Here is a 489,606-nt window from a genome sequence, read left to right on the forward strand (position 1 = left end):
CGGTGCAGAAAGTTATGTAGTCTGTGATACACTCAGTAAGCCCATTGATGTCCTCGGCGTGAGGCTCACAGAGTGTTTCCCAGTCGGTCACCTCGAAACAGCCCTGTAGTTCCGCTATTGCCTCCTCTGACCACCTCCTAACAGTCCTGGTGGTCACAGGTTCCCTCCTCACAATTGGCACATAGCGGGGGGTGAGGTGAATCAGGTTATGATCTGACCTACCAAGTGGGGGGAGGGAGGAGGAGCTGTATGCATCCTTGACGTTAGCATACAGTAAGTCTAAAGTTTTCTCTCCCCTGGTGGGACAGTCCACATATTGTTTGAATGTTGGTAGTGTATTGTCCAGTGATACATGGTTGAAGTCACCCGAGATCACAATAAAGGCACTCGGGTGCTGAGTCTGTAGCCGAGCTATGGCAGAGTGGATAGTGTCACATGCAGCTGTGGGGTTAGCAGAGGGGGGAACATAAACAGCCACCAAGATGACGTGAGAGAATTCCCTGGGTAAATAATACGGCCTGAGTCCAACAGCACACAGTTCAGTGTCCGGGCAACAAATCCTTTCTTTGATTGTTATGTTGGCAGGGTTACACCACCGGTTGTTAACTAAAACAGCAAGCCCACCTCCTTTACGCTTACCGCTAGCGATGCTGTCCCTGTCCGCCCGAACAGTGTGGAAGCCTTCCACGGAAGCATTCTCATCGGGAATGACCTGGTGCAGCCATGATTCGGTGAAACACATCAGGCTACACTCTCGGTATTCCCTCTGACTCCGTACCAGTGCTGAGAGCTCGTCGATTTTACTTGCCAACGATCGCACATTTCCCATCACGATAGACGGCAGACACGGTTTAAACCTCCTCCTCGCTTCGAGCCTCCGCTGTCTCACCGTCACCTTTTTTCTTCTCTTCTGTCCTTGACCTCTGCATCCCCGATGTGTTTTCCTCCAAATTTCAGCTGGTACTTCTGCGGGCACTTCTGCGGGCCTGGCCAGCGAGCCGGCCGGCATCAGGGCGATCAGCTGATCTCTGGAGTAAACAGTCCGTGCGTGTAGGAGATGTGCCGCGGTCCCGTTCCATGATAAAAGTAACAGTTCCACGGCCACCAGAAGAACAAAAACTCTCTCAATCCACATGATTGAGTAAGAGATAGAAAACGGAGGAAAATACAAGTCAGAAAAAAAAAAGAATACGTAAGAAAAAAGAGCTAAACTAAGAGAAAAGCAGGAGCGACTGTAACAGGCTGCACGCTGGTTGGCGCATGCGCAGCACCTAACTCAGAGTTAGGTGCTGGGTTACATATTTGTTTTGGGCCTTTCGTTGACGCCTACTCACGCAAACATGCTATCTGAGACTCTCTCTCTCTCTTAATCACACACACACACACATAGTGTAAGTGCGAAGTATTAAAAATTTAACAATAAACAGTTATGTCAATAGCATCATTCCAACTTTTGATCTGTACCATTGACAGAAGTAAGAGATTAGGAGAACAGACATTTATTTAACCATATGCTATAACCCAGTGGTTCCCAAAGTTTTTTTGCTAGACCCCCCTTTGTTTTACAAGAAAAATGCCCCCCCCCCCGCAGAATTGCAGATAGAGACAAAATACTGTTACTGTTAATCTGACTATCTTCAGGTTTTACACGCTTATATATACACACACAGTTACTGTCCCTCCATTTACAAAGGCAGAGGCGTCATGGTGTAATTATTTTACGCGTAGTTGTTTTTTTCCTGTGTAATAATATTCAACATTGCTATCAATACATTTTTCAAAAAATGCCTCTCTGTACAAAATGGGTTCAAAAACATAAACTGCTGTGAGATACTGTTTGTCCGTGATTTGAACCGGGGAAACAAATCGTGGCAGGATCAGCCTGATATTATTTGTATCCTGCTGTAACTTTACTGTATAAAAAGCTAAAATCTCCAAAATGTCAGGAGTAGTTAGTCATTACAAGAAGTGTTTGTGAACTAAAAATCAAGAATGTGGGATACTGTTTGTCCGTGATTTGGAGAGCCCAGCACTGCTCCCGGCGAAGGGAAAACCAATTATGCAGGGGAGACCTACCTTGGCACTTGTGCAGGTGAAACCAAAGGGAAGATATGCTTCATCATATTTTCTAGTCTTTGGCTTAGAATGAAGTTGGTTTGGAAACATATTCAGCTATGCTTCATCTCCTGCTTTGCATTTGTGTGGATGCCCTGTGCTAGCAGTGTCCAAGCGTTTTTTTCCCCCTTTTCATACCACGCTCTCCCTGCAATGGCTCTGCGCCCCCCCTACGGGGCGGACCCCACACTTTGGGAAGCTCTGCTATAACCTAAGGAGATCCTCAAAACAAATTTACCTTGAACACAATCAGTTATGATATATGACACTCAGAAAAAAACAATATGACCACCTGCATTATGTTGTGTTGGCCTCAATTTTGCTGCCAGGACAGCAGGACCAAGGTTTCCCAGGAGAACATTCCCCAAAGCATCACATTGGCTTGCCTTCCTCCCATAATGCATCTTGGTGGCCGGTGTCCTCCTGGTAAGCGAAACAGACACATGCGGCCATCCACATGATGTAAAAGAAAAGATGATTCATCAGACCAAGCTACGTTCTTTCATTGGTCCATGGTCTAGGTCTGATACTCACATATCCATCATGGATCAGCACGGGCACCCTGATAGATCTGCAGCTATGCAGCCCAATACGCAATACGACCCTGTTGCTGGTTCACCACTGTTCCTTCCTTGAACCATTTTTGGAAAATATGGAAACACTGCAAACCGGGAACACCCCACAAGAGCTGCGGTTTTGGAGATGCTGAAGACGCTGCTAACCAGTTGTCTCGCCATCACAGGTCAAACCTGTCAAACCTTACCATTGCCCATTTTACACACCAACTTTGAGGACAAAATGTTCACTTGCCGGTTCCCACACATTGCTAACAGGTTCTTGCAAATTTTCTATAAATAGTACATGGTCAGGAATTATAAGTAATATATTTCCCAGCAGGCCGTCGCCATGGAAATCTTTCAGAAAAGGTGCCTTTTAATCCATGAAAAATGTATACTGCACAAAAATACTTCTTAAAATATGTCAAACTTTAAAGTAATGCAATGAAAGAATGTGCACCATGTAATAAAAAGGGATATTTGATAGTCATGTTTTCTGGCCCCCTCTTTCATTGTAAATCGTGCGGCGCTGTGCCTTTGAAATATACACCTCTGGTTTCCTCTAATGTTAACTCACTTACTCCAAGTAGTCAAACTAGTAGCCATTTCAGCTTTGCATACAGCAAATAACAGTGATCAAGAAAAATCTACCTCAAAAAATCCACCTAGAATCAATGAATGAAAAAAGCCCAAAACCGAGGGCATGATTCCAGGGAAAAGGTTGGAGAAAAATCACTTTTGTGGCTATTCTGTTCTGGTCAGTTAGCATACGTGTGTGTGTGTGTGTGTGTGTGTGTGTGTGTGTGTGTGTGTGTGTGTGCGTGTGTAAGGACAGGTACAGGAATCATTCTTTGGTTCTTTTAACAACACATGGAAGGAATTTGTGACCCACAGCTGTTATTGACTTACCGAGTCATGTGGATTCTCACAGGATTCACAGTAAAAAGAGAATCTATCTTCTGTAAAGGTACACTTGAATTTCTTTATTTTACACCAATGATACGTATTGCTAAAAAATTTACTAAATTAATCAAGTCGACTTAAATCAACTTTATTTTTCCAGCTCTAATAAGGCCAAAGTACAACTGATCAGTAAACAGAAGCATGATTTTTTTGTAAAGATACATGTTGTGAGCACGTGCAGGCCTAAGACACAGTCATCATTTGTAGCACATACAATAAATCCCTCGGTTGTGGATCAATAAGAAAAGGATGCGGGCCTTATACTTTAAATCAAAGTGAGCTAGACTCCACTTTTACCCCTCAGTGTGGCTTCACTCTTCATGTTTCTGGTGAGCCAAGGCATATCTCATATATTGCAGTTGTTTTTGCATATATTTCTAGTATGCCAGTCTTGTTTCTCCATCTCCTCTGCTCTAGCACGCTTTTCTTTAGTGTTTGCCCTCAGGCCAGCTCATATTATTTAAAGCCTTCTTGGAGCCTGGCAACCAATCAAAAAATGACCTTGGTGAACCCATAGTATCCAGGGTATTCAAGACTGTAGTGGAAAGACCAGCAACAAATAACTAAAGCATGCTTAAGCAAATCTCTAAGAATCAGTCACAGCTTAGAACATTTTATATTATGTTCAATTTGCATAGTTTTTTTTTTTTTTGTTATTTCTTTTATTTATTTCTTTTAGATTTTATCTCTATTGAGATGTTTGTTTGGGACTGTTGGTAGATGTCTAGCACATCAAATTTCATCCAGGACAGTGCACCTCCCTAGTTTAGTTACTACAGTTATGACTTTAGAATGTTAAAAAATAATAATGATAATAATAGTTTACAAGTTAAGACAATTATAATAGGTTTTGAATTATCCGGTATCATTTATGTGTGAAGACATGATAAACCAACAAATGTTCTGTAGACAGGAGGACAAAGCCTAAGACTGAAGTGAAACTCTCTAGAATTGACATTCTGGATGTGATACATACACAAAAAATCTAAAACATGACACGATTGTGTTTTGATTGCCAAAAAAATCCACGTATAGCGACATTTTGACACTGTAGATATTGTACTAGGGTTGTTTGGGGTGTTGGTGTCGCTCATTGACTTTATCTGCTTTTTCCATTTTTATCTCTCACCTTCCTCTTTTTCTTTTCTGTGTGTGTGTGTGTGTGTGTGTGTGTATGTGTGTTACTGGCAGAAACAGTTCGCCAGAGGTTTGCTTTAGGACAACCTTCAGGCACCAGCTGCGCATTATCTAATGCGCGCGCACACACACACACACACACACACACACACACACACACACACACACACACACACACACACACACACACACACACACACAGCACATACTGCAGGCACTCAATATAAATGTTAGCAGGATCACTAAGCCCACACACACCCCCACATGCAGGCTACTAGGCTGAGCCACTCCATTATTCAGCAATCTGCCAACAGGGCCAAGAATGAAGAAGAAGAAGATGAAGAGAGTGAGATAGGATGACAAGCAACTTGTTTGTTTGCCAAATAATTAAGGAGACATCAGTCTCTGCCGGAGCTCAGATTTAAAGACGGGGAACACAGGCAGGCAGAAAGAGTTGTAATGACGCTGACAGTTGTGCTGTTTATTCTGTCATTCGTGGAGATTTATTCTCACTGAGAAGAATGGGCACAGAAATGAAGAGGAAGTGCTTGCAGTGCAACGTCTTACTGCCTCACATGTGAGTTGAAAAAACAAAGAGTGAACGGCAATCACTTCCCTTCTCTTTATGGTGCGATCATACAGGAAAATAGGTCCTCAAAATCCAATCTCAATCTTTTTTCTTTTTTTTTACTTTTCTTATTTAAGGTTCATTCCCTCACTTAAGCCTCTTATTCCATTGTCTTATTCCATTATCTAGCCACTATCTCCCACATAAGAGCATAGTTAACTAATGTGTTAAAATGTCTCTATGAGTTGTCTTAGAATATAGTTAATATGCAATGGAGTAGGTGCTTTATAAAGGTATTTTTCTCTTCCAGGCTATATATAGTACAGCTAACCTTACTTTAAAATTATTGCTTTGGGGATTGTGTAGCCTTTAAGGACTCTTTGTAGACATTATTTGGGAGGAATATTTTCTCTCTGTCATATCAGATCCCTTGAGCCCAGAATCAAACCAGGGATTAATTTCTTTTTTTGCTTGTTAGGCAAATGTACTATGCACCATGAAGCCACTTTTAAAAGGCTGTTATAGTCATTAGGACAAAGTCATTTAGGTTTCATGCTGGAGTCTAAAGTTCTTAAATTCATGGTCAAAATTTCTAGCACAGTTGAGGTGAACAGTGTGTACAAGTTGGGATTCCCTGAACTTTGTTCCTGGTTCCTGCAAATCCCATGGCTTTGGTGGCTTGATCAGGATGTGACTTTTGGCATGTATGAGCAGCGTGTAGGAGAGTGTGAAGAAGCTGGAGGAGCACATACTTGTCTAAGACTACGGTTTACTGCTTGAACACTCTGGATTTCTTGTTTTTGGTTGGATGAGAGCTGATGCTCCAAGTGGAAGAATTTAAGAATCCTGCAATCGTGTTCATGATTAATGAGAAGGTGGTGTGAGAGAAACAAATCAACTCAACTCAACTATCAACTTTTGTTGATAAACAACTATTGTTATTTATCAGAGAAGGTCAGGAGTTCCACCATGAAGAAACCTTTTATAGGATGTCTGGAAAGAAACTGTGGTACTCCATGACCAGGAATGTACTGTGACTACATTGATGTGTGCAATAGTAGGAGTTAGAGTTCAAGGTGGAGGTGGGCTTACTTGAGGGATTGGCTCTGAGCCCCTTCTTGTTTGCGATGCGATGGACAGGCTGACAGATGAGGTCCGGCAGGAGTCTCCATGGACTATGATGTTTCCAGTTGACCCAAATCTGTTTTATGACTTTTCTGTAACTTTGTCAAAAGTCTCAGCATGTCTTTCAGCGCCATCTGCACAAAAGTGCAGCACCCTTTACCTCTGTAAATACATGAAAATGTTCATCTGGGCTTTAAATGCATTTCAATTACTTATCATCTCAGCATCAGTCTTACCCTTGCCTTGCAGCTCATAGTTCAAATGGTTCAGTTTCCCAGTAATGTCCCTTAAAAATGCAAGGTCAAGTGTCCAGTCCGTGTGTCTTTGCCTTTGGATTGCACAATCTCCTTGATTGACAAAAAATGAAGCAAAATTTGCCCCCTGCTGAGCCATCGGATTTCCGTGTGTAGTAGCAGGTCACCATATTCAGCTGACAGGTCCTCCAATAACACCTTGCTGTATATGGACTCATCACATAGGACGCTAAACAACCTGCACTTTGCCACATCCAGCTGATGTTCCTGGACATAGTCGATACTCTTCTAACCATTGTAGTTGCCCCCAGTTGGACATTGGAGAGAGTGGAGATTACATATTACTCCATATTCCATATGTTCCATATATTACTTGTCTTTAGGCACAGTTTCTGCAGTTATCATCACTGCTTCTTTGAAAAGCTCCCCATCTGAAAATGCCTTAATCAGATATTAATCAAGAAATGTGTAGCTCTAAGTGAGGCTCTGGTTGCTTTTTGTGGATTTTTTCACCCATCCCGTGAAAAAAGACTGCTGTTCTCTCAAAACTGCCTTTAACTCGTGCGCTTTTTCCGCTCGTGATTTGCTGCCCGTTGCGTAGTTAGCATGGTAGCTTATGTGACACATTCGGAAATGTCTCTCCATATTGTGCCACTTTGCCGTTGCCACACTGGCCCCGCAAATGAGATACACCATAAATCTTTCACAGTGGTAAGAAAGAACTCTTCCTCCCATTCACTGTGAAAATAATATGTTTTCTTTCTTTTTTATGCCATGTTTTCATCATCTCCTTACTTTACTGAACCAGCTAGCTGGTCTCGAGACCATCTAGCTCTGATCTAATATGAAACACGTTTTAACATTAAAAAATATATTTATTATCATTTTTAAATTTACACCAATGGAAGTGTGGTTTAAATAGAATAGCAACAAAAACAAAGGTTCACAGATGTAATTAAGGAGGACAAACAGAGGATTGGTGTGACAGAGGAGCATGAGAGGGATAAAGGCGAGATGGAGGCAGATAAATGCTTGTGGCGACTGCTAAAGAGAGCCGTTGAAAGTAGAAGAAGACCAGTCAGTATGCTGCAGCCCTCACCTGTGGTTTTGAGCTTTAAGTAGTGACCTAAAGAAGGAGGTTGTAAATACAAGTGGCAGAAATTTCTATTATTGAGTGGATGGACAAAAGAGGAATCTCAGAGTAGAGCTCTGAGATTCCTCCTGAATTTTTGACCTAGTTGTTCAGCTGAGATGATTCAAGTATCCACCCAGGATATGCAGTGAAAGTTTCTGTTTGGAGGTTTTATAGATATGCCCAGCTGAGAGAAGACCTAGGTGCAGACCTAAAACTCACTGATATCTCACTATGTCTCATCTGTCCTCAGAATGCCAGGTTCTCTCCCTGGACAAAAAGACATCTGGAATGCCGTGCTTAGTAGCTTGATGCTACTTTGATTCCATTTCTGCTAAAGCAAATGAGTGGATAATGGAAACAACTCCGTATACCATATTAATAATACTAATAACATAATAAGTCAAAAGAACACACTAAAACAGCATGTACCACATAAGTGTCAGTGTCTAGCAAAAGTTCTTGGAGAGCTGCTCCAGATGTCAGAGCAGCTCTCCAGTTTAAAATACTCAAAGAATCAACAGAATTATCCAGAGGAAGTATTCTATTAAATCATCATTGGCCACAAATGACCAAAAATCTCAACAATACCTCACATACTTTGTTTGATGTTACTCTCAGAGTCGTTTTCTATTGTGCCAAATAGAGAATTTGGAATGACTAAAAACAGGGAGCTGAATGAATGAGAAGCAGAAGGAGAGACAACAGTGTGTGCTTCTTCATATCAAAGCAACTATGGTAATCAGCTGGCTGGTAATATGAGGTTGAGCTGCTCCGGGCTCTGTGGGTATTTGGACCACATCGCTCTACTACACTGCCAGCAGCAGGCTCTCTGCCAGGCTGGATTGGAAGTGCACTGCCAGCGTACTGGCTCTGGTCCCCAGCCCAGGTCACCACATTAACCTGTGGATGCTACTGTGGAAAAACCAAAATATACCAGTAAATGCCAAAGTAACTCAGATTCAAACTACATCTCAAGAACCTGAAGGACATGTGTCCAGTGTTCCTGACAGTATTTAGTAATTGCTGGCTGACTAAAGACAAACATCCTCAATTTCGCCAGGAGGGAAGATGAAGCTCCTGGGCTTCATCCTTTGGGGAGCACAAATGGCACAACTATAGCAGCACCAACCAAAGTGGAATCACCAACCAAGAAATTGGTTTATGTATGCCATTAACATGCCCAAAATCTGTGACACAAGAACCTCGCATGGCTACATTTGAAGTTATATATCGATAAAGTCATGTGATTTTTTTTTTTGCAGGACTACATAATTCTGTGATAAACAAAGTACATTTTTTTGATTTAATGGCTTTTTCTCTATGACTTTATCAGTCTTTCACATCCTTTTGGAGAATTTGGGCCCTCTTTTTTTCACTCTTTAGTTCTAAGCACAGCACTGCAGCCCAGTTGAGGTTTGGACTTAAGCATATTTGACTCTAGAACACTTTGGTGTACAGAGGAGTTCATGTTCGACTCAGTGACTAGAAAATCCACAGAACAGGCACAAATCATCAGCCTTTCTCCACCAAATTGGTTTGAGACAGTTGTGCTAACTTGCTTGTTTTAACCAAATGTGGTGCTGTGAATTATGGCCAAACATCTCCACTTTGGTGTCATCTTAGACTTAGAGACTTAGAGCTTTTTATTGTCATTGTGCAGTTTCTTGCACAGCGAAATTGGGTAGATGGACCACAAACGTGCAAAAGTAAGAAGAGGAAACAATATACAACGAGGGGGAAAAACATAAACATAAAAAGCAATATGTACGTATACATATATGTGAATGATACTACAGGGTGGGCCATTTATACGGATACACCGTAATAAAATGGGAATGGATGGTGATATTAAAGCCCTGTTTGCGGCACATTAGTATATGTGTGGGGGCAAACTCCTCAAGGTGGTGACCATGGTGGCCATTTAGAAGTCGGCCATCTTGGATACAACTTTTGTTTTTTCAATAGGAAGAGGGCCATGTGACACATCAAACTTATTGGTAATGTCACAAGAAAAACAATGGTGTGCTTGGTTTCAACGTAACTTTATTCTTTCATGAGTTATTTACAAGTTTCTGACCACTTATAAAATGTGTTCAATGTGCTGCCCATTGTGTTGGATTGTCAATGCAACCCTCTTCTCCCACTCTTCACACACTGATAGCAACACCACAGGAGAAATGCCAGCACAGGCATCCAGTATCCGTAGTTTCAGGTGCTGCACATCTCGCATCTTCACACCATAGACAATTGCCTTCAGATGACCCCAAAGATAAAAGTCAGGGGGTCAGATCGGGAGACCTTGGGGGCTATTCAACTGGCCCACAACGACTAATCCACTTTCCAGGAAACTGTTCATCTAGGAATGTTCGGACCTGGCACCCATAATGGGGTGGTGCACCATCTTGCTGGAAAAACTCAGGGAACGTGCCAGCTTCAGAGCATAAAGAGGAAAACACATCATCATGTAGCAACATCATGTAGCAATTTCAAATATCCAGTGGCCTTGAGGTTTCCATTGATGAATAATGGACCCACTATCGTTGTACCCCATATACCACACCAAACCATCACTTTTGTTGTTCCAACTGTCTTGGAGGGATCCATCCAATGTGGGTTAATGTCAGACCAATAGCGGTGGTTTTGTTTGTTAACTTCACCATTCACATAAAAGTTTGCCTCATCACTGAACAAAATCTTCTGCGTGAACTGAGGGTCCTGTTCCAATTTTTGTTTTGCCCATTCTGCAAATTCTGTGCGCCGATCTGGGTCATCCTCGTTGACTAATGCCACTCTCCAGTGACATGCGGCGAGTGCTACGCTGTGGGCTTTTGCTGAATGAAGCTAGGACAGCCACTGATGTTTCTTCATTAGTGACAGTTTTCTTGCATCCACATTTTGGCTAATCCAACACTGAACCAGTTTCACGAAACTTAGCAAGCAGTTTGCTAACGCATGGGAGATGGGTGGTCTCGTAGGGTGTCTTGCATTGAAATCTGCTGCAATGACCCGGTTACTGCGTTCACCAGATATCAACTCAATTTCGATCCACTCCTCACGTGTTAACCTCTTTGACATGTCAATGGTTGTGAACTAAGAGAAACTTGTAAATAACTCATGAAAGAATAAAGTTACGTTGAAACCAAGCACACCATTGTTTTTCTTGTGACATTACCAATAAGTTTGATGTGTCACATGGCCCTCTTCCTATTGAAAAAAACAAAAGTTGTATCCAAAATGGCCGACTTCTGATTGGCCACCATGGTCACCACCCATCTTGAGGAGTTTGCCCCCTCACACATACTAATGTGCCGCAAACAGGACTTTAATTGTCACAATCTGAAAGCAGGGACTCAAACGCAGAACAGGTTGACGTCTCAGAGCACCGTTTATTTACACACCAGTGCGATAATATATACAGTGACGAGGAAAAATCCAGGGTTCCAAGGGATTAGGGGAAGGCTCTCTCTCTCACGCTCGCTCACGTCCTCACATCCAACTCACACACGTTCGTACAGCTGGGAGGTCACAGGTCCGGGAAGGTAAACTGGAACAAGAAAGGGAAAAATCACTCACAAGTCACGAAGGTAGGGCGTAAAGGTACAAGACCACGGGAGCTGGGAAGCTACTAACGTTAGTAGCACAATCATCCAGCGATGAGAAGATCTGTGGCCCAGCCTCAAATAGTCGGGAAATCAGCTGATCGCCAACAGGTGTGTGAGCCAAGGGCGGGAGCCAGCAGTGAGCTCCGCCCAGGCAGAGAGGAAGGGGAGAGAGAGAGAGAGAAAGCAAAAACACAAGTACAGGCACAGGGACCATGACATTAATATCACCAACCATTCCCATGTTATTACGGTGTATCCATATAAATGGCCCACCCTGTATATACATGGTGTATACACCATGTATACATTGTTCCAGAATAAGGTTTTGCAGTTTATTCAGATGGAAATTTGCAAGCCTAGGTTTTGCTGGTGTGTTATTTTTAGAAAGAAGAGGTTTGCTGATAGGAACCCTTCTACTTTACCCAAGCTTTTTCAGTCTTTTTCCAACTGGACTGCCATGAACTTTAGGGCTGTTGAGCCTGAGATGTAGTTCTTGTGGGTTTTTTTTTTTTAGTTTGAGTTGTTTAATTTGCCAAAGAAATAAAAATAATAAGTTAGTCTTCTGTTTGTACTCTTCCACACCAGATTTACATGACTCTCCTACCAAGCGGTGCACTCTGGGTCTGAACAATTACGTCATCATATAAGTTCTAATTCTGGAAACAGAAGTCTGGTACTAAGGAGTGTTTTTGTTCTCTTTAGAGAAATTCACCATGTGGTGTGGTGGGTGTGTTTTTTCACATCTCATCCATTTGGCTATGGTTTATATTCAGAATCTTATGGCGCAACTCAATACAGAGGGAATTTTGTTTAGAACTGGCATATGATTGAGATAATCAAGAGCTGTAGAGTTTATATGGTTCCACTGGTGCTAATGGGACCTAAAAGGACCATAGTGGGATTTTTTTCTAGCTCAAAAAGTAAAAAGCGCACATGACGCTGTGACGTAGGCTAGAATCATGGCGGCAGTTAACGACGGTCCAGGCGTGAGACTTCTCTCGTGGAAATATGCACATTATTTTTTCCTTTCTATTGGTAGGTGGCACAGTGCACTTGTGGCAAGTAAGCAAGCTAGAAGACTGCAATCTTGCTGGGTATCCAGTTACGGAAGCAACACATTAACAAGAGAATTCTGAGTAAAACCAGTAACTTTCCCTAGTAACTAGTTACTTTGAAAGTAACGAGTAACTTGAAGTAACTGAGTTACTTTTGATAGAAGTAACTAGTAATGTAACTAAGTTACTAATTTAAAGTAACTTACCCAACACTGGTTGTTTATGGCAGTGTGCAGAGGATGCCCAGCATTGTCGATAATGTCCAGCAGTTTCTTTAATGTCCTCTTCTCTGCCACTGTCACCAGAGTGTCCAGCTTCATGCCAACCACAGAGCCAGCCTTCCTGATCAGTTGTTCCAACCTGAATGAGTCCTCCTTTGCTGTGCAGCTCCCCCAGCACACCACAGCATAGAATAGTACTCCAGCAACCACCGACTGGTAAAACATCCTCAGGAGCTTCCTGCAGATGTTGAAAGACCTCAGTCTCCTGAGGAAGTACAGTCTGCTTTGGCCTTTTTTATACAGGTGCTGCGTCCAGTCCAGCTTGTTGTCCACCCACAGCCCGAGGTACTTGTATGTGTTGACCACCTCCACCTCCTCTCCCTCTATCTGAACTGTCAGTGGACCTGCTCTGGACCTCCCAAAGTCCACAACCAGTTCCTTGGTCTTTGAGGTGTTGAGTTGCAGGTGGTTTGTGTGACTCCATATAACGAAGAAAAGGATTTGAATTGATAAATTGACCCTGAATAGTAGAGATCAGTCAAAATATTGCTCCTTAATTTTAGGGCAACAAAAATGCCCTGATCAAAGTAAATAAAGATACAGTGGTCACATTTAAAATGTCAGTGACTTAGTTTCTAGTGGTGAGGCTTTTTATTATACAACCACCCAGTTCTCTGACCGACACAACTGACTTTACATATATTATATAAACTTCTTGCATTCATGCTTAATGCCAAAGCAGATTTGCTGCACATGAATTTTGGCAGTTGCCTGTTGGCTGCATAAGAATTATGGAAATTAAAATGATGCAGTATCTTCGCAAACTGTAAGTTTAGACATCCGTGGGCTGTTTGTGCATGTTGTTGATTTTGGGCTTGGTTCAGACCCTGACAACATGACAGAGAGGAAGTTCACTGGTAGTTTCTCCATTGTTTGCATGGGTAAATTAAAGTCAAATCAGTGTTACCCTTTTGTGAAATTTAACTTTATCTTTTGAGGTTTTTTAGTTGTGTTAATGCATTATAGAAATGATGCTGCTCAGCTTTTGCTTAGACATTCTCTAGCAGTCTGCTTTCTGTGAGAGTTTTCTGAATGAACACAACATTTCAAGCTGTGGGTCACGAAACTGAAACAATTACCTGAAAAAGACTCAAACCCTTTGTGAAACAAGAGGGAAATTCTCTGCTGATTTGTTATTTGCATTATTCGAAAAACCTTTTAAAAAACCTAACAATTAATATTATCGTGTAATTTCTCAGACTTCACTTCTTCTGTCTCTGTTGGTTCAAAAGATGGCCCTGTTCAGCTAACATATGCAGCAGCTTATTCTGTAAGAACAAAAAATAAACGTCTAAGCAGTAAAGCATCAGCTTAGATAAACAGTTTCACTGAGGGATTTAAATGACTTTTCTCAAACTGTGAATGATAATAATGATAATAATAATACATTTTATTTAGAAGCGCCTTTCAAAACACTCAAGGACACCTTACAGAACAAACAGGACAAGCATAAAAGCAGGAAATGAACACAACAATAAAACAAAGTTTAAGAGCATGGAGTAGTTAAACAGAGTAGGCTATCTTGAACAGGTGGGTTTTGAGGGTAGACATTATTTAATTATAGTTAGACATATGGAAGTTTTCTATATTTCATTTTGACCTGAACATGTCTAAAATCAGACTCCTTAAGTGCATTTTGAGTTTAACCACATTCAGTGTTTCTTTGTGTGTCAGAGCTCTTCAGTGTGTACAATAAAATCCAAGTTCTTATCATACAGACCTTTGAAGAGGTAATAATGTTGATTGTTTGGCTTGAAACTTTCATTTTATCGTAATCTGAATGTAGTTTGTAGTTTCTGCTTAGTGTTTGTGTTTTGTAAAATTGCATTCTTATTTGTGAAAATAGAGAAGTAATCGAGCACGAGTTTTGGTAACAGAAATGGAAGACTGGCAGCAAAAATGGTCCCTTTACCCAAAACTGTACCAACGGCACTACACTGCTCATTGAGTGGACCACTTCACATAAAGCAGCCATTAAAACAAACAGTACTTCTGCTGTTGCCATGCATGTCTGATATTAATAATGAACTTTCTTTGTATAGCACATAACATTTTCAGTTCCTTCCAAAGAAATAAAAAAAAGAATACAAGGACTGCAAATGAAAAAACAGGCACAGACTTATTAAACAAAAGGTCAGTAATATATAGCTTGCTGTCTTGATGTCATAAACAGCCAGGTACCTTAACTTGGCATCAAAATATTTATCCATTGCACCAGTTTATTCCTTCTCTGCATTGCATGTATAGTGGAAATGTAAAGTACAACGAACAACTCCTGTGTCAGGTGACAATTCCAAAATTTATGAATTAAAATGTAGCCTTGCTACATATTAATATGTGCAAGTTTTCAACCTGGGATAAAGTTTAGAAATCGTGGCCTAAATCTTTGTATTGAGACTCAATTACACAGACATGTCAGTGAGCCTACAGGAACCTCTGGTTTGTAGGGAGAAATATGTATTCCCCAACCGGTTGGCAAAGGTTTGCTAGAGGCTGCTGGCTGTTACTGGGTGAAGTCATTCACAAACAGGGTGCTGCACCAAAAAAACATGGTTGCTGGTAGTTTGCATGGAAGACACTGACTTGACTAACCACTAACTAACCACCAAAAAGCAGTGAAGCTTGAAAAAGTTTGACACAAACCAGGATTGGAGGACATTTGACTTCATAGTAAAACTTAATTTTGCACCACTATAGCTGTTTTCATTTTTACAAGTTTCTGTGAAGTACTTTAAAACAAATTAATGAATAAATGTTAAGAGGACCACAAAGTGGGCCTTTGTACAAGAAAGTAATGTTCTAATAGTGACCAGTAGGAAACGACACACTCACACTGAAAATGGGGTACACAAGATGTCTTTGTACTCCAGAGCAGACTAGTGGCTGAAGACACAGTTCTGGCCTGCAATCCAAGGCCCAAAGCCGTCAGAATTGTTAGCCTGGTTAAAAACAGGAAAAGGTGATCACTCAGAAGAACAAGCAGCCAATCAATCTTGCATCTTCCTAAGAAAGGCTTTCCACCCACCTTATTGGGCCTTGAGTTGTTAAATAGTGGGTTTTCACACCAGATCTTGGGACTAACGTCTCCAAGTCTTGACTGATTTCCTCTCACTGCCTCCTAATTCCAGAGTAGGCTATTCCTCCTTGAACTCAGCACACAGGGTCTCCAATCTAGTCTTTTTATCGCAGTAAATCCACATGAATCCTGATTAAAACGCGACCTCCCTCCAGTATCATTTTATTATTTTAAAATCAAAACCTTCCAGGCCAGGTTAAAACTGTTTTCCTTTAAAATGTGCACTTCTCATACTGGAGTCTCCAATTTCAACTGGCTTCCCTGCTGCAACTGTGTCCTACAGAAAAACCCCCAACATCAAACCCTCCTACCTGTCTTCTTCCCCCTTTATAGAGAAGCCAAGAACCCAATGCTTAGTGGGAGATTCTCTCAATTATTCCCCCATGCCATATTCTGCAACATATATAAAACAAGTGAGTCCTTTTCTCCTGGGAATGAACTCCACAATCTTGGAGTGCTGCTATACCTCTAAGCTGAGGTGACTCATTATTGCATTTTATGTAAGAAAAATAAATTGTGTTGTGATAACTTTTTCATCTATTAGTTGTATTAAGGATTTCCCCCCCTGATAAACCACTAAATGGGCCAGCAGAGAGTACTGAATGTCCCTTATGCTTTATTGTTCAAATGCATGTGGGTGGGATGAAGCGTGCAGTGAACTGGAGGCAAGACTGTAAAAGAGCTATTATTATTCCACAAATACAGCATCTGATTACATTTTAGTTCTTAACACTTTTTAATACTCTTTACTTCAAGGTTACTCAGATTATCTTAGCCAAGCCTTTCAGTGTTTTTTGGGGGACAAAAGTGTTAGTTTTAATACTAGATTCAGTTAATTTCTTCTCTTTATGAGCCGCTACTTGTCATTTTCTTTTCTTCATCTTTGCTTTCTTTGCGCTCTGCTTTTACACATTCCCTAAACCGTTACATCCTTTCTCTCATTTTATGCTCCTCTCTTTCTCTGAAGCTTTCTGTCCCTTAACCAAACAGTCGTAACTCTGTAATTGGATATGCTGAGATCCTTAATGAAGCAGCTGACGGCCCTCTGGCTGTCCTGTCGTATCCTGCTATAAAGAAATGTGCTGACAGTGTAACATAGAAGTTATGGGGCAACTTTTGTGTGGCTGTTGTAAAACTTCTGATGTAACTCATTCAGCTGGTGAACTGCAGTGTGAGCGTGTGTCACCATGCACTTTGTTAGCATGAATGTGGAGGCAGAGCATTTGCGTGGAATATGTGAAATCGTCCGCTACTCATCAGGGAAAACCTTGTATGTCCAAGGTTGGCAACTGTTGCGTTTCCATGTAAGTTGAAGGACAACATGCTCCTCTATGAGTTAGGTCAGACTACCTTTTCAGAACTCACTAAAAAAAAGGGTTCAGGGTATCATTATCTAGATAAGATAAGATAAGATAAGATAAGATAACCTTTATTAGTCCCACATGTGGGAAATTTGTTTTGTCACAGCAGGAAGTGGACAGTGCAAAAGTTATGAGGCAAAAATTAGAATACAATAAGAATAAATACAGTACACAACTGTACAGAATAGAATAAAATAAAATACTATATAAAGTAGAATAAAATAAAATAAATATACAATAAGATAAAAATAGAATACAAATACAAATACTATATACAACTGAGTAAAAATACAACGATGACAGAAAGGATTATTGCACTTAGTATTATTGCATATGTATGGATGTGTGTGCTTGATCAGTTAAAGTCTTTATTATGGAGTCTGACAGCAGTGGGGAGGAAAGACCTGCGAAATCTCTCCGTCCCAGACCGTGGGTGCCGCAGTCTCCCACTGAAGGAGCTGCTCAGTGCTGTCACAGTCTGCTGCATGGGGTGGGAGATGTTGTCCAACAGGGATGACAGCTTAGCCGCCGTTCTCCTGTCACTCACCACCTCCACTGGGTCCAGAGGGCATCCTAGAACAGAGCTGGCCCTTCGGATCACCCTGTTCAGTCTCTTCCTGTCCCCAGCAGAGATGCTGCCGCCCCAGCAGACCACACCATAAAAGATAGCAGAAGCCACAACAGAGTCATAGAAGGTCTTCAGGAGTGGGCCCTCCACTCCAAACGACCTGAGTCTCCGCAGCAGGTACAGCCTGCTCTGCCCTTTCCTGTAGAGGGCGTCTGAGTTATGAGTCCAGTCCAGTCTATTGTTCAGATGAACACCAAGGTACCTGTAGCTGTCCACAGCCTCAATGTCCATACCTTGGATGTTCAGTGGTTGCAGTGGAGAATGCTTGTGCCTGCGGAAGTCTAGTGCACCTTGTGTTCTGACTATTTGGACACCCATGGTTTTTACCTGACAGCATCACCATGTAACTCTTGGCACCATCTGATGGTCAGACTCAAAGTTAATTAAAATTCTAATTAATTCAAATCCAGTTGGCAGTAGCAGCAGCTGCCAACCCAGTAAGTTTGTTAAAATGAACCCTAGTTATTAAGACATGTATATGCTAAAATATGCACTGTGCTTTCAATAATATATATGTGGTATTAAAATATGCCAAATGTTTTCCTTTTAAGCACATTTTATATAAAACCGATTTACTAGTAGGCCGCCATTGCTATTTACTTCTCAATGCACTCTGGGTAGTGACACCATACGGTTGCACTGCATCAAGTTCACAGTTTGCAGCGCTCTGGAAATGGCTTTTGTTCAACCTTTCCAGTTTGAACGAGAGCAAACCGAGAGAGAGGATGAAAATAGTCAACCAGTACTTAGTTTAGATGAAGATGAAAACAATCCGTCACACGAGGACGCGAGAGTGAGGGAAAATTACTGGTGGCTATGCGGCTACTGCTTACCAATAGCAACAGCGACTGAGAGTGTTTGTTGTAAAGAGCTCAATTTTATGGGAGCAGCTATCCAGCAGGTATCGCATAACCGCATGATAAAAACATTAATAGAATCATTATCATTATTATACAGTGAAATTACGATCTCGTTATGTTACAGATTCTCCATGCAACACAGTGCTCCAAAACTTTGAAGCCGTATGTCTTAAACCAGATGTTCTTTGGGCAGCCCGTGTTAGCCTCCATGACCGGGTATAGTGCTGGTCTACCAAGTCGTAACCAGGTCATTAATAGGCATGTCAATTAATACCATTGCTATACTATGAAAAACAAAAAAGGTTAGCTGAACGAAAGCGCCTATACTGCCGACAACCAACACATGTCATCGTCCCAGAATGCATTGTGTGCGAATGAACATGGCCGCTCCCACGGCTCCAAAATAGTTTTAAACAACAAAGATTTAATGAATAACAAAAAAGTTGTAGTTATTCTCAAGTATGTTTTTTTATGTAGTGGAGATAATTTGTAACATATTTAGAGTAACTTGTCATAATAGTCTGGGTTCCTTTTAAGATTTATGAAGTCACGTTACATATATCGTGTGTATACAGTTCATTCACTTCATATGACATATTTCTTACTGCTGCAGCCTATAACACATCTGACGTACTGAACCTTTTAGATTCTAATAAGAATGCGCCTCTGAGGTTTTTATTATTAAGATCACGATGCTGTAACAGGTGGACTGATAGGGCTTAAGGTGTGCCATAGCTATGTCACATAACTACCATCAAGGTTCAAGGCCACAAACTGTATGAAAGGTGTACATTTTAAAGCAGGGGTGGGGAACTCCAGGCCTCGAGGGCCGGTGTCCTACAGATTTTACATGTGTCCTTGATCCAACACAGCTGATTTAAACGGCTAAATTACCTCCTCAACGCGTCTTGAAGTTCTCCAGAGGCCTGGTAATGAACTAATCATTTGACCCAGGGTGACATTTAAAACCTGCAGGACACCAGCCCTCGAGGCCTGGAGTTACCCACCCTTGTTTTAAAGCCTTAAATTTTGCATCATCTAGGTTTTGCGGAGCCTGAAGTGACCATATTTGGACAAGAGGGAATGGAAGTTTTCCAAGTCGTCTAATGCTAGCTAGTTAATTAGCAAAAACACTATGTATGAACCTCACACTTACTGAAACCTGCAAAGTAATTATGAATAAAGCAATAGCAGAATTTTACTCACTGCAAATACTCAGGCACACACACTCTCCGTTAGCAAGCAATTACCTGTAAGATGAATTAAAAAATGCTTTAAAAAGCACCAACACCACAAACATATTCAAAATGTTCAATTCAGTGAATGAAATGAGCTCATTTAGAAGATTTTTCTGGTGTTAGTGCCCCGCAAAGTGGTTACACTCATAGTAGAAATAACCTTGAATTGTTAAGATAGCTTAAGCATGTGACTTAAACTAACTGACATTTTTAGGAAGAGCAGTTTATTTACTTTTTAACGTGAGTATCTAATCAGCCAATCATAGGGCAGCAACTTAATATAGGCTCAGAATCAAAACATGGGAAGAAAAGTTATTTAAGTTATTTTGAACATGGCATATGTTTTTGGTGCCAGACAGACTAGTCTGGGTAATTCAGAAACTTCTGATCCACTTTTATTTTCCTGCACAGCCATCACTGGGGCTTGCTGGATGAAAAAATGGAAAGAAAATATCCACTAAGTAGGGGATCTCTTGGTGAAAATCCCTTATTGATGCCAGAAGCCAGATGAAAATTGGCAGTCTGGTTTGAACTAACAGGAAGAGAACAGCAACTCAAATAACTATTTTTTACAGCCACGGTATACAGAAATGCATTTCTGGATGCTGATCACATCAAATCGCGAAGCAGATGGGCTACATCAACAGAAGACCACCCTTGTCAGCTAAGAACAGGAAACTGAAGCTACAACTCACACAGGCTCACCAAAATTATATAATAGAAAATTGGAAAATTTTTGCAAGGTCTGAGGAGTTTAATTTTCTGCTCAGACATTTACATAACAGGGTTGGAATTAGTCATAAACAACAAGGATGTCTCCATCCTGCTTTGCATAATTGGTTCAGGCTGGTAGTGGTAATTTAGTGGTGTGGGGAATCTATTATTTGGGTCCGTTGGTACTAATTGAGCATTGTTAAAACACAACAGCCACTTGAGTTTCATTGTTGACCATGACCATCCCTTTATGACTTGATGACAGTGTCCCCATTTTTTTATGGCTGCTTCCAGCAAGTAAACAAACAATATCACAAACCTTGAATCATCTAAAACTGGTGTCTTCATCTTGACAATGAGTACTCAAACGATCTGGTTCACTAACTGTTATGAGAAACCAAAGAAAAGACCAGACCAAAGTAAACTGGATGATAATACAACAAAAATCAGAAGTACAACATAAAAAGTCCTAAAAAATCTACTATAAAAATCACAAATCAGCATTCTTACACATGCAGCATACACACACTCAGTTCTATAGTTACTTAAACACCGGTTAGAATAGTAAATAAATAATAGTGATAAATCCAAAAATTGCAGTGTAGTATCTACAAGGTGTGTGGTTTCAGTGCTGAGTTCAGTGTGGTGATAGCTTTGGGGTGAAAACTGTTCATCTGTCTTGTTTTTGATGCTCTGATGGACCTGTATCTCTTCTCTGAGGGAAGAAGTTCAAAGAATTTGTGTACTGGGTGGTCTGAGTCTCTTATGATGCTGGATGCCTTCCATGGGCATCAGGGGGCATAGATGTCTTGCAGTAGGGAGATATATGTGTGTGATCTTCTTTGTTGCTCCTATAACTAGGACTCTTTCTCAGCTACTGCGCTATTGCTATACCCAGTGTTGGGGAGTAGCGGAATACATGTACCGCCGTTATGTATTTAAAATACAAATTATGAGTGACTGTATTGTTACAGTTACCGTTTAAAATGGTGGTATTCAGAATACAGTTACTTTGATGAAATTAATGGATTACACGGCGGTATTTTCTTGTTTCATATGTTAGACTATGCTCTCTCTATTTTTGGTAATTCCACACCAGTGGAAACCCAAACAAAACACGCATTAAGAGGCTCTAATGCCTGTGTCTCAATCTCGCAGCCCATGTCACCTCTACTTGCAGCTCGCATAATGACGTGAAGAAATATTTTTTAAAAATTATTCAAAACGTTATTTAATATGAAGGCAATAGGTAAAGTGTCACAGGCATAGCCCTAAAGAATGTAGCATCATAGGCAGTGTAGTCCGTGCTGCAGGGAGAATGGACTGCCATACCCATTATGTGTCAGTGAGTGCAAGGGAGGGAGAAAAAGGAAAAGTACAAGTTGTCACCGAGCAGAAATGGGAGATGGAAGCATTTAAATAACATAATAACAACTGCAGCCAAAAGGAGTGCCTGACGAGCCCAGTCAGTAAGTAAGCTATTAAGACTTGACTGTACACTGTGTTCGTGTTTTCCTCCGAAACAATAAGTTCCGTTGGAGCAGCCTTTCAACGCCTCTCTCTGTCTCTCGCTAGCAAAGTTGACCAAGACAATAAAGTAAAGCTAGTTTTCGGCTTCAAGCCCGACACGGAACCCAATAGGGGTGGGTTTTTATAATCGATTCATCGATTAAAATCGATTCTGGCTTGGATAACGTAAAATCAATTCATTAAAATCCTGAATCGATTTTTTAATATAAATTTATTTTGCCCAAAATGCCAGAATCTCTGGTGACATCTCACAAAATTTCAAGAACCACCAAACAGTTAAGACAGTAAATGAGAGCAGGAACACGGATTCTGCACATAGACTTAAACACACAGTGCGACCCACGGATCAGAATCAGTTAGATGTCGCCTTTCTCACAGTCGGGGCTGAAAGCCGACAGCTCGCTGATTCTGATCTGTCGGCAGGTCTGCGCTTTGTGTTCACGCCCTTTATGCGCCGATTCTAAAGCTGTTAGTTTGATCTCTCTCCAAACAATATTGACCGAACCAGCAGCAAAAGAAGATCCAAACGCTTCACATAAAATCGTGATGAATTCACTCTGACTTTTACTGTTTTGCTTCCACCGCGATGCACAGCTCTCTCTCTCCCTCTCTCTCTCTCTGTACTTCAAGAACAGTTTCCCTTTCGTCATTATTCGCTTGCTTGTTACGCACAAGTCTACTGTTGTTTACAGCGCTGTCGGCCGCTGTTTTTTTCCCTTTTACATTCTTCCGAAAAGAAAACCTCATTTCTGCTGTTCAATACTGAACAAATTTAAACTTTTCAAAATTATTCAAAATGCAAAACGCTTAACGTGTCTCTAATAAGACTGCTGTAACTTCAGAGGTGATGTTCATATGTTGATTAATGGTTTTCTTTCGTTTTTGATGTACTGCAGAATATTTTTATAAATCCCAGGCCAGGAAAACCTTCATGTTTTTCTGTGTTTTATCTTCAGCTACTTTGACACAAAGGCATCTGCTGTGACGCTCACACCTGTGATAAAGTCTTGCATGTGTCAGCTTCCTTTTTATAGATACAAAAATATGTAAATGTACTGATCTGAATTATAATATTTCTGACTGTCAAAATTTCCCAGATTTAAATCGAATCGAATCGAATTAAATCGAATCGTGGATCGAATCGATTCGGGACCTTGTGAATCGGAATTGAATCGATTCTAGAAATCAGTGACGATACCCAGCCCTAGAACCCAACGTATTAGCCAGAGGTCCCTTTACTACGGTTCGGAGCCGCGGATCTGTTTCCCATATGGAAAAGAAATAGTAAAAACTCATAAAAGACTTGCATAAGATGTGGCCTACTTCATATAGCGAATCATATTCGGCTTATATGATTTTCTCATGAAAGTGGCCACTTTCTCTTTACTTTTATATATTGTTTTAGTAAGTATCCAAAACATACAAGTTTCATTTATATAATTTTTCAAGGGATCTTATATCTGTTTTCACTCTTGTATGCTTTTCATACAAATTTCACACAAGACAGATACAAACTTTATAAGATTTATATATATCTTTTCCATATGGGTTTATATACGCACAAAATAGTTTTCTATACGAGATCACTGCAAAAAGTGCAGTCTTGCCTAATGTCCACTCTACTGTTACTCATTTTATATTAAGATTTAAAAATCTAGTTGGTATTGGTATGGCGAGTAACCTTTAGTAATAGTAATAAATCACACAGCCATAGTAAAATCACGTAGTTGTAAAAAGCATGATAATATATTAAGTAATCCAAAGTATTCAGAATACGTTACTCTCATTCAGTAACATAACAGAATACATTAGAAAATACATTTTGGGGCATGTATTCTGTAATCTGTAGTGGAATACATTTTAAAAGTAACCTTCTGACCACCGGCTGTACCACATGAGTATTCTGTATGTCAAGACATTTTCAATGGTAGAAAGACACCAGAAGCTGTTTAGGAAGTAAAGTCTCTAAGCAGTCTGATTGTATTGTCTGCTTGAGATCTTCTGAGATGTGTGTATTGGAACCTGAACCTGGAGGCTCTCCAGAGACTTTCTATCCTAACCCTGTCGATGTACAGTGGCTGGTGGTCTTTTGCTTCTTCATGAAATCAGGACTCAAAGCAGGACTCAACACATGGCCTTGTGGAGCTCCTACTCTGAGTGACAGAGTGGAGGACCATGAGGGGCCCTTCCTCACTGACTGAAGCTTTGATAAAAAGACCTGCATCCACAGGCAGGTGTTGTGCTGGAGGTCAGACAGTGTGGTGAATAGTCTGTCATTTGTTTAGGAGACATTTTGTTGTATGCCACAACCTGGGTCTACACTATTTTAGGGTCTATAATATATAACCAATATAAAGCGCCTTGAGGCGACTGTTGTTGTGATTTGGCGCTGTATAAATAAAACTGAATTGAATTGAACCTTTTCTGCCCTTGCATGAAGAACATAACTTTAAAACACACAGTATTTTTCACTTTTTTCTCAGGTGGAAAACTTTGATGTATATTGGTTTCATCAATAAACAATGTGTCATGCAGACCGACTTACAAATAAATCATGTGAAACCTGTTTCTTCGATGCGTTTCCGAGCTTTTACTCTAATAAAGAAAAAAAAATTGTGACGGATAAAAACATCAGATCTGTGTAGGAGTGATGAGAAGACTTTTCCACTGAGGTTTCAGTGCTGCTCTTTTAGGTATGTAATTTTCTCGAGACCTCTCTCCTGCTGTGTTTTAATGGTCCTCCAACTTGAAAATGAATACCACCAGCTGTTTACTTCGAAACAATAAACTCCTCCTATATCTGCATAACAGAAGTCCACAGAAATGCCAATTAATTTATATTTCTTTTGCTGAATTTCTGGTTGTCACAAAGTCTGTGTGCAAGGAATCTGCAGATATATGACTGGAGAGTCCAGTCCTGAGCTTTCAGTGTTAATTGACTTGATTAGGTAGCAACACTGGCAGGTGGTGTGTGGGAGTGTGGGTTCTGGGGCGTGGGGCTTTGAGTGCTGAAAGCAAAATTAAAACCAAAACTGTCAGCACGGTGAGGTGGTATGTTAAAAATATGTTCATCTGGTTTGGGCGAGCAGACACGATTTTGATTGTGGAAGCAGCGAAGAAGAGAAACTGGAAAGCTTTTCTATATTCTATGCAACTTTTGAAATACATCATTTTATTGCATAGAATATGGAGTCAGCACTGTGTACAAGTCTTGAGCGACTCCTTATTTTGTTATGTTTTGCTTCCAAGAAGCCAGACTTTCCTCTAGTTTTTTAAAGTGGTCCTGCGCTATAGTTCTCTGGGCTTTCTGAAGAGTTTTCTTTAAATATTTGCTGCATTTAACTCAGTCCAGTAGGGCAGCAACTAAAGATTATTTTGCTAATCGAGTAACCTGCCAATTTTCCTTTGATTAGTCAATAATTTCAATATCTCTTATCTCTGCTTCCTATGGGCAAACCTCCCGTTTAAAGCTCCAGGACCTGTGAATATCGTCCTGTTATCTCATGACCCAGGAAACATAAGAATTTGAAAATAATCAAATGTATTTTTAACATTACTCAACAGGACTGTCAGAATGAAAATGAAATAAATAAAAATATAAAGTAATACAAATCAAAGTGCTAGTTCACAAAAATAATGTGCAAAAGGGAAACTAAAAATGACAAAAGTTCCATATTTGGGCACAGACTAATAAAACGCTTCATACTGCAAAAGAAAACTTGTGATGCTTTTTGAATTATATATAGTAGTACTTTACAATAAATGAAGCATGTAGAAGGCTTTAAATATAAAATTCTTAGTGACAAAAATAAAGGCAGTGCTGTTTTCATTCAACTTTCATGCTGGATTCAGTAGATAGTCCCATCCAAATAGAACACAATTCTGAGTTTGCAAACAGTACTATAATTATTACTAAGATTTTTTTTATGTATGTATATTTTTCATTTTCAACACTTACTCAACCCACACTTTTAAGCCTGCTGTCCTGGAGGAGTTTAAGTTGGCTTTCAGGGTCATTAGAACTGTACGAGCTCAGTTTTCAGCTTTTAAAAAGTGCTCAAATGCATAGGATTAATAGAATCTAATAGTGCATATGAAAAACTAAAATGTGTCTAAGACTTTAAAGCACTTTGAGTGGTCAGACTAGAAAAAAACAGTCTCAGAACAGCTTAAGGTGCCACAGCGTGGCCTGATCCATGTCAAAACATGTCCTATCCCCTTCAGCTATAGTCCAGAAAATCAAAAGGATCTGCTGGTGATGTTTGATGGCAGAGTCTGCAGGACATCCACGGGTCCTGTATATATGCTCCCAAGGGCGTAGATTTGGCATGGATGGAAGGGACATGTCCCCACCAATATTCAGCGATTATTGAATCGATACCCGATAGAAAGAAAAAAATGACCTGTCAGCGTCTTATTCACCTAGCGGTGCAGACAGAGTTAAATTACATTCTCTACTGGAGTCCTACCTCATGTGACAAATATGGCCAATGTGATTGGCTGTGCCTTTCACGGAGCTCTGTTTAGTTTTAGCAGCGGCAACTCTGCGCTGCGAGGAGAGGAGGATGATAGCAAAAAGGAAGAACCTGGATATAAGTATTTTTCAAAGAAACCTGTTACTTAAAGTTACTTAAAGTCAAGTTCACTCATAAAATATGTCCGTCATAATAACGTTACAGGCTATGCTAGGCTTTGGCCCACATCAGTCTAAAATTATATGTAACCATGAATAACTTGTTTTGGAAACTAACTGCACAACATGCAGCATTATTAATTATCTGAGTAGCATTTCTAATTTTGATTGAAACTGTCAGAGAAAACGGCAGCCTCGAGGAAGCCAGGATATTAGTTTACAGAGGCTGTTAAAATTATACCTCTAACGTTAAAATGTTGGTGGCACAATAATTTCATCCTAATGGCACTGACATATTCATAGGGTTAAATTTTGAGACAAAATGTCATGAGGTAGTCATGATTTTGCAAATATTCCACCTTGTAGTGCAGTTTGCACAAATTGTTTTAAATATGCACTCATGCAAAAATGTACATTGAGTTGTTGTGTAGGGCACCAGTAGTCTATGTCTGTTGCTCTAACAGTAGTTCATGTTTAGAATGAAAAATCCCAGCTCACTGAGTTGATTGGGGCAATAGTGCCTAAAATGTTGCATAATCTTGCTGAGAGATCTTTTACTTTGTGGTAATCTTAGATGAGTAGTTTTATGGACAAAACCCACCAGGTCATTCAGTGTTCCCTTAGTGCTAATGTATAACAGATGTTGGTGTACTATAACTGAACTAATGTTGTTAAGTCCTTAAAGTCATACTCTTTTATTGTCATGACTGTATTTGAAGCTATTTTTATTTTTGTATGATACCTGATTTATATGGAATATGGCTGAAGTAAACTAAAGCCTAAAATACTTAGTCAGTAATTTAACATTATATATTTCACAAATAAAACTATGACTTGTAATTTTAAATGGTTTAAAAGCATGCAGAATAGCATATGTAGGGAAGTATATTGTTATCAAGAAGCAATGCCAAAACCAAATCTACGCCCTTGTATGCTCCAACAGGTCAGTTGAAGTGTACATTGATCAACATGCATACTGGATTAGGCATGTTAGGCATAAGACTGCACTTGTTTTTCCAGAGCAGTTTTAGTTATATAATTTGTTTTCTTCTGCCAAAGAAATCTCTGTACTGACATCATTATTTAGGCTTGCTGAAGAAAAATGGCTCATACAGACAGAACAAAGACCAGGTATCCTATCAGGTGTCCTGATCATGGGAATGACAAGAGTCTGATTGTCTCAAAATATTTCCTTAAAGGTTTTTAAATCGTATATTTTTGCCAGTATTTTTTAAAGAAACCCCAGTTGTTTTTAGGAAGCTCGCTGGTCTTAACAATGTTAATCATGTGCCATAATCTTGATGGTAGTAATAAAGATCCTGCAGTAGAAACAAGCTAAATAATTGCAGTTCATTAGGAGAAAACAAGCTTTATTTTAGTAAACACTTAGCATAAAAACACCCTTAACCCTCATTGCACCAATTTATTGTCCTTTAATTTGAAAATCACTTGATCATGTCGGCAAGCAAGTGGGTAGACTTTAGCAGTTCAGTGCGTTTGCTTCACACAAAGGTAGGCACGCTGCTCCTGAATGCTTAATGATTCTGTCTAATGATCCTGATAATAACAGGCAGGGGGTGGTGAATTAGAAAGAGAATTAGCACAAACAATTAGCGCTGAAATATTGTAGCTCCAAGATATGATGATAATTTTGTCTGCATTCACAGTACACTAGTTCTTTGGGCACAGCCTTATCCTTTTTTCTCATGTTGTCAGGTAGAATTTGCAGTGCAGTACAGTATGGCGCCTTGACCCAAGAAGTATGCTAATAACATCTCATTTTAGGAGCTGCAGCAGAGGGCAAGGCTTGATGTGCCCTCACACGTGCTTGACATTTTCCTTCATGTATTTTATTTAGAGGATCATCCTGAAAACTGCTTATATTCACTGAAAATAGAGGAAAAAAACTGGAGCTGTGGCGACGAGTCATTTAATTAGTGGTAAGAGCTGATAACAGGGTTAGATAATAGATGACCACAAATCAGCCGGCATCTCTCAGTGGGTTAAGGGTTTTACACTTCTTAAAAATAACTTGCCATCGACTACCCATGAGCTGCTATGCACAACAGCCACTTAATTGAACAAAAAACTCCAAATGACCAACAGCCATATTTCAAGTTTTCAAGTTTAGTACTAATTTTGTGCTAGTCCTCCTGACCCAGTATGAACCATCCAGATCCCTCAGGTCATCTGGATCCGGTCTTTTATCAGTTCCCAGAGTCAGAACCAGACACGGAGAAGCTGCATTCAGCTTTTATGCTCCTTATATCTGGAACAAACTCCCAGAAAGCCTCAGATCAGCTGAAACACTCAGTTTATTTAAATCCAGGTTGAAGACTCACCTGTTCTCAGCTGCATTTGAATAAAGCACCAAATCCACACTTTAAGCTTAAATTTCAAAACTTACATTTAACTACTGATTTTATCTACTGTTCTGATTTTATCTGTTTTGATTTTATATACTGTTGTTTGTTTGTTTGTTTGTTTGTTAATTAGTTAGTTCGTTTATTTGCTTGTTTTATTCAATTTTAAATCATGCTTTTTATTTGTTCTTGTTTCTAATGTCTCTGTAAAGCACTTTGAATCACCTTGTTGTTGAATTGTGCTATACAAATAAACTTGCCTTGCCTTGCCTTGCCTAGTCACTAGCAAATATACCACTCACTGGAAGAGTCTCACAAAGGCACGCTGATTATGTTGCAGCATCGATACATCTGGGCTACCCTCCATCCACCTTATTCTTAATCATCCCATTCAACTATTCAACAAAAATGGCCTGCAGAGTTGTTTTCTTGTCAGTTACAAATCTGCTCACACCTCCTCGCCATTCATGCAAAGTTGTCGCCGAAGGTCAGAGTCATAAGTGACCCTCCATGTGTACACAGTGAGCCATTTGGTTGAATGAGAGGCATTCCAAGGCCAATGTCAAGTACAGTTTCAAGGGTCAGATGATGCTCTGAAAAGACTGTGTGGATTGTGAGTGTTTTGTTCTGCGCTGGCTATTCAGCTGCCAAAAGCTTGTGGTGTCTTTACTTGGAGATTCAAACAGCTCAATGTTCTGCCAATGTCATTTTTGTCATGTCCATTTTGGTTAGTCTTCTGGGTCCAAACTTATTTTTGCCAGGGTTGAAGGTACTATAAAATATTACATCAAGTAGTGGATTTTCCTAATTTCATTATTATTATTATTATTATTATTTCTTTTTTGTTAGAACAACAATGATGATAGTGTTTGTCCTGTTGTTTTGTAGTTTGTATTCCAAAATTGTGTCATGTGAATATAAAGAAACATTTAGGTCAAGAAAAAACCTTTAATTTATATGTTGTGGTGGACCACTAGAGGGCTCCACTCACACCCAGTGTATAGGAAGTGTGTTCCTGTGTTTTGTGGTGTGATATGCGCAGTTGATGTTGAAGACGAATAAAGAAGGAGTGAGAACTGAGAGCTCTGTGTCGTTGATGCTTACCTCCACATTGGTGACCCCTGACTCGAGCATGCAACGGGCTAGATAACGCAGACTCCGCTATGGATGCATCAGCGGCCGCCGGACCTCCGCCTCCTGTTGCAGCTACGTTTGCTGTGGCGCTGAAACTGCCGGACTTTTGGCTCCATGAACCCCCGTCATGGTTTGTACACGTGGAGGCTCAGTTCGCCCTTCGCGGCATCTCGGCTGACGACACGAAGTATCACCATGTGGTGGCCTCGCTCAACCCGCTGGCCACCCGTCGCGCGATGGCGCTCCTCCGGGACCCACCCGCCCAAGGGAAATACGCCGCCCTCAAAGAGCTGCTTCTTCGACGCTATGCCCTCTCCGACGCTGAACGAGCCGAAAAGCTCCTCAACCTGTCAGGCTTGGGTGGCGGTACCGCGCTCGAGCTCATGGAGAACATGCTATCGTTGCTCGGGCCGGATGACGGTGGTTTCCTCCTCGTGCACCTCTTCCTCCGCCAACTACCGGCCGCCGTGAGAGCTGTCCTCGCGAACTCTCCGCTTCTGCCTGCGAAGGATTATCGCTCCCTGGCTGAAGAAGCGGATCGCATTCTCCTGGCTAGCCGCACTTTCGACATTCACGCCCTGGCTACGGACACACCGGCGGCACCTTCCACGCCTCCACCTGCCTCCCCCGGAGCATCCACCCCCTTGCTGACGGCAGGGATTGCTACACGCCGGCACCGCGGAAAGAGCATCTGTTTCTACCATCAGCGTTTTGGCGACAGAGCGTGTCGCTGCCTGCCGCCTTGCGCTTTCACGGCCCAGGGAAACGGACCCGCCAGCGCGCCGTAGCAGCCGCGACCGTTGGCAATACAGAAAGGCTGCTCTTCATAGAGAACTCGCGCTCCGGGAGACGTTTTCTCGTGGACTCCGGCTCCCAGAAGAGCCTCCTTCCCCCTACCGCTGCAGACGGACTAGCAGCGAACTGTGGGCCGCAGCTCATTGCAGCTAATGGCTCTCCCATCAAAACGTTTGGGGAAAGGTTGGTGACTGTTTGTTTTCATGGCCGGGATTTCCAGTGGAACTTTTTTGTTGCCGCTAGCTCTGTACCTATTTTGGGTGCTGATTTCCTGTGTGCGCATGGACTGCTTGTTGATGTTGCTAACAGACATTTAATCGATGCTCTCTCGTTTTCTTCACTACCCTGTTTTACTCGGGCCGCCGAGCCCCTGATTCGGGCTAATGTAGTGACCTCCGGGGATGCTTTTCAGCGTTTGCTTTTAGAGTTTCCATCGCTGTCTGTCCCTAATTTCTCTAGCACGGTAACGAAGCATGGGGTTGAGCATTATATTCCCACGGTCGGGCCCCCGGTGTTCACGCACGCGCGCTGCCTTGACCCCACGAAACTGTCCGTCGCTCGGGAAGAGTTTGCAGCCATGGAGCGCCTTGGCATTGTACAGCGTTTGAACAGTGCATGGGCCTCTCCGCTTCACATGGTGCCCAAATCGGACGGTCGGTGGCGGCCATGCGGAGATTTCCGCCGTTTAAATAATGCCACGGAGGATGACCGTTACCCCATTCCCCCACATTCAGGATTTTTCTGCCAATCTCACCGGAACGTCGATTTTTTCTAAAATTGACTTGGTGCGGGGGTATCACCAGGTTCCCGTGCGCGCCGAAGACGTTCCTAAAACCGCTGTCATTACCCCCTTCGGCTTGTTCGAGTTTTTGTGCATGCCATTTGGCCTGAAAGGTGCCGCCCAGACCTTTCAGCGGCTGATGGACTCCGTTTTGCGTGGGCTTCCGTTCGTTTTTGTTTATCTGGACGATATATTGGTGGCCAGCTACTCAGCGAGCCAGCACGAGTCCCATCTGCGCCAGGTTTTCCAGCGTTTGGCAGCGCACGGCCTGATCATCAACCCTTCCAAGTGCCAGTTTGGGTTGCCTGTTCTGGATTTCCTCGGGCACCGCATTTCCGCTGAAGGTGTGGTTCCGTTGCCCGACAGAGTCCAGGCCATTTCGGCTTTCCCGCGTCCCACGTCGGTTAAAGCGTTGCAGGAGTTCTTGGGGATGATAAATTTTTACAACCGCTTTCTCCCCAGAGCTTCCCACCTGCTACAGCCACTCTACGCTGCCTTAAAAGGTAAAACAGCCAAAGATCCGGTTGACTGGCTGCCGGAACGCGTCCGTGCGTTTTCCGCAGCCAAGTCTGCGCTGGCTGACGCCGCCCTGCAGGCCCACCCGCTTCCATCGGCGGAGATCGCGTTGACCACAGACGCCTCTGACGTGGCAGTGGGTGGGGTGTTGGAACAGCGGGTTTCAGGTCTCTGGCAACCGCTCGCCTTTTTCAGTCGTATGCTCCGGGATGCTGAACGCAAGTACAGTGTTTTTGACAGGGAGTTGCTGGCCCTGCATCTCGCGACACGACATTTTCGTTTTTTCGCAACTTTACTGCGTACGTTGACCACAAACCTTTGACGTTTGTGATGTCCAAGGTCTCTGACCCATGGAGCGCACGCCAGCAGCGCCAGTTGGCGGCCTTTTCAGAGTTTACCACAGACATTCAGCATGTGGCTGGTAAGTCCAATCACGTCGCTGACTGTCTCTCACGTGTGTTGGTTTCTCCGGTGTATGTCGGCATCGACTACGCTGCCATGGCCACCGAGCAATGTGCTGACCCGGACGTCCTTGCCCTTCAGTCAACAAAAACGGGCCTCATGCTGGAGGACACCCCGGTGTGGGACGGCGGTCCGCACCTTCTTTGCGACGTTTCCACCGGCCGCCCCGCCCGGTGGTTCCCCTTTCGTGGTGTCGTCGTGTTTTTGACTCGGTGCATGCCCTCTCTCATCCTGGCGTCCGGGCCTCGGTCAAGCTGGTCAGCGCCAGGTTTGTTTGGCCGGGCCTTCGCAAGACGGTGAAAGAATGGGCAGCGGTTTGTATCCCATGCCAACGCTCGAAAATCCACTGGCACACACAGGCACCCCTCGAACCTTTCCGTGTCCCAGGTAGGCATTTCGATCACGTTCATGTGGACCTGGTTGGTCCCTTGCCGCAGTCACAGGGTTTCACGCACCTTTTGACTGTGGTGGACCGCACAACAAGGTGGCCGGAGGCGGTACCCCTGGTGTCCACGACAGCGGCGACGGTGGCCAAGGCATTTTTGTCAACGTGGGTTTCACGTTTCGGCCCCCCTGCTGACATTACCTCGAACAGGGGCCCCCAGTTTGTTTCCAAGCTTTGGTCTGCTATGGCTGACGGCCTGGAAGTCAAGGTCCACCGCACCACAACATACCACCCGCAAGCTAATGGGATGTGCGAACGGTTTCACCGGTCACTTAAGGCCGCGCTCCGGGCTTCCTTAACAAGTGGCGCCCCCCAAGAGACTCATTTCCTGTTCCTGGTCCTGTGCACCACTGCCTGCCTGACACTTTTGTCCCGAGTTCGTTGGACTCTGCTCGTTTCGTTTTCGTCAGGCACGATGCCCATAGGACTCCGCTGCGTCCACCATATGACGGGCCATACAGGGTTCTTGAACCAGGCAACAAACATTTCATTTTGGACTTTGGCGGTCGGCAGGAAGTTGTCTCTGTTGACAGACTTAAGCCTGCACATGTTATGCAAGAGGATCAGGTGGTCCCGGCCCAGGCCCCTCGCCGCGGCCGCCCACCTGCCACTGGGCTGATGGATTCTGTTTTTTCCCCCAGGAGCGACCCAAAATCAACGGAGTCCGAGTCGTCTGCAGCTTTTTCTGACCACCAGTGCCAACCTCGCTCCCGGGCTGGGTGGCCCTCTGTCAGTTCCCCACCCCCCCAGTTCAGCCGTTCCGGCCGTTTGCTTAAGCCCCGGGTCCTGGACTAGTTCTGCTGGGTGTTCGGGGGGGGGGCATGTGTGGTGGACCACTAGAGGGCTCCACTCACACCCAGTGTATAGGAAGTGTGTTCCTGTGTTTTGTGGCGCGATATGCGCAGTTGATGTTGGAGACGAATAAAGAAGGAGTGAGAACTGAGAGCTCTGTGTCGTTGATGCTTACCTCCACAATGTATTTATTTTTATACAGTTCAACCAGTTGTCAGTTCATTTTACATTAAGCAGTAGTAACAAATTACAGTCTATTCAGATATACTGGCTTGTTTTTACAAGCCAGTAAATGTAGTGAAACCCTATCTTTGAAGTCATCATGTAGTCTGATTAAGTTTAATTTATTTATTCATATCCATTTAGGTGAAATAAAAGGGATTTCCATGAAGATATTAAGTTGTAAATTTTATTGGTTAACATCCATTTCTTGCTGTGTGGCTGCTTTATTCAAACATTAAAACCAGGAAAAGTCCATGAATTGCATCTTATGTTGCCATAAAGACTAAGTTGTTATGTGCTTGGAACATTTAAATGTTTCATGACAGCACTCATTCTCAGTTTCGGACAGTAGCAGGCATAAATAGTTTGGTGGGATTTCAGCTTTATTTATTGTGGGCAATTCCCACATTTCACTGCGGAGATTTAGCAGTGGATGCTTGCATAATTAGCAGAGTAGTTACTAACCACGGACTCACACCTGAATGTTTTAAATGGTTGTTTTATAGTCACCAAAATGCCTCAGCGTGTTTGTCAGTATTAGAGAAGCGTTTTAAAGCAAAAAGAGACACGCAAAAGAGACACGCAATGACACAAATTTAAAAGTGAATATCTCACTCAATGTTAACCATTGACGTCTGAAATTTATCACTACTTTGGATAACAAGTTGAGGAGTGTATGTGCAAATTTTCATAAAAACGACAAGAGGTTATTGTGACACAGACATTACAGTTGAGGCCCCAGAAACATTTATTTTGTTTCAATGATGACATTTGAGGAGAGTTATCTTAGCTTGTTTAGTAGCCACTTACTAAACACGTTTTTAGAAACTGCTCATACGTGCTTTTTGGCCATATAGTTCTTCTCTTATTATCTTTTCCATTCCATGGGCATGTTATAAATGGGAAAATACAATAGAAATTAATGGCTGGAAGAGGTTAAAACTGCATTCTCTTTAATGGCAAGAGAATGACGCCTGTGACTGCAAAAATAAACTTCCAGTTGTGTAGTTTCACTTATATCAGCACATGAAAAGCACATGACTTGGTAATAAATAAAGTCAAATATAGCGATTAGCCCAGCCATTTGCTTTTTCTCTCAACCATACTGTGCTCATGAAGCTAAGATGGCAACAAACACTAAATTTGAGGCTCCACTAACAGGGGGGATACATCCCACATTTATATACAGTCTGTATGTGGAAACTTGGGGTGTAGTCACATAAGGTTATGTCTTCCTTCTCTCACCCCAACACCCCAGCAGATGGCCGCCCCTCCCTGAGCCTGGTTCTGCCGGAGGTTTCTTCCTGTTAAAAGGGAGTTTTTCCTTCCCACTGTTGCCAAAGTGCTTGCTCATAGGGGGTCATATGATTGTTGGGTTTTTCTCTGTATCTATGAAGCGCCTTGAGGCGACTTATGTTGTGATTTGGCGCTATATAAATAAAATTGAATTGAATTGAATTGAAGGTTATCTGTCAGTCCATTTTTTTGACTAGTGAGGGCCAAAGTTGGAGTGAGGCACAGTACAACATATTTTTCCTATCAATGGCTCCACACAAGACTCCAATACTTCCCTAATGACAGCTTCCTTAAAAACTGCTTTATTAAGCAATTGGCAAATATGTGACATCTTGTGTCATCCCATTTCCCATTAAGGCCACTAAACGCGTAAAATCACGAAACCCATGCTCTGCTAAAGGCCTTTTCAAAAACATGTGTTAAGTGCAACGTGTGAGGGGGAGCAATCGTGCTCAAGCACACCGTCACCCTGATTACTATGTATAGGGCATGCTAGTTCCTGCTCTGGCGCTGATGTGTTGATGTGAACTGCTTGTCATCAAATCATTAAACCAAAAGTCACATCAGTAAATATATGACTGTTTAAGGGCAGTTTTACTCCTTATAGCATGACACGTCTCTGGGGCCTATTAGTGTCAGCAGGTTGAATTTCCAGCTAAATACGAGGCAGCAGTTAAAGCTCTGGAGATCCATTTGGTACCAAACTGGTGCACTGCATCCCATGGTGTTAGCCTACAGGGATCATAACTCTCAAAGTGTTAGCATTTTCCTAATTGTATTATTTCCAACATCCTACATTCTGTCTACCATCTTGTTCCACTCCTCTGCTCCTTCCTTCCCTTCCTCCCAAATGAGATGGGGTGATGGACTCCTCCATTACATGAAGGCTATCAAGGGAGTGGTTAATGAGAACAGATAAAGCTTTCCCTATCAGTTAGCTGACCCATTATCATTCCTTATTGTGGCAAAATCTCATTTGACTGTGTTTTAATTAAACAGTGCCGGCTAAGTAAAAGGCCGTCTCGCATTCAGCACGGCTGAACCCGGGACACCGCTACAGTAATCATTTGGCACAGGTAACTTTTAATCATTCTGCCAACACAACATGGGATTCACCCTCTGCTGTGATATGTAGGCAGCTTATTAGAAGCCCCTTTTGTTGGCTGCCCCCAATTGCTCTTTTTGAAGAACATAATAAAAAAAAAACTTCTGTTTCATGGCCTTCTGTACGATGTAGCATCAAGAGAAAAAGAGGGGAGAATAAAAGACAAGGAAGAGCGGGGAAAAAAAGAACAGAAGAGCTCAGCGAAGCATATAAGTGAAACTTGCTTTAATCACCCCACATGCACACACACACACACACACACACACACACACACACACACACACACACACACACACACACACACACACCTAAAAAGTTTTGTAAGAAACGCTACCACCTCCGCTGTGCTACAAACTGTCAGGCTGAGAATAAAGTTTTGCAAGTGTGCTCTGCACTTGTCCTTGGAGGACAAAAAGTTCTTCTGATAAGAAAAAAGAGAAAACATTGATTTCAAGATAAAGTTCACAGAGGGAAGAGAGCAAGAAAAGGAAGGGGTACAGAGGGGAGAGAGAAACTATTAGAGACAGCAGTGAACTTGAACATGTGAAAGAGCAAGTGTGATTGGATGAGAAACTTTCTTTTCCCCTCCCTTGCATGGTTGTGCAGGCTGCCCGGTTGCCTAGTTGGCATGTATACAGCCCAGGGGGGACAGTGAATCTCCCCGAACAACACCAAAGCCAGGGAGCTACGACTCTGGATGAAGCAGCTCGCATCACACAACCTCCCGCTGCTCGGAATCAAGAGCAGCAGAAAGCGAGAAAAGCAGCTTTGATCTGCCCTCTCTTTCACTCTTTTTCTCGCCCTCTCCAGCCTCCCTCCGCATTTTGCGCTCCCTTTATCTTCAGCCATTTCCTCTGTGCATCAGCAGCCCTCCATCTTGCTTAGTAGACTTATCACTACATATTACAATATACGCTCTCACTGTTCGTGTGACATTTGTTGTTCTCGATGCATATTTAGCACGGCAGACACACGCTTCAGTCGCACTTTACATGAAGTATGATATGATGTATTATACAAGCAAAACAAAAGGCTTCTGCAAGAATAAAAATGTTATTTATTTATTTTTACAGTTCTTCAAGGTACATATGGGAATTACATCGGTGACTAAATGGATTGAACTGCAACTTTTTAAAAAATTTGACCTTCACTGTGTTGTCTATGTGAACTTGAATGAATTTCCAATGAAAAATCCAACAGATATAAGCATTAAATATTCATGCTACCAGCATCCGTAGTGTGCAACACTAGCTAGATAGCTTAATTAAGTTGGCTAATCACTGCTCATAGACTAATCACTTATGATTAACTTATGATTAAGTTAAACAGCATGTTGTACATGTGTCAGAAATCATTTTCCCCATTTCCCAGTTTAAAGACAAGTAGTGTGCAAAAATCCTGCACCAATCTCAATTTCTTTATATTTATTTAATTGGAAATAGATGCAGCAATTTATTGGAAATACAGTAAATAGGGTTAAAAATAGTTTGTGCATTGCTAACGAGCTTGAAATTCAATATTTGTTATGATCATGCTGTTAAATGAAGATGTTGCCAGTCAGATGCTTTGCAGATGTTGTTGGAAAAAAAGGTCACACTATGTTTTTGTGTTCATAATTTTATCGATTTTGAGAAACTCCCCGACAACACTGGCTGAAATACAGCCCCAAACCATGACAGAGCCTCCACAATGTTTTACAGATATCTGTACACACTCCTTCTCCCCAGACCTCCATCATACATAATGGAAAAAAATTAAATTTCGATTGATCACCCCTTAAAACCTGTTACCACTGATTTTGAACCTACTTCTTGGGTAATTGGCAAGTTTCCCATGCTTGGGTAATGGTAAATGGCCTGCATTTGTATAGCGCTTTTCTAGTCCCTAAGGACCCCAAAGCGCTTCACACTACATTCAGTCATTCACCCATTCACACACACATGTAGGGTAGGATGATGGCCACTCTTCCACTTATGAAAAGGCTTCAACAACTCGAATATTTGCTGTTCAATTTGCAGGAATCATTTTGTTGTGCAAAAATTAATTTCTTGCCATCAAGCTGTGTCATCATCTTTTGCATTTCTTTGTAAATTCAATAAATAAACGAGAACTAATGATGTGGTTCTGCAACAAGCTGCTAGTAACAAATTTCCTAAATGTACAATTTAAACTATTTTTTTTGTTAAGTTGTTGGCTTTGTTTAGAAACAACACTGAGTCATTCACCAAGTCTCAAGGGCAACGTATAAAGAAATGAATGTTGGCTCCAGTACTGTAATTTTTAATGTAAGTGAGAGTGCGTGTGGAGGAGGTTGGGAGGTGAATTATGCATCAGGTATTTAGGGGTTGTCAAGTAAGAGCAGTATGCTAGACTGAATATGAAATGGAATCATGGATAGACAGAATAAGGGAAACTGCAAGTAGGCTAGTCATACTTAATACTTAAGCATCTCCTCAACTTTTATCTCTTGTACTCCTTTGCTTCTCCTGAGTTTAAACAGGTCAGTGAAGTTCTCTCAATACTACTTCTCTATGCATCCACCAGAGCATTAAATATTCAAAAATTACTTAAAAAAATAAAGACTCCCCCTAAAATATGAAAAAAAAAAAAACCTATTCTAACTTGGGTAACTTGTGTTCTTGCCTAATTCTGTCACTCATTATGAGTTGAGAAGAGTTATCAAGGTGTCTGTACTTCCACACATTACAATAGATGGAATGGCAGGCTATGATGTATAATAAGGAAAACTGAATAAAAGCACTGCAAGCATGGCTCAGTCACATGACTTCTTTGTCCACTGACCCCACACACCTCCCACATTTACCCTGCCATCTTACCATACCCGTTACTAGACCCTGAAAAGTATGTGTTGTATCTTAATTTGTGGTCATTTGATTGAACCCCACTATTTTTTGGTAAAAACTCTTTACTGAGACCACTTGTTTTTTCAACATAAAAATGGTTACAGTTAGTAATCGAGCACTGGTGAAGAGTGAGTCAAAAAATGTGCATATTTAGGAGTTAGAGACTCTTTTTCTTAGTATTTTCAGTGGCTGATCTACAAAACTACAAAACACAGATGCACGCTGTGATAAATGCTTTTGTTGTACGGATAAATTAACTGGTATTCCTTCATTTCTGGGAAACGGTGCAGTGTTGTGTTTAGGCTTCAAAGTGAACTCAATGTGTATCCAAAATAATCATTGCCCTGATCCTGCAGGGCTGTTGGCCCCTGTTGGAAAGATCAAAGGTGTTAAATAACTCATCTTGCTACCCTTGTCAATGAGTTTATTAGTCCCTGCCACTGAGATGTCTCCTTCATTAGCCTCAGTAAAATGTCAATCACAGGGTGTGAATGTGCGAATGTGCGTCTCTGCTAATCAGACACATCTGTGAAGTCTCTAAAGCGCCGGGATTGATCAGTCACCGAGCATCAGACGAGCATTAATGATGAAGAGGGAGTGGAGCGGCCCTCAAATCATGCATTAGTTAGTGGACAGGAAAGTGTGTTGTGCTGGTGTGAGAGAGGGAGGTCGGTGGAAAGAGGCAAAGTTAGTGTGCTGACTTGTTTGCAGGTATGCATGGACTTAATGTTTTAGTTGTTACTGTACAGTCGGTGTGGCTTTGATCTTTTTATGCTTCACGTAGCAGTGCAGCTGCAGTCCTTACTGAGTGTGCTGCTCTCCGTGACCTTTGTCTCACCTCTAAAAATCTAGAATCAAGTCATGAAATTACAAGGAAATCAAACTTTGTCCATGTTCATTGTTCTTGCTAGTTTGACCAGAGAAAGTCAAACTAATAAAACTACTTTAATGGAGAGAAAGTCAGATTTAACATCAAAACGAGAGCGAGAGGACAAAGACTGTTTGATTTGGTTTGATTTTAATTACAATGATGAATAGAAATAGGACTATTATTGCTATGATGGGACAATGAAAAATAATGTATTATACATGTAAAGGAAAATTAAAAGAGATGTTGAATAAATGTGCCCTATCTCACAATCAAGCGTGATGACAAGTCTGGAACCAACAGTGACCCCTAGAGGCTGCAGTGTTCCTTTGTCCCAATAATATAACTGCTGAATTTTTTTCTGTGGAAGATTATTAATGCAGAAGGATTATCGGTTTACCTTTTTAAAATTTCAGATATCTTGTGTGGAAAGTTGGTCATAGAAGAGCGCCTTTCATAAACTGTGAAAACATATAATTCATGCGTCATGGTCCAATCCATCCATCCAGTTTGAGGGTCATACAAGGACTAGAACCTATTCCAGCTGTCATGTGGCAAAGCAGAGGAGTGGGGGGTACTCTGCACAAGAGACAATTGATGCTCTCCAATTTAGAGTGCCTAATTAACCTAACCCACTCACACTTTTGGACTGTCAAGCCAGAGTACCTAGAGAAAACAAAGGACCTTCTTGCAATGAGGAAACCATACAAACCTCCACACCCCTGTGCCATGTGCAGCCAGAAAAGGTAATGAGGGTTAGTACAATCCAGGGAGCCCAGAATTCATCCTATGTGATGTAACTCCCCAAACTGAACTTTTGGTCCATAGATATTAGATTAGATAGAACTTTATTAATCCCTCGGGTGGGTTCCTCTGGGAAATTCGATTTCCAAAAAAGCACAGCACCGACAGAAGTTACAGAGTTACAGAATATTATATATATATATATATATATATATATATATATATATATATATATAATACACACACACACACACACACACACACACATATATATATATATAAATACAGAGACAATATAAATAAAATATACGAAGGGGATAAATAGAATAAATAGGAATAAAAATAAAAATACAAGTGAATTGCACATTTCAAGTATTGAGTCTATTGCACCGTTGACTATTTACAAAAGTATTGCACAAAAGGTATTGCACAGTGAGGTGAAGAGGCACTACAGCTTAGTTGTTATTGATTCACCAGCTAACTGTTAAGGGTATAAAGATATACTCCATGAATAACCGTCAGTTATCAGTTCATCATATTTAGCTATTTCATTTCATTAATTTCAGAATCAAAATGCCTTTAGCAAACAAGCACAGACGCACCTTTGGAGGCTAAATGTGATCCATATTCAGATACAGTGCAGTGGTTGTAGACCTTTTCTGACAACCACAGTGTCCAAGTCCATGACAAATATGATTTATGATGCAGAAAAAAGTTAGAAGTAAGGTAACCTAAGTAGCAAATTGACAATTTGGTTACTCAGAGTAAGAAGAAGACTTACTTTAGTTCACTTTTTTAACCAAGAAAGATTTTTTTTCTATGTGATTTGGGGAGATGCAATGTACAGCTCCACCTAATCCTCATCAAGCAGAGCCTTTGCTTTCTCATTATTCCTGCACCAACTTATATCATGGTTACTTTCACACCAATGTTCTGCAAGTGGCAGATAAGAGAGGAAGAGAAGCAAAAATCTTGTAATGTGAGCCATACTCCCAGACCATGTGTGACCCTCTGTAGTTCTACTGTTCAGTGTCTTCAACAGTAAGATGACAAGAGCCAAAGTGAGTCATTTGGAATAAATGAAACAAAGTGAGTAGGCGATTAAAACACTCAGCATTCAGTATGTAGGCGACTGTCCCTTGATGTTTTGCATGATGCAATAGTGGGACTAAAAGGTGTGTACTGGCTTTAACACAAACACAAATAGATATGGATATGCAAAAGATGTATAGCAAAGAGCTACATCACCACTGCCAAATGCAGTTCATTATACTGATCACATTGTTGTAGTACAGCACTGTACTGGAAATCTCACTTACCATATTATATATTTACTGATGAAAGAGATTTTTTTTCTTGTGATTGTGTTTAAGTGTATCTTTATCTTTAGACACCATAGACATGCAAACTTGTGAGTTTGAAAATATATACATGGATAAAACAGACACACACAGCAATTTTTGGATAACTCCTTAGTTCTTCTCACAGCTTTAACAGAGTTTCTGGTAATGATGGAAAAATCCAGCCTTTAACACTTCGACTCTGCTGCTTTTCTGCTGAACCTTGCATTTTTTGAGTTAGACTGAACTGTGCAGGCATTATTTTCAATTAAATATAATATCAGGAATGAGAAGAACTTTAATAACCCCAACAGGGGAAATGTTTTTCCAGTATAAATTGAATATATAAAAAATGTTTTTAAAAAGGTTAATAAAATATTCATATTTTTAAAAAATGTATTCTGCAGAAAAAAATGCAGTAACCAGATGGCGGTGGAACATGCTAATGCCAGAGTTGAGTTAATAACGTCTTGCTCATCTTTATTGCACATATTACAAATATATTACAAATTCCCCACTCAGCCTGTGGGGTGGTCTTTATCCTTCAAGCTCTGTTTAGCTGTTTCTAGAACTACGCTGTTATATATATCCAGACCAGGTCGTCTGTATCCAGTAAGGGTCCCTAGGCTAGCCCGTGCCAATGCTAACAAGCTTACCTCAAATGTGAGTGAGAGATACACCCGAATTAACAAGGTCCACGTCAGGTGTTCAGGAACCAGGACACACTGATGAGAAGTGGGCTACTGAAACAACAAGGTATAAGTGGGCAGAGATGAGATGAGAACAGTGCGCCGTTGGAATGCTACTACGCAGAAACCCCAGTGGAAGGGGTTACAGGAGGAGGATGTGGAACCTATGGAATCTTCGAAACCCAACATCCAGACTGACGGTGAAACATTTTGTGGCTCAGTGTTCCAAAATTTGGAAAAAGGAACTGCTATCACAACTGGAGTTCGATGAGATACAACACAAATGCTACGGCAAGGGGGAACCAGGACGTCAGGTCAAGGGGGAGATATCATCCACATGGGAGCTCCTGTTAGGCATCATAGCAGCCAAGGTGAACAGGCACATGGCTCAATACATGAGTGGGGCACAGAAAGGAACTGGCAGGAATATCAGAGGAGTGAAATACCAGCTCCTGGTAGATTGAGCAGTTTCCTAAGACTGTAAGACCAGACTGACCGACCTGTGCACCACCTAAATTGACTATGACTCAATCATATGGACCCTGGAAGGCCTAGAACTGTACAAGATCAACAGGACCCTAAGAGCCTTCATCAAGAGCTGTGAATAATGTGTGGAACAACACTAGAGGCTAACTTCAAGCCAATAGCACTTGTGACCATCAAGTGTGGGATCTACCAAGGAGATGCCCTGTCCTCACTGCTCTTCTACATGAGCCAGGGTGTGTGTTACATGAGTATGAGCCAGTGGGTCCAGGACCACATGAGCATGATGGTCTCCAGTGCAGCCACAGCCCTTCTGCCTTTGTTGTCAGCTTCTACAGGGTCTTCTTTGTCGGTGGCCTTCAATCCAATCCCCAGAGGGGCTCATCCTTTTTTTTTCCTTGCATCCTGAGAAGCGCCATCCTTGCCACCAGGATCCAGCTCCTGTTGACCACCAGGTCAGCATCCAAAATCCTTTTGCCTTCTTTGCTGGTCCCCCCATTTACCCTCCTGACCAGCTTAGTTCATGCCATGATCCCCTGAACTGCTCTTCTGTTATGGTTTTTGGACTTTTCGTTCCTGTTTTCGTTTTCTGGTTTTGGTTGGCTTCATGGACATCTATCGTTGGAGTGGTGGGCTTGTAACAAGGGATGCTCCTCAAGCTCCTCAATGTGATTTCCTTTGCAAAATGAGCATGATATTGAACTGATCAAGAAGGCTATTATTGAGTCCATCACCGACTCACTAAGGTATAAATTTCAAAACACAGTCGATAAACTCAACGGCATGCAAAGAAAAAAAAGTATGATGATGTGGAGGCATCTCACTGATTTGGTAAACCAAATAAGGATGTTGAAAGCAGAAAAGATTAGTGATATAAGTGATAACAGACCAAAAAAAAAAGCCCTAACATAGAAGTGCAGCGCTCTAAAACTGATGGATCAAAACCCCCAAATAACACAGACAAACCAAATGGAATTATAGTCAAGTTTGCTCAATATAACACTGGGGACAAGGCCTACAGAGCAAATAAATTATTCAAGAGAACAATAGCAAAAATACACATTCTGGAAAAGTTAAACACTAAAAGAATGAAACCACTGGACGAACCACACAAAAATACAAGGACAAGCTTGCAGATAGCTGTTAACAAATTCAACTCAACAACATGGTAACAACAAACTGCAGTTTTTTAGTTACAGGATCTCAGGATAGAAGTATCTATACCTCTCCGATCAATTTTATATTTATAAATAATTTACCCGAAGCAGATAGCCTTGAAAAGTTTTGGATCACAAGCTTATATTTATTGTTGCTGGTACGATCTCACATGGATGCTGATGCTCTGTTTACCTGGTACTGAACTGTCTTTTTTTCTGTCTTTCATATCTGTTCATTTAAAATGTATTAATTTATCAGTGAGGTAGTAAACAGGGTGGTCCTAAATCATACTATGTTTTGTAAAGATCTGAATGATATAAGTTGTGAGAAAAAAAAGTCAAGTGCTTGAACAGCATTACTTTCATCAATGTTAATGAGAAGTTTAAATGTAAGAGTTATGCAATGGAGAAATGAAAACATAAAATTAATAATAGGCATTTACATTCTTTGCTCCATACACACATCAAAATCATCATCGTGACCTATTGTCCCTGTTGGTGAGTTTTGATGTGATTAGCTGGATTAATGACAGATCATTATGTGCATATTCTTTCTCTGAACAGACCTTTCTGGAATTAGACTCAGGAGTAGTGATGTGCGATACCACTGATTTCCTTTCCGAAGTAAAATTCAGGGTGGTATCGACGTGTCATAATGATTACTGGACATTAGATTACTTGTTTTTATCGCTTAATAATGCAGAATTCATCATAAAGAAATAAAAAAAAACTGAAGTTGTGCGCTATTTGAACATGTTGCCTACCTGCAGAACTAAAGGACTCCATGAGAGACGTCTGTCTCACCCTAGCAGCACCTGTCCCTGTCCTCCTCTTCAGTTCGCCTCAACATACACTCGTCATATTCTGTGATATGATTTACTCTGAGGTGTTTGACAAGGTTAGTGGTGTTGCCACAACACCTCACTTTCTTGCCACATGTATCGCAAACCATGTCTCGGCTGTTTGTGGAGGTAAAATACATCCACACGTGACTCCATTTAAGCTCAGCCATTGTTTTGAGTGCCACGCCAAGGGGTTGCGACACATTTATACAGCCATATGTCGCACATTACTATGAAAGGCGGAAGAGGAAGTAGTTCCTTCCAATGTAGACAATCCGAATGATATAGTTTCTTTCCACTGTATTCCTGTTAATGATAAATTACAAATTTACCCTAAATTACTAAAATGTCGATATTTTAATATGAGAATTGATTCTAGAACATAAATGACTGGAATCAGAGGAATCAATATTTCAGTATCGATCCGCACATCACTACTCAGGAGACCATGTGCTGTGCCTATATGTGCACTGAATCAGAATCAGAAAGAATCAGAATCAGAAAGGGTTTTATTGCCAAATGTTGAGCAGGTTTACAACATTAGGAAATTGCTGCGGTGCTTCAGTGCAAACATACTGTTATAAATACTGTTATAAATTAAGCTTAAATAGACATGAAAATAAAAATGAGAATAAGAATTAAAGGTGCTAAGTAGATAGATAGATATATACATGATATATACATGAGTGCAGGTGGTGATCAGTGCCAAACATGGAATGATGCAGTGAACACAGCGTAGGGTCATGTGTTAGTGGTGGGAACAGTCATACGGTTATTGTTCATGTGTCCAACAGCAGAGGGGAAGAAACTGTTCTTATGGCGAGAGGTTCTGGTGCGGATGGACCGGAGCCTCCTGCCTGAGGGGAGCAGGTCAAACAGACTGTGTCCAGGGTGAGAAGGGTCAGCTGAGATCCGAGCTGCACGCCCCAGTGTCCTGGAGGTGTACAGGTCCTGCAGAGATGGGAGTCTGCAGCCAATCACCTTCTCAGCAGAGCGCACAACACGCTGCAGTCTCTGTTTGTCCCTGATAGTGGCTCCAGCGTACCACACGGTGATGGAGGAGGTGAGGATGGACTCGATGATTGCAGTGTAGAATTGCATCATCGTCCGTGTTGGCAGGTTGAATTTCTTCAGCTGCCTCAGGAAGTACATCCTCTGCTGGGCTTTCTTAATGACAGAGATGATGGTGGGCTCCCACTTCAGGTCCTGGGTGATGGTGGTACCCAGGAAGCGGAATGAGTCCACAGAGGTGATGGGGGTGTCAGTCAGGATGATGGGGGGGAGTGGAGCTGTGTGCTTCCTGAAGTCCACAATAATCTCCACTGTCTTCTGGGCACTCAGCACCAGGTTGTTGTGGCTGCACCAGGACACCAGACGTTCAACCTCCCTCCTGTAGGCAGACTCATCCCCGTCCGAGATGAGTCCAATAACGGTGGTGTCATCTGCAAACTTGATTAGCTTGACAGACTGGTGGGTGGAGGTGCAGCAGTTAGTATACAGGGAGAAGAGCAGAGGAGAAAGAACACAGCCCTGAGGGGAGCCGGTGCTGATGGTCCGGGAGTCCGAGACATTCTTTCCCAGCCTCACATGCTGTTTCCTGTCCGTCAGGAAGTCAGTGATCCACCGGCAGATGGGATCAGGCACATTCATCGGGGAAAGCTTGCCTTGGAGATGGTCTGGAAGGATGGTATTGAAGGCAGAGCTGAAGTCCACAAACAGGATCCTGGCGTAGGTTCCTGGGGAGTCCAGATGCTGCAGGATGAAGTGTAGGGCCATGTTGATGGCGTCATCTACAGACCTGTTGGCTCTGTATGCAAACTGCAGGGGGTCCAGGAGGGGGGCCGTGAGGGTGTTGAGATAGGAGAGAACCAGGCGCTCAAAAGACTTCATGACCACAGATGTCAGAGACACGGGTCTGTAGTCATTTAGTCCAGTGATCCTAGGTTTCTTGGGGACAGGGATTTTGGTAGAGGACTTGAAGCAGGCAGGCACATGACATGCCTGCAGTGAGGAGTTGAAAATGCCAGAAAACACTGGGGCCAGCTCGTTTGCACAGTGTCTGAGGGTGGCAGGAGACACACCGTCTGGGCCGGGAGCTTTTCGAGCACTCAGACTCTTAAACTGCTTCCTCACACCTTCTTCATGAATATGAAGAGTTGTGGTGGGAGGAGGTGGTGTGAAATCCTCTTTTGTGTGGGGTGAGGAGGGGGGTGTTGTAGGTGAAGTGTTTGAAGGTGGTGATGGCTCTATGGAGGGGGGAGAGGTGGGGGAATGAGTGTCCAAAGTGTCTCTATTGTTGGGGCCGTTGGAGGTGTGAAGGCTGCCTGATGGCTCGTCAAAACGGCAGTAAAAGTCGTTGAGGGTGTTGGCCAAGAGCAAGTCATCAGTGGAGTGGGGGGTTTTAGGCGTGTAGTTGGTGATATTCCTAAAACCTTTCCACACAGAGGCCGAGTCATTCTCTGAGATCTGCTGCTGCATCTTCTCAGAGTGCTGATGTTTAGCAATGTCCACTTCTTTAGTGAACCTGTACTTGGCCTCTCTGTAGCAGTCCCTGTCTCCGCTTCTGAACGCCTTTCTCTTTTCCAGCCACAGCTTTTTGAGTTTAGGAGTAAACCAGGGTTTGTCATTGTTATAACTCACCCTGGTGCGTGATGGCACAATGCTGTCCTCACAGAAGTGGATATAGGAGGTGACAGTGTCCGTAAACTCGTCCAAGCTGTTAGAAGCAGCCTTCATTGTGTCCCAGTCTGTGGACTCCAAACACGTGCGAAGCTCCTCCACAGCCTCGTTGCTCCACAGTTTTTTGGTCCTCACGACAGGTTTGGAGAGCTTCAGCCTCTGTCTGTACGTGGGGATTAGGTGGATCGTGACGTGGTCAGAAAGTCCGAATGAAGCGCGGGGCACCACACGATAGGCCCCGCTGATCGTGCTGTAACAGTGGTCTAATGTCCTCTCCTCTCTGGTCGGGCATTTAATATACTGCTTGTATTTGGGAAGCTCATGGCTCAGATTGGCTTTGTTAAAGTCCCCAAGAGCAATAATGAGAGAGTCCGGGAATGTCCACTCCATGTGCAGTATCTGCTCCGCGAGTGCGCACTGAGCTGCCTGCGCATCCGCATCTGGCGGGATGTAAACAGCGGCCAGGATGAATGAAGCAAACTCCCGCAGAGAATAAAACGGTTTGCAGTGAATAAAAAGGTATTCCAGAGAGGAAGAGCAGTGCTGAGCAATCACTGTTACATCTGTGCACCAGCCACTATTAATGTAGAAGCAGACACCTCCACCTTTGGTCTTACCAGAGAGAGAGGCCTGCCGGTCCGAGCGCAGCAGATGAAAGCCCTCCAGCTTGAGCGCGCTGTCCGGGATGTCCTCACAGAGCTACGACTCCGTAAAACATAAGACTTCATTATTAATGATACACAGTCTCTTTATTTATCAACAGAAATGTAAAAAAAAAAAAAAAAAGAGGAAAAAAATAATAGTAGGGGTGATTTATCAACCTCCAGACTGATTTCAATATTTTCCAGACTAAACTGGATGAATTCTTATACTGCATAAGCATAACAAAGACAAGACAGTAAGCAAACTGAGAGACAAAAAAATGTGCTTCATTTTTGGGCACTTTAATATTGACACCTTAAATGACATTAGTGCAAAAACAAAAATATTAAATATTCTTTACTCTTAATCCTGCGACTCCGTGTTTATGTTTAGTCTATTAGTATTCTGTGGTTTTGGTTACCTTGGGTGTTTGTATTCTTCTGTTCATGTTCCTATGTTCTGTGTCCCCCAGTCTGTGTTTAGTTGGTGTGTTATGTCATTGTGTGTATGTGTTTCCTGTTTTATTGTGAAGGTCTGCGTCTTATGTGAGTGTTTTCAGTTTGCCTCCCTAGTCTCGTCACGATAATCACTCCCAGCTGTGTTCCCCACCTGCGTGTAATCTCCCTGTGTTCTCTGGGTGTATTTAAGTTGTGTCTTCTGTCATGGTAGTTGCTGGTTCGTCTGTGTTATTTCCCTTCCACCCTTCTGTGTTGATTCTCTGGTCATTCTCCCTGCATGTCACGTTTGTATTCCGGTTAGTGTTTTATTTAGTTTTCCCAGTTTAGAGTTTTCACCGTTTTGTTCCTCGCCACCCTGTCTGTTGTACCTTTTAGTTGCAAATAAACTCACCCTCCACTTCAGCAGCCTGCAGTTGGATCCATTATTATTCACACGGCTTGCCCCGGCAAACCGTGACAGTACGAACCAGCCACAACATGGATCCAGCAGACTTGCCCGGGGAGAGGGATCTGATGCAAGTCCAACGCCTGGTCGACTGGATAACCCACACCTCGAATACGAGAGCAAGGATCGTTGGGATAAATGGTATCGAGGCGATCCTCAACAGAAATCCCTATCTCCGCCAGGTCAGAGGATGTTTGGACTTATTGGCCAACTTGTATGAAGCCCGGGAGGCGGCGCAAGCTCGGGAACTGTCGGACTGGGTCCTGCAGCAACAAACTACAGCCACCCCGGAGCAGCCGCGTCTGCCTCGCCTATCGGATGCGGTTTTTCCAGGCCCGTCGGAGCCCTCTGCGGGGAGGAAACGCCGATCGCGCCGCGGTCGCGCCACCCCACAGCCGGACGTTCGGACTTCTAATTCGCCGGCTGTGGTGAGTGAGGACTGTGTCTTTTCCAGACAACGTGACTGTTCATTCAGGGGCTGTGTTTTGTGTGGCGGATGTCAACGCGAGCTGCGTATCGCCTGCGCAGCTACTCCCAGCTCAGTTAGCTCTCCCGCAGCTACTCCCAGCTCAGTTAGCTCCCCCGCAGCCACCCTCAGTTCAGTTAGCTCCCTCGCAGCCACCCTCAGTTCAGTTAGCTCCCTCGCAGCCACCCTCAGTTCAGTTAGCTCCCTCGCAGCCACCCTCAGTTCAGTTAGCTCCCTCGCAGCCACCCTCAGCTCAGTTTCCAGTGTCCCCCTCAGCTCAGTTTCCAGTGTCCCCCTCAGCTCAGTTTCCAGTGTCCCCCTCAGCTCAGTTTCCAGTGTCCCCCTCAGCTCAGTTTTTAGTGCCGCCTGTAGCGCAGGCCCCAGTAGCTCCAGTGCCGCCTGTAGCGCAGGCCCCAGTAGCTCCAGTGCCGCCTGTAGCGCAGGCCCCAGTAGCTCCAGTGCCGCCTGTAGCGCAGGCCCCAGTAGCTCGAGTGTCGCCTGTCGCGCAGGTCCCAGTAGCTCCAGTGCCCCTGCTACCCGTAGCCCTGGCTCCAGCATTACCGGTTCCACTCATTCACTCCATGCAGGGAGAAAATTTAAGGTCCAGTCAGGGAGTTTCTCGCGCTTTAGCTGCTTCAGGCACCGTTCTGCACTCCAGGGCTTCCCCAGAGGCTAGGTCTCAGTCCCCAGCTGATTCTGGACCCCTGAAGGTTGAGCAGCCCTCAGAGAACAACTCCGTGTCAGTGCTGTCTGAGCAGGGCCAGTGCTCAGCACAGCATCCATTGCCTTCGTGTCTGCCAGAGGACTCCATGCCTGCTGGCTTTGTGATGGCTTCTGCTGGAGGGTCCGAGGGACCGCTCCGGCCTTTGTCTCGTGTCTCCGCTGGAGGGTCCGAGGGACCGCTCCGGCCTTTGTCTCGTGTCTCCGCTGGAGGGTCCGAGGGACCGCTCCGGCCTTTGTCTCCTGTTTCAGCTGGAGGGCCCGAGGAGCCCGTCCAGCCTTCTGCTTCGTCAGCTGGAGGGCCCGAGGAGCCCGTCCAGCCTTCTGCTTCGTCAGCTGGAGGGCCCGAGGAGCCCGTCCAGCCTCCTGCTTCGTCAGCTGGAGGGCCCGAGGAGCCCGTCCAGCCTCCTGCTTCGTCAGCTGGAGGGCCCGAGGAGCCCGTCCAGCCAGCAACAGCTGCAGCCTCATCGCCAGCTGCAGCCTCATCGCCAGCTGCAGCCTCGTCTGGTCCAGCCTCGGAGCCTTCAGCCTCGTCTGGTCCAGCTTCATCCGAGTCTTCATCCTCGTCTAGTCCAGCTTCAGAGCCTTCAGCCTCGCCTGGTCCAGCTTCAGAGTCTTCATCCTCGCCTGGTCCAGCTTCATCCGAGTCTTCATCCTCGCCTGGTCCGGATCACCATCGCCTGAGTGGCCGCCGTTGCCTTCCGCACGGCCGGCCCCCGGACCAGCGCTGTCGTCGCCGCCGTTGCCGTCCGCACGGCCGGCCTCCCAAACTGTATCCACGTCGCCGCCGTTGCCGTCCGCACGGTCGGCCCCCTGAACTCTTTTTGTCTTGGACTCCTGTGCTGTCGGCCTCCTGGCTGGCCCCCTGAACTCTTCTGCTTTGGACTCTGTTTTCCTGTGCTCTGGTGTGCCTTTCTTTTTGTTTTGGACTCGTGTTTTTGTTTTTGTCTTTGACCTTCTGGTGCTCCTGTTTTGTTTTGCCCCGAGCCCTCCGAAGTACTGACCTTATTTTGAGTTTGATTCCGTAAAAAGTGACAAAAACATTAGTGTCCGTTGTGCAAGGGAAGAAAACTTCTTTTTACAGCAAAAAAAACCCCCTAAACTTCCAAGCAAGCACCGAGTGCGCTACTACGTAATGGGAAATTCACAGAGAAACTCACGGATTCTTCCACTGACCGCGGCACACTTGCACCAGGGTAAACCACCGCTACGTTACAGGTGAAAATAGAGCAAAAGGACCGCTAGTCTTTGACGTTATTTATTTTCTGCTGTGTTTTACTTGCATCTGAAAGACTGAGTGTAAACACTAATATATATATATATATATATATATATATATATATATATATATATATATATATATATATATATATATATATATATATATATATATATATATATATATATTAGGGGTGCAACGATACACAAAATTCACGGTTCGGTTCGGTTCGATACTTTGGTGTCACGGTTCGATAGTTTTTCGATACAAAAAAAATGTTCATGCCTTTTTAATTTGTCATTTATTAAAATTATAAATATATATTTTAACTCAAAAGTACAGTTTTTAAATTTAACCCTAACCCTTGTGGGCGTTTTTTATTTTGACAGCGAATGCGCACCTGCGGACCACTTATGTGCAGCCCTGGTTATTTAGCTCGTCATATTGCAGCCACAGAAATTATTTTGTCCATGAAACCATGAAGCTGCACTTTCTTTTTGCCTTATAGTCTGATTTGTCATAACTTCTCCGTTTTGTGGTAAGCTTTTCTTTGGCTGTCACTTCTTCACCCTGACCTGTCTTATTTGGCTCAGAAGAAATGAAATATATCCTCCTGCTTTTACACACGCACTCACATAAGCTCAGCGATTCTCTGCGCGATCAACCTCTCACATGTTTAAGCTTGCTGCGGGAGATTTCACTTGTCATGTTTGCATAGTAAGCTAACGATTAATAAGACGATGTCAGAGGAATTGGTGCACAAATTTTCATCACTCACAGATCAGTGCTGTCGCTCTCTATACACAGTTCGCGGGATTGCAAAGTGAAAGCAAAAAAACAAGTGCAAATTCAAACGCGATTTCAATATGTCACATATTGACAGTGGCTCACCGATGCCAATGACATAATTACCCAGCTACATTTCTGAAAGAATGCAAAAGCATTGACATATATTTTTCCTTCCTACAATAGCCCGACGGGCAGGGAAGAGATAGATTTTGGTGAGTGAAGATGAGTGATTCCTCAATCAGATACAGGGCTTGCAATATCGCTAGCCCGACGTCCTGGGGCTAGCGATTTTCTTCAGTCGGGCTAGCGATATTGCAAGCCCTGTATCTGATTGAGGAATCACTCATCTTTGGAAAAGAGAGTTTATTACAGAGAAATGTCTCTTTCCAAAATAAAAGCTATACTATCCGCTTCTTCTGGGCTATATTCTCAGGAGCATAAGGAGAATCATGTGCTAACAGCTGTCTAAATGACTCGGCTAAAGTTAGTAGCATGCTTTTTGTTTTTGTCTTTGCACTAGGATGATGTCGGCGTAAATGTGCAGTCATATTCGTTGTGTTCCCACTAGTGATTTCAGGTTAATCTCGTTGAAATGACCTTAACGCCACAACACGGCAAATCTCCGTTAACGAGCTACCGCCGATCGCCCCGTGCATGGGGCTAGACGGCCAACACGTTAACGAGCTAACTGCGCTAACACACTAGCTCCCACCCATGTAATTGAGCATTGCACGGCACATCCAACATACTGTTTTACTTTAGTCCATGACTCACTTACCTTCAGGGTCATACGTCACATGAAAACCAAAATAATTCCAAACGCCAGATCTGGAGAGCTTAACTTCTGTCTTGCTAGCTTGCCCTGCGCTCTTCCTTCTGACTATGCTGTCTGTGTTGAGCGCTCAGTGGATCTGCGCTCGACAGTGCAGCCTAGGCGGAGTAGTCGAACGCAGATTCACTGAGCGCTCAACACAGACAGCATCGTCAGAAGGAAAGTTGATAAAATAAATTACAAATGTTGTATTGTTCGATACATATACGTACCGAACCGAAAGCACTGTATCGAACAGTTCAATATCGATACGAATATCGTTGCACCCCTAATATATATATATATATATATATATATATATATATATATATATATATATATATATATATGTGCTGGAATGTGCAGAAAATTCTTCCAGTCAGAGAATGTTGCATATAATAAAATTTTTTGCTTGATGCATAAAGTTAAAAGATTAAAACTAACAAAACAAGTTTTAAAAAGGGACTTTTCCATTTGATTACATTTTGTATGATGGATTATGTAGAAAAAGTAGAATTGGGCTTAAAGATCTATCGCTTTTTCACCTATAAAGAGATAGGTAAATCGTGTTTTTAAAAAGTAACTAAGTAACTAAGTAAGTAATTACTTTTGAAAATAAGTAATCAGTAAAGTAACGGGATTACTTTTTGGGGGAAGTAATCAGTAATTAATTACTGATTACTTTTTTCAAGTAACTTGACCAACACTGGTTGTAAAGATCCAAATATTGCTTATATATTTTAACTTAATGAAATAATGTTCTCGGTAAGTTCCACCAGACCTGAAATGATCATAAAACGTTATGTGAGAAAACAGAAAAAAATGGCATATTAGTGGCATTTTAAGAATAATTTGATGAAAAATTATATTCCTAAATGCTATAGTTAAGCTGTATATATGTATTGGATGAATACTACTACCTTTAAAGTAATTTTAGGATATTTTAGAGATCTATGTTAGTATGATGATGTATGACTCAAAACAACAAGAATAGTTGTTTCTTATTATCCAACAATGGCTCAACTGAAAATCCAACCAGCAACAGTGTAACCAATCTTACCAACAAAGCTAAATTTGGCCATTTTTAAATGAGCTGCCTTCCACATTCAACTACATTTTATTAATGTAGCTGTGGCACTGCACTGAAACCATATTTGTGTAGTTAGCTGATTAGCATCAGCCCCTCATTCAAGTTTTAGAATCACTGGCTCGTTCACCAACTGAGTGGCCTACAGTCATATTGTCATAATGCAGCCATTATAAGCTCCCTGCAGACTCAAGTTGACTTGACAGTTGAGGGCAAAAAGCTTTCATGAATACTAATAATGTCATGAATTAATAACATTTAAGGAATTCACCATAATCTAATGCACGTCGTCAGTTTCAGCAGCTCGCACCAAGACAAAACAAACTCAACTAAAAGAAGTCAACTTTAATTGTCTAGACTTTTCTACACATAAAGCATCGCTTCAGAACGTATCTATATGTGTTTCCTTGGAACCATAAACATGATTATGGATTGCAACATTCCTTTTTTAGTTTATGCTTTAAAGGTCTGGTTTTGTTTTTTGGAAAGTATGTTTTCGCTTGGCTTTTGTCATTATTATAGAAACAGACCAATTTCTGTTATGAATATCTAAAAATGTTTTTTTTTTTTATTTAAGCATACCTGTTTCAAAGTACGTTTTAATTACTGGGATAACTACACTGATCCATTTTCTTAGTTGATTTTGAATATTTCTGTATAAGTTTTACCAAATTTCCTAAAAAGGTTTTCATGCATTTATTTAATAGCAATGGGAAGGACACCCGTACGAGTCATGAATACAAATTCATTATGTATATATATATATATATATATATATATATATTAGGGGTGCAACGATACACAAAATTCACGGTTCGGTTCGGTTCGATACTTTGGTGTCACGGTTCGATATTTTTTCGATACAAAAAAAATGTTCATGCCTTTTTAATTTGTCATTTATTAAAATTATAAATATATATTTTAACTCAAAAGTACAGTTTTTAAATTTAACCCTAACCCTTGTGCGTGTTTTTTATTTTGACAGCGAATGCGCACCTGCGGACCACTTATGTGCAGCCCTGGTTATTTAGCTCATCATATTGCAGCCACAGAAATTATTTTGTCCATGAAACCATAAAGCTGCACTTTCTTTTTGCCTTATAGTCTGATTTGTCATAACTTCTTCGTTTTGTGGTAAGCTTTTCTTTGGCTGTCACTTCTTCACCCTGACCTGTCTTATTTGGCTCAGCAGAACTAAAATATATATCTGTCTGTGAAGGTTCTCAGTCATCCAGGTCATCGTAGTCAAATATATATCCTGCTGCTTTTACACACGCACTCACATAAGCTCAGCGATTCTCTGCGCGATCAACCTCTCACATGTTTAAGCTTGCTGCGGGAGATTTCACTTGTCATGTTTGCATAGTAAGCTAACGATTAATAAGACGATGTCAGAGGAATTGGTGCACAAATTATCATCACTCACAGATCAGTGCTGTCGCTCTCTATACACAGTTCGCGCGATTGCAAAGTGAAAGCAAAAAAACAAGCGCAAATTCAAACGCGATTGCAATATGTCACATATTGACAGTGGCTCACCGATGCCAATGACATAATTACCCAGCTACATTTCTGAAAGAATGCAAAAGCATTGACATATATTTTTCCTTCCTACAATAGCCCGACGGGCAGGGAAGAGATAGATTTTGGTAGCCCGACTGAAAAAAATCGCTAGCCCCGGGACGTCGGGCTAGCGATATTGCGAGCCCTGTATCTGATTGAGGAATCGCTCATCTTTGGAAAAGAGAGTTTATTATAGAGAAATGTCTCTTTCCAAAATAAAAGCTATACTATCCGCTTCTTCTGGGCTATATTCTCAGCAGCATAAGGAGAATCATGTGCTAACAGCTGTCTAAATGACTCGGCTAAAGTTAGTAGCATGCTTGTTGTTTTTGTCTTTGCACTAGGATGATGTCGGCGTAAATGTGCAGTCATATTCGTTGTGTTCCCACTAGTGCTTTCAGGTTAATCTCGTTGAAATGACCTTAACACCACAACACGGCAAATCTCCGTTAACGAGCTACCGCCGATCGCCCCGTGCATGGGGCTAGACGGCCAACACGTTAATGAGCTAACTGCGCTAACACACTAGTTCCCACCCATGTAATTGAGCATTGCATGGCACATCCAACATACTGTTTTACTTTAGTCCATGACTCGCTTACCTTCAGGGTCATACGTCACATGAAAACCAAAATAATTCCAAACGCCAGATCTGGAGTACACAGAAACCATATAACAATAATTATGATTAGGTTTAGAATTAAATAGATGAATGAAATTATGATCAATGCTGAGTGGTTAGCTGTTGCAAAGCTTTTACAATAAGAGACACATTAAAATTGGTTAGCTCCTCAAGACTGACTCGCTTCAGAATCACAACTAGATATATGTTTGCAGCAAATAAAATGAAGGTTGTGTACACTGAACAAGCCAATCAGAAAGAGATGCTTGCATTATTACTACTGACTTTCTGCACATGAAAACATAAAACGGTTTTATTGTTTATTTGAAATGCAAAATTGAAATTGAATTTAAATGTGCTCTGATTGCTGACCAACATGTATATGTGTGTGTGTGTATTTCTGCATACATGTATTAAATATTTGCTGCTTTGTTCGAAATCTTTCTGATGATTAATATGGTCAGTGAAATGATGCTATAGGAGTGAAGCATGAAGCTTAACAGTCATAGCGGTAAAAATCAGTCCTGCCTGCTTACTCAAGCTGTCTGCTATGGGCTCAAAATGTGGTCATAAATATTTTGCACTTGTAAATCGGTTTTGTACTTGTAAAAAAGATTTGTATGTGTAAAAAAAATTTGTGCGTGCGTAAAAAAGATTTGTATGCATAAAAAAGATTTGTGCGTGCGTAAAAAAGATTTGTATGTGTAAAAAAGATTTGTGCGTGCGTAAAAAAGATTTGTATGTGTAAAAAAGATTTGTGCGTGCGTAAAAAAGATTTGTATGTGTAAAAAAGATTTGTGTGTGGACTTAGTCAAAAAAACCCTGCAAGTTACAACTACGAATTTTGACCCTATTTTTCTTCCTTTCATCTGATTGGTGAATGTCATGTCAATCACAAATGTAACAATCCAATCAGAGAACAGATGGGTTTGGCTGTCGGAGGGGCGCTTTTTTTTAACTGCAGGTCTTTGAAGGGAATAAATGCCCTTTTACATGCCAACCCAGCATTTTCCTTCATCACCACGAAGGAAAACAGTCTGTGGTCGTCGAGTTTGGTGATTTTTGTGTCACAGGACTACGTGTTTAATATACAGGGACTTCCACAGCCTTTTCAACAGCGCTGCGGACCGCGGGGTGGGGGCGGGCAGTGTTTTGGAAATGACAGTCTTCATTACAAAGCTTTCTTCGTTATGAATTAGCATACATGTTTTTATTGAACATTTGAAGAACTATCAAAAAAAACAGAAACTCTTGTAGTTCACATAAAGTCAGAGATAAAAACGACAAGGAGCAGGTGCATCTAGTACAGGTAGAGCTGCTGCAAAAACCCACAGAGCCCAGCAGCCAGCAACAAATTCTGGATCCTTTGCTTTTAGTTAGCAGTTAGCATTAGCAGCGTATCCTGCATCCGATGTGAAAGGACTTTTATGCTGCTCGCTGTGACTCACAGCAATGGTCCCGGGTCAGCCCTGGCGTTGTGTTAAACTAATCCTAAAGTAATAATGTATTTCTAACCACTGATATACCACAACTTTTTCCTTTCAACAGCTGCTGAAAGTAAGGGGACCTAACTGCTATCGGATATTTATATAGAGATTACCCTTCAAGAACCTGCAGTTCAAAAAAGTGCCCCTCCAACAGCCAAACCCATCTGTTCTCTGATTGGATTGTTACATTTGTGATTGACATGACATTCACCAATTAGATGTAAGGAAGAAAAATAGGGTCAAAATTCGTAGTTGTAACTTGCAGGGTTTTTTTGGCTAAGTCCACACACAAATCTTTTTTACACATACAAATCTTTTTTACACATACAAATCTTGTTTACACATACAAATCTTTTTTACACATACAAATCTTTTTTACGCACGCACAAATCTTTTTTACACATACAAATCTTTTTTACGCACGCACAAATCTTTTTTACACATACAAATCTTGTTTACACATACAAATCTTTTTTACACATACAAATCTTTTTTACGCACGCACAAATTTTTTTTACACATACAAATCTTTTTTACGCACGCACAAATCTTTTTTACACATACAAATCTTTTTTACGCACGCACAATTTTTTTTTACACATACAAATCTTTTTTACACATACAAATCTTTTTTACACACACAAATCTCTTTTACGCACGCACAAATTTTTTTTACACATACAAATCTTTTTTACGCACGCACAAATCTTTTTTATGCACGCACAAATCTTTTTTACACATACAAATCTTTTTTACGCACGAACAAATTTTTTTTACACATACAAATCTTTTTTACAAGTACAAAACCGATTTACAAGTACAAAATATTTATGACCACATTTTGAGCCCATAGTCTGCTGCTAATCTTAGTACATCACCTTTGCAATTTATTTTAATAATCTGATTCAAAACTTTTGCGCTGTGAAAGGGACACTCCAAATCCAACAATTGGTACATGTCCCACAACCAGTCGTCCAACCTGCAGTACATATTTATTTAATTATAGGTGGATAAACTCCATGTGCTGACAGATGATAGAGAATTAGGAGTTATTACTGTTCAACCTGGTCTTAATGAGTCAATATAAACAGTGCTCCCTGCCCACTCAGAATATGATATTTTTCAATTATGCAATCAGGACATTATTAGCAGCTGATACCCATTTTATACATTTTCTATATTGTTTCTTGGAATTTTCCAATCAAAGCTTCATCATCATCATATGACCCCTCAACTTGAATGTAGGGAGTAAACCACGCAAAACTTATAAGAAACTGCAGGAATCCTGATCATGAATAAATAAATAAACACTTTAATAACATGATTTATAAAAATATATTACGTAGATGTTTTAACAACAGTTTTTACTAAAGATCTATAGATTGCATCATTTTAAAATATAGAAAATTGCCCACTGTGAACCACAGAAAGCCAACGACTTCCATCCTTGGCTCAAATGTCCTCTCTGTGATTTTAAACACATGTAAACAGCATTTCAGGAATAATTGAAAACCCCCATCTCTGCCTGTCTATGAAGCGTTCTGAGTGAATGGTATTGATGTGTTTTTTCCTTAATAAAATTAATCACCAAAGATTGTTAGAGTTTTAATTTTACATTACTGTTAAAATCCCATTTTTAAAAGTATTCAGTCAAAAATTGTTAATATATATCTAAACTTTGTGACAACATATAAAATTTATAACAGAGGGTAATTTAAAAATATGTAGAAGAAAGCAGTTTCTACTTGATGGAATCACCTGACAAGTTTATTTAGGTCTGGAGCCTATCCCAGCTAACATAGGGCGAGAGGCAGGGTACACCCTGGACAGGTCGCCAGTCTGCTGCAGGGCTGACACTTAGAGACAGACAGCTGTTTGCACTCCCACTTACGGGCAATTTAGAATGACCAGTTAACCTAACCCCACTAACTGTATGATCTTTGGACTATAGGAAGCCAGAGTACCAGGGAGATGCCACAGGAGAACATGCTAACTCCACACAGAAAGGCCCTGGCAAAGTGGTGGGATCAAACTCAAGACCTTCTTGCCGTGAGGCAACAGTGCTAATCACCACACCACCTAAGAGCTTCAAGCAGAGTTTGAAAAAAAATTCCTCTACAAGGACAGGACTGAAATTATTTAAAAAGCAGCCAAAGTCCAAAGAAAAACTTTGAAATACATTCATAAAGTCAAGAGAGTACTTAGAGAAAGACTGTTCGAAATGTAAGAGTTTCAAAAAATCTAAAAAATAAATCAAAATATCAGGTTGCAATCTGAAGGACATGCTCATAATTCAGAGGTATGAAGAAATAACAGCCTAGCAAACAATAGGCCTAATAAAAGTTAGTTCTACCAGAGTTAGAAATAACTGAAACAGCCAATCAGATTTTTTTGCATCCAAGTCTGTGATTGGTTGGTTTTGTGGCACAAATATAATGGTGTACATAACAAAACTTGCACCTGCAAGTTTTTTTTACGTGCGGTCAGAATAGTGGCACAAAATAACGCCATAGTTATTGTGACTCAGATATGACGGACCAATGACTTACAAGGCCACAAAATCTTTTGACTTACCTGAAGTTGTTTTTATAGGCACTCACTAAACTATTTTCCAGAAACTGGAGAGCATTACCTTTCAAATACTGTATGGATAAATCTTCAGTGAAAATAGAGGAGACAATAATAGTGTAAATGGCTATAATGAAGTTGAAACTCATGTTAATTTTCTTTTCTCAGCTACTCTCTTTAGGGAGCTCCACAGCAATTCATTCTTTTACCTCTATCTCACCCTATCTCTAGCATTTCAACCCTCTGCAGGTCCTCTTTCACTACATCAATTGATTATTTCTATGGTGTTCCTCTTTTCCTCCTGCCTGGCAGCTGCATCTGCAGCATCCTTTGACCAGTATATCAACTATCCCTCCTATCTGGTGTCCAAACCAACCTTTCCTCTGTAACATTGCGTCCAAACTTAGCTGTCCCTCTGGTACATACATACATACATACATACATACATACATACATACATAAATATACATATTACAGGGAGCTGAAACTTGAATATATTGAATGAAAAGTCAAATATACAGAATGAAAGTCTGAATATATAGAATGAACCTTAAATATATTTACTTCACTCACACCTCACTTACTTGTTAGTTCTTGGTTTTAAAACTACATTTTTGAGTTTAAGAAATTAAAAGGAAATTAAGTTTTCATTCCACATAGTCTTCCTTTAGGACGACTAACGGTCAGCTACAGGTTCACTACATTTAGTCTTCTAAGATGCAACAGTACCTAAATTTCGTCATCTGTAGTACAATACTGAGCCTTATTACTAGTAGTAGTTTATAGAGTGCAGGCATTTTCAATAGAATTATTTTCTAAATGGCATTTCATAGACAGATAGATGGATAAATAGTTTGAGAAGTTCTGCAGATTTTCAGAAATGTAAAACTGGGTCACCGTTAGAATCTCTGGTCTACAGCCAGTCCTCAAGTTACAAATGTTTTAAGGCCACGCTTCAAGTCCACAGGTGGATACGAGTTTGCACTTTTCAAAGTGATTTCGGGTGTTGATTTCAGTGCTGCCTAACCTGGTGACCGCTGTTAACATTCTGATCAAGCATAAAAAGGTTATCAGATATTGACCATCCAGCGAGCTGACATTTCCTGGGCAAAGCCCTGCAGTGCGTGACTGTGTTTGAAAGACCAGCAGCATATTTATTAGAAACATTCCATATTTAAAGTGAGATGGGCTCATGCGGAGTGAAGGTCGCGGCTTATTTTCAAGTCTCACAGTCATTCCACTTTTGTATTTAACCCAAAATTATTTCAGCCTATGGGCTGCTTTGTTTCCGATGCAGTTTTATTCTCTGCCTTCGAACCGGGCACAATAGGTTGAGCTCATTTTAAAAGCCTTGACTTTGAAAAGCTTGCAAACGCAGAGGTGTTCAAAGGGTCCTTTTGCTGTTGCCAGGCAACAAAATATAGTTAGCTGCTGCCAATCAAAAGTGAGGAATCAAATAAAGTAATGTAATTAGCTAACTTAAGAACAAAAGAAGAAACTTAGTATCTATTTCAGTCACTGCCTCACGCTCTTTAATTTATCAGCTTGTTCTCTCGCACTGAAACGGCATAAGTAGGAACAACCACAGAAAACCTTTGCTTGCCTTTATTTAACAGAGCATTAGGCCTGCTTGTCTGCTAGTTGCGTCTGATTGGACAATACGTTTATAAAAAAAATAGCAGAGCAGGGTCATTTTCTTCTTGGAGCCCGTCAAAGCGTGGTCATTTTCAACTTTGAGTGCAGGTGCTTCCTCAATAAAAGCAGGGAGGCACAAGTGGATAAATGAGAGGCGCCTGGAGCAAAAAAGCAGAATGTGAAGTGCTTCAGACCCATTCAAAACAACTACAAAACACCCCCTGTTGCTAGAAATGCATCACATATGATTACAGCCCCAAGGTACAACATCCCAAATCAAACTTAATTTTCCACAAGAGAACATTTAGATCATTACACTACGAAAAGAGTGACCCTTGATTTAGGGAAATTCATGTCATCAAAGTGTTCTGGATGTGCACACTATAAAAGTGAAAGGCTTCATTAAGAGGAACGACTACAAAAGGAAAAGGAGATGGGTTGAGGACGGGTTTCCACAACCAATCACAGCACGCTGCTTGTTTTATAATTCTGTTCTATCCTGCTATTACGGTCTTTTTATGGAGAGGTGGGAAGTAAAATTGCACTTAAGTACAATTTTCAGTTATTTACTTAAAAATTTTATTCCTTTTATTCCTAACTACTTTTTACTTTTACTCCCTGAACAAATATCAGTAATTTTGGCTTCTTAAGTTTTCAAAACAGATTTGTTACCTCTGTTTTAACGCATTTGAGTGGAGTTATTATTTTGTCACAGTTTTTTTTTTTAATTAAATGCAGTGTTTTAGATCAACAAACATCAGCAAACATACACACTGTTTGTGTGCAGTTTATCTCACAGTGTCTGGGAGCTGAGTACAATTAGAATTTTAAAAAGTTAGACTAAAGTTTGTACAGGGAGTGCAGAATTATTAGGCAAATGAGTATTTTGTCCACATCATCCTCTTCATGCATGTTGTCTTACTCTGTATCTGTATCTGTATCTTTATTTATTTCAGACATAATAAAACAAACAAAAAAAAACAATATATACTCGTCTACATGTATTTTCATTTACGAATATGAATATATGTGTAGATATACACACACACATGTATTTGTACAGACAAACAAGAAAAATATAATAAAATAAAACACATTCGTCTAACATGAGATAACAGTTGTCTGGTCTGAAAAGGAGTAGGAAGAAGTATGCACATACTTATTAACTCCTACCCCTGCTCAACATCTTATTAATCCCACATATTTACCTAATTCTCCTCATCACATATTCCACACAATACACAAGAAAACTTATATCAACAAGGCTGGCACGATATTTATAATTTAAATACGAGTTGACATATTTATACATACAATGGGTGATTGTCTTTTTCAATATCATATCCTTCCAAGAGTAATTTTCGAAGTGTCTTTATGAACTTGCCAATTCCTGAGCATTGCTGTAATTCTGCAGTAAAGCTATTCCACAGTTTTACTCCATAAATAGTTACGCAAAAGGTTTTAACATTTGACCGTGCTTTAAGAATCTTCAGATTCAATTTACCCCTTAGTTCATAGTCTCCTTCTCTGTCATAGAACATCCTCTGTATATTTCTTGGTAACATATTGTATCTAGCTTTATACATAATTTTTGCCGTTTTATATTTTATAAGATCCATAAACTTCAATATTTTTAATTTCAAAAACATGGCGTTAGTATGGTCTCTATATCCAGCTTTACTAATTATCCTGATTGCTTTTTTTTTAATTTTACATATTGGTTGAAGTGAAGTTTTATATGTGTTTCCCCAAATTTCCGCACAGTATTCCAAATATGGCAATATAAGTGAACAGTAAAGTACCCGGAGTGATTTGGAAGGCAAAAAATATTTAACTTTAGTCAGTATGGAGACACTTCTTGACAGTTTAGCTTGTACATACTTTATATGAGGTTTCCAGCAGATTTTGTTATCTATTATCACACCCAGAAATTTTGTATCCGAAACTTGCTCTAATTCGACATTATTTACTAATAACTTTGCTTCGGCATCTTTTTTATAATTTCCAAATAACATAAATGTCGTTTTTTCCAAATTTAATGATAACTTATTTCTATCAAACCATGTTTTCAGTTTAATCATTTCTTGTGTGACAATTTCCAAAAGCTGCTGTAAGTTCTCTCCAGCACAAAAAATATTTGTATCATCTGCAAATAGAATAAACTGTAATATATCTGATGTTCTACATATATCGTTGATATAGAGGATAAACAGCTTTGGTCCCAATACTGACCCCTGCGGAACTCCACAAACAATGTCCATACACTCTGATTGATGTTCCCCAATTTTCACAAATTGTTTCCTGTCTCTCAAATAACTCTTTACCCACTCTAACACCACTCCTCTAATGCCATAATTGTCATGGTCCTGGGTCGGTGACCCAGCGCTTTTAGTTTGTTATCATTTTCTAGATGATTGTTTAAGTTCTGTGTTATTTTCGATCTGCCTCTGAGTCTGCGTCTGTATCTGTCTGTCTATGGTGTCTCCCCATCTGTTTGTGAATCTGTCTGTTTAGTTCAATGTCTTGTCTGGTTCCATGTATCTGAGTTTCCTGTTTTATTGTGAAGGTCCGTGTCATATGTGAGTGTGATCAGATTATGTTTCCCCTGTCCCGTCAGCCCAGATTCCTCCCAGCTGTGTTGCCCTCCTGTCTCTCATCCCCTGATTACTGGTGTGTGTATTTAAGCCCTGTGTGTTCTCCTGCCTGTTGCCGGTTCGTCTGTGTTCCTCCGTGTCAGTCTGTGTAACTCCGTGTCAGTCTGTTACCCTGTGTTCCACGGTGTCCTGTTCCTCGTCTGCGTCTCTCTGCTATTCATCATCCGTTGTCATATGCTCCCAGGTCTGTTATTTTTAGTTCTCCCAGTTTAGGTGTCTTTAGTTGTTTGTTATGCCCCACTGTTTGTTTGCCACTACACCTCTGTAAATAAAACCACCGGTATCTCATCCACTGCCTGCATCTTGGGTCCTCCTTCTAAATCCACACGGCTCGCCTCGGCAGCCGTGACAGTACGAACCGGCCACTATGGACCCAGCAGCATTCAACCCGCCCAAGGAGCTCCGGGAGGACATTGTTTACTCCGTGGACAAATTAATCAACGCGTGGCTGGAGCACGAGGGGAGAGAGTTTCGCCAAGCCGTGGCTAATCGGCTACAGCGCTTGGTTTCTGGTCTCCCCTGGCTGCTCAGCTCACTTCACCCGCTCGCACAGAATTTCATTCTGAATGGACTCCGTCTTCACCCCCCGGCTGCTACCACCCACCCTGCAGCTCATGCTTCACTGCCCAGTCCGACAGAGGATGTTCTGCCCGGCCCGTCAACCCAGCCTTCGAGGGGGAAACGGCGCTCACACTGCCGACGCTCCTCGCCACAGTCGGACCTGGGGATTTCCGAGCAGCCAGCTGTGGTGAGTGGACAGGACAGTATTATTGGTCTGAACTGTGGGACCGTTTACTCAGGGGTGATGTTCTGTACGGCACAGGACAAAAACTGTTTATCGCCAGAAGCTCAGTTAGCCGCCCGGCCAGAAGCTCAGTTAGCCGCCCGGCCAGAAGCCCAGTCGCCACCTCCGCCACAATCAGCCTCACAATCCATAGCTCAATTACAGTCACAGCCAGACTTATTACAAACCCTGTTACAATCCATGGCCCAGTCAGTAGCCCGGTTAGCAGAAGAATCATTAGCTTTATCCTCAGTTCAGCCTCCTGTTCAGCAGTCACCAGCCCTGCATCCTGTGTCAGTTGCTCCACCACCTGTTCAGCCATCACCTTCACCTACTCCTCCTGTACAGCAAGCCATGTCAGTCCAACCCATAACGGACAGTTCAACAACTCCGTACTCTAAGCAGAGAGACAAACCCAAGAACAATGTCAACATTCCTCAAAGGCTGGCCAGTTCTGAGACTGAGATGCACTCCAGGGCCTCCCCAGAGGCTGGGTTTCAGCCCCCATCAGACTCTGGACCCCTGGAGTTTAAGAAGCCAGCTGAGGACTGCACCCAGCTGCCGCTGCCTGAGCAGGGTCAATGCTCTGCGCAGCTGCAGGCCGCTATGTGTTTGCCAGAGGCCCGTGTGCCTGCTGGTCCTGTTCTGTCCCTGCCAGAGGCCCGTGTGCCTGCTGTCCTGTTCTGTCCCTGCCAGAGGCCCATGTGCCTGCTGGTCCTGTTGCGTTCCTGCCAGAGGCCCGTGTGCCTGCTGGTTCTGTTGCGTTCCTGCCAGAGGCCCGTGTGCCTGCTGGTTCTGTTGCCTTCCTGCCAGAGGCCCGTGTGCCTGCTGGTTCTGTTGCGTTCCTGCCAGAGGCCCGTGTGCCTGCTGGTTCTGTTGTGTTCCTGCCAGAGGTCTCCGCACCTGCTGGTTCTGTTCTGTGTGTGCCAGGGGCTCCAGTGCCCACTGGTTCTGAGACTGTTTTTGCTGGGGGGCCCGAGGAGCCCGTCCAGCCTTCTGCCTCGTCAGCTGGGAGGCCCGAGGAGCCCGTCCAGCCATCTGCCTCGTCAGCTGGGGGGCCCGAGGAGCCCGTCCAGCCATCAGCTGCAGTCTCATCACCAGCTGCAGTCTCATCACCAGCTGCAGTCTCATCACCAGCTGCAGTCCCATCACCCTCGCCTGCTGCAGTCCCATCACCCTCGCCTGCTGCAGTCTCATCATCCTCGCTTGCTGCGGCCTCAGAGTCTTCGGCCTCGCCTGGTCCGGTTCCAGCATCCTCATCAGCATCGCCTGGTCCGGCTTCTGCTTCAAACTAAAAACTACTTCCAAAACATTCAGCTTTGATATTAATGAGTTTTTTGGGTTCATTGAGAACATGGTTGTTGTTCAATAATAAAATTATTCCTCAAAAATACAACTTGCCTAATAATTCTGCACTCCCTGTTTTCCCATCTAGTGATATGATTTTATCATTATGTTAATTAATGTAGTACAAGGTTCAGTTAGCCTTGCACAAAAATAGAAACTTCCTCCAAAGAGCTACTTTGTTACTTTGAGTACATTTCAGAGCCGTTACATTTTTACTTTTACTTGAGTAAAGAGGTTGACTCGGTACTTCAGCTTTTACTGAAGTAATTTTTAACAGTAGTGTTTGTACTTGTAATTTGGTACAGAATGTCTGTATTTTGCCAACTCTGTTTGTACGTAACTGTGCTTTTTGTCATGGTCCAGGCAGGCTCTGAGGTTTATTGTGTTTATTTTGTCGTCCTCTCTTATGTTACAAAAAACGTTGAGTTCTAGATCTACATTCCCTTATCAACACCTGGGTATTTGAGGACTGGATGTTGAAGCAGATTTTCACCAGATCGTCTTTAGTGTGATGGTGGTAATCAGGCTCCCTGTACATAAAGATAGACAAACTTGTTCCACTTGTGTTCCTCCAAGAAAGTCCGAGTTCCCCACCATCCACTCACACCCTGTAATCTCATAGTTGTAACTTGATGGACTTACCTGTCTGCCCACTCTCCATCATGCCATTCACCTTTCTGTAAGCTCGCCTGCGCTCCAAAGGACCCCCTTAGCCTCAATCACTCAAGCCTCCAAGTAAGACTGTTAATCTTTTCCTCTACCTTTTTCCACGAGACACTTATCCATCTTGGCCTCGGCTAATTTCTCCTCTCCCACAGAGCTGCCAGTTGCATCGCTGCTGTCAGAGTCTATAAGTTTCACATGCTCCTTTCTGAGAACTTGTTGCCTTTAAATAAATCTTTTAAAACTGAAACTTTAAATGCATATAGACACTGACGGTTTCCATGCCCTCCTGTGTTTTAAATGCACTTTCGAACAGCACGCAGCAACACTACATATGAGCAGGTGGAGGGAGGTTTGGGGTTTTCACTCACCCCCGTTCTGTTAACTGTCGAGGCTGGGGGGCTGGGAGGAGGTGCTGGCCGTCAGATTGTGGTCTGGGATGCGGGGCCTCCCCGCTACTGCAGATAAGAAGACGGTTTGCTTTCCTCCACCCCAGAGAGAAGGGTTACATCTCCTGGGTCCGGGTACGGTTTGCCCCTCTGGGGGCGGGGGTACCCCGACCTAGGATATAGAGTATGTTTGGGGAGTGTGAATGTGTGTATAGTGTCTATTTGTGGCTGTCTCCATGTCGGGTGAGTGCCAAGTATTTTTTGTGTATATGGGGGTGGGAATGCACGTTTGTGTCTGCGTGCGCCTGTTCGTCTGTGTCTATATGTCAGCTTGAGTCTTACGGTGTGTTCACACCGAACGCGATGGACGCGAACAAAACGCCCCAAACGCCCCTAATTTGACACGTGCACATTCGCGCCTCAACGCGTGTCCAAGAAAAATCCATAGCGCGTCAGACGCGCGTGAACCGGAAATGTGGGAGGAAGTTGTGCCAGACGGTATCTTTGCAAGATGGCAGCTGTCGAGCTAGCGCTTGAAGAGAGAGTCTCCCTTCTCTATGTACTGTGGAGAGCAGAGCAGCGGCGTAAAAGACGTCCTCGCCGTACCTGGGTCCATCTGGTGTCCTGGTGCAGCCACAACAACCTGGTGCTGAATGCCCAGAAGACAGTGGAGATTATTGTGGACTTCAGGAAGCACACAGCCCCACTCCCCCCCATCATCCTGACTGACACCCCCATCACCTCTGTGGACTCATTCCGCTTCCTGGGTACCACCATCACCCAGGACCTGAAGTGGGAGCCCACCATCATCTCTGTCATTAAGAAAGCCCAGCAGAGGATGTACTTCCTGAGGCAGCTGAAGAAATTCAACCTGCCAACACGGACGATGATGCAATTCTACACTGCAATCATCGAGTCCATCCTCACCTCCTCCATCACCGTGTGGTACGCTGGAGCCACTATCAGGGACAAACAGAGACTGCAGCGTGTTGTGCGCTCTGCTGAGAAGGTGATTGGCTGCAGACTCCCATCTCTGCAGGACCTGTACACCTCCAGGACACTGGGGCGTGCAGCTCGGATCTCAGCTGACCCTTCTCACCCTGGACACAGTCTGTTTGACCTGCTCCCCTCAGGCAGGAGGCTCCGGTCCATCCGCACCAGAACCTCTCGCCATAAGAACAGTTTCTTCCCCTCTGCTGTTGGACACATGAACAATAACCGTATGACTGTTCCCACCACTAACACATGACCCTACGCTGTGTTCACTGCATCATTCCATGTTTGGCACTGATCACCACCTGCACTCATGTATATATCATGTATATATCTATCTATCTACTTAGCACTTTTAATTCTTATTCTTATTTTTATTTTCATGTCTATTTAAGCTTAATTTATAACAGTATGTTTGCACTAAGCACCGCAGCAATTTCCTAATGTTGTAAACCTGCTCAACATTTGGCAATAAAACCCTTTCTGATTCTGATTCTGATCAGGTCCTCCAGAGGCGTGAGCAGTTTGATGAATTTCACCATTTGCTCCAGGAGCTGCGCCTGGATGATGGCCGATTCCAGCGATATCACCGTCTTTCCCCCGTCGGTCCCAGAATCGCCCGCCTAGACACCAATTACAGGCGCTCAATCCCACCTGCAGGTTAGTAAAAGTATTTAATACGGTAGTCCTTTATTGATACCTGTGCTAATATATGCTAAACCATCCATTTATACACTGCTAACATGGATGTGCTATGCTAACAGTGAATGCTCTCGGTGTTTACTAATAGTAAACTGTGGTACGGAGATGACTGTTTATAATATTTCCATTGATACTCAGAAGGTCTCATCAAGTCCCGATTTAATTCGATTTATGCTGTTATCAGTGTTTGCAATGATAGCATGGCTGTGGTGTCATATCAATGTATGCGCTCGGTGTTTACTGATATCAAACTGTAGCATTAGAACCACTGAGTTAACCTTTGTAGTGATACTCACTCCTTTTTATTTAGACCTGGTTTAATTCTGGGATAGTTGAATATTTGTATATAATCACCGCAGACTGTTTTAGATTATATCTAATATATATCATGTGTTACGCCCCTAGTCTAGGCGGGTAGGGACGCACATAAGGTTGGAGGAGAGAGAGACAAATCCCCGCCCTGGTTCCCAAGCCAAACATCCAAACCAGTTGTGAGTAAAAAAAGTGATTTTATTTAAGGACAAGAAGCATAGCTCCAGGGTGAGCCCAGGCCAAAATAATGAACAAAACCAACTAAGTCCCACCAGAAAAGACTAACTAAACCCTAGGAAAAAAAAAAGAACAAACAAATGACAGAGCTATCCCTCGCTCCCTGACCAAGAAAACAGGAGAAAACGATTCCAAAAGAAAAGGCAGCTCACCCCTTCCGCTTCAGCCCACGAGTGCCTAAGCTCTCAGCTAATGCACTAGGAGCGGCTTTCACAATTCACACTCCCACAAATACACAAGATAAACACAGGCTGGGAAAACCAGGGTCAGGACTGCGACGGCTGTCAGGCTACTCGCTCGTTCCACACTCTCTCTCTCTCTCTCCCTGGAGCTGTCAGAGCGGCTTTTTGAATGTGGTCACCTGTTCCATGGTCCAATCAGCTGCGCACTACTCTTCATTAGGGGAGGGACCTGTAAAGAGTCTTAAACACAGTAAAGAGACACAGAACAAACAGCCCACACAGTGTTCTTATGGCCACAGCCGTAACATCATGTAATTATCCTTATAATTACAAAATGTTTTATGTAAGATTTATGTTTTGTAATTTGTAATTTTGTAATTTCAATAATATATTTTGTAACTGCAGTACACATAATACTCATTTTAAACAATTTTGTCCAGGTTCCTTGCCACCGGGGACTCCTTCAGGACCATCGCGTTCAGTTTTCGAGTTGGTGTGTCCACGGTGAACCAGATCATCCCCCAGGTAGCGACGGCCATCTGGGGCTGTCTAGTGGATGATTTCATGGCTGTGCCTTCAACTGAAGACTGGCGGTCCATCGCAGAGGGATTCCAGGAGCGCTGGAACTTCCCTCTCTGCTGTGGAGCTCTGGATGGAAAGCACGTCCAGACGAAGGCACCCCCCAACTCAGGATCCATGTTCCACAACTACAAGGGAACTTTTTCCATTGTTCTCCTTGCGGTTGTGGATGCAGAGCAACGCTTCCGCGTCATTGATGTTGGGGGGTACGGGAGGACCAGCGACGGTGGTATTCTAGCCAACTCCACCTTTGGTCAGGCTCTTCGGGCTGGGACTCTCCATCTACCTCCTGACCAGCCTCTACCTGGTGGAGAACACCGTGGAGCCCAGCCCTATGTCTTTGTGGCTGATGAAGCGTTCCCGCTGCGGCGTGAGCTCATGAGGCCTTTGCCTGGACGCCTCCTCCCTTTAGAGAAGAGGATCTTTAACTATCGCCTTTCCAGGGCCAGGATGATAGTGGAGGGTGCCTTCGGTATCCTCTCCTCACAGTGGAGGTTGTATCGGCGCGCCATGGAGCTCCGTCCTGAAATTGCGGAGAAGTGTGTGAAGGCAACTTGTGTTCTCCATAATTTTCTGCGCTGTGTGGACGAGAGAGGGGCACCTGCTGTGAGGGGTGTGGCACCTGCTGTGGTGGAGCCGTTGCAAGGCCTGGGTCGTATGGCAGCAAACAACTCCTCCAGAGAGGCTGTCCTGGTGAGGGAGAAATTCATGGCTCACTTCTCAAAGGAGGGAGCAGTGTCTTGGCAACCAAAGGAGTAGCCTGTTTGAAGTCCCAGTGACTTCCCCACAACGGCTCTTTTAAGAGCCACCCACAAACCTCTAAAGAGTGTTCCTGTCTTTTTAAAAATTTCTCAATAAATGGAGTTCTACTCCAAAATAAACTAACCTCTTTTTACTCTCTTAAGTAACTTGTCTTCACTATGTTCCTATATACAGTCTGGTACAAAAGTTTGAGCAACCTTATTAATAGTCATTATTTTCCTGTATGAATTGCTGTTACAGTAAAAAATGTCACTTGCATATATCATATAGGAGACACACACATTGATATATACTAAATATTTATTTCATTTCTCTTTTTTTGTGTTGGCAATTTATGCACCTGCTTTATTTAGTTTAAACAGTTATTGCACACTTTCTGTAAATCCAGTGAACTGCATTTCACTTCTCAAATATCACTATGTGTGTCTCCTATATGATGTATTTAACTGACAATTTTTATTGTGACAACCAATGGTTTGTACAGGAAAATAATTACTTTTCACAATGTTGCCCAAACTTTTGTATCCCACTGTATTAGTATGTTTTGTCATTAGTATAATATGAAATAAATTCTACTTGTGTCAAGTCAAGTGCCAATATTTGCTGTGTAGTAGAACAGAGACATTTGTCATTATAAATGTTTATTTGAAAAAATATATAAATTCAGTAACAAAAACATTAAACATAAATATATAAAATTTAACTATTTACAGAGAGACAGGAATAAAAAGGACCCAGCTTGGAGTGGAAGAGCCTCAGGGAGAAGGAGGAGAAAAATAAGAACATTGTTTCTGCCCTGGAGACCTGCTGCCTCATCAGAAAACTACTGATCATTAGGGTCCAATGTTTCCAAATTTAACACAGCTGTGCTGTTTTCAAAAACGAATTTATAAATTTGAAATTTCACGAATTCTCGTGTTTGAGGCGGCATGCTCTCCAGAGCAGGAACAAGGCTGAGGAGAAAATATTCTGTTGGAGACGGGCGTGGCCTCTTTAGGGACTCCAGGATGGCCAGCTCCACCGCCGATGGACCGTCCTGGGACCCGTCCTCGCCCGCCTTTGAGCTGTCCTCCTCTGTGGGCCTGTAAAACACAGCACAAAACAACATAAAGTAATGAGAAGGCTGCTACTAGATTTCATTTTCAAAATTGAAAAAAACAGGATATGAACAGATTGGTTGTAGATATTTAGTAAAGGTGATCACAAGGGGATTCAAGCAAGTAAAAAGCTAGCGGTGCTTGATGTTCATACCTGTGGGTGCAGCAGCAGGAGTGGAGGGACCAGGGACTGGGGAGCCAGGAGAAGCAACAGGGGAGGACTCTGCTGCATGATTACTTGACTCTATCAAGACAATATTAAATGTTAACAGGTTGAAGACAATAGTCATAGAGAATATTATATTATTATATACTTATATACTTATTATTATATACAGTGGTCTCTCATTTATTGCAGCACATGAACAGTAGTCACAGTTCTCACAAGTTGATTCTCAAAGTGCAAACCTTTGTCGATTTTAAAACGTAAAAGTATTATGCCGCGCTTTTTCGCCGTCTGCGGCGCCACTTTTGTGCACCTTTTTTTCTCCCGGTGCAGGTGTCTTTTTCTTAATTAGGGTCATAGTTAAGAGTGTTTTTGTGCTGTTTTTTATCTATTGGACGTGATGGTTATCAAAACATGATAAGTTTGGCAAGCGCAGGAGACACGACACGGAGGAGATTTGTCATTTGGGCTGCAGAATGCAATGCGCATTGTTGAAAGCTGTACGGTGCAATAAAAGAAGAATCAGCGAAAAGGCGAGGCAGTGACGGATGAACAGCGGGACTACTGTATACTGTTTATTAATAAACAAAATATATTCCTGTATGACAACATGCATAAATTAACTGCCTACATTAATTCATTTTAAACATACCTTCTGACTGACACTCCCCTGCTGCCTCTTCGGGCTGTCCCTGGTCCTCGGGGGAGAAGTTCTCCACGGTCCGCACCATATTGCCGCTTGTCTCCCGCGGGGTGATGAAGGGGTCCAGAAACCCCATGACCGCGAAGAACTTCCATCTCTTCCCCAATCCTGCTGCAGACCCACTCCTCTTCTCTTTCTCTGTCCTCTTCTCCTTATTATATGTGTCCCTGAGGCTCTTCCACTTTCTCCTGCAGATGTCCTCTGAATAAACGCATTATCTTGTTAGCGGAAAGGTATTTGTACATCAGTGGGAAAATCGCGGGACAGTAGGCGGGCTTGCTAGCTTTTGCGCGGCTTCATCGGGTCAGTCTGAAAATTAAAAAGAAGGAATGAACTTACCAGGTTGCCCGATCTCCTCACTTATGTGTCTCCAAGCTAGGTCCTTTTTATTCCTGTCTCGGTAGAAGTAGCAGCTAGCATCATATAGCTCAGGGTGATTAGCCACGGCACTGATGAGCTTTTCCTCCATACTGAATGAAGAATGAAGGGCTTTGGCTGGATCTGCCCCTTTGACCTAGGTCAGAGCCACGTCACTAGGCTCCTGATTGGTTGTCGCGGCGTGATTTGACGCTGGAGTTCAGATTTTTCCAACTTGAGCGGTAGACGCGATGCACAAAATACAACACAAAAACTCACGCGCGTGGTTTTTTTCGCGAGTCAAACGCTCCAAACGCGCTAGACTGACGCGAGTTTCAGGCGTTTTGGCGACGCAAATCTGCTTCCGAATTTTCGCGGGAGCCGCAATCGCGGGTCATCGCGCTTTTCCATTGACTTTACATGTAAACCTGACGCTCTATTCGCGTCCATTGCGTTCGGTGTGAACACACCGTTAGACTCCACCTCTCTGGGAACATCTCAGGCTCTCTGAGGTATGGAGGCCTATCTCCCCTCACCACACTTGCTGCCGGTGGCTGATGCTCTCAGACGTTGGTGTGTTGGTGGTTCTTGGTGTCTGGGGCTGGGCGCTCATGTATGTACCGACTCACTCCTGGTGGCCGATTGGCAGGGCCAGGCGCCTGTGGCCCGGCTGGGCCCCTCCCGGGGGGTGGGGTGCCCTCAAGCCTCTGGCCTCTGGGCCTGAGGCTCGGTCCTCTCTGGCACAGCTGGCTGCCGGCAGAGCCCGCGGGCACGTCACTGCAACCCCCTCTGGCCTCTGCTCTGTGGTTGCTGGGTGACCTCTCGTTTGGGGCTCTCCTCAGCTCTTCCCAGGAGGGTGGCACGGTTGCCCCCCTGGTGGTCCTCCTTGAGTCCTCGTATTCTGGGGCCTCTGGATGTCTGGGGCCTGGATCTCCTTCATACCTGCTTCATGGGCTATGGCTCCCCACACTCCCTAGCAGATCGTTAAATGGAGAAACTTTTGAATACAAGCGTGCTGATGCACACAGGTGTACACAGACACAAACTACACCTTTCTTGGCTGCTACCTCAAAGCACATTGTGCGCTGTCGATCTTGCGTGCTGCACAATAACATGTAATATTTAGTAGCTACTCCTATCTACTGTTAGCTAGTTTATTGTGATGGTGTTGTATTTGTTATGTTTGTTTGTTTTCTCTACTGTTTTTTCTTATCTCCATACAGGTGATCCAGGTGTTTTGTTTGTTTTTCTTTTTTTTTTCTTCCCCCCTTTCTCACCGTCTCTTCTCCCCTCTATTTCTCTTCCCCTCCCTGTCTTTCTTTCATTCTTCCTCCTATCCCCCAGTCATGTCTGTCCCGTCTGTAACAACCGAAAATCAAATCAAATAAATATATCATTATAGTAAAGGTCAATCAAATGGACAAATATGGCAAGGCCATGATGATCCACTTGGTAAAGTAAATCCGCTTGGCATCTTTCTTGGCCTTCAGACAACAATTCTGATGGCTAAAGATCCAAACAGGACAGGCAAAAAAAACCCAACAAAAACAAAAAACTGAAACGGTCCTACTTTGCTTCCCTTTTTTGGGCTTTTTTCAGCCTTTTTCAGGACTTTCTCTGTAAAATGTGTAGTGCCTTATGTTCAATACATCAGTCTTAATAATACAAGTTTGGGGTTTTGTATCCACACCATTGTTTCAATGGTTTCTGCAGTTAGCTTTTCAATGTGCTTTCAAACCTTTATTTATTTATTTATATTTTTCCAACACGTCTCTTATGACAGTAGATAGTTATTAGATTTCTCCTTCAACCTACATTCAGGCGTTCATTGACCTATAAAAAGGAAATACTGAGTGGTGTTATTTTTGCGTAGGTGTAGGCACAATCATCTAAATCACCTAAATCTGTAGCTGTTTCGACTTGACAGAGCATTGTGGGAAGATAAAGCTTGCTGCTTAGCTGTTCCGCCCATGCTATCACTGCTGTTGTTTTCTCGTATCTTTCTTCCTGTTTTCTGAATAGTTTCATATTTATATAGTGCATTTCAAGTTTTAGCGACCACCTAAAGCACGTTCATGCTACAGGCAACATCTGTTCATGCATTCATACAGTGATTTATTTTATACATATAAACCATTTACGTCATTGAGTCCTACTTTAAAAACAACTCTCACTTAAAATTGCCATTTAACACTGATTAAAAAAAACAGGTGTTTTACATCACAAGTTTTAGAGCATGTTCAGTGCCATTTTGTCAGAGTACAGAATATGACGTCACTAAGTTGATTGCCACTAAAAAGTCCCACATTAGTATATGATAGAGAAGCAGTTTAACAGGAATCACTCTGTACCGCCTTTGGCTCCAATAATTAGTTTTACATTAAAAATAATGCTATACTGTTCACTGTTCCCTGTGTCTTTTTAGAAGTAAGTGGTTCTTTCTTGTTGTCTAATTGTCCCTAATTGGGACAATTAGGGACAATTAGACAAAATACACCTGTTAGCCACAATATTAGGGTTTACGGAGCACTTTATAAATGAGGACTGTCAAATCAAATCACTTTGATTGTCACATCACATTACTGGTACACTGGTACAGCACATGTGAGTGAAATTCTTGTGTGCAAGCTTCACAAGCAACAGTGGTGTGCAAAATACAAGAAACATAAGAAACAACCAAATATAAGAGAAGGAGAATTTTAAGAAAAAAAAAATTATATTTTATTTTTAATTTATTTATTTATATATATATATATATATATATATATATATATATATATATATATATATATATATATATAAATAAATAAATTAAAAATAAAATACACAAAGGTCAGCAGTTGAATATTTAGCAAAAGAAATGGCATATATGTTCAGTATGGATTGCATAATGTCAAAGTTCCGGTAAGTGAAAGTGAGGTGTCTATAAAGTGTTCAGCAGTCTCGATGGCCTGATGGAAAAAGTCTGCTGGTTCGGGACCGGATACTGCAGTACCTCCTGCCTGATGGAAGTAGTTTGAACAGTTTATGGCTGGGATGACTGGAGTCTTTGATGATCCTCCCCACTTTCCTCAGGCACCGCTTCCTGTAGATGTCCTGGAGGGAGAGAAACTCGCCTCCAAATATCCTTTCAGAGCACCGCACCATTCTTTGGAGAGCTTTGCAGTCGTAGGCGGTGCTGTGGCCATACCAGGTGGTTGAGGATGCTCTCAATGGCAAAGAGAGGGAGTTTGAGTCAGGTGCTGAAAATATATGCAATATCAGACTAGTTTGCTAATCTGGCTAATGTTGGCAATGCCAGCAGAAAAAGAGAAAGGGGTCGAGAAAACTGCTATTTAGTATTATATAGTATTTGTAAAAAAATAAAATAAAATCAAGGGTATCAATGTGTAATCGTCTAGGTGGCTAGTCTTGCACATCGCTGTTCATCACTAATCCACCAGTGATCATGGGGACAATTGGACAATTTAAAACTGAGTTTGTTTAAAAGCCCACTGTAGCCCAAACAGTGGACATACACACTTAGGGACTGGCAGTGAAACATTTAGCAGATAATAATACTTTTTTCGCAAGTTAAATATAAATAAATAATACACCAAAGTTAATCACACATCTATATATATAAATAGAAAATGCAAAGTATATTTTGATATACTTTGTATATTATAGTGTTATAACTAATATACTTAGTCATTTTCAACATAGCATCTGTATACATCTGTACTTTATCTAAGTACACGTGACCATTTAGAGACTCTGCTCATCTGGACTTTCTGAAGTTAACTTTGTTTACATTTTATATTTCATGTTGAGGACTATTATCCCAGGATTAGAAATATGTTTGTTTAAGTAACTTTCATCTCCACTACAGATTTCAGTGCTTATTGCTGTACCCACCAAATTACTCCCAAGGGAATAATAAACTTTTAATTAGGGTTTAGTTTGTCACATTTTTGAGCTTCACTTTTATTTAACGACAGCAAAAAAAAAAAAAAAGAGCAGCATGTGACTGTACTTAGTGTAGTTTAATTATTAAATTAGAATTTAGTTTTGTGCACATCAGGGTTGAATGGGGTAAGACTTCTTTCCACGATTGTTGGCCTGATTTCTTAGCTTCTGTTTTTGGAGTGAAATCCAACCTGATGGCTCCTCTCAAATTCTGAATGTTGTAAAAGGACAGACATCTTTAGTCTTAATAATGTGTTTTATTCATCTCCATAGCACCTCATTGATACTAACATCTTCTGACTGAACTTAATCCCATTGGTCAGGTCAGTAATCCATCAAATCCTTGCCCTGACATTCTCTTTTCAGATTCAATATATCCAGGGAATGGGCTGCTAAAATTTTGCAGACTCAGTGCTCTGACATTTGACGGAGTACTCAGGCACTTTTAATGAGAAATGTGCTATTTGGAACAATCTCAGGGGTTAAGTTAGACAGGGATTTGATGTGATCTGAGCGGCCCTCTGAAACACTTGAACTCTTACCTGAGCTGGACAATGAACCTGAGCAATGGTGGAGATTATTGGCTTGTTCAGCCTTTTCCCCCCCAGCTGTAACAAGTAGCTTTACGCGATGAGACACTGATTAGTTAGAGGCTGAGAGAGGCTAGGAGAAGAGAGATGGTGTAAAAAGATGAAGATGGACAGAAAGAAGACAAGAAGTGAGGTAGGTTGGGGGGGTAGAATGGCAGAAAAGGAGGGAAAAGTCTGAGCAAAAGCAGAGAGAGAAACTCAAGGATGAAGGCTTTAAAGAAGCAACGTGTGGGTGGAGGTGGAGATCTGAGGCAGCATATGAAAGTGAGGGTGAAGTGCAGGAATGATTAAGAAAGGGAAGATGAGTTGAGTGCAGCTGTTAAGAGCATGGGAGAGGGAGTTTAGTGGGGGAGACAGGCGCACAACTTGTTTGCTGCACTGTAAGTACTAGAGAAGCTCACTTCCATGTTTGAAGTGTACACTGCAGTTCATAACCTTCATTCAGCTGCTCAGTGTGTCCACAGTTTTCTCTAATATACAGCTTTCCAGATAGAGTTAAAGTGCCTCACTCACTGCGACAGAAGTCAGTGTAAAAGTCTCGTACAGTAGCTCACAGATTTTAATGTTATAAAGTTTAAAATCTGTGTGCATATTCGATTTTAAAAGTACTAGACAATATGTGTTCTCACTCCCATTGCCAGAGGTGTTTCAAATCAAACACTTGGGTTGTGCCACATCATATCATCTGGGATAATCCCAGTATAAAGTTTTAGGTGATGATGTCAGTGATACAACGCCATTCCCTACCTTCCCTAGGATGGAAGGATAGAAAGATGGAAAAGGGACTAGATTTTGAGTGCATGAATAAATGCTGCTGATTGCAAGCTGCAAGCACTGATAAGATGTTTTTCAGTATTTATTAAACATATAAAGTCAGAGACATCATTATTGCAAATTTCCTGATGTATCGAGATATCGTTTTGAGGCTACAGTACATTCATCATCCATATCAAGTTGTAAGCGGCATAATTGCAAAGTGGAAGCATTCAGGAATGAAGTGGGAGACCACATAAAGTTACAGAGCAGTCATCAAGTGCTGAGAGACGTAGTGCGTAAAAAGCGTCCAGCCTTCTGCTGACTAAGTAACTCAATAACCTCCTCTGGTATTAACATCAACAAAAGAACTGTGCACCAGGAGCTTCATGGGATGGGTTTCCATAGTCAAGCAACTCCTGTAGTTTGAATGCAGGGGTGTCAAACATAAGGCCTGGGGGCCAGAACAGGCCTGGCAAGGACTCCAATCTGGCCCACTGGATGTTTTTGAAAAGGGCACAGATAAACTGCTACACAATGCAAATTAGATACATGATGAGTATAAAAGATCACTATGACATCAATAGTTTTGGATTCTGCATTTCAAAACTTCAGCGTTAGTGCTTTGGCTGTTGATTAATGTAAAACTGCAAGGACAAAATGATTATCCTCCATTGGGCCAAGTCAAACTAAAATACACCTAAATAAGGACTTTACAGATGGAGTAAGGAGGAAAAGGAAGGCGTTAATGCTGCAATGAAAGCTGCAAGAGCAAAGAGGGACACTGCCTATTTGCAGCATAATAAACTCTTTATTCATCCACATCATCCCTGCAGCAGTACAGCTAAATAAACAAAGGAACTTATGATTGCCAACCAGCTATGACAACTTCTTCATAGCAACCGACACAGCTAAAACACATCCAACTGTTCATGATTTGCAAGATGATCTGAAACTGAACCCCATCAGCAGGAAATGCAAAATGACATAAACCCTGATAACAACTTTTTCGTGAAGATTAAAAACGGTTGCTGTTATTAGACAGGCAACCCTTTAGACGGACAGAAAATACATTTTTCAATAATTCACTTTAACAGCAGACACTTGCATGCCAACTTTCACAACATCAAACATTACCTAAGTTGATTCACCAGCCTTTTAATAGAATATCGGAAACCTGGACAACAGAGAAAAGGGGTATGGAGTTTTTCACTGAAGGTTACGAAATTACTTGCGAGAACATCGAAAACAGTACTGAGGGCTGTGTGGCTCTGTTTGTTGATATTAATTTCAATTATAAGGTGGTGGAGCAGTGCTGAGCAATCTTTGGAATGTGTCATGATTTAAATTCTTACGGGAAAAAAAGAAAAATGTTATAGTATGTTGTGTATACAGAACAGCAGGGTCTAGCATAGTTGTAGGAGTTGAATGCTTTCCAATGAAATTACCCATAATGTTCATCAGCTAACGTAACTGAATCAAACCTAATTACTTTTCATTGTGTAATAATAATAATCTAAATCTGTAGTGTTAGTTCAATCTAATTGAGTACACCCCACATCCCTTTTTAGACAAATCCATGAATGTTAAAAGCATAGCTTCACTTTAAGCATCTCAGGGAGACTAAAGTGTATCCCAGCTGTTGTGGGGCAATGGGTGAGGGACACCCCGGACAGGTTGCCTATAATATCGCAGGACTAATACAGACAGACAGACAACCATTCACCTATGACCACTGTACACTGTAAAAACTAACACTGACATTTACTTAAAATTTTTGACGCAACACTTTTGCACTTAAAAATATTGAGTATACTGGAAACCACTCAAATCTGTTCAATATACTTGATCAATTGAATAACTAAAGCTTAAACATATTAAGTTGAAATGAATAATTGTAGTTGTTACACAAACATGAAAAAATTGAGTAAATAACACTGACATGCTTGGTCAATGTAACTGAAATACAGATGGTCAGTTAATCCAAAATTTTGTTCCATTTACTTAATATTGTAAACTAAATGTAATCAAAATTGTACTTCATATTAAATATGGTAAATGACCTGTATTTGTATAGCGCTTTACTTAGTCCCTAAGGACCCCAAAGCGCTTAATACTACATTCAGTCATCCACCCATTCACACACTGGTGATGGCAAGCTACATTGCAGCCACAGCTGCCCTGGGGCACACTGACAGAGGCGAGGCGGCCGGACACTGGCACCCTCTGACCACTACCAGAAGGCAGTAGGCGACCGAGACTGTCGGTGCCAGGGCTCGAACCGGCAACCTCCCGATTACAAGACAAACTGCCAACTCTTGAGCCACGATCACCCTCTAACATTCAAATATGAATGTCATTGTATTCCACTGGTAGTCTAAGTCTAAACAACCAAACAAACTAATATGTAGTTGTGTTTTTCATAATACATGTATGAAAAATGACCACATGTTAAACATTTTTCCAAATGAAAATTAAATTTTCATAAACATGGCAATAACTCAAAATAAACAAGCACTAAAAAGACAAGAGCCTTTTCCATTTTAGCTCAAAGCCTTACATACTTGAATTTTTTGTCTGAGATAAATGTAAATGAATACCTTAATTTAACACAAACACATAAGTTAACGTGTTAGACATTTATTTCAACTTATCAAACTCAAATAATTACTAAAAGGATATTCATAGATTTTATCAGGCTCATCTAACTTATATTTATAGTGATATTTACTAAGCCTCTGAATTACTTTTTAGAGTGTAGAAGCGCCAGTTAATTAGCATGCATGTCTTTGCAGTGTGTGAAGAAGCTGGAGTACCCAGGTAGAGTCAACGCAGGCATGGTGAGACCAAGCAAACTCATGGACACATGAACCACAGGAAGTGGTTTCCCAATTTGATTCCACCAAATCTAATTCCATTCAATTTGGGGTTGAATGAGTAAAATCTACTTCTTTTTCCACTTCTTCAATCAAATAAAGGCTTAAAATTCCCTCATAAAAAACAAACATACTTGAGGACAACTTGAAAGTTTCTTTCAAATGAAAGCTGCATTATGTTATGCATCTGGAATACAGCAAAACGTATGAAAATATAAAGTACATCTTATCTACCGGTTAAAAAACAAGTCACATTTTCCAGCCCCAGAAGCAGATTGCAACAGCAGCACACAAATAGATCACAATCATGCTGATTCTAAATTAAGCTAATCCTATTACGATTGCCAAGGCAACTAATTGAATACATCTTAGTGGTACCTGACCCCTTTTTCCTTTCTTCTTCTCTGCCTACCTGGTTGTGTCAAGCTGTCACTCATAAACCAATCATAAGCTAACATCTCCCCCCTCTGGTCTTCTGCCACCTCTGACCTCACCTCTGATCTCAGGGCTCATCCAATAAGGCTTGATGTCGTACTGACTCATTCGCCCGTGGCCATGGACAGAGCCGCCAATCATATGAGATAATCAGAGATGGGCTGACCCTGAGGCGACCTGGCCTTGCAGTGGGCTGACAGGATGAGAGGCGCTCAAGTGGAACTTACAGGGTATTTTCAAACTGTCTTTCTATGTATCCCCCACACTCAGTGCACTCAGTTATGAATGTGTTACTGAAACACAAACCAACTAAAGCAGATATGAAAAAGTAGTTGCTGCTAGAAGAAACGGGAACGGGAACTTTTATGATGAAGACTGTCGTGTTGTCTTTGCAAACAGCAGACAGTGTTTTTGTCTGTTTTTGTGTATGTATGTGCGTTTAAATGATGTGAAGCTGTGAAGACGCTGGTCTAGTCGATGAATCATTAAAATGCTCCAGCATTTGTCATTCACTCCAGAAACAGGAAGTGTTGGACATAGAGAGCAGGATACTGTTTTTCAAGCTCTTGTTGATGCATTGTTGAGAGGAGGATGGAGAGATGGTGAAGCAGTGTGTGTAGCCCAAGACCTTATAATGAAGAGACACTGCGCAGCTGAAATCTATGAAGAATTCCATGGTAGACATGTAAGATCCATAGGAAAAGTATTTTAACACCTTTATATGTCGGAAAAGTCAATAAAGTTTTTTCAAAAGTTTTTATCAGCCTACTGCTCATTCTACATCTGCAAATTTAATTTCGGGCAGCAAGGTTCCCTGGTGGTTAGCACTGTTGCCTCTCAGGCAACAGTGTGGAGTTTCCTACAGTCCAAAGACTGCATAGTAAGATTAGGTTAATTGTGAGTGCAGATGGTTGTCTGTCTTCCTGTGTCTGCATTCTCTGGCATTTTTTCTCTGTCGACCTTGCAGCACTATGGCGGCCTGTCCGGGATGTTCCTCGCCCCTTGTCCTACGGTTCCTAGAATAGCGTCTAGCCCAACCACAATGTCACTGCATTACCACAGACGCAATGCAACACAGATGTGCTGTGTAGTGAAACGCAAAACTCAATAGCTGCCACAATATCTGGAAGCTGAAAGAAGAGCAAACTTACATTGTCTGTATAGAGGCTTTATAGATACATCACTGGTTTCATAGCAACTGTACATCATCAAAAGCCAGCTGGAGGAATTAATAAGGGCTAAATACATGAAAAGTGGAAAAGAAATGTGGGGCTTTAAAGATTATTATTACAGGGCTTCCTTCAAATGGCATAGTTGGGAACAGATTGGGTATTTTTATTAAGTGATTTAGATCCCTGGTTGTTGGTTGAACTCTGGTTCAGTACAAGACTTTATGAAGAAGTAGACTGTAGCAACTGCCTCCCTTTATTGTAATGGCTGTAATCTGTTTTTTTTTTCCTGAGTAAAATGAAAACAGTGACTGGTGGATCTGACTAAGTTTTATTATTGTGTCTGAGAATGACTTTCTAATGTTCCCGTCTGAGTTGTGTTAAAATTAGCTTGACACAAAATGCTTTTACATTGATTTAATGGTTAGATACATGTTTATAATATAACTTTTCTAACTTGCCTACCTTGTGGCCTCGGCCTTTACCACATTGCTGAAATGGCTAATTTTAACTTCCTATACGTCCTTTATAGTGTTGACCTCCCCAAACTCCCAAGTTCTGAAAATCACATAAATGCATGATAAACATAAACACATATATAAAATATTTTTCAAAATGTAAAAAACATATAAGACATAAAATACATTCTCAGGGGATATGGTTTGTTGTTCAGCTGCAGAGAAGGGGTGGAGTAGTGGGTTCAGGGTGTGGTTTCAGGGGAGGCTGACACACACAGCTGACCTCCATCATTTGATCTGAAGACAGAACGCGGTGTGGAGCAGGAGGAGGACAGCTGGAAAGCTGCCCCAAAGACAGTCTGGAAATTAAAACACTCAGACTGCAATGCTGTGCGCCGGCTCTTTATCGCGTCACATACATATTTTAAATATATATATACATAAATATATAGAATACATATACATATAAAACAAAATAAAATAAAATTATAAAGCAAATTCTCAGCCATGAGTACAACTTTCTTGATACAATATTAAAAGTGACAAGTTGTATTTATTTGATGTTCAAACCAATAGAAACAAACCCAAATACAACATTTTTCCTCACTATCTCACACAAACAAGAGACAGCAATGTCACTAAATAGCAGCTCACACCAAAAAACTCCTTTACTAAGTAAAGCCAATAAGAAACAAGTGTGACTGTTTGAAATGAGAGAAAGACAAACGTATCCTCAGTCCATGGCAGCGGCCATGTTGGCTCCTTATGTAACAGGTTGTCATCAGTCTGGAGCCAATTATCTGTGAGCTGCGAACTGCCATACCAATCTCCGCTGGGCATCTGCACTTTCCAATTAGCATTAACACCTAGGACATACAAGACAGACACTTCACAGAGGGAAGGAAAAGCAGAGCAGTTACAAAAGGACAACAAAGGGTGGATATTCCTGCAGGTTGAATGTATCATTCTTGAGAATTCAGACATGTACTACTACACTACTTTTGTTTGTTGTGATATTTTAGCCCTCAAAATCTTTGCACTTAGTTATTCTTCTTAGTTATTTTGGATACCGTTATAGAATATGTGTCTCACAAGTCCATCCATTTTTGATGCAACTTTAGAGATCCCATAGGAGAGAACAAACGCATGAGCACAAATGAGGTGAGATTAGTAGAGTTTCCGTAAAAGATTGCATAGTTAGCATTCAACCTCTAGTCTCAGACCTGGCCTCTTTGAGGCATCCTATTTCCAATTCCCAGCTCACCTGTCATATCCTGATGCAAAGAGATGGGAAGAGTACAAAAGACGATGAAAAGTAAAGAGGTTATCACAAACCTAAGAGGTGAGTAACATTCAGATAGACAGAAGAAGAATAACAAAAGGTAAGTCACAGAATCTCTGATCTGCCTTTGTTGGTGCTCCGTGTTAGAAGTTGGAATGAAGCGTCTGTCACTGCGACTGTCATAGCATAGACTTAAAGCTTGCAATCGCCTTTCATCTCACTGTTCTTTTTGGCTTTTAAAAGGTGATTTTTGTGGCATTTTGAATTTTTTTTCATTAACACTTCAGTAAAAGAAAAGGTGAAGAGAAAGGATGATGACAGCATGGATATCAAAAGCCCCTACACAAACCCTTTGAAAGGTCATTACTTACAAGGCTCTAAATAAAAGCCAGCAGAGTCGGAGTTATTTACTTTCACATGTTGGGTAGTGTCTGACAGCTTATCAAAGGAGTCACTTTATTACTGTAGAAATGGTGGCCTGTCTGTGAGGAGAAGGTGTGGATCATTGGGGGGGCACAGGAAACTGGACCTTCATCCAATAAGAATTTTACAAATTAAGGATATATTGAGCAATTATGATTTTTATCTTAATTTCTTCACATTTCTGAGCCATCATAAAATTTTACAGTACAGGAGCTAACCACATGAAATATTCAGGCATTAAAAATACATTTAAGATCTTTTCAAAATGTACCCAAATCACTTTAACACATGTTAGTTTCTGTCTATTACACTTAAACAAAAAACCTTTCCTTCTAACTGGCGTGCTTAATGAAAGTAGCTAACTTTAAAATCAGACACATTCATGGATAAAAAACATTAGATTTAGGAGAATATCTAATATTATTTTTTCACATAATTAAATTAAATTTAGTTGAAAGTCTTGACACATTTGGCTCAACACAATGAAATAAATTACGCAATTTCTGGGTTAGAAACAAAGTTCAATTCAACTCAGTTTTATTAATCTAGCACCAAATCACAGCCACAGCCATTTCATGATGTTTTATATTGGAAGTTAAAAACTACTATAATACAGAGAAAACTCCAAAAAATCAGATGTTACCCTATGAGAAAGCACTTGTCAACAGTGGGAAGGAAAAACTCCCTTTTAACAGGAAGAAACCTCCAGCAGAACCAGACTCAGGGAGCACCGACTCATGCGGGGTCAGAAAGTAAGTATGGAAGCCTGACATTAGCCAAAGTCAACTATAATGACATTGGCTGATGCTTTTTAACATTCTCTGTTGCACAACATCGTAATGTTCATATTGCACTCTTATATAGTAGTGAATAGTTGCCTGCTGGCTTGCATGATGTTCTTTGAAGAAATGTAGTCAGTATAGTATGAGTAGTTCTCTTTTGTTTTGTTAGGGTTTAGAAGAGCTGGAAGTTCAGCAATTCTAACATTTTCTGTTGTCCACAACATTCATGTCTGAAACACTGAAATGTTTATCCTATTTTTTTTAAAATATACAAGTATTATCTTCCAAGGCAGGATTCTAGAATAACTCTACAATTTTTTTAAGACATAACAGAGCCTGGTTAGTAGTTTCCTCCTGTCTCCAGTTGTTCTCCTGAGGGAAAAGCTTCTTTGCATTCCAGCTGTAATGTGATTGTGAGCACTCTAGTCAATGCCCGAGATTCCACCAGACAGACCAAAACATATTTCAAAGGCATTCCAGACAGAAGCTATGGCAAGCTGGAAGTGCAGTACAGGAACGGCATAGAGAATGAGGTCAATTTTGAGGATAAATCACCCTAAGCAAACATTTGTTAATCAATTAAAGACATAAGAAAGGCTTTTCCCCCATGTTTTAACTATGCACCCTAAATACCTATAATAGATCAAAATGTTTGAAACACAGCTGGTGAGGACCCACACTGCACATATGGCATAAACCCGCAACTTGTGGAATCCAGAAGTTAATCTAAACTCGGTTAAATGTGCTGATGCACACTTCTTTAAATTAGGTGTTCCAAAATCCACTGATGAAAAACGGTGAATTTCTCATCTCTACCATAGTCCATGAAGCTCCAAGGTCCTAAACATGCTTGTTATTAATATCTGGCTCTCTTCCAAAGCATGTCTTTTATCCTCTCTTCCTTCTCTCTCTATCATATCAGAAAGCTTAATTCCTCCCATATGCTAATTATATACAGGGATGAGTGATTGGCATGGAATGGTCATCTTTGCATTGGACTCTTTGCTCCACCATTTGACCGATGAAAGAGGCATGAACCCAGAGGCATTGTGTAGAAGGTTGACACATTTGTTGTCAAACCATTTTGTTGCAATCAGACCTTCATCAGACCTATAATAACAGGCTCCATAGCCCTTCTTCATCAGGTCTTTGTCTGCCATCAGGGGAGCTCCACCAGTGCAGTTTGGTCATACAGTACCAATGGACCGGACACCCAAGGAGGCGTGCAAGTTCTGGACCAAGCTGAAACTTGTGAAGAGCTGAGGTTCTTTTATGGGTTAGCATAGTGGTTTTTTTTTTTACAACTTTGGCCCCTAGAGGTGGTTTCTGTTCCTTTTCACTGAGGGGAGCACTGAAGAATGTAGATCACCCTTGATACAGCAGCAAGTTGTGGATGATGCTAGATGAACTTGCTTGGCAGAACAATTTAAAGCCCCACACATCTGGTTTGTTGGCAATATACTGCTGGAGAGTGCCAGCCCTTGCGGCTTCATATGAAACCATGACCTCAAACACACCGTGGTTTAAGGTGGATGCTATCATGACTATCATGCCACAGGACCATGTGATTTTTAGCCATATAATTGTTTACCGTCCATATAGTACTTGTTAAACATGAAATTGTGATTTTGACAACTTAGTAATATTAATTTACCAGCTACTGTAATTTGGTTAAGCTCTTAAGCCCCAAGCCTAACTGATCTCCTGCCTTTTGCCCCCGTATCAGGGGGCGTTGGGGCTTAAGAGGTTAAAAGGTAATTACTTATGATATTTGTGATTTCCACATGTTACTCTTGATTTTTACCATATTTACTAATATAAACTCAGAAAGTTACAAAAATGACTTACTGAGGAAATTATTTCAGCATATCCGTGCTGTGCTAACTCTTAATGTGATTTATCAACAGCAATTGATTAACAAAAAGGGTCTAGTGGTCTGATTTTATGGCAAATAATCAATTTTAATAACATTTAGGTTATGTTAGCAGTAACACCATAAAGTGACAAATCAACCGTTTGGTTGACCACTTTTTAAAAAAAAAAATTTAAACATTTAATTTCACTTTTTTAATGCTGTCAAGTGACATACATCTGTTTAGTAAGTCCTCTAACACTATCATATATCAAAAAAAGTATATCTTCCTACCTTAGTTTCATCAAAAACACTCTATGTTGGATGTTTCTTTGTTTCTGACTTCCTGGTTGGGAAAGGGATAAGAAGAGTCAACCGTTTACATTCACACTGCCTTCTGGTGGATTTTTTGGCAGATGTAAACCAACTGGTAGAAAAGACTCACTAAGGTAGGTCAATTTCATTAAAAGCTTCAGTTAGATATAGGGCCTGAAAATGTACTCTACCAATTGAGCAAAACGCTAAAGGGTTAAACAGTCACTCATTTAAGTTTCTCTAGATAGCCCAAGAATAAAAATAATGATTTTAAAATTAACATAATAGGTCTGTTTCAATCCACATGGTAATCAAGGTCGGTGGGGAAAAAGTCTCACTTTTTCTTTTTCGTTTTGTAATTTGTAAAGTTTTTACTTGGCTATTGGTTATTATGGGGGTGAAAATATAAAATATTGTCAAATCAGCAACGAGGGAGAGCCAGAAAAAGAGGGGATGAGAGGGAGAGCGAGAGTGGCTGTTAATGACGACTATTATCGTCTCATCCTTTTGAGTGCTGCCTTTGCAAAAAATGAAAATTGAATTATTCATCCTACAGAAATAATAAATAACCATTGAAATTCTAATGGGAATCTGTAGTATCTATATTTTATGAATAGAGCAAAAGATTTAAGAGAAACGGGTTCATTATAACACACACACACACACACACACACAAAGAGTAATTGGTATGATTGCTTCCCCAAACACCCACAGACGAAACCTTCAAACACATGTCTACATACAGTCTTATCCGATGAAATCTATGCCAGCTACACAGATAATGTCTTTTTCTTCCCCCCTCTTTCTTTCCTTTCTGTCTATTGAAGTGATTTTATGCATATTCGCAAAGGCTAATTCTCTGGCGTCCGCCCCGAAGTACCCCAAAGTTAATGTCTGTTCCTAGCAGGGAGCAGCCTCTGTGTGCTGCTGCTTGTTGTGAGATAACACAGGATGCAGAATACATGATGGCTAAACCACACAATGACAGACAAAGTTATAGTGAACTTCAGATGTGAAACCCACTGGGACTCTTGGCTTGGCTGCTAAATCCCTATTATGACTAAATATTTTAATGTTGAGTCATGAAAAAGTCGGCATTGCTCTGACATATTCACCATGGTTTCAGACACAAACAATTGTACTGCCATTCATTCAAGAAAAACTACTATTTTCCATCTTTCACGAGAAGCTGGGGGTCGCAACAGATGGCAAATTGTAGACACCCTATCTGAGCCTGGTTCGGCCAGAGGTTTCTTCCTTTAAAATGGGAGTTCGTCTTTCCCACTGTCACCAAACTGGTTGCTCATCTAACTGTTGGGTTTTTCTCTGTATTATTGCAGGGTCTTAACCTTACAATATAAAGTGCTTTGAGGGAACAGTTGTTGTGACAGTTGTTGCTATATGAATAACATTTAATGCAATTGAATTAATAGGTAGCATGGATGCACCTTTTCTTTCTTTAAACTGCTTGCTTGATTGTGTTTGTTACGTTTTTTTTTGTTTGTTTTTTGTTTTTTACTGCCATTCATACTTTGTCTTAAGAAGTATTTCAGCCATGTCAGTTAAATGAACATGATTATTTGTATTTGAACATTCAAAAAGACAAACAAAATGAGTCTGAACTGTCTTTAAAACACATCACTGCAGCTGGAAATAATAAACTTATTTCACTTGGGGTATTACAGAACAATCCATCTAAAATGAAAGTTTCATAATTGCAATTCTCAATAATTTTTGGTTGGTTAATAAGAAAAATTTCATCAAAGCTGCCGTAAGATCCTCAGTTAAGGGTCTGTTCAGGTAAGTGTTTCACTCATGTATACATACACAACTTAGCTAGTCAGAGTACTGAATGATGACATATGTACCCGAATTGTAATTAAAAGATAAAAATGAAAGAAACCGATTTAACAACTATTTTGGACTAAATCTGTATAATAAACCATAAAGGGCATCCAGCAAAATCAAAGCTAGTGACATTAGCACAACAAAGGTACAAAAGTAAGAGAAACTAGGATTACAAGGCCAAAATCAGAAAGCAATGAAAAGTGACAAATGTGTGTCCTTTTTACTTGTAACTATCACAACCTTTGTCTGTGCACTGCAACTATAATCTTATTTAGATGTGTTCCTTAATACTAAGAGCACATCATTGACACGGGAACGTTTTCCTAACATAACTGCTAATAAATACATTCATTCAAGGATTCAAGGAGCGTTATTGTCATTCGCATCACATGTTAACATAACATTCATCAGTTTTCTTAAACACTTATTCAGTTCATTGTCAAGGGGGTGGCTAGAGTCTAACCGAAATGTCATAGGGTGAAGGGTGGACGGGTCGTCAGCAAGGCTAATAAAGACAGACAGACAACTATACAGACTCATATTCACGTCTGTGCGCTACTTAGAATCACTATTTTACTGAACAACCATGTCTTTGGGCTGTGGCAGAGTCTTAGTACCTGCAGGGAACCCACACAGGCAGCAACAGAATATGCAAACTGTATATATTAGTCACAGCCTTTTACATTTATTGATATAAGCTTGCATTTTCTGTAGCTTTTTCTTAAATTAATAGACTGGTTAAGACAACACAAATCTCACAGCAAGTTTAGTAATAGTGACGCTTTATCAGAGATAGTAATAACAAAATAATGTTGAGCTGACTTTGGAGACCATTTTAAGTAATGTGGCCTTCAAAATGTGCTGAAATGTCTTTGAGTATAATGGAACATACAACAAACAGATGATTCGGGAATGCTTTTCAGCCACTTTATCATCTGCTGTTGGCATAGCAACAAACTTATCAAGAAAAGTGAGGAGTGCTCTGTATATTTGCAACTGCAGCTGCGAAACAGGGTAGAAAGTACTTACCTAAATTATTATGTTAACAAAAAGCATTTTTTGTTGGGTTTTTTTTGTATCAGAAAGTGTGAATGTGTAAATGACATTTGCCGTCATACCACACTGACAGAAAATATTAATAGTCCGTGTTTGAGTCTGCATATGAATGTAATGTGAATATTACAATTTCTATTTCTGCCTCTTAGCTGTGAAAATTTGACTTTAATGTAGTCTTTGTTTGTTTCATTTGTCAATTTACTTTTTTAATGTCCCTAATGCTGACTCTGATGCACTGTGCAATTTAAAATGTTATAAAAAATATATTTTTTTGTATATTTAACCCTTGTGTGGTGTTCATATTTTTGTTACTCAGCCAGTGTTCATGGGTCTGGTGGACCCGCTAGAGTTTTGGCTTTTGAAATTAACACTATCAAACAATTTTATGTTAAATTACTCAACAGATGTTCACTTCATCCCAATTACAAACCATATGAACAGCAAACATGGTTAATTTTTTCCCTTTACCTTTGTTAGATCATATTTATGAATTAATGTGCTTCTCGTTTTTGTTTCAAAATTCAAATTCAAATTCAAATTCAAATTTTATTTGTCACGTACACAGTCATACACAGTACGATATGTAGTGAAATGCTTGGACAACTGCTCGTGACCTAAAGAGAACAAAAAAGGAAAAGGCTATGAATAAGATAGGAAATAAATATGAAAAATTAAAAAGGGTAAATTTAACTAGGAAGGAATAAAATATAAATTAAGGTTAAAAATGAAATAACTGTACAACACAAATTAGAATGAAGGGTAAATTTAACTGGGAAGAATAAGATAAAGATAAATATATAAATTAAAGTTGAAAATAAAATAACTGTACAACAAAATACACAATACACAATATAGAACTATATAAGAATGTATGAAGAAATCTAAATATAAATAAATATATACACAATAACAGCAGCTGTACAAGTATTAACCGGAAATGAAGAATATAGTGACCAGTGTTGTGCAAAAACAAAGTCCAGAAAGTCCAGTGTGTGTGTAAGAACCATATGTGTGGGTCAGTACTGTGTGGTGGTGTGATTGAGAGACCGTATCGCCTGCGGGAAGAAGCTCCTCCTCAGTCTCTCTGTGTTGGTCTTCAGGGAGCGGAATCGCTTTCCTGACCTCAACAGAGAGAACGGTCTGTTGTTGGGATGGCTGAGGTCCTTCACGATCTTCCTGGCCTTGGTCCAGCACCGCCTGCTGTAGATTGAGTGCAGGTCAGGGAGCTCGGAGCGGATGGTGCGCTCAGCTGACCGCACAACCCTCTGTAGAGCTCGTCTGTCCTGCATGGTGCTGTTCCCGAACCAGGTTAAGATGTTTCCCGCCAGGATGCTCTCTATGGTGCACGAGTAAAAGTTCCTGAGCACCTTGGAGGGCAGTTGGAAGTCTCTCAAGCGTCTGAGGTGGTAGAGACGCTGTCGGGCCTTTTTCACCACGGTGTTGATGTGACAGGACCATGACAGGTCCTGCGTGATGTGAACTCCGAGGTATTTGAAGCTGTCCACTCTCTCCACTGGGCACTCGTTGATGACGGGGGTCTGGTAGTTCCTCTCCTGCTTAGTGCTGAAGTCCACTATCAGCTCCTTTGTCTTACTGACGTTTAGAAGGAGGTTGTTCCTCTGGCACCAGTTCTCCAGATTCCTAATCTCCTTCAGGTAGGCCGTCTCGTTGTTATCAGAGATCAGGCCCACCACGACGGTGTCGTCAGCAAACTTGATGATGGTGGTGGAGCTGGTAGTGGCCACACAGTCATATGTGTACAGAGAGTACAGCAGGGGGCTCAGAACACACCCCTGGGGGGCTCCAGTGCTGAGAGTGGTGGAGGCTGAGACATGTCCGCCCATCCTTACTGCCTGTGGTCTGCCAGTTAGGAAGTTGGAGATCCACTGACACATAGATGAGCTGAGTCCCAGATGCTCCAGCTTGGTGGTGAGTGTGGAGGGAATTATGGTGTTAAATGCAGAGCTGTAGTCTATGAAGAGCATTTTAACATAATTCCCCCTTCTAGTGTCCAAGTGAGTGAGTGATGTGTGGAGGAGATGAGAGATGGCATCGTCTGTGGAACGATTTGGACGGTAAGCAAACTGTAGTGGGTCCAGTGTGTCTGGTAGTGAAGAAATGATGAAGTCTCTGACCAGGCGTTCAAAGCACTTCATCACTACTGAGGTGAGGGCTACAGGGCGATAGTCATTGAGAGAAGCAGGGTGGGGTTTCTTCGGGACAGGAACAATGATGGACTCTTTGAAGCATGTGGGGATCACCGACTGAGATAAAGAGATGTTGAATATCTCAGTGAACACAGGAGCTAGCTGGTATGCGCAGTCTCTTAGGATACGACCTGGGATGCCGTCTGGTCCTGCTGCTTTCCTGGTGTTCACTCTCTTGAAGGCTCTCCTTACTTCATGCTCGGAGATGACGAGCACGTTTCCGGTGCTGGCAGTATCTTCCTGTCTGCAGCCGTTAGCGCCGCTAACACTAGCATTGTTGGAGACCTTAGCTGCAGCCTCGAAGCGAGCATAGAAAGTGTTCAGCTCGTCTGCCAGAGTCACGGCCGCGTTCGTCATACCGGTTGTTGGTGCTTTATAGTCCGTTATTGTCCTTAGTCCCCGCCACAGGCTCCTAGAGTCACTCTGTTGGAGTTGTGACTCTAGTTTCCTCCCGTAGCGCTGCTTCGCCTCTTTCACCGCCCTCCGCACGTTATATGACGCGGCTTTGTACGGGTCCATGTCCCCCGTCATGAGTCCCGTGTTGTAGGCAGCGGTGCGGGATCTCAGAGCGTCGCGGATGGTTTTATCCACCCACGGCTTCTGGTTGGGAAACGTTGTGATAGTCTTTGTCTCCACGGTATCATCCGCTAGTTTCCCGATGAATCCCACAACCGCTTCCGTAAACACGTTGACGTCATCGTCGGAGCTGTTTCTGAACATGCCCCAGTCTGCGTCATCGAGTGCGTCCTGTAACGCGGCCACCGATTGATCCGTCCAGCGCGCGACCTTCCTCTGAACCGGAACTTCCTGTTTTTCTATAAATCTATAAATCTATCAGCTGCTCATCAATGGTGACATTAGGCCCAGGGTTGTAAAACAGGGGGAGGTGGTGCACACACTTATCCCACACTGTCCTGATGGCAGCTAGCTTGTCTCTCTGTCGTCGAGCTGGTCTGTCGTCTCGGTTAAAAACAGATAATCCTGGAAATTTTGTGGAAGTTTTCCAGAGACACTGATGCACGGAAAGGTTCGTGCCGGTTTCTGCATCCCACAGGGATTCTGTCGATTCCCCTTTGGACCTGAAAACTCCTGCAAGGATAAGAACCCCAAAGTAGGCCTTTGGGGTTCTTAGATGAATTTGGTCCATCTCCTTCCACCTCTCTCCAAAAACACACCTTCCTTCTAGATTACTGCAATCCAGAATAATTTTCTGGATGGAATCTGGGATGAAAAGCTCAAATGAAGACTTGATGTCCTGCACATGAGTAACTGTCAGCCGTGTTGGCCCTGGCTTATCACAGTAACAGCTCTGCATTTCTTGGGCAAGAAGACCATCCAATTTCACCAGTTATTGACATCCATATTTCTTCACTTGCTGACTGGTGGGCTTGTTCTGGTCCTGGAGCTGGCTGCAGATGGGGTACTCGTCTTCGTTTTGTTACTAAATGGTGCTCAACCTCATCCTCTTCTTCAAAGTCACTGTCATACTCTGAATTTTCAGAAATGTGAAATATTCTGAAACCTCTTTGTCAACATCATCATCCGAAGCCCCTCTCTCTTCCAAAATCAATTGGATGGCCCTCGCAGCAGATAATCTTTTGCCATCTTGATCAGTTGTGATAAAGAACCACACTGGCAAAGTCTTATTTATAGTATTATGCCCCTAATTAGCAGGAGGGACAGGGAATGAGAAAATACAATTTGGATCCCTCAAGAAAGAGGGTAAAATGTGTGGGAATGTAAGAGCAGACAACAATGTTGCAACTTTGTGCGGGAGCAGGAGGGGAAGAAAACACTATCAGCAGCACCAGAAAGGAGGAAGACAGAGTGTGGGAACACAGGACCTTCACTTTCAACACTTTTATTAGACCTGGGTCCAGTGGACCCGAACACCTTGTATGTAATGTAAATGCGTGGGGGGAGGTACAGTATGAGGTCATTGAAAATTAGTTCGGATTTATGTTCTTCACAGAAAATAAGCCAAAGCCAATGAATTTCAGGTTGAAAAAATAATTAATTGTTTCATTTTTCTTTTGAAAAAAAGTGAAAACGGGTCTCACAGACCCGAACACCATACAAGGGTTAATCAGGCTGTTATTGTGCATTTTCATGTTGTCCACCTTTCAGCTCACTGATTTGAAAGTATATATATATATATACACTTATATATTTTTAAGCCAGAAGTTAAAGTGCTGAAGTCTAAAAGCTAGCCATCACATTTATCTATATTTTCAAAGCCAAATTTTCCATTACTCTACTGCGATACAAAGAGCCTTTCTGTGAAAGGAAGAACATGAAGTCAGTTATCCTTGAGTGGAATTAAGCATATTCAGTTCATTCTGTCTGTTTTGCTTTTTTTTTTCAAAGCCAATATTTAAGGTTATTTGAAAACCTTGAGCAAGGATGAATGGCTTTTTTATGAAGAATCATCTGAATTGACAGACAACATCAGGACAGCTATCTGTCAATGTACTGACCTGTCCCAGCCGCCTCCTCACTGTACCGCAGTACTGCCAGTGCTTCTGTGCTGTGAGTTATGTTATATTGAAAAAATGTTCTGTGTTGTTAAGGTGTCCTTGAAAAAGAAATCTTTGTTTATATAAATATTTAACAAAGTTTTTTCTGAAAAAGAAAAGTTATTACTCTGCTGTTGACATTCAAACACTGCAAATAAATGTAATCAACATAAAACTGTTCTGATGAGTAAGTAATTTAATAATTAAGACAGGTTCTCTTTTTCAATGCCTTTGATATTCAGTTATAGCAAAAGCTGCAAAGTTCCAGCTATAACAGTGTAAGAGGTGGGATACACTTAAACATGTTACTAGTCCAACACACACACACACACACACACACACACACACACACACACACACACACACACACACACACACACACCTATGACTCTTCAACAAGCCTGGACTGTGGGAGAAGATTTAAACTCCACAGAAAGTTTTCAACTGACCAGAAGGTTTGAAGCCTGTGAAACTCTTACGTACATTTTGTAAATTCTGAGTACAATTACTTCCTTTAACTAATAACAAGTGAATGGGAAACTAAACCACAAAGCCATACTGAATGCAAAATCCAAAGTTCCCAAAGAGAACACAAACTGAACTCTCCTGACTGACAGTCATGCTATTTACTCTACTCTCGCTCTTCACGCGGATTTGTTCACTCTTTTTGTTCCTTATATCCACATTTAGTGCTTAAAGGCACTGTCATCAAAGGACACTTTGCAGATATTTCTGAGATATGAGTGGGTTTGACAAAACAGCAGTAGTTGACATCCCGAGAATGAGAACGAGTTATATTTGACCTCAGTTTTAAGATCATTCCCAAAGTTGTGCTCACATTTGAATTATAAAGTATGGTGAGCAGAGGTGTATGAATAGATCATAAAGTCATGTGTCTCTTCAGCCTCTTCACTTTATAAACACCTTTCTGACCATCTTCATCACCCACTCCCTATCTGCTCTCCACATGTTGTTCTCTTCTAACTCTTCTCTTCTCTTCTTCTCCTGTAGGATGTCGAGCCATGAATGCTCTGCACTATATAAAAAGGAGAGGTGTGGTAAAGTAAACCTCTGGCTACATCTATTTGGTGAATAATTTGTGCTCTTTCCATTTTATTCAGTTCTTTGTTTGTTTGTATTTCAAATGGCATTTTTTATTTGTGGTTTTTGTTTTCAATAAACTGTTACCAACGACCAACATAAAAAGTAATTATCGTCATTCACATTTTTACTTACCGCATTCCTTCAGGTAAAAGAGTTGTTTACGCCACATTCCTACAAATGTCTTACGCAGCCTTTTTCAAAAATAAAGGTTTTCTGTTTATTGAGAAGCTACATGACTTTAATGAATTTGAAATGGATAAAGGAAATGTGGAGTTTGTATAGGCTGCAGATGGAACAGAGGGGGATTGAATAAAAGTGCTAAAAATGCAACAAAATGCAAATGCAAAGAAAATGGTCAATTGTTTACAGCAATTGGGGGTCAGTGAAGGTTAGTCACTCTAAGATGAAATACATGTGAATGATTGAAAAAACAACCGCGCTGCTTCGTAAACCCAAATTCACAAAAGGTTGTGATGCTGTGTAAAATGGAAATAAAAAACTGGAATGCAATGATTTGCAAATGTTATAAAATCATATTTTATTGACAATAGAACATAGAAAACACCCAAAAGTTTGGACTTCAGAAAGTCCAGACTCTTCTACTACAAAGCTCTGCTGTTGGAATAACTTCAATATGCAGTTTAATATTGTCTTCCTGAAAAAGACGTGATCTTCAGCTTGTCTAACCACAGAAGAGCAGTCCATTTTAAATGAGCTTTGGCCTACAGAACACGGCAGCATTTCTGGATCTTCATCACATTGTCACACATCGGTTTCTTCATTGCATGACTGAACTTTAACTTGCATTTGTGGGTGGCATGGTGAACAGTGCTCACAAACAATTTCTGGAAGTGTTCCTGAGCCCATGCAATGATTCCCGTGTCAGAATAATGGCTCTTCTTTAATGCAGTGCCACCTGAGGCATGAAATATTGATTTTAGCTGTGTCCCTTACAAGCAGAGATTTTTCCACATAGTCAGGATCTTTTGATGATAGTAATCATCTGACTGTCAATGATACTAAAGGCTTTTTAATTTTAGATTGAGGAACAATATTCTGAAATTTTTCCACAATCTGCAGAGGCAGTTTCATCCAAATGGGTGACCCTCTACCCATCATTACTTCTAAGAAACTCTGCTTCTCCAAGATGTTCTTTTATACCCAAACATTTTGCTGAGCTGTTGCTAAACAACCTAATTAGTTACAAAATGTTCCTCCAGTTTTTTTCTTTTTTGTACCACTTACTTCTTATGACTAGTGTTGCTCTGTTTTTGGGACACGTTGGTACCATTACATTTATTATTTTAAACTTTGAAAGGAAGATTCTAAAACCGACAGTGGATGTATTTTTGGCTTTGGTATCTTTTACATAAAGTCTATGGTCCTAAAGCACTATATCCCTTCCTAATGAACAGGAAATGTATAATATCTAGCCTATGGTCGTCACATCAGCACAAGGTTTATGGTAAATGGCCTGTATTTATATAGCGCTTTGCTAGTCCCTAAGGACCCCAAAGCGCTTTACATATCCAGTCATCTACCCATTCACACACTGGTGATGGCAAGCTACATTGTAGCCACAGCTGCCCTGGGGCGCACTGACAGAGGCGAGGCTGCCGGACACTGGCGCCACCGGGCCCTCTGACCACCACCGGTAGGCAACGGGTGAAGTGTCTTGCCCAAGGACACAATGACCGAGACTGTCCAAGCCGGGGCTTGAACCGGCAACCTTCTGATTACAAGGTGAACTCCCAACTCTTGAGCCACGATCGCCCTATCACTAACTACTTTCTTCTTTCTGATACTGATTATTAGACTGTATTTTACTGAACCACTAGTGTGTCATAATTGAGCTTCCTAATTTGTAAATGGTACAAGTTGTTCTCAATCTTATTACCATTTTGCAAAAAGCCAGTCTCACAGATCACAACTGCATTAGTTTTTTCCAGCAGTTGTGTGTGTGTTTCGAAAACGTGCACTAACTACTTGTTGAAGTGCCCTGTAGAAACTCTTTGGATTATTGTGTTTTCAGCTTGTAATAATGGATTGGTTTTTATTTTATTTTCAAGGTCCCACAGTTCATAATAACTATGTTCGCTCAGATTTTACCTTTGCAAGGGATTATTGTCTGGATTTGGTGCATGACTGTGGTGGCCATGATCCTTTGCCGTCATGTCTAAAGCATGAATCAGAGGCTGAAATGGTTTAGTTTTGATTTGTTTTTCTGTGTGACAGGGTGGTTTGTAAGACAAACTCTATGTCTCGGGAAAATATATGTGTATGGGGCAGATGACCCAGATCATGCAGATATAAAAGCAGGTGGGGGAGTTGAATGGAAGAAGGTAATGAATGACCTTTGGGTTGGTGACAAAAAAAAGCACAAAAAAGTAGGTGGGGTACATAAAAGTAGATCATGGGAAGGGAGAGAAGTGAACAGAGGTTTACAGAAAAACCTGAGATGAATGGGTGAGAGTCATGTTGTGAAAGTAGGAAGCTGGGAGCAGCCACAGGTGAGGAAAAGATAAACAGTAGTGAGACCATGAGTAAAAATAAAGAGAGTGTATCTGGGGTGAAGTAATGGGGGCAACAGGGAGAGAATGATGGGAAGGAGAAGGAAGTAAGGAGGGTGTGAGGTAAGGAAGCAGGTGAACATGAGTTCATGAAGTAAAAGGGAAGGTGGGGAAGTAGGAGAAATCAGGAAAACTGGGTAGATAACTGAATTTTTTTGGATGCAAATTTGCTGTGTATTGTGAAAAATGATGAGCTGGTCCTGATGTTTCTACACAAGGAAATGAAGAAGAAGAGATTCTGGGTTCATCGATGTCTCACAAGAAGGCAGCAGCAGGGAGAATTTCATAGTTTGATTGAAGAGTCGAAGCTGTATCACGACCACTTTTGGATATATTTCAGGATGTCAGTGGGGCAGTTTAAGCTCTTGTTGGCAGAATTTGGACCACATCTGAGGAGGCAGAGGAATCATTTCAGAGACCTGGAAAAGCAGCTGTTTCTCTGAGGTGAAACTGTATCCTTTTTACTGTTGTCATATCATTGTGCATTCAGCACTGGTGTGCGTTTTGAGCTAAGGGTGCGCTTCTTGCCAGATGCAGTGGTCTGATTGGTCAGATCTGTTTATGTGAAAAATTGGAAAAATCTAACTTGATTTGAAAAAGTAAATGCTGCAAATTTGTTTTGAGAAATTCCATGGTGTGAATGCCTCCACTAGGAATGCCGATAAAAAAAATTTTAACGCACAAAATATTCATATTAATTTTTCATCTCAGGTATCAACAAAACATCATGAGGAGCTGAAGTTTATTCCATCTGCATTAAGGAGTTTGTCTTCAGAGTTCATCACAAACATAAAAAGAAGGCAGCAAAATGCATCCATATGTTTCTCCTTTGGAGTGACCCCTGACTTAGAGACAAGCTCTATATGGATCTAACAACAAATGACATGCGTACTTCACATGTCAAAGTTTAAATGCCTCAATTTAATAATGGTCAGACCAATTCACAGATCCAGTGGGTGTTTGTGCTGTTGTGTCTTCATATGAGTGACCTTTGTGTGAATGACAAAATGCCTTTACTTTGACAGACTAATGAAGCCAGCAGTCTTGTGTATTCCATGTCTGAAAAGGGCTTTATTGACGTAACATTTGATGAACTGGCATATCCCGATTTTGCCTAATGTTAGTCCCTGGAAAGTGATCTCATAAATTCTTTAAACCTCATTTTCTGTCAGTCAGTTCTCTCAGTGTTTCAACTACTGTGCGTCAGATGTGTTTTAAACCTGCCCTTTTTATGTCCAACATTTTCAGTTTATGTTAGATTGGAAATAAACACAAATCAGACGTTTCTCAACTCACGGCTTTAGACTTTTGGACTGATATGTATTAAAATATCAATAAAGATTCATGAAAACAACAGTGCAGAATTTGCAAATACTGGAACATTCAATCAGCAAAATTATACCTCACATAAAAAATAACACATTTTCAAACAGGTGTGACAGACAACCCTGTCTGTGAATTTCTTTTTACCCTCATGTTTTGTTACTTGTCATTTTAATTTCTAATAATGAAATGTATAAAATAGTGTTTTATTTTCAACTTTACCCACAGTACGTCCCAGTACACAGAACAGGAAATGCAAATGGGAATATGGAAAAAATATGAGGAGGAACACCCCTATGTGGTCACTTTTAATGTCAGCACCACTTTGAATGGGTTTTACATCTCTGACTCTGACCAACAACTTTTCATGGCCTGTTTCATTTTGTTCTGAATGCTGGACTCGTGCTCTGCTGTCACACTACAGAGTGGAATTACCAGCACTACCTCAGCCAGACTTTTGAAGTTTGGGTACATTTCACCCAGGAAATGATCAGAAGTCAGCAAGACTGTTTAAACATGGGACCTCCTGATGTTGCAAGGACCAACTTCACCCCCAGGGAAATCCTGCAGCATGTGGCCCTTCAGGACCAGGGTTGAGCTATGCCCATCTGTGACCGACAACAGTCTCGGGTGCATTTAGGTTGCATTTGATAATGTCAAATTTTATGTTTTATTTAAAAAAATCTACCTAGAATTTTTAAATGTTAATGGTAGATGTTCTTGTTCTAATCTAAAATGCCAAACACCCTGTCGTTGTTAAAAAAAAAAGATTCGGTCAGTAATGGAAATTTTTCTATTAAAACAAGCTCTGGTCTGTTGTCTAGCGGACATCCTTTTCCATAATGTGACTGTGTATAAAAGAAAACAAAAAAATTCCCAGCAATCATATTAAAAAGTTGGTGAGAGTGTTTGAACAGTACTGTGGAGCCTTGAGGCAAGCGTCAGCCGAAGGAAGAAGATGCCAAGTGACAGTGCACTGATTACACTTTGATTTATAAATAGTACATTTAGCAATAACCATGCGTTTAAAGTCATTTCCTGCTTCAGCATTTAAAATAGCCCAAAGACTAAAACTACCTTAGACATCTTAGCATTATTTATTCTCAGCTAAATCTCATTTATTTTACAGGTGCCCATGACTATCAAAGAAACACCTGAAAGACACAATCCTGAATTACCCGGTTATAGTCGACTGCTAACTTTGTATTAATGTGCTTCTTTTTTATTCTGTGTTTTCAAGTCGGTATCTTTTTTCAGCAAATACAGTAGTAGCAGGAGAGGAAAGACATTTACACACATTACACATTCACACCAGTTCTCCCGATGCTCCAGCTGTCACAGCTGGGCACTCACATGCACAATAAGCAGAAGAGGGGATGGAATGGAGCAATAAATGACAGATGAAGGTGTCTGGAGCTAATTCAGATTCAGGACTTCTATCACTTTCTTTCTGGATCCAAAAATACATTGTTTCTCTTCTCTTCTTGTCTCACATTTCAAACACTGAATACATTAGCCCATTTATATCAGGCTGTGATTCTTAGAGAAAGTATACATGCTAATAATGTAGCGTCACACCTGTCTTTTGTCACATTGTTCCATTTAAATTTCTCATCGTTTGCAAATTGGGTTTTCAGGAGAAGACAAGTCTAGATGTGTCACACTAAGCACGTGTAGCTCTCCTCTGTAAGTCAGACAAAGGGCAGCCGCTGTTTTTAGTGTTTATAGAGTTGATGCAACGAGGCTGAACAGTTTCTGTTAATTCACTGCTAATATGTTTAGTTGTGTTTAATTCAGGACTTTAAACACCTCTGATTTTTGTCTTTTTATTTTACTCTGTGTCTTCATCTCACGACCTCCTTTGCTCCCTTCACAACTGCTGCGGCCAATGAAAAGGTGCTGTCCCAGTGAAGTCCCATTGGGAAGGCTTGATTGAGCGTTTTGGCTGCCGATGATGTTTTGAACCCTCTCTTGACGAGCAATGTCAAGATAGGCCTGCCCTAAAGCAGAACTTTATCTTCCCCTTTTCACCCCAATACCACAATGTACAAAATGAAGTTACACTATATTGCCAAAAGTATTTGCTTATATACCTTCAACACACACACGAAGTTGATTGACATCCCATTCTTCATTCATAAGGTTTAATATCATGCTGGCCCAGCCTACAGGAGAGCCAGGAGAACAGTACTTGTCTGACTGCACTGCGCCAAGTGTAAAGTTTGGTGAAGGGGGGATTAGAGTTTGGTGCGGGGTTGTTTTTAGGAAATTGGGTTCTGCCCCTTAGTTCCAGTGAAAGGAACTAAGGCATTTTGGAAGATTTCATGCTCCTGACTTTGTAGGAACAGTTTGGGGATGGCCCCTTGCTGTTACAACATGGCTGAGAAGCCGTGTTGTAACAGGACAGTCTATTAAGTCATGAATGAGCGTGTTTGGTGTAGAAGAACTTGACTAGGCTGCATAGAGTCCTGACCTCAACCTGAGAGAACACCTTTGGGATTAATTAGAGTGGAGACAATGAGCATGTTCTCCCCGTGTTTGCGTGGGTTCTCCCCGAGTACTCCAGGTCCCTCCCACAGTCCAAAGACATGCAGTTAGTGGGGTTAGGTTAATTGGAAACACTAAATTGGTAGGTGTGAATGGGGAAATAAATGTGAGTGCGATTGGTTGTCTCTGTCTATGTCTTAGCTCTGGGACAGACTTGCGACCTGTCCAGGGTGTACCCCGCCTCTCGCCCTAACACAGCTGGGATAGGCTCCAGCGCCCCTGAAAAGGATAAGTGGAAGTGAATGGATGGATGGACAATGAGCAAGGCCTCTTCATCCAACAGTCTCTGACTGCATTTCTGGAAGAATGATCAAAAATTCCCATAAACACAGCAAACCTAGTGGAAAGCCTTTCCAGAAGACTTGAAGTTATTATAGACAGACAGAATATTCAGACTTTTTAAACATTATTTTAATTCTTTCTTACATTTTTAGAAAATAAAAATTCAACATATACTGAATACATTTTGTTAAATGGAAGAAAATTGAGAGTATTATTCTAATAAACAGCCAAAACATAGTCAAGGTTGTAATTAGTGTTTTGCACAGTTGTCCTGAAGTCGGCTTCATTTTTCCAAAGGCTGAAACATTTCTCTCGCTTCACAATAAGAAATAAAAGTTCCACTTTGAAAACGGACAGATGACTGTGGACCTCAACGAAAAGCAAACTCCTAAAGAATAATGAAAAAAGGGGCTTCTTTTGTTTGCAAATTCTAATTTGGTTTTGGGCTATTTGGCCTGCTGGTTTGACATCACAAGTGAATATGTTATCAGTCAGTGAAACAATTGGGACTGTTGTATTGTGGTAAATCTTGCATTCTGGTTTAGTTTGACTTGGTAGTTTTTGTTATTGCATTGATGTAGCGGTAATTTTGGAAGCAAGCAGAGCCAATTACTTTCAATAAAAATCACAGTGTGGAAGAAAAAGAAAAAGTCGAAGAATAAACCTTCACACAGGAAGTTACCATTAAAAATAACTCTCATTTCACCCAAACTTCTTGATGAGGAGGCGTTAAAGCTGACCAGAGTGGAATTGTTTTGACACGAGTAGCCCTGTTTGACTAGACACCATTATTGCCTATATCCTCTTCTCTGACAGGGTCGGACCAATTTGTCACGTTACATAGCAAAACATTGTTAAGAGTGCTTTCTGTGCTGGATCGAATGAGAAGGAATATTGTAATGTACATAACCTGAGCAGGAACCTGTGGCATGCACACGCGCATACAGATGCACACACGCGTGGAAATGAAGAGCCGCAAAGGTCAATAAGATCCACCAATTACTGCCACTCATTACACAAAGCGGAGAGAGGGAGCGGAGGATGAAACAGAGGGCTGAACGAGGACAGCTGGTTCTGAAATGATAATAATAGTTGGATAAATAATCTGCCTTTCTCACCATCACTCAAACCCCTCCCCCATCCCGTCCCTCTTTCCTCACTTGATCTGTTCGGCTGCATCCCTCTTTCTCCCATCATCTTTTTCTCCTTTTTCCAGTCAAAGGAGGAGCCGGGGCGCTGGCATTGTCCCCGTGCCACCTTCTTTTTTTTCTCCCTCCTCTCTCATTTATTTCAATTTGTCATGCTTTGCTCTCCTCCCTCGGTGAAGGAGGGTGGTGGATTGGAGGTGCTGTTTCGGGGGAGGGGGTGGCTGGGTGCTGAAGAGGAGCATGTGAGGGGAGATGGGCAAAGAAATTGGCATCTGCACTCTTGCCATAATGAAACATTTAGATGCGGGCGCGGCTATGCCTCCGCATTAATGGCTTGAGATGAAGGAGAGAGAGGAAGGGTGGGTGTGGAGGGCGAGGAGGTGAGGGAGGAGACTGAGGCCAGGCAGTCAGAGCACTTCACCCTAATAACCCGCGAATCCAGGTCAGACAGGAATACCTTCAGATAATCAGTGCCGCCAGCTTTCCTCAATGAGCTCCTATCATGGCTTTTAGAAAAAAAGAAGGCTTTTTTGAGATCTACAAAGAGATGTGTGTGTGTGTGTGTGTGTTGTGTGAGACAAAGCTCGACCGGTGTGTCTGCATGTCCCACCTCTCATTCCCCTCCAGGGAATCTCAGGTGTCATATTTTTCTTTGACAGGAATGAATATTGACATTTTTCATCTCGACCGAGATTAGGCTGTTAGCAAACTTCCTTTAAATTGCTCCCGAGTTTAAATCATAGCAGATATCCTTCAGTTATAAAGTGGCTGAGATATTACCTGGAAATGATGATTGACTGGCTGGATGGACTGCGAAGATTTCATGTAGGAGAGGCAGAGAAGACTTCATCATTTGTTAAAGAAAGGCCCTTGAGAATAAAAAGCGCTAAAAAACTTTGCTCCCACAGCTTTTGTCATTTTTAACTCCGTATTGGAGGATTTCAAAGCCACTTGTCCAACTGTTGGCTACAGTCTGAAGCCGTCCCACAAGCCGTATGGAGCGCTGAATTGAATTTGTTGCGCTTTTTCACAGCTCAGATGTTGTAACTTTTTTTTCGGGGGGTGAATTACTGAAATATTGGCAGTGATATCAGAACAAAATCAAAGCGATAAAGAGCCTTCTTCTCTTCTGAGACATCCTCGGCTAACTTCGGAGTCTCTTAGCGAGTTTCCAACAAGCCCGCTGACTGTCACATGAGCGTGTGTGCCATGGATCTGCCCCCTGCACTTGTCACTTCAGATCTATCGGGTAATGTGTGCTGGTGCTGCTTCGGGGCTTTGTGCTATTATTTATCTCTGGCCAGTAAGTGAGTATGACACAGAGATAAAGGCACGCACATATATGAACAGCAAGCAAGATCATACAAAAGTTCACACTTCAGATACACGTGCACACTAGGTTAAATCTTCCTACATAAAAAGTAAAATACAATCCATGTTTCTAAATTTATTTCCATGATAAAGTGTTTTTTATAAATTGTTATAGGTCAATAAAAGCTACAGATGGGCCATTTTAGGCCATTGGTAGTCGATTCCTAGGCAAGATGATGGCATTTCAATATAGTAAAGTATAGAAAAGATCCTCAGGGGTCTAAGATGTACCTGTGTGTCAATTTGGGTTCTTGGTAAAACAAACAGGCAGATGGAGATTTTGTGTAATACAGTGCGATGCCAAGATCCAGAGTTCAGAGCAGTATATATATACAGTATTTCTGAAACTATTATTATTATTATCAATAAAATATTAAGAAACCACAAAAAATAGCCTTTGGGAATTTTTACACCTATGATGCTTATCATTATTCCCATTGTTTCAAATAATGAGGTCAGAGTATGTAAGTAGTACCTATGAATCAATAGCTCAGTTCTCAGACATTTTTATTTTGCTCTTGGATCTCTATCATATCAGTGAGGTGTGATGGCCTTAACATATTCACCTCAGGCACACAGCTCTGGCTTAGCATAGGAACGACTACTTATCTCCTGTTCAACTCTTTTGCTTGTAAAATGTAACAAATCAGAAGAAAATTTAATTTGAAACTTTATGCTATAATGCTTATGAGTGTAATATTCTCTGTTCTATGAATAACTTCAAAATACACTTACTGTACCTTTAATAAATTTATTTAATGTGTAAAAATGTTGTTATCATGAAAAGCAATCAAGCATAAAATGATTTATTTAGCTTTTCGTGTTGAGATTTTATCACGCAGAAAATGCGTGATTAAAAATACTTCACGTGTATTTCTGTCTTTGTGTGGACGTTCGTAATCTCCCATACACAGTACACAAAGATGAACAATGCACTTAATATTCAACCACATGCATATGTAGCAAGTCTGATGATAGTAGCAGTAACAGAAGCACTTAATCTCTTTTGAATCATCAGAATAAAAGAAAATTTGATATAGTCTGAAACACACTTCTGGGCAAAATCAAGCACAAAACAGACACATTACACTTGATTTATCACAGCCATGACTCATCAGAAAGGAAACAACGCTGCGGAGCGTTTATCCGAGATAAGAGCAGACTTTGAACAGCTCTGAGTGAAAACTGCCATTAACAGCGACAGTGATGCCTAAAGATGCGCCTACGTTACGCCAGAAAATTGGCTTTCTTTTCCTTTTTTTTTTCCTTTCTTCTAATGAATGCTTTTTTAACTTGTCCTGCTTCTTCTTTTTTCATTCTCAGACACACTATCTGTAAGCTAATGGTTACCAGAGCCCAACGGCCTGCATAACTCTTCACCGTCTGACACTGTACTGTCATATCCGGCCGAAGCTTCATTAATTCCCCATCCCAGAATCAATGACTCGCCTTTGTAACGGATTTGCAGTCTCAGGCACTTTCTTCTATCTTTCTCACTCTGCCTTCCTCTCTCTCCAGTACAACCTCAAGGGAAGAGATGTAAAGATGAATGACAACAGGGTCATTTTACCACAAGCAAAATTGTCCTACATATAATAGAAAGTGTATGTTTGTGTGTTTCTGTGGAGGCGATTTCTTATAGAATATGTACCACAAAGGTAGACGTATCTTTTAAATATGTGTAAGCACCTGCTATCAGTTGTAGGTTATTGCCATGTATGTGCTTGTGAATTAAGGGTGACATCCCTGCAAACAGCGTCGTGGCCTTCAACCCCTCTACGACACTCTACATTACGGTTACCAGTTGGCGATCACATGAGGACAGCTCTTTCCGGAAATTTTCTATGACCTTTGGACTGAAATGTCATTTAGTCTTGGGTCAGATGTTGCTTTGTGGGATTCAACTATTTTTATGGGATTTCTTTTGTGTTCTTACTGATTCTGTGTGACAGATATGAGCCAGATTTGTTTGCTTGAAGCGAGGACCGTGACAGCTGTTTGAACATAAATCAGTGTTTACATGTTTCTTTGATTGCATGAATATTCAGGATTTTTAAAAATTACAGAAAGATCATTTTTTACTTTGCTGTATTTTTGTTAAAAAGGTCATCATGGGCCCACTCACTAAGGCCTGCTGCACTGATTTCTTGTCTACTTGGCTCAGATCGACTCCAAACAATAATAAGGATAGCCCCTGCATTCCTACTTATATACAGCTAAAACTGATAAGAAATCTTTTGTTTATTCTAAACAGACACTTAATAATTGATTTCTAACAATAGCAACAAATGCATATTAGTGCTTATCATCACTGTTTAGGTAGGCCTTTCATACAAATGAGAAAGATAGCTCATTCAGTTAACTAAATTAGACAATGACTATATAAAATGAACACGCGCTGAAGGCTTTGTATCTTTATTATTCTACTCAAATTATTCTCCCAAGAATGTCATTGCTTTAGAACTATTTAATGTGATATTATCCATGTAATGATGAGCACAATACGACTTACTCACAGAATCTTAATGGCCTTGCATGTATTTTTAATTCTTCACTTAAGTTTATGAAATAAGGATGTAAGCAGGCAGGTCATTATCTCGGAGTTTAATAAATTCCAGCTGTTAGTTAGCTATCAAACCGCTATTAGCTCCTGTTGTCACTTCGGTATCTGATTTATCTGCTACCAATGTCATGTCATTGTGTATTTGTAACTAACGTCATGAAGTGATAATGAAATATCACTTTTTTTCAGCTCTCCAATCCTCCTGCTTTCTCACTTTGCTGGGGTAATTTAAGACCATAGCATGGCAGACAGGCCTAAAAGTTATCACTCATAATGGAGGGAGAGAGCAAGAGAGAGCCATGGAAGCCTCTGTCTCTCATTTAGCCCCCATGTTTGTCAGGAGACTCAATCAATGCATAATTACCGTGGATGGCTATCATAGAAAACAATGCCAGGAGCCCTCTCAAGGTTATTCACCTAATTGTGTTATTTATAAATATGAAATGGTTGTAAATGTGGCTGACACAGTGGATGGAGCTAATGGCTGATGGACATGATATATTTCCAATTTGCAGTGTCAGATCCATGTAGACAGGTCGATGTGGCTAAGAGCTGTTCTGACTGTGGCTAATAACACTGATAATGAAGGTCCATGCTCGAATCTAGCTCACAGGTAAAAGAGATAAGAACCTTGAATTCGTTCAAGCACATTTTAGACATCAGTCATTACACCATTACACCGTAATACCACCGATACTGTGGTATTACATCTGTATTACATACATGTAATACCACCGATAGAAATCAAGGTAGAAATTCTATGGAAGTTAAATGGGAAGACATAATTAGGAATATCATAAACCATCTGTATTTTTTTTAAATCTTTTCAGTATACTTCTGTTCACAAAATGTCAATTTGCCTCATGTTATACCAGGTCAACGTGTTTTTGTAAACAAATCATTGTGATGTCGTTAGCTAAATTCATTCGTTATGGTGTGATGGTCCTACTTAGTCCAAACAACCTCATTAGGTGCCTTTCGAAAAGTCCCTCATGAATGACTGAACTTCTATGACTGAGTCTAGCTAGCTTTCTCCATTCAAGTCTAGAGAAAGCTCATTGTATCCATTATCTCATTCTTGCTGTCATTACCCACAATCCATCGGCGTGTGAATGTGTGTGAATGTTGTTAGAAAAAGCACTCGGTTTAGTGTCAGTGCTTGTGATATTGGGTGTGATTGGGTGAATGTGGCATGTTGTATACAGCGCTTTGAGAGTAGAAAAGCGCTATATAAGAATCAGTCCATTTACCCAAAGCTTGTGACCATGGCTGACGATAGGGAGGTAAACTGCTTGGTAAATCGGATTCTTTGCTTTTATTCTCAGCTCTCTCTTCACCACAACAGACTGGTACAGCATCCACAGCAATGCAAACACTGCAGCAATCTGTCTGTCAATCTCTGGCTTCCCTCTTCCCTCACTTGTGAACAAGACCCTGAGAAACCTAAACTCTGTGGGCACTCCACGTTTATCATGCTGAGAACAATCACCTCAAACATTGCTAATTCTGTTTCCTGCTGCTTCACACTCAGCTGTGAAATACTCCAGTGCAAACTTGAGGACACCACCGGATGAACCGAACCACATCATCTGTTGAAAATTTAACATTAATTCAACCAGTAGTTAAATGGACTGGTTCTTATATAGCGCTTTTCCACTCTTCTGAGCACTCAAAGCACTTTACACAACTTGTGCATTCACCCATTCACACAACTGACATTCACACACATTCATACTCCGATGAATGCATCGGAGAGCAATTTCAGGTTAGTATCTTGCCCAAGGACATTTGGCATGCAGACTAGGGGAAGCCGGGAATCGAACCACCAACCTTCCGATCAGTAGATGACCTGCTCTACCACCTGAGCTACAGAAAGAGGCATATCACCAAAAACACAATGTCAGGCTCTCTGGCCTTAAAGGTCTGTGAACGTAGTGTGATGTACAAATTTGTCATAGGTGGGCCAAAATAAGGGTATACATGTACAAAGTAAGGCTGGACGATTAAACCAATAAACGCATATTAAACTATTTCAAATGAACTTTTACTTGATAGAAAAATGGTCAATAGAAACTCAATAGAACTCATTCCATGTATTTTTTGACAGGCAGAATGAGAGGCCAGTGACAATAAGAATAGTGCCTTGCCGAACCAGTTGTGGTAGAAATGGAGTTAAAGCTTTGTCATGGTGACACAAACAGGGTAAGAGGAACACGTAGTAGTGTTTGGGCTACTGCGGCTGTACACACCACCTCAGTTGAGTTTAGGTGAAATAAAAGACAAAATGACAACAGAAAGTGTTGTCATTTTGTAAAACTTGAGTAACAGCAACATGGCATCTCAACGGACAACCCAAGAAACACGGACATTGTTAAAAAATTAGGGTCAGAGAGATTTGGTGGAGTGGAGATGTGTTGATGCATGAGAAGAAACCAAGAGACCCTGGTATCAGAAATGCAGCTGCCTACTATATTAAAAAAGTACAGAATATTTAGATAGTTTTCATCATCATGCTATGTAACTAAAATGTTTGGTTTTTTTCACACTTGGTTTTATCTTAATTTTAGTTTACTAAAACATTTTCGATCATGTGGCTCATATCTTTTTTAACCTATAGGTTTGATAGAGAAGCGGCTGACTGGCACGACTGGCTGACTTTTCTTCTTATTTCTTCCTTTGATAACAAAGCACCTCATTCTCTGAAACACCCAAATTCCCAAGTATGTACCATCAGTATCAGCCTCTCATATTAAACTCTCTGTGAGATCAGGCCAACCTGCTCCTCCTCGCCACTCGTGCCCCACCACCAAACCAAACAATGCCCCTCAGGGAACCATGTCAATCCGAAGCCTGTAAGAGGGGAGCTTGACGTGGGTCTCAAAGGACAGCCGGTTCCCCTTTGCTCCGCTGCTCAGTGGAGGATGAAATTAGCCTGTGGTGGACCCATCCATGGCGGTGGATCAATCCAGACAACCAAGCAGCCGTGCTTGACCATGGCTTCACCTTCAACACCACCACCAAGAGCCCACAAACTACGCCCCAATAAGCCCTCATACTCACCTCACATTCATCCTGCCTTTTGGCCCCACAATTTAAAGACATTTAACCCCGAGAATGGGGTGGGAAAGCAGTGGCATGGGGTTAGAGATTGGCTCTTTCACATTAGGTTAGGAAAAGTTGCTGTTTAAGTCAAAGCCTGTTTGGTATTCCGTGGAGTGTGCATGCACTGGAGCTGGTGTTATATAAGCGCTGAACACTCTGCATGCCAGAGGATACTACTTTCATAGCCTTTCCATAATTCTGGCATTCTTAAATTTCCTTGCAGATTTATTTCATTTCAGTCCACGATAAAGCTACTGTCTAGTTGCCTCATATGAATTTGTGCAAATACCTCTTAAGTCTGTATCTATTTCTTGGTGAATGCAGTTATGTGACAGCACTGGAATGAAACTGGAAACTGACATGTAATATATGCAAGATCAAGCTTACCTTGCCTGCATATCATTATTACAGCAGTTGAAACCCAAAATAGCCATACCATCCAATCTCATCCAATCCCCAAAACGCAGGACTGGTCTTTCACGAACATCCGAGCCAGAAGTCCCCAAAGTTAACAGCGCAATTACCGTGAGTGTCTATTAAAAGGGGCATAAAAGATGGATGAGTGTGATTCACCACTACATCAGACACATAAAAGAAGCAAGATGTGGAGGAAGAGGTGTGAACTCCAATCTTAGAGCAAAGGAGGACAATTACACCGGGGTTTTAAAGGATGAGATGAGAGCTTGTCTTTAGAGTCTATTTGCTCCGAAATGAGCTGAAGAACAGTGAGGAGAGCGGGGAGTTTGTTGTATGATAGGTAGCTGGAAGGTAATGACTGTCATTTGCTCTTCCTTGGAGTATTAGCTCCACTGTGCGGCTAATTTTGGCTGACTTCTTTTATTGCTTCAAGTGAGTTTTCTCTGAGATTTAGGGACGCCAAATAAAAAATAACAGGGGGCGGGGAGGAGGGATTATATGAAGACGTCTTCCTTATATTAAGCATATTTTTACAGCTGAGGCATGGAGTGGACTCATTTAGATAAACTATTTCCTACAGATTCTCTACCCGAAATTCTATACTAAATTAGTTTGTCCACTGTCAGAGGTTTACATGAAAACAGGCTCTACTTTACTGTTTCTCTTATAAAAGCCAAATCAAATCATTTCCATCTTTCCACCAAATGTCCTGTATCCCCAGACAATGTAATGTTCAGTAATGGCTTAAGATTGGGAGCAGAAGTGAAAACACGTTACATCAAATGCACTTCCATCTGCACCAAGTTAGAGAGTAAGGGAGGCCGGTAAATGCAAGCTGTTGTTGTCACTTTCAATAGACATCACAATGAAGACAGCACCTTTCAGAGAATGTTCCCTTGAAATGTCAGGGCCATTCTCGGGAGCCTTGAAGGACGGCGTCTCTTTAAAAGCAATATTGTCAGTAAACATACAAGGCGGAGGCTGTCTATCTGCTTTTGCCATCAGAGCATGGTGGAGGATGATAATCGCTGCAGAGGAACGGCACCTGCAGGAGGTGAACTTAACCTTTTTCACTTTCTTCTCCAGCTGCTGGTTGCTGTTGTCCCACAGTCCAAAGCTGCTCTTTTGATGCAGGAAAAAAAACATGTTTTCCATCTTAACTTACCCAAATCCATTTCCAGAAATCTCTTCTGGATGTCATGAAATTAAAGGCTCTCTGTCTCATCAAAGTGATCACACTTATCTTCTTTGAAATCTTAACAGGCCTTATGAGACTTTGATATATATAAGGCTTCTTTTTTGCACTGTTATTGTATTCTTAATGTGTCATCAACCACAAAACAATTCATTCAGTTTATTGCTGGATGAATCAGAGACGCATACAAATCTCTATTATCTGTTCATCCTGAATTTCAGTTAGTTGCGATATGGTTTTCACAACTGCTGTGCTACTGAAAACAATAAAAATGCAGCAGCAGATAGAAGCATGCTCTGTGCTCTGAGGGCTCTCTGATTGGTGCAGACAACACCTGACTAACACGCAGTCAAATTTCTTTTATAATACTAAGTAATAAGTGAGCTTTTTACAGGGCTTAAATACAGTTTGAGCTAACCTTTATTTCACATATCACCTACGCAGTCTAAGGAGCTCGGAAAGAAAAGCGTCTGGACTTTTTTAAGTTTCTTGGGTCTCCCTAGTAACACCACCATATTTCAGAAGGTGGCTGTGTGAATAACTGCAGTTATTCATGTGGATCAACTGATATTTTATCACTTACACAGATAAATGGGAGAAATGTTCAAATCATAATTTTACTACATTGAAATGAATAAATAGATATATCATAAATAGTATGATTAAAATATTTTCTTCGCCTAAGATTTTTCTCTTCTAACTGTCTTTCCATTGAGAGATGCACAGTCACACTGGATCTTGTTTCTCTTTGTGTTCTTTCTGTAGACAGTAAAAGTGAAAATAACTTGGCAAGCTAATCCATGACATTTTTTTGTTTTGTTTTGTACGTCTACGGTTTTTTTTTATTCCCCTACAAAAAGGAAACTCTCATCTCATGGTACCATCTTTCTTCTATCTAGTGCAAATGTGTTATCCCCAAGAGCTTTGTTGTCAGGTAAATAAGATAATCTTCTGTGCTGTAGCTTGCAGTACATACAGACCCATTATTTCATCCCACTTTTGTTCTCCTTTGATTTTATCTTGCTGAATATATCTCTGCTTTGGCAAAGAGTACATGTGCACCTGGTTCACATGTTACAGACGCAACAGCTTAAGGGATCATATTAAGTACATATTAAAAATTGGATTCGATTTGAGATCCTTTTTTAATTTAATAAGTGAAGTATGAAAACTTACCACTGAGGCAGGCATGAAATACTACAAAATCTGTTGGAACTGGGAGTTGATATTCCAGTTCCACTGTTTACCACGTTAGGGCCAGACTTGCCAAGCACGGCAAATTAGGATGAGGCCACAGCTGCAGAAAAGCACAGATGGGAGTACTCAACTTAAAGTTATCTATAAGGTACGTTTAAAGAACAACTGTAAAAAAAAGATTAAATCAATAAGAAAGCAAAAAAAGGAAGATAGGCTGATAGCTTCTAGGCAATCAGGCTTCACTGTGAAAGCTTCGACTCAGAACTGCAGCTCTATCACAAGTTTATAAAACAAATTTAAATGCCTGCTGAAAGATTCACAGACTTGTAGACACTGGTGTGTTTTTTGGGTTTTTATTTTGTGTTATGTGTGTTGTATAATACCTTTTATGTGACACTTTTATGATCTTCTGTGTATGACCTGCTAAGGGACTACAAATGCAAATTAGCTTAAGCTATCTCTGGTACAATGCAATGAATGGGAACATTCATGTTAATATTGTACATGGTTCTTTTCTCAAACCAAATTAATTAATAATAAATTTAAAAAAAGAGCACGTAAGAAAGTAGTAAAGTTACAGGTGTTAAACAGAAAGTCATTGGAGGGAGAAGATTTGACTAGTGCATTGGGTAGAAAGTCTTTTCAGTGGTTTACTACGGTGGCCCCTAGAGACAAAGCACGTACAAACTCCAAAACACTTGCAAACTCCAAAACACTTGCAAAATCCAAAACACTTGCAAACTCCAAAACACTCGCAAACTCAAAAACACATGCAAATTCCAAAACACAACGGAAGTGCTCCAGGACGCTAGGGGCAGTATTGAGCTCGATTTGCAAAAAAAACGGCAAGTTTGTCTGTATGGGACGGTCTAGTCTCCGTCGCGCTTCCCAGGTTGCCTAGCAACCGTGATACTATTTTTTTTTTTTTGGTTTTTTTTTTTTTTTTGGCCTGTCCCGTTTGGCTCTTTTGCCATCAGAATTGTTGTCTAAAGGCAAAGAAAGATGCCCAACGGATTTACTTTACCAAACTGACCATCCCAGCCTTGCCGTAATGGTCCATTTGATTCACCTTTTATTGTTTATTTTATTTTCACTTACTGAATACGGGACAGACTTGACTGGGGGAAAGAAGGGGAGAAAGAAAGAGGGAAAGAGAAACAGCTGAGAAGAGGGACGGGGGAGAAGGGCAAAAGACAAAAACCAACAGAACGGGCAGAGAAAAAAAAATGCATATATCAATCACCTGGATCACCTGCTGAGAAAGAAAAAAGAAAGCAAGCAGAAGAGAACAAGAGTAATAGAATAAACAACATCACAATGATATATGGGAATATGACAGTAAATACTAAATGTTAAACATTATTGTGCAGCACATAAGATCAACAGAACACAGTGTGCTTTGAGGTAGGAGCCAAAAAGGGTGTAGTTTGTGGGTGTGATCACCCGTGTGTACACCTGTGAGCATGGACGCGCTTGTTTTTTGTTTTTTAAAAGGTTCCTTCATGTAATAATCTGCTAGAGGGTGTGGGGGGGCCACAGCCCCGTCCTCCAGGGCGTGAAGCAGGTGTGGAGGAGATCAAAACTCCAGACATCCAGAGGCCCCCAGAACACAAGAGACCAAGGAAGACCAACAGAGGGGCAGCTGCGCCACTGTCCCGGAAAGAGCTGAGGAGAGTCCCAGATGAGGGCTCACTCAGCAGCCGCGGAGCAGAAGCCAGGGGGAGTTGCAGTGACGCGCCCGTGAGCTCCGCCGGCAGCCAGCTGCGCCTGAGTGACCGAGCCCCAGGCCGAGAGGCCGGGGGCACCCCACCTCCGAAGTGGCCCGAGCGAGCCCCAGGCTCCAGGCCCCGATAAGCGGCCGCCAAGGAGTGAGCCGGTGTGTACCTGGACGCCCATCCCTGGACACAAAGAACCACCAACGCACCGATGTCTGAGGGGGTCCGCCACTGGCAGGGGAAGTGGTGGTAGGGGGAGATAGGCCTCCAAACCTTGGAGGGCCTGAGATGTCCCCAGAGAGGTGGCGCCTGACACCCAACCTGACATATAGACACAGACATACAGGCACACACAGATACAAACATCCATTCTCACCCTCATGCTCTCATATGCACTTACTCCACACTCAACCAACGTGGAGACAGACATAAAGAGACGTTGTACACACGATCACACTCCCCAAGCGTACTCTACAAACCAGGTCTAGGTGCCCCCGCCCCTGGAGGGGGGAACTGCACCCAGACCCAGGTGGTGTTTCCCTTTTCCCTGCGGTGGGGGGAGGCAGACCGCCCCGACTCCGCAGCAGCAGGAAGGCTCCACACTCCAGACCGCAGTCGGACGGCCAACTCCTCCTCCTAGTCCTAGCCCCCCTGCTCCAGCAGGTCGCAGAGAACGGGGGTGAGAGAAGACTCCAAACCTCCCTCCACCCGCTCATTGTAATGTTGATGCATGTGTGTTCTAAGGTGCATTTAAAACCCAGGAGGGCATGGAGCTACCTGCCAGAGAGCAGCAGGTAAGCGCATGGTCCCTCCTGCTAGCCCTCAATGTCTACGTGTATTTAAAATTGAGAGGTGGGCAACGATGCCAGGGGTGGGGTGTACACCCTGATGGTACTTTGGACTCCGTGTATCGTGCCCACCCCCAAGATCCTATATGTATGTGTAATGAGAGTGTGAGTAATGTGAATGTCTAAGTTGTGGGATAAAATTGAGGCAGAGGCAGCCAGAAGGGGACAGAGGGGGGGGGGGGGGGGGGTAGCCTCCTCTGCACCCTGGTGACATACCCCTACTCCAAGGCCCTGCATGTGTGGGTGGTTGTGGTGGAGCGGGAAGAGGGAGGCAGCTGGAGATGGGGAGGGAAGGAAGGGAGGGGCAAGTGACCCCTCCCTAGGGCCAGCTCCCCCGCTGACCCCAGTAGGCACCCCCATACTCTGCGACCCGCCAGGGAAAGGGGGCCCAGGCCCATCCAGACCGGGCCCAGTGCAGCAGCGCCGCCCGGCCCCACAGAGCCCGGGACAGTCCACCCAACCCCACCACAGAGAAAACTGCACCCACCCCACCATCCACTCATCTTCCAGACTACATAAGACAATAAACACCCAGGCTGAGATCTTCCTCCACCTCTCCTGTATCTCCCCCTCCTGCAGAGGGAGCTCCTGAGGAGAGGAAAGCTCCTGCAAGATGTGACAATCTCCCCCACCAGTTGAAGAGCCCCCCAGGTGGCTCGACGCACCGGCGGCACCCTGCTCCAGGGCTGGGCCCCCATGCACCCACCCGCCCACAACCCCGGCAACACACCAACCAGGACCCAAGCCCCGAGGCCCGGTCCGGGTCCCAGCCCGGAGACGGAGCGCCCCCAGAACCTCACGCCCATCCCGGACCCACCCAGGGGCAGCCAGGCTACCAGGTCAGTAACCCACGTCCGTCAGCACAGACCCTCCCCTAGCCCCGCTGCACGCAGCCGCGAGGAAACAGTCACCTGAGAGCCAACAGAGCCCCTAACCGGACATGACCGCTACCCCGGGTTGAGCCCCCCAAGGAAGATGCCTCCGGGGAACCCCCCGACGCCCTAAGCCTGTCCCTACCCCCACACCAATCATAACAGTGAAGGCGGGACCAAACTATGACCCCCCACCCCCACTAGGTGATGGAGCTGATCAAAGGAGCCCAGAGCAATTGATCTGATGTGGTGGCAGAGGCTGTATCAAGACTAATGTAATCTAATAGATAATTTCTATATTGGTTAGAATTAAGATTATTTTTATTTTTCCAGTTCAACCATGATACTAACCGCTGGAAACGTATCATACAACTTGGTTTGACAGAAATGAGGGAGAACATATTTTGTTTGTTTGTTTGTTTCTACAAGAGCTTTGTGTGATTTGATAAGTATCTGAGGCTGAGACCACAGGACAGTACAACATGATTTTTGGGCTTCATTTCTGTACTGAACAGTTATTTCAAGATTAGTTAGTAAATAAGAATTAGCTGATGTTGTTCATGAGACTAAAGTCATATCACTTTGGTAATGTAAATATAATATGGCCAATATTATAGTTATTATATTAATCATTATTAGCTATTACAGCAGTGAACATGAACTCTGTGCCAAATACTGAGCTTCAGTACAGATTCAAGTTGCAGTTATTTATATGTCTTATCACCTTAAATCTTCACTCAAAGACAAGTATCTTTGACAGTGCATATATAGGTATATCATATATAAGAGACAAATGTTGTTCCTTCAGTATGCTGGCATTACTAAATTTGGCTCATTGCTTACATATATTTATAAAAAGAAAATGTACAAGCTGTGATAACTGTTTCTGATAAAATGAAGAGTAGACTGATATATGAAATATTCCTTTATTGGGTGAGAAAATCAGACCATGTCATAACTGCTTTAAGTCATACAGAATAGATATCAGAGCCTTAAACAGGCTGGCTTCTGCTAAATGGGTCAAACTGGGCAGAAAGTCTACAAACACATAACATCCTTATAGAATATGATGTAACACTATAGATCAACTTACCTCAGAATATATAAAGCATATAAACAATTACAGCAATATGATGCAACAAACACAGCAGTGCTACTAATCCAAAAATACTCAAAGCTTCATAGAACTGGAACAAATATTTATTTTTAGGTCCATTCTGCTGCTGATACATACTTTAGGTTTCTGAATATTACACTTGTTGCTGCCTTTCATAGTGTTTAAATTGAAGGCCCTGAGTACTTTCTCCCACACTGAAAACACTGGAATGATAAAATTATTTTAACATTACCTAATAAGACTGATTCAGGACAGACAATTAGTTATTTTAAACTTTTCTAGCAGTCCTTCACAAACAGGGAAGAGTCTGTCTATTCTCTCCATCTGTCAGCTGCTGCTGGCTCTTCCTCCTCCTCTTCCTCACACACTGTTGAGTAGGGATGGGTACCGGTGTCCGGTGCCATGATGGCACCGGTTCTGACATAAACGGTAGTAACCAGACCGAAAAGCAGCGCACATTTCGGTGCTTTATTTCGGTGCTTTTTTTTTCCTGAGCTGTGATACACTTCTAGCCAATCATTTTACATTTCCGAGGATAGTAGGCGGGGCCAGGTACGTACATTCTTTTAGAGCAGAGCTACAGATTAAAAATGTCCAAGGCGAAGCGGTCAAAAGTCTGGCTGTACTTCACAGCAAAATATGCAAACTCAGCAGCCTGCAACAAGTGCTTTAAGCTGATACTGTGATACTGTCAAAGGAGGTAACACCAAGAATCCGATTAAACAGCTGGCGACGCATGGCGTTTTTTTTAAAAGCCCAGAAATGCGCCGTATTTGATAGCTTGCTGCGAGACCTCACACCGAGCACATCTACTGCGGGTGGGTTGCCTGTTATGCAACATCCCCCAAAAACACGAAGAGGAGAGTCCTGGCCCCTAGCCCTGCCAGTGTAGCAGAAATGATGACGGATGATGATGGCAGCAGCAGCCGTTCTTTTATGCGTGAGTAGCTAAATGTTGTTCGTGTGTAATTTACGTTGAGTAGGCTAACCACGTTATTACATTAATGCATGTAAGGTGAACTAGCAAACATGATCATAGCTACATGCAGCTGTCTTCTTGTTTGATGGCAGATGCTCCCTTCACCCTGGCCAAAAAGGCTAAAATGACCAAAGAAAAAGTGGAAAACAGTTAAACATGAGAGGTTTTTGGACAAAGTTTGTGTTTTTTCCATCGATTAAGCACTGCTTCCAGCCAAGAATGATACCATATATGCCCCATAGCTGCAGAAAAGGCTAACATTGTTATCTTTTTACAAAAAACAGCTGAACATGAGAGGTTTTTGGACCAATTTTGTGTTCTCCATTCTTTAAGCACCGGTTTGAGCACCGTTTGAGCACCGGCACCGTTTCAAAAGTACCGATTTGGCACCGGTATCGGATAAAACCTAAACGATACCCATCCCTACTGTTGAGTTTGTCCTGGTGGATCATCAGGGGTGCAAAGCCTCACAGATGATGTGCAGCAGTGGGTCCCTCAGTCTGTCCTCACTCTGGACACTTGCAGTTGTCACACATGGAAATCAAATGTGTGATAAGCTGCAGGATTCAAACACAAGTGTAACTTATAAACACATGTTCATACTTTTATTACACAATCAGAGAGAAAGAAAAAGAGAGCGAGTGCAGGACAGACAGACAGGTGGCAGTCTCAGGTGTATACACTGCTACATCCATCCATCCATTCGCTTCCGCTTTACACTGCTACAAAACAGCACAAAAGAAGGAGGATTTAATGTTTGTGTTATTACGAAACAAGAAGAGTTCCCAGATGGTACAGTGGACACATGTGTGACTCCTGTGATTAAAGCATCTTTCTTTCAGCTTAACGAGTGAACCGTCAGCTCGTTCAAACACACATTAAAGTCAGTTTGGCTCGACGCCACCGAACAGAGGCAGCAATATAACATAGCTAACATTAACAGTGCAGTGGATCCTGCTTGTGCCGTGATGTTCAGGACTGCAAACTGAGCAGCATCACTGACTTTCAGCTTGTTGTGTTTGTGGATATATGACTGACTTTAATTATCCACAAAATCATCACAATCTCTGTAAGATTAAGGTCGACTATATATATATATTTTTTTAAAGTAAAGGCTTTAAAACCAAGTTAATTCTGAAAGTACAGACATCGCTAATGTCACATAACTTTCCCGACATATGGCCAACAATAATGGTTTAATGTTCTTCATTAAAAAAATATTTGCGCATAAATAAGTGACATAATATTCAGTACTTACTTCTGAAAGTTTACTCTTCCTCCGCTCCGCTTCCACTGTTTTTTTTCGGCAAAATTATCCACACCACCACCGCACTATGAAGTCTGGGATATGTTGGGCCATGAAGGCTACACCGACCCATCCTTAAAATTCAGGGAAATTAAGAACACATTTGAGGGCCGCATTTTGAGCAGCCTTTGAATTGGGACAGCCTTCTCTTGTCGCTGTGACGTAATCGGCCTTAAAATGCGGCCTTTAAGGCTGCAAACCCCAAATCCGGTCATTGGTACTTCCTGGCTTGTGTAGTTACTAGGTAACAAAAGCTCAACACTGCCCCTAGCGTCCTGAAGCACTTCCGTTGTGTTTTGGAGTTTGCAAGTGTTTTGGAGTTTGTACGTGCTTTGTCTCTAGGGGCCACTGTAGTTTACTAACAATGTACTGTGAATAAAGGCACTGCAGATCGTTCCAGTAAGTATACCAATGCTTTCAACACGTGTTGAGAAAAGACAAAGAAATTCATTGTACCAGTTAACACTGATTTTCATTGTGGACAAATCTCAGGGCAGAAATGTGCTTAAAAAACCCTGAAACACGTCAAAGCCAAACTATTACCCAAAACTGTGATACCCAAAATATACAGCCTATCGTTATGTCTTGTACTGTGATTCTGGGACCTGACTGAACCTCTCTGGGATAGGTTCAGTTAGGTTGTGCTTTCTTACACAGAAACACTTGAAAAATAGCAAAAAAATCATATTTTGCATCCAATTGAGTCCAATTAAATCCGATTGAGAACATTTGGGGATGGATGGCAATGAAGTTTACAAAAATGGACAACAGTTCCAGACAGTAGATGCTCCTCGAGTGACCATCTTCACCACTTGGAGAAATGTTCCCACTTACCTCATGGAAACGCTTGCATCAAGCATGCTGCAACAAATTTTTGAAGTGATCAACAATGACAGTGGAGCTAGTCATTACTGAGTTTATGTTTTCTCTTTTGGGGTGTTTACAGGTTTTTTTGGAGGTGTGTGTAAACTTTAGATCAGCTGTAAAACAGCCTGTTTCAGTTTAAGCATTGTTTTCAATAAATTGCATACTCATAAAATGCTTTGTCTCATTCCCATTTCTTCTTGTTGCATCTTGAAGCTCTACTTGGAACCTTGTTATGATCCAACCATGAAAAATATGATTTTTGGCCATTTTTCAAGTGGTCTTAAACTTTTGATCAGGACTCTATTATTGAAGGCCAGAAAAATGTGGGCCTCTGCTATAAACACTCAACTTAGTTAAGAGTTGCAGAACAGAGGTTGTACACACTCGTTCTCACAACTTCTCCCCATGTCATGCATCTATCAGCACCGTCACAGCCGCATCTGGTGCAAAATAAGAAATTTGGTTTTTTTTTGGTGTTAAATCTGGTGCAGTTTGTAATAAATTGCCTGCTGCAAACCTTAGTAAATCACATTTCTGTGATCATTTAAAATACAGTTCCCTCCCCAAAATGTGTTTCTCAAAGGGCAAATCCCACAAAACATATGCAATAAATTTAGCTGCAAAAGGAGCTCTGATGCTTCACCTCTGTAATAAATCTTGATACAAGCAAAAAAAAAGGTTTTGTGGTGGCACAGGCAGTTAGTAAATCTGGACCTAAAAGTTCAACCTGAGGAGAAGTTTCAGAGTAAGTACCTAATAATCCACTTAACATTTCTATTGGTTGACCTTCTGTACTACTACTACAACTGGTCCAGTCCTGTAATCTACAGTTCACTTTACCATCCTCCACTGAGCTGGGAAGTACCTAGTAAGGTTGATGAGACAGATTGATCAAAAAAACATTACACTTTAATGAGAAACTAGCAATCATCGAGAATTAAATGCCTAAATCTAACATGTTCAGTTCAATACCTTTATTGACTGGGCCAGAAGGTTGGAAACCGGCAAGGGATTGCCACACTGGAGCAGTCTCACCTATTGGTTAGTTATAAAACTGCTACTGTTAGCTTGATAAAGCTGGGGGGAATGAACAAAGGGTGACAAGGTTTACATTAGAGGAAGGGACAAACTGTGGAAGAACTAAAGAGAGAATAAAAAAGAAGAAAAGGAGAAAAAATTCTCACCATCGTGTATTTCACGCTAGAGTGAGCATGTGACATATCCAATTTCTAACCTGAGACACTTAGTGTGTCTTTGTGTGGCTCAAAGGGTTAGAAGGGAGGTTATGGCATTACTGATCCAACAGTGTGTGTGTGTGTGTGTGTGTGTGTGTGTGTGTGTGTGTACTGAAAATGGGGAGGTTGGATCCAGATAAAAAAACCAAAACAAACATTTTTCTTATACTGAATGCTATTTACAATAAGTTTTCACTATTTGAATGCGGTAGTCTCACAGAAGGCTTGTTTATTTTCTACTGGAGCTCTTTATACAGTAAATTTGTGTGCATGCAGGAAGGAAATAATCATTTCACATTTGTTACCCTCTGGGGAGAACCCACTGAATGCCCACAAGAACTCAGACACAAGACACACACACACACACACACACACACACACACACACACATACATGCACCACCCCTTCTAGCCTCTCCTGAGGCGCTTTAGCACTCCCATCATCTTCACAGGCTTTTAAAACCACACTGATACACGGGCCACTGATGTCAGTCACACCAAAGTAAAAAAGTACAATGACGTTATTTTTGGTTTTGTTTTTTTTGTTTGTTTGTTTTGTTTTTTTGTTGTTTTTTTTACCCCAGACACAGATTTGAATCAACAACTTAACATGCGCCTGATTAGTTACAAACCGACGTGTATTTTGTTTGCACACATTTTCTCGCTAATTACTCAGCTTTGTTTTCTTCCGCCTGAAATCTGTCACTACATGCAATTCCAAACAGTTCTTCCCCCATCAAAGCAAATGTGTTAGTTAACGACATAAGCTCTTCAAAAAAAAAAGGATGTTTGACGTGTCTTTTTAATTGCAACCAGTTATTTTGAGAGATTTTTTTTCCCGTGCCTCTGGTACATGCTTCTCCCTTAAGCTGACCTGGTGGCTCACCAATCTCATTGTCATAATTACCATCGTCACAATCACTATTATCTTAATTGGCCTTATCTCCTCGTTAGCTGCTCGTTAGCTAATTGACTCGGAGAATATCCCGACAAACGCTTTGCGTGGCAACACAAAAGGCAACAGACGGAGATCAAGAGGAGACATCTGCCTGTTGAGAGAAGAGGAAAAAACTGCATCAAGCTCAAGCTCATCTGTCACGGTAATGACTGTCTCAACAACGATGCACAATTATGCGGAGGGAAAATCTCTTGCTGCCGCAGCCGCCACGCTAGTTACACGCGAGGACACGCGCACGCTTTTCTCTAAGTGCTTACATTAAATGTACAGGCAGATGCTTAATGACATGTTCAGACAGACCAAAGGCACAGGGATGCAGAAAAAGAATGCAATTATACACTAAGTAAGACACACCGCATTGAGTTTCTGTGTTTCAAAGAGCCAATTATAGGACACTGAAAGGAATGGTGAGGAATACTGTAATTACATTGCACTGATGGGTGTGGAAATATATCAGAGTTATCATCAGTTAAAATGCACATGTTTCAACTATTCATTTATCGATGTGAAGGTGGCTTAGAAGCAGAAGACTACATCTTTTGGCAAAAAATAAAAAAATAAATACATCTTTTGGCTGCTTAATGAGTTCTGTGAAGTTTGTGAAACCAACAAAATTTCCAACAAAATCAGTTTTCCCCATTTTTCCAAACCAAAGCAATTGTTTTCCCAGAACTATTTCTTCTTGTACTGCATCATCCTCTTATTGCTGACCTCCTCCTGCTGCTCATATCGTCTCTATTTCAGCACTGACCATCTCCCCCACACACACCTGGTGCTTCGTCCTCCTTTCAACTATTTCTCCCCCTCAACTTTTTTGTCACTCCTTGCCACCTTCCTTCATATACTCCATCTAATTTCCATTGCTTCCTCCTTTTCTTCCTTTCTTTCTTTCTGTAGGCTGTTTTAGGGTTGTGGAGGCTGGTGGTGTCACTAGTAATAGGGTCCCATGGGTACTCTGTACACTATTGCAGGGGTCTGACTACTGCCTGCATAATATGAAAGGGGAGGTTCTTGTGATTTCCTGTCCTACTTTGCAAAGGGTCTGTGGCTAGCTGTGTGCATCATGCATCAAGCAACCAAGAGAAGCTGACCTTAGCAGAGGAGTTTTGGCATTTTCAAGTGAGGGCAAGAAGCACTGCGTGATTGACAGTCTGTAGTTGCTTCGGCTGAAATACTGCAGACACAAACTGCTGTAGTTAATGAAGACCTCAGGTATAAAATCTTTATTTTGGCAGGCAGTACTCTTTCAGTGCTGACTGGAAGGTAGCAATCCACACAGAGTAAGTGCTGCTGGTCTCGCTCCATGTGTAGTCATCTGCAGTTCTGATCTAGATGACTACTATGCTGTAAATTTAATGACTGCTAATTATTAACTGTTGATGTTTGTAACCACTGGGTTACAAGGGTTAGGGTTATTGTATTGTATTGTCTTTGAATATATGTACATTTCAGCAGGTAATTTCAAAGGCAATGTTAATAAAATATTTTACAGACTGACAAATAAACCAGAAGTAATGTGGTAATCATGCGTAAACGACATTTGTGAAAGAGCTTGTGTTGTAAAGACCTTCCAATAACAGAAAGAAAACCCCAACAATGGCACCACCCCCTATGAGAAACACTTGTCAACAGTAGAAATTAAGAACTCTTTTTAAACAGAAAGAACCCTCCAGGCATCCAGGGAGGGTGACATGACAAAGACTAGAGCGTTTGTAACTGTGGCCCCCAGACTCTGGAACTCCCTTCCTTCACTATTGTATTACTTTTGTATATAAATAAAGACCAGAGCGGTAACAGAGCGCACTTCACAGGGCCCCCACTCTGATGTGAGCGCTCTGTGACCACCCTTGCAAGTAAAAACTGCAGCGTGTGTCTCCACTCTCTGACTCTCAGCTGAAGAAGTGTCTTTTAGAATAAATCTCTTGACAGCCTGAGATCTGTGGACTCAGTGTTTTCATTTAAAAAAAACAGCTAAAAAAACATCTTTTTAAACTTGCTTTTGGTTGATTTCTGTTTTTCAGTTTTAGCTTTTCTGTGAAGCACTTTGTGATTTCTGTCTTGAAAGGTACTATACAAATAAAATGTTACTTACTTTTACTTACTAACTATAAGAGAGAGAGGAAGGGTTTCTAATAACTGCTATTTAATAATATCTAATGATTAAATAGCAGTAGTAGTGTATAAACATACAAAGAAGATAAAAAGCTGAGTGAAGTAGAAATGCTTAATGTATGATAGGAAGCCAAGCCTCCAGCAGCCTGGGCCCACTGAAGCACAATTTAGGAAGCGTTCAGGGTCAGCTGATCCAGCCGTAACTCTAAGCCTTATTGAAAAGGAAAGTGGGTGTCTATATCCTGAGCAATGGGCTCTGTTAGTATAATCTGGTACAACCAGGTCTTTAAAATATGATTATTTAGCACTTTGATTTGATTCTCAATTTAACAGGGAGAAAACAAAGATATGCTAATAATGCTGCAGCATTCTGGATCAGATGAAGGTCTGATAGTTCTGCACAGTCAAACAGAGTTTTGGAGGTAAGTTGCCTGCTAGCTTGTAAACTGTTTCACTTGGAGGTTAAATAATGACATCATCATTTTCTACTCTCAGAATAACTATAACATTCGTATATCTTTAAAGAATATTGGCAGAAACCAGGAAATGGTGGCGTGGAAGTTTCTGCCAGTCAACACTCTGGGCGTGGTCCCTGGCTCTGCTGCAGTGGAAGGGTGGTACGGTAAGCTCACAGGGCGGTGCCGGGAGGTCAGAGGGGACAGGTGAGAGGGATTGAAACTAATGAACTCTCCCCTCTTTTTAGCGTCTGGATTCGCTGGAAGGAACCAGGTGTGTGGTGAGGGAAGGAGCTGGAAAGCTGGCTTCAAGGTGCTGAAGCAGTGGGAAACACTGTGTTTTCAATACTTGAACTGGATCGTGGATCTTGATCATTTCATAAACACATTTCAAAAGACATGACTTTTACTTTGATATCAAGTTTCTGTTTCTGGTTTACGTCACGCTAACTCAACTTTAAATTTAAAGTCGGGAAAATGGAACAATTCTTAACCTTCGTATTTCTTATCATACAGCTTCAACACCTGCAAATGAGTTACGCATAGATCTCATAAACATAATTTATTCATATTCATTATGCTTTGTGCAAGATTTTATAATAGTTGTCTACAGAGATTAATTTAAAAAGATTTGCACAATTTTTGAATGTAACACGTTTTCTTTCTTTGGACTCGCTGATTTCAGGTGAATAGGCAGGACAAAATGTGCAAAAATTTGTCCAGATGTGAGGTTTGTCAAAGCAGTTTCCTGATTACATGACAGTGCAGTTTTTGATATGAGTTTTAATTTTTGCCACTAAAATCAATGAATAGTCATGAAAAATAATCACGGTCTCAGTACTGAATAAAATAATAGTGACTATCATTATTGTCTTATCTTAATTCTCCCCAAGAGACATTAATGTTACTGACTATACTAACTTGAAAGTCCAAACAGATCACCAGCCTTTTTGTTCGGACTGTCAATAAACTGTCCGAGCACTATATAGAATGTTTTTATAAGTAGACATTTTTAGAGAAAAATCATCTACTTAATTTTAAGCCTGAAGAACATCAAATTAAATTAGAATTTCATTTATCAGATATCAGATTGTCCTTTTGCCTGATTTTATTTTAGATTTTCTCTTTTTATGTCACACCAGTACTTTAATTTCTTGTTCAAGTTTTTATTTTGGTATTTGCTGCATTAATTACAAGTCAGATCCTTGTTAAATATTTTGCATGTCTTTCCTTTTCCGCCCCACTGAATCAGTGACTTCAACATCCATCAATTTAAATGTTATTCTTTTCGTTTACTGTTAAATTCCACCAGTGGACTGTCCCTTTAACCTCTGTCTTCAAGCACTAAACAGTGTTTTTCCAGGACTACCTGCTACTGATTGCATAACTATCTGTCGCCCCAGTGTATCACATGTCAGTTTCACACCAATTGGGAGCATAAATTGCATGGAAGGTCCAGCGAAATTTGCATGTACGCAAATCTGGCATTTGCTCGCCTACACCTCAGCAGGTTGGATGTTATCCTGCAGAAATGGTCTGTCTAATGGATACCCTGCTGAGTCAAATAAAGAGGTGTGGAGAAGGAAAAGACCAAAAGGAAAGGCTTTAGATTTGTTGAATTAATTCAGCTATATATATATATAGGTGTGTGTGTGTGTGTGTGTGTGTGTGTGTGTGTGTGTGTGTGTGTGTGTGTACACTACCACAGTCGCCTATCAGAAAAGACAATGTAACAAGAGTCTTAGTGGTACAGAGTCCAGGAGGGTTCAAAAGTCTTGAGGGTGAGGTAGGTTTTATCACTGCAAAAGTCTTATCTGACATTTGTCACAAGGACAGGTCTGGAGAGATAATTGGAATGAGATTCCTTCTCTCTTCCTGTATCTTCCTCCCTCCTTCCTCGCTCTTCTTTTTGGTCACCACTCAACACACACACACACACACACACACACACACACACACACCCTGTACACGTTTATCTCAATGTACTTTGGGTGCCAAAGTTGGTCCGCAAGCCTTTGCTTTCAGATCTCAATATCTTATCTTCAAGTTAGACACCCACGGTTGGCATTTTAAGACGACACATACCGACTGTGCGTACACAGATAACCACCACTACTACTCGCTGTCACTCACAATGGCCCACACACAAGCTGTGAGCATGTGCGTGTTTGAGTGTGGGCGAACGGAGGATACTTATTCGTTGTTCTCATGTGATGTGTGGAGTGATGTGAGCGTGCTTGTTTGTAATTTCGAGAGCGAAAGAAGCGTGTGCAAGCCTCTACTGTACGCAAGTCACTATTTATATGCAAGTTGATGTATTTTTGTTTGTATCCATGATGTGTGTGTGTGCGCGTGTGTGTGAGAGATAGAGATTTCCATGTATCTGCCTGGTGTGAGCGATGGTAAGCACTGATTATGCAGTAATGTTAGGGTTGTCAGGAAGCCAGCAGGCAGCCTGGTTTTAGCCACAGCAGGAGGTGGCACCATTATACCAGCCTCAGTTTCAAACTGAGAAATATGCCAGCCTGGACAAAAGGGTGTCTTTTCTATGTTTCATTTTATTCTGATTGGAGCTCAGACTGCCGGTAAATAGCATGCTGTTTCTATTTAATTGCCAGGTTGAGTAGTATTAAAGAATACAAAAAACTTAAAGGTGAAGTAGTGGTCATTTTTGCTGCTACTGTTAAACACACATATGTTTTAACTGGGATAAATTAAAGTGGTAAGGTTCCAGAAAACAAATAAAAAGAACTTTATAACTGATTTTCAATTCCTTCATCACTCTTACTTTTTGATACTTTGTTTTCCTACTACAACAAAGGATAGAGGCAATCCAGTCGTTAAGTGATGACGTGACAAATCCTACTTCCGGGCCTAAAGTAGTCTGCGTTTAATATGGCTTTTGTGTTGTTAACATGTTTAATGTTTTGTATTTTCTTCTATTTAATCTCAAAAAGCTCCTAAAACAGTCAGTGATCACTGTTGACCTCCCTCGGCTTTTATTACAGCTAATCATTTATTTAAGCTCAGTTTTTAAAACCTTAGGATGTAACTACAGCCCAGCCCATGCAGCAGTATATGAATGACTAACCTCGTATTATGGATGGATTATCTCAGTTGTTCTCCTGGCTGAAGTTTGGTCCTTTTACAGCATCCTGCCATGCGATTACATTTGTTTCTGACCACCGAGAACACTAACGTTAACTTTTATCGAGTGGAAAAAAAGTTAGCTTGTTTATATTATGCTAACATAGCTGTGTCGCTAGCGGTCACGTAGCACATCATTATATACCAGCTAGCCCAACTTCAGTAACCCTACAAACGTCACTGCTTTTTAGTTTTCTGTCTTCATTTATGCTGGAAGTGATAACAGAGCTGTACGTTTTAATTTGTTTCCAAAACCCCGCATTCAGGACATGCTATATTGTATTTAGATAGAAGCTAGCGAGCTAACTCCCTGCTAACTTCTAACTCCGTTAAATGTCATAAATTCCGTTTTCATGGATGCCTGGACGTCAAACTCAATTGTTACACCTGGTAGAGCAGAACGCTGATTATTTTATTAAAGATGAAAGACTTTAGACAGTTTTTCAACTCTCAGTAATGCCATAGTGATCGTTTGATATACGGACCTGCAGCGGAGTTTAGGTCCAGACACGGCTAGTGACGTCAGACTGAACAACCGGATAGTGATCGTTTGATATATGGACCTGCGGCGGAGTTTAGGCCCAGACACGGCTAGTGACGTCAGACCTAACGACCGGATGGTGGACGACACTTTGACATGTGGATCATAACAAAGCACAAAATGCAGAGTACCCCACAGCATACACTTGCACATGAACCAGTCGCCCACCTGCTGCCGTACTGGCTACAGTGACCCATCAGCTCACAGGATCTCTACAAAAAGTACCATCACCAGCTGCAATCCAGGAAAGTGAAGTTGGAATCCATTTGATCACAGAATGGCATCAGGAATTGTCACGATGGTGAAAAGACCAGTCTCCTTGCACGGACACATGAGCAGGGAAATGGCAGAAGGAAATACTTATAAGCAACTTAACAGTGAAAATGATTATGTTGCTGTGTCACAGAGAAATAAAATATACTTGGGGAGATGTTGATATAAATGGGTGGTTCCCAAAGTAAATTCTATGTGAATGACTCCATTTAATAAATACTTTATGTATGTAGCTTTAGATTTGTTCAAATGATGTGTTTTATGGCAGCCTGGTAGTAACAAAGTGCATAAAGATACAGTTTAAATTGTCCATCCATCCATCCTTGTCCACTTAACCATTCCAGGGTCATGGTTAGGAGCTGAGCACTAGTTCATCATTTGAGTTAGCTGCCTTTATGCTTGAATGACATAGTGATTTTCTGTTAAGTGGCTTAATAATAAACACTTTTATTGAAAATGGTCAGGCACACAGACTGGACTGAAAATGAGTGAAAAAGCAGCCAATGTCCAAAGAAAGACTTTGGAAGGCCCACACAAAGGCTAGAGAACTATTGTTCAAGACCACATTAATAAAATTACAACAATGTCTGGCTTTTTGGAATTAAGCCTTTGCAAGCACTGTTATAGCTACATTTTCATTTGACAAAAGTTTTGGTCACTCTTCATTCTCTCAACAAGGCTCGCGAAGTCCTCACCTGGGACATTTACAAACTGTTCAGCCTTTGACCACAATGCTAAATATTAGATACGGTGGAGAAGAGAGATTAACAGAATGCAAAAACAAGCAACAAGCAAGCTTGGCATAAATTTGCATAAATTTTCTAAAATCCGAAAATTTGACGTGTACATTTCTGATAAATAAATGTAGGTCCCGCCAAAAGACTGGACTGGATTACAGATAGAAGGGCACATTTCTGTGTTTTCAGTTCATAAATTATTCCATCACTGGTTGAAATGCAGCACTAAACCAGGACAGAGCCGCCGCTGTGTTTTACACAGCTGTAGTCACTCACTGCTATACTCCAGACTCATCTGTACATGTTGATGACAATTCGAACAAAAACCTTAAAATTTGGATCCATTGCTCCACGAGGCCTGTTGCTACTGATTTTCAGTCCAGTTCTTGTGTAATTTGACATAACTCAGCCTTTTCTCCATATTTCCTTTCCTTAACAATTTCATGCATGAATTATGACAACCTCAATCAGGATATTTTTCTTAAGTATTTTTATTCAGAGAAGGGAGTCGGAGATTGACAGGCGGATTGGTGCTGTGGCCACAGTGATGCGGACGCTGCACCGGTCTGTCATGATGAAGAGGGAGCTGAGCGTAAAAGTGAAGGTCTCAATTTACCGGTTGATCTACGTCCCTACCCTCACCTATGGCCACGAGCTGTGGGTAGTGACCAAAGGAACGAGATCGTGGATACAAGCGGCGGAAATGAGCTTCCTCCGAAGGGTGGCTGGCCTCTCCCTTAGAGATAGGGTGAGAAGTTCAGCCATCCGGGAGGGGCTCAGAGTAGAGCCACTGCTCCTCCACATCGAAAGGAGCCAGCTGAGGTGGTTCAGGCATCTGACAAGGATGCCTCATGGGTGAGGTGTTCCGGGCATGTCCCACCGGGAGGAGGCCCCGGGGCAGACCCAGGACACGCTGGAGAGATTATATCTCTCGGCTGGCCTGGGAATGCCTTGGTGTTCCCCCGGATAAGCTAGAGGAGGTGGCTGGGGAGAGGGAGGTCTGGGCTTCTCTGCTTAGGCTGTTCCCCCGGTAACCTGGCCCCGGATAAAGCGGAAGAAGATAGATGGATGGATGGATATTTTTATTCATCTTTAGGCATGAAAAGATGAATAAAGTACATAAGAAATACATCTATAGTAATATTAAACGACCAGTTGGTGGCAGCGTATGGAGTTACACATCAGTGTCCAATGTAATGGGTTATGTGCAAGCAACACTGACACAAATACAAGAAAACAGCCTTTGAATAGCTGTCCACTGTAGTGACCACTATGCGTGATAGGGCCCCAGTGGAGTCTGATTCTTTGCTGGATTGTTGTACTAACCTCTGTATGTGTAACCCAGCTCGCCTAGTGATTTCAGCGCATTTTCTTTGCGCTCTTTGCTAACATCAACTTCTCTTGTGTGCAGACTTCCATGAGTCATCGCCTGTTTCCCTTCCTCGTGGACCCTGAATTAGTGAGCATTAGTGTGAGTGAGCTGTGACAGGACTGGATTGTGGATTGTTGTGAGTCACTGGCTGCATGAACAGGAGTTTGGACCTTCCCTACCTGCACCTTTCCCTGGCTGCCCTGGATTGCTATTTCCCTCTCTGCACTGTATGTATGTCTGTATATATATTCCACCTGGTGCTACCTTTGTAAATAAACCACCTTCTGACTTTTACCCAGCGAGAGTCCTGCAAATGAGTCCTGCGCTCAAAACCTTGACAGAGACCATTTCAGATGAGGCTTTGGTAAACAGTAGTTGTATTAACCCTTTAAAACTGATCAGAGCGGGCACGCTCTGTTTTGCGCAACTATTTTTAAATCCCTGTAGAACTGCAACCACGTAAGCTAGCGCAATAATTTATTTTGCATATGAAATTGGAGGAGTTGTACTTACATCTTATGCCATCAGCTTGTCCTAGGTCACGGTTTCCTTCCACATATAGCTTTGCAAAAACTGCATAAAAAGTGCTGGCAGGAACAAAAACATAATATTCCAGAAACACGCTTTGCTAATCCGATCAGCTTTTTATAACACTTCCTACATTGAAATAGACGACAGCGCGAACTATCGCATGTCCACCATTACCTGCCCGAAACCGGAAGTGACGTCATTTTCGCGGAAATGTAGTTTTTTTTTTTTACCATTAGGGCCTCATGAGCCTGGTGTTTTTAAAAGTTATGTTTGACTTTATGACTTTCTGTGTCGTTTCTGGGATGCTTAGGACTCAAATTGCACTGCTAGAAATAGTTTATTCTGATGCATATGCTGCTTTTTTGCAAATTTGCACTATAATATTTATTTTCGTTTTTCCTGCAGTATATAAAAATTGGTATATTTCAAAAATAAAACTATGAAGACACTCAAAATAAGTTTCCTGTGGTGGGAAACTATTTTGTGCAACTTTTTTGTATTTACAGTTTTGAGGGATGAGCCTCTTAAATTTCTCTAACTAGAAATATATGTTAAAAAAAACAAAAACAATTTTTAATTTTTATGTAGTTTATTGCACTTTTTTGCTATTTATGTAATTACTATGCACTTGATGCATACATATTATTAAAATTTGGGCTATAATGGTTTTATTGATGTATAGGAACTTGAAATGCTCCCAAAAATGGCACTACAACATGTAAAAATATAAGCTCTGGCGGACTTGGTTCTATGGTAGGTCTTAATCTGATCTCTGATAACAACGAGACGGCCTACCTGAAGGAGATTAGGAATCTGGAGAACTGGTGCCAGAGGAACAACCTCCTTCTAAACGTCAGTAAGACAAAGGAGCTGATAGTGGACTTCAGCACTAAGCAGGAGAGGAACTACCAGACCCCTGTCATCAACGAGTGCCCAGTGGAGAGAGTGGACAGCTTCAAATACCTCGGAGTTCACATCACGCAGGACCTGTCATGGTCCTGTCACATCAACACCGTGGTGAAAAAGGCCCGTCAGCGTCTCTACCACCTCAGACGCTTGAGAGACTTCCAACTGCCCTCCAAGGTGCTCAGGAACTTTTACTCCTGCACCATAGAGAGCATCCTGACGGGAAACATCTTAACCTGGTTCGGGAACAGCACCATGCAGGACAGACGAGCTCTACAGAGGGTTGTGCGGTCAGCTGAGCGCACCATCCGCTCCGAGCTCCCTGACCTGCACTCAATCTACAGCAGGCGGTGCTGGACCAAGGCCAGGAAGATCGTGAAGGACCTCAGCCATCCCAACAACAGACTGTTCTCTCTGCTGAGGTCAGGAAAGCGATTCCGCTCCCTGAAGACCAACACAGAGAGACTGAGGAGGAGCTTCTTCCCGCAGGCGATACAGTCTCTCAATCACACCACCACACAGTACTGACCCACACATACAGTTCTTACACACACTGGACATTCTGGACATTGTTTTCACTTCATTACTTAAATCACGCTGCTGTTATTGTGTATATATTTATTTATATTTCTTCATACATTCTTATATAGTTCTATATTGTGTATTTTGTTGTACAGTTATTTTATTTTCAACTTTAATTTATATATTTTATCTTATTCTCCCAGTTAAATTTACCCTTCATTCTAATTTGTGTTGTACAGTTATTTCATTTTTAACCTTAATTTATATTTTATTCCTTCCTAGTTAAATTTACCCTTTTTAATTTTTCATATTTATTTCCTATCTTATTCATAGCCTTTCCTTTTTTGTTTTCTTTAGGTCACGAGCAGTTGTCCAAGCATTTCACTACATATCGTACTGTGTATGACTGTGTACGTGACAAATAAAATTTGAATTTGAATTTGAAATTTAAAGGGTTAAGGGCCAGATTTATCACTCAGGTCTCAAATGTTTTAATTTGAGCTAAGCCAGGTTTTCATCTAATAACTCCGTAATAATCACCATGTTGGTGCAAAAATTTCAAGCCTGTCAGAGTATGTTATCTTTTGCATTTAACATTGAGTCACCAACAAAACTGGAAACAAATCGTGTGTTTCTTGTTACTAGCAGCAAACTGCCTAAACATAAAATCTAAAATTTATTGCTAAATTGTCATGTGTACACACAACACTGGTACATCCCTTTGAGTTAGATGGCTTGCTTATGTTTGAATGATTCATGGGTTAAGTTTCTAAACACCCAAAAATATTGCTCTGATACCATTTAAAACAAAACATAGAGAAATGTGTGGTGAGTCACTTCTGCACAGTACAGTCTTTCCCAAATGTTTTGACAGAGACAAAGGTTTTTGTTTCCATGCACTTTTCCACTACTAGATTTTTTTACATGTTTCTATAATGTAGTGATGAACAATCAAAATGATTTTATAAGTTTAAAAAACTTAGAAAATAGCAGGTCATGTAGTTACCAAGAAAATAAAACTTAACCAACACATTCATCCACCACAACAAAGCCAATATAAATGGACTGAATATATTTTACATATTCCATATAAAGTTCACCTTCCATCTATGTCACTAAACTATTAACTAAATAACAAGAACAGAACAGAAAGAACAGAAATGAAATAAAAGGTAAAGCACTCAGGCAGTGCATGAATATTCAAATTAACCTTTGTTGAACGCCTGTGTTTGTTTTAGACAATCTAATAGCCTTCAGGACACAGATCCTAATGGACTCTGCTCTACGTAGCAACTTTGTTCTGCTATTTCTATTTCACCCCTGCTGATTCTTCATTAGAGTTGTCTATATCGCTAAATTCACAGTGAGTAGATCAACCTTCTTCCTACATTCACTGTTTGCCATTATCTGCTCCATCGCCTTGGCTATACCTTCCCATCAAGACTTTACCACTTGAAAAATAAAACGGAGGTGATTGGCTGCATAGAGGTAATTAAGATTCCGAGTTGTACAATTTCAAATGAAAGTTCAACTTTTCGACTAGAAAAAGTTTAGTTTTAAAGTTGTTTTTTCTTTTCTGTGAGAAAACTACACTTGAAAGACCAAAAGGCATCGAGCAGCATGGACGGAGACAGGCACACGCCGAGACATTCTCAGCTTAAGGTTCTGAGTCACCGATGGGAGAGGCGAAAACAGAGAGAACAGCAGCAGAGCCTCGCAGAACAGAGGAGGCTGCTATAGCTGGTCATTAATAGTCAACCAGGATATACCGCGGGGGGATTGCAGACCATGGAGGCAGCTTGATAATTCAATCTGTCAAGCACACGCTACAAGCTAGGCCAATTAACTGGAGAGGAGGCAGGCCTGACCCCAACATCCCCCCACCCCTCCCTGGCCTTCTTATCCGTTCTCCGTCTGCAACATCCCTGGCGTATGTTAAACCAACATCTATGCCAGTTAAACTGTCACTCCTGCTGAGGTCAGAAAAAACAGCTAAGTGTATGCGTGCGTGGGCGTATGTGTGCACGTATCAGTGGACATCGAACCGCTTCATTCTGCTGCTACAGCGTCTGCTCTAATAACTGGGGAGATGCAGCGTTTATGGACAGATGGCCAAACAACAACTGCTGCTAATTGACGGCTAATTGCAAACTCTGGGCAGGTGTACATGCTCTCCAACAAATAAAACCTGAGTGATTTCTCTCTTCCTCTTGCTAATTTACAGCTACAACATCCAGTTGGTTCTTTCCTTTTCTGTCGCCGCTCATGGTTTCTTTCTCATCTCTCATTGCTAAAGAGAAGAGAGGAGGATTTTTACCAGACCCCCTGCCGCTTCGCCCATTACACCTTTAACCTGTGTCAAGCATTCAGCGGCATCCCAAGATTTTGTATACATTATTTAAAAGCTCTTGTTCTAATGCTTACAGGGACCAAATACATGCAGTGTGGAGGTCTATTTTGAATAGTGCTGTACCTCGAAGAGGGAGGAAGGGCGTGTTAAGGGGGGTACAAGTGAAAAAGTGTTTTCATGCTTACAAAAACAGTCAGGAAGAAGAAAGAGCGTGGAGACTTTTAGCGTGCAAGGTCGCTGCAGAGTATGAAAGAGAAGCATCACGGAGAGCCGCATTACTGTTAGCTGTGTAACCAGTTGATCGGGCTTTTACTGTGAGTCATTTACTGCAAAAAAAATAAAAAATAAATAAAAAAGAAAGAAAGCGAAAAAAAATGTGAAATTGTATCACAGACACCAAATGCAACCGCATTTCATTTATTCAAACTTCAGAAATGCTAAAACGTTTTTCATGCGCAGGTTGCAGGTGGACTCGAGCCACGCTGCTCCTAATGTTTCTTCTCTGATTTTCACAGAGTAATATCCGTCAAATGACAATCATTTCTTCAAAAGACAAAAAAATAAAAATAAAGAGGGAGAGAGACATTCTGAAACCCTGCTCGGTTAACACTTACAGAGAGGCATTTTGAATATCAAGCGAATGTTAAAAGGCTTTTGGCATCATTAGAATTCTGGATGCAGGCTTTCCAATTAGAAGCAATCCTGCACTGTCGAGCTCTACTGTTGCTGCTGCGCCTCATGCAGGTTTGCTCTGCATGTGTGGGTACGTGTGCGTGCGCATGACTCTTTGTATATTTAATGTCGCTGAGTGTCACTTTATTTTTTTTCTGTCTTTTTTACAGCTGCACACCCATCCATCATACTTGCTGCAGGGCTAAAAAAAAAAAAAAAAAACACTTGTCGGTGCATATTGCACAGCGGTGAAATCCATCCATAATAATATCTGTTTTGAAAACCCCGGCTTTGATAGTCTTTCACCAAAGATGAGTCTCTGAAGAATTATTTGCAGAGCTGCATACAGCTTCCATGGATGTGTATGCTAACTTTCTGTGAAGGGGAGCAAAGAAGATGTAAAGTTTTGCATCAAAGGGCCTCAAAAGAGACTCTCCCTCTTCCTCTGACCATAAAAAAAGAAAGTACTTTAGTAACTCTCAGATGAGCTTCTTCAGAGGAGTCCGGAGAGTTTTCAGAGAGTAAGAGCTGGAGCAGGTGGAGTAGGAGAGAGCGAGAGAGAGAAAAGAGCCAGAGGTGGAGAACAAGTACGAGAGTGGGTTAGATGTAGAGGGAGAAAAACGAGAGACTGGTGGCTTGGAACAAAATCTGGCTCCCCTTCATCAGGAGTAGCTGCCTCAGTGAAGATGACTTTTTGGGGTTAGTGCAGAAGGGAACCCTCCCTCCTCTTGCACACACACACGGACACACACACACCTGAAAAGACACAAGCATACATTTCCTTTACAGGACTAAAGGCTTAGGGGAACCATCTTAAAGGCATAGGATTAAAGATATACACACATGAAGTTCACACACACCATAAACTCATTAAAACAACAAAGTTTTTAAACCTGAGCCTTGCAGCGTTGATGCGACTTCTTCACAGTAAAACTGTCAGCCACCAATGCTAGCACTGTTTGATCATGAAAGTTTTATGACATCTTTGCCTTCACTCTGACTTACAAATCTTGTGAGTGTCAATTAGCAGCAAGCAGATCAGGAAACCCTGCCAACAGAAAACAAACCTTTGTCTTTTTTTTGCGCTCAGACTTCAGAAGAATGCGGATTAAAAGGGACACGGGAAAGACAAAGAGGGGGGCGCATGTTAGATTTGCATGGCAAACATCGCTGACACTTTGTGTTTGTTTGTAGTGCAGTAACACTGTCAACCGCTCTTAAACTATTTTGCGAGTAGTGCGTTTAGACGTCATTTATCCTTGCTCGAATGTTCAAGAAAGGTCACACCTGTGCAACGAAGAGTAGAAAAATAAAACGGTTTTTTCCTACTTTGGATTGGAGTCACATGTGAGACAGCTAAGATGGGAATTGGAAATCTTTTCAACTTTTTTCTTTTTAAAACTCATTGTGTATACTAGGTAGGCAACAAATGACTGTGTTCTTCCAACAGCCTCTAGCAAATTATACATAATTGCAACTGAAGACTCAGGAGGTATCGATTTTTTTTAATGTTCTCCTCTGTCTTTGTCTAACATTTTATTTAAGAAGCTGCTTTTAACCATACTTTGAAGACGTTGCTTTGATGTAGAAGACAAACGTCAGTAGTCTGTTTGATCTGATTTTGAAGCTGGCTTTATTGTGCCTCCACTGTATTCCGATCATTTTCCCAGCGAGTCATGTTTGCTTTTTACTCTGAACAAATAACAATGTCATATTTGTGCGATGGCAGGTAGGTGGCAAGTTTTATGAAATTTTCGTCGAAAGAAACACATCGAAGGCTAATATGGCTGGAAGAAAAATTCTTGGTAAAGAGGGCCTCCTGTGGGCAAAGCTAAGGAAATGCTGCATTAGGGTTGAAGAAGAGTAGAACCTGAAGTATCTCTGCTACAAGGAAACTGTCAGGCCAAAGCTATCATATATCATTATCTTAATAACTACCTGAGAGACTGATGCTAAAATTGATACCACGATCCTCTAATGACTTTTTTGATCAAGATCACAAGGCCAAAACTTCACTTTCCTTCAAAATTTTGATCCTGGAACAAATGGCATTCCCATGAGCCTCAGATGTAATTTTTGCTTCATGATGTTTGACTATTTAGAGAATGGTCACCATTATTACTTGAGAACAATAGTAATGTTAGCATTGTCATGGGGACCTGATGGGGATGTTATGTTGTTCCAGAAAGTCTTGACACGCTACGAGTCAAATGTTTGGACACATCTTCTCATTTAGTGGTTTTTCTCTATTTTCGTGACTATTTACATTGAGTCTCAATGAAGGCATCAAAACTAATTATGCAGTAAACAAACAAGTGTGAAATAACTTAAAACATCTTTTATATTTTAGAATCTTCAAAATAGCCTTAAAGGAGTTCCCAGAGATGCTGAGCACTTTTGCCTTCTCTCTGCGGGCCATCTCATCCCAAACCATCTCAATTGGGTTTAGGTCAGGTGACTGGAGGCCAGGTCATCTGGCGCAGCACTCCATCACTCTCCTTGGTCAAATATCCCTTTCACAGCCTGGAGGTGTGTTTGGGGTCATTGTCCTGTTAAAAAAAAAAAAAGATGGTCCAACTGAACGCAAACCGGATGGCATGACATGTTGCCACAGGATGCTGTGGTTGCCATGCTGGTTCAGTGTGGCTTCAGTGTGGGACCCATGCATGTAGAGACCATCTGTTCACCTTTTCTGCATCACACAAAGACACAGCAGGTGGAACCAAAAATCTCAAATTTGGACTCATCATACCAATGCACAGATTTCCACTGGTCTAATGTCAATTCCTTGTGTTTCTTGGCCCAGACAAACCTCTTCTGCTTGTTGCTTTTCTTTAGTAGTGTTTTCTTAGCAGCTATTTGACTGTCATCATCTACCTCCTGCACCGAGCTCTGACTCACCTGGAGAAGCCTGGAAGCACTGTGAGGATCATGTTCTTTGATTTCTCCAGTGCTTTTTAACACCATCCAGCCGCCACATGTCCCAGTGGATACTGGACTACCTCACAGAACGCCCACAGTATGTGAGGTCACAGGGCTGTGTCTCTGATACGCTGGTCTGCAGTACGGGGGCCCCACAGGGAACTGTGCTGGCAGCGTTCCTCTTCACCCTCTACACTGCAGACTTCTCCATCAACTCCCCACGCTGCCACCTACAGAAGTTCTCTGACGACTCTGCCATAGTCGGCCTCATCCCAGGTGAGGACGACTCAGAGTACAGACGGTGGACTCTGGACTTTGTAGACTGGTGTCAGCAGAACCACCTGCTGATCAACGCCGGGAAAACGAAGGAGTTGGTGGTGGACTTCCGGAGATGCAGACCCACCACACTGACACCGGTGAACATCCAGGGAGTGGACATTGAGATAGTGGACTCTTATAGGTACCTGGGTGTTCACCTGAATAATAAACTGGACTGGAGTCACAACACTGATGCTCTGTACAGGAAGGGTCAGAGCAGACTCTACCTGCTGAGGCGGCTGAGGTCATTTGGAGTACAGGGAGCGCTTTTAAAGACCTTCTATGACTCTGTGGTGGCATCTGTCATTTTTTACAGTGTGGTATGTTGGAGCAGCGGTTTATCGGCAGCTGAGAGGAAGAGGTTGGACAAACTCATTAGGAAGGTCTCAGCTCTGTTCTGGGATGCACCCTGGACCCAGTGCAGGTGGTGGGAGACAGAAGGACTCTGGCCAAAATAACATCTCTGATGGACAGAGTCTCCCACCCCATGCATGTAAATGTTGCTGAACTGCAGAGCTCCTTCAGTGACAGACTGCTGCATCCTAGATGCATGAAGGAGGGTTTCCGCAGGGCCTTCCTCCCTGCAGCTGTCAGACTGCACAATCAGAACTGCTCCCAACAAACATAGATGTTTACATCTGCGCTGTAACTGCAATAAGTTAAATAACCGATTCGCACTACAACCTGGTTTGCTTCTTATCTGTAGTTATTTTTATTTAATTTAATAACTGTACAATACTATGTATATTGTCCTTAATGTAAATATGTAAGAAAAATTTGTGTATGTTTCTGTTCTGTGTCCTGTGTACTGTTTGTTTGTATATGTGTCTTTTTGCTGCTGTTACAGCCAAATTTCCCCTTGTGGGACAATTAAAGGATTATTCTATTCTATTCTATAAAGGACTGATTTGCGCGGTTTCCTCTGAACAGCTGATGTACAGATGTGTCTGCTACTGGAACTCTGTGTGGTATTTATCTAGGCTCTAATCTGAGGTGCTGTTAACTCTGAGGCTGGTGACTGGGATGAATTTATCCTCAGCAGCAGAGGTGACTCTTGGGCTTCCTTTCTTGGGGCGATCCTCATGTGAGCCAGTGTGGTCGTAGCGGTTGATGGTTTTTGCGACTGCATTAGAGAGACAGATGTCTGGAGAGTGCCAGTGGTTTGTCAGGTAAGTGAGTTCTGTTAACTTCTGTGTCTTACTGGTTAGCAGGTAGAGGACAGCGTGGGGGAGGCAGTAGGAGAATTTTGGGTGAGTAACCCATTTGCTGCGAGTCCAGACGGAATGATCGGGAGAATCCAAGTAGCAGTTGCAGGGAGGCAGGCGGGCGAAGCTGGGAAAGAGCACAAATCGTGGCTGTGTAGTACGGAGAAGACCAGCATCCAGGTGAGCGTGAGTATTGTCGTGAGGGTGAAAAGATGATCTGAGGGATTACTATGGTCGACTCCTTTGTCACGTGGTGTGAGCAGAATCATCTGCAGCTCAACGTGGCAAAGACCAAGGAACTGATCGTGGACTTCAGGAAGACCAGGAAACACTTGACCCCTGTTTCAATCCAGGGGGTCAGTGTTGACATTGTGGAGGACTATAAATACCTTGGAGTACACATTGACAATAAACTGGACTGGGCTAAAAACACCACAGCACTTTACAGGAAGGGCCAGAGTCGTCTCTATTTTTTGAGGCGACTGAGGTCCTTCAACATCTGCCAGAAAATGCTGAGGATTTTCTATGAGTCTGTTGTGGCCAGTGCGATCCTCTATGCTGTTGCATGCTGGGGGAGCAGGCTGAGGGTCGCAGATGCCAACAGACTTAATAAACTGATCCGTAAGGCCAGCAATGTTGTGGGGATGGAGCTGGACTCCCTCAAGGTGGTGTCGGAGAGGCGGATGCTGTCCAAGATAAAGACAATGTTGGATAACACCTCCCACCCACTCCATGACATGTTGGTCAGTCACAGGAGCTCGTTCAGTGAGAGACTGAGATTACCGAAAAGCACCACTGAACGACACAGGAAATCATTCCTGCCTGTGGCCATCTCCCTGTACAACGCATCCACTTAACACACTGTTTGCTGCTACAACTACACATGTTTCTTTTCCAAATATTTATTTATAAGTGACTTATGTATGTATGTATGTATATATATGTATATATTGTACTATTCTTAGTTAGCGTATTGTCTGTCTTGTCTTAATGTTGGTTTAAAATGGAGCACTGTAACAAAAAATAATTTCCCCCAGGGATCAATAAAGTATTCTGATTCTGATCTGATTCTGATTCTGATACTAAAACACAGCTCTGAGGAAAAACACAGCCACTCACCAGGACCATGACAATTGGTTCTTGCCATAATATAATTTTTAACATTTTTCAAATAAGGACATTTAAAAACTTTTTAAAAAAATTTTTTGCTACATAACTCCATATATCTTGCTTCATATATTTAATGTCTTCAGTATGTATCTACGATGTAGAAAGTATTAAAAATAAAGAAAAATCATTAAATAAGAAGCTATGTCCAAACTCATTCCACAACCGAGGAACCTTAATGGCAAATGCTCAGTCGCCTTTTGTCTCACGGACTAGAGGCTCTTGTGGTTTGGACCCAAAAGCACATGTGTACTATGTACATGTGTACATGTGTACATGTGTACTATGTACAAGGTTTATTTATAGAAAGATGCAAACTCAGATTAAAACATGGATTGAAAATTGAAAAGGAAAACAGGAGCCGTACAAGGTAGAGATCGGGGAAACGTTCAAACACGAGAAACACAAGGAGAGCAAAGGAATGGGAAACTCTATAATATAGGAGAGAGAAGTTACTGGGCAGGAAATGAAGAGAGTGGCTAGAAGTGAGTAGGTATTGCAGTGGCGGTTGCTTACTTGCAGTGGCTGGCTAGCACAGCAGGGGGGCGGTCACGTGAGAGGAGAATACCTGGTTACAGGAGCTCCAGAGGGAGGAGAAATCCGAAAGAGACACAATGGACAGGAGGGCAGGCGAAGGAGCGAGGTGAGTATGTAACCTTTGATTTGCAGACTGACTGACGTAGATGAAGTGAACAGGACCAGCGCTGAAGAGTTACATGGCAGGAGATCAACCCGAGAACAGAGAGACAAGACAGACAAGCATGAACTTGAACACAAGGAGGCCGAGTTACCACGAATGGTAGCAGGAGAGTGGCAGGCAGCGCTGGTTTAAGAACCCTCCTGTTGATTTCTCTGGAACAAGGAGAAGGTGAGGTGCTGGAAGCTCCACCCTAGGGGATGGAAATCTGGAACCTCTCTCACAACCAGGAAAACCGCCCAGGCACATGACATTTTGTGACATTTAATCAGTGACCAAGTTAAACATAAAGAGGCTGTGTTAACACACTCTGCAGGTAGTTCCTGTGGTAGTTTGAGGACAACAAAAGCATAGCTTCTTTCACAATGAATCACAATCTACTGTATAGTCCTGACATGCTGTTGGAGGCTCAGGCTGCATCACAGATGTACAAGTCCAAAAAAGTTATTTCTCAGCTTGAATTCCAAGCTGGGAAATGCATAGAGCCTCTGGCGCACACCATAGTTAAAACTGTTTCTGCTGAGTGCTCTCCCTCAGACGTCTCGGGACATTACAATTTAAGTCTGCAGTGAAGGTTTGACCCTGGGCTAAAAATTCACACATTTTTTTAAGTTTTCTTAAATTGGAAAGAAAACCAGAGTGTGACACTCTATCACCAAATATTGCTTGTTGGTCTTTGGGTTGTAGCCACACACTCAGTTCTCATCATTCTCATTTTGATACAGAAATTGTTGTTTAATCTCAAATCAGGTGGATAATGCACGAGGACGAGCCTTTAAAGGGAGGTCAAGTTTTTGACATTTATAGATGAATTCTCATAACTGTTTGATCTCATATTGTATAACCATGAAGGAAAAAAGGCAACACATGGATTTGGACATTGCCAAAATACAAACTGCACATTTTTGACTAGGGAGCACCAGGATATTAGAAATAGAAATGTCAGTCAGACACTCCACCGCCTTATCCAAGATTAAAAAGTATTTAAATAAGTATTAAATGGCCTGCTGTGAAACTTTTGGGCATTTAGGATTTATCCTAATGACTTTGTTGAGCGCTGACTTTACTGACTTTTCATTTAGCACCACCAGCAGGTTAAAAATTTGATGGACTCACAATATCTCAGTGGCTTCTGGCAACACACGACTTTTCCTCTACAACTGTCAGAGATTAATTCTCGTGATTCTGAATGAAAATACTATTTTTATGTCATTTTTATTACATCTGGTCCAAACATATTTCCACACAGGATGAATTTTGAACTGTGTGAACAAGACTGCAATTGCAAACACTATGTAGTGCTTATATTAGAATAGAAGCAACATGGCACAGCCTTACAGTTCTGTTTTTCTGACTGCAGGCTGTTAAGGCCCGACTTTAATGATGCAAGCCCAAAAAACGCTGCAAAGCAGTCAGAGTCTCACAGAACATGTGATAGTTTGCTTCCCGTTGATGCAGCGGTGCAAAGTGCATCCGGACTTGAAGCGTAATATGTATTGCAAATTTGCTGTCAGGTAGTCACATCACTGGTCTCATCACTCAGAAACAGCTGGGCCAATTACAGTGACACATGACAACAATGGCTCAGCATCTGAAGAATTGGTTACTCCAGAAAATCATGTTGTTTTCTAAATGATGCAGTATGTCAGAATGTGCACAAACAGCATCATAAATCTGCAGCCGGAGGCGGGTGGTTTGGGATTTTATTTAAACTGCACAATAACGATAGAAATAAATAATTTGATGAAGTCATTCACAATAAACTGCGATAATTCAGCATAAACAATGGCATACAGATTCATGACTGACCTGTTAGAAATGTGTCAAAGTGTATGAGATTACTATGCAGACTGGTGTCATTTGCATGAGATTGAATCAAGGCAAACACAGTGAATAGGCTTGTGTAATAGAATTGTACCCATTTTCCATCAAAATACTAACTGGAGCCATTTCCATCTTAATTCTACTCCATCTCACAAAATAACATCATGTAAAATGTAACACAACAGTGATTACGCTATAATCCATCCATCCATTTTCTCATCTGCTTATCCAACCATCATAGTGGGGCTACAGAGCCTATTGCTGATGACATCAAATGAGAAGCGTGTTACGCCCCAGACAGGTCACCAGTCCATTAGAGGGCTAGCAGACGGACACACAAACAGTCCTGTGTCACAACTACAATAAACACAGCAAATTAATTATCTGCTTTTATCCATACAGGAATATGGAGTGTACGGGGATGGAAATTGAAGATAAAATGCCAAAAACTACAGTTCCAAAAAATGAGCACTTGATTCTGGCTCCAAAAATCGTGACTTTAGCAAACAAAATCATACACTAACAGCCTCATACAAAAAAGAAAAAATTGTTCTGGTCTTTAGCTCATTTCCCTCCTTCATAACAACTGTAACCGTTTGGATTTTGTTAAGACTGTTAAGTTCTATTATCGTATTACTTAGCAGTCACTAACTAGCAGGTATCTGTGTTTGTCCTTTGCACATATATACTTTATTGATGCAGGTTGTCTTCCATAAATTGTTCATGATGAGTCTGAGTCTGCAGAGGGTCCCAGTGCTGTGGAATACATCATGTCTCCTATACAAAGGATGCCATGTCCAAGTGGGCCCCGGGATTACAGGCCTGTGGCACTGACTTCCCACGTCATGAAGACCCTGGAAAGACTTGTCCTTGACCAGCTCTTTCCTATTGTCAGGCCACATCAGTTCGCTTTACCAGCCCTGATGCCATCATCAACCTGCTCAATCGTGTCTACACACATCTAGACCAGCAGGCGAGCACTGTGAGGGTCATGTTTTTCAACTTTTCCAGTGAATTCAATACCATCAGGCCGACCCTCCTGAGTGAGAAGCTGACAGCGATGCAGGCGGATGCCTCTCTTGTGTCCTGAATTGTTGATGCATCAGTGAGGGTGATGAGACAGAGTACCGGGCTATGGTTGACTCCTTTGTCCCGTGGTGCAAGCACAATCATCTGCAGCTCAACATGACAAAGACCAAAGAATTGATTATAGAGTAGGAGGACCAGGAAACATCTGACACCGTTTCAATCCAGGGGGTCAATGTGGACACTGTGGATGACCTATAAATACCTCAAAGTATACATAGATAATAAACTAGACTGGGTTAAAAACATCACTCTACAGGAAGGGCCAGAGTCGTCTCTATTTTCTGAGCCGGTCTTTCAACATCTTCTGGACAATGCTCAGGATTTTCTATGAGTCTGTTGTGGCCAATGCCAAACTCTACACTGTTTCATGCTGGGGCAGCAGGTTGAGGGTTGCAGATGCCAACAGACTCAAAAAACTGATCTGCAAGGCTAGTAATGTTGTGGGAATCGAGCTGGACTCCCTTAAGGTGGTATCGGAGAGGCAGATGTTGTCCATGATAAGCTGGACAAGCTGGACAATACCTCCCACCCACTCCACAACATGCTGGCCAGTCACAGGAGCACCTAAACGCTGCACTGAATGACACAGGAAATCATTCCTGCCTGTAGAATGCACAGTCCACATTGCAATAGTTAAAATGAAAATAATAAGTAACAAAGTTTTACACTTGAGAGTAAAATGTCAATCATATATATTTCATCTCTGTAATACTCTGGATATTTATAACTGAGCCATTTGTATAACAACTTTCTTTGTGGTGGGTCATGTGCAATAAACCTCCCAACTATTTGCACTGTCTTGCCCAATTCTGCTCATTGTGCTAACTGTTGAACACCAACATAACACTAAGAAGGGCAATGAGGGCAATGAAAATAATAAGGTCATAAAAATGTGAAAAGTATCCACCCTACTTGTGCTTTTTCGAAAATGCATATGAAGTGTTCAAGAGAAAGCAGGTCAATGACTGATTACAAGATACAGCACTGTGCAAAAGTTTCAACTCTCCCCTAATTTCTTTATATTTTGCTAGGAAAACGGGAAATAGGTGCAGTGATTTTGTGAAACGTGCGAATGTAAAGGGAAATACAATATATAAGGCATAAACAGAGTATGAGATATTCAAATGAGCTTGAAAGTCAGCCTGAACTCTCTTAGACAAGCATTTTTAAATTTCTTTCAGTAGTCTTGAGGAAAGTTCTTCAGGCTTGAAAGACATTCAAAGCTCTTCTTTGGATGTTGGGCACCTTTTGTTCCCTTCTCTGTCAAGATGATCCGACACTCCTTCAGTAGTGGTGACTTCTGGGCTCTGGGGAAGCCATTCTGCGTACTTTTTTTTCTTAAATTCAGGTATACTTCTACTGCACTGGAAGTGTGTTTGATATTACTGTCATGCTAAAAAATGAAGCAGTTGCCAGTCAGTTGCTTTCCCCTCCATTAGACCTGTTGTCACTGAGTTTCAGTCCAGTTCTTGTGTATTTTAAAATAACCTCAGGCTTTTCTCCTTGACAGCCACTCTTCCACTGAAACCATTTCTGTTGAGACTTTTGCGAACCATACACGGTCCAAGTGAAGGAGCAATGCACCTCTCAGGTCCCGTGTTGTGTCTTTCCTGGATTTCTTTCCTATTTTTCAAGGACATAACTTTCAGATGCTGTTCATCAGCCGTGGATAGGTTTTAGGCTTGCTACTTCTTTTGTCCACTACTTGTCTAGTTTCCTCAATGTTTTTAAGGACACACTGCACAATATGATGAGATATACCAAGTCTTTTGGGATAAAAAAAGAAAAAATCATACCTCCATCCATCCATCCATTTTCATCCGCTTTGTCCGGGGCCGGGTCGCGGGGGCAGCAGCCTAAGCAAAGAGGCCCAGACCTCCCTCTCCCCAGCCACCACCTCCAGCTTATCCGGGGGAATACCAAGGCGTTCCCAGGCCAGCCGAGAGATATAATCTCTCCAGCGTGTCCTGGGTCTGCCCCGGGGCCTCCTCCCGGTGGGACATGCCTGGAACACCTCACCCAGGAGGCGCCCAGGGGGCATCCTTGTCAGATGCCCGAACCACCTCAGCTGGCTCCTTTCGATGTGGAGCAGTAGCTGCTCTACTCTGAGCCCCTCCCGGATGGCCGAACTTCTCACCCTATCTCTAAGGGAGAGGCCAGCCACCCTTCGGAGGAAGCTTATTTCTGCCGCTTGTATCCGCGATCTCGTTCTTTCGGTCACTACCCACAGCTCGTGGCCATAGGTGAGGGTAGGGACGTAGATCGACCGGTAAATTGAGAGCTTCGCTTTTACACTCAGCTCCCTCTTCACCACGACGGACCGGTGCAGCGTCCGCATTACTGCAGCTGCAGCCCCAATCCGTCTGTCGATCTCCGGCTCCCTTCTCCCATCACTCGCGAACAAGACCCCGAGATACTTGAACTCCTCCACTTGGGGCAGGAACTCATCCCCGACCCGGAGTGGGCACTCCACCCTTTTCCGGCTGAGAACCATGGCCTCAGATTTGGAGGTGCTGATCCTCATTCCCGCTGCTTCACACTCGGCTGCGAACCGTTCCAGTGCGAGCTGGAGGCCCTCACCCGATGAAGCCAACAGAACCACATCATCTGCAAAAATCAGAGATGAGATTCTGAGGCCACCAAAGCGAAAGCCCTCCGCCACTTGGCTGCGCCTAGAAATCCTGTCCATAAAAATTATGAACAGAACCGGAGACAAAGGGCAGCCCTGGCGGAGCCCATCACCCACCAGGAACGAGTCCGACTTATTGCCAGCAATGCGAACCAAGCTCTTGCAACGGTTGTATAGGGATCGAATGGCCCGTAGCAATGGGCCAGACACCCCATATTCCCGCAACACCTCCCACAGGACACCCTGAGGGACACGGTCGAATGCCTTCTCCAAGTCCACAAAACACATGTAGACTGGTTGGGCAAACTCCCATGCACCCTCAAGTATCCTGGAGAGGATAAAGAGCTGGTCCAGTGTTCCGCGACCAGGACGAAAACCGCATTGTTCCTCCTGTATCCGAGGTTCGACTAACGGACGAACTCTCCTCTCCAGCACCCTGGCATAGACTTTCCCAGGGAGGCTGAGGAGTGTGATCCCCCTGTAGTTGGAACACACCCTCCGGTCCCCTTTCTTGAAGATGGGGACCACCACCCCGGTCTGCCAGTCCACAGGTACTGCCCCTGATCTCCACGCAACATTGCAGAGGCGTGTCAACCAGGACAGCCCTACAACGTCCAGAGCCTTCAGGAACTCGGGGCGGACCTCATCAACACCAGGGGCTCTGCCACCAAGGAGTTGTTTAACTGCCTCAGTGACCTCGCCCCCGGAAATTGGCGAGGTCACCCCTCCTTGAATCGCTACCTTATCGTGGTGGAGGGGTTTGTGTGTCACAGGGATCCCAGGGGCTATGTTGTCTGGGGGCTTTTGCCCCCTGGTAGGGTCTCCCATGGCAAATTGGCCCTGGGTGAGGGACCAGACAAAGAGCGATTCATAAGACCCTTATGAAAAGGACATCGAGGGAACAGTTTACCCTGCCCGGGATAGGGTTACCGGGGCCCCGCCCTGGAGCCAGGCCCGGGGAGGGTGCCCGAGGGCGAGTGTCTGGTGGCCGGGCCTTAGTCCATGGGGCCCGGCCGGGCACAGCCCGAAGAGGAGACATGGGCCCATCCTCCCGCAGGCCCACCACCCGGAGGAGGCGCCATAGGGGTCGGGTGCATTGTGTGCCGGGTGGCGGCCAGGAGCAGAGGCCCTGGCGGACTGACCCCCGGCTGCCAAGACTGGCAATAGGGACAAAATCATACCTGTCAAACTTATCTTTAACATTTTTTGTAGATCCATCTAAAAATGGATGAAATGGGAATAAATTATGTCCTTTTACGACTATCAGCATGGAATTTGTTCCATGTTTAAAGATACAAACTAATTAAAGATAAAATTTTAATTTGTTTTTTTTTTGCCAAGTCAACACATACAGTAACAACATCCCTTGACTTTTATGCTTGAATGATTTGTAAGTCTGTGTTGACTTAACACACAGACTGAAAATTAGTGAAAAAAAAGAAGAAAAACACCTTCAAAAAGCTTCAACTGTTGAAGACCGCTGTAAAAAGTAAGAAACTCTTCTAAATGCATAGAAGCAATGAGGGGTGACTCAGTCATTTTGCACAGTAATGCAGAGTTGCTCTCTTGTACCAAGTCAGGACACCTATGTGTCATCGCTTTAATGATCAAGCTTTGAGTGTTGAAGTGATTTAAAACAATAGTAATTACACCCAAACTTTCAGTAAGTGGCATTACTTCGGGCCCTACATCCACCCAAAAAAAAAATCCCCTTTGAACGCTGCCTTTAAAGAAGGTGTGTTGAAACAAAGCAGACATCTTTTTAGTGATGGCAGGAATCAATATAATTCTTCTCAATTTCCCAGCTCCTACACAGCGAGTCTGTTGTACAGCAATGAGATATCACTTTAATTTAAAAGAAAGGAAGCAAGGAGGACAGTGCAGGCTCTGATGTTTTCTCTTGGCGTCAACTGTGTCTTGGGAGCTAATAAAAATGAGACTGCTGTGCAGGAGCAGCTTCAACACGAGAACCCACCATCACCACCACCCCCAGCACTCACACTCTCTCACACACACAGCATTGTATGCTTCTTTATTGGCTTAATAATGGAGCACTAAGAGCATGGAGGAAATAGTTTTTATTCTGCGAGTGCCTGAGCCAAAAATCAAACGAGAACACGTTGGCTTTAGCTTCTCTGGAGGACTTGGTGGAGCAAAACAGCACAGTGATATAATTAACAGCTACTTCCTGAGAGACAGGTGTGTGTATGTGTGTGTCGTTGTGGATATTATAACTGAAGAGCCTGTGTACAGATGAGAGTGGACATGCACACTCACCCTGCCATCCTGTCTGCTTGTAAAGTTGAGAGAACAAAAACATAATTTGAACCATAATTCCTCGTGCTCTATTAAGGGCTATGAAGGGCACTATTGACATGCACTGATCTTTGTGGCACTGTGTGGGCATGCCCAAAACCTAACCCCGTACATCTGAAGGACAGCACAAACATTGTAGTGAGAAAAAAAACACACTAAGAAGAAACTCTTGCTATCTTCCACCCGACTGCTTGCAGGAAAGCTGAAGGTAACAAATCAAACAAGGAAGTCGGAGCCCCAAAACATTTAAATGGAAGGCAGGCACAGCCTCACAATGGTTTTCGCCTTATCTTCCCTCAAACACCTGCCATGTCGGCTGCTACTTATCCTCTGATTACAGCTGTCGCCATTTTGCTGTAATTCACCAAAAAATTATTCCTGAAATAAATAAATATTATAACTCACAGAGAGAGCGGGGAGCAGAGAAAGCATGTAGTGAAATATTCAAGTAAAATATTCTCTGGGAACATGGTGTTCTGAGATTGGAATAAATAAGTAGACAAGGAGCAGAGGGAGAAAAAAGGGAAAAGTCAAAAGGAGGTTTGATGTGATGTCTAGTCTGGAGTCTGGGCTGTTGCACTGTTGATCTCTGCTCTACACACAACTCTCAAACTAGGTCATGATAACAATGAATGACAACTTTTCTGCAATTGCATTATTCTGCACATTCCCGTGTTATCTGCAGTGACCCTGGGTTCAGAAAGCAGATTCTAAGATACATGTGAAAAATAAAAAATACCTTTATGAGCAAAGAGGAAAGAGAAGTATTTTCTCTGTCGGTGCAGGTGCAAACAGTCACAGCTACAACTCATTCACTTTGGTCCAGATCGGATTGAATAGTTTGAGTGCAGTCATAAACTTTCAACCACACAGAGTGAATCGTTGACAATCTTAGAGATGAGATTTCTGCATTGGAGCACAGTGGACTTATCTTCCCATAGCTGACCCGCTGTGCTTTAATAGTGATTTGCAAATCTCATAAACCTCTATTTTATTCACAACAGAACATAGAAAATATATTAAACGTTTAAACTTAGACATTTTACTTTTTCATGAAATATAATAGCTCATTTTGAATTTGATAGCAGCACTGTATCTAAAACAAGCTGGGATGGGAGCAACAAAAGGCTGGAAAAGTAAGTGGTACTACAGAGAAACAGCTGGAGGAACATTTTGTAACTAATTAGGTTCATTGACAACAGCTCAGCAACATGATCGGAAATAAAAAGAGCTCCTAGAGAGGCAGGTTTCATAAAAGTAAAGTAAAACGAGATTCACCAGTCTCCAAACAAATTGTCTTCAAATTTTAAAACCATTCCAGAATAATGTTAAAAACGTTAATAGCTCATCCTTTGCAGCGCATGTTATCATCAAAAGATTTCTTGAATTTGGAGATTTTCAAATTGAAAGTCAATATTAGATACAATGTTACATCTTCTCTGGGCAACTCAGTAAAAGAAGAGGGGCTACACAGTAGTAAAAATGGACCTGTCTCAACTTTTTTGAGATATGTTGCTGCCATCAAACTCAAAATGAACTACTATGTTTCTTAGAATAGTTCATGTTTTCTATATTCTATTATGAATAAGCATGGGCTGCTTGAAAAATAGCTGTATTCTGTTTTTACACATGACATTTACACATGATCAAATAAGAAGAACTTGTGGTGGTCATGCCCTGCGTCAGATTGGTGACCTGTCCAGGGTCCTGCTCCCCAAATTTACTAACCACCAATTCTAATCTAGTTAAATATATAATAATTATTAGTTAGGGTATTATTTTCTTCTGATAGTTAATAAATCCTTCAGTGGTTAAAATTCACACATTTAAATCAGTCTTAAAGCACATTGTTTTTTTTTTTTTTGTCCCATCCCACTTGTTGATATTGTCTATTAGAAGACCCTTGTATTCTCACAGCTTTTGAGTTTGATCACGATTAGAGAATCACAGACTTTTCCTTAAAGGTGTCTGCCAGCTTTGGTGTGAACTTCCCTGTCAGTGGTAACCAGCTATTTCCAATCATAACCGCAGGCCGTTGCTGTCCACCAGCCCTCATGTTTTGACATGGTGATGAGGGGACCCTTGGTGAGGACCATATTTTTTAGCTAATACCAGTGAAAGCAGTACATGATATAATTAGCATAGCAAGTTTTGTCAGCTTTATTGTTCTATAGCTCCCTGAGTTTATAAAAACAACAACAAAAAAAGTTTAATATGGTTTACTGCCAGTGGAAAAAAATATATAATTTGATCCTAGTAAAATAAGGCTAGCTTCTTTGTTTTTAGCTTGTTTCTGTGGTTACCATGCTCATAAGGTGATCTGTGTCAACAGATTGATAGGAAGACAAACCATTGTCACAGTTGCATGGCAGCACTAAATAGTGCTTTGTTTATTCATGAGAGAAACAGGCAAAGAAATTGTCCAGTAAATATGCAATTCCCAGTTAATTTCAGGTACGTGTTCCACAAATGTGTTCTTAAGTTTACCAACATCATTCACAAGTTAGGTGGAATTTTCACGTGGTTTAGCCGTCTATCATGAGTGGTTTTCTAAAGCGTCAGCAGACAGAATAAATGACACAAACATGATTAAATATAAGGGCGCACCATTTCAGCTCACGCATTATACAAGAACTTTGTTAGCATGCACAGCAAAGCTACAATTTCTGCACAGTTGCTAAAAGTGAATGTGTAGTCAGTCCTTCCCAATTCAAAGGAAGACACAGCTCAAGTTTTGTTTTTCATAAAGTGGGAGAGGCTTCCCTGCTTCACACTGTGCATCGTATTCTTCCCACTGGTGTAGTACACTCCAGGATCGAGGCCAGTTTGTACCAATGAGTGTCACAAATTTTTTCATGGAATACATGATCTTCATGTAAATCCTTTCATTGTTTGTCACAGGGCATATTGGACATGTAGGTAAAGAAAACCCTTCTTGGAATTAAATAATACATAAAATAAATGGATGGTTTGCATTATAACAGTATTTGGTGTCGTAAGCGCTTCAGACAGCAGATGAGTGAATTCAGGTAATCAATGATGAAAACTACATGCAGATAAGGACAAGTTAAACCGTTTACCTTTTATACCAGTGAGTTTAGTGCATCTATAACTCGGTTTTATCACTATTAAAGGCTGAAATATGATAGTGCTGATATTTGATGATGGTGATGGCTTCCATGTGAAAGATGTGAAAGACTGATAATGAAATACAGTGCAAAGTGACTGTGAAAGTAACACAAATTAAATCAGGCATTTCATTTTTAATATTCTGACTCCCGTCAGCTCGGCAGCAGATTACAATGTTTAAGTTTCCCCCCTTTTGCCCATCTGTCAGTCGCTATTGCTTTATTCTCTTTCTTCCTGTTATCCACCTGCCTGCCACTCTTTTTTTCCCCTTTCATTTAGACACCACCACACACCCACACACACAGCAGCCACAACTGCTTCAGTAGCAGGTAACACGTACTGCTCACACTCCAAAGTTCTGTGTAATGCCAACCAGATAGCAATGCTGCCCTCTGCTGACCATATAAATGAAGCTATTACTATATAAACATCTGGAGGAGATAACCACTTTTAGGACCTTAAGAAAGGGCTTTATAGTCAAAGTAAAATGGCAATAAATAGGATATGTGTTAAATCGTCCGTCCTTGTTTATGGACTTGATGAGTAAATCTACCAGTAGTGCCTTTGAAACTTAATTGGACAAATGTGTGGCTGACAAAACCAGCAAGCAAAAAAGAAAAAGAAAGGGAAAAAAAAGAAAGAAACAGTGTAGCTGACTGGTTGCACTGCATCTTCATAATTGCACACCAGGCAACTTCACCGACGGCTTCTTCAGGGCCTGTGCTGGATTTGCACATGCTGGTTCCCTCAGCCTAGGGCTAAATGCCATTTCAAGGTAGACCGCTCATCAAGATGATTGACAACTGTTGGAGCAGGAACTTGAGGGGTTTAACATGAGGGGGAGAAGTGTATTGCACTGGGCCCCCTCAAGGCAAAGAGATGCATATCTTAGCTTCTGTCTCAGTTTTCTTTGGGGTCAGGCACATTGATTGCAGTGGCTGTTTGTGTTTTGGAGAGTTGGAAAATATCAGTTTGTTAGCTTGACACAAACACAGCTGTCGTGGCTTGTGGGGGAGGGTGCAAGCGAAATACTGCTATTTATGATCACATTAACAGTCATAATGATTTTCTGTATGCATCTAATCTGTAGCTAGCCACCAGATAGCACACCAGAAACGTGCATTATATGCCTGCTAGCCCAGCTTCAATAACCCAACAATCATTGGCGCTGTTTACTTTTATGCCCGAAGTGATGGACACACCCTACGTTCTAGTTTTTTAGAAATCTCTCAGTCATGACATGGTACATAGCTTCAGATGGAATCTAACAAACTAACGCGCTGCTAACTCCTAAGTCCATTAAACCTTGTTATTCCTCTTTTCATGGATGCCTGGATATTACATTTTATTTTAACAGCTGGGAAAACAGCCACGATGAAAATTTTATTGAAGATTAAAGAATTTAGGCTGTTTGGAACTCTCAGTTATGCCACAGTGTTTGGGAACCAAAGATGAGTTTGGACCCAGAAATGGCTAATGATGTCAGACGTAAGAGTCAAGCTTCCTGACATTTCCCTAATGGCTTATGATTGACAACAAGCATCATCGTGAAAACCGAAGCAGATACAACAAAGCTAAAGTCTTTCAAAAAAAGAACTATTCCAATTTCATCCACAGAATGACACATTTGCTGCCGGCTACGAAAACACGTTGGGACTCTACTCCTAGTTTCAGGTTTCCAGGTAAAACTTCTTATGACTCCTCCATACAGTCTGTCTGCCAGGCATCACTTTTGCTAATTCCAGCTACTGAAGTGGACCCCCTGAACATGTTTATGCTGTTGGTGCCATCTGGAGCAAGTCAGAAAATCACTGAATAGAGATAGACAATCCAATCACTATATCCTAAGGTAGTGAGCTAGAGAAAGTGGGCCAGAAGGGAGGTCAGAAGCCCTCCTTCTTTCGTCTTGTCTGTAATTACAAAAGCTAAAAATTTGTTTTGCTGCACGTGTATTAAGACAAAATGATATGCATAATTAAAAGCAATAACAAGTGAATTTCACACAAGCTGGTCCTGCGAAAATAGCCCCTGCATGCAAAGATAGCAGAATGGGAAAAATGGAGCAGGAGGTGGTGGGGACACACGCACACACAGACACAACAGTGAGAATGGCAGCTGATCATCTCCAGCAGCCATGTTGGAGCAGGAACAAGATGCAGCCAGATGCTATGGACATTGGTGAACAGGCATATGGAGAAGAGAGATGCAGGGATTTGTCAAATTGCACAGTGCTCTTGTCAGGATTGGCAAAAAGGAAAGGAACTGCAAGCTGGTTGCTTTAAAATAAGAAGCAGAGTTTCTTGTTCTGATTAACAGTGATTGTCATCACCAAGGATATACAGTATATAGTAATTTCTTCAAAAAAAAAAAAAAGAAAAGAAATCATCAGTCGAGCTGAACACTATAAGCTTCTTTATCCCCTTTTGTTTGGCTGTGCCTTATTGTTACTAATAAGCCTCACTGATGCTTCACAGCAGAGCAGGCATCCTGCTATTGGAGAGACCTGTGGAGACAGATGGGAGATTTACAAATGCTGGAAGACCAGGGAGCGACGCTTGGCAATGGCACACCTCTGAGAGATTTCCTTTTTACTGCAGCCTTCTTGTCTTCATCAAGGTTTGGTGCTATGGTGTCACTTTTCTGCTGCCAAAGTGAGCTGCAACTTAGCCGGGAAAGACGATGTCAAGACATCTGCTGTGACTGCGCAGGCGGTAATTTTCATCGTTGCAACCGACCTTGTAGATTTTGCAAAAAAGCATTCATATATACACATACAGTCATAGCTTTCAACTTACCAAACGGTTTGGGAAATTGAAATGGAAACTGATGAATATTTATCTCCTTCCTCCGTCATTTTCCCATTCAGTCTCAGAAATGAGGCAGTCACATCAGGTTTGTGTTGAGCAGGAAAAGGGGAGTGAGCGTGTTTTTCACAGAGTGCAAGGCAGTAATTCTGCAACTGAATAGATTTCTAATCACACATTACTAATCTGGCCTCGCTCTCGTGTACCCGCAAACAGCTCCTCACTCTCACCCGGCTCCCTCTTTTGTTTGCTTACCCGTCCGGGGGCCTCGTGGATAATAACGCGGACCATTGCTCCGGTCACAATGAGGAAACAGATCCCCACTCCAAATCTCATAACCTGACGCTGGCAACTCACTATTGATTTCTTTCATAAACCGTGCTCCGTGTCTCTCCTGCCTTCTCCCACTCTTTCTCTCAGCGCCTCGACCCGCTCTGCTCTCGTCACCCACAAACTGCACACCACCCCACCCACACCCTAAAAGAGTAATTACTCACTCTTTTATTTTCTCCTGCATGGTTCCATATCAGACTACTCATCTCTGACAGCGGTGCAGCTCAAATTAAATTTCCCCATCTGATAATGAAAGTCATTAGGTCCCGCTGGAGCCTTATGGAAGGCCAAACAAAGCCTGGTGGAGGCCTGTGTAATAACCCCGGGAAGGGACAACACAGCTGAACAGAGAAAAAGAAAGGCATACAGGGGCTTACTGGCTGCACAGCTGATGCCTTTTTACTGATTATTCATAGGCAGCAAACTTCTGAAGGACAAAGAAGTCTCCATAATACAAATATCCACTGCGTGTGTAAGAAAATAAATATTCTGATTTTCGTGAACTTTTTAAACAGCATTTATGGGTAGCAATACTGTACATTTCCAGTGATTATACTGCACCTGACAGCATGATCGATAGCCATGCCAGCGTTCGAGCTAATTTGAATGAGCTTTTTAAATTAGGTGGCATTTAAAATTTCCACCATGGGAGTGAACTGAACCGTTTTTCCTACTCTATTACAAACACATGCAGGTGCAGTAACCTGTGTCACTCATCTGAGCTCTAGTGAGAGGCTTGTATGTTAATTTGCTACAGCCCTTATCCTAAAGGACGCTAAATGTGTTTTCTTTTTTTGTTGTTGCATATGAAAAATGAAGCAGATGTATCAGCCCCTCCAGGAATTCATGATCTTTGGATCGCAAGAATTACTACAAATCCAAGCAAACATGTATTTGTAGGCACCGTTTTTTTTTTCATATGTCAACCAAATAAAATAGGTAAATAAATGAATAAATGTGCAAAAAAAAAAAAAAACACAATGACTTTAACTTTGTTTCCTTTTTCATATGGATGACATCTTCATATACAACAGCACAAATGAATCAAAACCCACCTCTGGCGCTGGTGCCCTACCCTCAATTTTAAATGCATATAGACACTGAGGGTTTTCGGGAGGAGCCGTGCTGCCCTCTGGCAGGAAGCACCATGCCCTCCTGTGTTTTAAATGTACTTTAGAACAACACGCAGCAACATTACATATGAGTGGGCGGAGGGAGGTTTGGGGTCTTCACTCACCCCCGTTCTGTTAACCATCGGGGCTGGGGGTCTGTGAGGAGGTGCTGGCTGTCACAGTGGGGTCTGGGATGTGGGGCCTCCCTGCTACTGCAGATAAGGAGGCGGTCTGCTTTCCTCCACCCCAGAGAGAAGGGTTACATCTCCTGGGTCCAGGTACAGTTTGCCCCTCTGGGGGCGGGGGTACCCAGACCTGAGATCTATTTGTGTCTGTCTCCACGTCGGGTGAGGGCCGAGTATTTGTTTCTGTATATGGGAGTGGGAATGCACGTTTGTGTCTGCATGCGCCTGTTTGTCTGTGTCTATATGTCAGCTTGAGTCTTAGACTCCACCTCTCTGGGAACATCTCAGGCTCTCCAAGGTATGGAGGCCTATCTCCCCTCACCACACTTGCTGCCGGTGGCTGATGCTCTCAGACATTGGTGTGTTGGTGGTTCTTGGTGTCTGGGGCTGGGCACTCATGTATGTACCGACTCACTCCTGGTGGCCGATTGGCGGGGCCTGGCACCTGTGGCCCGGCTGGGCCCCTTCCGGGGGGTGGGGTGCCCTCAGGCCTCAGGCCTTCTGTCCTCTCTGGCACAGCTGGCTGCCGGCAGAGCCCACGGGCACATCACTGCAACCCCCTCTGGCCTCTGCTCCGTGGTTGCTGGGTGACCTCTCGTTTGGGGGTCTCATCAGCTCTTCCCAGGAGGGTGGCACGGTTGCCCCCCTGGTGGTCCTCCTTGGGTCCTTGTATTCTGGGGCCTGGATCTCCTCCATACCGGTTTCATGCCCTGGGGGACGGGGCTATGGCTCCCCACACTCCCTAGCAGATCGTTACATGGAAAAACCTTTTGAATACAAGCGTGCTGATGCACACAGGTGTGCACACAGGTGTACACAGACACAAACTACACCTTTCTTGGCTGCTACCTCAAAGCACATTGTGCACTGTCGATCTTGCGTGCTGCACAATAACATGTAATATTTAGTAGCTACTCCTATCTACTGTTAGCTAGTTTATTGTGATGGTGTTGTATTTGTTATGTTGCTCTTTTTTGTTTGTTTTTCTCTTCTGTTTTTTCTTATCTCCATACAGGTGATCCAGGTGTTTTGTTTGTTTTTCTTTTTTTTTTTCTCACCATCTCTTCTCCCCTCTATTTCTCTTTCCCTCCCTCTCTTTCTTTCATTCTTTCTCCCTGTCCTATCCCCCAGTCATGTCTGTCCTGTCTGTAACAACCAAAAATCAAATAAAATAAATACATAATTATAATAAAGGTCAATCAAATGGATCAATATGGCAAGGCCATGATGATCCAATTGGTAAAGTAAATCCGCTTGGCATCTTTCCTGGCCTTCAGACAACAATTCTGATGGCTAAAGATCCAAACGGGACAGGTAAAAAACAAACAAACAAATTAATCAAAACTGCTGTTACCTTGGATACACCAGCTTATTGAGAGATTAATTAGTGCAGAAGTCAAACCAGACACATCACAGTCAAAGAATTCTGAATTTAAAATACATGGGAGCATTCAGAAACAAAAAAGAGGGTGGTTGTCCGGCTCCTGTCCCAACATCAACAGCAGAAATGGAAAAAGGAAACATTTCCAACCACACCATTTGGTCAGCAAACACGCACAACATAAATTTGTGCACATCTATGTATTATTTATTACCATAGTGTAGATGTCGGTGAGTGCATTTCTGCGTTTTCTTGTCCTCTACAGTGCAAGTTAATTAAACATTGACTGTTGATTAGAAAAATGAAAACCTTTTTCTGTTTACTTCTGAAGTCAGGGAAAAGCAAAGCATGTCATGCATTCAGGGATGGGAATTGATAAGAATTTAGCTGTTCAATCAGTATCACTTATGGACTGTTACTGGGTTCTCATTGGCTCCATCAGAGTCACCATCATTGCTAAGCAGCAATAAAGAAATGATTCATGCAAATTAATTGCATGCTGTGGATCAAATGTTTGTGCGCGTTTGTTGAGGTATTTACTCTCTTTGTTGTGGTCAGTTATGCCACATATCACACAGAACACTTTTCTTAAAAGTAATGCAATATGTTACTTATTTATCCCTGGGAAAAAGTAATTTGTTATACTACTCATTACATTACTTTCACGTTACTGTGTAAAATGAAACAGTATGTGTAATAATCACCATTTAACAATATAAACCTGAGGCTACAGCCCCACACACCAACACAAAACCCTAATGAGGACACACATCTCTAAGATCTCTCTCTTAGTAGAATACAAGGCTGACCGCACAAAGCAAAGATGAATCCAATGCAAAAAGCGATCTCTACAGTGATTCTGCTTTAGAAACATGAACAGGTAGAAAGGGAGGCTGTAGCCTGGCTGCTCATCTGTTTGCTACCTTTGAAGTTAAGGGTCTGGCTGCTGGGGTCGGCATTCACTCAGCTTTCACTCTGGGTTCTTGGATAGCTTAGCGTTAGCATGGTGTCTTGGCAGATGCTTGCAAACAGCAGCATAATGCAGTTGTTTCTGTCCTGGATGCAGTTTTCCACTTTACCATTTGTCTCGTCATTTTGTGCAATAAAAATTAATGTCCGTATCGATGGTCTAGACTGCGTCGCTACTTTCCTCCTCTGACACGCGAACTGAAGACGGCTCATTGTAGTGCGAGTGCAAGAACCAATAAGCGGGATCGACAGGCAGGCAGACTAAAAATTCCAAGGAATTGGAAGAACCTGTTCTCGATTCCCATCCCTACGTATGCAGTTTCCCATGTAGTGACTGCCTAGTATGGACTCTATTGCTGGAAAAAGCTGTGCCACTCATTCACAGTTACTCAACAGAATTGCAATGAAAAATCCCCCATGGCCCTAAAAAGCATTTTCACTATGGGATAACTGTTGATACCTTCAAATGCAAACATCCATGATCCAGGTTATGTAGCTGCAAAATCTTCAGAACACCTTGAAGAGATCATTTTACAGCAGGTTACATTTAAAAACAAAAAGGCAGTTTCACAATAGTAAATGTATAGCATTTCCATACATTGCCAGTAGCTAGTGATGTTGCTTGTTTTCTAGCCTTTTAAGAATTTTAACATCTATATAAAAGGTCCCTTAAAATGAAAGATTGCTTTCTTTTTTGAAAGTAAAAGAGCTGTGACACACCAAACAACAGCATATCTAGATTTCAGACAATTACCAGATGCAGGATATATGTGTGTACTGTATGTTTCTACTTGCTTCTCTTTTCATGTAGCAATTGTAAGCCTCAGCTAAAGAACTCAGACAAATGTTGGACTGGTTCTCTCCATGGCCAAATAAACAGGTCCAATGAATAAAAACAGCAGAAATGACTGCTTTTCGCATGTGTGTGTGTGGTTGCCGAGGTGGGGGGTCCCTCTATTACAGCACTCAAACCATCAGGTTCATTAGCCCAACAATTACGCATTCATGAATTTGCTGTTAAAATGGCATTTGCTGAGCCGAGCACGCCAGCTCCTGTCAACCTTAAGTGCTGGGTAAAATACTTTTAATTGGTCTCAGTCTTTCGCCTGGTCGATTGTGGGGGCTGGCTTTTCTGGGAGCGCAGTTGAAACATTGGGGGCTAAAAGCCTCCAAGATGGTGGGATGGCAGAGGCAGAGTGGAGGAAATGCTTTGGAGGGAAAGGTCACAGTAATCACCATAAAGGGCAGCATGTAAAATAATTAATGAGAGAGTAATTGGCTGCTAGTTTATGTGCATCTGTGTGTGTATTTAATGGTAGCAGAGACAGCAAGAACATGGGCACCAACATAATAGAGGCAGACAGTATTTCTTTGTGTCTGTGTCTTTGTAGGTGTGTGTTTATGTATGTGTATGTGTATGTGCGTGCTATGTGGGTGCTGGTACTAATTGCGGCTGCATTCAGGTGTAGATTAATTTTGTAGGTGTTCTTCCAATGACATATTATCCACCAGACACTGAGTCTGGAAAGCACAGCTTTATTTTACAAGAAACCCTAATTCAAAAAAAAAAAAAAGAGAGAGAAAGAATGTCCCAACATGATCTTTTCTTCCAAACTGATCTCACTTTTGTCTGGTCGATAATGACAAAATGAGACCTGGATCTCCAGTTATGACCAAGCAGTTTTCTGTTGAAAAATCCACATTTTCTTAGCACAAAGGCTTCATGTCAGGTAAGAAGCAAGACCATGAGCATGGGTGACTCTGTGCACTACAAGGTCATAGTTCATGGTGACTGTCAGTGTGTAATGTGCCACTTTGCCTAGCAGAAAAAAATTCAGTACGAATGACCTAAGACATATTTGTCAGTGCAGGCCAGCAAATATCAGCTCAGAGCGGACTGAGCCTGGACTACTTGCTTGATCTGCCTTGCTGTAACTTTGTCTACTTCACAAAAAAGAAAATTCTGTTTAATTATTACTGTTTTGACATGCTAGAGGAGATCCAGCAGGCATTACTGAGATACAGCTACAGGGTGATATAACTGGGCTTTCATGTAGCGATCTGAAAACAGCAGTTGCACTGAATATGGTCCAGAGAAGGCTGGCCCCTAAGGATGCCATAGTGGATGGCTCTGCATATTTGATTTACAGATTTTTACACCATATGCACTTTCTGACTCAATCACGGACAAACCCCCAAGGATCAAACGCTAGGTGACAGCGGGGAAGAAGAATCCCATTTTAAACAGGAACAGTCTTCAGGAAGAACCAAACGTTGCATTTTGAGCAACCAGGAGAGATAGGAAGAAAGGTAGGAAATATAAGAGAAGCATACAGAATTTCTACTATGACCACCCACAAAAGTATTAGCAGACTAATTACTTCAAAATAGCTTACTAAAAAACTGTATCTGGATTTGGTCTATAACCAGTGTGTGGCTATTGGCCATTAGGTATCTTCTACGTCGACTTCAGTGTCAAGCTCTGGTACTTGACAGTTGTATTTACTGAAAGCTTGAGTTATAGTTCTGCATTACGTCTATGATGTAGCTGTATAAGCTGCATCATAGCCTGTAGCCTCATGTGCATCTTCCCAGAAGAGAAAGTACACATTGCAGTGATGCGAATCATCACTCTGATTGGTTTACTTCGTACTAATAGTTCATGCAAGGACCAAATATATTTATTAGCACAGTTGTTTTAGGCTCCAGTTGTACCTAGCTTGCCTAAATGCTTATAGCTATTATTATTATCAATAATAATAATATTCAATAGAACTATTTTGTCCATTTTGTAGTTATAATAGCACTTTATAATATTTCTATTGCATTTAATAAACCTAACAAGTATAAACACATATGCTGATTTCACCCAGTACAGTGTAGTGTTTATGGGGATTCAAAACAAGACTATAAATCAGGCTCCATTCTATTAACATGTCACAGGTAGATTTACATCTGTGTGATTTTACAGCACATTTAACTGTAGATATTGGAATATTTTATTATATCATGTTACAAGCTACTGTAGAATCTTAGAACCTTCTTTAGTATTCAATCTCCCATTTATTGGTTTTGACCTTGATACATAAAAAGAAGGTATTGATCTATACACTGGTCAAAACTGCACGGAAAAAAGTCTGCATCGTCTGCCTTCTGAAACACAGTCAATCCATCCATTACAAATGAACAGAGGTGGCATCACGGGGGTCTTCTGCAGTCTCAGAGAGACACTTCATATCACAGCAGCGCTAACACATCATCATTTAGTCTGCCCTGACAAACAGCAGTAATGCAAGAGATTTGACCGCACCTCCACAGAAGCAGCATTATGAAATGGGAATCAGAGGCATGCTAATGGCCAGGGAGGTGGGGGAGGAGTGTTGGGTTGGGGGAGATCGAAGCCCATGTGGCATTTAGTCAATACCTAACAATGGAACACGCTGAAAACTAAATGCCATAGGAGCACAGGGCTGGAGTTAATTGTCGGATACTTCTCCCCTGCTAACTTTGAGGGCCTAATTATTTTAAGGCGTCTGGAAAGGGATAGTTTGCTGAATCAATGTTCAAGATGGAAATACACGGCCTGATGTTTTTCTTCCCCCCCCAACCCCCCGTTAGTGATTTGATCGATTTTGAAAGTCAAAAAAGGCAGGCCTGCTTTATACTTAGACACTACAATGACTGCTTAAGTATTGTTTTCTGCTTTTATCTTTTTATCTGCTTTGTTGATGGATTTTCCAAATAATAACTCGCGCGTGTGAATGCGACCAACTGAGTGAACGAAGGGAACATCTGATTGTGGCCGACGTGGATGGGACCATTTTACACCGCCGTTGCTCGAGCGATTCACATCTGTTGTCACAATGGGTGGCACTTACTGATAATGTCTATAATCAGCCTATTTAATTCTTTCAACAGAGTGGCAGATATGAAACAGATGGCGAATCTGCGGGCGTACTCTAAACACAACACGTTCCATATTATTGAGATCAGCAGTTGGTGGAAGGCCACTGTATCTAAACACGTTATTGTATAGTGGCTGTGGAAGAATTGGAAGGCTAAGTGAAGCTCTGCACTTCGATAAATCATTCTTTATGGGTACACAGGACTAACCAACCATAGAAAGACCTTGAGTTGCATTCACCGGTAGAAAAGCAGAGCAAAATAGAGTGTCCGTGCACTTTAACCTTCCAAGAAGAAGAGCGGCTTTTTTGTTGGCTTTGTACTTTTTTTCCCCTTTGGCCACCATAAAGAATCCCTCCTCCCTACTGTGCTGCAGCAGAGAGTTTGATCAAACCCCTGCAGTGAATCATGTTTAGAGTCCCAAGCACACAGTAAACAGACGCACACACACACGCACTTCACTTCCTCGTACGTCTTCCTCAGGAAAAGCCGTCTTTGGCATGCATCTGAAATCTCCGTGCAGGTGCGGGACAAAAAGTAAAAACCGCAGTGGGAGCAACGCATGTCGTGTGATTACCATCATGCGGCGTTTTGCTGCTGTAAGCGGTTTGTCAAATAAAGTGCACGTTTGGGAGCTGACAGATGTGGAACAAGGCTTCTCCTCTGTTGCTCGTTGAGAGGTTATGGCTGCAATCAGAGCCTCTGATAGAAATTGAAATAAACTGGTCATTTAGGGCCTCTCTAGCTTACACACACACACACATACACACACAACTCGGAGCCATGTAATCATTCACTATCCACAAAGACTTAAGCTAAGACCAATGTTTCTAGTTTATTTTTTGCTGTAGCAGCTTGTATGGAGCATAATATACTGCATAGTGATATTTTTAATAGCGTTTTCATCTGTGTAAGTGCAGCACGGGGCTATTAAAAACATAATATCTGCATATCTAATCAGTGCAAACACCAGTTAGTGCACTGTACACCCTAATGATGCTGAAATTGCTGCTCCTTGCAGCCATCAGGTCAAAGGATATGATCTTTAGAGGAACAGGCAACCTGTCATTGAAAATGTCCTTTACGTTGACAAGCTGTCATTTACAATGCATCAGAGATAGCTTTGCAGAAGCAGTCCCATTCAGCTCGGAGCCCAGCACACATTCATGCTTGTAAGAAAGACAAAAAAAAAAAGCTTTTCTAATTAACATTCCCAGTGACCCGAAAATAAACATTTATTTTCCCATCTTCTGCACACGGTGAAAGATTTTCGACACTGTCCTTTGATAGCCTCCGATTTCCATTTTCGTGCGAGCTTTCCCTCCTCATGTCTCAACCCATAATTTATGCATCAAATTCATGCATAATTAATTTTGAATTTACCACTCTATAAGTATTAAAACACCAAAACAAATTCTGTGATAATGGAGGTTTTGAGGTCTCCCTCATTTCAAATTAATACTTTCTCCTTCCCTTCCTTTATTTCTTATTTCTTTCTCAAATGGAGCTGAAACAAAGGATAAAAAAACATAATCTGAAAAAACGGTGAGAGCTTTAATATTGAATTACTAAGATCTTTGTTTTCACGTCATTTTCATTTAAAATGCATACATATTGAACAAAAAACAGACACATAAGTGCACACATCAGAGAGGAAACTGCCCTCGTGGCTTGTGGGAAATCTGGATGTGTATTTTCTCAGTTTTAATCTCATTAGCAGCCTTCTCACTGTTGCAGTGATTATCCTCACACACCCAGCAAGTAAACATAAAAGAAAGTAATAAATTGCTCTAAATAGTACAAGTGGATCCAAAACGGTTGCAACAACGCCATATTGTAGGTGGCGTGTAACCAACACATCCAAACCGTTCATCATTTCAGTGCATTCAAATGTATCACAGGAGCAATGTTTATTTCTGCATACAGTACGCACCAAGCAGGTTTTAAAACCAAGGTGGTGCACTGAAACGGAAAAACAGTGTGACAGTGAAGCGCTCGGAGCTGGAGGCTTTAATCGTGTCATGTCTGGATATTCGGCGTACACGATCAGACTGAGGCTACCAAAATAATTCAAGTGCTCCTAAATAACCATTTGTACAATCCCCTTCTCACTTTCATGGATTAAACAGTGGCACTACAGTATCCCCGGGCTCTGCCGCTGCCACATTTCCTATTCATGGCAGAAATAGGTGAAACCAATATCATGCCATCAGGTGGCTGCTTTTACTCAAAGTGCCACGCAGCATCACAAGTGCAAAATATTTTCAGCACCAGTGGCTCGAAAGCTAACTGTGAACCCCTAATCATAATAGTCTTAAAATAGTACTGTGTTCTGTTATTTGGATTTAGCTCTTTGATTTTCATGCTAGAGTGGGGTCTCTGTGTGTTTCTTTCCCTGTATCAAGGGAACTGATATGTGTGCCATGGAGAAAAGAAAAGGAAAAAAGTGCCAGCGTAAGCCTGGTAGTAGTGCCTATCGCATGAAAGTTCTTTAGAATGACATGCAAAGAAAAATGGAAGGGAACATAATTCAAGTCAGTTCAATTCAGTGTTATTTCTATAACAGTCATCTCAAGGTGATTTATATTGCTAGGTAAAGACCCTACAATAATACAGAGAAAACCACAAAAATCAGGCGACCCTCTGTGAGCAAGCATTTGGCAACAGTGGGATAGAAAATTTCCCATTTAACAGGGAGAAACCTCAGGCAGAAGCAGGCTCGGGGAGAGGCAGTCATCTGCTGTTGCTGGATGTGTAGTGAAGGAAGGAAGGCAGGACAATACAATTCATTGTTTAAGCCTGTGTTCCTTACATTAAAAAAATGTATAATTTAATATTTCATCTTCAAGCAAGCTGGTACTACTATTCAGTTTGACCAATGTTACAGTATACATTTAGAAATCCCAACCATATTTTTGGCAGTGCTCTAGAAAAATCAGAGAGAGAGAGTGATTATCTTCTTTCCATTCAACTGATTTTGTAACAAAAACTTCAATCCACCAATATGCCATCGCCTCTGGCACATCATCTGTAGCTTGTGTAGTGTAGTATAATCTTTCCAGCAGCAAGTTATAGATTAAGTTGCAATAGATGTAATATCCCTAATTTCATATTTGCATAAATTACATTTAAAGTTACAATCTGTCAATAAGAAAATACCCAGAGTGATGCTAAAATAAGCTGCAGATTTACCAAGTAGGTGAATATCCACATATCTTTGAGGGAATGGTTATACCACTTTATTCTGACAGAACTTTTTCTAGACCAGGTTACTGCTGACATGGCTGACATTGTCTGTACTGTTCCAGCATCCATTATGGGCATCAGCAGTTCACATACTGAAGCTGGTCTGCAGTGAACAGTGGCTACACAACCCAATGGTAAGAGTTGGCAAATCCCTAATCTACAGTCACCATACCAGAGTAGCTTTTATTTTATTTATTGATTCATTGCAGTTTTATACCTGAATATCACATACTGTCGAAGACTAATTGTTTCAAGTTCCTATAAATTGTTGTTCACCTTAGACAAGTTGGAAGTCCATGGAAAAATGTCTCCTTCCACAATGTAATAAAATGTAATTGCAGAAGGTTATATTTTACCCTAAGAAAGTTATTTTTCCTACCATAAGGGGTATTTTTTGGTGAAACTCAAGTAGATCCAACCACACAGGAGACTGTCTCATGGTCAAATGTTGTACTTCTGTTTGTGTACCTCTACAAACCCGGTTACCACCTGCATCCTCCTCCATGAGCTGCACACTCAGTGTTAATGAAAGCAATGCTACTGATGTGAAATTTGAAAGTGATTAATATTCTAAGCAGGGAAGAAAAACTATACCTAATTCTTTTTTAAAAAAGAAAATAACTTGGAGCAGTCATGTGTCAGCACAGCAATTAACGAGACCCTTGCCTATACCTTTAATGGAGCAGAAGATTTGTAAGGCATATTAACAAAATAAGTCTTCCACATCGTGCTGCTCATCGTGCTGCATACCTCCCACCAGCTCTGGCTAGTTGGCTGTCACTGTGCAACTGTTTGTTTGTTTTTTTCTTTCTCACATCAAACCTTTTATGTCAAAACTTGAGATTTTTATATAAAGATAGCTGGGAGCGATGAGTCTCAGCTCGATCAATACTGCCATGCCCCCTTCAAACGGCTGTGGATAGTTATAGGAGTGCCCTGAGAGTCTGTGATCTGGTAATCAGTAAGAAAAAAAAAAGTTTGGATAGCTGATGTGGATGTGGACAACGGACAGATTTCTCACTATGCCGTCACGGGAGTGGTATTATCGGGGGATGTTGGCTTGATTTTTGCCCTGCCCACACTGGTAATTTCAGTCATCCAGACACTAAAGTTTTTCTGGTGAACTGTGGCAATTTAAAGACACTACATGATGTCTGCTAGATTACTGCAAAACAGTCCAATCTGTCTTCAAGATTGAGTCTGTTTCCAAGCAGGAGAAACACAGCTTGACTTATTAAGGTCTTTGGGCCTAGATTCTTTTATCGTATATATCATCCATGATCTTTGTTTGATTGTCTCTTTTGCCACTTTCAGTCACAAGTATAAAAAAAATATCCATCCAAACAACCAAGCATGTTGACCTTAAGTATGGATACATTTCAAACCCATAAACCCAAATCATTGCAAAATGTAACATTCTATAGATTAGGGTATTAACCACCATGTTTAACAAGTCTTAAAGTGCAATCCTGTTTAAAATTGTGTGAATGTGTGTGTGAATGGGTGGATGACTGGATATGTAAAGCGCTTTGGGGTCCTTAGGGACTAGTAAAGCGCTATATAAATACAGGCCATTTACCATTTATTTCATTTTAAAAGTCTTGAGCCACTATTTTCACTCATTTTCAGTCCTATCCTAGTACCTGACTATTTTCAGAGGAATTTTTTTTTGTTTGTTAAACCATTTAACTCTAGGCACTTAGATCCTAGCAGGCTGTCGCAAAAATGCATTTTTTGTTACCATTTCTTTAGTTACATCTACAGAAAAAACCAAAGATAACACAGTTTGACAGGCATAAAATAGCATTTTTGGACCAACAAGGGGATTCCCAAAGAGCCAGTAGCTGAAAAGTTGGCATATCTGGGAAATAATTTCCTGGATATGGGAATAAAAGAAGTAGCACTCCTAAAGCAGAAGAACATTGTCTGAAAGCCATGTCCTTAAGAAATAGGAAAAAAATAAGCTCTGACAGAGGACCTGAGATTTCAGTTCATCCATCTAATGTTGGCTAAAGCCTCATCAGAAATAGTTTCAGTGAAAGGGTGGCTGTCAAGAAGCCATTATTGGAAGGAGGAAAAACCAGGAGAGACTGGTGTATGCCAAATTACACAAGAACTGGACTGAAACACAATGGTAAGAGTTCTTATGGGTTGATGAATGCATATTTTGAACTTTTGGTTCAAATTGTCCCAAATATTTATGGAGGAGGTCAGGAGGAAGATACAGTGGGGCAAAAAAGTATTTAGTCAGCCACCGATTGTGCAAGTTCCCCCACCTAAAATGATGACAGAGGTCAGTAATTTGCACCAGAGGTACACTTCAACTGTGAGAGACAGAATGTGAAAGAAAAATCCATGAATTCACATGGTAGGATTTGTAAAGAATTTATTCGTAAATCAGGGTGGAAAATAAGTATTTGGTCAATAACAAAAATACAACTCAATACTTTGTAACATAACCTTTGTTGGCAATAACAGAGGTCAAACGTTTACTATAGGTCTTTACCAGGTTTGCACACACAGTAGCTGGTATTTTGGCCCATTCCTCCATGCAGATCTTCTCGAGAGCAGTGATGTTTTGGGGCTGTCGCCGAGCAACACGGACTTTCAACTCCCGCCACAGATTTTTTTTTTTCTATAATGCTGTGTTGTCACTGTTAATCTGTCAGCCTCATTAATATTTTTACTTTTGAGGGTTGATATTACATGGTTTCATTCACATTTCTTTCCGCAGCATGTCCAGTACAAAGTATTTCTTTCTGATTTTGATTTGAAGGACCAGACTCTTCAGACAGAACTCCAAATTCAGTGTGAGTACTTTGAACTGTGTGTAGAGCCTGCTTGTGGCATATTGTGTTAAACTATACATTTCTTTTGAAAGCCTCTCCCCCTCCTAGTCAGGAACTGAACTGAAGTCCAGTCATTACAATAAATGTGACCTATTTGTATGTGTGTTTAAACCTCAGCAGTGTATGTACTTGATGCGTGTACCTATGTACATATACAGAAGGCAATATTTATACATTATATAAAACATTTATGTCACTGAAATTAGACATTTGTGGGTTTAAAGAGAACTAGATCCTAGCCAGATGTTGGTTGACCGTGTTTGTTCGATGTCCATTTGATTTCAATATCAATAAAAAGTAAATAAAAAAATAAAAATAAAAAATAAGTGGGGGAACTTGCACAATCGGTGGCTGACTAAATACTTTTTTGCCCCACTGTATACTGCCACTGTTCTATCAAAATTCTAACAAATATCCTCATTTGTGGCTCTCATTTTTCTTAGAAACAAAAATCAGGTAAAAAAAAAAACATTTGATAATTCTTTGTTTTTACATTCATCGGGCCCCAATATGCCCAAATATCAAAGAGAAATTAAAAATGCATGCTCTGGAAGAGTTTGGGTCTTAGGAGGTTATGGTTTTGTGATGGAGATGTTACGTGTAGTTTTCACAGAAAGGTTTTTGACAGGTAAAATTATAGGATTCTGAACTTAACAGATTTTGTGTATTCACTCAGGTTTGGTGGTATGTATTTCTACGTGTTTTCAGATTGCTTCGTTCATATCGTACTCATTTGTAACCCTTTGGTGGCAAATTTCTCTCCATACATATGTATGTGTCTGATTACTAAAGAAAGTGCAAAAAAGCCTGATCAGAGAAACACGCTGGCCGGGACCCACCAGACATTTGTGCTGAGTGTAAATTGATGATCCAGGCGAAGGCACAGTATGCATTTGGCCTTCTTACATCCTCAAACTGTTCTGATCTCAACTGCACAACTGTAAAGTGTCATGGCTATCTCTTGGTGATTCTATTGACAGATGACAGGTTCACATATAAACACCTGTCAAAGGACAAACTGATGGTTCCTGCTACAATAGGCATCTCCGCAACCACATTTTGCCACGATGACACATGGACTTATAGGTGAAAACAATCAAAACTGGTAGAAAGCAAAGGGCAGAAGGATAACCAAGCAAAGAAAATGGCATTAAGTGAAAGCAGTGCAGCCTGTCATAGCTCACAGCAGATATAAGTCTGGAGTCACAATGACTTGTGATACAGCTGCTTTTATTGTGGCCTTTGACTACAGTAAAGATGAACGACAGTTGACTTACGTTAGACGAGAGAGAGAGAGAAAATGTGAAGGAAGTGTCGGCAGATTTACCCGAACAATATCTGGGAGGAAAGTGCTGACAAGGACCGAGCCCGGAGAATGAAAGATCGGGGCTATTTCACAGACCTTTATCATTGTAATGAGCCCAACTGGACAAGGTGGCAAGCGTTGGAGGACGATGTGGTAATGTGCATGTTCGCAGCAGGTACGGAGAGATAGAGAAGCGAGCAGGGAGGGAGGAAAGACAAGGTTGATTTCTTCCTTTGGCTTTTCATTACTTTCTATTTCCCATTAATGCAAGCATCTCCGGAGTCAGCAAACAGCACAGGGCAAATAGAAATGAAAGCGGAGCGTCTCGCCATGCTTTGGCTGCCATCAGCGTGGTGCATTTAGTCGTGCACACAAGCTGCCATCACGGACAGCGGGAGTCGTTTGCGGCCAGCGTTTCTCTAAAGCAGCGGGTGTTCGTCATTTATTTGGCGAGATTACATGGCGGGTGATCTCGTTTAGGAGATTTTATTCTTTGTTTCACGCTGGATGGGTGGGCAATGTTTGGAGGGAAATGAGGGAAGAGGAACAACTGTGAGAAATAAATACAAAAAGTAAACAGCAGAGATTGAAGAGTGTCTGGAAAGCAGAGGAATTACTGCTCGCACTGCCAGACTGAGGGCACTTTGAAGTCATGGGAATGAAGCTTTTACTTTGACAAGCGATAAAGTAAAACAATTAGATTGTGTAAAGATGTCACTTCTATCTGAGTCAAAATTTTCACTTTAAGTTACGAGAGGAGTTTGATGTCACACTGTGTGAGGAAGATGTATCTTCACCAGTACACAAAAAATAATAATAATAACAATAATAATAATAAAAAGAAAAGCTTATTTTCCACATGACCAGACCTTTCCGAGCTTTGAAAGGGTGATGAGGAAAAAAAGAGCTGAGGAAAAAGAGTGTACAGAGGGATCATAATTAGGAGGAGGGGGAAAAGCTTCAAATGTCGGTTCCGCTAGCTTAGACTTCTCCCTCCACCACGTCATGCAGTCTGCCTTTCTAATTCCCCAAAGACCCTCAGGACAATTTTCTGCTATGCTAGCACTACCCTTCCAAGGAATTGCTTATGTTAATATGGCGGATAAAATACCCTCTGCAATTAAGCAATTAATGTGTCTGAAATACACATTGTTGTTTACTGCCTTCAAACGTGCTCGTTTTCATGTTTCCCTGACAAGCCGCAGAGGGATTAAACAACACTACGTGAAAAAGTTCAAGTATATGTTCCCAACTTGTGAAACTTTCTATAAATACAGAAAAATATTCATGATTATTCTAATAAAAAATTCTACATATAGGTTCTGATGTTGTCTTCTTGTTCTCATAAACGCTCAGTTTTGAAGTATTGTTTATTTCTGGTACCAGAATGAGCCTCTAATCAGTTACAATAAATACATGCTAGCCTCACTTTTAAAAACCACTTTATTCCAAGTCGCAAGATCATTTAAAAAATCCACAAATTTGTTTGTGCTTGATTATGGTGATATTCTTTATATTTGCATGGTTCTGGACTGGTGAAAGGTAAGTGGACTGATTTTTATATATTGCACTTTACACAACTTGCCTCATTCACATCCATTCACACAAGCACTTCTTTGCTTTCTATCTAACATTCACACACGTTCATACTCCGATAGATGCATTGGGGAGCAACTTGTGGTTAGTATGTAGACTGGAGCAACCAACAACCTTCTGATTAGTGGATGACCTGCCCCACCTCCTGAGCTCCAGCCAACCCTGTGCATTATGATTCATCACAGGTGATTCTTTTCTTACTCACTATTGTATCTTATATGAAAAAGTTGGTGCTGCCTAAAAAATCGAGGCGAGCATCATTGTATGATGTTTATTTACAAGGGTCCAGAGCCTGCTTACCTCCGCTCCCAGACTGAAATTAAGCAAAGTACTTACAATGACAGTCCGCAGGACATTTTAACACTAGCTGTTGTTCACACTGAACTGAAAACTGGATTCAAATACTTCTCTGCCTATAAATGCTCATTGAGACTATCTGTTTAAAGGGTTTAGTAATAATAATAATAACAGACCAGAGTTAATGTCGTTTTGTATTTTCTAAGTAGTTTTAATTTTAGCTCATCTTGACTCAGTTTTGCCTCTGAATTAAATTATTCTGAATTATAGTTTTACTGTAGTTTAGTTTCACTGTTAGTTTTAATCTTTTTAAATATTTTTGCATGGATGGCTTATGTAAGAAGCAAAAGTTTGGAAAAATTTGTTCCAGACTAACAGATACAAAAACTAATGACACTGCGTGTTTTTATTTTTGTTATAATTTCACAAAATCATTTCAATTAGTTTACATTTTTTTCTAAAGTCTAGTTTGTATTTTTATTTTACTTAACTGTTTGTATTTTATTTTTTTAGTTGAAAAACCATGTCCCAGACAAATAGCTGCTACCCTGGGCTATCTGCTATAATTTACTTTCTTTTAGTTTGGTAACCTGTCTTTCTTGCCATTTCTTGCTGCTACTGGCAAATGCAATATATTTTAAAATAATAGATAATATTTAAGGTCAAATAAAACATAAATAGATAATTAAGTAACTTACAACCATATTTGACTTTAAGTGCAAACTTTGGTCTTTTTTATGTCTTCCATTTTTGTTTTATTTTCCACTGATGCTGTTTCTATGAAGATTTCATTCAGGTGGTGCGTTAATTATTCAAAGAAGTCAGGAATTCATGAAAAGACTAACTCTGTCATCTCTGGCTGTCTCTGTTTTTCCTCTGCAGCAGGTCAGACTCACACACACACACACAACATGCTGCTCCTCCTGTCTCGTGGACTTGTACCCAAACTTTGAGGTATTCTTTTGTCTTGCATATACAACTGAACAGTGCACTAAGAGAAAAAAGCTCTTCTCTGTGGAGCACATGCACCACCAGACACCTGTTCCACTTGTACATGCGCTACGACTGCAAGTACGTACTTTGTTTTCATCCAACACAGAGAAGCTTGTGAGTTCTTAATAAATCTTAAAAATTCTATAGATTTATGTGAATTCTGTATAAGCAGACGAGCATGAGAAGAATAGGTTGAGAACTAATGTTTAATATTACCACTGACTAAAGATCACCGAATTCTTTCTGTTATCAAAAAAAGATTTGGGGGGGGGAACCAAAAGGTCTTAAGCGCCACCTGGTGTCTATCTGTGCATATGCCTGTTTTTGAGGCCTTGAATTTGGCATTATGGCCACTGCCTTTTTAGTCTTTTAGAGCTAGATGTGAACGTGTTTGGACAAGAAGGGGCAATGCTAAGTTAGTAGCTAACAGTAGCTAGCTTGGTTAGCAAGGTGGGTCCATAAACTTACAGATGCAACGCACAAACACACATACCTGCTTTTTAGAGCTAGCTAAATGCCCCAGAAATGACTAGAACTGAACTGCACTACACTACTAGACGTATTTAACATTTAGTCATTAAATTTTTTCCTTGACATAAAAGCAGTTCTGCTAAAGGCTTTACAACGCAGGCCCACATTTACCAGACCTTCTTGTTTTTGTATTTTTCCAAGGAAAGTAGTGGAATTTACAGACCTCTATCTATAGTCTTTTTCAGAATAAATATTACAATATTTTCTTTACAGTGACGAGTCATGTGGGGAAAGTACTTTACAAGCTATATCTATATTTTGTGAGCAACTTTCAGAAATGTAAAAAAACTGTTACATGCTTTGAAATGGACATTTGAACGTTGATATTGAAGTTTAGACAAAACAGTTAATGAACTTAATGTGAAAAGCAGCTACATATTTAAACAGGTTTGCACGCCTTGTGAAAGAATTCCTCAGAAAGACTTTTCACCACAAAAACAAGGAAACATGGTTTGTTTTCACTCCACGAGCATCTTTGGTGTTACCATCTAAGCTGCAGGTCACGTGTGACCTCGATCCGTGATTATCGTCTTTATGTAATCATAGCTGCATGGTGATTGGCAGCACACTGCTTTTACACCTTGTTTTTTATGTGCCCAGATGCGTCTCTGGCGCTTTGAATGATTACATCTCCAGTACATCTGCAGCACATTTACACCTTAATCTTACACATTCCTGTAGAAAACTCTGATTACGACTGAATCACTATCAGGAGCGTGTTTTGTTTTTTTGTTTGTTAAGTCAACAGTTGTTATTAATACAACAAAGCTTGAGTGTAGCTAGTGAATTATCCAGGACAGAGACGAAGTGTGGGGTAAATGAAAGACAGGCAGCTGGATTGAGGATGAGAGGGAAAGAGGGAGAGAAGGGGACTATTGTTCATCATAATATGACCTGAGCCGAGGAAAGGGATGGAAAATTACAGAGGCTCCTAAGTGCACTTTTTGATGCTGAAAGAGCAGGTAAGGCTCTTTGAAACCAGCCCATCAATGCTTTTTTCATGGCATAGTGGCAGGCCATACAAGCATGGGTAAATAACACCTGCAGCACTCAGTCAGTGTGACCCAACATACAAACACTCCTCAACATCAGACAGGTGTAGTGTGTGTGTGTGTGCATTTACTTGTTTATGTGTAAAGCGCTTTTTTTCTTTCCCATTAGAAGTAAACTCGAGCGTTGCTCTCGGTTTTAGGCATTGCTTCTCTCCTCCCATTTTCATTCTCCCTCTGCCCTCTTTTACACAGTTTTCTAGTTTACCTTCTGCCTTTATCCTTCCACAAATGTCTCAGGTCAGTTCGTCGTCCACGTCCTCTGACTCTTTTTCTTTAGACCTCCTTTTAATTCTTTACACCTTTAAATATACACCGACTGTCCAGTTTTCTCTCAAGGTTTGTTTCAAAACCTGTTCTTAGACCAGCCAGCATCACAGGATTTCTGAATATGCTGCTCACTGGATCTGTGACTTCAGTAAACACTTAATGACTCTATGCTATCTTTTGCTATTTGCTGGTATCAATCTGTATTCATATTCATTTTCTAAGTCATGGCTCCAATTTCTGTACTGTGCAAAAGTAATATACTAACGTGCATCATATCCTGTCACCTCTCAGTCTGTTGGGAACATCCAGGATATTTACAGAATTCCACCAAGTTTGCTCAGAATGCTTTTTACATCCTTACCACCACACTTAAAACAAAGAGCATTGTAAATTAAGAAGATTGAGGAATTTCCCTGCGAATCTTGTTGACTGTGCCGAGGATGGTGGTTTTCCGTCTAAGAAGTTTTTGCGCAAGTGAAAGCGATGTGAAAAAATTGTCCGTGGTAACATTTCTGCAAAAACTTCTTAGACGGAAAACCACCATCCTCGGCACAGTCAACAAGATTCGCAGGGAAATTCCTCAATCCACTAGACAGACAGATCGCAATGAATTCACCACTCAGGTATGTTGCAGGTCTTTTGTGGTTCTATGTTTATGTGTTTCATTGTGTGTAAAAGTGCTATGGAAATAACAATTTATCTTATTTCTTAGGTGTTTTCAACCTCTGCTGCCACGCTGACGGCGTATGCGGCCAAACGGAAGAAGACAGTCTATATTCTTAGCAGCATGCACGGCGTGGTTCAGACTGATAACACCACCAAAAGGAAGCCAAACACTGTCACCCTTTACAACAAAACAAAGTGTGGCGTGGATGTGATGGACCAGATGGTTCGGGAGTACACTGTCCGCAGAGGAACACGGCGCTGGCCAGTTGCCGTGTTTTATAACATGATTGACATGGCAGCACTGAATGCACATGTGCTGTATCAAGCATGCTCCGGGACGAAGGAAAGACGGGTGGACTTCCTGGTGGAGCTTGCAAGGGAGTTAGCTCACTCTCATGTAGCTGCGAAGAAGGCAAGAAAAGAACAGTTGCCTTTGACACAACCCTCCACACCGAGCCCTGGAAAAAGAGCCATGTGTCAGGTCAAACACAATTGCAAGAACAATCATGCCACTGTGCGATGTGTTCACTGCAACAGATACACATGTGGTAAATGCAGACTACAGATACCATGGCAGTGCCAGGATTGTGAGTGATTGCTGAAAATGTTGAAATGTACTCACTCACTTTTTATAATTATTTGTAAAAATGTGTACAAATGGTTGATTTTTTGTACTGTTTTTATCAATAAATCTCAGCAACAAAGGACATACACCCATGTGTGTTGATTTCTCCCTAAGATGGCAAACTGAAACACTCCAAGTTGGTGACTTTTGGAGATTTGTTTCCCTGGATGATTGAGAATGCATCAAGATGAAACACAAAAGGAAGCTCACCGCTTTTAGCAGCTCCCCCACCCCCTCATCCACACACCCCCACTCCCCTCCCTCCAGAATTCCCAGGTAACAACCCAATTTACATATGAATGACTAGCCAATTTAGCTTCCACTTGCCTGAAGCTAAAGCTTAGCTAAAAGCCTACCAGCCATTTGGCTGCTCTCCGGGTTTTAAAGGTAGAAAAGCCAAATGGCTGGGCTCTGGGCCTTCCTAGTGTTAACTGGTTTACCTACAAGGTAAAGGGTTATTTCTTCACTTGAATGTATATTTTGTGTTTGTGTATATTTTGTAGCCCTGTATTGCTTCCTTCATAGAAAAAGGAAAAACTAAGGTGTTGGATGCATTAGTGATGGATTCTCTCATATTGCCCTATTTTATTGAATCCTTGTTGATAGTAGTATGATTTGGTTTTATCTTTTTTTTTTTTTTCTAAATTTGATGTACAGAAAAATAATCATCCATCAGCTCATCCATCCAACACTCCATCTATTAAATATATCACTAATTGTCACAAATAACCCTGTTCAACAGCCTTCAGGATCTTGTGTTTAAATGTACACATCACATCGAGTGTTCGGTGATTTGCCAAAGTGTCATCATGAATGGTCTCAGTGGAAGGGTAACTGTCATTATTAGAAAGAATGGGAAATAGGGAGAAAAGGCTTAAAATCAGCAGTTAACAAGTCAAATGGAGTGATGAAACCAGATTTGAACATTTTTGGTTCACACTGTCGTTTTTATGGAGGAGGTAAGGAGAGTGTGTACAGCTATATGTGGCCAAGGTGGAGGCTTTGACATGGTTTGGAGCTGCATTTTTGCTAATGCTGTTGGGAATTTTGTCAGAATCGATGGAATCACAGACATAGCAAAACACCATCAGATTTTTACCCACCATGCAATGCCAATTTTTCATGGTTGCAAAATTGTAGTGCATAACCCTGAGTGATCCTGGGTGATGTCACAGGTGCTATGTATGTCTTTTATATATAGTTGTGTGACGAAAACAAATGACCAGAATGTAAGACCATGTGCCGTACAACATTTGTATTATGTTTCAAAACCAACTGAATGTTTTATGGCACACTGTTTACATAGTGGAAAACATTTGCACATATTGCACCTGTATTTTCATTGCTTCATGAGTGGTAGCAGAAGGTTCTGGAAAAAACTGTTTAGAGCAGTTCTCTGAAAAATACAAGATATGATGTGGCTCTGCTCATCTGAATCTGTAAACTTTCAGCTAGCTCTTGCAAAGTGTGAACTTACACAATATGCATGTCAGTGCCCAAGAACCAAGTAATACTGCCTACATCTCTTCGGTACACCAGTGTCCTTCGGTAAACCTGTGGAATATGTATTTATTAGCTACAGTGAAAAAAATATCTTTCACTATCTGACCTTGCACATGGTGCAGAGTGTCACTGTCCTCATCTAAATGAAAAACATTCTGTCAACTGAATGACAGATAGTCAAATTAAAATGATATATGCTTACATGGTAAAGTCAGTGTATATATGCACATGTGAATTTTTGTCTGGTGGGAGTGTGTGAGTGTGGGCCGGGTGATATCCTCATTCTCTGGTTTGAGTCAGTGGCGATTAAACTGTGCACTTCGATGCTTGTCACTCATCGTGATGATGTCACGGCTGGTAAGGCGAGCCGTGTGGTGTGGAGGAAGCAGGACCCAAGATGCAGGCAGTGGATGAAATACTGGTGAGGTTTATTTACAAAGGTGTAGTGGCAAACAAGCAGTGGAGCATGACAAATAACTGAAGACACCTAAACTGGGAGAACTAAAAATAACAGACCTGGGAGCATACGACAAAGGGGATGAAAAGTAGAGAGACGCAGACGAGGAACAGGACACTGTGGCACGCAGGGTAACGCAGACTGACACGAAGTAACACAGACGAACCGCCAACAGGCAGGAGAACACACAGGGCTTAAATACACACACCAGTAATCAGGGGATGCGAGACAGGAGGGCAACACAGCTGGGAGAAATCTGGGCTGACGGGACAGGGGAAACGTAAACTGATCACACTCACATATGACACGGACCTTCACAATAAAACAGGAAACTCAGATACATGGAACCAGACAAGACATTGAACTAAACAGACAGATTCACAAACAGATGGGGAGACACCATAGACAGACAGATACAGACGCAGACTCAAAGGCAGACCAAATATAACACACAGAACTCAAACAATAATAATCATCATCATCATCATAAACTGGAAAATGATAACTAAAAGCGCTGGGTCACCGACCCAGGACCATGACAGTACCCCCCCCTCAAGGGCTGGCACCAGACAGCCCAGCAGAAACGAAAAAACGGATCAAAACAAAACAGAAAACAACCCGACCAGGGCGGGCGGAGGGGGCCCAGGACGGAGGGACAGAGTCCAAAAAGGCCCAGATGGTCAAGTTCAGGAAGCCGACCATGCGAATGGCAACGGGGCAGGTCCGGATGCCGGCCACGCGGTAGGCAGTGGCGTGGAAACAGTTCTGGGGGCCGACCGTGCGGACGGCAACAGCGGCGTGGAAACAGTTCCGGGGGCCGACCGTGCGGACGGCAACAGCGGCGTGGAAACAGGTCCGGAGGCCGGCCACGTGGAAGGCAGTGGTGGCGTTCAGGAGGGCGTCCACGGTGGCGGAGATGCCCAACAGGCGGCCAGGCAGATGACCGATGATGTGGAGGTGGTAGTAGGGGACCTGAAGGCTGCGTGGCCCCTGCAGCCCCAGGTGAAGCGGAGGCTGGACCAGACGATGATGCAGAGGCTGGACCAGACGATGATGCAGAGGCTGGACCAGACGATGATGCAGAGGCTGGACCAGACGATGATGCAGAGGCTGGACCAGACGATGATGCAGAGGCTGGACCAGACGATGATGCAGAGGCTGGACCAGACGATGATGCAGAGGCTGGACCAGACGATGATGCAGAGGCTGGACCAGACGATGATGCAGAGGCTGGACCAGGCAAAGCAGCTGATGAGGATGCTGAAGCTGGACCAGGCAAAGCAGCTGATGAGGATGCTGAAGCTGGACCAGGCAAAGCAGCTGATGAGGAGGCTGAAGCTGGACCAGGCAAAGCAGCTGATGAGGAGGCTGAAGAGGAGGCCACTGCAGGTGATGCGGAGGCTGGACCAGGCGAGGATGAAGACACGGAGGCTGGACCAGGCGAGGATGAAGACACGGAGGCTGGACCAGGCGAGGATGAAGACACGGAGGCTGGACCAGGCGAGGATGAAGCAGTGGCTGGACCAGGTGAAGCGGATGAAGCCGAAGCATGCGCTGGACCAGGCGACGCTGAGGATGCTGAATCCGGACCAGGCGACGGCGTGGAGGATGCAGCAGAGGCCGGGCCAGGCAACGGCGTGGAGGATGCAGACGGAGGCGCTGCAGCAGGTGGCGGCATGGATGAAACTGCTGCTGCAAGCGTGGATGAGGCTGCTGGTGGAGCAGCTGGTGGCTGGACGGGCTCTTCGGGCCCCCCAGCTGACGAGGAAGGAGGCTGGACGGGCTCCTCGGGCCCCCCAGCTAACGAGGCAGAAGGCTGGACGGGCTCCACGGGCCCCCCAGCAAAGACAGTCTCAGAACCAGTGGGCACTGGAGCCCCTGGCACACACAGAACAGAACCAGCAGGTGCGAAGACCTCTGGCAGGGACGCAACAGAACCAGCAGGCACACGGGCCTCTGGCAGGAACGCAACAGGACCAGCAGGCACACGGGCCTCTGGCAGGGACAGAACAGGACCAGCAGGCACACGGGCCTCTGGCAGGGACAGAACAGGACCAGCAGGCACACGGGCCTCTGGCAGGGACAGAACAGGACCAGCAGGCACACGGGCCTCTGGCAAACACATAGCGGCCTGCAGCTGCGCAGAGCATTGACCCTGCTCAGGCAGCGACAGCTCTGTACAGTCCTCAGCTGGGTTCCTAGCCTCCAGGGGTCCAGAGTGGGCTGAGGGCTGAAACCCAGCCTCTGGGGAGGCCCTGGAGTGCATCACAGTCTCAGAACTGGTCAGCTGTTGAGGGATGATTATGTTATTAACTGGTTTGTCTCTCTGCTTACAATGGACGGATGAAAAACAATTCCCTTCGGATAGCATAGATTCAGGTTGTTGTACTGGAGGAGCTGGTGACACAGGACGCAGGGCTAGTGGCTGCTGAACAGGAGGCTGAACTGATGATAGGGCTAATGATTCCTCTGCCAACTGAGCTATAGACTGGGTTATGGATTGTAGCATAGTTTGTAGTAAGTCTGGCTGCGACTGTAACTGAGCTATGGGTAGTGAGGCTGAATGTGGTGGAGGTGGCGACTGGGCTTTAGGCCGGGTGGCTAACTGAAGAAACACAGCCCCAGAATTAACAGTCCCAAAGTCTGGTGAAACAGAAAGAGTGTCATTTTCACTCACCACAGCCGGCGGTTCTGAAGCCCCACCACCCGGCTGTGGGGTGAGGCGCCTACGACATGAACGTTGCTTCCTCCTCGGAGAACGCTCCGACAGGCCGGGTAACTCCACATCCGGCAGTTCGGACTGCATATCCTCCGGTGGGCTGAGCAGACGAGCGGTAGGGGGGTGAAGGTGCAGCTCGTTCCGAAAGAAATTCTGAACAAGTGGGTGGAGTGAGCTGAACAGCCAGGGGAGACCGGAAACCAGTCGCTCCAATCGATTAGTTATGGCTTGGCGGAATCCCTTCTCCTCATGCCCCAGCCATAAATTAATTAAACGGTCCACAGAATAAATGATATCCTCCCGGAGCTCCTCGGGCGGGTTGAATGCTGCTGGGTCCATTGTGGCCGGTTCGTACTGTCACGGCTGGTAAGGCGAGCCGTGTGGTGTGGAGGAAGCAGGACCCAAGATGCAGGCAGTGGATGAAATACTGGTGAGGTTTATTTACAAAGGTGTAGTGGCAAACAAGCAGTGGAGCATGACAAATAACTGAAGACACCTAAACTGGGAGAACTAAAAATAACAGACCTGGGAGCATACGACAAAGGGGATGAAAAGTAGAGAGACGCAGACGAGGAACAGGACACTGTGGCACGCAGGGTAACGCAGACTGACACGAAGTAACACAGACGAACCGCCAACAGGCAGGAGAACACACAGGGCTTAAATACACACACCAGTAATCAGGGGATGCGAGACAGGAGGGCAACACAGCTGGGAGAAATCTGGGCTGACGGGACAGGGGAAACGTAAACTGATCACACTCACATATGACACGGACCTTCACAATAAAACAGGAAACTCAGATACATGGAACCAGACAAGACATTGAACTAAACAGACAGATTCACAAACAGATGGGGAGACACCATAGACAGACAGATACAGACGCAGACTCAAAGGCAGACCAAATATAACACACAGAACTCAAACAATAATAATCATCATCATCATCATAAACTGGAAAATGATAACTAAAAGCGCTGGGTCACCGACCCAGGACCATGACAGATGAGCTGTCACTTGTCCTGAGGCTCAGTAAACCATTGCTGTGCACCTTCCATTGGTGTGGTAGAAATGGATATCCTAAAGGTGATCATTTGCAATTTGATATTTTTTTTATTCTGGGTGTCTATGTCTACAGTTAACTATTCAAAATAAACCATATTTAACTTAAATATGGATTAGGCCTGGTGCAACCCTCCAGTTTATTTACTGTCTGAAACAAGCTATGTTAGCACCGTCAGATTCTCCATCTTTCTTCTAAACGCCATAATTAAAGATTTGACCAATAAGTTAGAGCATAGTTTCAAAACATGGAAGTAGCTGTGATGTTCAAAGCCCATACACACTGGAATTTCACCCAACAATACTTTTTGGGAGTCATAAGCGATGATATTTTGTCAAGTCAATAAGAGATAAGTGGATACAAATGAAAATCAAATGTACAAGGTTGATCAGACTGATCAGTCTAATGACATTAAAAAAAAGAATTTGGTGCACAAGTTGAATTTATTTTGGACTCTAAACCACACGAGGTCAAATGTACACACAGACCCCCAATAGTATTTGGTTACACGTCACTCTTAGTTAGTTAACTGTGGCGGCACGGCAGCAGCACACAAAAGCCACTCCAGACAGACACCCACACACACACACAGACTTTCATACACCAAGTGACTTTTTGCACAATACTCAGTCTTTTACACATTTCTATTGCACTCTTGTGTCTGCACTGTCTTGTGTCTGTATGGTTTTGTCTTGTCTTTGTTTTTCATGTATCTTTGCACATTGCACTTTATGTGGTCCTCTGTTAATTGTCTATTATATGTAGCACCATGGTCTTGGAGGAACGTTGTCTCATTTCACTGTGTACTGTACCACTGCACATGGTTGGAATGACAGTAAAGCCACTTGACTTGACAGATGCTTTTGGTAGCCATCAGCAAGCTTCTAACATAGTTCTGCCTGGATATTTGACCACTCTTCAAATATTGGTAAATATTGATAGAATTTGTTCAGATTAGTTGGTTTATTGTCACAGACACGGCTTTTAAGCGTAGTCAGCAAATAGCATTGGGGCTGGGGCTTTTATTTCCATCCATCCATCCATTCGCTTCCGCTTATCCTTTTCAGGGTCGCGGGGGGCGCTGGAGCCTATCCCAGCTGTCATAGGGCGAGAGGCAGGGTACACCCTGGACAGGTCGCCAGTCTGTCGCAGGGCCAACACATAGAGACAGACAACCATTCACACTCACATTCACTCGCACATTCACACCTAGTGGCAATTTGGATTATCCAATTAACCTATCCCCACAAGTTGCATGTCTTTGGACGGTGGGAGGAAGCCGGAGTACTTGGAGAGAACCCACGCAAACACGGGGAGAACATGCAAACTCCACACAGAAAGACCCCGGCCTGATGGTGGAATTGAACTCAGGACCTTCTTGCTGTGCGGCAACAGTGCTAACCACCGTGTCACCGTGCTGCCCGGGCTTTTATTTCCTTTTCATTAATTTCTTCAAAAAGGAAAGAGGGGGATCAACGTATTATTAAGTTTGCATTAACTGATTTGGCGAGGCTACCAAGCCAGCTCTTTCTGCCAACCCTTAAGTTAAAGGTTGTCCCCAGGTGGTAATGAGAGCAGAGCAGATGCCATTACCCAGACAAAATTGCATGCAGATACAGATCATATTAGTATCAGATGAGGCGTGGATATCTGTACAAAAGAAGACACTCTCCACTTATAATCTCTTCTCACTGTGACCCTCCTCTCAAGCCCTGTTTGCACTACTATTCAGCCATCCATCAGCCTGGGTTTTTCCACATCTCGCATCCTTCCTTTCCTGACTGATGGACATCACTCGACTGCCTCTGGCTTCCCGGCCCCTCCCTCTTCGTGTACAGTCAGACAGATGGACTGATGGGTGGACGGATAGCAGTGACAGAGGAAAGGTAGATTTGCCGCTCCACCTCTGCACTGCTATGATATCGAACTCCCGCCCACTCCTGTCATCGCCTTGGTAGCAAATAGATTGCCCTTACACTCAGCCACTTCACACGTATGAATAGCTCTCCCCTCTTCCTTGTTGTGCTTTTTTTCTCCCCTTTATTTCCCTTAAGCTCTCCACTCTCTCACAATACATCTCTCCGGAGTTTCATTTTTCTTTCCACCTCTGGCATATAAGCAACACTGGCATGACGTTAACAATCAATTTAACAATATATATTGAGCACAGTTCCCGGGAGAAAATTGTAATCAAGAAGTGTATCGATTCAGTGTATTATTCTGTAGTTTGCTGTGAACGCTGGAACACAGTCACATAATAACGCTTGATTATGGGGAGATACATCCCAATATTAGTTGCAAAAACAAATACACAAAGTTAATAGGTAATATCTTGGATATATATATATATATATATATATATATATATATATATATATATATATATATATATATATATATATATATATATATATAGATAGATAGATAGATAGATAGATAGATAGATAGATAGATAGATATCGAAGAATCCGGGGACTGGTGAGTGTCAGCACCACAGTCCAGGATGAGACAACGAACATCCAAGAATACATTGGGAAGATGGCCCCAACTGACCGAGTGCTCAGTGAATACCTCAGGCAGCAGAAACCCAAGAAAGAGGAGGGAGACGAGGAACCATCATGGAAGGACAGGCCCCTGCACGGTATGTACCACCGGCACCACCGGTACCACCGGCAGATAGAGGAGGTGGCTGATATCCAGAAATCCTACCAGTGGCTGGACAAAGCTGGACTGAAAGACAGCACAGAGGCACTAATCATGGCAGCACAAGAACAAGCTCTGAGTACAAGATCCATAGAGGCTGGGGTCTATCACACCAGGCAAGACCCCAGGTGCAGGCTGTGTAAAGATGCCCCAGAGACAATCCAGCACATAACAGCAGGGTGCAAGATGCTAGCAGGCAAGGCATACATGGAACGCCATAACCAAGTGGCCGGCATAGTGTAGAGGAACATCTGTGCCGAGTATAACCTGGAAGTCCCAAGGTCAAAATGGGAGATGCCCCCAAGGGTGGTGGAGAATGACCGAGCTAAGATCCTGTGGGACTTCCAGATACAGACGGACAAAATGGTGGTGGCTAACCAACCGGACATAGTGGTGGTAGACAAACAGAAGAAGACGGCCGTAGTGATCGATGTAGCGGTTCCGAATGACAGCAATATCAGGAAGAAGGAACACGAGAAGCTGGAGAAATACCAAGGGCTCAGAGAAGAGCTCGAGAGGATGTGGAGGGTGAAGGTAACGGTGGTCCCCGTGGTAATCGGAGCACTAGGTGCGGTGACTCCCAAGCTAGGCGAGTGGCTCCAGCAGATCCCGGGAATAACATCGGAGATCTCTGTCCAGAAGAGCGCAGTCCTGGGAACAGCTAAGATACTGCGCAGGACCCTCAAGCTCCCAGGCCTCTGGTAGAGGACCCGAGCTTGAAGGATAAACCGCCCGCAGGGGCGTGCTGGGTGTGTATATATATATATATATATATATATATATATATATATATATATATATATATATATATTTGTCGAGAGTTACTCAGTGGATTGGTTTTTTCTTTGACAAACTGTGAGGGTGCTGAACTCCATTTAGGTTTTGCAAGGTACTGCGTGCTCTGGTTCCTACTTTTGTTGACAAATTCAGAGTTGCAGCAAGGTGAGTGACAGCTAGTGAGTAGCAGTATATATTATCAAGATTGTTTCTTTGAGATAAAGGATGATCATGCTTCACAGTGCAGAATAAATGGATCAAGATAAGCAGATGGGCCAAAACAGAGCACAGAAACACAACCTAAACACCAGATAAAACCCCATCACATTCTGCAGCCTTATTCAGATTCACTTTGAAGGCCTTCTTTTGGACTTCCGGACAAGTGAAGACAATCATATGTAAATGGTAAATGGCCTGTATTTATATAGCGCTTTACTAGTCCCTAAGGACCCAAAGCGCTTTACATATCCAGTCATCCACCCATTCACGCACACATTCACACATTGGTGATGGCAAGCTACATTGTAGCCACAGCCACCGAGGCTGCCGGACACTGGCGCCACCGGGCCCTCTGACCACCACTAGTAGGCAACGGGTGAAGTGTCTTGCCCAAGGACACAACGATCGAGACTGTCCAAGCCGGGGCTCAAACCGGCAACCTTCCAATTACAAGGCGAACTCCCAACTCTTGAGCCACAATCGCCCCATATGTCCACAACTCTTGTGTCTTTATCTTCCGTGCATACAGCTCAGACTCCTAAAAGGTGTGGTAAAGTGAAACATATAAAGTTCCCACAGTTCATCAGACTTAGGCTTTCCTAACTCTTCCTGTTAATTCTTGTAATTCTCGACCGTAACAAGTGATGTAAACATCAGAGTTGTACTCGGGCAACACTAAAGTACCTTCTAGCAGCAAGTCTTGCTACTCAGCATCTATCTTGGTAACACATCGAGGTAGTTATTGTGGCAATTTGGGTGCGTTTTTATAAAGCCCCTCCCTTTATAAGGTGTGCAATGACTACATTTTAAATGGTGAAATTTAGAATGATTTAGAAAAAAGTTTATATCACGTTTCTCTGTCCAGCTAGTACATGGCTTTTTGCTTTTTATTACACAAACATTCGTACAAGTGCTTTTTTTCTATGCCTAAATGCTTGTTTTGAATCTAACATTCACAGTCTGATAAACACATCGGGCTCAACTTCAGTATGTTGCTCAAGGCATGCAGACTGGAACAGCCAGGTATCGAACCACCAACTAATTAGTACACTAGATGACCTACCCAGCCACCCACTGGTACTGAAAGCACCAGACTTGCTGCTGTATTCTCTTGAATAAATGTTAGCAGTCAGACAACAGTTTTCCTGCAGAAAGTCTCTTTGTTTCAGGCTGTTGCAGCATCTCCCTCTGTACAATCTGGAAATCCCCGAGCCGCTGTACTGATACATCACTCAGATATGGTATAAACTGACACGAGCATACACTCGTGGCTTCAACCCAGCCACAGAATCCACGGAAACATCCCAATTCCTTCTAAGTGGAATTCAGATTTTCATGGTGTCCATAAAGGTCACCAAACATTAATGCTGACTACATTCATGCCTCCTGTAAGAATCACTGTATGCACTGATGAGTTGATCCAAACCTGTATAATGACAATGTGACTGTCTCTCATTGAGCATTAGGACGCAGGGTAAAGCTCAATCAGAAACACGGACTGCTTTTCGTATGAGTTTTATCTCCTTTTGTCTTTGCACACACAAAAAAAACACATCATAAAAGTTGGCAGTGTTTGAAAAGAGAAAATGTTGTCAAGGATCAGCAAGGAGAGAGTTGAGAGTTGTCCTGGTATTGTGTCAAAAGAATTCCAACTACACTTGGATGAAATTAACTTAACGTACTTGGATAATGTGTGTGACTCCCAGCAAAAGGACATTTGTTGTGTTTCATCCACCTTTCTCTCTCTTTTTTTCCATAATTTCTGTCTGTATCTCTATGACTGTTATTGAAAAACATAAAAATGTCAAAGAAAACAAACAAAAAAGTGCGACTGAGTGTAACTCTAATACAGATGTTTCTGGTTTCTAAAACTTCAGGATCACAGTTTGGGAAACAGACTGTGTATAAAATGTGCAGCAACCCAGGTTCCCCTTGGGAATTTGCTTCCACAACACCTTACTGCACTGTTCTTCTTCTTCAGAGAGGAAGTTGGAGCGAGGAGCGGGCCAGCTGTGCCAGATACACTCAGCAGCTGGCAAAAGTGACAGCCCCCTTGTGACAATATGCTGTAGTACCTCTTGATAATCCATTTCAAAGAAGCAAGCATGGCTTGCGACACTCTTGGCAGACGATGAAAATTCCACTTTGAAATCTGAGCGCACGGCTTTGATTGTATTGCTAATGTTGATGTGAGTGATGTGACACTTGCATCCACCTTTTTTTACCGGCCCTGTATTTGCCTGCTTCAGCCTCCAAAGGAACGCGAACACAAATACACGTTTTTCCCCGATTTTATTGGCACATGATGCAGTAGTATCACTTATTTATCGTCTGACAAGCTATTTTCAATACCTTTAGTAAGTAAACCTATTGATTTTTCCCTCTATTATATATATTTCAAAGTAGAGAAGCGGTTTAATTAAGAACATGTTGATGGCGTCTGTGATAGCATGTCACTGAGGTTTTTCTTGTTTTGTTTTGTTTTTTTGAATGTGGTTATCTTAGCTCAGCGGCAATTACGAGACTCTTGAGAGGAGTCTTTATCTGGAGTGTTTTCTTGAGTTTCTTGTCCACGTCTTCATATTTCCAACTGGCAGCAACACACCTGTCTGCGCCTGCCTTCATATCTGACAGAAAAAGAATGCCAACAAAGGGAGCATTCAGCTGTGAATTATTCAACTTCCTACACCAAGCTTCTGAGTCATTGTCATATTGAAACTGTGAAACTGTGAACTGCTTTTCACTCTTACATGAACAGTTATATGATTATGTGTCAGAAAAAGCTCATATTAATGATGCTCCTCAGCAGTGAGATAACTATCTGTGATTTGCATTACTCAAAGACAGTCAGTCAGAGACCAGCAGTAACCTGGATGATGTTTAATCACCCTAATAACTGTTATAAAAAGCAGTTATGTTCTATATCACATTCTAAAGTTACTGAAGACGTTTGACAGCAAAATCCTGAACTTTGGCTTGTTCCACATGACACTATTTGCATATCGTGTCACCAAAATAAAAAAGTTGAAAGCTCCCGTTTGTGACATGAGTGGTCAGACTAGAATTTTCACAGAGTGCTGGAGGTGGTACAGGAGGTGCACAAGGACATGACTCTGAGGTGCATCTGGGTCACATGTAAATCATGGGATTAGTTTTCACCTGCTTGTGCATTCACATGTTGACAGTTATAGTTTTGCTTACATTTATTCTCAGATTATTTAGAACCAAATTATTTTAACAGGGGTAGCTGTTCAGTTTTCACCAGTAAAAGCTACAAATACCATTACATTACATTTACATTACAATATAAGTCTATGAAGGACTGCACAGATCCCTGTGATCACTGATGACACTGAAAAAAATAACATTTCCTCTCTACCAGAGGCCTGGGGCTTGAAGGTCATGCACAGTATCTTTGCTGTTCCTGCACTAGATCAGAGATAAATGGTAAATGGCCTGCCTTTGTATAGCGCTTTTCTAGTCCTTAAGGACCCCAAAGCGCTTTACACTACATTCAGTCATTCACACACACATTCACACACTGGCGATGGCAAGCTACAATGTAGCCACAGCTGCCCTGGGACGCACTGACAGAGGCGAGGCTGCCGGACACAGGCGCCTCTGACAACCACCAGTAGGCAAACATGGGATTAGTATCTTGCCCAAGGATATTTGGCACGCAGCCAGGAGGCAGCCTGGGATCGAACCACTGACCGTCTGATTAGTGGCTGACCTGCTCTGCCACCTGAGCTACAGCCACCCCAGAGATCTCAGATATCATTCTTGGGATCTGCTGGAGTCACTCGCCAGTTTGGGGGTCACTGCACTGAGTGCTGTAATTACCACTGGGACCTCTATTAACTTCCAAATCTTCTCTCAGCCCTTGGTATTTCTCAAGCTACTTATGTTCCTTCGTCCTGATGTTGCTATCACTTGGTTTAGCTACATCTGTCACTATGGCTGTCTTCTTCTGCTTGTCCACAACTACTGTCCAGTTGGTTAGCCAGTTCACCAGTTTGCATCTTGATATCTAGAAGTCTCACAGGATATCAGTTTGGTCAGTCTCAGCCACCTTTGGTAGTGTATCCTATTTTAACTTCCAGGCCATACTCGACACATCCACTCAGTTATGGTTACATTTTATCCATTTGTGGATAACGGATCTCTTGATGGTTCACTGGAGTCAAAAGACCTTAGAAAAGGCTTTGTAACCCTTTCCACACTGATAGAATGACTTTGTTTCCCAGTTGTGTTTTATATTGCGGCATAATAGATCTTTTAGCCCATTTCACTTTGTCAGACAGGTTCTATTTATGAAATATGCAAGTGTTACAAATATGCATAAAGAATAAAAAATACATTTTGAAAGCTTTAAAAGGTCCATTCAATGACAAACTGTGCCATGAAACATCAAAAAGAAGATACATTGACCAAAAATGCATTTTCAAACGGCGTGGGAGGGTGGGGGCTTAAGCCTTGGAGATCAGTGAGGATTTGACGGTGCCACAGCAAAGCTTTTGAGCAACTTCCAGGAGGCCAGAATTTCTAGGTGCACCCCTGTTTCTCACATCCTCCGGAGATTATTGATTCACACTTCCGAGCTAATTCTCCATGTGGTCAGAGCTTGAATCACTGTCCCCTTTGGTTCATATGCAGTCACAGACCAGCTAGCACTGCAGCCAAAAAACAAAACAAAAAACACAAAGCCGACTTATGTAGCTTAAAAAAAATACTCATCAGTGCTGAACTTTTTGAGTCTATCACTTTTTGTGTCGCTCTGTCAGCACGTAGCTTTGGGTATGCTCTTTTCTGAATATGTCAGCATGGGGTTGTATGTTTACTCCAAGAAGTCCTCCAACATTTACCACTGAGTGCCACATAAAATAACTCCTCGCCATCCCCAATAGCCTCATATCCAGCAGCGTTCAGTGTTTTGCCTTTAATGCACTGACCTGCCGGGAACCCTGAGTAAATGGAGGCCCTGCTGTTGCAGCCGGATCACAACACAACAAACCAAACAAACACAACAAGCAGGGTTCAAGTCAGAGGAGACCCCATCACAGCTCTAATGGAGCGTTCACTGGTTTCATATTTACATATGGCATGCTTTAATTTCTTCTCTCTCTCTTTTTTTTCCCAAATAATTGTCTCTCTGAGGATGAGTGTGAACACACGCAAGTGTAGCGTAACGGTTCTGTTTGTTTTCCACCGAGTTCAATCACAGCGAGGCTGCGTAAACAACACACGCCAATCGTCGCCACAGCATCCAAGCCTCCGCTGTGAAGACATGGCAGGAGTCAAGCAGCTCGTCTCCATGCCTCTGCTCCCTGCAGTAAGGCTTTGGCACACACCATCACCGCACGCACATCCGTACAGGCGTCTCTATGTTGACATCACCTCTAAGAATCCTAATCCATTTAGTTCAGCCGCCGTTCCGTGTTTGTGGTTTCACGTGTGTGAGTGTAATATGTGCCCATTTCTAGCATAGGATTATTGAACTAAGACTTGTAATTGAAGCTTGATGAGCCAAATAACGTTAGATAAATCTCTTTTTTTCATAAAGCATAAGGTTTGTGAGACTTAGAAAAGTCCTTATCTCCCTATACAGCTCCAGGCTGCTGTTGCCCGTTACTAATCTCTCATCCAGCATGAAAACGCAATGCCGTGTTGAGTGGCATTTGCTCACAAAAGTGCTAAGCTAAGATTTATACTAGGTGTTAAAAACATAAAAGTATACTGAAATATACTGTGACAATTCAAATTTCATGAGCCTGCACAGCATTAATGTTACTTGAGTGGCTGTGGCTCAGGAGGTAGAGTAACATCCATTTTTTTGAAAGTCAGTGTACACAGTGTAGTGCTGTGTGGATGTGTCAGTGCATGAATGAGGCCTGTACTAACTGGTCAATAAAAGCAGAAGAGTGATAAAAGTCAGTCCATTTATTCAGGTGGATTCGTATCAGAGTAAATAATATTCATAATTTCAATACAATACTTTGTTCTGCTGCAAAACCTCAGGTTTTTCCATTTCTGTGGAGGAATTAGCCAAATGATTCGGCTACTGTAGGCAGTATAAAAGATGGAAACAGCTACTGGGGCTGAAAAGTGAAGTACCTTAAACCTGTATTCTTTTTAATGGCCACTAGGAGACAGTAGCTGTGGTTCCAAAATTAGTTCTGTTGCTATAAAGGTCTATGGGAAAACTGCCCTCTACCCTGACCTTGTTAAAGACTTTCCCGATGTGTTTATGGCTTCAGTCATTTGGAGGACAATCTGTTCTTAAACAAAATCATGGATGCTTTGAGGTTTTCTTCACTATCTAAGTGTCTTATTCCATCTCAGTTCTCATTTTCAGGTTTTAGATTTCAATTTAACCACTTTTGTCTTTGTTCTTTCTAACAATTTCTTCAGCATTGAGGTAGTGACAGTGTTTTCACTGCCACACAGCAAACAACTTATTTAATTCAGCAAACTTTACTTTCCAAATTGTAAACAAATATGGTTTAAAACAGTACTTAGATTGCTGCCATTGTGTTACTTGGTTTAACGCAGTAACCTGTCATTTAGGCTCCGACCTCCAGACTGTCAAAACTTGGCTGATTTGAGTGAGCAGGATTCATCTCTGAGATTAAAGCTCTACATGTGCACAGCTGCTGTTTTTATGCGCGAGGAACACAGTTGCACAAGTAGCAATGAATACGATTATGAGTTGCAACTATTTGGCTCCGTCCATTGGCCCCTCAGTGCAGTGAAACTGTCCTTTGCCCTTAACAGAAAAACAGTCCCAGAGCATAATGTTTCCACCTCCCTGCTTGACTGTGGGGATGGTGTTCTTTAGGTCATAGTCAGCGTTTCTCTTCCTCCAAACTTGGCCTAAGAGTCAGATGCCAAAGAGTTATGGTTTCATGTGACCACAATACTTTCTCCAAAGCCTTCTCTGAATGGTTGAGATCTGGAGTGTCAAACTTACAAACTTCAGCTCTGCTTTGTCTTAATGGGCACACCATGCAGCCAGTCACATGCAAAAAACGACTGGGATCATACCATTATGTCAAGGAGGAAAGGGGGCAAACATTCCCAACGCAGCAAGCTTAGTGGTACAGGCCACGTGCACAGAGAAACGGGGGAGCTGGATTTAAATGAAAGAATGTCAGAAAAAAGTGAATAAATGAGCGAAAATGTGAAATGACAAGCGACTGGCTGCATTTCAAAAGATTTGAAACGAGGAGCTGGATAAAGTGATTCCCGTTTTTATTTTCAGTCATTTTTTATTGTGGAGAACAAAAGGTTTGAAACTTCATTGAAACCATTCCGTGTTCTCTCTAGTAGAAGCAAATGCATAAAAATAAGGCTTTTATGAAACTTCTGAATAAGAAATTGCTTCCTTGAAATAGAAAATTTACGGTCCAGGGTTGAACATTAGATAAAATAAACTATATGCAAAGTGTCTTTGAATGGCAGAGATGCAGAAATGTCTGCATGTAGCACAGAGCCGTGGCTCAGTGTCTAAATGAGTCTCACAGGCCTGAATGTGCACTTGAAGCCATTTAAAATTCTGAACTTGTTTGGTGTGCTGCTCACCACAAACAAGCACAAGCAGACATTTTGAGCTTTTAACTGTAGCTTCTCCTACTGATGCACACAAATGCAACACAACAACACGAAGTAATTAAGAAAAAAACAATTACATTAAAGAAAAGTTTTAGTTTTTCACCCTTTACTACTACAAAAATGTATTTTATTTTACAACTACTGTTTAAAATAAAGCTGGACAGTCTGGACAATGAGCTTTTTCTGTTATTTACACATTTATTTCTTACAATTTAAGTCCAAACAGTTGTGCAGACCGTTTTCTTTCTTTGGCACAGCAGCTTTTTCTTCACCATATAGAAAAACAGCTAAATATGTAACCTCTCTGACAGAAAGAGAAGTTTTACTGGCCCGCTTCACTGTATAAGGTAGAGAGTGCCAGGATGGAGGTTGGTTTCAAAGTAGTATAGGCATAGGCAGCAACTGTGGGCAGGTCAAAATAGCTGAAACAATGTGCCCTGCTATTTGAGTTGATATGTGGAAGGGTATGATGTGTGCTGGCATTGACATCAGCTGATCTGAGTATATTATGGCTGAGCTCAACTTTGTGGCCTTCCTGAACTAACACTATAATAAATTATAAACCTTGAATAAGAAGGTATGCGTGAAACTCCACAAACAGCCTTCCTAATGGCATTAAGCCACCTTGTTTGATGTGTGTGCACGAGTTACCTCGAGTCAGTGACATCTATGAACTTGTCTTTTTAAAAGGTGTTGCTGTTTCTATTCTACTGTCATCACAAAGCTTCTATAAACTCCTCATGAAAATTCATAATCATAAACAACCACCACAGAACAACACATGAATGTGATGTAGGTGTGCTGCACAATGAAATGAAGATGTAAATAAATAATTTTAACAAGTGTCATCTCTCTGAGCTTTTGGGGATTGTGACACATCCCATGTGGCTCCGCCGTTTGTCAGCTAAAAGAAGAAAAAATCTAATCCTGTTGCGTTTCACCTAAGAGCTTAGGTACGCAGCGCCGCTGTTTCGGGATAATTTTTGTCTGGAGTGGACTTAGCATACATCAACCCCATTTTCGCTTCTTATCTTTCCTCTCGCTTGCTCATCACCCGTTCTTTGCTTCGTTCGACTTTGTTTTTGCTCCTTGTTGACAGATTCTGATCTTTTGTCTGTTGTTTAAACCAAGTGAGGATTTAGCCCTGCACTGACACAGCTTTTGGCCTTGGATCTGAACTGTTTGACTCCCGGCAAACAGCTTTTTTTCTTCTTCTTCATCTTTTTTTTTTTCCTTCTCCGCACCCGGTGTAATCCTCACAGATAAAGCAACCTCTTCGAACACAGCGGAGTGTAGCAGTTGCTTAGGCAACAGACTATCCCATCTAATCCAACCTGTTCCTATCTCCCCAAAGTCTGAATACCCGTTGAATTGAAAAGCTTCCTAAGCTCACCACTTGTTAACCTTGAGTCTTGTGAATAGCATTTTCAACGAAGATTTCAATAACAACATGTTACCTTATTCATCGACATTAAAGCTCGAGAGACCTCTGACTGGTCCAGCTGTGGTAACTGTGAGGATAAGACTGCACTTGGTTCGACTTTTAAAATAAGAAGTGACTCAAGAAGCAACAATTTTGTGACCTCGACAAGATGATTTGCTGGCAGCAATGTGTCCAGCAGTTGGGAACTGACTGTAATGAAAACAGAGCTGACCTTAGCTTACCTCGCAGAGCACCACATTGTTTGTCTTTTTGCCCCCCTCCCCCCAAAAAATCATTGTTCAATTCAACACTTAGTTTCCCACCTCAGAAAGAAATGATGGGGGAGAGATGGTCTCGCCAAGTGCTTTATAATCTTCCCTGGGGTGCCAGGAGCAGCAAAGTGTTGGGGACATAGTATTGATTTATATAAAACTCAATGTTCCCTCCGCTGCCCAGATCTGAGTGTGTCTGGACCGTGAGAGCGATAAGGGATTGGACTAATGTGAGTGCAGGGCAAAAAAGGCCTTGATGCCAAATGGATAAGCTCAGACTTTTAACAACCTGAAAGTTTGCACTCTCGCTGCTGTATGTTATTTTTTTTTTTTTCTTTCTTCTTCATCGTGTCATTGCATTACAGTGCTGGGTGTTGATGAATTGGAGCATTAAGGATTATGTTCTCCAAGAGATGCCCCTGGTGATTTGGGGTAAAAACTGGAATATGTCAAGTCACAGTCTGAGGAGAACTAGAAGCTACTGCATAGATTTTGGCCAGATTTATAAGCCTAATTAGGCCAGCCCACACAGGCTCAGAGAAGTTTGCAGACTTTACCTTGTCATAGTTTTTTATCTGATGCTATCTAAGGGCAGCTAAATCTCGAAACTGCTGCCTGGGAAGCATATACACCCCCTGAGTAGATGCAAACGCCCATATAAATACAGTATACTGCTTGCAAGGTGCAAGTTCAGCTTGAAAACATTCTCGCTCAGACAAACGACTGAAGTTATTTATAAACATTTCAATGTCAAATTTCATTTTTCTAATTGTCCTTAGAAACTAGGACTTATTATTTTCCAATTATCCAAAGAGGCTAGCCATTTATTTTTCTATAATTACTTTCTTATATTTTCCTACAATGTATAATAAACACATCCTTAATGATCAGTTCTATTATTCACTTGTTAATTAGGAAACCCTGTTTACTGAAATCTAAACTGAAACCATTGGTGTCTGTAAGAGGAATAATTGTCTCTGGACGTTTTAATTTAAAGTGGATATGAGGAGACAGTTCTGGATGACGTATTGTCAACCTCTACCTGAGTAGAGTCGGGGAGGTTGTGAATTATTAAAAGTGTTTGAAAGTGTTTTCAGTATAATTGACTTAAAGAGTCACTTTTACCCAATAAAGGATAACTTCATAATGGCTCAGTCACAGTTAGGGATGTGAATCAAGAGTTCCCTGTAGTTCAATCTCTTGAAATTGTTAGTCTGCCTGCCAACTGATCCCGCTTATCGGTTCTTGCACTTGCGCTAAAGTAAGCTAATTTTAGCTCATGTGCTGGAGAAGTAAAGTAGTGACGCAGTCTACAGCGTGGATAAGGACATTAGTTTTATTTATATTGCACAAAAGAACAAGAGCGCAATGGTTAAGTAGAAACTGCATCCAGGATAGAAACAACTGCATTATGCTGCTAGCAGAACTTGGGCTCTTTGCAAGCATCTGGACAGACAGCATGCTAATGCTAAGCTAGCCAAGAACCCAGAATGATGTTAAAGCTGAGTGAACAGCCCAGCAACCAGACCCTGAACTTCAACAGGTAATAACGGCATTGATGAGCAGTCAGACTGCTGTTCATGTTCCACAGGAGAATCACTGTGATGAATGTTATGAAGTGTCTTTGTGCTGGTTTTCATCTTTGATTTGTGGTTTTGGCTTTGTGTTCATATCTAAATGCTAAGACAAACATCATATGTGTGTCCTCATTAGGATGGGGATTTTTGTTCTGTTGCATGGAAGCAATTTGCAATCAACAGAAATTCTCAGCTTCAGCTACACTGACGTTGAGAGTAACAGATTAATGAATATACACTGGAGTTGGAGAGACTATAGAGTTTGTGATTGCTTCCAACACGATAATGGCGGTTGCTATAGGGGTAAGAATACATATAGAAAAATACTCTTGTAAAATATCACCATTAATATAAATGTTGGATTTTAATATTGCAAATGTCAAATCGGCCAGATATATGGTAGCACTTCAATTCATTTAGGCATGTAAAAAAGGACGAATCGACCTGCTAAAGTTTTTAATCGATTCTCAGAACGATGAAGAAATGTGATTAAAATGACTCTGGACGTGGCAGAACATGAAAACATGGATCCATATTGTGTTTTATGAGCAGCTCAGACTGGTGGTGGTGGTGGTGGTGTAATGGTGTGGGAGATGTTTGGCACACTTTTCACTATGTAATACAAAATCAGCACACAAATAAATATACAGCCCACCCAAGTATTGTTGCTGATCATTTGCATCCCATAGTGTATCCAGCTTCCAACAGAATAATACACCATGTTACGGAGGTTGAATATTCTCAAACTGATTTCTTGAGCATAACGATGAGTTTACCGACTCAAATGGCCTCGACAGTCACCTGATCTCAGTCCAGTAGAGCAGCTTTGGGGTGTGGGGTGTGAACGCGAGATTCACATCATGAGTGTACAGCAACTGTGTGATGGAATCATGTCAACATGGACCAAAATCTCTGGGGAATGTTTCCAGCAACTTGTTGAATCAATGCTACAAAGACTTAAGGTGACTCTGAAGGCAAAAGGTGATCCCATACATTACTACCAAGGTTTACCAAAGAAAATGGTGTGCAAGCTTATATAAGTTGAAAGAAAGAAGTTGCACAACATGGAAATATTCTTGATTAGTACATCCATCCATTTATTTTCTCAAAGGCTTTTCTTATTCAGGGTTACAGGATGTTTAGTACATTACTTTAGCAAATCAGAGAAATATCAGGAACACAGCTTTCATGAAAATGAAGAACTGCTGCTGCGTGCTGGGATTTCTGTCAATATCTTTTTACCATTGTTTCAGGAAGCCATTGTGCCATTGCTTTATGGGTATGACAGCAAAGATGTTGAAAAGCTGTGTAATCCATCACAGAAGAAATAAAAGCTGTGATCCTTTTTTTGTTGTTCTGAAAGTTACTTGCAATGCATTAACTCATACACATCCAAATATCCAGTAACTGATGGAGTGTGTAAGCCTTGGAACACAACAACCAAAGTAACTGCATTCCTGTTATGCTGATTCATTAATGAAACAATAGGTTCGTTAAGGTATAGAGCAGTCATTCATATGAGGGTTGGCAGACTTGACTTGTGGTTTATTCCAGAATGGACTACATGCAATGTTATGTAAACCTGGCTGCCTTGAGCAGTAGGGGAAGTGCAGCCAAAACATTGCATAGCAATGTTTAGCATGAGTGACTGATAAGAACCTGTGCCGTGCAGAAACACTGATACAGTTTCCAACTAGGTATTCGTGCTATTGCATCTGCTTCATATCTAGCTATAGAGCAGATTTGTGTTCTCTCTGAGCTGCTTCTTTTACTTTGTGAATTGTGAATAAAGGTTTATTCTCGCAGCTTATTATGTCAAACTTTTCAGTTTTTTATTCATTGTACCAACTATCATGAACGCTAAAATTGTGTACACTGTGTGGCATATTTTTTTGTGTTTGCCTTTCAAACACGAAACTCACGGACAGACTCGTTCAGCACAGCTCTCATCTGGTGTTTCCATTACAAAGAGGAGCGCGCATGCTTTGATGGGGAAAGGCACTCTCTCGCTACCCTCTCTAAAACCCTAATTGTACCTGCTTCCAAGCCTATTTCTGGGACATCAAAGGATCAACTAGCCTAAGTGCTCATGCCACAGTGTAAGGGTGCATATTGAAGCCTGTATTTAGAAACTCCCATCATTACCATGCTGATGTAAGGAGGGTTATTGTCTCATATGCGCTCCATACCGAAGCGTGTATAACGTGTAAACATGAATCAATGGCGCCATCACATGGACAGCAGAAGTACTGACTACTAGTGGATAATAATTCATGCATAGCGCTAAATAGAAATTGATTTTGGGTAGCAAATAAGGGACAGTTATGGAAGCAGCCTCCCTGCTTTGAAAGTGAAAGCCTTCTTGTTATTTAAAAGTGTAAAGAGAACAGATATCCCATTCAGTTCCATGTCTAAAGGTTCAGATGTTGACCTCTGACCTCCCAAATTACAATACAAATTTCTCGCACGGCTCATATTTTTTTGCTTCTCTGTTGAGTGACGAGAGCCAGCCCGAGTCATTTCAACTTGTGATTTTCTATGATGGCTTGAAAAACATCCTCCAACAGCATCTGCTGCTGGAGGAAGGCCAGAGTGAAATATCTGTTGCTAAGCAACCACTTTGACTCTTATTTTGTTGTGCAGGACCACTAACTAGATTTTCAGACAAGGTTGCATCAGTTCGGTTTGTTTCCTCTGCAATGTTGGAAACATGCAGAAATCAAAGGAGAGAGTGTGTATTATTGATGTGTCTGTGCAAGCTCTATGCGAAAAGACACATTTTGATATGAAGTTACAGATGAGAATGCAAATGTAGGAATGGAAAGTGGCTGAAAGTCAGTGTCTATAATGATGCTTGGTACAGTTTATTCTCGTGCATCATTTCAAAAAAATCCACCAGATTTGCACGCTGTGAGGCGAGCCCTCACGGTCAGCAGTCAGAACTGCAGCAGTAACAAGTAGGAAAAGCCCATGGAGGGAATTAACATAATTGAAAAGGCCCATCTGAAGCAGTCCTCCTAAATAGCATGCTCCTTTTTTTCTCGTATCAAATCTGGAAAGATACACATCATTTAAAATTCAGTGATACGTCCTGTGCATTATCTGCAATGAGCATGTCAATAAGGCTCCATACATTATTTAAATGTCTTATCAGTAAATGGTTTCTTACACAGCTCTGCAGAAGTAGACCCAGAAACATCAGCTATTTTGGTCTTTGAGAACAACAAAATGACAACGTCCCAGCGTGGTAATATGCTGGTGCAAATCTGCATTTACAGTGAAGCTCCACTGCAACTTGGGGAATAATATGTGGAATAACCAGTAATGCAATAGTGCTGTAGTTGGTTTTGTAGCTTACCTTTTCACACTGATGATGCAGATGTCCTAATATACAGAGACTTTAATGTAGCGGAGTGAAATCAAGTGTTTAAAAGTGTCTGTTGCTTGGTGGTTCTCAGCCATCTCTTTTTTTATAAAATAAATAAATAATTTTACAAGGTTTTTTCTGCCCTTCTGCTTCCTTGTGTTGAACTCTATTGTGGTAGCTTCTTTCAAGCAAACCTTTCAAACTTTTTTTTATTATATCACCCATAGGCTATGTACTCTTGGCTGGTTTGAAGACTGCATGCATAAAAGACAAAAAAAAAAAAAAAACTGTATGCATTTCTATGATTTCTCCATTCCTGTTCACTGTGTACACCTCAGACTTTCAATATACACCACCTACAAAAACACTGGGATTAGTATTCTGCAGTGGCTCAGTGTATTCATGATGGGCAAGAGAAGGTGTACAGAGGACTAGCTGTTGACTAGCAGGTTTGTGGAGAGACAGAAATCATCTGCTTCACCTACCCACTGAATCAGATTCTACAAATCAGTGGGTATACTGCAAGAATTTTCACGTTCTGTAAAATATTGAGAAATAAAAATAGGTTTAAGTGAAGTCTGGTGCCCCACAACCTCGGGTTTAGAAGCTAAATCCATTTTATGGTACTTTAGGGGCTAAACCTTAAACAACTACATTCATCATTCTGTTTCTCGTTACCACCAGACCAGAATTCTATTTCTTGTCAGTTAAATTAATACAGATTTGGCATGTGACAAAGTCTGCATAAAACTGCAAAATATATAAGCCTGTAAATGTGTTGTGTCTCCTTCTGATGTGTCAACATCAAGCAGTTCTTTTGGGTTTGGGTTTTTGTTTTGTTTTTTTGTTGGGTTTTTTTTGGGGGGGGGGGGGGGGGGTTGCTGCTCTGGATTTCTCATGTCTTCTTTATTCCCAGAGGCTCTTAGATGAGACATGTGGAGGAGAAATGACAGTCGTTGTCACTGTGATGTAATACAGCAGGTGCCTGGATGAAGAAGGCATCAGTTTGAGTGAGCAATGAAGCCCTGTTCAAGCAACTACTGTATAGTGTGGACGGCAGTGACAACACCTGGCTTTATGGGCAAAAGAGATTTCATTTGCAGTGCTCCTATACACATCATGCTACAGTAGGCTCCAAACAGCTACCAACCAGTGTTCTGCAGGTGACCTTGAGCTCTAGTAGAATCAGAAGAAAACTGAAAAATACAGGTTGTATAAAAAAAATCAGTGAATACTGGACTGGCAGAACCACCAACCTTGTGAATTCTTCCTTAAAACAAATCCTTTTTTCCTTCCTCTCCACTGAATGGCTTTGATAACTGTATTTATTCATCTGTCAGAACAATGTCATGTGCCAGAACTGAAAGCCCACAATTACATTCAGTCTTATTGTGGGTACAGCAACCTTTGATCCAGGTGTTTTAAGAGAGCTGACGATAAAGTAATAAGCCTTAGTCCTTTCTGAAGGCTCTCTGATGATTAAGATTATAATTGCAGCACTGTGCAAAAGTCTTGAGTCACTCCTCCCATATGGAAAAGATATATATAAATCTTATAAAGTTTGTATCTGTCTTGTGTGAAACTTGTATGAAAAGCATATAAGTGTGAAAACAGATATAAGATCCCTTGAAAAATTATATAATGAAACTTGCATGTTTTGGATACTTACTAAAACAATGTATGAAAGTAATGCGAAAGTGGCCACTTTCATGAGTAAATCATGTAAGCCTTATATGATTTACTCATGAAAGTGGCCACTTTCATGAGTAATCACATATAAGTTTTTACTATTTCTTTTCCGTATGGGCTTATTTCTTTGTATTTTGCTTCCAAGAAGACAGACTTTCTTGTGATTTTTAAAGTGGTCTTGAGCAATAGTTCTCCAGCTTTTTGAAGAACTTTTTTCACTCATTTTCAGTTCAGTCCTTGTACCTGACCATTTTCAGAGGAATCCTTTTTTGCTTGTTAGGAGACTTAAATATGAATGCGAGAAGTTTTGCTGAGCAGGGCCTGCAAATAAGTCGGTATTACAAACTAAGCATATTTAGTGTAATTCAAGTTGGCAACGAAGTCAGGCTTGGCAGAAATCTCAACACTGGCCATAATATTTAGGTCCGTGTATTTGCTCTGCATCTACAAGCCACTTTGCAACCCACCTCAACCCCACCTTTTCCTTTGTTACTGCTTTCTTCTGTCTTGCTACTGCTGTTCTGAGTGTTTTCGATGTGTGTCACTGAAAATGTCTGATGGTGTAAAAAATAAAAGAGCCAATATGCCAAATGTAAATATCTGTAGTTAATATTAACTAATATTACCCACCATAAGATAATCTCAAGTTTAGCAAGGCTGTGTTTTATCAATTATGAACAGAAAGGGGAAGGTTTTCATGTTTCATTGGTAAGAAGTATAAAAGACATACATATGGACAAATTAGGTTTAGACTGATGTGTAGTCCATATTCCACAAGATCAATTAAGAGGCATTTCCACTGTAAAGTAAAAACTCAAACAAACTAAGACGACACAAAACCAGAAAGAGTAACCTGTACGAACATGTACCAAGCTTCTCTATTATATTTTTGCTGCAAATATTGTACTTTTGTACTCCATACTATTTCTTTTAAAGCTTTAGTTACTTACTATTTTGCAGATAAATTGCAATATTCCCAGGAATAAAAGAAATAAAAATCACCAAGAGTTGCAATGATCCACTAACATAAAGAACATGAATCTGAAAAGTGCTTCTACATAATGAGTACTTCCTTTAAATACATTTTAATTATCCAACTCATGCACTACTAAAGTACTTAAAGAAGATTATTTTACGTAATTAAAAAGTAGGAAAACTTTGTTTTCCTACTTTACAACAAACGGATCCAACACACAGCCTGAAAATCATGTTTATGAGAGAGTGATATTATACCCCTTATGTCAAACTGAGTGATTTATGGCCCCACTAATTGATTTATGACCCCTAATAAATTATTCATGAGCTCCGGAAGTAGGAAGTAATTAAGTAATAAAAATATGATATTCATAAAATTATGATATTCATAAAAATATGATATTCATAAAAATATGATATTCATAAAAATATAATTGATTATTTAGAAAGTTTCTTATATATCAAAATAGCATTCTTTTATTTCTTTAAGCAATGAAATTTTTTTTTATTTTTTTATGCTCAAAAAACGCCATCTGGTGGCGGGTCAGTGTGTGTGTGTGTGTGCGCCCGCACGCGCCTGAGGCTGTGTGTCTGGGCGCGCGGGGGCGCGCCCGTGTCTCCGGACCGTGCTCTCTCGGGCTCCGTGCTCATGTGTTTAAAAATGTATTAAACCATATTAAAATTGTTTAGTTAAACTTGTGCTTTTGTAACGTTCAGTATGGCCACAAACACATGCTGCATGCCTTGGGGGAAAACTTTATTTAGATTTATATGCATTTGTAGATTTAGAATAAAACTCATACTCAGAAAAAACTCGCGATCCCCTAACCCTCCTTAGAAACATAAGCAGGGAAAACTCCTTAAAAAACCCTCCGCGTTTTCTCCAAAACCCTACAATAACTTGTTAGGGTGCCCCCTCTATTCCCAAAACCTTATATTCGATAACAGGGAAAATCCTGAAAAAATCCTTAGTCTTTTTTCTCAAATTCAGCGCCCCGCGGCTCCCTTCATGCTCAGCCAAACAAAGCCAAAACTCCTTTAAAAAAAATTTCTCCGCGATTTCTCCAAAACCCTAGAATAACTTGTTAGCTACCCCTCTATTCCCAAAAAAAAAAGCGCTATAATCCAAAAACATTGGGAAAGCTCCTCTTACTAGCAAGCTCTAAAATTCAACCCACACTCTAAGTTCTACCTCGCTCTTAATCTCCGATCCACAACTTCTTGCAGAGCACAATTTTTTCCTGCTTGTTCGCTCCCCGCTCTGCTCCCGAATGCGCTGCTTACCTCGTTTGAAAATTCCCCCCCTTACACCAACTCCGCCTCACTGCGCCCCGCTGCCAATCACATAACCCTTGCACCGCTCCCTTCGCACCCCGGTTAGCCAATCGGCTCCAGGTCTGATTTTACGATCTCCCGCTGAGGTTAAGACTATCTTCGAACCCCCAGAAGACATCTGACTTCAGACGTATCAACAACTGGCGCCGCTCAGACTGCTTGCGAGTTCGCATAGGGAGCGGCCGATTTCAACAGCAACTACCTTCGCGTGCCCTATGTGCATATCACTCGGTAAGTGTTAATCTTCCCCCTCTAACTACATTTTCGCATTTTCCTTTTTACCACTCTGTCAATCCTTTCATCTTCAAAAAAGCCATGCAAAATAGGCTCTGTAACACTTGGAATACACTTTTTAAAACATATATAAGTTCGCCTCTAACACTCAGAGCTAAAAAGTGCGTTTGTAAGTTAAACTATAGCAGCGATCATGGCCTCATCAGGTACCTCATTTTTTCTCACTCTTGTTCATATAATGTTTATATTTTTACTGTTTTTTCCCCGTTTGTAAATACTCGATGTTATTTCTTTTCAGACTCTGAGATAAACCTGCTCAACTCCTCTTTTTTTGAGTCTCTCGATCGAATTGGTAGGTTTGGTTCATTCTTGTTCCCCTTCTTAACAGCTAATTGTACAAGAAAAACAAAACATTTACCCTCTTTTTTCATTTTTATCAAACTTTCTAGATATCTCTGACTTGGACACCTTTATTGGTACAAGTTCCCCGAATTCTTCACCACCAGTGCTTGTGCGATCCACAGGAAAGAATATTCGTCTCTCCACACGGGACAGACAGCATTTGCTCTCTACGCTAGATCGCCCTGCTTCATCTGGCCCCAGTTCCATTCCCGTCGGAGCTTGTTCTCTCCCGCAACCCTCTGGGAAAAACTTGCGCCTGTCCGCCGGGGACAGGCAAGATTTGCTCTCCGAGCTCACTCCCGATGCTCCGGCCGATCGGAGCCCCAGAAACGCTTCTTATTCTCCGCCATCAGACACACGAAATGCACCGCGCCTGCCTTTGAGACCCAATCACGGTCAGTCTCTCTAGGTTCTCGCTTTTTTCCTCATTTCTTTTTTAAAATAAAAACTAACCCTTTTCTATTTAACTTTACTAACTGTTTGTATCTTACCCTCAAATTCTCAGGGCGTCTCAGAAGGAGGAGTAGCAGGACCCGCAGGATCGCAAGGACAACGAGGACAACGCGAACACGCACCCGAAGGCAGCTGGCTTCAATCGCTCTTCGCGCGGTATCTCTGTTCGCTGAATTAGTTCAGCTCATCTTATAAAAACTTTGTTTTTGATTTTTTTTTTTCATTTTGCTTTTCAAACATACTCTCTTTTGTGGTTTTTTGTTCTTTTAATATATTCCTGTTAAACAATAATAATAAAATAAATGGATAACCAGGAACAAGATATTACAGACCCGTTTCTTGCTTTAGAAACAGCGTTAGCTAGGTTAAATGAAAATATACACCATGCTCAGATTACATATTCACAAAACAGTGAGCAACCTGAGGTGATCAATAATAATGATCCTTTAGAATTGCTTAATTTAGCTCTTGCCCGATTAGCACCCAATGAAAGTGCCTTTCAAAATAATTCTTTGAGTTTGGGATTGGATCATGATGAGATCCAAACAGAGTCAGACGCGGTTCATTCACAAATGAGTCTGACACAAAACATCTCCTCTTCTGATCCGTTTTTAGCAATTAATAGAGCTTTAGAAGCTTTGGCCCAAATACAAAATGAGGTTCAAATACCGCCAGAGTTATTGAGTCAAATAAACAGGCTAAATCAAAATCGTTTCATTGATTCTCAAAGCCAGCATTCGCTAGTCTTTTCCCCAGAAAATGCGTGTCCCAACGAACCGCTCAGCCGCAGCCCCCCGATACAGCTGTCAACCACTTTCAATGACTCTAATCCTCATCAATCACTCAGCTCTCCCGCAGACATTGTCTCTGCGAACGAGCCACTTAACCCAGTAAACCATGATCACTCCTTTCAACAAGGGGGTAATCCAGACCAGAGTTGCGCCAGTAATTCAGCACAACCCTCTATAGTTGTTAGAAATAAATTTAATAACGTTGAAATTAGAGAAATTTTGAATTTTCCTCCTCCAAACGATATACCCGACTATGCGCATTATTATCAAGGCGTAATGTCTAGTGCACGTGAAATATTAAACAGGGTTTTCTCTCACGCACGTCCAGGTGATTATATCCAGTTAGAATTGATAGGCCAGCAGTTACAAAATAATGTTTCAGTGATTTTACGTGATAATCATGATTTATCTGAATTTGAAAATTTATTCTTGAGAGCGGTACAGTCAAACTGGTCAGTAATGTGTGATGGCTCGTTGGAGGTTGTAGCTCAGATTGTTACAGCCCCAAATGGCAGTGGGAAAAGATTGCTTAAACACATACTCGACAGCGAAATTGTGAAAAAGAAAAGACGTTTTTTATACGTGGTCCATAACCCCTCGAATAAGTTGTGTTTTGCTACAAGTGTTGCCCACCTTCTGCAACCCGATTTTAATGACTATCAAGCACAAACATTAGCTAGAGAAATTCAACAAAAAGCTGGTCTAAATGATCAAACGCCTGTTGGGTTTAATCAAATAATTACATTTGAAAGGTTACTAGGATGTAAAATTATAGTATTTTACCGTAACGAGCATGATCGCACCCTTTGTAAATTTCAGACTAGTACAGTGAATAGCGCAAAAGCCTTGTGTTTATTTTTATTTGACAATCATTACTACGCTATCAAAAATCTTAAAGGATTTTTGGGCACAGCGTATTTGTGTACTCATTGTTACATAGGCTTTAACCATGTGTTATCCCATTTCTGCCCTGCTCGTTGCTCAGTCTGTATGCAGCCTGACTGCAACGATCATTTCCTCTCCCCTATTGTATGTACCGATTGTAATCGCACCTGTAGATCTCGTTATTGTTTTGAGAGCCATAAAAAACTCGTTGAGAGGCGTGAAAGGTCTGCCAGCAACTGTGACCTCTACAGGAAATGTATCAAGTGCTCAAGGCTATATTACTTAGCAGCACATGAAAAACCTCACAAATGCCAAAAGAGAAAATGCCAAATCTGTCGTCAGGAAATCTCTAGTGATCATCAAACACATCAGTGCTATATGCAGGTTTTACAACGCGAAACAAAACATAATAACAAGTTGATTTTTTATGATTTTGAAACTTTTGTTAACGAACACGGTGAGCACAGCCCTTTTCTGGTGTGTACAAAAACATCAGATGGTAAATCTTGGAGCTCTCAGGGCGAGCATTGCGTTGAAAACTTTCTTGCTCATTTTAGACGCCCCCTCTTCAAGGGCTCAATCTTTATCGCTCATAATGCAAAGGGTTTCGATGCGTACATTATCCTTCGCGGGTTAGTTAGGCGAGGATTAAAACCAAACTTGATAATGCAAGGTTCCAAAGTGATCAGCTTTACAGACCCAGACTTTAATCAACGTTATATAGACTCGTCATGCTTCCTACCTATGCCATTGTCAGCTATCCCGAAAGCGATGGGATTTTCAGATAGTGTTAAAGGTTTTTTTCCTCATTCTTTCAGCTCCAAACAAAAGGCAAGGCAAGGCAAGGCAAGGCAAGTTTATTTGTATAGCACAATTCAACAACAAGGTGATTCAAAGTGCTTTACAGAGACATTAGAAACAAGAACAAATAAAAAGCATGATTTAAAATTGAATAAAACAAGCAAATAAACTAACTAACTAATTAACAAACAAACAAACAACAGCATATAAAATCAAAACAGATAAAATCAGAACAGTAGATAAAATCAGTAGTTAAATGTAAGTTTTGAAATTTAAGCTTAAAGTGTGGATTTGGTGCTTTATTCAAATGCAGCTGAGAACAGGTGAGTCTTCAACCTGGATTTAAATAAACTGAGTGTTTCAGCTGATCTGAGGCTTTCTGGGAGTTTGTTCCAGATATAAGGAGCATAAAAGCTGAATGCAGCTTCTCCGTGTCTGGTTCTGACTCTGGGAACTGATAAAAGACCGGATCCAGATGACCTGAGGGATCTGGATGGTTCATACTGGGTCAGGAGGTCATTGATGTATTTTGGTCCTAAACCATTCAGAGCTTTATAGACCAGCATCAGAACTTTAAAGTCTATCCTCTGACGGACAGGCAGCCAGTGTAAAGACCTCAGAGCTGGACTGATGTTGTCCACTTTTTTGGTCTTAGTGAGGACTCGAGCAGCAGAGTTCTGAATGAGCTGTAGTTGTCTGACTGATTTTTTAGGTAGACCTGTAAAGATGCTGTTACAGTAATCAAGCCTACTAAAGATGAATGCATGGACTAGTTTTTCCAGGTCCTGTTGAGACATCAGATCTTTTATCCTTGATATATTCTTGAGGTGATAGTAAGCTGACTTTGTTATTGTCTTAATGTGTTTTTCTAAGTTTAGGTCTGCATCCATCACTACACCCAAATTTCTCGCCTGGTTTGTGGTTTTTAGATGTATAGATTGAAGTTCTCTGGTGACCTGTAATCGTTTTTCTTTGGCGCCAAAGACTATTACCTCAGTTTTGTTTTTGTTTAGCTGGAGAAAATTGTGGCACAACCAGTCATTGATTTCCTCAATGCATTTACCAAGAGCCTGTACAGGGCCTCGGTCTCCTGGTGACATTGTGATATATATTTGTGTGTCATCTGCATAGCTGTGATAGTTTATTTTGTTGTTGTTTATAATCTGTGCCAGTGGGAGCATGTAGATGTTAAACAGAAGGGGTCCCAAGATGGAACCTTGGGGAACTCCACATGTGATACTTGTCTGCTCAGATGTGAAGTTACCTATTGATACAAAGTATTTCCTGTTTTCTACGTATGTTTTGAACCAGTTTAGTACAGTTCCTGAAAGACCTGTCCAGTTCTCCAGTCGTTTGAGTAATATGTTGTGGTCAACTGTATCAAATGCTGCACTGAGATCCAGTAAAACTAGGACTGACATTTTTCCACTGTCTGTATTCAGACATATGTCATTAAACACTTTGGTCAGAGCGGTTTCAGTGCTGTGGTTCTGTCTAAAACCTGACTGGAAGGCATCGTAGCAATTATTCTGTTTTAAGAAGTAACTGAGCTGTTGGGAAACTGCTTTTTCAATGATCTTACTTAAAAACGGGAGATTTGAGATCGGCCTGTAGTTGTTCATTTGTGTCTTGTCAAGATTGTCCTTTTTCAGTATAGGTTTGATTACAGCAGTTTTTAGTGATTCTGGAAACACACCTGATAATAAAGAAAAGTTGACGATCTGTAACAGGTCTGACTCTAAAGTCTTTGAGACCTTTTTGAAAAAACTTGTTGGCAGGACATCTAAACAGCAGGAGGAGGAGTTCAGTTGACCTAAGATGTCCTCCAGGTCTTTGCTGTTAATAGGTTGAAACTGTTTCATGGTGTTTAAACAGTTTTTTGGTGGACACAGTACATATCCTGGATCTGCTGTTGATGTACCAATTGCTTGTCTAATCTTTTGGATTTTTTCAGTGAAGAATTTGGCAAAGTCATTGCAGGCCATGGTCGAATGAAGTTCAGCTGCCACTGGCACAGGAGGGTTTGTTAGCCTGTCAACTGTAGAAAATAAGACCCGAGCATTATGGCTGTTTTTAGTGATGATGTCAGAGAAGTAGGACCTCCTTGCATTCCTCAGTTGTAAATTATAATTGTGAAGTTTCTCTTTATAAATGTCATAATGAACCTGGAGGTTTGTTTTTCTCCATCTGCGCTCAGCTTTCCTACACTCTCTTTTTTCATTTTTCACCAGTGTGGAGTTTCTCCATGGAGACTTTTTCCTTCCAGAGATAACCTTCACCTTAATGGGAGCAATAGTATCCATTACATTTAACATGTTAGCATTGAAGCTATTGACGAGCTCATTGACTGACCCTCTGGACAGGTCAGGTGTTAATGGGAAGACCTGGTTAAAAATTGCACTACTGTGTTCAGTTATACACCGTTTTGTGATCACTGTTGTTGATATATTTGTGTGGGCTGAGATTTTACTTTCAAAGAAAACACAGTAATGATCAGACAGGCCCACATCAGACACAGTAACCTTTGAAATGCTCAGGCCTTTGGAGATCAGTAGGTCAAGAGTGTGTCCTCTATTATGTGTGGCCTCTGTTACATGCTGAGTCAGCCCAAAGTTGCCCAGAGTGTTACTCAGGTCTTTAGTCCCTTTGTCCTGAGGGTTGTCCACATGAATGTTAAAATCCCCAGCAATAATTACACAGTCAAAATCAACACAGATCACAGACAGCAGTTCACTGAGGTCATTAAAAAAGTCTGTGCAGTATTTGGGAGGCCTGTAAACATTAAGAAACACAACTTTGGATGGGGCCTTCAGCTGTAAAGCCACATATTCAAAAGACTGAAAACTTCCAGGAGATAGCTGCTTACATTGAAATGATTCATTAAATAAGACCGCAACCCCTCCTCCTCTCCTGCTCACCCTGGCCTCACTGATAAAACTGTAGTTAGGAGGGGTCGTCTCGATGAGAACAGCTCCACTGTTACTTTGGTCCAACCAAGTTTCAGTTAAAAACATAAAATCAAGGCTGTGCTCAGTGATTAAATCATTAATTAAAAATGTTTTCCCAGCTAGAGATCTAATGTTTAATAAAGCCAACTTAAGTGTTTTAGAGGTATTACTTGTCCCCTCGTGTTTGGGAGCAGTCTGTGGCACACAAGGTATGTTTACTATGTTTAAAGATCTTTTAGAGTGCAGCTCTCTGTGTTTTGACCAGGCCACATGTCTCCTGTCACCTAAAAGTACAGAAATTTTAAAACCTTCTAGTAAACAGGGTCCCAGCTTCTCCTGGGAAAAGTCATCACTGCCATAATCCTCACAGCCCGGACCCTTCACACATCACACATCAGACTGCGGAGACAGGGCATGAAGAGGAACTAAGGGGGGCGAGGCTGGGCAATGTGACTTCGATTGCTCTGTTGAGGGTGGGGCTCGATGGCGAACCTTTGGCCGCTCTGGTGGGGGGTTTATGGGGGACAAAAAGGGATTGGGACGGGGGGTAGATCTGAGCCCAGCATTGACCCGCTCCATCATCTCCTCAGTGAATTTCAGGTGTGGGGAGGAGGGAGAAAGGGAGGGGGAGGAGGGTGATGGCCTGTCAGGGGTTTGGGGGACTGGGGAAGGTCGTGGTCCCTTGTCCTGGTCGTTGGTGTTGTTGAGAGAGTTGGAGGCAAATAGGGACCCCTCTTCTTGCCTTAGATGTCTCTCCTTTCTGAGGCTCTTCCTCAGATGCCATGGATGTCTCTCCTTTCTGAGGCTCTTCCCGGGTGGGGGCAGATGGAGCTCCTCCTCAAGGTTTCTGCTGGGCTTTGTCTGTTCTTGGAGTACTGTTTGTTCCTCTTTATGAGATAACTCCTCGTTTATCTCAGCCTTGGCACCAAGCACGGATGGATGACGTATGGAATAAAACAAGTTGGAGGTGAACAGTTTCACCCCTGACTTGTTAAAATTAAATCCATTTGCTTTGAACAGATGCCTGCGTTCCCAAAAAATATTAAAGTTGTCGATAAAATGCACTGAGTGGTCAGCACATGCTGATATAAGCCATTTATTCAGTGTAAACAACCTGCTGAATCTCTCGTCTCCTCCTCTGACCGGCGGTACAGGTCCACTGATGAATACAGCTGCATTCAGAGAGTTTACAGTATTTAATAATCCAGTAAAGTCCCGTTTCAGAACCTCCGACTGTTGTTTGGACACATCGTTTGACCCTGTATGCAGAACAATGTTTGTCACAGTTGGATATTCATCTGCAATTTGAAGAATTCTCTCCTTCAGGTTGTTGACCATATCGTTAGGAAAGCAGAGGACTTTAGTGTTCTTACCGCACATCCTTTGTACATCCTTTACGGCAGAGTCACCCACAATCAGAGTTTCAGGCCTAGCCTTTAGCTTTCCCTGTGGCCTTTCACTTTTCAACAGATTTTCAGACCTTATTTCGCTGCTTTTAGATGGATGGTTGTCCGATATAGATCCAGGGTCCTTTGATAGTGGAGCAAATCTGTTCTGCAGTTTCACATTCAGTTGTTTTGGAGGTTTGTTGTTAACCTTCCTATTCACGGTTGTCCAGTCCTGTTTCCTCTCGTATACAGGGGTAGAAGAGCTTCTCTGTCTCGTAGGAAGTGAAGGCCAGTCGGTTTCAGAGATTTCAGCTCGCTGTGCCCTGCCTGTGATACGTCCTCCCCCTTCCAGGAGACATGATTTATGTCTTGGTTTTGCACCAAGACAGTCTAAGGGGGGATTATCACTTGAGGATTTATAATAATGCACAGAGTCTACTTTCTTGGTCATGTTATCTGTGCTCCTTAGCTGTGTACTAGCTTGCTCATCGCCATTGTTTTGAATCAAAGGCAAGGTTGTTTCATTTCCACACAGTCCATTTACCTCCATGTTTACTTCTAAGCGATGAATTTTTGTCTCCAGTACTGCAATCTTCTGCAGGAGGCTGTGGTAGTCATCTGTGGAGAGGGAAGGCATCTTGTTGCTAGTTAGCCTAGCGGTTAGCACCTTTCCAGGCTATTGAGGCTGCTCGGTGCCCAGATGCTGTAATCAGGCTTCAGCTGTGTCTAGGCCACAGACACACAGAGCGCTGAGGATAAGGTAACCATAAAATGTTGCTGTTTCTGTTAAGAACACTCTAGTCCTAATGATCTACAAGTGTCCAGAAGTTATCGCAGGTAAGCTCACACGGAAAAAAAGGGAAAAAATCAGCATAAAAATCAATAAAAATCAATATAAGAAGCAAAGCATTCAAGAGCAAAGAGATGACCTAACTTATGTTGGACCGTACCCTCCCCCTTCCGCATTTAGTCTCGAGCGCATGACATCAAAAATTAGACAGGAATTTTACAAATGGTATGATTCAGTCAGCTCTGGCCCCTTCAATTTCATGAAACAGGCACTGTTATACTGTAAAAATGATGTTGAAATTCTAGCTCGGGGTTGCACATTGTTTAGAAACGGGTTTATTGAAGAGACAGGAGTAGATCCTTTCAGTCGCAACACGCTTGCAAGCGCTTGTCTTAAAACGTATTTGACAAACTTCATGCCTGCCAATTCTCTGGCCCTGCCCTGTCCTTTAAATTACCATAATCAGGTAAAATCATTTTCCTCATCCTCAATTCAATGGCTCGAATATCTCTCGTGTACGCAAGGTGTTTTTATCAGACATGCGCTCAATCAAGGAGAAAAACAACTCGGTAGTTATTATGTAGATGGATATTCCGAAAATAATGGTAAAACATACGCGTGGGAATTTTTGGGCTGCTACTTCCATGGGTGTGTTAAGTGTTTTTCCAATCAGTCCGATGTTAACCCCCTGCTAGGTTCCTCTTTTGCAGAGTTAAACAGCGCCACTCAAGACAGGCTCGCTAGATTGAGAGCTGAGCATAATGTCTCTCTTGTTATAATCTGGGAGCATGAGTGGACCGAGTTAAAACGTAGTGATGAGAGTGTAATCAGCTTTCTCAAACGTTATGATCCACCAGAGCCTTTGATCCCCCGCCATGCTCTCTGTGGAGGCCTTACAAGCTAGCACAACTTCGCTGTAGTGCCGGGCCCCGTGAGAAAATCAACTATGTCGATGTCACATCCCTGTATCCATATGTAAATAGTACATGTAGTTACCCCTTAGGTCATCCTCAAATAATCTTTCAAAATTTTCAGCACCCTAAAAACTACTTTGGGTTTATCAAAGCCACTGTTCATCCCCCGAGAGGGGTCTATTTCCCCGTTTTACCATATAAAACAAAATTAGGAAAACTTCTCTTTACTCTCTGTCGCACTTGTGCTGAAATGAACAACCAACATGGAGCCTGTAACCATAGTAACGAGGATAGAGCACTGAGAGGGGTTTGGACCACTCCCGAGTTTAACCTCGCATTAGAAAAGGGTTATGAAATAGGTCGAATCACAGAGGTATGGCACTTTGAGAGACAGAGTAACACAATATTCACAGACTATGTACATCATTTCCTGCGCAAAAAACAAGAAGCCTCAGGCTACCCATCAGATGCTGTAACTGAGGAGGCTAAACAGCTTTACATTAAAGACTACCAGGCTAAGCAAGGAATAACTTTAGACCCTGAAAACATAAAACTAAACCCTGCTAAAAGACAAATGGCCAAACTGTGTTTAAACTCTTTTTGGGGAAAATTTGGTCAGAGAAATAATCTCACACAGAGCAAACTGGTGAGTGACCCCGAGGAATTCTTTAACCTCATGTTCTCTCCAAAATACAAAGTGAGCTATTTCTCTTTTGTCAGTGATGATGTGGCTCTTATTCAATGGTGTTATGGTGAGCTCTGCACTCCGCTCCCAAACTCGACAGATAACATCTTCATTGCGGCCTTCACTACTTCATATGGGCGTATGAAACTCTACAGTTACTTGGATCAGCTGCAGGAAAGAGCTATTTACTATGACACTGATAGCGTAGTGTATCTCACTAAAGAAAATCAATCTGAACTAGAAACAGGCAGGTATTTAGGCGAGCTAACAAATGAGTTAGACCAGGATGATTTCATTACAGAGTTTGTTGCAGCAGGACCTAAGAGTTATGGTTACATGACCAGAAAAGGTAAAGTTGTTTTGAAAGCAAAAGGAATAACACAAACACATGATGTCTGCGAGAAGGTCAACTTTGAATCTGTAAAGATTCTTGTTGACAATTACATTGATAACTGTGAAGGAGGGTCTACACTTGAGGCCCCTCAGCACAGTATCGTTCGTAATAAATCAGCCTTTTCACTACAAAATTCATCATTTCCCAAAAAATTCCGGGTTGTTTATGACAAGCGTAGATTGCTGCCAGGAGGTCTGACTTTACCCTTTGGTTATTGATTTTTTGTTATTCGTTTTTGTTTGTTTTTTAAAAAATGTTTCAGCCTGCTTTAATCGAGTTTGACCCCAGACTTCATGTGCCATTTTCCTGTATGGTTGTCGGGCCAAGTGGCTCTGGAAAGACCTTTTTTGTGAAATCTGTATTGGAAAACTGTGTACATGTTTTGAACAAGCTTATTGACAATGTTGTGTGGGTTTATACATCCTTTCAACCTCTGTATTCTGAGCTTCAAGAGAAAAATAAAAACATTAAATTCATCGAGGGCATTCCTGAATCATTTCAAGATGAGACCTTGTTTCCCTCACACCAAAGTCATCTCATTGTACTGGACGATGTTATTTTTCAAGCAGCTAATCATCCGGAAGTGGTCCGGATTTTCACTCAATACAGACACCATAAAAATATGAGTGTGATGATTTTGAGCCAGAACGTGTTTTTACAAGGTAAACACAGCAGGACGATCAGTCTGAACAGTACTTACATGGTGTTGTTTAAAAACCCTCGTGATAAATTACAAGTTAATACACTAGCTAGACAAATATACCCAGGACGTGTGCAATACTTTTTGGAAAGTTTTGAAGAAGCTACAAGAGAGCCACACGGATATTTATTGATAGATTTAACCCCCACCTGTCCAGAGCAACTAAGACTGAGAACAGGGATACTACCCTCAGAAAAGCTGTGTGTTTTCTTGCCCAGGAAAAAATAATAGAAACAATGTCTGTAAGAATGAGAAGAAACTTTGCTTTACTGAAAACACTAACCAGAAGTTCCCCTAAAATCCGTAAGGTTATTTTACAACAGTGCTCGCCCGATTTTATTCAGTCTGTTTGTGAGATTTGTATGAATCTTTTAAAAGGAAATATTCCAGTCACACAGTGGCAGCATAAGAAGTTGAGACGGTATAGAGAGAAGATCAGAGAGATGGCCAGCAGACGGGACAGTGTTAGGAAGAAAAGGAAGCTAATGAGTCAAAAGGGGGGTTTCCTGTTACCTCTTCTCACAACAGTTTTACCCATTGTGGCAGACTTAGCTATTGGGGCAATTCGCAAATAAAAATGCAGAAAATGTATCTGATCTCACCTGAGCAGATCAAACGCTTAAATGAAACACATGCAAATGCTTCTCGAGTGAATATCAGAGAGAAGGCGGAGGATGATCTGGATAGTCAAATGAGACAAGTACTGGAGACTCAAGGTCTAGCACCAGATGAGAAAATTAAAAAGTATAATATGCTTTTACAAAAGTATCTGGTGCTTGAGAGACAGAAAGCAGATGAAACCAGAGAGATAACACTAAGAATCCCCAGAGAGCGTAAAGGGAGTGAGAGTGAGAGATCCGATGAATATCATCAGGAAGAAAGCGCAGAGGGGGGAAAGAGGGGAAGTGTGAATAAGGTTTTACACGATGTTTTAACCCACATAAATCCACGTTCAAAGAGAAACACTGAATATCTAATGCGTAGAATATTAGCATCAAAAGGTCACATCGGATGGAGTGAGGAGGGCGAATTGATGCATAGAGAAAAGCCCATTGTAGGTAGTCAAATGTTGGACCTGATGAAATTTTTAGCAAGTCCCCGTGCAAGTGTAAAACCCATAGGCTGGAGCTCGCTCGCGCGAATGTTGGCGGATGTAAAAATACCCCTATCAACTATTGGAAACTTATCAGCTAGAAGAGAAATAGCAGCGTTAAAAGGAGAAACAGGAGAATACCACACATCATCTGAGGATGATGTTATTGTTAAGAAAAAAAAGAAGAAGAAGAAAAGCAAGAGCATCACACCGTCTTGGGTGTATTTCTGATGTAATCAAAAACCAAAAAATAAAACCTTATTGTTTTTAAAAGTTAATTGTTTCTCATGTTTTTATATAACAAAAAAGCACAAATACACCACTTTTTTTTCCGAAAGAAAACGTTTGATAGTTTTATTGAAATATTTTTAACACAAATGACAATCATTAAAAGCTTTCAGAGAACACGAAGTTTGATTAAAATTGCTAGCCTTACATATTAATACACATCTGATAAATCGTTTTACAAAACACGAGACCATGCTATCATTTTTGATTTGGTCAGAGCTATATAAAGCAAGTACATCCTCATAACTCTTTCCACGCGATTTGTTAGCCAGAAAAAATATGCAGTGTTGGCCACATACAGTGGAGATTGTGGCTTGTAGCTGTCTTTGATGAAAAGATACTCGTTTAGCATGCTTTTTCAAAAATGTTACAATACTTTTCGGGTAAAAAGGATAATCTGGTGGGAATCCAAATGAATCGTAAAAACTTGCACCTCCGTCTTCATCTAAAGAAATAGCCAGCCAGTGAGTTCCAGGTTTGTTCCTAGGATCTGTATTTATGATCATATATGTAGGCCGTTTAAACGAGCGTTTGAGTAATGTTAATAATTCATCTTCTGCATATACTCCAAAAAAACTATCGCCCACTAACAGTCTCATAATACTTTCCAATTCGTGATTGTTCATGATTCAATAAAAAAGTGAAACCTTAGTAATAATCAACCAAAACTTGTCTTTTGGAATTGATCTCGAGAATGGAATCATAACAAGCATAAACGATCAGTGTCGTTGTGTGAGGCAGTGGCACTCTGAAGCGCATTTCAAGTCTCAAGTTGCCATTTATCACAGGTGACAAGGCCTGATTGTCATCTGAAGGATTCATATTGAAAACAAACAATGTATATCCTTGTTCAAACTCCTGTCTGTCAATGCACAAGGACAAATCTTTCAGGTTTCTCCCGGTAGCAGTGTACAGGCTGTAAAACTCTCTTACGGACTGATTTTCAGCAAAATTGGGTTGAAACGCTTTGGCTGGTATTTGCTTACTCTCATGACACAGAGCCAAAAACTCTAGATTGTTGTGTTGGAAATTGAAAGGGCATAAATCATATTGACCTGTAAAAGCCTCATGGTTAACCATGCCTATGACTAGGTAACGGGGAAGTGAGCCCAGAAACAGATTCTCATGATGTGATATCCGCGAGTTCTCGGGTATTGAAAATGTTTTTACATTAATCCAGGAGATGGGATACAATGCATTCGCTTGCATGAGAGCGGACGCGTGGCCAACACGGACAGCGGGGGAGACCGTGACTTTCCTTACGAACAGTGATGCCCCAACAATATTGAGATGGTAATTGGCATTTTCAGGCGCCATGAGGGTGAAAGCATCGTTGGCTCTTGTGAGTTTAATCCGTAGATCCACATTATTTAATAAGAGTTTTTCGCAGAAAAATATGTCTGAATGTAGCGGACCGATCACATGGAACTCTCGCGAGCGTTCACTGTAAACTGCCCTCCGGACTAAGCCCCTATTCGGCCCGTTATTGATAACATGGGAGTCGTGTGAGCCAGCAGTATCTTTGTAAAACAGACCTGCACTAAATTGAGTTTTCAGAGTTTCTTCTGAGTAATTTAAATATGTTTCAATTATGGCTCTATATGCATGTGTCGAATCAGTCTGTCGCCCAATGTGACGTCACACTGACTGAAGATGGTGTTTAAAGGGTAATTTATAATTCCAACATTAGCGTCTGCTGCAATATCGCTACCATCATGGTTTGTTATTTTCATTCTTAAACTGAGCAGTGTATCATTCAGATCTAAGTAATGCAAGCCATTTCCGGGGACATAAAATTCCAGAGGTCCCCGATCTGTGAGCGCTGTTACTGGTAGAATTTCTGAATAACATTTGTCCTCGATAGACATCTGAGTGAGTGGGGCTGTAAAAATATCTAACTCACTCAAGGTGCATTCGTTTGATCTCTCGTGAAGTAAAGACATTGCTGATTGCTTCTTAGTTGATGTTGTGTTTAGAATATATCAGTCTTGCGTCCTCTCCGTCTGACGGTTTTCCCACTCTGTCTCTTTTTCACCGTTTTCCTGCGCTTTTTAAACTCTCTCAACCTCTGACCAGGGGGCCGCTTCAAGGGTCTGCGCGAAATTAGGGTCAGCCCCGAACCCTCTTGCTGTTCTGGTGTGTTCGACCGAGTTAAATTTGAGAGTGATGAGGTGACAATATCAGAAGCAAAACCTTTGACAGCAGATTTGAGGTGAGGCTTTGCGATGCTCACACCCCTCTTTATGAACGGGGTTACAAATCTAAACAATTTAGAGAAAATAGACGCTATTCCGCGCCCGTAAATTACAGGCGCACCTGAAAATCCGGGCAGACCGTTACCAGCCTGCGTTTGATAATACCCTATAAATCTATTATTATCCATTTTTTTTGTTGTTGTTGTTGTTGTTATGAGTTATGCAAGATCCTTGACAGACCGGAAATGTAGCTTTACTATCGTTTTACCGTAGGTAAAGTTTACAGGCTCGTTCTGATCGGTTTTGATTTCAATATGGATATTTTCAATTTGTCTTCGTGCAACTGGAATATAGTCTGGTTTGTTAAAAGATAGGGTCACGATATCTCCGTAATTGCCCTCTATTTTCACAGTACGCAGTAGCGGGGAGTAGCTATCACCCACGAGCTGTAAGGCTGCTATATCAGAATAACAGAATAGATGATAACAGCCAGCCTTTATATCTGAAGGATATGGGGCAAATTTGCGCTCAAATCGTTGCCATACACCTGCTGGTACACCAAGCATATATGCGAGAGGCGGAAAAAACCTTAGTTGATATATTCCCCCAGCTGTGAATTCAAACTTTTTAACAATGGGATGATATTTTAGATAAATATCAGAGCCGATACGCCTCAGGCAGGCCTCAATCTCAGCTCTCAAAGTTTCAGCATGCTCATAAAACCCGGCGCGTATTTTGGTTTTAACTACGTTATCAGGCTCAGCATCACCCTTTCTCCTACATTCAAAATAAGCCTTATCATTAGGGAGATTAAGCCATGTATAGGGATATGAAATTTCAGTGAGAGCAACCTCCCATGCCCCATCGAGATTGAGATGCTGGGCGAGATCCACACGGAAACAGCTGCTGGTGTTAGTTTTAAATACATTCAAACTTGCATTTGATGGAAGCGTGACATAAAAACCCTGCGACCTGACAGTCATTGCTAACCCGTTACCAAGGTTACCAAGGTGCGTGTGTGGTCCGAAGTTTGTTATGCGATGGTTTTAAGCTCACTGGCTTTAACCCAGCTATTAAATTAAAAATCATAATCTTTGATTTTATAAACGGGAGGATCTCTAGGTATGCATTGGTCAATAGTAAACACTTCGCTTGTGAATGTTTGCTCATACCGCTTATCAAACACACCTCTGACTTTAGAGAGCCTAACGTGATCACCTTTTTTAAATTTCATGGGGTTTTTTCTACAGCGAGAAGAGGTGCCATACAGGTTTTGAAATACTAAGGCTGTGTTGTCTGAATTTACTTGATTCGGGGTCATTTTTATGGAACGATGGTAACTACTGTTATAGCTGTCTAATAAATCTTGTAACACATCGATATATCTACGTGTATTTGCAGCAGTGAAATATCTATACATTTTACTTTTAAGAGTTCTATTAAACCTTTCACAAACTGATGCTTTTAGATCGCTCCCTGTAGCAAAATGATTTATACCATACTTTTTCATTAAAGATTGAAAACTGGAATTAAAAAATTCCTTACCGCTATCTGTTTGGAGTTTTTGTGGGATTTGGCCATGTTTCAAGACAGATTCAAATGCTTTAGTGACTTGAACGCCTGTTTTGTTTTTCAAGATTCTTGCATAAGCTTTTTTAGAGAAAACATCTATAACTGTAAGTAAATATTGATAGCCATCATTATGCTCGGCTAACGCTCTCATATCACAAAGGTCTGCTTGGTATTGATTAAGAGGTCTGGGGACAAACACACGGTTTCTCGGAAAGCGCAGGCGTGCAGCTCGGTGTAAGGTGTAAGCGTCTTGTCCAGAGAGGAATTTCTGTGCTGTTTGCGCGTTAATCTTTGTACCAGTTTCATCCTGTATGCTTTTAATCAATTTTTCCACACCGCAAAAGCTACCAGGGTGAGCTGGGTCATAATATGCACGTTTCAATAGATTCTGCTCTGCCATGTGTGATCTTTCAAGTTATGTTTAACTATGGTTTTATTTCATTATGAGCGGCTAGTTTTATGTCATGTAACGAGTTTGCAAATATATTTTTTATTTGATATAATTAATAACATTATAGTTTGTTTCTTTTCTAGTGAAAAAAAATAATTAGTTTGATTTACTGCAACGCTTTTCCAAAAAAGTTTTATTTGATGTAACGGTTTTCCACAAACTATTTAATCTGATGTCATGGAAGCAATAGATTTGAATGGGTGCGAAACAAATAACAAGATTGATTGTTGCAATGCTTTTCCAAAAAAGTTTTATTTCAGGTAATGGTTTTCAACAAACTATTTAATCTGATGTAATGAACAAAACAATAAACATGAACAAGAAAAGTTCTAAAAACTAACAGAGAAAAACATTTAAAAGTAAAAAATAAGAAAAATAAAAAACATGTTAAGAAAAATAAATGGTAAAAGAGGGAGAGAAGGAAAAACGATTACTAGGGGAGCCAAAGGGAGTATTTGTCATATAGTACTTTATCAATTGTGGTCCGGGTAACTTCTGTAACGCTTGACTCAATTTCTAACAGTGCGGTCTCTATATCACTGGCCTCTCGGAGTTCAAAGAGATATGCTTGGGCCACACCTCTGACTTGAGCCGCTGGTGGTGAAAAACCCTCTAACCGCAAAATTTGTAATAATGTGTTGGTGAAATGTCCATTCCATAATCTTCTGCTGAGTTCATCATAGTACTTGAAAAAGTAATATTTTTCCAGTGGGAAAAGACATGAATGTCGTCTTTGTGAGGGATGTGACACCTCACATCCTTGACAGACATCTTGTCTGTGTTTCTGGAGCAAGGAGTTAACGAGGTACTTTACAGTCAATTTTATAAGTTCAAAAACAGCAGTAGGGAGTAGAGTCGCGGCCTCATCGTTGTCCGCGGGCGAAGGCTCGTTGTCTTCAGACTCTCGGAAAAGAGCCCGGCACACAGGGTCGCCCAAGGCCCACAGCGATGCACCGGAGATTGCGGTGCTTGAGGGGCTCTGCTCCGGTGATTGCCACCCGAAAGCCGCTAGTTGTGGATGGCTGGGCGAGTTCCATCCTTGCGGTGATGAGGGCGGGGGTGGAGGCATAGCGGCCGGAGACGCTGAGGCCTGATGCGGGCTCTCGATCAACGGACTGGATGGCGGAGTAGCCAGATCGATTGGCGGAGTGGGTGGCGGTGTAGCCAGGTAGATTGGCGGAGTGGGTGGCGGTGTAGCGAGATCCATTGGCGGGCTGGGTGGTGGTGTAGAAGCAGCTGATGGTCGGAGGGATGATGGAGATAGAGAGCTGAGGGGTCCAAAGCTGTGGTTAGTCATGGTTGTTTTAAGTAGTGGATGAGAGCGATTGCGGTTTTTAAGGGTTAGGGTTAGGAGAAGGCGGGGTAAGGGGGGACCGGAAGTGGGGGTGGGGGTATGTTGACCGTGGCGGGTTATTTCCAACCATCACCAGCTCAGTTGTACTTTTACTCATTTTGAACAGGTTTAATATTGTCACATTGTTCTCGGCCATCATGTTGAGCCAGTGCTGAGTTGGAATCCGAAGCAATGTGCTGAAAACCCCGGACTGGGAGTTTGTAAGGTCGATCACAAAATCATCTGTGCAAGCTTGCTCGCATGTTTGTCGACTAACTCTACATACCCATCTGCAAAATGGAGTGCTCTTGGTCTCCCACTGGGTGTATGTGACGGTTTTGGTCACCGTGTTTTCATTCCGGAGTCGTTTGTGTTCTTGGGTGAATGGAGGGAACGAGTATTCCTCTTTGAAAACCCGATGCGTCTGTGTTTGCTGGTCTCTGGTTCGCGGTTGCTGAGAGCTGGTTTCCCGCACGCTTCTCTCTATTTCAGGGGTGGTAATGAGTGTAATAACCGCCCAGTCAGAGCTAGTAAAAGCGATTCGCGGTGTTAGCGGACCAAAACTTTCACCGGCTTTGAGCTGATAGAAAAAGATTTCACTCTGTGGTAGGCTGAAGGCATAACCCCAAAACCTGCCATTGTTGAGGCTGAATCTTTGCTCCAAACGGTTGGCCGCTGCTGTTGGCTGCACTCTGCAGAGATGTAGTCTTCTGAGTTCAGACGCCGTGGCGGAAGCTCTGTAGCAGTTTACAGGAGTTTGAGAAAGTACCGTTAGGTTGGTAGGTCTCACGGCCATGCTTCTTTGTGAAAAAAGAGAAAACTTGCTTGTTTTTTCTGAGAGAGAAAAAAACAGTTAAATTTAAGCTGAAATGTTAGATTATTTATCCTGAATGCCAGTAAGTGAATTAACCTATGGCTGAGAAGGTAAATCGAGCCTGGAGCGGATTGGCTAACCGGGGTGCGAAGGGAGCGGTGCAAGGGTTATGTGATTGGCAGCGGGGCGCAGTGAGGCGGAGTTGGTCTAAGGGGGGAATTTTCAAACGAGGTAAGCAGCGCATTCGGGAGCAGAGCGGGGAGCGAACAAGCAGGAAAAAATTGTGCTCTGCAAGAAGTTGTGGATCGGAGATTAAGAGCGAGGTAGAACTTAGAGTGTGGGTTGAATTTTAGAGCTTGCTAGTAAGAGGGAAGTTTTTGAAGGAAAAAAGAATAAGGATTTTCCCTGTTATCGAATATAAGGTTTTTGGGAATAGAGGGGTAGCTAACAAGTTATTCTAGGGGTTTTGGAGAAATCGCGGAGAAATTTTTAAAAGGAGTTTTGGCTTTGTTTGGCTGAGCATGAAGGGAGCCGCGGGGCGCTGAATTTGAGAAAAAAGACTAAGGATTTTTTCAGGATTTTCCCTGTTATATAAGGTTTTGGGAATAGAGGGGTAGCTAACAAGTTATTGTAGGGTTTTGGAGAAATCGCGGAGGGTTTTTTAAGGAGTTTTCCCTGCTTATGTTTCTAAGGAGGGTTAGGGTTAGGGGATCGCGAGTTTTTTCTGAGTATGAGTTTTATTCTAAATCTACAAATGCATATAAATCGAAATAAAGTTTTCCCCCAAGGCATGCAGCATGTGTTTGTGGCCATACTGAACGTTACAAAAGCACAAGTTTAACTAAACAATTTTAATATGGTTTAATACATTTTTAAACACATGAGCACGGAGCCCGAGAGAGCACGGTCCGGAGACACGGGCGCGCCCCCGCGCGCCCAGACACACAGCCTCGGGCGCGCGCGCGCGCACACACACACACACACACTGACCCGCCACCAGATGGCGTTTTTTGAGCATAAAAAAATAAATAAATAAAATAAAAAAATAAAAAATTTAATTGCTTAAAGAAATAAAAGAATGCTATTTTGATATATAAGAAACTTTCTAAATAATCAATTATATTTTTATGAATATCATATTTTTATGAATATCATATTTTTATGAATATCATAATTTTATGAATATCATATTTTTATTACTTAATTACTTCCTACTTCCGGAGCTCATGAATAATTTATTAGGGGTCATAAATCAATTAGGGGGGCCATAAATCACTCAGTTTGACATAAGGGGTATAATATCACTCTCTTTTATGCTTTTTGATGCCTGTCACTGATTGAACACTGAGGAACAGTTTTCACCACCAAAGTTACTAAAGTCACAGCTGTGGTCTACTACAACAGCTGGGGAACAGTCTGTTGTACCTTTGTGCTTCTTCAGGTATTAAAAACTGTTTATTGTTATGCTTGTGGGAAAAGTGAACTATAGAAAATACTTTTATTATGTATTCCGTGACTGCTGGCTTAACAATATAACGGGTTCTCCTTGGCATAGCACAGTAATACTTGTAAGAAGATGTAACACTTTGAGGTAAGTATTGGGTTTAAGAACAGTGTGTCAAACATAAGGCCCGGGGGCCAGATTTGGCCTGGACAGCTTTAGAACAAGGGAAGGAGAGGTATACATTTTGGACCTTTAGCTGTATTTTTTCACTGATAAAGACCTCCACCAAGCAGTGTTGCCAACTTAGCGACTTTGTCGCTATATTTAGCGAGTTTTCAGACCCCTTAGCAACTTTTTCTCTAAAAAAAGTCGCTAAAAAAAGACGTGAAAGCGCGTATCGCTTTTACTCTCAACAAGCAGTGGGTGCTGTAACGCAGTCAGTTCTTCTTTTACTCTTATGCTGTTTTGTGGATCACATGGTTTTAAACTACTTATTTAGCATGTTAGATAAATTCATTATTCTTAGTGAAGATTAAACAGAACTCCTTATTTTCACTAAGTGGAGGCACCGCCAACATTAAGATTTCTAAGTACAAAGGTTAAAACTGGTTAGCTATCGTTTCTCCTGTTTACCAATAAAATAAGTAACGTACCCAGGGCCCCGCTCAGAGTACTATCACCATCTTAACCGAGGGTTAATCCAGAGCTACTTGAGTTGGGTGCTACACATTGGAGGCACCGCTGGGATTGTTTTGTTGTATTATATAACTTTTAAGTTACCACTAAATCTGCTGTAACCTTAAAGTGACTAAGAGTCACACTGGTCCTAAAAAGTAATTTTAATTTATTTCTTGTCTTCCCCCTATAAAGTAAGTTGTTAAAACTATGGCCACTAAAAGTAATGTTTCACAACCAAATCTTGCAAATTGGTGCAGAGGTGAAGGGCTTGATCAGGCACATGCCATCCTAGTTCTTGGAGTGTCTGAAGAGGAAGAAATATCCACAGTAGAAGAAACACTCGAACAAGTAAAAACCTTGGGCAAGGTAAGAGTAAGAGGAAAAATTTTTGATGCCAATAATCAAACCCTGACCATGTTATGTGAATGCCGTCAAGAAGTCGATCCTACCAAAGTTCCACCAGAGGTGATTTCCTTTAGAGAAGGAGGTAAATGGAAAATAGTTGTTGCGGAACAAGAAACAAACTCTGACCTATTCACAGAGAAGTTGGACAGATTTCTACATGATGAAGGGAAAACATTGGAGGATGTTAAAAGACTATGTGATCCTAGCACCTCATGGAACAGCAACCCTGAGTCAATCATTCGGGCGGTAGGTGATGTTTTGCAGTCCAAGCCAAATGAAAGCCAGTCATACCGTAATTTTAGAATCTTCTCTGGAGTCCACCCTACTCCACCTGGTGAAGACAATTTAGACAGCTGGTTAGAACAAGTAAAGTTCATGACTGATGAGTATGAGTGCTCAGATAAGGAGAAACGCAGAAGGATTATTGAGAGTCTCAAAGGGCCAGCGCTGGAGATCATTCAAGCAGTGCGCATGTCTAATCCCATGGCAAACCATATGGATTACTTACAGGCATTGGAGAGTACCTTTGGAACCTCAGAATCCGGTGAGGAATTGTATCTCACATTCAGAGCTATGCATCAAAGACAAGGTGAGTGCTTGTCTAACTTCTTGCTGAGACTGGAAAGATTACTGAACAAAGTAGTGCAAAAAGGAGGCCTACAGGTAGATGAAGCCAACAGAGCAAGACTTGAGCAACTCATTAAAGGTGCCACTGAATCAGACTTCATGCTGCTTCAGCTAGGTCTAAGAGATAAGCGAAATGATCCCCCGACATTTTTAAGCCTACTCAAAGAAATTCGAGAAGAAGAGGAGCGTGAAGCTGCAAGACAAAAACTCAAAAAACCAGCACAGAGACCGCATGTGCATGCAGTGCAAGTAGCAAGTGAAACAGACTCTAAAGGCTGTCAGCAACATGATTTTCAGTCCGAAATTCAGGAGCTAAAAGAAAAGCTGAAAGAGCTCAACAAGCAGTCTCATTCTACAGAGTCAAGCCACAAAAAGATGTCCAGAGAAAAGAAAAAAGAGAAATCAGACACAAGCAGCGAAGTGCAACAGTTAAGAAAAGAAGTCAAAGAGCTGAAAACACAGTTAAGTGTAATGTCAGTAAAGCCACAACATTATGCAAAAGAGAGAGGCCATTATTCTAAGTCCAAAGGAGACTTTAGTCCAAAGTCATCTACCTTTAAGCCAAAGAGTAGTAAAGAGTCAGATAATTTCTGCTACAGATGTGGAGAAAATGGCCATTTTGCAAACAAATGTACAGCTCCGGAGAATGCTCAAAAGGTAATCAAAAAGCTTATTCATCAAGTGCATGGAAGCCCACATGGACAAAGTCAAAGTACAGACGCTCAAGATCAGTGTGTTGCCCGAGTTAATACTACCAATGTTCCAACTCAAAGTGTCAACATACCGGAAGGTCTTATCGGTCCATCATCCATAGCTCCTATTAAGGTCAATAACATCTCATGCCATGGTCTCATGGATTCAGGGTCAACAGTGACCATTATCTTTGAGGATTGGTATAGAGCCAACATACCAACAGTCCCTATACAGCCCATTTCCAATCTAGCCATCTGGGGCCTATCAGCTGAGTCCTATCCCTACCATGGGTATGTAGTAGTAGAGATAGAGTTCCCTGAGGATGTAGCAGGTGTCAAGGGTCCCCTTAACGTCCTCGCTCTCGTCTGTCCTGAGGCCCCACAAGGTCATGAAACCCCTGTAGTGGTTGGTACCAACGCTTTTCTGTTCAGCCGCCTATTTCAGCTGTGCAGAGATAGCGGTAGTGAGAACAAAGTCAGCTCCATGAGGATACAGGCAGTTTATGACAAACTCAGTCCCTAGGATCCCATGCAGCCGACGATCCCATAGGGCAAGTGAAATGGCAAGGTCCAGGGCCACTTACCATTGCTCCGGGAAAAAAATGTTATGCCACGTGTAAAGTAGAGCAGAAAAGAACTAAACCCCAAGATGTTGTTTTGGTCGAAGCACCTGCCATGCCCCAACTCCCATCCGGCGTGTTGGTCCAGCCAGGTGTTCTCCGTGAAAGTGACATGGATGAGAACAGTTTCATCGTTCTATTACAGAATGAGTCAGAAAAACCCACCTCTATCCAAGTTGGCACAGTTATTGCCGAGATGCATGCAGTGGACGTAGTCACCGACCCTAAAGTTTTAGAACCTGAAGCTAGTACCGTAGCTCCCGAACTTTTTGATTTTGGTGACTCTCCTGCCCCTCCAGAATGGAAGAAAAGACTACAGCAAAAGCTAGCGCAGAGACGTAATGTTTTCTCTCTTGATGAATGGGATGTGGGGTTAGCTAAAGACGTAGAACATAATATCCGCCTTAGCAACTCTACCCCCTTCAGAGAGCGTTCACGTCGTTTAGCTCCGGCTGATATTCATGATGTACGACAACACCTACAGCAGCTGTTAGCTGCAGGCATTATCAAAGAGTCTCGAAGCCCATTCGCATCACCTATTGTTGTAGTGCGAAAAAAGAATGGCTCCATCAGAATCTGCATCGACTACAGAACTTTGAACAGTCGTACTATCCCCGACCAGTATACCATCCCTCGTATTGATGATGCCTTAGATTGTCTTACAGGCAGCAAATGGTTCTCAGTCCTCGATCTTAGGAGTGGGTACTACCAAATTGCCATGTCCGAGCAAGATAAGGAAAAGACTGCATTTATCTGCCCCCTGGGGTTCTATCAATTTGAACGAATGCCACAAGGCATCACAGGAGCCCCAGCCACTTTTCAGCGGCTCATGGAGAAGGCAGTGGGTGATATGCACCTTCTTCAAGTCCTAGTGTACCTTGACGACATAATCGTCTTTGGTAGAACACTCGAAGAGCATGAGCAACGTCTCCTCAAAGTCTTAGATCGCCTTGAGGAGTTTGGTCTGAAATTGTCACTTGACAAATGTCAGTTCTGTCAGTCCCAAGTCAAATATGTTGGTCATATTGTCTCAAAAGATGGTATAGCCACGGATCCAGAAAAAGTAGAGGTTGTCAGGAACTGGCCAGAGCCAACAGATCTGAAAACCCTTCGCTCATTCCTTGGTTTCTGTGGGTATTATCGCAGATTTATTGCAAATTATTCAAGCATAGTCCGCCCATTAACTGAGCTTACCAAAGGTTATCCACCTACTCAGAAAAACAAGCGATCTCAAACCAAATACCCAACCAAAACGTACCTCAAACCTTCTGAGCCATTCAAAGAGCGATGGGACCACTCCTGTCAAGCCGCATTCAGAAAAATCATTGAATGTCTGACCAATGCCCCTGTTTTGGCATTTGCAGACTCCACTAAACCTTATGTCCTACATGTGGATGCTAGCCTGAATGGGTTAGGTGCCGTGCTCAATCAAGAGTACCCCGAGGGCCTTAAGCCTGTTGCTTTTGCTAGCCGAAAGATCAGTGAGTCAGAACGAAACTATCCAGTCCATCAACTGGAGTTCTTAGCACTTAAGTGGGCGGTCGTGGATAAATTTCATGACTATCTTTATGGAGCTAAGTTCACGGTTAGAACCGACAACAATCCCCTAACCTACGTGTTGACCACCGCAAAGCTAAATGCTGTTGGACATCGTTGGCTTGCAGCTTTAGCCACGTACGATTTCAACATCCAATATCGTCCTGGTCGTCACAACATAGACGCAGATCTATTGTCCCGACAACACACCAATGACACTGAATGGACAGATGTTCCACAGTCTGCAATAAAAGCTATCTGTAAAAAGGAATCTATCTATGAAGCTACTAAGTCCCCTGTCAGGCTAGTAGACCAGCTGGGAGTTCCTACATCCGTGATTCCAGAAGCTTATGTCCTTCCAGTAAGCCTAAAAGCAACTTTGGAAAATCAATTGACTCCTACAGACTTACAAGTTGCTCAAGATCTGGACCCAGTCATTGGACCAGTCAAACAAGCCATCCAGACTGGAAAGCAACTTATCACATCCAAAAATTCACCACCTGACATGTCTTTGTTAAGTCGTGAGAACAGGAAACTTGAACTGAGAGACAAAATACTATATTGACAGAGAAAACTGGACAATGGCACAGTTCACAAACAACTGGTTTTACCAGATCGATACAGAACAAGTGTAATGAGATCACTACATGATGAATGTGGACATCTAGGAGTCGAGAAGACAACAGAACTCCTCAAAGACCGTTTCTATTGGCCACGCATGAATGCTGATGTGGACCAGTACATCAAAACATGTGGACGTTGTGTCTCTCGCAAAACTCTCCCACAACGGTCATCGCCACTCAGTCAAATCACTAGCAAAGGTCCTTTAGATCTAGTCTGTATTGACTTTCTTCAGATTGAACCAGATAACAAAGGAGTTGCTAATGTATTAGTAGTGACTGATCATTACACAAGGTACGCACAGGCATTCCCTACAAAAGACCAAAAGTCAGTCACAGTTGCAAAAGTATTATGGGAGAAGTACTTTGTGCATTACGGATTACCTGCCCGGATACACTCAGATCAAGGTCGAGACTTTGAAAGTCGCCTTATCAAAGAGCTCTTGTCTATGCTAGGTATCCGAAAATCACGTACCTCACCATATCATCCGCAAGGAGATGCTCAGCCAGAACGTTTCAACAGAACCTTGCTATCAATGCTTGGAACTCTTGAACATGTACAGAAACAAAACTGGAGTCAGCACATCAGCCAGTTAGTACATGCCTATAACTGCTCAAAGAATGAGTCTACTGGATATTGTCCATACTATCTAATGTTTGGACGTAATGCCAGATTACCCATTGACATTTGCTTTGGCGCTGTTCTTGGAGATGACGCGGAGATGACTCACCTGCAGTACGTCGACAAAATGAGGAAAGAACTCAAACAAGCATACCATCTAGCTACCGAGAATGCAACAAAGAACCATTTGAGGAACAAGTCACGTTATGACCAAAGAGTAAGAGACCAACCTTTACAAGAGGGAGACAGAGTTCTGATAAGAAACGTTGGCCTTACTGGTAAACACAAACTGCAAGACCGGTGGAAGTCAATACCTTACATTGTCATCACACAGCTGCCAAACCTACCTGTGTACAAGGTAAAACCGGAACAAGGATTTGGAGGTGTCAAAACTCTACACAGAGACCATCTGCTACCAATCGGTTATCTTGTCAGAATCGCAGATAACTCAGTTTCACCTGAAAGAGTAAGAACACCAGTTACTAGAAGACGTCATGCCAACAGACGTCAGATACGGGACCAAGAAGACCGATTATCTGATGTCTTGCCAGACACAGAATCTGAGAATGAGTATGTCTACCAGTACCCCACCATTTCCAGTGACCATATTCAGGGACATGAATTCAGGTCAGACAGACCTAACACAGAATCTCTTCACTCTGATAATTCCCCCTCATCTGAGAGTGAACCGGAATTGGAGGAAGGACCTTCTGAAAGTTCTCATGAAGAGGAATGTCAGCCATCAAATGTGGAAGGAGACACCAGTGATACGGCTGCAGACACCGAAGCGGAGTTGAGGACTCCTGCAAGACCTAAAACTCGAAAGTCAAAGCGAGAGGTGAAACCAGAAATCCTTTTGACCTATGACAAACCTGGAACGCAGTCTGAGGAACCTGTGACTATTGTACACCAAGGCATGGTTATACAGTTGAACCTCAGTAGCACCAGAGATAAAAACCATCATGTAAAACACTCTAAACACCCAAGGCATTACTCTGAGCCCAAGTCTAAAGTCCTGCGTTAGATGAGGACATCTAAATATTTTAGACGGGGAGGGTGTAGCCTGGTCTCAAATATCTATTTTAGACACTACAGGTTAAGAGGATATAAATATTGTCATGTAAAAACTTTATTGTAAATATTTCATAGGTGTTTAAAAAACAAAACAAGAGTTCAAATGCATTAAAAACGTGTTTAAAATCACAATAAATAGAAGTCAATTATAATTTAAGTGTTCATGGAGTTAAAGTTACAAGAAACCCAAAGGTTTGTTATCTAATGTAAAACAAGGAAAACTTTGTATTTGCTTCAAGTTGTTTTACAAGCTCATTTTGGGTTGTCAATCTTGTATTTGTTCTTATCCCACTGGTTGATGTAAACCTATTGTCCAATCAGACGTAAGGGAGGCGGGACTAAGTGAGGCGAAGAAAAGAAAAACTAAGCTAGTGACAGTCGGCAGCAGCACGTTACCGGAGGAGGTTGTGTACCAGAGCTAACGGGAGAATAGTCAAAACAATAACCGTGGATGCAGAGTCTACGTTCCTGTTATGGACTGTTTTGCCCTGTGATGAGTGAGTACTGAATGTGGAGTTAGCATTGAGCTTAAACGGGATGTATAAGTACTTAAAATGTATGATGTTAATCGCGAGTTAGCATGTTAGCATTTTAGAGTCTGTATTAGCTATGTATGCTGAGTATGTAAGCTACAGATTACTCTATGGAACTAAATAGTAATCTCTAATGCACAGTGGACCGAGAGGAATTCTCTGGACCCTTCTGCTGTGGATAGGATTTCCGTGGGTTTGTCCCAGTGTGCTCAGCAGCCCATGTATGCCGCTAATTCCGACCACGTTGCCGAGTGGAGGCCGCATGGTCACAAACCGAGCCTGCCCCTCAGCTTGTCCTCGCACTTAGCCCAAAGGATTTGTGAGTAGCCACGAGCACGTGCGTTTTGTTTTCTGCTTGTTTATCAAGCGAAGCAGCCATTTGTGTGTTTTTCTGGCCCAACGAGCCCGAGCAACGATCAGGCCTGCAACGGTTTCAGTAAAGGAGCTCTAAAAGGTTACAAATTTGAACTGAACTTGAAAGGGGAATATCTTGGATAAATGTGTTGTTTCTAAACATTGACTGTGAATTGTGAAGAGGGAAAAACCATCCAATTGAGTTGTAAGGAAACACTTCAGAACTTGGAATATTGTTTTTTTAATTTAAATCATACTTTGGTTTGACTAAATCTTACATTGTGAATTTAAAGTTTTGTGTTGTGTCATATTTATGATTTGCAGAGTTTATAAGTGATAAGGGTTATTAAAAAGGTAAAAGAGAGGTTTAGCATGTTAGATAAATTCATTATTCTTAGTGAAGATTAAACAGAACTCCTTATTTTCACTAAGTGGAGGCACCGCCAACATTAAGATTTCTAAGTACAAAGGTTAAAACTGGTTAGCTATCGTTTCTCCTGTTTACCAATAAAATAAGTAACGTACCCAGGGCCCCGCTCAGAGTACTATCACCATCTTAACCGAGGGTTAATCCAGAGCTACTTGAGTTGGGTGCTACACTTATAAACACACACAAAGTAACTCCACCAGAGTGCCTATTTCGGGTCACTTTTGCCGGTCCAAGCCGGGGTAAAGGAGCAGGGTTGGAATTGTGACATTAAAAAAAAACCAATAATTGCTAAAAGAAATTTAATTTGTAGTTCTAAATAAACTCTAAATGCATTTAGGACGTTTTTTACTCACTTTATGTCTCTTCCACGATGTTATTTCTCTCTCCAACAACATAGGTTAATATTAGATTAGCATGACCAATTATGCAAATTAGGCAATGACGTCATTTAGCGACTTCTGGCGACTTTTAGGACAACCAATAGTGATTTTTTTTCCCCTCCTTGAATTGCTACCTTATCGTGGTGGAGGGGTTTGTGTGTCCCAGGGATCCCAGGGGCTATGTTGTCTGGGGGCTTTTGCCCCCTGGTAGGGTCTCCCATGGCAAATTGGCCCTGGGTGAGGGACCAGACAAAGAGCGATTCATAAGACCCTTATGAAAAGGACACCGAGAGAACAGTTTACCCTGCCCGGGATAGGGTTACCGGGGCCCCGCCCTGGAGTCAGGCCCGGGGAGGGTGCCCGAGGGCGAGCGTCTGGTGGCCGGGCCTTAATCCATGGGGCCCGGCCGGGCACAGCCCGAAGAGGAGACATGGGCCCATCCTCCCGCAGGCCCACCACCCGCAGGAGGCGCCATAGGGGTCGGGTGCATTGTGTGCCGGGTGGCGGCCAGGAGCGGAGGCCCTGGCGGACTGACCCCCGGCTGCCAAGACTGGCAATAGGGACATGGAATGTCACCTCTCTGGTGGGGAAGGAGCCTGAGTTAGTGCGTGAGGTTGAGAGGTACCGGCTAGATATAGTCGGGCTCACCTCTACACATGGCTTGGGCTCTGGAACCAGTCTCCTGGAGAGGGGCTGGACTCTGTCTCAGTCTGGAGTTGCCCCTGGTGAGAGGCGGCGGGCTGGGGTGGGTATTCTAATATCCCCTCGGCTTGCTGCCGGTACGTTGGGGTTTTTCCCGGTGGACGAGAGGGTTTGTTCCCTGCGCCTTAGGGTCGGGGAACGGGTCCTGACTGTCATCTGCGCTTATGCGCCGAGTGGCAGTTCAGAGTACCCAGCCTTCTTAGAGTCCCTGGGGGGGCGGTGCTGGAGGGTGCTCCACCTGGAGACTCTGTTGTCCTGCTGGGAGACTTCAATGCTCACGTGGGTAACGACAGCGAGACCTGGAGGGGCGTGATTGGGAGGAACGGCCTCCCTGATCTGAACCCGAGCGGTGCTTTGTTATTAGACTTCTGTGCTAATCACAGTTTGGCCATAATGAACACCCTGTTCGAACATAAGAGTGTCCATAAGTGCACGTGGCACCAGGACGCTCTAGGCCAGGGGTGCCCAATCCCGGTCCTCGAGAGCTACCGTCCTGCAGCTTTTAGATGCATCCCTACTCCAACACAGCTGAATCAAATGGTTTGATTACCTCTTCAGCATGCCATCGTGTTTGGCAAAGGCCTGATAACAAGCCATTCATTTGATTCAGCTGTGTTGGAGTAGGGATGCATCTAAAAGCTGCAGGATAGTAGCTCTCGAGGACTGGGATTGGGCAGCCCTGCTCTAGGCCGTAGGTCGATGATCGATTTTGTAATCGTATCAGCAGACCTGCGACCATATGTTCTGGACACTCGGGTAAAGAGAGGGGCTGAGCTGTCAACTGATCACCACCTGGTGGTGAGTTGGATCAGGTGGCGGGGGAGGACGCTGGACAGACCTGGTGCACCTAAACGCGTAGTGAGGGTGTGCTGGGAACGTCTAGCAGAGGCCCCAGTCCGCGAGATCTTCAACGCACACCTCCGGCAGAGCTTCAACAGCATTCCGAGGGAGACTGGGGACATTGAGTCCGAATGGACCATGTTTAGCGTCTCCATTGCCGAAGCTGCTGCATTGAGCTGCGGCCGCAAGGTGGTTGGTGCCTGCCGTGGTGGTAATCCCCAAACCAAATGGTGGACACCAGAGGTGAAGGGAGCCACCAGGCTGAAGGAGGAGTCCTATCAGGCTTGGTTAGCCTGTGGGACTCCGGAGGCAGCCGACAGGTATCGACAGGCCAAGCGGAATGCGGCTCGGGCAGTGGCTGAAGCAAAAACTCAGGTGTGGGAGGAGTTCGGAGAGGCCATGGAAAAAGACTTTCGGACTGCCTCGAAGAAATTCTGGCAAACCGTCAGACGTCTCAGGAGGGGAAAGCGGTGCTCTACCTGCACTGTGTATAGTGCTGGTGGAGCGCTGCTGACGTCGACTGAGAAAATTGTCAGGCGGTGGAAGGAATACTTCGAGGACCTCCTTAATCTCACTGACACGTCTTCCGAGGAGGAAGCAGAGTCTGGGGATGAGGGGAATGACCCGCCAATTTCCGGGGGCGAGGTCACTGAGGCAGTTAAACAACTCCTTGGTGGCAGAGCCCCTGGTGTTGATGAGGTCCGCCCCGAGTTCCTGAAGGCTCTGGACGTTGTAGGGCTGTCCTGGTTGACACGCCTCTGCAATGTTGCGTGGAGATCAGGGGCAGTACCTGTGGACTGGCAGACCGGGGTGGTGGTCCCCATCTTTAAGAAGGGGGACCGGAGGGTGTGTTCCAACTACAGGGGGATCACACTCCTCAGCCTCCCTGGGAAAATCTATGCCAGGGTGCTGGAAAGGAGAGTTTGTCCGTTAGTCGAACCTCGGATACAGGAGGAACAATGCGGTTTTCGTCCTGGTCGCGGAACACTGGACCAGCTCTTTATCCTCTCCAGGATACTTGAGGGTGCATGGGAGTTTTCCCAACCAGTCTACATGTGTTTTGTGGACTTGGAGAAGGCATTCGACCGTGTCCCTCGGGGTGTCCTGTGGGAGGTGTTGCGGGAATATGGGGTGTCTGGCCCATTGCTACGGGCCATTCGATCCCTATATAACCGTTGCAAGAGCTTGGTTCGCATTGCCGGCAATAAGTCGGACTCGTTCCCGGTGGGTGATGGGCTCCGCCAGGGCTGCCCTTTGTCTCCGGTTCTGTTCATAATTTTTATGGATAGGATTTCTAGGCGCAGCCAAGTGGCGGAGGGCTTTCGCTTTGGTGGCCTCAGAATCTCATCTCTGATTTTTGCAGATGATGTGGTTCTGTTGGCTTCATCGGGTGAGGCCCTCCAGCTCGCACTGGAACGGTTCGCAGCCGAGTGTGAAGCAGCGGGAATGAGGATCAGCACCTCCAAATCTGAGGCCATGGTTCTCAGCCGGAAAAGGGTGGAGTGCCCACTTGGGGTCGGGGATGAGTTCCTGCCCCAAGTGGAGGAGTTCAAGTATCTCGGGGTCTTGTTCTCGAGTGATGGGAGAAGGGAGCCGGAGATCGTTTTGTTTTGTTTTTTATTGGTTTTGTCTTAACTAGGGGTAGAAAATGTAATGCGTTGATTGTGATTAATTAATGAAAAAAAATAACTAGTTGAAAATAGAGCAGGGCGATATGGCCAAAAATATTTATCACGATATATATTTGAAAATTTGCGATAACGATATAACCGACGATATAATTGATGCGAGACAAAATACAACTCCACAACATTACTAGCGCAAAAAGACAACCTTCCATTTATTTTCACTTAAACAAGAAGCTGGTTTTTATGTACATTAAAGCTTTATAAAAATGTAACAGTGCAAATGCAAATTCCTTGCTGAAAGTTTAACCAAAAGGCATTTCCAGTAGAAATGGGCTGACATATCCTGAGCATAACCATGTATAATATCCACTGAAGTTAAAAAGAGGTGCTTTGCAACATTAAACTGCAGTGTGCAGTACGTATTTTTCGGACCATAAGGTGCACGGGATTATAAGGCACATTAAGCGAAACAAAGCAGTCAGATAAATCAAACTTTATTAAACTCATTTTTCTTGCTTCCTCCACTTCTGTACCATTGATTCATTAATGTTGAATTCTCTGGCAGCTGCTCTATTCCCATGTTGTTGCAGTATATTAATGACTAACCTCGTATTGTGGATGGATTATCTCAGTTGTTCTCCTGACTGAAGTTTGGTCCGTTTACAGCATCCTGCCATGCGATTGCATTTGTCTCTAACCATGAGGAACCTTCACGTTAACTTTTATAAGTGGAAAAGTGTTAGTGTTCGTCCTCCAGCTTCACTGTTTATGTTATGCTAACATAGCTGTGTCGCTAGCGATCACGTAGCACATCATTATATACCAGCTAGCCCAACTTCAGTAACCCTACAAACGTCACTGCTGTTTAGTTTCCTGTCTTCATTTATGTTGGAAGTGATAGCAGAGCTGTACGTTTGATTTTTTTCAGAAATCTCTCCGTCAGAACATGCTATATCATGCTTAGGTAACTAGCGAAACTAGCGAGCTAACTTCCGCTAGCTTCCTGCTAACTTCTAACTCCGTTAAATGTAATAACTTTTGTTTTCATGGATGCCTGGAAGTTAAACTTTATAGTTACACCTGGTAAAGCAGCAATGCTGATCGTTTTATTAAAGATGAAAGAATTTAGACAGTTTTTAACTCTAAGTGATGCTGCAGTGTTGTTTGACCTGAAGAATACGGAGTTTAGGACCCAGATTACTCCCAGATTTAAGAGCATCTTAGTCCGACAAATATGACAATAACAACGGCCGCTTGCATGTTCTGCAAAAAAATGTGCTTTGTTGTGTATCTGACGGACAAACACCAAACCAGTTCCACATCACTGAAGTTGCACCATTTTTACAAACCAATTCTGGTTCATCTGTTTCACTCAACAATCGGCCATGTGCGTATGAAAACAAAGGCACTGCGCTTGCGCGTTTTACTCCCATTCTATCGCGATATTTCATTTTCCTATCGTTGCCTAACATTATACCGGTATTACCGTGAACGGTATAATATGGCCCAGCCCTAGTTGAAAATAACAACTTCTGCCACTTCTGTCCCATGTGAGTGACTGTTCTCACCTGCAAGTCACATGGTAACAAAACGGAGAGTTGCCTTGAGCTCTGAAAATGTGCACAGGCTAGTTTGTCTAAGTAACTGGCTGAAAGAGATGTACAGTAAATAAGAATTGAGATATTGTGAGTCCAATGGGTTTTTGTTTTTGCACTAAAATGTTTGATGGTAACACTGTTTTAACCTAATGTACAAAATAATTTTGGCTAAGGTTACTCAGAGTTTAAAGGTGAAGCTATTCAAGTAACCTTTTATGTTTTTGTCTTTTTTTTTTTTCAGAAGAAAAACTGCACTTTGTGTTGAAATTTTAATTGTTATTTAAAAATGATACCATTTTGAAAATGTACTTAAAGTATTTAAAATAACACTTTATTTTAAAGTCTGTTATAAAGTCTGTTTCTTTTCTCTGTTTTGCATTGTAATGCAGTTTAAATGTTTTTTTAAAATTAAAAACCCTTTGGTGCTTTGGGGCAAATTTTCTTGTGCGATCAAATGTGCTTAATTAAGATTAATTAATTATGAAGCCTCTAATTTATTTTTTAATCAAGTCCCACCCCTTATCTTAACATATTTAAACAAACATTTGACAAAAAACAACAATATTTTCAATATCTTTTTTTTTATTTTTTAACCGCTATTTTATTTTACGTATTCAGAGAGGGGCCCCTGCACCAGTCCATGTATGCTTTTTTACTACTTTGAAATGATCATGATACACACCAATTTAAATGATTAATTTTAAAATAAAATTATTAAGCTTTTCCTGATATCTTTCCTTTTAGGTAAAACGACAGAAGCAGACCGATACGGACTGATGGTGGGATTACAGCAGAGGGCAGAACCGATGAAGGTGTGCAGGGTGAGAATGGAGAAAACAGCAAAACATTGATACAGTTGTAATTTTCATCTTTTACCCATCTTATTCTTTCTTCCTATTTTCATCCCAGTCTATCCTCTCTGCCTCCCGGTCTTCCTTCTTGTCTCCCCATCTTTCTCACTTCTCTGGGACTTCTTCACTCTCTCTATAATGCTCTGTTTTCCTCCTTGTCTCCACTCTGTCTCACTATCTTATTACCTGTCTTTCACTCTGTCCTGGGTTTTTCCCTTTTTTCCCCAGTTTACTAGAGTTGTAATAGTTTTGTGTCATATGATTAGTTTTCATTGTTATTTTGTTTTGACTTTTTCTTTTTAATTCAGTTTAGTGTAATTTCGTTTTCAGAGGGTTTTGGCTTGTTTCAGTTTAGTTTTCATTTTTAAAAAGTGTACTCTTTAGTTTTTATTATTTCAGTGTTACTTTCAATCTATTTCTTCCTTCCTCTCCATTTCTTTCTTTCTTCTTCTTTTGTCCCCAGCTGGTGGTCGGCAGGGGAGGTCATCCACGAAGTGTCACGCTTTGTCCTCCAGTGAGCGGCGCGCTGCTGCAGCAGAAGGCCAAACCATTGGAGTTGTCGCTTCTGGATCAGCTGTTCCAGACCTGACCTGTCTCTCTTCCTCACTCGCATCTTGTCTTATCCGCTTCTTAGAATTCCTCTCCGCCTTCTTTCCTTGTTGTCCATCCTCTTTACATGTCCTTACTTCCTTTCTGTTTTAATCCCTCCCTGTATTCCTGTTGTACTTCGCTTTCTAAATGTCTTCTTCCCTGAGTGCCTACAATTTCCTGTCCTTCTGCTATTCCTGTCTCCCTCTCCCCTCCCTCTCTCTCTCTACCTTTTTCCCTCTGTGTAACTTTCCCTGTTTTATTCCCTCTTCCTATCTTCCTCCCTCTCCTCATGTGTTCTTCCCATCTGTCTCTTTATTCTTTCCTCTCTTCTTTCCATTTTTCTCGCTCCCGTTCTGTTTTCTTCCCTCTTCTTTTTCGGTCTTCCTCCCTCCCTGTACTCCTCCTGTTATCGCCTTAGTCTTCCTCACTCTTTTCTGTCTTCCACCTTCGCTCTTCTCGCTGTCTCTTCAGTTTTCATTTGTTTTCCTCTCTATTTTTGTTTTTCTTCCCTCACCTCCACCTTCCTTTTTTCCGTTTTTCTTCCTTCCTCTTAATTTTTTCATTTCTTTCCTTCCTGTCTCCCTCCCTTCCTTCCTTCCTTGTTGTCCTTTTTCTCTACATGTCCTCCATCTTTCCATCTTCCTTTCTCTCTGTATTCCTTTCATCCTCTCTCAATTTCTTCCTCTCTGTTGTTCATCCTCTCTGGTATCGTTGTCTTCCTCCCTCCCTTGTCCTCTTCTTCTCTTTGTCTCTGTTCACTTCTTTTTTGTTGTCCCTCATCTCTACCTATCCTTTTTTTCCTCGCTCCCACTATTCCTGCCGTCCTCCTTGCCTCAATGTTGTCTTCCCTGTCCCACTGCCTCTCTTCCTTCCTCTCTACATATTTTTCCCTTCCTTCCTTGTTGTCCTTCCTCTTGTCCTTTGTCTTCCTCCCTGTATTCCTTTCATGCTTCCTGTCTCTGTCTTCCTCCTTCCTTTGCTCTTTTACTGTCTCCCCCTCTTACTCTCCATTTCCTTCACTCTCTACCTCTCCCTTCCTTCCTTGTTGTCCTTTATCGATACCTGTCCTGTCTGTCTTCCTTCCTGCATTCCTGTCATTTTCCATCTCTTAATGTCATCTCGTTATTTTTTTTTCCCGTTTTCATCCGTCTTCCTCTCTGTCTTTGTTTTCCCTCCCTCTCATGTCTTCTTTCCCGTCTTTCTCCCTTTTCTTTCATCTGTTCTCTCCATTTCCCTCACGTCCGCTCTGTTTTCTTCCCATTTTCTCTCTTCCTGTTTACCTTTTTTTTTTCTCCCCTCATCTCTGCCTTCCTGTTTATTCATCCCCTTCTTCTTTTCTTTCCTTCCTATCTCCCTTCCTTCCTTGCTGTCCTTTTTATTCTACCTGTCCTCCATCTTTCTTTCCTTTCTCCCTGTATTCCTTTCATCATCCCACTCAGTTTCTTCTTCTTTGTTGTTCATCCTCCCTGTTATCACCGTTGTCTTCCTCCCTCCCTTGTTCTCTTGTCTTCTCTGTTTACCTCTTTCCTTGTTGTCCTTCGTCTCTACTTATCCTTTCTCACTCACTCCCATTATTCCTGTAGTCCTCCTTGCATCAATGTTTTCTTCTGTCCTACTGCCTCTCTTCCTCCCTCCTTCTTTTCCCATCTTCCTCTCGCGTTTCTCTATTCTTACCCCTCTAATCAATTTTAAATCATGCTTTTTATTTGTTCTTGTTTCTAATGTCTCTGTAAAGCACTTTGAATCACCTTGTTGTTGAATTGTGCTATACAAATAAACTTGCCTTGCCTTGCCTCTATTTGTCTCCCTGTATTCCTTCTTTTCTTTTTGTCCTAGTCTTTGGCTATCCTTAGTCCTCCTCCCTCCCTGTATTCCTTTCATGCTTCCTCTCTGTCTCTTCCTCCTTCCCCTGCTCTTTTACTGTCTCCCCCTCTCTCTCAAATCCCCCCACTGTCTTACCTCTCCCTTCCTTGTCCTTCATCTCTTTACCTCTCCATTGTCTTCCTACCTGCATTCCTGTCATTCTCAGTCTTGTCTTTCATAATGTCTTACCTGTTTCTTTATTTCCTCCTCTGTTCTTTTATTGTCTTCCTTCACTCTACCCACATTTTCCAGTCCTTTGACAATTCCTGTCTTCCTTGCTTTCTTTGTCTTCCCTATAATTTTTGTTTCCCACTCTATTTTCCTCCTTGTATTCCTGCCTCACTTCTCAATGTATTATTTCCCAGCTTGTTTCCTGCATATCTGTTATCCTCCTTCTCCAGCTGTCTTACTTTCTTTCTTCTTGTCTTCTCAGTTTTCATCTGTTTACTCCTTTTCTCACTTTTCTTTCCTTCTTGTTTCCCCTCTTCCTTTTTGTCATTTTTCTTCTTGTCCTCCCTCTTTCTGTTTTCCTTCCCTCCCTCTCTCATGTCTTCTTCCCAGTCTTTCTCTCTTTTCTTTCATCTGTTTTCTTCCCTCTACCTCTTTTTCTGTCTGACCCTCACTTTTCTTGCTGTCTCTATCTGTTTTCCTCTTTCTTTTTTTTGTTTTCTCCCCTCATCTCTGCCTTCATGTTTTCTTCCTCCCATCTTCATTTATTCATTCCTTTCATTTCTTCCTTCTTTCCTCCCTGTCTCCCTTCCTTCCTTGTTGTGTTTTGTCTCGACCTTTCCTGTCTGTCTTCCTTCCTGTGTTCCTTTCATTCTCCATCTCTTAACATCCTGCCCTGTCGCTTTGTTTCCATCCTTCCTTGTATTCCTGTCATCCTCCCTTTCTCAGCGTCTTCTTTCATCTTTTCTTTCCTTCCTGTCTCCCTTCTGTCCTTGTTGTCCATTGTCTCTACATGTCCTCCATCTTCCTTTCTCTCTGTATTCCTTTCATTCTCTCTCTCAATTTCTTCCACTCTGTTGTTCATCCTCTCTGGTATCGTTGCTATCTTCCTCACTCTCTTCTTGTCTTCCTCCTTCTCTTTGTCTCTGTTTACTTCTCTTTCCTTGTCTTTCATCTCTACCTGTCCTTTCTTCCTCGCTCCCATTTTTCCTGTCTTCCTCCTTTCATCAATGTTTTCTTTTTTCTTCCCTGTCCTACTGGCTCTCTTCCTTCCTCCTACTGTTCCATCTTCTGTCCTCAGTCTTTCCTCCTCCCTCCCTGTATTCCTTTCATGCTTCCTCTCTCTTCCTACTCCTTGCATCAATGTTGCTCTTTTACTGTCTCCCACTCTCTCCATTTCCCTCACTCTCTACCTCTCCCTCCCTTCCTTGTTGTCCTTCATCCTGTTTGTCTTCCTTCCTGTATTCCTGTCATTCTCCATCTCCTATTGTAATCTCCTGATTTTTCTTCTCAGTCTTCCTCTCTTTCTGTTTTCCTCCCCTCCCTCTGTCCTTCCCTCCCTCTCTCTCCACGTCTTCTTCCCCTTCTTTCTCTCTTGTCTTCCATCTGTTCTCTCCATTTTCCTCACTCTCGCTCTGTTTTCTTCCCTCTTCCTCTCTACCTGTCTTCCCACTTCTTAGTTTTTCTCCCTGCCTTCTTCTTTCCTTGTCCTTCATCTTTCCATGTCCTGTCTTTCTTTCTGTTTTCATCCCTCCTTGTATTCCTGTTATTCCCCCTTTCTCAGTGTCTTCTTCCCTGACTGCCCACATATTCCTGTCCCTCCACTATTCCTGTCCCCCTCCCTCTCTCCTTCTCTCCCTCTTTCCCTCTCCCTCTCTACCTTTTTGCTTCCCTCTTCATATTTTCCTTCTGTTTCCATTTTCCTGTCATTATTCTCTTTTCTTACTTCTCTCCCTGTCTCCTCTGTTTTCCTCCCTGTATTCCTTTCTTTTTGTCTTCGTCTTTGGCTATCCTCAGTCTTTCCTCCTCCCTCCCTGTATTCCTTTCATGCTTCCTGTCTCTGTCTTCCTCCTTCCTTTGCTCTTTTACTGTCTCCCCCTCTCACTCTCCATTTCCTTCACTCTCTACCTCTCCCTTCCTTCCTTGTTGTCCTTTATCGATACCTGTCCTGTCTTTCTTCCTTCCTGCATTCCTGTCATTCTCCATCTCGTAGCATCATTCGTCAACGTCTTTCATAATGTTTTTACCTGTTTCTTTGTCCTTTCTTCTACTTCTGCTGTTTTTCCTGTCCTTTCGCTACTCCATTCTTCCTCCCTTTCTGTCTTCTTCCCTGTTTTTTGTTTTTGTTTTTTTGTTTTTGTTTTTTTCCTGGTTATCTCCTCAGTTTTCTTCAGTCTTTTGTCTTCTGCCTTTGTTCTTCTTGCTCTCTTCTCAGTTTTCATCTTGTTACAGGAAAAATGTTTCTATGTTTCTTTACCTTCTTTTAAATGTACAAAGATGCCTTTTGTCTGCCCTTTGCCTATGGTTAGATTAGTTTAGAATTATCTTTTTAGACTTTCCCAGCAAACACATCTTGTTTCTGGGACATATTGTTTTAGATTGTTTTATCTTCCCTAGCTCTCTGCTGACGAGACTAGCACCATATATGGAGTTGTTTTATTTTATCTGTTTATTATTTGTTATCCTGTTCTCACTGTCTCTGTGCTCTGTGCCTATAAAAATGACCAAGCCACTGTGCATGGGGTGAGTTGTTCTTAGCAGCTCACCCGTGTACACGTTTGATAAAGAAAGTAACTTTGTCTCATTGTGTCTTTATTTCTCCTGGGTTTTTTACAGAGTTTTCCCCCAACATTTCTTGGTCCTTCGGAGCCGGAGCACCTCCATCGTGTCCCATCTCCGTGACCAGTCCACGTTGTTCGCCTGTCGACAGCCCACACACCAGGTGTGTGGAAAAAGACCAAGAGCGTTAAATTCGGGTCTTGGCCAACGTCTTAGAAAGCGACCCACGGTGGTGGGACCCGATCGAGGTGGACCAGACCCGGCGACACTGACCAGGTAGATACAGACACACTGACACAATCTTGCGTAAAAGCGTATTTTAAATTCAGGGAATTTAAAATAGCGAAAGTAGCTCGTCGCGACTGGAAGCTCCCCACTTCTGTGGGTTTAAAGTAGCTCGTCGGCTGGTAGCTTGGAGCTCGTCGACTGGAAGCTCCCCACTCTTGTGGGTTAGGTTTGGAGCTCTGAGTAGCTCCCCCAGCTGGGTCAAGGGAATAAGTAGCTCGTCTACAGAAAGACTGGCAGCTCCCCTTATGATAAGGGTTCCGATCGCGCGAATAGGTGTGAATGTGTGTGTGTGTGTGTGTGTGTGTGTATTGTTTTAATTAACGGAGCAAGCTGAATTTTCACGGTCCAATAAGAGACTGAGCTGCTCCTACTGTGTTTTTCTTTTACTGCTATTCACTGACGTGCTGGTGAGTTGAGAGAACGGTCGAGTTCCGTCTCGTAAAGTTCACACCGCTTTTGGAAATAGTCTGAAAGTAGAAGGGCGTGTGAGCAACCACTCTCGTCTCTAATACCAGCGAAGGTGATAGCAGCTGTATTGTGTATATATTACTTAAACAAAAATAAGTAAATACATAAATAAGATGGGTAATCAAGCAAGTGAAATTAAAACTCACTCCTGCTGACGAGCAGTGGTGAGAAAAGAAAAGTCCAGACGCCGGACAAAAACAGTGTCTGTAAACTGAGAGATTTAAGAAAACAAAATATAAACAGTCAGAAGAACAGAACTCAACTGCCAGTTTAGTAAAACCAGAAGACGAGACACTGTGCAGTTCCCACAATCCTTTTAGTAAACCATCACTCACTCCTGCAGCCGCATCTGCAGCAACACCCATATCAGGAAGAACATAATAATCCCTTATTAAGTGAAAACTAGAGATCAAAGTAGTTTGAGTTAGTTTAAAAGGGTTGAAAACAGACCCCACTGAGTAGATATAAATATAAAAAGTACGAAATAAAGATGAACAAAGGGAAAATTACAGTAGAAATTATCTTTAGAGTATTTGAAATTAATAATAGCAAGGATAACAACCTGTAAAGTCATATTATCAATGAAACACAGTTGGCATGATGACCATGCCCACAATGTATAAAATGAATATAAAGCAAATAATTCACACGAAAATATTTTAATAACATAAATAAAGTATATTAAGACTGTGTCATTGTTCAGCCAAGGACAGTGTGTGAAAAGGTAACTGTCTCCACCTTGGGAAAAGGATGATTCTGCAGGTCATCTGAAGCCCTTGATGGATACAAAATGAAATATAAATAATATATTATAATAGAACTGCCTGGTCCGCCATGCAACAGAGAGAACAAATGTGACCGCAGATTGGATGAATTCAAAATTATCTGTTTGCTGAATAAGATGATCCTAACTATCAAATTGGCTCAGTAGTAGTATAGTGGTACACACTGATAAAATATTATAATATGCTATTGCTGTTATATAAGACAAAGAGGATAATATTAACAATGACATAATATTAATATGAAGAGGCACCTTAATCGGTTATGATGTGAGGTGGATAATTGTTAAGCAGTAGTCTGCATCAAGCTTAAGGTTTGCTGAAACTCAGTGTAATGACATGTGAGATGAAGACAATACAGAGAATAACTAAACTAATGAAGTGCATAGAGGCACTTGACCAGCTTGAAACCTATCATCCTAGAATGACACATTGCTGAGATATAGAGCACACCTATAATAACAACCAATAAGCAAAACCCTGTAGACAACAGCTACAACTACAGGATTGAGAAGCTGAATTAAATATGTAGACACTGCTAAGCTGATGAGCAGGGGCCCGTTCTTCGTACGTCGCTTACTACATCCAAGATCAAATGACACATCCAAGATCAAATCATCGCGCTAACCGTGAGCTCGCTAATCCGGTTCCCCGAACACACCTGCTGTTGACGATTACTACAGCTGGACGCAGGAATGTGACATCCCTGGGTGTCGTAAAAGGGGCTATGCATCGATAGTAGAAACATTGATCGGCAACCCGCTGATTGGTCGGCGAAAATGTCGAAGGGGCGTGCTCGGTATTTTCCGGCAGCAGAGCAAGAACTCATGAGTGAGGGATTACAGGAGTTTCAGAGTTTAATTAAAACGCAAGAGAACACTGCAAAGGCTGCAAAAGCAAGGAGAGAGGGCTGGCAGAAAGTTGCTGACAAATCAAACTCGTAGGTAATTTAATAATAATAATAATAATAATAATGGATTGGATTTATATAGCGCTTTCCAAGGCACCCAAAGCGCTTTACGATACCACTATTCATTCACTCCCACATTCACACACTGGTGGAGGCAGCTACGGTTGTAGCCAGGCTGCCATATCGCGCCATCGGCCCCTCTGGCCAACACCAGTAGGCGGTAGGGTAGATCTATCATATGACACTATATTGTCCAATATCATATGGCATTATATTATATTATAATATGTTATATTATATCCCCTTTCACATTAGAGCCACAACAGGACCCACAAGAACATGGGAACAAGTAAAAGTGGAATACAGGAGTATTCTACAGAATGGTAATATTTATCTCTTAGATTGCTTTGCGTCTCTTGGCAAGGTAATACTGGCCTGTAATACTCTGTTAGTTTGTTCATAACAGCAACCAAGAAAAGGGCAGAGGAAAAAAAGACAGGTGGTGGTCCTGCACCCCCTCGTCAACAAGTTGGTTAAGTAAATAATACCCTCACGGGAATATCGATATCTCTCTATGAGCACACTGTCGCGCTGAGCTAAAGGATCCTGTCTATCCCGCAATATACGCTGAATTCTGAGGACTCTCCTTATCAATCTTGCACCTTCCGCAATGGGTTGGTCGCGTATACGGACAGGACATGGCTGCGACAGGCTTCCCAAATCCACCTTCGCTTTTATAGCCGTGGTCTCTCATCTTGATTACACGAAGTAATTTACAATTACTACTCTGAAATATGAATTACATCTGTAATAATCACATACATGTAATAGAATGTTAATAGTTCATTTCCCTTTTTTAGGAAATGACCTGTATGTATCTGTGTGACATCAATAAAAGGATCAAGTGCTGCATTATCTTTAGTTACATTGATAATATTTATTTATGGTGAAACAGTGGAAAAATATCGCTGTTGCTTTCGTATAAATGAAGCGGACATACCTGCGTGGCCGCGATCTAATCCTGTTTACATAAAGTAAACCTGCTCCCGAGCAGGTTTACGCTTACGGCTCTGTTGCTATGACAGCAAGTCTCGGATGAGCTTCGGGGAACCGACTGATCCAGGATCACGCGAAATCGTCAACAATCTAATCCGGCTAACCTACTTAGCGAGGTACGAAGAACGGGCCCCATGTTACACATTTTCTTTTCTTTTTATTTATTTGTTTCTTTTAGAGCAGAAGCTGCTGTAACACACCCAAAGAAAGACTCTAGGTCTGACCAACCGTTTCAGTCATGGGCAAAAAGATGACAGTCAATAAAATTCTAAAAGATAATTTATTGACGAAAAATATATCAAGAGATAAAAGATAAAACAGTCCAGTGTCCCACTTATGAATTGTATAAAAACACACAGTCCCAAGGCCAGAGCCAGCTATGCCACACGGCCAAGTTGCACCCCACATGTTGCCTTTAACAGGGTTAGAAGTTGTCCTTGGAGACCCACCACCCTGCAAGCATATAGTCAGTGGTCACTCAAGCCTCTGGAACTCTGCTGCCTTTAGGCTGTGGCATATAATAGGCCCTGGACTGCACAGAGAGACAAAACAACACAGCAGTGTTTGTAGTGTGGGCTATATGTAGACCAGTGTATCAGTGCAATCAAGTACACCTGCCTCTAATTAGTCCAACCCCATTCCAGCCATTGGCTCACCAAAAATGTGACAACCACAAAACCACTCCCAACCCAGTGCAACTTCACACAATAATATGGAGCTGAATTAACACAGGCACATTAGTCTACCATGTTACAAGCTGCATGCTATTAAAAGCCAACATATGCAGACTTCTGCCTTGTTCGGGTGGCAGCATTTTTCTTTTTCTTTTGTGTCCTGACACGTTTATGTTTTTTTGTTTTTGTTTGATTATTTTGTTGGTTTTGGAAGCGATTTTAAACGAACTTGTGATAATACTTGAGAGTCACAATGACACATAGTGATTAGGCATATGATTGAAAAATGCCTAGGTTTAGAGCTGTGAGCTATGAGCTGTGAGCAATGCAAAGTTAAACATATATATATATATATATATATATTTGTATAAATGGGAAACAACCGTAACTTGAAAGTTTGAAATGTGTGAGATCCATGCATTGTTTGAAGAACTAGAAATTATCTAAAACTGCCTTAAGTGAAAATGTAGAGTTGCATCTATTCTCCCAAAAAAAAAAAAAAAAAAGGAGAAGCATTCTGTAACTTAAAAATAAGGCTGACTGTTGACAACAGACTAAAACACGGTGCGCCTACTGACTCTTTCATTACTACAGGCAACAATTTTGCTGACAGAGCAGCAAAATAGGCGGCACAAAAGACAAACATCACATTGATGGCAGTGAACACACATCAGATTCCACTGGATGTGTTGAAAAATGAACAAAAGCAGCAAGCACAGCAGAGCAGGCAAAATGGCTAAAACACGGTGCAGTTCTGACAAACGACTTAATGATGTGTTATGGCAAGCTAGTGTTGCCAAAATTCCTCCACAAAATGGCGGCATTAGTGACTCATGGCTGTACGCATTTGTCAACGGGGGGACTGACCAGTATTGTCAACTCTCATTTCTACACTGTAAATTTTGAAACTTCAGCAAAACAATTTGTCAGAACGTGCATGACGTGTCAAAAATATAATGCTCAGGGAAACCTGAGACCACACAATCCATATGGACTTTATTGAGCTAAATGAATGCCAAGGGTAAAAATACACCCTAGTGGTTATAGATGTATTCTCAAAGTGGCCAGAAATCTACCCAGTGAAAAAGGCAGATACAATTTCAGTAGCAAAATGTATGTCTAAGTTGTAGGAAAATAAAGAGATGATTGTAAATGACGAAGAATGTAATGATGTCTATCAAGTGTCTTGCAGATCACAGCCCGGTGACTGGGTTCTGATCAAAGTGCTCCAAAGGAAAAACTGGAGCACACCCAGGTGGGAGGGGCCATACCAAGTCCTCCTCACTACACCGACCGCTTGCAAAATTGCGGAACGACCATCCTGGATCCATCAGAGTCACTGCAGGCGAGTCAGTGAAGCCATCTAAACACAGCTGACGGCAGGCTTGCCCACTTGTTGTGATCTCGCCCGGTGGAGGGGTCAGCTTTCCTGGCCGGGGGGTCTACTCGCGACAGGAGGGTGTGTCCCGTCGTCATGAGGTGGTGGCTCTTAACAACTGCAGCAGCCCTGACCATGGCCGGGCTCCTCACCTTTGCTTCCGTGAGGGACAATAAGTCACGCTATATGAAGAAAAGGCAGACACTGTATGACAAAGGAAAGTACACCAAGTTTCCCCATGGCTATGCCACAAATTTCTGGTGGCAGTTTACGAACACTACAGCTTACTTGAATAATAAAACTGACTGCTATGCAAATGCAAATACACTTTCTGCCCACCGAGGAACGAGAGGAAGTGTATTGACTGTTCACTCAACGAAACCTGTGCCAGTAACGCGACACTGATGAGCCTCAACTGTCGCTCCAACTACAGCTACCGAATGATACTACAAACAAAGACTCATTACCAGACAGGATGTGCACGGACGGCACCAAGCAGTAAAGGAACCAGAGTTTCGCATCTGAGGAGGAGTGAAATTCTTACAGAGCTTGATCCCCGGCATTGGAGTTGCCGAGGTGCGGGATCACGTGGAAACCAACCGATATGCTCTGCTACGACACATCAACTTAACTAAGGCCCTGGGAACGGCCTTAGCAGGAGAACAGAAGGCCATCAGAACGATGGTGTTGAAGAACACACTGACACTAGACCTGCTAACAGCATCACAAGGAGGAGTTTGCAAGCTGATCGGGGAGACATATTGCACTTTTATCCCTGATGGATACGAAACTGGAGGAGACATTTATGAAGTTTTGCAGAATTTGACCGCTCTGCAAAAATATGTCACTGACCACACACCTGGAGCAGCTACAGCACAAAGCTGGCTGGACTGGCTGTTCAGCGGTTCATGGCTGGCTGCTGTAGCAAAGCCATTTTTCCTTCTAGGTCTCATCATGATACCACTGCTCATATTAGTGTTGTGTGTGTTGCCATGCCTAAGAGTAATGATTTCACAGATGATAACAACTACAATGACTGCTTATGTTGCCGTGCCTGAAGAAGAACAACATCCCGTTGCAATTCTGTTAGAGGAGAACTTGTACTAGCTGCTAATAAATGACGTGGTGATTAAAAATGACTTGTCAAGTGATCATGCACTGATTAAAACATTAGTAGGTTATGCAAGTTTTCATCCTTTTATTTTTTGAAGTCTTCAGTTTTAAACATAAAGTTTTTCATTTTAAATATAAAGTTTTCATCCTTTTATTTTTTGAAGTCTTCAGTTTTAAACAAAGTTTTTCATTTTAAATATAAAGTTCTCATCCTTTTATTTTTTTGAAGTTTTCATTTTAAATATGAAGTTTTCATTATTTTACATATAAAGTTTTCAATTTAAGGTTTGCATCATTTTAAGTATAAGGTTTCATCCTTGTATTTTTTGAAGTTTTCATTTTAAAATATAAGGTTTTCATCCTTGTATTTTTTGAAGTTTTCATTTTACATATTAGGTTCTCATCATTTTTAAATATAAAGTTTTCATTTTAGTTTTCATCCTTTTATTTTTTGTAGTTTTCGTTTTAAAATATAAGGTTTTTATCCTTTATTTTTTGTAGTTTTAGTTTTATTATTTTTTCTTGTTTATTCCACTTGTTATTTCATTTACTATGATTTTCATTTACTATGTTTTTCTTTTTATTATTTTCTTTTGTTTTATTCTTTAGACCAAATGACTTCCATTTCTGCTATGCTGACATTTTGAAAATTAAAAAATTGCTTAAGATACTTAATAAATAACCTTCACAGACAATTGTTGTATACATTTAAAATAAGTTAAAACAGGAGGGAATGTTACAGGAAAAATGTTTCTATGTTTCTTTACCTTCTTTTAAATGTACAAAGATGCCTTTTGTCTGCCCTTTGCCTATGGTTAGATTAGTTTAGAATTATCTTTTTAGACTTTCCCAGCAAACACATCTTGTTTCTGGGACATATTGTTTTAGATTGTTTTATCTTCCCTAGCTCTCTGCTGACGAGACTAGCACCATATATGGAGTTGTTTTATTTTATCTGTTTATTATTTGTTATCCTGTTCTCACTGTCTCTGTGCTCTGTGCCTATAAAAATTACCAAGCCACTGTGCATGGGGTGAGTTGTTCTTAGCAGCTCACCCGTGTACACGTTTGATAAAGAAAGTAACTTTGTCTCATTGTGTCTTTATTTCTCCTGGGTTTTTTACAGAGTTTTCCCCCAACACATCTGTTTTCCTCTATTTTTGTTTTTCTTTCCTCTCTTCCTGTTTTTCTTCCTCTATCTGTACCTGCCTCCCTTGATTTTAATCCTCCCTCTCTCCAGGTCATCTTCCTTCCTGTTTCTCTCTTTTCCTATCTCCCACTCTAAATGTCTTCCTCTCTGTTTTCTTCCCTTTTCCTGCTCCCGCCTTGTCTTCTTCCCCGTCTGTTTTCTTCCTCCTTTCTTTTCTTTCTCTTCCTGTCCTCTTCCCTTGTGTCGTCTCTCTCTCAGTATGCTCTTCCCAGGTTTCCTCGCTGTTGTTCTTTTTTTCCTCCTAGCACCTCTTTTCTATCCTTTATTCCCATCTTCTTCCCTCTTTCTTTTCTGTGTTAGTGTTAAAAAAAAATTAGCTCTGAATGTTGTTGATTTTCTAACACTGACACTGGTGTAGAACATTTTCACACTCCTCAGTCTTACTTTAACACTGGCGATTTTGCTATCCTTCCTCTCTTCTTTCACCCCACCCCCCAATCTGTCGCGGCAGATGACTGCCCCTCCCTGAGCCTGGTTCTGCCGAAGGTTTCTTCCTGTTAAAAGGGAGTTTTTCCTCCCCACTGCTGCCAAGTGCTTGCTCATAGGGGATCGTTTGATTGTTGGGGGTTTCTCTCTAATAGGATCTTTAATTTGCAATACACACCTTGATAAATTGAAGTGAAATTGAACCAAAGCTAAAGTCTTCTAATTTGGACAGCCAACAATATACAATAAACTGAAATCAACGAAAACACTTGGGTGCATTTTTTTTTTCTTTTTAAGTCACTGTTCACATGGCACTCATGCAAGTTAATGACTGTGATGGAGGCTTTTGAAATTTCACATGCGTTTTTGCCACAGCACAAGGACTTCCCAATTTGCCGCCATCACAGTAATGAACTTGCATGTATGCCATGTCAACATTTCATGTGCCATTCTCTTTAACTGACAAATACAACGTAGTTTATCAATTTTTCAGAGTGGTAGAATCTCCAATGATGTGATGAAAACGGATGTAATTGAAAACAAAAAGCTTGAAGGGCTGCTAATGTTAAGGGTTTTGTTTCTATTCATGTCTCCTCCTGTACGAGTTTCCTGATGTACTAAATTGTCCTTCCTCATGACACTGAACCTGTTGTTTATGATGCCATATACCAATAAATAACCAAATATGACTCATAGCATGACAGCAAATCTGTCACACACACACCAGTTTCTCATCTAAAATTTAAATCAGCCTCAGAGGTATGCTCCATCTTCGTCAGTGTTGTGGACTAAATCAGCCACCTCGATCAAAAAAATAACAGTAATACGATAATAACCAATTTTTTTCCCAAGTTGTCTTTTAAAGGAAATTTAGACCAGTTCCAGAGCTTTGTTGTTTGTAGAAAACAATTATTACACTTCCTGGGTTGGTGTGACTTTTCAGTAACTGAGTGCTGCTCTCTTTCCCTTTGAAATATATCCTATGAAGCAGTGGTGCCAAAAACAAAACCAGCAGGAGCTGTTGAAGCTCGGAGAGTAGACTATTCAAATTTATTGGATCCAGTTCAACTAACAGCTCAGACCATTTCTCAGAAAAGTCAGAACTGAGCAAACCTATTCAGAATTAAGGATGCAGAATGCACAAGACGGCTTAGGAGCAGAATTATGACCAGATTTGACTTCACCTTCTGCACACTTTGACAGACATGGCTTTCTCCTTTCCTGAGGCATCCCTGGTGCCAACAGTGACCAAGTAAGTGGTGTCTGATTGGTTTCGGAGCAGAGTTCAGACTTCGTTCGGTTGGACATAGTGCAGTTTACCCCTGGGCAGGGCAGAATACTCAGAGTAACTCAACTGTCCCTGGCTGGAGAGGACCCCAGCTGACCCAAACACTAGTTTGTCCAGGCTCAGAAACTGTTAACACAGCTGGGCTCAGCACCTCTGGTGTGTAATAGAGACGAGAGCAATTGCTGAAGGAAAAGAAATAATATGAAGAGAACATGATGATTTTCACTTTGAGTTTTTTCTTCTTCACCAAACCATAAAATAAAATCTTTTACATGAGTTTTCATTGTAGCTTTTATTTTCTTATCATGGGCCTATCACAAAGACATATTCAGAATGTCAACAAAATTGACTTTACAGTGATGCATGTAGAACAGATACAAACAGCAAATTTGAGAGACTGCAAAAGCCAATTGCAAAGCCCCACCAACTCTTGTCCGAACTGCAGTGAAGCGCATCTCATAGGGGCACGTCAGCCAGAACGGGTCGCCACTGCAGTGTGGTGGAGCTGGTAGAGAAATGTCGGACGTGAATTTCTTCAGCTCTGATAATCTCTGTTGGAGACGGAAGGACATTATGTGCACATGTTGTTGGGGGCAGGTATCTTCTATTTTTTATCATTTATTTTTCCAAAGAGGAGGAGAAATGATGGTGACAGGACAGAAGGAGGCACTAAAAAGACCGTCGGTCAGCTGCCCACATAGACTCCCAGACTTTGGTGTCTAAATGCATTCACAGCTACAGCAATAAGACCATCTGAAACAGCCAACCCAGTGAGGCCCTGCAACAAAATAACAAATTCCACAGATGCGCTGTTATCTGCGATTAGATTCTATGCAACCCAGTAACGACTGATGTATTCCACCTTGTTCTACACAAGCCCTATTTTGTATTATGCATCATGTCTTACAGCTGCTGTAAAAATGCTGTAGTGACCCTTGTGAGCATTATGGCAGTTACCTAATCCATCCAGAGAAATGTGTCATCTTCCAGGTCTCTGTATACGTATAAATATGTGTGTGTCATGTTGGGTATAGCGCTAGATGGAGCAAAAAGAGATGGTGAATCATTAATCCATTAACAGATTGGCCTATCTCGTTACAGGTGACTCATACACATGCACACAGAGTGTCCCAGCTAGCTGGACTCCTGGTCTTCAGGAGCATGTTTGGTATTAGGGAGAAGCACAGAAAGACATGTAATACAGGATATAAGTGTTATTGTAGCCGTTTGAATGGAAGGGGGGTTTCTCAAAGCTACTGAAGTGTATGAGCAATCCAGCTTTGATTAGTCAATCAAGGTTCAATCATGAATAATAATTTTTCCCAATCGCTGTAATACAGGTATGTGCAGATACACAATTTTATTGAGCAGAATGTGTGTTGTGTTCAATCCAATAGCAATTCTTTTGTAATTATCTGTCATCCTCACTTTAATTCTTTAAATCTTTTATGTGGAACACACAAAGATGCTATCTATATCGTACTCACCAGTTATGGCATGCCGGAATTCCTTTGCCTGTAGCTCAGGAGGTAGACCGGGTCATCTGCTAATCTGGAGGATGGTTGGTTCGATCCCTGACTGCTCTAGTCTACATGCTAAATATCCTTAGGCACCAAGTTGCTCTCCCATGCATCCATTGGGGTATGAATGGGTGTGAATGGTAGATCGAAAAAGCATAGTAAAAAGTAATGCGTGAATGAGCGCTATAAGAACCAGTCCATTTACCATTTACTTTGTGATGATGCTCACATCATCAATGTACACAAAATACAGGCGAGTTCAACACCTGGTATTTGCCATGAACAGTGGACACGACCAGCACGGCCACACCCTCGTCTCATAGCTGAGCCATCATCCATCAACCTAAAAAATGTCAAAAGGGACAACCCATGCTGTCCTCTTGTTGCGACCAGTGTTGGTCAAGTTACTTGAAAAAAGTAATCAGTAACTAATTACTGATTACTTCCCCCAAAAAGTAATCCCGTTACTTTACTGATTACTTATTTTCAAAAGTAATTAATTACTTAGTTACTTAGTTACTTTTTAAAAACACGATTTACAACCTGAATAGGTAATAAAGCGATAAATCTTTCAGCCCAATTCTACTTTTTCTGCATAATCCATCATACAAAATGTAATCAAATGGAAAAGTCTCTTTTTAAAACTTCCCATATGGAAACGATATATATAAATCTTATAAAGTTTGTACTTGTCTTGTGTGAAACTTGTATGAAAAGCATATAAGTGTGAAAACAGATATAAGATCCCTTGAAAAATTATATAATGAAACTTGTATGTTTTGGATACTTACTAAAACAATATATGAAAGTAATGAGAAAGTGGCCACTCTCATGAGTAATCACATATAAGTTTTTACTATTTCTTTTCCATATGGGTTGTTTTATCAGTTTTAACCTTTTAACTTTATGCATCAAGCAAAAATGTAATTATATGCAACATTCTCTGACTGGAAGAAATTTGTTTAACATTTAAACCTATTTTCTGCACATTCCAGCACATAAAATATTTGTTTTTTTGTGTTTACACTCAGTCTTTCAAATAGATGCAAGTAAAACACAGCAGAAAATAAATAAAGTCAAAGACTAGCGGTCCTGTTGCTCTATTTTCACCTGTAAAGCAGGAGTTGGGTAGGCGGAGGTTTACCCTGGTGCAGGTGTGCCGCGGCAGTCAGTGGAAGAATCCGCGAGTTTCTCTGTGAATTTCCCATTACGTCGTAGCGCACTCGGTGCTTGCTTGGAAGTTTAGGGGTTTTTTTTCGCTGTAAAAGGAAGTTTTCTTCCCACACACAACGGACACTAATGTTTTTGTCACTTTTTATGGAATCAAACTCAAAATAAGGTCAGTACATCCACGCGTTAAACGCTGCATGCTCATACTCTCTCCCGTACTCGATATATGATCCATTGTTGATCTGCACACAGCTGTTGTCACAAACGTCGCACTCGCTTACGTCACTATCATGAGACATTCTCGCAAAAAAATCACGGTTTTAGTAACTCAGTAACATAGCGTTCCTACGGGAAAGTAACGGTAATCTAATTACCGTTTTTACAATAGTAATCCCTTACTTTATTCGTTACCTGAAAAAGTAATCAGATTACAGTAACGCGTTACATGTTACTGCCCATCTCTGGTTGCAACCAATCAATAAATCCACAGTCATTCTTTTTTTTGGCCTTCTCGTTAAGCATCGTTGTTGTTTTGGTGCCTTCCTCCCAGTTACATCATATAAGTCAAGAAAAACTTGAGATCAACGTCTGGTCTGCCAGACAGCCATGTCACTCACTGTGCATCGTGAACAACCCAGTATGACTCCAACTCACTTCCCTGTCTTTGGTTTTGCTTCCTCTCTATTTTTCTTCTGTGCCCTCTTTGAATTCTGTAGAAGCAAATACCTTTGTTGGGGGGTCATTATTGGTTGAACCGTATGTGCAGACCACTACACACTCTCTGACAGAAGAAGTGGAGCGTCTTGAAACAACCGGGGTCCAACAAAAACACCCATCCTTACAAATGATGTAATCTAACTCTTATAAAATGCAACATAACAAAAGTCAATACAATCTCTGAAAAAACGATTTGGGGCATCTCATAACTGGAGAGCTGTGACATTCTATCACGCTAAACGTGGAAATATTAAAATTTCATTTTCTCTGTTTTGTTGTTTGTGACAGGCGGCTACCGGAGAATAATTCAACTTATTTCTATTGTTGTGACTCCGGCGAGGAATATGACAGATTGTTTTTGGCAAGTTGCTAATAGAGTGCAGAGTGCAGTTTCAGCAGTGACAAGTGTCTCTATTTTCTGCTGCGAAGGGACACGCTTCCATTACAGATAGGACAGATCCAGATTGTCAAGGAGCCCAGGAAATATACACTTGCAATATGGAGCTATTCACATAAAAAGACTGTGAGAATACAAAAAAATAAAAGAAATCCAATAGTTTTTGTGGAAAAGAGTCCTAAGTGTGGGAAGTGGAGGAATCTTGCCACCTGGGTATTTCTCTCTCTTGTGACTTTTCAGAGATTTGACACATTATTGTCTGTAAATGGATGACACCATAACAATGCAGCGGTTAAGAACCCCCACCTGTCAAACCGTTTTTTCTCTCTGCTGCAGCTTGAATTGAATCACTCTGAAATAAAGGACACCCACAAGAGCGGGCTTCCCTTTCTGTGGAACGGTGGGCGTAGCGATGACTCGGCCACTGCACTGTGAGCAAACTTCTTCTCCTGGGCTTTCACTGCACTGTGTAGCTGAGGACTTTGTGGGTAGACAGCCTGCAGCTGGTGGGCACTAAAGCGATACTTTGTAGCTGTGGGTTCTACAGCAACATGTGGGGTTGACCTTGTTTGACCTTGAAGAAGAGCTCAGATGTTCAAATTTTAATGGAGTGTTAACATGAACCCACTCTACACCCTTACATGGTTTTTATCAGAATTCAATGACATACACAAATGCCACCAAAAACATGGCAGCTACATGCAAACCGAAGTGGAAAAAACACTGTGTAGCTATTTGGCTCACTAAGGACTTAACTTAGCAAGCCGATTGGGAACGTACTACTGCAAGTCAAAAAACAATTGAACATAGTGGAAAAAGTGATATATTTCAAGACTTTTTTTTTTTTTTTTGCCTGTCCCGTTTGGGTTTTTTTGCCCTCAGAATTGTTGTCTAAAGGCAAAGAAAGATGCCCAACGGATTTACTTTACCAAATTGACCATCCCAGCCTTGCCGTAATGGTCCATTTGATTCACCTTTTATTGTTTATTTTATTTTCCCTTGCTGAATACGGGACAGACTTGACTGGGGAAAAGAAGGGGAGAAAGAAAGAGGGAAAGAGAAACAGCTGAGAAGAGGGACGGGGAAGAAGGGCAAAAAGCAAAAACCAAGAGAATGAGCAGAGAAAAAAAATGCATATATCGATCACCTGGATCACCTGTTGAGAAAGAAAAAAGAAAACAAGCAGAAGAGAACAAGAGTAATAGAATAAACAACATCACAATGATATATGGGAATATGACAGTAAATACTAAATATTAAACATTATTGTGCAGCACATAAGATCAACAGAACACAGTGTGCTTTGAGGTAGGAGCCAAAAAGGGTGTAGTTTGTGGGTGTGATCACCCGTGTGTACACCTGTGAGCATGAGCACGCTTGTATTTAAAAGGTTCCTTCATGTAATGATCTGCTAGAGGGTGTGGGGGGGCCACTGCCCCGTCCTCCAGGGTATGAAGCAGGTATGGAGGAGATCAAAACTCCAGACATCCAGAGGCCCCCAGAACACAAGAGACCAAGGAAGACCAACAGAGGGGCAGCCGCGCCACTGTCCCAGAAAGAGCTGAGGAGAGTCCCAGATGAGGGGTCACTCAGCAGCCGCGGAGCAGAAGCCAGGGGGGGTTGCAGTGACGCGCCCGTGAGCTCCGCCGGCAGCCAGCCGTGCCTGAGTGACCGAGCCCCAGGCCGAGAGGCCGGGGGCACCCCACCTCCGAAGTGGCCCGAGCGAGCCCCAGGCTCCAGGCCCCGATAAGCGGCCGCCAAGGAGTGAGCTGGTGTGTACCTGGACGCCCATCCCCGGACACAAAGAATCACCAACGCACCGATGTCTGAGGGACATCGGTGTGCTGTACCAATGTACCTGCACATGTGATGTGACAATAAAAGTGATTTGATTTGATTTGATTTGATTTGATTTGATTTGATTTGATTTGATTTGATTTGATTTGATTTGGGAGTCCGCCACCGGCAGGGGAAGTGGTGGTAGGGGGAGATAGGCCTCCAAACCTTGGAGGGCCTGAGATGTCCCCAGAGAGGTGGCGTCTGATACCCAGCCTGACATATAGACACAGACATACAGGCAGATACAAACATCCATTCTCACCCTCATGCTCTCTTATGCACTCACTCCACACTCAACCAACGTGGAGACAGACATAAAGAGACGTTGTACACACGATCACACTCCCCAAGCGTACTCTACGAACCGGGTCTAGGTACCCTTGCCCCTGGAGGGGGGAACTGCACCCAGACCCAGGTGGTGTTACCCTTTTCCCTGCGGTGGGGGGAGGCAGACCGCCCCGACTCCGCAGCAGCAGGAAGGCTCCACACTCCAGACCGCAGCCGGACGGCCAACTCCTCCTCCTAGCCTCCCCGCTCCAGCAGGCCGCAGAGAATGGGGGTGAGAGAAGACTCCAAACCTCCCTCCACCCGCTCATTGTAGTGTTGATGCATGTGTGTTCTAAGGTGCATTTAAAACCCAGGAGGGCATGGAGCTACCTGCCAGAGAGCAGCAGGTAAGCGCAATATCCCTCCTGCTAGCCCTCAATGTCTACGTGTATTTAAAATTGAGAGGTGGGCAGCGACGCCAGGGGTGAGGTGTACACCCTGATGGTAATTTGGACTCCGTGTATCGTGCCCACCCCCAAGATCCTATATGTATGTGTAATGAGAGTGTGAGTAATGTGAATGTCTAAGTTGTGGGATAAAATTGAGGCAGAGGCAGCCAGAAGGGGACAGAGGGGGGGTAGCCTCCTCTGCACCCTGGTGACACACCCCTACTCCACGGCCCTGCATGTGTGGGTGGTTGTGGTGGAGCGGGAGGAGGGAGGCAGCTAGAGATGGGGAGGGAAGGAAGGGAGGGGCAAGTGACCCCTCCCTGGGGCCAGCTCCCCCGCTGACCCCAGTAGGCATTATTTTCATTTTCAAAATTTCACATTATTTGAACATTCCATTTAGTATTTGATTAAATTGCAATTCAAACAGTATGAACAGTGTATAATTCACAGGGTGGAAGTAATTTTAATAATTTATTCTATGTGTTTTATGGTTTACTTTTATTAGTGTGTGTGTTTTTATGTTTCGCATGTTTTCATTTGTGGTGAAGATTTCGGACTTCTGCCCAACCCTGGTGAGTACAGGCTCCCATCATTACTCAGACCACAGTGAAGTGGCTTGGGCTAGTCACTGCCACTAGTTCTCTCAGACAGGCAGCTTCATGAGGGGGGACACTTTCCGTCCACTAAAACTTTTTTATTGGACTAATAAGGGGACTTTAATTCCTTCTTTTAAAGTATCGTTTTAGGAGGCTGTCAGGCCCTTGAATATTAAGACTTTTGGTTCAGTCACTGGCGTGAGCTCAACAGTTTTGGCTTTTGTAAAACTAGTCCTAGAGTGTGTTTTTGATATATCTGTTTTTTCCTGGCCTGGGCTGGTTTATGGCTTTATGGGTTTTATTGTTTAAATGTAAATAAATTACTTTTTAGAACTGCTGAGGACAATGGGTAAACTGCAGTTTCCATCCTTTCGTTTACCATCATGTGCATGCTGCTGCACCACAGAGGTAGTAAGCATCCTGGGCATTAGCCAAATGAATATCATCATCTCCATGTTGACAAAGTAAAGAATGTTAACAGCACCAATTCTGTCTAAATGAGACTGTAGTTTAACAGATTCAGTCCCTTGGGCTAACACCTATTTACTGTTTAAATGATCGTTTCTATTTGTCCTAAAATTGCTGCTGTTTGTAGATATTTAATAATATTTGAATTCTGCATAGGGCCTGGAGAAAAAGTCAAGCCTGTAGTCTCACAGTTGTTTAAAATGAAAACTTCCCAGCTAACAGCTTGTTGTCTTTCCTACCTAGCTAATGAAGTTAGTTAACTGATCACTTTACAAAACATGCATTAAACTTGCGTTAAATCGCCCAAAAAGTAAGTCAGTCCCTCGGGTCCCTTAAGTTAGTTAGTCCAGTTTACTCCAGAGCACATTGCTCTTCAGTTTGCAGCACACGGTAGTGGTTATGAAAATGCTGGCTCTCCTCTTAGCATCCTGCTCCATCTGCAATCAATCAAGACACTATGGGCCAGTTTTATGGGAAGTTAGTGAATAAAATCAAACTTATGAGAAAAGCTGCGCCCTTGAACCTAAAAAATGATTGCACAAAGAATCTTTAGGAAAGAATTTATGTGAGGTGAACTTGTTGTTTTACTTTGACCCCTAGTCCATCTGCTAACATGTACAGAGCTGAGTTAATGGTCTATACTTCAAACAGACAGCAGGGTTTTACTTCATAGTTGTCAGTTTTTGTTGGTTGGACTAAAAAACATCACCTTACATTGCACTGCAGGATACCAACTGTACATGGTCGTTTTCACTGATTTCTGATGGAAACAATATAATCAACTGGTGCCATCTGCTGGCTGACATAGAATGTGATGTTAAAACACATATAACGGAAAAACTGTGCAGTACAGAGGTAGAACTGTTGGTGTTAAAGTGCCGTCCATTCTATCTCCCTCGGGAATTTTCTGCCGTTTACATCTGCGCTGTTTACATTCCACCAGATGCTAATGCTAAGCTAGCGTTAGCACAATTGAGCAGCAGCATCAATAACAGCCTGGTAGCACACCCGGACAGTGTCTTTATTGCGGCTGGGGATTTTAACCACGCGGACCTGAAATCTGTACTTCACAATTTCCACCGTAATGTGAAGTGTGCTACCAGAGGAGATAGAACGTTGGACCAGGTGTACACCAACATGGCGAATGCGTACAGAGCCCAGGCTTATCCCTACCTGGGTCTGTCAGACCATCTCTCCCTTCTGCTACACCCAATATACACACAAAAGATCAAGAGCACTGGGATTACAACCAAAACCGTGAGAACATGGCCGCAGGACGCTATTCCGATGCTTCAGGACTGTTTCCACTGCACAGACTGGGATGTATTCAAGGTGCAGGACACTGACAATCGTGTCGCATTGGACAGTTACACCTCCACTGTCTTGGACTACATCTGTTTCTGTGTGGACAATGTAACAACTTGGAAACGATTCCGTGTGTTCCCTAATAATCCACCCTGGATGACACACGGAGTTCAACAACTTATTCGAACAAGGAACAACGCTTTCAAATCCGGGGACCAGGAGGCATACAGTGCTGCCAGGGCCAACCTGAGAAGAGGCATCAAGACTGCCAAGCAGCAGCACAGGAGGCGTATCGAGGCCAGGTTTGAGAACAACACAAACCCAAGGCAGGTCTGGGAGGGCATCAGGGCTATCACGGACTACAAAAGAAGAACACCATCACCCTCAGCCGACAGTTCTACTCTGGCTGAGGATCTAAATCTCTTTTATGCCCGTTTTGACAGGGAGAACACCGACCCTGTCCTGTCCCCTCTCCCCTCAACCGACCCTGCTCCGGTCCTGAGCACTCATGAGCTGAGGCGTGTGTTCCGGAGCATTAACACCAGGAAGGCGGCCGGGCCGGATGGAGTGCTGGGCCGGGTGCTAAAAGACTGTGCTGCGGACCTGGCGGACGTCTTCACCTCTATATATAACACCTCGTTGTCCTGTTCACTGGTACCATCCTGTTTCAAAGCAGCAACCATCGTTCCCATCCCAAAACAGTCAAATGTCACATGTCTGAACGATTTCAGACCTGTGGCACTCACCCCCATTCCCGCCAAATGCCTGGAGAGACTGGTCATTAAACACATCAGAGCTGCTTTTCCACCATCCCTGGACTCGCACCAGTTTGCATACAGGGAGAACCGGTCAACCGAGGATGCGATCGCCACAGTGCTGCACACATTACTGAAGCACTTGGAACACAGGAACACCTATGCACGGCTCCTCTTTGTAGACTACAGCTCGGCTTTTAATACCATCCGGCCATACAAACTCCGTCCCAAACTCCACCAACTGGGACTTAACTCCTCTCTGTGCAACTGGATTGTGGACTTCCTCACTAACCGTAGACAGAGTGTCAGAGTGGGTAAGAACACCTCTTCCACCCTTGTGGTCAACACCGGTGCCCCTCAGGGGTGTGTTCTGAGCCCTCTGCTATACACTCTCTTCACCCATGACTGTATTTCCTCCTGCGCGTCCAATCTCATTGTTAAGTTTGCAGATGACACTACAGTGCTCGGACTTATATCCAACAATGATGAGACAAACTATAGGACAGAGGTGCAACAACTAGAGTCATGGTGCCACGACAATAACTTGGTCTTAAACACCAAAAAGACCAAGGAGATCATTGTAGATTTCCGGAAGAGGGGCCATAACAACCATCTGCCTCTCTTCATTGGCAGTGAGGCGGTGGAGAGGGTGAGCAGTTTTAAATTCTTGGGGGTAACTGTGACCGAGGACCTGTCCTGGGGCAACCATATCACCTCAGTTGTACGGAAGGCCCAACAGCGCCTCTACTACCTGAGGAGACTGCGGAGCGCACACATTCCCAGATCTCTGATGTTGAACTTCTACAACTGTGCCATCAGCAGCGTTCTGACGTATGGATTTCTAGTGTGGTTCCCCAGCTGCACCAAGGCCAATCAGCAAGCACTCCAGCGGGTGGTGAAAGAAGCTGGCAGAATTATTGGAACAAGTCTGCCAGAGATCAGTAATATCTTCCCCACTCGCTGTCTGAGGAGGGTGCACAGTATCCTGCGGGACCAACATCACCCTGCGCGCCACCTTTTCCATCTGCTGCCCTCAGGGAGAAGGTACAGGTCTATACAGGCCAGAACATCCAGACTGGCCAACAGCCTGTATCCACAGGCTGTGAGGCTCCTGAACTCTCTGCCCCCCTCTCACAGACAATAACCATATCCAACTTCTTAATAGCAATGAACTGGTCTGCATTGGTGCATCATATCTTTATTCTCTTCCCCCTCCTGCCCCCCCCCCCCCCCCCCCCCCCTCTTTCTTAAATAGATAACTATCATATCTGATATCATATCTCACAGTACAATAATATTGAATGGGTTGCATTGTTGTATTTTGTCATGTTTCTCAGGTCTTTGTCTGAATTTCTACGAACATTATTGCTAAGGATTGTCTTATTGCATTGGAGTCACACTGGGTTAAATATGTACACTTGGGTTTTAAGGGGTATTTATTATTTTCTTCTTTTTTTTGGGTTGTATGGAAGCCCCAAACGCAATTTCATTGTTCTTGACAATGACAATAAATAAATAAATACTCTCTATACTCTACTCCGGCTGTTTTATTTATGCCAAAAGAGTCTCTTTTTTCTTTTCTTTTTTTTAACCCTGGTGGCTGTTTTCTTTATGATCAGCAGAGGTCATAGTTTACCAACATTTATGACTGCTGTTGTAAACTAATCTGAGACCAGTCCTATAAATTGAAGGATTTTCTGTGAGTGTAAACAGATTTTTCTGTATTCTGTTAATCCAAATAAATCCCCATACAGTATCCTTCGGATTTTCCCAACTCATTATTAGCTCTCTTTTCTAGTTTTCAGCTGTTTTCTCAGTTAAATGGCACATGTGCCCATGTGTGCCTTTGGGGGGGAAAATGTTGAAATCTCATGTTTCCTGCCTTATAAATCAGATTTACTGTGATGATATATGTACTTCTCTGTACTTTTATAGTCAAAACACATCTTAAAACTTTTATGACAGCTTTTCAACCACTAAAGGCAAAATATTCTTAATATTAAAAACATGCTCACAGCAACAGATCCAATGTCTGCTTCTCTTCTATTTGTTCAGCAAAGTAAGCGGATTTAAAATGGCACCATGCAGGTAACATTAGATGCAGACTTTTGTATATTTTGAGCCGATGCCTTTGCTTGCCGAACACTTTTTCCATATGTGACACCATCTTTTTTGCGCCACAGAAACTAAAGGTGAAGGTTTTGTCAGATGCAAAATGAAAACAAAAAAAATGTCAGCAGGTGATTTTTTTTTCACTTATCTAAAAATATGCACGTTGTCAGAAGGACAGTTGCCAAAATGGTGCAGACAAAGCTGCATATGCAGAAAATCACATGTCAATGTTTAACTGTGCACTGCCCAGGAGGTGTGGAAGTCATGGCCCAATAACAGCTGTGCTGCCTCACGTTAAAAAGCGACTGCAGAGTCTTCTTAATGTGGGACAGATGTGCTCAGTGACACTGCTGTCTATTCAGGCAGGGAAAACAGTAAATCAAAATGTATTAAGAGCCAATTGATGTGAAGCAAAATGTGTGGATTCCTTGCTCCTCTTGGCTGTTGAAACACAAACCGGAGAGCTATTTAGAAGTGTGAGGAGATGGACTGAAGTGTGGACAGATCCCTCATGACTGATCACCAGCTTTCTGGAGGCCACATGGAGTCTGTGTTGTGGTCTGTAATGTGTTCTGACTTTGGCTACTCAGCTAAAGTGCAGCCCTGTATCTTCATTCTGTGTAATAGTGATGTGCGGATCGATACTGAAATATCGATTCCTCCGATACCAGTCATTTATGTTCTAGAATCGATTCTCATATTAAAATATCGATATTTTAGTAATGTAGGGTAAATTTGTAGTTTATCATTAAGAGGAACAGAGTGGAAAGAAACTATACCATTTGGATTGTCTACATTGGAAGGAACTACTTCCTCTTCCGCCTTTAATAGTCGTGTGCGAAATACGGCTGTATAAATGTGTTGCAGCCCCTTGGCGTGCGCACTCACAACAATGGCTGGGTGTAAATGGAGTAATGTGTGGACGTATTTTACCTCCACAAACAGCCAAGATGCGGTTTGTGATACATGTGGCAAGAAAGTGAGGTGTTCTGGCAACACCATTTACCTCGTCAAACACCTCAGAGTAAATCATATCACAGAATATGACGAGGCAAACTGAAGACGAGGAGAGGGACAGGTGCTGCTAGGGCGAGACAAACGTCTCTCGAGGAGTCCTTTAGTGCTGCAGGCAGGCAACATGCTCAAATGGCACACAACTTCAGTTTTCTGTATGATAATTCTGCATTATTAAGTGATAAGAACAAGTAATCTGAAGTCCTGTAATCATTATGAATCTATAATTTGAGATAAAATAAAGGATAAAGTTAAAAAAAAGTTTTTGTACAAAGTATCAGTATCAGATCAGTATCGCTGATACCACCCTGAATTTTACTTGGTATCGGATCGGAAAGCAAATCAGTGGTATCGCACATCACTGCTGTGTAATACTGTGTAATACTGACAGAGAGTGATCAGGGAAGCTACCAGCTAACCGCGTTTAGTTTAATGAGTACTGGAGCTTTTGCTGAGTAGTTGATGGTGTCTGTGTGGAACAGGAAATTGGCTGGTGCCTGTAATGCTCAGCTGGCACATGATAGGACAGTACTATCTGCAGATTCAGTTTGGAAAGCAATCTTACTTAAATCTCATCATCTCTGTAACAGAGTCTACCGGGATTGAGTGTTTAGGATGAGCAACAGTGCCTCCTGGTGGGGCAATCCGATTCCTGCATCCACTTTTAAAGGGAACCTGTTACTCCCATTTCCAGCTCCATGTTTTTCTTTGACTCTACTACAGCAGATTTGCATGATTCACAGTTCAAAATAATCTTTATTTGTCGAATATTGGCTGTCTGTGCATATAGCTAACACAGCTTTGTGCCTGAGGTCACCTGATCTCAATGTCAACATACAGAGCCAAGAGTACAAAAATCTATCTCAGAAAATGTTTAGATCTGAAGTTTGATCAGTGAGACTTACGATGACACTCATACAGAGGCTGACTTCATTATTTGAAATTTGGTAAAAGGACCTCATCTCTTCACTGAGCCTCACCGTGCACATGATGTGCCTGATATCATCGTGTTATTGATGGGCGCAGCTCTTCCTGTGGTAGTAGAAGTGCTGAGCGGCAAAGCTACGTAAGATGATGCGAGATAGAAGGCTGAAACACAGAAAAGCATCCACATCTGAGTCTGGTGCTCTGTGAAACCACAAGTAGATGTGCTATTATTGTTTTTCCAGACTTAGCAGAATTTCTTTACCTTTTTTTTTTTTTTTTTTTTTAAACAACCATGATCAAGAGAACTCGATACAAACGTTCAAAAAAGCAACACGAGACAGCTTTCACAGTTGGTTAGGTTTAGGCACTAAACTAGCTTTTGTCAAATGTGTTAAAAAGACTGCAAAAATAAGGTGTCATGAGGGATTCAACAGTTAGTCGCTTTTACCTTTTTTTAGCTTACTTTACAGTTTGATGTTAATTTCAAGAGCCAACAGTGACAGCTGTCAAAGTTGATTCTGTGTCTTTTGCTAATTTAAATGTTTATATCTAGTTCTCTTGGTCTGGCTTGGAGTGTCTCGCAGTATTAATTAGACTCAGGGTGGCGCAGTGTGTCGAGCACTTTCTGTTACACCAGAGAACGACTCATCAGGTTTGCAGAGGTTATAAAATGGAGCACATTTGTGTGAGTTCTCTGCACGTTGTTGTTGTTGCAGTAGAAGCTGCAGTGAGGCATTTCCTGTGGTTGGTTTGTGTTGTGTTAAAAACTATAGTTGCAACTTGTAAAACCATCAAGTTCCAGAAGTGTTCATTGGGGAGTAGTAAACCTGTTGACCACAGATCCACTCTTCAGTCTTTTCACATATGCACAAACTCCAGTACTTGAATGATGGCATGTTTTTTTAACCTAAATTTTATAACTATTTACTAACTAATACTTACACTTTCACATACAAAAATTTCAACAGGACTCTGAACTCCTTTCACAGATGAGAGTCCTGACATATCCTATGCAAGTCCACACTGTAATCCATCCATCCATATTCTTCCGCTTATCTGGGGGCAGCAGCCTAAGCAGAGAAGCCCAGACCTCTCACTCGCTCGCCACCTGCTTCAGCTTGTCCGGGGTCTGCCCCAGGGCCTCTTCCCAGTGGGACATGGCCAGAACACCTCGCCCAGAAGGAGCCCAAGAGGCATCCTGGTCAGATGCCCGAACCACCTCAACTGTAATCAAATCAATAGAAATAAAATCAACACCGTCCAGCACTGAAGGTTACAAAATTTGAAACAAGCATATGTCAGCATTCGCGATGTTATTTTGTTGGATACCACCATAGGGTATAAATAGCCGTCCTAGAAGACAAAATTAGTTTCACTCCCAGGTCCCCCAGGACTGTTAAATATTTAGTAAGCAGTGTCTTGATGCATGCTCAACCAATCAGGTAAGGAAATCACAAAAAGGTGATTCTGTTCATCTGGACACGATGTTTTCAGTGAGAGAAACGTTTCATCACTCATCCAAGTGACTTTCCAGTCTCCGTCCCAGAATCAACTTTTTGATATTTAGTAAGCAGCAGGCAGGTACCTTAGTTCTCTATACAGACTGGGAGCCGGTGACCTGAATCCATACTGGAGTTTTTTGTATGGCCATGATGCCAAAAGTGTGGGTTGCTGCACCCCGGTGGACCACGAGAATTCATTTAACAAACAGGAAAATGTGATTTAAAAACTTTGAGAACATTTTATTTTATTGGAAAACAGGACTTACGTAGAGAAAATCTTTACAAAAGTAACATGGTGTAATTAATACAATTCTCTATCATTTTTCCATTAAGTACCTTTGGACTTAATTGTAGTTACTATTTGTTAAGGGTTATTAGTCCATGCCATAGCGTCCTCCTTCTCTCCTTATTAAGGTTCTCTGTTTATTCATTTCCTCTTTTATTTTGCTAATTAGTTTTCTCTTGTGTTTACTTTGACTTTAATTAGTCTCAGCTGATCCTTTTCCCCACCAGTTTCCACTTCTGTTGAGCGCACTCAGTGTGTCTTTGTGTATAAATAACCCGAGTTTCCTTTTGTCCCTTGCTGCAGTTTGTTATCCTTTGGCTTTTGCTGTTTACGTGCCACTGTGGATTTTGTGTCTTCTGTTCATCCACTTTTGACCTAGTTGGAGCTTTGTTCTTATTCACTTTGTTTTGTCTGCGAGTCCTGCTTTTGAGTTTTTTTGTCACACCCATGACACCTGCCTTTTATCTTATTGTTAGCAGGACAGAATTTAAAATGCAAAAAAGTGCTGTTGGAAGAGCTCAACAACAAGCATGAGATTAAAATGAATGAATGAAAATAGGAAGGAAATGTGTAATAATATATTTGTGTGAATAAAAGGTTGGGTGTGCCACAGAAGATTTCCTGAAGTTTGGAAAGAGCTGTTGAATGGAATAAACCAAGAAAATAATTCATATTTGTTAGTAATATTCAGACCTGCTGTTAGGTGGGTTTTGGTATTATTTTTTTAGTAACAATGCTTTCATGTTGCCTTCAGCGAGACAGTGAATATTAGACTTTAGAATATTAGAACGTTCCAGATTAATACTAATGCTGCTATGCATGCTGGATGTGAAGGCAACTGCTTTTTTTGTTTGGTTGTTGTTGTTTTTTAGTAATTAAAGAGGCATTTCATGCATTTCCCAAATGTGAAACTTCTTCTTTGACCAATGGTCAGACTTACACACTTTCACTGGATAAAGCAAGAGTCAAACTAGAAAGTTCTGCTTTTGTAATAGAAAGCAAAAGAGGAAGAAGACTTTGAAGACAGAAATTGGCCAAATCAAGCTGATCCACGTAGCGTACCTGTGTCATGCCTCATTTGAATTTTTTTTTTTCTCTACCCACAGTTCATGGTTTAATATTTGTCAGTTTCTTGTCTTAGGATATGGAAAGTAAACCCAGGAACAGAAGCAGCATCATGACCTCAGCTCTGTATCCTTATTTCATTTTTTTCTGCCTACCCTTCTGAGGTAGTTTTTCTCACCATGAGAGTTTGGCAAGAAAAAACGTCTGTCTGTAATGATTGAGTTTTGTGGTCATTTTTTCCGCCTTGAATGTAAAAAGAAATCCACATTTCTCTGTTTTATTTGAGCTACCATGGTGCCCTAAATGCCTCAACCTCAGCAAAGGTGGACTGTTTGGGCCTGAGTGCCACATGAGTGGATTTTTATACTCTTGGAACATTTCAAGTGGTTTCCCTGTGGTTAGACAACTCATTTGCAATCAATTCTCTGTGGTTTTACCTTTAAACTAGACTGAAGCAGGAAAGCCAAAGCTTTAGGAAAGGAAATTCAGTAGCATTCCTCTGCCATGAGCTCCTCCAAATATTTGGAAACATACAAGTTCTACAATAATTTGCAGCGTCTGTGCCGATAAAGGACCAGGCATGCCTCGCTGCTCAACTTCTCCTGCAGTGACCACGTGCAAAGAAATAATATATTACAACTTCTGCAAATTTGGTTGGATCAATTTAATTACAAACTCTGTGTCTTTTTGATGTGGTACTTTAGAAAGTACTCGGGACATGACTGCCAGGATTTGGGCTCTTATGTAGTCCTTCATGCATTTAACTAAGTGTGTGCTGCTGTAGCTAAAGACCAGCACAGATTCATTCTGTGTGACCTGCGTCTTGGTGTCGCTGTACACTTTGTTATTGAGGTGACAGATCAGCAATAGCACCAGTTTATAATGCTGCTTTGGGTACGGCATGGTGCACAGGCCATCCAGGGCATGCCACATACGAACCCAGTGTGTGCCCAGGCATTATAAAAACCCCACATCACACTGTTTAGATTCAATCTTATAATGTCTGCATGCATATGAACTGGCATTAGTAGATTTTACAGTGTTATCCACAGATATATGGTGTTATCAGCCAGTTGTAAGGTTTCTGACAATCAATGTTTTTTGCCCGATGTGGCTCAATAATATAAAATGGAACCACACTATTGCCGGGGAAAATAGAGAGCGAGGCTGGGGAATTTATTTTCCACTCCCAGCTGGAAAACAAAGAAAGTACCCTTGAAAGAGCCTTGTTTATGTCACACAGTGGAAAATTGTGTTTTTATATTTTGTTTTGGATCAGACTGTGTTGGTACAGGGTGTCGATTTTATTTGCATGATTTTATTGTAATAGTGATATTGCATGTTTGGTTATTGATATTCCTATTGCATGATTTTATCTCCATATTTATAGTGTGTGTTTAGTGTTGATTGAACAATATGTTTTTTATTATTCCATTGTGGATTAAGCGGACAATTTTAGACACCTGTGAGGTGGGGGCGTTCCCCGAGGTGGCCTATCAGCCACCAAACTGACTTAAGGGAGATGGTAAGCGCAGAGACAAAAAAAGAGAGAGACACACGAAAAGTGGAGAGCTGGAAAACAAAACGTGTGCAAGCCAGCATATGAACAGAAGGACCTCCGGCCTGACTGTGGGGCGCCACGAGACATTCGGCGATCGGCCAGCATAACCCGGCGATCCAGTCCCGACGGACAGAATAGCGACCGTGGGAGGCGACGCGTGAAATCCACAGTAGGGCAGGGGTACGCCTCTGCCTGCATCTGGCGGAGCTACGAGGGAGGCCGTGCGAGGAGGTGGAGAGTAGCTGGACTGCACGATTGCGCACAGTCAGGTGGAGATAGGAGCCTCCTCCCTGGTCTTCTGCTGTCGAGAGTCCACATCCCGGAAGAGGAGTTCCTCTCCTGTCTCTCTCAGCTCAGGAGAATTTGCCCGTGTGTTGCTGGACTGGGAGAATTAGGACCCTGGGGGGAGTTTTTAGTATAGGGAAAAACATTCATTTAGCTTTGTATTTTTAGCGTTTAATCATTCCTGCCGGCAGGGTTTTTAGCGGGTTGTAAACACTATTTTTTATTGTATACGGGGATTTTAGCTTGTATTTGGGGTTCAGATTGTGTTTTATCCTGAAAATAAATGGTGTGTTTGAAGCCAGCTAAGTTTCTGTGCTCTGAGCGCTGACCCACTCACTCCCCTTTCTGCTTGTATAGGCGTGGTGGTGAAGACTTAGTTCCACCAGTTTAGCGGCTACATAATTTTGGCGTTTGTCGACAGGATACAAGTTTGGGGAGCAGTGTTCAGCACCTGGAGTGCAGATATAGAGATGATGATGCCAGTGTATCCGGGTGCCCCTTGGGTACCAAAATATAAGGGTCCTGAAACAGATGTTTCATATGGTGACTGGAAAGAACAAATACAAGGTTTATTGAATGCTCAAGAAATAGCCGAGGCCCGGAAAGTAGAAATTTTAATTGGGGCTTTAAGCGGTGAGGCAAAGCGTCAAGTAAGCGTGTTAGAAGAAAAAGATAGAGACCAGATTAGGAAAATATTCGCATATCTAGACTCTCTATATGGTGACAATACCTCCCTAGCGGTTTTGAGGTCGCAGTTTTTTAGCTGTATACAAAAACAAAATGAGTCGGTAAAATCTTTTACCTTAAGGTTGAGGGAGTTGCACTGCAGGCTACAACAGCGCAATCCAAATCAAGCACCTACTGAAAAGTGTTTACAGGAACAGATGCTGTTGGGCCTGCGGGAGGGCCCGTTGTCACAAACCCTGCGAGCCTACGTGCGTCACCATCCAGAAGAGGATTTTGCAACAGTCCATCGGGAGGCGTTGCTCCTAGAGGAGGAACAGTTGGGACACCAGGGATTGCAAACTACGTGCTTGGCAGTGGGTGAGTCCAGGTGTGTTAAGCCACCTTATGAACCGGACTGGAAAGAGACATTTAAAAAAGAAATTATGGAGGATGTCAAGGGTCAAATGCGAGATCTTGTTAAAGATGTTGTTAATGAAATTAAACCGCTCTTGCCACAGCAAAGCCCAGCCGGCTCAGCTTTTAATAAATCAAGGTTTAAGCCAAAGCGTTCTGGGTATGCTAATAACTGGACCCGAGAGGGAGAACCCATTTGCCATCGTTGTAAACAAGCTGGGCATATTGCCAGATTCTGTCCGAGCACACTAGACCAGCAACCACCTTTAAACTAATAAACCCCGCTGCCGAGGCCCAGGCGGTGGGGACAAGGGACTATTCAAACAATCAGGGGGCCAGTACAGCTTTTGTGGGAGAATGTCCACTCATTGAGGTGTGTATGGGAGGGGTTAAGATGACGGGATTATTAGACACAGGCTCTCAGGTTACACTAGTGCAACAGCAGGTAATGGATCTCCATTTCCCTGAAGTGAATAAAACTGACACACCCCTGTTGTTCGCCTTAAAGGCAGCCAATGGACTTGAGATACCATACTCAGGCTATGCGGTTATGGATTTTGAGGTAGAAGGGGTGGAGATACCAGAAAAAGGGGTTGTGGTTGTGAGAAATGACTGTTCCACGCACCCTTTAATTATTGGTATGAATGTTATTAGTGCATGCTGGAATGATGTTTTTGCCAAGGGCAAGTCTGCTTTTCATCCTCAAAAGCTGAAGTCCCGCAGAGCATGGAAAGAGGCGTTTGCCGTCTGTCAACAGACTGCTACCACCAAGACTGATGGCTTTCTAGGCTATGTTCGACCTGCTAGCCGCAGAGGAGTCACGGTGCCCCCGAACTGTGAAATGGTGGTCTGGGGCCAGACGTGTAAAGGTAAGGGTGGGACAGAACGCTTGGCACTAGTGGAAGCCTTACCTGATGCTGGACCCTGGGGGGTAGCTCGAACCCTGTCAGTAGTCAAAGGAGGGAGGCTCCCGATCCGGGTCTGTAACCCTAATCCATACGAAGTGACTATAGGACGCTACCAGAAAATGGGCCAGTTGTATCAGGTGGAGGAGTCGGACGTGGAGATGGACAGTGATCTTAGCCTGACAATGGGATCCGATGGTGTGATCGAGGTGGGCGTAGTTGAAGCAGCTGGGCCCGAAGAGCCTGCGATCCCTGAAGAGGAGGTGAGTCAACTGCTTAATGGCATAGACTTGACCCCCCAGCAGAAGGTCGAGCTCCAGACCCTGCTGCAGAGGTGGCGAAAGGTGTTTGCTGTAAATGAGGAGGATTACGGAAGAACTGATTTGGTCCAACACCAGATCCACACAGGTGATACACCACCCATTAAACAAAAATATCGTCCTTTACCACCACTGATGTACAAAGAGATTAAGGTACTTCTAGCAGATATGCTGAAAAAAGGTGTCATTCGGGAGAGTAGCAGTCCCTGGGCAGCCCCCATTGTGTTGGTGAGGAAAAAGGATGGCAGTTGGCGATTTTGTGTAGACTACAGAAAATTAAACGCAGTAACTCATAAAGATGCGTTCCCGCTCCCCCGAATTGAAGAGACTTTAACATGTCTGACCAGAGCTGAGTGGTTTTCCACACTGGATCTTGCCAGTGGATACTGGCAAGTGGAAATGGATCCTAAGGATCGGGAGAAAACTGCATTTACCACTCCTCTGGGTTTGTTTGAGTTTGATCGCATGCCTTTTGGACTCTGTAATGCCCCTGCCACCTTCCAGCGCCTGATGCAGCGGTGTCTAAGTAGCCACCTTTCTGAATCGGTTTTGGTATATCTGGATGATATAATAATCTACTCACCTGACTTCTCTACTCATTTACAGCAATTGGAGAATGTCCTGCAGAAGCTGTGGCAACATGGTCTGAAGCTGAGGCTGGACAAATGTAAGCTGTTCCACCGTCAGGTGAAGTTCCTGGGGCATCTTGTCGACCGACAAGGGGTAAGACCGGACCCTGAGAAAATCCAAGCTGTCCAGAACTGGCCTGTTCCCTCTACCACCCGGCAGGTCAGAGCCTTCCTTGGCCTGGCAGGTTATTACAGGCGATTTGTCCCAGGGTTTGCTAGGTTGGCTCGACCTTTAAATGCTCTGCTCGTGGGAACTTCTAGCAGGTCAAGCATGCAGATCCAGTGGTCTGCTGAATGTCAGGAAGCCTTTGACAGCTTGAAATGTGCTCTGACCGAGCCCCCTATTCTGGCTTATGCAGATTTCCTGGAGCCCTTTGCACTTTATACTGATGCCAGCAATCAAGGCTTAGGTGCTGTGTTAGCTCAGGTGCAAGATGGCAAGGAACGGGTGATTGCATATGCCAGCAGGAGCTTACACCCCACCGAACGAAATGACAAAAACTATAGCTCCTTCAAACTGGAACTTTTAGCTCTAAAATGGGCCATTACTGAGAAGTTCAAGGATTACTTGACAGGTGCCAAGTTTGTCGTGTATACCGACAACAATCCTGTGGCCCACTTACAGAATGCTAGACTTGGGGCAACAGAGCAACGCTGGGTGGCACAGCTGGCATCCTTTGACTTCGAGGTTAAGTACAGGGCTGGAAAAGAGAATGCTAATGCTGATGCTCTCTCTAGATTTCCCACAGACTGTCACACAGCTTACATAAACATCACGAGTGCTCCACGTCGGGAGCCACAGGGGCTGGTGCCACAGATGAATGACTGGAAGGAGGCTCAAGAAAAGGACATGGATCTGCGCATCCTGAGGGAGCATGTGGAACAGGGAATCCCGCCTGATGCACCAACGAGGAGATCCCTGCCTAGCCCTGTACAGAAGTTATTACGGCAATGGAGAAGGCTGCAGGTTTGCGAGGGTACGCTGTGCAGAGAGGTAAGGGACCCTAACACTAACGAAATGTACCTTCAGATCCTATGTCCTGCAGAGAGACACAAGGAGGTGTGGGAGAAGTATCACGAGGCAGCGGCGCATGCGGGAGCGGAAAAGACACTGTCCAGGATACGTCGCTTCTTTTATTGGCCCAGCATGGAAGAGGAGGTGCGCGAATTCCAGCTAGGGTGCGCTGCGTGTGGCCTACGAGATAGAAATAGGCCTAGAGCCCCCTTGCATCCCGTTATTGTGTCCTATCCCCTTGAGGTTGTGGCCCTGGACTTTCTTACATTGGGGAGGCCCACAGACAGGTACCAGAATATTCTGGTTATGACTGATCTTTTCACACGGTACGCCTGGGCAGTTCCTACCAAAGACCAGACTGCTCAGACTGCGGTGCATGCTCTTTGGGCTCACGTGATTCAGACCTTCGGTTGCCCGACCAGGCTACACTCAGATAGAGGTGGTAGTTTTGAGTCTGCCCTGATGTACCAGCTGTGTAAGTGCTATGGCATTACAAAAAGCAAGACCACCCCATACCATCCGGCTGGAAATGGTGGGGTTGAGAGGATGAACCAGACGTTGCTGCACATGCTTCGGTCCTTAGAGTCAGAGAGACAACAGAGGTGGCCAGAATACCTCCCAGAGCTCTTACAAGCATACAATAATACTGTCCATAGTGCCACAGGGTATGCGCCGTCGTACCTGATGTTTGGGCGGCATTTGAGGCAGCCAGTGGATTTGAACCTAGGTGTTGAGCGGGATTCCCCATGCCACAACCTGGGAGGGTGGGTTAAGGACCATCACCAGAAACTATCTTTTGCCTATGAGATGGCTAGGAAGAAGATGAGGGCAGCAGCCACCCAAAACAAGAGGGCTTATGACCGAAGTGCGCGGGCCCTGCCGTTGGTGCCAGGCGAGAGAGTTTGGATAAGGGACAGGAATAGGCAGGGACAAGGCAAGTTGCACCCAGGTTGGAGCTCAGAGCCGTATGTGGTAGTGGAAGAAGTTGGCAATACCGGTGTAGTATATAGGGTGCGTCCGGAGAAAGGGGGGGGGGAGAAGGTCCTCCATCGGAATGCACTGAAGTTGTGCGTTACCCCTGCAGCAGACTACCACTCAGAGGGGCAAGAAGTCAGCCTTGAGGGAGAGGTGCTAGTTGAGCCTCCATTTTATGGTTTTGTGCCCAGTGCTCCAGCCCAGCGGCCGGGAGAGTTGTCAGAGGTACGGCGCTCGATGAGGCCTAATTTTGGTCAGCCACCCGCCCGTTACAGGTCGCTTGATTAGGGTGACAGGGACTGTCACAGGTAAAATGTGGGGGGATGTCACACAGTGGAAAATTGTGTTTTTATATTTTGTTTTGGATCAGACTGTGTTGGTACAGGGTGTCGATTTTATTTGCATGATTTTATTGTAATAGTGATATTGCATGTTTGGTTATTGATATTCCTATTGCATGATTTTATCTCCATATTTATAGTGTGTGTTTAGTGTTGATTGAACAATATGTTTTTTATTATTCCATTGTGGATTAAGCGGACAATTTTAGACACCTGTGAGGTGGGGGCGTTCCCCGAGGTGGCCTATCAGCCACCAAACTGACTTAAGGGAGATGGTAAGCGCAGAGACAAAAAAAGAGAGAGACACACGAAAAGTGGAGAGCTGGAAAACAAAACGTGTGCAAGCCAGCATATGAACAGAAGGACCTCCGGCCTGACTGTGGGGCGCCACGAGACATTCGGCGATCGGCCAGCATAACCCGGCGATCCAGTCCCGACGGACAGAATAGCGACCGTGGGAGGTGACGCGTGAAATCCACAGTAGGGCAGGGGTACGCCTCTGCCTGCATCTGGCGGAGCTACGAGGGAGGCCGTGCGAGGAGGTGGAGAGTAGCTGGACTGCACGATTGCGCACAGTCAGGTGGAGATAGGAGCCTCCTCCCTGGTCTTCTGCTGTCGAGAGTCCACATCCCGGAAGAGGAGTTCCTCTCCTGTCTCTCTCAGCTCAGGAGAATTTGCCCGTGTGTTGCTGGACTGGGAGAATTAGGACCCTGGGGGGAGTTTTTAGTATAGGGAAAAACATTCATTTAGCTTTGTATTTTTAGCGTTTAATCATTCCTGCCGGCAGGGTTTTTAGCGGGTTGTAAACACTATTTTTTATTGTATACGGGGATTTTAGCTTGTATTTGGGGTTCAGATTGTGTTTTATCCTGAAAATAAATGGTGTGTTTGAAGCCAGCTAAGTTTCTGTGCTCTGAGCGCTGACCCACTCACTCCCCTTTCTGCTTGTATAGGCGTGGTGGTGAAGACTTAGTTCCACCAGTTTAGCGGCTACATTTACATAATTGCCTGATAATTAGTGAATATAAGTGGAAAGATAAAGCTGTTAAGGAACATTTGCTTGTTCTTCTTTTTCGTTTTTTTTTCCCATTTAGGACTGCAAGATAATAGATGCTACATAAGAATAATGTTATATACATCAATGTCTGTGAAGGTTCTCAGTCATCCATTGCAGTCTAAGGAGCTAGGAAAGAAAAGCATCTGGACATCTTTAAGTTTCCTGAAGACGTTTCACTTCCTATCCGAGAAGCTCTACCTAATCCTCGAGCCACACTCCTTTTCACACTTGGACTCATGTGAATAAATAGGGGTCTATGACCACCTTGGGGGCTTAAATCCAGGACTTGCCACCAATTACTCTTAGAACTGAAGAAGCTTCTCAGATAAGAGGTGAAACATCTTAAGAAACTTAAAGAAGTCCAGACGCTTTTGTTTTCCAAGCTCCTTAGAGTATATAGTTTGTAAATATTACTGTCGTTGAACTCATGTGAGGAAAAATCTCTTACATTTAGGTTTAATGCTTGCAACTGGTCCTGGCATAGAAGGCAAAGTTGTCCATGGCCAGTAATGTCTTCAAATACTTTAGCACAATGTTGTGTTCTGTGTTTGCTTCCTTACCGTACAAATGGTCCCACTTTGGGTGCATTTGTTTCATTAATGTGAGCAATATCTCTGAAGAAGTGTTTGTTTAATAGTTTCATCTAGCATCACCATCCCTTCTGAAGGCGCACATGGCTTGTAAAATGTTGAGCTCACATTTGGCACATACAAGTTCCCCAGTCGGAGAGCAACTGTTAAAAGTCACATGTTTGGCCAGTCAGTGTAATTGCATTTATTTTGTGCGGTAATGTTTTTTGAAGTGAGGTGGAGCAGATGCAGAGGATCTGTTGATTTAATCGTAAAATACATGAGTGCAATGGTTTGTGTACTCGTAGCCTCCAAATTACCCTGTATTCTTATTTTTAGTTTCACCTACCTTGTGTATCTAGCGTCTATAAAGCATTTTTCCACAAGTATTGCCAAAGGGAAATAAAAATTTCACAAGGAAATGCTATTCGTAGCTTTTAAAAGAAACACTGTAAAACGTGTCAAACCTATCCTTTCATTAAGGGTGAAATTTTCCTCCTGCACAACGCCAATCATCCAGATAGCAGATAATATACAGCGGCTTGCAAAAGTATTCGGCCCTCTTGAACTTTCCCACATTTTGTCACATTACAGCCACAAACATGAATCAATTGTATTGGAATTCCAAGTGAAAGACAAATACAAAGTTGTGTACACGTGAGAAGTGGAATGAAAATCATACATGATTCCAAACATTTTTTACAAATAAATAACTGAAAAGTAGGGTGTGCGTAATTACTCAGCCCCCTGAATCAATACTTTGTAGAACCACCTTTTACTGAAATTACAGCTGCCAGTCTTTTAGGGTATGTCTCTACCAGCTTTGCACATCTAGAGACTGAAATCCTTGCCCATTCTTCTTTGCAAAACAGCTCCAGCTCAGTCAGATTAGATGGACAGCGTTTTTTGAGCAGCAGTTTTCAGATCTTGCCACAGATTCTGGAATTGTGGAAAAGTTCAAGGGGGCCGAATACTTTTGCAAGCCACTGTATATATATGGAGAAATCTCTGTGCGCAAAGCTGAAAATAAATTCTGGGTACTGATGATCTTTGGGCTCTCAGACAGCACTGCAGTACAAACAGGCGTGATTCTGTCATGCCTCTGCAACACTTACCCTCAGCTGTCTGTGAATACATTTTGCTGTGCCATCCACACATCCAGGTTTAGGTTCTTTTAAAAGTTCAATAAAACGCTTGAACTAAAAAAAAAAAAACAAATACCATTACAAGAAAGAATAAAATTGCATGTACAGTCATTACAATCATAAAAGATATCAAGTGTAAAAGCAGTAGATTATTCATACATCCAGTTGTACAGTAGGGGGAGAGGGGGCTCAAGGGGAGCTTTTCAGTATGCACCTGACTGTATTATAAAAGCTTTTCCCCAGCAGAGCGGTGCAGTATTTTAAAGCCCTGTAGTTCCTTTCTGAGGGCAGCAAGTCAAACAGATGATAAAATGGGTGAGTGCTCAATGACCCTCTGGGCTCTGAAGTCGTAAGTGTAGAGGGCGTAGAAGATGGGGCTAAGCACACAGCCTTGTGGTGCTCCTGTGCTCAAAGTGAAGCCTGAGGAGATGTAATAACCAAGTCTTACAGTTTCCGTCCTACAGCTTAGAAAGTCCTTATCCATAGTGCTTTGTTATCCAGAGCAGTTGTCCAGGCCAGACCGCATGAGTCACACTAGTCATCAAGGCAGGACCTACAATGTAAATTTTAAGCTGTGGTTCAGCTTAAAAAGCTGAAGTCAGAGTAGACGCTCATTATGTAGGAAAAGTCTGACCTTTGGCTCTTTGATCGCAAATGGAGCAGATCTCGTGGGCTTGTAAGTTCCTTTTAGTGGCATCAGCGATGTTGATGAGTGGTAAACAAAGTCTGACTTGAAATAATTTTTGTCAAAAAACCTCACAGAAAACAGGCGTCTAAGAATACAAAATGTTCAGATTGTGAAAAAGAGTGGATGTTTAAAGCATGTGACGTGTTGTGACGTGTTACAGGAAAGGTATTTTCATGTGTTTCAGACAGGCCTTCTAAACACAAACTTAACAATGTGGTGTATGCTGTACAGTGCAGCGAGGAATGCTCAGACCTCTACATTGGAGAGACCAAACAGCCACTTCACAAGCGCATGGCACAACACAGAAGAGCCACCTCCACAGGACAAGACTCAGCAGTCCATCTGCATCTTAAGGATAAAGGACACTCTTTCGAGGATGCCAATGTTCACATTTTGGACAGAGAGGACAGATGGTTTGAAAGAGGAGTGAAAGAAGCCATCTATGTCCACTGTGAGCGACCATCTTTGAACAGAGGCGGGGGTTTACGACACCAACTCTCTGCCATCTATAATCCAGTTTTGAGATCCCTTCCCAGACGCCTTAACGCCCACTCACATCCTGGGCCATCTGACCTCAGGAATTCGCATGATAAGGTGGGGCCAGGTTTCACAATGAACACACCCGAAACTCTGGCTGATTGGGACCCACGCCCAGTTTCCCACCTTGGCTCAGGCGATTAGAGGATCATCAGGGGGTCCTTTTGTCCCTCTGTGGGGGGTTACTCCCACTAGGTTTATATCTGGGACTCTCCACCATTTGACCTTAGAACTGAAGAAGCTTCTCAGATGAGAGGTGAAACGTCTTCAAGCAACTTAAAGAAGTCCAGACGCTTTTCTTTGCAAGCTCCTTTGACTACGATGACCTGGATGACTGAGAACCTTCACAGACCTTCTAAACTTATTTCCTTACATCTCAAAACTGGCTTATTGTACCTGCCTCTGCTGCATGCTGGGCTCACATTCACAGGCTATTTAGCTAAGCAGAACTCAGAAAGAAAAATGTTTTTATTGATTAGGTACAATACAGTTGGACTTAAAAACTCCCTTTTTCGACAAGAAGAAACCTTCTGCATAACCAGGCCCATGGAGGGACAGCCATCTGGGGATGAGAAGATCTCCATCCAGGTTATCCTCAGTAGGTAGATGGGTCAGTAGGTAGAGTGGTGGTTCCTTGATCGGAAGGTCGGGGGTTCAAATCCACTTGAATGGCTACCCTGAGGTACCCCTGAGCAAGGTACCATCCCTACACACCGCTCCCTGTGCGCCTAATTGAAAATTGCTTGCATTTAAAACCGCAAAGGGAATTCAAAAAAAGAAAGAGCTTTATTCAAATGTAAATAACTACAGAAAAAAAGCCAATAAAGTGCCTCTTCACCACAGTCAAGGAAAAGAAATGTTTTGCCTTGGATCTCACAAAGTGCCATTGAATCAAACTTGTCAGCTGACACTGGGAAATAAAAAGGAACAGAAGAGAATTATCTTTACTTACGTAATTACCCCACTGAAATTTCTGAAGACCCCTTTCTTCCACTGACATCTTCTTCCGTAACACAATCACATTACATATGCAGTCAGACTGTCAGGTTTAACTCACCAAAGAAACTATCCATAACAAACTACTGACCAACAGACATTCTCGCATGCATACTCAGTAGGTGCTATGGCTTGATGTGAGCTGACTCTTGCCCACTAACGTGCCCAGCGGGCAGCTTCATCAAATTGTTTGATGACCAAAAAAGACTGACGCGGCTTGGCGCTTCAGAGAGAGTCTGGTGTGCGGTGTAAAAGCCGTTATTTTCCATCTTCCTCAAGAAACGTCACATGATGTCTTGGTTTGTGATGGATGCTTTGCACCTCTCCAGCTGAGTTTCAGAAAGTGTTTTGGCATCTTTTGCCAGTACCACACTCTATTAAGATCTTTAATGATGGTTCTTTTTCTTTTTTTTTGCTGAATTTCTGCAATTTTAAACATGTTTTTCAGAAAACTTTGAGAAAAGGCACCTAATAATTCTTACCAAAAGTATCCAGGGGAGTTGTTTGCTTACTTTCCTCTGCGTCTGTGTACAGCATGTACCATTACACCCATAATATCTATAAGGAAATGAGTGGGCACACATCCACAATGAATCATGATTTCCATGGTGCATAATGGTTCAATTAAAGTGTTTGAGCAGTCTAATATTCTCCTATAGGGTTACAAAACACTCTCATCAGACAAAACAGAGTGAGAAACAAGACACCCAGTGTCACAACAACCAGGGCGGGGGTTCTAAATTTGGGGGTTGGGAGGGACTTCACACCAACTCCACTGACTTTAAAAAAAAAAAAAAAAAGATGTACTTTAACTAAATTTCATTGGTGCAGACTGAACCTGCATTACACTATTTTAAAACTTACTTTTATCATCAGCAGTTTGGAATTTTGCAAGAAGCAGCTTCATAATTAAAAATTCTGATGCTGCATTATTAACAGCTCAAAAGTATTCACTTCAACATCCCCCATCACCCCCAAAATGGAACTTTAACCAAAGCAAAAAGAAGAAAAAATGTTACAACTATACATATGTAAACTGCTATAGCATACAGTAGCATTAGTCCACACACACCATGAAGTCAAGCACTGATGCAATACAGGCAGATCAGCAGTTCCTGCTGCCAGCCAGTATCAGCTGATTCTCAGATCCTACATCCTTCCATACATCCAAATAGGAACCATGTCATGCAGGGAATCCAGTTTAAGGAGTTTTAGCCTACCTACATTAGCTGCACATCTGCAAGCTGCTTTGGAACCCACCTCCACTTGAACTCCTTCTTTAACAATGAAGATAACCAAATTGGACTAATTATATTTTTTGCCATTGATCCCTGCTATGTTCTGTACTGGGATCTTGCAGCTGCTCTTTCCACCTCATATTTCATGGGTGGGGTGGATCAGGAGGTACAGCATGTCATCCACTAATTGGCTGCTTCAATCTGCTCGCCAACGTATCCTTGAACTGAGCCCCAAGTTCCTCTCCAGTGTGTTCATCAGAGCATGAAGAATGTTAGACAGAAAGCACTGAATGTGTATGACTGGGAGTGAATGGGTTAAAGAGGCCTGTGCTTTAAGTGCTCCAGTAGAGTAGAAAAGCACTATATAAGAATCCATCCAATAGATAGATAATAGATGGATAACTCTTTAATGTCATTGCACAGTCATTCATAGTACAATGGTACAATGAAAATGGAAAACTGTCCCACGTCGGCACTACATACAACACAACACGACACAGTAACTTAACTTTGACACAGTAACTTAACTTTGACCATATACATGTGTGGAAGGGCAGAACAAAGCCTCCAAATACAAATGACTGCAGATGTAAAATAAAGACAAATTTTTATTATAGTGGTTCAGACTGAACTAATACTTTATTTATACTGTTCATTTATCCTCATAGAATTATAAAACTTTACATATATAAATAATTTTCATAATACTGATCCACCAGGACCATCCATGTGACTGTAGTCAGTAGTGACTGATTGCTGTACTACTGCTAACACATTATTCTGCTTTAAACTTACCAAGTGTTTTGGGGTTTGGGTTTTTTATTTTGCTTTTTGTTTTGTTTTTTTACTTCAAGGCAGTAGATTTGATATAGATGGATTGGATGATGACCACCTTACTGAGCTAACTAGTCAACACAGTAAAGGATCACACTCCTGCAGTGGGGACAGGGGATTTACATGTAGATGTCCATAAATATCACAATGACAGAGTGATTTCTGGACTGGACCTTCTACATGGATACTGTGCCCGATGCATGTTTTGCCTCTCTACCATGACCGATTTTGACTGAGGAGATAACATAATAATAATGGTTTGCATTTATATAGCACTTTTCGAGACCCTTAAAGTGCTTTACAATTCCATTATTTACTCACTCTCACATTCACACACTGGTGGAGGCAAGGTACAGTTGTAGCCACAGCTGCCCTGGGGCAGACTGATGCGAGGCTGCCATATTGTGCCATCGGCCCCTCTGGCCATCATCCGGTAGGCAGTAGGTGAAGAGTCTTGCCCAAGGACACAATGACCAAGACAAACAGAGCTGGGGATCGAAACTTCCGGTTACAAGATGAGCTTCCCAACCCCCTGAACCACGGTCACCCACACCATCAATGTTTCTGCCATATTTACTGGAAATCCCTTTCTTGGACCTCTTTTTTTAAGGTCCCATTACAAAGTATTTCTGAAACAAAACAGTATAGAAGGAAAATAAAGTAGTAAAAACAACAATCTCATTTGGACTAAGTATCAACTAACATTTTACCAGAGATGCATGGACAGCAGACAGTATGTAGTGCTGTATGGCAGCTCTACAAAATGCTCTCTTTGCCTTTCTCACTAATGTGGTTTGCTGCAGTATATCTGCTGCTATGAAACAAGCTGATAATATGTATTTGATATATTACAAGCTGAGTTTGAAACACTCACTCAAAATCATGTAGTGGAAAATGTACCTTCATGTTGTGCAGCGCCCTGTTATTGTCTTTCAGTTTTAGAGTGCATGGCTCTACACTAGGCTGAATCATCCCAGCCCATCCCTGCACCGCAAACAGAAAACCACACGGAGATCAAAGCAATGGTAATGATGCTAAGGGCATGTTAGAAGGACAACTGCAAACGTTTACTTTCCTCAAGTCCCATCAGTCACTAATTAAATCAATTTATTTTAGGACTGAGATTCCTTCCAGCCTGCATTCATTTACCTGCAATCAGTGCACCCCAAACACAAAATCACCAAAAATCCAGACTTTCATTTCAGCCTGCTTGTTATTGAGACATTCACAAAGCCAAATGTGTTCACAGAGAATTATATGATAAGGGGGGAGAATGGAAGGCTTTCCTCGACACAGACTGTACATATTAACACAGTCAGCCCTTCTATTCAGCAGTTTTGTTGCATGTTGAAAATATAATTGCTATTTGTTTAGATATGTGTAGCTTGTGGGCGATGCACACATGCACATGGAGGTTTATGTTGTTGTTTCTGAGTGTAGACAGGATTGGAGAACATCTTTCTGACCATCAGTGCTCACATGTTATGATACTATAACTGTCTCCTCCCTGGATGTGTCTTCTGTCACGTTTTCATTCTTTCCTGTGGGACAGTTGCCCCTCTCCCTCTCTTTTTCTATTTAACTTCCATGCTATCTCTCTCCCTTATTTCAGTTTTGGCTAACGTATGTAAAAGTTATATATTTGGCTGCTCAGATGGAGTGCAGGATTTACAGAAGAACGAAAAGCTGTTTATCATCAGATCCTGACAAATCACAGTTCTGAAGTTACACAGTAATCGTGTCACCTGATCGTGAGTCCCATTAGATTATTGCAAACAGATTATATATTACAGATCAGAGAGAAGAAGGAAAGAAACACATTCAAGAGATTTGCGCTGTTGCAGAGCTGTATGCCTGCACTTGTGTTCATAATGGATCGATTTCTGATTAAAAATGAATACTGCAAATCCATCATCTCACTTTGGTTTTTGCATTGTTGCTATCCTTTGATGATCTGAAAAGAAAACTCCTGCAGTTGTATGTCTAATGAGGTCAGCTGCAAAAATAAGCGTCCATGCGCCAGATTTACTGACCCCATCCTGGCTTTAAAGACCTATGTTTGGGATTTCAAGAAGGGGCGCAGCATCAGTTTTTCTACAGAAAGTGGTGGGAACAGGTTTGACTGCATGTGTGTTTGTTTGTTTCCCCTTCATGGCACCAGATTTTGGGGGAGAATATTTAAACGAATCACATAAAGATTTGAAGCTTGCAATTTAATGTTAAATTTAACACACAAATAAAGCACAGAAAAGCTGAGAGTGCAGCGCCAAATCTTTGACTCAGTGACTCCTCATGCTGAGTGCGCACATACACACGAACCATTCAGCTGCTCCCTTATTTACAAGGGCTCGACACAGCTGGTAGCTCCGCATCTTTTGATTTGGCTGACTTTTACACCAGACGCCCTTCCTGCAATCCCCAAAGGATTTGTGTCAACTTCCAACCGGGTATCAACCCGGGAATCTGTCACTTTTCCTGTAAATGTGCAAACCTTTACAGTTGATTTGTGTTTGATTCTTGAAATATAACATTTGACTTTAATAAGTATCTCCAAATCATGCAGACCATAAAAAACCCCAGAGCGATTGATGCCAGTGACTCTGTAACAGTATCTTCATTAGCTCACGTTCATCTTTAGTTCTGACAGTAAATCATGTTTTCTGTTCTGCACGTCGTCCAGGTCCACTGTTATAGACAGAGTTCAGGCTTATATGGTGGGATAGTTTTCAATAATCTGGCTGTCCTCTGAATAAATCTTACACTCCACCTCAGTCTCAGTCCTCAGGACCTCACACATAGTGTCCAGCAGCTTCTGTCAAAAGACTTCCTCCATCCATCTAACCAATCCAAGGCAGTTCACCCTTAAATAAACCTCATATTGATTCTTCTTCAGCCACTTCCTGTTTGTTTCTTAACTGGTGCACTCCAGAGTACCTAGAGAAACCCACTCCAGGAATCTTCTTGCTCTGTGCATGCTAACTACCCCACTACCATGTCATCCTATTACAGATCTCTTGCCTGTCTCAGTGCAAGGGGTTACACAGTGTGAGAAATGGATCTGAACAGATTTGGGTTAAATTTGACCGAGAATAGCATTAATTTATAGTTTTCAGTTACGTGACCAACTTGCTGCCCTTGCAGGCAAAACACTTACTCCTTCAAATCAGCAAATAGTAGATAGTGGGCGGTACTGCAGAACAAAAGTGTTGTTTCTTTCGCCCGTCTGCAGCCAAGAGTATTTGGATCATTTGTCCATGGAGGAAAAATGAAGATATGAAGAGAAACTGGGAATTTTGTGGCTTTGGGATCAAAATTCTACCCCAGCAGCTTTATTTAAATTCCTAAAAGTGCCAGCTTCTCTCCCAGAACAGATGTTGGTGCGATACTCTACGCCCATCTGGCAGCAATAAATGAACATAAGTTGGTTAGTGCATCTGAGAGGTCAGCAACTATCTGGCATTATTGCTAAATTTAAACTCAAAGACATGCAAAGTATGGCTGGAGGGCAAAGGACCCTGCTACTGTTTTTGCCCTCCAGCTGGGCGTGTCCCACGAACTCTGACTTCATGTGAAAACTATGGACTGTAGTATCTCTAGAACAGCATAGATGGTTGTGTGTGTGTGTGTGTGTGTGTGTGTGTGTGTGTGTGTGTGTGTGTGTGTGTGTCTGTGTAATTTGAATCCCTTTAGGACAAGTAATCAAATTTCAGGTTTACAAATTGCATTTAGGGTATTTTTGCTGGTGTCAAATGTCAAAACAAAATTTTGCATGAACACAAGGTTTGGTAAATATTGCTCTAAATATCATGATGACAGCTTTGACTGCTCTTTTTGGAATCAATTCCAGCAATAAATGCAGTGTGAAATTACATATCATTAGTCAAACCTGTGTTTGACAAGTCAAAATATCTCCAGTGAAAGTAATTTTTTGCTCTTCATAAAGGAAAAGTTTTGGAACCTAAGCTAATTTGGTTTTCAATAGTTAAATGAATACACTGACATAACTCCCATACTGCAGTATTTTAATACATTTAAACCTGGCCTGCAAATTACATTACATCAGACTCTAAATTCATTTTTGTCCTCCTGATCATAGCTGTGGCCTTCACAGCATCAGTGCAAATACCAAAATAAGCAGATGGACACATCTTCATAGCATCTGCAGGCTATAAAGCTAGCTAACATGCAGTGCAATAGCCTTTATTCAGAACTTAAACCAGCATGCTTTTGCATATTTAAAAAAAAAAATCAATAATATGTTCGAAATTAAAACTCTGTATCCTCTTAAAGATTGGTAATTAGCTGTTTCACCTGTTTTTATGCTCGTTACTTGAAGCTGGCTTACTACGGCTTTATTTGCAAAAACATAAACAAAAGCACTTAGTGTAGTTACACACTGTTTATGACAATAAGTTGCCTGAAATGTTTGATTGACTGATATCTGCTATGCAAATCTGCAGGTGTGCAGATATGTGTCTGTAGCGATTATAAGTGGTGTGTCAGCTGAACTGAACTGAACTCAAGTCAGGAAATAGAGCCAGAAGAATAGAGGCATGAGCACGTCTTTTCTCTATCCTGAATACAGTCAAACGATGGGTCTCTGCTCTCTGAAGAAAAGTAAACTAATACTGCAACTGCGGTTATTAGTAGCAAATATCTGAGAGACTCTACGCTGTGTGGTAACACTTGCAGGAAAACAAATTTCTCCATACATGACCACAAACAATAGATTGAAAGTTTTAAAGATTAAATTAGAGAATGATAAAGGTGTTCTAGACGTGTTCCTCAGGCCAACTAAAAAAGCTCTGGCTGTAAGCAGCAGACATTTACCACAGTACTAGTTAGTGGGCTGGTGATGAAACTCTACTCCAAGCCTCGTGGGTGGTCAGCAAACCATGAATCGGGGAGAGTTGAGTGGTAAAAGCTAACATTGACCCCAAACAACCACATAATCTGCCAAACCATTCTTAACTATGCCTCTCTCATTCTCAAGTCTCAGATCTCTCTCAAGTGTTTCCAAGAAACCCAAGAGGCGCTGCACATTGTAGGCCTAATGATGGGCATGTGGGTAATTACAGCATTCTCAAATGTGGCAGCACGAGTGGTTATACTGCTCACACACCGACCTGGCACCTCCTCACTGTCTCAGTGTCTGCCACGTCTTTAGCCTTTGTTCGGGCTGGGTCCTGCCATAGATGTGTGCTGTTTGGAGTACTAAGGTACACTGCTGTGCTCTTTTTTTGTGTGCATCGGCCTTTTATCTTGTTCGGGAATGAAAATGAGCTTTCTGTAAGGATGCTTTTGATAAAAATCTGTTTCGTTTATTGGACTCAAGCCCAGTTTCTATTTTCTCTTTTGATGATTTTATCTCCATTCTCTAGGTAACTAACTGAAAATATATCCACTGTAAAACTTGTAACACTCAACACACTGTACATGACATTTGAAGCAGTACTAGAACTCAGTAACTTCCCCGAGGCCTGATAGTTAAAAAGTATGTGTATGTTCAGAAGGGAAGTTTAACTAGAGTGTGAAAAAAAAAAAACCTGGTGCAAAAATTGCAATTTATGGAACTCTAGATATTCAAATCTTGAGGTTCAAGAAGAGGATTTAAAAAAAAAGAAATAATTACAAGGAAGTTAATAACACATTCATGTATTCCCTGTATTTTTAATACATGAGTTGTTATTCCTGGTGAAGTGATGGCAAAATACAACTCAGCGTCTTCACTATCTGTTTTGTATGTTTATTTAATCTGAGCATTTACGTATTCTTTTATTTATGTAAGTTTAGTGATTTTTTATTTTGCTAAAAAAAAAAAGCCATTGAAGCTTTACTTGTTTTATCCAAATACTTCATTGAACTGTTGCCATTTATACACTAGTTGTAGTCAAAGACAGGACATGCCATGGCTGTAGTGCAATGTTGCCTTCAAATGCTGGTCGTAAGCCGAATAGAAACATTCTGCTAATTAAAAAAGTATATAAAGTTTAATGCGAATGTACTTTTTTCTGCCTGCCTTTTTTTTTTTTACAACAGTGGGATGACACTTCTTCATTTTCATACAATACACAATACTGCGACAAGTATAACTGCATTACATTAACTCAAAAAACCTCATCATGGCCAAATTGTCCTGTTGTCCCTGAATGCAGCATTGATGTGGGAGAGTACGCCTGAGGAGAAGGGGGGTGTGACGTCATGGCAAGGGTGCCCGGTCTCCAGTTTGGCGGAGGAGAAGTTTGTGTAGCTTCGACAAACTCTACACACCACAGGCGGGGGTAGCAAATAGAGCTAAGAAGAAACAGGACTGTTAATAACTTTTGGGGGGACTGTAATATCAACATGACATTATTTCCAATGTTATCTAAAGTGCCATTATAATTAATATTGTTGTTCTTGTTGTTGTTTTTTTTTTAAGTAGCGACCAGAGCGAAGTGGATTTATATCCTTGACGTTACAATTAACGGGTTTTATTACTGCGCTGTTGTTTCTCTCTGGTTGGGCGTTTGCTTCCCGTAATTAATGAATAGGTCCATATCGCTTTCAAGTGTCTCGTATCTGCCATCGGGCGGTCTCGCATGAACTGCGTAGAGGCAGCGAAGAGGGGGGGTCGGAGGCTCCGTCAGCAGAGCCGGGCTTCAGGATGAAGATGCCTCGGGGAGGACGCCTGTTTCTGGCGACGTGCCTCGGCTCGCTGTTCGTTCTCGTGCTGTACTTTCAGAGCATCACTAAACCAGGTAAGCCCACACATATATATTCCACTCACTGGGGAAACAGTGAGTGGGGTACTATTTAACGAACATTTTTTTTAATGTATTTAGATACGGCAAATAAAACTGTGTTCGATATATTGTGTGGTTATCACAAGGAAGGAGAAAGCAGAGGGTCCGCACTTTATTGACGTTAGCTAAGCTAGCTCTTCTTCTCATTCGCTGTCGTGGAAAATATACGCTGGTGTAACGAGTGAAAGAAACTACAGATAATTAGGCACACACACTGGATTTAGGGTTTAGGGCAAGTGAATGACTAATTAATAGCGAGGAAAATACAAGTTATAAAGCTCTTCGTGCTTTTTGGTCTTGTGGTCTTGCTAGAGTCTGCATCCTTTGCAGTCAATTTTGCAAAACTGTGAAGTTTTAACAGTGGCATAATGAAGCGTGAATAAGCTCACATGGAAAAGGTGTAAGGGTTTGAAAGCCCTCTGCCTTTGGAGAGAGACCCCCCCCCCCCCCCCCCCACACACACACACACACACACACACACGCACACACAATTATACATACATACATACACACACATATTCCTCCACCGTGACTCTACTCTCCTCCTTTTACCTCTACTCTCCTCTGCCTTTGTTTGCTGGGCAGCACAGAGAAAAAGGACTGCAGACATCCAGGGTGAGGAGTAGGGGGGTGAAAGAGATGTCCAGATGATGGATTTGTGCCTTGCCATGCATACTGAAGTGAAGCAGCACATGCGCTTAGAGAAGAGGAAGAACAAATATTTAAATTGGTTTGTCAAGGAGAGAAAAAGCAGCAGAGCACAGAAACCAGACAAATCAGCTGTAAGCGATATTTTTGTGCAAGAGGATTTTCCATCAGTCGGTGTGGGGATTTTTTGTTTTTTGTTTTTGTTGAACAGTATCCAGGGTAACACTGCACGTATTAAGGAAATGGCAAAAGAAATAATCACATGCACCCCCTGAATATCAAAAAACACACACCTGAAACAAAAAACAAAAAAGCTTGAAATCACATTTTATGGCTTTCAGTAGCAGACACACAGACCACATGTTGCCAACTCCACAAGCAGCACACTAAAGCACTTTCATTGACCTCCCCCTTCCATCTACAGATTATATACCCTTACTGGTTGACCCATTGAGGCTTGGCTGCATTAGAACCCGCTAGTAGCAAATGAAAACCACATGAAAAGCAGGTTGCAGCCACAATAAAGAAGACTAATTAACTGGATGTCAGCAGAACATCTACTGAGCGTGAATTTAAAAACCGAGATCCAAGCGTTGTTTAATTTACCTTTTTCTGAAATGAAACAGGGCACAATCTTTAGCATCTTTAGATACTTTTCAGCCTACTCCCTTTAGATATTCATAAGGTATTGCATTTTTCCATAGTTCAGATCTGTGGTTCGATCCAGAACTCGTTCCATAAGCCCTGGTGTCACGAAGGATTTTGTGATGAGTAACCTTAAAGAACTGTTTTTCCTGCAGATGCTTAAGTAGAGAAAAAAATGGATTTAAGACCTGAAAACGTGATGATTAACACAAATGTTGCAGACAGTTAATGGGATTTCCATTGTGGCTTTGGTACAGTTACACTGACCATAAAGTCGTGTGTCATGGTGTCCTGGATCATCCCCGTGATTTCTGACAGATCAGTTAATAGTTTTATCTTTGTGCTGGTTTCCATTTCAGTTCCTTGTCTGTGTATAGTTGTTTTTTTGTTTCAGTATGTGCTTGGTCTCCCTTTCAGTGTACAGCGTATGCCTGTTAAAAATGAAGGTTAGTTCCCTATAGGGATTTTCCACTGGTACCTTCTCGGCTTGACATAAAGCAGCTCAACTCAACATTTTCCATTACTATCAAGTACCACCTAATGTGTGTGTGTGTGTGTACCACCTAATGTGTGTGTGTGTTGTTGTTATAGCAACATGGTCAAAATACCAGTGATGTCATTTGTATGTGACACGAATGCCAAAACAATGGAGGACGTCGAGGTGAAGGTACCTGCTGCTCATTGGTGGCGTTTTGTCAGACTTTGATTTTTGTGAAGGACATGCCCTCATCATCACTGACTTTAATCATTGATTGAGACTAGCTAATCAGTGGCACGCATTCTGTTGATGCCACATTTTCATATCTGCTCAGATCACTTGGATCCCCAGTTGAGCACTACTAACAAAGTGCCTGTTACCAGGTACTACCAGCTCATGGAGAATGCTTAAAAGTTGAGTCGCGTCGAGTTAAGCTGACCTCAGCCAACCCTTCTTTCCTTAGTCCCCCCCCACCTTGTTACCTTGAATAAGTTTACCTGTGCCTTACTGTCCTTCTCAGTTGTGTAGGTGTTTAGTCTGCGTTAGGTTATCATTGTACTTCTTCTTTTTAAGTTTCTCTACTTGTGAATGTAGAGTTTTTTTGACAACGTCACGGTTACAAAAATCTGGACTTCAGATGTGTAGCAGCGGGTTGGGAAACAGCTTAAATATGTTAGCAGCTTTGCCCCGTAGTTAATTTGCCATGTTTCAAAGTTGTTCTGTTTTGTGACTTAATAATATGTATCGAAGAACAGATTTATTGGGAGTTCAACTGTGTGAAAATGTTGGATAATTGAGGTAAGACAGCAGAAGAAACACAAACAATTGTAAACAGCTAACAGAAAGCTAACTGAGTTTATCTGTACTGAAGCACAAAGTAACATACACCCAGTACTAGGGTTTAAAAGAATCAGTACTCATGTATTAATAGTAATTTGATACTAAAATGAATATTCAATTACGATATTAAATTGCAACCACTGCAGGCAGACTTGCACATGGCTTCTTTTTTCATTAACAGCTGAAGTAATTAACGTTCATGTACTGCAGGGGGAATTTAGAGAGGTAAAGCTTCCATTTTAGCAGGTTAAGCAAGCTTAACCTGGCCACACGTTAACATTAGCAGTTTATTAGCAATTACCTGTTAGCCACATTAGCCATCTGTTATCATTAAAGTAGGGGCTAGCAGTGTGTGAGTCGCAGATAGGATATTGAGCAGTGGCAGATACACTGGCCAGCCACTTGGCTGTTTGGGAGCAATAGAGTTCTGAGTGTGGAGAACTAATCCGAGCAAATAAAGAGTGAAATTGAGAATAGAGCAGTAGAATCGGATGGTTTCAGGTTTGAAGAGCAGAGCTGAGGATGTAAAGAGCTGAAAACTGAGGTTGAGCAGTGTGAACGCTGGATGCCGGGAGATGTGGACAAAATGATAAACTTTAACTCTTCTGTTTTTACAATAATTTCTTTGAATTTATTTATTATTTTGTTCAAGTTCAAGGTTCTTTATTTGTCACATGCATAGTTATACAAGTATAACACACAGTGAAATGTAGCCTGACACGCTCCTCGACATGTGCAAAAATTGGGGGGGGGGGGGGTGTAGAGGAAGAACATTATATATATATATATATACATACATATAGTATATATACTGGGTGAATGTGCAGTAGTAGCAGCAAGCAGGTGAATTCTGTACATTAATATGAATAGACATCTGACTATTTTACAGGATAGACAATATAAACATATTTAAAGTTAAAGGAATTGAAATGTACATTGTGCCTTGGTTTAGTGTCTGGAAGAGAGTCCTGTCTCAGTCAATTATAGATGATGTGAGCGGGCGGGTGTGTGTGTTTAGGGCACGGATGGCTTGGGGATAGAAGCTCCTCTTGAGTCTCTCTGTCCTTGCCCGGAAGATGCGGAACCTTCTACCAGATTGCAGAAGTTGGAACAGTTTGTTGCCAGGATGGGACGGGTCCTTCAGTATCTGCGCTGCTCTAGTCCGGCATCTCCTGGTGTAGGTGTCCTGAAGAGGGGGGAGAGCAATCCTGCAGCAGCGTTCTGCTGTACGGATCACTCTCTGGAGAGCTTTTTGGTCCTTCACACAGCTGTTCCCAAACCACGATGTCATGTTCTGTGTGAGGATGCTCTCCACAGCGCCTGTATAGAAAATCCTGAGGATCTTTGGAGAGACCCTGAACTTCCTCAGTTGTCGTAGGTGATGCAGGCGCTGCCTAGCCTTTTTGGTCTGGACCTGAATGTGGGCAGCCCATGTCAGGTCTGAGGAGATGTGGACACCAAGATACTTGAAGGACTGCACCCTCTCCACTGGAGCTCCATTGATGATGATGGGCTTGTAGTCTCTGTGCTGACCCCTTCTGAAGTCCACCACCAGCTCCTTGGTCTTGCTGACGTTCAGCTGGAGGTGGTTGTCCTGGCACCACGATGCCAGATTCTTCACTTCATCCATGTAGGCCGCCTCATCGTTGTTGGAGATGGCACCCAACACCACTGTGTCGTCAGCAAACTTCACAATGGTGTTGGAGCCATGGGTGGCCACACAGTCTGAAGTGTAGAGGGAGTAGAGCAGTGGCGAGAGGACACATCCCTGAGGTGCTCCTGTGTTGATGGTGATGCTGTTGGAGAAGCACCCGCCCACCCTCACCACCTGAGTTCTGCCAGTGAGGAAGTCCAACACCCATGCACACAGACGGCTGTTAAGTCCCAGATCCCTCAGCTTTGTGAACAGTCTGCAGGGCACTATTGTGTTAAACGCTGAACTGTAATCAATTGTAGCCAGCTATGACGTCAATTTTAAAATGCAGGTAGTGAGCGGTTCAGCCTTTTACAGTATGCGCTATGTTTTATTTATTTATTTTTTAAAGCTTCTTCGTTTTAACATTACTAATTCCATAATTAATCAAAGGTTCATTTGTAACTTGTCTATAATGCTCTTCTTCTCCAGTCAAAAAACCTATTTAGATGTGTTAATACATTTTACACTAGTGGTAGGTGGATCGATCCAAATATCGATTTTATAGACACCAAGTCGTCATCAGTATCGGATCGTTACTAGCCTGGTGAGATTGATTCTTTAAGTTCTGCTCTTATTTGCAATGCTGTGCTTTCGGCAAAGACGAAACAGCCTGGTCGCCGGACTCGCCGCTCCTGTGTCAGCGCAGGAGCGGCTGTGAGGAACCTTGGGGTCACTTTTATTAAAGTATTTGGGGTATTTGCTACAGCTGTGTAAAATACAATGCAGGTGCTTTTCTTTGTCCAGGTTTTATTTGTTTGATGTTTGAAAGTTCCTGAATAGATGCAGTTTGTCTGGCTGTTTGACATGTAACATTCTGAAATGGTAGCTGCTGTGTGATACCTTGGAATGAATTCTTTTGCAGAAATAAATCAATAAATCACCAATAATAGAGCAAAAGTGGGATGTCAGTCAGGAAACAAACCACACAACCAACAAGGAGCTTCTGTATTTAGCCTCACTATTTTTGCGTTTTCCCTTCGTTTTTGGAGCAGCTGATAACAGCACAGCTCTGAAAACACTTGCAGGCATGCGTTTTAACGTGAGACAATATGCCATTGATTATTATATAGATTATAGTTTTTAGTTGTAATGGTATATGATAACGATAATGGTATATGATTATAGACTTTCAACTTGTTTTCAGCTGGTTCTAAACAAAATTCTGGACCATAGCCACAGGAAATGCATTTACACACCAGGAGCATTTAACACACATTTTGACGAGATACTTAGTCTTAGATATTCTTTCTTGTATTTGACATCTGGATGTCCCCATCTGATTGTGATATCAGTGACAACAATGTGATCGGCTAGTAGAGCAGGGCGATATCACCAAAAATATTTATCACGATATACATTTGAAAATTTGCGATGACGATATAACTGACGATATAATTGACACTAGACAAAATACTTTACAATCCACAACTTTATTAGTACAAAAAAACCCATCAATGTATTTTCACTTAAACAAGCAGCTGTTTTTTATGTGCATTAAAGTTATATAAAAATGTAACAGTGCAAATGTAAATTCCTTGCAGACAGTTTAACCAAAAGGCATTTCCAGTGGAAACTGGCCGACATATCCTCAGCATAACCATGTTTAATATCCACAAAACTTAAAAAGAGGTTATACACACACAATACGGTAATATTATGTTGAAGCACAGTACGTATCACTCCGCGAGGCTCCTGCCTATGATAGCCGTAATGCTCCAACAATCCATCAAGCGGTGCGGCTTCGTAGCTTAGCAAAGTCGTACTAAAACATTTGACAGATTTCGAGCACCGTGTACCACATGAAATCGGATTATAAGGGGCACTGTCGATTTTCAGAAAAATCAAAGGATTGATTTTAAGTGTGCCGTATTTTCCAAAAAACACGGTAATAACGACGGCCCGCTAGCATGGTCTACCAAAAATAGTGCTTTGTCGTGTATCTGACGGACGAAAGCTAAACCAGTTCCACACCACTGAAGTTGCAGCATTTTTACAAACCAATTCTGGTTCATCCGTTTCATTCAACGATCCACTTTCGCTCTTCTCATTCTCTGTCGCCGCCATGCTTTTTCCACCATGTGCGTATGAAAACAAAGGTACTGCACATGCATGTTTTACCCATATTCTATCGCAATATTTAATTTTCTTATTGTTGCCCAACATTATTCACCGGTATTACCGTGAACGGTATGATATGGCCCAGCCCCATCGGCTAGTGACAAGATGATCGGATGGAGCACAGCGGCACCCATCAGCAGCGGCGTGCCTAAATTAGCTGGGGAGTTGTCTTAGCCTGTAGGAAGCTAACAGCAAAGTTTCATTTTGGAGGAATTTCTCCCTGACTTGATCACCAGGTTCTGTTTGCTGAAGTGTTTAATTTAACCAAAAACTGAGATCAAATGAGTTCTGATAATGATGCTTGATCTTGATGGTCTCACTATTCTTATGTTGTTTGTTTGCAGGTTTTTAGTTTGCTTACATAACCTGTTGCCACCAACTTAACTAACATTGTTTCACTACATCTGTCTCTGTGAGGTCCCCTCCACATGTGGCATGTGTGAGAGGAGAGGTGAAATGAGGTGTACTCAGAACAAAGAAAAAAAACAAGATGAAAAAAGAAAATGAAAGTAAAAGGCAGCCAGTCTAACAGAGTTGCGAAAAGACTATTTGTAATATATTTGTTGTTGTCCTTTTGTCATTTATTATCTTATTAATAAATTCAAGTTCCAGAAATTGATGCTGTCGGATTTATTTGCTTTTCTAGTTTTATTAAATTAGGAAATTAATTTTTAAGTCGAGTCTGATGCTGCCTTACACACAAAAGACTGATTCATTTATCACAGCAAAAGGCAGATACATTTGTTACCTTAAGCCAAGGTTATCATATCAAACCAAAGCTGGATCTGGATGGTGCCCTAATAAAACCAAGACTTACAAGTGACAGACTTCCTTGTGGGAGTAACCAGGTCTTAGCTGCAGTGGAAATCACTTCCAATAATAGTGTGACTGTTGGTGAAGGATTGGGTAATCAGTGTCAAACAGTGTGGACAGTTGTGTGTGGTTGGTGTTACTTCACTGTGGTGTTTTCGTCACATTAACAGCCTTTTGAATTCTGTAACACTTTGCCATCCCAGTACAAAAATAATACTTGATCTCTACAGCTGCATACAAGATTATTGCCAGGTCTGAGCGATATGGATAAAAGTCATCTTTTTTTTTTGTCATTTCAGTCAGTACTATACATTTGTATCATGATGAAGATTGAATCACTAAAATCACTACATCTGACAAACCTGAAGCTTCATTTTTGACTCCTAAGTGGGATTAGGAAAATATAAGGTGAATCTTGGTTTAAATATTTTCTATCAGAAACTGAACATGATAAATGTACTATAACACTGGACAAGAAAATGTAAATAAATACCATGGGTACGTATAATGAACTAAAATCTAAATTCTGGCAAATTCTGGCAAAAACTTAAATTATTACAAAAACTGCCTGTGAACTGCTGTCAAACTGTTTTAAATTGTTGGGAAATAATCCCACAAATTAAAAAACATTGATAATTTTCTGCAGTATCCTCAGGACAATTTCCATAAGGTGAACATAAACCAAAGTGACATATTTGCTGAATTCTCCATGGGAGAATCTACTAGAGATGGCACGATACCACTTTTTTATGTCCGATACCGATACCGATATCATAAATTTGGATATCTGCCGATACCGATATGAATCCGATATAGTGTTTTTTAATCAACAAAACTGTTTTTTAAAATATCTTGCTGCATTTTGCAAGTCTGCAAGTTCATACTCAAGTTTAAAACAACAACTACACTAAAGCTATTCTGTTATACCTGTATACAAAAAAAATATTTCATAGTTCAGCAATACTGATCAATCTAATAAACTTAGACCTACACCATCCTCCCTATTCTGGTATTTTAAAGAGTACTTAGCGTAAATATTAAGCAACCTAACTAATAGGGTTCCAACTCCCAGCAACAACAAAAATAAATAAATAAAAAATAGGGAACCACCCCTCACGCTCCACCTCATGATGCTTAATCAACGTAATCAACCTTAATTTGATGCAGTGTGAAAAAAAATGCACAGAAATCAATTATTTTTCAAGAAATATTAAATAGATTCAACATCTTTCTTCAACAAAATTGCAGACTGCACAGATGGTACCTTCCCAAAGGAAAATGTACTATAGCTTACTAGGGTATATATATTAGACTTAATAGTCACTATATACAGTAATTGACTTCTATTCATTTTACATCAAATTAAAACTTTGGGTGTCAGATAATTATTTATTAAAAGCTCGACATTTTAAATGAGAATAAGAAAGAAAAGTATGTCTTTGTGCCCCCTTTTCCCTGTTCATGCCCTATCGGCCCCCCTGGCTAAACTTTGCTAGATCCGCCCCTGCACAGTTACCAGCGTCAGCTACGTAGAAAAAGATCCTGGTGTAGAAAGTAATATTAAATAAATTGTAACAACAGCTTATCAAGCTTAAACGTGCTGCTGTTGTTCAGCCGCTGGTTTGCTCTTTCTGGCGCAAAGTGGACCAAAAACAAACAAGAGAGACTCATGACAGAAAAGCCGATCAGCTGATCATTAGCAGTTTCACGATTGAAGTAGCAGCCGGAGAGCGAGAGGCAGTCGCTCGTTAAGCTTAACGTGGGAATGCTTTACAAACATTCAGAGATGGACTTACACACTTGCTTTACTTCTCTCGGGATAACTTTGTCGGAGATGAAATGCCAGGTTGCTAGCGAAGCTCCAAATGCTATCCAGACCACCGACAGGTCCCGCATGCCACAGCTGCTCTATCACGTGATGCATACTGCTCCGACTGCTAACGTTCTGAGGTGAGTTACGGCGTGTTGCAAGTTTTGCGAGGTGCTTTCGTGATATTTAATGGATCGGATTACATTTTTTATTTTTCTCCGATATCCGATCCAGTAATTTAGGTCAGTATCGGACCGATACCGATACGTAATATCGGATCGGTCCATCTCTAGAATCTACTGAGGGCTCATGAAAGGCAGTATAGTCTCATTGAAGTGGGCGGTGACACTCATGCATGGGTCAGTTGTGTGACTTGTACATTATCTAAACACTCAAAGTCCTCATCAGGTTCCTTTTGATCCCCTGGGGTGTAATGTTCGATAACACTATGGCTAGAGTTTTCGTTCACATTCTCAGTTGTCATTTTGTCTTTTGTCTCGCTCACACTCCTGATGAACCAGTATGCAGCAGCCCAAACATTAGCACATTTGCTGCTGCCGACTGCTCCTCCAGTGCTCTGTCTTGTGTTTGTAAACCCAAAGACTTATTTCCAACTCTGTTCCAACCACATGACTCAAGAAAGTACAGTACAGTAGTCCCAGCAGCGACAGGAAGCATGGTGCATATAATTGTTGTGGTTCTATTGTCTGACTTCCTAAAACAACACCCTCGGTTGGGAGTTTAAGAAAGTAACACAAAGTCCTGTCCAGAGTGGTCTTATGAACTCATTTGCCCAAGTCATGTCATGTGTTACGCCATTAAATGCTCACTTAGTTAGGAATTTGACTGAAATGAGATTGTGATGTATATTACAAGAGGCTTAGTGTTGATGTTATGACTGACCCTTTGACATCAATGAATATATTGTGTGTCTAATTCTTGATCAGCAGTGAACTATGGTCAGGCAGTTTAGATTGACAACATACAGTGTCCATGCAGCCACTGCAGGGGGATGCTTGGACAACCAGGTGATTAATGTGAAGGGACACAAAATTTAATATGATATAATTTTTAAAGAAAATAAGCAATATTTAAGATACTTACTCTAGATTGCATTGGGTTGGCCTCTAGTAAAACTGTTAGGAACCTTGGGGTCACTTTTAGAAACATCCTCTCTCAGAGTGATGCTTGTTCCTACATTCATTACTTTGCTATTGTTATCAGGTTGGTCTAAAAGTTTCTGAAAAAGCCTTCAGTTGATCCAGAATGGAGCAGTGAGAGTACAGACAGGGAGTAGAAAGAGATCATATATCTCATATTTCTTCTCTTCATTGACTCCCTGTTGAATCCAGAATTGAATTTGAATTACTTGTGCTAACATACACGGTCTGGAATATCACTCAGTGAGCAATCTCACCAAGATCTGTTAGGCAGAGGAAGTCTATATTCATCATTCCACTTTAAAGTGTGAACAGTAAATTGGTTTGATTGGTTCCAGAAGCAACATTACCATTCCCACTTACATTTTACTGTTAGCTCTCCCCCAAAAGTCAAACAAAAAGATTTGTGACACTGTTGAAATTTCCCTGACGTAACCTGTTTCCACCCGGTCTTTTTGATCAAACACATCACTGTTTGTACAAGAATAGAATTGAATCTTTTGCCACTCGTTCTTCTTTCATGTGGCTGCTCTGACCCAGCTGAGCTGCCTCAGTATCACTATGCGAGTGTCCTTTGAGCATCTAAACATGTGTGTTGTCAAACCAGGAGCACATGTGTCACCTTTAAAAGTGCTTTGAACTGCTTCTGTCGCTGCGCTAATTTAAAAGGTTTTGTGCTCTTTCAGTTTGACACAGGAAACCATTTTCTTTCATCAGCATAAAATTTACAGTTTGGTCCAATTAAAAGATGCAAAGCATCATTTTGTGTGGCCAAGTCAGTCGTCCTGCCATAGTTAATATAGGGTTTTGATTTTTTGTCATGGGATTTGCTAGAATCATCATTTCTGAACATGAATATTTTCTCCGCTCACGGTGCTGTTTGCTCTGTGTTCACCCTCGCCGGTTTTATTCCACTTCATTTGCTGGACAGCTGTATGCAACTTTGCCTGCTGTAGGGTGGTAAAGCCTCTGTGTCTGTGTTCCCTAGCTATGGGAAACAATAGCAAACTGTCTGCTCAACAGTGATGTGCCCGTGGCATCTGAACAATATGAGCTGTTCTGATTTACGTTTTAAGTCTGGAGTGGACTGTTATAGCTGCCACCACACACAGGAAACTGAATTCACCGAATGCGAAAAAGCAAACTGTCAGCCATGACTGACAGAGTTTTGAAGGCTGTTTTGACAGCCATCATTGATGCCAAATCCTCTCTGGGTCTTGTGACAGTGATGGATTCCACATCAAAGCTCTAAACAGCATCATCAGGGCCCACTCTGTCATCTCACCCATGCACAGACTGTGGGGATTGTTTTTCACCTAAACATATTGTAGACAACCACTGTAAACCTTTGTCATTAAACACATATACAGACACAATCTTTGCATATCTATTCATACATGTAGCTTAATCAAATAAACTAAGTACACTCTTCATTTGCATGTGTGCACACCGCCACTTATCACTAGCCACTGACACTGATAACAGTGCAGCTGCTGTGACGCAACAAGTGATGTCTTTAAGGTCTCCAACAGAGCCAACAGCTCATTAGAGAGCACATCACACCATGTGCTACACCTGTTGGCAGTTTGTGCTGTGTTAGTATTGTAATGTAAAAGGTGTTAATATGGTTAATAAGGCTAGTGTCTTAAGTACATAAAGGTGAAGTTATTTATAGTCAGCTTAAACTGCATTGGTGCCATGTTTTTAGCTTTTTAGCGCTGATGTGTTTGTAACATTTAGATCTGTGTAAGAGACCGGAGTGCACTGGTCACATTGCAGAGGTTCACACAGGATTGGATTCTGTTTGTGGCAGCAGTGCGTGTACCCAAACCTTAAATTATGTTTTTTATGAACTGTTCGAGTTCATAAAAAACACAATGTCATCTTAGCGTCTGAACATTTTCTCAACAGTTGCATCAGGAGACAGAAAATTAGTTCAAACTGGAGCTGTACTGAAGTATGCCTGACTTTATCTGACATGTTTTACACAACTGTGCTACTCTGTAATTATGAATCAGATGTGTTCAGCTTCTTCTTGTGTAAGAATACTGACAAAGCCGAGCTGACGGTTGCTGGAGTTGGATGTCGAACGATGTGAGGTTTCACTGAAATTACTGGAACGTAAAAAAGACTTTTGAATGAACCGTGCTGAAACGCAGATGGGCAGAGGTGTAGAAACAATAAAGGCAGATGCATCGACAGACTGTTAGCTGCAGTGATGTCTCAGATAGATCAGTTCATTACTTGCTACATGTTGTTTCAGAGAAGATAAATTTCAAGCGAACCTCAAGTCTGACATCAGATTTTTCAGGTTTTTCAGGTGAAAAAGGATGTGATGACTTACAGGAACTGGTTAGTCAGTGCATCTGCTGAATGTTTGTAAGAGGTGTGCAAGTAAAAGTAAGAAGAATAAGAGTAAAATGGAAAGCGGCTGCCAGCTCGCTAGTGTCACTTAGTGTAAAACTACCAGATCTAGTTTGTGTAATCACCAACATCTGCAGTCTGTAGCACATGAATGTTGTGACACCGTGAATCGGACTCTGCCTGGTGACACGTTAGTCTTGATAATGCTGTAGTCTTTCCTGCCTTTGTCAGCTGCTGGTGAGCCAGACTTTTATTTACTTCACATAAAATACATTACATTTCCTCTTTCTTACAGCTCATGGAAACTAATAAAGATAGGCCTTCTTTTGAAGTGCAATTAAGCTGAATTATACACCCATGCAGTACAAGTGATGCAGCATAATTTTCTGTGCCTTGTATGCATTATGATCATAGAGGTGAAGAGGTTTCCAAAAGAGGAAGCAGCTTCTTTGCCAGTAAAGCAGGGTTGTGATTTGCCTTTGTAGAGTGGGGACAAAACTGCCATTATTCCAAGTCCCACAAGGGCTTTTTGCATGTAATGAGACTGGGGCCTCTTCTGCTCCTCTTCAGCTATGGGTATGTTGTCACTTCCTGATATGAGAGGAAGTGGTGGTTTTCTGGTGGAGTGTGATAGAACACTCTACACACACATACACATAAAAAAAGAAAAAAAGAAACTAAGCTTCACAATGATCAGAGCATAGTAACCACAGATGTATTCGTGGTCATGTGATGTATTATAAAATATCAAAAAAGTTGGCCTGATAGAGGAATTCGTGATTGAACAATTTAGAGCGGACCGTATACACCCATATTTAGAAGTTATGCAAGTAAAGTGTGTGTCATGTTGACTACAAACTTGACTTAGATATTGCAACTGTGCTTATCAGCTGCAAACCACAAAAACAAACTAATGTATTGAGGGAAATTATATTTTTTGGCTGCACAGATAGCAGTGACCGGGGTTTATCTGTTCACATCAATTTGGCAGTCAGTGAATATTAAGAGTCTGTCTTAATAATAGAAAAAGAATAAAGAAACAAATGCGTCCTTGGCACAAAGAGGAAATAAATAACAGCCCGAGTCCTGTGTTTGACAGGCTGGTGAATAGATTTCTGGGATCCACAATGATTTATACAACATGTCACGATTATCCATCGAGTAGCTCTTTAAACATTACACACTGACTGACTGACTCACAGCCTGTAGTCCAGCTAAAAGTTTTATAATTTGATATTCAAATATCTGACATTTCCAGTTCTGCCATGATAGTGATACCTTGACTGTGGATATCTGCTAAGTGTGTTTTTCTGAGTAGATATGTGAGCAGTGATCTAATACTAGTGTTGAACTATAATAGCTATGCTCCTTGCTCTGAGACCAGTAATCATTCAGGTGTGTGTAAGGCAGCGTCAGAGTCCACTGAATGTTGATTGCCTAGCATTTTTAAATAAATACAAAATTATTATAAAAATGTGATCTAAAAAAGGTGATATAAAAGGTCATGTGTGTTTTATTAAAATAATAAAACACATATTAACATTATTTAACTGAGTTATTTGCTGTTGTCTCACTTCAGCACAGTGTGAAGTGGGTTTTTAGTTTCCACATCCACGAGTCCACTTGGGCTTGTGTGACATAAATTTCATCATCAGACAGTGACTGTGTCTGTGTCAGCAACAGAGTGTAGGCTTGAGAGTGCCTATTGCATACTACTGCCATTTATGGCCATGCTAGTTTCCCCTTTCCCTGCTTTCAGTCTCACTGAGTGCATCTCCTCAGACACTTGTGTCATGTATTGAGTGGAGCTGATGATCCAGTTGTTGACATTGGATTGTGGCCTATATTTGCCATTTCCTGAGCTTTCCTCGTGACTTTGGCATGGATAGAAAACCCAAACATTTCATGTCCATGTAGCGTTTATGCTCAAAACAGACAGTAAACTATTAACAAACCCTCCACAAGTGTCTCTTGACCTACTTTCCAGCTTCCTGAGGAAGTGTCCTGGGTTTGCTGAAGGCTTATCTCCTTAATAATCGTGGACCTGTGCTGTAGACTGAGGGCTCATATGCCTTATGTATTTTAATTATAAATCTCTCGAAGTTGCTGTCTTATTTTAAAGCCTTAGTGTTTCACATCTACAGGATGCCACTTTGCAGTTAGTGTGACTTTTAGCCTGAGTGCTGACAAAAAAACATCTTTACTGGTTTAGACAAAATCATATCAGAAATGACATGTTCTTTCTTTTGGCCTGGTGTGGATTTTCGTTATGTATCCAGTGAGTCCAGGAAGACTTGATGTCTATCTGTGCGTGTTGCTGATGATGTGGCACAGATTACCCAGAGGAAGTGGAGGATTTTGATGGTTCATGTGAGCTCACGCAGAGAGGCTGTGCCCCAGGCAGAGGTTGTGTCTCCACAGCCTCTGCCTGCCTTGAGCTGAGATACGCCGTCTTCTTGTTGTGTGAGTGCACATTACACATTTGCTCTGTCACCATTTGTTCTCCTTTTTGTGTTTGCTTCTTCCTCAAAATGGAAGGAAGCAGTTATGATTTACAGCTTCGTGTCAATCTGGAACATGTGACAGTGTTTTTGTCAGACCAGAATGCACAGCTGATGGGTTTTTAAACATTTCAGAACAGCAGGGGTTCAATTTTATTTGTTTGATGTAGTTCAGTAGAAAAGAAGAGACACAGTAGGAGGGAAATGGCCTCCGTCTCCATCTGGATTCCATACTTACAGCCTAGCCATTCACCTTGCTGGTTAATATTCTTTCCATATGATGGTATGGAGACACCCCTCCCCCCAAAATGCTAAACTGCATAAAGCACACTTCCCACATCTACTTACCTCTGTCTTACTCTGGCGTTGTGCCTGATATAAAGCAGCCCTCTGCATCATTTAGCCATATGTGCAAAACAAATTTCTGTTCTCACTTTAGTGCCATTAGCTGCAGACCTAAACACTAACACTGTGTTTGCAGGGAGGGGGGGTGGAGGGTGGCATAGAGGAATGGAAGAAGAAGACAGATGTGTTTACAGAGGCTGAAGAAGGAGGAAGGGCACAAGTATCTAGACTCTCGCAGATCGTCCAGGTCAGCCTAACACCATTCGCGTCCACAGCTAACTGTTGTGTGTGTTTGTGAGCAGGTAAAGGTCTTCTTAAAGCAAAGAGAGGCTAAAAGAGATGTGTTAATAATGTAGGTGTTGGAGTTTTATAGAATCTACAGTATAAATGAATGGTGGGAGATCACATCATGACTGAACGGGACCAGCAGATGGGTGGAAAGTTGGCTCTGTCCGTAACTCCATTTGGACATCTTTACAGCGAAATTTAAACTTGTGCAAATATATGAGATGCTGTTTCTCATTAGTCACCTACATGCAGACTGAATTTTGAAAAAATAACAGTGAAGTGGTTACACTTAAATCAGTGGTTGTGGATATATGACACACCATGCAGCAGACTTGCTGCAGAACAACTCTGATCCATCAGAATGAATGCAGGACCTCTGGAGGTGTCCTGTGGTGCAGAGCGGGTCCTGTGGTTTATGGGGCAGGACCTTCATGGATTGGGTTTGTTCCAGTGCATTTATCAGAGCGGTGTATGGTGAGTTTGGAGTTTATAATCAAAGGCTTTGGCATTTTTTCTAGGCTTCATTGCTTATTTGGACAATTTTTGTTGCGTGGTGGAGCTAGGGGAGACCACAGCCTTGGGGAGTGTTAAGCAACATTAATGCACTTTTCAGTACTCATAGCCGTTAATGCTTTGAAGCGCTCACTGCTTTGTCCTCCTTTGTGACTCTGCAGAGGCAGAAATGAACGTCCTCCATTAAAATTCAGTCAGGAAATACTTTACTCAGATCACCCAAACGAGAGCTTTCACAGGTTGTTTCCACATACACTTCTACACAGTCATTCTTTGTTTTGCACCCAAATGAGTTTCCCCAATGCTGAATATTATTTAGTGCAGGTTTAAGGCACCACTGAATTACTGTCACTTTTCAGACCTGGGAGCAGAGACACTCTGGAGTATGTGATCAGCGAGATGATCAGTTTTGTCCACTTCACGTCTCAGAGGTTTCAGTGTCCATTTTAGTAAAACATGTTTGTTGTTTAAAAGCAGAAGCTGGTTTGAAGGCTGTCACCAGACCAGGGAAAAGCAGGACAAGTCCGCTGCAGACACTTTATAATGGAGACCAGGTGAGAACAATGGCACATATTGTCCCACCACACACACAATCGCACACACATAGTGTGACTTGAGGGCTACAGCTAGTAGGTAGCAAGTTTCACTTTCACTGTACAGACTGTACCAACTGCAACATCTAAAGCTCAGTACTTAACACACTGTAGTATTAAACATAATGCAAAATGAACACTTAGGCTCAGGCTTCCAGTCTCTGACGAGATGCTGCATTTAGTTAAATCACTTTAAATTTGTATCAAGCTGCTTATTAACATTCAAACATTCAAAAATCCTTGAAGGAATTAAACTCTGTACTGACAGCTGGCCTTCAGCAGTTTTTAAAAGGCTTTTGTTGAAAGTTGTTTGTGCCTCTTTTTCTCTCTCTGCATCGTCCTCATCACAAGCAGCTGGAGCTGTTGGCAGCTCACAAGTCCCTCCAAGGCCGCAGGGAGCTGCTGGAGCAGGCATGTCTGAGCCACACGAGGAAGCGCCGCGTGCTCTCGCCCGAGGATCTCAAACACCTCATTGTTGACGACATGCATGGCCTTATTTACTGCTATGTACCCAAGGTTGGTAAGCACGTACAGATGAAATGAAAGAGGTTTGAGAGAATGTGAGCGGATTGGATGATGATAGAGGGAGACAGGTGCATGTTTTTATTTCACAGGTGTTTCCTTTTCTGACTTGCAGGTAGCCTGCACTAACTGGAAGCGTGTCCTCATGGTCCTCACCAGCGACGGCCGCTACACCGACCCCCTCGCCATCCCCGCTAATGAGGCCCACGTCGCAGGTAACCTCCGCACGCTTTCGGAGTTCTCGGTCGCGGAGATCAACCAGCGCCTTCGCAGCTACCTCAAGTTCATCTTTGTGCGGGAGCCCTTTGAGCGGCTGGTGTCAGCCTACAGAAACAAATTCACGCGCAGGTACAACACTGCCTTCCACAAACGCTACGGAACTAAAATCATCCGCCGGCACAGGCCCAACGCCAAGCCGGAAGCCCTCGAGAAAGGAGATGATGTGACTTTCCCTGAGTTTGTCCAGTATCTTGTGGACCCTCGGACGCAACGGGAGGAACCTTTCAACGAGCACTGGGAGCGGGTGCACTCCCTCTGCCACCCCTGCCTGATCCACTACGACGTGGTGGGGAAATACGAGACTCTGGAGCCCGATGCTCAGGCCGTGCTCAGATTGGCCGGAGTGGAGGGGATGCTTCAATTTCCAACGTCCGGCAAGACGACCAGGACAGACGGCCACATGGCGGGGCGTTACTTTAAGCACATCAGTCCTTTCTTTCAGAAAAAACTGTTCAATCTGTATCGCATGGACTTCATGCTCTTCAACTACTCCACACCAGAGTATCTCAGGACTTGATGAGCATCACTTGTCCTTTCAGGCACTTTTGTGTCGCTCCCTGCCTCGGAGTGGTCCACCACAAGCAGAGACTTGACACTGGGACTCTCCAAGGAAAACAGTTAACGGCTGTGGAGAGTGACTGGATTTTCTGGTTTCAGTAAGTGAAACTAAAAACTGCCTAAGAAGACAGATGGTGTGTGTGCTGTGATCTACTGAGTGAGGATGGAGTTTGTCTTTAGCACAGCAGACTGCAGGTGACACATCATCTCTTTACAAACAGATCCTTTTTGTGTTTGTTGCAATTTCTTGCCAAAGTTTTGCTTCATCAAAATTAGCAAGCCTTGCTTTGACTTTAGTTTGAGTGTTGTAGAGCTGGTGAAATGTGCCTCATCAGCATTTTTCTGCAGCTCTCGCTACAGATTTCTTTTCTTTGTTTTTGCATCTTCTGAGAGGTAGTGAGCCAGAAATGAAACTTGAGAAGAGCAGGTTCTCTTCTCACAGGTAAATGTGCTGACTGTGAAACTGAGCACAGTGTTGCCGTCTCTTAGGAAGGCTTTTATTTATGTCAGTATTTATTGTTTTGGAGAGCAAGGATGTCGGGCTCATTTTTTTTTCCCAGAGGAAATGATTTTCTTTTCTTAAAGAACAAAAAGCTTTTCCCTTTCAGAGTCAATATCTTTTTGCCATGTCAGCTTTTGCACATTAACCGATGCTATACCAGGAAACCGTCAGAGCGTACCACATCAGCCTCCTGCTTTAAAACTGCACAAATCTCGCAGCTCTCGTTCACACCGGCTCCCACAGATCCCAGAGTGATTTCCAGTCGTAGACGCTCCCTCATTCCAGTAAAAGTGTGTTGCCGTCCCTCATCTATCATGTGCCTGTATTTAGCTCTGAGCAGGTAGGCTGAACAAACAACCACATAGCTGTGGTCAGGGCTGCGTCCAGCCCAGGACTAGCCCTGGTCAGAGCTCCCCTTGTTGGGCTGTAGGCAAGCACACCAAGGTTTAATCCAACTACGGTCACCGAACAGGCCTCGTTCAGTAAATATGATCAATACACTGTTTGACCTTCATTAACTCTTTGAAGACAAAATATGCATTTAAGATGGACTTGAAATATTTGCCAAAGATAAAAATAACTTGTTTAAAATTCATATTACCTCAGATATTTCCTTGCAAGCACTATAAGTGAGAGACAGTTTGTATACCCATACATATCTTTTTATATCCCAGCGTCCACTTAAATTATAGGAAGATTAGATTATGCTTTAAAAATAACTCCCAAAGGCATTTCAAGGTGCCTTTAACCAACAATAATTGGGCACAAGATAAGAGATTTGGATCTCTCTTAGACGAATAAACTGAAATCAAACCAAACAGTGCTTTGATTCCTTACAATAATCTGAATATCTCAGTGCTACAGTTTATCAAGATTAAGAGCTGGGATTACTTAGTCTTTGTAGATATTTGAGACATGATCTCAAAACAACAGATGCGAACGTTTCCATAAAAAACACACCCACAGTTTGCTCAGTGTACACTGAAGCTTTGGCTGTTTATTCTTATCTGCACATCCTTCTGTTTCTTTTATAAAGTATGTTTAATTTAGTCAGACACGTGCCAACCTTTATTATTTTCCTGTAATTACGCTTTGAAAAGTGCAATATTAGTACGTGTTAAAAGTTGTCTTTATTCAACCCTTAATTTTGTGCCATATTTTATTTTTCTATTCCAGCCATGGATTACAGGGTGTTCCTTTCCAATGCTTTCCTGCATAGCAGTTTGTAATTTAAGTCGTAATTTGTAAGAAGCTGCAACTTGGCAAAACCTGATTACACACTTTATTTTTTTCTTCTGTTTTATGATCTACTGCACAAAATGTATGTTTCACCTTTTAATTTAGAATCTGCTAAGTTTTCATCTCAGATGCCCTGACGCTGCTGTGTGGGACACAGCTAGCCAAAGAAAACCATTTTCTGTAGAAATGTTCTTTGAGTCAGATCTTTGTCATGGTGAGTCATTGTGAAACGGCAAACAGAGCACAATCTGAAAGAATCTCTCATGCACTTGTGACACCAAGCTGTGAATCTGATAACTGAAGTGCACTTGCTGATGTGATAGTGAATGACTGGTTACCTTGAAGTTTTAAAAAAAATATAAACCCACAATGACAGCGCTGTGTGTGTCTGCTTTATTATTATGACAGTTGTCCTATAGTTGAACGCCATTTGAACACAGCTGTGCAGAAACTATATTTTGTGTGGTTTTTTTGCAACTCGTGCAAAAATCACTGTTCGTGCATTCTTTACACTTTCAGCAGTAGGAATAGTAAAACTGCCCCAAACTTTAAAAACCATACACATGCTGGAGTAGCAGGACTTTTTTTTTTTCTTATTTGTATGATAATGCCACAGACAATCGGAAATTAGTCTGTTAGTTTTTTATTAAAATAGAACTGTTCATAGCCACAAAGTCACATTAACACTCACCAACAATTTTGCTTTAATCTCCAGACACATAAGACAGCACAGTGTAGGTATGGAAGCTTGAAGAACTGAACACAGCAAGATTAGAAAATAAAGGCGCTTTAAAAAGGCCCTAACGTCATAACGTGGCAGTGTCAACACTGAAGTACAGTACAAGCTCTGACAAAGGTAAAGGAAAAGACAAAGAACTGTTGCAACATTTAAATACAGATTGAGATGCTTGTAGACGAGATTTTAGTTACAACATGGTTGACATTTTTGCTTTCAAGGCAACTTCAGACTACTAATAAAACACAGTGCAAGTTTGCAGTCAGATGTTTTTGTTCCAGTTGCACTCCATACTGTCCAGTAGGGCTGGATGATACACTAAAAAAAGAAATGAATAAAATACAGGTTTGCTTTCTTGCAAAAAGCTAGATGCAAAGACTGACCACTCTCAATTAAAAGCCATTTAGCAGTGAGCTAAGTTGAGCTAATAGCTAGCAGGTATATTATATTAGCAGTTAATGTTCGTTTTCATTGTTTATAACTTGTAGATTTTTAGGCCTCACTCACACAAGCCTAGAGACTAGTGGACAACCCTGTCTTCCCAGTTTCACTACCACCTGTCGAATAGTTTTTAAAAGTCAGCATCTTCTGGACAATTTGCTGAAGACCGCAGCAATCTGCTCGTGACTAAAGCAATTTCAAGGAGGTTTTTGGTGCAGTACCATATATCTTTCTGCAATCATTTTCATGCTAGTGACTGCACACAATACAGAGAAACCAGTTGCCAGTCGAATGCACGCTGCCCTGGTCTCTAGGCCCTTATGAAATGAGCTGAGCAAGCAACCTCACAGTGACTTCTCACAGCAATTCACAACTGATCAGAGAATACATGTTTGGTTGTTGCCAGATGGTTGCAGACTGTGTGACTAGGTCCTTAGGTTATGTTAGTGCTAAGATAAATAGTTATCACTCTAAAGTTTAAAGCAAACAAGTATTTAGCTATCTTTAACAATTAGCTAAACTGCTACCATTGCTTCACTTTAAAGGTTTAGCTGTAATTAGCAGGTGCTAGCTTACCTAAGCCAGTTAAACTTATTCTATACCTTACACATATAGCTCTATTGAGCTATACATATAAGTATAGCTCAATAGGGAGCTATACAAGCATAAAGTTATGCTAGTTTTAAGGTACAGAGTGTTTCACTATTTAAAGTTCATATTACGGTGATTGCCTTTGACATAGATAAATAGTTATTTTTTTCCATTTTACAGTTTAAGCATTTAACTGGGATAAAAGGCAGCACTGTGATCAAGTTATCGCCATCACTAGAACTTGGGTCCATGTTTATAAAATTACCAAATTAAATGCTCAAGTAATGTTCCCATGTTTTTATCTGTGATTGTTCTCTTTAAACCATTTGGTGTAGTGGTCTGCAGGTATGCGAGACTCCACTTTGGATCAGAGCATTTTGTAGTTACAGGGTGACCCTCAAGTGAGGCCCCATGCAAATACCCTCTAATTTGTTATAACCTGGCAGACATCACGCCACCTACGGTAGACTACAAGAACATCATTTTATATGTCGTCCATGTGAACATGAATGAAGCGGGGGGACTACTACAACAACTCTGGCTTTACCAGCAACATCCATTTATTGGCCTTCTTATCCAAATATTTTACTCTTTTACATTTTTAGAAATGGCAGTTGAAAATAATAATTTATTAAAACACTAAACTTTTCCTTTTAACAGTTTTAAATTAAATGTGCGTCTAATTTGGATCACTGTCAAAAATTCAAACAGCAGACAATCCACAGTCAAACAAACATAATAGTCTAAAGAACTAATTTCCTAAAACTGTCATATTAACCTTAATCGTTATGCGAATGACAAATTTTAAATTATATCATCCAGCCCCTTCACCCACACTGGTTACGACTCACTTGTGTGCTGGTACAACACAATCTTAGCTGTGGTCTAAAATCTCACAGTATCACAGTTAATACACTAATCTCAGATGACTAACCTGGAATTCAAGTAGTACACGTCTATTGTTCTTATGCACCTAGTGCTTAACAGTGTTACAATAAAAGCTTTTAGCAAAGACCTATTAACACTGCAGTACCTCACATAAATGTTCACTGAGAAGACAGGTTGTTGACAGAAACACATTTATGTCTGAGGTTTACTCGAAAAGTGCATGCACGTGAAAAATGAGAAACTCTCCTTGTGTTTAATGAGTGCATGTACACACACATTCGTGTTTCAGTGTTATTTTGAAACATCATGTAAACTCAAACAGAAAGACAAGGACATAGTTTGGGCCAGTCTGATTTAGTCACCCAAATGCTGTCATGAACTTTTACCGATTCTATCTTTTATGTTTTATTGAACATTTGAATGTGCAAAGTCTGAATATAAAGCAGCTTAAACATGAATTTAACTGTTACATTCACGTAACAGTTAAATTCATGTGAATGTTTTATTAAAAAAGGGCACAGTGAACACAGGCAGAATGTGACACCAGATGCAAATTATACCAGCGTGGATTAAACGTGTCCACAAGAGTGGGATATTTCTGAACTCTGCTATTTTGGAGTTTTAAGACAAGACAAAGAAAATCAAGGATATCAAGACAGACTATGACCAAGAACTGGGGTTAAAGGTAAGTTTTGGATTTGGTCAAGAGCTGAGCTAAAACCTTAAAGTCCAATATGTGCAAAGACTTTCCATAACAGACAAAATAAGTATGCACTCACTGCTGTAATGATGAGGTCTTCTGGTTCTGAAAAAAATCACTATGAATAGTAAGGCTTTGTTGACCCTCCATTAAAGGGATGTAATATCAAGTAGTGAGAGAATTCCAGAGGCAGCTGTCTGGTTTTTTTAAAATCATCAAGTGGCAGCACAAAGTTCACAACTATCAAAATATTGCAGAACGCTTTCTGAACATTGAGATCGTGACGCACAAGGTGAGAGGTGCACACACATTTTCACACTTCAGTGTTTAGAAACACATTTTTAACAATTTCTAGTATGATGTGAAATCTGAACAACAATCTCCTTTCTCGTAATCATTAGCTTATTGACCTAATGTGCACGCTAATGATACTGTACATTTATCTAGTGAATGTCCAACAAGAAGCTCTACATAATCTGAACATTAGATATTCAGGAGAGCGCTGTGCATCGTGGACAAGAGAAAAAAAAGATTTACAGATGTCAAACATTTAACAGTTATTATTTCTGTCCGTCCATCTGTCTCAGTATCTCAACATTATAAATCTGCACAAAGACTGGTGTCTATTTTGATTGTTAGAATCCTTATAAAGTACATTCTGTGGATTATGATAGAGATAAGAAGATTATCATGAGAACATTCCCCATTATTTTATATTCCAGTTAGTGCAGCAGTCCCCAACCTTTTTGGTGCCACGGACCCGTTTAGTGTCAGACAAGGTTTTCACGGATCGGCCTTTAAGGTGTCGCGGATAAATACAACAAAATAAAATAATATGACCAAGACAAAAACCGTGGTAAGTATAATAATAAACGCGAATTCACTGTGTAATTGTGTAACTTTATTAGCAGCATCCTTCTGAAATGGGCCAACAACATTGAGAGTAACATCCTCTTCTCTGCCCCTTAATGCTCTCTGGTCGCTATGGTAACGCATAAATATTTCTTTGAAAATAAGTCTCACAATTAAAACATGGGAAAAGACCCAGGGACACTGAGTTAACGATACATTTCACACCTGAGCCTCAACTCACGTGGCCCGTACCGAACGATTCCAGTCGGTGGCCCGGGGGTTGGGGACTGCTGAGTTAGTGTATGACATATGTCATTTATACGGTGACATATATCATCTTCTCCATCCTCCAAAATCAATGCATAGTGCAGTGCACCCAAAGACGGGCTGCTTTAAGTCTGTTCTATCCCTTAGATTTAAAAAGACAAAACAAAACCTTGCTGTCATGCCACTATGATAAGTTGCTACATATTCCACGCAGGGTAACCACATAAGGACCAAGAAACAGAGGAATCATAGTCAACATTAATTCAAAATGAAGGACATCATTTTGGCTAGGCAAAAAAAAAAAAAGATTGATTGGTTGCTAGGCTTAAAGTGGATGTGTCCAAGCAGAATAACCTATCCAGATGAATGGATGTAAATGGGTGGATGTCACCAGTGCTGTACCTCCCATCAGTGTAAAGGTTTGAATTGTGACAAATACGGATTTCTCAGGCGCAGTGGGAAAGATCCAAAAATGCTTTATTGTCCAATCAAAAGCATTTTTGTTAATGTAACAAAAATCGGGTTCAATACGATGGTGGCAGGCTAAGAGTTCAGTTCTTAATGGAAAAAAAAATCAGTTTATAGACCCAGGCTTTGAACCACTGACACGCAGCGGAAACAGAGAGCCAGGAAACCAGTGCCGAGCAGGTCTCCCAGGGCAGTCAGGTACGGGATGGAGAAGTTGTCAGGGTCCAGACTCCGTCTCCACATCAAACGGACAATTAGGTCAGCAACATAAAGGAGGATAGCCACCTGAAGAGAGAAGACAACTGGGCTGTGAGTGTCAAAATGAGTACTTGTAAAGTTAGCTTCTTTTCTAACTATTAGCTGCCAGTAATGGACAAATAATCTAATGATATACATGATTTAAACAGCTAAAAGGAAAAGATGGGCGGTTGAAAGTATGGCTAAAGGAATGAAGTTGGTGAATGTAATGGCCCAACTGTCGAAACTGAAAGACCTGTTGTAACAGTATAGTAATATTTAGCAACTGAAAATAAAATGATGGGGAATTTGAATAGTTTTCTAAAGGTTGTCTGTGAAGGTTCTCAGTCATCCAGGTCAGTCTAAGGAGCTTGGAAAGAAAAGCTTCTTGAAGAATTTAAAGAAGTCCAGAGGCTTTTCTTAGACTTTTCTAAAGGTTAAGGGAAAGTTGTAAAAATGGCTAATAGTTAAAGTATGGTTAAATCTGTCCCTAAAACAATGGTTGAAATGAGGAAATGTCAGCGAATAGTAAAGCAAATGATTTAAATAGTAACTGTAACATTATTAAGATTAAGAGAATAAACAATGGTTCAAGTATTAAATGTTAGCTCAAGCTGTTGGACAAAAAAAAATGGTTTGAGGTAATTAAATGAGATTTTTAACTGCACATCATCAACTGCTGGAACAGAAAGTAACTGAATAATCAGTTAGTGATCCAGTTGCCTAGGTGGTCCTCTAAACCATTTACTATCAAGTTATATGCCAATCAGTGCTTCCCTGGAACTTGTGAAAAGTGTATCCCAGGTCCTGATCACTTCCCATCACTAACGCTTATGTCATGCGTAGTTCCTTTTAGTTGCCCAATGTCATTCTCCATCTGTGGTCTCTGTTTGGCGCTTTGCTTCTAGTTCAGATGCAGCTTACAGTTTTTTCTGATTGCTTAAGCACATTTTTTGTAACTATTGGCTAATTTTGCAAAACTCTTCACACAAATAAGAAAACCTGTCACCCAATAATCAAAACATTGTAGTTCTCTTGCAAAAGCAAACACAGCTAGATTAACTCTTCACACCTTCGTAAAAATGGTGTTTCCGTATCAAACAGTACACACAAGCCATCATCTACTAAGCACACAATGCGCCAACTGCACACTGATGGTATGAATACAAAACACATCTGGCTTTTGCTTTCTCTGTGCACAAGGTAGGCTATGTCAGTTTGAGCTCATACTTCTGTCATAGATCCATAAGCATAGAGGGATCCAAACTTCAAGTACTGGTGTTTATTCAAACACATCAAAACAAACACAAGTGTTTATTTCCAAGTATAGGATTATTTGCAATCGCCATAATGACTATATGGGTTACTTGGTCTGCAGTGAACATGCTTCCTCTGCCCCCAGCATCTGGTCATCTAGCAATTCTGTAAAGTAACAATTTCAGTATTTTTACATCAGTGGTATTGGTGTGTTTCTCATTGGCATATGGCAGTGCTACAAATCTTTGTGCGAAGTGACTGTACTAACCGATTCTCATTTCAAGATGTCCTTATGATGCTTGCTACAGTGTAGCGGCTCGAGTTAGGCTGGACCCGTTGGCCAGCTACCCTCAGGGTCATTCCACGGTTGATTACATGGTCCACTATTGTAGCTCTGATGTCATCAGCAATTCTATTTCTTACTCTTCCTACCCTTCCTCTCCCCCCTCCTCATCTTCCTCTCCCCCCTCCTCGTCTTCCTCTTGCTCCTCCTTGTCCTTGTCGTCCTCTTCATCCTACTTCTTCACCTCCACGTCCTCTTCCTCGGCCTCCTCTACTTCTCACTCTTTCTGCTCCCTCCATTGTACTCTGCACACACAGCTTACCTGTATTATAGTGCTTAGGCTGATTAAAGTTTTCACATGTGAAAGTGTGCCAGACAGTTGGCAAATTAGTGTTAATGATAGCCATACATGTGTATACTTTTGCTAGGAGTGTGTTGGAAATTTGGTAATTGAGTGTTGTGCAGTGAATTGTGCCTACAGTTTTGCAAAGTGTGTGTTACAAAATTGCAAACTGAGTGCAAAGCAGTTTTTGTGCTTTTAGTTTTGCAAACTCAGTGAGTGGTTTTGCTATAAGTCTGAATAGTTTTAGAGATTGTGCTACAGGAATCACAGTTAGGGTTTAAGCATTCAGAAAAAACTGTAAGACGCAGCTCTAACTTTGATAGTGAATGCTCTCTGTTTCCAGTTTGTGGCACACTTTAAGTTTCAGTATCATTCTGTGATTAGTTACCAACTGTCTGGCATCTAAACATGTGCGGCATTTACAAGCGTGCACACTGGGCGACCGTAGCAATGTGCTAGTGACCAAAGTAAGCAACAGGACATTTTTGGTGCACCACACTCTCTGAGACAGATTTGAACCAGCAACCTCAGGTGATCACGCACCAGTCAGTGGGAGAATGTGCATTTTCCCCTGAAACCGACCTGAGGGAGCGACGGGGTTTTCAACCGGTCTCTAGGCCGGTGTGACTAATGCCTAAAGTGGTAGAAGTAGAGCTGACTTTAACCCCTGGAGGGTCTTAGAAAAATGCATACACTATCGGTCTTAGAGCCACAAATCGACCACGCCCAAAAAAGCGCTATAAAAAATTTATATATTAATATTTTTTTCCACTTTAAATAAATAAGATAAGTGGTTTAAAACAACTAAAAGTAAACAGCTTTCTAACAGTTGTTTATAAAAAAGAAAGAAAGAACAAACAGCTGTTGGAGAGGAAAAAATAAAACCTAGTGGATGAATAGTTGGAGCAGATGATTAGAATGTATATCTAAAAGTGATGGTTAAATGGTTACATGGTCTATATTGATTGTATTAAGTATTTGATTATCAGCTGAAAAATCTGTGATCCGTGGCAGTGTCCTATGAAGCTTCCTAGAAATGGAATCAACTTTTCTGGGCTTGGGCTGTTAGGAAATCTGACATCTGGAACCTCCAGGAGATTACCGAGAGTGCCAAACTATTATTGACTTGGTATCAAAGGACAAAACACAGAATTCTGTTCAGTAACACAGACTTTCCAAACACAAGATAGATGATGTTATGCTGGGGATTGCGCTGGACTTTCTGCTCTATCCTGGAGCAACTCTTTATCCCAGTGAGCTGCTCAAACACACACCTGGTACAGGTCATTTCACACTTTGGTAACAGGTGGTTGCGGCCATTTTGATCAGACTGTACAAAGTCTAAGTCTATAATGTACCTTCTGATGACTGGTTTTCACAGTCTCTGTCAGACTGTCATTGGAAACTTGAGGGTCAGCTGAGAGCCAACGAGTTCATGAGAAACCGCTCAGTCTTGGCTACCATCAACAGGAAAACCCAAATGATTTCTTACAGTGTATGTGGCATGGGGCTGAATCAGTGTACCTGTATCAGAGCAGCACACAGGTAGCAGACAGTGAAGGCTATGGTGATAGGTGCCTCCTCTCCTTGTAGCAGAGAGATGGCGTAAAGGAAGACCAGGTGACCGGGTATAACGAGCATCAACAGCACCCGTGCTGACTTTGAGTTGACCCCTGGGAGACAGAAAATGTAAGAAAATAGTGCCTTTTGTTATCAACCACTGATCTGTATCACCAATCTTTTGACTCCAACTTCTAGTCTAAACTTTACTGTGATTGTATGATGTAACATAATATGAGTTATTTTACAAGCTCCACATTGTCAATATTGTCACCACTTATAGTTAATCTGACATCAACAGCTGACTTTTTACACATTCTGCAGACTCTGATTGACATCAGCATATTTGGAAGTCTTATTTGCAGTCAGCTAATAGATCAAGCCCCACATTCACACGAGCTGGCCGTTTGTCTCTGGCTGAAAATGACGATGATGGTGGTGAGACAGTGAGTTTAAAACTATGGTGTGGCGGGGCCTGTTGGGTGGCCCTGGGGCTGTAGCTCTTGGGTTTGGATTTCGTGAAGAGGCTGGCTCTTCCTGGGGTTCAGGCAGGTTGGGGTGGGCTGATTCTGTGTCTAGAATGCTTGATTCCAGCCCCTCATTAGTAGAATTTGTTTTTTACCAATGCCTGTTAGGACATTTAAAGTCAGTTTCCTTAAATCGTTTAAATTTCTGGTTTAGAGAGCTTCCACCGCATGGCAGCATTACCTGAGGAGAAGAAGGTGATGCAGGGATTGGGCCAGTGCTGCCTCATCTTGTAGGGTAGCACCCCTGGGATGCTCCAAAAGTGCAGATAGGTAGAGATCCTGCTGGCCTGGATGGCTACCAAGTTGCCACCCACTCCTATGCATGAGAAGAGAAGGCAAGAGGATGAACGAGCTGAGTCAAAGATGATGTAAACAAAGCAAGAGAAACTACAGGGTGGTTACCAAAGTTCTCTCCCACAAAGAACAGTAAACACAGCTTTAGTGACGCTTAATCTCATTTATTGCTGCCAGCACACAAATTAGGCCAAATAATGACACACTCTTGGCACAGCTGTGATCCGGACAGGGTCTGCAGAGAGACGCGAGCCAGAGCAACGCTAAAGCCTGACCACTCGAGTCACAGTAACTGAAACATAAGAGAGATGAGTACAAAAGAGCACTGCAAAGTGTGGAGACTAGTCGCACATGCACGTGGAACGCCACACAAATAAAACTGTCGGTAAAAATCAGAATGGGACAAATTCTGGCATAAATATTGTGTCAATACTGGTTGAGCATGAACTGTTTGATGAGCCATTTTCTGATTTCTAATGTGCTCCAGGTGGGTTACACAATCAAACTGGAAGATAAGATGCTGGGTGAAATGAATTTGTTCGCCTCTTCAAAGTCGCATTTCGACACAATCAAGGAAAGCTTTTGCAGATCCCGCTGCTTTTCACAGTCCATTTTCATCTGGTGTTGACAGTGATATCTGTGACAACTCGGTTATGTCAAGCACCCTTCCAAGTACTTAGCCCCACAAAAAACAAAACCAAACAAAAAAAAAAAAGAGAGGCACAGTTGCCATTAGGATAGGGAGAGGGGTGTTTTGTGAGGAAAACATAATGCTGGTTATATTTTGCAAGCCAGAATAGGACATTTAAACCAGATGGGAAATTTAGAAATTATAAGCGTGGCGCAAAGAGCGTACGAATTATGAAACAGCCAGAGGATGGGCAGAATCAAAATGAGAAACAGTGACAGGGAGGATCTGTGGTTATTCAAGGCCCTATGAGCTGTGCCAGCACACTGGCTGTGCATCATTAGTGGTTTACATTGACTTCTCTCCTATACTCATCGGCTCTCTGCACGCATCACCTCACAGCCAAACCACTCGGCCTTAGGGCTGCTTCTTTTTTGCTTCCTCTTCTCTATGTCATGATGCAGTTTTCATTAAGGCAGAAGTTTGACACACATTAAAGATGACGATCAGGTCTCTATAAGCACAGTGTGACGATCTCTCTGCTCGTCCTTATGTTTATTTGACAGGTTTATGGTACACACTGTACTACTGCGTCTCAAAAAATGTATATTTTACAGATTCAGTGCACATAAACAGAAATATTTCACCTTTTTCTTTTAATAGCTCATGAAAAGCAGGAATCCAGTATCTCAGATTTAAGTATGTCAATAAATTACTATTCAAACAGCATAAACACCTTACATCTCTCACCCTTGTTTAGCACATACAGCCGCAATCATTTGGCAAACTTCTGATTTAATGGTTACCCGGATGACGATCATTCACATCCTCCAGGAGAGGATGAACAGTGTTAAAACTGCTACCAAATGGTTCACTGACCATGTTATTACTGTCCTGCCAACTCACCTCACCTAAACTCTAAAAGAATCTTGAAGGTATTGTGAAGAGGAAGATGAAAAACACGCAGGCAGAGCTGAAGGCTGCTGTCAAAATAACACCTCAGCAGTTCCACATGCTGACTGCCTCCGTGCCACGCTACATTTATGCAGTAATTTGTGGTGATGGAGCTCCCAACCAAGTATTAACATCTTAAAGAAACATACATTTCAGAAGCTGGACATTCCTGTACTGTAAATCCTGTTTTTTTATTGATCTGAGGAGATTTTCTAATGATTTTTGGGATGCTTTTTAATGCTGGTAAGTTGGACACATGGGTACTATGGGAACCGATTGGCTTTGGGAACCAACACCAAGTGGCCACTAGATGAACTGCAGTTTTTAGCTTCATTTTTAAATTTTTGTTTGTTTTTTATGCTTGCCTCTAAAAGAGTAGCTTGACTTGCTGCATCTTATTACTCATGTATTTGCATCATTATAATGGCACAATCGAATCAACCACAAATAGTTTGCCAAGTCTACTTAGCTGCTGTTGCAACGCTCGACCTTTTCAAATTTTGTCTGTGGCTGTTTTGTTTGTGATTGTAGCTACTCTGACAGTTGGTTCTTCTTATTCTCTTCTTATTTGACACAACAGCAAAGGTGATGTAGATAAAGTCAGCATCCTCAAAAGTAAACGACCTAAGTAGAAGCTAGTAGTCCCATCAAAAGAGCATTTATTTTATTTTATTGTAAGATAATAGTATTAAGTCAAACAATATGGGAATGAAGAAACTGTAGTTCCTGTCCAGTTATGGCAAGCTCCAACACTGATGTTAAAATGGTTGATTTTAAAGCAGAAATAATATGTTTATAGCCAGGTATAAAAAAACGAAATAAAACAAACAATATTTATACTGTAGGCAGTTATACGGTACCAAGTGCCTGCTAGGTCTTCCCAAATGGTTAGCTGATGACCTAGCATGCTAGTAGGGCTGTTCGATATAACGATATATATCGGGTGACGATATAAAAACGTCTATCGTTTCATTTTACGCTATCGTTTGTTTCGTGGTGTCGGAAAATAAACTGTTTACGGTAATATTTTTTCATTGTTTTGATGGTCACTGTAGTGGCTATATTAATTTCTTAAAGTTCTCTTTTTCTCTTTTAATATAACCACACTACGGACAGACAAGCGCCTGTTTTTATGCGTTGTGGTTAGCAACAACGACGGTAACACCATCGCGTGTCTGCTTGTTTATGTTTCACATAAACCTTTCACAATAAAGCTCAAGATCCTGTTGAGACTTTTCAAAATAAACTGAAAGAGCAGATTATTTACGGATGAGAAGTAAAAAAGAGCTGCCAGGTGCTAAAAAATAAACCTTAGACTCAAACGTTAGAACAGGCTTTTCCCCGCAGCACGCCGTGTAATAAATACTCACAAAGAAAACGGCGGCTGTTACAACTTATGTCTAAAATTGTATAGTTTCATGCATCTGTTAAAACACTCGATTCCAGCTACATGACGCGCAGCTGGAAACACTTCCCGCAAGTCGAGCTGCCCGAGATTCACAGAATTTACAGAAAATGTTACATTTTTGTGATTTATATCGTTATCGGACGATAGATGTCTTATATTGGGATATGAGATTTTGTTCATATTGCACAGCCCTACATGCTAAGCCCTTTTCCAAATATAAAAAAAAAACTAGAGTCAAGAAACCAAACTTCAAACTTTAAAACAGTCGTCCACAAACCAGTAGTTGATGTCATGCTGGCTAGGTCCATCTTTTATCTGCAGTCTATAATTTAGAACCATATCCCTGTTTGGCTGCTTCGCTTTCAATAGTTGGTCAAATAGGTGAGAAACTAGATTTATTCTTCACTCTTTTCCATTTTTAAATCACAAAATATTGCATTTTAGGTACAAGTGATTATATTTTGGTAAAAGAAGAACTCTGATTAAGCAAAATAAAACATAGAAATTGAGTTTCCAAAAGATGCACGAAAGCAGTTTGATGCCCTTACATCACGGCTCTGGTGCATAAGGAAAAAGTTGGTTCTTCTCAAATGTTCCAGTGGTTTTAAGGCTTCATTTACAGGACATTTTGGCAGTTCTTCAGGTTTTAGCCCATTAACTTCAAATCATGTGTACTTTAACATTAGGGCTGAACATTTTCCGAAGCATCACATATGATTTTAGACTGGTTTCCCGCTAGCAGCTGGTTTCAGTTCATTTCACAATGGCAATTAACATCCACTTGGAAAAAAAAGGCTCAAGTACTTGAGGAGAGGTCATCATGCATGGTAATTTAGACTGTTCTGAATGCCCCCAATTGGTATTACATAATATGTTCTTAGTGCTTTGGCGGTGAATATAAACAAAATTGTTGCCAAATTCAAAATTTTACTTCAGCAAAGTTCTTGTCCTGCTTCCTGTGTTTAGACAAGATTTTAATATTATGAGAAATGTGGCTTCAGTTTTCAAATTAAATAGGATTATGTAGAAAAACACTGAACACTGATATCCAGCCAGTCTGGATGGGTCATCCACCGACCACATTTATATTTTTCTTCCGTGTTTACAGCTTTTTAATGTCAGACGTCAGAGCTGTTAAACACACAAAATAGTAGCGTTTACAGTTTTCTTGGAAGGAAATCAATAAAGAAAAATCCTTTGATCAAGTCAAAGTATTTGGATGGGGATTTTAGATGCACTCAAATCCTGGTAAAATGAAATATTTCAGCCGTGCCCCGAGAGGTGGACTGTGCTGTTAAATCTGTGCTTACTGTGGTGCTCATGCACAACAAACCCGAACATGAGCAGCTATCACTATTTCTAAATCAAATGAGAGTTTGACATTAAATTTTAAGCTCATTTGATTTAACTGCAGCACTTTTTCAAATTTTATTACTATACCCATGTGACACAGATCTCAACTTCCTACAACTTTGAGCTGGCTGACACACAGAAACTCACTGTCATCAACTACCGCACAGGCATTTGTACAGACATGTTCAAGTAATTACATGTGGCACCGTTTCATTTTAGAGACCTGCTTACCATTAATGACAGGAGTGAAGATAGCCATACCCTCGAAGTTGGGATCACTCACTGTCTTGTCCAGTATAAGGCCTCCAAAGCTGGACAGCACAAACACAAAGGCAATCACAACACAGCAATACAACCTATGTACTCATATGCTGTACATACAGCGTGATGCATGATTTCTTAGTTTTGGTCCATATTTGTCACACTTACAGAGTTCACATCATCAAACCAATGTTATTAGACCAACGTAACCCCAGTCAACACAGATGCTGTTTTTAAATGAAAAGCTCTCCAAACCTACCTGCCCTACAGACAAAAGTAACAGCCACTAATTCTAATAAGCAGCTGTGCCACCATTGGCGGTGAGAACTACAAGGAAGCATTTGTGATAACTGGCAGTGACTCGTTCCCATCGTTGTGGAGGAATTTTGGCTCTCTCTTCTTTTGCTTTTAGGATTTGTGTCACTAGACCACTCCAAAACCTTCATTTTGTCCTTTTAAGCCATTCCGAAGTGGAGTTGCTGGTGTGTTTTAGATCATTGTCCTGCTGTATAATTTGAGTGCCCTTGAGCTTCAGGGCACAAACTGATGGCCAGACATTCTTCTTCGGGATTTTCTGGTAGAGAGCAGAATTCATGGTTCCATCATGGGATTGCTTTGCTGCTTCAGTCATCCGAATCCTGAAGCAGCAAAGCAATCCCAGACCGTCACACTACACTTGGTATACCGTTCTTTTTAATTAAATGCTTTGTTAGTTTTATGCCAATCGTAACGGGACTCAAACTTTCCAAAACGTATATTTTTCCAAAAGTCTCAGCGATCATCAAGATGGTTTATGGCAAATGTGAGATGAGCCTTTGTGCTCATGTTTGTCAGCAGTGGTTTTCTCCCTGGAACTTTTTGTCAAGCGTCTTTTTTATTGTTGAGTCATGAATTCTGACCTAAACTAAGACCAGCGGTTCTTTAGATATTGTTCCGGGTTATTTTGTGATCTCCGTGATGAGACGTTGGTCTATTGCACTAGCTTTGGTAGGTCAGCCACTCCTGTGAAAGTTCACCACTGGTCCAAGTGCCCTCCATTTGTGGACAATGGCTCTCACAGTCACCTTCATTCTGTCAAAGTCCCAAAGTCTTAGAAATGGCTTTGTAACCCTTTCCAGACTGCCACTGGATATATGTCATTGATTTTGTTGCTCAGCTGTTTCTTTAGATCAGGACAAGATGTGTTGCTTGTTGAGGTCTTGCAGCTTCTTCACTCCACTTCTGGGAAGATTGGCAGTTAAGTGATGGACATCAAATTGCTGTGGAAATGACCTTATAGTATTTCCCAGATTGATGGGCAGCAACAATAGCTCCTCTCAGATGATTGTTAATGTCTTTCCACTTTGACACATGAATGATCCAGATCTCTATAAAGTTGCTCACACTTTATAGGGCTAAGCAGCAGCCTGTTAATTCTTATAGGAGAAGTAAGAGTAGACTTCATACGTCATAAAAAATACTTTTTAATAGGCCTGTATATGTGCAAGAGCCATAAACACACAAAAAACAAATCTATTCACATATAAAGTGCTGTTTATTATTATTCTAGATTAAGTGTTTGAGTGTCTACCTGCTAATGGACATGGCCACTATTACGGGCTGCCATCCTGAACGGAGAACCTCTCTGATCTGAGGGCTTTGTCGGGCCACCAACACCCAGACCGGGATGAGACAGAGAAAGACCAGACACACCATAGGTGACAGGTACCATATGTCTAAAAAAAGAGAGACAGAGAGACAAAGACATTATACTGAAGGTCTCCAAAGAAAGAAAGAAAAAAAGGAGACAAATCCAGTCAGTTATGGGCATGTCTGCATGGGTATGAAAAATGTTATTCAACACAACATTAAAGGCTTTACAGTTTTATACTACATATACAGTAAGTCTGTGATGTAAATGATACTGGCATTTTATCCCCCCTGTACACATACATGACAACCCTCTCAATTTTTCCGGGAGAATCCCGAATTTCAATGCTCCTCCCGAAAATCTCCTTGAGCCACCACTCTCTCGAATTTCTCCTGATTTTCCACCCGGACAACAGAATTGAAAAACCATATCCCAGAATTCATAGCGCGGCCCAGCCAATTCCAGTTTCCAACAATGGCGGCAGCTACTTAGAGTAATAAGAGTAATATTTAAAACTTTCTGGGTCACAATATAAACTTTTAGCATATTTTCAGGCGAGAATGTAGCTGTGTAAACTTTAAATATCTGAACCGACGAGAACAGCGAACTCCCAGCTCATCGTTTTCAAACCCCCGCGGTATTTCGCTACTCAGGTTAAACATGATATATAACTCACTTAGATAACCTAAAAATGTTATTGTTTGACTTATTTCAGTGTTTTTATTTGTTCCTGAGTAAATCGGTTTGGCTGAGATTGAAGTTATTAGATTAGAATAGATTAAATAAAACTTTATTAAACCCTTGGGAGGGTTGCTCCGGGGTTTTCACACATATGTACATTTACATCACATATGCCAAATAACTAGATGCAGAGGAACACATCTATAATCACCCTTTTTTTGTGTATCAAAATGTCTCAGGGTGTCATTTTGATACACAGTGCACACACACTACAGTGTGTGTTGTGTATACACAGTGCATTCTCACAGTGTGTGTGGAAAAATCTGCCTTTTGCTGCCATCTTCTGGCAGAAAAAAGTCAGTTAAATCTTTCTTTCCAAATTTCAAGGGCACCAAAATACCCTGTATCACTTGTTTTTCACTTGTCACTGGCAGCCACCAGTGCTACCCCTCAGCCTCCCAGCCGAGGGCATCTATGGTATAAATTTGAAAACCTAGGCGATTTCCTTCTTCAGTTATTACACTCACAAGACTATCAGAAAAACTGACCTCTGACCTTGTCCAAGATTTCACCTCATCTAAGATTTTTAGTAGCAGCACCAATGGGATGAATTTAAAAAGCCTGTGTTGCCTCGTTTGAAGCACCGTGCTACGCAGCTCCGGGGCCACAACCGTTATCTCAAACAATAAACTGTGTTAAGGCCGTGGCTTGTAACACAACACCCATTTACTTTCTGAGAGATGTCATTTATTAACAAAAAAAGAAAAAAAAGAAAACATGCAACCAAAACAGATCAAGCACAAAGGCTGGGTCATGAAGGAGAACAAGTGGGTAGAGCTAAGGAGGCGAACAGCCACAAACCAAATACTTCACAGATCACCAGAGGGCGACACCTAGGACATCACATCCAAACAAACACACACAGACATTAACAATAGCAGTGCTAGTGATCTGTAATATTAGAAACTAATTTTATTATTATTATTTAATTTTTTTGTAAATTCTGGATGCTGATCTGGACATACTCCAAAGGTCAATTCTAAGCTGTGTGAAAAATGAAATTTTTAATCCAGCCATAGGTTTGTGAATATAAGGAAAAATACGCACAGTTAAAAGTAAAAAAAAGCCAGGAACTTTAGTGAAACCCAGTGAGCTTGAGATCATATAGTTGCTACTGACATCTCGGCTTTTTCCTCACCTTTATACTCATAGAGCGCGCTGCTGACCCCAGCCAGCAGGGACAGGGTGATCAAATCCCCCAGACTCGCAGCAATGGGAGTGGCCACATTGTCAGGGTTGATTCCCACTTTCCTCGAGCCGATGATCACTCCAATCATCACCAGGCCTGCACAACAGAGTGTGAAGGGACAGAAACACAAAAGACGTGAGACGCTTACACTTTCAATCAACATACGGGGAAAACACAACTGTAGAAAGAAAGAGCCAATTCAGCTTCTTTCATCATGTTTGTGAGACAACAGAATGCTGACGGAAGCTTTTAGCTGGAATTTGTTCGTTTTTCTATATCAACAAAGACAACTGTCAACACGCCAACCTGTCTCACAGAGTGATAGCTGGCCTGGAAAGAGAAAAGAAAAACAAAAGGGTATGAGTAAAAAAACGAATTACAGAGAAACTGAAATGACAGTGTAGAGAGAGACAGTGACGAGGTTTCCCCTGCAGAGCAGAAAATGAAACAAGGACAGTTTTGTTCCTTCACGCATCAGTCCTGCTTAACACCAGAACACTTAAGGTGAGCATGAACTATGGATTATTCGGGGAGTGCATGCTGAGACGGGTAATATAAGGACAGGCGCACAGATGAAAGCTGTTTGATTGAAATTTGTTTCACAACAATGAGAAGCCACCCTAAAACACTGTCAGAATAATAACATTAGCTTGTATAACTGTCAAACTGTTACGTATTGTTTGTTATAGTTACAACGAATCACATTCACACCTAGCAGCTTAAATTAAGACCTTAAAAACGGTAGCATCTGCATGGGTGTGTGTCGTTCTGTCTGTCAACATGACAGCTTGAAAAGTTTTTTGTGAATTCTGAGAAAACCTTGTGGGAGTGTGGAGTGGGGTCATGTTAACAACCTATTAAATCCACCGAGGTCTTCAAAGTCAACTTTATTTATTGGTTGAAAATTGGCAAAAAGCCTTATAGCATAGAAACTATGATTATTACACGTGTGGTGTGTATTGCCCACATATAGAAAGTCCTGTATAAAGATTAAAATATCATGACACATTTGACCTCTGACCTCAAGTTCAACAGATTGATCTGAAGGTCAAAGTGATAATAAAGCTATATAGAGCTATTTAGAACTATGTATCTTACATCCAATCAGAAAGTTCCTCTGTCAGGAGGTACTGATGGTGCCTTTTTTATGTGTCTAGTTTGACTATCATAACAACATGAAGAATGTGAGTACAGCTGGTACTCTGGAGTGAATGCTTCATCTGGTTCTTCTAGTTACAGCTTCCGATTTGACCCCTGACCCCTAAACGAAACTGTATGCTTGGGTGACTATATGCTAGAATAACTGACTGTTATTCGAATTTCCAAATAAAGAACATCCCCGCAGCTTACTTACCTAAAGACAGAGCAGCTACAAAGGCGGTGGTGATACTGCTGGCGCACAGGACAGCTGCTTGTTCCAGTTCAATGCCTCCTCTGGAAATCGCCCCTAAACAAATTGCTGCCACTGCGGCGAGGAATCCTACCACTGTGGCCTGGACCTGCCGAAACAGGACAGAGCACAGCAGCGTCAGGCCCCGGCTACAGTAGGATAGTGAATTTAACATTCAGAACACTGACGGACAGATGTTGGAAGCAGCAATTTTTATGAGTGAATATTTTTTGGCACATTTTTCTCCGAAAAATGGCTTCAGGAATCGTTTAGCCTAAAAAACTGAAGTGGAGTGAGTTTGTACTTAAACACAATGCAGAGAGCAAACTGAAGACAGGAGTCCTGAACTTCTGAACAGTGACAGTCCAGCCCATTATTTACTCTTTTCATATTTTGGGTGTAAATTTCTCCCCGGCATACCTTACCTGAATAAGTGCCAGATTGCTGCACACCATGGTCCATTGTTTATCAGGGTCATCCATTTGGCCTGTGTTAGCCTGCAAACATGGAGTCATGATTCATATGTTGAGGCAAAGGCTCTCACTCAAATAACACAGGTCTGAAAGAAGAAAGTTTTTTGTTAAATATATATATATATATATATATGGCAGCCTGTTCTAACGTTTGGGTTTGTGGTTTATTGTTAGCACCTGACAACTTTTTGCTTCTTATTCATAAACTCTCTCCATACTCTTTCACATGATACTTGCGTTGATGGCAGAAGAGGCTTGTAGTTTTTGGTGACTGGCAGAGACCAATTTGCGGCATAATTTCATAGGCAATGAAAAATATCTTGCAGTAAACAGTGTGTTTTGCAACAGCATGACATAAATGATAGAGTATAATATGAAAAGGTAGATGTTTTAATATCATCATCCAATGTATCCATCGTAGCCCTATTGGTAAGTGTGTGTTTCTAAAGCAAGGGTGTCCAACTCCAGGCCTCAAGGGCCGCTGTCCTGCAGGTTTTCATTTTATTTCATTTCATTTATTTATTTATTTCACACTTGGTAAAACAGATCAAACAAACCAACCACACTTTCTATCAACAAAGCACTACAACCATGTGTGAAAAGGAGCAGGAAGAAGAAAATATTCTTATTAAACCCTGCCAGGCCTCATTACCAGGCCTCTCGTGAACTTCAAGACATGTTGAGGAGGTAATTTAGCCATTTAAATCAGCTGTGTTGGGTCAAAGACACATCTAAAACCTGCAGGACACCGGCTGTTGAGGCCTGGAGTTGGACACCCCAGTTCTAAAGCCTCTCCACCAGAGGCCTGGGAGTTTGAGGGTCCTGTGCAGTGTCTCGTTGTTCCTAGGACTGCACTATTCTAGACAGAAACCTCTGAGTTGTGCAAAGAATCTGATGGAAGCACTCTTCCAGTTTGGGGGGTTACAGCTCCTAATGCTCCTATTACCACTGGGACCACTTTCGACTTTACCCTCTACGTCTGCCCCAGTAACTCCTTCAGCCCCTCTACTCCTCTATTGTTGCTGTGTGCTGGGATTGCCACATTTATCACAACTGCCGTCTTCTGCTGCTTGTCAAGCATCACTATATCCATCTCGTTCGCCAGGAGCTGCTGGTCCATCCAGAACTCAAAAGTCCAACATGACCTTACTCATATTGTTCTCAACCACCTTTGGTGGTGTCTCCCATCAGGAGTTGGGGACTTTTATTTCATTTATGGTACAATTATTTCTGTACACTGTCCCAATCACTACACTACAATTGGCTACAACCTTCTATTGTGTGTTGGATGTCTCTGGGTCCACATTGCACAATCTGGAACTTGGGTCCAGCTGTGTGTGTGACTCCTGCCTCAATGGATCTGGTCCTTAGGACTTGTTCTGTGCTGTCCTTTAAGATAGCCTTTTCTAGCCATTGATAGGACTTTTTAATGTTAGCCATGGTGCATCCTAGGCAGGGTCATTCATGATGGTTCCTCCTCCTTTACCTCACCAACTTCTGTCTTTAGCTGCTTGAAGCTTTCTTGTAGCAGCTCATCTAACATGTTCTGGATTATGGCTCTGACTCTCTCTCTCATCGTTGTTCGTAAAGCCTTAGGGCGCTGGACTTTGGGTGGAAACATCTATAAGTTATAAGGATTCTTTGTTTGGATTTGGCATCTACTTCCTCCTGTGGCTAGCTCATTAGTGTGACTGCTGATTAAGCATTCACAGTACTGAGATCCGAATCTTTCTTTAAACACAATTCAACACCATTACCACACGCACACACACACACACAGCAGATATTCTTCAAATATTCTAGTTTTTCATTTGCGGTTCTTCAGTTGAGACATTTAAAATGAGTCTTTTTTTTTCAAGGGATTTAAAGAATATGAGCTTTCAATATCCATTCAGATTTTTTCAACCTCTTTTTCTAATGTACATTTAAAAGCTATTCAGCTACTTTCCAACCTTGAAACTTCTTCTGTGTGAACAGCTTTCAGCAGTTCTGCACTTTGGCTTTCGGGTGAATGATTATGTGTATTTCCGCTCATTCAACAGTTTTTTCACCAAAGATTCAGCAATCATAAAAATTCACCTCAAATCACTCAACTGTCAGCATTCACACTGCACTAACATTTCTATGCTTCACTTTATTAGTACCATTTGTTGGCACAGAAGTCTCACAGAAGTTTAGGGGAGAAGCTACATGGTTCCAAAGGCACCATTCACAACATATTTTGATAATAAATGTTCTGCTCATCTTCTGAAGCTTACACCACTACCTAAATCTCAGAAATGCTCGTTTATTATGATACTGAGGTGAATCATATACAGTGGCTTGCAAAAGTATTCGGCCCTCTTTGAACTTTTCCACATTTTGTCACATTACAGCCACAAACATGAATCAATTTTATTGGAATTCCACGTGAAAGGCCAACACAAAGTGGTGGACACGTGAGAAGTGGAATGAAAATCATACATGATTCCGAACATTTTTTACAAATAAATAACTGCAAAGCGGGGTGTGCGTAATTATTCAGCCCCCTGAGTCAATACTTTGTAGAACCACCTTTTGCTGCAATTACAGCTGCCAGTCTTTTAGGGTCTGTCTCTACCAGCTTTGCACATCTAGAGACTGAAATCCTTGCCCATTCTTCTTTGCAAAACAGCTCCAGCTCAGTCAGATTAGATGGACAGCGTTTGTGAACAGCAGTTGTCAGATCTTGCCACAGATTCTCGACACCAGACAGGTCAGGGATAAAGTTATTGAGAAATTTAAAGCAGGCTTAGGCTACAAGATTTCCCAAGCCTTGAACATCCCACGGAGCACTGTTCAAGCCATCATTCAGAAATGGAAGGAGTATGGCACAACTGTGAACCTACCAAGACAAGGCCGTCCACCTAAACTCACAGGCCGAACAAGGAGAGCGCTGATCAGACATGCAGCCAAGAGGCCCATGGTGACTCTGGACGAGCTGCAGAGATCTACAGCTCAGGTGGGGGAATCTGTCCATAGGACAACTATTAGTCGTGCACTGCACAAAGTTGGCCTTTATGGAAGTGGCAAGAAGAAAGCCATTGTTAACAGCAAACCATAAAAAGTCCCGTTTGCAGTTTGCCACAAGCCATGTGGGGCACACAGCAAACATGTGGAAGAAGGTGCTCTGGTCAGATGAGACCAAAATGGAACTTTTTGGCCAAAATGCAAAACGCTATGTGTGGCAGAAAACTAACACTGCACATCACTCTGAACACACCATCCCCACTGTCAAATATGGTGCATCATGCTCTGGGGGTGCTTCTCTTCAGCAGGGACAGGGAAGCTGGTCAGAGTTGATGGGAAGATGGATGGAGCCAAATACAGGGCAATCTTGGAAGAAAACCTCTTGGAGTCTGCAAAAGACTTGAGACTGGGGCGGAGGTTCACCTTCCAGCAGGACAACGACCCTAAACATAAAGCCAGGGCAACAATGGAATGGTTTAAAACAAAACATATCCATGTGTTAGAACGGCCCAGTCAGATCTAAATCCAATCGAGAATCTGTGGCAAGATCTGAAAACTGCTGTTCACAAACGCTGTCCATCTAATCTGACTGAGCTGGAGCTGTTTTGCAAAGAAGAATGGGCAAGAATTTCAGTCTCTAGATGTGCAAAGCTGGTAGAGACAGACCCTAAAAGACTGGCAGCTGTAATTTCAGCAAAAGGTGGTTCTACAAAGTATTGACTCAGGGGGCTGAATAATTACGCACACCCCGCTTTGCAGTTATTTATTTGTAAAAAATGTTTGGAATCATGTCTGATTTTCATTCCACTTCTCACGTGTACACCACTTTGTGTTGGCCTTTCACGTGGAATTCCAATAAAATTGATTCATGTTTGTGGCTGTAATGTGACAAAATGTGGGAAAGTTCAAGGGGGCCGAATACTTTTGCAAGCCACTGTAGATGTTATAGAGGCATTGTATTTCTGAGGAGCTACTCTGAGCTAGAGGATGAGGGGATTATGAGGTTAAATGTTCAATTCGATTTATGCTCATACCACAGATAACATAAGATAATTTATAACATAACCCTTAGACTTTCTTACAGCGGTAGAGAGGCGAGCAGCCAAGGTCATCTCCAGGTTTCCTTTGAGTCCAACCAGAGCTGGAACCAGGATGAAAACTTCTGTGATCACCTTAAACACCTCCCAGTGCTGGAACACACACATTGTGTAATGAGATACTGAATAAACAATTACAGAGCAGTGCAAAAAATACAAAACCAAAGCAAACATTCCTACTAATTATGCCTGACATATTCCCATTATAAAAACAACTGCACCTGATTAAACTTCTTTATGGAATTACGAAAGACAATCAGATATTCTAGACTAACCCAGTAGCCTACTTTCTGTTTCCACTCCTTTGAGCATTCGCCGCCACGCCATACCGTGCAGCTTCACTGGGTTTAGAACACGTGCAGTTCACAGAGTCCGCCTCATGATGGTTTAGATCTTTAAATAAATGCGATTATACAAGAACACAGCTACAAAGAGCAGAATGATGTGAAGATGTGACAGCCACGTAGGGAGGGAAGGAAGGAAGAGTGGAGGGGACTGACAAAGTAGGTCAGTAAAAGTTTGATAAGACGTTTTGTTAAATAGGTGACGTAGTCAATTATAAAATATAATATAACAGGAGCTAGATATAATATATTATTTATTGCTAGCATGTTTAAAAAAACAGCTTGTGCTCAGTGAAGACTCTATTGTTTTATAGCAAATACATCCTTGTGTGAACTTCAAAAGATTAATTTCTGCAACAAATATAGCTCCCGTCAGAGGGGAGAAATAACCTATGCAGGTGTACAACCACCTACATGAGCTTCTTAACTAGCTGACTCAGCTGATCCTGGATGGCATGTTGAAGAAAACAGAGAAGTTATAGAATTTCTCTTTCTTGCTTTTAAACTTCAGATGTACTCGGAGCCACAGTGTGGGAACCATGAAACTATAAATCTTTAGCTCATATATATATAGTGGGGATCGCATTCCTATAATAAACCTTGCAGAGCCTAAAGTCAACTTGAATTCAGAGTTACATGGAGCCAACAGATTCTAAATTGGCAGCAAGGAGTATGATTAAGCTTGAATGGTTGTCTCTCTGTGGTACGAGGCTTTTACAGAGGACTGGGTTCAAAGGACAGAGCACAATAAGCACAAAAAATATCCAGAAGTTTATTTTAATTCTTTCTTCTCAGACGCAACATCCAAACCAATCGGTCCCCATCACATCTTAAATAACTTATAGTACCACAATATTCTAATACAGCACTTTTCCTCCAATTCTACTTTTAGAAACTCTGAGAACCAAAAGTAAACCTGCAGTCTGAGAGCAGAGATTTCAGCTTTCAGGCCTCGATTCTGTGGAACTAGCTCCTCGTTTGGATTCAGGAGACAGACACCTACTCTACTTTTAAGATTAGGCTTCAAACCTTCCTTTTAGAAAATGCTTATATAGCTTATATCTTTCTATTCTTTCCTTTATCCTCTTCTCTTTCTCCTCACTCCCAACAGGTACCAGCAGAGGTCTGCCCCTCCCTGAGCCTGGTTCTGCCAGAGTTTTCTTTCTGTTAAAAGGGAGTTTTTCTTTCCTGCTGTTGCCAAGTACTTGATCAAAGGGGTCGTCTGAATGTTGGGGTTTCGGGATTTGTGAGTAATAACCTAGTGCCTATTAGATTTATTATTGCAGGATTTTGATATGTGTTGTCAGTATTTACAAAGAAAGCGCAGTGACAAGACTTAATATAAGAATGAATTTAACCTTTATTTGACTGACCCTGTTCTAGCAGAGCTTTTTTTTTTTTTATATTCCTCTGAATTCTCTGGCTGTCATATCAAATGTCAGAAACCCAGTTCCACTGGAAGTTATGCATGTCCATCACTGCCTCTGACTTGTTTCATAAGTGATGAAGTATGTTTATGACATGCCTTCTTCACACTTTGTCATTTCGGTACAGGTCAATCTAAATACCATGCCCTTTCCATTCTTAAAGGTTATGAATCATTTCCATGATGTTCTGAACCCTACAAATGGAGCTACATATTGATGAGCAGTAATTCATTATCTCTCCTGTTTCCAACACCTGGAACACAAATATTAATTAACCCATCAGTTACTGATTACTGTGTGCCAGTTAGCTAGCTTAGTTAACCAGAGCCAGTGGTTTGTCACATACAAGAACGACCCGAACACATTTTAAAATGTTTTTTAACCATTATGAACGTGCTAACTATTGCTCTTTTAAATATTCTGCACTCTCTAGTGTTTGCAACCAATTGGATCATTTCTGCCTCCTGACCTATTTAAACAATAGTGAACAGGTGATGAAGGTGAATGGATCCAAACAAGGGAATAAGAGAACTGAATGTCAGTCTTGTCAATGGTAGAGGAGTGTGTGTGCTGGTGTGAGTGCATCTCTATTCATACCAATTCCTCTCAGGTTCTGGATTGCTAAATCTGGCTGACGTCTGTCATACACAGAGGCTATCTTGGGACATGTCCCACTTCTGCTATAATACTGCTGCTTGACTGTGAGTGCGAGTGTGATGGGACAAAAGCCAACATAAGCCAGCTCAGTGCTACTGTAGACTTCCAGGGACTTTCTAATGTTGGTGCTGTCGCTGACTGATTCAGGTACTTCAGACACACAAAAATGATATTTTCAGAAAATTTTACACTCAAGAAGAATTCAGTATTTTATGCTCGGTCTATAATAACAGGTTTTTCCTTTACTAACAGTATCTCTGTGTAACAAATACACTTCTTTTAGCCAATTACAAGCCAGGTCTCAAGCCAAATATTTGCTGGGGATTTGTAATGTGTTAAGTTTGCTTCATTACATTAAAAGTCTGGTTGCTCATGTTTTGTTATTAATGTTGTACTCTATAGTTTTTCTGGTCCCCTCACCACTGTGACCATTAATGACAAACTGGGTTTTAAAAACAATAGTGACATTTTAAAAAGTACAGTCTGTATTTTTAAAGAGCCCGCAGTGACAAAAAGGAGGAAGCTCAGGTGTGGGGTTTTTTGTGACCGATTCTGTTGCACATGTATTTCTGGGGGTATTATTATGAACTATCTGCAGTGTTGGGGAGTAATGGAATACATGTACCGGCGTTACGTATTTAAAATACAAAATATGAGTAACTGTATTACATTACAGTTACTGTTTAAAAAGGTGGTATTCAGATTACAGTTACTTTGTAATCTGATGTATCTAATCTTATTATAAAATCTAAATCATCCACCAGTCACCTTGACCCTCTTCCCACTCTGTTAGTTAAAGCCTGTCTTCCCTCGTTAGCTCCTCTCATAACCAGTATTATCCATTCCTCCCTGAACACTGGAATCGTTCCTGAATCACTGAAAAAGGCTTCTGTTATTCCAACTCTCAAAAAGCCTGGTGCAGACCCCAATAACTTTGATAATCTTCGCCCTATATCAAATCTCCCCTTTATTTCAAAAATTCTTGAAAAAGTTGTTGCCTTTCAGCTTCACTTACACCTCAATAACCATAATCTCTATGAACAATTTCAATCTGGTTTACGCCCCAATCATTTCACAGAAACAGCTTTGTTAAGGATTACTAATGACCTTCTGATGGCGGCTGATTCTGGTCTCCTATCCATCCTCATCCTTCTTGATCTTAGTGCGGTGTTTGATACCATTTCTCACAATATTCTCCTGAACCGGTTAGCATCCATTGGCATTAGTCATACCCCCCTTGCCTAGTTCACCTCCTATCTCTCAGACCGCACTCAGTTTATCCAATTTAAATCCCATTCTTCAAGTCTCCATCCTGTTTCTGCTGGTGTGCCCCAGGGTTCAGTATTAGGGCCCCTTTTATTCATTATTTACATGCTCCATCTTGGTCATATATTCCGAAAATATAATATACATTTTCACTGTTATGCCGATGACACCCAGCTCTACATTTCTTCTAACCCCAATTCATCCCTCCCACCTCCCTCCCTCTCAAACTGTCTTATCGAGATTAGATCCTGGTTCTCCTCCAATTTTCTTAAACTAAGTAATAAAACTGAAGTTTTACTCATTGGCACAGCCTCTATCTTAACCAAATCCCAAGTTTTCCCATTAACATTGAACGTTCCCCCACCCTTCCCTTCCCTCAGGTTAAGAGTTTGGGTGTCATACTTGATAATACTCTCTCATTCCAGTCCCACATTAATTACATAACCCGGTCTGCATACTTCCACTTACGTAATATTAACCAACTCCGCCCCTTCCTTACTTCCCTTAAATTCAGGGAATTTAAAATAGAAAGTAGCTCGTCCACAGAAGGACTGGTAGCTCCCCTTACAATAAGGGCTCAGATCGCGCGAACAGGTGTGGGATTAGAGCTCTGGGTAGCTCCCCAACTGGGTCTAGACTGGGTCTAGAGAGTATTTTAAATTCAGGGAATTTAAAATAGAAAGTAGCTCGTCCACAGAAGGACTGGTAGCTCCCCTTACGATAAGGGTTCAGATCGCGCGAACAGGTGTGAAATGTGTGTGTTTAGTTAGTTTGTTTGTTTGCTTGTTTTAATCAATTTTAAATCATGCTTTTTATTTGTTTTTGTTTCTAATGTCTCTGTAAAGCACTTTGAATCACCTTGTTGTTGAATTGTGCTATACAAATAAATTTGCCTTGCCTTGCCTTCCCATGCTGCTGCCATCCTTGTCCATAGTCTTATTACGTCCCGCATTGATTACTGCAATTCCCTCTTATTTGGTCTCCCTAAAAGGCCCCTTCACAAACTCCAACTTCTTCAAAATTCTGCAGCTCGTGTCATAACTCGAACTCCGTCAAGAGCTCATATTACCCCAGTTCTTCAGCAGCTTCACTGGTTGCCCATAGAAGCCAGGATAAACTTTAAAATCGTACTTCTCACGTACAAGTATATCCATAAATCTGCTCCTTCCTATTTGTGTGACCTGCTCCATATCACCAGTGTTTCCCGCCCTCTCCGATCCTCATCTGCTATTCATCTTACTGTTCCGTCCGCACGTCTTACCACTATGGGGAACAGAGCCTTCAGTCGCTCTGCTCCTCGGCTCTGGAACTCTCTTCCTCCAGCCATAAGAAATATGGACTCTCTTCCCGCATTTAAGTCACAGCTCAAAACACATCTGTTCAAACTGGCTTATTCGCTTTGGTGCTGATTTTACCTGTTGTCAAGTTCTGCTTTGCAATTTTAACTTATTTTATGACTATTGCTTCTTTTATTAATGTTGTTCTTTTGTAAGGTGACCTTGGGTTTTTGAAAGGCGCCCTCAAATAAAATGTATTATTATTATTATTATTATTATTATTTGTTGAAATGAATGGATTACACGGCGGTCTTTTCCTGTTTCATATGTTAGACTATGCTCTTTCTATTTTTGGTAATTCCACGCCGGTGGAAACCCAAACAAAACACCAATTAAGAGGTTCTAATGCCTGTGTGTCAATCTCATGGCCCATGTCACCCCTACTTGCAGCCCGCATAATGACGTGAAGGAATATTTAAAAAAAATATTATTAAAAAAATATTTAATATGAAGGCAATAGGCAGAGTGTTACAGGCATCGCCCTAAAGAATGTAGCCTCATGGGCAGTGTAGTCCGTGCTGCAGGGAGAATGGACTGCCATACCAGTTATGTGTCTGGATCAGGTGACCCTGAACCATTCTTTATTTATGCTGCAAAATGCTGGTGATGCAAAGTTGGTACGTTCCAAGTCTGAACATAGAATGACTGAGGGGAATTCCCATAACAGTACAGAATACCAGGGATGGACATATGACAGGGCAGTGAATACACTGGAGGGTTACCTAGGTAACCAGAACTACTACCCATCAGCTTCAAAGCAATGGATGAGGAACACTTCAACTGTGACAAGGTTTTTTACTTTTAAGGAGCTTGGAAAGAAAAGTGACTGGCCTTCTTTAAGTTTCTTGAAGATGTTTCACCTCTCATCATTAAATTACCATGACCTGGATGACATAAGCCCTTTACTTTTGTTTTTACCTTTTTAAGTAAAGAACTTTGTGACAATTTCAAGGGAGATGCAGTGTATATACAAAGTCATCTCCCTCTCTGGCCTTCTTTTTCTCTCTCTCATCTCCAAACCACTTATTGAATTAACTGTTCAATGCAATCCCAAGGCTCTCGTCTCTCTCTCTGGTCTAAATCTGATTTAGAAAGCTCAGAAAGGTGGATGTAACACAAGACTCCATCTGTTAATCAGAAAAAAGCACTGTCAACAGTGAACCGGCAGAGCTGTGCACACATGTGCAATCACAACACACGCATTTCTTGTTTAACCAGTTCAGGGTTTTTCTTTTAAGGCTCTCAACAACACGGACTGAGTTCAGAAAGCAGGTCAAGTCACAAAAAAGGTAGCTGAGACAAATATCTTATATTTAACTAAGGCCAGCATTAGTCTGAACTAATTCAAGCTTGTGAATACCTGAGGGGCAGGAAAACAAAAAGGTCTTTTTCTCCGACTAGACCGTTTATCTATTCTTCATAGCAACAGCTGTCAATACGTGTCTGTACTCGGTATGCAAATACCCACCCACCTTTCCACAACATCCCACAATCAGAATCTATAAGTGAGGTCAGTCCATTTCTCCCAAACATCCATTAACAGGACTGGGTCTCAAATTTCACTGCTTGTTTTTCAGCACTGGGAATCGAAATGAGTGAAGTAGGGAGCTTGCTCAAATATTCTTTGATCTCTTTGATATTCAAAAGTTATTCCACCTACTCCAATACAACACCACTTTCAGGTTAACCTACGAAAGATCACCTCTTTATAGAAAGAGGGAAGTATGACGTGAAGGTGGTGCCCTTGAGCAACAATCATGACACGATAATCAAAATACTTCCGATGGTACCCAACTCTACACATCTATTCACATTATTCTTGGATAATTACTTGTATAAGGTCCATAACGATACCCGCGGAGACCATTCCAAGTCCTGATATGAGGTATGGTACGATAACCTGCGCCCCAATGAGCCAAGAGCTCTCTGGTAGGAAACCATGTTCTGATCGAGTCAGCTTCCAGGTCACGCCACGTAACTTCTTGCCTTGGTAGCGTAGCTCCAACTCCAGACGAGTCACAACCATGTTGTACAGGAGATTAATCAAAGCACTTAGTTTGATGTTTAGTTATCCCATGGTAAGTGTAACTTCATTCCAAAGGAAAAAAAAAACTGATTAAAAATAAAAAAGGTCTGAGGGGTCAAAATAAAGTAAGGAAGTGAAATACCAAAGATGAAAATAATCAATGAGTTTGTCCTTGGTTTAAAACAGGGGAAATGTTTCAAGCAGTTCCTAAGGCTCTTCCTGAAGAAATGAGAGGCAGCATTTGGGAGCATATATATGTTCTGCTCTCAAGGGATGACCCAAAGATGACAGCTACTTCTTGCATCATTCTTGGCAATACACAAGATAAACATTCAGCATCCCTTTGAACCAAACTGGAGATCCGATATCTATTCAAGCAAGCGAGACATTCGTCATGTTTTCATTCCTTCCAATCAATGATGTTGTCCCAGGCAGAATCACGTTTAAAAGCTTTAACTCCAACTTGAGGGAGCTGGAGCATGGCATCTTTGGACCAATGGTGAGTCAGCAGTGATGAGGTATCCATTTGCCGGCACCTCTGGGGAAAACAATCATTAACACGATTTCTGATTCATCAGTCAAAATGTTCCACAAGCACAGATGATCCACATCTGCAGTCAAAGTCTTAAGTTTACCCGGCAACCTGCAAAAACTAACATTAAAAATAAGACTGGTTTATGCCAGTAAATTAATGCTGAGCTATTCAGTGGTCCTCCAGTTGTCCTGAACAACTCTAGAATCAAATAAATCCTCTGGTTGAGTTTCTTGTTTGTTGGAGTCCTCAGTTGATAAGATCCAGCTTTAAATCTACTTGACCTCCAGTGTAAAAGGCACAGCTGTATCTTGTGAACCCAGAGCTCGGAGTGACAGCTGAATGAGTGACAGGAGCAAAAAGATGAAGAACAGTCCAAAAGGTCTTGAGAGTTTAGAAGCAGGAGGAAGACTTTATATCTTTGATATACGAGCCTAATCTCTTATTTGGCGAGGTGAGCTCTGTGATGTCAATAGGAGATCCACAGATGAGATGCAGCACACAGTACCACTTGAGCAGACTAAAGTGTTCCTCTCCTCCTTTCAGCATCAGGGTAGTCCTGCTCACTCAGCTCTGCTGTGACGTAGCACAGAAAGAGGCAGGGCTGTCTGCCCTGTGCAAACTCACGAGAGAAACGACCGGCTTTCTGCCACGCACTCTCCCTCTAAGCTATTTTTTGCTGCGTGTCTGCCTCTTATCCTCCCTCCCTCCCGCGTATGGCATCCATCGTTCTACGTCGAACAGTCTTGCTGCATTTCACATCCCTCTTTCAGTCGTTTCCATATCTCTGTATCGTGACTCATTCTTTCCCTCCATCTTTTCCTTCCACTTTTACCTCTGTTCTAGCTGCTATAATCGTTTTGGAACACCGTATTTAAGAGCAAACAAACATACTGTACAACTACTGATTTCCAGGCATCTTTCAGGTCTTAAACTAAAAATCATTCCTCTCAATGCATACTGTTCACAAAAAAAGAAAAGAAAATGTTTTCATACACAATATATTAATTAATGACATGTAAAAAAAACTTTACATGTAAAATCTATAAAGTGCCACATTAAAAATAAGATTACATCATTTGAATACAAGAAATAAGGTTTTGGATTGGCTAAATAGAATTAAATAAATTGCAGTCGCTATAGTCTCAGATCACTTCGACATTGTGTAATAACACTGATGTGTTTCTTCTGGAAACTGCTGAGGTTGATTTGACAAGCAAGGCAACTGATTAGCAGCAAAAATGTAAAAAGCTTATAATTCTTCTTACAGGATGTACATTACTTTGCAAAAGTCTTGAGCCCCATTTCTTTATATTTTGCTTCCAAGGAGCCAAACACTTATTTTTTAAGGTCGTCTTAAGCAATAGTTCTCCAGGCTTTGTGAAGGTCTTTCAAAGTTTTCCTTCAGACATTGGCTGCCGTTTCATTTATTTTCGGTCCAGCCCTTTGAATTACAGTGAAAACTAAAACAGCAGTGGGATGGGTTTCAGTGTTTCAGTGAAGATAAAAGACACTTGCACTTACACAGCAGGGGACACTGGGTAAGACTTGTAATGACTGCTAATGGTAAACTCTTAGCCTAAATGCTGCTAGATATCAACACGATTGATGCATCACTGGCCCATTTGTTTGCTTCAAGTATTCAAAGAATTTATAACTATAACAGTTTCTGGGAGCCTGTCCAACTAACATTTAAGTCTCATTTAACCACCATAACTGTAATTTAAAGAAGTCAAATATTGCATGTTTGCAATAGTCTAATGTATGGACGATCTAATTTCACATTTTATGGAGCGAGCTTTTATAGAGCTCTAATTTGGAAGCCAACCAACAGAACAAAGAGAAGCTGACACAAATGGCACTGCCTTCGTCTGTCCATCCATCTATTCATCTTCTTCCGCTTATCCAGGGCCGGGTCGTGGCGGTAGACCTCCCTCTCCCTGACCACCTCCTCCAGGTTATCTGGGGCAACGTCAAGGCATTCCTACGCCAGCCAAGAGATATAATCTTTTCAATGTGTCTTGGCCCTAGGGCCTCCTCCCAGTGGGACCAGGCCAGAACACCTTACCGAGGAGGCATATAGGACGCATCCTTGTAGAAGCCCGAACCACTTCAACTGGCTCCTTTCGATGTGGAGGAGCAGCGGCTCTACTCTGAGCTCCTCTCGGACGGCCGAACTCCTCACCCCATCTCTAAGAGAGAGGCCAGCCACCCTTTGGAGAACGCTCATTTCCACTGCTTGTCCCCTCATAGGTGAGAGTGGGGACGTAGATCAGCCAGACAATCGGGAGCTTCGCTTTTACGCCTCGTTCTCTCTTTACAGCGACAGACATCACTGCAGGCGCAGCACCAATCCATCTGTCAGTCACCCATTCCCCTCTCCCGTCAGTTGTGAACAAGACCCCAACAAATTGCATGTTGGATGTAATTGAAAGACAGGCCAACAGGATGTGATTGTTTAGACAATAGCTACCATCACAGGCCACAGTAACAATCGTTTTTGCTGATAGTGTAGTGTTGCTGTCTTTATCGACATTTTAGATCGGCTACTCTCCACGTCCTTGTGCGTCCGCTGTGCTTTGAGACACAGCTCCCAGCCAAGCTCATGACTAATCTTCCATCTGATGCAGGAGGGAAACTGATACTGTAGACTGCAGAGTGGGAAGAAATACTGATGAGCTACAGATGGAGTAAAGGGAAGTAGCCATATGAGGACAGACGTATGCTTATCAGTGGAGGACAGAGGGGAAGAGAGAGACCAGCTCATCATAGAGCAGACAGCAGTGTGTCTGATTTCCCTCAGCTCAGATGGCTGCAGACTATAAGCCAGGGACACCTGGCACAGGACAGACACGACTAGCTCAAACTCATTATTAAATGTACTATCTCACTATTCCCACCTTATATTCCTATACTGTATCCTACAGTATGATTCTATACCATTGTGTAGAAAACAGAGCCATCAGTCAGTTATATTCTTGAGGTATTTTGACCAAGGATATTACTGACATTTAATTAAGAACTGATGGGAAGGTTAAAGGTATAGTCACAAATTTTTGAGGTCATTTAATAGAAAAAAAAAAGTATCCTATAGTCTATGTACATGTACAGCAGTGTGTAACTACATTTTCAAATAAACTGCATTCTCATAAACATGTAATGAATCTATTAATAATATATAGGAGTGAGTTTGCAGTTTCTGGAAGTCATCATTTTCTTCCAACTAATGGTGTTTTACATAAATGGTAGAGACAGGCCATGTATGTAGTATGCCAAATGGGGACTAGAAGAGAACTTGTTTTATCATCTGAGAATGGACCCCCTTCATCAAAGAGATAACACCACTTGCAACTAAATAAATCTTCATCCTCTTCCTCCTCACCTCAAGATTAATCTCCTAAACAGAACTCACACTCTAAGACATGAAAACTTGCATAAACATGCTTATTTATTCCCAATACTGTTGCAGTGACATATTGCCAGTAGATCAGACATGCGACTTTCCTGTCTCTGGAGAGTTGACAACGAGCCGGGTGAACAACAACAGCTGATTTTAAGGTAACATTATGCCAGCTAATGTTAGATTCAAGTGTCATAAAAATCACACTTTTCCTCTGATAAACATTTTGATTACATTCTCACATTCTACGAACGTTTATTCCCTAACTGTACGAGTCTAACAATGTTAAATCCACGTTAGATTCACTAGCACAAACTAAAACTATCTATCAGGATATCTTCAACAGCTCACCTTAGTATGGCTGTCATCAGTCAGAGGTGAGCTTTACTGACTGACTCGCCTGTATTGAACTCCTTTTACAGTTTTACAGCTACACATGGATGCTTCTCACCCAGCATTGACAGCTGAGATAAACAGAGGTCTGATTGCCTTCCACAGAAAGGAAAAATCTCGATTATAGGCATAAGCTGTTGTGTAGTCGTGGCAGTTATGATATAATGTACCCTAAAACATGATGTTAGGTTTTTGAACATAGTGGAATGTTTTGATCTCTCTTAGCTAACTAAAACATGTTTGTCCTACAGGAGCCAATGTAGCAAGGATTATGCACTTGAATTGGGAGAGGTAAGAAAACAGAACTGCAATACACTGATATCTAGCGCAGAAAGATTTTATACACTGTAACTATAAAGAGGGGTACTATTAAGTTATAGTAGTCTTCTAAGTTCACTGCAAATCACATTGTGCAACGTGGATCTCATACATTTGGGTAGGACATTATGTTTGATGCACATACAACATGTAATAATATTAGCCCACACACCGGCTGCTATCTCTTAACTATTGATCTACACTGTTACATGCTACTGAAGATGTAATAGTATCAACATATTCACCAGGGACAGCAGCAGCTATGCCCTGGGGTGCATTCAACTCACTCAAAAGGCTATTTTGCCCATCCAGTCAGTTTATAACTTCTGACATTACTGGCCCAGTGTACACCATGTTAACATGATCAGAGATACTTAAGTCAGAAGAAGATGGCTTTATTGCTCTGAGCCAGAAGACTATTTCAAGGTAACAAGTACACAGAAGCATACACACAGTCCCACCACCTGTAACAAAAACAAACAAAAATACACACTTAGACGAACAACCTGTTCTAACCGGTGCAGATGAGTCACTATGTCGCTCATGTTGTTATTTATTCAATACCATAAAGTCTCTGTGTACTGTCCAGTTTTTCATTATTGTGACGCTCTCTCTCCTTACGTTAACACGTTTAACGTGAGAGAGTAACCATCTGGGTCATTACTGACGTGTTTTGCTGTGCCTCTGGTCTCCTAGCTCTTAAATCTGTCAGAGATCTTTCCTTACCGGAAAACAGCCTGCCACTGTGTGCATAGATTTACTGTCTGCTAAGAGACGCCTTAATATTCTGTTGTACATTACATGTCAGACAATGTGAAAATAACTTCCCTGTACAATAAACACTTACTTATGAAGTACTTTATATGTAAAATGAAGGGAGACAAATTTTGATGTTTTCCCCCTTCACGATTTCCTATTTTGTCACACTTAAACGTTTAATACTCTGTTAACTTAGATCTGTGAAGCCTGCAGTTCTTTAATGTTCTTCTGGATCCTTTTGTAACACCCAGGATGAGTCGGCGATGTGCTCTTATCTCATTTTGGTCAGCCAGTCACTCCTGGGAAGCTTCACCACTGTTCCATGTTTTCACCATTTATGTATAATGGCTCTCGCCGTGGTTCACTGGAGTCCCAAAACCTTAGAAATGTGCTATGATGTGTTCCTTTTTAAGGTCTTTTAACCTGCTTCACTTTGTCAGACGGTTTCTATTTAAGTAATTTTTTCATTCAACAGGACGTCCAGTAGTGGTGCAACGGATCAAAAATCTCAAGGTTCGGATCGGATCACGGTTTTAAGTCACGGATCGGATCAATTTTCAGATCAGCAAAAAAAGAAAAAGACAAAAATTTAACATTTACTTATTCACTTATTGAAGTATTTTTTGCCTGTTAAAAACATTCAACTCAAGACTCATTCCACGCAATTATTCAAAAAAATTTATGGTTCAATATAGGGCAGTACAGTCTTTGTATCTACCACTCAATTCAATTTTATTTATAAAGCGCCAAATCACAAAAACAGTTGCCTCAAGGTGCTTTATATTGTAAGGTAGACCCTACAATAATACATACTGCTCCTTATATCGCACTCCGCTGTGATATGATGAGCAGTCACGGTCACGTAGCTTTCCGTCGCTACACCCATTTGTAGTAGTTAGGGCAACAGAAGATGCCTGGGACAGTTCAGCCATAACTTTAATCTTCTCCTGCTCATACATGCTTGGAACGATTTTTCCACTAAAGTGGACGCGCAACGGGATATCATAGCGTGGCTCAAGCACGTTCATCATAGTTTAAACCCCTTGTTTAGCACAATGGAATACGGCCTCCTGTCTGCAGCTAAACACCCCAATAGCTTTTGTAATAGCTTTAGCCCGGTCAGATTGGGCAGCAAAGGGCTGCTTAAGTACCGCAAACTCCTCTGCTCCGCCACTTGGACCGCTAGCGCTGACCATAACTATCGCTTTTTTTTTTTTCTTCTTTTTCGAATCTTCGGATCACGTGCGTGCTGAACCGTGGAGTGGGATCGGTTCGGATTACGGATCAACCGTGATCCGTTGCACCACTAACGTCCAGTAATCAACCCCAAGTGTGCTTAGTGAAACTGAACTCAGCTTTCCAAAAAGTGTGGTTAATCACAGTTAATTTATGATTTAACAAAAGGGGCCATTTTAACAGGACCAGGTAGTTTTGGGTAACTTTTCTCCCTTAATCAGTGAAATCAGCATTAAAAAAAACTGCATTTTGTATTTACTCGAGTTATCGTGGTCTAACATTAAAATGTGTTTGATGATCTGAAACATTCAAGTGTGACAAATATACAGAACACTAGGAAATCAGGAAGGAGGCAAACACTTTTTGACACCACTATACCTGTGTTTTAGGCACTAAGAAAAAAAATGGTCAGGTTTTATTCTGGGGGTTTAAAGAGGGTCTAATAATTGTATCCTTTGACATAGCTGCTACATTTACACTGGGGTAAATCTAATCATAGTTTTTGTACACCATCCCCGAAAAAAATCATCTTGGAGAGCGGTGATGCCAGCATCTGATGAGGGATTCAAATGAGCAGCCTGAAGGTTTACCTGTCAGCTAGTAGGCCCCAATATCCACTATTATGTTAACATACTTCATGCTTTTCCACTCTAAATATGTGATATCACTCTCCAAGCTACCCTAAGGACCTTACCTGTACAATGTCCAGCACCATGCCAGCCATCACCATGCCCATTCCAGCTAGCAGGTAGGGAAAAACCACCTGAAGACAGATGGCTATGGATGTCTCTTCCTCTACTTTGGCAACAGGCACTTTCTTCCTCTCCTCTGTAGACTTTTTAGGTGGAGGTTGCACGACTGGGGGGAAGATGAACTCATCTTGCCCGTCTAAAGTGCTTGCCAAGCTGGCACTAGGACTCCCAGTGGGACTCTTTCCCTTGGAGCGGGACTTCTTGGTCTTTTTCCTCTGGCGGGCCTGTTGTGGTGGTTTATCCTCCCCAGGCATGGTGACAGCAGTGGCTGTGACAAGTAGGGTTGTGTTAGTTTAATCTGGGAACACAGAATAGATAGGGACAGTAAGGGTCTAGTTTGGCACAGCTTTACCATCTAAAAATGTAGAGATAACTGCGTCCAATCTTTTGAATTCATCCACTCCACCAGGATGATGTGCCAATCAAATCATATATGCTTTCCATCAGCTGAACAGAGGATTAGCTCTCATATTTTGCCATGGAAGGAGACAACAGTTTCTATTGGTGATCCTTCACTTTGTTATATCTAGCTCTATTTGGAAAGCATGCTGAAGTAACATATATAGTTGTACAAAGGGAGAAAAGCACCATATAGTTTGGATAAAGTGTATAGAACAGCAAGAAATGTAAGCTCTACACATTCCCACCACTGTTAAACTAATGTGGCGGGGCGTGGTCGGCGGTGCCGCTGCAGGGGAGGCAAACGCACCTGCAGGGCATCCGTAGTCACGCCTCGTCAGGTTAAAAGTGTGCTGGGTCCTGGATTCCAGTTTTGTTGTTAGTGTTCGGCTGGCAGCTGGAAAGTTTCAGCCGTGTGTGTTTGTAAACAGCGACCGATTGTGTAAATAAAGTTAATGCTGAAAAGCAGAAACATGTTGCCGGTCTGCCGTGGTTATATCACAGCTAAACTCTGCTCTTCCTTTTATTTGCCTTCTGTTTCCCCTCAGCTTTCAACTGAGCGTAACATAAGGCTGAGCCTGGTTCAGCGAGAGGTCACTTCCTGTTAAAATGGAATTCTTCCTTCCCGCCATCGCAAAGTGCTGCGTATAAGGGAGCCTCTGATTTTGGGCGCTTTCTAATATTGTAGAGTCATTATCTTGCAATATACAGCTCACAGAGGCAACTGTTGCAGTGAATTGACACTATATAGACAATAGGTTAAAGCTTCCACTCTTTCTGATAGACTGATGCTCTGTTTTCAGGAAAGCTAATCAACATATTAAACACAAGGGCACAACAGAGAACTGTAAATACTATAAATAAACAGCCCCTTCTTTTCTTAATCCATGAATATCTTTTATTTTTATTATTTATATCTTTTAAACAAATAACTGAGCTGACAGCTGTATTAAACAATCTGTAGCAACCACTAGGGTAGTCAGTAATGCACTGCTAATATACCAGCTTTAATAAAAACCTTTATGTTGATAAGTTGGCACTGTTTCTCATTTCTCATCATACTGTGGTTTACAATAATTTCATAAATTAGTTTTACTTGGAGTATCAAACTTTAGAGTGAATAGCTGTCATCGTTTCTTTTAACTCTTCACTCAACTGTTTTATTCAGGAAATTTCATTATGACACTAATTACTAATTGAGAGTTTTTAAAATCATCAGTTCAAACTCGGGACCGACGAGTAGCTGGTGTGTGATACGTGGTCTCAAATCACAAAGTGCTATCATGAGTAAACGTACAAGACTGCACAGAAAGGGAAACGTTTGTCTTCTTTTAAAAAAAGCAAAACTCAAACATTAGTAATACAAACATGCTCGACACGGAGTCCCGGAAACCTCCCAAAGCGCCTGAATTCATCTGCAGGTCCCGAAACCACGCCGAACATACAGCACAGAATCCTTCTGTTGACATGCATTCCCTCACTTGGACGCTGCCATGTGCATATCCCATAATACATCTGTACCGGTAACCACGGTTACACAACCAGGTGCTTTCTGATTGGATAAACTAAAGAGTAAAAGCGAGAGAAAAAATACTGCGTAAGAGTGTAGCCCCGCCCCCTCGCGTGTAGCGCGCGAGCAGCTGCTGTTTGTAATAATGAAATTCACAGTTTTATGACTGTGAGGATGTTTAAATATTATAATATATAATGATACAGCTGTAGAAACTATTTTTGAAAAGCGTTTGGGCTGAGGAAAAGATTTATTTTTAGTTTCTTAATTTCAAAGACCAGAGAAAAATGTTTTATATCAGTTTATGTGGCGGTTTGCCTGGCGCTTAGACCTCCAGATCATCCCGGCTGTGACTTAACTTATGATTTAATAAGTTGATATGTGTCTGATATCAGACTAATGTCAAAGTCAGAAAACCTCTCTGTCTCAAACTCCCTGGTAGTTTATAGACGACAATATGAAAATCTTTGAAGGCATGGGGGGAAACACCAGTGGAATCACCAGCGAGACATTTAATTATAGCAGAGCACAGAGCAAACCAATACGTGTTACCATTTCTAGAGTCTGTACTGATCACGACACACTCTCATTGAACATAAATTCATAAAGTTCTGCTTGGACAGCGTGCTCTCTAAGGCCACAGAGCCACATTAAGCCTAGTGTATGTTAGTTTCCATATTAGATTTGATTTATCGTCCTTACCTTTGTCTCCAGCCAGTACTCGTGAAGGTTTGCGGGGAAAGCAATAAGCTCCCGAGAATAACCGTGTGTGCCCTTGCTATGCTGTGTGTATGTGCTTGAATGGAAATGCCTGTCTAAATTAGGATATGTGTATGTTCCTCTCTCGTGCATTTGCTTTTTTCTATGTGTGTCTGTGCGCTGAGCTCTGCGCGTGCGTGTTTGTGCAGGGTACGAGCTGGGGGGCACCGTCTTGAATTTCATGGCATTAGCAGATAAGGATGACCCCCCCTCACCCCCTCCTCCTGTCTCTTTCCATCTCTGTCCGGCTGGCTGGCATCTATACAGCATTTTCTCTTTTCCATTCACAGAAAGAATAACGTTTGCAACCTCACAGTTAGAGAAGCCCTCATAAGGGATTTGTGGGGTCGTGCCCACACACACACACACACACACACACACACACACACACACACACACACACACACACACACACACACACACACACACACACACACACCTCACTGAGGTTTTTATGAGCTTGTGTAGGAACTATAACCATTCATTACAATCAAACATCATACATGTTTAAAAGACACTATTTAATACTATTAGGTCGCCCCCTCTTCACTAACTTATGTTTTTAACTGAAGAGCCTGGTTATTTCTTTACTGTTGCTTGCAATATGACACCATGCCATGGGCATGCAGCAGTTTTTTATGGTTATGTGATGGCATGCTGGGTAATGCCTTAGGGGTCAGTGTCTAATAGTCCTGTGTTTTTGGTATCGATCTGATACCAGATAAAGACAACTTATGTAGGGTATAGCAGTGTGTCATGGCTTACAGTATGAGACGAATCATCCGTGATTTGCAAATTGTGAATATAATTGAATGACCACTCGATCATTGTGATTTCAACAGTAATAATGATTAGTTATCACAACAAAACACACCTTTTAGCTTTTCATGCATTTTGAAACTTCTTCTTGGAGACCTGAAATGTAAATGTGCCTATCCCTATCCCTAGCACTTTGAGCTCTTCTGTTGTTTAAATGTGCTATAGGTTATAAATAAAATAGACATCACAGCCAAAGATTCATCCACGCTGATGTGAAAGAAATGTGATTCATCAGACTAGCCCACCTTCTTCCATTGCTCCTGTCCATTGTGTCCATTGTTGGTGCTTTGGTCATTGGACAGGGGTCAGGATGCGCACCCTGTTCGGTCTGCAGCTATGCAGCCCCATACACAACAATCTGTGATGCCCTGTGTATTCTGACACATGTCTATCAGGAACAGCAGTAATTTGTTTTGACAATTTGAGCTACAGTAGCTCATCTGTTGGGTCAGACCGTATGAGCCAGCCTTCACTCACTGCATGCATCAGTGAGCCCTGGCTGCATATGACCCTGTCACTGATTCACCACTGTTCCTTCCTTGAACCACTTTTGATAGATACTGACCAGTGCAGATCAGCTCACAAGAGCTGCTTTTGCTTTGGGGATGTTCTGACCCAGTCATTTAGCCATCACAATTTGTCCCTTGTCAATCTCACTGTTGCTCATTTTTCCTGCTTCTAACTCATCAACTTTGAGGACAAAATGCTCACTTGCTCCATAATATATCCCACCTGCTAACAGGTGCCATGATGAAAAGATGATCAGTGTTATTCACCTGTGAGTGGTCATAATGCTATGCCTGATCGGTGAATGTATTAGACTGGGTACATTCTGTTTAAAGTACACTACATTACTGTGACTTTTCTATTTTCCACTTTACAGTTTTTTACAGCCGCTAGGACACATTTCACAATACTTAGGCCACTTTTGCAAAACTCTTCACACAATTCTCCTAACTGACCTTCAGCTTGGCAAAGCAGTTCATTTCACATTCAAAATGCACTACAACTACCAAAACACTTTATTCAGGTCTCAAATAAACTCATTCTTCCAGAACACTAGCAAAGGTTGACAGCCGACAAACACACTTTGTCACCCACAAAACAATGACCTAAAAAACACTAACAACATGTAGCATTACACAGTGTTTTCTTGTGTAAAACAAGGACACATCTCTGTTTATAATTTCAATATATGTTACTGGAATGAATCAGACATCATGCAGAATTCGTTAATATTTGTTTATGTATTTTTATTTTTTTGCACTAAGTAATCCCAAAATACAAGAATTTGTATACACACCATCCACTGATACACATACAATAGTAATGCTAATCTACTCGGTCTCCTCCATTTGGCCACAGGTTCTCATCCACATCACATCTTATGTCATCTAGGGCAATACACAAGAATCTTCTGGCATGGCAGAATTGAAGGAGTTGAAAAATTGAAGGAGTAACACCTGTGTAGATGTTCATCTACAATGTGAATCAGCTGTGGCTGGTTAAACTGCATTTTTAGATTTACAGTTTTTTCTGATTGCTTAAGCACATTTTTTGTAACTTTTGGCTAATTTTGCAAAACTCTTCACACAAATAAGAAAACCTGTCACCCAATAATCAAAACATTGTAGTTCTCTTGCAAAAGCAAACACAGCTAGATTAACTCTTCACACCTTCGTAAAAATGGTGTTTCCGTATCAAACAGTACACACAAGCCATCATCTACTAAGCACACAATGTGCCAACTGCACACTGATGGTATGAATAAAAAACACATCTGGCTTTGCTTTCTCTGTGCACAAGGTAGGCTATGTCAGTTTGAGCTCATACTTCTGTCATAGATCCATAAGCATAGAGGGATCCAAACTTCAAGTACTGGTGTTTATTCACACACATCAAAACAAACACAAGTGTTTATTTCCAAGTCTAGGATTATTTGCAATCGCCATAATGACTATATGGGTTACTTGGTCTGCAGTGAACATGCTTCCTCTGCCCCCAGCATCTGGTCATCTAGCAATTCTGTAAAGTAACAATTTCAGTATTTTTACATCAATGGTGTTGGTGTGTTTCTCATTGGCATATGGCAGTGCTACAAATCTTTGTGCGAAGTGACTGTACTAACCGATTCTCATTTCAAGATGTCCTTATGATGCTTGCTACAGTGTAGCGGCTCGAGTTAGGCTGGACCCGTTGGCCAGCTACCCTCAGGGTCATTCCACGGTTGATTACATGGTCCACTATTGTAGCTCTGATGTCATCAGCAATTCTATTTCTTACTCTTCCTACCCTTCCTCTCCCCCCACCTCATCTTCCTCTCCCCCCTCCTCGTCTTCCTCTTGCTCCTCCTTGTCCTTGTCGTCCTCTTCATCCTACTTCTTCACCTCCACGTCCTCTTCCTCGGCCTCCTCTACTTCTCACTCTTTCTGCTCCCTCCATTGTACTCCGCACACACAGCTTACCTGTATTATAGTGCTTAGGCTGATTGCAAAGTGAACTAATTATCTAAAAAAGTTTTCACATGTGAAAGTGTGCCAGACAGTTGGCAAATTAGTGTTAATGATAGCCATACATGTGTATGCTTTTGCTAGGAGTGTGTTGGAAATTTGGTAATTGAGTGTTGTGCAGTGAATTGTGCCTACAGTTTTGCAAAGTGTGTGTTACAAAATTGCAAACTGAGTGCAAAGCAGTTTTTGTGCTTTTAGTTTTGCAAACTCAGTGAGTGGTTTTGCTATAAGTCTGAATAGTTTTAGAGATTGTGCTACAGGAATCACAGTTAGGGTTTAAGCATTCAGAAGAAACTGTAAAATATGTTTCAATAAAATATTGCTGTTGAATTTTGCTGTCTTTTTAAGTTTTGCATTGTGTTATTGTTTTGGCCATAAGTTTAACAGTTTTGAAAACAGTATGTAAGCACATGCAAAATGTCCTGTACGTACAAAGATTTTTGGCAGTTGTTGTGTCTGAGTGAGAAAATAATTAATGAAATTTGAGAGATGTAGTCATTGAATGCATTTTGTGCCAAAACAATGATAACTGATCCTCAGTTTAGCCCACATAGACTTCTGTTGTGCTCACTGTGTGAGGAGTTTTGCAAAAGTGACCTAAGTATTGAGAAATGTGTCCTAGCGTCTGTAAAAAACTGTAATATGTTGTTGATAAATCTGTAACTGGTTTGCTTTAATTAATACAACAATAAATCTGAGACTTGCAATTTTCAAATAGCTATAATTCAGAACAAGTCCCTTCACAACAATTACAGCTTTGAGTTTTCTTGGATAAAATATAAGCTTTGCACACCTGGCCATTATTATTGGCAGATCCATTTCGGTCAAGTTGGACGTCAGCCATCCAAAAACTGCCATCTTCAGTTCTTTTTGGCTGGAACAGTTAAGGGCAGCCAGAGACCTCTTCTGAAAGTATTCCAACGTTGTACTGGCTGCTCTCTTTGGTTCACTGTCATCCACCCTGTCTCAGGTTGCACATTAGCTGGGTGGATAGCAGTGTCTGGTGTTTGTCAGACATAATGCTTGCATTTTCATTCTTAAGACATGGGTATACTTTTTTGTCTCCACATGATCTCATAGTTCTTTCAGTGCTGCCTGGCAAACTCTAAGTGGGCAGCATTGTTCCTTTAGATTCTTCGTCTGTCTAGTCCCATACAGGCCTCACTGATGAAGCGCCGCTGACTCTTTCTGGCAGGCTCTAGTATATCTGTAGAAGACTGTTGCAGTTTTGTCACAGTGGCCACTCGGTTCATGGGGGTTGGGATGAGGGGTGAACAGGACAGGATAAAAGACACACTATGGAAGAGAACCAGACATTAACAATAACTAATGATTAAATGCAACATAGTGCAATACTTTTGCCCTGAGCTTTACATTATGGAAATTCTTTGTCTATACTTGCCACAGTTGAGGTTTTAGACATTTTAAGGATAATTCAATATTCGGAAGAATTGTCTGTCATCTTGATCTTGATTGCCTTCAAGATCCAATCTCTTATGTCTTATGGGGAAGAAAACCAGGCAAAGATTCACAAAAACTTGAAAGAAGAAACCAGTTTTGAAACAAATTTCTATGGACTGGCGAAACAAAAATCAGCCTCAATCAAGAGATGGAAAAAAAGAAAGTGTGGATGAAAAAAAGAAAAAGAAACAGCTCATGACCTCATTTGTCAAAGTGGCTACCAATGGAACTGGCAGTTATTGATGATTTCGCTGCTGAACGAAGTAGCAGACCGAATTCAGAAGTGTACAGGAGGTTTCTGTCTGTGTTTTCAGCCCGAGGCATAAAATCTCACTGGATGACATTTCATAATTCAGTGCAGATTAAAAGCAGACAGACTTTACAATACCCAAGAGCTGAAGATGTCTGCAGGATAAAAGACAGGGAGTATTTGACAAAGTATTAAATATGTGACCATGTGGTGAAAGTTCAGTTACGTAGTTAACTCCATTACCAGATCTTCCTTCTGACATTATACATAATAAAACATTGGCTATAGATGGACTGACACCCAAAGAACCGAACACACCATCCTTAGTATACAGTAAACAGTTTTTCATGTTTTTTTTTAAAGGAACTTATACTATTTAGTTTAAGTTGGAGTCCTCAATATAACCACTAGGTGGCAGCATGGATTAATGAGAAACAAAACAGCAAAAGGTTTTGTTCACATCATTAGAACTTTTAGAACTTTCTAAAATAGGCAGCTACCTTGCAGATTTCTCACCCACTTGCAAAATTATGCTGAACCTAAAACCCGACCCCAGCAGAGAGACTTTGTTTCTATAAAAACTCTGTTCTCTTTAGGCCTGCTCAACTGATGCAATCAAAACAAAGCAGGCTTGTAAAAATGTTCCACTTATTAAAGTTGACAAGAACGAAGAGTAATTTTCCAAAATGCTGAGAAAAAAAAGAAAGAAAAAAAAGCATTCAGGTGCAGTGGATTTTGGTGGTATCAAATACATGGTGGTCTGTTAGGATGATCTGTCTCTAACAGCCTTTAAGTCCAGGTCTTATTTAAGTTTATAGTAATATGATCCATGTTGTAGTTATGGATTCCTTTATGTCCCTTTTCAGAGGTGGAAAGCCCCTGGAGGTTATAGAAATATGGTTTCCAGTTGCTCAGTGTTTATTTTCAACTCATATTAACTATAATCAAAACCAGAAATGGCCGAGATTCGCCGTGCACGTGCATATGTTCTGCCTTTTGTGCTTTTTTAATGTGTACAGCACATGGTTTGTGGTGTTCTTTGGCTTCAGATCATTAGGGCTGTGTGAGCCCTGGCATTTTCAGCACCTCATTAACACCTTCATGCACATACAGTACAGTCACATACAAAGATGCATTTATTAAACTCTTTCAGAAATAATATTTACTGCACCTTCAGGGATACAATGGATTGTCGCTGGAGTAATGCAGTTTAACCCTTTAGAGGGTACCCTTTGCAGAGAGCACTTTTAAAAACTGGTGACTGTTTTCACTTTAAAGTAATGTAAATAAAATGAATCGCTAGAGATCTTGAGGTGTTGTATTGGTATTCATTCATTGGCATTAGTTTAGCACTTGTCTAGACTTGCTTACCACTCAGACAGCTTTATCTATCCAAAATCTGAGGCTAGAGCCAACTTTGAATCTCACATTATCCTAACATACAAGTGTCAGAACTACAGTAAATGGTGTACCTTTTTTAAACTGAGACCACTTTTTACTGCAAGTCTCATTCATCCATTCGCATGCAATCATACTGTGTTTTTATCTATGCTTAAGCACTTTTCATAACATTTACACACACACTCGCAGTCTGATGGATGCACAGGGGGAAACTCTGGGTTCAGTATCTTGCCCAAAGACACTTCATCATGCAGACTGGACGATTGAGAATTTATCCCCTGCCCTTCTGATTGTTAGATGACCCACTCTACCATCTGAGTCTAGAAAACCTACAGCCACTCACTGTGGGATGAAACTAGAGAAAATCTATAATGCACACCGAAAATGGTCATATACCTTTGTACTTCTTGGAAAGGCATCTGTGTTTTGGCCTTTGATGAGGACGCAGAGTTAGCTCAGGAGGTATACAGTATGTACTTCAGTGAGTTAAAGTAATTATTATGACTTTATCAGTCTTTCACATTTCTTCAGTTCATTGTAGTTTGCGGGCATTCATTTAGATCCAGCTCTCTTAAGGTCCCACCTCAGCATTTCAATCAGGTTGAGGTCTGGGCTATGATTGAGCCACTGCAGTACCTTGATTATTTTCTTTTTCAGCCACAATGCTATTGATGTGTGGTGTGTTTGGGATCATTGTCCAGTTCAGTGACTCACTTTAGACCAACGTCTAACTGTCACACAGATGGGCTAATTTCTAAGTGTATAATATGTTGATGTAAGGAGGAATTGTGTCATCAGAATGGCTGTAAGGTGCACGTGTCTTGTGACTGTAGAAGCCATCACCACTTTGCATGACAGTTGGCATGAAACATTTTTGCTGATATGCTTTTTGTTTTGTTTGGGGGTTTGTTTATAGCCAAACATTTCCACATTTGGTCTATAAAAAGGAAATTGTTTCAGAAATCATCTGGTTTGTTCAGATGTAACATTGCAAATCTAAGCTGTGCTGTGCTCTTTTAGGACAAATAAGCATCAGTAGTTGTTCAGCTTTTTTCTAACTGTACTGTCATAGAAATGTGACGTGCTAACTGAGGTCTGTAGAGTCTGAGATGAAGCTTTTGCTTCTTTTTTTTTGCAGTTTAGCTGAGCATTGCACAGTCTGACCTTGGGGGGAATTTGTTTGGGAGATTATGACATTGTGTCACAGACCAGCCAACTGCCAAAACCTCCATTAAGGGTGTGCTTAGTTTTTCACAGGGCTGTAAATAAATGCACATATTTATCAAACATTTCTTCAGTTGATTACTTTATTAGCTTAATACACAATACCAAACAAACAATCAATAAGAAAAAGCCATTTAACCAGAGTCACAGACGTGACTGACATTAGATTAAGATTGCTCTTGCTACTCTGGCTAGCTAGGCTTTTAGCCAGCCTAGCTAAATGTGTTTTAGCATCGCTAAATATTAGAAATGTTTGGTGTTGCATTTTTCTTTGACTTATGATCAAAGTAGTATCATGGAAAATATAAAGAGTTATTTAAAAGAGAAAGTGGATAAATAATTAAGATTTTAATACTAAATCTTTGCTAAGAATGCCTTTTGATGTTTTGCCTTATGATTGTGAGTTTGCTACCCAATTATTGTGCCTGTCCCCCAAAAATTAATGATTCTACACCAGTGCTACCATTATATAGCAACACCCCTACTTATTATAGAAATGTTAGTTTTTGTAGTTTGGCTAATATTACAGACTAAAACCACAATATTCTTGCCAAAGGTGGAAGCATTACAAAGCATCCCAGCACCACATCATAGACTGCAATGTTTCAAAGCAGCTTTTTACATACCATACTCTATGCTACATCTGATTTTTGTACCAAGTGAATGATAGTTCAGCATTTGCCATTAGTGTGTTGGTGAGAGAGCAGCTGATTTCACCATGATAATTACATACATTGTTATATTCCCCAGAAGCATGCTGACATTGTAACATGAGCGGATAATGAGTGTTGTACCCCATATATACGTATGCAAACCCTCTTGACTGCACTAGTGATATCATCTACAAGGAAAACTAAAAGGAATGACTAATGTGTGATTCAGGTTCATGCAGTGTTTTATAAGCTGCTGCCGACAGAAGTGCTTTGGTACCCGTGCGACGATATGCACAGTGGTTGATAGATAGCTATGTGCTTCCAGGGTCCCTGGACTGTGTGGTGGAAACTATCATGGAAATTCGTAATGTTGCTATAAATAAATGACCCTATCCTCTGTTGCCAGCCACACTATCAGTCCTTTAGTCAGTCAGCAGACTGTGTTCTGTCCTGCCTTTCTTGTTGGGATACTTGTTTTTCAGCTGTCTATCTGGCTTAAGTTGGGCTAAATGGTTTTTAATGCTAATGCCTAATATCCTTTAACTATAATGGAAGATGAAGATATTAGCTGCAGCTGGAGAGTAAGACTATATCTAAAGCAGGCAGTCAGTGTAGGTGAAACTGTCACAAAAGACATCTCGTTTTGACTGACTTATATTCTCTGGTGCACCTCTGATGTATCTTGGAGCACCTGTCGCTGGTCACACGGGCAGCTGTTGGCCTTGTGAAACTCCCACTGCATACACTCTATCACCATCTCTTTTCACACTCACGCACATTACTGTTCTCTTGTGTCAACTAATATTTCTAACCTAAATCTGTGTGAGTGTTCTCTGTGGAAAGGAAGGAAAAGATAAAATAATCTTGAGAAAATAAGTAATTTTCTGTAATTATTAGTATTAGATTAGCATTAGCAGTAGTAAAGTACTGCGTAGGCTTTTTTTTATTCAACAGGATTAATGAGCAGAATTAATGATGATACTGGTATCAATAAAGATGTACCATGTCCCATTTTTACCCCACAGTCAGTCTGTTATATTACTGAAAAGATTTTAGGAACATACAGCACTGTGCAAAAGTCTCAGTGCCACCCCTCATTTTTTTAATATTTTGCTAGACAAATTGGAAAATGGGGCAGTGATTTTTGAAATATAAGGTATATACTTGTACAATTCTAAGAAGCTTGAAAGTGAATATTTGGTATGACCACCTTTATTCTTTAACACAGCCTGAACTCTTTCTAATTTAAGTAATCTTCAGCAATCGTTCTCCAGACTTGTTCAAGGAGATTCAAAGCTCTTCTTTGAATGATGGCTGCTTTTGCTCTGTTCTCTGTCAATAATAGTGTTTGATTATTTCTTCTTCTATCTATCTTTTGGTGATAATTTACAATTTTTGCACAATAGCTCCCAAATAAGTGCCTTAAGGTGTTTTGAGATGGCTGCTGAGTGGTGAGATTTGTTTCTAAGAGGACTTTGGTCTTATTTGTGTGTGTGTGTGTGTGTGTGTGTGTTTTTAGTTTGTATTTGGACACTGTGTAAAACTCCATGAGCTAGAGTTTCTGATCGTGACCTCACCAGTTCTGAATTTGAACCCAGAGACGATGAACTCTAGGTTTATGCTATCTATCTTAACTAAAGTCAAACAAGTTGATGATTCAGCCCAAACGTGGAAAACAACTCTCAGACATTTTGGATACATATATATAGATACTGTAGCCAATATAACCTATTAGCAAGGGGCTGTGTTTAGTTGGAAAAAGCTACAAAAATGAGTCTTTCATGTCAATAATAGAGACTGAGATACCAGAGAATCTCAGACTTGAGGTGTTTGTACTCATCACTGTGTTGTCAAATAATGCAATAATGGCAACATGTAGACCCACTAGGATGTGATAAATGTATTTGCTTATTTTCTAATACTTGTATTAAGGCATTATATAAAGGTTCGCTGGATGTTCGCACTCTTGACCATACAAGAAAACATTTCTTTGTGAGTCATTTTCCATGTATGGAAATTCCACAATGTGGTGCTGACGCTCTCTGCAGATGTTTCTTCTCTCTGTTTTTGTTGTGAACAGTGAAGAAACGACAGAAAAGCAGAGGGAAGACATATGGCATAGGTGTCAAAATCTGGCCCGAGGGCCAAATTTGGCCCGTGGCCCAATTACATTGGGCCCGCGAAGCCATACAAAATTACTATTAGAGCTGGCCTGCTGGTGTTATACAGTTCATGTACTGCTAATACTACAATTCCCAGAATGCTCTGTTGGTGTTTTGGCGCGTCAGTCATGACAGGACCCATTAGCACCCTCTCCTCTGTTGACCATAGTCATAGCAACCATGCAAATACTGCCATGCTACCTATCCCAAAATGGCAAAAAGAAAGGCAGAAAACAAGCTTTCTGGACAGGTGGGAGAATATGATGAAAATCTGATAAATGATAAAATGATAAAATTTAATTCAGAAGGCTGCAAATACAATTTTTATTTAAGAAATTAATTCCACTGATGTGTTATTTAATTGGAATTTCGATTTTGCATGTGTGCAACATTAAGTTAAATATCTGTTTATATAAGTTATATATATTGTTTAGTATTAAGCTTTGCTTGTTCCATACTCAGTTTTTCAGCAAAACTTGTTTGAGTCCATAGGAAAAGATTCCTTGTTATATTTGGAGGAAGATTTTTTTTTCAATGAATATTAATGTTAGCCCGCAACTTTGATCCAGTTTTGAATTTTGGCCCACTGTGTATTTCAGTTTGACACCCCTGACATACGGCAAAGGGCCATGGGTCAGACTTGAACCCAGGCCGGCTGTGCTCAGCCCTATAGCATGTGGCCACCTGCTCAACGCACTGAGCTAAACCAGCACCTTTTTTTTTTATTATACTTTTTGTCTTCTCTGCAGAAAGTTTTGTCTCAGCTGCATCAGAAGGGAAAATGAAGTAAGGAAGTTTTCACATCTACTATAACTTAGGAGTGAAGGAGTGCACCTTTTTTTTTATTATACTTTTTGTCTTCTCTGCAGAAAGTTTTGTCTCAGCTGCATCAGAAGGGAAAATGAAGTAAGGAAGTTTTCACATCTACTATAACTTAGGAGTGAAGGAGTGCAGGGATGGGGCAGAGATGGAAATGGGAGGATGAAAGGAGGGAGAAAGCAGAAACCGTTAAAAGTTGGAGTAGGTGAATGATAGAGAAGAAGAAAAAGTAGAGATGAACTTTGTGTCCCAGCAACTTTGTGTTGCTGGGACACAAAGCTGCTCTTTGTTCTTAGCTTTCTTATCCTGCTTTTTTGCCCTCCTCATCTCTTTTAGGTTTTTTCTTTTTTTTAGCATCGTGTTTTTGCTTCTTTTTTGCTTCCAATCGCTTCAAAGCTCTCCTCTTCTAGTGCTTTCTGGACTTCCAACAATTTATTCTTTATACTTGTATATATTTGTAACAAATCATTTCAAACTGGAATTTTTCCAGACAAAATGAAAATTGCCAAAGTGATCCCATTATATAAAACCGGTGATAAACAGATTGTGTCAAATTATAGACCCGGTATCTTTACTGCCTCAATTTTCGAAGATTTTTGAAAAATTTGCAAACGAACTAGATTCTTTTATTGATAAATATGATTTATTAAATGATCATCAGTATGGGTTCAGAAGAAATCGTTCAACATCTCTAACTGTGATGGGAATTTATTGAAAATATTGCAACGGCTGTGGACGAAAAACAGTTTGGAATAGGTGTGTTCATTGATTTACGTAAAGCCTTTGATACGATAGATCATCCTTTACTTTTACAGAAATGTGAAAGGTATGGTTTAAGAGGTGTTGTACAATTTTGGTTAAATAGTTACTTGAATAATAGGTTCCAATATGTGAGTATTAATAACATGAAATCTAAACTTAGAAAAGTAACTTGTGGAGTTCCACAAGGATCTGTTTTGGGACGCAAGTTATTTTTACTTTATATAAATGATATTTGTACAGCCAGTGATACTTTAAAATATGTGATGTTTGCTGATGATACAAACTTATTTTTCTCTGGAAATGACATAAAGAAATTACTGAAAACAGTGGAAGCAGAACTCATGAAGTTAAATAGATGGTTTGTATTTAATAAACTATCATTGAATGAAAGTAAAACTAAATTTATGTTATTTGGAGGTAGTAAAAGTAATATTAAAGTAAAATTGAATTTAAATAATGTTGAAATTGAAAGATTACATGGTCCACTATTGTAGCTCTGATGTCATCAGCAATTCTATTTCTTACTCTTCCTACCCTTCCTCTCCCCCCACCTCATCTTCCTCTCCCCCCTCCTCATCTTCCTCTTGCTCCTCCTTTTCCTTGTCGTCCTCTTCATCCTACTTCTTCACCTCCACGTCCTCTTCCTCGGCCTCCTCTACTTCTCACTCTTTCTGCTCCCTCCATTGTACTCCGCACACACAGCTTACCTGTATTATAGTGCTTAGGCTGATTGCAAAGTGAACTAATTATCTAAAGAAGTTTTCACATGTGAAAGTGTGCCAGACAGTTGGCAAATTAGTGTTAATGATAGCCATACATGTGTATACTTTTGCTAGGAGTGTGTTGGAAATTTGGTAATTGAGTGTTGTGCAGTGAATTGTGCCTACAGTTTTGCAAAGTGTGTGTTACAAAATTGCAAACTGAGTGCAAAGCAGTTTTTGCTATAAGTCTGAATAGTTTTAGAGATTGTGCTACAGGTATCACAGTTAGGGTTTAAGCATTCAGAAAAAACTGTAATACCTGGCATAAAGGCAAGTATTATGCCTTCTGAATAAAAAAAAACAACTAGTCACATGCATTGTGATTTTGTCCCATTCTACCACTCAAATCCTGGATTCTGGTCAGCTGATTGGCTGGGCCATTCTAGCTTTTTTCTTTCTTTCTCTGTAAACAGCTGAGAGTTTCCTTGGCTGTGTGTTTGGGATCATTGTTTTGTTAAAAAACATCCTGCCTCATTTCATCTTCATCATCCTGGTAGATGGCAGCAGATTTTTTATCAAGAATGTCTCAGCACATTTTTCTATTCTTTCTTCTTTCAATGATATGAAGTGTGCCAGCCCCACACCATGATGTACCCACCTCCAGACTTCACTGTTGGTATGATGCTTTTGGACTGATATGCATGTCCCTTTGACCTCAAAATATAGTGTGTGTTATGTTATCCAAAGAGTTCAGTTTTGGTCTCATCTGATCAGACTATAATCTCCCAGTATTTCACAGGCTTTTCTAAATGTCGATCAGCAAACTTCAGCATGATTTTTCTTCAGCAATGGACTCTTGAGTGGTGAGCGTGCATACAGGCCATGGTGAGTAAGTCCATTAGTTGATGTTTTCTTTGAAACTATTGTACCTGCAGATTCCAGGTCTTTCTGTAGCTCTTGGACAACTCTTCTGATCAATTTTTTCCGTCCTATGTATTAAATCTTGGTCGTGGTCGGTTTATGGTGAAATTATGTTCTTTCCACTTTTGCATTATGACCCCAGCAGTTCTCACTGTGCTTCAGTAGTTTCGAAATCCTTCTGTAACCACTGCCATCAGTACGTTTACAACAATAAGATTGTGAAGGTCTTGAGAGAGCTCACTGCTTCACCCATCATGGGATGTTTCTAGTGCGACACCTTTGTAACGAAGCACCTTTTTACAGGCAATCAGTTGGGACTGAACCAGCTGATATTAATTTGCACTAAGCTGGAGGATTGTTTTCTAATTACTGATAGATTTCAGCTGGTGTCATGACTTTCTGTGCCTTTTTATGCATCCCTTCCTTCATGTAATCAATACTATTTACTTACTAAATACTGTCATTTGTCATTATTGCACAGTTTAATTTCTTTCATGTGTGGATTGGATATATATATGAAAATAAAACTGTTGTCACTGAGGTACTGTAATGAATCATTCTTGCTTCCACATTCTTCTTCAGATACAGTTGCCACATGGCTCACTTGGTAATCATTGGCAGGATATAACAGACATACTGTATAGTCCCACCCTGTATGCCTAGGGGTATCTTCTGTATGTATATGCTTGTGCAGTAGGCATGTGCATCATGTTGCCGTCGAGTGTCTACAGTGCGACTTTTTGCATAATCCTGCTGAAGTGTACATTGCTTATTGCACAATGACAGCCTATTTATGCAACACCAAATTTTTTTTTCCCTGCAGAACTTTTTCATACAGTGAATAACAATGAATGATCTTTTTTTAAACAAAAAGGTATTTGTTAGTTACATAGTTACAAGCTATGATCAAATTTCAGCATGTTTATGATGTCATAAACAGGTCAGACAACTACAAAAAATAAAAATAAAAATATAAACATACCAAAAATTATTTTTATTGAGTGATACCTATATCCACTATATCTAAAGTAAAGAAATAAATAATAAATAAAAGAATGTTTCTTATAATGCAGTGATTCTAGTTTTTCACACAACTATATGTTATTTAAACAGACATGGCCCAACCTTTGCAACTGTCAGTTGACAACTCTCATTTACTAATCTACTCCCTTCAAGAGCAAAGAGTTTATGGATGTGGAAGTTGTCGGGTTCAAGCACTGGGATCAAAGACTTTTGTGCACAAAGTGTTGGGGTTAGCTATGGTTATGTGAGTGGGGTCAGTCTACAGGTCTAGCCTGACGGGAAGTAGTGAAGTGGCATGAGGGTTACTATATGAGCCTGCTGAGCGCAAACCCAAGGGGTCAAAGGGTTTGCTGTAATTCTTTGCTTCAAAGTCAAGTGACTGACTGCAAAAAGGAAAACAAAATAAAGTTGGAACAAATTCAACCAAAATTTACCTGAAAAATTACAAAAGAAGGTTCTTTATATTTCTTTTTCCTGTGGTTTTAAAATCTGTTTAATGATCATGTGAGAGGGTCCATGCAAAATATTTGACCTTTTCAGAATGGCGGTGTTGATGACATCACCACCTGGCGTGGGGCTTTCTGCTGTGGCAGCGAAGAAAGAGAAGCTCAGTGCTACAGCTGTGAAGACACTTGTAAACTGCAGAATGACATTACTCTCTGGCTCAGTTCCACAGCATCTCTTTTATCCTTCCTTCTCTCACCCCAACCGGTCGCAGCAGATGGCCCCGCCCCTCCCTGTGCCTGGTTCTGCTGGAGGTTTCTTCCTGTTAAAAGGGAGTTTTTCCTTCCTGCTGTCACCACAGTGCTTGCTCATAGGGGGGTCATAATAAATAAACCCCCCTAAACCGAGATTTCATAGAGACATAAAACAGCTTCAGACAGCAAGCATTCTTTGGGCAGTATTTACTTTTAATTGAAGAGTATTGTATTATAGATATTTATATATTAATTTTATTTTCTTTGTTCTTTTCATATTTTAAGAAGTTTGTAGTGCAGTAAAAACAAATTTTAATATACTTGACATTATAATGAGAATAATTATGAATTATTATTATTTTGTTATGTATGTAGATATAATACATGTGAAGGATTTAATTTATTGTTTAGTAAAATTGGTTTAAATGCTTATTAAAAAGACTTATTCAGGAATATTGTACATGTATTCCAGTTCCTATTTACCAAAATGGTTATAATCCATTACTGTACCATAATTAAGTCATAATAAAAGTAATCAACTATAAAACCCATTGTCATTTTAAATAATGTAAATACTTCTTCATAGCCTTTTTATGACATTGACCATCAGATCAATATTGACCTATTGAGTCTGAAGGTTAGAAGAAATTTGACATTTTTAGGTTGACCTTAAAGACCTTGGTGGATCTTAGGCAAATTTTAATGATTGTGAATTTCTTATTTCACTCAAAACATTTTTAGCAATTCTGTTAGATCTGTCAGATAGAGGAACAAACACGCATGCTTGAAACAATAATTGATGCTAAAAACTCGAAAGGAAAAACTTGAAAGAAAGAAAATACAAAAACAAGGCAAAAATGACCAAAAAGTTTCCAGAGAATTCCCGACATGCTGAAGAAAGGATGCAAAATAACGACAAAGATGGAACAGTGGTGGGCCTTTTTTCTTGCCAGTGCCTGGGGGCCCTCTGTTTCATAAACCGAGCGTCATAATCAAAGCATAGATTATCAGTTTACTGTGTACACACAGTCTGTTTGTACTGGCTCTCTGCTCTGCTGTACTTCCTTTCTGCACCTTTCCACACCTCTTATTCAGTTTTTCCAGCACTTTCCTATTCTGAACATGAGAGCAGGAGGTGCTGCTTGTTTCTCTTCTTGCACAAATTAATGGTCGATAAATCTTGCATTGGACTTTTATATTTTAGTATTGCTGTTAGAGTTGAATTGTTAGATGTTTGTCATTTTTATGTTTACCATTTGTACAGTGTTTTAACTGATGAAACTCCACTGTCCTTCCCCCCAGATTCTCGAGGTTCTGGTGGGGGGCTGTAATGTTTTATTGCAGATACATCCTATCTGGAAGATCTGCTTCTTTTGATGTAGGCTTCCTGCGTTTACGACCCTTTGGTCAGCAGGAGGTCTAACACACACACACACACACACACACACACACACACACACACACACACACACACATTCTTACAGAAGTTCACACATATACATAAAATGCTTTGTCTTAGAACCAAGGGGGCGTGGCTTTGTTCTGACGTGTTTTGTGTGAACTGTCTCTCAATAAAAGGTAGCAGGAGGAGGTCAGATCTGGGGGTCATTTTCGTGGTGGACACAGACGAGGCCTCCCTTGCGCAAATAATCGATCGATCGACTGTCTTGTTTTCTTCATGATGAATAAGCCTCTAGAATTAGCGGGGTTTGTGGAAACACAGACCCAACAATTGCGTAAAAATGTCTCAAAAGAATTAAATAATTAAATTGGAGTTTTTTTCTGTCTACATCTCCTTTCTAAATGTCGGTTCACAATACTGTCTAATTATATTGTATCATTACTTGTAATAAAGAGCATATTGCATTCAAACCTCGTTTCTCGTGAGATCATTATGTGCCGTGATGTGTCAGATTTATTTCCACATGCTGTCACATTAAATCTTAGTGGCTCCACCAGTTGTCGAACTGTGCCATGAGGACACAGGTGCAGAAACACCAGATCATGTTGCTCACATGTCACCCTGTGGCGCCATCATTGCTGCTCCAGCTATTACCAATGCTTCTACCGCAGTCATTATTGCTCTTATCCCACAGCTCTATCTGTTGGCGTTAATGTTTGTTATGGTTTTCGAGAAAGTGTCGTCAGTTTGAACCACAAGCGTTTTAGTCTAGATTTGCCAGATTCTGTCTCATTCCTGGAAGTCATTTTTAGTTGTACCCACATTTTGAGGCTACAGCTGACTTCACTGTTCATGTGGTACAGGTTCGTGAGATTTGCAACATACAAGCTCCAAAGTGCATCACCTCATTCTCATCATGTTGGTTTTTGACACATTAAAACACAGATAATGCATGCATTGTTCAATGTTCTGTTAAATGAGATGAGATCTGGGGCGATTGTGGCTCAAGAGTTGGGAGTTCACCTTGTAATCGGAAGGTTGCCGGTTCGAGCCCTGGCTCGGACAGTCTCAGTCGTTGTGTCCTTGGGCCCATTGCCTACTGGTGGTGGTCAGAGGGCCTGGTGGTGCCAGTGTCCGGCAGCCTCGCCTCTGTCAGTGCGTCCCAGGGCGGCTGTGGCTGTGCCATCACCAGTGTGTGAATGTGTGTGTGAATAGGTGGATGACTGAATGTGTAAAGCGCTTTGGGGTCCTTAGGGACTAGTAAAGCGCTATACAAATACAGGCCAAAACAACATAGGCTTAATTCGAAATTTGTTCTGAGTACAGCTGCAGGATTAAGTCACAGAGTCATATTTTGTTTTTGCGCCAGGTTATGTGCATATTTTGTCAATTTCTGCTGTGAATGAGTAATAGCCAGCCACTAGTGGACATCTCAGGAACTGCAGTTTTGTGATATTTCTACATTGGCTTATATTTCATCCCTTAAGGACTGCCACTTGGGACTGTAGTACAGTGCTGGGCAAAAAGTCTTGAGCTCATTTCTTCATGTGTTGCTTCCAAGAAGCCAGAGTTGAGCAATCATTTGCTGGGCTTTCAAAGGATGATTTGGACATCAGCTGCTTTTGACTCATTTCCAGTCCTGATCATTTTTAGAATAATGTTTTGGGATTTTTGGTTTTTTTTTTTTTTTTTTTTTTTTTGTAAAGCCACTTAACATTGACCTCTGCATCATTCAAGCAAAAAAAAAAAAAAAAAGGCACCTCACTCAAAAGATAAACCCAATATAAACAACAACAGTTAAACAACAAAACAACAGAATATGATAGTGTCACATCATGTCTTTGGTTTGGGCCAAATATAAATGACACCTTTACAAATTCCACAATTTCTAATTTTAAACGTTTATGTTTTGCTTCTTTTGCTTGTTCGCAAATATCTTATCTGTGTTACGTATTTAACGAAACAGGCATGTAAGACAGGTATACGTAAGTAAAGGTAGTGTCAGTAAATCCTTGTATTTTAAACATTATTGATCTTCAGTGAATCTTGGGTTCACAACTTTGCTCACTGGGCTGTTTTGAACTTTTCCATCGTCAGTCAAAATATTGACTCTGGTCACAGATTAACCCTTTACAGCCGATCGGAGCGGGCACGCTCTGTTTTGCGTAACTATTTTTAAATCCCGGTAGCTCTGAAACCAAGTAAGCTAGCGCAATAATTTTTTTGCATATGAAACTGGAGGAGTTGTACTTACATCTTATGCCATCAGCTTGTCCTAGGTCACAGTTTCCTTCCACATAAAGCTTTGCAAAAACTGCATAAAAATCACTTGCAGCAACAAAAACATGATATTCCAGAAACACGCTTCGCCGATCCATCAGCTGTTTGTAACACTTCCTACGTCCATCAGCGCGAACTATCACATGACCGCATGACCTGCCCAAAACCGGAAGTGACGTCATTTTGCGGAAATGTAGTTTTTTACGATCGGGGCCTTATGAGCTTGTGTTTTACTTGTTATGTGTTTTAAAAAGTTATGTTTGACTTTATGACTTTCTGTGTCGTTTCTGGGATGCTTAAGACTCATATTGCACTGCTGGAAATAGTTTATTTTGATGCATATGCTGTTATTTTGCAAATTTGCACTATAATATTTATTTTCGTTTTTCCTGCAGTATATAAAAATTGGTGTATTTCAAAAATAAAACTATGAAGACACTCAAAATAAATTTCCTGTGGTGGGAAACTAGTTTGTGTAACTTTTTTGTATTTACAGTTTTGAGGGATAAGCCTCTTAAATTTCTCTAACTAGAAATATATGTTAAAAAAACAAAAACGATTTTCAATTTTTTTGTAGTTTATTGCACTTTTTTGCAATTTATGTAATTACTATGCACCTAATGCAGACATATTATTAAAGTTTGGGCTATAATGGTTGTATTGATGTATAGCAACTTGAAATGCTCCCAAAAATGGCTCCACAGCATGTAAAAATATAATATAAGCTCTGGCAAACTTGGTTCTATGGTAGGTCTTAAAGGGTTAACTACTACAATCAAAGTGAAGACTACGGTATTATTCCTGGCCTTTATACAGATAAATAAAGGAATCCAAAAAACTATATATATTATTATCATTATGTTAGGAAGTACAAAACCTGTTCAAAGGGAACAACATGGCAGACCAATTTATTTAAAGATATGGCTGGCAGCCTACTATACAGCTTTCTTTTTAATACAATACTTTTACTATTTAAGGTGACTTTGTGGTGCTCTCTGTAGGAATAAAACACATTACTGAAACTGAAAAGGATACATTTTAGTCAGAGCATGAAACAAGTCATTAGTGTAGTTAGCAATTCAAAAAACCCTTATCCAAAAACAGTGTAACATCTGCCACTACCTGTCAGTGTATGAACTCTGTGTCCCCAAGTTGTGTCTCTTTTTTTGTTTTGTAGTAATTTCATTTAATGAAACTGATATTTATTTTATTAAGTTAGAGCTAATTTCAGAGGTTTAGTTAACTATGCAGCTGAGCAAAGGGAGGAAAATAAGTGAACATGATTTTATTTTTCTATCTAGCTGCTATTTTTGGAGACATTTTTAAAGTTATTAAATTGTCAGTATTTTGTACTAAAGTAAACTGAAATTTCATAAAAGATTATTTTAATATTACAAAACTATTTGGCATTCCACCAGTTATATTAGAGAAGATCTAATCCAATTTTTACTCTTGTTTTTGTTGTGGGTTTAGTGGCATGTGACAAGTCAGAGAGCTTGATAACAAGCAGCAGTGCTGTTATGAGAGTCTTTGATTTTGCTAACAGATCCAGTGGCCTGCTGTGAAGGAAGCAGGCCAAAGGGAAGCAGGCCAGAAAGCATGGAAGGCTGTAAAACAGGGCAGAGGCAAAAAAAACAACAAGCAGCCCTCCGTGACTGGTGTCACCATGGCTTAACTAAATAACAGAGTACAACAGCTGTGCATCATTTAGTGTTTTTCTGTTGCTGGAATGTCATAACCATATTTAATTACCAATACTTCCTGTGCTCTAATACTGCTGTATGCGTTTGTAGTAGTTCTTTTCTCCATATTCAATCTGAAATCACTTCCACATCAGCTGCCCATAAAGTTTTTCTTCTCTCCTGCATCGGGCTACGACTAATCTGGGACATAAATCGATTCCTTCCTACATCTTCATCCGAAACCAACCAGTCGCGACACAAGATTAAGGCAGAAATGTTTTCAGAAGCTGCTTTATTTGATCATTCTAATTGGAAAATTGGGTAAAAGGTCTTTTATATTTAGTTAAATGACCTCTAAAAATAACAGCTGATGCAATGTTACATAATCGCATACTCAAATCAAACTTATCTGAGGCAATCTGTGAGAAATGTTTATCTTGGTTACAAGTTTAAGTGCTGATGCCCTTTCTTAGAAAAAAAAGCGAGCTAGTATGTCAGTTTACTAGCTGTTGACTGAGCACAACGTGTACTGTACTCAAAACCAGTTCGTTGCACAGGATTGATTGTCCTTAAGGATTACGGCCACTGGGCTGCACCAGTGTACTCGAATATGCATACATACACAGACTACCGGGAAATAATGTGGGTCAAAGGGTTCACCACTGAGAAATAAGTGGTGTTTACAGCTGTATCTTTTTTGTGTGTGTGCGTGGCTTTGCTTTGGGTGTGAAAACGCAGGCCTTGATGAGGGTTTTCTGCCCATGTCGGCTGTTTCTGTTTGGGAATCAGCTTGTTTGACTCCATGTGAGTACACAAAATGATGCAAAAGAATGCCACTGAACCACCTTGTGTTTCTCAAGCAGCATTTTCTTGTGTGTGTGAGAGTGAAACCTCTCAGGACTAAAGCCAGCAGGTCCTCAGGCTGTTCCTCAGCATGAATCCAAAACATCAATTTCACCTGAACCAGGTCTGTTCAGTGGATTAAAACATTTTCAACTGTAGCTCAGATCAGAGACGCACCCATATCACGGTTTTATTAAAACTGCTTATTTTTGGCGTGGGAACCAGATCAATAAGTTTTATTCAAATGACTTGTCATCAGGTTTGCCTCTGGAAACATATCCATGGTGCAGAGTCAAGGAATGGGGGTACCACTAAAAAAAAGCCAAACCTACAAAGCCCTGTGTGAAAAAGTGTTTGCCCCCACTGCAGCTAAGACGCAGGAGATGCTCCCAAGGAGTTTTACTTAGAACATTCATATTAAAATTAATCATATCATAGTTTTATCCTAGAACATTTATGTCTCTTTGGGTCAACAACGGATTAGATTTCAGCCTAAAATTATAATTATTGCAGTTAGATAGCATCCTTTACCTACTTCATCACCTCATCCAATGCTGGTCATTCTTCTCTGAACAGAAACAGAAACAAGTTCACATAGTAGAGTCAGGTGGGATATTCCAGTCCATATTCACCTCAGTTCTGAATCATGAGTTCAAGACCCATCTTTTGAATTTGCCTGCTTGGTTAGGTTTGGACCCATGCCAACATTAAAGGCATGATAAAAGTTACAGTTGTTAACATTTTTTATATGTTCTTCTTCACCGCAGCTGGATGTCTCCTTGTGTTGCGGTCGGTTTACCACTTGCTACCATGGACTAAAAAGCTCAATTTTCAGTTCAGCTAACTAGATTTACGAAGGTTAGCAGCTGCTTACAGCCTTGAGGTTTCACTGCTAGAAACTGTCAGAATAAAGAACTAGCTGGATGTGCAGTAGCATGCTGGCAGAGGTGCAGTGGGTTAGCTCTCTGAGGTCTAAGGCCGGGACTCTACCAAGGTACACTTGGGCCCATGTGATGTAAATTTCATCATCAGATAGTGAGTGTGAGGATCCACGTGGATGTCCGCATACTGATCTGTTTTTCATGAACCCAAGAGGTGGACTTCAAAAGAGCATAACAGAAATGATAATTGGGTTGTAGTGTCTCCAGCTATCCCTGTCCACAATGGAGTCCACAAACATATCCAGTCATTCCAAGTCTTGTCAGGGAACAGTGAAAAGAAAATAATCATTCTTACTGACACAGATCAAAAAGTATTTACATACTTTTCCAAAAACTTCATATTTCTCTAAATGATAGGGTAAGGCACCAGTGATGACTTAAACCTGAGAGTGTTGAGCTTCAAACCCCAAAACTCAATGATCAATAAGATCTTTCGTATTTATTGATTGGCATCAGCTCAGTGTGAATAAGGAAATAAAGAAATACAAAGTAATGACAAATAAACAAACTGATGTTAGATTAACTGATTTTAAATCATGACTTGATAGCTGGTATATGCTGCAGCCTTTGCTGCTACTCTGAAAGTTAAAGAAATGCATGGATGGACGGGTGGATGATATTCATACATATCAGTCTTGATAATGACTCATAATGAGTTGTGAGTCTTATTCAAATGGGCTGATAAAATTTGAAGTGGGTGAAGAAAAATCATTACTGTACACTGCTGACTATCAGTAACCACATTAGACACGAACTGAGTTAGGTTAATGGGAATAAGTATTTAAAAGAAATTGCAAGAAGAAGTGGAAAGAGGCATTCAAATCTTCCCCTCTGTTTTTCACCTCCATTTACGGCCATTGTCTCAGTCAGCAGCAGCTGACAGAGTGGAAATCCGTCTCTTCTTTGGGAAGTACGAGTGACAGATGTCAAAAATACCTCCTCAGGGGACTATTTTTGTTGGGCAATCCAATCCATGCATGCTAATTTTGAATGAGCTGTTTTTCTGCACAGTATGAGCTCGGTTGGAAAAATAACCAGATTAGAATCACACGAGCCTATGTGATTAAGTGCAGAGCAAAGAAACTAATTCAATGTAAGGTTCTTCTCTAAGTCAGTTTTGCTTGTTAATACTTTTGGACACTTATATATTGATAGTGTTTTAAAAATACATTCCAGGAGCAAAACTGGCTCTACAATAATGCTGAGCCCTTCTTGCAATATTAGCCCTCGTGTTTTTAATGGAAGCTTGTTTAAGTGCCAAACTCAGCACTTGAGAGAAACAAAAACCCCTCACATATAAATATGCAAACACACACTCCCCAACATATAGAAACCTCATTCCCATAAAAGATTCTGTATCAAACTGCGGGACAAAACGGGCCTGCGAGATGTGCTGGATGTGATTTTCTCATTGTGGTTCTGGAGCGTGATGTGGGATCGGTTTATTAAATGAATGGTTTCTCTTGGAAATGTCCAAGACTAGTCTGACATTCACATAACAGAAATTTACAGGACACACACACACACACACACACACACATATGCACGCACGCACACACGCACACATGCGCACAAAAGTGCAAGGAATAGTCAGACCGCAGGAGAAATTGTAATGCTAACCAGGAAATGTTGGACGAGGATGACAGTTTCTGGAAAACACATTTTCTGACTGGCCATGCATCTTGTTACATAATTGTCCCGCAGAACTATTGTGCATTGTAATAAGCGTCATCCTGAATGTGTAAGTGACTTGAGTTAATCAACACTAACTCCTCTGGCTGGGCTCCTTATTGACTTTAAACAGGCGGGGCAGAGCCTGGTGGTTTTCTGCCAAGTACAGTCTAATCACTCTTATAATTGGTGTGAGGCATTAAGAGTGAATAATAAAACAGTCAACTCTCTGTCCCCTCCCGCTTTCTCTTACTCTCAGACACACTCAGATAAGTGAGCATAAATACAAAAACACACATGTTGCCAAAAACAGAGGCAACTGTGATGCATATGGTTGCATAAGCACACACAAAAACACAGTGTCTCTTTCGCATGTGGTAGTGTTTAAAAGCTCTGTCTTGAAGACAGAACTTAGGCACACTCATAAAGTTCTGTGTGCAGGCATGTGTGTGTGTGTGTGTGTGTGTGTGTGTGCATGCGTGTGTGTGCGTTTCTCCCTTTCTCTTTTGTCTTTGATGACCTACCCTCAAGTCTTAAGCAGTTTCTGTATATTGTTATGTAAAAGAGGAAGCAGATATCTCAGGAGAGGTACTGTTTTCTAACAGAACCTATCCCAGGCTTCATTATTGAAAGCAGCCGCTCCCAGTAAAAAAGCCATATAAAGCCAGACATAAAACCCCCTCTGTGTGGCTTCCAAAAAGTCATGTAAATGAGCTTGTAGATAGGGTTGAAACTCTTAATTCAGTATGTTCTGGAATGATAAACAAGTGCTTTGCAGACCTCTTTAATATGACACTTGTACTGCGTTTGCCAACATCAAGTGATTGCTCTGTCTGGAGGTGATTTTAAATCTCGTCTTACATGCAACATTTGGTGAAAATCTTTTTAAGCAATAGTGAATTATGCCTTTTGCAACAATGCTGAAGTAATCCTGAAAACTCAAAGGATCAGAATTGTCATTGCGCAATCTGCTCTGTCTTCTAGAAATGGCTTTATATAAAATTAATCTGCAGCAGCAAATGTTTCTAAAAAGAAACTTTTACCTGTTTAGGGACACTGAGTGTATCGGTGCTTATGGATCTGAAAAGTGAAACCAAACTGGGAGTGGCTTAGTAGCCAGCAGGGGGGCAACTCCTCTAGTTGCAAAAAGAAGTGTACAGGAATGTACAGATGAGACAAACTTAACTAAACTCTTAATAACAAAATTCTATGTACATCTAACAGTGCATGTGTGTGTGTGTTTGTATTTGTCTTCTTTGTAAGCTACATAGCTAAGCTACAATGCCACTTATTTTTAAAGACAACCTAACGTCCCAAGCACAGGAAGTGCTGTCTGTCTCTTCCTGTGAGATCTTTCCCGCTAATGATGGTTGAGTGTGTGTCAGAGCAAGACAAAAGTATCATGGTATGCAGTGCTACAAGCCAGTTGATAAAACCAAATTGCTTTTAAATATCAATACTAATAAGGCCCCAAACTTTGACCACAAAGAAAGTAACATCTGTTAAGTTATTTGTTTTAGAAAATCCTGGTGAGTTACATACTTTAGCTTCCTGTTAAGTTTAGAGAATGTATTTTACTATCCAGTTAAGCTCAGAAACTTTGGAAATATAACCCCAAAACAACCGGGAGCTATGAAAATGTGTTGTATTGTTTTACTTATGTTGTGTTCCTTGTAGCGTGGTATAAGTGTTTAAATGTTCCAATGATACGAGTGCTATTTGCAATGCTAGGTGTGATGCTAGCTGCTAAGTGCAGTTAGCCAAACCAACAAGTCGTAGCACGGTAGGCGGAGGTATTCAGGTACTTGATCTGTTAATATTAAAAAGGTTTAGTCTTAATAGAACTAGCTTATCTTTTAAAGCATTTGCTTTTTATATATTGGGGAAACCTGCAGTCAGCTAAGACTGAGGAAGTCACTTGGATGAGTGACAAAATGTTTCTCCCACTGAAAACGCTACGTCCAGATGAACAGAATCAAACTTTGTGCATTTGCTTTGTAACATTAAGCCTTTAAAGCCGGTCAGAGCAGGCACGCTCCGTTTTGCGTAACTATTTTTAAATCCCGGTAGAGCTGCAACCACGTAAGCTAGCGCAAAATTTTTTTTTGCACATGAAACCAGAGATGTTCTACTTACATCTTATGCCATCAGCTTGTGCTAGGTCACGGTTTCCTTCCACATATAGTTTTGCAAAAATTGCATAAAAAGCACTTGCAGCAACAAAAACATAATACTCCAGAAACACGCTTTGCCAATCCGATCAGCTGTTTATGGTAAATGGCCACTTCCTACATTGAAATAGACGTCAGCGCAAACTATTGCATGTCCGCCATTACCTGCCCGAAACCGGAAGTGACGTCATTTTCGCGGAAAATGTAGTTTTTTACTGATAGGCCTTATAAGCCTATACTGGTGTTTTCAAAAGTCATGTTTGACTTCATGCTTTTCTGAATAGTTTCTGGGATACTTAGAACTCAAATTGCACTGCTTTAAATAGTTTATTTTGATGCACATGCTGTTTTCTTTGCGAAATTGCATTATAGGATTTATTTTTGTTTTTTCTGCAGTATATAAAAATTGGTGTATCTCAAAAATAAAACTATGAAGACACTCAAAATAAATTTCCTGTTGTTGTAAACTATTTTTTGCAACTTTTTTGTTTTTTAAAGTTTTGAGGGATAGTAGAAATATATGTTAAAAAAACAAAAACGATTTTAAATCTTTTTGTAGTTTATTGCACTTTCTTGCAATTTATGTAGTTACTATGGACTTATAATACATATTATTAAAATTTGGGCTATAATAGTTTTATTGATATATAGCAACTAGAAATGCTCCCCAAAATGGTACTACAGCATGTAAAAATATAAAGTAAGCTCTGGTGGACTTGGTTCTATGGTAGGTCTTAAAGGGTTAAGCTCATGTGCACAATATGAGTTCTAGAACTCATTCATTACTTTTGTTTCTACTCTGAGAATTTAACCTTTTCTGTAAAGAAGGTCAAACACTTTACCTAATGAATGCCATGCCCACATCATATGGGAATTATGGCAGTTAACAGTTTGAGGCTAAATATTTTTCAGGTTGTAATAGTACCTCGGTTCGCCGGTATAAAAAAGCATAATAATTCATATTTGCCTGAATCCGGAAACCTTGCTTTACTTAAGGTCCATCATTCAAGGTAATTATCATCATCATCATGCATGAACACACTCATGGTGTCAGTTGTTCTTTCATTATAACATAGAAAATTCCTACATGTGTTGTTAGAAAGTTGAAACAAATTTAATGAAATGTATTGACAGCAGAGGAGGTATTTGCTGACACTGGCTCTTAAGTCCAGGATTTCTGGCTGAGTGACCATCTCTTTCAGCCACTTGACAACCTTTTTGCTCTTGCCCGGAATGCATGATGTGCTCCAGGCCTGCTTTTTGGTGATGGCCCAAGCATTTTTCATGCATGCTCAGAAACAATTTTGGATCCTTTGCTGTGCACCTTTCTTAAAAATGGACAAGCAGTAAAGTAAAATAAGTGTCTGTCTGTGGCTTGGAGCACCTAAATAAACTGGTATTAATGGTGGCAGGCAGGGCAGCAGAGTGAGCATGGTTGCTCCTTGCTCTTTTAAATAGCCATATCCCAAAAAAACAACAACTGGTCACTTTATTCGGCGCTAACAAGACTGAGACCTACATCAAAAAGAAGCTTTAAGTCCATGGAGGATGTTGAGGGGTGGCCTTGCCAGGATACTCTGAATCATGTACTGTTGGGATGTTCGTGTTGTCTTTGCTGCCACTAGCTGGGTAGATTTATGCAGGTGAAACTATTGGTTAGGTTTAGGTGATATATGATTGATGTGGACGCTGTACGAATCAGTTGTGGTGAAGAGAGAACTGAATATTAAAATGGAGCCGTTGATTTACCTGTCAGTCTACATCCCTACCTTCACCTATGATCATGGTAATGAGGTCGTGGATACATGTTGTGGAAAGTAATTTCCTTTAAAGGGGGCTGAGCTCTACCATAAAGATAGTGTGAAGAGCTTAGTTATACGAGAGGGAATGAAGTCGCTGCTCCTCCACATTCATCGTCCTGGACGCATCCTAGATGAGGTGTTTCAGGCATGTCCTATCTGGACGAGGCCTTGGGATAGGCCTTTGGGAATTGCCTTGGGATTGACTCGGCGTCTGTCCAGACAAGCTGGAAGAGGTAGCCAGGGTGAGGAAAGTCTGGTCTTCTTTGCTCAGACTGCCGCCCTCATGACCTAAACATGGATAAATAGTAGAAAATGGATGCATGGATGGCTGGAACTACTGGGTTCACAGGTGTTTGGTTTGAAATGTGCCACTTCACAACAGGAACTCTGGAAAAAGTTTGGAGTGACACACTTGTCTGACTAATGGCATGACCCAGTGTATCAGGGCCCTGACGTCAAAGGACATGTTGTGCACAAATGGCCTACGCTAGCTGCAATGGCATTAGTCGATGCCGGAGGTATTTATATTCACTGACTTGCTTGATGTGTTTAAAGATATTAATGAGGATCTACGCTTGACAAACATTTAGAAGTAGATTATGAGGCCACCACTCCGGCTGACGCAGGTTATCTGACTTGTTTTGCCTGCAAGGTCTGAGTGGGTTGTTAGTCGGACCTCTCTATCAAAGAAGCAGGCTGTGTGTGAGTAGGATAAGTGATGAGATCGCTTATCTGTTTTAGTAAAATCACTGAAAGACCATCCAATTTAAACAAACGCTTAGCAGCACATGCTACTGCAATTACATAATAGAGAAGATTAACCTGCTGAATGGGCTCAGTCCAAAGGGCTTGGCTAACATAGGGCATATACAGTTGACAGGAAACGCAAGATGATTTAAAGTAAGCAAAAGATGACTGACCCTGTTTATGTGTAAGGTTTATACGAAAAAGTCCCTTCTTTTTTAACCTGAAAGATACTTTGTGTGAAAGAGAAGAAGCCCTAAACTGACATCTGAAGCTGAATTTGTGCCCGCCTTGCAGTCGACACAAAGTTTCACTATGTGTCTGCCAGGTTTCTGACTGTGTGTGTAATGCCAAACTTGCAGTATCTGATTTGGACAACATACAGGAAGTTAAGCCCAATTACAAGTCTAAGACTGGCCTCATGTAAAATCCAAGGTAATTCGTTCGGATCATGTGTTTGCAAATCATGCTGTATGCAAATCAAATACATGCAATTATAAGTGTTTGTATAGCACTGCATGAAGATAAAAATGAGCAGAAATATATTAAGTAAGAACCCAGCGCTGGCCTGACAAAGACCTTTTTCACTACAGGAAAATAAATGACCTTCTACAGAACATATGACTCAAAGCAGAATAGAAAAGCTACAGTAAAAGCTCCACCGGTGGCTTATAAATGCGCCTATATACGTAAAACAGCTTCAGGTTGAGATATTTAGTTTCCAGGTTCTGTGTGTTTCAGAGCAGCTGCCAGCAGCGCTAATAATGAATCGACTTGAGTTTGTTAGTCAGCTGGGCGCTGAACTGAAAGGGCTGGCACAGTGTGCTGGAAATGTGACTGACCAGGGCGGTCACTGGTTCAAATCTCAGGTTAATGAGTAACTTGTATGATGGCGATCACACTCGCATACACAGGTTTTTCAGCCAGCCAAATGTTTTTCTTTGCCAGTCAGTGTGTTATATTTGTGTTTTTTTAACATACCGGCATAGGTGCCCCTCTGAAAGCCATATACTGCTTTTATAAAGAGCTCCGTTTAAAGTTCCCTGTTGGCTTGGACATTTTGGCCTCGTTTGAATAGTAATTTTGCATCACACCTTTGTAAAGAAACAATTTGCATAGCAAGCATATTATATATCACATATTGCAAACAGTATTACCAGTCACACATGTTTTCCAGTGCTGATCCAATCATCTTGAGCAACATCCTGCAGAAATGCGTAGTAATCATAATAAATTTCAAAGCCTGAGTTTATTTTGAAAGTGAAAAGTGCATTTATGATTATTATTCTAAGTTTTTGATGCATATGTCCACACTGTATGATTTATGCTGAAAATCCAGGTGTCTTTACACTATAGTTTTTAAGGGTTAGAGAAATCTGTAACTCTGATTCGGTATCCTCTGTGGCTTTATACGACAGTTTGACATTCTCTCTGTTTGAAATGTTTTTAATTATGACAAGGCAGCCAATTAAAATTCTATAGAGCTAGTTAGAGATGTACTGATGGCATACTCATTTCATTCTAAGTGTAACTGATGGCATACTCATTTCATTCTAAGTGTAACTGATGGCATATACAAGCAAAAATAAACTTTTCTTCAAGGTAAAATTGTATTTTCGTAATAGAAATATAATTTGGCACCAGTGGAAGAGACCTCTGGCAAAGCTGGAGGGGGGCATAAGGGGAAAGAGAAGATGGAAAAGAGGAGCATAAAGGCAAAACAAAAGCTACGTCTCTGTAATCTGTCTAACCCTACCATTTAAAGCACATATGTTCACCACAGTTGTAGTGAACAGACCTATGTTTTGGAGAGAAAAGGGACATTTGGTTGCTTCACTCTGCTGATTCATAAAAGAAATAAACCAGGACAGAGAGGGAAAATATAAGGTTGTGCTGCACTCACACACTATAATTTCACAAATACACACAGGAAAAAACATGTTACATTTACATTGAAAAGTACTGCAAAAGCCAATCAAATGTAATGAATATCCCAACCACATATGCATAGTCTGCATATGTCCACCGAGTGTGAGTGCAGAATCTCCTCAACACATTTCTAATTGTTTTGCAATTTTCAAGTGAGATCATGCTTTAAATCTAGTTGTGCAAGCTGATGAATGAGTTTAGGAGGGGGTCCTTCCCATTCCATGATTTGCACCAGTCGATATGACCCAAAATTATCTCAATAGATGTTACACTCCATCAGCCTCTCAGCCCTGGTGGGGTCAGTGGCCTCCTCAGTCATGCTGTGCTTTAGGCTGGAATGTGGGTTTTACTGACAATGTGGGTGTTTAAATCTTTCATTACCAAGCTGTGTTACTTCACTTCACTTAAGAGTATGTCAAAACAGTTCAGCTGAGGAGGCACAGTGTCAGGTTTCCCCAGGACTCAGGTACTTGCATCCAGAAATCTGGAGATTTATCAATATGACAACAAAGACAAGTTGTGATCATGAATCTACCCATTTTTTTTTTGCATCTGGCTCTGATATTTACATCAGTACATGTGCTATTACTGAGGTTTTTTTTTTGTTCATTATTTATTACTATGTGATATTCAATTCAATTAATTTGAATATTTAATTTGCTATTTTGTTTCAATATTGATGCAAAGTCTAATTTGGACAGTTAGGATAAATGACTGGCTAAACATAGGGTTGAAGAAGGCTCTAATGTGATAATTACTTGACTTGGCCATCTATATCTTCTTACTTTCAGCACTGGTAAAAGACTCCTTTGGATGTGCGTGTAGAATGTGTGAAGATTTTGGACAAAATATTGACATGACATGATGAGCCAATACAAAATCACATTCATCTGTCAGAGCTGTGCTGTCAGAGCTGTGCTCAATCTTGTGGCTGGCAAAGTTACGATACTGCAACATTTTCTGAACCATCTTTAAGTTCACTAAGTCCTCTTCACTCAAAGATGATCTTTATCTATTTGTTTCATAGCTAGACTACTGTTATTTGAGCTCCAAGAAGCTTTTGGGAAATCACAGGCCCCAGGTTGGTAACTTTCCAAGCCTGGCTCAGTGCTTGTACTGCGGGGTAAGGAATGCAGTGGTTGTTTTAACATTACAGTGGCCTGGCAGGATTCAGCTGTGGTAAACCACTTGGTCCCAGACACCCTCAGCCATGCCCTGCAGGGTGCCTTCAACGGCGAGCCTCAGAGATTGGAGGCAATCAGAAATGTACAATAAGATATGTTTGAAAATGTTCCCGAGAGAAGGTTCTGCTGAAAGAAAATCTGAAATGCACAGCAGGGCATCCCACTGACACAAAATATCATAGTGAAACAAGTGAGCAATTTATGTACTGTTTCTTGCAAAACTGAGGAAACAGACACTGCAGGGCATTTGACAAATGTTGTATTTTACAATAAACTAAACAAGTAAAGCAAACAAGTAGCAAACCTCAGGGCTATCAAACCCTATCAAACCCTGAAACAACAACAAAAAATGCTTACAGCTGTTCCTACAATAATACATCACTGTGACAAAACTGATTTAAATTATACTTCATGTTTCTGAATTTACCTTGAATCATGTACAATATCATTTTGATTTTAACTTTATTGACCATTGTGTCAGCCTGTCCCTCAATATCTGTTTCAAACAAGTGTCTCAATTCCAAGCCTGTTACTTGCTGAAAACATTCACTTTATTTGGTCATTATACTGTATGTGTTCTTTTCTTTTTTAACAAGTGTGAAAACCATGCATTTATTGGATACTATTTTTAAAAGTAGATTAATAGCAGGAGCATCAACTGTATAAAAGAAAGCTGTCCTGACTTTGATCTGCTACAGCCCTATGTTCCTAGCAGGTCTTTGAGGTCATCTGATCAGGGCTTACTTGCTATAAAAAATACTAAGAGGAGGACTAAGGGTGATAGAGCTTTTGCCACTGTGGCCCCTAGACTGTGGAACTCTCTCCCCCAAGCATTAAGAACTGTGGACTCAGTAGCTGTTTTTAAAAAACAACTCAAAACTCACCTTTTTAAAACTGCTTTTGGTTCATTTTTTGCCTGTTTTATTTTCTCTATTTAAATCTTTTTATGACTTGGAATCTTATGTGCAGCACTTTGGGATTCTGTCTTGAAAGGTGCTATATAAATAAAAAAATATTTATTTATTATTTATTTATTTTTCCCTGACAACTTTGTGTTAAAAAAACTGAACGCAAAATATGAAAACTTTGGACTGAGATGAAGATGAAGTTTTAATGTTTTAGTTAACACGAGCTTTAACACGTAACGTGCTAACTGGGGCCAACACAGTCTAGGGTTTTTTTGCATTCTCTGACCATCTCTGACACACAGCTTAATGCTCCAGACCAGAAAAATGGCAAAACCTCTGCTTTTGTACAGGCACCCTCTGATTAGCTGATCAAGTACATTTGATTAGCATTATCTGGCTGCTACTTAGCTTCTTAATTAGTCTAGAAACAGTTACATGGTGTGAAAACTTTTTTTTTTATGCCTTTCCTGATGATTTATGCCCACAAAAGCAAATTTTAAGTCTTTTTACATACAACATGTTTACAACATGCTTTTGTAAATGATGGCAATAATAATTAACAGTAAAAAATAATTATTGGGACAGCGTTGAAAGCGGAAACGCTGTCAATACTTGAGGTTGTAAGAGTCTGTTTATACCTAAAACTGTTTTGTTTAAAACAACCATTACATTATGAATGCGATTGTGGCTACAAGCAGTGGAAATTAGCCTTTTTTAAAGGGTGGTTGGCCTCTTCTTTTAGAGAGAGCATGAGTTCAGTCATTTGAGAGAGGCTCAGAGTAAAGCTGTTGCTCCTCCACATTAAAAGGAGTCAGTTGAGGTGGTTCAGGGAAATGATCAGGACTTGCTGGAAAGATTAGATCTCTTGGCTGGCCTGGGGGAATGGCTTGGTCTTCCCCCAGATAAGCTGGAAAGTGGCTGAGGAGAAGGAGATCTGAGTGGAAGAGGATGGGTGGATTTGGATTTGGAGAAGGGGGTAAGGGTGTCACCAATGATGCCTTTAATTTCAAGAAGTTAAGTTGTTGTCTGTGATTGTGTGTCCTAATATAAAAATATATAAAAACAACTCTTCATTATGCATGGTTTATGTTGCGTTATAGATGCAATTGTACTGAATAGCCTGCAGAAAAATACTGATAATCTTCAGTTTAATTTCTTATTGAATTCCTCCTCCTTGCAATCTGCAGGACATTCTGCAGATACAATCATTGTCCAGGATGTTTCCATCTGAAATTTAAACAAGAAGAATGAGAAAGATGCAGCAAAACACAGAAGAAAAAAGAAGCAATAGCTAGTATTATGAAAGCCTTTCATCAGCAGTTTTATCAAAGCTCTTCTTTATAAGCATTCAGTCTGAGGATGTTGTTTTTTTTCTCTGCCATTTTTTTTCTGTGTTTGTTTAGCCTCCTCGTTCCTCAAGTCATTCCTCCCCAGCCACAATACTAGCCCGTTGACTCTCCAGGGGAGTTGAAGATGTTCAGAGGTCCAATTTTCAGATTCCAGTACAAATGATATGGTGGCTGCAAAGGAAAAAAAAAAAAGGGGAAAAAATACTCTTTTTCTCTCTGCCTCTCTGTTCTCTCGTCTTCTCTCTGCCATGATGTTGCAGTTATGTTGTCAGTAACAAAACACAGAGCTGATGAATGATTGATGAAAGCCCAGCTAGTGAAACATAAACTCACATTCTCGTGGGCACAAAAGGAAAGTAACCAACGGACTGCTTTTAGAAACGTGGAGCATTCTGGGTAGACCGTGTCTCGACAAACAAGTGTTGATATGTTGATATGAATAACTGGACACAGATTGAGGCTTCAGTTATGTAAACAGATGGCAGAAACAATCTCATTTGTTGAGGAAAAGCAACAAAAGGCAGGACCAGTTTCACACATTTTCACATCGACATGTTGCATTTACTGCAATTACAGTTTTTCTCAAATGCTAAAACACAAAAGCCAATCCTCTAAACCAAATGACCAGTTGTCTAAACACATTTACTAAACCTAGCCATCATTTACCAATATCATAAACACATGTCACAATCCTCCGTTGTCATAAATCTAATCACATCTTTCCTTGCTAAAACACAAGTTGCAAAAGAACTCTGCTCATATTCCCAAATGAAAGCTCATGTGATGCAACATGCTTGCCACAGTCAGCAATATTTGAACACAATGAACACACCTGGCATCATCAGTACACACAACGACTCAAAATTGAAGACACCTGTTGCTAATGCTGTGACCACATGTATAAAAGCAAGTTCAGAGTGCACAGTATGCTGAAGATTCCAAACAAACACAATGGATGAAGGCAGAGTCGGGGAAGAGGAAGTCGATGCAGAGGAGGGAGAAGAGCTGGCCCTGGAAGAAGAGGAGCAGGCCAGCGAGGAAGAGGAGGAGGCCAACATGGGAGAGGAGAAGGTCCAGGAGGGAGAGCAAGACAACCTCGCACCATCATTACGGACGAGATGCGAGCAACAGTCATTGACCATGTCATTGTCCATGGCATGACAATGGCTGAAGCAGGACTAAGAGTCCGTCCAAACCTGAGTAGGTTCACTGTGGCCACCATTATCAGGGCATTCAGACAACACAACAGGTATTGTACTCGATTGCTTTCTTTGTCACAATACAGTTTTACAAACCTGTGAAAGCAGTCTATTGGTTTCAAATCAGTGGTGACTAGGGATGGGTATTGATAAGATTTTCACGACTCCGATTCCATTTTCGATTCTGTTTAATGATTCGATTCTTTGTCGATTCTTTTTAAAAAAAAAAAAGGAGAACACTAAGGTCGAATAGCTTAGAACTTTGTTTTATATCTGAACAAGGTAGAAATTTAGGAGTAACGTGGCCTTACAAACCCAACAGTGAGATCTTAAGAGATCCAGGCTACGGCTCTTCAATGGGGTGTCACAGGGTCCCCAGGAAAAAAAATTGTAAATGTAAAATAATAAAATAAATATTCTTCTGTAGCAATAACAAAGTATAATATAAATTGTTCTGTGGCAATTACACAAGAATATCCAGTAGTGTCCCTGCCTACAATTAAACACATTCACTTACCGAAAATCGGGGGCATCTGCTGTGGCAGCCTTTTACCACAAACTCAGTCACTGCTCGGTGACATTCGTCTATCCTGGCCTGAAAGGAGACGCTACCGGTAGACTGCAGCGAGAACTGCCAGCATCTGAGCCAGACTCTGTCTGTCTCTCTCATCATGGTCACCTAAATGCACAGTAATGGCAGGTTTTGTAATAAGGCAGATAGCGCTAAAATAATATGCACTGTTTACCTGCCACATTAACGGGAGAGGACGTGCAAACGTTACTGCTGCTGCTGGGTTGAGATTCATGAGACCGGAGCGGAATTAAAAACACGACATTCATTTAAGGTCATCGCGAGTTTTGTGAGCAAATGCTTTTGCATATTCGTAGTGTTTCCTCCCTTAAATTAAATATCTACTTTGCAAGTATTGCAAGTTGCCCTGTTGTCATCCGTTCTTGTAAAGTATAATCAAACTTTTGAGCGTTTGAGCCGCTTAGGCTCCGTGTTTCCTGCCGGGTAAATGATGCTCCGCAACGTGGTGACATCATTCGGGGAGACTGGAATCGATAAGGGAATCGTTTGCAAAAATGGCAAACAATTCCAAGGAATTGAAACAGTGGGAACCGGTTCTCAACAAGAACCGGTATTGATAGCCATCCCTAGTGGTGACTGTATTGTAACACATGTCAATTGACAACACGTTTCTTTCTTTAGAGTTGAAAGAACGCCACATAGAGGTGGGAGGGTTGCCATATTTACAGCGACAAAAGAAACCCTCATTGTGGATATGGTTCGTGGGAACAACCTCATCAGACTCCAGGAGATCAGAGACAAAGTCATTGCCGATAATGTCAACTTTGAGAGCATTGACGATGTCAGCTTGGCCACAATAGACCGAGTTCTCTGGCGACGCGGATGAGATGGGTCTATAGGGTTCCCTTTGAGCACAACTCTGCGCGACACAAAGACCTACGTTACGAGTATGTGCAAGTAGGTATACATCCATGTTCACAGTACAGTTAGTGGACATACTGTGTTGCTCAGTGGCCTACATTACTTCTGGACAATACTGTGCTACCTGATTGACTGTTGTTCTGAACACCTGTGCACTTTCACATTTTCACAGAGGATATTACAGTTGGACGCGATGGCCAGACCTCATGAGTACCTCTTCCTGGATGAGGCTGGCTTCAACCTGCAGAAACGAAGGCAAAGAGGCCATAACATCATTGGCCAAAGAGCCATCACTGAGGTCCCTGGCCAATGGGGGGGTAATATTACCCTTTGTGCCATGGGTTCGGAGGGGCTTGTCCACCGGCATGCTGTCTTGGGTCTTACAACACCCAACGTCTCCTCACCTTCCTAGAGGGGCTAAAAGACATCCTCCTGGACCGCCAACAACACCATCCTGGGCCCGCACATCACATTTATGTGATCATTTGGGACAATGTCCGCTTCCACAGAACAAACCAAATCAGAGAGTGGTTCACCACCAACAGTGACCACTTTTTAAACATCTGTCTGCCACCCTACTCCCCTTTCCTGAACCCTATAGAGGAGTTCTTCTCATCGTGGAGATGGAAGGTTTATGACAGACAACCATACACAAGAGAGAACCTCCTAAGGGCAATGGAGCTGGCCTGTGTCGAAATCCCAGCGGAGGCCTTCCAAGGATGGATTCGCCATTCCAGGGCGTTTTTCCCGCGGTGCCTGGCAAGAGACAATATAACCTGCGATGTGGATGAGGTGATGTGGCCCAATGCAGCTCAGCGATATGATGCCGCACAGTGATTGTGGTGTGTGTGGTGTGAATAACGTAAATAAAAAAACTTCACACCCTGATCATGTTTTCAAGATTACTGTTGTGTGCAATAGATTCTGTTTTTGCATTGAGTTGTGTTACAGTAGTGTATGTACATGCAGGATTTTCTATAGATTTATACTCTTCATCTGAAATTCTCAAATCTAAATGCCTAATCTTCTGCTGAGATCTACGACGATCCGTTACTGTATAGTTTCTAAAAATATGCATTGGCAGTTATGAAACAAAGGATTTTCACAAATTGAGCATTGTGTTTTCAATTTTGTTGTAGTGTGTAATGATGTATATAGTGTTTACATTTTCGAAAGCTTCGAGCTGCTCTTTTGGTGTGAAAGTTTGAGTTTTGCAGTGGGAAGGTGTGGTTGTGTTTAGACATTGGGGAACATGGTGGAAACGTTTGTGAAATGTGTTTTAGCATTTGAGGAAAAACTGTAAGATGCATAGTTGCTGCCTTGATTATTTGGTGACAGTACATATAAAATTGTTGGGTTGGATCCAGGGGTTCACTTCTTGGGTTTTGTTAAATGCTACAAAGAATATGTGCCACAAACATATCTCTTGGTTTCAGTTACTGAGTTACAAAGTTTAGCTTAGATACAAAGTTTTAGTTCTTAAAAAGAGAGATTGTGTGGCGTAAGAGTGGATAATGTGCACGAAAGAAAGATGTTGTCTGTTCAGCAGATGTGATTCTTAAGTCTGCCAGTCAGACACATAATCTGGTGTTCCAGTTCCAACTGCTACTCCTTTGTTGAATGCAGGTATCAAATATAGAGAATAAACACCACAGATAATGATGGTTACCCCCCTGCTTGCTTAGCCCCTACTGGGAAGAATCAATTCCCTGAATGGTGTTTAACACAATAATGACAACAGGATGTAAATGAATAATAAGGAATAAAATGTTTTCATGTTCATCTTCTGCACTCGTCTCTTTTCAGCTGAGTGCAAGTCGTAATATTGTTATTTACAGCCACACTAACATCTCATTTCTTTCTCTCTTTTCTGTCTTTCCACAGAGCTGAAGAAAGAAGTCCTCACACACAAACTTGGCTGTGTGTGGGGTGGCGCTGACAGAGAGAGATGAAGTGTAGTAACATTAATGGAGTTGGCGAGAACACGCTATGTCGCCATACGAGCAGTAAAAGCTTCCAAACATTGAACATAATGAGAGCGGTAAAGACAGAAAGCATCATAGTCAGAGCTTTTCACTCAAGCCAGCTGACTTGACCACGGTTTCTGGTTAAATTAAAAATGATTGCAATCTTACTACATAACAAACGTTCTTTTTTTTATACCTCATGTGGGACAGAGAGACAGTGGTTAGCGCTGTCACTTCACACCAAGAAGGTTTGTGGTTTGAAGCCCAACTGGGGCCTTTCCTGTGTTCGTTTTGCATGATCTCCTTGTGTGCACGGGTTTCATCTGAGTACTCTGCTTCCTCCCACAGACCACAGTCCAAAGACATGTTAGGTGAACAGTTTATTCTAAACTGGTGGTGGATAAAGAGCTTTAAGTGTTTAGAAGAAGGTGCTGTATGCACGTGTGGTTAAAATGGTAGTTTAAAGCACTTTGAGTTATTAGTAAGACTGGAAAAGTCCTAAGCTCATTATGAACCAAAACTTTAGGCTCTGGTGTGACATTTGAGTGCTTTTTACAGCCTAATTTATTTCACAAATGTGGCACTTCATTTATTAAAAGAAGAATGTTGCATGTGCATGACATCTAAGCAACAATTGTTTTGCATAAAAAAGGGGAAATCCTACTAAGCTTCTCTAGAAACAAAATGGTATCAGAGTTTTCAGTCTATAAAAACTTATTTTGCACTGGTACATTTTGGGGACTGCATGTGAATGTTCTTCTTTTAGATGTTTGATTTCTTAAAACTGAGGAAACTATACTTGGCTTTAAAAATCTAATGTCTAACTAGAAACTTCCTCTGGATGGCATTACCTTGGCCTCCTGTAACACTCTGAGGAATCTTGGAGTCATTTCTGATTGGAATATGTCCCTCATCATGGATATTAAATAAGTAGGACTGATTTCTTGCAATATCTCTAAAATGAGAAAAATCCTGTCTTAGTGTGACGCTGAAAAACTCTTTCATGCACTTATTCCTTCTAGGCTGGACTATTGCACTTCATTACTGTTACAATGCCCTAAAAGGGACTGTACTGGAACTAAAAAAAAGTATCACCCCAATAGAGTACTTTGGTCGCAGACACTGCTGGCCTACTTGTGGATCCTTCAGCTTTCAGACCCCAGCTCCCTTTCCCACACATGTAATCTGTCTAGCCTCTACTGATTTCCATACCTCCTTTTTCAAGAATACCTCCACCTGCTCCCTATTCTACATAGATTACACTGTCGTCTTGGAACATCATAGTCCACAGAGACTACTGCCTGACCTCATCTGTCAGCCTGTCCATCACCACAGCAAACAAGAAGGGGGTCAGAGCAGATCTCTGATCCAATCCCACCTTGAAGCAGTCAGTCACTCAGACTGCACACCTCATACATGCTGTCTTTATACATGTCTTGCACCATGCTAACATGCTCCTCTGCTACTCCTGATTTATACAATACTGCAGTTCTTCTTGTCACCATATCAGTTCTGATCACATATAAATATAAATGCTCAAAGATGGCTCCTAAATGACAATAATCCATAACCCATGAATGCAGGAGTAGCTTCAGCGCTGAAGTAGTACACTTCTGCATTTTTGCTCATGCATCTAAGCTATGTGTATGTGGTGTGTGTTTGTATTATACAGTAACCACAAAGCACATCTGCTAAGCTGTAACAGATACTGGTGACTGCTGAAATCGGCTGCCCACATAATCCAGGGCTCTGCAGAAGGGATCATCTGTTGGGCTGTGATCTCCTTTTCCCACTTTGTCTAGAACCCAGGTAAAATAACTGTACACAGGTATTTTACTCTACATTTAGTTTGTCTTTGATTCCCCTTTCTTTTCTAATTCTGTGGGGGGTTTTTTAAATTTGTTTTCCATCATTTGTCTTCAGGCTGTGAAAAACGATTGCATAAATAAACGTGCATCCAAGCATGCGTTTATATGACAGACGCAGCACAGATCAGCAGATGGAGACAGAAAAGCTGAGAAATCGAATGATGAAAGCATCTTTTGTTCTCTGCTGAATTAACTATCCACAGTTTCCTTCTTCTCTGCTGTGGCTTCTTTTTCTCTGCGGTGGATGCCAACAGAGGAATCAGGCAGTACAGTATTGTTCATAGGCTCACACAAGCACACAAACTTTATCCTGCTGTATGGGACTGAATAGAAACCATAGAGAAGCAAAGGCAGGAAAAAGTTTCGCTGACAAGAACTGCAATCACCATCTTCTCCACACGATGCAAATGGAAACCAGATGCTGAATGTATATTGTATAATAATGGCAGGATCTCTGTATGAAAAAGGAGGAAAAAAATGTGTTGCCATCATGGCAGAATTTCAGGATGTAATTTACTGCTTCTTTCTTTTTAATTACTGGAATTGCTGGGTTTTTGTGCTGTTGCAAGTGAGCCCATACTGTGTTTAGAACAAGGAGGTGATAGCTTTCTCAGTCTCAGTCAGCACTTTGATTTAAGTTACATTTTTATGTTTGTTGTTTCGTGCAGTGATTTAGTTCAAGATCCAAATCCAACAAGATAAAAACATTTAATGAAACTACAAAGTTGTTGACAACTGTTCTTAAGGATGTAAATTTTGCTTTATTGGCTGCTTTAGAGAGATGAATGTTCATAGAGGTGGTGAAGCTAAATGCAGTCAATGCCACTTTTTATGCATTATGGTTTTTTTCTTTATTGCAAATATGCGAATGCATTGCAATGTGACTAAAAAACTGAAACTTTGCCCGACCCTTTCCGTTGCCACTAATATGGATGCTTCTGAGTGTCTTGCCTGTTTCTGTCTTTAGCTACCAATATCAACAATGAGCAACAGCCAATGCTTGCTAACGCTAGCATTTTAAACCCCAGCTAAGTACTTGGCTTCACACAGCTTCTTGAATCCATCACAACCCCCCCTCCAAAAATAGAACAACATTAAGGATTACATTAACAAGCAAGGAAGCTAACTTTATCTAGCTATCTGCTATCTGCTACACTGGGAGTCAAGCATAGCTAGTACAAAAGGCAGACGTGTTGTGTTCTTTGTGTTCTTTTTAATAGCTGTGTTTGCAAAAAGACTCGTGGTCCTATAGATGTCTATGGGAAAATAATATTAGTAAACAGTTTCTTAATGAGTTTAATCTCAGTCCCTTTTTAAAATTTTTGAATAAAACATTAAGTCCATTTTGGAAGTTTTGCTCATTTTAAATGTCAGAATAGAGGATTATCGAGGATGTGTTTATTGATGACTTGTTATTGACAAGTTTTATCCTCAGGGTTAGCCAAAATTAGCCAGAAGAAAGCCAGTTTTCACTGACTAAGCCGAATGACCAAATAAAAATATGATCAAGCTCATATTCAACATAAGGTGAGAATTTGATTCATAGAGGTATTGTTTGGTTTTGTGGATGAAATATGAGATGGCGCTGTTTGTTTTTCTGACTAATCTTAGCTAATACTAGCTTTCCTGCTAAACCAGACATATTGCAAGCTATTTTACAGGCCCAATGCTGCAAGTCAATGAACACATCAAATTCTTTCAAACTTCCAGAGATGATCTAGTAAATTAGCTATCCAATTTGGAAGTACTTCGTTTAATTAAACCATCATAGCAAAGTTAAAGCTATCTAATTAACCACACATTATTTTCTTAGGTTATATGATGAACTTATATCAAAGTGGACCGTTCCAACATTTTCCTTCTCCCGCATTTGAGCTAAAATCAACTGACTGTAGCGCAAGTGTTTTATTTTTTTGATGTTTTTTTCTTTGTGTCTAGCATGCAGATAACTGAAGAACATTTGTAACACAAGTGATGACATAATTGTACTTGTAAGTACTGAATGTAGAGCAGTAACACGTTACTGCATTACTGAAAAAATGTAATGTGATTACTCACAATACTGGCACATCACCTATAAACTTCCCATCATCATTCAGCCACCTTCAGCCCTTTTAACTGCACGGTGGAAATGTTTGACCAACTGAATCAAATTCAGTCTATGAAAATCAACCTGGGAGGCCATGTGCTGTAAACCCACGAAGTCATCTATTAACCCGAAGAACAGACGAGTGAGCAAATTCTGTTTGGGACTTATAGGGCACGGCGATATTGGCGACACACTCAATGAGAACTGGACCTTCATATGCACAGACACACACACACACACACAAACACACACACAGATTGTCATATTGCTACAAATCCAAGCTATACTGCTTTGTTTTCACACAATGAGGTTGTTTGTTGTAAGCATTTGGGTTTGATAATATTAGTAATGTTGTGTACAGTGTGTAGGTGTGTAAGTACAGTATGCAGCCAAATAAGAACGCCACACTGAAGCTAATTGTGGTGCCAATAAATATTTTTCTGGCATGGTTCCACCACTTTCTTCCTCCTTTTCTTGGGGCACGTTTATGCATAGCATTACTCTGAGCACATGTGGGCCGCAAAGTACATAGTATATAAAACTAACCGCTATTTTGTTTAGCATGCTTCAAAGTTTTACAGTAAAGCCTGCAGTCTCCAGCTGTAATAAAATCTTTGATAACAGAACCAAAGCCGCAAACTTCGTGTGCAAACTGTTCTTCGGTGTCTCTGGATGTTTACTGTGTCATTCATCTTAATCTGCTCTGCAACAATTACACTGTGTTTAAAAGGGATCTCATACTAAGCCAAATTGTCCTCAGCTGCATGCTGTGTACACAATAGTACATGCCCCATTGTCTCAGTAAACAATGTTCATCTTTCTGTTAGAGACAAATAGAAATGTATTTGAAACACTGAATGAAGTACATAAGAACATAGGGGAACATAGAAATATAGAACTGTTCAATTCAGTTTTAATTATATAGCACCAAATCACAACAATAGTTGCCTCCAATTTATTGTAAAAACCCTTCAGTAATACAGAGAGCGCCCCATCAATCAGATGACCTATTTATGAGCAAACAATTAGTGACAGTGGGAAGGAAAAATTCCCCTTTAACAGGAGGAAACCTCTGGCAGATACTGGAGGAGAGAAGAAGAACACAGAACCAAAGCCACACCGTGGAAGGGATTAATAATAATTAATGATTAAAAGCAGAGTGATAAACAAACAGAGTGAAAGAAGGTGAGTGAAGAAGAGATGCTAAGTGCATCATGGGGGGTTCGCGGAAGCTTAGGCCCCTTACAGTTTAAATAAGGGAGGATTCAGGGTCGCCTCATCCAGCTCTGATTATATGGTTAATAAAAAAGGAAAGTTTTAAGCCTAATCTTAAGGGTGTCTGTCTCCCGAATCCACACTGAGAGGTGATTCAACAGATTCACCAGAATTAGAGCCCTTCCTGTAAACATTTGTGCCACTTCGTGGTTGCCCTGATGTCCTGCAGTGGAAATATGGCTACATGTATCCACAATTATGAGGCCAAATACGATGTCTGTTATATTTTCTTGTAAACCTCGAAATAATCACATAGTTTGAGGATTCTGAAACAGTATACACTTGGCACTAATTCTATGTCAGCAGTCAGTGTTAAGAATCAAATTAAACCACATCCCACTTCTAAAGAAAGTAGAAGGCGATCTGACTAGATGGAAATCTTTACCCATATCACTCATGGGAAGGGTCGCCACTATAAAAATGATGATCTTGCCAAAAATAAATTACTTATTTTTGATGATCCCTAACAAACCATCACAAGATTGGTTCAGATCTCTGGATTCATATATTTCCAAATTCCTTTGGAAACATAAACCCCCGCGTATTAGCTTAAAAACGCTACAAAGAACTAAGGATAGAGGAGGATTAGATCTGCCTAATTTTCACCAATACTTCTTAGCCAACAGGCTTCAGTTCATCTCAGAATGGTTAAAACATACCTTCTTAGTTGAGCCCTGGCTAGATGTTGAACAGGCACTATGCAAGGATCTAGAGATTTCAGACCTACCATTTATTAGCTCAAACATCAAAAGACATGAATGCTTTAAAAGTATCAACATCAGCTTTTCTCTGACAGCATGGTGGGAGTTTCTAAAAATAACGGAGTCTTCATTAATCCCATGCAAACGTACACCTATCTGGAATAACCCTGACATATTACAAAACAATAATATGATTAATTTCCCAGAATGGAGTTGTAAAGGAATTAAATACTTAGAACATATATTAGAGGGAACAGAATTTATTCCATTTGACAGACTAGTTGCACAATATGGGATCAACAAGACAAGATTTTTAGAATATCAACAAATTAAATCCATAGTAAAAAAGAAATTTAACCTCAGTCAAGTTGAATTACAAACACCACTAAGTGCGGCACATTTTCTTACTCTTAAATCCCCCAAATTATTATCTAAAATATACAGAACACTTTCTAAATTAGATGAATCAATATCCCTTCCTATTGCAAAGTGGGAAGCAGATTTATCAGTCAGCTTAGACCAAAACTTCTGGTCTCAGATTTGCTTAAAAACCTTTAAATTAATTAAAAATCCCAGTCTGCAATTAATACAATACAAAATACTACATAGAGTGCACTATACAGGTCATCGGATGTTCAAGATGGGCTTTACATCTTCCAACAACTGCTCACACTGTCAAGGCAATACACCAGACAATTACATCCACGCTCTTTGGTTCTGTCCACCAGTGCAAAAGTTTTGGCGCGAGATATGTGAAGATTTATCAAAGTGTCTGAAATGTAACATTCCAACTTCCCCCTTAGTGTGTTTACTGGGCAGCTTAGATAATGTTACTTCAGAAAAGAATATCGCCCATATGGTTTTCACTGCCCTATGCATAGCCAAGAAAACAGTCCTCATGAACTGGAAAAATAAAAATAATCTTAATTCTAACCAATATAGAAATTATCTATTAGATTACATTAGTTTTGATACAGCCTCTGCCACCACATCAGATCAATTGCTCTGGACTCCTTTTATCAGCTCCATCACCTAGTGGGGGTGGGGGGTCATAATTTGGTCCCACCTTCACTGTTGTGATTGGTGTGGGGGTAGGGACAGGCTTAGGGCGTCGGGGGGTTCCCCGGAGGCATCTTCCTTGGGGGGCTCAACCCGGGGTAGCGGTCATGTCCGGTTAGGGGCTCTGTTGGCTCTCAGGTGACTGTTTCCTCGCGGCTGCGTGCAGCGGGGCTAGGGGAGGGTCTGTGCTGACGGACGTGGGTTACTGACCTGGTAGCCTGGCTGGCCCTGGGTGGGTCCGGGATGGGCGTGAGGTTCTGGGGGCGCTCCGTCTCTGGGCTGGGGCCCGGGCCGGGCCTCGGGGGCTTGGATCCTGGTTGGTGTGTTGCCGTGGTTGTGGGCGGGTGGGTGCATGGGGGCCCGGCCCTGGAGCAGGGTGCCGCCGGTGCGTCGAACCGCCTGGGGGGCTCTTCAACTGGTGGGGGGGATGGTCACATCTTGCAGGAGCTTTCCTCTCTTCAGGAACTCTCTGCAGGAGGGGGAGATACAGGAGAGGTGGAGGAAGATCTCAGCCTGGGCGTTTACTGTCTTATGTAGTCTGGAAGATGAGTGGATGGTGGGGTGGGTGCAGTTTTCTCTGTGGTGGGGTTGGGTGGACTGTCCCGGGCTCTGTGGGGCCGGGGGGCGCTGCTGCACTGGGCCCCGGTCTGGATGGGCCTGGGCCCCCTTTCCCTGGCGGGTCGCGGAGTGTGGGAGTGCCTACTGGGGTCAGCGGGGGAGCTGGCCCCAGGGAGGGGTTACCTGCCCCTCCCTTCCTTCCCTCCCCATCTCCCGCTGCCTCTCTCTTCCCGCTCCACCACAACCACCCACACATGCAGGGCCTTGGAGTAGGGGTATGTCACCAGGGTGCAGAGGAGGCTACTCCCCCCCTCTGTCCCCTTCTGGCTGCCTCTGCCTCAATTTTATCCCACAACTTAGACATTCACATTATTCACACTCTCTCATTACACATACATATAGGATCTTGGGGGTGGGCACAATCACGGAGTCCAAATTACCATCAGGGTGTACACCTCACCCCTGGCGTCGTTGCCCACCTCTCAATTTTAAATACACGTAGACACTGAGGGCTATCAGGAGGGACTATGCGCTTACCTGCTGCTCCTTGGCAGGTAGCTCCATGCCCTCCTGGGTTTTAATTGCACCTTAGAACACACATGCATCAACACTACAATGAGCGGGTGGAGGGAGGTTTGGAGTCTTCTCCCACCCCCATTCTCTGCGGCCTGCTGGAGCGGGAGGGCTAGGTGGAGTTGGCCGTCCGACTGCGGTCTGGAGTGTGGGGCCTCCCTGCTGCTACGGAGTCGGGGTGGTCTGCCTCTCCCCACCGCAGGGAAAAGGGTAACACCACCTGGGTCTGGGTGCAGTTCCCCCCTCCAGGGGCAAGGGTACCTAGACCCGGTTTGTAGAGTACGCTTGGGGAGTGTGATTGTGTGTACAGCGACTCTTTATGTCTGTCTCCACGTTGGTTGAGTGTGGAGTAAGTGCATATGAGAGCATGAGGGGGGGAATGGATGTTTGTGTCTGTGTGTGCCTGTATGTCTGTGTCTATATGTCAGGTTGGGTATCAGACGCCACCTCTGGGGACATCTCAGGCCCTCCAAGGTTTGGAGGCCTATCTCCACCTACCACCACTTCCCCTGCCGGTGGCGGACTCCCTCAGGTGTCGGTGCGTTGGTGGTTCTTTGTGTCTGGGGGTGGGCGTCCAGGTACACACCGGCTCACTCCTTGGCGGCCGCTTATCGGGGCCTGGAGCCTGGGGCTCGCTCGGGCCCCTTCGGGGGTGGGGTGCCCCCGGCCTCTTGGCCTGGGGCTCGGTCACTCAGGCACAGCTGGCGGCCGGCGGAGCTCACGGGCGCGTCACTGCAACTCCCCCTGGCTTCTGCTCCGCGGCTGCTGAGTGAACCCTCATCTGGGACTCTCCTCAGCTCTTACTGGAACAGTGGCGCGGCTGCCCCTCTGTTGGTCTTCCATGGTTTCTTGTGTTCTGGGGGCCTCTGGATGTCTGGAGTTTTGATCTCCTCCATACCTGCTTCACACCCTGGAGGACGGGGCTGTGGCCCCCCCACACTCCCTAGCAGATCGTTACATGGAGAAACCTTTGGAATACAAGCGCGCTGATCCACACAGGTATGCACACGGGTGTTCACTGCTCGTAGACCCAAATTACACCTTTCTTGGCTGCTACCTCGAAGCACATCTGTCCTGCGTGCTGCACAACAACATTGAATATTTAGTATTTACTGCTGTTTACACTTAGCTAGATTAATGCGATGGTGTTGTGTTTAGTATGTTGCTTTGTTTCTTTTTTTTGGTCTTTTTTTTGCTTGTTTTCTATTCTTCTCTCAACAGGTGATCCAGGAGATTTTTATTTTTTTTCTCCCCCCCTTTCTCACTGTCCCTCTCCCCTTCTGTTTTTCCTTTCCTTCCTCTTTCTTTCTCCCTTTCCTATCTCTCACTCATGTCTGTCCCGTCTGTAACATCTGAAAATAAAATATAATAAATAATAAAAACAAAGATCGACCAAATGGACCAATACGGCAATGCCACGATGATCCATTTGGCAAAGTAAATCCATTGGGTATCCTTGTTGGTCTTCAGACAACAATTCTGATGGCTAAAGAACCAAATGGGACAGGCGGAAAAAAAAAAAAAAAGAAAAAAAGAATCATTTGTGGCATTAACCAACCTAATTCTTTGTACAAAAGCTTATATTTCCTTCCACTGAAGCAGGATTCGAATGATACTCATGCCTGGGCCCAATATGGATACATTTTCAGAAGTCAGTGTAAACAAAGGGGACTTTGTCTGTGTCAAATCCATGGTTAGACTAAAGCTTTGTACCAAAGTCCTTCTTTGGCAGCTGTCTCATTATCACCTCAGGGGTCGACCTAAGTTAACAAGTTTTAATGATCATTGTAATGAAAGTACCTCATCTATAGAACCACCAGTCATAGAGAGAGAGAGAATTGCCCAAATTAGGTTATAAAATTGACATTTTTTAGTGTGCACAGATCCAGATAACATTCTTAGGTGTCAGTCTAAAAAAAAAAAAAAAATTTCAGTCTTTTCTTTTTCCTATGTAGGTTCCTACAGAGTGGGTCATGGAGCCAAGCAGTGTGTATAATATTCCCCAGGAACCTATACTTCTACCACCTTTTTTGTCATTGCCTTAGAAGAGCTCTGATGCAAACAGATGCCAGAAAGGAGTGCTGCTAATGTTCCAGTGCACTGACCTCTTAGTGAGACAGCTCCCTCACCTAACACCACATTATTTCCAGTGGTTCCTGTTTCCTGTTGTGAGAGACAAGACAACATCCGGATTCTCCCAAAAATGTGAACATTCACAAAGTTCATGTGTGAAAATCATGTAATGAGACAACGAGATCAAAGATAGGAGTGTTTTGATTACCCTGAAGTAATCTCTTCTCCTTGACCAAAGAGTGATAAGGCTCTGTCCTTCAGAGATATACTTCACCCAGTGGCCTGTATCTCGGTGGTAAAGCAAAACAATAAGCCCAAACAGAAATCAACTTTGCAGGACTACAACAGGAAGATGCAGTCTAAGCACATTCTTCTCTCAGTCACTCCATCATCATTTAGACATCAAAGCTTGCTCAGGTTTTGTACAGTTTTGTTCACACAGCTTGAGTGCAAGCTGTCATTAAAGCTAAAAGAAACAATCAAATACTTTCCAAAAATATCTGCTTATCTGCATTTTTCTTGTTTCTCAAAATTGCTAAGCCGATATTATCATTTGTAATGAAAAAATGTCTGTGAAATTCAAAACATATGCAAAATAGACATATCATCATTAGTGGTCTCTGACTTTGGACCCACTGTATGTATCCAAAATTCAGAGAGGCCAACAATAATAGCTCAATTATCCCCGAGGAGAACTGTTTCCACAAACTTGAACACAGGAAATGTTTCCAAATCCGGTAGAGTATGTGAGCTTTTGGGAGGTCTTTTGCCAGTAGAGCAGTTTGATTGAAAGAGTGAGCATGGCTTTTGGTTTTTCACAAAGCAATTCATTCATCATTCATCTGCTTCATTTTATGTTATTACTTTAGTTATCTCTTTAATTTTACATTTTCATGTCTCACATTAATTTTTATTCCCGTCATGTGCTATGAGTCAGTATATGACCAGTGGAAGGAAGCACTTGTGTGTGCTTGAATGCACTGACTTGCAGGTATGTGCACAGTAGTTATTCTGCTGTGGTATTCGCCTGTTGTTGTTTTTGAGTTTAGTTATAGAGCATTTACTCAGCTAACATCTACGTTACAATTTATAGTAAAACGTTTGCTCTGCACATATTTGAATAACTTCTGTTCTGTTCTGACTGTTTTGAACACTGATTGATATATTGATCAATAGATTAAATCTTTGATCAATATAATAATTGCCAAAAAATGAGCTAAAGATGGCATTTTTGCAATGAGATAGAAGGCTTTGAAGCAAACAAAAGTTTTCTTTGTGAATGCATCGACTTAATGATGAATAGACTAATCTTTTCATGTGAACAAATGAGAAACTCCATATAGATTTGGATGACTTGTTTTGATTACCAGTGGCTACATTAAAGTGATGGCCACACACTCAAAAAAGTATTTATGCACAAAATGCTGACTTTAAGTAATTTGACTAGATATTTGTTAAAGTGTGCATGTAAATTTCCATGTAAGTACAATGTTAACCATTACATTTACATTACACATAACAAGTAAATACAGGGCCAGTATTAATGATACAGATGCTTTTAATCTATAAAAGGGAGGGTTATGTAGAGAGCAGCGTGTCATGATTTATGAGATGAATTGTTATTCATTTGCAAATTTTATTGACCAGTAAATCACAGTGATTTTACCTTCCACAATAATTAGTTAATACATCAAAAGCACAGCTTTCTGAGCGTGTTTTGAAACTGTGTTTCTTGGAGACCTGGAATGTAAATGTGTTTGTCTTTAAAGCACATTTGTGTCAGTGCTATAGGCTATAAATAAACTAGTCGTAACAGTCAAAACAAAAAGGTTCAGACATTTTTCATAGTGGGGTTTTCAAAAAAACAACAATCACAAAACAAGTTATTAAACACAATTCATTAAACTACATACTGAACTTGGTGGACAGGAATCAAATATCGATCCTATTGGCTCGTATCGATCTGAAACTGTCAGTGTTGGCATCGATAATATTGATATTTGGATTGCTCCATTCACCTCTACTGATCACACTCACAAAGTGTCCCAGTAGCATCTCTCCATTCAGTCTTGCTTAAAATAACCATTATTTCTATATTTAATGGAAAACCCGTCAAGCTCCATGAAGCAGATGAGGATTGCAGGAAGGAAGAAAATTATTCCAAGATTTCAAAATATAACTCTGTGTTTCTGAAACAACGCTGTGAAGCGGTGCCACATGAAGGACAGAACAAACTCACATCAGATGAGATGCAATATCCCAGACATCCACCACAAGTACTTGTGGAGCAAAACCGTAGTGGTCAACTTCACAACTGCATCAGTGTGTGACCTAAAAGAAAAGAAAACAGAGGCCAATGCAAAAGGCATTGTGGGAAAAGGCAAAGTAAAGTAATAAAGTAAAAGACAGCTTTTTAAAGACAAACTTCTCACAGAGACTTTCTGGGGCAACCAGTGAGGTTGGTTAAAATTAGCTGGGACAAGTAGGGTTGTGGGGTGCAAACTGATGAAAGATCACACACATTCGCGTGATGGGAAATTTCCTGTAGCACATTAAATATGATTAATATGGCCACTGTGTATGTTGGCAGCCTATCATGTGGAAATGTGAAAGTGTGTTCTTTGTTTCTTCAGTAATTGGCTCTATCTGTCCTCGAATGGCACGAGTACTGCTCTGTTCCTGGCTGAATTACAGTGTCGCTAACCTGGTGGAAACACAGCTGAGCCTGCCAGTCACAAACACACACTCACACAAACACATACTGTAGCCACCATATTGTAAATGCATAAATGTATAAACTAGCCACCATACATTCCACAGAGATACAACCACCGATTGCTAGGGAAACGTATTCCCCAAATAGTTGGGAGTAGTTCCTGGAAGCTGCTAGTTCTTGCTTGTTCAAATTGGTTGCAGAGAAAGTGCTGCACCAAACTTCCTAGTGACTGCTTTTAGTTGTTAACAGATTGCCATGGTTGCCTGTTGTTTTTCATGTTCGTCTGCAAATACTAACTATTAGCCGAGCAATTGTACAACTTGATAAACTGCGATGCAAACTGAAAATGGAAACAGTTCATGTTTAAAGTTTGCGTTGTACCTCAGCAAGTTTTGCTTTGAAGGCAAATGGTCTCCATTTCTGGTTTCTGTCACAGTTTTGCTAAAGTTCGGAGAATAGCTACACAGTGTTGTTGTAGACATGTCACTAAACACGTCATTCAAACTACAAAATCACAACAATAGCTAAAGTAATCATAAGGAGATTTTTTTGCCAGCTGGTAGAGAATCACACACACACCTTATGTCCCTAGCAACAGGTGGTTGCCAAGAGGTTTCCAAGATGTTACTGACCAGAGCGTTCTCACTCCCGAGGCGTAACATGTCGCGTAATCTCACGCGGTTAGTCTGTTGGATTATTCACATTGCTTATAAAACACTGCATAGCACCAAATCCACACTTTTAAGATTAAATTTCAAAACTTACATTTAACTACTGATTTTATCTGTTTTGATTTTATATACTGTTTTGTTTGTTTGTTAATTAGTTTGTTTGTTTGCTTGTTTTAATCAATTTTAAATCATGCTTTTTTATTTGTTTTTGTTTCTAATGTCTCTGTAAAGCACTTTGAATCACCTTGTTGTTGAATTGTGCTATACAAATAAACTTGCCTTGCCTTGCCTTGCATATTTTACTAGAGAAGTTGTTAGAATGTGCTAAACTAAACAATTTGTTAACATGTTTTAACACATATTGACACTAATGTAGTCACCGAATTGCATAAAACACTTCGTTTTGATATGCATTCATTTTTCATCAGTCATATGTAATTTAAGATAATACAGGAATGGGTTTCTTCACGTCTCAGTTCACATCCACAGATTATCTGCTTCACAGAAACACTCTTGATGACAGTAACATGATTTCAGCAGCCATATGGTATTGTTGAGCCTGTGCAGCTTACAAGTTCACACCTAGTAAGAGAAAGGAATCTTGGGCTTCAAGTTAAAAACAACATACACTGAAATCCCTCGGCTCATCATTTTGCCAGATTTAGCCAGTGATTAGTCTAGGCCGAAGCTGCTTTGAGATTCTTTAATTTTATTTCTTAATATGTGCATATACCAAATGTTCTGCCAACTTATTTATACTACAGCAAGTCTGTGAATAGAACTGAGTGTATTTACATTGCATTTTGCAAATGGTACTCAATGTACCTGGGTAGAATCTGTGGTCTGACAATCTTTCCCTTTCAGGAACGCAGCCAGTGCAAACAGTACACTGTAAAATGTGATAAGTTAGCTTTGCTTTTTTAAAAAGTATGTAAACTTGTTTAAAAAATAAAGAAGAATAAATGAAAAAAAAATGTTATATTAAAAATAATGAATAATTTTCAGCTTAGATTGGCCAAGTCATTGGATCTCATCCTTACCAAACAGCAGTTACCTTACTCTGGGCTTCATCATCAAAGAAGAGAGCTTTGCTTTGTCACTTACCAAGTAAAGTTCAGGCCTTCGTTATTCTCTGTCTTTAAAGATATTTAATTTGTAAATAACAGAGAAAAGAGTGATGAGCATTTAACAACTCGTGTACCCTATGAGTGCTCCAAGATCTTGACGGAAGAGCTGAAGAACTTGTTTGGGCTGCTTTGCAGAAATAGCTGCAGTTGCAGACCAACCCCTTATTAGCACTTGAAAATAGATAAATGAATGTGAACGTTCACAAAGTACTAAACAGGATTATTTTCATCTCACCATTTAAATGTTTAAAGAAGTATTTGAGTAATGTCACAGATTCCTGACAGGATGGTATACACATGGGTGGAGTGAAGGAAAGGAAATGAGAAAATAACTTTATCTTCCTTAGTAATCGTGGTAGTGTTCATTTACCTGTCACAGTCCCCGTGTGTGTGTGTGTGTGTGTGTGTGTGTGTGTATTTGAGTGTAAGGGCTTGAATATACTACTGTATCTGTATATTTAGATTACTACTGTATGTGTATGCTTAGCCAGCCCGTGGTTGCTAATGGGACTGAGACAGAATGTGAGATCCCAATAATGACCTCCATTATTGTAATTTCAAATAGTTCTCCTACATTTTAGGGCAAATAACTACCAATAAACACCTCAATTATGGGGCGCAACCAACCGCAAGAGTTTTCTTACAGATCTGTCTTTGGTTGCTTACGTTCAAGAAACACACTGTGGAAGAAAGCGTTCAAATGTTGAATGTTAACTAGGTTCAGGCATGAAATGTCTCCGTTTTTATCATTTAAATGTTCTTTAACTAATTATATGTTTTTGTATAAATATGTCATAAAAAAGGGGGATCTTTGTTTTTTAGGTTTTTTTGCACCATGAAAAGATGAAAAGTTTCACAAGATAGATGTCAGCCTGCCTGAAATCTGTTCTCATTCGCTAAAAATTTTTTCCAGTTATTATTAGATTACAGATACTGTTGCAATTTTGTTGAATCTTTGAGAAAATTATTAAGTGGATGAACTTTTGGATTCAGCATCTGGCCATTTAAAAAAGATAGTAATAGTTGTTATGCAGTGTAGAAATTATAGGATAGTTTTGTACAGTCTGTAGCTTAAACTATTTCATGGTAAAATAAATAAGTAAATGAACCAGGTACTTAAAATTCACATAATCATTACATGACTGAGTAGCATCATACCTAAAATAAAGGTTTTGTGACCTCTGCTGTATCCAGGGTAGTGCACTGTGACCAGTGAAACCTCCCCCAGAAAGCCACTTTCTGAAATCCTGTGCTGTTGATGCTGATTTGATAATAACAAAATGTTGGCATGTGTTGGGATCAGTGTGACTCATTCTTCATGTGTTGTTTTTTCCCCAGGAGGTTTCACGCGTTTCCCACAAATAAGAACTACTCACCTGTAAAAGTGTGTTCTGCTTTGGCAGCAATTGCACTACCCTGGTACTAGTTACTGAATTAAAACAACAACTAAATATTCAGTCAGGCTTGAGACAGCGGCAGCGCTCGCTGTGTATTTTTCTCAGTCCACAGAGACAAATCCTTGCTTTCATGTTAAGACATGAAAATCATCAAAAGTGGTTTTTACAATGTTTTCACAAAGAGAGAAAGAGACAGCATCAGTGATGTAAGACAGTCCACATTAAACTGCTCAATTAGCCTCATGCTGCTGCCCACAGGCAATATTTGGAGCCAAAACATTACATTGCATAGCAGCAAACGATTTAGCAGAGTTTCCATTTGTTTTATTTCTTGGATCCCCACTGATTGCAGGATAAAGAGTTCTGCTGCTCAGTTCTTGAGTCACATACTGTGCATTTTCATCTTTTGCAACTTCGAGTGCTGGCATATCTGAAGTCTCAGTGAAAACATACTTTTCCTGTTGTTGATGTTAACATTTCCTTATCTTCACTAGGTCAGTAGAGTAAAGTCAGATGCAATTAAGGTTAATGTGCTTCCTTCTTTTTACACAAGTGAAAGTGTGTCTGTATACATTATTGCAAACTGCCTACTGAGAGCTCTCTCGCCCACAACAGCTCCCTCTCTTTGTCGCGAAAACACACAAACATGCATGAAAAGTAAACTTCCCAAGGTGTTCTGTGAAAGACGCTTGTGTTCTCACTTAACTTTCCACCACACTTGGGTTCAGTGAACACAAGCCAGCACTCATGGAAACAAGTACGACAGGAACTTGAGGGGAAAAGCTACCCAAAAACCCTGAGTTTGTTGTACTTTATTGACCCCTGTGGGGCAATTATCTTCTCTGATTAACTCCCCCTCCAAAAGGATATCAGAGGTCAGGTACAGAAGAGCTTCTGTGGTGGAATTTAAATCTCTCCTGATTACATTTTATGATCAACTTCTTATACTACATTTCTTCACACTGACTCCCCGTAAAGACGTCATGGAACAGTCAAAACAACATTGGTGACATGCTTTGGTGTATAGTGTTGCAAGTGTATGGGAACTACACAGGGAGGATTTTGAAGTGTTACGTCAAGTTGGACACTAGAGGTTTTCTTTTAGGAAAGACTAGTCAGTAGCACCATAGGAATTCACATTTCAACCATATGAGTTCTTCAATGTAGGTGAACCCACAAATGTTACTATAGAATGGTCCATTGGTGCTTTATGGCAGCAGTGGGTGATGCTCTGGGTTATGGCGTTAGTGTGATTAGATTGTCATTCCCAACTCATTATTTTTTAACTTCAAGGGTTGCCAGTATGCAGTGCTTTTAAACCTAAACCACAATCATTTCCCAATCCTTAAATGTCTAACCCTCACCAGCAAGTAAAACTGAAAGTAATAAACAGGTGAAAATGAAACTAAGCATGTGGGGAAAAAACTTGATGATGGGCTCTGCCAGGGCTGCCCTTTGTCACCAATTCAGCCCTACACTAAACCAGAGCCACAAAATAGAGGGGCTGGCAGAAAAGACTTTCTTTTCCACTGTATGCAAAGTTTTAATGAATTTACAGTTACTCAAATGATCTCAGTCTAAAAAATCACTTTCTGGGTCCATGATGTGGAACCATTGGATAGCTTACCCAGCTTTGCCTAGCTGGTAATCCGGCTCTAAGAAACAGCCCTGTTCCCTGTCCTTGGATGGCATTCAAGTCCTGTCTTTGAATCACCCCTTACGTCACACACCCAACTTAAAACCGATCTAACAACAAAGTTGGTTTGCACAAATCACAGGGAAAATGGCAAATTATGACAAAAGACAAGAGGATGTAATCATTCCCGTTCCTAAACCATGCAAATAATTGCTTCCAGGTAAATTATTAAAATCATTATTATTAAACAAAGTTTGAAAACGTGACCTGACTGTGTTGCCTTACGGCAGTTAGTTTGTGTTAGAACATGCTGGATGAGAAGCATCTAAGGTTTTATTTGCGAGGCCTCCCGCTTTGTATGTGGCTTTGTGTGTGTGTGCTTCTGCATATTTGGGCATTATTTGCAAACACTTATTTTTGTGTTTCATCTGCGTTTGTGTGCACTGATGAATCCAGTGTGTATGCGCACTGTGTATGTGTTTGGTTCAAAAGCCTCCTGCCAGCTGCATGTGTGTGTGTGTGCGTGTGTGTGTGTGTGTGTGTGTGTGTGTGTGTGTGTGTGACTTTGCATAGCACATCTCTCCATCTGCACAACAGCAGACGCAGCACTAGCAAACAGCTTTTTTTCCCCTCCACCCCTCGCTGTGAATTCCTTACATTCACAAGACCTGAGGGCAAATGGGAGTGAGAGCACAAGTGTGTTGTGTTTCCCCTGCTCTCTCTTTTTTCTTTTTTTACAACACTTCCCTGTGCCTGGTGTGTGAGAGTGTGTGTCGGCCTCTAATTCATGGCTTCTTTTCTCAAAGTGCTGGTAGAGTGAGCGTAAATAAGTATAATGTAGCTGCAGAGTTTCTATGCAGCCATAAATAACGTGTGATAAAAGGTGACAAGGGTGGGAGGGCGGCGAATGGATTGCTTTTTATATGGCTCCCAAGTGTGGAAATAAGCCACACTGCACATACACAGCACGTAATCTTGACATATACATGATTACATAAGACAGAGATTGTGTGTGTTAAGGCAAAGGGGGGGTCACGGCTCCAATTGTGACTTCTAGCTGTTTGACACACTGCAGGTATGAACTGTCAAACTTTAATATTGTGTTTTTCAGTAACCCTGTGAGGTCTAAATCACCTACCATGTTGTAGGTAAAAATGCGTGTTGTTTGGGAATGCTCATCTAAGTCATTGTTTTTGTTCCCAAGACTTGGGACATCTTTTTCTTAAACCTTATTTGTTGTCAAAATAATTGTCGTGCATCTTGAAACTGGAGAATTTTCACTTATTCCACTGGCAGATTTTTCACTTATTTCAAGCAAAAATATCTTGTATTAAGTAAAAAAAATCTGCCAATGGAACAAGTGAAAATTCTCCAGTTTCAAGATGCACTGTCTAAAAACAAGTCCCTATATCTTACTGAAATGTTACTCTGTAGCTGAGTGTGTCTTATTTTAAGTATGACAAGATTATTTTGAGAACAAATAAGACAAATACTAGATTAATAATTAGATACGTAGGATTTTGAGTTTTGCAGTGCACAATCTAATCTCTAAATGCAGACAGATTGTGATCACGTCTCTATTTGTGGAGAAATGTATGTTTTATAACTGGGAGGTTGTAGCTGGAATCATGAGAGTTTCTGTTTAACTGCCGACTTGACCCAACAGACTTACAAACTGATAGCAGACTGACTCCCTCTTATTGCCATTTTAACACTATCTTGTTGCTCAATATCAATAATGCAATAATAGTGGACATGCTATGGTCTTCAGCCACTGTCTTCACTTGATTGCAGCATTCACATTCAAACAAGCACACTGGTGTCCTGGTAATCACAAGCTAAACAAACACACTTCCATTAATTGGTAAATCAAACTTTTCAAATCATGTCCAGTGACTTTGTCCTTATAGTTCTTGCATTAAAATTGGGGTGGATGTAAGCCTACTGCTATAGCTCTGGTGGATGCTAAGGATTTGAACAGGACTTTAGCCCATTAAGCTAATTAAATAATATGCAGTTGCCTGTGTACTTCTCTTTTATGAATAATGAATGGGTATATGACCATTTTATGCTATAACATGTTGTTTGAGTTCAGTTCGTGTATTTGTATTGTTACCCTGGCATGTTAACGTTTGTGGGTAATTATAAACATCTTTTAAAAACAGAGGGGGGGGGGGGGGCAAGAGCAAAGAAACAAATGTTTGACATTACAGTTTTTTACAGTCGCTAACAAGCGCCTACCCATACTTCAGATACTTTTTCTAAACTCTTAACACAGACCCACACCTACAAAACACAATTGGCCAAATGGATAATATCCTTCCCAAAAATACACTTTGTTAAATATATACTAACTCCTCATTTCAAAATTAGAACACATCTTTCTCTGCACACACTAACTGTACAAAAACACTATAAATCTGACTCAAAATGAAATTAGTCTGTCAAAGAATAACACTTGTTTTCACTTCACAAGGTACATGCAGTCAATCAAAGTACACCAGGTTTCAAAATACTGGCTATTATTGACATTACAAAAACTGCATAGACTTTTATGTTTCAGTTTTACAGGTATTTGCATGCGAAACATGCAATCCACCATATTGACACCAGAAATGTCTTGGTTGGTAACTGTATGTCCACATGTACAGTAATGTTCACATTCAAAAGCATTCCAGTAAAAAGCAAACAAGTTTTTGTTTCTTTACTGTTTACCACAGGAGGTACAGTAGAAACACGGTATGATAGGACAGAGAAAGTTTTACAGTATTGCTTACAGTGAACAAAATATCCATGAAACACACAAGAGCATTCTGAACAAAAAAACAACAGCAAAAAGCCAAGATAAAAAGGGGGGGAGGGGGGCTAAAAAAAGGCAAAAAAGTTGCATCTAATCTCTGCGATCTTCAGGGTTAGGCCACATGTTTTCATCAACATCACATCTGATGTTATCCAAGTCGATGCACCTGGGATAGAATCGCCTGGTATGTCGGATCCACCCTTGGCAATCGTCAACTGTGATGTCCCTGGAGCCAGCATCCATGGCTTCGAGGAGGGACATCTGGTCATGTGGCTGATGGTCATAAACCTTCCACCTCCATGCAGAAAAGAACTCCTCTATGGGGTTGAGGAAAGGTGAATAGGGTGGAAGGAAGAGACTTACCAGTCTTGGGTGGACTTCAAACCATGTTGTTATTGCTTGCGAGTGATGGAAAGCCACATTGTCCCAGGTAATTACAAAGGTCCTCATGTTTTCACCCTCCTGACCCTGCTCTGGAACCAGGCGCTGGTGGAGATCATTGAGAAAGGCAAGCAAGCGCTCTGTATTATAGGGTCCAACCTGACATCTGTGAAGGAGTAATCCTGCATTTGCAATTGCTGCACACATGGTAATGTTTGCCCCTCTCTGTCCTGGCACATCAACTGTGGCCCTTTTTCCAATTACATTTCGTCCACGTCGACGCCTTTTGGCCAGATTGAATCCTGCCTCATCGATGTATATGAATTTATGAGGGGCCTGGTTGGCCTCCAATTCCATAACTCTCTGAAACAAAGTTTATGTAAGTCATGTTATTACTGTATACCATACTGTACTGTAACCTAGTATTGTGTAGGTTACCTACTTGCAAAGTGCAAAGCTTATAGAACTGGACATTGGATTGAATATACACTGTACCTGGACATATTGTCGTCGTAGCTCCTTGACCCTCTCACTGTTCCTCTCAAAGGGAACAGCGTAGAGCTGCTTCATCCGCACTCTGTGTTTGGACAATGTCCGCGTAATGGTTGTGAGGCTGATTCTATCGATATTGTCAAATATCTCATGGTCCGCCACAATTCTAGTTTGAATTTCACGCAGTTTTATTGCATTATTTGCAGTAACCATTTCTACAATGGCAAGCTCCTGATCATTACTGAGGAGCTTTCCTCTTCCCCCAGAGGGTGGAAGACGTTGCATTCTTTAGAAAGACAGACAATTCAACATATGCATTACTGTATGACCATATTGACATGTCAAGTGAGAATAGAAACAATCCATGTAAAATGCAATACTTACCTGTTGGTTTGTTGAAAGATGCGTATAATGGAGGCAACCGTTGACCGCCTCAAATTGGGCTGCACTCTTTCACCAGCCTCTCTTAGTGAAAGACCATGGTTGATTACATGGTCAATGATAGTGGCACGAATTTCATCACTGACTACTGTTCTTGCAGCCCTTGGAATGCCACCACCACGCATTCTTACACCTCTACCTTGCCCTCTCCTTGGGCCTGCTCTTCTCCCTGGGCCCCTTGCTCTTACTCTTCCTCGACCAGACATTACAGTATTTGTCTTTTTTTTGTTTCCAAAAACATCACTCCTCAAGGTCTTGCCTTATAAACCCCACTGAGTCTAAGCCAGAATGGAAGAAGCTGTGGTTGGCCCAATTTACCCAACATAAATCAGCTGTGTGTCAATTATTCAATTGTTTGTTTGTTTACAGCTGAGATATATTTTTGATATTGATATTGTTTTTGTACTGATATCATTGCAGAAGCAGAGGTTTTTATACTGTATCTACGGTTTGGAATATTGTTTTTGCGATTGTGGGATGTTGTGTGTTAACATTCGTAGATACTACAAGAACAGTCCATAGTTTTGTTGGGAGGTATAACTTGTCTGTTAAGAAAATGTAAGCATTGTGGAAATGTGTTCACTGACTGCATATTGGGTGAACACGACATGAAATGTGTGAATGGTATGGCCACAACAGACCGATGCTGTGCTAATTGTGTTTAGAGTTTTGCAAATGTGACAACTGTTTGGACAAACGCTTGTTAGCGACTGTAAAAAACTGTAATCAGCAGCAAGCAAATGCTTTTGTTTCTCTTCCTTGTTCTTTCCTGGCTGTCAAGACCTCATTATTTTCACTATATTTAAAAAAAAAAAAGTTGCTCCATAGTCATTTGCCTAACCAGTGAAATATTTCTGGTTTGAAACTGGGAAGAGAGACGCACATATGTCAAGTTACCTGCTGTGGCTAAAAAACAAACAATAAACAAGAAGTTATGTATTTATTTCCTCCATCTCCTTCTTTATCTGTCAGATATGTAGTCAAATCAGTGTTTGCCAAAATAATAATTTAATAAGAGCCTCAATTTTACACAAGAGATAAAAGACGAAAGAAAGAAAAAAGTAAAACTGCTGGACTCAATGTTGGAAAGGGAAAAATGAACATTTTGACTTTTCCTCAGTGCTTTTCCTGGGAATTGATAGTTACTATCAGATGTGCCCATTAATGACTTCAGCATGGTCTAAACAAATTACTTCCTATGAAGTAGCATCTGAACACCTTTAAAGACGAGCACAGCCTCCTGTCCTAGCGCCAATGTGATGACTCTAGGTACAATAGGGCAGATGTTTGGAGAGTCTTCCCTCAAACGGATTCAAGGAAGGAGTTGAGTGAGAAATACAAAATAACAGCCTGACAGGGAAACTCATATCACCCCCCGCCTCCACCTCCACCCCACATGGCAAGTCGCTGCATGAAGTGTTAAAATAAACTTAATGGATGCAGTCTGTCAGTTCCGAATGTTGGAACGACCGGAGGGGGTCTGCTGTACTGGTGCATTAACAGCAATGACATTTTGAAAATGCTAGAATCATTGAATCCAGAGAAAACATTCAGTATGGTTAATGTTTATTTTTGTGGCTTTGACTAAAATACACAAAAAGTGTCTCTCTCTTTTTTGGAAATCCAAATTTAAAGGCTTTTAATGACCTCTGGCAAGCAGCTCCAGGCTACAGCTCACATCTTACCTCAGATTCGTTTTCGTGCGTCATTGGTTTAATTAGGCTTTTCAATCAATGGCCCTCAGGCCGAATTCTGCTTTCCAAAACATTCTTATTTGTTCCTCCAAAGGGTTTAAGAGAGAGATAAGGCTTTCCCTTTTGGTCTCCGTATAACATTTTTATATTACATTGTGGAATGACATCACTTAACTTAATCTAATTACACAAAGACACAAAGAAATCCCTCTTGGGACTATGAGAACCGGCACAGATACCAAATAAAAAATAATAATTTTTTTTCCTTGAATGTAAAGAAAGAAACAGTATTTGTTTCTTAGGAGTTCAAAGTTACAGTAGAGGTGATGCTTCCATCTGCAGTTACTTATATTTGATGGCATGTACATTTCTCGTGCATAAACAAAATTTGGAGACAGGGAGTTTGGCAGCACGACCATGCGCAGAGCAGACAGTAGATATGACATGACATGATATGGTACGCGTCAGATACAACATGAAGGAAGGTGGCTTTCTAGACCGTTTGCAGATGTGCAGCAACTGTGGACAGACTAAAGCTGCTTAAATAGCACACCTCAAATAAGATAACCAATTGGACTTGCAGAAAGGTATCAGCTGAGCCCGTCAACTGATGTGGGTTGCATTGATATTAGTTGATCTTGCTGGTATCTGGTCTTTAAGTGATGACGTGATAAATTCTGATTCTGGGTCCAAACTACTCTGTGTTTAATAAGGCTGCTGTGTTTTTAACCTTTTTTAATGCTTTGTCTCTTGTTCTATTTAATCTAAAAACAGTCAGTGATCACTGTTGGCCTTATTACCGCTATCCATTTTAAAGCTAAGTTTTTAAACCCTTACAATGTTACTACAGCCCAGACCATGCAGCAGATTATCTCAGTTGTTCTCCTGGCTGAAGTTTGGTCCGCTTACAGCATCCTCCATCCATGTGACTGCATTTGTCTCTAACCGTCACGTTAACTTTTATCGAGTAGAAAAAACTTAGTTTCACTGTTTACATTATGCTAACATAGCTGTGTCGCTAGCGATCACGTAGCACATCATTATATACCAGCTAGCCAAACTTCAGTAACCCTACAAACATCACTGCTGTTTAGTTTCCTGTCTCCATTTATGTCGGATATTTCAGAAATCTCTCAGTCAGAACATGGTATATTATATTTAGATGGAAACTAGTGAGCTAACTTCCTGCTAACTTCTATCTCCGTTAAATTTCATGAATTCTGTTTTAATGGATGCCTGGATGTTAAACTTAATTGTTAAACCTGGTAGAGCGGCCACACTGATCATTTTATTAAAGATGAAAGGATTTGGACAGTTTTTTTAACTCTCAGTGATGCCGCAGTGATCGTTTGACTTATGGACCTGCAGCTGAGTTTGGGCTCAGACACGGTTAATGACGTCAGACTTAAAGATCGGATTGTAGCCTGATGTGTTGGATTGCCAGAACAAACTCTACGCTTGTTTTATGTTCTTACAGGTATACAAGAACACACACCCCTCCAACATGAAACCTTTATTAACATTCCTGAAAATATTTGAATATGCAACAGATTTTTCTCATCTCAGTTTTTGGTCACGTTAAGGTTTATTGATGAATGATGTAAAAAGGGCAGCTCCAACCGAACTACTCAACTGTCTGCAATGTTGAGGAAACATTATGGTCACGATGATTATAAAAACATCTGTGTATTATTGGCCATACTCTGGTTCACGATCATATGTCATGGTCCTGAGTCTTTGATCCAGCATTTTAAAAATGGACTTTCAAATACAGTTTCCTATTAAATAAACATGTTTTTTGAAATATGGCACAGATTTAGGGTCAACTGCCAGTGATCTCGATTATCTCAGACAAGCTGGCATCTGCCCTGTTAGACTTGGCTCTGGGACTCATGAACTCTCTGCTGCCAGCCTCCAACTGCCCGGTCCGTCGGTGGTCATGTCAAGCCCAGCCTCTTTAGAAGGTGAGGACTGTAGCCTTTTTTTTGCCTGCTCACTTCCAGGAGGAAACGATGCTCCTGCCATTGCGCTCTGCGTGTGTCTGCTGAGACTGGGTGTATCCGACTTTTGCCTCGAGTAACCTTGAACTAATCCCGTGTCTTCATCTTTTGCTAGAAGAAGCCACTTCACAAACAAACTTGCTACTCACTGCATCACTTCAGTCTGAAATTGCCACAAATAATTAATTTGTGCATTTTTTTGTTTCTGAGCCGGCAGATCATAAAACTGTGTGTTCCATTTATGGGTGTAACCGTATTGAGACTATGTCATTTGTTTTAGAATTATGAAAACATGAGTTGGCAAACTCGAACAAGTGCGTCTTTAGTCCTGATTTCACCCCATCACCCCCAACCGCTCACAGCAGATGGCTGCACTCCCTGGTTCTGCCAGAGGTTTTTTTCCCTGTTAAAGAGAAGTTTTTCTTTCCCACTGTCGCCAGGTGCTTGCTTATAGAGTGGTTGTCTGATATTTGGGGTTTCATTTGTATTACTGTAAGAGGCGCTATACAAATAAAATTGAATTGAATCACAGATTGTATCACTTGTGGCTACTCAACTTGAGATTTGAAATTTATTGACTGTTGTTCCGCCTGGTGCTTACCCAGAGAGTATTTGGGAGTTTCTGCAGGCTCAGCTGGTGACCTCTGTGTATCCTGAGCCTAAGCTAGAGCTGCCAGATCCTGAGTCAGTGCAGACTGGATGCACTAGCTAAAAATAATTTTACACTGCATTCAGCATAATTGCAAGACATGGAAATATCTACAACCCTAATTCCAAAAAGTTGGGATGCTGTCTGAAATGTAAATAAAAACAGAATAGACTTTCATAATTTTCAAGTCTCCTAGAGTCATATTTTATTAACAATAGAATAGAATATTCTGTGTTTAAACTGAGAAAAAAAGTGCTTTTTAAATTTGACAGCAACATGTCTCAAAAACACCAGGACAGGGGAATGTTTACCACTGTGTGACACAACCTCTTCTTTTAACAACAGTCCATAAATGTCTGGGAACTGAGACCAGTTGTGTACTTTAGGCAAAGGAATACTCTTTTTTTCTTTTTTCTTTTTTTTGTGTCCCGTTTGGATCTTTAGCCATCAGAATTGTTGTCTTAAGGCCAAGAAAGATGCCAAGCGGATTTATTTTACCAAGTGGATCATCATGGCCTTGCCATATTGGTCCATTTGATTGACCTTTATTATAATTATGAATTTATTTTATTTTCAGTTGCTACAAACGGGACAGACATGACTGGGGGATAGGACAGGGAGAGAGAATGAAAGAAAGAGAGGGAGAGAAAGAAAACCAAAGGGGAGAAGAGATGGTGAGAGAGGGGGGGGGAAGGAATACTCTTTACCATTCTTCTCTTACAGGATTCTGTTGGCTCAGTAGTCTTGGGTCTTGTGTTTTATTTTATTTTGTTTGTTTCATGGTCTGCCAAATGTTTGCAGTTGGTGAAAAGTCTGGACTGGAGGCAGATCAGTTCAGCACCTGGATTCGTCTACTGGGGGAGCCATGCTGTTGTAATACAGTTTTTTCTGAATGCTTAAACCCTAACTGTGATTCCTGTAGCACAATCTCTAAAACTATTCAGACTTATAGCAAAACCACTCACTGAGTTTGCAAAACTAAAAGCACAAAAACTGCTTTGCACTCAGTTTGCAATTTTGTAACACACACTTTGCAAAACTGTAGGCACAATTCACTGCACAACACTCAATTACCAAATTTCCAACACACTCCTAGCAAAAGTATACACATGTATGGCTATCATTAACACTAATTTGCCAACTGTCTGGCACACTTTCACATGTGAAAACTTTCTTAGATAATTCGTTCACTTTGCAATCAGCCTAAGCACTATAATACAGGTAAGCTGTGTGTGCGGAGTACAATGGTGGGAGCAGAAAGAGTGAGAAGTAGAGGAGGCCGAGGAAGAGGACGTGGAGGTGAAGAAGTAGGATGAAGAGGACGACAAGGACAAGGAGGAGCAAGAGGAAGACGAGGAGGGGGGAGAGGAAGATGAGGAGGGGGGGAGAGGAAGGGTAGGAAGAGTAAGAAATAGAATTGCTGATGACATCAGAGCTACAATAGTGGACCATGTAATCAACCGTGGAATGACCCTGAGGGTAGCTGGCCAACGGGTCCAGCCTAACTCGAGCCGCTACACTGTAGCAAGCACCATAAGGACATCTTGAAATGAGAATCGGTTAGTACAGTCACTTCGCACAAAGATTTGTAGCACTGCCATATGCCAATGAGAAACACACCAACACCATTGATGTAAAAATACTGAAATTGTTACTTTACAGAATTGCTAGATGACCAGATGCTGGGGGCAGAGGAAGCATGTTCACTGCAGACCAAGTAACCCATATAGTCATTATGGCGATTGCAAATAATCCTATACTTGGAAATAAACACTTGTGTTTGTTTTGATGTGTTTGAATAAACACCAGTACTTGAAGTTTGGATCCCTCTATGCTTATGGATCTATGACAGAAGTATGAGCTCAAACTGACATAGCCTACCTTGTGCACAGAGAAAGCAAAGCCAGATGTGTTTTGTATTCATACCATCAGTGTGCAGTTGGCGCATTGTGTGCTTAGTAGATGATGGCTTGTGTGTACTGTTTGATATGGAAACACCATTTTTACGAAGGTGTGAAGAGTTAATCTAGCTGTGTTTGCTTTTGCAAGAGAACTACAATGTTTTGATTATTGGGTGACAGGTTTTCTTATTTGTGTGAAGAGTTTTGCAAAATTAGCCAATAGTTACAAAAAATGTGCTTAAGCAATCAGAAAAAACTGTAAATGCAGTAAGTTGTTTAGCATTTTCATGCAGAAATATGTGAGGCCTTCCCTGAAAAAGACTTCATCTGGAACTGAACAAATATAAAAGCTGGATATACTTTTCAGCATTAATGGTGCCTTTCCAGATGTGGAAGTCTACCCCATAGCATTTTGATTGAGCTTTGGCCTGGTGAAGAGTGAGGTTTCGGGTTCATGTTCACATGACTTGGCTTCGTCTTCTCAGGACAGAGCCTTATAACCTGCATTTGTGTTTAGCAGAATAAACTGTGTTCACGGACAGTGTTTTCTGGAAGTGTTATGCCTGTTCTTAGAGCATTGCCTGCGGAGGCATCCATTATTGATATTCATCCTTGTCCCTTACACAGAGATTTTTTCAGAATTGTTTCATGATACTGTGTTTGAGATATAAAGTCTTCACAATTTTGCATTTTACAAAAAATGTCTGAAAATTGTTCCACAATTTGTAGACCAAGTTTTTTGGGGGAGATTTGTCAACTGCTTCCCATCTTTAATTCTGAGAAATGCTAATTCTTTTAATACCCAGTCATGTTACTGATCTGTTATCAGTTAACCTGAGTAGTTGTTCCTCCAGCTATTTCTTTTTAGTACTACCTACTTTTTCATCCTTTTGTTACTCCCGTCTAAACCTTTTGGGGAAGTATTGCTGAGAATAAGCTGAAATAAGCTATTTCTTAAAATAGTACATTTTTTCAGTTTAAATATTTGATATATTTACTATCATTTACTGTGAACGAAAAGTTATGGGATTTTTAAATGATTGCCTTCTGTTTGTATATACATTTAACACAGCGTCCCTTCTTTTTTGGAATTAGGGTTGTAATATGGCGATATTTCCAGGGGTTACAGCAATGGAACAGTCTTATTGGTAGAAATATTGGATGGTTTTACAAATCCACACATTATAAAATTCATTATAGACAATTTAAAGTGAGCCATCTTACATACATTCCCATCCATTCTCTTCGGCTTATCCTTTTCAGGGTTATGGGGAGGACTGGAGCCTATCCCAGCTGTCTTGGGCCGAGAGGCAGGGTGCACCCTGGACAGGTTGCCAGTCTGCCGCAAGGCTAACACGTAGACACAGACAACCACTCGCCCTCACATTCACACCTATGGGAAATTAACCTAACCCATACATTCCACTTTGTAAAATTATGTTACTTATAAAGTTTGATGAAGAACTTTCAGTAAGCAACCTCTGGAATTGAGAATTAGTCAAAAATGCCCATCCAACATCTTAACACCTTCCCCACGGTTTTGTTTTTTTTCTTCTGTAAATAAAAACAGGATACACTACACTCGCACTGAACCAGGTTGCCAGACTGAGCATTAGTGCTTTCGACTTTTAACCCACAATTACTTTTTTGTCACGTATCCCACACTGACACGTCAAAACATTTGAAACACGTCAAAACTTTTGGAACTTCTGTTTTTTGAAACCCCAGGGGTGCCTCTGTGAACTGCTCTGTAATACTTGGCCGTTTGTTCCAAAGAGGCAGTGTATGAATAAATGGAATAAATGGAAACGCAGCAGAGAGACATTGTAAATATCACACTGGATTAAAAACACATTAAAAAGTGTCAGTGCTAAAGTGCTAATTGCAGCTTAATTACTGCAAACACATGCGTAATGTTTGTAATGGGGTTCAGACTGGCGGTGATTTTTGCTCCAACGGTGACAGTAATGCTTTTTGTAATGTTACACAAGAGCTGATAGTACTATACAGGCCTGCTGGCACACTAGCAAAACACATTGTACAGCACATACCCCACCCACGCTAGTGCACAAACACTGACCCACACTGCTTTGAGACAGAGTGAGTGTCTTTGCAGATGCTGTCAAGGATAGATTGTGGTCATCACGGCCTTCCTTCAGGGGATATGACTCATTAGACAAACACATGAAGAAACCAGACCTCACATTGGCACTGCTATGCATTTTTCCCCCACAGTGGATAGTACAGTGCTCACAGATAATGATTTTGTGACCAGCACACCAGTCTCCTTAAAAGTCCCTTTAACTACTCCTTTACTAGGAGTAATACTTTTGATCGCATAAAATAACCTGAAATCAAAGGTTTCAACCTCCCAGACAGCCAGAAATAAAGAGAAAATCTGATGGTTTGAAAACATTAATAAACTAATAAACAAATGTGTATTCTCTAAATAAGTAGAAGCACAGTCTTTGTTTAGCCACTAAAAAATGATCTATTAATCATTTTTGACAGAATACATTTGTTCAGAGTCTCAAATCAACAGCCGGGTTTATGTAAATCAACATTACACCAGCTGTGTACAAAACGACTGACAGTGAAGGATGATCACGGCTAATTTAATCCGTTCACAATAATTTTCTGTAGTCAGCCCATTCTCCTTATGTATATGATCCAAAGTGTTCCTCAACAATGTATAAATCCTTAACCATCGTTCTCTGTCACTCTGCCGTTCATCCCAATCATTGGAGAAAAACCTTAAAGTGTATTATCCTCACAACTGCTTGTTGAAGATATTCTGTGTCTTAAATATCCAGCGTTCACCCCCTGTGAGCTTAAAAAGGTGGCTTTTTAAAGTTTATAGATGTCTCTTTCACAGAAAACAGCAGCTGGTACTGGCTTTATTCACAGCAGGTACAGTGGATTCCAACTGCGGCCAGCATTAATGGCAGGAAAAAAAAAAGTGTCAAAACGTCAACAGTACCCACTCAACCCACTCTGGCTGCATAATAAGGCTTTTTCACTGCAGACATTTTGACATGTCGCGGTAGGAAAAGCACACATGTAAATTAGTATATATAGATTGATGGCTTTCTGATGCATTTAGTTGCTTTGGTATCAGGGTCATGGTATGCACATGGCTCACTGCCATACTGGCGTGTCCAACAATGACACTGAAATAGAGACATTAGCTAAACTGAACTCAAATTCCAGACAACTGTTCAATTAAAATTAGCAATTAATGCATGTCTCAGTCCTACTGTACTCACCTACTATAAGGCTCAACAATTAATTTTAGTGTTTATTTGTTTAAAATCGATACACAGTCAAAGCTCATTCCTAGAATGTGGGTGCAAGTTGAGACAACGAGGCAGTGGGGTATCAAAGAAGGCCATTACTTATTTAAATGACTGCCCCCACCCCCACCCTTACCATAGAAAATATTTATATGTATCCAAAATTATTTAAACATTATTTCAATTATTTTTACAGTAGACATTTTTCTTAGTGCAAGAAAAGTGTCATATTTCCATTCTTTCTTCAAGTTCAGTTACCAATATAATTTATAAAAATCCAAATTATTTTAACTTTGTCATTACTGTTTGCGTTTATTTTAGCACTTTAATAATGTCACACATAATTCATCATTTATAGTTCCCTATCATATCATATTAACTCTGGTGGCTTAGAAATCAGAGGATTAAACTCCTCATATTATGCCTTAAAGACCTGAGGTCTGACTGCTGAAACAGCTTTAACCATGCCTAAATGTTTCTAGGCTATGCCATACAAAATTACATTAGACTCACCTCTTTAATTTCAGTTATAAAGTAATAAACTAACCAACTTTTCTATGAATACAGGCAGAAGCACTTACAGTCATTGTTTGGCATGCACCACCAGTGACGGTGCAAAGACGTTGGTAGGATGAGCAGATAAATGTGGAGGCAACAGATTATTTGTGAATCTTGTTATCTTGAACAAATATTTGTATAACACCTATTTTCCATCTTATATTTGTTTGAAAAGTAAAGTAACAAAAATCAAATGAGTCTCCGAATTATGATATTTCTGTATCTGAGAGATTAAGGTATAGCTAGCCAGCTAACTGCTGGCTGATGTAACTGTAAGTGTGTTTATCATCCAGCTGGAGAACCACTGAGGCTAAAGATAGCGTTAGAGGAAGGGTCTAAGTGGTGCTAGGTATGGCTCCAGTGAGTCATCAGACCATGACGGGGCGATCGTGGCTCAAGAGTTGGGAGTTCGCCTTGTAATCGGAAGGTTGCCGGGTCGAGCCCCAGCTTGGACAGCCTCGGTCGTTGTGTCCTTGGGCAAGACACTTCACCCGTTGCCTACTGGTGGTGGTCAGAGGGCCTGGTGGCGCCAGTGTCCAGCAGCCTCGCCTCTGTCAGTGCGCCCCAGGGTGGCTGTGGCTACAATGTAGCTTACCATCACCAGTGTGTGAATGTGTGCGTGAATGGGTGGATGACTGGATATGTAAAGCGCTTTGGGGTCCTTAGGGACTAGAAAAGCGCTATATAAATACAGGCCATTTACCATGACTTCTGGCCCTCCCAAATAATCCTAAACACAGAAATGAGGAAAATTTGCTCGCTGGCCCTACATCATTTCCAGTCGTTCACATGTTTTCACTAATTATTTTCTGACATGTGCAATATTTATTTAGAAATTCATAAATTTCCTTTCCAAAGATTTTCATATTTTCTTTTCCCAGTTGCCAAGCGGATAAATAGCTTTGTGTTAGCTTTCGAAACTACAATTTATGCTCAGCAGTGATGCCACCATAATATGCAACACCAGTTAAAAATGCTTTGAAAGTCTTTCGCCTGGGTCTGGCTGTCACACTCCAATCCCAACCTCATGAGCCCCTGGCCTTTTTGGCCCTTTGCCCAACTCTTTGACAGCAAGTGGTGATTTTAATGGAGCAGAACAAACTGGCAAAGAGAGACATAGGAAAGGAAGGGCAGAGGGAAAAATGGCTGGTTTCTCCCCTCTACTCTGCCTTCACTCTGAGTCACTACAAATGCCCACAATATAAAACATATGCTGATGTTGACAGATAGGAAAAAGAAGGAGAATAAAATATAAAGAGATTGTGACAGGTATTGTCTCTAAAAATTAGCATCATATTGTGTAGAGACAGTGGTACACTGTCTCTACACAATATGATGCTAATTTTTATGCTTTGATTTGATGCTACTAGTTTACCATCTAGTAGATCGGGGTTGATCTTTGCCGATGACTCTTCCTGAAAGGTTTACAACATATATTATATACATCCAAACACATATAATCCTAAAAAGAAAAAAAGGCCAAACTGTCACGGTCCTGGGTCTCCTGACCCAGCGTTTTTAGTTCTTTGTGATTTTTGTATTATTGTACTTGTGTGTGATTTATTCTATGGCTTCTAGTTTTGATCCCTTGCCCTTCATGTCTCTCTGTGTCCCCTCTGTTCTGTGTAATTGTGTGTCTTTGCATGTTTGAGTTTCTTGTTTTCTGTCACTCTGCATTGTGCATTATGTTCTCATGGTTGGTTTTTTGTTACTCTCTCTAGTCTAGTCTCTTGTGTTCCCAGCTGAGTATTTCCCTGTGTATTTTGGTTCTTAGACCTCTGCCTTATGGTTTATGTCTCTGTATTTCTTAGTTGCTGTCTCCACTGTGTCAAGTTCGCGTCTCTGTGTGATACTTCCTGTTTTACTTTGATGGTCCGTGTCTCATGTGAATGCGTCCTGCTTTGCTTGTCTCGTCAGTCCTGATTTCTCCCAGCTGTGCCCTCCTTCTGTGTCTCATTCCCCTCGTATTTAAACCCTGTGTTTCTCTGAGTCAGTGTAGCGTCGTCCCTCATGCTGTGTGTGGATCTCCCTGTGTCTCCCTGTGAGTTCTTAGTTTATGGTTTCCCAGTTTAGTCTAGTTTTGTATGTTTGTTCTACCAGCAAATAAAGCTGTGTTTTGAGTTCACCTCCCCGAGTCTGTGAGTCCTGCATTTTGGGTCCAACTCCTGCCTGCCGCACAGCGATTCATGACACAAACGGATGTGTGCGAGCTCCTTGGTTTGCCAACCATGTTGAATGCCAGTGACAGCCCACTCCTTTTGCACTTCTGTTCTACTACTTGAAATTTCATTGACTTCACTTCTCTTCCAGTCTGTGGGTGTCGGTCAACTCTGAGAAGAAAGTGGTGTCAATGTTCAGCTACTTCGGTGTTGGATCAGCAGGACAAAACAAGCGTTTGCACAGACTTTTTTTTTCATTTTTTTTAACTTCTTTGTCAAGCCCAGAGAATTACAGCATGATGAGAAGAAAGAAAATGAAAATGAGATCTGAGGAAAAAGATAACATCCTCTCCTCCCTTTCTATGTAAATTAGGCACAGACACTCAGAGCTGGATGGAAATAATAATTCATGCTGGGAACTTCACTCCATGCCATGTCACTCACTGCAGGCTAACATTAACAGAGTTTCTCAATATTAGTATTATGAGCAATAATATCACTTTGATAATATCATTTAGTATGGACTTTTTGGACACTATTTTAAATGAGAATATTTTATCACTCATACTCAAATGCCATATGTGTGTTTCCCCTCTGTATCCATAACGCTACAAAACCTGTACAAAAAGGTTTATTTCACAGCAAACATTTTTCTGGCACAACTTCACGTGCTTCCAAGGTGCGTGGAGAGGATGAAAAAAATCACAATGCAGGGAAGTAGTAATACGATGGCACCTATCCAAGATGGCGGCCAACTGAACGATGGCACCTATCCAAGATGGCGGCCAACTGAACGATGGCACCTATCCAAGATGGCGGCCAACCAAACCGGTTTGAGAACCGGTTTGACCGGTTTCGTGCGTGTGCGCATGCGCGTTCAGTAATTCGATGGCACTAGTCCAAGATGGCGGCCAGCCAAACCGATTTGACCAGTTTCGTGTGTGTGTGCGCATGCGTGTTCAGGTGTTCTTACCCTCTGGGCGGGAACGACTCCTCCTAGTGGGATGTGCTAGGTTGTATGGGTATAAAAGCGATCCTTTCACATTCTAAGAGCATCACCGCCACGGTCTGAGGAGCACCGACACATCGCGCTAAGGATCCCCGACGCATCGACCTAGAGCACCGACACATTGCGCTAAGGATCCCCGACGCATCGACCTAGAGCACCGACACATTGCGCTAAGGATCCCCGACGCATCGACCTAGAGCACCGACACATTGCGCTAAGGATACCCGACGCATCGACCTAGAGCACCGACACATCGCGCTCGCTAAGGATCCCCGACGCATCGACCTATGGAGCTCGGAATGACACCCAGCCAGGACATCGCCCATGCCATAGGCACTCTAGGTATGTCTTCAGGAGTATGCAGTCGGGGTCCTCAACGTAAAAAGCAACGCTGTGGAAACGCCGCAGATGGAACTGTATTCAAGTTAGAATATCGAGGCGTCGAAGGGTATGTGTATGCCATTAAATATACCGAAGGGACAGTTGTGCTTAGTGTAGATTGTGGTGAGGGATTGTTTTGGGGGGAAGCCCAAGTCATGTCTACTAAAAACTGGAAGCTCTTCCGCACCGTAGTGTGTGCGGACCTGGACAATGTGGGTTTCCCAGAGCTGCTGTATGTTTCCCAGTGGAACAGTGCATCAGGCCCTGAGCTTTACAGGGTTGAGGCTGATCGTTTCAATCGCAACCCCGACGACTTTATTTTTCTCAGTGTATGTGATGACAGGGATAGTCTTATTGCTTCCAGAGGGCTTGAAAACTGGAGGTTAAATCCATACCCTCTAAACCTCGAAGAGCGCACAAGATGGTTTAAGGACTTGTTTTTTATACAGTGGTGCGACTGGAGAGGTTTGTCGCGTCTGTTTAGCCAGATTGATGACGCGATCAAGAAGGACAGACTCAACACTGCGTACGAGAGTATTAGAAAGCGCCTTGTTTTTGACGATCTGGCGAGTTGTCCGAAGACTGGTTTGCCTGGTACCCTGTGTAAACCTAAAATCATAAGACCTTCCGACAGCTAAACAATAAACTGGTAGGTTTAATGTGCGGGTGTGTGGGGTTGAGTGTGTATCTATGTGACAAATTAAGAGCTTGTGGTTTTCATTTTACAGAGAATGACACGCCCTCGTGGGACCTGTTGGAGTCACCATCAACAGAGCTGCTAATCCCGACCCTCCAGACTCCACCACCCTCACCACAATGCTCGCAGGACCCCCTCATATCAGACCTGTGGGATGAAACTGTAATCGACATCAAACTCGCAACTCTCCACCTGTTAATGTTGGCTTTGAATGAGTTTATACAAGAGACATGTTACGGATGCCAAACAGGCCACCCCAGTCAGGTGCAACACAGCTGCTTGCAGGAATTGTCTGAGTATTTCTTCGACACCTACTATGATGATGTGATGATAAGGCTCCAGACTGAGCGATTCATCCCTGCCATCCGGCTGTTTGTACGCTCATCCACTGCAGATGGGTCTGGAACACAAATCCGCAGAGTTGCAGAACACATCATGTGTGAACTGAGATCAGAGCGATATATAGTATGCGCCATTAATGACAACATTGGGCACCTGCTAGATGCAAGTACTTGCGCCCGCCGTGTTAAACCAGCCATGCTCCGCATGATTGGAAACTACTGGGCTGGGTTACATCTGGTTTAATGTGGGGTGTCCAAGTATCCATTGTCTGTGATTGTGTCTTTGTGAAAATTAAATAAAAAGACTTGTTAACATCAACATCATAGTCATTTGTGGTTTGTAAATCATGGAAAGCACATTGCATAAAATATATCACGATCCAGCCCATCCTGCGGGGTTAGCCAGTTTAAATAAGCTACGTATAGCGGCAGGGGAGGCATCAGGTGTAACACCTCCACTATCTCAGGTCAAACATTATTTAGAACAAGACGACACCTACACACTCCATAAACCTGCGAGGATCCATTTCCCCAGAAATAGAGTATTGGTGACAGGGGTCGACAAACAGTTTCAAGCCGATCTGGTTGACATGTGTGAATATGTGACAGATAATGATAATGTGAGATATCTGCTAACATGTATAGATGTATTCTCAAAATACGCATGGGTTAGATGCCTAACAAACAAGACAGGGTCTGTTGTATCAGCTGCTTTTGAAGATATACTTAGTGAGGGTAGGATCCCTGTGAAACTACAAACAGATGAAGGCAAAGAGTTTTATAATGCAACCTTTAAACAGCTAATGAAGCGATATAATATCAAGCATTTCTCAACAGCTAGCGAGGTTAAATGCAGTATTGTCGAGAGATTCAATCGTAGCTTCAAGGGTAGAATGTGGAAGTACTTAACATCAGCCAACTCCCGGAGATATGTAGATATCATACCAGATCTCACACAAGCATATAACAATGCTTATCACAGATCTATCCAAATGGCTCCGGCAGAGGTGAATAAGGATAATGAGAAGTCGGTCTTCAACGCGCTGTACAAAACGAGGCCTCAGAGGGAACTGCGCTTTAAATTTAATATCGGTGACACTGTACGAATATCAAAACTGAGAGGAAAGTTTCGAAAAGGATACGAGCAGACCTACACCGATGAGATTTTCACAGTCAAGGAACGTATAGGGAGACAGCCCCCAGTGTACAGACTAGTGGATCTAGCAGGAGAGGTATTGAAAGGTTCATTTTATGAGCCTGAGATACAACGTGTGGTTGTTGATGAAAACAAAACATTTAAAATTGAAAACATATTGGCTAGAAAAAAAGTGGGTCGGAAAAAGCAGGTGCTAGTGAAATGGCTAGGATGGCCCAACAGCTTTAATTCGTGGATTCCAGAAAAAGACATCGTTGAGGCGTAATTAACTCAGATGACGCAGCTCTACACACATTCATTCAACACTGAGCATAGACTGAGAAAGCATGAATAAAAAGAACAACAATGCAGGCTTCTATGTAAGCCTCTTCTCGAATGCTTCATCACATGTTTACCCAGGTAATAAGATATCTAATTTTAGAACAAAGCTAGCAAAACCTATTGTTTTGGATCAGCCATATGAGGTCGCTGTTATAGAGATACAGTACCCACGCATATGGCGGACTTTTCCACAATCAGATTCGGAAGTGGAAATTCATGACCCCGTCAAAGATGGAACCATAGCCATAACCATGATCGAACTGTCTGTGGGCCATTATGCATCTGTGGAACAGATAATAAAAGAATTTAATTTTAAATGTCAACAGCACCAAGCCACTGGAGACATTAAAATGCAGTACAACGCCGTTAGTAATCATGCCTGTGTTATGGGGCCTAGGGGGACTATTCTCACATTTAGAGGGAGACTGGCGGAAATCCTAGGATTCAAAACAGGAGAACCGTTTGCACTTCATTATAAAAACACATATGCCCCGCACCCCGCAGACATATACGGGGGAAAATATAACATCTTTATTTATGCAGATATCGTTGATTACCAGCTTGTGGGTGACGCCCACGCGAGGCTATTAAGAGCTATAAATATTACAGACGATGACCGCCGGTTGCCTATTCTACAATTTGACAGCCCACACTACACACCTGTGTCAAAGACATTAATCGACGACATAGAAATTGATTTGAAAGACGATCGAAATCAACACATACCCTTTTTATACGGCAAAGTGTTTGTCAAGTTACACTTCCGACCGATAACACAGCATTTTTGAAAAAAAAAGGATGGCCGTCTACAACTCTGATGACTCAAAATATGTAAAATACTACTTATCACAGGCTGGTGGAGAGCTCGGAGGGTATGTTGGGACCAGTACACAATATGGGACAGGTCTGGGTGGGTTGTTCCGTAGCTTGTTTAGATTTGCAGTACCGCTGTTTAAAAAAGGAGTCAGCATAGTCAAACCACACCTAAAAACAGCCGCATCGGGCATAGTGTCTGATGTCATAACCAACATAACCAGACCCTCAACCACTAAGCAGGACGGTAACGGCTTGTATGTGTATACGCCCAAACCATCTAAGACCCCACCCCCAGGGCAGCCGTTGTCTAAAAAGCGTAAAACCACAAAACCTAGCAGGAGAGCCACCAAACGGACACCGTCACGCAGAGTGAAGAGACCCAGAACCACTCGTTCAAAAACTGCAGCGCTTGACATATTCTAAATGGCACTGTTACACAGTCATTCTGGAGAATGTGTAAAAACAGAGCTCGATCTTTTTACTGTCCCATACACACAGACTAGCATTGAGAAAAGTACATTTATTGAAATCCCACCTGTATCTGCAATCACTGATGGAGGGCCGATCGAGTTTTACATCTCATCGTCGGGTGAAGATTACCTGGATCTAAATGACTCATATATCTACACACGGGTGAGAATCACAAACGCTGATGGCTCAAACCTGGCTAGGGACGCTAATGTAGGATTTATTAATTATCCTGGATGCAGCATATTTAGTCAAGTCGATATTAATTTGGGAGACCGGCTCATTAGTCAATCATCCAATACATATCCATACAGAGGTGTGATAGAATGTCTTATCAATTATAATAAGGACACTTTAGACACACAGTTCAGCACCGGGTTATTCTGTAAGGATACAGCATCACACATGAATGACACATCTATAGAAGGAGAGAACCAGGGTCTGATGACCAGAGGTGGCTACACAGCAAATAGTAGTATTGTTGAATTGATTGCACCAGTACATGCAGACCTGTTTTTTCAAGAAAAACTGTTACTTAATGGAATCGACCTGTCGCTGAAATTTGTGCGCTCTAAAGACGAATTTGCTCTCATGACAGCGGATGCCAATGCATACAGAGTTAAAATTGTCTCAGCCAGTCTCTTTGTCAAGAAAGTTAGTGTATCACCTAGCGTCAGACTTGCACACAGCAAGGCATTGCACCATGCAAACGCAAAATACACGGTAGACAGAGTATCTTTAAAGACCTTCTCCATACCTGCAGGGGCTAGAATATCAACAAATGACAATTTATTTATGGGTAGGATACCTAAATTTGTCATCATTGCATTCATAGACAATGAAGCATACACAGGCTCCTACCAGCGTAATCCATTTCATTTTGAAAACTGCGATATAGAATTTATGTCTTTATATGCTGATAGTCAGGCTTATCCTGCTAAACCATTCCAGCCAAATTTCCAGAGAAAACACTATATCAGAGAATTTTACCAGCTGATACAAACCACAGGAAGACATTTAAAGGACAGATCGTTGGCCATAACACGTGACGACTTTGGTAACGGCTACACTTTATTCTGTTTCAATCTGGAAGCTGACGAAGGACATTCAGGGAATGTGTCGTTAATTAAAACTGGGAACGTGAGATTGGAAACCCGTTTCAGAAATCCACTACCCCGTACAGTGAACCTCTTGTGTTATTCTGTATTTGATTCAGTCATTGAAATATCTAACATGAGACAGGTGCTCTTGGACTACTATTGAGACAAAAACGGTCATGAACACTATAGAACTATCAGCCGTGGTCGGCGGCATTATCAATAAAAACACACATTTCCTAGGCGTGTTAGCCTATGATCAACTAACCACTGAACGGCTTCAAAGACTCCCTGCTATGTGTATTGTAAACACCCACCCTTCTACGATGCCAGGGGAACATTGGCTTGCTGTTTATATTTCGAGAGACAGACGCGGTTATTTTTTTGATAGTTTTGGTCACTCGTTAGACAGTTTTCCCCCAGCAATAAAGATGTTTCTTCTAAAAAACGGCTCCACTGTTTTATATTCAGGAAAACAAGTGCAGAACGACTTCTCCATCACATGCGGTCAACATTGTGTATTTTTTTTATATCATATGCAAAATGGTGTATCTTATGCCCGCCTGCTTAACATGTATGGGTCTGATTTAATTTGTAATGATGCTATGGTGTGTCGATTTGTCAACAACATACAACCTGTTGCTGTATGCAGTGATTATGTGTGTGTGCAATGTGGATACTGATATGTACTAATGAGAATAATAATAAAAACAACATGAGAGCATGATTTAATCGAGTCAATGGTATTTATTATCAAATCTCGTATATATATATATATATATATAGATTCATAACATACTTTGTTTAAACATAAAAGAAATCAAACATTAACCAGTAATAAAAGACATAAAATATTTAACAGTAATAAAAGAAAATAAAACAAAACAATTTAGCAGCAATAAGTGAAAAAAAACATAACAGTAGAAAAACACCAAACAGCAAATATTTTTAGCAGAAAAACAATTTCTGCAATAAGAAAAAAAACTGAATTCAAAAATCCAACCACTCTACAGGACCCCCCTTTAATTTGTTTTTTTTATTCTTTATTTTTTTTAGTGTACTATGTCGCAGCGGTCCACCGGGGGTGTTCTTTTTTGGTGTGTGTTTTAACAAACCACGGTCTTCAGACAGTGTGTGATCGGTTTTATACAAGGCGACGGTCTTACGTATGCCTGTGTTAGATATGGCTGATAACGGTATGTTTAAATCTGAGAAAGCTTTTAAAAACTCTGTCCAGCCGATAGGTCTCAAACCCTCAGAAGGTGTGTGTGTGGTTGTGACGGCTTTAATTAGATCATAAATGTGTGAACCAGGGATGGTTTGTTTATCAACAACAATTTCGCCTTTGTCATTGTAAGAGATCAAGTGTGGCGAACGGTTCACCGCTGATAGAATAAGTTCTGCATTCCTCCTACTCCTTTTAGGTATGTGTGTTAAAACATTCTCCGCAACAAGATCCCGCACCCCGGCATCACCATGAACAGGCAATGTGTCCGCCGACTGGGGTTGCACATCCCTGTTAAATTGTTCAGGTAATGATAAAGACAGTACATTCTTTTCACGGGCACCTTGTCTCACAAGGGTGAGGTATCTTTGGAGAATATCGCTGTATTTTTTAGCCTTCTCATACACATCTATGTCAGAATCTTGTAACACTTGTAACATCTCCTTGTCCAACTCGTTCTGAGACTGTTGTCTGATGGTGCCTGTTTGCTGCTGCTGCTGCTGTTGCTTTATTAAGTCCAACTGGTGTTGGGGTACCAAAAACATCTTTTGCACATGTTCCATTTTCACCTGTTTGCTATCAGACTGGTTATGAAAGGGATTGCAGCCCCTAATAACGGCAGTAAAAACCCTCCAGATTGGTTGATTGTCTTTCTCTTTTTCAAAGATTTTATTTTTTTGTCTGCAATCAGTCTGATTATTGTTTTTTTCTTTTTTAGCTGTTTGTACTGCTGATTGGTCAGTGGAATGTTACCATGCAATACATTAAAGGCTATCTCACACAATGCATTGATAAAATCTAAGTTTGAATTACTAATAATAACTCTGCGTAGAGTAGGAGGAGCCCTGTATATCATCTCCAACAGAGACAGATTCCTCCGCATGCGTGATGACATCCTCTCACCTCTTTGCTGATTTTTGTTTTGGAATGTAAACAACCGGACGGTCTGACAGTAAATTTGTTCTGAGTCTTAAATAGTCCGGGGTCTTAGCTTTATAGTCTATTAAAAGATACCCGTATGTTGTCGATGTGGCATCATTAAACGCTTCTATAAAATATTTAGTATTACCCGGAAACATTTGCCTGGCTAAAAGCATAACCTGATATTTATCTCTCGGATTTTTAAACAATATTAGGTAATTAGTGTTCAAGGAAATGGTTCTACTGGATTTTCCCTGAATAAACAAATTCTGAACTAGATATATACAACTCAAATTCCTATGATGCACATACTTTGTGAACACATTTTGTACTTCTAAATTGTTAGCTGCATCGTTCATCACATCGTCTATAATTAACAAATTGTTCTTTTCTGCAGGCAGAAGGGTGTCATCAGCAAGAGATTCGGGTATACCGTTAACAAAGTTTATGTTTCTTATCTTAAGAAGCTGGTCATATAGTGTCTGCCAGCATGAGTATATATACACAATGTTATCAGTGCTGCATGATATAATCCTGGAAGAGTTTTCAATTATGTTTTTAACAAAAAAAGTCTTGCCACAGTTACTGGGACCGCTGACCACCATGCTGAACGGATGCTGCAACCGGGCGTCAAACCCCTGTTCTAATTTAAAATCCATAAGGAAGGGTTGTGAAGTCTGGGAGCACACGGCGCTTATTGTAAACAACTTTAACTTTTTTCACAATGGTTTCATTCTTCAAATGAAGCTTCTTTTTATCGCGTCTGATGCTATCAGACACGGCAACTAGGTGTGCGTCTGATGTCTGATTGGCTACAAACTTGCGGACTAAACCTTTCAAGGAGTCGTGGGTGACAACTTTCGAGTTTAATGCATTCAGTGTGACGCCTTTACATTTGACCTGGGTCTTGCCCAGCGATGTGTGATACGCATAACATTTTGGCCCACCGGAAACAAATTCCGCTATGTAATCCTCCACACCATCCTCTCCACAATCTAATTCACTTGTGAGATCCCCCAGAAACGGACCTAGAGGAGGCATCCACTCGCCAGGGCGTGCCGTGAAAATGACACTGTCCGTGTCACAATACAGCACGCGCTGCTGCAAGTTGTCTAGCAAATCATACAGCATGAGTCTGGCGTGTGCAGTGGTCATGGCCCCGACAAAGACATTAACGTCCTTCACACGGGAAGCTCTACCATCAGCGTGGCGCCACTGCACCATTGCGACGTCGTCAGAGATGAAACAAAACTGACGCACGTCGTACTGGTCGCTAAACATTAGCTGGCTAAATCTGGAAGGGTCTGTAATGAGCTCAGATGATGCCATGTTTGACCTCATGCTGAAACGACCCCATAACGAGTTTAACAACAGCTTGTTACAGTTACGAACAGCTTTATTTACACAAATCTTGGATGGGTCTAGCATTATTCCCTCCTTCTCATAATACTCGTCTATGTACTTCTGCTGTTCGTCAGGTGTGTTCACATGTTCAGGATACCCCGAGGCCTCCTGTTTGAGTTTTAGGAAGGCTTTCACATAGTCTTTAAACAATGTGTCGGTCTTATTGGGGAAATGCCACACCTCATCAACAGCAAGAACCCTGTATCCCTTCTCAACAGCTTTTTCAAGCTCAAATGAGACCCATGTGCCTTTCAACACCCGCTCACTGTCACTGTGCCCGCATGCAGTATGCTGGTTCTGGTCTTCAGCACACATGCTGCAGAGTGGAAACATCAGTTTTCCATGGCATCTGTAGGGTAGGACGGGGTGAAAAAGACCCTTAGGTGGGAGCACTGTGCATTTAACAAAGCCGAAATAATTTTCTAGCTTGTCAAAGTTGGTGTAAATGACTTGAGGGTGTCCTACAGGATAGTCTTTTTTAGACTGCACTGTGGGATAGAGACTGGTGAAGTCGTAGTAAAATATTTTTTCATCACAAGCAGTCTTGTGGTACAGCTTTAGAGCATTTGTGCGACCGCCAAAAAGGGCGTCTCGGGGATTCAGGCGTTCTGGCTTTCTGTACGTATGCATGAAAGCCACAACTGCAGGGTCTGTCTGCTTCAAGGCAGCCCATTCACACTCCCACATCACTATTACGCTCACACTGTGTTGTGATCTCAGTGCATCAACTTTGTCACAAAACATGCGATGCAGCAGTCCATAGGATGCTTTGCTGACAGGATTAACTTCACTCTCGGGGTAGCATTTAACACAACCGTGGTGAAAACATCCTGCAAATTCATAAGCTGTATTACTTGTGGGGTCAAAACCGTCCACAAAATACGGTCCAACCCTCTGTTCGCCTCCTCTGAGAGCATGTTTTACCACTTTGTTGGTGGTGTGGGACACATATTGAAGCCATTCAATAGAGACGTTAGAAAACGTCTTGTTCTGCTCAACGTATGCCCCTTCATACGTGAGAGCGAGCGCGTCTCTAGGCAGAAACAGCGTTTTATACACACCCATACTAAATGCAGCCAGGGTGGTATACATGAATGGATCAACTTGAGTACAACCCAGTAGCGTGTCACGATAAATGATGCATGCTTTACGCAGGACATCAACATCGTTAACACAGTAACGCCTGAGTTCAGCCTGAAAATCAAAGGGATTCTGTGAGGCAACCTGGTACCATTCCATGAATCGCACCTTATCGCTTTCAGACATGTGCTCATAGCCGTAGAAGGAGGGGTCTGGGTACGGGCCCACATAACGCTCATTATCCCTCGTATTAAACCTGTGTGGGAAATGGCCCTTCTGCAGGTCTTGAAAACCTAAAGCAGAGGGTATTTTGGCAAGGCCCATGGGCAAAAAGCTGAACGAATCAATCCACCGCTGGTCATAGTCCCTGTCATGCATTAAAATCACACGGCTGCCGCTCATTATGACACTAGGTGTTATGCTCTGTCTGACAAAGTACTCGAGGAGTATGTAGTTATCAAAGCCAGATGCATTATGTGCTATGAAAGTGTACCCACGAAACCTTGGGCGTCTGTAATGCTGCACAAACGCCTCCACACACTTTAATGTATTAAATGTGAACTTATTGCCCTTCAGATCAGACGCACACACAAAGTTAGCCTCGTGTTTACCGTTGTGGTACCGCGTCTCAAAATCATATAAAATGTATTTATCGTTAGGCTTCTGTTTTTCAACAGGCTGTATGAAACACTGATGGTCGGAGTCTCCTGCTAATTTAGGTTCGCGGCAGTGCTCGCATCTAGGCTGCGCACATTTGTGTGGCAATTTCTTGGATTCTCTATATGTGGTGCCACAGTGCATGCAATGTTTCATATTATCACAGGGGATCATGTTGTGTTTTAATTCAGGTAATTTGTGTTGTTGGTAACAGTGTTGTGATTTGCAGATGCGGTTACAGTCGCTGCATTTCACTGTGGGTCCCCTGTGATGTTGACAGAGTGTGTAACATGTGTTACATCTATGTTTACAGCTGTGCTGTAATGGTGTATTATATATACTGTAACAGAAATTACACACATAGGATCCCCCCAAAAAAGCGGTCGGGTTTAAAATCAGGTGGTAATGTTGATTATGGAGATACATCATCAACGTGTTAGGGTTTGGCTCTTCATGTGTGTAAAAACATTCCAGGCGTTTACGCCCTTCTGTGTGGTAATAGATTACAATCTTAATGTTGAAGTGCTTCTCAAATTTACCGACATCAGAGAATGATACTTGCTGTGTGTCGCATAGACCTACTTCAGCATGCATCTGTTTAGCTGTAGCAAGTTTTTCATGCTCAGAGGATGATGAGTTTAATGAATGTGCTATGCATAGGGAGAAGCACAAATTGTTGTTTGTGTTGTTTGGTGTGTATAAATGTCTGCCTTTCTTTGAGAGAATCTCATCATAAGGTATGTGCGCCAGTCTTAAGCGAGACCCGCCACTACTGTTCTGAGCTACCGTGACAATAAACTCTAATTCATCATCACCGATAGATTCATCATTACTCTGCATAACTTGTGCAATTTGATCGAGAAACAGCTCCGGATCATACCGATCATCAGCGTTTAAAACAGCCTGAACATCTGAAGCCAGCGAGGGGCCACGCAGGACCACGTTTAGAACACTGCCCTGTTGGGATCCCGCCACAGCTCTGTCTATCACATTGGCTAAGCACTCGCGCACTCGCGCCGGCACTTGTTCTGGATGATCGAGACTTATACCCCTAAAATCAAGGCGTTCACGCAATTCGCGAGCATTAAAATTAGGTATCTCTCTAATGTGTGACTGAGAGCGGCTGCCGGACCCAGACTGCACAACGGGCTCAATAACAACTGCAGTAGCTGCAGCAGAGGTGACCCGGCTAGATTGTGCATCAGACGCAAAATCACCAGCAGCACAAGCTATATGGTTAGCATCAGTAACAGCAACGGCCCGAGCAACACCAGCTGTACTATCACTATTATTAGCAACAATAGCCCCATCAGCAATAGCAGACGTAGGAACAGTCTGACAAGGATGTGTATCGGATGAGGCTGATGCAGGCACCCTATTAAGTCTAGCTATAATATCGTCTAATTTTTTATCTGTTTCTTCAGCCCACTGCATAAAAGTCTCTAAGTCAAAACATCTAACAGGAGTGGAGGTTCCGTTATTATGTTTAAATAATTTATTTGGAGGGTCCATGGTCTGGATTTTAAAAGTCAGGGACTTGAAATTTTGCTGCAGATGTTGTCTAATGTACTACACACTTTGTTTATGAGTTTGGTAAACTGTTGCCTTTGTACCTGTGCTTCTTGGTGGTATTGATTGAGTCTAGCTTCAATCAAACATAATTTATCAGCTATTGAAGCTATTGAAGCTATATGACTTTGTTCAGCAGGCTGAGCGTCTGGAAGCTTTATGTAAGCATCATACGCCGCTGATATTTGAGAGTCTGTTATGCCGTCTTCTTCGAAATCTATGTGTGAATCAACGCTATTTCTGACACATTCTGGGGTGGTGGGTATATGAACTAGATCAAAATCTGACATGCTGTACTCAAAAACATCAGAGAAATCGCGTGGTAGCCACTCACTCGGGGGTGTTGCAGGTTCGCTGATGAAGATCGGTTCTGACTCTCCACTGTTGCACAAAGCTCCAGGTTTTTGTTGTTCTGGGAGGTCGATACTGCTTAAACATTCCAAAAACGTCTGGAATCGTATGGTGTCCTGATCATTATGAGGAGGGGTGCTGTTCTGCAGTCTGTGAAGATAGATAGACATGTGTTAAAACATATTATACATGTACCCATTTCAAACTGAATAAGCGTGTCTCCCTCTCTATCTCTTTTTATCTAATTTATATATGCCTATGCTTACCTTGTAGTGTGCGTTATTCGGGATGGTCCTGCTTCTCCACACACCCGGTTCTCTGGCGTGGCTCTGTAGGTGTAAAACGGTCAGTTTAGAACATTTGTAATTGTTTAAACCCCTTTAAAAAAAAATACACAACTATACATCCCGTTGTATACACACCTGATGTAAGGTAGGGCTCTGTGGTAGCGGTGTCTGAATGTTTTCCTGCTCAGTTTGTTAACCCTGGAACAAACAAAAACGTTATTACATAATTTAAAACAATCGCTAGTTTAAAACATACATACGTTTAAAAATCCAGTAATGCTGTACACACCTTGTGCCTGTTAGAGAACTAGTTCCAGCTGTAAAAGCGCCCGTTTCTAAAGAAAAGGGTCCTGGGCCGTTCTCCCGAACTCCTAAAAATTAAGCTTTTGTTTTAGGAAAAAAGATAGTTTGAATATCCTATAATATGTTAACATAACACTTTTTAAAAATCCAATAATAGGTTTTGTTTTACTTACCGTTTACGATGTCCATGTTATAAAGAACGATGTTAGTGTTGATGATCGCAAAGAAAATGGTGTGCTCTGCAACGAATCTTGAGGCGTAAATGGCTCAGGGTATCGGGCTCTGAGCGTGTTTTTTATATAGGGTGGGTGTTTCCAAAAAGAAAGGTATGTCTCCAATCAATTTAAATGAGGCCCTACAGGGCTTTTGTCTTCTCAAGGAATTACAAAGGAGCCGATACTTCAGACAATAGGCGGGGTCCCCACCCGACTGGTATCACCTGCCCCCATTTACCTTGTCGAGGAATTACAAAAAGAGCCAATACTGGCCACTTTAAACAATAGGCTGGACCCTTGTTCGCATGGTACTCTCAACAACTAAGTGATACCCAGCGGTGGGCTTTTACAATCCTGAACAAATTCAAACAATTAGCCAGCTGTTGAAAAGTTGGAGCGGGTCTGGGCGACTGGTTTTAGAAGTATCACTGTAGCGTTTATTTTCTAAAGGGCTGAATGTTATTTGCGACTATCTGTTGTGTTAAAAACTACTCTGAAACCATGAAACCACTTACAGAAGAAATGGCCCGTTTGATCCGTTTTTAAATAAAATAATCGCATCAACCCTGGAAAGAAACCCCAGTAGATGTGTAAAAACTAGTTAAATTAAAACTAGGGGTTTGATTAAATGAAACGCTTGTGAACATGCTGACATCACCCATTCAGAAGAAATTCCCATTTGTGCCGTTTATAAAATAAAATGCATGCCTCACCGCAAGCTGAGACATTGTCAGATTTAGAAAATTAGTGTGATTAAAACACTATTACCAACACTTTTGACTAGAGCACACCCTCTTTGTTAAGGCGCACTGTGAACCAAAACAGCTTCCACTCCGCCAAGAATGAAACAAGATGTCTCCAATCAATTTAAATGAGACCCTACAGGGCTTTTGTCTTCTCAAGGAATTACAAAGGAGCCGATACTTCAGACAATAGGCTGGGTCACCACCCGACTGGTACCAACTGCCCCATTTACCTTGTCGAGGAATTACAAAAAGAGCCAATACTGGCCACTTTAAACAATAGGTTGGGCCCTTGTTCGCATGGTACTCTCAACAACTAAGTGATACCCGCAGTGGGCTTTTACAATCCTGAACAAATTCAAACAATTAGCCAGCTGTTGAAAAGTTGGAGCGGGTCTGGGCGACTGGTTTTAGAAGTATCACTGTAGCGTTTATTTTCTAAAGGGCTGATGAAAAGAGCGATACTGGCTGCTTATAGCATTTATTTTCTAAAGGACTGAATGCTATTTGTAACATTTACTGTGTTAAAAACTAGCTGGCTGGCTTTGTCTCACTCTTAGTTCAACATTCCGAAATCCCGATTTTTAAATAAAATGATCGCATCAACCCTGGAAAGAAACCCCAGTAGATGTGTAAAAACTAGTTAAATTAAAACTAGGGGTTTGATTAAATGAAACGCTTGTGAACATGCTGACATCACCCATTCAGAAGAAATTCCCATTTGTGCCATTTATAAAATAAAATGCATGCCTCACTGCAAGCTGAGACATTGTCAGATTTAGAAAATTAGTGTGATTAAAACACTATTACCAACACTTTTGACTAGAGCACACCCTCTTTGTTAAGGCGCACTGTGAACCAAAACAGCTTCCACTCCGCCAAGAATGAAACAAGAAACAAAGAATTGCTTTTAAGAACACATGCATAACTGAATGTTGCGATACACCTAAGTGAAAAAATAGTTTAATTAAAAACCCTATGGTTTGATTAAATTAAAACCCCGTTAAAAACACATAAACTCATATAACCCCTCTGATACCCTGTGGTATTTCAACACCTGAACACGCATGCGCACACACACACGAAACTGGTCAAATCGGTTTGGCTGGCCGCCATCTTGGACTAGTGCCATCGAATTACTGAACACGCATGCGCACACACACACGAAACTGGTCAAATCGGTTTGGCTGGCCGCCATCTTGGACTAGTGCCATCGAATTACTGAACACGCATGCGCACACACACACGAAACTGGTCAAATCGGTTTGGCTGGCCGCCATCTTGGACTAGTGCCATCGAATTACTGAACGCGCATGCGCACACGCACGAAACCGGTCAAACCGGTTCTCAAACCGGTTTGGTTGGCCGCCATCTTGGATAGGTGCCATCGTTCAGTTGGCCGCCATCTTGGATAGGTGCCATCGTATTACTACTCAGGGACTCCAGCAACACTTAAGAGGAAGAGGAACAACTTTATTGACTGAGCAACATGTTTCGGCTTGTGGCCTTCATCAGAGTCAAAAAGGTTTATTTAACATTCTACACATGTTATTATCATGATGTCACATGATGTCTTCATTCTCTTGCCCCAACCGGTTGCGACAGATAGCCGACCCTCCCTGAGCCTGGTTCTGCTGGAGGTTTCTTCCTGTTAAAAGGGAGTTTTTTCCTTCCTAATGTCGCCAAAGTGCTTGCTCATAGGGGGTCATATGATTGTTAGGTTTTTCTCTGTATATATTATTGTAGGCTGTCAAATTGTATTGTGTGACTGCAGTTGTGAATTGGCGCTGTATAAAAAAATGGAATTAAATTGAATTGATCCCAGTATGTCACTTGTATGTAGTGGCACTTGTACAGCTGAAATGTATCCACTACGTCCACCAGGGAAGAAAGTAATCAGAATACAGATGCAAATAATGTGGGACTAATGGGACCTAACAGATCCTTGGGTTTAGCCAAAGCTATGGATGCACCTCACATCTAGGAGTATGAATCAAAGCATAGCATAAGCGCAAACCTGGATGCTGTCATACACTTATCATTATTATTATTACCTTTTATTATTATTACTCAATAAAAGGCACGTAAAATGTTGTAGAGGAGAGGCAGGCCATCTTGACTCCAACACCAGAGACCCAGGTTCATATCATACATGTCACTGCTTTTGTCATACATCATTTGCATGATTTTAAAATATGTTCTTAACAACTACAAAATTTTACTGTGATTAGGTTTAAACATTAAAAACTACCAGGTTAGGTTTAGACACTTCGCATGGCTTGGGTTAAAATCCAGTGGTTGTCATATCTTTTAAAACTTGGTTTTCTTGGTTGCTATGTTGACAACTCCCTGCTTTTTGTAAAGAAAACAGTTGGTTGGACATGAGATATATTTGTTATTGCAATCAATTACTAACAAATTCCTGTTCACTCACATTTAAAAGAAGAACTTGGTGTTTCATAAACTGTTGTGAGACCAAACTGCCCATGAACAGTGCAGCATGAGCGTATCATCTACAGCTGTGATAGAGACCTGAGAACCCTGCCCGATGTGTGGTTTCTGACAGGACTGCCAACTCACGCTTGTTTGCTGCAATATCACTGCTCAACTTGAATGCTGAGCAGTCATATTATAGCAACACAGGGCATGAGGACCCTCAGGTCACAAAAAAATGTCCTGGTTCTCCTGATGGAAGTCAAGTAGGACAGTACCTCAGTGGTTAGTGCTCACAGCCTTATCTTACAGAAAGAGACTCATGGATTCAGCCAAGGTCCTTATTAGTGCAGTTTTATGTTTTCTCCAGGAACAATAAAGCTAAATTATGATTTAAATAAAGGTTAAACAAACAAAAGAGTGCTTTAACTAGAATGCTTTGATGCTAAAGTGTAGTAATGATTCTCAAAAGCATTATTTCATCTCTAGCACCATCGAGCCATAAAGACACGTGTTGTTGATTTATAGGTAGCAGTGTGACCGAGATATTGCTGCACAAAGGGCACAATGGCGTTGATGCTACTGCTGGACATGAAATGTTGTTTTCTTTGAAACATTCATGGATTCCTTATGTTTGTGTGGCTCCTGAAAATAATTGGAACACTCTACCCTCAGGAAATTTCCATGTCTTTACTGCATGAAGTGCAGTGCTTTAACACAGTGGTATGTTTTTGATGTTTTTGATCATTATGTACACAAACAAACCCATAATTCTTGATAAGCCATGTCAGGCTCCATGCTGAAATGACTTACCTCAAATTAGAGTCCAAAATATGTGAATAAAAGGGTGTGTATTACCACCGGAGTCAAACCCGTGTGCAGTAAATCTTTCCTTTGGTGTAAAAGATAGTGATGAGGTGCTGACTGCTGTGTTAGGATGATCTGTATAAATGCCAGCAATACCTGGGCACATATACACATAGTCATCTTCTTCATGAAAAGGGAATGGCAGACCTGAAGTCAGTTGTGATTTAAAAAAGCACTCAGATTCCTGACTGCTGCTTGCTTCAATACTTAGGATGGTATTTTGTGTCCTGTGGGGGTTTTCTTTGTACCCTATGAATAACCAAATTACTATTAACATGTAAAAGATTCTCCACTCCTGCATATGTGTGCATCTGTCACACACTTAGTGACCTGTCTGTGTGTACCTCTTTTCTACAAAGTGTACACGTCAGTACATACTGACTGTACTTCTCCCATTGTTGTAGAATAGTGCAATAAACTGCTGGTACTTTGGGATCCATTTAGGGTCATTTTGTGTTTGTATGTGTGCTGTTGTGTGTTTTCACCAATTAAACAGAACTAAGATCACATTAACTACTTACTTTCAGAGTCCAGCCAGAACCTCATGCATTTAGCAGTTTGACTGCAAAATGTTATGTCAAGTCCTGTAATGCAAAGAGACTCATGACTGATGCAGATGAGTTTCCCTCATCAGTGCCATTCCAACTGCGAGCAGTCTGAGTTAAACCCCAACTGTTTGGAGAGAGAATGCCTTCCACCAGGCAACCTGTGCAACCGCCTTGTGATTGAAAGAGGCTGTCAGGTGACACAGCTATTTGCGGTCTCCAACAGCAAAACAATTCAGCACAATCAATGAGAAACCACTGATTGCTATCCTATTTTTTTCTCTACTGTGACTGAGCCATTAGATAATTATTGGATTTACATCAAAAATGAGTTGGCTGGACCATGACTTTCCATTAAACCATTCAAAAGTTGTTGATATGCTTCAGTTTGGATCAAAGTGTTGGACTGACTGATATAGCACCATACTAGCACTTCAGCATGACTAAATATGTGTAACATCGCATGCAAAGCTACAGTTTTGAGCATACTACTGTCAAGGAAATGAGGAGTAAGGGCGTGGAGAAATAATTTGTTCCAAACTGGACAGCTGCATCACAAAGAATGTTCTACATGATCAAAAAGATCCAACACAAACACAATAATTCACCGTGATCAGGAAATCAAGAGAAAGTTAGCACAACTTCTAAAGGCTCTTAAATAAATCCACTACGACACTAAGAAACGCAACCTGCAAGTGAGTCTCCACTGTTGCCATGAATGAAGACACGTACAGTTTGATGAGAATCAGATTTCACTGATATTGCAACATGCATGTGACACGTGCTGCTCTGTTTTATTAGTGTTTTATTTAGTCCATACACTGGGCCTGAACTTGGCAGAGTCGTACACAGTTGCATAACAGTTATCATCTGATCCCACATGTCAAATCAGCACATGGGCTGTAGTTTGCTGTGGGGTAACTTGCCTCTGACCTTCAGATGTGTGTACAGTATCTATTTCACAAGCTCCCTCAACATGATGAGACAGTGTGACACAAACACACAATCGCTGGCAAACTTTTTTTTGATGAATGCATTTATACTGTAAAATATTCTTTATTTTAATCAACTGATGCTTACCAAAAAATTAAACACAATGCTAAGTTATTATTACATTTTCATCCTTACTTCAATTATTAAAAATATAAATGTAAAAAATTTATTAGACATTAATGCAGCATCAATTTCCGTCCACGAGGGGGCAGAATACAAAGCCATGATTCCATCCCAAGATACTGTTACAGCTAACGAAGGATTTATGATCAGGCAAACGTGTCTGTCTGCAAACACAATTACGGTCGGACAGAGATCTGGGAGAGGAGTTTTCACTGACCACAGACGTGCTCCCATTGAGTCCTCCAAGATCCTGACTTCCCATTGCTGCATGTGGATGATGTAAGCATCTGCTGATTGGTTGGCAAGTGGGCCACAATAGAACAGTGAGTGACAGCAGAGTTCACAATTTAAACACATTTAGATGACCACTACTGTATTGTGATCACATTCCACAATAATTATCTAACACACCAAAACACACTTTTCAGCTTTCCATGTATTTTGGGTTTTTGCTTTTGGAGTGCCTGGATCTCTAAAGCACTTTGGGTCAATAAAATAGAGGTAATATTCAACATAAAGACTAAAAACCATTTCCAGAAGCATTCTTTAACACAATTCAGTGAGCTACATACCGAACTTAGGGGAACTATAGTGCTAGTGCTGATCTGATGCCAGTACCACCATCTGTATTGATACTATCAGTATTTAGATCCAACTGGCTAACTGACCAAAAACACTTGCGAGAGTGGCTTAAAAACTGGTTTTACTACATACTTGGAACACTGAACCTATCTGGCAACAGAACTCACTGCAGGACTACCTCTGCTGGACCATAAATCTGGCTTAGCTTGTACAATTTAACTCAATTCAACTGAAATGTATTTATAAAGTGCATTTAAAAACAACTCACTATGACAAAGGTGCTGTTCAGAAGACAGAATTGATAACAGTAAACAAAAGAATAGATCAGATAAAAGCTAATTTTAAGTCTAGTTTAAAAAAAAGAAAACTCAAGTTAGACTGTGAGGGCGGTGACAGAGAATTCACATCTCGTCTGAGTATAAATCTAGAGTGGGGCACAGTCAAAAGAGTCCGATCAGCTGACTTGGAAGCCAAGTAGGGGTGTAAGACATTAGAGATGTAAGAAGGAGCAACACCAAACAGGAGGATCCACTTTAATTCTAAGCCTCACTGGCAACCAATGAGGAGAAGCTAAAAGATGTAATATGATCTCCTTTTCAGGTGCCTGTGAGAAACCTAGCAGCAGCATTTGCCAGACGGTTGGTTATTACAGTTGTGCGTCTCAGGCCATGATGGATGCTAGTGAAATATTGGCTGTTGTGTCAGCTCTCCTGGTTGGGTTTTTACACTGTCTAAGCAGAGATAGCTGAGTATTCAGCAACCAGATGCACCAGCCACATATTCAGTTTTAGGATGAGTGTAAACCATTGTTCAGTCAGCTGATCACTTAAACCAGTGGTCCCCAACCCCCGGGCCAAAGACCCATTTGGTACCGGGCCGTGAAAGTTGAAGCTCGGATGTGAAATTTATGGTTTTCAGGGTTTTTATCATTATTTTTTTAATCGTTTTTATCGTTAACTCAGTTTTCCTGGGTCTTTTCCCCTGTGTTATGAATAAATCTTCTTTTTTTTTGGTACTGGTTTTATTTTTTTGTACTTATCCGCGACACCTTAAAGGCCGGTCAGACATAAACCGGCCCGTGGCACAAAAAAGGTTGTGGACTGCAGACTTAAACCATCCAGAGGCACTATTTAATCTTTACCTGTGGTTTAGTTTGAATCTCTTTCTATTTGGGATGTGCCCGATAATGCACTGCCGCATGGCCCATGCCAAAAGGTGTCCCAGTAACAAAGATGTCACCAAAACAAATGATCGCCAAACCAGTTCCAACACCAGTGATAAATGTTTCACTGTAAACTAAGCTGTAATAATTTGCAAAAGGTCAACAATGTAGATTTGACTGACATATTTAAGACAATATTATTTTATTTGCTACCACATAAATATTGTTCAAATGGTTTATGCATGTCCAATTCATTAAACATGGCCAAAGGTTATAAAAATCAGGTCAACTATGTACAAGCAACCCTTATGAGTCAAACAGTTTTTCTACTGTTGGCTCTGTGTGATGACAATAAGAGCACACAGCTCTTGTTGTCATGTTATTTTTCCATAATCTGGATCGAGGAATGTGCCCTTGCAGGAAATTTACTGTAAACACATGTAATTTATTAAAAGTGACATATAATGAAACATAGGACAAGTCGGTCAGCATGATCGGCACTGGATGCAGTGCATGACTGAGTGGATGATGGGGGTGCTGAATATGCAAACTAACAGATAGCAAAGTGGAAATAATTTAATGGACTGAGTACATGGACTAGCTTGCTCATAGACTAGACCAGACCACTAGATGAGCTGACAACCCTCTACTACCAATTGTCTGCTGTACTGGACCAGAACAGCCCAATAAACAAACCACACCAGCCATAAAGAGGACACTCATTCAGATCATGCAACATCAAATGTAGTTTTTCTTCACTTTGTTGGTACTTCCATGACTACAACACAAACAGGAGTGGAAGTAGCTAATGTGTGCCCCTCAGCTAACTCAGAGACTACACATGTTGTGTATATGGTGCTAACTGTACACATGAATCACAAATGAAAGTACCATAATGGAAAATGCAGTGAGCCAATCTGTGAATAATTTATTTGTACGTTTGTTGACTTTACTCAGAGCATCTCATGCATATTGATAGCAGCTGGAAAACTAAAATATGAATTTCCAAGTAGTCCAGCTTGTGCGGATAATAACAATATATGACATGCATAAGCCTGTAATTGAAGGAAATGGAAACCTAAAGGCGGTCTGAGGTTCAAAGGGTTAATCTGGGCTATAAGGTTTTATGAAAGGGACTCAACCACAAGGCTGCATTCCTGTTGCTCTTTAGAAATTGTGCTTAAATTTGATTTTCAGCCCTGAAATTTTCATGTGGCTAAGTCCTGTGGGAAAAAAAGAATGACAAAGCACAACATTTCAACTCACACATGTGGACTCATATAATTTAGAATATTTGAGGGTCTTTAACTAGGCAAATGTTCTTTTATTAATGGATTTTCATTAGTATTCTTTCAAATTCGACATGGCTTAATTAGCTGTAGTAAATTTATTGCGCCTAAAAGCTTATGCTGAGAGGAATCATGTGGAAATATTTTCCAGATTTGATTGATTTCATATGGGATGAGCCTTGGTCATCTTCACTGACTGCCTGGTCCGCTTTCTTTGTAAACTCACTCGTTTAAGTTCCTTCCTTTGCTCATCTGAGCTCTGAAGTGATTTGTGTCTAAAACGAGTTAATAATGGGGAACCCTTGAAGAAAGCTACATTCAGTAAATGTAAGAAATCCAAATTCTCAGAGTCCACAATCGAGTGCAGCTGTGTGTTTTTACTCTGCTTGTATGTGCTGTTTTAATACCATACACTGTATTCATCTTTTTCTTTAGTTACATGCTCAGAGTAACATTTTAAAGCAATCAGCCTTAGCTGTATATGGTTCAGTATACCTGACATGCAGTAACTTAACTAACCTTCAATTTTTTTCTCTTCTTTCAGAAAAATGTTGGAGCCATCAACAGAAAAAGGAGCCTCAGTGCTAAATCTCAGACGAGCAGCCAGGGTCTAGTTCAGCTCCAGATGTGTTGAATTAAATCCTCCTGCTGCATCCCAGAATGCCTCAGAGACTGCGCTAGCTCATAAATCAACGCGATCTATATCTAGAACAGACAAGACACAGACACAGCTTGTTTTGCTACCTTTTTTTTAGCACCTATATCTCCGCTTTTACACAGTGACTCAGCAAACATGCCAGAAAACATCTATTCTATAAAGTGTTGTGAAAAACAGGGGGGGTTATGTGGTAGGGAGTAAAGGAAAGGCTCTGGCTATAACAGCAGTGGATGGGGGTATAATTTCCATGAAAATTTGCCATGTGGTACAAATCTTAAACTGACATACCTCACGTCTCCCAGCTTTAGGTTTTTTACGCAACTTTCCGGGAAGCTTCTCTTTTTTTTCTTTCTTGGATCTCTCTTTCTGAGCTACATGTGGTTAAAAAACATGTCTATAAACTATATATGTGAATAAGTTACCCTTATATAGCACTTGAAACGATGTTAAGGCATGTCATTAAACGTTTGTGAATTTTATCCTGGCTATGTGGGATTCTATTTTGACTTTTGAAAACAAAAAAGACTTGTAGCAGTCTCGCACTTTCCAGACAGTAAGGGAGAGACGTGTACAGAGGTAAAAAAAAAAAAGGAAATAGAGTATAATATTTGAGCTTCACAGCAGCTCAACAATGTTCTGAGCAAAAAGGTGCAAACAGAACACATTTTATTATGACATTAGCCTGCTAATTTGATATAGATAACCATAACCATAACTGCTCTTGCTCTTGACGGAGGCGGTTGCACTTTTCTCCTCTCCTCCTCCTCCTCTCCCTTAGCTTCCCTGCTTAGCCTCTTATGTCCTTGTCTAGTCTCGTGTTTTTTGTATTACTTTTCCCTGGAACACTCTTTCACAGTCTGTTCTCTAAAACCTAAAAGAGGAATTATGGATTTGATCAACTGGTCCCTAAATGCAATTGACACCCCTTTCTCAACGAGAAGTTTGGGCTTGGGTGAGCCTGAGTGCTGAAGATATCTACCTATTCGGAACCATGGTAACAGGGTTCTTGCTGATCGGAGCTGGCTTGGCCCCGACTTATCGAAGAATTAAGAAAGCGGAACTGGCTGTTCAAACCCCCACAAGGCTGCACGCTGGGACTGAAACGATGGGACGAGGCATGAGTTTCTCAAAATGGGATCATTGAGTGCAGCACGGATAAGATCTTGGAGAGGCTTACGGCTGCCGTGAATACTCAGAATAAGACCTCTGAGCGCAATGTGGATTACATCTCAGAAGGGCTCACTCGGAATAACATCTCTGAGCGCAAATTGGATGACATGTTGGGGAGGCTCACTGTGGTCGTGAGTTCTCAGAATCGGCTCTTTGAGCACAAGAATGACAATATCACAGAGCGCAAGTTTGATAACATCATGGAGAAGCTTACGGCTCTCCAACGGGAGATTGAGAGACCAGTGTTGGACTGTTAGAACTGCTTTGAAATTCATATGAGCTGTTCGCACTAAAGTAAAAAGCACCATCACTTCATGCGGATACCCTTTCGGCGCCAGCTGCGGTCGCAAAGACTGGAGCTGAACAAAAACACCCTGATAACGACTGTGTTTAGTCTGTTCCTTCCCATTTCATGCAAGGCCACCTGGGTTGGCTGGAAGACTGTTTACTTAGCCTAGCAGGGCGAAGGACACTGTCTCAGCTGAACTCTGGACACGCACACACATACATATACACTGATGCACAAACTCATCCCCCTTCCCTTTCCAAACGCCTTTGATGCTTGTTCCCTCCTGGGAACACGGCGGGTCTGAGCCCGCGCTGGAATGGTAGCGCTGGGCAGGATGGCTGCTGTGTTTGCTTCGGATTACTCCTCACCCCTCACCCGAACCTGTGGCTTGTCACGTGTTCCATAATGTTGTGCTGTGGACATTTATGTGCTTTTTTGTGCATAGGAGCTTTTTTGTTTCCTGTTCTCATGCTGTCCTCCCAGGAGCCCAGCATGAGGAGAGGTCTCTTTTTTTCCTCTTGTACTTTCCCATTGTAATGTACATTTCAGTGTTTGTTTTCTGTAACGCTACCGATCTCCGACCTGTATCCCCATGTGATGTCTGTGTTGTGTGTGTAAGGTCGGGGGGGTCCTATTTCACTGCAGGGCAACCTGCACGTGGCGAATAAAGCCTTGATTGATTGATTGATTGATTGATTGATTGATTGATTAACCAGTGAGGCCAGCGGGACAAAATCTCATTTCACACACATAATAACTCCAGTCAAAAGCAGTCAAATTTTACATTGCTGAAATGGTGATTAACAGCCAGAAACTGTCAGTCAAATGTATTTGTGTCAAAACATTAGTGATGCAAAATGCATCTTAAGCACCTTAATCAATTAAAGAATGTAAAGATCACATCTGCATAAAAAATAAAATGCATACATCTGTTACATACGATCTATTGCTTATTTATATGGACTTTGGCAAACATAACGCTGTAAATTATTAGCTTTGTAGTTGCTAGATACTTCACACTTATTTAACACTTAGCTCACTGTCTGTACCTATCATTTGGTTTTGGGCACATTAGCACAGGTTTTTATATGTGAATCACCTGTTGTCAGTAAAACAAAAAATTGAAGAGCGCAATGATTCGGAACCAAAACAGTTGATCTAAGTTCTATACATCAGTACTGTAGTGTAACCATTGTACAGAAATGTGCACAAGAAAGTATGAGACAAATATAGGGCACTGGCTATTTTTGGATGTATGTGGTTTTGTGCGTTTGTTCAGAGCCAGACATGTTTGACTGAGTTTTCAAGGTCTGTCCAATATATACAGAATATTTCTGTTAATATGCAACACTTTGTCCTTTTTAAGTATGAGATATATTTAACAGGGTTAACTGTAGCTTAGGAGGAAGACCAGATTATATATTAATTGGTAGTTTGATTCCTGGGGCATTTAAAGATGATTACTTATACACTCTTGTAAATCTAACTCATGCTTAATTGGTCTATTATGCTCTATCTATTAGAAGTAGTTATCTTGCTGTATTCTGACATTGTAGTAGTAATTTACTACAGTGACATTTAATTAATTAATTAACTCACTCAAGTCAGCAAGCCTAGGTTTGGTAAAGCCAATCACTTACAGCTAATATTAGATGGCATAAGCAAACCTTAGCTAGAGACTATATCAATCTTATAACTAAACAACAACTATAGATATTGATAGTGTCAACACTTTTTACTCTTTACTCTTAAAAGCACTTAAAATAAATGCACACATGCAGTCAGAAATAAATTCATTTTGTCATTCCCAAATAATGTGGCCCAAATCTGACATTTTTTACTGTATCATGTGACTGAAAGTCTCTCAGCAAAAACATCAGGAAAGCAATATATTAAAAAAATCTAATGAAACACTTATTGGCTGTTTAAACAGTAAAAGCAAGTCGTGTTTGTTTGTTTTTTTTATTGTAAATGTTTTACATTGTAGAACAAAAGCAAAAAATAACATTTTTAGCTTTTTTGTTGTAGGTATGTACAGAACACATCTGAAAATGACTTCAGTGTTTCATAACACACGGACAATTTTATTTCCAACTCAGGTGTAATTTCAATTTGTTTTATTTTCAATGTTAAGCCAAGTGCATGTAAATAAACTGTTGCTGATATGCATTTTTTTGACTTCTTACAAAGAATGCATCATGAAACATGTAATAAGTATATTGTATGTGTTGTGTACAGACCTCACAAACACTAAGTCAACTAATTTTAAAACAATATATTTGAATTATCATGTTATGTACACTTTCTTTACAGTTTTAAAAATCTTTCACAATCACAGAAATCACTAGAAGAATATTTCAATTCTCTTTTAGATGAATATAAAGTATTTACATACATTCACGGGATCACGTACGACACTCTTTCAGAAAAGTGTTTCTTCTAATTGCATGGAAGGAATGGCTGACTGAGTTAACATACTTCCTTTATATAGCGTCACTGGTGGCAAACCAAAGACTACAAAGGGTTTGACAATCACTGCAGGTTTCAGCAAATCATTAATTTCTAAAACCACAAAAGTCTTTCTTAAAACCGCATTTTAAATCTGTTTCAAATCTGTGAATTTTGTCAAATAATTCTCAACTTTATGGCACAGAAATTTCCTCTGAGCTCCTCCTATGATATTTGGTTTAATTCAAAGGAAATTCAGAATAAGAGATTAAAGCAATCTACTCAGTTAAGTGAGATATGAAAAAAAAGCTTAACAGTCACTGCTTCCTTACAGTACAATACCTCTTTTAGAAGAATTGATATGTTCAAGACCAGCAATAGTGTTTCTTGAATGCTTTTGAAAATGGTATATATTCTGAAAAATGTGCTGTAAATTCATGTTTGGGCACAACCAAAGTAAGAAAACTTACTCATGAAGATTTCCCTTTAGATGTGGCATTTGATGTTGCAATGACACTAATTTTCCACTCTCAATGGAAAGTTAACTGAGCTCTTTTAAGTTTTAATCTGTGGAGAAAAGTAGGACAATATCTATTTGATGCCTCTTTAAGCAAGATCCAAAATATTTCATACATTAATTAATTAACAATTTATTCTCTTACAAATTAAGTCTTCAGTGATAAAGCACTGATTTTAAAAATGCAATACGTACTTGGGTATTTTGCCTCTGTTGCAGTTGGTCACTATTAGCTAATACAAGTTAGCTAACACTAGCTGATGTTAGCTAACATTTTATAATGCTAGTTACTGTTTTGTAATTGTACATCATTTACGCTATGCACTATGATAAACGATTGAAGGTACTTATAATTTTCATATGTACTGTGATCCTGTCATTGCAACATGTGACAGCATTGGCCAGTTCTTTAGCAAAAACAACATAGCTTATCTTTAATCTTTTTACTTTGGTGTCCTTGGTGCTAGCCTTAATAACTGGCTACCAAATAGACAAACTCAATTTGACAGGTAACGATTTCATTTAATTTCAGATGTTCAAAAAATCTGGGGCAAGACAAAAGATTCACATTGATGCCAGCAGATTTACCATCTTGTATCATATGACAGCAGTGACATAAAGTAAAGAAAGTCACATTAAGTAATAACTGATATGGTATAACAAAATCATTAAACAGAAGTTGTGACATTTCATGAGATGAACAAAGACAGCGTTTTAAAGCTTGGCTTTAGGGTCATCAGCTTTGATCCAATAAAGGCCATTAAATTTACAATTATTACGATAAGTAATTTTTTGACAAGATGAATCAAAAAGAGTCAGACCGCATTAAGATAACACAAAATTCTCAGAATTCTCAGTATGGGCAGACAACCAAAAATGTCATGTGTATCAGTGCAAATTACATGATATTTGTTGGTGAGCAGTAATTCAACATCAACTTGAGCTTTGTTCTTGTGTTTGAGGTCGAAACAGACTCTAAGGCAACAAAGAGACTTATTCAAAGCTAATGGAATGTTGGTGTATCTTTTTATCTACTGAGAAAGAATTAAACCAAGACCTTAATAGTCCCCATTACTTCCTAATAGTATGCCCAGTAAGCCCTTGTTGCTATGCAACAAATGAAATTCAAGCCATTAAGCAGTAAGTTTTTGCTAGTATTACTTTTCAAAACATTTGGCTCCAGGAAGAGTATAAAAAGTGGAGGTTTTAAACAGGGATGCATGTGACTAGTCAACTAGATGTTTAAATCCTACTGCTATTGCTAGTCAGCACCAGAAATATTAGTCAGTTACACAGACTGGTACACCTGGTAGCAAGATGGAAAGTAACCAGATTACCACTAACCAGCTTGGTTCAGCAGTATTTTGACGCAGAAAATGAATGGTTGTATGTCACCTGTGCTAGCATGCAAGCTAATGGCAAACTAATCATTGTATCTGTGTGCAACATTACATACAGCTCAGAATTCCACACATGTCAGAGACATTTAAAATGCAATCTGATCACGGAGGAACGCGATTGAAAGTTTCACATAGCTCTTAGATACAGCCAATGTTTATCCTCGTCCATTAAGTTTTCATTGTTTTCTACCTTTTAGACAAGTCAGCTAATCTGATTCCTTTTTTTTTTTGTTTAAACAACTAGCAAATTAGTCGCTATAGCATCCCTAGTTTTAAATAGTAGCCAACCCACCAGTGTTATACCTTTTATTGATATAAGGCTTTTGATTGAACATAGCAATAACACACACCCCAACATGTAAAAAATAGCAGATCTTTCTCCAAATTAGGTTAGCTAAAATATCTGAGAATAAAGTTGTAATATACAAGAAGCTTATTCCACCTGTGAGGGTGCTTTGTCAAGTAACAGTTTTCTGTTTTAGTTCGTTACAGTCTTTTCCTCGTCACCCAATAAATTATCACAGTACCATGAGTGTACGTCACGCACACGTATTTGAACATAAACACACTTGGGCAAAAAGGAGTCCGGCGCAAACTCCTTTAAAGGGCATCTGGACTATCACCCCACCACCCTCCTCTGTCTTTCGTCACATTCCCTCCCCTTCCCTCATATCTGTCAGGCTGCCAGAGCAGGGTCAAAGGGGTCCATTTGCAGAGCGTCCTGTCCTGCTGCTTCGTGGAAAGCGGTGGACTTTGAGGTGTTTCGACAGGTGATCACTGCGAGCAAACTTCTTCTCACAGACTATACACTGGTATGGTTTCACTCCTGAGTGGGAGCGGCGGTGTCGGGATAGCTCGTCCGATCGAGAAAACCTGTTGGAAGGAACCCCAGCATGTGGTTAACAAATTAATCAAATTTTACTGTACATTAAAAACATTTGGCTATAATAATTTCCCATTAGTGCTTCCAAATGTTCCATTTTATTATTACTATCAGTAATGTGATCCGTTTGTACACAGCTATTGTTATATATATATATATATATTAAAAACAAACTAAAAACAAACTAATGTAGTCACGCTTTAAGCTGCCAAATGATATAAAAGCCATGCCAGCCTTTTTTATTTCAGGGTAATCTGATAGATGTGAGTATTGCCCTGCGACTTGAAGTTAAAGAGCCATCCCATATTTAGCTTAACACATGAGCACTGTAAATCCAAACCCAGTCTATTCCTGGCCTGCTCCGCTGTGGTTTCTATGGGCTTCGGCCAGCTTGGGTATCAAGTCAGTGAAGGGTTAAGTGGATGACAGAGCAGTGCCTTTATACCTTGATTTGGTTCCGTATATATTAGTAAAGCTGTTAAGATTTGAACAATCTGCAACACAGATTGATTTTCTAGCACATTTCCAGGAGCAGAGGCAGGCTGTAGACATGAAGGCGATAATTCAGAGATGTAAAGATGTCACTCACAGTTATTTCAAACCATTTCCACTGTAGACATGTATTACACAACTGGCCTATTCATCATTTTAATAGGCCAGTCATAAAAAGAAGGTAAATGACAGAGCTTACAAAGCTAAGCAGTGGCATCTGAGACAGCAAGAATCTTAAAACAAAACAAGACGACTCATGTTGTTGATATGGAGCTCTTTCTCTATTGCAAGTCCCACATAATCTCATATAATACTCCAGAAAGTACAGATAATCAGTCCCCAGTGTAACAAAAGAGTCTGCAGCCATAATAGCTATTATGTGAGACACAATGAGCCAATATGCTCAAAGGTGGCAATGCTAACATGTTTGTCCTGAGCAGGTAGAATATTTGCCAAGTACACCCTTACAGCTTTCAGAGACTTTAAGATGGTAAGTAGGAGGCAGGTGCCAAGGTGACACAATAGCGAGAAATGTTTTAGCTAACCTGTCTGCAATGATCTTTAAAAAAGCATCTGTTGCTGCCAGTGAATCTAGAAAGTGTTGGCCATTTGTGGCCATTTTCCAAACAATCTGAATCCTACCACTCTAAAAAGAGAAAGACTGGTCACAAGTGAAAACATTCAGGACAGGTGCCAATCTTCCCAGGAATGGACTTCCCAGCAAATTCACTGCAAGGTCAGATCATCCAGTGCTCAGAGTACCTGCAAAAAGCCTAAAAGCTACAGCTCAGACTTTACAGGCCTTGGTTAGCATGTTTAATGTTAAACTTCATGACACTACAATTGGAAAGGTTGCCAGGAGAAAGCCTTTTCTCTATAAAGCTGCATTTGAGTAAACCACAAGACTTTTGAAACAATACCCTTTGCACAGATGAAACCACAGTGGAGATGTCAGGCCATAATGCACATCACCGTGTCTGGAAAAAAATGCAAAAAATGCAACCAAACAACTAGAAAAACAACATTTCAGCAAACACAGCTCATACCAACTGCCGAGCCGGAGGTTTGGACTTCTAGTATTCCAGAGTCAAATGTAAGGCCATCAGTCTGACAGCTAAAGCTTGGCCTAAACTGGATCATGGATCAGGACAATGATCCTTTTGTTGTAAAGGAAAAGAATCAAGGTGCTACAATGGCCCAGTCATGTGTGGATCTCAACATGACTGACATGCTGACCTTAAGAGAGCTGTGCATGAACGAACGCCTGCAAACCTCAATGGACTGAAGCAACGAAGAGTCAGACCAGATTCCCCCACAGTAACAATAATAATGATGAAGTCACACATTATCATACATTGCTGTTAAAGGTGTTTGTGCACGCTAGTGAATACTGGGGTGTACTTTCTTTTTTGTGACTGTATTCAGTAAAACCGCACCATATAACTATTTGCTTTATGGTCTGTTGGGGGCAGCACATGGGGCTGACACTAAAAGTTATGACATTCACCAGTTATTGTCTAACCATGTTACAAAGGACCTTTAGGTAAAACAAAACGCAGTTACTGATATCAAGTTGCAAAGCTCTCCAAATGTGTGAAAAACACTTTTTGTTGCAGGCTGTTTGAAAAGTTAACTGAGCGACAGAAAAGAGGCAAATGAAAGGTGTCTTTCTAGCTCTCTTACACAAACACAATGTTTACTACAGTATATACTACAGCTAGGGATGATTTGCTCATCTCTTTGTAGCCCTGAATGCAGTTATAAAATGCCATTTTATAAAGCTAACAAGCTCATCTGTTTGTTGCACAACTACAGTAGAAGACACAGCAGAGCAAAATAAGGAAAGAGTTGTAGTTTGGATAACGAGCCAATGGAAACTTCTATGACAGGTTTCTTTTCATTTGACACCCTCATGTACCTCTTTACATTTCACACAGTCATTCAGTTTTGTTAACAGACAGTTATGGCTTATTGGAGCCTTGAATAACATTAATTTTGTGATAGACTGTCTACTGAAGTCTTTTACCTTTGTGTTGAAGGGATTAGTGGGATTTTTTTAACCTAGTTCTCCCTACCTCAAGAACATGTCAAGTAAACAGAAATAAATACTGATCCATGTCTTTACGTTCTCTTCTTTATGCGACTACACTCTTGGTAATTGCTGGATGATGTGAATGCAAGCATTAAACCCTAAAGCATTACTATATCAGCTACAAGCTTGGGCATGGTAGAACCCATACATGTGTACTCTACGACTAAATTTGGGCTGAGCCTATAAGAACTATAGCATAATGTACTGTAGCCAGAAAGATCTTTCAAGAGAACATTCATGCAGGAGTTATGCAATTACTCAACCTCACTCTCCTCACATGTATGTTCTTTGGCGTAACGCCTGTTCTCTTTTGTCACCCCACCTTCTCTCTCTCGCCACCTCATGCCCATTCTTGCTATAGTTCTTTGTCTACAATTTTAGCAATGTCACTTTTTCTCAGCTTACATGTCACAGATTGTGGACAGAGAGAGAGAGTGTCCTCAAGCTCAGTGAGTTCAGCGAGTTCATAAGTGCTACAGGTTGGGATTAGGGGCAATTTTCTGAGTTTGTGCTTTTCACTGACGTTTGTGGCTTTTGTGCCTCAAGTCCTTGGGGCAGCTTGGCGTGGAGCTGCACAACACATAGTATACATAACAGCGTGGGCCCTGTGGGAAACACACGCAGGTCTTGTTCTAACTTGTCCCTGAACTTAGATCTTCCGCCAAAGCAGCATTCAAAGAAAACAGCCTAAAAGGTGTGGCGGTAACAAACAGTAACACAGATGCTGGCATATATATAGGTATAGGTATGCCTACTACATGTTAACCAACACAAAGGCCATGAAACTCTTCTGAAGGATTTTTGCAAAATAGATATTATCTTTTTATCTAGCTGAATAGCAGCAACTTTCCATCCACTGTGGTCCCCGCCAGATCAACAACCCTTCGTGAGTGATGGATCATAAACTAAGCACCCTCTCTTCCTTTCCCTTTGTCTCTCTTTTGAGCTCTAAGTGTCCAAATCTGAGGCTAAGTTTGACTGTGACAGCCCCGTCACCACCCAACATTGTTTTGTTGTAATGATGAATGCATCAGCTGACAAAGACAACAAGCCACAGCCCTGATGACAGATGCCGAGCACGCACACGCTGGAGTGTTTTTACAGCAAACTTTGGGTTCCAGCCCAGATTCTCAACACAATCCTCACATGAGAGCCTCAGTGCAGGCCGGAGATGAAAATGCTCCATGTTTGTGTGCGTGTATGGGTGTGTGTGCGTGTGTTGCTTGTATGTATGTGCTAATTTAAGTGTTTACATGTGACCAGATGGTCACAAGAGGGGAAAAAAATTCCAAAAAGCTTTAAAAAGGAAAACCGTTTGGCAAAGGAAGGAATATAATGTTGACTGAGTTATCTGTGGGAATCCAGCCAATGAAATACCTCTCCTGTCTACTTCAGAGGAGCCAACACATGGATCTACTCTAAGGTTACAGAGGGTACAGGGAGCCTGACTTCTTACTTCACGTCCATTTCCTGACTCAGAGGGAGAGGAGTGTGGAAGAGGTAACTTTATAATATAGTAAATTGCTGCTGCTGTCACGTAAAGACGTTGGAGATGAAGTTTTGAAAGAACATTTAGGATCACTTAAAGAAACATGTAGTACTCAGTGTTTGCATTTCCTGACAATACAGATTAAATCCAGTCATAAATGAAAGCGAGTGCACCATTACACCTGACCAATCGAAAAACATGGCTAATGTTGCCACACTCTGTCAAAATACACTCGTAATCCAAACAAAAAGATCTAAAGTTTAAATAAGTATCAGCAGAGTTTTCTCCACCACATAACAAGCTCATTAATTTCCCTGAAATAAGAACTCCATCTAACACCTAGCTGGTTTCTGAGCTGTAGCACCTGCATCTTTCTCCTCTTCGGTGGACCTCACTGCCACTAGCATAGTCGTGGTGAGTGCTTAGCTTGCATGTCCTACTTTAACATGCACTCAGCTGTCTTAGCACCTGATCACGCTCACTGAATCAACAGTATGATTGGAAACATTCCTGAGATTTTCTTTTTAGTCACAAGGAGCAAAAATGTGAAGAAATTTTTAACAGCATCACATTGATTATTGTAAAGAGTAACTAAATAACCGATTACTTGAACTACAAAACTAACACGTTGGTATCCCCAGTTTCAAGTGATCTGCAAGTGTCTCTCTTTTGAGCTCTAAGTGTCCAAATCTGAGGCTAAGTTTGACTGTGACAGCCCCGTCACCACCCAACATTGTTTTGTTGTAATGATGAATGCATCAGCTGACAAAGACAACAAGCCACAGCCCTGATGACAGATGCCGAGCACGCACACGCTGGAGTGTTTTTACAGCAAACTTTGGGTTCCAGCCCAGATTCTCAACACAATCCTCACATGAGAGCCTCATTATGCATTACGTCCATATGTCTGCCACTGATAACAATAACACAGCAATGCAGCAAAACAAAGCTCGATACAAATTCATTTTGGGCTTCAGATCAGAAGTTAGCTTAGCTTAGCATTAAAATTTGAAAAGGAGGGCAGAGCTAGCCAAGTGCACCTTTTCAAGATTACTAATAAAAGTGCTTTTGATCTCATCTGTTTGGTCTGAGGAAAAAGCAGAAAACTAACATCCACAAGCTGTAACTGTTGCTTTCCAGTGAGTGCTCGGGTCCAGTGACCTCATCAAGTTTCCCCTGGATGCCTTAAAACCTCCCTATAAAGCCAAGACATGAGAGTCGTATCACTCATCTCATCTGTCCTTCATCAGCAAGCTTGATGGAATGATACAGGTTACCAAAGGACAAGTGCCTATAGCATGGAAAACATGGAAAAAGTATGTCTTAGACTCCAAAAAAGAGATCATTACATACATAACAAGTGACAGATCACAATAACTTGATATAGAAATACCTGGATGTTTGTCCATCCATAATGTTGTTAAAAAATGTCTGACATGTTTTTTTAATGGTTATAGTTGTAGCACGGCCTCCTCACAGTGTGTGCTGATTGCAGGTGTAACTCTGCACCGGACAACTGCTGAGCTGGACCACCATATCCAACATATCACTCCATGACAAAAACACATTAACCTTTTCACTCTAACTTTAACCTAAATTTAAATCTACCCTTTACTTCAAATCCTTAGCAGAGTTATTTTAATGTTACCAATGCTTGCCCTAATGTAGGCTGGCCTTTGTCTATAAGGCTCTATATGCACACTCTTGGGCAACGACTGAAATAAATGACCACTGCACCAAAGATCAAAGAGTTCAAGTAAGGATTTCTTATTCAAATCTAGTCCATGATTTAAACATGGAAAAGCTACTCAGTTTGCAGCAAATTAGACTTTTACCTTGTATCCTACACTGATAACTTTAAACTTGATTCTGCACTAATGCTCTGCTGCGAGAACAGGAGTAAAGTGGTTGCAGACAGTGAGCAAACAAATGGAATAACTAACAGGGGACAAAGTCTGCATGCAGACAGCTTCAAAAGGCACTCTATCTAATCTGCAATTTTACCACGGTAGAAAAACACACAGATAGCCGGGATACAACCAACATGTAGAAAAGAACAAATTGTAACCTTCTAAAAAAGCCTTGAGTGCAGCTTCCCTGACAATGACCCATTCCTCCGTTCACTCCCATCCATAAACTAATCAAACAGAGGTTCCTGAATCCTCTCTCTGTGCATTTAACATACATTTATACCCTTGTTAAAGTTTTCACTCTCTTGTAAAATGATATCTTTGGTTCTTTCAGATGACGTGGGGACATCAAAGATGCCTCAAAGACAGATAAAGGATGTGGAACAATTTGCTCTTCCTCCAAGAAGCAAAAAAACCCTTCTAGCATATTTCAGAAGTCAAAAAGGACAATAAGACAGCTTAATGCTGCTGCACTCGATGGATTACATTTCCTAGAGTATCACTTCTTATCAGTATTAACCTGACAGTAGAGTATTCTTCATTACATGACACATTAATGTGTAGCACTGTGGTACCTCATTAAAGTCTGTACACAGTATTCAAGTATCCTATAGAGTGGAAGTCGATAATCCTGGTTATTGTAATCTCTGTAGTGTAGATACGGATTTATATGCAACATTAAACCTCTTAGTATCCACCATGTAACTGGTTAACCACATGCTAAATAGGAAATTTTACAAATGAACTTTAATACATTCATTTTGACATTACATGATTTCTTTTCCATTTGGGTGATCCAAATAGATGAAAATTCTTTAAAGGGGGGGGGGCATGACCTAACTCACTCCCTACTCTTAACCCTAGGTGGGTTGCTGGTTACCTGGTGGATGTTATAAGAGGCTAAAGCAATTGAATGTGTGTCATGTGAAGCTGGCTTGCTCTTCACTTCATTTGAAGTCATACCAGCTTTACTATAAAAACATTTGGTCCCACTCACCTCCATCCACAGCCAGGCCATGTGCAGGCAAATGGCTTCTCCCCCGTATGCCTCCTCAGATGGGCTTTAAGGTGGCTGCTCTTGGAGTACATCTTATTACAGCCAGGAAAAGAGCACTTGTGCATCTTAATAAGGTCTGCGACTGCATTCTTCTGGTACCTCTGACCTCCAGAAAGCACCCCTGTAGCCGAACTGCCACCTAACCCACCTTCCACAAGCCCTGTGGGTTTAGCTGCGATGGGCACCGGCGCGATCCGGACAAATTTGGACGAAGTGGTGATCCCGGCTTTGCTTGAGCTCGCGACGTTAGCTGAAGAAAGCAGCTGAGGCACTAAGGCAAAAGTCTGCCCCTGAATGTTAACCAGGAGCTGAGCTATTTTGATGTCAGTTGGGGCCAGGGTTTGTTGGGACTGGGATTTCTCAGGATTCTGTGTGTCAGATTCTGAAATGGCGCTGGAGTTTGGTTCTTGTTTGATCTGTATAGGCTGGATTTGTAGGATGACAGGCACATGAGAAGCAGAGCTGGAACTTTCGGATGAGGAAGGCAGTGATCCAGACTCCTCCTGTTTGATCCCTTCTGCATAGCTGGTGGCAGAGCTAGTTACACAGCTAGCATCTACCGATGATGATGAGCTGTCCATGTCTGATGCACATGGTGCATGTTTGGTCTCTGTGTGGGAGGAGAATGGAGAATGAGCCACAGGCACAGTTTGATCCGAGTTCTGTGACACTAGTTCTCCTGCTAATGTCCTTGAATTTTCTGCATCTACATCCTCTGATGTTGGGGACATCATCTCATCGCACCTTTCCTCTTCTTTTTCTACTGCCACAACCATGTTTTCCTCTAGGAACTCCTCAATCTCCTCTAGAGTGGGCTGAAACAGGAATGCCGCAGGATCCTGCAACTCATCGAGGAAGACTGGGAACTCGTAAGAATCCTCTTTGGCCTGCTGCTGCAGAACACTCAGCTGTTGCTCCCAAGCCAGCCCCGTAGGTAAAATGGGAACAGTAGGAGAAGAAGATGTGGAGGAAGGTGGAGAGGACAGGCACAGAGAGGATGAAAGAGTGTTGCTGCTGTTGCTGGTGTTAGAACTTAATGAGGTGGTGTGGGAGGCCTGAGACAGCAGGAGGTCTAGCAGGCTGTCTTGACTCTCTCCTCCCGAGGAGCTGCAGCTCCCACTGCTCCTGCTGCTCCTGCTTTTGTAGCTGGAGCTTAGGACATGTCGTGACACTGGGGACGAGGACTCGGGACTGGAGCAGAGGGACGAACGAGGGCTGGAGGAGTCACTGAGGTCGTCCTCAGAGAGCCGAGGAGAGGAGGAGAGAGTCACTCCTTGGTACAGGTGGTGGTGGTGGTGGTAGGTACACGCGTCAGTCACCATGATGCCACCATTAGTGTGGCAATAGAGGCAGCTATAGTCAGACTTTGGGGAGCCGGTGTAATACAGGAAGGTCTCCTCACCAAATGGTAAGTGATCAACCATTCCTGTGCGGATGAATGGCAGCTGGCTTTGCTTCTCTCTGCTCTGAAGATCGGGCTGTTGTGAACGTTCAAGCGTGTTTCTTGTTCCTACAAAACACAAATGATTACGTTTATTAGGTATGAAATTGAAAGAGATTCTCCACAATCCTCATCTAGTGGCAGCTGCTCAGACTGTGTTCAATTTTAATGAAATGGAACTTTTAACAGGCTTGTGTTCCTGGGTGATGGTTAATCCTAAAAAGTTCCAGCGTGACACAAACACAGCAATGCTGTCTATGAGGTTAATTTTTTAACAAGAAAAAATAACAAATAAGTAAACCAGCACTAACAGACTGAGAATGATCTCCTATTCTTTGTGGTTTCTACCTGCTGCCTGTTCAAGAGGTTTGCAGCTGATGGCACTTCAAAAGGAAAGTCAATCATGTGTGAAAGAAGTGGAATTTAAAGACTGTGCATGTGTGCGGGAGCGTGGATGCTGCAGCTGCTGGTTCAGACTTCAAGTTGACCATGTGGAGTTTGGGTTTCCGGTTTCTTCTAACATTAAAGCCATATGGTCATTAAATGTGTTTTTCTACCTGTGGTCCTTTGCAGAGGTTTTGTCTCAAAGAGGACACCAATTGAAATTTTGTATCAATAAGATTTTCAATACGGCAGATATTCGACATTAAATCAGAATCAGAATACTTTATTGATCCCTAGGGGAAATTATTTTGGTTACAGTGCTCCAGTATAAACATTAACAAGACAGACAATGCACTAAGTAAGAAATAGACACAATATATATAATATATACATGACTTATATACATATAAGTCACTTATTGATAAATAGCTGAATAAGAGGAAGAGCGTGTGCAAAAGGGTGTAGCTATTGCAGTATACAGTGTGTTAAGTGGATGAGTTGTATAGGGAGATGGCCACGGGCAGGAATGATTTCCTGTGTAATGTAAAGCTAGAGCCCAAAAGCTTTCTGCAGTTTTGGAGTCAATCGGTGCCACTGCAGGAAGAGTGAGGGATTTAGTGCCTATTTTTATGCCAGAAAAACAATGCACCACATCTACATTTACGTGGATAAAAAAAAAAAAAAAAAAACCACACTAGACACAAATCCACTTACATGCAGTGAGTGGCTTATGATGATTAAACGCAACTCTGAAATCCCCCTTTGAAACCTCAAAAGGCTGCATGAAAACGGGACTAGAGACAAAATGATAGTGCGCCCTCTTCTGTAAAAGAATAAAAAAAAATTTAAAAAAGTTTTCAAGTGCAGAGATCCTAAGAAAAAAAATAAAACAAAAAAATGTTTTTGTTATGCACACACACACACACACACACACACACACACGAACTTTTATCTAATGTATGATCTCAGGCCAAAACAAGGTAACATCATATGACATTGAGGGTCTGGTGTTCTGCAGCTGCTGCTTCTACGTGATACCTTATGGGAGGGGGGAGAAAAAGGGGTTTGGAAGAGATAGGTTTGGCCACGTCTAAACGATCTGCCCTAGAGTAACCCTGCAGCCATTAAACATCAAACAAGAATTTTGACAGTATGGTGCTCTCCTGCTCTTAACCATGCTGCGTGCTTAGTTAGGTGTGGAGGTTACTTCGGAATTCACGGCATGTTTAACGCTGCAGGCTGACAGCTCCTCCGATCACAGGCACGGGATTACTTTTTTTTCTTTTTTTGTAATACTGCGCCAATTCGCTAAATATTTCTACGTATCATCCGGTAACAGCTTTGCGTGCATGCATGTCTTTCATCAGAGCCACGCTTCACTGCACACAACACGGATCAACAGAAGACACACAGTCACATATAAACAAGTATCTTTTAGCAAATCGCCAACACACTCACCTGTATATGCAAGCAATCCAAACCCCGCTCCTTTAAAGCTGAGCGCTTCTCTCCTGGAAGTCCGTGCGTAATAGTGCGTAATGGCAATAGAACTCCACCGCACTGTCTTCGCACACTCTCTCTCTCATACAGCTCTCACAAGATCTCTCTCCCTCTCTCTCTCTCTCTCTAGAGTAGTCGTTGGTTCGTTTAACCGTCACGTGATCGAAGTTCGGCATGTTATACCAGTGAAATCAGGGCTCACGAAGGCTCGTCTGCTCGGCGCACGGTAATTGGCCTTCGATGACGGGAGGCCGGCCCTAGTGCTTGGCGTCAGTGGAAAGAAAGTGTGAGTAAAGGAAAGAGAGAACGTGTGCCAATGAGGCTCGATCATAAAATCACTTTCATATCTTAGCAACTGCTCTTGAGGCTATTGAAGGCGCAAGTCATTTTCAACATTGTGTTGATGTGCTTCATTTGCATTTGGCAACTGGTAATATTTCCATTGCCCTTCCAGGGAGTGTGCCATGTGTGTTCACTGAAACCCTGCAACAAGAAGTGTCTATAATATTCTCAGTCAGAGCTGCATGTATTTTCTTTCCTGTATCACTTATTGTGTAGAAATAAATAGCTTTTACACGACATTACCATAGAGACTGTGTTTGAGGCTGACACATGATAAATCATAAATTAGGGTATTAAAGCTGCTAAAAAGTAACAGCCCAATTTTCCTGAAGGGAAAAGCATCAGCAGCTGCTGCCTAGAAAGCAAGCTGAGATTTTCGCTTTTTACAGATGACCATGTCTGGATAAGTGGCCAAGTGACTGAGTGAATGAGGGAGCTATTGAGCAGGCAAGAGAGCGTGTTTACATGCTGCCTAATGACATCAGTAAGAGAAGTTTTGCTTTCACTCCAGCTGAGCAGACCTCATATAAACACCTCCGCAGGGCTGAAGGAACTTTACTAGCTACAGCCTAATTTGATTTGCCTGCGTAGGTTAGATTACCGTTCAGTGTTTGGATAAATGATCCACTTTCAGCCTGCTTGTAAACATTAGAAGTGTTTCAGTGTGTACTTGCATGCAGCACAGTCACTGGCTATTATGATGTATAAAAACACACACACAATGCCACACTGAGGAGGTTCGTTGTGTGCATGACTCCCGTTGAGCACTTCCAGTGCCACTGCTGCTGCTGAAACTGCTACTGACACTCGTGGCACTGCTATTTTGTTCTAGTACAAAATTGTTATTGTTTAGTTAAATGTTCTAGTTTGTTTCCTAGGCACCAGGTGCAACACAACTGTTGAATTAGAGTTTGCCATGGAGCTAATTTGCATCTACAGTCTCAGTGCAGGAAATCATTAGAAACAATACAGTGCAGTACAATTATTAAAGTTAGGCTGACATCATATAAATATCATATGTTTGTCATATTTATTATTATTATTATTATTATTATTGTTGTTGTTGCTGTTGTAGAGTTTTTACTGTTGTGATTTGGTGCGACATAAACACAACTGAATAGAACTGATCTGAACCATTATTACTGCTGCTGTTACTAGTGTGACAACTAGCACTGCTTTTAAGCTACTATGACTACTAATATTGGAACTAGTATAATTATGATTGCTACTACCTGAACTATGCCTCGTACCATCGCTAGACTGCTATTCTCATTACTAATATTATGACTACAGAGGGTTGGTGAGATAGAAGAGGATGCTAGGAACAGGATGAGATGGAAGCAGATAGCCCGTATAAGAAGAAGGCTTTCATTGCTAATGTCATTACTAATGTTACAGCCTCCAGTAATGGTAGCCAATGGTAAAGATGAGGTTGGAGTGGTCAATTTAGATCATAAAGCCATAAAAAAAAAGTTGACTGAGATGATAGTGAGTGGTCAGCTTGTTTGCTGATAGACTTCTGTATAAATGCAGATTTATCAGAGAAGTTTTCCTCACTGGCCATAGAGAGGATACAGGTTCAATACTCCTTGGCGATGCTAATGCTACACCTTTGTCTTTGCTGTATTTCTACTGCTAACACTGCTATTATTGCCTTTGTTACTTCAAATGGTACAGCAGCACAGGGACCAATCAATGAATCAATCAACCAATCAATCTATTTATTCATAAGCAAACAACACAGGTTGACCAAAGTGCTGTACAAAGAGAAAAAGTAAATAATAAATAAACAAACACACAAATAGAAGATAAGACAAGAAGCTAAACAACTCCGTCACAATTAAAAGCTAGCAAGTAAAGATGCATCTTCAGGCGGGTTTTAAAAATGCTGAGTGTTGGAGAGGTCCTCATTTGAAGAGGCAAACTGTTCTGAGGTTTAGGCGCAACAATTGCAAAGGCCCAGTCTCCTCTGTGTTTTAGTCTGCTTCTAGGAACGATCAGAAGAACGTTATCAGCTGACCTTAGAGTTCTGTTTGGAGTATGTTTAGCTAAAAGATCAGAGAGGTAAGAGAGAGCTAATCCATTTAGAGACTTAAAAGCAAGAAATAAAATCTTAAAATCAATTCTAGAATGTACTGGAAGCCAATGTAAATGAGCCAACACTGGGGTAATATGGTCATGTTTGCGTGTGCCTGTCAAGAGTCGGGCTGCAGCATTCTGAACAAGGTGATGACGAGAGAGCAGAGCCTGGCTGATACCTAAATACAGACTAATCCAGTAGTCAAGCCTGGTGTAATAAATGCATGAATTACTTTCCTGCAGCAGGCGACAAAACATTCTTAAGCTTTGCAAGTGCCCTGAGCTGGAAGAAGCTGCCATCAAAGAACACCCCCAGATTGGGACAACTGGGATTACTGTTCTTATGGCTGTTTTCACAAATACAACTACCGGTGCTGCTATTACTGCTTTTGCTTATACTTACTAATTCTACTACCAGGCTACATCTATCAGCATGAAAGTTGTTGTAGTGTTTTTACTGCTGCAACTACTGATGCTGCTGTTACTACAATTATTGCCACAACAGCACCAAAGCAGTGAAGTGTAATTATAAATGATGTCATGAATGATTATTCAATTCCATTTAGCTGCTTCACTTTCACATTATTGACTTAATGGGACACTTGAGTGGAATCGGGCCTGTTATTAGTAGTTTTTTGCTCTGAAACACGAGAATCTGTTCATTGAAAGGTATTCTGTTTCCTACCACTGCTGCTGGATACAGTAAATACCTAACGTGAGGCTGACCGGGATCACAGTTTGAGTTTAAACATTCTTTCCCTGCTAATTGAATGGACCATGGCTCATTTACCAGAGTTTCAGCCTCTCTCAGTTGACACATACCTGAGTCAGAGAGAATTCCTGTAATGAAAGAAGAAAAAACAAGGAGATGAAGGACAAAGTCTGTACACTGCACCCTGTAAAGACTGTTTCCTCATGTAGATTACATCTTTGCTCATATCAATAGACAGCTTGTTAAAAATGTCAGGAAGCCCTGGTATCTTCATGAGCTAGAAGTTACTGGAGTTTGTGATTAACTGCAGGTCCCAAGATATTTTTCAAGCAAAATTTTGCTGGAAATTGTACTGCAAGAACTGTAGTGCTGCTAGTATTTGAGGAAATGCAGAGCTCAGAGCAGTTACTCATTGCAACAGTCACATGAAGCCTACAGAGGTTCTTTTCTTTGCCCCACATACTAATTGGTTTCGGCTGCTCCATTCAAACTCACAAACACCTACACATATGCATATTATGTAAGCCCCAGATGGACTTAATTAATCAAATTGATTTATTTCCTCTGGTAACGCTAGCAATCTGCCAAAACTGAAATGGGTAAAATGTGTGCTTCTTTGATCACAGGCAATACCCTCAAAAGAGCTGGCATTCTCGCCGAAGAACCACTGGCCGGGAGATAGATAAATACTTCCTTTGTATGACAAGTTTCTTCCATATGGAAGAACACAAAATAAAAATCACAAGTACTCACATGTAAATGTAAACAGTTTGAGACTTTGGTCTTAGGTGGGTATCAGTTGGATCTTTGATATGATTGCTAAATGCATATGTTAGATACAGTGTTTGTACCCTTTCTAAAGTGTTATCATGGGTTGGGTGCTCATGCTGTAACTGGATTTAGCACCACCAGCTGACCAGCAGACCCCTGGAGAGTTTAATCCTGCCATGTAAACAGTCCACTGTGTGATCTGAACAGGTTTATTTCTATGAGGTGCCGTAAGGGACATTATTACTGAAACGCTCTCACACACACAACTGAAACGCTCTCACACACACTACTGAAACGCTCTCACACACACTACTGAAACGCTCTCACACACACTACTGAAACGCTCTCACACACACTACTGAAATTTTAGCTCTCACACACACTACTGAAATTTTAGCTCTCACACACACTACTGAAATTTTAGCTCTCACACACACAACTGAAACGCTCTCACACACACTACTGAAACGCTCTCACACACACTACTGAAATTTTAGCTCTCACACACACCACTGAAACGCTCTCACACACACTACTGAAACGCTCTCACACACACTACTGAAATTTTAGCTCTCACACACACCACTGAAACGCTCTCACACACACTACTGAAACGCTCTCACACACACAACTGAAATTTTAGCTCTCACACACACAACTGAAACGCTCTCACACACACAACTGAAACGCTCTCACACACACAACTGAAACGCTCTCACACACACTACTGAAACGCTCTCACACACACAACTGAAACGCTCTCACACACACTACTGAAACGCTCTCACACACACTACTGAAACGCTCTCACACACACAACTGAAACGCTCTCACACACACTACTGAAACGCTCTCACGCACACTACTGAAACGCTCTCACGCACACAACTGAAACGCTCTCACACACACTACTGAAACGCTCTCACACACACCACTGAAACCAGAGGCATTTCTGCTGAACAGGAAGTTGTTTCCTGACAAGGAAACTGATGGAAAAAGTGGTATATTTCAAAACACTACAAGGATTTCTACTCAGCAACCTGCTAGTACAGCAGTCCCCAACCTTTTTTGCGCCACGTAAACAATATAAAAAATAAAAAAAACGATAAATACCATGAAAACCATAAATAGAAATGTGTTCGAATTTTTGTGGAGGAATAAAACCCATTACATAGAAAGATCTCAGCTTGTGAAGGGATACAATAAAGGTGGTATCAAAACTCCAGAATTGGAATTTATGGTTGGCACCCTTAGAATTAAATGGTTAAAATCTTGTCTGTCACAGCCAGACTCTACTTAGCTCCACATCCCATGATTCTTGTTTAATAAAATAGTATACAGGATTAGACTTTATTTTGAAATGTGATTTTGCGGCAAATAAAATCCCCATAAAGATATCAAACTTTCCAAAACAGACGTTGCATTTTTGGGAAAATGAGATTTACCCACAACTTCTCCCTATAATTCAACCTTATGGAATAATAGGGTAATAACACTTAATCAAAAATCAATTTTCAAGAGTGACTGGTTTGAACAAAAATATTATATTCATAACAGATTTGTTGGATGATAACGGTGTCATTCTAAGTTACACAGACTTTTCAGAAAAATATTGTCTAAACTGTTCTCAAAGAGAATATAACAAATTTTGTGAACTGGTCCCACTGCCTCTGCTTCATTTGATTAAAATTTTTATGATATACAATAATTTCTCATCAGTGCTCCCAAATTTATTGCTAGGGCAATGTCAGCTGTTTGATAAAAATGCAATAAGAAATTTGTTAGTAGTTTCTTCAAAGACAAAATATTTCATAGTTACAACAGAATGGTTACATGGCATGGTTCTAATTTAGTTATTTCATATACACTGGATAAAGCATACTAAAAATTTATGAAATAGCCTATTCTACCTAAAGTTAAAGAAACACACTTTAAACAAAACTAATACTGTGGCAGAATTTCTAAAAAAAGAGATTTGGCTTTGAGGTGGATCAGTGTTCTTTTTGTACTGATGAAAATGAAACCCTAGAACATCTTTTTTTTCCCTATGCCCTATCACACAATGTATTTGGTGCAACTTAAAAAATTGGATTTCCCTAAATATTAATGATGTGCCACTGTTTGAATTACATCATAATTTTTTTTATATGGATCATCTAGCATTGGATGTCTCAGACATTATTAACATCATCATACTTGTTGAGTATTGCAGCATCGACAGCGATCAACTCGAAGGAAAATGACGACGGAGGCAAAAATGTCCTTAATATTTTTGGGAACTTTATTCCTCATCAACATGCGGCAAAGCTTTTCTCATGGGTGCCATTTTCGTTGTGGTATACTTTTTTTTTTTCTTAGGGGCGTGATGACGCAGCATCCGTGCTCTTACAATGAAACAGTGCCTCCTTGTGGTGGCAACTAAAATACTGTCTCTGTCGGCGGTCGGCGGTTCGAATCCACTTAACGGCTACCCTGAGGTACCCCTGAGCAAGGTACCGTCCCTACACACTGCTCCCCGGGCGCCTGCTTAGTGGGCTGCCCACTGCTTCACTGAGTGAATGGGTCAAATGCAGAGAAAAACAAGTAATTTCCCCATGGGGATCAATAAAGTATCCATTATTATTATTATTATTATTATTATTATTATAAACCACAGTAACCATAATGCAGTTAAACACTGTACAACATGAGTACACACAATGAATATCTTAACAATACTTTTGAGTAAATATCATATCCATTGTGCTAAATGGAGGAACGCTAAGCCTTCTCTCCCTGGTTTTATTGATGATTTTAAGATATTTTTCTTTGCTAAAAAAAAGACAAAAAGCACATATGCCAAAAAAATAACCAGGATAATGCACGTCTCCCGCTATTCTAAATTTTGACTTATGCTGAGGCTAATATATTGTTAAGTAATGCAGCTGTCTCACTAAGGTCCAGAATCGATTTGTTCCACGATTCGATTCAATTCAATTCGATTTGATTATGGGGAATTTTGACAGTCAGAAATATTATAATTCAGATCAGTACATTTACATATTTTTGTATTTAAAAAAAGGAAGCTGACACACGCAAGACTTTATCAAAGGTGTGAGCATCACAGCAGATGCCTTTGTGTCAAAGTAGCTGAAGATAAAGCACATAAAAACATGAAGGTGGTTTTCCTGGCCTGGGATTTTATAAAAAATATTCTGCAGTACATCAAAAACGAAAGAAAACCATTAACATATGAACGTTACCTCTGACGTTACAGCGGTTTTATTAGAGACACGGCTAACGTTTTGCATTTTGCATAATTTTAAAAAGTTTAAATTTATTCAGTATTGAACGGCAGAAATTAGGTTTTCTTTTCGGAAGTATGTAAAATGAAAAAAAAAAAAAAACAGCGGCCGACTGCGCTGTAAACAACAGTAGACTTGTGCATAACAAGCAAGCGAATAATACAGAAAACAGATTTTTAGACGGGAAACTGTTCTTGAAGTACAGAGAGAGAGAAAGAGAGGGCTGTGCATGACGTGCGATTTTATCGTGGTGGAAGCAAAACAGTGAGGGAATTCATGACGATGTTTATGTGAAGCGCAGTTTGGATCTTCTTTTGCTGCTGGTTCAGTCAATATTGTTTGGAGAGAGATAAAACTAACAGCTTTAGAATTGGCGCAAAAACGGCGTGAAAACAAAGCGCGGACCTGCCGACAGATCAGAGTCAGCGAGCTGTCGGCTTTCAGCCCCGACCGTGTCCGTGCTGTCGGGTGAGAAAGGCGACATCTCACTGATTCTGATCCGCGGGTCCGCGCTGTGTGTTTACGTCTTTGTGCAGAAGCCGTGTACCTGCTCTCATTTACTGTCTTAGCTGTTTGGTGGTTGTTGAAATTTTGTGAGGTTTCACCAGAGATTCTGGCATTTCGGGTAAAATAAATTTATATTAAAAAATCGATTCAGGATTTTAATGAATCGATTTCACGTTATCCAAGCCAGAATCGATTTTAATCAATAAATCGATTATAAAAACCCACCCCTAACTAACAGGTTGCTGAGTAGACATCTGTGTAGTGGTTTGTTTGAAATCTAACACTTTTTCCTTCAGTTTCCTTGTCAAGAATTAACTTCCTGTTTAACTGAAATGCCTTCCTGTTCAACTGAAACGCCTTCCTGTTCAACTGAAACACCTTCCTGTTTAACTGAAATCCTTCCTGTTCAACTGAAATGCCTTCCTGTTCAACTGAAACACCTTCCTGTTTAACTGAAATGCCTTCCTGTTCAACTGAAATGCCTTCCTGTTTAACTGAAATGCCTTCCTGTTCAACTGAAATGCCTTGGTTTTTCAGTAGTGTGTGTGAGAGCGTTTCAGTTGTGTGTGTGAGAGCTAAAATTTCAGTAGTGTGTGTGAGAGCGTTTCAGTTGTGTGTGTGAGAGTGTTTCAGTTGTGTGTGTGAGAGCTAAAATTTCAGTAGTGTGTGTGAGAGCGTTTCAGTAGTGTGTGTGAGAGCGTTTCAGTAGTGTGTGTGAGAGCTAAAATTTCAGTAGTGTGTGTGAGAGCGTTTCAGTAGTGTGTGTGAGAGCGTTTCAGTAGTGTGTGTGAGAGCTAAAATTTCAGTAGTGTGTGTGAGAGCGTTTCAGTAGTGTGTGTGAGAGCGTTTCAGTAGTGTGTGTGAGAGCTAAAATTCCAGTAGTGTGTGTGAGAGCGTTTCAGTAGTGTGTGTGAGAGCTAAAATTTCAGTAGTGTGTGTGAGAGCTAAAATTTCAGTAGTGTGTGTGAGAGCGTTTCAGTTGTGTGTGTGAGAGCTAAAATTTCAGTAGTGTGTGTGAGAGCGTTTCAGTAGTGTGTGTGAGAGCGATTCAGTTGTGTGTGTGAGAGCGTTTCAGTAATAATGTCCCTTACGGCACCTCATATATTTCCCTTCACACACGCACGCACGCACGCACGCACGCACGCACACACACACACACACACACAATTAATTCAACTGTGACCTGTTTTGTTTTTGGAAATGTTGGGAATACACTTCCAAGAACAGTTTTCAGGAGCAGCTGACCCTTCACAAACACACACACACTGAAAAACTGAAAAACTACTACTCTTGTAAACTTAGCCTTTACTCTAAACTTTGTCTAGCTTGAACCTTACATAAACCTTAACCAGATTTACATACTTTTGAGCGTGCGTGGGTCCCTCAATATAAGCATATAATCATGTCCCCGCAATGTGAGTAATACAAGTATAGACGCACTCACTTCTATTATTAGACGCTCTCTTGAGATACTAACAATACTAAAAAACTCATATTTGTTTTTTAAAAAGTGTATTTGGGAACAAAGATGCCTTCTGAGAATTGTGCAATGGGGCTTTAATAAAACTGCAAAGAACCTCAGCTCTTCCAACTCCCATCCAGTCATGCTGCTACCACCAACACAAACAGTCACACTGGTACAAACACCCTTCTCGACTCTAATGCACTTCTTAGACAGCTTAGTTGGCTTTTAGTTAACCTGGCAAGTCTCATCCTATTTGATGGATTAACTGCTTTGCCTTATGCCTCGTACTGACTCTCACTCAAAGCCATACAGATACTTGGCAAACAAACTGCTTTGTATGCTGATTTTTTTTTAACACACTGTGGTTGGAATTGACCCTAACACTACTTTCAAACATTAACCTTAACCTTATTTTTTTGTGAAAGTCAAGCAGAACCTTTTTGTTTTTAAAGTAGACAATTTTTAATCTATGTCAGCTACAGGTAGAATGATTATTTCTTAGCTTCCAGATTCCTGCTAAGATCTGGCATTTAAAAATTTAATATTCTGATAGCAAAGGATTAGGGTTAAAGTCATCACCATGGATGACTTAGTCCTCACAAGGTTAAAGATAGTTAATTGTACGCATAGCTGTCAGTTAGGGCCTATTCACTAGACCATTTAGTTTATTGCAAACATACAACACATGTTGGCTGACAAGTGTCAAGACTGGAGGTCAGGAATGTCAGAGTTAGCCAACCATTTATTTCTTGCTACTTACCACAGACACATCCTGTCTCTTCCTGGAGGATTTGTAGTCCAGATGGAATATAAAATCCCACCAGAGCACTGTGCCCAAAACAAATGTGAGTGGCAATACTAATTTAGTTTTGGCTGATGTCAGAGCCTTCTTTGAAAGCCATGTCCAGTTCTTCTTAATGTGTCCTCTTACAATGTATCCATAGAGGAAGGTGCCCTAGGGACATTAAAATGAGACTTTTTAAACATTAAGTGACCTTGTTAATGTTTCCATTTTCAAACAGCAGGATACATATACAGTATGTGTAATCCTATGCACAGTGTAGTAGGAGTCTTGGCATGTGACATGATGACATCGAAAAATTTACTTTGTATAGATTATTAAAGAAGACTGTGACATTATAGCTTTGTCATATAATTTACATTTTTTAAAACATTTATGTCATCATATTAGCTTCTGTACTTTCATTCTAAGATCACGAAAAAAGAAAGACAGTCTGACCTAAATCCCCCAGGGTCCATACATCCTGCTGATGTTTGCTCTTCTTCCTTTGTTATTTGTTTAACCAATCAAAACATGATCGGGACAGAGTGCATAACCCACCTTTCAAGGTCGTCAACCAATTCTGTCGTCAACAGACGTCACGGGTCAATCTTTTATCTGCCTACGTTTGCCTACACACATTTGTTTACAGGAGGGAATTATGTGAAACATTGGCCGTATATACGTATACCCTCAGTTAGCTCTTATTTTTTTCACTCATTAGAGCTCATTTTACTAACAGTTTGTTTCCTGAAGCCTCTAACAGGCTGTTGCACAAACAGTTTAGTCATATTATAGTCTTATAGTCATATAAGCCTTATTTTTGAAATCAAGTATCCCATTTCAGGAGCTAATGGAAAGCCGTTATCTTGCTATGTGAGTGGGTGTTTAATAAATACATGCTGTTAATGTGGAAGAAAGACGGTATACCAGACCCAAGCACATTCATGGCATCGCGTTATGCAAAATGCCTGCTGTGAGATTTATGTCTCCATTCTGTTGAATTTCCTGATGTTTTATACAGTATAGTGACAGAGTAGATCAAGTGCTTATAATATTGCTTTCATTTTTTATTTGATTCAATAGACAAGTATGATTTAGGCTTTTCCATTAATGGTACTGCATTCTAACTTTAAAACAGCAGTTTACTTTCCTGTTTTATGAGCAGTAGTTTGATTATTCCCCTTTTGAAGAAGACCAGAAAAAAAGACACAAGAACATTTTGTGGCGGTGTAAAGGATAGGAATAAATGGGATTGCACAAACCTGTAGATAACAGAGAGTCACCATCGTCATCATCAGGAGTGGAAGAAGGAAAACCAATATTTAGTCAACGACAGCAACACTGCTGTCATAGTTTCTGGTAGCAGCTGAGATATTTTAATGTTTTAATGCACACATAGACACACAAGAATTTACCTTTGTGCTTTATTTGTACACAAATTAATTTTTTTAACTCTTTAACTTCTGAAGCCTAAAGACACATACACCGAATAAAAAAACAAGTGATTGGGGCCGATGGGTCAAATAATGTAAAGCATCTTACAGATCAGGAAAAAAACACAAAAACTTTAATATCAATATTTTATAACTTTAAAAACACAAATATTTACACTGTGTAGATACTTGTGGGTCACCTGAGTCTCATATGCTCTTAAAGCAGCATATGAGAACCTCTCTGTGTTCAAATAGAGTACTCTTCAAGACATGTATGTGTATGACACCAAACTGTCCAATCAAATTCTTAAACAAGGCAGGTAGCCAAATGTGACTGAAAAACTCCCAAATGGAATTTGGTCAGCGCCTGCAGGCAACAACACATGTTATATGAGGAAACTGTACGTATGTATTTAATGTATGTTGTTTTAGATTTTGTTCCTGGTAATATTTTTACGGCCCTAGCACCCTCTGTTGACGAACCGCCACTGCTGACAGTGGTTGAATCTGTTATTTTAAGAAAATAAGTACAAGTCCATAGTTCAATTCCACCATCAGGCCGGGGTCTTTCTGTGTGAAGTTTGCATGTTCTCCCCGTGTTTGCGTTGGTTCTCCCGGGGTACTCCGGCTTTCTCCTACAGTCCAAAGACATGCACTTAGTGGGGATAAGTTAATTGGAAACTCTAAATTGCCCAAAGCTGTGAATGTGAGTGTTGAATGCGAGTGCAAATGGTTGTCTACGTGTTGGCCCTGCGACAGACTGACGACCTGTCCAGAGTGTACCCTGCCTCTCGCCCTAAGACAGCTGGGATAGGCCCCAGCCCCCCGCGACCCTGAAAAGGATAAGCAGTAAAGAATGGATGGATGGATGGAAGCACAAGCAAATATTAGATTCATTGTTGTCATAGTAGAACTTTACGGCCTCTTCAGTGAAATGTGCAATGATCATCAATCTTTAAGAAATGGTACAGGTCGTATTTTCATAAAAGAAAGAGCTTGGACTTGATACCATGGAGGAAGACGTCAACTGGTTATTTTTCAGATGCATTTAAAGTGGATCTGAAAGGTTAACACTGAGCATAAATGGTGTCACAAATCTGGCCGACAATGAAAATCTTTGGGGCTTTACCTTAAAGGTCTGACATTTTGCTTGTGGGATGTGCTATACTCTAAAAGGTACTAAATAAAGTCATCTGCAACATTGTTTTCCAAGACTCCTCAGCTCCCAGATACTGTTTTTCCAGGACAGAGGCTGCAGTGTTTAACGCTGCTCTCATGGCTATTGCCATGCTCCGCTGAGAATATTATGCCTCCAAGTCTTGCATCTGTAGTCCTAATCCAAACCGTTTACAGACACAGAGAACAAAGCATTGCCTTTATTCAAAGTCCAAAACAGGGGTATTATGTATCCCTCTTCTTCCTCAGTCTCTTCTGATCTAAAAAATGGTTAGCTTCAGTATGTAGTGGCCAAATCATGATTTAATAGCTTTAAATTATGTCTCAGCCTATTCACAGAATCCAGTGATGGGAAAAGATGCAAAGATTATATGATGAGGAAGAGAAGTATTGTCAGGTACTTTTGGACATCTTGCACTGAGATCATCAATTTTGATTGGATTTAACAGAACTGACTGTAATGAGAACAAATGCAATATGTAGCAAGCAGTGTCTTCCAAGTATGCTGTTAACATAATTGTCATGGCAAAATATACCAGGGATTTAGTGGATAATTTGATCCAAAATAGCAGTTCACATTATAGCAGGTTGCCTCAGAAGCCCCAGGCTAAGCTGGATCCTTTTTCCTTAGTGTGAAAAGTTCATGCAGATCATTAAAATATAGACCTTTAAATTACAGATGAGTTTACATTTTATATAATACACAAAATGCATACTTGGTAAGTACAATTACGGTAGGTACAACTGGTTAGCTTAGATTAGCGTAAACAACAAACAGCTAGTCTGGCTAAGTAACAAAATCCACATTCAAAGATTGTTTCTTCACAAAGGAGAAACTGTAGTGAAGCATTGACATATCTCTTTGACTCATCAGAAATAAAGCACAACCAAAAGGTCAACGTAAAAGTTGGGTGGAAAACTATATCTGACTGGAGATCTCTCAGTTAGATATAGTTATGTCCTAAAGATTTTCCCAATTTTTGTATGGATTAAATAACAAAAGTCTATTAGTTATCACTATTTATCTATTTAATAAATTTTGAAGTGCTTATAGGAGGAGAGCTAGCTCTTCTTGCCAATACGGTTCAACCCAGTTAGCATAAACACTGGTCCAGCATAGCCGGTTAGCATAGGTTTACAAACTATGCTAACTGACTTCGTATGAGAGTAGTGTTCAAATTATCATCTGATTAAATTTCAAAGTGTTTCTTTAAAGGTATTTGAGTCATCCCCTCAAGAGACACATTACGTGCATTTACGCAGCATGAGATTTTGCCAGCTTGCTCTTTATTTCTCTTTGGTTTTTACCTTCATCTGCAGCACCTCTCGGCTATGACAGCATGGCAACAACAAAAAAGCTGTTTTATAAAGCAGCTTGGTGGTGAGGTAAGTGGAAAAACAGAAAGGCTGCATTGTTGTTATAGGTAATACTACTGGTGCTTTTATGGAATCTTTTAAAACCTGACACGATTTATTTCTTCTCTCTTTGATTATTTACTCTGCTTTAATTTGCAGCTTATATGATGGATTCTGACACTTTGAATTGGGCGCAGACATCGTAGAATCTCATAAGTATTCTTAAAGTCTTGCTGAGCTGTACCCTACCTTGGTCCTATAGTTAACATTTAAGCAAACCACTCTGGATCAAACTCAAAAACTCTACTGCTTTTGTCTTTAACCAGTAATTAAAGCAATTTTCTTGAAAAGTGTTATGCACATTCTGACCGTAGTCTGCCCAACCCCGGTAGCCCTAAAGCAGCTTCCTGAAAATTTCACGTGTGCCTCCAGTTTCTTGCTTTTTTTTTTCTCTCAGGGCTTGAAAGCTTCATTTATATTTACCCAAAGTTTCCCTGAGCTAAGCCTCTCTGACCTATTACCCAAAGTCCCACAAAACCAGGTTTGTTCAAGTCCCTTTAAAAACACACGTTTTTGCCAGATGTTGTTCCTTGTTTCTTTCCACATACTCATAAAATATTATGTTTAGAAAGGAGGGGGGGAAAGAAGAGCGTTGTAATGACATCAGGATCTGCTTGTTGTCCAGAAGTGTAGCACACTGAGGTGCTTTGGATTACTGAAAATGAAAAGATGTTTGGGTGACTGCTACATGAAAAGCAGTTTATCTGCAGTAACATTACACTTTGCTCAGAGGTAATTTCCTGACCTGTTTTCAGTCTGTCTGAATGAACTCTTACTTTCCTTGACTCTGGCCTGCTTCAAAACACCTCTTTTAGAAACACCTTTACATCCAGTCAGAGTTACTCCTCTGTCTCTTTGGGTGATTGTGTTCAATTGGCCGTCACAGCATATCTGGCACCAACGGGTCCACTGTTGTCATAGTTCAAAGAATGGTGCATCTGGGTAACCTGGGATCAAACACTGTATGATTCTTTCAAACTGGAACTAAAATATGTACCTAAACTGCAGGTACTCAAATACATTATATTGCTGGATTGTATTAACTGATTTATTAATATGTATTCATTGTTAATGTTGCATCTTGAGATTATTTTAATTACTTATATATGCTGCTGGGTAGCTTTATCTATAATAATATAATATAATAATAGGTTTAAATTTCAAAGTCTGTAAACTAAAAATTGTATAGAGTACAAAGCATCATAGTCGATTTCCAGAGGGGGACATACAATACAAAGTTTTTTTTTAAAGTTATTTCAAGTAGCCATTTTCAGTTTGCAAATGTAGAATAGTTATACCAAAAAGTCTGTTTTGTTTTAAATGTGTATTACCTACCTAAACTTTAAATCAGTCATAAAGGGTAACTAAAGAGTTAAGATGAAAAGTATCTTTATTTCAGTATTGATGCACACACTGTTTGTGAGAGCTTCCAGGGTTGATATGGAGAGGACAAACAGGGTGATTGCAATGGCAAGAGTTTCAGAGATGATTTGATAGAAAGCTGAATTAAAGTCCATAAATCCTCGACGCTGTCGCTCCTTTTATATTCAGACAATGCAAGCCAAAGGCTAGTCCTTGGCTAACTGATTTTACCAGAGCCGCTAGAAAAGAATGTAGAAGATGTGAAAGACGGTGGAAAAAAGATAGGCTGTGCGTCTCTATGGAAGCTCTTAAGACTAGCTGGAAAGTCTATCAGAGAGCAGTAAAGGCTGCCAAGCACTCCTATTTTTCTCAACTTATTGCTACCAGCTCACATAACCCTCGTGTTCTATATAACACTATAAATTCTGTACTTAATCCAGAAGGCTATGTTCTTTTGCACTCTTCTGCAGTTATGTGCAATAAGTTTCTTAATTATTTTGTGGAAAAGGTTGCTAGTTTGAGACCTCCGACTCTACCTATTGCTGACCCAGCCATGCATGGTTCTTGCTCAAGTCTGTTCTCTGCTTTTCTACCAATTGTTTTATCTGATTTAGAGAAACTTGTGTTGAATGCTAAACCGTGTGGCTCTCCAAATGACGTTGTTCCTCCCCGTTTTCTTAAAAAGGTATTTCCTATCATCGGACCACATATTCTGAACATTATTAATACTAGTCTTTTGTCTGGTCAAGTACCTAGGGAATTTAAGCATGCAGTCATACATCCTTTAAAGAAACCAGGCTTAGACAGTTCAGTCATATCAAATTTTAGACCCATCTCTAAGCTTCCCTTTCTTAGTAAGATTCTGGAATGGGTTGTTTATACTCAGTTGATGGACTACTTGAATGAATCTAAATTGTCAGAAATCTTTCAATCCGGCTTTAAGCCATTCCACAGCACGGAGACAGCCCTCGTAAAAGTTATGAATGACATCCTGATAGCGACAGACCGTGGTAAATATGCAGTGCTGGTCTTGTTGGACATGACAGCTGCATTTGACACTGTGGACCACGATTTGCTGATCTCCCGCTTACAGCACTGTGTGGGAATTTCTGGTTCGGCACTTTTGTGGTTAAAGTCCTATCTTTTAAATAGGACCTTTTGTGTTAAGTTGGGGTCATCCTCTGTGGCCCCTCTGCTTTGGGGTGTGCCACAGGGATTTTTTTGTGGGCCGTTATTGTTTTCATTGTACCTCTTGCCTCTTGGCGCGATTTTCTGAAAGCATGAAGTGCCATTCCATCTATACGCAGATGACTGCCAGCTCTACTTACCTTTTAGTCATGCTGATAGTCTTCCAACTGGACCTCTGCTTGACTGCCTTACTGATGTCAAAGCATGGATGGCAAAAAACTTTTTAAATTTTAATGATCGGAAGACAGAAGCAATTTTATTTGGCCCAAATCGTTCTTCTCATACTCTGGATGTTGATCTTGCAGCTTTGACTTCCCAACTAAAGAGTTCGATCACAAATCTCGGAGTTAAAATTGATTCTGCACTCACCTTTGATGACCATGTAAACGGGGTGGTAAAATCAGCATTTTATCACCTCAGACGTTTATCAAAGGTTAAGCCCTTTCTTTCCAAGCGTGACTTGGAAAGTGTTATTCATGCCTTTATTACCTCACGTTTAGATTATTGTAATTCTCTTTTAACAGGGGTTGGGCAGGGCACTTTGTCACGCTTGCAATTAGTGCAAAATGCTGCGGCACGATTTTTAACTGGCAGAAGAAAATTTGATCACATCACTCCGATTTTGGCCTCTTTACACTGGCTTCCAATTGAATTCAGGATCCGTTTTAAAGTCCTTTTATTGGCTTTTAAATCTCTAAATGGTCTGGCACCTGTCTATTTGTCTGACTTGTTGAAGCCCCACGTCCCCACTCGTTCCCTTCGGTCAGCTGAGCAGTTGCTGCTTTCGGTCCCAAAGTCACGGCTGAAACTTAGAGGAGACCGAGCGTTCTTTGTTGCCACGCCAATGCTTTGGAATAACCTTCCTCTCCATATTAGACAGGCTACATCAGTGCCAGTTTTTAAGTCTTTATTAAAAACCTATTTTTATTCCCTGGCTTTTAACTCTGTGGGTAACTGATATTTTTTTATTGTTTTTTAACTTTATTGCTATGTCTGGTTTTATTACTATGTGCATATTAGTATTGTACAGCACTTTGGTCTACCAGGTGTGTTTTTAAAGTGCTATATAAATAAATAAATGATGATGATGATGATAAATGGTGTCTTTGCGTAGCTTTCAGGAAGTCTAGGTTTGGCAAATATGATGTAATCTGATTTTGATTGCATCGTCCACTAGTGATGGGATTTCCGGCTCTTTTTAGAGATCCGGCTCTTTCGGTTCGGCTCACTAAAAAGAGCCGGCTCTTTCGGCTCCGAACCGGCTCTTCAGGTTGTTTTGTTGCTTTAATTAATTAATTATTAACAATAATATAAAATTATGCACAAAAGGAATTACTAACGTAAAAACAAGTGGTTTTATTTATATATGTTTATATATAAATATATGCGGTGGCCCCTAGAGACAAAACACGTACAAACTCCAAAACACATTTCTAGCATTAACTGAACTTCCAAAGCAGAGCTACTAGATCACTTAAATTACACAATTGAAAGCATGTGTGTATTTGTGTATTTATACACAGGCACTCATATATATATTCAAATAATTTAAAAAAAAGTTCATTTACCTGTTATTACCACAGACCAAATCCGGTCGTTGGTACTTGCTGGCTTGTGTAGCAACAAGATAACAAAGGCTCAACACTGCGCCCAGCATCCTGGAGCACTTCTGTTGTCTTTTGTACGTGTTTTGAGTTTGTATGTGCTTCTGAGTTTTTATGTGCTTCTGAGTTTTTATATGCTTCTGAGTTTTTACGTGCTTCGGAGTTTGTACGTGTTTTTACGTGTTTTGGAGTTTTTACGTGTTTTGGAGTTTGTACGTGTTTCTTACGTGTTTTGGAGTTTGTACATGGTTCAGAGTTCGTACGTGATTTGAAGTTTGTATGTGCTTTGTCTCTAGGGGCCACCGTAAATATACTTTTATTTATTCACTCCACATAAAATGTAATAAATAAATCATATAATACAAAAATCAACTATTCACATTTCAACTTTTAACTATTTAAATTTTCAGCTTTTTCCTTTCACAAATTTAAAGTGAAAAGAACACAAAACACTGCAAACCACAACACAATTAAATATAAATTATAATATGAAAACTAAAAGAACATGCATATTCTCTGTCATATGGACCTGCATGAATAAACTTTCTCAATCCTTTATCATCTGCAACCGAAAATAGTTGTGGATGATTACTATACCTTTCTAATGTTGTTGTCCCTGCCTCTCTTTCTCTCTCTCTGGCTCTGTTCCTGTGCTACTGAGTGTAACTACCGCCCCTCCCCCTCTGCCCAGCGTAAAGCACAAGGCTCGCGTGCAGAGTGAAACGGAAAAAAAGTGCGAGAGAGAGGCTGAGAGAAAGAAAAAAAAAAAACCCACGTGACGGCTCGCGATAAGGAGCCGGCTCGCGTCGTTCACGTCAAAGAGCCGGCTCTAAGAGCCATTTCGTTCGCGAACGACCCATCACTATCGTCCACAGACCTGTTTGTCTGGTAAATTAAACTGAAAGGATCCAACAGATTTGCCAGACCAAGTCTTTTATGAAACAAACACAGTAACTGTTTCAAAATCAGGATATCAGAGGAAAATATTTATCTACCTTTTTTAAATGTTTTTTAATGAAGACCTGAAGAACTATGATGGAAATAATGTTGTCAGACCTGCTGTGGAGAGACTCCTCGAAGCTTCAATACTGAAAGTTCAATTACTCAGAATAAACACTTAAAGACTTTTAGGTTTACATCAAAATTACAACTGAATAGTGTTGGCACTGTGGATACTTGAGAGTAATTTGAACAGTAAGGTTTTTTTCTTCTGTTATTCTCTCATTTCCACTTTAGACAAATTTACCATAATCTCTCAAAACAGATATTTGTATATTCTCAAAGGAAAGGGGCTTTGGCACCAGACGCTTTCTGCTTTGTAGACCCAGTTCTACTGACAAATCAGTTTAACTGTGTCTGCAAGAATGCTGTTTTTCTGACAATAATTTAGCTTTTTAAAAATCATCTGTTTT

At 41.3% G+C, this 489,606-nt stretch overlaps 10 protein-coding genes, 1 long non-coding RNA gene and 2 pseudogenes across 19 annotated transcripts; 9 read left to right on the top strand and 4 right to left on the bottom strand.

Moving 5' to 3' along the window:
• Positions 1–208: 208 nt before the first annotated feature.
• Positions 209–255,680, top strand: LOC147305289 (uncharacterized). Of its 5 annotated transcripts, none has more exons than XM_086276148.1 (4): positions 236,618–236,741; positions 236,919–237,096; positions 243,454–243,530; positions 244,024–255,680. In XM_086276148.1, the coding sequence occupies exons 2-4, from the start codon at positions 236,997–236,999 to the stop codon at positions 244,147–244,149; spliced, it is 303 nt and encodes a 100-aa protein (XP_086132274.1). In that variant the 5' UTR covers positions 236,618–236,741; positions 236,919–236,996; the 3' UTR covers positions 244,150–255,680. The 5 variants fall into 5 exon arrangements, with proteins under 5 accessions (XP_086132273.1, XP_086132274.1, XP_086132275.1 ...); XM_086276149.1 differs by having other exon boundaries at positions 243,454–243,521; XM_086276144.1 differs by having other exon boundaries at positions 244,024–255,678.
• On the top strand, positions 5,037–31,117 carry LOC147305290 (uncharacterized). The gene is made up of 2 exons (XM_086277984.1): positions 5,037–5,118; positions 30,327–31,117. The coding sequence occupies exons 1-2, from the start codon at positions 5,037–5,039 to the stop codon at positions 31,115–31,117; spliced, it is 873 nt and encodes a 290-aa protein (XP_086134110.1).
• Positions 49,987–61,675, top strand: LOC147305291 (uncharacterized; annotated as a pseudogene).
• On the top strand, positions 71,866–72,522 carry LOC147305292 (uncharacterized). Its single transcript, XM_086277261.1, has one exon. It carries the CDS (start codon positions 71,881–71,883, stop codon positions 72,520–72,522), a length of 642 nt encoding a protein of 213 aa, XP_086133387.1. The 5' UTR covers positions 71,866–71,880.
• LOC147305293 (uncharacterized) lies at positions 73,241–74,960 on the bottom strand. Its single transcript, XM_086277259.1, has 4 exons — positions 74,831–74,960; positions 74,441–74,692; positions 73,777–73,866; positions 73,241–73,607 (listed from the first exon to the last, which is right to left on the bottom strand). Exons 1-4 carry the CDS (start codon positions 74,958–74,960, stop codon positions 73,519–73,521), a joined length of 561 nt encoding a protein of 186 aa, XP_086133385.1. The 3' UTR covers positions 73,241–73,518.
• Positions 209,111–210,241, top strand: LOC147305294 (uncharacterized). The gene is made up of 3 exons (XM_086277986.1): positions 209,111–209,381; positions 209,479–209,826; positions 209,937–210,241. Exons 1-3 carry the CDS (start codon positions 209,111–209,113, stop codon positions 210,077–210,079), a joined length of 762 nt encoding a protein of 253 aa, XP_086134112.1. The 3' UTR covers positions 210,080–210,241.
• A 22,107-nt stretch (positions 255,681–277,787) lies between the features above and the next one.
• On the top strand, positions 277,788–279,281 carry LOC147305295 (uncharacterized; annotated as a pseudogene).
• Positions 279,282–295,134: 15,853 nt separating this feature from the next.
• LOC147305296 (carbohydrate sulfotransferase 11-like) lies at positions 295,135–316,029 on the top strand. 4 transcript variants are annotated; one of them, XM_086276152.1, is made up of 4 exons: positions 295,135–295,638; positions 312,377–312,456; positions 312,847–313,011; positions 313,133–316,029. In XM_086276152.1, exons 1-4 carry the CDS (start codon positions 295,545–295,547, stop codon positions 313,811–313,813), a joined length of 1,020 nt encoding a protein of 339 aa, XP_086132278.1. In that variant the 5' UTR covers positions 295,135–295,544; the 3' UTR covers positions 313,814–316,029. The 4 variants fall into 4 exon arrangements, with proteins under 4 accessions (XP_086132278.1, XP_086132280.1, XP_086132279.1 ...); XM_086276154.1 differs by having other exon boundaries at positions 312,850–313,011; XM_086276153.1 differs by having other exon boundaries at positions 312,380–312,456; positions 313,133–316,028.
• Positions 315,982–355,503, bottom strand: LOC147305297 (solute carrier family 41 member 1-like). The gene is made up of 11 exons (XM_086276150.1): positions 355,366–355,503; positions 353,541–353,896; positions 339,137–339,244; positions 335,019–335,090; positions 334,558–334,702; positions 333,153–333,299; positions 331,214–331,358; positions 329,614–329,693; positions 324,927–325,061; positions 324,183–324,331; positions 315,982–320,823 (listed from the first exon to the last, which is right to left on the bottom strand). The coding sequence occupies exons 2-11, from the start codon at positions 353,850–353,852 to the stop codon at positions 320,650–320,652; spliced, it is 1,467 nt and encodes a 488-aa protein (XP_086132276.1). The 5' UTR covers positions 353,853–353,896; positions 355,366–355,503; the 3' UTR covers positions 315,982–320,649.
• Positions 355,504–391,553: 36,050 nt separating this feature from the next.
• LOC147305298 (uncharacterized) lies at positions 391,554–393,487 on the top strand. The gene is made up of 3 exons (XR_015126542.1): positions 391,554–391,825; positions 392,989–393,264; positions 393,401–393,487. It is a non-coding gene; the product is annotated as an uncharacterized LOC147305298 (long non-coding RNA).
• A 36,414-nt stretch (positions 393,488–429,901) lies between these two features.
• On the top strand, positions 429,902–432,011 carry LOC147305299 (uncharacterized). Its single transcript, XM_086276156.1, has 2 exons — positions 429,902–430,657; positions 431,425–432,011. The coding sequence occupies exons 1-2, from the start codon at positions 430,603–430,605 to the stop codon at positions 431,976–431,978; spliced, it is 609 nt and encodes a 202-aa protein (XP_086132282.1). The 5' UTR covers positions 429,902–430,602; the 3' UTR covers positions 431,979–432,011.
• A 10,367-nt stretch (positions 432,012–442,378) lies between these two features.
• LOC147305300 (uncharacterized) lies at positions 442,379–443,578 on the bottom strand. The gene is made up of 5 exons (XM_086278005.1): positions 443,563–443,578; positions 443,376–443,457; positions 443,222–443,284; positions 443,066–443,128; positions 442,379–442,949 (listed from the first exon to the last, which is right to left on the bottom strand). The coding sequence occupies exons 1-5, from the start codon at positions 443,576–443,578 to the stop codon at positions 442,409–442,411; spliced, it is 765 nt and encodes a 254-aa protein (XP_086134131.1). The 3' UTR covers positions 442,379–442,408.
• A 12,834-nt stretch (positions 443,579–456,412) lies between these two features.
• On the bottom strand, positions 456,413–470,252 carry LOC147305301 (Krueppel-like factor 15). 2 transcript variants are annotated; one of them, XM_086277743.1, is made up of 4 exons: positions 470,030–470,252; positions 469,286–469,394; positions 466,687–468,256; positions 456,413–459,696 (listed from the first exon to the last, which is right to left on the bottom strand). In XM_086277743.1, the coding sequence occupies exons 3-4, from the start codon at positions 468,168–468,170 to the stop codon at positions 459,519–459,521; spliced, it is 1,662 nt and encodes a 553-aa protein (XP_086133869.1). In that variant the 5' UTR covers positions 468,171–468,256; positions 469,286–469,394; positions 470,030–470,252; the 3' UTR covers positions 456,413–459,518. The 2 variants fall into 2 exon arrangements, with proteins under 2 accessions (XP_086133869.1, XP_086133868.1); XM_086277742.1 differs by lacking the exon at positions 469,286–469,394 and having other exon boundaries at positions 470,030–470,249.
• Positions 470,253–489,606: the final 19,354 nt, after the last annotated feature.

This window comes from Aulonocara sp. 'chitande type north' Nkhata Bay, linkage group LG20, assembly GCF_057382095.1.
Source record: "Aulonocara sp. 'chitande type north' Nkhata Bay isolate Kocher_YH1m ecotype deep benthic linkage group LG20, A_spYH_male_GT1.1, whole genome shotgun sequence".
In the NCBI taxonomy this organism is placed as follows: Eukaryota; Metazoa; Chordata; class Actinopteri; order Cichliformes; family Cichlidae; genus Aulonocara; species Aulonocara sp. 'chitande type north' Nkhata Bay.

Bases quoted from the DNA above. Each gene is read 5' to 3' on its own strand.
- LOC147305290 (XM_086277984.1), top strand. From the start codon at position 5,037: ATGCAGGCTACTAGGCTGAGCCACTCCATTATTCAGCAATCTGCCAAC. The intron at 5,119-30,326 runs GTGAGATAGGAT...CCCTGACTCGAG, and splicing joins AGAAGAAGAAGATGAAGAGA to CATGCAACGGGCTAGATAAC.
- LOC147305292 (XM_086277261.1), top strand. From the start codon at position 71,881: ATGTTCCACAACTACAAGGGAACTTTTTCCATTGTTCTCCTTGCGGTT.
- LOC147305293 (XM_086277259.1), bottom strand. From the start codon at position 74,960: ATGGAGGAAAAGCTCATCAGTGCCGTGGCTAATCACCCTGAGCTATAT. The intron at 73,867-74,440 runs GTATGTTTAAAA...TTGTCTTGATAG, and splicing joins AGGGGAGTGTCAGTCAGAAG to AGTCAAGTAATCATGCAGCA. The intron at 73,608-73,776 runs GTATGAACATCA...TGTGTTTTACAG, and splicing joins TCCTGCTGCTGCACCCACAG to GCCCACAGAGGAGGACAGCT.
- LOC147305294 (XM_086277986.1), top strand. From the start codon at position 209,111: ATGCAAAATAGGCTCTGTAACACTTGGAATACACTTTTTAAAACATAT. The intron at 209,382-209,478 runs GTAGGTTTGGTT...CAAACTTTCTAG, and splicing joins TGAGTCTCTCGATCGAATTG to ATATCTCTGACTTGGACACC. The intron at 209,827-209,936 runs GTCAGTCTCTCT...TCAAATTCTCAG, and splicing joins GCCTTTGAGACCCAATCACG to GGCGTCTCAGAAGGAGGAGT.
- LOC147305289 (XM_086276147.1), top strand. From the start codon at position 244,299: ATGTCTTCTTCCCTGAGTGCCTACAATTTCCTGTCCTTCTGCTATTCC.
- LOC147305296 (XM_086276152.1), top strand. From the start codon at position 295,545: ATGAAGATGCCTCGGGGAGGACGCCTGTTTCTGGCGACGTGCCTCGGC. The intron at 295,639-312,376 runs GTAAGCCCACAC...GTTGTTTAAAAG, and splicing joins TCAGAGCATCACTAAACCAG to CAGAAGCTGGTTTGAAGGCT. The intron at 313,012-313,132 runs GTTGGTAAGCAC...TCTGACTTGCAG, and splicing joins TTTACTGCTATGTACCCAAG to GTAGCCTGCACTAACTGGAA.
- LOC147305297 (XM_086276150.1), bottom strand. From the start codon at position 353,852: ATGCCTGGGGAGGATAAACCACCACAACAGGCCCGCCAGAGGAAAAAG. The intron at 331,359-333,152 runs GTGAGGAAAAAG...CTCTTTTTTTAG, and splicing joins CGCGCTCTATGAGTATAAAG to ACATATGGTACCTGTCACCT. The intron at 324,332-324,926 runs GTAATGCTGCCA...TCTGTCTCCCAG, and splicing joins CATCACCTTCTTCTCCTCAG to GGGTCAACTCAAAGTCAGCA.
- LOC147305299 (XM_086276156.1), top strand. From the start codon at position 430,603: ATGGAGCTCGGAATGACACCCAGCCAGGACATCGCCCATGCCATAGGC. The intron at 430,658-431,424 runs GTATGTCTTCAG...TTCATTTTACAG, and splicing joins CCATGCCATAGGCACTCTAG to AGAATGACACGCCCTCGTGG.
- LOC147305300 (XM_086278005.1), bottom strand. The intron at 443,285-443,375 runs GTGTGTACAGCA...TGTTTGTTCCAG, and splicing joins AGTTCTCTAACAGGCACAAG to GGTTAACAAACTGAGCAGGA. The intron at 443,129-443,221 runs GTGTGTATACAA...TTACACCTACAG, and splicing joins AGAGCCCTACCTTACATCAG to AGCCACGCCAGAGAACCGGG.
- LOC147305301 (XM_086277743.1), bottom strand. From the start codon at position 468,170: ATGGTTGATCACTTACCATTTGGTGAGGAGACCTTCCTGTATTACACC. The intron at 459,697-466,686 runs GTGAGTGGGACC...TCCTTCCAACAG, and splicing joins TGGCCTGGCTGTGGATGGAG to GTTTTCTCGATCGGACGAGC.